We start from the raw sequence: 490,216 nt of genomic DNA on the forward strand, positions 1-490,216 counted from the left end.
AGAAGAGTAGGCATTGAATGAATCCCCCCGAGAGCCCGAAACGACTTTCAGCCGGGTGGCGCGGATGGTGGATGCGTCGCTTTGTGCCGCCCCCGGGCGCGCCGAGAGTAAATTACCCACCACACCATTATCTAAACGTTGATCACCGCAAACGCAATCATCGTACATGTGTGCGGTCGTTAATGACGATATTGTGTGTCTTGCCGGATAAAGAATGACTAATTCACGATCTTCATTCAAATCTTCACTCATTCATGCATTCACACCAACAAATCGCACAAATTGCTTCACAAATGCAATAGAAATTTCATTTAAAACTTAAAACATGATTAAAAATTGAAAAAATGCCATTTTGGTTGCCTACATTTAATTTTTTCCTGAATTTTAAAGATTATTGATCATAAATTACCGAAAATAAACGTTTTTTGTTTCTAAAAATTTTCTTTCTCTTTTTTTCTTCTATTTACTTCCTAAATTAAACTTTTTTCCCCCAAATTTTAATTATTTCAGATTTTCACATATATTTAACTTCACAAATGCATAAATTCAATTCCAAACTTAACACTATAAGCTTAAAGGTCATCCATAAACATAATAAATATCTATTTCGATAAATATCTTGCTTTGCCTACTGATAACGCGTGGCGAATTGTAAATTTCAATCGAATTGTGAATTGCGTAGCACGCGTGATACACAGATATTTTATCCGCGCATTCGTTGGTAATTAATATGTGCGATATCGTTGCGCGCTGCCACCACGACGCGTATAAATATGAAAATTCCGGGGGCGGCGCCCGCGCGCGCAACCGTCATAAATCAGATGCAATTTGCGGGCAGCGAAGCGTGCGCCCACAATTACCACGAAAGATTTATTAGTGATAACTTAAACATCCGACGTGCAAACCGAAATATCTCTCTATCTCTTAATACCCACTATAATATTATACTTACTACACAGTGAATAAAGTGTAGTATTATATATTTAACAAACAAAATTATTGTTTTAAAATCTATTGAATTTATTGATTTTAAAAAGAGTTTAACTTTGTTTTTTGATTTTTTCCAGTGGGATACAAATTGAAAACCCACTCGAAACGCTGCCACTGCCGCCTCCACACTGCCACACTGCTACTGCCTTTTGGCCTCTCGCACGCGTTCTCTCCTGCTACACGAGAGGGAAAGAGAGAGGAATGCACGCGACCCGCCGTCTAATTCTGCTGATGCAGGTGAAATCTCTGGAAGCGGCGCCCGCCGCCGCCGCATCGCATCCAACCGCAAACACAATTCGCGTCTCTCCATCCACACCAACACACCAACCATATAACCTCAATACAGCGCCGAGTATAACCTCAAATCAAGTCGGCACTAATTATTCGCGTTTATTATTAGGGCAAACGGGCAACGGACAACACACCGAGCAAGCGAGGCGGGAGAAGCGTTTATTCACGTGTCAATATCGTGCGGCGATGAGTACGGGCTGACGTGACCTATCACGCCGGATCTCGGCCGTGTACAAGTTGTTTTTGAATCGAAAAAAGCCGCAGCGTGAAGCAGGGAAGAAGTGCTTCAAGGACGGCGGCGGCGGCGGCGGCGTGCGAAGCGATGATCGGTGTCTTTCTTTCCGCACGGCAGCGGGGGTGTTTTACAAATAGACCCTCGTTAGATCTCGGCGTGCGATAAAACTTTTTACATTCGCTTTTTCTTCTAGGTCATGTGAAGCGAGAGATTTTTTTAGGCAACAAGAATGTTTGCAGTACAAAAAGCGAAACTTTTCAATAATAATTGATAAACACATAGAAATGTTTATATTTCTTTTGTTTTTTTTTACTGAAATACATATAGAATACCGGTTTTTGTTAAATTTATTTGAAAAACTTGAAAATTTTGAATTTTTCTTGTAAAAAATGTTTGATTTGCTGTAAAAATACAGAAAATCTTTCATTTATTATCGTTTGAAGGCTTTTATGAGACTTTTCTAGTTCCACCTTTAAAAAGCCACTTTTTCCACGGTTTCGATACACAAAAAGTAGCACTTTAGTCACGGCCGTGACTAAAGTACTTTTTTCTTTGTTTTTATGGATTTTTTCTATAAATCCGATTAAACCTCTTTAAAAAATACCAAAAACCTTAAAAAATCGACAAAATTACAAAAAATAACCATAAATATTTAATTTTAAACAAATTTTACTTCAAAAATCCGTTAAAAACCCTCTTAAAACCCTTAAAAAACTTCCCATTACACCTATTTTTCTTAAACCCCCCCAAATTTAAACTTCAAATCCCTTCCCAACCCGCATTTTCTCACAAATCGCAAATCAACACCCAACCTGCATAGTGACACACATTAAACCATGTTGCGGTGTGTAAACGATGCCTCCCAGACTCCCAGATCCGAAAAAAAAGGGACGCACTCATGCGGCTCCCTCCACACCACCCCGAAGATATAATGTGCGAGCATGAACACGTATTCCGATCTGTTTTTGCATGTGCGCGTTATCATCACCGAAAAAGGTCCCCGCCGCACACGTCCACTCCTCGCCCAAATTTGCATATCGGAATCTCCGGCTGACCAGAGAGAGCCTGTGTGTCCAGCTTGGTGGATAAACACGGCGTATATTAAAATATCGCGATTTAGATTCAGATTCCCGCCCGGCTGTCCACATATCATCGTAAAGTGACAACGTGATAACGCGCCAACTATGTAACGCCACTAATACACTAATCCCAGCGCAAACACATAACCTATACGTGTTGGATGTGAGGAAATTTAATTTGCAATTAATTTTAAGGTTATGTTTGAGTCATTCACAACTCGACGGAGCATCTTGTGCATGGAGAAGATAAGCGCGCTTGATGATGTGCTTTGCATCACACTTTATGAGCAAATCGAATTCCCGGTGTGCGGCGCGGGAATTCGTAAATTTCGTTGAAATCCATAATCGTTTTGATTAAATTTCCATTCCGGCGGCGAGTCGTGTAGAAAACGCTCGCCGATCGGGTTTCTTCATTTCCCAATTGGAATCCAATTGGAAGTTAGTGAAATGTGTCGAAATAGTTTTCGGTCGATTGTGTCGCGTCGCTCCCCTTCGACAAAGAAAAGCGAACAAAGTCGGAGAGTCGGGATCGGAAAGACTTTGGGGATATCAGGAGTAGATATCCCAATCTATAGCTATCAGATTTGTCGTGGGCGAGAGTACACGACATGCATGCATCCAGCTAAATTAGTACTTTCAAAATAAGAAGAAAATAAGAAAAATCCACATGAAAAAAAACCCTAGGCAACCAGTTGTACAATATTTTTGATATTTGGGTTGCCTAACATCAATAGAAATATCTAACCCTAAGGATTAAGATGATATTAGACCCCTGGTCAATTTACAAATTGAATGACTTGAAACTCCTCTAAACTTCAAATAGTTCCCGTTTGAGGTTATAATGAAGATGCTCCTATACTATACTATCCTAAATCTATTGTTTTAAGTTTTGATACAGTCCCCTGTGTCCCCAGCGAGGGGTTCTTCTTCTCTTCAGTATGAGAAGCGTTTAAAGCTTGAACTGGTTTTCAAAACGTGCGCGCTCTTTTTGCGCCCTTCGCTTTGGTGTTCTGGTGCTTGTGCACGAAAGATTTACGGCGACGAGAGAACGCGCGGGCCGCCACCCTTCCTCCCCCACTTTCAGATTTATTATGAATCGGATATTTATAATCCCTTCGGAGATGCCATCTTGCCGGCAGGCCGGAGGGACGCGGCGCGGCGCGACATCCGGAACGGACAAATTAAATTTAACGTGTTTGAGGTTTTTGCAATAATTCAATCATTTTAAAAACAGAAAAGAAAATTTTTTTCGACGAAAATCGATCTATAGGAATATATATGATGTAACTAATCGTGAATGTCGTTATCTAGTCCTCTGCTTTTCCATTTCTAGACTTGTTTGTTTGTTTGCGCGGTCGATTTTATAGGCTCATATCAGGCATAGAAATCTCCCTCAAATCTAGAATTATTTTCGGGGTGCTTCCGCATAGCACATGCATAAAATTAGGTTAGTTACATGACATAACAAAACATAACCTCAAATCAGAACTAGAAACTTATATTTTGACGTTTTTTGACATAAAAATTAGGTTAATTGCATAACATAACCTCAAATCACGACTAAAAACTTCGATTTTTTAGATTTTTGACATAAAAATAAAACAATTGCATAATATAACCTCAAATTACAACTAGAAACTTATATTTTGGCGTTTTTTGACATAAAAATTAGGTTAATTGCATAACATAACCTCAAATAACAACTAGAAATTTCGATTTTTTAGATTTTTGACATAAAAATAAAACAATTGCATAATATAACCTCAAATCAGAACTAGAAACTTATATTTTGGCGTTTTTTGACATAAAAATTAGGTTAATTGCATAACATAACCTCAAATAACAACTAGAAATTTCGATTTTTTAGATTTTTGACAGAAAAATAAAACAATTGCATAATATAACCTTAAATCAGAACTAGAAACTTATATTTTGCCGTTTTCTGACATAAAATTAGGTTAATTGCATAACATAACCTCAAATCACAGCTAAAAACTTAAATTTTTACTATTTTTGACATAAAATTAAGTCAATTGCATAACATAACCTCAAATCACAACTAGAAACTTCTATTTTTCCTATTTTCCTATTTGTTTAGAAAAAAATCTAGTCCAACCCCCAGTCCAATTCAAGAGTAAATAAAATACCGGACAATAAGAATAATAAGGTTGTAGTGGATGACGGCACTTGGGGACTACGGTAACGGCTATTACCCAGGACACACACCCCGCACTCCCCCGCGCGTCGCCACTTTCGTCTTTTTCGAAATCTCCCGGAATTGTTTCGGGGTGGATTCACTCGATGATTGAACAAGACATAGGCAGGTCTTGTCACATAAAATTAACTAGCCCCAATCTCGCACGTACCCACAATTTACCCCCACCTCCTCCACTTTCCTTGTCTTTGTAACAACTGTTACTATCATAAGAGTATGATACAAACCAAAAAAATCTACACCTAAAATTCTATAATTTTAGGTTATGTGTAAGTTGCACTACGCTGGTAGTGTGATTGGATTACGTTTAGAGGGTAATCCGGTTGACGAGCGTCAAGGGAGTGTGGCGCGAGGCGAGGGGTGTCGGCGCTGGCGACGACGACGGTCGTGCTTTAATGACCCCGCGCGACAAATCGAGCGCTTAACCTCGGGCCCCAGAGACGCTTCCGTGATTCACCGGAAGCCAGACATATTTTAGCGCCACTACCGCCACTGCCGCCGCCACCGTTCACATATTGTATAGACTCGGAAAAGCAGAAAGGAAAAGTTCCGAGCAGCTCGAAGCTGATTTATACCCATCTTATATTTTATGGGCCAGTTTGTTCCGGCCGTTATTATATTAGCCTTCGATACGATACTTTATCTAACACCCTTTACAACTCTTGACAGTTATGTGCAAAAGGGGTGGGGGCGCCACACTCTTATCCTGTTTATCAAATTTATCAAAATAATTTTTTTCTTAATAATTTAATAAATTTTACTGTATTTTAAAATATTAAACACCCTGTATCTCATAGGAAGATAGTCCGTGGTTAAGTGGCGAGTGTGTGGCTCGCTTGCCTCTCTGTCGCTTCGAGAGCACTCCGAGCAATGTGCAATAATCTCGACGATATCGAAAGCTTTTTCCGACGTTCCGGCGCGGCGCGCACATTTCGTATTCCGGGCTTGACCGACCGGCGAAAATAAGGAAATATCATTACCTGCGCGGCGCACGAGCCGAATAACAAGATGGCCGTGGGGGATAACGGTTAAGATAAGCTCATTACAATCGGCGGTTGCGTTCACCCCGAGCCAAATTACACATGTCTGCACTTAACCTCAACTATTAGCTACAGAACCACTAAAAAATAGCAAAAAATCATCAAAATACCGGTATTAATACCGATATACCGGTATTTTTTACTCCTAGTACCAATATTTTTCAACTACAATTAAACTCAATTTCATAAATACCGGTATACCGGTTATTGACTCAAAAAATACCGGTATTAATACTGATATACCGGTATTTCTTTGTTCCTAACATCGATATTTTTCAAACACGAAAAAATTTAATTTCATAAATACCGGTATTACCGAAATTTTCATTAAAAAATACCGGTATCAATACCGGTATACCGGTATTTTTATTCTCAAAACCAATATTTTTCAAATTCTTTAAAAGTTAATTTCCTAAATACCGGTATTTTGTTTCACCCTAAAAAACTACCGGTATTAAACACATTTTCACACATTACCACCTTTCAGTCGTTCCACCACTGGAGGTTAACTGATGATCATGACTTAACGGCCAACATAATAATCACCAGCCGCCGCCGCCGCAACAAAACCGTCCCCGGTGAGCGTGCGGGGTCGTTCGGGTGATAAATACGCGGGCGGCGGAGCGCGCCGGCATGTGATCATTATTTCGCGCACGCTTTATCTCGACTTCTAAACCGCACAAGGAAAACGCCGCGCCATTAGCGTGTCCTTTACCAAACGGTGGTGACCTTTACCTTTCACGCCGGGGCCTCGTTTGTTCGGCTTCATTATTTGACCAGCGCTCGGTCAATTAACTACGAGAAGAATGAAGAACCCAAGAAAACGGAAAAATCTAAAGAAAACGTGTGAAGACATCGTGTGTTGTTTGTTTGTTTTCTTCGGAAATTTTAACCTTAAAAACCATTCACGCTCCATTGGCGTGTGCATTGCAGATGATACCCGATGCCATCGGAGAGATAACAATGTCGGCGCGCATTGGCATACAGGATGCGCTCGAAATAATCGCCGGCTCCTTTCAAATTCTGATCAAATGTCTATGTGCGTCTATGTCTATGTCCTGATTCTCATTGCTGATTCCCTTACAACAAGCGAACGTAAATTCGTCCCGGCGTGCTCTGCCTGCAGGATGCAGAGACACATAACCCGAGTGAGGGTGCTGCTGGCCGGGCGACGTTAACTTTTTACGACAACAGACATTATGTGCCGGCCCCCGGATCCGATATATTTTATGGCCGATGTCCAGTCAATAAATAGCCATGAGGCCCCCCACCCTCCACCTTCCTGCCGGCACCTTCGGCGCGCCCGATAACCACCCCCTATTGCTTTCTTCTAGGAGGCGGAATACACAATATCTGAATATCCCGAGCAGCACCCCGAGAGAAGATGTGTCGTCTGTGCGCCTGGGGATCATGGCAATAATCAGTCGATGGGCCGTAATTAGATGCGGAGCGCATAAAACGGCCGCACTGACCGCCCGTCATCTGTTTTTTTACTGTTTCCGCATACTAATAAAAGCGACGGCGGCGGGCGACCCGCCGGCCGTTACGCGCAAATGTTACTTCGTATTTGCGTTTTCGTTGCCCCCGCGCGCCAGCACACGTTTATTATTCACAGTCGATGGCAATGTCTTCGCCTTTTACTTCACCGCACACTGCGCACAAAATAAAACTTTATAACCTCAAAATCGCGTGGAGTATTTACCAGCAAACTAGAATTTTGAGTTCAATACCGGTATACTGGTATTTATAAAATATTAAATATTAAAAAATATCGATATATGAAGAAAAAAATACAAAAAATGCAAAATACCGGTATAACAATATTAATACCGGTATTTCACACCCCTACTTGAAATATCAGTATACCGGTATTTATTGGAAGCAAATTCTTTTCAATAATACCGGTATTTGAAAATAAAAATACCGGTATACCGGTATTTATTAAATATTAAATATTGAAAAATATTGGAATTTGATGGAGAAAATATAAAAATGCAAAATACCGGTATACCGGTATTAATACCGATATTTCCCACCCCCTTTGCAAATACTTTCATTAAAAGTACATCAATGACCAAGCAACTTTATATTATGAAGATATTCCGAATATTAATGACGAACAAGATTAAAATATACCTTCGAGTAAGATACAACATGTGATGACTTTAAGAAAACTCAATATCTGTCGTCTAAAGACGCGGATGCGGATGAAGTAAAAGTCTGTGAGGTTATGAAAAGGGGGAGAGCAGCAGCGGCCGGAATCTCATCGTTTGAAAATTGATAAAACCCATTTATTAAGCGACGCTCCACTTAACTTAATGCCGCATTAGCATCAATAGCATCAATCGCTTTTGGGTATTAACGTAATAGAGGTTTATGGAAACATGAAACTGCTCGAAATAGTTTAAGACGGTTAGGGATAGCTGATTTAATGCAATATTGGTTGCATATATTCCATACAAGAACAAAAAATTGAATTTATTATGCTTACAATATAAATACCGGTATTAATATTTGTATACCGGTTTATTTTTTTAATACCGGTATTTTTAATAGGATATTACTTGAGATATATACCGAAATACTGATATTTTGATTGAAAAAAATACCGGTATACCGAAATACCGGTATTAATATCGGTATACCGGTTTATTTTTTAAATACCGGTATTTTTAATATGATATTAGTTGAGAGATATACCGCAATATCAATATTTTGATCCAAAAAATACCGGTAAACCGAAATACCGGTATTAAACAAAATATTTCCAAAAAATAAAATTTTTTCAAAGTGATATACTTGTCTTTTGATTTACCATCACAAAACTATATCTCGAAAGCGACGCCAAAAACCATCGAAGACGAAAAAAAGCACGGATAGATTTTCCTCAATGGATTTCGATTATATTTTATGTGCGCCCCTGAGCTTATGCACTTACGGTGTGTTTTATGCCGCCAATAAAACGTTCCGTCTGGATATGGCTGTTGTTTTTATGAAATATGATCGCGGATCAACTCTCAAAGCCTCAAAAAGTGAAAATTGCGATTTATTAAAATCTCCGCGTGAAACTTTGGTTGCCTACCGTCAAATCACAACTCTAACATCCTCCGCACTTATTTATTTTTCTTTTCTTGTAATTTATCGACACAAACAGCGCGTTATTGACTTTTCTACGCTCCGCATGTGTTCGTAATCCCAACATTATGTCACAAAACAAAAGTATAAGTGTATCAATTGATTGGCTTTCTCTTCGAGTACGATTTCTTATTGCTATCGAAAAACCATCTCCAGACACAACTTTTCTTTCTCTGTGTGTATGTGAGTTGTTTGTTGGAAGTGGATTTCTCTCCAGAGGAGATTTCCGCATTTCCGCATTCCGAAATTGTGTCCCGCTTTAACGAACCCAATTCGCACCCTCCGACGCCCACGAAGAAGAAGAGGTATCACAATGCGCATTCCATAATGCAAGACGCACGCCGTCAGATTGACACATATTCCACCCTCGCACGCGACCCTACAACCTCCCCTGGCGCGTCTGACGTCACTAATTGCACAAGCAAACGTCACACGTCGCCGGATGCCGTGTTTGTCGAGTTGCCACCCTCGAAATTTTATAATCTAATGAGTAACGACAATCCGATTGGCGCCGAGCAAGAAATTTATTCGCAAATATTTGTATTTGGCTTCACTTTCAACTCGCCGCCAAAGATTATTATGCATGCGTTGCATTATTAAAGTATCGATGAATTAATCAATTGTTTGTTTGGGTTTTGTTTCATGTACCGCAAAAGAAGTAAACAAATTAATTTTACGCGTTGTGAAAATAAAATAATATCGAGACACAAAGAATAAGAATAAGAAAAGAAGATGAAAATGAATCAAACCTGGTTTACGAAGTTCTGGATGCTATGGGGTGGATTGTCTTAATTTCCGGAAAATCCTGGAATACTCGTAGATTATACTATATCGACGGCCACTTCCTCCCGCTGTCCAAACTCCCGGGTCACAATAAATCTGTTATGTCGATTTAATTTATGAGGGGGGTCAAAGTTGGTATTTATTGCCTGTAAATAAGAAAAATCAATTAGTGTGAGCAATTAGATTAAAATATAAAATTTTATTTACATTTTTTTTAATATATTTTTGTATTAATAAATATTAAATACAATTTATTACCTTTTTACCGACAACTCGCTTGCAACACCGAACGAAAACTAAATAAATATTGCAAATTTACACGCAGCGGCGTCTTTCTTATCTTTGATAAACTGGTTTTATAATCAAAAACTCGCGTAAAAATGCAGGTAAATGTTTTGTGACGCCTAACACGAACATCGAACATAACAAACAATATTTTTAGTTTAGATAAATTTAAGTAGACACAAAATTTACATTGAGGAACGAAAAATAGCAAATTATTTCGATTTTACACGGTTTGCATCTGTTTAATTGTTTGTATGCTTGTTATAAACCTATTAGTGGAAATATATAAGAAGAGACATTTGATGTTTATGACTAAATATTCATAGTTATTTCTTGTAATTTCATCAATTTTGAAAGATTTTTGGCATTTTAGAAAGATTTTAATCCATTTCAACGGAAAAATCCATAAAATACAAAGAAAAACATTATTTTCTTTAGTAAATTTCAGTTTTTGTACTAAATTTACTGCATCTTTGGAGAAAACTATGAAAATTTATTATTTTTAATTAATTTCTCGTAGTTAACAAGACTTTTAACAAGAAAACAGAGAAAATTAATATAAATCAACCAAGTTTGTACACATTTCGACTAGGGCTTCACACGAGACGAGACTGGACGATACTATCAAAGGTATCGTCTCGGTCTCGGTATCGTCTCGCAAAAGCGATACGAGACCGAGACGATACGAGAAAAGTCTCGGTATCGTGTGAAGCTTTAAGTAGAACTCAGTTTTAGATCTTTGCAGTTCAAAAGTTTAGTCATTTAATTGCTAATTGCATGTATTGTAAAGTAAATCCAAAATACATACATAGTTTAAAATATTAATTTTTAATTGCATCACTTTTAATTGAAAATATATTTTTTAATGTTTCAAATTTTAAAACGATAATGTATACTAGGGTACAATAGTCGAGTTGATTTGTGTTGAAAGTAAGCGGCGCACGTCTACAATTCCTAACTTACCCAGATGTATACAATATCTTTGCTTCAAGAAGTACAGAAAAACACAAAAATATGTCTCCGGATGTGTAAACAAAGACAAAATTTTCATAAAACTTTCAAAAAGTCAAAAAGGTCATGATATTCGGTTACTGACTTGTTATTTTGAATATACAAAAGAAATATTTCACAGATGGTCATATATTGGATTTCATATATTGGACCTTTTCCCATTTTTCTAATAACAACTTCATAAAAAAAAGTAACGAGACCAAAAACGAGACTCGGACTGTGGTATCGGTATCGCCGAGAAATTGATAAAACACGTCTCGTCTCGGTCTCGTCTCGGAAATGCGAGACGATACCGAGACGATACGAGAAAAGTCTCGGTATCGCGTGAAGCCCTAATTTCGACGATATTTTGATTTTTTCTTTAAAACAAAGCTATACTGACTAATTTCTATCAACATTTTCGATGTTTAGTAAAGAAAATATCAGTTTCATGAAATATTAACCACAACAAACAAAACCATCAAAATAAACCCGAAAAAATACCTTCTATGAAATGATGCATGTTTTTTTTTCATGATTTTCAGTAAGTTATGGCGTTAATTGCGTCTTAAACACTGAATACGAAATGTTTGGATACGAAGCACGCGTCCGGCCGCTCCAATTCCCAATATAGTGTTAGTGTTTATAGTTAGGCATTAGTGTGTCATTTCATCGCGCAATAATTTATTTATCCTCATCGTCGAGCCATTACCTAAACAATCGCGCTCAAATCAACATGTTTTGTTTATTCCCCAGTTAAATATAATATTAATTTAGCCCACACTAATGAAAGACTTATTTTGTGTTGTGTTTTATTTTGTTACTAGCTTTAACCCGCGGCTTCGCTCGCGAATATCTAAAATAATGAAGTTGCTTCCGTACGCGTCTGTAGTCACAGAAGAAGTAACAATGAAGTAGAATGGCGGGATGTTTAAAATGGCTGAAAGTATAGTCTATGGAAGTATAGTGCACAGTCTCCATAGTGTAGTCAATTGGATTTGATGTTGACGTAGCTGTCGGTAATACAGTGTGATAATACTGTGTGTGTACTATAGTACTTAGGTTAGAGTTTCATTGCTGGAACGCTAGATGGCGTTAAAGTAGTCAAATAGCCAGATGCAGAGGTATTATTGGCTAAACTATTTCTTTATTTTATTTAAAAAATAATTTTTGTATTAAATAAAAAGTAGCCTATAACCATTCGGGGGCCACTAAGAATATGTGTACAAATTTTCATGATGATCGGTTAAGTAGTTTTTGCGTGAAAGTGTAACAAACATCAGGACTTTCGGATTTATAATATTAGTAGTGTTTTTTGTGTATTACTGGATGCCTATCATGGATTTTTCAGAACAGCTAACCTTGTCATCCAGATTACGAAATAAAGTGTCCTCGTTTTATGTCTTCCCGATTTATATGGATTCCTCTGTTTTTCACCGACGACAAAGGGCAACAAGGGACGACGACGCGGACGCGCGGAACGAACGACAAACACCTTCGAGTCTTATTCAGTGACCCTTGCGACGCGGTTGTTTTGTATTTTTTTGCGCGCGCGAGCGTTTGACCTCTATACTCACCCTTAGTCAAGCGTAGGGGTGAAAATAAATGGAGCGATGCGTTCACTGGACACCAGAGGAATCAAAATTTACACTGGACACAACAAATTACATTTGTACACTTTGTACACTTACTAGAGTTATGTTTGACATGAAGTAAATAAATTGTGGGTTGCCTACATTAAAAATTTAACATTTTAACTTTCGTGTCTTGAAATACTTGAATTTTCTTTCTGAATTCTCTAAAAATTCAACTTTATACGCGTACTTTACGAGGAATAAAACTTTTATCGATTTTAATTAATCTAAAGCTTCGATAAGTCGCATCGATTTTGTATTAGCGCATCATTTGCGTTTTATTGCGCAATTTTCCTTTCGTTTACGTCCTCTACATTTAATTCTTTTAAAACAAAAAAAAAACTCATAAAATTTAAAACAAAGCAACACAATAGTAATAATAATAATCATAATAATTGAAGAAGCAATCAATTATCAAATCGTTTGTTTTCATATGAGTTTATGACCATTTGCTGTAGAACTGGTTGCCTGCATGTAGGTCTTGTTTTATTTACTGATTTGGTACTAAATCCGGCATTATTAGCCCGTAAGTATCAATAAAAATTCGGAACGCGCATTCGTGCAACATTGTGTGGTCGTTTGGCTGCAGCCATTCATAAAAACAAAAACTCCTACGCGCACGTTTCGTTTAATCTGCGTTTCTTTCATTCGTTCATTCATAACTGTTTTAATATGTCTAAATATTTGGCGTTTTTTGATGACCGTTGAAATTTTGTTCACGCTACTCCTGCATCTTTTACTACGAATACTATTAATACTCGTTTTTGTGAATAATGATCGCATTTTTTCTGCGGAAATGTTATGAATACACCAAGATGATAAAACGTGACATCTCTGGACATATTTTATCTTAAATAAACATAAAATAGTAATTCTAAACCATTTTAGAGTAATTTTCAGCATTTTTCTGCATATTTTCATTAATTACGCCTAAATTATCAACTTTTTCAAATATATTATTAAGTTATCTTAAAGTACTCATCAAGTACTACCTTCCAAAACAAAAATCAGTTTTCTATTGTTAAAAGTTTAAAAGTTACAACGATTTTTGTATCAACATGATGCTAGTACCTTTCCTCTGAAGAACATAACCTATATACAATGTTGATGTAAGTTGAAACATACTAAAAGTAAGCGTATAATTTATACATTCGAGCGAATGCAAAAATCAGACTCACTCACCGTTTGTTGAGAAGTTGCGAAGAAGGCACGTACATCGTACAATCGTTGACATTCTCCCGTGGTGAGCGTCGCCGCAATGTGCTGACGTATTTCCCTTTTTCATAGGGTGCGCGCGTCTACTGCGAATGATAAAGGTATTAGGTTACACTCTGGAGGTTACAATTAAATAAATACATACATTGTAATAACACACAACAGTAATCTGAGTCTTCTAGTTGGAACACATCGTTGCACAACGCACGTCTTTCTAGAAAACAAAACAAATTCACAGGTTATACAAATTATGCAGAGTCAGTTAAAACTAGGCAACCCAACATACACATTTACACATATTATAGTTGTATATGAATAATACTAATAAAATTTAAGGTATGCAACCAGTAATACATATAAAATATAACTAAAAATTAGTGTTTTTTTGTTTTTTTAGTAATAATGTTGGCTAAATAATAAGTAATAATAAGTCCGATGCTGTGTTTGGCATTCTATTAGTTTGTGCCTGAAATACGGCTGTGCGAAACGCGCTGACCGCGCACTTTTCGAGGCGCAGCGCGGCGCGCTTTACGCTTTCGGATGTCACCTTGTCATATTCGCTTGGCGGGCGCGCAGACGGCGGCGGCGTCGAGCCGCCCACCTCCTGCCCGCCGCCCCCGCACCATAGGCACGTAACGCGTCTATCACGAGCAAAAAATACGATGGAAAATAAAATATTGGCAGCCAAACTAACACCGAATTGTTATTGCAGCCGCGCGTACAATGAATTGATACAATTTGCACGCGAATAATGCCCGGCATTATGAAACTCTATATTGTTACGGATTGAAACTTTGTTGCTTTGTGTCCCGGAGCACCGCACAGAATATTATTTCAAGCTTTATCAGAGGAAAAGATTAAGTTTCGCAATTAATTTCTTAACAACAAGAATACTCGGAGATTAATCATTTGTTTATTAAGAAAAAGAGTTTGATGAAGAATAATTCGCATTTAGACCAAACAGGAAGAAGTTTATGTGTTTATTTCATGAAAAAAATAAAAAATTATGAAATTAAAGTTAAAATTCACTGTAATTTTTTAAACTAATTAAGTTAGAGATGTGATTTTTGTTGTAATTAGTAGATAATTACATAAACTATAAGATTTACTGTTAAAATATTTAAAAAAATTAAATTTTGCCGAAAATTTTGGGTTTTTGTTGTTTTTGTGTAAAATTAGTTGCATAACTTTAAGTTTCCAACCAAACTTTAAGAAATTTAAAAATAGTTATTTTTCTACCACGTAGGCATTACTAATTAGTAATTTTTTTATCAGTAGGTCAGTTTCGGACAGTTCGTTCAACTCTGCTTAGCTCAACACTCAACAATCGAACGGAAAGTTTGAACTCTTGCAAAAATAGACACGAAAATAAAAAATCAGCATTTTTACATTCTCTTAATACACATGAACTTAAAAACTAATTAATTACTAATTTAATATTAATTTTTCATTGATAACAAACTCAAAAAACACAAAAACCTAAAAATTTTACCCAAAAAACACGAAAAACTCCACAAAATCAAAGAATAAACCATTGAGAAAACGTCCAAGACGTTTAAAAGTGCAAACAATTGCATATTGTATGTGTGTCTCAAAACACACGTCTGCATTTTTGCCCCACACGCGGCCATTTTGTCAGTCAGCAAAAATCACAATCGCATACAGTATAATTCAACACTTATTGAGTATTGTATCCAATAATTGTGAATAAATTAATTTTGGATGCATAAAACACACTGTATGTTTTAGGTTAGACCCAAACTGGAACAATGCACAAGCTGGTGAACGAACTTAATGTGTTATATCACACGGGAAGGTATTAACCCCGGCGGAGGCATGTGATGTTGTTTCGCCATCAGAAATGGTGATAGTAGATGCAAGAAGTGACAAAGCGCTGGCGAATAATATTGGGGCAATCCGATTGCTATATTTGTGTTGACAAAAGTTTCGGTGGCTTGCATTTGTTTTTGTTTTGTAGATTAATATAGACATATCATTGGGAAACTAAATTTTCCATTTTTTTGAATGTTTTCTTTAATTTTGGGGGAAATTAAACTGTTTTGATTGTTATTATGTGATGGAGCTTATAGTTTATGTTATTATCTATGATTTAACGCATGAATTAAGTTTTTATCTTGATTAGTTTTTGAGTTATTAAGATTTTTGTAAAAAATTACATTTTTAGTAAAAATTTTACTTTTTTGTTAATTACGAGAAAACTACTAATTGTATGTTATTGATACTTTGTATACTTATAGTCAATTAAATTATCTTTCAAATGACACCTTGATCAATATTGTATCATTTTAATTAGTTGAGTTATAACAAAAAATATTTTAGTGAAAAGTTTTTACACAATATTAACCTATATTCCTGTTCATAGAACTATAGACTACCCTCCTTACAATTCACAACATAGTTCTGCATAGTCACGCAACAATACGATCTCATTCTCTCGATCCCGTCCGATTTTTACTCGGTGAGTTTACATCCGCACATGAAAATCGTTCCGTCGAGCATTCCTCATCGCGTTTTGCGTTTTACGGTCGCGTTTCGCCGCGTCAGCGAATCCGCACGCGCTCCACTTCCACCGAATTTTCCCGGAAAATTAGCTCCGTTTCCTCGCCTACAACCCGCATGCATCTTACCGAAACAACGAATACGCCGGAAAAAAACTAATACGCGAGAATGAATGTTTATGCAAAACATGAATTTATGTTTTTGATGAAGTATGAGTACTTACATTTTCACGCTGTGTTGTATTGTGGTGTGCGCTTTGTGAGGTGGGAGATGAAAAGCGCGCAGGTGCGTCGCGGGCTGGGCGTCGTCGAGTTTTGCGCCGTCGCGACGCTGAGCGCCAATCGCGGGAGCGGCAACTCTTCATTGGGTACACAGCACTAGCAGAGAATACTGCAGGAACGGATTGTGAATGCGGTAGTATAGAATATTCTAATTTTTCAGCGCACAGGTGAAGAGATGAAGTGATGCGATTGTTGAAGGTTATGTGAGGGAAAATAAAGGTGTAGTAGTGGTTGCATAGGTTATAGAAAAGGAAGAATTTGAGTTTGAAAGTTTAAAAAATATAAAAAATTATGTTTTGTTATGTTTAAATGTATAGTAATTATTTAATGTTGTTAAAAAACATGTTTTATAGCGTTTATAAACAAATTTTGATCAGAAAACATTTATAATATAAATGTATCTGAAATGTGTAATACTGGTTGCCTATAGTTTGAAAATTTGAATGAGTATCAATAAATATGAATTAAAATCGTTTATTTTGCGGTTTTAAACAAAAATTTAGCAACAATTCATTGAAATATTTAATAATTTGACTGTTTTATATCAAATTTATCTGTAAAACTTATTAAAACATGAAAAATATTCTAAATTTTGCTGTAAAGTGGGTTGCCAAGCATTTCGTTCAATATTTCTTCAATTTTTACCCAAAATATTCAATTTAATTTAAACCCCCAAAAACAATAAAAACACAAGTTATTATACTCTAAACCATAATTTATTTAATTATAGGTCCTAATATAATAATATTTACATAGTATTTGAATAATAACATATTTCTCATAAACATTGTACATATTTTGAAAACACAACCAGTAGCCTTCCATCTCGTGTGTGACGCGTAAACATAACCATCCAACATAACCAAAAAAAAGTGACTTAAAAGTTAGGTTATAACACGATTACCACCTTAGCTTTCGAGATATGCAATGTTTTGTTATTCTCCACTATAAATATGCGCACTAATATAGTGACAATACAAAAATAAAACCAAAAAACCAAAAAAACAAAAAAATCAAAAAATTTAAAAAAGACTTATTCATAATAAGGCAAACCGGTAAGTCAAATCATAAAATAATAATAAAAAACGTAGAATGCAACAATTTAAAACTTAACTAACTTAACTTATGTTAAACTGTCATTTTTGTGCACTTCACTCAGTTTTTTATACAAATTCACAGGGTACGGGTACACCACTCACTGGAACCTCCGTCCCGGAAACGGATGTCATAGATAAACCTCATCCCCAGGTCCTGCGTATCCCTTTCATGCGTAACCCTTGCCAGATCCATCTTCAACCTGTGTACCTCCTGTTGGAGACTTCGATTAGTCACCTCAAGATCCTGCCTTTGTTGTAGTCTCTTCGATCGGCAATTCTGCGCGTATCCACGGTTCTTCAACGTGCGTCTCTTCTGCTTCAACCGGACAACCTCTTCCCTCGGACACCCATGCAGACGTTTATTCAATTCTCTTACTGTGAGGGTCATTAGAAGGTCATCGTTCAAATTAACATCTTCACTGCATGTTGAATATCCACTATTAAGGTGGTTCATGCGTGGTGAAAGGGCACTACCCCCACTACAGACTGACAGTGGTCTCTGGGCGAACGCATTGGGGTCCATGTAGATATCACCAGCAGGGACGTATTCCCGTCGCTCCCAGTTGGGTTCCCCGCCCATACTGTGGCGTAGATCCAAAGGTTGTTGGGATCTCCGCCAGATATCCTCCTGCATTTGTGGTTGACGACAGGATCCAGGTGAGTGACTGGGTGGGGTGTCCGGAGGGGTTCCCGGGTCGTTTACTAGTAAAAGACCATGCGGATGGGTGCTGTACATTGCTTCCGGGGGTGGGGACATTGGTGGTAGGCGACAGCGGAGTTCATCTGGCCATGGACGTGTGAGGATACGTTGTTCATCCTGGACCAACCAATCTGCGTTGGTGGTTAGTAAACTGCGTTTGTCTTCGCGTTTCACGCTGGCGTCGAAATGGTCCAGTTCGAAGCTCTGGACGTAGACGTCCACGTCGGCGAGGTGGTCGTCTTGGTGGTTGTCCATGGTGGGGTCGGTGGATGGGTTGTGTGGTGCTAATGTCTGCATTAGAACACTTTGTTTTTATTTTTTATTTTTAATTTTTAACACTTTGGTTTTGATTTATTTTTGTATTATGTTGTGTTATGTTATACGATGACACTGGGGGAATGCGCGCGTGTTGCTCGACGACCGCCGATAGAATGAGTCCTGGCGAGATTTAACGCTTGCGCCCGCTGCGCCGCCGCCTCCCCCGACCCTGGCGTCCGCCTCCCTGCGGCGCGCGCGCCAACGACGCGCGAGTGCGCAGGAAATTTGTTTATACGGACGGTTGCGATGAGCGTGAGCAGGGCAGGCCCGGGCGCCACGTCCAATGCGCATACGAAACACAATCATAATGTGAACTACTACCATACACTCCAGAGTGATGATAATTTTGTTTGATTTCATGTTAAATCTCTTAAAATAAATTATTTTTTGTTGTGGATATTTTAAATTCAAAATGGGAGTCTTTTTGTTATTGGTTGCTAAGCAACCAGGGAAGAAAACAGACGTGTAATGGTGGTTGCCTAATATTTTATGATTTATTTTATTAAAAAGTCGATAAATTTAATAATTTCAAGTGAAATATTTTAAAATAACCATTTTTAGATGTAAATATTTCAAACTAGCTTTAACCCTTGGCTTCGCTCGCGAATATCTAAAATAATGAAGTTGCTTCCGTACGCGTCTGTAGTCACAGAAGAAGTAACAATGAAGTAGAATGACGGGAAGTTTAAAATGGCTGAAAGTATAGTCTATGGAAGTATAGTGTACAGTCTCCATAGTGTAGTCAATTGGATTTGATGTTGACGTAGCTGTCGGTAATACAGTGTGATAATACAGTGTGATGGTACTATAGTACTTAGGTTTGAGCTTCATTGCTGGAATGCTAGATGGCGTTAAAGTAGTCAAATAGCCAGATGCAGAGGTATTATTGGCTAAACAATTTCTCTATTTTATTTAAAAAATAATTTTTTTTTATTAAATAAAAAGTAGCCTATAACCATTCGGGGACCACTAAGAATATGTGTACAAATTTTCATGATGATCGGTTAAGTAGTTTTTGCGTGAAAGTGTAACAAACATCAGGACTTTCGCATTTATAATATTAATAGGGATAATAATAGGGATTTAAGATGGTGGTACTTTGTTATTGGTTGTTAGGCAACCAAACAAGAAAACTGACGGTGTAATGTTGGTTATCTATGATTTAATGTTTTATTTTAGGAAATTTACATTTATTTATAGCAATTTAAAGTGTTATTGATTAATTATTGAATATTTATCGATTACAAGTTGTTTATAAAACAATTTAAACTGAATAACACTACAACACTAATCTAACACTATTAAAACTACTTTAAAAGCTTCTCGCTAGGTGGCGATACCAAATGATAACCCTAATACAATAAAAAACTAATTTATTTTTAAGAAATCTAAAGAAATAAAGATGCAACAACAGGAAATCTAGCTTCTTGCTTCTTAGTTTTGTTTGCATGCCAGTTTACGCTCACGTGGCCGGTTTACTTTCGACTTGAAAAAAATGCAAGCTCAGTGAATTCGCCAGCATGTACAAACGCGCTTTATATTTCTACTATTCCTATGCGGTGAACACGTATATCTAATCCATCAACAGAGTGTTTAATTAATAAGTAAATATCCTAATTACATCATAAATCAATCAGCGCCATCTGTAACTAAATAAAAACACTTAACCACATTGCAATAATTTTACAGAAAACTGTAATCCACATCAATTTTATATTAGGATATATAATAATAATAATAAATTAAATAATTAATACAATACCCTGTATATTATACACATATATATTTCCTGTTATAACTTTATTGCCAACTCAGGGAAACAGGAGTCTGCTCCACGTCTCTGTTATTCGTATTTCGTGAAACCGTAGCCGCGCATTGGCATCGAATGAATGAATCAAAGCTTTTGACTCTTCTCATTGATTAATCACAAGGTCATTTTAATTCTAAAATTAAGATGATGTGGTTTAATTTATATTTACCATTATTGACAATGCCTTTAATGCGTGTAATTTTTAAGGTTAGTTTAACATAACCTCAACTCGGTAATTACTCGTTTTATCACATCGATCAACATAAACAGAGAGTGAACAAAGGGTGCAACTGATACTTGTACTTGCGGGTAGCTGATGCGCACCGCCAGAGCAAACACCGAACGATAACCCGCTCGCCACGAAAGCCCGAAAGCTCATGGCGCTGTATTTGTTCACAATTAAAATTTTAAGCATGTTGAACAACCCTTTCACGGTCCCTCTAGGTCCGTATTACGTAAACGTTTAATAAAAATCAAAAATAAAAATTTTCATTAAAATAGTTAAATTTTTACACTAGCGCCATCTGTGTATGAAAACTATGTGTATTTTTATACATAACCTAAGAATATATATGAGTATTTTGTGTTTTTAGTTATTATTCATTAGTATTGTTCTAATTACGTAATAGTTGGGTATTGTTTAATTTGTAATGCGTTCACGAGCGCGGATTAATTCACCCCTTGCGAGGGTTGCGCTGGTTGCATAGGGTGGCGAGGGTTGCACGCACGCAGACAAAAGGGTCGCGCCCTCGTCGGAATGAACATTCGCGCGTACATCCTGCGGCCGGAAAGTGATTTAGTCACTTTAAGTCGACGTTAATCGACGCAAATTAATTCGAAACATGCGGATGAGTTTAAAAATACATTTTGTATGTTTTGAGGTTATGTATGTTGCGCTATTCATTAAAAAAATTACTTTTTTTAACTCAATATAAGTTATATAGTAGTTTTCTGTTCGTAGAATTGATATTCTCTTTGCTAATCTGTGACAAACTGAAATAATCCTAATAATCCTTGGAAATCCTTGACATTCATGACATGCAACAGGTTAATATAAGGATTGTCATCATTGTCATTGAGTAGAATACTGAATACTTTTGCGTCTACTTGAAATTGCATTGTTGAGTGCACTGCATGTGGAAAACTTGTCATTTTGTGAGATTATCTCAGAGCTAATAAGTCAACAGATGATATTTAAGGAAGAAATGCAAGGATAAGGCAAGGAGACAAAAAGAAAAGTGTAATTATGATGAAATATTGAAATATGAATGAAATCTATTCATAAATTCATGTATTTAGGATTAATTTTGGTAAATATTAAGTTTTTCTTTACTTAAACTTAGTTTTTGAGACAAAAAATGAGAAAATAGTTCATTTTTGAGGTTATTTAAGTTATGTACCTATGTTATTTTACTAAAAAAAATCGAAAGTAGGCAACTCTTTATGCTGCAAATCGTTGTATATCTCACAATTTACTTTGATTATACCTGAAACATGTTTATTAATATCAAAATATAGTTTTATATTGTTTAATACACTTTAATACGTCAATATCAATGATTTTATATCAAACATCACCATATTTGCTTATCAACAAGTAAAACAATACATAATATATATAATAACACATACATTATGTATTTTAATACTTTTCCTTTTATTTATTAGCAGATTCTACATAAATAGCACAATTTTGAGGTTATAGTAAGGCGTTGAAGCGGGCTGCACGATAACATATCTCCAAATCAACTTCTTGTAGAAACATTCCTAATCAGAAACGAATTGAAACTAAATTGTATTAAATTGTATTAAAACTTACCCGTTTGGCATACGAATCTGCCCATTTCGCATTTATTGTCAAATATGTAAAAATCTCCATTAAAATCAGCGCCGCAGGTGTCATCCATAATTGGTTCACACGGGAAATTACAATTGTTCCATGATCCCCATTCTTGGGCATCAATCGTCAGAAAAACTAAAATTAAATTCAATTTATTGGTTATTTTAGGTTATCTTAGGTTAGAATATGTCTTACCGAAGATGAAAATAAGAAGTAGGCAACTCTTCATGATGTAAATAGTGGTTTAACTCACGAATAACTTTATCTGAGCTAGATTCGTGTTTATTTATAGCAAAATGATAAATTAAATATGGAAATTAATTAATTGTATATTACCTATCACCATTATAGGTTATCAATAAATAAAACAATAGCAATTATATATGCAAACACATTTATTTAGTATTTTTATTTTGCAAAACTCTATTTATATATTTTTGTTTTTATTTATCAGCTAATTCTACATTAATATTACTTTTGAGGTTATTATCACTAAAAACACCATTTTATGTCGTTATTTTAGGTTATGTATAACATTTGACTAAGAAAAACAAAAAGTAGGCAACCTTTCTTGATGAAAACGCTTGTGTAACACACGATTAACTCCGACTAAATCAGAAACATCTTTATTTATAAGAAAATGTGAAACTGAATAAGGAAATTTAATAATTTTATAATAAACATCACCATAATTGCTTATCAAGAAATAAAACAATACATATTTATATAAAAACACATACATTTTGTATTTTTATAAAGAAAATTCTGTTTTTATACTTTCCATTATATTTATCAGCAGATTCTACATAAATAGCACACTTTTGAGGTTATAATCAGAAGACTTTACCCTCACATTTTCTCAAATCCAGTTGGTGTAGCATAATATCTAATCAGAAACAAATAAAATGTCAAAAAAAAAAAAAAAAGAAAAAAGCAATAATTCGATTAAAACTTACTTCTTTCACAAGAGTATTTCTCCTTTTCGCATAAATTGTTAAATATAAAATATTTTCCAACCCGATTCACAGCGCAGATATAATCAATAACCGGCTTACACTTGAAATCACAATTATGCCATGCTCTCCTTCCTATTCCTCTAGCATCAATCGAAACAATCACTACAAATTAATTAAATTCAATTTATTAACTATTTAAGGTTATTTTATGTTAGGTTATATCTTACCAAAGATAAACACAAACAGTAGCTGAAAACTTCATGCTGAAAACTATACTTCAATTCACGATTTACTTCGACTGTGGACAGAATTGTCTTTATTTATAGCAAAATATGAATTTAAATAAGGAAATTTAATAGTTTTATAATAACTATTACCATTATTGGTTATCAACAAATAAAACAATACATATTTATATAAAAGCACATAAATTTTGTATTTTTAGACCGCAAAATATTTTTAATACTTTTCTTTTTATTTATCAGCAGATTCTACATAAATAGCACGATTTTGAGGTTATAATCCATTTATTACTTTGTCAAACGTTATTTTTCTATGCCGAAGTGCTGATCACATAATTCCATGTTCACTATTTCCATATGATAATCTAATCAATAACAAACAATATTTCAAAAAATCAAAAACCAAAAAACGCAATAATCACTTTAAAACTTACTCGTCTTACAAGCGTATTTGTTCATTTCGCACAAATTGTTAAATATATAATATTTCATTCTCAGATCCATGGCGCAAAGAAAATCAAGATGTGTTGCACAATCATAATTACAATTATTCACATCAAGTTGTCTTCTATGAATATGACGCCAGGCATCAATCGAAGCAACAATCACTGCAAATAAATTCAATTTATAGGTTATTATAGGTTATGTGGAATATTTTACTGAGAAAAATCAATAGTAGGCAACTCTTCATGATGCACATGGTAATATAACTCACAAATAATTTAACTGCATCAAAAACGTTTTTATTTATAGTAAAATATGAAACCTAATAAGGAAATTCAATAATTTTGTATTAAACATCACCATAAATGGTTATCAACAAGTAAAACAATACATACTATAAATAATAACACGTACATTTTGTATTTTAATGTTGCAAAACTGTTTTTAATGTTTTTCTTTTTATTTATCAGCAAATTCTAGAAAAATAGCACATTTTTGAGGTTAGTATTAATTTGACCAGGTTCCGCCTTCGATATAATGATGATAACATTCTTCCATGTCTATTTCTCGCAGGCGAATGTCTAATGAAGAACAAATCATGTTTTAAGACCAAGAAACGCATTGATTTGATTGAAACTTACCCTTGTGACAAGCGTATTTGTACATTAAACATAAATTGTTGAATATATACAGTTTAAAGTCTTGATCTTCAGCGCAGATGACATCGATGATTGGTTTACAGTTCATCGGACAATAATCGTTATCCCTTCTTCGTATTCTGCCATCAATCAAAGCAAAAACTAAAAATAAATTGAATTTATAGGTTATTTTAGGTTATTTATGACATTTTACTGAGAAAAACAAAAAGTAGGCAACTTTTCATGCTGAAAATTGTACTGGAACTCACGATTAACTTTAATTGTATTAAAATCGGTTGTATTTATAGAAAATTGTGAAACTAAATAAGGAAATTTTATAATTTTATATTAAACATCACTATTATTGCTTATCAACTGATTAAACAATACAAAATTATATTTTTATATTATAAAAGTCTAGATATGCACATTTGTATATATTTTAAAGCAAATAATACATAAATAGCATAAATTTGAGGTTAAAATGCAGAAAAAAACATAAAAATGTCAAAAATATAATTTTTAGGTTAAAATACTTTATTTTCCATCCTCAAGATCAAAGTGCCGAATACATATCTTCATATTTACTTCATCCATATGCAAATCTACAAAAAAAACATCAAAAATCAAATAAAATCAATAATTTCCCCAAAACTAACCTTTTTGACAGCCGAATTTCTCCATTTCGCATATATTATTAAACAAATAAATCTGTAAATTGTGATCTATGGCACAGAGTGCATTATCAATTGACTTACACCTCCACAAACAATTATTCGCTCTTCTGGCATCAATCGAAACAAAAACTACAAACAAACTCAATTTATAGGTTATTTTAGGTTATATACGTCTTACCGAAGATAAAAACCAGAAATCCAAGCGATTTCATGATGCAAATCGCAGTGCAACGCTCAAAAACTTTATTTAGATGAGAAATCTGTCTATTTATAGAAAATCACGCGAATTTATATGGAAATTTACATTATTGCTATATATTAAACATTCCCATTGGCGGTTATCGCTTAATTTATATAAAATCACAATTATTTGGATTTATTTATATTATAAAAAGCTTTTTTGGGTTTTTGGTTACATTTTCAAGTTTTTATACAAAAAAAAGACAAAATACGATAATTAATTGCTTGAATCACAACATAAACTAATTATAATCAATCTAAAATTAAATTAATAGCAACCAGATAACTTTAAAGTTTAAACTATTTAATTTATTATGATATAATGTGTAAATAAACGAATTTTGCGCGTTTTGTTTGTTTTCTTTGCGAAATTTCACTTTCTAACTACAAATTACAACTTAACAATAAATCATGTAGTCTAGTAATGATTATGACGTCAATTCATGGCCCAACAGCTGTGAAACTATTAATTTGTGTTCAATGTGTTGCTAACTCATTCCCAACGCCATCTTGAAAGCGAAAAAATCCATTTGTATTCGAGGTTAAAGGTTTGCACATGCAAATTGTTAACTTTCAACCTTAATCATGATCGAATTCCGACTAGGAATTTTTTTCGGTGTTTGTTACTTGGTTGCCAATTACATTTTATCAAATTTTGGCAATTTTGTTTATAAATAAACTCTAATTATCGCCTAGAAGTGAATACATTTCGGTTGCCATCGCTTGGATGAAATTTATTTCATTGATCAATTAAATTAATGAAATTACTTCTCTGCGCTTCGGGATCTTTTCATTATAATTTCAAATTGTTCGTTGCTTCGATTTGGTTGATAATTTATACTTGGAATTATTACTTTGTGCGTCTAATCGCAACTAAGTACTCATATAACTGTCTGACCCCGCTCACCGTATGATTCCGTATGACGCGAGCGGCCACATGCAATTGAAAAATGCGCCGCCATGTCATGACACAGGAAATGGGAGCCACTCGGACTGGCCGGCTTATCAGGGCGATTAAATTGTGCCCAAAATTTCGCTACTTTGCAATAATTAATTGCCAAATGGAATTATTTATCAATTGATTGTGGGTTTCGTTCGGTCTGTTGTCCATTATTGCGTCAATTGATAATGCACAGACTGATTTCTAAACAGGAAGTAGATTAATGAATGAAGACTCCATTTTAGTTTATGCAGCAGTTTTTAAAGGTGTATGTTGGGTTGCATACGTCTGGAAACAAACTAAAACAAACTAGAAATGAAGACGGTTTATTTTTGATTGAAAACTTATAAAATAAAATTATTCTAATGTGCAATTAGTGAATATTAGTCCCTGGTTTCTCCTTCTTCATCTTCCTCATCAAATCCTCGAATGAATAGAATGTTGTTGCATCGTATTAAAACTTCTCCCAAGTTTCCTTAAAAAAACACAGAAAAATCAATGATTAATCATATTTTGTGCTAGATTTTTGCAGTTAATTTACCTGCTACATGTCCGTCAATAAATTCTTCAGTATTTGCAAGTTGTAGATTCATGTAGCCATCAACAGAAACCAAATAACCTTTATATTCGTGTCCCCACTTGAGTTTTACCATCACAGCTTTTCCTGTGAGTGAATTAAGGAATGGTTTGGGGTTGATTGGCATAGCAGCCATTGTGGAGAATATTTATAACTACTTTTATAGTAAAATTATAAGAAATACAAGCGTTTACGCTTGTTTTAATTGTATTTGCACGCCGGTTAAATTTGTTTACGATTTCGTGCGTTTTATTAAGAGGTTAGGAAGCGCGTTACTTGAGGTAATACCAACTAAACAAAAAATAACTAAAAACATCCAAATAATTTTATTATTAACTATCTAAACTCATAAAAACATTAAATAACATTAAAACTATTACTATATAACAAGTAATTATAAATAAAACAATAATTTGTAAATATTTTAAACAAAAATCATTTAATTTGCTTTGAAAATGTCAAAAACTTTGAAAAATTCCACTAGATGTCACTATGGGTACCATTGTAGTGTTAAAAATACTCCAGCAGGATGACACGCGCGATTACAGCCCAAGTTTTCAACTTCAATTTGTTGCTACGACACCATCCACAAGATGCCAACGTGCACTCACCCGCAGCCACAACAATAATAAACCCACCAACCACTGGTATGTCACCTTATAAATATTTATTCATAAATAAAACGCGCATAAATGTCACCCAACCAATGCAACTCGGCTCACTCTGATCAAATACAAATAAAAATCTCATTATAATTATATAATTAAAGCAATTAGCTTGTTGTAAATTACAAGAAGTACTCGCAATGCTTAGTAGTAATCCGGCACAGGAGCACACGCAATCTTGACAAACTCCTCATACTTGACCATCGAATTGTTCTGCACGTTCGCCTCGCGGAAGATCCGATCAACTTCCTTCGATGACAGACACTCACCCCAATTCTGCAGCATGTTCCGCAGTTGTTTGGCGGGCACAGTGCCTCTACCATGAGGATCCGCAGCCTTAAACGCATTCACCACCTCTCTGGGCAGATCCTCCGCACGGGAATGTATCAGCATCACTTCGACAAAGTCCGAAAAGATCATCTTTCCACCTTTTTGTTTGAGGTATGTGGCGAGCTCAGAGATGGTCGGCGAGAGGCCCAAGCTTCTCATGATCAAAGTCAACTCATCCAGGGATTTAATCTGCCCTGTGCGGGCGTACAGATAGAAACACTCTTTGAACTCTTCGATTTCTTGCTCTTTGAAGTAACGAGCCTGCAATCACGCATTGAAAGATGATAAAAATCAAACAAATTAGCGAATAATTTACCATTTTGTGTGCTTAGTTGGGTTCACAATACGAATACGCAGCGTTGAATCTTATCAGTTGTCAAATATACGCAGATAAAACAAGCTGCGATAGTAAAATGGTGGAATTTCGAGCGGAAATTTGTGTGATGCGTGTACAACAGGTTGAAATCGAGTCGAGTGGTGGAGGTAACTGAACGGAACTCCGGCTTGTGAGTTCACCGTTCATCTTTTTCACCTGTATAGTACATACACACCTATTTTATACGTTTATCTTGTATAGTTCGAAGTCTAATGAGTGTAAAGGCACTTGAACTGCTTCACAACACAGATAAATTAATACAGAGCATAAAAACATGTTGTATAGACATGGATTTATGATAATTCGCTTGAATTAGACGAGAAAATAGTAAGTTTGTTATTTTTTTCTTATGAAAACAATGTTTTTATGAGTAATTTATGATTGTTTACATATAGGCAACCCGTGTTGCTGTTATATAATATATTTTCATGTTTTTAGGTTTTTTTTTGTTGAAAAGTTGATTTTTTACTTAAAACTATGATTAAATAGTGATTCAAAGGTTAATATTGCAAAACAACAGTGTAATGTGCATTCATTCCGCTTTACAACTCTATAAATAGCAATGTTTTCAAGTAAAACCGATGTGAAAGCTAAAGTTAAAACAAGTTCAGTCATTTTCGGACGTTTTAAGACCTTCGATGCTTAAAATAGGTCAAACCTTGACAGTTGCATCCTTAAAACAACTTAAAATTACTTAAAAAATAGTTAAAACCTTTAAAAACACTAAAAACACTTCACTTTTAACTAAAAATTTAGGGTCAAGTGTTTTTATTGTTTATTTTGCGCCATTTTCACTTGATTTTCATAAAAAATGCTTTGTTTGAGTAAGTGAAAACGTGCCGGAGTAATATTCACAAACAGGCTTGACGAGAAATGTAAATTCGAGCACCGCGCATGCAAACAACAACTTTTTGTCATGTTTGTTTGTAGTTGAACGCGACATCATCACATTCACTGCTATCGCAACAGGTAGACATAATTGAAACTATAATTACTCGTGTACACATTGTGAATTTCTACGTCAGTGAAGTGTTAAGAAACTTGTAACTTAAGTTTATTAATTGTAACATTTGTGAAATACGGTTTTTGTGAGTTTTATTAGAAAATATTAGATTACGCATTACACACATTAGTGATAAGCGGAATGTTATCTCGTATCTGCTACCAAACACCAGCGTGTTGTGTTGATATTTTGCCCGGCAGCTCGTGCGAATCCATTGCTCGGTGTCCTTTGGACTTGTGCGCTCTAATCGGCGATCAGATTGGTTTCCAATACTTTCTGTGGAATATTAAATATTAAACATTAAACATTACGAGTTAAACGTGTGCTAATCAGTAATTGTATAGGAATTTAGAATTTGATAGTTTAATTGTTGATTTGTTGATTGTTTTGTGTTGCTTGCAGTGTTCAGTCGACAATAATGAGGTGATACTGGTGGAGGTGCAGTGTGATAATGGGCGCTGAGAACACTGCTTCCTTGAGGAAGGCGTCCAACTATGAGATGGTTCTGACGAGTTTGTGTTCGGGCGCCATTGCTGGCGCGCTGGCGAAGTCGTCGATTGCGCCGCTGGATCGCACCAAGATTAATTTTCAAATCAGGTAACGTAAGTATTATCAACATTCATTATTAACAATATATTTACATACTAATTATTTGGATATTAATGAATTACAGTGTAGACTCTGTATAATGATGAAATTTGTACTATTTAGTTGGTTTATATTAATTTTTCTGTGTAATGATGAGAAATATTTTAATTTCAAGCAATTATGAGCTAGAATATTTTTTTAAAGACATGACATCGATGGTAATACTTGAAATGTTGTTGTGGTTATGCAACCCAACATACACACAAATTGCAATGCAAATTTTATAACTTAAGCACGATTTTTCAGCTAATTTGTTGGGGTGCACGTTGCGTTACTACAAAATCATTTAAACATAACACAAGTGAATACAACTGAGCGACGGGGAATTCATATTTAGACTTCAGGAAATATTTACTGGCATTTTTACTATCATAATTGAGTATATAACCAGCTTAAAATGATTAAACAGTTGCCTGTCCACGTAAAATGCAAATATTTTGTTATATTTTGTTCTTTGATGAAAAATCGCTTTAAAAACATGAAAAAAACCTTTAATTTCTTGAGATTTTTATACAGAGGGTACATTGTGGTAAAAAAACACTCAAAAAGACTCTTTTTCTCCTTTTTTCATTCAAACTATTACAATAAACATCAAAATTTTCATATTCTAGTTCAGAAGTTTACACAACAAAGAAAGCATGGAGGTTCCTAGTGCAGACCTTTCAAAAAGAAGGCTTCATTGCCCTCTGGAGAGGCAACAGTGCCACAATGGCGAGAATTGTCCCATATGCAGCTATACAATTCACCGCACACGAACAATGGAAGAGAGTACTCAAAATAGACTACACAATGTAATTAATCACCTAATTTTTATGCATAAATTCATAAATTTTGTATAAATATTGTGCCAATTTTAGGAATTCACCTGCCAAACAACTTCTAGCTGGTTCCCTAGCCGGAATCACCTCACAATCGTTGACTTATCCCCTAGATTTAGCTCGTGCTCGCATGGCGGTCACACCCAAAGATGAATACGCCAGTCTGCAGCAGGTATTCGTGAAGATCTACCGTAATGAAGGCTTGATTACTTTCTATCGCGGATATGTTCCTACCATCATCGGCGTTATTCCGTACGCTGGTGTTTCGTTTTATACTTATGATACTCTTAAACGATTGTATAAAGGTAATTACTGATGTTTTCTTGTTTAAACATGGAAATTATTTGTGTTTTTGTTGTAATAGAAAACATTCACGATACAAATAAGCCAGGAGCGTTTGCATCGTTGATGTTTGGTGCAGCTGCAGGAATCTGCGGCCAAACAAGCAGTTATCCACTGGATATTGTAAGAAGGCGCATGCAAACTGACGTTTGCTTTAGATACAAGACTATTTTAGGTACTCTTGATTATATTCACAGGTAAACACTTAAATTTTTATTATTTAAATGTGTTTTTACATGTTTTTTGTGTTTTTTAATTTTTTATTCATAGAAATGAAGGATTAAGAGGTTTTTACAAAGGTCTATCGATGAATTGGATAAAAGGTCCCATCGCAGTAGGCATAAGTTTCGCGACCTATGATTCAATCAAAGAATTCCTGCGTGTTTACATAATTGGACACAGCTCCTGAGGTGCCACAAGTGCTTGAATTAGTATGTAGCGAGAGATATTTTATGATATTAATGCTGGAACAGCCAGAAACGTGTATAAAATACTATTTTCTATGATGATTAGGCATATTTTAAAGAGTCAATACAGATTATATTGTTGGATTGTTGTTATAAGTAAATTTTATACATATTTATTACATGTTTAAACAGTACATTCCTGCTGTGTATGTAAAATATTGTAAACCTAGCGGTGATAATCATAACTATATGACTTTTATCTGTCAGCTGTCATACAAAGGAAACATGACAATGACAATTATTTCCACAGTTCGCAGGACTCACGATTAATTCCTTTGCGAGAATATTCGCAGTTTCATGTTTGTAATTAATTGATAACAGTGGAGATTTTGAGCAAATTAAGCGGTTATAATTCCACAGCAGTAAAATGGGTAAGATTTATTCATGTTAATCGATAGATAAGTGATAATTTAATGTTTTTTCTTGTAGCCTTCAAAATGTCCTATAGTTTTGAAGGTAATCTGCGGCGTAGACCCGAGCAGAATCTTTCTGGGTCCAGTAAGAAACAAACAAGAGAAGCGCTTATTCAGCGTGCACATGAAGAACGTCTTAAGCGGCAGTCTGAGAGGTTGAGAGTTAAAAGTGCACAGACTATTCAGTCATATGCAAGGAGTTATCTTACACGAAAACATGCCAAGGAGGAGCAAAGGAAGTTGTTTGATCAGGATAATGAGGAGAAAACTATTGATTCACAGTTAGCCAGGCTGTTATTTTTCTATCATCCAAATGCAGATATTGTTAGAATGGTAAGTGGAAAGATTTTTGTTTTCTTTAGAGAATTTAGGAGAAAAAATGAAATTTGCTTAATTATTTCTCAAAAAATTAAGAAATTTAGTGCAAGAATTGAAATTTATGAAAGAAAATTATCTTTTTCTTTGTATTTTATCGATTTTTTGATTGAAACTAAACAAAAACTTTCTAAAAACAGCAAAATTCATAGAAAATAGATGAAATTATGTGAAATATTCATAAATATTCATTTCTAAACACATTTTACGCTTTTATATATTACTTTTAACTTAAATGAACGTAAATACTGAGTAAAAATTTCCAGGAAAACATTTGTATGTCATTGATTCCACTCAAAGAAATAATTCTATCGAGAATGTCCACTGATGTCAAATTCATGTGGTTAATTAAAAGATTACTTGGTAAATGCCTAGTTTTAATGTCCCATGAAGAGAAACTGCTGCTCGGGGCTGAAATGTTGAATAATTTCTCAAATTCACCAGAGATTCAACATTATTTAATATCAACAACAGGTATTTCTAAAATTACAACAAATTTTATATATAAATTTATATAAATTACATATTTTAGGTTATTACAAAACACTAAGTATTCTCTTTGAAAAAACAACAATTCCTGAATTATTACAATCACTACTGAAACTAATCGAGCAACCATTCATTTTTATCCCACCGAGCAATAATGAAGCAATGATTACTTCAATGACATCAGAGTTTGTCCAATACTTTATGTCACAGAACGTAACACTCAAAATCAAGAATATTCTCATTCCTTACTTGAGTACAAGCGGAACATTTCCTTATCAACATTTTGTTAAATATATTTCTGCACAGACATCAACATATGATGCATATATGAATAATATACTTTATTGTATGTTATCATTGGAGAAAACAGATCATAGTAAGTTTAATTTGTTTATAAATTTAAAATTATTAATAATTTATGATTAATTTTAGTATGTAAAGAAAATATTCAACTATTATCACAATTAACGCTGAATTTATACCAATTACAAGACGCAGATTATATGAATTCCAGAGATGATGACAGCGATGATGAGTGTATGGATGTAACAACAGGGTGTTTCGCGATTTCCGAGTATTTAGCACTTTTTAATAAGTCTGAACGTGTTTGCGGGTTGATTAACTTCTGTGTGTGGAATACTGATGATGGGGAACTGATGGGATACATGACTAGACTGTGTCATAATCTTTTGCTTATTTATAAGGATTCAATTAGGAAATTTATGTAAGTTTTTCAATGTGAAATGTCAAAAATTTTCATGTAAATATTAATTAATTATGTTTTTATTTTATTAGGTTGGTATATTTGTTAGCACAGGAAGCCATTTTCTTGCGTGAATTATGGCTATCAATAAAACGCAACGAGAAGAATATTTTTGACAGCGGGACAACAAATATGAGCACAGCTAACAAATGGAAAGAGTCACAGATTCCTGTTTCTGTATTCTGTGATTTATTCACGTTTTATACTGAAAAATTAACAGATTCAGGTAAAATTACGAATTTTTTGTGTATTTTTGACATTTTTATGATGAAAAACATTAATTTAGGTGCAAAAGATACAAGTGAAACCTTCAGCAATGAAGAATTAGCTGAAATCTCCGAAATGCTGAAACAAGTCGCCATTAGTTTGATTGATGTAGCGTATCCAATGTGTCGCACACCCAACAGTGTAGTAATCACACACGAAACGCTGCACTTTTATTACAGTGCGCTGCGTGCGGTGAAAAAACTCCACATGTTGGATATCCGCAAGAAGTTTTGCGAGAAAAACTTCTGGACGAAGCGTAAAGTTCACGTCTCGCCCGATTTAGCAAAAAAGAATTATTTAATGAAGACTTTGCGGCCGTTTTATGGCGTTGTACCAAATGATGACGACAGTAAGTCAATATTTAGTATTTTAATATATTTTCTATAAAAATTTATACTTAAAGGTGAAAATCTTCCGCCTTTATCCACAATCGAACAACGTTCACTTGCAATACTACAAGAACTTCCATTCCTGCTTGAATTTAACCAACGCGTGATGATTTTACGCCAATTGTGTTACTTTGGTTTCGGTAATGTGGAAGCGCGCTTGCGCAGTGAATTCACCAGCGATTTACCAATCACAGTGCGCAGAGCTTATTTATATGAAGACGCATTTGATAAACTTAGCCAACGTAATGGTAGGCAATCATTTAAACACAAAACACTTACATGATGATAATTTTTAATGTTTTATGTATAGATGATGATCTGAGACATAAATTACGTATACAATTCATTAATAATGTCGGTCTGGAGGAGGCTGGCATTGATGGTGGTGGAATTTTCAAAGAATTTATCAATGAAGTGCTCAAAACTGCGTTTGATCCAAACCGAGGCTTCTTTTTGCTTACTGGTGACAACACACTGTATCCAAACCCACAGGTGCATTTATTATTTGACAATTACATCGAACACTATTATTTTATTGGAAGATTAGTGGGAAAAGTAAGTTTTTATTGATTTTTCAATCATTTTTGTAATGTTTATAACTTATTCATACATTTTTAGGCGTTGTATGAAAATATTCTAGTCGATTTACCTCTTGCGGAGTTTTTCCTTGCGAAACTTCTCGTGGATCGCGCAAGCGCACACTACTTGGAGTCGTTAGATCCGGTCCTGTATCGCAATTTATTGTATTTACGTGATTTTAAGGGAGATGTACAAGAATTGGGCTTGGATTTCACTCTAGTTCATAATGATTTAGGCGAGACAAGAGTAAGTAACCTTAAAAATGCTAAATGGTTGTTATTTTCATTGATTTTCTAGGTTTATGAATTAAAACCGAACGGTAGCAACATTCCAGTGACGGATTTCAACCGTCTTGAATATATTCGTCTCCTAGCTGATCTTAAACTTAATTCTCAATTGAAAGAACAATGCGGCGCGTTTCGTGAAGGTCTCAATTCAGTCGTACCTTTATTATGGTTGAAATTATTCAATCATAATGAATTGCAAGTCATGATTTCCGGCGATACGCAAGAAATTGACATTGAAGACATGAAAACACACACGGTGTATGGTGGTGAGTATAACACCGAACATCCAACGATTGTTATGTTCTGGAATGTGGTGAAAACATTCACCGATGTACAAAAAAAGATGCTGCTGAAGTTTGTGACGAGTTGTTCGCGGCCGCCATTGTTGGGATTCAAAGAGTTGAATCCTTCGTTTGGTATTCAGTCGTCAGGCAGTGAAGATCGCATGCCTACGGCTAGTACATGTCTTAATCTATTGAAATTACCGGTGATAAATGATGAGGAGACGTTGACGCGGAAGTTACTCTCTGCCATTGAACAACAAGCAGGGTTTGAATTGTCTTAAATTGTATATTTATTGTTTTGTGGAATAAAATTTACTTCTGTAAAGTGGGTTGCCTACTTTATACAAGTGTGACATTAGATGCGCATGCGTTGTAAGTATGACACCGTTATACAGCTGGTTTTCAATGACAATTCTAACCTTAAAATGATTGACTATTTGAATTTGTAACGTTTTTCATTCGTCATGGCTGAATTCCATCAACGCAGCACTCGTCTCTTCAATGACACCAGCAGTGCACCTCAAGACTCCCTCCAAGGCTTAGTTCTACTCTATCCACATATAAACATCCTCGAGATTGGTAACACTGTCGTGCGCAAGGACTACGCCGCAATGGACACCTTCCGGATATTATCCGGTGGACCCAGCGGCCATGAGCCGATGTACTCCGGTTACGTAGGAAGGGGCATGCTTAGCGCAGCCGTACAAGGTGACATCTTCCGATCCCCCACTACATACGAGATACTCAACGTGATCAAAGAACTGGCTTACAAAAACGACTGGGGAGTGTTACTAATCATACAGAACTCATCATGCTGTGCGCTAAACTTCGGCCTAGCTGTAGAAAAAGCCCTAACGGAAGGTATAAAAGTGAAATGTTTGTTAACCACCGACGATTGCAGTGAACCACTGATGCCGCAGAAGAGTGACCAGAGTCAGGGTCTCACCGGGACAATAATCACGATAAAAGTCGCCGGAGCAATGGCGGACGGCTTCGCAGCGTGTTTAGAAGAAGTTCTAGAATACATCACCGAACTACAGAAACAGATGAGTACAGTTTTATTGGTATTGAAACCTTGTTCACTCGTTTTGGAGCAGAAATGTTTGTGTACGGAAGTAAACGCGACTTTAGGCGGTGATTTACGATCCAAACCGAAACAAAAGTTAAAATGTCTATCCGCCAATTACGTAGTTGAAGAAATGTTTAAAGAATTATCTAGAAACGTTCTGCTAGATCCCGGGAGTGAAATAGTCGTGATGATAAACAATATGTGTTGCTCCACATTAGAGGAAAACATTTTTATATCTGAATTTTTAAAGAAGTTTATTGCTATGAACATAAACGTGCAGAGAATCTACGTTGGGACATTTATGACAGCTGTGGATTTACAGGGATTTACAGTGACTGTTATAAAAAGCAGTGAGGAACTTCTAGAATACTTGGATTATCCGACCGAAGCGCCATCTTGGCAAATGCGTAACTTCGGAATAGAAACAAGTATCCAAACGAATATACAACCAAGAATAAAAGTGTTGAGTTTTCCGCGGATAATACCAAAAGGTCCTTCATTGAGTGAGCGTGAAAGTAACATTTTGTTACTTGTAGTGCAATTTGCATGTGACGCGTTGATATCTTGTCGAAAACAATTAGATATCATGGATTCTGAAGAGGGCGCTGGTGATGTGGGTATGAAGTTAGAGTTTGTCGCGAATACAATACTCAAAGGTTTGAAAGAGAGTGGTATTAATACAACGAATATGTTTGCGTTCTTTAAAATGTTGTCGAAGATCTGTGACACTGTCAATGGGTCTTTGGGCGCGATTTATTCGATTATGTTTGAGTCTTGTGCGAATACTTTCGGGAATTGTGATTGTGACGATGCAATTGATGAAAATTTATGGTTAGAATGCCTGCAGAATTCTCATATAGCTCTTAAAAGGTGAGTTATTAACAAAATATTAATAAATAATGTTTATTTATTTATTATTTTTGTTTTTTGTTTTTGTTGAATATAGTTATACACAGAATGAAGATCCTGCTTATAATATGTTGGCACCGTTGATTGCGTGTTCTGCTACTATACAGGAACAAATTTCGTTAGATAGGGTGCCTATCTTGCAGGCGTTTGAGAATGGTGTCGCCGAGGCGGAAATGGCTGCGATGAGAACAACGATTAAACATTATCCTGATCCCGGTGCGCATGCGGTTGGTATATGGCTGCGCGCTGTTTATGAAGGTGTCAAGTTTAGATGCCAGTATTAAGGAGTATAAAAGGTAAATAAATTGAGGGTTTTATAAATACAGGCATTTTATTTTTTTGTCTATACATTTATGGATGAATTTACAATTGTTACAAATACAATATACAAAGCCGCCATTATGAATTAATGGATATTGCTGAGTATGCGATGAGTGAGATTAGGTATATTGTATAGAATTGCCGCGGACTTTGTTTGAGTTTAATTTAGAGAGGACCCGAGCTATGATGAACAACCGTAGAATGAGTGAGGGGAGGGGAGAGGACCCTAGAGAGCTGTGACTGGACTGCTGGAAGACTCAGGCACTACTGAGCACGAGTGTCCTTGCGCGACGCCCTTTTATACCTGCGGTGCTTGAGGTTGAACGTGGTGGGGTGAAAGGAAGGAGTGGGGGAGGCCGGTGATGCGCAGTGGCGAGTCTGTGCGTGGAGTATCCGCAAAAAGTGGTGGGGGAAGTTACTGAGCGGTGCGTTGATGCTCGCGTCGGAACTCCTCTTCCCCCACCACTTTTTGTGGGTCAACCGCAGGTATAAAAGGCGCGCACTTAGTGCGATTTGAGTTCAGTCGTGTCTGAGTCGTCCAGCAGTCCAGTCCCAGTTTGCAAGGTCAGCTCTCTTTTTATCCCTCTCTGGTACCATTCCCCAATAAATCTTCTTTTTAATGTGTGACAACAAACATCCATACTATTAGTAATAATATAATATCTTCTAGTACTAGTACATCAAACACAATCTGGTATTGTGCTATTTATTGACAGTCAGTACTTTTGATTTACGCGTATTTCACATCAAGATGACTTAAGTTTAAGTCGGTTGTGTTGCTTTTGCTAAGTCTCCTAACAATCTATCAATTGCAACATCACCTACGGTTTGTTTGAAAAGTAATTCTTCAAGTCCACGTTTTGTTACACTCTGAACAGCAGGTAAAGCAAGTAATAGTTTACCAAAACGACCTTTGTGCGTACCCTGACGTTGTGTGCAGTATTCAGCGAGCATTACATGTGTCTGATCCTGGAGCATCTCCACGTGGTTTGTTTCACATAATCCACGACATTCTAAACATAAAATCAATGAGGTTTAAGTTCATTATTGAATTATGTAAGGCAAAGGCCGTGACTAAAGTACTTGTGCTTACCTGCTTTGAATAACACTAAAGCCTTTAAACAAGCGTGTTCCGTATGATCTACTCTTAATAGTGTTAATCGATTGATAACATCGCGAAGTTTCCTCGCGTCTTCTTCCAAACCTACTTGGCGATTACTCGGAGCTATTGCATTAGTGACCAACAGATCTAAAACAACAAAAAACAATATTTTTATTAACAATTTTACCTTAAAAATACTGATTTCTTACTTTCATCAATTGGTAATGCCCACTGTGCTGCCGTTAAAATAAACAACTCATTCCAACTCTCCTCTAGAAGCACAGACTGATCGCGGTAAGACAATTGCAAAAACGAAGGAATACTCCGTGCCCATTTAATACTCAAAAACAATAATTTCGCGGCGGATTCGTAGATATTTTCAGTAGGGAATAGAACATGTCCCACGTGTGGCATCTCCACCCTTCGGACACTTTGCGGTGGCTCATTATTCATAATCGGTAATTCTAACCGTTTATTATCTACGGGTGATACCACTTCAATGGGTTCCTCTGTTTTAGTACTTGCTTCTTCACTACTGGTAACTTCATCTTCTTTCAGTATTTGTTGATGACTCAGGGCTGAAGGGGATGTGAAAAGAGGCTTGGAATATATCGAATCTAGAAATTTATATTTTAAAATTATTAGTACAGGTTTTTTTAAAATTTTAATACCGGTTTTTCGCTATACCGGTATTTTTTATCTAGTAATACCGGTATTTATAAAAATAATTATTAGATATCGGTATACCGGTATTCCACACTCCCATTTGATTCTTCTGTAATTTTTTTGATGAAAATATTGAAAAATACCGGTATTTAAAAATATAAAATACCGATATACCGGTATTTCACACCCTTAGTAACTATTTACTTACTATTAAACATTGGCTTAGCAAAAGTGCCTTGCAACATATTAGGATACAATAATCCTTGTTGAATATAATTGCTATGCATGGCAGGATCCAGTATAGACGCAGCTGGCGCATGTAAATGCAATGGAAGTCCTTGCAGTCCCGTGAAGAACGTCGACGACTGCAATCCACGTAGCCGCGGTGCGAACGACAGCGGATAGTGATGCATCGACGCTTGTGCGGTGGTGCGCGGCGCCCTCTCGTGTTGAACAGCTGATAAAACAAAACGAATTCATGTCGGTACTAAAAGTCTACAAGAAAACCACTTTGGGATATTCTCCTATACTCCTATAAATTTCCTCAACGTGTGGGAAAACAACAGGTGCCTGTTTCAGCGTCTTCTGTTTTCCCCTCGACGCTTTTTCGTTGGCGCGCTTTGTTTGGGGCGATAATAACCGAAACGTGCATATATTTATATTCCTATTATTACGCCGATGTGTGTTGGTGGTCTGACATGCGGCGGCTGGGGTCGACGCGCGAGGGCGGCCGTCATTATGTCAGTCTCGCGGCTCGCAGTCGTGCATAAGTGATCGGCGGCGCGGGGGGCTGATCGTTATTACCAATCGTTATGCGCGGCGTATCGGCGAGGAAATGAGCGATTGTTGGAAAAACACACTCGTGCGTGCATGGTATTATACACGTCCGAAAGTGGAAAAGTCATTGTAAGACTGGTGTAATCGGTATAATTTATGAATTGTTAAGTGTGTACAATGGCTACATGCGCATGGATAATAATTATTAGAGAAATAAAAGAAATATTCTTCAATATTCGGAAATGGAGGAATATTTTTGTGTAATTTTTTATTTTTTTTTATTTTTGGTATTTAAAAAAATTATTTTATCATTTTTTGATAAGAAATTGTGTTTTATCATCGAAATTGGTAAAATTTTAAGGAATTATTTGTTTTGATAGCGAATTTAGGTTATTTATAGGCAGAATATTGAATTTTGCAGTAATTAAAGTTATTAAATATCTTTTTAGCTTCGAGAATTTAGTGAAAAAGTTAAATTTTCATCATTTGTTGCAAAGATGCATTACATTTTCGAGAAAAAACGTGAATATTCAGCATTTACTACAAAAACTGAAATTTTTGAAAGAAAACAATGTTTTTCTCTGTATTTTATGAGTTTTTTTAGTAAAAACTAAACAAAAACTTTCTAAAAATTCTTTAATTCTTAGAAAATTGATGAAATTACAAGAAATAACCATGAATATTTAGTTATAAAAACATTTTACGTCTTTATATATTACCTTAACTTAAGTTAATTTAAGTTAACTTAACTTAACGTAAATAATGACTTAACGTGTTCTTGAAAATGATCAAGGATCTCTCAATAACATACTTAGACGATTAATCGTTTTGCATCACCATGGGATGAGTTCATGAACAACCAAATTAATAATAATAACATTTTTCATGTTAAACACCGAAACGATGAGTAATTTTGCTAAACATTCATATTCTTCTCAAAAGCAACAAAAAAACATGCACAAATAGATAAATAAAATAAGATAAATAAAAAAAAAAAACTTCAAAATTTTACAAAACAAATAATTTAATTAACATAACTTAACTAAAAATAATAATAAAACACAAAAAATACAATAATATTATTGAAATAAACTGGCTGCTAATAAAACTCGTCAAATTGTGCAATTTTCCAGCTTGCATCGAAAACCTTTCGTGTTAAACGTAACAAAAAACAATAATTAAGATTTAATCTTCGCTTGGACTCGGACTGTTAATTACAAAATAGTAAACTATGCAAAACAACACGATTCGCGTGTTTTTCTGTACGATTCAGTCGGTGATGATTATTCGAATGGAACAAAAGGCATGCGCATCATTTACATTTCAATCTGCAAGAGAAAAAAGCACAAAAAAAACTAATTAAATCATAAAACAATAAATATCATTAATTACCATGCAAATTTATTAATCTAGCAGAGGCATCGAGGTAGAAAACCCAACTGGGCATAAAATAATTATTAAAACATAATAAAAATAAGAATTACTTACAATTACAATTTTTATGATTTTTTTTGTGTTTTTAAACAGTCTTTGCGTGTTTTTCGTACTCATCGATCGGTATAACTTTCAATTTTAAGATGTTTTTAATCGGCACGGTTTTCTCGAACTCCCCGGTGAATTTCCGACCCTCGTCGTGCTCCAGATTCAAGCGGCGCGGTTTTTTCAGCCGGCGTACACGCACAACCGGCGTGCCGTCAATCATTTCCGTCGGTTCTTTATTTGTTAAATCCGTCGAAGAAGTTGCAGCGCGTGAGGAAATTTCAGCAATATTCACGAGTAGTAATATTACAACAATTAACCACATTATTTTATTATTATTCATTTTATATGTTTTTTTGTTTTGTTTTATTGGTTTTGATTGTGAGAAGTTACTTTGACTACTGTTCGCGATCAAATGCCGCTGCGCATTGCGTGAGCATCATATAAATCGCGCAGAAAACGTGCAAAACGCCGTAAACGTGACGCGCCGGCAGAATCGCGGCTTCTTCACTGCCGCGAACAATAAATAAGTGAGAAATGAGTAAACAAACGCCGCCAGCTTACGTAATTGGCGACTTATTTGTCTTTCATGGCTTTTATTTCATGGGTGGCCTTGATTGCGATACGAGAAATAGAAATAGTACCGATTTATAGTGGAATTTATGAGGAGACAAGGAAAATTATGTTGAGATACAGTGAATTTATTAGATACGCATAATGTATGCAACCAGGAATAACTTAAAATGCATTATGGGTTGCGGAACATTCTAATAAACAAAAATTTAGTTCTAATTGGGATAAAATGTTGTAAAAAAGTGAAAAACATGTCAAAATTTTGTATATTCTTTGATTTTCTCTAGAGAAAAGTGAAAAACTTGTAAAATATTGGTATTTTCTTTGATTTCCATGAGAAAAACATAAATTTAGCCGTAATTTATGAAAACACCGTTAAAATACTGTTATTTTCTTAGTTTTACTTAATATATGCAACCACATAGTCACACGTGTATTCTGTGTTGCATAACAATGAGGAAACTTCTTTCTTTGAACTAAATTTTAATTCTAACCGTGATAAAATGTAGTAAAAAGGTGAAAAACCTGTCAAAAGTCGTTTTTTGCTTGATTTTCTCCAAAAAAAAAAGCTAAATTTTAGTTAAAATTCTCATAAAACATCGTGAATTTACTAATTTCCCATAATATATGCAACCATAACAACCCACATGTATCCTATGTTGCATAACAATCAAGTCCTGCTTTCTCTAAACCTCAAACCTCAATTCTAACCTCAATATATTCCACCAAAGCACTAAAAAGCATGTCAACTGCAGCGTGTGCACGACTTGAATAAACAATATGCGGATGACACCCACTTGCATCCACTCTATCGCCATCATCATAATATTGACACGACGCTTGCCTCTAGCCATATTTATTCAATTGTATACCCTTCATGCGAATATACAGAGTGTTTCGCCGCATTATTAGATGAGCATGCAGTTTTGTGATGTTTGATATTTGATACACTATTGCGCTGAAGTGTTTACTTCACCCTGCGTGGCTCTCACGTCATTAAACACCCCGAAACACACCCTTCGTCTTTTTGTGTGTTGTGTGTTGAGAGTTAAACTGTGAGTTCCGCTGCTAGGGGAAGGAAATTCTTGTGTCCAAATATAAACAGTCGCTAATTGATTGTGGAGAGCAAGTGTCGCGCGCAGATACGAGTAAATTATGAATGTGATTGTAAGTTTGATGTTTATTTTATTATTTCATTACATACCATCGCGTTTCATGTTGACCTGAAGACACTTGCGGAATCTGCACGCTTGACATTGATTTCGGCGTGTGACGTCGACAATACAGCGGCCATTTTCTTTACAGACGTATTCCAAATTTCTAAATTTAATAAACATGATGAGAGAAATTAGTTTTTTTATTAATTTGAGTGGTTTTGTGGTGATTTTTACCTTCGAATGCTTCGTTTGAAGAATCCTCGACATCCGTCGCAACTGGAAACGCCGTAGTGTTTTCCCGACGCTTTGTCGCCGCATACTTTGCACATAAGTTCAGTTTTTCCGTTTGATAGATTCTCCTCCATTCTATAAATCAGAAATTTAAAAATTGTGTTAAAATAGTGAATTATTGAGTTAAATTCGTTAAATGTCGTTCAACTTTTCGGTTAGAAGCATTCAAATCAATGATTATAGTATTTATTAATAATTTGTGCAAGTAGCACTCAAATAACAATAAATTACACGGCAATAGAAGCGTAAAACACAATATTGTTCCAATTTTACCACAAAATAATTATATATTTTTTATATTACTCAGTTAGCATTAAAAACTATGAGTTTTATTTTTAATTTTTAGTTTTTTCTTTAATTTATCTAAAAATTTAATGTTTTACAGCAGAAAATGACTCATAGGTATCTATATTTTATAGTAGTGCTTGTAGTGACATAGTAACATATTGTCCTTTGTATTTTTTTACCTGTTAATTATAGGGATCCGCTTGATTTTGATTTATGACGGCAATTATACCCTCTCACGACTTTTTCGGACAATATGTGTCAATTTTTAATGGTTTAGAGTAGAGGCAAGCAAACAAAGATAACCATCATAAATGATTCTTAAAATAAATATTTAACAAATAACACTTACACGTGTAATGTTTTTATATTTTTTTCTTCTCTACTCGCAAAAATAATCGTAAACAAAACTATAAAATTCATTTTACTAATTAATACTTGTTTATTTTTAAAGTTACGACGCAAAAATTTATTTCTTCGGTAATTATTTAAGTATTAATAAATATTACTTAATATAATCATTTAAAAATACTACAAGGATAAAAAATTGTTTGTTTGGTGGCCTAATCTACTCCACAACATAACCAACATTTAAAAATATCAAAAATATTATAAAATATTTCATATTTCACCTTAAAAACACAAATTTTACGACATATTGAACCCTGATGCATAATTATTATATCTACCCTACTCGTATCGGTATAAATGCGTCTTACCTATATCAAAATATGTTGTCTGCAGGTAATGCAAGAAAAATCGTAACATATTGCGTAATTTGTAGGTATAATCAGTGCGTGCGTATCGTAACATATCGTAATAAGACGTAATTGCAGTGCGTTTGCACCGCATGCACCTATCTATCGAGGCAAATATGTTACAGGTGTTAAAGTCGCATGGGGTTGCGCACCCAGCGCACCGCAATCGCGGCCGCATGAAGCCCCTAGGCACCACCAATATGAAGGGTGCATATTCGATTATCGTATCGTGTGTATCGCATCAGATCGTATTTAAAAGTCATTTTGACCCCTTGTGGCCCGGAAAGTCAGCTTTGAGTGTAACACGTGTGTAAAGTTTATAATAATTACATTTCTGGTAAAAGGGGGTGTGAAATACCGGTATAGTGGTATTTTTTTAAATTTTTGTATTTTTAAATACAATATTACTTGGAATATAGGTATACCGGTATACCGATATTTTGATTTTGGAGTGCGAAATACCGGTATTAATACCGGTATACCGGTATTTCCTGCTTCATATACCGGTATTATTGGTATTACAATCAAAATTTTGATTTTTTTTTAAATCCATACTGTACGATATCAGTATTAAAATACCGGTATACCGAAATACCGGTATTGAACTGATAAAAATGAAGTTTTTGTTTTCTTTTTACATTTTTTTACTTAAAAATGGAAAGTAATCAATCATCACACATTTTTTTCCTCTAAAAAGTTTAACCAAAGTCTAAAATCAAAAATCAATTTGGTTTGTTGCCTGACAACTTCTTCTTTTGTAAAATAAGTCAAAACCACATGTTACAAAAAATTGAAGACCTGAATATCTGAATAACTTATACTCCAAACGTTAAAACATTGAAAACTTTGACAAGGGGTAGTTTCGGGGTAGTTTTCTGGTTTGTTTCTACTCTGGCGTGACACGTGCACGTAAATTATGAGTGGTGGTCAATCAAGCACGACGATATCAACCAAAATATTAATTAACTGATAATAATACACTACACTACACTTAATTACAAATTATTACCGATCTACAGGGTATTTAATTTGTATTTTTTCATTTCAATAGAATATATAAAGAAGCAGATGTTTTCTGACTTGCAAATCAATTAATCAGATGACTATATAAAAAATAAAATTGATTTTATTGTGTGCAGGAGCATAATAGCACCTAGAGTGCAAATGTATGTTGGGTTGCATAATTTATTATGGAATTTACATAATTTATTTGCATTTGCATATTGGTTGATCATCAAAACCATCAATAGAGGTATCACAATGTCATTTTCTAATACTTTTAGCTTTGTACATCAATTTGTGTCTTTAGAAACTTCAAAAATGATCTCATGAATAATAAGTTGCCTATATACTAATGATTTGCACATGACTAAGTATTTTTTATACAAATTTTAATTCTTTAAGGAATAAAACCCTTTTAACCTTTTTACCTGATGTTTAAAAGGTGTATAATATTAAATTTTAAAATTTACTTACTTTTTTTATTGTTTATTGCACTTTAAATGTTTATCATTGATGAAACACTGCACAACACAAAACTTTTCACCGAAATATTTCTTAAAATGTTGATTAGCGCGCGCTGAAAAGTCACAAATCAAAGTGGCGAGTTTCTCGACTACCCCCTCGGGTTATAGCGTTGACTTGCGCCCCGAAAGGCCTTGAGCGCCGGCCCCGCCTTCCGCCCTCGCCGGATTAAAGAGCGCCGATCGCGCGTGCTGCCGATTGGCCCTGCGCCCTCGAAACCCACGCCACGGATTGGCCGCCGGCGCCAACCTTTGCTCACCCTTTCGACCTGTCGCTGAACACCGACCAGCCACCGCACGCGCCGCTTCCCACCGCCGCCTCCACGCCGCAACAAAGGCAAAACAATGCTGCATCAATTATTCACGCTCAATACTACCGCTAAATAGTTATAAATTACATTTGGGATGACGATACATGAAAAAATAGAAGGAAACATGTTTCGGGTATGAATTGTTCATGAATTGTTCATGTAAACTACTTGTAGATACGGCTGATTGTTTATTGTTCACCGGCGGCCATTTTGTATTGTTGTGATCATTGAAAGTAACATATTGAGGTCACAAAAGGACAAATTATGTGAGGATTTTTGTTCGTTTGGAGTTTTTAGGGCACAGATTGCGTGTATGCACGTTTTGTACATTTGCCGCCTTCGTGGGACTAGTAAGTGGTGTTTTGTGCACGACCACGAATTGCTTTTAATTGATTTCCGATAAAAGGTTTCAGGGGGCGGCTGGGTGAGTGAGCGAGCAGACATAATAGCGGTGAAGTGTTGACATCTTCGCGGCATTGAAGCAGACGCTTCAGACAGTTGCTGCGCGCCGGCGGTGTGAAAACGCGCAGATGTTCTCGTAGCAAGGGAGGCGGCGGCGGCAGTGCTTGTTCACGATGCCAGCGCACTTAAAATACGCTCAAGGCGTGTAAAGTGTGATGCACTTCATGAAAAAAGTCGCATTTCATCTTTTTTCTTGCTTTTTTTTATTAGAAACACAAAATATATATTTTTATATATAAAATAAAATTATTTGTGTGGTATTAATTGATTTTTATTAGTTTTTATCATTAAAATACTAAAAAAATCAATTTTCTATCGCAAAGGGTTTTCATGTTATGCCACCAACCAGAGTTACTGATGTATTCCTGGTTGCCTACGTTAAATATTGATTGAAGTCATATGATTTTGACGCTTTTATTACAACCAACACAAACATTTTGTGCTTTCGATTGAAGAACAAATGAAAGACAACAATAAAATGGGTGAACAAGCTGTTTTCCCCCAAAACAACGCCCCAAATGACCAAAATGAGGAAGACATGGAAGAAGATCACAATGAATCAGAAGAGGAAGATGATTTGGAAGACATGTCCCAAGAAGGTACAAATTTAATATTTAAAACACTATTTATAAACAAATTAATGGCTAATAATATCTATATTGTAGAATTTAATGCTTTAAACAATAAAATGGACGAGTTAAACTCAGCACTGGACAATATTGAACAAAAAAACGAAGTAATCTACTCTGAATTGCTGAAACTCTTGCAAGCGAATCGCGAAATTCGCGAACAAATGGAGAGTCAATCACAAACAGCAAAAGCCTCCAAGTCATCTGAGCAATAAGATTAATTAGTTGATAATAATGTAAATAAGTACAGTAGTTTTGTTGCATTTATGTGTGTTTTAAACATTATAAGTTCAAGGAGAAAAAATGATAAGTTAATTATATGTAAATATGATAAGAGCGTTGAGAATGTCGCAAAGATTATTACGGAATAACTGAAACGAGAGTGAAATTGATTTTTATAACCCCGAAACGTAAAAATAACGCGAGAGTCAATGCCAGTTTGACAATTGACGGACGCTGTGTGTGGTTGTGGAAGTGGAGATGCTGTGTGATGTGAAGATTTTCGTAACGCGCTGAAAGTCGAAATCCCATCGTAATGATATTCGACAACACGCAAACGCAAATATGGGCCATCCACAAGCGCACAACCTTTAATTATCAACTCCAGCAGCGCGACACACTCCACAACGATCCAAATTCACCAATGTAAATTGTATAACCTTGCAAGTGAAGCAAAATTGAGCGGAAAATTCGACTATATGGTATTCAGATAAATTCGAAATGGTTTGGTAATGTATTGGAATTAGTATGTTAAGCACCAGCTGACATCAACATGTATGCTGCGTTTATTGAAGACTTGGAGAGCCACTACAAGCAGATTGAATGGCGAGAGTTTGCTTGTGGATGGGGTGCTGCGTTCATCAACATCACACTTACATATCCCATCTATAAAATGATATTTAGACAAGTATAACATCAAAAAAACAAAATTTACTTGAAAAAATTAAGAATTTTTTTACTAATTTTAAATATTTTTAGATGTTGGATGGGATATCAATGAAATCAGCCCTGCTGCAGTTACACAATGAAGGAATCTACTTCCTCTACCGCGGGATGGCGCCCCCGCTCGCACAAAAAACCCTCTCGCTGTCAGTGATGTTCGGCATGTACGAGAACATCCGTCGCCCTCTTAACGCCTGCAACGTCAATGATTACACAGCGAAATTCATCGCAGCAATGCTTTCCGGCACTGCTGAAGTCACTTTCATGCCCTTTGAACGCGTGCAAACCCTATTATCTTGCTCAGCGTATCATCTACAGTTTCGCAATATGTATCATGCATTCCGCGTGGTTGGTACCTATGGTTTCACCGAATATTACCGTGGAATCGTCCCGATTCTATGGCGCAATGGTCCGTCAAATGCGTGTTTTTTTATCGCACGTGACGAAGTCAATAAGTTAATACCACCGGAGAATTCTGTGCTATTGCATACGGTGCATGGGTTTGTAAGCGGTGCGGTGATTGGCGCTGTCACTTCGAGTATATTCTACCCGTTGAACGTGGTGAAAATCTCAATGCAGTCGACGCTGGGCGGTAGAACACCGAATATGTTCGTGGCATTCAAGCAAATCTATGTTGAGCGCGGCGGGAAGATTCGATATATTTACACGGGGATTGAAGCAAATTTAATTCGCGCGTTCCTAGGCTGGGGGGTGATGAATGCGGCCTATGGCTACATGCGGCGGATATTTTTCGAGTAAAGAGTGATGAGGTGTACAAAAGATACAAACTCGTTTTTAAGTTTTAAATAAATCAAGCATTTTATTATTATTTTTTTGCATCAAATGCAACCAGGGTTCATCAACTCGGGGTGGAAAATGTATAGAAAGGAAACTCACCCTCGTCCTAAAGATATGCAACTTGTGTTGCAATTGTGTCATATGATTTGGTAATAAGTGTTAAATATTGTGAAGTAAATAAATTAAACTAGTCTAGGGAATCCAAATTGTAGTATTAAAGTTTATGTTTCGTTTATGAATTTTTTGTTCTGGAAATTACTTCAATTGAAAATATTATACTGGATATTACAACACCGATAATCCACATGAAAAAAATGCTAGAAAAATGAACTAAACTTAGTTTTTTCGGGTATTTAGTTTGCTTATTCATACTGCTTAAGTATCTGTACAGTGGTTTGCCTATATACGGATAAAATGCTTGCTTGTCCCAGATTTCTAACAATCCACAATCAAATGTGTACATTATAAACAGGGAAATTGATTCAGTCAGTACAGAATTACGTCTTAGAAACGCCGCGTTGTACCAGGTGAAGACATTTTCTTTAATTGGTTTGTATCCGATGATATTTTGTTTGTTTACATATTCTTCCATGCCAAAACTATGATCGGTCAAACGCACAGCAAAAATGGCGAAGTGATCACGTCTATTAACGCGTTGTTTCATTTCTTCTAGACTGTATTCTTTGAATATTGATAATATTATCATTAAACTGCCTTTTGTAGCGTTTGCCAGTGGTATTGCATTGCTGCTTTCAGTTCCACCCCATTCTAAGTCACTTTGTGCGAAATCTTCGACTGTTTTTATGTCTCCGAAGTAATGCGGGGCTGTAAAACTACTGGCGAGTTTGGATGAGTACATAGATAAGACTAAAAATGCTTGGAGTAACATGGCGATGGTAAACAAACGCAAAACGTTTGTTTTTGGTAAGTTTTTGTTGGTACTGATTGTTGTATTGCTATACGATATACCAATCGTGGTGACAAAATGTCTGCCGATGTGGAATTGTATTTTTTAATCAATATGATGATACAAATATGTGTTAAAGGGATAAGATGAATAATATCCAAGCACCGAAGGTGAATTCTAAAGTAAATACAGACCAACCATTGATTTCCCTGTAAAATATATACTAATATACTTTTTTCAGGTTAATAATTGAAAAGTTTGACCCCTGGCGGCCATTTTGTATACTTACGTAGCTTTTGGCACGATGACAGTCACTTCTGTTTGGAAAATAATGGAAGTCATGTCTTGTTCTGTCCATCTTTCAGCTGTTAAGAATATTGACCTTATTCCAAGGTCTGATCTTCCATCTATGAAAAGTTTAAATATTTCTTTTGTTTTAATGTGTGTTGGAATCATATTCGGGTTACTATAATCCATTCCATTGATTATTAATTGATTATTGTGGATTCTAGCGTATTCAATTGCTATGTTTAATAGGCAACCAGCTTTGCGATTAATAACAACCCTCGGCATTTTATTAGATGTACTTATCCTTAATGGTCGGCCATGTTGATTCGTAAACTTATCAGGGAACAAAATAGCTGAGTTTTTAAATGCTTTCTTACAAACACTGAAAGTATCTAAAAGTATAGGCCTACCGCCATCTTGTCCAACGTATTTATGTGTGTATAAGTTTATATCACTTGAATTACAATCACTTTTGAGGTTATCAAAGATATTATATTGATAGTATGCTTCCGGTTGCACTGCAAGGAGTAATAAGTGAATGAGAAAATGTAAACTTTTAGTTTGAAAGATATTATTCAGTGAATCATTGCTTCTGTCAGTTATTACGATGATTCTTCGATTGTGATAACGAAAACTGATATTGGCATACAACAATTGCTCATCGATGCTGTCAAGTATTGTTTCGGTATAGTTAGAGTTGTTTTCTACGTCCCAGATGATGATACAATCACAACGTTGTGGAATTTGACTAAATAATGATGAATTTGTTATTAAATAATTTGTTGTGTTATCAAACACGTTTATTGTTATCTGCTGATAATTTGGAGCAATGTGCAGTAAGCAATTGTTCAAAGAATTGTTGATAATATAGTTTTTAATTACTATCTCTAACAGAAATTGAATGGCGGCCATGTTTATGACACTTTCACTTGTTTTTTGTTTATTTTTACAATCACATCAACTCTTTATAATCAAATTAGGAAATTGGATTCGTTACGCCAGTTATGATTACATCCTGACAAGATATAAATAGATGAGGCGGTTGAGGCAATAAATAAAATAATTATCACGTCATCCAATAATGGAATGAATGTTTTTACGTGTTTTCAATCTAATACAGTTCGTGTGAATTAAATCGATTTATTGTTGTTATTGTTTATATAGAAATCGCTGGATATTATTAATAGTTGTTAATAATGGCCATAGATCGATTATATAAACAAAACAATACAAAATTGTTTACATATAGTGTAGATAAATGAATGAAAAAACATTATTTATTAGGAAATAGCTTATATTAATGATAAATGGGACCAAAAATGGAAACAAATGATGTTTACATTAACAAAAGCAGTTAAATCTAGTTTATCCAAATATGTAATGTGTTTCTTGTCTTTATCTGATGGTTTATTGTAGTAATAATCCGTGTAGTGACCATTTCACATAGAAATGTTATACAGGAAACTGTAATTCCTATACTCCATAATAGGAATATACTGTGGAGATGTACCAGAGTTAATTTTTTCGGTTCTGGGTCTTCATGAATAACACTGCTTAAATATCTGTGAATAGGTTTTCCTATCATTGGGTAAAAGGCCTGTAAAAATCAAACAAAATGATAAATATTGAGGAATAGCATAGTCGGCCATTTTGTAACCTCAAAAATGCTTAAAATGCTACTTTACCTGTTTATCCCAAATCTCCAAAAGGCCACAATCAAACGAATACATAATAAACATGGATATATCTTCAGTCAAAACAGAATTACGTCTTAAATACGCAGTATTACACGCTGTGAATATATTATCACTCAACCTCTTATACCGTAAGATATTATTTCCATCCACGAAGTCTTCAACACTTAGATAATTACCAAAAATTCGTATTGCCAATAATGCAAAGCGATCACCATCATCAACCCTGAGTTTCATTTGGTCCAAAGAATATTCTTTATACTTTTTGTATATTATCCTTGATAATTCCTATAAAAACATTAAAATTTACAAAAGAAAAAACGCAAAAACTAAAATATTCATATAGCATACTTTTGGATCAGTTGCCAAAGGTATAGCATGACTAGCTTCGGTACTCCCCCACTCCAAATCACTTTCAGCAAAATCCTCCATTGTATTAATATCACCCAAATACTGCGGCCCCGCAAAATTACTAGCCAGCTTAGAATTATACATAGAAACAACAAGAATCGCTTGCACCAACATGGCGATTGTATAAACACGCAGGACACTGGTTTTTGGTAAACCGGAAGTTGGCACTGGTTGTTGCACGGCAATTATGTACACTAACAGTGGAGGTACAACATCTGTCACCGAAATGTATTTTCTTATCAATATGATAACACACATATGAATTAAAAGGGATAAGATGAATAACAACCAAGATCCAGTGGTGAATTCTAAAGTAAACACTGACCAACCATCAATTTCACTAAAAATAATCATAAGGAATGTTTAGGTTATGTTAGAAAATGGTAGCCATTTTGTGGTCTTACGTTGCTTTGGGTACAAGAACAGTCAATTCAGTTTGAAATGTCATTCCTGTGACATCTTGGGCTGCATACCTCTCCTCAGTGATATAAAAAGATCCTAAAAATTAAAAATTTAGCATTTTATAACCTAAAAACATGGAAATATACTTATTCCAAGGTCAGATTGTCCATCAATGAATAATTTAAATATTTCAGTGGATGCCATGTAGGTTGGTATCTTATCAGGCTCACTATAATTCATTCCATTGATTATAAACTTCATATTATGTATTCTTGCGTATTCCATTGCTATTTTCAATAAAGAACCTAATTTTCTCTTTATAATAACCTTAGGCATGCGTTGTGATGTACTTATCTTCAATGGTCGGCCATGTTGGTTCTTTAACTTGTCAGGAAACAAAACGGCGGAATTTTTAAATGTCCCCTCACAAACACTGAAAGTATCTAAAAGTATAGGTCTACCGCCATCTTGTCCAACATATTTATGTGTGTATAAGTTTATATCACTCGAATTACAATCACTTTTGAGGTTATTGAAGATATTATATTGATAATTTGCTTCCGGTTGCACTGCAAGAAGTAAAAAGTGAATGAGAAAATGTAAACTTTTAGTTTGAAAGATATTATTCAGTGAATCATTTGTTCTGTCAGTTATTACGAGGATTCTTCGATTGTGATAACGAAAACTGATATTGGCGTACAACAATTGCTCATCGATGCTGTCAAGTATTGTTTCGGTATAGTTTGAGTTGTTTTCCATGTCCCAGATGATTATACAATCACAGCGTTGTGGAATTTGACTAAATAACAATGAATTTGTTAGGTAATAATTTGTTGTGTTATCAAATACGTTTATTATCTTTTGAAAGTTTGGAGCAATGTGCAGTAGGCAATTGGTCCAAGACACGTTGATAATATAGTTTTTAATAATTAATTCTAATAGAAAATGCACAGCAGCCATTTTTGTTTGTTATTAATAATTTTGCGTACGTATACTAACAATATTGTTGGTATTGACTTCTAGTTGTATAAACACATTGCGTGTACATGTTTATAATTACAATAGTTTTGGTTTTGTTATCTATATCAATCAACAAAAAAATGGAACAAAATATTAATTTAGAAAATTGCATATTTATTGAGTGTTGTAGACCGGACCTACTTTAATATTGTTATTATTGTGTTATTAGGTTTTGGTTTTAGCTGCCAGTTATTAATATCACCTACAATGATGTCCATTTATTATTTTATGTTGAAAACATGATGAACCTTGACAATATTCATGACAGTGACATCATATAAACATTAATTTGATTGTAGATTGTGGTGGATTATTCAAGGGAAGAAAAAAACTCGTTTTATTTCTTATTACATAATTTTATTAACAAGTTCGAAATACCACACAGCAAATCTTCTTGTATTCACCTTGGCAAAGCTAAAACAAAAACAAACGCACATCAACACATCACAAAACGCATAAGAAAAACAAAAAACAACACATTAGCAATACATAACATAAATCTAACCTAAAAAACATAAAAACCTAAAAAGCTATACTATACACTCAATACGTAAGCAATAAATTAGGTTAGCCGCCATTTTGTCTCTCAAAAAATATTTCTAGGTTAGTAAATCTTAGAAGAACCTAGCCATCATGAAAATTGAAACCATAACTACCATATTCAATTGCGCAGCAGTAGCAGAATTGTCTTTATCTTCTTTCTCTGCTTCAACATCAAACTGCTTCAACCAGTAGCTATCCAACAAATGATACAAGTGTTTTGAGACTCCCTTAAGACTATGGGCTTCATCCGGGTAACTCTAAACCATAAAAACAATTAAAATCAAAAATTTCAAATTTAGGTTATGTTTACATACCATTTGTTCAAATGGCACATCAGCTTGTTCAAGCGCTCTAGCCAACTGCATCGCCTGCTGATAATGCACATTATCATCAGCATTACCATGAACCAACAGGTAATTCTTCCCTCTGAATTGCTCCGCTTGTTTGGTAACATCAGTCTTCTCATAACGCGTCTTCACTTCATCATTCTTATCATCGTAAACACCCATATAACGCTCAGTATAAATCGAATCGTAATAAATAAAATCTGTAACTGGCGCAACAGAGACACCACACTTGAAGGTATCCTTATCACGGGCGATGACATGCGCAGTGGCATATCCTCCATAACTCCATCCCCAGATTCCGATTTTATTCGCATCGATAACCGGGAATTCATCACGCAACGTTCTAAAAATAAAAAAATAAATTTTAAGGTTAAATTTTGAGGTTAGATAACCTAATATATAAAATCACTTACTTTGTGATAGAAATCTGGTCATCAATCTCAAAACCTCCTAGATTCTTATAAACAGCATGCATTAACTTCCGGCCACGTTTACCACTTCCACGAGCATCAATATACGCATAGATATAATTCCTGCTGGTAACCAGATAATGCTGCAGGCCGATGGAGTAAGCATCCGAAATTTGATTGGAATTGGGCCCACCGTAGACATTTACCAATAGTGGGTATTTCTGGGACTCACTGAATCCAGGTGGGAGTAACAATCGGACTGAAGCTGTCTGACCATCAGATCCCACATTGTATGTTTGATCTTTGATGATTGGTTGGGCTTTCTGGGAGAGTAATGCACGAACATTTTTGTTATCCAACCAAACATAGCTTTTTGTAGGCTAAAAACATTAAAATATAGGTTATGTGAGGTTATGTTGTATATACTAAGTTATGATATTATATTTACATCTTTGAGGTTAATTATATCAACATAAGTGGGTCCAGGTCCGGAACATATGCGTGTCATGTAGGTTTTACCAACACTCAGTACAGCACTGGCATATTTACATGGTTCATTCATCACGAGGAACTGGTCATCACAGGTTAGACATTTGTAGGGGTCAGCACTGTCGATGTCAACGGAGTAGACATGTTGTTGGGAGTGGGTTGTTGCTTTGGTACCTTCAAAGTAGCTAAAATAAAAAAATTAAAAAATTTTGAGGTTATGGTTGAGATTTTAACAGACGCCATTTTTTTTCTTACATTTTACTCTTGTCTGTATCCCCGATGATTCTGGACACTGTCATCTGTTCAAATGTGACTTCGGTGCTGTCATCTTTTCCTGCGGTTACTCTTAAAGCATCATAGGAGTCCTTAACAACAATATCCACGAATCTTTTGCTTGCGTCATCGTTTAGGACATGTACGGGTTGGATATCCAACCATCCGGTACTGGAAGTAGTTGATGTTGCTAACTGTGTACATTTTTGTGTATCCACATTGCATTCGACGATGTATGCATCCGTTTGGGCACGGTTTGTATAAGTGACGATTACTTTCTGGTTGTCTCTCCATGCAACGTTGTATAAAACGTGGTTCTTGGAGTTGAAGTCAGCTGCTTCGCTTAGTGACAACTTCTTTGGTGGTTTGTTGCTTGGGTCATAGACGTACAGGGTAAACTCGGGGTTGGTTTGACCTACTTTGGGATAGCGGATGGTTTTCCATTCGGGGTACTGGTTGGCGTAGTCTCCGGGTTTACCATAGATGGGGTATTGGAATTTGGGGACATCGCGGTCGTTGAATTCGGCGTAGATGAACTTTGGGCTGGTTGAGGATGGCCATAGGGCGGAATCACCAGCAATTACTTCTTCTGTTGGTGGAAATAGGGTTAAATTGAGGTTATTGGAGTTTGAGGTTAGGTTATATTATGTGTTATGTTAGTTACCTTCGTAAATCCAGTCGGGTACGCCATTGTAAACCACGTCTTTTTCACCCAGAGTAGTGACTTGGTCCAATGTTGGTTTATCAGCTGGATTGGCAGGGAATTTATGGTAGAAAATGTTGTTATCCTTCACGGCGATAAGGACATCATCTTCATATGGAGAGAAGCGACACGTTTGCAACAATTTATCTTTGAGTCCTTCGTGTAACTCCATGACACTATTAAAATAGATAAATATAATAAATTTTATTCGAGTATGTATGAATAAGTATGTTTGTAACGCTATTACGCATAAACCACTCAAGCAATTTTGATAAATTTTGGTACAGAGATATTTTCGACCATGGAGAATAACATAGACTACTTTTTGTTGCTAAAATATAACTTACAAGGTGTGTAAAATAGTTTGTAAGTATGTGCAACGCTGTCGCATGCAAATAAAATGACTATGAAAATGCCAATGAAAATTTTTAAATACAAATAATCCCTGTCACATAATGAAAAAAATATCAACGAATAAAATCTAGTTGAATATAGGTTAACTTACGATTTGTCCGCCATTTTGATGACAGCATATTTGGCAAGTGTAGAATGGCGGTACACCTAAACAAACAACAAATTAAATTTATAAATCCCTACTAATATTATAAATGGGAAAGTCCTGATGTTTGTTACACTTTCACGGAAAAACTACTTAACCGATCATCATGAAAATTTGTACGCATATTCTTAGTGGTCCTCGAAAGGTTATAGGCTACTTTTTATTTAATAAAAAAAATATTTTTTAAATAAAATAAAGAAATAGTTTAGCCAATAATACCTCTGCATCTGGCTATTTGACTACTTTAACGCCATCTAGCATTGAAGCTCAAACCTAAGTACTATAGTACCATCACACTGTATTATCACACTGTATTACCGACAGCTACGTCAACATCAAATCCAATTGACTACACTATGGAGACTGTACACTATACTTCCATAGACTATACTTTCAGCCATTTTAAACTTCCCGCAATTCTACTTCATTGTTACTTCTTCTGTGACTACAGACGCGTACGGAAGCAACTTCATTATTTTAGATATTCGCGAGCGAAACCGCGGGTTAAAGCTAGTTATTATATAAAAAATGATTTCGATCAATATTTTCCAAGTTTAAACAAAATGAATCATAATGTACAATCCACAATGTCTAATAATAATCATTTTATAGTGCAATTAACGCAAAACATATCATAAGTAAAAATCTATCGATTAAAGCATTTGTTTATCTGATCAATCTACCCGTACATTTATTTACGCAATAAAACACTTGAATGTTGACGTCGCGTGTAATTTTTGGGGTTTTTCGATGATATTAGCAGGTACTTACCGCTGTCGCCTCGTATTTCACCAGCGCATAGGTTTTACCCTTGGAGAAGGTGATTGAAGGACGAGCATAATTAGCCTAGAATCAAACAAATTATATTTATTTAGAGATTAATACATTTTTTCATCTTAAAAGTGGTAATTTAACCATAAAACCGTGATTAAAATACTTTAGTCACGGGGAGGAGCTTGCGCATGCGTATTTGCTAGCAGTGCAGTTTAAATGCAAAAATTAAACATGGAAATAAAGTGAAAGTAAAAAAATAGTTTTAAGCATCACTTTGCTAAACGTGGCTAAAGTACCACTTAGCGCACTTGAGACTTAATATACTATAAAACACTTTTTAACTTACCAAATCGGTCGATGACAAAAGACTTGTTGATTTTTCAGTTGTCATATCAAATAATTGAAAACCACCTTTGTCATCCGGATAAAAAATGTCTTTATCTAAAACATTGAGTAAAAAACAATGTAGGTAACAACAGATTATAATCAATCAATAAAAAACGTTATCACTTTTGGTAGCTATTAGATAATTAATTATCAGTGATAATATGAAACACTTTGTGAAACACGATGTAACTGAAATTTTGCTCACCTGAATACCAAATACCATTCCATTTCGTATCCGCAAAATTGCCCAAAATGAACTCTTCCAAAGTGAATGCTGCTTCCAGTGCGATGACGCACGAGAAACAAGCGGCGAATAAAACGCCCACAAACTGCAAATAAAATCAAATACTTAAAAATTAAAATCTATTACTTTATGAAAATTATTTTCTTACAATTGCACTCCGCATGATGTTTTTTTTTTTTAGTTTATCTTGGCGTAAACCAAGCACTCATGCGCACACAAATTTTTAAACTGATGTATAAGTAGTAGCAGGATTAGTTTAGTTTGGAGGTTTAAGTATACTTTGTGCACACTTTGAATTGAAGAGGATTTCGCTAGATAGCGACGCGCAACTGATTTTGCCTTCGCCGCCCGCGCAGTTTATAAGCACGCGCGCTGCCGGCGATAACGCGTTTCGTTAAGCTGCTAATCGCGAAATTCGCACAGCGCGAGCGCGCGCATGTTTTGCCCGCTAAGTGAAGTTTCTTGTTTGTGCAAATCTGCCGGAGCCGAGGGCGGAAGAGCACAATAAAGATATCGCTGGGAATAATTACCAATTCCAAGTGATACTAAACGATATAAAAACAGTTTTTATGGTTTCTCACAAAATACTTAAGCCACTTAAGCATATTAATTAGTTAATTTTTTTTATTTTACTTTTGACCTTTATTTTGACCAAAATAATAAAATTTTGTTATTTTCTGCATTTTTAACTAAATATTTTAATTTTTTTAATGCAAAACATGAATAAGTATAGATAATGTTTGCTTTTCTTCTTTATCATCTCAAATTCTTCTATTTTTTGATAAAATTAATACAAATAAATTACTTCTCACCGCCAAACGAAGTTTAAAAATGAACTTTTGTTAGATATGAACGTTTTACAGCCGTTATTAACTCTTTTTGTGAGGCGCGTTGAATTTTTCATACATTGCACAAGTTTTAATTATTAGTTTGTTTGAGAATACTACACATTGATTGTTTTATGGTTTGCGTAAACATTCGATGACACAGTGTATTTTCGTTGCGATCTGTGCGTCACAATCTAAGAATGAAAATAATTCGTAATCGCAATTGAGTACATTCCCCAAACACCTCGGGTACTTACCTCAATATTATCAGTATCAGTATCAATATCATTATATTCATTAACAAATAGATGGAAAGTGTTTACAACAAAGTAAAACATGAAATACTAGCTTTAGTCTGTAGTCACAGAAGAAGTAACAATGAAGTAGAATGGCGGGAAGTTTAAAATTGCAGAAAGTATAGTCTATGGAAGTATAGTGTACAGTCTCCATAGTGTAGTCAATTGGATTTGATGTTGACGTAGCTGTCGGTAATACAGTGTGATAATACAGTGTGATGGTACTATAGTACTTAGGTTTGAGCTTCATTGCTGGAATGCTAGATGGCGTTAAAGTAGTCAAATAGCCAGATGCAGAGGTATTATTGGCTAAACTATTTCTTTATTTTATTTTAAAAATATTTTTTTTATTAAATAAAAAGTAGCCTATAACCTTTCGGGGACCACTAAGAATATGTGTACAAATTTTCATGATGATCGGTTAAGTAGTTTTTGCGTGAAAGCATGATAAACATCAGGACATTCGCATTTATAATATTAGTAGGGATATATTTATTTGTTACTATAGGCAACACACAGTGCACAATGCGCTGTCATAGCTAAATCACAATGTCTACTACACTCTCTTCACTCTCTAACCTCATTTTTGTATAAATCTGCTTGCATACAATCAAAAAAACATGAAAAACTTGATGTTTTTTTAAATATTCATGTTTTATTAAATTCCCCATCCATATTTCCACCTCCTACATTATGTATCTTCATATGCACCTTAAGCGACTGGGACTGCGCAAAAGACTTATCACAAACCCCACATGAATAAGGTTTTTCACCGGTATGCAACCTTCTATGCGCTTTCAAAGAACTAGCACCATTAAATCCACGCTGACACACATCACACACATGCGTTTTTTCACCTGTATGCGTTCGCATGTGTTTCGTGAGTTCATTCGACTGACAAAACGCTTTCTGACACACACAGCACACGTACGGACGTTCACCAGTGTGTGTTCTTATATGTGCGATTAAATTCGACCGTGTGGCGAATGCTTTCGTACAAAGATGGCATCCATGTGGTCTTTCACCTAAAACAATCAAAAATATTAAAATTTTATTAATTTTTATAAAATTTCATACCAAGCCAATACAAATATACAGTACCTGTGTGTGTTCTCATGTGTTTTTCTATATCAGCTTGTTGTCGACTACTGTGTCCACAAGTATTGCATTTAAAGGGTTTTTCATCGTTGTGCATCCGCATATGCACTTTATAATTCCCACAATGCGTGAATCCTTTCATACAAACATTACATTTATAAGGTGGATCTTTTGTGTGAATACACATATGTCGATTTAGTTTTGATAAACTACTTAAAACCTTCCCACACACTTTACATTGCATATCAGATTGTTTCTTAGTACAATTATTACTTGTTTCATTAACTACGTTGACATTTACATTCATATTGTTAATTTGTACTTCTGGTTGAATCTGACTTGGTGTTTGCATGGATTCTAGCTGTACAACAGGCATTTGATACACATTATTCACACTGTTGTATTGTACAATATTTTCATTGGTTTCTGTGTTGAAATTCACATGTGGTTCGTGTGATTGCTCACCAATCGAGATAAAATTCGGTGTAATGATTGGCACACATTCAATGTACATGCTATTGTTGATTGCAACTTGTGGTGGTTCTTGTATTGTGTCTAATTGTGTTTCATTAGGCGGATTTTTGCTTTTTATTATGATTTCACGCAGTTTTGAGTCGGATTTCTCACAGAGTTTCTTGAATTGGAAGGATATATGCAACCTGGCTGTGCATTTGTTGCAGATTTGGTTTGGTAAACCATCATCTGGCCATACCTATGAATAATATTCAATAAATTAGTTTTTTGTGGTGAATTATAATAAATTATGGAAATATTTACTTGGACTGAAGCACAAGACATGATTTTCTTTGAAATATTCACTTTGAACACTGACATCATGTTGCCTTTGTTGAGACAAACACGACACACCTTTTTAATGTCGATTTCCATTGATTACAACTTGTTTTTCATTCAATTTTTAAGGTTTTTGTGGATTTGTTTACATCTTTAGCTGGTAGCAAGGTTAAAATTCAGTAGTAAGTAGCTTCTGGACTTTAGGAGACAGATAATTGTGTAAAATTTTAGTTAAATCTTATTCTTTTTGTAGTGTAAAGCAACATCCGATATGGTCTAGTGGCTAGGATAGCTGGCTTTCACCCAGCAGGCTCGGGTTCGATTCCCGGTATCGGAAATTCCTTTTGTTTATTTAACTCCTTATTTTATTTTTTTATTTGCAAAGTTTAATAAAATTACACTTAATACTTTTTTCTTTGTGATTTTAACACAAAATGGCTTCCTAAACATTAAAACTAATAAAAACATGAATATTCTCATATTAAACCAATAGAAAATAATAAAACTATCAAAATTACTTGCTGTTTTTATTATAAAACTACCTACCATTGTATTTCAATAAATTATAATTTATTCTAAAGTATTTTCGTGTAACTAATAACTTATAACAAACTTTTCTTTTATTAATATGTCATAACAAATTCCATTATGACACATCTATTTTCCGTGTATATTGTGTTGCCTACCTCACCCACCTGAACCCTGCACAAATGTTCTAACCAATAAGCGCAATCCACATCGTTGTCGTCATGCGTGTCCAACGAACGCTGGCGAATGATGAACCGTTGAGCTGTCCGTTTTATCGCCGAACCGAAAAAGTGCTGTCAGGCCCACAAGCCGCCAAACTTCCAGCGATCTCCTGCAATACAATTGTGATGTGTCTGTAAACCTAGTGATCATCAACGGAACGCACATACAAGATGACTAAAGTGCACGTTTTCTACACGCTCATTCCGCTCCTGCTGCTTTTCACCTGCATAAGTCTTGTGCTCGCAGGCCGGGACTTCTATAACATTCTCGGGGTGTCGAAATCCGCGACTTTGCACGAAATTAAGAAAGCATATCGTCGACAAGCGAAAGAACTGCATCCGGATAAGAATAAAGATGATCCGGACGCGTCGAGAAAGTTTCAGGATCTCGGAGCTGCCTATGAGGTAAAAATTAAATAAAAACTCAATAAAAGAAACACTAAAATTTTTAATTTTACAGGTATTATCAGATGAAGACAAGCGAAAAAAGTATGATAGATGTGGTGAGGATTGTCTACAAAAGGACGGCATGATGGACAATAACTTCGATCCATTCGCGAGCTTTTTCGGTGATTTTGGTTTCCATTTCGGCAATGAAAACCAACAGCATGAGACACCAAAAGGTGCTAATGTTGTAATGGATGTAATGACAACATTGGAGGACTTGTATTCCGGCACATTCGTTGAAATCACACGGTTTAAACCTGTGATGAAAGCGGCGAAAGGCACGAGAAAGTGCAATTGCCGACAGGAGATGGTCACGCGGAATTTGGGCCCTGGAAGGTTCCAGATGATCCAGCAGACTGTCTGTGATGAGTGCCCCAATGTAAAACTAGTCAATGAGGAGAGAATATTGGAAATGGAGATTGAACCTGGCATGGTTGATGGGCAGGAAACAAAATTCACTGCGGAAGGTGAACCACACTTGGATGGAGATCCTGGGGATCTTATACTTAGGATTAAGACACAGCCACATCCTGTTTTCGAGAGGAAAGGAGACGATTTATATACCAATATTACTATTAGTTTACAGGTAAGTGAATTTTAAGGTTATAAAAACATTTTTGACGTTTATTCTTAAAATATTGCAAATATTTAAAAACTTTTAAGCGGATATGATGCAGAATTAAATTCTCTTTCAATCAATATGCATATCAATACTCTGCTTTTAATATTTCCGGAGATATTTCACTTTTTAAGCTCAAAAAAACTGTTTTTAAGTGGCGCCCTCTACAACTATAATATCCCTTATTAATTCTCAGGATGCCCTCACTGGTTTCACCTTGGAAATAAAACACCTTGATGGTCATCCCGTGTCAATCAGTAGAGATAAAGTGACGTGGCCAGGTGCACGTATAAGAAAGAAGGGCGAAGGTATGCCAAATTATGACAACAACAACCTCCACGGCATCCTGTACATTACATTCGACGTGGAGTTCCCCAAGGAGGAGTTCAGCGACGAGAACAAGAAGGCTATCAAAGACATCCTTAACCAAAGCTCCAACAATAAGGTGTACAACGGTCTGCGTGGATACTAGCTAATTTATTATTATTGCGTTATTGTGTTTAATTTATGAAAGGTTTCCACCACTGATTGTGTTTCATTTCGTATTGATTGTACATAGATGCACTGATTTCCATGAAATGCAGTGTGGAACATGATGCTGATGAACTGACAAGACTTTACATGCACAATACGAAATTATAAACGAATGAAGTGACGTTGTTTGCTTTGCGTACCTAAATATTGACGATGATGATAGGTAATTTTATGTTTAAAAAGTGATGAAGGGTTTTTTTAGCCAATGTTTGTTGGTTTGCATTTAAAAAATCAGGTTTTTGTACTGAAAATAACAAAAACTTGATTGAATTCTTCATATTATTTATTTATTTGGGTAAATCAATAATAAGTTAATTTGTAGTCTGCTCCATCTTTCAATATTTTAGATTCTTTGACTTTAGTTAGTTATAAATCGTCGTAATGTTCACCAATGAACATAAAATCATATATTTCTTCAATTTTATTCTTTATTTTTCAACATACGCCGCAAATTTAACGAAAATCATACAAAACGAACAATGCGTGATTATATTAAGCGATGAAAACACCTTGGCAACCAACATTTCAAAAACACTCTGGAATTCAACGTTAAACTCAGTAATACATATGAATTCAACGATATTTTATCAAGATTATGATTTATTTTGCCAACCAACTACTTATATCATGATATTTCAACAACAAAACGATGTTGATCGACTTACAAGAAATATTTTCATGTTAAAAACACATACAAAGTTATTTTTCATGGGAAAAACATCGTTAAATACTACTAAACTAGAGGAAATGTGTTTTATCAGGTTTATTAACATGTTTTATGTTAATTTTACAACTGATAATGTTAATATGGACATAAAAGATAACAATAATTATATTGAACATAACCTCAATAGGAAACTACTAAAAGTTTTATGGTTTTCATATGGACCATACGTTTATGAATCAAACGGACGTATAAATGGAATAGAACCCAAAATATTAACACATCTAGCTCAGGAAATGACTCTAAATTACGTTTATTTTGATAATAAGACTTGGACAGGTCAAATATTGCATCTGGTTGATAACACAGCGGATATATCAATATCTGGCCATTGGTTGTCACAAATTCTTGCTCTTGGTGGTGAAGCAACAGTGCAATACGCTTCACTATCAAGTACTTTTCTTATTCCTAGACCTGGATTACTTCCAGCTACAACCTATGTTTTTCAAACGTTGAATTCTAAAGTATGGATATTGCTGATATTTACAATCATAATTTATTCTGCAATATTACATTTGGTAGACTGGGTTTTGACTAATTTTATGCACAAAAACACAAACAGAATTTATGGTAGAAAAGATTATAACTATATTATCATCATAATCAGTTATTTAACAATGACACCAACACCACAACCATCAAAATATTCAATCATCAGACTACTAATACTCTTCTGGACTATCATAGCCATTATTTTAACAACATCTTTCTCTGCTGGTCTGTCATCAATTGCCATGATCCCCAGAAGGTACAAACCTATAGAAACAATGACAGATCTAGCAGAAGCAGATATTCCATGTTATACATTGGAATATTACATAAGAGACTTACTAAAAGAATCAGAATTGAAGTCTGCACAAAAGTTGCAAGTAATATGTTTGCCAGAGAGCATAGTCCATCACCAGGTGCCTGTATCTGTCAAGAAGTAGTTGTATTACATGATAATATCTTGATACCTTCATATCTTGATGAGTTAAATGAAGAAACACTTATGTTATTCAAGGAAAACCTACATGAGACTTACAATGTCATAGCATTGGCTAAAAACTCACCGTACAAGAAAATATTCAATAGAAAACTGAATCAATTGATGGAACATGGGTTTATTACAAAGTGGATCAGTGAAGAGAAGTCTCAGACAAGTATTGCTGACGTTTTTAAAGGATTTCAATTGAAAATCATCAGAAAACAAAGTTTACAGTTGTATAAGTTACAGGGAGCTTTTATTTTGTTGTTTATTGGTGATATTATTGCATTTGTTGCATTTTTACATGAAAATTATGTTTTACAATAACAAAATATGGGTTTAGTTCAAAGTAAACCAGTGAAAAGCAGTTTCAGAGAAGTTTTGTTGATTTATTCAATGAATTTCAACTGAAAATCATCAAGAAACACAGTTTACAGTTTTATTTTGTTGTTGATTGGTGATATCATTGCTTTTGCTGCATTTTTACATGAAAATTATGTCTTACAATGATAAAACATGGGTTAATTACAAAATGGATCAATTAAGGAAAGTCTCAGACAAGTATTTCAACTGAAAATCATCAGAAAACAAAATTTATAGTAAAATAAATTACAAGATGTTTTTATTTTGTTGTTTATTGGTGATATTATGGCATTTTCTGCGTTTTTACATGAAAATTATGTCTTACAATAACAAAATATGGGTTTAGTTCAAAGTGAACCAGTGAAAAACAGTTTGAGAGAAGTTTTGTTGATTTATTCAATGAATTTCAACTGAAAAGCATCATTAAACACAGTTTACAGTTTTATTTTGTTGTTGATTGGTGATATTATTGCATTTTCTGCGTTTTTACATGAAAATTATGTCTTACAATGATAAAACATGGGTTTATTACAAAATGGATCAATTAAGGGAAGCCTCAGACAAGTATTTCAACTAAAAATAATCAAAAAACAAAATTTATAGGTAAATAAGTTACAAGGTGCTTTTATTTTATTGTTTATTGGTGATATTATTGCTTTTGCTGCGTTTTTACATGAAAATTATTTCTTACAATAACAAAACAGTTTAGCATACACATCATGAACACATTTACTTTGATTTCCATACAAATTTAATCGACTTATTGTTCCTAATAAGTTGTATTCATTAGAATCGTTGTATTTTCTTACTGTGGCTTCAAAAATACCTCCACCTGGTATAGTTCTAAAGGTAACAGTATAATCTTCATAATTTACATTGGAATTGGACACAAAATGGCGTCCATCTAAGATTACATTCAATAACAAGTTGTAACACTCGTCATATTGCTTTAGTAATGCATTAATATGTTCATTAAGAGTAAAATTTACAACTTTTATGATTTCTGGATGATCTGGGGACAAAGCATTGCTTTCTTTGCATGTACACCAATGAGGATCAATTCCTGCATCATCACAAGTGCGTTTATTTGATATTTCTTCAAATAAACTGATTCCTAAGCTGTTTTTATTAGTTTTTTGATAGTTTTTAACGTCAGATAAATGTAATAATGTCTGATGCACATCATATAAAGTTATTAGTCTTTCCCTGTTAATTTTTAGGTTATTATAAGCTTCTGAATGTTTTTTACGGTACCATTCAGGTAAAACAACAAAAAGAAAAGGTAAACGATCTTCTAAAACCCCTTGATAAGTATTTCTGAACTCTCCAAAACGCATTCCATGATCACTCATTAAAATCAACGCAGTGTCATTCAATTCCAGTCCACTTAACCAATTTCGATAACTATCATCACCCAACTTTGCCATATTCAAATAATCATGCGTTAAACTTGTAGTCCAGAAGTATCCAAAGTGTTTCCGTTTATTTTCGTTCATAGTTATTGCATAATTACTCACATAATCCAATAATACTTCATATCTTGCTCTAGATCCAATACATTGATTTATACCAGAGAATTTTGTGTTGCCTACATTATTTTCAGCAATAAAATCAAAATGGTTGTAATAATAATCAGTGGGTTGCTCATGAAATCCACGTCTTTCATAGGTAAACAATCCAATATTAGCTGTATCTTCACCAAACGCAGTTATATATCCATTGGATTTGAATTTATCCCAAATAAATTCACAATCATCATAAAAAGAATCATCAGTTGGTCTGCATGCGTTATTTAATTCTGTTTCATTATGTCCGGATAGCATAACAATTAGGTTAGGAAATGAATTGTCTCCTATTTTGTTATAACCTAACATTTCAACCGCTTGGAGTTCTTGCAAGTATTCAACGGTTTTCGGCATTTGGCGATGTAAATTCATTCGGGAAACGGCGTCTATTCCAAGAATCAATACATTTAGTTGATCTTCATTAGTAGTATAATCATTATCTTGATTTTCTATTGGTTTTAATGAGATTGAAGCAAAATAATCTTCATAAATCATTTGGGTTGTATCATCACGACTTCTGCATTCAATTTTAACAAAATCCTTGTTTTTATCAATCAAGAAATCATTAGTAAACTGTACACATTCTTCAAAGTCGATTTGTGTGTCTTTTTCGTCATTATTCGGACATCTTCTTTTGAAATATTGATAACAACAGTCAAGGTTATCGCTAGTTACGTTGTACGTTGATAACGCATCGTGTAGGAGATGAATCGAGATAAAATCAGACTGAAATAATGGTCCCACGCCTTCATTGCATACAATCGGTGGCATATCATAAATTAATTTACGAATTTTTGCGTTGGTTATGCTTAAATTTGGTATGGAACATCCTGGAGTGTTGAAAATGTGCGCATTTTTTGATTTTGAGGTTATGATTGGTAGTTTTTGATTGATAGTGTAATAACTTAGTAGAATAATGCTAACTAGAGTTATTAGAAGTAAATACCTGTATAATTTTGCTAAATGTTTCAAATTTCGTGGTTTACTAAAAGAAAATAATTTATTTATTAATTTGTTTATAAATATTGTTAAATTTTTGCACCTGAACATATTTTCGTCTATTTTAAATACTATTACGTGACTTTAGGCGATTAAGAACTATCGAAAGTACTGATAGCGTAGTATCAATTTATTATCAAAAATAAATAAACAAATATTAATATTTAGTAAAAAAACTATTTTTAAACCTTTACAGTTAAACTTACTGCAACCATCCGGTATTGTCTAGTGGCTAGGATATCTGGCTCTCACCCAGAAGGCCCGGGTTCGATTCCCGGTACCGGAAATTCTTTTTACGTTTTTAGCATTAATTTATCATTTAATATTTATACAAATTATTTGCAACAATTTTCATTGTTTTCCTTGAACTACCAAAACTCTAAACAAGTACATGTACAAGTACAAGTATACTAAAATTTAATGTGTCTACAACGCTAACACTCAATCGCAAACATTTTATACGCGTAATTAGCATAGAATAGTCGTTAACCATCCACATATATCCAACGACGTCGCAATGCGCGAACAAAAGTCCTCCCATAACAATTCTACATTCGTATTACTAGTCGAAATGAATATTAAATGAGTTTTTGATGCTTTTCATGTCTTCACGCTTCTCACATCGAACGACAAACTTGGATAATATACAGAATGTTATCATAAAAGTGTTTCACATTGTTTTATTATTATTAATAATGTTATTACGTATGATAATCACAGTGTTATTATGTTTCTATTGTTTATTTTAAAATTACATACTAATAAAAATGTATTGTAGTTATAGCGCACACCGCAAGAGGTCGCCACCAATGCCAAGCCACGCGAATATTCTTTTCTGCAAACTGCTGCTGCTGCAGTCAGTCAAACTACGCAGAGTTGTTTATGCTCTTATCGTGCTCTTATCGCAAACCGGCTTTGTTGAGACTTGTTGAGACTTGTTGAGAGTGCCATGCAGCGAATCAGTTTGTAAAGAGTGTTTTGGTTGAACGTGTCTTATTGCGGCGTGGCGTGATTTCTTCTGATTTTAAGTATTATCTTTGATTTATTTCGTTTAAATTGTGAAAGTGTGCGTCACATGATGCCGGTGGTAACTGTAATGGCTGGTAACTATTAATATTTGTCTTTGGTATTGTTATTTTCTTTAAAATTATAATTTCGGGGTAAAGTTATGAAAGATTTACGGGTTGTATGTATTTGTACATGTTCTTTATCTGTACAATGCTTGCAACTTGCCAATACTTGAATATTGTATTTGTGTAAGTGTTTTGTGTGTTATTTTCAAGCCACTTGCATTGTTTACAAGTGGTTTTTATGATAAGTGTTTGAAGATTCATGCTAAGGTAAGTTATACAAATACATTTCACATGAAAAATCTCAACCATTTGCATGTACAATCTAACAGAATTTTATTTCAGACGCAAAAGATGAAAATTCATCCCAAAACTAAGAAAAATCACAAAATGAAAGCGGAAAACTTCAAAATCTTCAAGAAATGGATCAACAGCAACATGTGGACATTGATTCTACAAAGAAAAAAGATTATCATTGATACGCATCGATTATTTTTCATGATTAACAACATAATTTTGCTTAATTATAATTTTTTCAATGAAATTAGGTTCATGGTACAACAAACATTCAACTAGGCAACCTGCAAAGCACGGAAATCCTCCAAAACATATGCAACACCAATTAGGAAGTACAACTTAACACTGGCGTCACTTCCTGCACCAAGATCCAATCAGAAACAGACAGAAATGAGAGCCACAGGCAAGTTTATGGTATATTTCTTTCCATTTATTTTTATTTTCACTGATTTACTCCAATTTCACCCAATTTTCTATTTTTTAACGCCACAAAGTCATCACAAATTACTTAATTCCATCATCACACAGTTTTTACTGAGATAAACACAAAAGTTTTCTTATAATCTTCATAAAACTATAATTTTCATGATGTTTTATACCATATTCTACATTTTAACCCAAATAACTTAAACTATTTGTATATTACAATGTGTTTACCTGATACATTCTTATCTCATGCGTTTGATATTGTTTGAACGAGTGCAAATCTCAATCGCGCGCGTGTGCGTTCGCGATCCGCGCAGTTTGCGCGAAACTCCGCAAGGAGCGCGGCGCTCTCGCAGGCGTCCCGGCGGCGACCCTGCTGCAGTAAACGGCCGGAGCCTGAGCGGTCTATGTCAGGATAGGCGTCGCGCCGCGCTGCCCCCGGTCGAACACCCGCGACCCGTGTGCGCGCCGACAGTGCGAAACAAAACCATCAACTCCTCTCTTAATAATATCTTCATCAGCACAAGATATAAATCACACCTTTTAATCAACATACAAAACGCACCACTTGTAAATTGCTTTGCATTGAAAGTTTTTCACGTCGAAAATTCGAAATCCACCGCGGCGGCAACAGGAAGCGGCGGATGAAAGTGCGCGACGCTATGTCGCAGAGTGCGGGCAAGAAGTGCTGCTTCTTCGGGGGAGGCAAGGGTGGCGAGCGGCTGCAGGAGCGCCCGACTCGCAAACGGGTTGGATTTTAATACCGCAAGCAAAGGTAACACTTAGCTTCTATTTTTATTTTAAATTAAAATTAAAACCACTCTAGTAGAGTTGTTTTATGCTGCGGATGAGATTTCGAATGGAATTTTGTCTTGAGGAGGTGGTGGCGCGCGCGCCGCCGACAAACAGGTTGCGGTATTATCATGCGTCTCTCCTCCGCCCTGCCAACTTGCTACCGCTGCCTCCGCATGATGGAATTTTCGGTGCGGGCGAAATCACGGCGGACGTGTTGCTTTTGCGTGTGGCGATTTCATCTTTATGCGCGAAATTTCCGCAATTTTCTCTTAAATCGGCGTCATTTGAATAAAAATCAGCGCGATATTCAGCGAGTATTGACGCGGGGAGAATGGTGGAAAATGAAGACAAGATAAAAAATTCGAATGAATACGTCGCTAATGAGCTAAAGACGGAAAATTACGGCGTTTTATGAGTGCTCAACTGTTAACATTGATTTTGACGGTTGGGGAAGCTTGGAATTGCAGTTTTTGTGTAATTTTTGTGGGAGTATTTAAAATTATGAAGAATTGTTTAAAATATTGGTAAACATTAAAGTTTTGGAGGTTTTATGCATCAAAATCGATGAATTTTGAGGTTAGAAGTTAAAAACTAACAAAATTTAGTGTTATTGTGGTTTAATTTAATGAAAAAATCATGAAAATAGGTAAATATTGAGGTTATTTCATCATAAGTATGATTATAACCTATAAAACAGCAATAAAAATTGAAGTTTTACATATTTATTGGCTTAAAATAGATAAATATTGAGGTTATAAGTTAAAAACTAACCAAATTCAGTGTTTTTGTGGTTTTTTTTGGTTTAATTTAATGAAAAAATCTTATAAATAGGTAAATATTGAGGTTATTTCATCATGAGTATGATTATAACCTCTAAAACAGCTAGAAAAATGAAAATTTTACATATTTATTGGCTTAAAATAGATAAATATTGAGGTTAGAAGCTAAAAACAAGCAAAATTTGGTATTATTGTGGCATTTTTATCTAATTTTATGAAAAACTCATAAAAATAGGTGAATTTTGAGGTTATTTCATCAAAAGTTTGATTTTAACCTAAAAATTAGTAAAATTTTGTATTGTTATGACATTTTAATGCAACAAAATGAAAATTTCAGTGAAAATTTGAGTTTTAAGAGTAAAATATCTGAAAATAAATAGTTTTTGAGGTTATTATGCGGTTATAACCTCAAATAGAACAAAATGTAATAGTTTTTATATAATTTAAAGCAGAAAAATGTAGATTCTTGGTCGTTTTTTGTTTGCGGATGTTTGGAAATTAGTTTCTTGTCGTCGGTATGCCGAATTGCTCGATGGGGCAAGGCGCAAAACTTTGTTTTGCAAGTCGCTCGGAAAAATGTCGTTTGTGTAGTAACGTCGCGCTCGTTCCAAGTTCGCCGCCGCCGTTGCCGCCGTCGCTTAATGGAAGAATTCTGTTTGCTTTCGCCGCTGATCTATATTTATTCACCATACATTTTTACGCAAAATTACGGATTTATTATAAAATCTAATATAAAATAATCTCAAATTGCGAAATTTTATTTTTAATGATGTAGGAGTTTTAATTGCTCCTGCCTGTTGCGATGCGCATTTCGATATCTATTTATACGCTGGTATCTTATGTCGGGCGAGGGCTGCGTGTTATTATTCTTGCGTCCTAATTCGATTCGATTTTATTATTTGCTTCGCCGATTCGTCGATTTGCCGATTGGGAATTCGAGCGCGGGAAAATCGCGCCGTAATTGCGTTAGTACATTATCCGGGGCGCGTGGAATTTTTGCACGAAGGGCATTATCTTCGACGTATCACTAGCCGGAAAGGCTTAATGCGCTCGGATGGCTGTAATAAATATTCCTTTATTTTTCATCGTATAAAGGTAGTGAAACTAATGTTTGCGCTAAATTCCGGGCAAATAGTGTTGTTACCTGAGTTTTAAGTACTAACATTTATAGTTTTTCTCTTGAAATAAAAATTAGGACTTAATTTAGGTTAGGTGTTGAGTTATAGGGGTTTCTTGGGGATTTTGAGGTTAATTTTAGGAGTTTTTAAGATTAAATTTAATTTTTAGTCAGTAAAAACTGAAGTTTTATGTGTTTTTGTTGGTTTATTGTTAAAAATAAAATTTAGGACCTAATTTAGGTTAGTTTTGATGATTTTTGTTCATTTTAAGGTTAATTTTAGGAGTTTTAAAGTTTAACTTCAATTTTTACTCAGTAAAAACTTTAGTTTTCTATTTTTCTGTTTGTTTACCTTCAGAAATTAAAACTAGCTCTTAATTTAGGTTAGTTTTTGACTTACTTATGAGTTTTCCATTATTTGAGGTTAGTTTTCGTATTTTTTACGTTTAACTTCAATTTTTAGCTCATAAAAACAACAAAATACATAAAAAATGTTCTTAAATTGACTTTCTATTAATGTTTTATTCAATTTTTAATGATTTTTAAACGTTTCACATCGTTAAAAGCACTAAAACCTATTTTTTTCAACTCAGAAACCTGTGAATGCATGAAAATAAAAAACTCGCGCGCGATATTAATGGCAGGCGTGTTACACTTAATCGCAAGGTGTTAATGTAACAACCAGCAGCATGCGAACCGGCGATTTAATGCGATGTTTTGGCACGCTCGTTAAGAAAACTTAAATTTATTATGTTTTGACCGATCTATCAGATGCTAAACCATAGTTATTTTATTAGTTAAACAACACGTCGCACGTTCGCGGAAATTTAACTGCGAAACAAAAATCTCTTTCCGAAATACTTCCTTATTCGCCCTGGTACAAAGCCTAACTGTTTCCTGTCCGTTTCGTTTTCATCCTTTACACATCCTTTAGTTTTTTCTTCTTTTTTTTTGCTTTATTCTTATTACTTTATCCGCTTTCTCATATCATTCCTAATGCCATTCCTATTTATTATCCCCGTCTTTCGTCATAAACCTACAAAGATAGAAATAGAAAAGATAGAAGCGAGTCGAGGAGCTCTTTTTCGGTGCGAGTCCGATGACTTGGCGAGTTTGCTTCAATCTATAAAACCATAAAACACGAAAACAACCCGTCCCGAAACGAGAATTACGACGAAATTATTCGCCGCTGGATAAAAATTGAAAGACGGAAAATTGCACGAATGGGAAACGGAAGCGGGCGCGCTGGATGAACGAATCCATCGATGGAGATAAAGGGGAGATGTAAGAAACAGCCGAAATGGCTTTAGGATGAGTGCAAAAAGATTCATTATCTCGATTCGTTTTCGAAACACAATTATGTTAGCTTTATATGGGTATATGTTGTATTGGTGTATGTTGGGTTGCATACTCGTAAACGTCAACGTTGCATAACGCAACTGTTACACTTAAAAAGCTAACCTAACGCAGCTTGTGCACGGCACACGGCGTTTCGTTTTGTTTGTGCACCGTTGATTGATTTCAATTTGCTCGCGAATCAAACAAACAACACGACCGACAGCAGAACATCACAACGGCACGATACATGTAATACAAGGTATTGAATAGTAACGGAAATTGAGTTAATTTGTGAAATAATTTGTAAAATTCTTGTAGGTATGTCGTAAATTTTGTTAATTCGAATGTAATCGATCATTCGGCGAGCAAATCCCATCAATAAATAGCATCAATTAGTCGAAATTTATTAACGCGTTGGATTTGCGTCGTGTCGTCATAAATAAACCGATTAAACGTCGGATTAACTCGAAAAAACAAACGTAAAGTATGATAAAGTTAGGTTATGGTGCATTTTGGTAAAGATTGTGTAAATAGTGCGAATTATGTGGTGGAATTTCGGATTGTTAATACTTAGTTGGCAAAAATATGTTCATGCACTACTGGCGGCGGTATTAGCAAAGCGAGCGCCGGATTTTAAAGCCAAAAACGTGGTATGAGCGGTGGTCATAAAGCCAGAAGCTGAAAACCGGAAAACCCGAAAGCAGAAAGCGCTAAAGCGCACCTTATCGTTGCCGGTGCAGTCCACTGTCCACTTTTCCACCCACGGCTTATAATTTATTTAATTCCAGAGAAAGAAAATTAAATTAAAGTTATGCAACCAAACATACACCATGGCTTTGGTAGTATAGAACTTGTTGATTAAAAATGTGAAGGGAAAGTTTATTGCGGTAAACGGGAAAACAAAGATATTTGTACGGTTGTTGTTCTCTTTAAATTGTGAAATCCTTTTAAGCCAACGACTCACGACGCCGCTGCCGAGAGAAGGAAAAAACGCAACTTTTTGTTGGTGTGTTTATTCAAAGGTGGATAAATCGTCGGGCGGGCGTCTTGACGCCGGAACCGGAAAAGTCTAAAATTTGCGGCGAGAAATGTAAAACAGTGCAGGCTGAAATGCGAAAAAATAAAGCGAATGTTTTTAAGTGGATGCTGGTAAACAGGCGCACAAGACGCAAAACGAAAAAATAAGAAGCCGAGCTATAGAGTTATATACAACGCAGGGCGGCTGTGGCTGTGGCTGCGAACGAAAAAGAGTAAACAGTTTTTCGTGCATTTTTTATAAAGGCAAGCGTCGCGTGCCTTCCATCCATGCACCGCTAGAAAAAGCGTTGCAGGCGATTTCACTTTTCAATAACTCAGCGCCCATCATAACTCTAGCCGGCGTTAGGACTAGAGCTATTGAATAAGTAAAAACTCTTAGGAAATTGAAACCTGACGGTTTAAAACCTGCGCGACTAAAAAATTTCGTGTTTAAAAAGTGTTTTTTTTTTTTGTAAGAGCGGGAATGAATTCTTCATCATTGAATACTTTAAATATAATTTACGATTGTTTAATGTTTGATGGCAGAAATTACCATAGTAAATCAACGTCAAGGCTGCTGAAGCCGAAGTTAAAACGTTGAATGTAATAAAATTTATAACTCGACGGCGGGAACGCGGGAAAGATTCGCGATAACCAGTTTGCGGATAGTTCTACTCAACTATCATTACTTTATCATCATGACTTATGTGCACACGCTGTGCACACCTTAATGTCTCTTTATATCATCTTCAAATCTTTATATTTTAAAGTTTATATTTTTATTAACTGCGAGGTTGGTAATTATTATTTTTTACTTTTTATACGGTTTTGAGACAAGAAAAGTTGGATTTTAGTCACGGTCGTGACTAAAATACTTTAGTCACGGGCTGGATCTTACGTTTGCGAAGTTCAAACGTTGAAATAACGTGGAAGTAGAAAAAATTGCGTTAGGGAAACGTGGTTAAAGTGTCACTTAGCGCACTTGATATTTAATATACTTTTTTATATAAAAAAAATCGAAATTTTGAAATATTGACGTCAGTTTAAGCCATTTTATAGTTTTAACTCAATAGTGACGTCACAAGTAGTACAATAGGCGTAAGAATTGGAATATTACCCGTAAAATTTATATTTTAACAAAAACAAACAAATTTTACCAAAAATTTGTAGTATTTTGTTCCCAGTGCAATAATAATTACTTCTGGTAACTCTACCCAAACAAAAACAAAAGACTTCAAGGGTTAATTTTTTAATTCAACGTTGCGACAAGTTTTTACCCTTTATTTTGCTATTTTCTCCCTGGCCGAAAGTTTGAAATTGTTAATTTCAATTCCAATTCGTTAGGTAAAACTTTTTCTCTCCACTCTGTCCACTCTTCGAGCAACTAGGCGTCTTATGTTCATTTTCGTCTCTTTTTGCGCGAAGCCGTCGGGGTAATAACGATAAAGCGACTTTTCTGCGCGCTCAAATTCGAAACAACACACGCTACGCAAAAGAAACGCCCAAAAAATATCACGCTGAAACGAATTTAATTAAAAAATAAAAGAGCGCAGTGTTAGTACGCTACACTATCTTTTAACTGGTATCAAAAGAAGTTGAAGACAATGGGAACTTAACTTATTTTCGGCGCGGAATTTAAGAAATTCGGAAACATGAATGTGGTGTGGTCGGTGTGGGAAAGGGTCGTGTTGGTCCCGAGAAGTTTAATTATTTTCCCTTTTATAAGCGAGTTTTCTTCTTTTCTTGTAAAAAACAACTGAAAAAGTAAAAAAGAAAAAAACAACGTTTTTTTTTGTGAAAGGATATTTGTATTCTGACTAAGTGCAAGTGCTATTAATCTTTTTATTCGGACGAAATTAACGACATCGTAAAGCAAGTGTCAAGGAGTTAGACGAGTTTATATTTTTACTGCTTGGGAAATATTTGCTTTCACGTAATGATATAATTTTTAATAACTTCATAAAATGTTAAAATTTGTTACGTAAATTTAAAATTACGGAACATACTCGTACTGATAGCGTAAAATTAGTTTTGTATCTTATCACACGCAGAGTTTCCTAAAAATGTTTAAAAAAACGGATAAAAGTTATCAGTAGAGACACGATCTTTCGCCTGCGCCCCTTTTAAGAAGTAATCCAAAAATAACAAATATTTGCATTTTACGAGGATTAAAATCTGTTTAATCTTTTGTAAATTGGTTATAAATGCAATTACTCTTGTAAAAATGCCGGTAAATATTTCCTGAATTCTAAATATGAATTCCGCGTCGCGATGTTGCATTCACTTGTGTTATGTTTAAATGATTTTGTTGTAACGCAACGTGCACCCCAAAAATTAACTGAAAAATCGTGCTTAAGTTATAGAAATTTGCATTGCAATTTGTAGGGATGTTGGGATCATAATTACAACAATATTTCAAATGTTACCATCGATGTCATGTCTTTGAAAAAATATTCTTGCTCATAATTGCTAGAAATGAAAATATTTTTCGTCGTTACACCGCGAAAATTAATATAAATCAAACAAATTGTCTAAATTTCGTCGTTATATTGATAAATTAAATATATTTTGTAACATGCGGTATATCCGTGCTAAATGCCAGACATTGTCTTGACTCTTGATAGTTTTCATCGTTTTCATCTCCACATCTAACGTTTTCATGTTTTCAATGTTTTCATTCACTGTATGTGCGTCTGGTTGCCTGGCTGCGGTCGCTGTTCGTTTTCCATTCGAGCGGGCACGCTGCCAACCTGCCATCATTTCGATTGGAAGAAAATGTGAAAAAGTATACTCGCCGCAGTTACTAATGTATTAGGAAAGTTGATGAATTAAGGGCATTACTTTTGGAAACTTTGAAAGACAAAAAATTGCAACATTTTTTATTAAAGCGGTGTCAAAACCCGGTATTTTCATTTTCAAATACCGGTATTTTTTAGTACAGTATAGTTTTTAATAAAAAACCGGTATATTGATATTTTTATTAAAAAAAAAACCGGTATACCGGTATTAATACCGGTAAAAAACCGGTATACCGAAATTTTTATTACAAAAATACAGGTATTTCGAAATACCGGTATTAACTTCATACTCCACACCCCAAATACTATTTATTATCCACTAAAACACCCATTATACTTGTAATAGAAGATATTTTAGGTTATGCACATAAATTCCAACTTTTAATTACATCTAATCGCCGAATAACGTGCGCGATGCATCGTGTATGCGCGTAAATGTTCATCGCGCGCGAGATAATTACGTGTGCATAGTGAACTTAATTGCATTGTAATCGGATAGCTAAATCGCGAGTAATTTAAATTCGGATTATGTTATACATAACTTCATCATAAAATTCAATTCTTTCGCCGGTGACAAATTGGCCAAATTAAATTAATTACAGTTTAATGATGTGCATGTAAACTATACACTCGTGCAGCTGATGTAGATTGAGATAGTGTGTGCTTGTTCGCACACAATGCGCCTGTTTAACAACAATAACACTCACGCCAGCGGGCGTAATGCGCACGTAAGCAGAAAACGCGACGCATTGTTGCACATAACGAGCAGCATTAATAATTTACCCTGCTGCGCATGAAAGAAATTGCTAAAACTGTCAACGTTGTGCTTAGAAACGCCATCTATAATTTTAAATGTAAAAATTGCGGTTTAGATTGCGTATAAATCGAATTACACGTGAAATTGCATAAATTTCAACTTCAAAGCACTGAAAAAACGCTTTAAGGTTATGTTTCATGTCTTAATAATGTTTGTGCCATGGTGGAATATGTAAATGCGCACGCTGGTTATATTAAGCCATTCGATGTTATGTGAGGTTATGTTGTGTGGCTCGTATGTTTCGTGTCAGATCAAACGCGCGGATTAAATCGGGAAAAAAACGCCACGACACGTGTTTCCTTCCTCTTTCGGGGCGCGCAAGGCAGCAGAAAAAGAAAAGCTCATGTGTTGTATAACCTGGTGGTTGCAACATGCGATTTTCTAATTTAATTTATGAAATGTATGATGTCGGAATAATAGCTACATGCGTTTCATGTTTTCTTTCGGTTTAGTTTTTAAAACGAAACCAAACAAAAGCGATAAACCAATTTGTGCGGTTAATGGGTATATTTATAACTGTTATTGGATTTTTTTCGGTTTTTATGTGAGGATTAATGCCGGTATTTCGGTATACCGGTATTTTTTTTAACAAAATATTTATATATTTGTATATATCGGAAGTAATATCAAATTTAAAAAAATACCGATATTTGGAAAAACCGGTATTTGAAATAAATACCGGTATACCGAAAACCGGTATTTGAAAAAAATCTTTAGTTGACAAATTTTTGTGTCAAAATTTTAGTTTTTTTAGTTTTTTCATAAAAAATTTTCATCAACTTAAAAAAATACCGGTATACCGGTATTTCACACCCCAAAATTTCTACGTTCCAACATCTGCACTATAAATTTTCTCACCTACTGCCCTCTATCGGAGTTAATTAAATTGAAATTTGTAACGCTCGGATTTATGACGCGTTTATTTAAAAATATGCAAAACTTCTCCTAGAGAAACCCGAAGGATTGTTGAGACGTTTCAACCGTTGAAGGTCTGAGGATCGTTGACGTCATGCCGCGCAACACTTGAACTGCTTCAATTACTCTCCGCATCTCGTCGCTCCCGAATGCGCCCGTGGCGTGAGTGCGAATGAAACGGAAAAAAAGATTGATATTAGCTTCTTCTCGGCGTCGCGCGCGCGCTGCCACCAACACCGAGCGCGAATGATAATTCTGAAAGGCGATCGCCGCCAGATGAGAAGCAAAGGGCTGCCAAGGGCGTTGCGGTATTTTAATACACCTTAATTAGAAAGATCCGACCGCAGTGTCTTAGAATTTCGGAGTTTCAAAGCGCAAAAAATTACATGCGCATCCATGGAGATAGCTTCCCATCAACGTTAAGTGTTTTATGGGCGCGCACGGGGTGAATTTTAAGTTTTGGGGGAGAAAATTTGTATTTTGTTTTATGTAGGGTTTATTTTATAGTGTTTTTTTTCGAAACGTGTGGAAAATGTATTTATTTTTTGTAATTTCACTTTTTTTACGGTTTTGAGACGTGAAAAGAGTACTTTAGTCATGGATGGCTAAAGTCGTGACTAAAGTACTTTAATTTTTTTACTTTCACATTTAAAATGACATTTTTTTCACCATTTTGAAACACAAAAAAGTTAAAATTTAATTATAGACTGCCCGAGCTGTGACTAAAGTACTTTAGTCATGTTTAGTCAACATTTAGGAAATTTTCAAATTTAATTCAATTTAAAATTGAATTATACTGAACACAAGTAACCTAGAAATCATGAATGTGCATTAACGGTGCTTTTATAGGCAATAGTCGATTTTACGACAGATGGCGGTAGTAGCAACATTCATTAAATTAGATTCTTATTAACAAATGTCGGCGCGTTTTACGAGCCACGCAATAAAAGCGTCAAGTGCACGGGGTGGAGCCACCGCTGTCGTTATATTTATATCGCGCTTGCATAAACATAATAAAGGCATAAAGCACCATCTGAAATGAGTCGTAAACATAAAGCTAAGGAAGCAGTGGCAGTTACTTTTAAAAATGTCACCTGTGCAAACATTTATTTTACGCTGCTAAAATCATTTAATTATTTATTTCGTTAATGCAATGCTTTTATATTCTATTTGTGAGTGTGTGTGTTACTTGGGTTGCCTATAACTCTTTCGAGTTTTTTCAGATTGAGGTTAGGAATACGTCTGAAGTGAAAGTTATTGCCTACTTGGGAGAAACCGAGGCAAGAAAACGTTTCTCGTTACTTTTACTCTTATTTTTTTCGCTTTTACAGTAACAGTATACAACTGAACATAAAACTATCTAACATAACCTCGAAAATAAAAAATAAGAAATACGCGATTCAAGATCAATTTGAAACCGGTGAAAAAGTTTCACATCGCGTTGCTTTTTTAAGCAGCGTAATATGTATCCGGCGTGATGCGGTTTTATCGTTTCACTTTTCGATCAATTTGCAATTCGAGAAATGCGCTCATGCTCAAAATATCGTATAAATCTCGTATGCACGATGCCGGCAGAAATATATTTTATTGATGGAAATCAATATAATACGAATATCTACATTCGACAGTAAAGTATCACCGGTATAACCTTAAAATATTCTATGAACGAAAATAGTTTTGAGGTTATGAGCTATGGGAAAGTAAAAATAACGCGTTGCACAATGTAGGCGTGTGCGTGAATAAATTTGCGAGTGCATTCTGCAGAGTGCAGAATAACTTGACCTTGATTAAATAATCCCGCGACACGAACGTGGAATTTAATGATGTCATTATTTTTAGTGTTGCGGATTAGTGTAGGATACTGTTATGGAATAGTAAATCACTGCAGTGATTTGTTTTGCAAAGATTTTATCAATGGAAAAAGAGGAAACAGGGAATAATAATAATAATAATAATTTTGACGTGTTTCAACTAGTAATGTGAATTTTTGTGTTTAATACCGGTATTTCGGTATACCGGTATTTTTTATGTCAAAATATCAGTGTTTTAGTATATATTGGAAGCAATTTGTATTTAAAAAATTCGGTATTTGAAAAAAAATCCACTATACCGGTATTAATACCGGTATTTAAAAATAACCGGTTAACCGATATTAATACCGGTATTTAAAAAAAATTGTATTCCGATATTAATACCGGTATTTTTCATTCTTTGTCGAAAATACTAGTTTTTTTCACATTTATATCATTTTTTGTTCCAAAATTTCCAAATTTTCATATCAAAATTACATATAAATACATTTTACCAATATTTAATCACTGAAACTTTCCATTTAAACATTTGATTTACTCAGCATCCGCATAAATCAAATTTTTATCACACGTAAATTTCAATGAATGATTTAGTAGCATCTGTGCGCGCTGTTCGCTGGAATCAATAATGTCCATGTCGCGCTATGAACATGTTGCTCTGGTGCCTACACTGCGGTGCTAGTACACGTGTCCGATTGCTACCATTGCCATCAGCATCACCATCACGATCGCATCATCGCGAACGTCGATTGGGGCGGCGGGCAATCGGGCGCGCCCCGTGTGCGTCCGGTGTCCGTCCGCAAAGACACATTGTTATCGTTCGGCGCCGCGGCTGGTGGTCATTATGCTCGCACGATGATCGCCCGTTGCGTGCTAAGCGATTTGTCATTGTTAACTCATAAATTTTACTCCGCACATGAGGAACATGTGTGCTATATTCGTATTCAGGGGGTCTTTGATTGTCAAATATCAATTTACGGCGCCTCCACCAAAAAATTTAAAAATTGGGTTTTTAGGGGAAATTTTAAGTTTTTTTGAGTAAAATTTAATATTATTCTATAGTAATTATTATTATCTAATTATTACATGTATAAAAACTAATTTTTTCTTATTATTTTCCGAGTTATTGCGATTTTTATGATTTAAATGCTGAAAATCTTGTTCTTTTTTGTTATAAAAGTTTTTCTTGAGACTTGTGAGTTATGTGTGTAGGTTATGATTGTTTTTATGCTTAATCAGCGTCTTTAGCGCCATCTGTAAGCCGAAATAGATGCTTTTATGTGCGCCGTTTTTGCGCAAAGGTTTGTTTTTATCGTTATATTTCACGAGTGCACTAAACATTATGATATTGATATCTTTGGCGCGCCGCCGGGACTGGCCATCCGAAAGTGTCTATTTCTTCTGTTATTTTTTCCTTTCTGCCGAAGCTTCCAAAGATGACAATAACTATAATCCACAAATCGCTATATTTCATAGTATTAAGAATGGATATTTACTATATCTACGGGAATTCGTAATTGCCAGCCGTTTGTCATTACGACATTTCTTTTAAACAACATACAAAGTGTTGCAGATAAAAAAAGAAACAGAAAATAAATAAATATTGGGATTTTACGTAGATAGGCAACTGTATAATCTTTTGTAAACTGGTTATAACCTCAATTAGTTTAGTAAAAATGCCGGTAAATATTTCCTGAAGTTAAATATGAATTCGATGTCGCGCAGTTGTATTCACTTGTGTTATGTTTAAATGATTTTGTAGTAACGCAACGTGCACCCCAACAAATTAGCTGAAAAATCGTGCTTAAGTTATAAAAGTTTGCATTGCAATTTGTGTGTATGTTGGGTTGCATAACCACAACAATATTTCAAATGTTACCAGCGATGTAATGTCTTTGAAAAAATATTCTAGCTCATAATTGCTTGAAATGAAAATATTTTTCGTCATTACACAGAAAAATTAATATAAACCTACCAAATTATACAAATTTCGACGTTTTACAAATCCTACACTGTATTATTCTACGCCTTTTGTGTAGTTTTATGTGAATAAAGTATAAACTTGCGTCTCCGCTTCTGTCGCTGCGTATAAATCATCCCAGAGGCGCGTATTGACAACTATGGGCCCTGCTTTCACAATAATTTACGAGCGCATCGCCATAAATAAAGTTTTAGCCACATTTATACAATATATGTGCATTTCTGGCTGCATATAACATTTAAAATAAAATAGATCAAGATTGTGGTTAGTTTATTTACGTACGAGTAAGTTTTAAAGACAGTGGCGGAGAATCACGAAACGTGCGCGTTCGGGGTAGCTGGTGCTGGTGCTGGTGCTGGTGCTGGCGCTGTGCGTAGGTGGCAGTTATTTTTTGCCGGGCTCGTGGCGCGCGTATCGATCCGAGAGAAGCCGTAGCACACGCAGCGGCGCAGAGGGAAGGCGAGCGAACGAGGAGCGCGCTCGCTGGTTTCCCGGCAACTCGACGAACGCGCGTCGCTGGGCGCCCGCACCTTCCGCAAGCCCTGGACGCGGACCGGGACCCTTTTCGGCGGATGGAAGGATTCACCATCATAACATCTAAAATATCTACAGGATAATTCAAACATACATCTCAAATCTCCTCGGGAAAACTCATTTAAAAACATTTTTATAAAAATTTTAAAATTTCCTGTAGAAAATGTGATTCTACAGGTTAATTTCAAGGACAATTAACATTTCAAGGTTATTTTCAGTTTTTACTTGATTTTATTCTCGAATTTTGAATGTGATGAATAATGAGGGCGAAATTTCGAACTTTTTGCGCGTTTTTTGCATCCTTTTCGCGCGCGTCTTATTCAATATTCACCAGCGTTCGGCTTTGGCTTCATTTTCTCCTCATTTACAGGCGCGGCGCGCTGCAATCTAAAATAATAATAATAATATTGAAACAATCTCCAGGAGACGGAGGCATGGCGCTGGGCGGATTGAGCGAGTGTTTCTCCTGTCAGCGCCTCTAAGCCCGTCATTATGACGCAAAAATTTCGAATTTGAAGGATGATAAATGAAGCGATTATTATTAAAGAAAGGCTAAGGGGTTGCAAAGTTGCTTCATCTTGTTTCAGATATTTTTTTATTCACAACTTTAAATTACTTTTATATTAAATTTAATTTTTTCTTAAAAAATATTAAAAAATCTTGTTTTTTTTTCTGAAAATTTATTCGAAATTTTTGGTTAAATATTCAAAGAAGGGCCTGTTGCATTAAGGGTGTTGATTGTGCGGTCGTCGTCGATGAATTACTTAGGAAACTGGTCACTAACCAAACTTCCCAGCGGTTTAGACCGTGTTAGACAATCAAATATTTAGCTTTATAGTTTCAACATCAAAGCACTACTTCATTAAATAATAAATAACAGAAAATAATTAAATTTTCTACTTTTTCTTGTCTCAGTAGCATTTCCAACTCATAAACCACAAGTTAATTAATTTAAATAAATAATAACATACAAAGTGATGACGTAAACTCATAAAAAACTAAAAATAATAAAAAATATTTCATTTTTTCTTTTTTCTGGTGCGGTGTTGATTATATCTTGAATCTACCTTTATAAAAGTGAAGCTGAAGCTGAAACTGAGAAATCTAAGCGTCAAGGGAATACGAAGGCCACCGCCCCTCCTGCGGCGGCGACGCATACATTTATTTTTTGAGAGTCTGCAGCGCAGACACATTATTCACGCCTCCCAACGTAATCAACAATCATAAAAAAGGAGGCTAGTGAAATCTCTATTCACGAAAATATTACCTACGCGTGTGTTTTGAGTACAGTAGCAGATTTTTCACTATAGAAGTACTCCATCTTTGATCTTTGATCTTGATAAATGTGCGCTGGAGAAATGTAAATATTTGATGTGCACGCCGGAGATTTAAGTGGTTAATCCGCATCGAGTTTCGACAATCACGCGCGTTGCGCGGCTGCCTCTTTCCTGGTGTCCGAACAGCGGCTAAATGTTTAAAGAGCCAGCGCGTAACAAGTGGTTCACGCGTGCGGTGATAAACTAACCTCAATCACTATCGTGAAATATTCAATTTAATAAGAAATTGACAAATAAAACTTAATTTGGTTTTTTTAAAGAAATTTTTTGAAAAAATTTAAATATCTCCGAGGATATTTAATCTACAGCAATGAAAAAAGCATTATTTTAAAGATAATTTAATTCTCTATCGTTTCAAAAAATAATAAAAATCAATTTTTTGCATTGTAAGTTCTTAATTTTGACGTTTTTCTCTCGTGTGACGTGTGATTTTTAATGAAATTTTTGAAAAAAGTTAAATATCTCCGAGGATATTTAATCTACAGCAATGAAAAATACATTATTTTATAGATAATTTAATTCTCTATCGTTTCTAAATAATAAAAATCGATTTTTTGCATTGTAAGTTCTTAATTTTGACGTTTTTCTCTCGTGTGACGTGTGATTTTTAATGAAATTTTTGAAAAAAGTTAAATATCTCCGAGGATATTTAATCTACAGCAATGAAAAAAATATAATTTTAAAGATAATTTAATTCACTATTGTTTCTTTACAAAAAAAATTATTTTTTTACATTGTAAGTTCTTAATTTTGACATTTTTCGCTCGTGTGACGTGTGAAGTGTAAGTGAGGTTAAGGCGTCGACATTACCACTACTTTCACACACACACAAAGTGAAATGTAAAGCGTTTTTTGTCGTTGTTGTGAATGTAGACACCTACTCGTATATCTCTCGCAGTTGTAAAGCTCCACATTTCATGTTCTTTCTTCGCTTTGCCCCGTTTCACTTCGTTTTTATCTCGTGGCGATGTAAAGAAGTGCATTTGTATCGCGACTTGTTTCCGATCTCAACGCGACGCAGCGCATGTACGTCACAGCGGCTGCCAAAAATGCGCCAACAACAGGAAAGCACAAAAGAATAAAATAAGCAAACTAGCACAGAAATAAAAATAAATTGACATAAAAATGTCGACTCGTACTTGCAAAATGAAGTTTATATCATTTATTATATTAAAAAAAACATTTTTATCAAAAAAAAAATCTATTTTTGTCTTCATCGCATTCAATTACACTTAACTACCATGAACACACCCGCACCCGTATACTGCATTAAATGCTGACCTGTGATATTTCATCGAAACGCGTGTTTTCTCCGCATTCGTTTCCGATTTCCTGTTAGTAAATTTCCTCATTCCCTGCGCCCAAACATTTTTTCTTTATTAATGTACCCCCGGAGCCATAAATACGCCACGTAGCCCTATAGTAATTCCATCCCCTATTTTTCATCCACATAACAATATAAAGAAGCCGAATTGAATTTTGTATTCACTTCGACGGAAGTAAAAAAAAAACAATGTGCTGCTGTTGTAACAGGCACAATTACGACGTACTTTATTGCGTTAATTAGTAGCCGGATGTGTAAGAATGTTGCATATTCAATATTCGCAGTGGGGTGTAAAGTCGTTATGAATACAAAGTGAAATTTTTCGCGCGAAACACTTCCGGAAACAAAAGAAGTAAGGAAATTGTTATTTCGCTACTTTGGGTCACGACAACTACGAACTCTTGAACAATTAACACTTAATCAACGCGTAATTATTTCCTGAAGTTTAAAAATTGTTTTATTTTAATGATAAAATCGATATTACGACGAAATTTGTACAATTTGATTGTTTTTATCAAGTGGTTCACGCGTTCGGTGATAAACTAACCTCAATCACTATATCGTGAAATATTCAATACAATAACATTAATATAACTTTTATTTTATTTTTAATGAAATTTTTTGAAAAAAGTTAAATATCTCAGAGAATATTTAATGTACAGCAATGAAAAAAATTTATTTTAAAGATAATTTAATTCTCTAATGTTTCTAAATAATAAAAATCATTTTTTTGCATTGTAAGTTGTTAATTTTGACGTTTTTCCCTCGTGTGACGTGTGAAGTGTAAGTGAGGTTAAGGCGTCGACATTACCACTACTTTCACACACACACAAAGTGAAATGTAAAGGGTTTTTTGTTGTTGTTTTGAATGTAGGCACCTACTCGTACTCGTAAAACCGAAATTCTTTTTTTTTTTTTAATAAAATTTTTTGAAAAAAGTTAAATATCTCAGCGAATATTTATTCTACAGCAATGAAAAAAAAATTATTTTAAAGATAATTTAATTCTCTATCGTTTCTAAATAATAAAAATCAATTTTTTGCATTGTAAGTTCTTAATTTTGCCGTTTTTTGTACAATTTGATTGTTTTTATCAATTTCTTCTGTTTAACGACAAAAAAACACCGAAAAACCGGTATTTTACTCAAAATTCATATTCCTAGTGGTCACTTAGACCTCAATTTGCAACATGTGTAAATTTTGCGCGTTGCGTGCCGCATTGTCATAATTACTCCTCATAAATACGTTATTGAAGCCATCGTTAGCTCACCGACGCGTCGCTTTCCTCATTACTCCACACAAGGCTTGAATTACACGTCTGCCATACACATGACGCCATCATCAAACTGTAAATATCTCTTGGCACAGCGCCCAGACAATATTTTTCATTCCCTTTGATTAATTACATCTACATCTGCCTGACGCACTTTCTTAAACAAATACTCAAGTCATCAAATCAAACATCATTTATTTTATGGCCCTAAAGAAACGCCCCAGAATAGAAAAGTGTTGTTTGATTAATAAACTTGATGGAATTATTCATGGGCGGCGAGCATTAATGCAATTATGGAAAGCGATTCTTAATTGATTATTGACTAACCCTCCCAAAAAGCAGCAAAAGAAAAAAATATTCCTACGTGGTGAAAACCCGCCCTAAATCAACTTTTCCCTTCACTTTCATGCTCCTTTATGATTCATTCGTATTTAAACGCCGGTATTCGTGTGTTCCGCACGTCATGCGCCTATTTTCCGGTTTTCCGGTCGGATAATTTCGGGTTGTTGGATTAGCGCAGTCATTAATTCGCGCGCAGCGCACAACAAAACAAAGAAAATTCTGAAATTCCGTCGGAAAACAAAGATTTAACATTCAAGTTGAAAAAGCGGAAGGAAGATGCATGATAACGATAAAAGCAAGCGTATATATGGATGTGTAACAATGGCGTCTTGTTCATTTCCGGCCTGTTTATGAGTTTTACCCTTTAACGTTAAAAGTGGTTAAACTAGCGCCGACGCATAAATAATACACACGCGGATATTAATTTTCCACTTGTGCTGAGTAGAACTTGCTGAGATTTAGATATAAGTGGCGAGGAACGCGAGGTGGTTGTATTAGTTACAAGTGGGGAATAACTTTTCGAGAAGTTCTTCGGCGGAACTACGCGCGAGACAAGCGAAACACTAGGAAATGAGCTGAATAGGCACGACATGCAAAACTGACGCATCAAGATGAACTATTTTTGCGCGGAAGTTTGTTTTCAACACGCGGGAGGAAATACTTGTGCAGGGGAAGGTTTAATAATATCAACATTTTCTTCAAAAACTAAGTTTTAGTTAAATTTGAGATAACTGTAAGTCAAAAAGGGGAAAAGTTTTGAGAAGGAAAGAAAAAATTAGATTTTTAGTGTTTAATTGTATTAACAAAGTAATTGTTTAAATAATTACTGCAATATTTTGATAGATTTTCATTATTTATAGTTTTTAACTTGTTTGTTAGCAGCAGAAATATTTGTCCTTGAGTGCTGAGCTGCATTATACTGACTTAAGTATAGTTTTATAAATTTGGGCATAGATGGCGCTACTATGACGTTATTTGCATTTAATTCTAGTTTGGTTGTGGTAGTGAAAACCGCATGGAGATAATCTTGTCCGTGTGAGATCACACGATGCGCACACTTTACCTGAATACAATTTTATGTTTTGTTTACATCGGAGAGTTTTTTGTTGTTTTCTAAGCAAGTTGAAACATGTCGCTAGTGAAATAAAATATAAATGTAAATACGAATATAATTAGAGGTAGAATGGGGTAAAGTAATAGATTTAGTTTCAATTTTAGTTTAAATAATTCGTAATTTTACTTAAATGAAGAAGAATTTGGTATTTTTTGTTTTTAATGCAGGGTAAAATAAAAATACCGGTTTACCGATATTAATACCGGTTTTTTTAGTATGTAAATTTGAAACGAGTCATAAGTATCATGATTGAATCAAAATTCTAACACGATTTAACATTCTCAATGCCTGAAGTGCATTTGTAATTTTCGAGTAGCAATCACGAGTGGCTTCATTAAATTAGCGCCCCGGCTGCGGAAAGAAGCGATAATGATGATTATAAAGATGATGATGTTGCCAGCAGTTTCCGGCGCGGCATTCACGCGCAACTTCTCGCTTCGAGTACGAACTTGACGACGCAGATCTCTTCGTCATCAGCTGCAGTTTGCAGTTTCGAAACTAGTTGCTGCTGTGCACAGCGCGAGCCAATTGTGCTAATTATTCATTATACCAGTACGCAAAACGCTATAAGATTCCCGCGCGGAATTTCAATTTTTTAATAGCTTGCTAATTATTACTACAACATTAATTATTATTCTACAAAATGGCGCGTCGTGTTGTGTTAATTAATTCTGTGGTTGGTTGTCCTGATTTTTTTTCTTTTTTTTGGTTTTGGTTTGATGTAAATTGCACGGAACGGGATTTGTGTGAATTTTCAGTTTGGAGTGAATCGTGGCCCGTCTATTGTTCTGCGCAGACTGACTTATTGGCGTCGCGGCTCCGGCCCGGCCGTATTTCCGACTATTACTAATGTCAACCGCGCCGCGAAACTGCTTCCACCCTTTGCCCGCTCGGCTTCCGGCGCACCGCGAATAAAACACGCACGACTCGAAAACGCAGTAGGTCAAACCAATAATCTAACGAAACAACTGCGGAAACAATCAAAGAGACTTCACTACTCTCGCACAACACGAGGGGAATTCTTTCTAGTGTTGCATAAATTAACTAAAAACAACAAAAAATGTGGTTTAGAATCAAGTGTTGGGGACATGAATTTTAAATACCGGTTAATATCGGTATACCGGCAATACCGGTATTTAAAAAAATAAATTAATTAAATTTTACATTAATAACAAAGTAATAAAAAATAGTTTTGAAAAATACCGGTATTTGAAAGTAAAAATACCGGTATACTGGCATTACTACCGGTATTTTACACTCTTAATTGACAGATTTTTATTTTAAACAACTTTTTGCGTTTTTTACTTCAAAAGTTTTCGTTTACTTGTGAAAAAACCGGTATACCGATATTAATACCGGTATTTTACACCCATAGTAATATACTTTCCACATGTTTAAGGATTAAAATAATTTTGTCATGAGTCCAATTCCTTTAATAGTATTTATAAATATTTATAATTTTGTGCAACCGCTGAAAATCCGTGTATCGTTATTGCGCTGATATCATCAACATCTTCAAAGACAACAGTGAATATAAATGTTTGAATGTCGCGTACTTGGCACAGAAACCCACTACTATTGGCACCGAATGCTCAAACACTTGGCTTAATGGTGAATAATTTTTCCTGCTTTACGAAAATCTTCAACATACAGGTTGGCAAAAAAAAGAAAAACATTTACAAATCAACAAAACATAACAATTTAAATTTATTATTTATCAAGATGGATAAATTATATATAAAAATAGATTTAGAAAGAAATATAAGACATAAATTTGAAAAATATTTCCGCAGGATGTTTTATATGACAAAATATAAAAGTTTCCTCTTGGTATAACGTGAATATTCGCGACTTTTTCTGCGCGAATGCGTTAAAAATAAAAGGACAGTCGGCGCCCGCGACGAGGCGACGAAAACGGCGCATTCTTGCAGGCGAACGCGTGCTAAGCAGCGATATCGTATGTAAAACGTGCTGAAATTCTTGCTCCAACAGTTTCAATTAGTTTTTACATGTGCTACAGCTGATATCTGCAATATTAAAGTGTCAAATTCGTTTTTAATCAATCACGGCTAGAAAAATTGGTAAGCACATAAAAAAATAAGAAAAACATTTAAAAAAATGAAAAAAAAAATACAAAAGAATACAACTAATCAATTTAAATCTACTGATATTCATTAGAATGCATTTAATGCAGACACTGTCACGCATTTTGTCATTTCATCAGTTTTGTTTCGTCTAACACATTAAAACAGCACACGGATTTGTTCAAAACAAGTTTCATTGTGTTATAGTTTATGATATCATAAATCAACTCGAGATGGTGCTACAATGCACTTATTTGCATTCAATTCTTGTTTGTTTGTGGTAGTGAAACCGCGTGGAGATAGTCTTGTTCGTGTGAGATTACGCGATGCGCACATTTTACCTGAATACAATTCTATATTTTGTTTACATCGGTGATGTGTTTTGTAGTTTAATGATAAAAACAAGTCCAGCGACCGTGTGAATTCAAATTCAATTGCAGTTACAATTCAAATCAAACATAAATAACAACAAAATATTAACTTTTTGTTTAAATTAAATAATTTTCTTCTTTATTATTTTAATAATAAACCACAAACTTAATCAAATAATCAGTTAGTGAAAAATATTTTTAAAATGATTTATTTTGTCTTGAAACTTAAGAATTTGATAAATTTATAGACAAAATGTGTTTAAATCATGATAATAATCTTGTACTAATTTACGAGTATAACTAGTGAAAGTGAAGTACTTTGGGTAAGTTTCGGTTTGATTTTTCATCGCACGCTCAACTATAATCGCTCCGATGGGCCGGAATCGCCGCTTTACGACCGTGGCTCGCCGGCGGTGTGCGATTAATCCACATTTTTTCGCACCGTTCGATTTTGTCGCCGATTAAACGGAAAATGAGCGCACGGCTGAGAGAAATTGCGGAAATCGACAAAAGTCGTACAAACGACGCTCGCTCGCCCTTGCACCAAACGCGCGCGCCCGAAAAAAGTTAATTGCGTGCTTTGGGCTTTAATTTTAGGATCCTTTAATCTTTAATTACGCCCGGCACACGACCAAAGAGCACCGTCTGCACAAAGCACACAATAAGAAACTAGCAATCACGAATTACAAATTTCATCAGATCAAAAGTATTTCCAACACATTTTTTGCTAAAAAAAGAATTAAAAGTTTTCAGAAAGTTTCCACAGCGTCGCAAAGTTATTTACTGTTGTAAACCGCCATTGGACATCTAAATAAAGCGGTAAATCACGCCGGGGGCAGATATTTTATAGCTCTGCGCGCAAATATGGCTCGGAAAACAAACAAAGAAAAGAAAATCGCAGGTATTTATAGGTAGGCAACACAAATAACATCAATTTTCATATACGGCGTTTTCCACGCTCACTATAAACTTGATTTGAATAATATTTTCCAAGAGATAACAAGAAAACAATATTTATTCTTAGCGTATTCCCATGCGTCGTGTTTGTGTGTTTTGTAATATTTGCAAAGGGTTGCAGGGTGCGCATTATTTACTTTACATCCCAATTGGTTTCTGGAATATTATAAACAAGTAAAAATTTTTTAAATTAAAATAAAATAGAATTGAATATTTTGTGCGCACGCGCGAAAACAGCGGGAAACGAGTAGATAAAGTTGGCAGTTTACAACTTTCTTATGCGTCATTCGGCAAAAGTTCATCCCGGAGCCTTGCGAATCCCTTTATCCCTGCCGGCGTCCCTAATCTTCAGCGTTTTGTTGTTTGCGTCGACTTTTTGCTCCGTGTTTTTTTTGACTGACGCGACAAATACTCCACCCTCAGCCCTCGCAGCCCTCAATCGTTTGTGATTTTCGCGATTTCTGTTATTTTCGTATATTCCGGAAACCGGAAGACACTGTGAAAACAACTTGTAACAGTCTAGGCTATTTTTAGCTGATTTATCTCATCAAAAAACAAAACAAAATTTTTTTTGTGAAAAAATTGAAAATTTTAGGTTAAAAAATAAATAGAACATTTTTTTAGGTTAGAAACTCTTAAAATGATCTAATAAACAAACAAATTCATTTTATCTTTATCCCCAGCGTTTTTTATGTCTTTCTTTCTGCTTTCCTGTTTATTTCTATTTATACATTGTTAGGCGAGTCCAAGTAAAAAAATTAGCTAATAAACTTTTAGGTTAGAGCCAGTTAGATGCTTCCGGCGCGTTTTTCGCATAAAACCGCGCATCGAACGCCTCCGAAAAGAGTCCAAGTTATTACATTTTACGATTATTGCGCCTCCGCTACGCGCTTCCTGCCGAAATTATAAAATATCAAAACAGAATAACCTCAAAATGCAAATAAACATAAATATCGTACATTCAGGTGGTATTTTGATTCGTGCAGAGGTGCATTTAGTTTTATTTTTAGTGCGCTTTTCTTTTACTTTTTACGTTTCGAGTGTGTGCAGCTGGTGAAATGCGGCATTAACTGCTTTTTTATTTTACGTTCGCGTCATTGTTAGTTGTTTTGCCGGGTGGAGTTTTAGGACTTTGTGCATTTTCCGGGCACGTCGCCGCCGCCGCCGCTGCCGTGCAAAAGTAATTCGTCACTTTGTCAAATTAAACTCGAAATTCTCGCTCGCCGCGCGCACGAAAGACGAAACAAAACAAGAAATTGGAAATAAGAGTGTGCACGGAGGCGCGCAGGCAACTAAACATACAAATATACACAAAACTGAAGAGAAAAAACAAACAAAACGTAATTTTATTGTTGATTTTTTTCTTTTGCTTTTATTTCTGCTTTAAATTGTTACATTTTGTAATTTTAGTTGGTAAATGAAGAAAATTTAAATTTATTTTAGTTTTTTACTATTTTATTTCTCTGTTTCAAAGGGCGCGTCCAAAATTAATCACGTTAAGTGTTTGCGTGGCTTCTAAAATTAGCATTTGTGCCGAATAAAAATACAGGCTTGTCATTTCTACTTAGAGGCGAGGTGGTAATGTCAAAATGTTAAAATCAACGCGAAAACAAAATTGTTTTACGCCAATTTGACGGCAATTACGAAGAAAAATTGCAGTTTTTAAAGTTTTGTAGTTTTACAGTACAATACATCTGTCAAAAAATAAAGTTTCTAGTATAGCGCAGGGTTTTTAGTGTTTCTAGCGTGTGTCGTTTTTCAACTGACGCTCGACGGGCCCAATTAAAACTAAACTTAATTACGCACCAGAGGCACAATTACGCGCTGACCATTCTACGCGAAAAATTAGTTCAACTCGTAAAAAGTTTAAAATAATTAACTCCAATTAGGTTTTATGAAAATATAAAATATTTAGAAATTTTTCAGAGTTTTGTTTGCATATTTATTGCTATTCAGACTTTTCTAAATGTTTTGTTGTCTAAATGTTGAATTTGAACGCTGTAATGTGATGATGAGAAGTGAGGACGAAGGACGTGGTCCAGAGAGGCGTTGAAGCGCCGGACGTGCGGACATTTTACTCACGAGTGTTCAGGACTCGTTGTACTCGTTTTTTGATGTTGGAAATTTTCGGCCGACTCGGGCGTAATTTCGATTTTAATTAAACTGTTGCATAATATATTTTAAAAGCTAATTTATTCTTTAGATCTCGTCAAAAATGCGAGGCGTACAACCTGAAACAACATATTATTGAATATTTTTGCATGCGCGTTGTTTTTTCGTCCTTGTAATGACCCATTTTCATACTAATGAAAACGGAAGTCTTCTTCCGGTCGCGGACTTCCGTCCATTGATCACGCGCCACTGCGCGCTCAACAATCTGTGCCTAAGGACGAGATTTACGCCCGGTATGCAGGCAACTTTATGTGCTTTTTCTATTTCTGTACCCAATGTACTTCTATTCCCAGTCCTAACCTAGAAATAATTTAATTTAATTTTTCACACACAACTTCTAATCGAGTTTTGTATTAAACTTTTGAGTTTAAAGTTAAAACTCTCACATCCGGGCCGAATTTCGCAACGTTGCAAATTTATTTCGATAGTTTTGTGCGCCATTTCCACTTGAAAGTTGAAAGTTATCTATTGTGTTGACCCAACTGCAAACAAAGTTAAATAAATTCCCGCGCATAAAAACCATTTATCTTGTACAGATATGGCGATACATTGTTTCATTTCCATTCAGTATTCGGGATTCACTTTATGAACTTGCAGATAAAATACGTGTGTTGTGTGTAACTTTGTGGACAAAATGGCGTCGATAAAACCAGCATGTGGTCGCGAGAATGCGCTTTTATCGTCCAACGACGATGATTCAATTGTTTCACACATGAATAGCCATGAAAACTCTGAATATTTCACTCTTAGGTATTTTTTAGCTGTTTTAGGTTAGAATTTCGCAACATAACCTTAGAATTTGATTGTTTTGTGTTTTGTTTGCTCGCGTTTTAATGCGGGGTGCGCGAATTTATTATTTTCACTCATTGCTCTATAGGGAACAATAAAAACCGGAAGCGTTTGGCCCAAAACTCGAATTTAATACGCGCACGTTCATAAATTATCAAATTTATGCGCATATATAACCTGAAAATTAAAAATAATTTTTAGGTTATGTTTTAATGTTTTGTGTTTTTATTTTTCAGGTGTTTGCAACAAGTTACTTGGTTCTGCTAGCGCCGAATTGAGGTTGGAATCGTGCGCGACTTAGCGACGACAGTGGCGGCGGCGGCGGCGCTTACAACGGTGGCGCAGATCGGCGCGCGTTTGGGGGCGCCGGCGGGATGCACGCGAATGTGCAATGTGAAAAGGGCGCATGGCGTCTGCCTCCGGACGAAACCCTACAGGTCGGCGATAAGTCCAAAAAGGATGAGGTAGGTAGCGACGAGGTCAGTACTCGACGACGACGTGCCCAGCACGATCTCCAACCGAGATCGTGTTTTACGTAACGTAATCTTGAACGTACCACTATACTTTCACTGCACGCCACTGACTGCGAACCCCCCCCCACCACCAATGATCTAGATTGTTCATATTTCGTGATAAGCTTAATTACACCTCTGCGCCGTAGTACAAATAGCGGGAATTTGTAATTTGTTTCTGCAAGAAAGGAAAATACGTCTTGCGTGTAATGGCTATTTAAATTAGTTGCAGAAAAGTGGAGCTGTAATTGATGCAAATTCACATTTAAATGCATAGTGCATCCGGAATGGAATTTTAAACCAGAGAAACTTTGATACAAAAAAATATCCAATTCAAATAATTGACACAAAAACATCAGTTTTTATTTTTTTTATTGTTTTAAATGTGGACATGTTTTACATTTTGTATATTAAGGAATTGGATGAATATTCTATGGCTTTTGACGAGTAGTTGACTGTAGGGTTGTGAATTTTGAGTGCAATACCGGTATTTTAATGTTGATATTGGGTCGCCAGTGGGGTAACAGTTTTTATAAATATGTTGCAAAGACAATTTTAACTGGCTTAGCCCAATCTTAAGAACTAAAGAATTTAAACGCTTATAGAGAATGTTCCGTAGATTAAGAATCTGCGATTTGGCCTTCCTATCTCTTTTAGTTTACGAGATATTCACAATTGAAGAAAATGGTCAAAAATTGAAAAATGTCACTTTTTAGCACTTTTAGTCGCGATTTTCGACCTTTTACTGTAGGAAATCTAATTATTTTATATTTTTATCTGATAGAGAATTTTCCAATCTTTCATAATAAACAATTCGTTGGTAGCTATCTCTTTTAGTTTAAGAGATATGAATTTTTGAAAATCGTCGAAAAAAAGTATCAAGCACCCCCCCTTGCCCATTTTTTTCTTATGACTCAAAATGTCATCTCTCAGATTTCCCTTTTAACTATCCTATCTGATAGAGATTGGTCCGTAGATTAAGACGCTGCGATCTGATCTTATTTATCTCTTTTAGTTTACGAGATATTCGCGATTGAATAAAATGGGCAAAAATTGCAAAATGTCACTTTTTAGCCCTTTTCGTCGCGTTTTTCGACCTTTTACTCATTGAAATTAAATAATTTTAAGTCCCTAGCTAATAGAGAATGATCCAATCTTCTATATTCTACAATCCGCTGGTTGCTATCTCTTTTAGTTTAAGAGATATTAATTATTGAAAATCGTCGAAAAAAAGTATCAAGCACCCCCCCTTGCCCATTTTTTTTCTTAAGACCTAAAATTTCATCTCTTAGATTTCGATTTTAACTAGCCTATCTTGTAGAGAATTTTTCGTAGATCAAGAATCTGCGATTTGGGCTTCCTATCTCTTTTAGTTTACGAGATATTCACATTTGAAGAAAATGGTCAATAATTGAAAAATGTCACTTTTTTGCACTTTTAGTAGCATTTTTCGACATTTTACTCTTTGAAATTAAATAATTTTTAGTCCCTATCTAATAGAGAATTATCCAATCTTCCATATTCTACAATCCGCTGGTTGCTATCTCTTTTAGTTTAAGAGATATTAATTATTGAAAATCGTCGAAAAAAAGTATCAAGCACCCCCCCTTGCCCATTTTTTTCTTATGACACAAAATTTCATCTCTCAGATTTCGATTTTAACTAGTCTATCTTGTAGAGAATGTTTTGTAGATTAAGAATCTACGATTTCGCCTTCCTACCTCCTTTAGTTTACGAGATATTCACATTTGAAGAAAATGGTCAAAAATTGAAAAATGTCACTTTTTAGCACTTTTAGTCGCGTTTTTCGACCTTTTACTCTTTGAAATTAAATCATTTTAATTCACTAGCTAATAGTGAATGATCCAATCTTCCATATTCTACAATCCGCTGGTTGCTATCTCTTTTAGTTTAAGAGATATTAATTATTGAAAATCGTCGAAAAAAAGTATCAAGCACCCCCCCTTGCCCATTTTTTTCTTATGACACAAAATTTCATCTCTCAGATTTCGATTTTAACTAGTCTATCTTGTAGAGAATGTTTGTAGATTAAGAATCTACGATTTGGCCTTCCTACCTCCTTTAGTTTACGAGATATTCACATTTAAAGAAAATGGTCAAAAATTGAAAAATGTCACTTTTTAGTACTTTTAGTCGCATTTTTCGACCTTTTACTCTTTGAAATTAAATCATTTTAATTCCCTAGCTAATAGAGAATGATCCAATCTTCCATATTCTACAATCCTCTGGTTGCTATCTCTTTTAGTTTAAGAGATATTAATTTTTGAAAATCGTCGATAAAAAGTATCAAGCACCCCCCCTTGCCCATTTTTTTCTTAAGACCTAAAATTTCATCACATAGATTTCGATTTTAACTAGCCTATCTTGTAGAGAATTTTTCGTAGATCAAGAATCTGCGATTTGGGCTTCCTATCACTTTTAGTTTACGAGATATTCCCATTTGAAGAAAATGGTCAAAAATTGAAAAATGTCACTTTTTAGCACTTTTAGTCGCGTTTTTCGACTTTTTACTGTAGGATATATAATTATTTTATATTTTTATCTGATAGAGAATGATTCATTCTACCGTAATCTACAATCCGCTGGTTGCTATCTCTTTTAGTTTAAGAGATATTAATTTTTGAAAATCGTCGAAAAAAAGTATCAAGCACCCCCCCTTGCCCATTTTTTCTTAAGACCCAAAATTTCATCTCTTAGATTTCGATTTTAACTAGTCTATCTTGTAGAGAATGTTTCGTAGATTAAGAATCTACGCTTTGGCCTTCCTATCTCTTTTAGTTTTCGAGTAAATCGCAATCAAATCTTTCAAAAATATATTGGAATTGTCGTAAAATGTGACGAAAAATATGTTAGTATTTAGTATACCGATATTGATATTTCCGATATTTCACACCCTTCACTTCCAGACTATGTCCTAAGTCATGGAATATTCTTACTTAAAAAAAATATGTTTTTGTGTCATTATTCATTATTCTAACTCCCAAAAACTGTAAAAAACACAGCGTACTTACCTATTTTCAGCACCCCATTTTATAAACTTTATAAATTGGTATTGGTATTTGGTAATGATCCATATCTTGGTAAAATAGTGGTATTTGGTATGTGCCCTTGACCAATTTTCAAAGCCATGGAATGAGTATGAGTACTGACTTGATTTCTAGTATGTAGCCACACGTTTTGTGCCCTTATTGAGTCTAACAACTTGTAGCATACATTTATTTGTTGTGTTTAATGCTTGCGAACATTATTTATGACGTATCGATGAGTTTGCTGTCGAGGCCTACGAGTAATCGAATTGTAGCTCTCGTCGCTTAATAAACAATTTGGCGCATCGGCGACGGCCGCTTGTCGATATTGATAACCGTTAATCGAAATTGATGCGAATCGATGGCGATTATCGCGGCCGTTGGAAACGCGTTAGTAATTTCGAGTGATTGCCAAGCACTTTGTAATTAATTAAAACTAAATCAACAGAAAATCAAAATTTTAAATCAAAACAAACAAATTCATCGATACAAATTTTTTAAATTATTTTTTTTTAATATCCAGAGTGTATAAACAATTAAAAGAAAAAATTATTGCATCTTGAAAATTGAGACCTTTTAAAATTAGTAATTAGTTGATTGATGACAAATGAATTCACACAACACAATTGCACATGAAGAAAATTTTTGCAAATTGATTAAAGTAAATGAAGTAAATTTTCAACTTTAGTCTATTAGTTTCTTAGTTTTTGGCATGCGAATGATTTTTGCTTAACGCATTAATTCGCAGTGATGCGAAATGCGTTTTATGCGTTCACATTGTGATTCTTCCCGTAGGAGCTAGCGCTGCACGGCGAGGAGGGGCACAACTGGTGGTCGATCATCTTCTCGCTGCTGGTGATCAGCCTGGTCATTTCCGGCATCGTCACCGCCATCTACCTGCTCGGCTATGTCGACGAGCTTCTTTACTGGCATGGCAAGCGTATGAATCTTGATGAATATCTGCAGGTAATGAAAAAAACGTAAAAATATTTAAAAATGTATGTTTGTTCCTCGATAACTCGGAAACTACCGAAGTAATTTTGATAAAATTTAGTAAATTTATAGTTTATACAATGGAATAGGACATGGGGTACTTTTTATTGCGAAAAAATAATTTTAAGGGTGCAAAATTGAGGTTAAACGTGGAGTTTTGCTGTTCTTTTAAAACAAATTTACGTTTTCAATACCTTTATAGGTTTGGTTATGTAACATTTATTGTATGCAACCAAATATACAGATCTATGCCTATTTGTGTGGCATTTGCGGAATTTACGCTCATGTGAATATCGAAACTATTTCAACGGATTTGCGTGCATCGTCAGCGGTAATCGGTACCATCACGTGCGATAACACTACTATTATCTCTGTAATTTCAAATAGTTCACCGAGTTTAATACCTTCAAAGTATTTATTCGAGTATAAATTTATTTTAAAACAAAATCATTTACCATCATGATGATGATCAGAGTTTAGTAGTGCTCGGGTCAAATTCTTATTATCTTTTCGAAATGAGGCGCGTGCAAAGTGTCGAAGTGAAGTGAAACACCCTCCGGCAACCCTACGATAAACGGCAATTGTTATTCGCCGCACGGATGACAGGGCCGGCGCGCGCGCGCGCGCTTTCGACGCGTTCTGTTTAAATAATTAAAATAAAACAGAGCGTTAACAACGGCAATTTGCATCAATTTGCACTAGTTGGGATGGTGGGTGCGGGACGATTGGTACACGCACCAGAATCCGAGGGATGGTGTGGAGATGCTGGAAGCGTGAAAGCTTAAAGTTTGACTCGGATTCTCGGCGCGGAATTCAGCTCGAGTGTGCTTGCTCTGTCCTCTTGTCGCATTGTGTGTTTGTGTATTGTATCTCTGCGCGCCTTGGAAAGTGCATTAGAGTGTGGAGCGTCGGGGGGTTGTGAAATATTTATGAAGTGCGAACATTCCGACACGGGGAATACATATTAATAGGCCAATATAAGCGACATCAGGACATCATGTCGCATGTTGTTTCGAAACAAAATGGCTGACAGATAAATTTAAATCTCGGGGATGGAAAAAATGGGTTCAGTGATGTGAATTTTAAGTCAAATACCGGTTTCTTTAAATATAAATACCGGTGTATTGGTATTAATACCGGTATTTTAATGGGAAACCTTACAATTATAATTTATGAAACATAAAAATTTAAAAAATCGAAAATTTTTAAAATTTAACATTCAATACCGGTATTTTTTAAATTAAAATATCGGTATACCGGTATTAATACCGATATTTTATTAGGCAACCTTTAAAATTAATTTTTAAGAATTTTGTTTCATCTTTTAAAAGATTTTCCATCATTTATTAAACAAAAAAATGTAAAAAACTCAAAAAACTCTAAAAAATTCAAAAATTTTGTTCCAGGGACATTTAAATCCAAGCAGATTGCCACCATCGTGGGTATCGAGCACGCACTTCGTGTTCCAGAGCGACGACGGCGGCTTAACCCTATTAGACACGAGCAATTTTACAATTAGCCTGCTGGTTACTAATCACACGCTGGTGAGTACCGCATCTGCTGGTGCGCAGCTACAGCAACATAACCTCACGCACAGCGATATAACCATAAAATAATTAGTCACATGTCAGCCGGCAAATCGCACGGAAACGCGCGGCAATACGCAAATAAACGACTGTGCGTGTCGGTGTGCATAATAAACACGGCTAATTATGTGTACGTGGTTGCGCAGCGTGCGCTCGAAACAAATTTAGCAATTTGTGTGATGTGTGTGATTGGTTGCCTGTTTCAGCGACAATTAAATGTCAGAGGTTATCAGTGCACCAAGGACCTTAAATACGTATTATTCGAGCATAATGTTAAACAAGTAAGTGCAAAATCACAACCATTATTTATTTATTTCTATTTGTATGTAAATAATTTCTTTCTTCTCCTTGTGTTTATCTTTATAGATTTTTAAAAACAATCGTGTAGTAAGTAGATTTTTACAATTTCATTTTTCTTGTTAACCGAGAAAAACTAATATTATTAACACATTATTACGTGTGTTAATCTTGTGCGTTATTGAATGATAACAATGAATTTATTCAATTCACGCGGTACTAATGCTAGTATAATGACAGCGCGATAAACGCGTAACGACTTGGTAATTTTCGCGAAATAACCGTTTCATGTCCGCATCGTTTATCCTTTCATTTATATTTCTCTTTTTTTTTTCTTTATCGCAAGCACCCAATTTGGCATTCATGGCATTCATGGCATTCAATGCGACAAAAGCGCCATAAAGCAAATCGTTTAAACCAGATCGACTAATTAACACCGTAGATGGCGTTATCTACACTAACCTAATTTTACATCTACTCTCGTGTACGACTATCCTAATCTAATTGCGCGCTGAGTATAAGTAGTAGTCGAGTCTAACCTAATTCAAAATGGGGGCTCGTTAATCAGCGAATCAGTCATCGTTAACCCGCACACGTGCGCCAAATCTATTAAAACGTTCGTTATCTAACCTCAAAGCGCACATCTCTTCGCCAACCGGAAGTGGGTGACTGACTGCAGTCGTAATTACGTTCTTTTGTCTTGGAATTTAACCTAAATTTAATTATACAGAGTGATTTTTATTTTTTAAATTATTTTTGTGTGTGGAAACACTCTGTATATTTGAGTAGTGGTCTCATGCGTGGTGGAGGCGCGCTCGATTCGTATTAAGATATGGGTCAAAGGTTAATCTCGCGCTGCGTCGTCACAAGTTTTCCCATCAAACATCGAACCCTTGCTTGGGAGGCGGCTGCAGGCCACCCGCCGCCGGCCTCCTACCCTACCTTCGTGTGGCCGAGGCGGCATTCTATCTGGCGGCTACCTTATCGTGCGGCGCGCGTGCGGTGTGCGTTGTCTCTTTTATGTCCGCTCGTGTAGTTTACGCCTTCGCGGTTTAGCCACCCTTAGGGACGACAAATTCAGCGAAAGCGGTAAAGCTCTGGCGCATCCACCGACACATTTTGAGGTTATGAACAATGTGTTCAAGTTTCTATTTTATGGCTTAATATTAAATACTTACTATTAAATTTTGCTTAGTGGTCATACTTCAATGACAACGGTCAAGTTTTTTGTTAATAACTTTTAAACTAATTGAAATATTTTAAATTTTCTTTTTGTGGTCAATGAAGTATTAAATTATACATTTAATTATATAATGAATTTTATTGTAACTTTAATATTTAAAAAGTTACCGGGTGTTAAAGTTAAATATTACATTTTTTCTTTACTTTGTTTATATCTTTCTATATAAATTTTTTTAAAGAAATTCTAATTCATCATTATATAGAGAATTAAATTCTTAAACTATTACTAAAAAGAATTTTTAATTTTCCCGAATAGTTTAAAAGTTATCAACAAAAACAACTTGCAATGTTGCATTTGCAACTTTCTTCTACAACTTTAATTCCAGTTTAAATACTGATTTGTACACTGTGGGGGCGGCGGGTGATGATTGTGATAGTCACGTAGGGTTGGGCATTCATCCCCCATGGGGGGCAAGGGTGCGCGGTGTCACGGTGTGAGTAGCGCGATTATTTCTGGGTCAGGTTTTAATGGCTAAAAGTCACGCACACTCCTCGTTGCTTTGCTTTTCAGTGCGAATTCAAAACGAAATTCGAAATTTCTTGTAAACAAAGAGGCGGCTAATATCTACGTTCACGTCGTGCGTTTTTCACGCCTATCTAGATTATATTTGCATTAAAATTACAAAATTAACACTCACCAGAACCTATAAATATGATTTTATCGCTAAAAATAGTTTTCTACGCAAAATTCGCATTTATCAATAGGAAATTGCATTTGAAATGTTCAAATTTAATTTCCGGTATGCATTTTTTAATGTTACAAGTCTTTTTTAGGTTAGAAATATTAGTTATGATGAATTCTTGAGCATTTCAAGGGTTTAGTTTGGTAGTTTCGCCACGGTGTGCGGTTCGCGGTCGTTTCGGTTTCGGTTATTACGTTAGCGATACTCCCGGGGACGGCGACCGCGCTATCGGGGGTGGTGCCTTCGATCGGGAAACGTGCACGTCGTCGCCGCGCTGGCCGGACCAGCCGGCGCTTACATATTTGGCAAGATGCCCCGCGCACAACTGTTTCCTCCTTCTATACTCAAATATATTGCATTGTTTTCATTTTTTACGTGACGCTCCGGAAACAAAAATAAATTTTTGTCTAACACAATTGAAAACGTGAATTCGCGGCGGGTGCAATCATCGCGTGCGATGAAGCGCATCACGTCGGGAAGGTGTAAAATTTTCCAAGCGGATAAATTTTATCTACAGAGTGGTGAATTTCCATCGGAAAATAATAATTTTTTAGAACATTTACAGCAACACTCTGTATATTTATTACATGAAAGGATGAGATTTTGTCGAATATAAATCATCTTGTCTAGTCATTCGGAAATCTCCGAATTCTCCGAGAAAGAGAATAGGAAATTTCTATAGTGTATACAGTGTTGCCTACCATTCTTTCCGCGCATAACCTAACTTGTGGTCTAGATGTGAGTGTGGTGTGGAATGCCAGAATATGCGGAATGTAATATGCGAGGATGAAAACTGGCAAAAGCCCACCACGACTCACCAAATTCAACACTCGCGCATTTGCACACAATTATTTCACAAAGAAGAATGAAGCGTGGAAGATTGCACCGCACGAAACAACGCCCCAAACATAAAGTGCTAGCGCGAGTATAAACGATGCGACGACACAAGAGGTGCAAACCATATAGAAATAGAGAAATAAATAAAAGCATAATAAAGAAAAATGCGCGCTTCGCGGTGGCTGTTGTGTTGTGTGGGAAAATGAAGACACGAAAATAAATTACTCCATCTGTACTCCCAGAATGAAATGAATTTGATGTATGCAGCTAATTTAATTTTTCATGCTATTGCGTGTTTTTTGTTGTCTTCCATAATTTATGTGTTAATAATATATTTGATGCACGATTGTTGTTTGCAGGTATTCAGACAATCGTATACAGCGCATTACACCATCTATGACGTCAGCAATGAGTGAGTACAATGATTTGTTCGCTTTGCCTGCATTGCGGTGCAAAGTTTGCACTGAAAGCACGTCCTCGTTAATGCGCGAAGAGGGCTATAAGGGTTTGAGAGATATGGCAGACAAAAAGATTAATTAAACTCGATAAAAACGGACGCCATTTGCAAAGCTCGCGGGAACGGGAGAAAGAGGAGGCCTTTGCGGAAGTTGCATTTGCATTTACATGAAAATTGTGGCTTAGCTTTCTATTCCTTTATTCTTCACTCAGGGTGATACAAAAATTTTCATCAAAATTTAAAAAAATTACAAAAATCTGATAGATTACAATACATAACCTCAATAATAATATAGGTAATGTTATTTTTAGAAAAATTTTAAGAGGTTTTTATAATAATTTTTTTGGCAGTATAATTCATTGAATTTCATTTGAATGGAGTTTTCTTTCGTCGATTTCCGCCTTTCTGCGCCTGCCGAGTTGCGAGTTGCTTAGCTATGCAGATTTGGTGTAATCGATGAATCTCATGCATTTTTTGCCGCCATTTTTCATTAAGCGCGTTTGCCGCGCAACTTTTATGAAGTTTTTAATCAGTTTTTTCTCATGCGCCGCCAAAATGCAGTCGTCATTAATTCGCGTCGTAATTTATCGCAGTTAGTGCGAAACTATCAAAAGGGTTCGCCTCCGATTTCTATTAAATTTCAGGGCGATACTTGATCGTTACTGCGGCCAAGTCGAATGAGGTTATTATATCGCTATTGGGTGGCTCTCAATTAAAACTTTCTCAATTTACTCTTACACCGTAATAGTCACATTTTTAATTCGTATTTTGGTATATAATAAGTGTAAAAGGAACAAAAATATGAAATTTAAGTTTTTAAATGTTTTTTGCAATAATTTTATATAAATTTATCTTTAGATATAAACATTATTAATTAATTGAGGTTAGGTTTTAAATTAGAAACGTTTTTTGCTGAATTTTTGAATTTTTTTTTGTTTTTTTGTTTTGCATATTTGGTTGCCTAAATTGCAGGCGTAAACATAACCTTTTAATTCTATATGTGTTTAGTCATCATATACCGGTGCGATTGGCGGCGTCGGCGTCGAAAGCGCAACCACAGCGTCTGCAGCACGCGAGTTGGCTGGGCGACACGCACAAAATGCTGATCATCTTCCGAAACGACATCTACGTGCGGCAGTCGCCGTGGGACGACGTCGACTTTCAATTGACGTTCAACGGCGAGCCGGACGTCATTTTTAATGGAATTCCGGACTGGCTCTATCAAGGTGTGTGCGACTATCCACATTGCAATAGTATTACAATGCGCACTCACTTACACAACCTTTTATGACGACTTCTTATTCCGTCATTCTCGTCATTTCAACAAAATTTTCCTATTTTCTATTTCTCAACAATCCACGTCAGAGAAAACTTTTTTCTATTCTGTGACGACGGTTTTCTTAAGATTTGCTTTTCGCCGCGCAGTTTGTTGTTGTTATGATGACTGAGTGAAACTCAATGGGTGGAAATAGATGGGACTTGAAAACTTTTCTTCGGCGCGCTTCCTGGAGTGAAAAAAAGTTTGAGTTGTTTTTATTGTAGTTTTGACGGGGGGCGGTGTGTATTAATGTGGTTGTTTTTGTTGTGGTGCAGAGGAAGTGATGCGGAGACGCACGGCGATGTGGCCCTCACCGGACGGCACGCATCTTATGTACGTGTCCTTCAATGATAGCAACGTGGGATTGCTGCAGTATCCTTGGTTTGCCACCGGGAACGTTCTTACTGTCGGTGGCGTCGCCCAGAAACCCACGACTTTTCCTTCGAGTAGAACCATTCGATATCCTACAGTAAGTAAAATAAAGAAAAATATTGATTTTAAGGTTTTATTAATGAAATTGTGTGTTTAAAAAGTAAGGAAAACGATAATGTGGTATGTGGGTGTTATGATATTGATAATTTTTCTGTTTTTGGGGTTGAATAGTTTACAGGTACAAAGGGGAGAGATTTAGAGTTGAAATATTAGTGTGTTTTGAGGTGACACTAGAAAAAATCTTTTTTAAACAGTGTTTCATCGAGGAATAAAAACCTAACCAAATATTGTGACTTTTTGCCGATAGGCAACTTTTTAATCTTTTGTAAACTAGTTATAAACTCAATTTCTCTAGTAAAAATGCCGATAAATATTTCCTGAAGTCATTCCTCAAGTTTTTTTCTCTAGATTCTTAATTATTTTTGCAAAAATGCGAAAAAAAACGAAGATTTACTCATGAAATTCAAAATAAACGATTTTCTAGTGTCACTTCTATAATAATATAGTTCTCAAGTTAAATAATGATAGCTGTAGTCTGTTGACCAAACAATTCTAGCCTCAACATGCAAATGCAATTCGCGTCTTATATCATCGACATTCGCGCAGTCTTAGCACCGCCCGCCTCGGGCTATATAACTATCTATACGTGCAGTGTGCAGTGGTGATTCGTTATCAATATAACACGCCAACTAGTTTCGAGAATTTCGAGCGTAACTACTTGTAGTAACTAGCAAGTAGCTCCTAGCAAATATGTACTTAGAAAGTTTTAAGTAATAAGATGCTCACTCATGAATTTCATAATGAGTCAACACACGCGTGTGCTTCCAGCCAGGAACACCAAACCCGACCGTTACGCTATGGGTGCTCGACATCTCCAACTACACAGACCTGCAGACCTTCGAAGTGATACCACCGAAAGCATTTCTCGGACAGTAAGTTATTTTTAATTCCACAATGTCAACGCGTAGTGCATTAAAGTTCTCCTTTCACACCCACACACAACAGAAAGTTATCACTTACTCTAGTCTTTTATTATTTGTGGTTTGAGGTTATCTTGCTGTTGACGACGACCCTGGGTAGCTTAAAAAAATATAAGAAAACAACAAAGTTATGATGAGCAAAGTTACGTAATTTTCTAAAGAGAAACGTGCCACGCCAAAGAAACCCCGAACTAGTTGAGTCTCACAAGGTCTTTATTAAAACTTTTTGTTTCGTTAGTCTTCAAGTTAGGTTAAACAAGAAAAAAAAACACGAAATTTCCATTATATGCAACCAATATTACATACGAGTAGTTATTCTGCCTAAAATTGATATTGTGGTGGACTAATGCAACAAGTTAACGTAATTAAATGTGATTGTATGCAATTAGGGATTATTATCTCACGTCGGCGGATTGGATCGGTCAGAACAACAGCCAAGTGTCGGCGGTGTGGATGAATCGCGCGCAGAATCTGAGCATCATTTCAGCATGTCTCGCTCCAAATTGGACATGCATCGAGGTAGGTTATACTGCTACATGTACACGAAACACACGCATACAAGGTGTGAGAGTGTCGAGAGTAATTAATTAAGCCAGCCGACATGTAGGGCGTGAACTGCGACACGTCGCGGTTTGTGCGAAGGACAAGTATGTGACAAATGCACGCCCAGTGGTGCAAAACGGTACAAACCGGCCGACCGAGATTCCTATTCTCCGAAATTTATGTGAAATTTATACAGGGTGTTTTATTTTCTAATTTTTGTTAATTAAAATTAAAAATTTACGCGTTACACAAAGTTAAAGATAAAATTTTATTATTTTTTGTGAAAATAATATTCTAAAGTGTTTTTGATGAACACCCTGTGGGATTATGAGTGGGAATACGTGCCGTATGTGTTTCACCTTAATGGGCGTCCGTTTGTCTGGCTGCGGTTCATGCTAGCGCCATTTATCATTAGCGAAAAACACCGAAAACACTTCCTAAGTAGACATCTATTCTTAGAATTTTCCGCGCGCCGGGGGCAAAAACAATGTAATAAAGTCATCATTTTTTAATGTTTTGCGCATTTTTTGCACACTCGTTGTAAAAACATGGCGTAAAGCAACACTTAATCCAATACGAGTACGTGCTGCGGCGTTTCTATAGGAATAATATCCGGAAAAACTCGCATCGCGATTTTTCCGCAATAGCGAAAGTGAAAAAATTCCAGCGCGCACCACGACGAAAATGGGAAAATACTTGGGAGGCGCTTTTCTGCTACAAATAGCCACAAATAGGATTGATATATACTGAGTGTCACAAAAAATTATTTTCTAAAGACTGGAAATGTAATGATTTTTAGTTTTTTTTTGGGAACATTCGGCGTGTATCTAATGAAAAAATATGTGTTCCGGCCGAGGAACTCTATTATTAATTTTTCGCATTTTTCTTCGCTATTGTCATCGTAATATGTAGTCTCCCGTTGAAGGGTTAGTGTATTGTGGGTTGCCTAACATACTAATATACTCATAGTAAACTTTGTATTAGGTTTTTTTTTTGCTTCACATAGAATTATTTGATTACGAAATGACAGAATAAGCTGGAAAACTGCATTGTACGCACACAATTGATGGATGCTCATCTCATTTACATATAGAACAACTTCTATTCATGATTCTTTATACGTGTAAAATTGAAATATTTAAAGAATGCGCAGCGCATTTATCTCCGCCGGATATAAGCGCGTTTTATGTACATCTGCAATATGTGAAATCTTGTGCTTGGTTGCATACATTATTACAAAACAAGAAAAGTTATATTTTTTCGGCGTGCAACACGAAAGATGTTGTTGTGCACTTGATAAATGATCACGATTGCAAGAAGTATGCGATGTCTACGTGCCCCAATTCGGATTCTTCGCACACATCCGATGCAATACTCATTTCTCATTCGGTGTGCATGCATGAATGCGTCTGTAAAATACAAATCAACAATTATCATCCATTTTTGTCGAAAATTAGAATTTCCATTTTGGAGATTGTAAATTTAAATCCGAAATTGTTTAGCAATGCATCATTATAACGTAATAAATATTCGCGCGCCTGATCCCCTTCAGCTGGATGCATCCCAAACTGCTGAATATTCAAGCGTAATATTTAATACCCGAATGATTTAGAGCGCGGGATTAAGTCTCGACGAGTCGAGAGAGCTAATTATGTCTTGCGCCGCCAGCTGTAAAGCTCTCGGTTTCTGCTTCTTTCATTCTCTATTCGTGTTTTTTTACTTATTTCTCTTTTTGGGGATTTGCTTTGTAGGTGCATGTGGAGCGCGCCGCCGAGGACGCCTGGCTAGAGATCCAGGATCATCCGGTGTTCGCGCCGGATGGCGACAGTTTCCTCCTGCTCGCCTCTGTGCAGGAGGGCAGCGTCGACACGTTCACGCACATCAAACACATCACGTTGACGCAGCAGCGCATCGCCGTTCTTAGTCATGGTCGCTATGAAGTGAATAAGATTCTGCGGTGGGATACAAATAGTCGTCAAATGCAAGTTTTTTCATTAAATTTTGCTTGTTTTGTCAAAAAAAATGTGTTTTTTTTACTTGCATCACCAAAAAACAAGATGGCGGATGGTATTTTAGTTTTTTTCTGGAAATCCTGCCCAAAATTCTGGAGATGCAAGAAAAAATGAACAATTTTTGAGTTTTTTTGTTTTTATTTGAAAAACGATGTCAATTTGTCTTCCTGTGTGCTTCCCTAGATATTACTTAGCGACTGAGGAACATAAACCCGGCCAGCGTCACCTGTACGTAGTGAAGGACCCCACGAATGATATGTCCCGACGAGTGGAACCGCTCTGTATCACCTGCGACCTCGGCGAGGTGCTCTGGAGCAGTAGGTATTACTATGCAAATTGTACACACTTCAACGCGATGGTGAGCCCGTCGACGGAATCAACCGTCGCCCGATACTATGTCCTCGAGTGCGAAGGACCAGGTCTTCCATTAGGCGGCGTGCACTCGTCGCGCACACACAAGCTGTCGAAGCTGCTGTACGACAGCCGGCCGAAACAGGGTCCGATCCTGGGGGCGTTGGCGCTGCCCAGGCAGCGGTCATTCGAGGTGCCTTTACCGCAGGGTAGCAAAGCTCAAGTCCAGCTCCTCCTGCCGCCCAGCTGGCGCGAGGAATTGCGCGACGCTGCCTATCCGGTCCTGGTCGAAGTGTAAGCCGTTGAATATTTCCCGTTTTTTTATGAATAAAAATTTATTTCTATGTATTTGAATAGTAATGGTCGACCCGGAAGTAAATCAGTGACTGAAGAGTTCAAAATCGACTGGGGCACGTACATGTCCAGCCATTGCGACGTGGTCTACGTGCGTCTGGACGTGCGTGGTTCCAGCGGGCAGTCAAATCGGGCCCTATATCGGCATATTGGTGGAGTTGAGGTGGCCGATCAGATTGTGGTCATCAAGCATCTGCTGAATACACTCAGCTACCTCGATGAGACGCGTGTGGGTGTTTGGGGTTGGGGCTATGGAGGGTATGTGACCGCCATGGTGCTTGGTTCCCAGCAGAAGGTCTTCAAGTGCGGCGTTGCCGTCAGTCCTATTGCTGATTGGCTATATTACAGTATGTCACATTTATATAGACAACGCAAATGACTATATTGTGATGTGAATTGTTTTTTATTTAGATTCGGCATTTACGGAACGAATTTTGGGCCTTCCAACGGACAATTACAAGGGTTATGTGGAAGCGGATGCGACACAGCGCGCCAGCCACATTCCCTCCAACTCGTTGTACATTCTGCACGGCCTCGCGGATATTTCAACGCCGTACCAACATGGCGTCTCGCTGGCTAGGGCCCTTACCGAAGCCAACGTTCTCTTCAGATATCAGGTATGCATTGAAAAGTTTATGAGCTGCGAATAACAAGCGTTGAAGTAAACACAAACGTGGAAACAAAGTCGTAAAACCCTCTAGTGCCCTTTTATGAACTATACACATAAAGACAAAAATTGGCACCGAAAGTGGTGCAAAACAAGTTCATATATGCGCATTTTTTTTCGGCGTGACATAAAATGAAATAATTTCAAATATGTTTGCAGAGCTACGCCGACGAAGGTCACGATCTGCTCGGGGTTTTGGAACACGCTTATCGCTCGATGGAAGACCATTTCCAGGAGTGCCTTAGTTTAGATATCGACGATAGCGAACCGAAAGTGTCCGCGGACACTTGAAACCGCAACGCCGACGCCAACGCCGCGCCGCCATTGATATCAGCCACGCGCCGCCATCTTGAAACACTCATCATTCGACTCGCGTTGCAGATGTAATCCCTCCCCGAAAACCGCCGCAAAAACCGACGACTTTCGTCAGCTATAAAACGCTTTTACTAATTAACACTACGACTTAACATACGAATACATACTTAGCAACTAAAATCTAAAACTTGACACATGAGAAAAGACAGTCCAAGCGCCTATAAATAATTAATCATTAGACACGATGTTCATATCTACATTTGTAACAAAAAGCAAGTTTATAACATCGACGCCCCCCAGAGGAGAGGAGAGGACGAAGACGTGCGCGAATTTAATTACTAGATAACTACGATTGTTTATAAAATGCAGGGACTTTTCAAAACGTTGTTTTTTCAATCCGTTTTTATCTATATAGCGTGTGTTGGAGTTTGGAGTATAAACGTGTATTAAATATTGAATTTATATTTGTAATATAAATTTAAATATGTACTATATAAACAGGAGACGGAAGTAACTTAAAGATTATCAATTAACACGCAATTAAACAAAACTAAAAAAAAACACTTTCAACGTTTTAAATCATCTTTAAACTAACATTTTAAACAAACAAAAAATACGCTGATGGTAAACAAAGTTTTATGATAACCGTAATGTTAACAAAGAAAGCGAATCTAGCTTCTTCAGACAACTTTATACCTTCCACTCTCTTGTAAAGTATTAGCTGATAAGGCAACGGATAGATTTGATTTGTTATTTTTGTAGTGACTGATATGAAAAACGAATTGTCTCACGGTTATAACTAGATATTTAGATATAATGTAACCCCTAAGAAATGATAACAAACAACTTGTTTTATATTTGTAGAGATTTACGATTGTTTGTTTTTAAATTTTGCGTTTTACAGCAACACTGCTGATGTTTTGGGTTTTGTTGCCTATGATTATTGAAGTTGATGACAACAAACAGACGATCTCGATACAATTTGCGACACTAATATGCAATTATCTAACATTATAATTCTGATAAGAAAACGTCAATTATCTCTAATTAATTACATAAATAAATGTTCGGCTTTTTAAATCAAATATAAATCGTAACGATAATATGGGGTATGAGAATTCTTTTTGATAACGATAATTGTTAGACGAAACAGTTTTAATTCATTACGTAATTAATAACAATGTTAAATGTTCACTATAAGCGTAAGAGAAACACACAAAAACAAAAACACAAGTAAAGTAAACAAAACCCAGGACGAAAACTCGAATTATGTGCTTACAATGTGCTAAACACTGCAAATGTAAACGAAAACAAGAGCAACAGCAGAAAATAGAACGATTTTTGTGTGCGCAAAATTGCCTACGATAACACTAGTCACACAACCAGGTTATGTAAGATTGAAATCAAAATGTCCGCTTGAAACGATCAATTATAACTGTCTTAATTATTATATACATAAAATATGTATCGGTTCGATAGATGAATCTAGTAATATACTGGTTGTGACATTTAGACGAAAGCAAACGCAGATGAATGAATGTATAAACTAAAAAAAAAGCAGCAGCGTACTCTTGTCGACACGAGATGGATTTTCAAACTTACTACGACTTACTATTAAATATTACACGCAACTATATATGATGAAACATCGGTTACACTTATTGGTCGTGCTGTGCTTTATTATTATTACCAATGGAGGAAAATCTAATTTATTCGAAACAAAAAGAAACGAGCAAGCAAAGACAATCTAAAGTACTAAAAAAAAACATTAAAACGTTTTGCTATTTACTAAATACATAATTGTTAGCTTTTACAATTGAAATGTTAATCAGAGATAATCAACTAATACCGAACGACGATGAAAAGATGGGGAAATTATTAAACGTGCAGCTGAAATCGTTTTATTTGCAACAACGCAAAAAGTAACTAGCAATAAATTGCAATAAGTCATGATTTGTTTGAAAGAAATTACGAAATAGATGAAAATGTGTATATGGTACGAATTAGTTGTTGATTTTGTGATATCTATTTGTTTGTTAACAATTGCGATCAAATGTGAAATCAAATGAGCAGTCAAAAACACATGAAATGTAAAAAACTACAAAAAATGTTGCCTAATTGTTAAATCTGTAAGTTTGTACTTGTAAGTACGTACTTATTAAGGAAGGAATATTAATTATAATTACAATTACGTAAGTGACATTTAATACTCGTATACATGCATTAAAAAAGAAATCCAAGTAAACAGAAACCACACATTGCAAGAAGACACAAAACGATTTCAATCAATTCATTAATTACTACATACTACCGTAATTCATGTGTTACTTATGAGCGCTATATTGATTATTATTAATTATATTAATGTGTAAGGAATAATGTGCAGAACACCAAAAAATTATTACTTAAATTTACATTAAACATGTTCAAAATGTGTAAAGACCGTTCGACGATGAATTGAAGAGCGCCATGTTTCTGCACGCGGTTGCCGAACACGCAGGAAGCAAACAATAAGTAGATAAACGTTATAGATTTGGGTAAAAGGTTGGGCAGACGATGGTAGCAAGCAAGATTGGCTGCGAGAGATGCAAGGACGAATGTGAGGAAATGAGTTTTAGGCAATCTAAGGTGAAATTTTAAAATATAAGAAAATCTGAAAATGAAATGTTAAATGTTTCGTTTTTGTATTAATATAATAAAAATAAAATCAGTTACAGTTTTCTTATTAAAATTAACATGTCGCATGCAAAGATTTGAATCGCAGCGTATTGTAACACTGCCAAAACTTGTGTGTGTGTTTTAGGGAGTCGTGGGGGAGCTTTTTTTCTTTCCTTGATCGTTTTTTAACGTTCGGTTCATAACCGCTCATTCAGTTACAGTTGAATACTGGGCACGTGTTTGTGAAACAATGAATTCAACCGATATGGCAGAATTTAATCCCTTTTTTGATAAAGATGCTTCTACAGTGTGTGTATGTTGTTACATGGACTTATCACAAGCACATGGTGACAGTAAATCTGTGTTTGATACTCTACCGATGACAGCAGAAGCACCAATAACGATGTTAAACGCAATGAAAAGGCTTACTCATGTAAGTATCTTCAATTTTCATTTTGATTTTAATTTGTATATTAATTCGTTTTTTGTGTGCAGTTGAAGTTTGATGACAAGGGTACCGATTGCAAATGGAGATCTTGCATCAGTTGCTTTAATAATATAGCAATGGCAATTAGACATCAATCCACTTGCAAGAAGATGGCTAATAATCTGCATGCGTTTGTCAGCGCGCAAACTTTGAATATATCTGAGACCATTTTAGAAGAGGAGGAAGAAGAGGAAACAGTGACTTCTGTCACTTCTGCAACTCGGAGTGTTAGATCTCATTCTAAATCTTTGTAAGTTTAATGTGTGTTTTATATTCGTTGGTTGTACATACTGAAATTAATGTTTTAGTGATTTTACTAATATGCTGCGGGTCTTAATGAAGGAAAGTATGGTTGCTCCCAGTGTGCCAGTGGAACCTGGGAAAGTAGTACGCAGGAGCGAACGGCTAAGGTCCCTTTATGAAGCAGGATTTTGACTTTTCTAATTTTATAAAGAGTTATAATGCAAAGAGTTAGCTTTGCATTATATCTATAAGATGAGAATTGATTTTTCCTCTTTTACTCTTATTTTTTAAATCAGCTCTATTCTGCAATATCGAAGTTATGTTTTATGTTTTAAACAAGAGTTTATTTTTATTTATTAATTCTTCATTGCGTCCTGAATTAATCTTTTTGTATTTTGTACTGAAAATCTAACTTAATTTACGAAAGATTAACTATATTTCGATAATATACGTAAATTTATATTTATATTGCTTAAAGAATATATATGTATTGACATTTACATACTTCATATTTCTACATTTAATTCGTACCGGCGAAACCGTCATGTACACAATTCTCATATCAGTAGTGTATATGAACAACTTTTTTATTGCATTTGACGCAGTTTTGATGCGTATTCCCATAGCGTAGGATTGCACTGCCATGAAGATCTTATCATGGTGGGGTGCGGGCAGTGCGCAAACTTATCGCTCGTTGTTGTTTTCGCGATTCCAATTCCAGCGTATTGCAAACAGTTTTGTACCGCGTCACCGCGTGGCTGTTAAGACGGGCGCGCACTTCGGGTCTCCACATGTTTCTTGCGATTATAGTTCGGCAAATTGCGATGTATTTAATCGATTATTCCGTTTCTTTTATTTGGAACCGTGGTGCGGGAGTGGAATGTTTCGGAGTCGTGATTTATGTGGTGTGTACATACAGATGTGAGTGAGCTATAGTAGGATATCGGTGTAATCATCATTGACATTCTCAAGTCGTGCCACTTTCCTGAGCAAAGGAGACAATACCTACAGGTAATTTATTATTTACATTATATTTATTGTAAAACAACCTAAATATGCATCAGACCTTTGCCAATTTTTACTTATGAATTATTTTTTCATCTCTTCGATTTTCATTTGAACTAGCTTATTTTATATAGAACTTTACGTATATTAAGAATTTGAAATTCGTTCTTGTTGTCGCTGCGACAAGTTGCGTTGGGCACCGTACGAAGGTAGCGGTAAAAGTTACTCGGTTCAGGGTACCGAACGCGGGAAGAAATCATAATTTTGTAATTTTATGGTTTTATTACTTTTATTAATATAAATTCCAGGATCACTAACTGTTTAATTCAGAGATGACACTAGCATGAACTTTAAAATCATAAAATAAAATTGTATTATTTATTTCAATATTTATCAGCAAACGTGGGCATTCGACACCAGAATTGTGTTTGTTTTGAACACTTACACTTTTTTTATCGCATTCACCGCGCGGAATACAACGCATGAAATTCCCGAGTGTCGTCGTTGCATATTCTAGTTAAGTTTAGATCACAGGTACCGTGTCTATTGCAATTTGGGCACAACGTTGCATGCCATCGACGCGCCGCCGGCTTTGCGCATCTATTGCAAGTCGTGCACAAGGTCGCGTGGCATCGACGCGCTGGCTTTACGCATCTATTGCTTCTTATTGAACTGTCGCATCTTTGCTTGCGCAGTTTCGGTAAGCGCTATCGATAGATTGCAGCCAGTTTCGTGCCGGTCTCTGGCGTATCCAGACATGTTTCGCGCAACGCGTGTCGTTTTATCGGATTTCTATTTTATAAGTTTGCATTTTCGGTCATCAATGGACTTAGTTGTGATATGCATCTGCAATGTTTTGTTAATGATTAATCGTGCGTTTGATGTTTATATTTCAAATTACAATGCTGCGGTTTTATTGTCGGTTATTGTGTGACGTGGTCGGTCGCTAGTTCAACCGGAAACATACCGGAAGCATATAACGTGCATGAGTAAGTAACTTTTATCTGATCATTGCGGTAGTCAGCACAGAAAGTTTGTTTTCCATTGTATGAATTGTTTTTGTTTTAACTTATGTATTGAATTGTTGAAGCATTTACATGATGAATCTCTATAATTATCGAACATTAAAGGATTTATCGCTTATGTTTTCTTTTAATTACAGTATTTGCCGTACCCTTGCAATCCGATGAACGCTGCATTGGTAAGTTTTTAATTAAGTTGTTAATATTCGGTTAAATGTTTTAAGCCCTTTCACCTGCGTGTTGCAATATCGCGCGAATTAGGCGGGTGAGGGGGGGGCGTGTATATTTCACTTACTGGTAATATGGAAAACGAATCATATTCGTAGGTAGCGGTAGAAGTGACTCGTGTTCGGGGCACCGTACCTAAGGTAGCGGTAGAAGTGACTCGTGTTCAGGGCACCGTACGAAGGTAGCGGTAGAAGTGACTCTCATTCAGGGCACCGTACGAGGGCAGCGGTAGAAGAATAGAGAATAGTCCGTGGATTAAGACGCTGCGATCAGAACTTAATTATCTCTTTTAGTTTACGAGATATTCGCGATTGAATAAAATGGGCAAAAATTGATAAATGTCACATTTTAGCACTTTTAGTCGCGTTTTTCGACCTTTTACTGTAGGAAATATAATTATTTTATATTTTTATCTGATAGAGAAATATTCATTCTTCCGTAATCTACAATTCGTTGGTTGCTATCTCTTTTAGTTTAATAGATATGAATTTTTGAAAATCGTCGAAAAAAAGTATCAAGCACCCCCCCTTGGCAATTTTTTTCTTAAGACTTAAAATTTTATCTCTCAGATTTCCCTTTTAACTATCCTATCTGATAGAGCTTGGTCCGTAGATTAAGACGCTGCGATCAGATCTTATTTATCTCTTTTAGTTTACGGTCTTTTATAATCAACAATTCGTATACACACTTGTACTCGTTGCGCTAGGAATTGTAGTTTTTTTATTATAACTCGCGAACGCGGTCTTCACCTTAGTTCGGAATAATTTTCCTAGATGCGGAAATTAATTCCTTATTTCCCTGCATCGAAATTTTTTGCGAAAAAATTCCGTAACCTGAGTTATAATGATAATTGTGTGTTTACGCACTTGTACTCACTCGTACTCGTTGCGCTAGGAATTGTAGTTTTTTTATTACAACTCGCGAACGCGGTCTTCAACTTAGTTTGGAATAATTTTCCTAGATGCGGAATTTAATTCCTTATATCCCTGCATCGAAATTTATTGCGAGAAAATTCCGTAACGCGAGTTATATTCATAGTTGTGTGTATACGCAGTTGTACTCGTTGCGCTAGGAATTTTCTTAAGCCGATAAATATTGAAAGTAACAGTAGATTTCGTGTATATGTGCTATTTCAATATTGTAAATTTTCGTTTAGTATTCTCAACTACGTGTTTATCAGTACGTTTGTGTATATACAACTTTTTTGTTCGACTGACGCGTATTATCGCGCCCTACCTGCCTTGAACCTGGCTACGCGCGGCGTACACGGCAGTCGTTTTACCGCGTGGTCCGCGAACGTGTCTCTGTAGTCGCCATGCTTTTGAGGTTTTAATTGGATTAATCGTTGTGTATTCTTTCGGCCATCAGCTAAAAAGTTCGGGACGGTCATGTGTGTGTGTTTTGTTTAATGATTTATGGCGGTTAGAGTCTTCTTAAGTGAGAAATAAGTGTCCGTTAATCCCTGCGCGAGTTTTCAGTTGATAGAATATATTTAAGGATAGAAAATCTCCTCATCAATGCACAGGTAGGTGGCTAATTAAAATTTAACGCGGAATGTTAAGGGGGTTTAACTTAAATTAGTTATTCCATCTAGGGGATATTAATTTTGTAGATTACAAACACGTGGTGGCACTTTTCTCCGAATTCTTCTTAGTCGTGTTTCCGAAAAAAACATGCTTGATGTAATTATTACAATCACGGTTTTTAAAATTATCTGAGGATTATTAAAATGACAATATTCATGTTGTCGACCGCGCTCACTTTGCCGTCGGCCGTCGGTTCGGTCATGTTTTCGATGATCACGAAACATTTTAATCGAATTGCATCATTAAATGAATAATTTATTGTTGAAATAAAATCTGAACGGTGAATAGTTTAAGTTTTCTCAGCCTTAGTATATCTTAATATTTACAAAGAAATTGTTATTTTTATCGTTTTTAACCCCTGTGTTGTTACGCGCCGTCGCTTGCCGGGTGTTGATTTAGATGTTTTCCGCCGGATATTTTATCAATTTATGATGATGCTTCACCCGTCGGTTTAATTATTTAATAAATATATATTCACAGTATATTAAAATGTAATTGTTTTCTTTTCTAGCACCGTTTTGCTTAATTTCCCGATCATTTCCCGGTAAAATCTTTGAATTTATATTAAAATATTGTTGTTTCCATGTAAATTTTCCGTGTCATGATGTGAATATTGATTATCTTTGTAGTTTAGAAAATTTTCTTTTTTGTAACACCCTGTATATTGGTTTTCCTAACCGCACGTAGAAGATTGTCTTTATTTGTGAGTTTTGAATGTTCATTGTTTTGAACATGGTATTTTCTTTCTGGTACACCCTGTATATTAGTTTTCTTTTGTGTCCGTGAAAATTTTGCTTTAACTGTTGTTTTTAGGATTTTCCTTTTTGCACTTAGAATTTTCTTTCTGAAACACCCTGTATATTCGTTTTCCTGATCGTCTAGTGATAAGGAGCGACGTTTGTAGTGATTGTACTAGTTTTGGGTTTGCACTGTAAATTTTCCTTTTGTAACACCCGGTATATTTGTTTTCATTTTCAATCACATAGAAAATAGGCTATTTGCTAATTTCATTATCCCGGTAGAACTTCTTTACAAAGTAGTACTTGTTTGCATGTGCGCGACTATGCAGGTCGTAAGTCCTGCTTCAATATGGCGGCACGTATTCTGTTGACTTGTAAAATATAAACTTGTAGTAAGATATATTTACTTCTTTGATTTAGGCGTACCCCTTCTATCATTACAGGCACAGGTCTCTAAGAGAATTCCCTCTTTCAGAGGATGATCCCACTATAAAAATTGTTAAGGTACTAAACTTGTATTATATTACATTGTGTTTATTAATAAAGAAATGTTAAGAAATAGCATGTCTTATGCTTTGAATGTACCCCTTCTATCATTTCAGGTACAGGTCTGTAAGAGAGTTCCCTCTCTCAGGGGATGATCCCCTCTATAAAAATTGTTAAGGTAACCTGTATGATTGGTGTGCTCCATCTTTCATTTCAGCTATAGGTCAGAACTTGTAAGAATATTTTTAAGTGTCACCTCTCTTGAGGCGACTTAAAACTTAGAAATATTTGAACAAGACCTTATAAGGATTGTCCTTATAAGGAGTTCCCTCTCTCTGGGGGTGATCCCCCACCATAAAAATTGTTGATATGCCTGATAATTTCGGGGATGAAGCGCAGAGACATCGTAGCTGTAGGTTGGGCCGGGAGCAATGGACACATCGAAGCAGTGGGCGATCGACCAGAGCGCCGGAGGCGCTCTGGGAGATCGACCTGTGACTGTCTTATAACGACACGTGCCAAAAAATTTAAAAATCTCATCCACTCCTCTGCTCTTTCTTCTATCTCCTCCTCTTCTCTACTCTAACTCCTCTGTTCTCTTCCTTCTATCTTCTCCTATTCTCTACTACTCTCATGCTTCTATTTCTCTGTTCTCCCTTTCTCCATTTACTTTCATACTTTTCTTATTTTGCCTCCACTTGTATTTCAATTTCTCATATATTTCGTTGCAATTCATATATGCAACCCAAATTACACCTGATATTTTTATATTTGAGAAAAATGCCTCCTATACCTGAGATTCGATCCGTGTCTGCTAGCATGCCAGCAGGTGCACGTCTCCACTCGACCACCGAGTGTTTTTATTATTAATATTTGATTCTTCTATTTATGTTTCTACTTTTATCACGTTTTTAAAAACAACAACACAAGCTTTAGCTGTGTTGCACTCATTCCACACGCGTAAGATTTATATACAATATTATTTAAGACGTCAATGCTGAAAACGACAAAGAGGATATCACAAAGAAATATGCATGAGATTACAATTTAACATTGTGTTTTATTGACAACAATAATAATAGATACATTTTTTTGAATAAAATAGCTAGCAAATTCGGGAGCAGTAAAAACTTGCCTTAAAATACGCGCATCTCCAACACTTCAGCTATAGATATTGCAAACTCCATTCGTGCACTCACACACTTCTTGCCTGGACACCAAAGTTGACCATTTGCTGAAATTAGTTATAAATCCAAGTTATTCTTATGTGCGAAAAGATAAACGATTGCCGACGGACATGCGTGCACAGGTGAACCGAAAATTAATCCACGATTGATATACGCAGCAGCGTGCAACCACACTTGTAAAACCCTGGGCACACGCGACTCTAGTATATGCCGTCGATTGCTTAACGAATATAAATCATTTTACTTAATTATGATCTGAAGAAACAGGACTAGTCGTAATGAACACGCGCGCCTCACCCGATGGCCGGAATAGAACTGCGTGTGTAGCGAACTGCACGCAGCTAATAGCGGCAACACGAGGTCACTATCAGTATTGCGCGATACGTTCGCTGTACGCGACAAAAATATTGTGATAAGACAACAAATACAGACATCTGCGTAGCGTTAATACTGACACCGCTCTAACACGACGGCGAAACTACACACTGAAATAAAATCAAAGATGAAATGCTAGGAAGCGTTGTCAATAAAACACTTAATACTGCATCTAAATAAAAACGAAGTAAATCATAACATACAATCAACTACAACTACTTCAACTACAATAATTTACTAAAAACTAAAGTCAGAATTCACAAATGACGTATTCATCTACATACGAATGTCATGCAAGTTCTAAACACCAATTACCAATTACACATCTACAAACTAAACCAAATAAATAATTAATAAATATAAACTATTTACAATAAAATAAATAAAAATAAATACATAACATAAATATCAGTGGTTGCTTAACCGATTCGCACTTAAACCATATTATAAAATAAATACATATTAATTTGACGAACATTAATAAATAGTATTATGTTGTGATATGTGCCTGAAACTATTCCCATCAAATTAAATTAAGCGGTGACTTGGTGTAGTACTTATTCGCCGTGTAATAATTATTATAAGCGCCATAATCGTATCTGTCGTGATCGTCCTCATGTATGGGAATCGTGTGTGTGTGCACCTTGACGGGAGAATGATTGTCCGCTTGGAAGATCTTCTTCAACGCAATTGATCCCAACATAATCAGTGCCACTTTACTTGAAAGCAACGCTTTGCCAGCCATGATTCCCAAAGTTTTCAAAATCAACGGCGCTGTCAAGCCGAAAATTCCCAGCAACACAAAAAGCGCGTACTGCACACGTCTGCGCTCCTTTTTACCAATTTTCTTCCTCTTACCGCCGCCATCACGGAATTCGATATCCTCAATGGTTCGTCCTCCTTCAGATCCATTAATATCAACTTCTCCGAAATCCAAAGTCAAAGTGTGCGCATCAATAAATCGAATTACAGAGTTGTACAGTTGATCCATTCCGGAAAGACCACGCGATGTAGATTCGGAAGTTGATGTTTGATTCAAGTTCACATCGGCCATCTTGGTCTTATTGATGTGGACATTGTTTCGCTTGAGAGTAATCCCTTCAAAGATCGGAATGTCCCAGTCGACGGAGTTGTCCACGGCGCGTGTGAGTTTCTCCGCAAAACAGGCGTGCGTGTCGCGCTCCAGACACTCGACGAGAACTTTTTTCACGATTTGTGTCTCGGCCGTATCCAATGGCCACTCGAACGCCTGCACAAGATGGCCGCACAGCAGGACGCACGCACTTTTGATGAACGTGTAGGCAACCACTCGTATCTTCATATTGAATTCTGATATTCTACAATAGTTTATGTTAGTATGGTTTATGTTGTGCACTCGACGAGGGTATTACTCAAAATGGACATATGCGCACGTAATTAGCGGTATTTATATCCCCCAGCGCGCGCGGATGGTTTTCGGCCGATTGAAGATGACGGTGAACACTTTTCACGGTTTCTTTGCGTTTCGCACGCCGCGTGCGGCACGCGGATTTTCCTCGTATTAATGCCCGCGTATACTGTTCGTGATTATTTGCAAATTGCAGACTTAATCATTGACCGAGATATGTTAATGCCCGTGCGCGGTGGTCGTAATGAGCACGCGAGCGCCCTCGACACATACGCCGCCATTTTGGCACCGCCGTGCGCATTTGTGCACTCATATTTGTGCGTGCATTACTTTGTATGCAGCAACGTGTAAAAATTATGCACTTTTGCACGCGAGTCTTGTCCGTGTGCGTGTTGTATGGCGCTTGTTTTTCATTTTACACATCTGGGTTAGTAAAAATTCGTGTCACGTCGGAATTCGGTCGGAAAATATGTTCGGATTCCCTTTTCATTCCCCGATTCGTTGATTTATCATTATTAGACAAATTTCAATTAAATTTTAGTGAAATTTCATTAACTTAGACGTTATTAAATCATTTGAAACAAAAAATTAATCACAAAACGTAGTTTTTATGTAAGAAAACGAAGAAAATAGTAATTTTTATGAGAAAAAACACATATTTCATAAATATATGTGCATATTTTCTTAATTTAAAGTATTCTGAGGCAATAAAAATGAAAAATTGCTAATAAAACTGTGTCTTCTTGTAAAACTATAAAAAATAATCTTAAAAATTGCTTCCGCGCGCAAGAAAACAGCATAAAACTCAACATCAAATGAAATCGTTCGTAAAGAAACAATAATTAAAGTTAATGGCGTTTAAAACAGTTATCGAAGCGCATAAATGAGCACAGATGCGCACAATCAAGACGCCATAACACAACGCAACGTAGAAACAATGCGCATCAATGCATCGCCAATGTGTGTGCTCTAATACACGGATGCGACTCAAACAAATATGCGCAGTGAACGAAACGCAGCGCGCCGCAAAACTGATAATTATCACGTTTTCAAATGATGTGCGTGAAAAAAATGCCTGTGCTACAAATCAACGCTTCTCTCTTGCATGAAACTCTTGAAGATTTTATTTTATATTGCAAATATTGCTGACTGTGTGACTCGAATATTGTGATAAGGCAAATTTACAAACTGCCGAAATGAACAGCACAAAGTCACACTTTACAATTTGATAATTTCATAATGGAAGCTTCGATTTGAAAATTCTACACATATTCATCAAGTGTGGTCAATCCAGCATGATTTTTTGCGTAGTCTGTTTGTTTTCCAGTGATTGATTACATCACGCAATAAAAAAGTTCATTATAAAGTCATTATCAGAACCATCCAATTATTTATCGATTTTGTTTCGGAATAGAAACGCAAATTACGAAAACTTGACATCACAGCTTCTTTGTTTTGTTTTCTTTTTTTCTCTCCTTACCGTAAAAAACGTTAAAACTTAATCCCTGTGTGTAAAATTACCGCCACACTTTTTACAATCCATTATGTTTATAATTACATAATTACGTTAGGTTGGTAAACATTAGATTTTCAATTTTCTTAAAGCCAAGCGTTTAAATCTCAACACTTTAGCGCATATTATCTCAGCTCCTCAGCTCAATAACTTACTTAGCTTACTTTCCAAGCACTATATAAAATAAAATACTTCTTTCTTTAAAATTGGTCATAAAACTATAGTTGCAATCTACAAGGTGAATATGAATTCAATTTATCGTGGAAAGAACTACTTTCTCTACATCAGCCGTGGACGGCTTGCAACTCGTAAGTGAATTTAGCAACGAATGCGTTTGTTAATTGTTGAAAATTGCAGAAAACTACGCCAACGAGCGTACAACAATCCGTATCAAGTGTGTGTATTGTTATAAAGATGTCCAGTGTAAGTTGGTTGCATATCAAACGCATAAAAAACGTTGGTCACCATAACTTTTTAAATAATCATGGTAAAATGCAAAATAATATCAACCACATGCGTAGAAAAAATATCCACCAAACATAATTTATCTTCACACTAACTAAAGTAATATCAAAATCATACAAAAAACATGTTAGTTAATTTTCCTAATAAAGATCGGATGAGGTTGAATTGAGGTTAGGAAAATAAATTACGAATCACAATTGCGCTCTCAATGCGCGGCGCCATTGGAGCCATTCAAGCTCTCAATCGAACTCTCCAAACTTTTGAGTGTCGTCGCCGTCGACACATCCTCGAGGCAACCGCGCGCTCGGTCCACATCCAAGACACGCTCTCTGATAATTTCCCTCGCAGGCGGTGACGTCGGCGATTCAGCGTTCGCCGCCGCCAACCGTAGGAGGTCCTTTTGCGACTCGCGCGCCTCCACCAAAAATATACTCTCTTTCACCTCTTTGCCGTTGTACTGATCAATTTTGTCGTAGATAACGCCGTGCATTCCAAGCTCCTTGAGGTATTTCAATGTGGTTGGATCGGCATTCTCATCTCCCCAGCAGAAAATCACTAAATTTGCTTCGCGCGCCATGTTTACCTACAGAAAAATTCAAAAAATCAATAAAACATCAAAATTTACACATAAAAAATTAAATTTAAACTTACAAAAGATGGATCTCGAAGTATATCCTCTGTATGTACATTAACACCGAGTATTTCTGTCATGTTGGCGTGTTGAACAGCGTTGCGAATGTTCCAACAACGCGGATCTTTATACTTCGGCCATTTTGCGGTCTCACCTTGCGTGAGGAACATCACAGGATACTTATTCTGCTTCATACGGATCATCGCGCATATATCCGGATTAAAACAGGAGAAAATAACCCTACGTTCGCCAGCATGACGCAGCACAACTTCCAAAATGGTGTCCAGATACAAATTGAGGTCTGTCGGATGATACAACTCATAGGAGTCATCTAAACGTTGCATCGTCCATTTTATTTCAATATTAAAACCCACATGGGGGTTAAGCACTTCAAAAGCTTGCTGGAGCGACGGGAAAGGTTGGTGTTCTTCGAGTTCTTCATCAAAGAATCGTGGGTTTTTCGATTTGCCTTCAGTCAAATGATAAACCTATCAAAACATAATTTTATTCGTAAAAAAATTAAATTTAGAATTAAAACACTGACCTTCAAGAGTTTTAGCTGTTCAAACGTTAAATCCTTGATGGGAATTTCCAGCATATCCATATCATTGATTGTCTTCTTCTTCTTCATCGAAATACACACGTGAAAGTCGTGATAAATAATCGGAATCAAATCCTTACTCAGCTGCACATCAAACTCGACAAAATCAGCGCCGTGATCAATCGCAGTCTTCAAACTAGCGATGGTATTCTCCCTAACCTCCGCGCAATTCTTCATATCCTCCTTGAAACTATTCCCTGCGCCACGATGCCCAACATCCAACCCGCTGCGCGTTTGTTTCCAATGTCTTGCATAAGTCAAACTCATGTTGCACTTGACATTCGGCATCGGTTTAATAACAATGTAATCCATTATCAGCTCGCCGAGCGGGCGTTGTTTTGTGCTTGTAATCGGCACGACGACGTTACCTTCGGACCCGCGTAGAGCACTAGGTAGTAAATAACTAAAACCTGCGTGATACGGAGGTTCACCTTCGGAATTTCGCGAGCTATAGATGAAAAAATCCAATAAGAATGCTGTGGATGCAGGGAATAAAACCGTACATTGAAAGACAACCATTTCATCATCTTTAACCTCCTTTCCGAATTGAGTCTGAGGAGTAAATCCTGAATCATCAGAAGCTAGAGATGAGACTTCAGTGAATGCATGCTTGGGTAACTCAATAATATCTTGTGTATCTGTGGATAAAGACTCCTCCAAGGCTTCGGACATGGTCTTTGGAAAGTTTGAATTACCTTGCTGTAGACTAACAGGAGTAACCTTCATAAAAACACTCCGATTCGCATACTTTGGCCGCCAGATTTTGATCGAATCCTTGCTGAGTTTCAATTGTACTGTTGTCTCCTTGTTGAGCCATCCTCGATCCACCCTGACTTCATTAATGAAGTCACCATAAGTTACAGGCACATCCTTGAGGTTAGGCGAGACTTGATCCGCTTGAATCGTACGTGGCTCGATGTTCGTCTCCCAATTACGAACGATTACCTGAATGCCTGCCTCGACGACCACGCACACGCAATATCGATATTGAATTTGTACTTTATCAGGGATACTTATAACCGCAGACCATATGTCATCCTCTGCGTCTTCACGATTCAACAGCACCGCGTGTTCTGGCTGCCAGCAGCCAAGATCTTGTACCGATCCAGAGACGCATACTTGTAGGCCTGCGGCGAGGTCTGGCACTCTCACACGGAATAACCAACGGCGTGGTCGATATTCTGGTACCAATGACGCGATGGATTTCGTATGGGCATCGGCAGCTCCGCGTCGAATCGCATCGTTCTCCGGATCCTCAAGAAAGAACCACTTCTGCATTATGACTAGATGTATTTGTATTTGTCTACTGAAAGAAAATAAAGAAAAATATGTTAGAAATCATGCGGAGTCTTTGTTTTAATTTGAGATAGTATTACCTAAATGACAAGTAAAAAGTGTAAGCAATTTGTCAGCTGATTGAGCGCATTATTATATTATGTTCAATTAAATTGTGCGAGTTTAGGTACTAATTACGTGATTCGCTCGATCGTTGGTGTTTGGCGTCACGTCACAGCACTGATAACAACAACATTGCGCGACGCATGTGAACGGAGAAAGTCTTGCGTGAAGTCAAGCGACCGCGAGCCGCGACCCGCTGGCTGCTAGACCACGAAAATACTGAACTCGTGTGTGTGGCGTGAAACCTTCAGAGAACGTTCAAGTCGGTTCAAGTGGTTCAAGCACACCGCACGCGCGTCGAATTCGTGCACATGTGGTAGTGGACGGCGTTGCGTCGTGTGGGTATTTGCGTGCGCAGCGCAATACCTAACGTAGCCGCACTGAATTTAATAATGATTGTAAATTTGAAAAAAAAAAACGTGCACGTTATGTAATGATAACGTGTGTGCACTTGGCAACTGTATTAGTCGAATCGCACACTATTAACTGATTAAATTTTTCATGATGGCGCATGTATTGTGACGTCAGTGCTGCGCATGCGCAATACAATAAATTTTCTTTTGTTCCAGCGCGTCGTATGTTGTAAAAAACATAAATTTATATTTATTATGTGTTATTATGTTCAACTAGCTTAAAATTTCAAGGTTATCGCTTGATTGCATTATAATTATTTGAAAACTTTGGATTAGATAGATATAGATATGATATTTACATAACTTTTGAACTTGTGTGCTTGAGTTAGATTTATACAACTTAATTGCACTTGAAATTTGCTTGTTTGCTGTGGAATGTAGAACTTTGTACGCAGAGAATAATTGCAAACGTTGTCACGTGAGCTTAACACGCCATTTTGCAGTCGTGTGCTGTTTAAGTCTGTTAATTAACGCTTAAGTAAGCATTGGAATCGGTTACGACCAGTTTTAAATTAGTGCTGAATGAAACCCGACTTGTTTTTTTTTTAGTTGTATACATTGTAGTGTGTAGTAGTAGCCACATGGTGGGAGTTGTTTTATTAATTTTCTTCTACTGAGGCAGACACCTGAGTTGCGCACATATTAATAATATAGCAATCCGAGTTGGACCGTTAGGCGAAAACAAGATGAATCATGATTGATGATTGTCAACATGTCGTGTGTTGGGCTGTGTTTGTAATTTATGCATGGTAGAAATAAAAATTTGGCGCTCGGTGATCAAAAGGTCAATGCGCTATCACATACAGCAGACAGAGAGAATGTTAGCGATAAATATTTGAGTCACAATGTAACTTGAAAGTGTAAATTTACGCCAGTGGGCGTGTTTGTATTATTTAAAGAGTCGGTCAATTAATTCGGATCATGGTCATGGAATTTTCGCCAATTTAAAATACACTGAAGTTGCGATTTAACAACAAATTCTAAAATAACATCGAAATTTGTATAATTTGGTTGATTTATATTAATTTTTTCTGTGTAACGATGAAAAATATTTTCATTTCAAGCAATTATGAGCTAGAATATTTTTTTAAGGACATGACGTTGATGGTAATATTTGAAATAATGTTGTAATTATGATCCCAACATCCCTACAAATTGCAATGCAAATTTTATAACTTAAGCTCGATTTTTCAGCTAATTTGTTGGGGTGAACGTTGCGTTACTACAAAATTATTTAAACATAACACAAGTGATTACAACTGAGCGACGCGGAATTCATATCTAAACTTCAGGAAATATTTCCTGACATTTTTACTAACATAATTGAGATAATAACCAAGTTACAAATGATTAAACAGATACCAATCCGCGTAAAAACCCATTATTTTGCTATTTTTTGTTACTCAATGTAAAATCACCCTGATATAACGTGATAAAAAGTCAAAAATGTATTAAAACTTACAATAAAACCTAATATCTATTAATTAATTACTAAAAATACAAAAATTCACGTTTCTCTGTACATAAAACAAAAAAAAATCTTCTCCGCCATTTTTAAAAGTTCTAATTACAAATCAATACAAAACACATGTGCGCTTCATTAATAATCCACAAATAGATGCATTTTTAATATCGTAATGATACAGTTCCTTCGAATCAATACATAAAATCTACACAGGATCTCACTTCTCCTATTTTCCATGTGAGACTCTTCGCAGATACAATCATCTTAATAATAAACTCAATTACCAATACTCGTAAAAATTAAATTCAACATAATATGCATATTCAGCGAACGTAACACATTCACCGAACGAAAAGTAATCTGAACCGGGCCGTTTATACACAGTATATAAGCATTTCCAGCGCTTATGTACAAAAATCTACAGGCTCCACACCCCACCTCACTGATTCCGCATCTGTACAACCATACAATTACAATAAACAAATAAATTTGTACACATTCTCATCCTCCAAGTGTAAATATACTCGCAATTATTCAAATATGTATATGATTCGTATTAAATGATTTCCACTTAGCAATAGTAATATCAATTATTAGTATTGTGGTATAAAATTTGCAGCAAGCGCGCGTTCACAGTCAAACGTATTCCTACTAATTATAAACAACATGTGTGTGTGTGTGTTGTAAATTGCGGATGTAATGACGATATACCTGCCAAATTGTGCGCCTGAGTTCTCTACTTGTGTGTGGTAATTTCAACTTGGCGACTTGGCTGCACAACACGCGATAGTTTACAAACGACTAGATAACGCTATGCATTTGAACGCGAACCGTGGTGGCTCGAACGTGCGTCGAGCTCCATCCACACACAGAGTGTACAAAACCAGCAAAACTAAATATAAATAAATAGTTTCGCAGCGTTGCGCACACTCTGTGCGCATTTTTAAACAATAACATCCTTATCAGCGTGCACATTGTTATTTTCGCGTCGCGATCGGAAGCTATAATTGAATCACTTCACATCATCAAATCATCATCACAGGTTGCGGTCTGGTTTTTAAAACATGTGCAATCATACGTCAAATGTTCAAAATTGCACACATCACACACTCAAATTCAATGAATGTACGGACAATTATCGCGATTTCGACAATAGCCTTTCTGTTTGAAACTATTGCAAAACCCGCGTCCCCGCCCCTGATTATTCCACCCTCCGCCAGCGCCACCTTGATTAGGCGCACCCATTCGCAACCATGGACCATTATTAGGTCCACCACGGCGGAATCCACCGCGACCACGCATGTTGTTATTATTGAAATTATTCGGCGGGAACATTTGTGGCATTGGGTTAGGACCGTTTTGAAACGGTGGTACAAACCCATCCGGAGGTACCCCTGGACCCATCCCACCCCCGCCGGGGCCATTCGCGCCGAAATTATCAAACAACGGCGGCACCTGTTGCATTAGATCAGGAGGAGGAAACTTGGTCGGGATGCCATTGGATAAAATATTCCAATCGGTAGGCGGGCGATTGAGCATACCAGGAGGGACAAACGCGGGTGCAAATTGCGGTAGACCATTCGGCGGGAAGGCATTGGGCGCTTGTAGAAACGGCGGCGGTTGCACATTGTTAAACAACCCTGGGGTATTACTAATATGCGGCGGGGATCCCTTCGCTTCGGGCCACGGTTGTATCGGCGCGTCTTGTTCGGGCTGGTCGGGATCATGCAATGGAATGACAATCGCCGTGACCATCGTGTGAACCTCATGATCAGGTTCAGCAGGTGTATCCGGCACACGATTGAAATAAATCGCTTGTAGGACTGTTTTTTCCCTTGCGAATTGAATACTTTTCTCGAGACTTTTCGACCCAAACTCGGCTGGAGGTGGTAAACATTCAACTTCGATTAGATTCCGCCATTGCATCTGCGTGTCCATGATATCCTCACTGGGTAGTTTCCGTTGGCGGTGCGCTTCACGCTCGCCAGCCATCTCCATGCGCTGCATATCCATAAACGGCTTCATGACATTCACCCGTTCGGTTTCATCCAGTTCAAAGTATTGCACTTCGACTAGATCGGCATCAGGGCGCCAGCGGATTGACCGCTTGGGTCCTTTCCGTTTACCATACGAAAGCACACCCTTCAAACCATTGGCATCAGTCTTTGTAGTCTCCTCCATTGTGTTATCATCGGGCTCAGCTGGCTGCGCACCTAAACTATCCTTATCTTCATCTTTATCATCAGTTTTCTCTTTTGCATCACCGCCATCTTCGGATTTTTCTTTCGTTTCGCTATCATTGTCTGTTACCAGAGTGTCCTGGTAGAAATTAGCAGGTGTGATGTTTTTCAAGCCTGTGGGTGATGCGGGCGTGCATTGTTTCGAAGGTGATGGCGGTGGTGAGGAGTCTTTGGATGTACTGGTGCGTCGTTTGCGTTTTTTCGGTTCTTTCTTCGCTGTGGCGGACGCAGTGAGCGCGTCCATGAATATATCGCTTTCTTGGAGGACAGCAGCTGTAGACAAATAATAAAACCGTTAAAAATCATCTAAACTAAACAAACAATTGAGTAAAGTAAACGTTGTTCTCGTCTGGGTGTCACTAAAGTGCTAAAAATAAATGTGTATAGCGTTAATTATCAATATCTCTGTGGGTATAATCACAAACCGCTAAAAAAGAAAACAAAATGGCGACGGGCGCGCAAGAAATCAATTAATACATTAATTGTATCAATATTAAGGGTAGTTTTATCATTTTTGTAACTTTCAAAGCAAAAAATTAATTAATCAAGTGTTTTTATCAATAAAAACACATCAAACAAGATAAATTCTTTCAATTGTTGATGACTAACAATAAAATAATTAATTTTTATAGTTTAAAACTTTGTAAACAAACAAAAAACAAATTGAAAATCATAAGTTGCGAGTGCGTCGAGTATCAGGCGCGCAACAGTCCACAGGAGGTGTAGGCGAGTGCGCGCTCCCAAACCCATCCGCACACGGCTCTCGTTCACGCCGCGGCGCAAAGTGATAGTGGCGAGCAGCGGCGGATGACGTCACACACGCTGACACAGCGCACGTGGAGTAAAATAACGTTGCGCCGCGAGCGCGCGGTTGCTCGCCTCACGCGCGCACCGCACACAGCCAGCCTTGAATCATCATCGCAGAGGGTCGCGCACGCAACCGAAACCAAACGCGCTTTTTACATATAAACCTAATGTAATAATAAGAATAATGGCACACCGCAAACTAACCAAATGCATATTTCTGTAGCAAACTTCAATTCAAAATGGCGCACGCGTCTAAATTTAAACTAAGAATGTATATGAAACGTGTGTGTAATATATAATGTGCCATTTTTCGATATCTCTCACAGTTCGCAAATAATTATTAGTTTGTTGAAAAAAGGATGTGCAAGGGCCCAAATCATCAATCAATCTCGGTCGCTTCTTCGGGCGGATGATAGCACATACATAATTCATATTAGATTGTTCGGTATTGTTTTTTTTTTTTTGGTTTTTTTGGTTTTAAATCATTTTTATTTGCCGTACAAGTCTGACAGGTACATCTGCAACTTACCAAACTTGCGCTCAACGCACGCACTGCTTCGCAAATCATAAAATCTTATCACTTAGCGTTAATTATCTAAAGACACCTACATTATTAATCACATAGGATGAAATTGCACCACCTTCATCTCAATACCAGAGAGAAAAGAACAAAAAAAGAGAAACATTATTATCTGGATCAAAATATATATATGTATATAGTTAAAAATGTGGATTTTATACGTCACTGTGTTGCCCCAATCAACGCCGCATCTTCTTCAGCGTGTTGATGAAATCGACGAGTGAATAATACCGCATAGAGATTGATATCAAACGCACACACATACACACAATATAATAAATCCTCTCGCCCGGGTGTAGTGTCTGCGTGCTGCTTCTGCACTCCACAAACCTGCAAAACAAAAACCAATGAGCAGATTGATCGCGTGAGACTTACGTTTGGGTTTCGGCGGGATGAGTTTGATGCCCTTGTCGGCGTCAATGAGTCGCGATCGTTTCTCTGGCGGTGGTATCGTGTCGCGTATAGGTGACGATCGCTTCGTGGGGATTGTCGCTGGTAGCGTTGGAGGTGCAGCGGTTTTTTTCGTCGCTGATCTTGGCGGTGGTGGTTTTGCTTCTTCCAGCAACCCAGTGGATCGCATCTTCGAGTTGTAAACCTTCACAGTCTTCGGTTTTTCCTCGTTGGCATCGCGCACCTCCACCGAAAAGCTGGTTTTCCTCGGCTCCTTCTTGGAATCCTCAGTCTTCTTAGGTATCCTGCCTATTTTCGCCAGCGTCTGCGGCTGGATCTTCGCCAGCGTATCCTTGTCCTTCTCAGCTTGCTTCTCCTTATCCTTGGGGTCCTTCTTGTCTTTACTACTACTGCTACTACTTGATTTACTACTACTACTGCTGCGATGTTTGGATGATGATGAGGAGGATGATGAACCATTGTGTTTGTGGCGATCCTTATCGCGATCCCGGCGGTCCTTATCACGACTACTGCTCTTGCTGCTGCTGCTGCTGCTGGAACTCCTGCTTTTGCTCTTATCCCTAGACCTATCCCTATCCTTATCCTTATCTCTATCTCTACTACTGCTAGATGATGATGTTTTTGAACTACTTGAACTAGAACTAGATTTTTTAGGCACAGATTGTTTTTTATCACTATTCTCTTTATCAGTTCCTTCACTGTCTTCGGTTTTTACCACCGCAGCGACTGCGTCAACGTCATCAGCAGTTGCTGATGGCGGTATTGCAGCAGCCTCTGTGTTGGCATCATCCGTCGCATTGCTATCAGTCCGCACCGCTACAATCCGACTAATCACTTTTTTTCCGTCCCTCACAAATTTGATTCGCAGCGAGGTATCGACGCCATTCTCGCTGACAATCGTATTGGCGTCGTTGCTAATCGTCTCGTCAATCTCCATCGGCTCCGGGTCGTTACTAGACTCTAGCAACATCGTCACCGTCGAGTCGAGCGTCAATTGATCATCGCCCGCCATTATTAGTTGATCTGCAGGTATCACAACTTGTTGCTGCAGCTGTTGTTGATGCTGATGACTTGCCGCTTCTTGTTTAGTGACATCCTTGACTATAGTCAGCCATTGTTCGACTAAATTCGAAGCCAATTGTTGTATACCTAAATTGAATCAATGAGAAACATATTAAAACCTAGATGTGCGGCTGGAAATTAAGATTAGACTGTACCTTGAAGGTCTTCGCGTTTCGAGAGACCCTTGACCAGCTTCGGCAGGTTGTTCATCTTGAGCCGCTCCACGTCCACGGGCGTGAGCAGCAGCAGCTCGAGCACTTCGGCAACGAGCGCCCAATTCTTGTTAACGTGCGCATCTTGCAACCACGAGTGGATCAGATTCCACCCACCTTCACCCATAAACGAGCCCAATAATTGCCGTTCAGTGTTTTTTAGTATCAGCACATAGATGCATTTACTGACTAATTTTTTCGAAAATTTTGTCATCAAACTATAATGCAGGGGGAGGCAAACAAAGAAACAAAGATTTTAGTTCAAACTACTCTGTCATCAATTGTTTCATAGAGTAAAACGCTTGATTTTTTTTGGTTTTAATGCAATGTTAGTGGTGAAATATTGAGAAATGCGCACTTACTTGGCGAGCCTTTGTACTTCATTCCTGGAAAGGATGCCTCCAGTGGGACTGAGCAGCACTTGGAGACAATTGAGCAATTGTTGTGGATCTATTCTTGGCTAGAAAGGCAAACACGTTATTAGTCCACCACAATGACAAAATTATACGATAATTTGCGCAATCAATACACACCCAGACAATTTTTTAAGTGAAATGAAAGTGTACAGCAAAGCCAATGGCCTTATATAACTGGCTATCTATAAATATATACTCCCGATAAGCAAATAAACCTTACTTCAATTTCAATCTCAATTCGTTCTTGGTAAATAACCACTACAGTAAAAAAATTATGTGAGTCACGCAGTACGTCATCATTCAAAATGGCGTCTGCAGTTGCATGAATCGATAATTTCCATCTTACATACGAATGAATAGAAAAAAAAACGACGGCGTAAATTCGCATACCGCCCTTAATTCGCAGCGGACAAATTTTAATAAATGAACACAAGAGATCACTTTATTCGGAATACAAGTACTATATGTGCTGTGGATTCCTTACCATTTTAACGATCCAGATGGCCGGCGGGGTGATGTAACGCGCGTCGCTCGTCGCAATTATCGCATTTGTTGTCGAGCTGATACGTTCGCCAGCGAGCTCTTAGTGACAATGCAAAAATGATAGGATTCTATGTGTCTGAAGAGCGACTCTGCGGCGCCAACCATTGTGGTGCGCTGTGAACCAACGCCCTGACCTCCATTGACGTGGATCGAAATATGAGGCGAAACGCAATGCGGGCTAGAGAGCTTGTATCGGCTCAGAGAGGCTGAAGGCGCGTACTCTCCGATGCGAAATATACGCTCGACCTGTCTAGCGTGCGCAATGCGGACAATGGCGCAAAATAATCGCAACGATATTCGCTGGCTTGAAAAATTTCGAGAGACAGATGCGCACGAGAGAAGCGTTGTACGGCTTACTTCTACCATGCAAAGAACGGAAATGACGAGGTGACGTACATCAAGCGAGAAAGCGAACACACAGTGACTAGTGTCACAACACTACCAACCTAATCAGAAAATATCTAGGGATATTTTCAAAACTATTTTGTTTAGTATTTTAAACCTGCGTTAAAACAACAAACAAGGTAATCTGAACAATACAAAACCTTAAACAATAAACAATATTGATACATATATTGTTATCAACGCAATTTAAACTCTTTTTACAGATAAAAACACACCAAAAGTATTTCAACCAACGAGCACAATTTCTAACCTCCAAACACTTGAAAATCCACAGCGAAAATACTTAAAATGTTCGCGATAAAATGTCTATTACCCAACATTACAAAACCAATCGCTATTAAAACAATCACCACCACCGCGACACTCAACGGCAGTCTAAAACCACCGCAAAAGTTAACCACGCTGTTGGGAATCTCCACGGACCGCACACAGACAATCCCGTTGGAAACAAGCCTCAAATACCTCAAAAGCAAGGCGTACAAGCAAACCTACGGCGAAGACCCCGTCTGGGTGCCATACAGGCGCAACCACAAGGGCGCCATCCCACCGAGGAAGACGCGAAAGACGTGCATTCGAGGCGGGCACATCTCCACCGGCAATCCGTGCCCAATCTGTCGAGATGAGTATCTAGTCCTGCATGAGAACAATACCGCACTGTTGAATCAATTTATATCACCGCAAACCGGCGCGATTCTCAGCTATAAACAAACAGGCTTGTGTCAGAAGAAGCATCAGGAGTTACAAGTCGCCATTGCGAAAGCGCGCGATATCGGAACAATTACATTCGATGTTCCATTCAGGAAATATAATTATGCAGATTATTACAAAGAATAGAATAAATTTTGTAGTTTAAATTAGTATTTTTAGTTATTTTTCATTAGAAAATCATGTCAGAAACAAGCGCAACGTTTGTAATCGTCGGTGGAGGCATTGCAGGCGTCACCTGTGCGGAAACACTAGCATTCTACACGCCTACAGAGTCGATAATCCTGTTAAGCGAGTCGGCTTTAGTTAAAACTGTTGTAAATCTACGCGCAATCACACAAACCCTCTCAGATTTCAACATTGAAGAGAGTCACATGTCGAATCTAATGCAAAAATACCCAAATATCACCGTAATCATTGATAAACTAGACGAAATCAACTCTGATGAACAAAAAATCACAACTGTCAATAAAACAATCATAAATTACAAGTTTTTATGCCTTTGTATGGGTGCACAACCAAGATTAATCCCTGAAGCAGAGAATAATCCATTTGTAATCGGCATTCGTGACACTGATTCAGTTGAATCTTTCATACAAAAACTAAAAACAAGCAAAGAAGTTGCCATTGTCGGTAATGGCGGGATCGCTTCCGAGTTGGTGTACAAGATTGAAGATACCAAAGTGCATTGGATCATTAAAGATAAACATATAACAGCGACTTTTATCGATCCAGGCGCTGCAGAGTTCTTAAAAGATAGATTAAACAATAAACAAAAGGAGCAATCGGTTGAAAACGCACAGTTTTCACAGCGCATGCGTTATGAAACCGATCAAAACATCAAAAAAGCTGGCGCAGCGCTAGGACCTGACTGGTATAAACATTTAGACATTAAAGGAGCGCTAAATGTGCCGGAAACTGTACAGATTCATTACGAAACATGCATACAAAGCATAAAAACCACCCAAAATGGTCTAATTGTTAAATTGACAGATGACAGCGAAATATCATGTGACTTATTGGTATCTGCAACCGGAGTTACACCAAATTCACACTTTAAAATATCACAGCCATTGCACACGTCACAAGATGGCGGCATTCTTGTAAATGAATTCATGCAGAGTTCAAATGAAAATATCTACGTTGCTGGGGATTTATGCACTGCAAATTGGCAATACGCACCGCAATGGTTCCCCATGAAATTATGGACGCAAGCGCGACAAATGGGTTGTTATGCTGCGCGCGCAATGTCCTCAAAACACTTAAACGAAGAAATCTACCAAGACTTTTGTTTCGAGGTATTCACACACACCACACGACTATTCGGCTTTAAAGTAGTCCTATTAGGTCTACACAATGCGCAGAAACTCGGAAAAGACTACGAAATCTTATTCCGCATGACTAAAGATGTAGAATACATCAAACTAGTTCTGCAAAATGGCCGATTACAGGGCGCTGTACTGATTGGCGATACCGACTTGGAGGAAATGTGCGAGAATCTAATCCTCAATCAAATCGATTTGTCTGCGCACAAGGACAGCCTACTGGATCCCGACATCGATATCGAAGATTACTTTGATTGATTGATAATATTGTACAATGTTTAATAAATAACAAAAATCAACAAATTACTCTCTTACTATTGGTACATTAGTACCAATTTATCGACTATAATTTAAACGTGACGGTTTTCTTGCTGCCAGGATCATTCAAAGTGTTTTTCAGACTCGTCTCGAATGATTGCAACAGCTTATTGATCCTGGCAAACAAGAGCTTCACGTTATCGTCTAGTTCGTCCACAGTGGGACGCAGTAAATTCATATTATCAAAAATGTTACTTATCGCTGAAGTTACCTCAACGTGCGTCATCTTTTTCTCCTCTTGTTTGGTTGGTACGCCTGCATTGACAATACCTTCCAATTCCTTTAAGAAATTCGATTGGTACGGCGACAGCGAGACTTGTGTATCGATTTTCATCACACGCAAATGTGATTCGAGCTCTTCTTTGCGTTTTTCCGCCTCGGCTAATTCCCGCAGTTGCTTTTCACGTGTTTCATTGTATCTTTGCTGCCAGCTTTTCTCGGCCATGTCCAGCTTGCCTTCGGTTTCGTTGAGTTTATTGCGCAACTCGTCAAGTTCCGCCTCGTACTCGGAATTGTTACTTAAATTAATCATTGAATTCGTGAATGAATTCCTCTCGTAATCTTGTTTGAGTGCTCGTAGACGTTCGACCTCAGCACGCAGCTCGCGGATTAGTTTATCGTGGAGACTTTCGTTGATTCTCGCGCGATTCACGATTGAACGAGCCTGACAGGCGTAGCGGAGGGTTGCCAAGGTTTCTTCGATGTTGCTCGATGACGGTGTGATTGTTGCCAGCATAGATGTCAGCGAATTTCCTCCTAAACTTTCCTATTTTAACAAAAAAAATAAATTTTTAGTGTAAAAAACCTCCGCCATTTTGTTTTTACTCACCCTGAGCAACCATGTTAACACTGAGTCCCTATACGGTACATGTTGATGCTGTTTTTTACTCTCTGCCAACGCAGCGATCACTTTTCCAAGCGTAAGTAGACTTTTATTAATACTAACACCCTGGCGAATCCTCTCGTCGTTGTTCATCGCGTTTGAAATACGCTCACTGCCTGCTAGATCAACCAAACTAATCTTACTCCTTCTAGAAGAATCTAATTCGGATGTGCCGTCCGCCATTGTTATTTCAATGGAGAATATACTATGGGATCTTGATGATTTCTCATTCATGGCGGTTGCGGCTGTTGCTCTGTTGTTATTACCAACAACCAGCCAACTTCTCAATTCTTTATAACTTGTCACCGTGTGCACACTGAGATCAACAATATACGGCCCCCAATCAGGGTGCTCTCGAACTTTTAACGCCATTCTTTGCTTGTTTTTACAGGCGAGCAGATCGTGAATCTTTTCATTGTAAATTTCATAATAACTGACTTCGACTGAAGATGTGCTGCCTTCGGGTAGTTCCGTGATTCGCCGGAATAACTCTTTGCAGAATCGTGGGATGATTCCAGCGTTCATGTCAATGTCAAAAACTTCAGGTGAGTTTGGTCCCATCATGCTGAAACTCTTACCGGAGCCGGTTTGGCCATATGCGAAGAGACAAGCATTGTAACCACGGAATGCGCTGTCCAATAAAGGCTTACCCATGCATTCAAACACGTCGGTTTGACTCGCGAATTGTGGATTTTCTTCATTGCACGACCAAAAAACATGATCATATTGAAAGATATGATCCAGATTGTTCTGTCCGCCGCATTGGTTGGACCGAATGACGATTTCCTGTCGGTTTGCTTTGACGACATCGGTGGTACCAACGTAGGCGAGCTCGCGTGCGTTCATGGGCCTCACGCGTACGGCGACGGTAAGGTTGCGCTCTTGGTCGAATTTCTCGCGATCGCGAGATTGTCGTCGATGCATTGCGACAGGAGTTTCTAGCGTTACCTTGGAGAAACATTCTGGTGTCTGTGCTGGGGGTATGAGCGCACGTCGACGCGGCGTGGAGTAGATTTGGCGAGGTGTTGACGGTGCTGAGATCGACATCGTGTTGTTTTTTGCATCCGCACAAACAGTTCAAAACATGGAACAGTTCTGAATGCGTAACGGTCGTTTGTGCAATGAGTCAAACAGCACCTGCGCGAACAGACCCGAGAAAACCCGAAACTGAATAAATTTTGTATCAACGGACACACTGAGACATCTCGCGGATATTATTCGAACTAAGTTTAAACATGGCCGTTTCTCAATGGTATCAAAATATATTACACTTCGTCATTAACTATAAATCATCCATTGAAACTGTTGTCCCAATTAATATAAACATCCACAATAGATACTTATAAATTAAATCCCTCAAAGAATCTTTAAAACATTGAAATCACAAAATTAAAAGTTCTCCGTTTCGTCCGCAGGGCGCTGATATACTTCACCAAACTTTGCCATGTATTTGCGAACAAACTCTTTTGCTTTCGACTTTACGCTATCCGTACACTCCAGATCTTCAATCCTATCGCAGTGCTTCAGTTCTTTGAGCATCACAAAATGAGTTAACTACAAAAAAACAACAATAACATAAAAATATCAATAAAAATGCAAAATTTTCAAATACTTTTCGTGCTAAATGTTTAAAATCTTCCGTCGCTGTTATCCTTCCCTCTTTACAATCAGGCTTCCGGTAAGGATTCAGAATGCCCACCATGACAGTCGCCATTGCCGAGCGGAATGCCTCCTTGATCTTTTTACTATCCTCACTGTTCGCATTCGCTTCCATTTCTCGCAGCTTTGTTTTCGTAGAAACCTTCTTTTTGTGCGGTTTTATTGCTTTATTTACATTCGGGGACGTAATTAAAGCTGCGCCAGGCGCAGGAATGCTAGGTTTCAGCTTCTTCGAATGATGCAAAACAGTTTCCTTCTGTTTGCGCACCATCTCCTTGTTCAATTTGTACTTTTTCACATCTTCACGGAACTGCAGGCGGTCTTCTTCGGATCTAGGCTACACACAATACAAAACAATCAATTTTTCGCTTAAAATCCAATAAAAAAAACATGCAACTTACACTAATAATATGTTCTTGTACTAAACCAAGCCTTCGCTTCTTCGCTGGAGGCGGCTCAGCAAGTTGCCCCTCCATTGGACTCCCCGCTTCCTCCGCCATAGACTTATCCAACATTTCCGTCATCACACTAATATCAGACACACTCACATTCGCCTCATCAACAAGAGGAATCAAAGCATCCGTAACAGGCACGGCTTCAGGATTAGTAGGCGTGACATCTCCTGTCTGTGTTTGCATCAATGCCTTCTTCTGCTGCTCCATAACCTTCTTCCTGATATCCATCATAAATTTAACATCATCCTCGCTATCACTATCATCCGACGATGTACTAGTTAAACTACTAGTATCCGAACTCGAAGTACTCTCCGAATCTTCATCCTCTGGTTCCTCTTGAACCTCAGTGAACTCAGGTGGTATCCATTGTGCAATCCGCACTTTAACATGATAATAATAAGGCCTACCGTATTTATCCTTGGCTGTTTTCCACTTCGGAGGTAATTTCACCGGTGGGGGAATGGGTCCCATGAACTGAACCTTTGAAGGATCATCATCAATCACCTGTTGATAGGGAGCTGTAGGTCGTGAAGGGATATTGGGCATTGGAGGAAGTGTACCCATATTAGCAGGGGTCATATTAGGTTGTGTGACGTTAGGTGGCAACATCCCGGGTTGCAATGATTGTATACCGGAAGGAACCGCACCTGGGCCTGTAACCGTACCGGAACCCACTCTACCAAACCCAGGCGGATAGTTAAACCCTTCCCCCATCATATTCGGGTACTGATTCCACATGAATTGCATCGCAGTGTTTCGACTGGGATCAAAGGTCTGCATTCGTGGGTCCTGGTTCATAACCATCCAATTTTGTTTACTCCACAGTTCCTGCTTCCTTCTACGTTCTTCTTCTTGTGCCTGTCGTGCAAACAACTCCCGTCGTTCATGTTTACTCATCGTGGATGTAGTTGTCAACATATTTGAATATCTATCACTCTTAGATCGATCCCGATCCCTGTCTCTATCTCTATCTCGGTCCTTGTTGAGTCTATCACTAAGTTCTATCCTTGATGGCCTCTGGAATGCCCTGTATCTGTCTCGTTTGCGTTCAGTCTCCTGTTCAACACTTAATGCTTTATATCTACGATCTGCTTCACGTTCGTGTTCCTTCATCTGTTCAATTCTCTCCTTTTTAGGTATCCTGAACACCTCCTTTAAACTGGACCATTCTTCGAGGAGTTTCAAAGCAAGCGCCATTATCTCCACCAAAATATCATATTTCGGCTGTTCGGGTTTTGCTTTCTGTACGGGAATATCCAACGGGACAAAATCATCATCGAAAATGATCAGGAGTTCATCTTTGATGTTATCCACATTATAATCGGGGATCATTTTGAAATAATTCGCTTCCATACCTGCGGATTTTCGCACTTCATCGTCTTCCACCTCAATTACAGGTTTCTTTGTTGGTGTTTTGACAGGTTCGACTTTCGCGGGTGTCTCTTCAAGTTTCGGTGAATTACTATCTGAATCAGCGGGTGATTCTTGTGATTCTGACTCTTTGGACCATTTCTCCACAGTGGGTAATACTTTACTATCTTGGAGCATTGTTTTGTTGGGTATTGGCAGCATGGCTAAAGTCTGAAGAATCTCCAAGCGTAAATCCTGTTGAGATAAATGTTGCGCATCTGTCATCCATCCGTGAATCAAGCGTAGACCATGATAATCCAAGAATAAACGCCGGCAGGGAAACTCGCCTTTCTTCAAAAGTTTTAATAACTTCGTACGTTGTACAGGTTCTTTTGCACGTACCATCAAACGACTCAACTTTAGCGTCTGCACTTGATTCTTCAACCCTGTGGATTGTAAACTTTCGATTTCTTCATCAAGACCCAAATCTTCAAAGCGATCCATGCGTGGTTTTCTACGCGGTTTCGCAACACGAGGTTTTCGTTCCTTTTTAGGCAGTTTTTCCTTTTTAACTGCTTTTTTCGCAACAGGTTTGACAACTAATTCAGTTTCACCCTCACCCGGTGTTTTTTCTTCTTGAATTTGTTTATCATTTTCACCTACGACCGCCTTATCATCTTCCTCATCCTCTTCCTCTTCATCTTCATCATCATCCTCATCATCAGAATCATCACTGTCGGGTTCCTCACCCAGCCAGCCACGACACCCAGGCGCTTCACAGAAACACTTCTGCGCTTCTTTACCATATCGCTGAAATTGATAATCGAACGTGATTTCTTCCCCAGCGAGAATCGTGCGCAAACTGAAGAAACCAATACGCAGTTCACCATTGACAGTCCACTTCTGTGTCTCTGCATTTGGTTCACATGAATGATTAATGAATCTTGAGATGTTTCCTTTCATAGTTGCATCTATAATGGCGTCGGCTCTCAGCGCCATGAAATAATAATGTTGATTTTTGTCTTTGGAATATTCCGTTGCGCGTTGTTCGAATTTTTCGGCATCTAGGACTTCCCCAACGTATTCCAAGACAAAATCACCACTAAACACACAAAAAATGTTGATTTTTTAAAATGTTTTTGTTGTTTTTTGGATGAATTTCACTAACCTTGGTATATTTGTGACTGCCCTGATGCCCAATCCTTTCTTTTCAGTTGCAAAAGCCTCCACAGATGCACTTTGCATCTTCTGGAAGCGTTTGTTTGTGCAACGATCCCCGACAGTACATAGATTACCACTTAAAACATAAATATTCAATAAAAAACTCTTAAAACTCCAAATTTTAAACATTTCTTACCATTCTATCATCAAAAGACGATTCAAACAATCATCACCACACCCGTACTCCCCTTCCGCAATCTCCTCTTCAGTGAGAAAACAATCACACACCATTTTCTTGGCTTCTTTACAACTAATCCGCTCAGTCAAGTAAACATTCTCTTTAAGATGTAAAAATTGTTTCAACCGGCGTTCTACCTCACCCGCATCAGTTTTCTTTCTATCCCCGTCTTTTTCGTTGATTTTAGCAGGATGTTCCGCTGGGGGCGGTTTGATATCCCGCATTTCTAGCTCGCTGGACCGTCTCCATCGTGATTTGACTTTCACAGGTTTATGTTCCACGTCTGTGGTGTTCGTCGGTGCAATAAAAACGTTTTTATCATCAGGCGTACCTGGTGTTGAGTGTACCTCAGGAATATCATCCTTTTTAACTAATCCTTTACCACGTGAGCGGACTTTCTGCGTGCTGATTGTCTTAATTCGACTGGAACGACGTATATTTGTATCTTCATCGTCGTTTTTTTCTGATTTGCCTGCTGTAGGTGCTGATTTGTTGTCTTTTAACTTTTTACCCTTTGGTTGCACCTTGAATGTCACTTGTTTTTTGTTTTTCTTTTTTTCTTTAGTTGTGTCTTTAGGTTCTTTGGGCTTTTTCGGTTTGGGAGGTGCTCTCTTCTTCTCGGTGACTTTTTTAGGTTTTTTGGTGTCTTTAACTTCATTTTCAAGTGTTTCTTTTGTTTCACTAACAGGAATTTCACTAACAGGTGGAGCAATATCAAGTTTTTCTTCATTTTGAGAAACTTCCATTACACATTCTTCTGATTTTTCAACTGTTTCCTCTAATTTATTCTCTATTTGGGTTGGAATTGCATCAATCAAGTCTTCGACAGGTTCTGGTTCTTCTTTTACTTCATCCTTAGGTGAAATTTGAAGTTTTTCAGGTGAATTCTCTTCAGATTGTCTTCCACCTCGCAAAGAAATACGTTTACTTTTCCTGGAAGGCTTCTCCGCAGTCTTCTTTTTATCTTTATTAGCTTTCACAACTTCATCACTGACTAAATCAGTTTCGATCACCTCCATTTTGATTTCAGCATCAGGCAGTTTCTCAGAGGCATCAACATCAGCAGGAGCTTCATGTTCAACCTCTTGCTTAACTTCAATTAATTCCTTAGCTTCCTCAACAACATCTTGAGACTCTTCCTCTACTACATAATAAACCTCCTCGGCTTCTTCAGCTTCACCCTCAATTTCACATTCGGCTTCAGTGTCATGTGTCACATATTCTAAAACAACAGTATTTTCAAGCTCAACATCTTCCACTTCATGCATATCAACATGTTCTGAATGTTCTGCATCTTCTGCAACACCTAAATGATGAAACTGATCAGCAATCTCATTTTCCACCACATTTTCTTCCATTACAACAACTTCAGTCTCCATTTTGTCCTCATTTGAACTCTCCTCTGATTGATCAGTTGCTGGTGGCACTACAACAGCTAGATTTGCTGGTGTTGGCATTGTGGGGCTTGAAACATCCTCCAAAATAGGTGACATAGGAGGCTTGGCACTGACAACTTCATCTGGCACATGATATTTAATCCCAAACTTTTTGTGAATTTTTGTTTCCAGCTTGATTTTCACTTCTGGCTGTGCCAGCTCTTCCAAAACAGATGAATTACTGCTGGAGGTTTCATTTTGCTCAATCTGTTCCAATATAGGTGAATTAGGAGTGTCTGTAGACTGATCTGATGGTTCTATAGTAACAGACTTTTTCGTTCTGCCGCCTCTTGCGCCGCCTCTGCGACCTCTTGCTGCAGCACCACCGCGTTTCCTCTTCGGCGGCATGATTATCTACAACAATTTCTTCGGTTTAGTATGAATTAACAGCGTTTATGATAAAAATTGTTTTACCTGGAGTGTGAAATATATTTTTAGATGACTAATTATAAATGAAAACCAACCTCGCCGCTTGCCACCGTCAGTTATTCACGTCCATTGTGGTTTTATTCTTTTAAATTCATACGAACACATATTTTATTAATTATAGTTTATAATTGTTTACACTTTGCGGGTTTAGAAGACGCCGCGCGTCATAATTCCTTTTGGAATTGGACACTAACCTTACAACTTTTTCTGCTTGTTTCCAACCTAAAACCAGTGAAATATTCAGAAAACTATTAAAATCTAGCCGAATAAAGAGAGAATAAACGCAGAAATGGCATTTATGTTGAGTAACACATTGTCTAGAGTGTGTATTAAGTCATTGGAGGATAAATTATTCGCTTTAACGTAAGTTTTCCTTCGAAAGAAATTCACGTTATTACAATATATGTTCACAGCATTTCAGCCAATTCGCAACAAATACGTGAAAGGCATAAGTTAAACCCGAAGCCAAGGCTTAGAAACCCGGTTTGGTTTACTAGGAAAGATAAAACTGTGAGTTTACGTAATTATTCATTGTTTTAATGAAATTACTGATGATTTTTTATATTTATTAGAGTCCTGATGATACTGTAACACTAGAAAATAAAGAATTCCTCAAGGAAGTTGTGGCTGATAAGCTCGCAGCACAAACACCATTAGAAAAAGAGCTGCTGACTAATTTAGCACCTGCAGAATGGGCAGCTCCTTTAAGGAGAACTGGTGTAATTGCCAGAAAGATTGGTATCTATCCCATGTGGACTAAAGAGGGAAAGAAAATATCAGCAACTTTACTTCAAGTAAGAGATTTATCATGTTTTCAATATTATTATCTGGATTGGTTTTGCATGTATTATTAGAGTATTATAAAATTATGCAACCAAATATACATGTCACTAATGCAAAGGGACGGAGAGGAACGTGGAGACCTCTGCGACTGTATTACTTCACCATTCAGACAGAACTCAGCACGTTGTCAATTGGGTTGCATACACAACATACACAATTTCTATACGAATATCTTTATATTCAGGTATTAGATAACCATGTCATCAAATACTACCCACCCGGTGAATACCAACCAGGCAGAGAAAGACCTGTACCTGTCAGAAACCCAAAAGGCTGCCTCCTGATTGGTGCGGAAGCAACTGATCCCACACAACTCACAAAAGAATACTGCGGCTTATTCAAACACTCTGGAGTAGTGCCAAAGAAACATCTAGCGCGATTTTACATCAGTCCAGAGGCAATGCTACCAGTGGGCACACCACTAGGCGTTTTACACTTTCAAGTCGGCAATGTCGTTGACGTCAGAGGCAAAACGTAAAGAATTATTAAATTCCTAAACATCAAAAACATAAATAAATAAATTATTATAAATTTTATAGAATCGATCGTGGATTCCAAGGTGTAATGAAACGCCACGGCTTCAAAGGTATGCCTGCATCTCACGGCGTGACCAAAACACATCGTCGTGGTGGAAACATCGGCGGTGGTGGAGAGAAGGCACGTGTATGGCCCGGAACCAAAATGCCTGGTCACATGGGCAACCGATTCCGGATTCTACGTGGATTGGAGATTCTACGCATCAATACCAAGCACAATGTGTTGTTTGTGATTGGACAGGCTATCCCTGGTGAAACCAACTCTATTGTCACGATTTATGATACGTTATTGCCCAGGAGAAAACCCGCCGCGTTGAAATTCCCCACGCATTTGAGTAGTGATGAAGCTTTGCCTGAAAACATCTACACGGAAGGCATTCATGCTTTCAGTGATCCTACAATTGAGTTTAATGAAAGTTAAGCAATGATATTTTGTATCTTAGAATAAAAATAACCTAAAAACTTAAAATATGTTTGGTTATAATTGCATACACAATGTTTGAGGTTATGACTAACCTAAAAATACATTTTCGTTATCACGTCGCAATACAATTTAATGTTTGTTGCAATAAACATTGTGTGTTAAAACAATTTGACAATTACGTCAAGAGGAATTAATTTAATTCGCCGGTGGGCGGATTGTGTTTTGTTCAAGTCCAGAATGCGTAGAATAATTGCACTACCATTTTGAATCGAAGTCGTAAATATAATGATTGAAGCAATGCAATGCCCTCAGTCATGAAAGCACAACGAAGATGCTTTTATTTATTTTTTTTATTTTAACCGCCATGTCGTAAATTTTGTGAAAGAATCAGTTTGGCCATTTATTTTACGGCGCTTTGTATTGAATAATTACTATATTTTGTTATGCGCTTTATTTCCTTATCTGCGCAGATTGTTGTAATGGTGCCTGCTGCTGCTTGATAGTGTCGGATGTTGAGCGTGATGTATTAAAGCGTTTACTTTCCGTTGAGTGCTTAGTTTTTCAATTACAACGCGAAAAACATTAACGATTGTTGTAAATATTTGCGCTGTGAGATAAAGCGCAAGGCAACAAATAGCAACAAAGCCTTAGGATTTGAATTTTACGCGAAATAAGTAATGTGGCATTAGTAAACATGATAAAACCAGCAAGGTTTAGAGTTATCAGGATTATGCACGCATTTTTGGTGTTTAAAACGTTGTGAACTTCGAGAGGCAATTTTTTTGAAACAAAGGTAAGTTAATCATTTTGATTTTGGTATGAGTTTTGATGTTTGGAAGCTGTAAATTGAGGTTATGTTAAGATAAAATTGAATTTCACACATTTATCTTGATAAAAGTTCATTTTGTGATAAAATAAAAAAGTTATGTTGAGATAAAAAAAAGTTCTATGCATTAATAAGTGAGATTATCATCGATAACAAGTATTATTGTAAATATTTAGAGAGCAAATCCCCGATAATTGTAAGCTACGTTAAAAGGTTTAATTTTAGTGTGAATTGTGTGGTTTAGAAGCAAAAATTTGAGGTTATGTTAAGGAAATTCTTGAATTTCATTCATCTATCTCGATAAAAGTAATTTTAGTGATAAAATAAAAAATCTACGTTGAGATAAAGAAGTTACATGCAATATTAATTGAGATTATTATCGATTGTCAATATTTACAAAGAAAATTCGCGATTATTTTAAGCCACGTTCAAATTTTTGATTTTTACTGTGAATTGTAATGCTTAGAAGCAAAAAATTGAGGTTATGTTAATGAAACATTGAATTTCATACATTTATCTTGATAAAAGTTCATTTAGTGATAAAATAAAAAAGTTCTATGCATTAATAAGTGAGATTATCATCGATAACAAGTATTATTATAAATTTTTAGGAAGCAAATCCCCGATAATTGTAAGCTACGTTAAAATGTTTAATTTTAGTGTGAATTGTGTGGTTTAGAAGCAAAAATTTGAGGTTATGTTAAGGAAATTATTGAATTTCATTCATCTATCTCGATAAAAGTAATTTTGGTGATAAAATAAAAAAGCTACGTTGAGATAAAGAAGTTACATGCAATAATAATTGAGATTATTATCGATTGTCAATATTTACAAAGAAAATTCGCGATTATTTTAAGCCACGTTCAAATTTTTGATTTTTACTGTGAATTGTAATGCTTAGAAGCAAAAAATTGTGGTTATGTTATAAAAATACACTGAATATCATTAATATATCTCCATAAAACTAAATTTCCTGATAAAATAAAAAAGTTACATCAAGATAAAAAAAAGTTCCATGCAATAACAACTGAGATAATCATCGATAACAAGTACCATTGTAAATATTGGCTCACAAATGTTTGAAAAAAAATTCCCTGAAGCCCAATCCGTAGATACTAAATGAATGAGGCTGTCATCTGAGCAAACAAGATAATACAAAAAACCGATTTCGAAATTTCACAAAGTGCTTGACGTGAAAACGAAAACGAGAAAAATCTTGGCGCGCATGTCACCCGTAAGATCACGTCTCTCGCGCGCGCCTCTCCTCTCGGGCGGCACGCCGCGGGGCAGGAAAATATCGAGCGGAAGAGGCGCACGCGGCTGGCAGCAGAGTGGAGGCGCCGCCGCCGCCGCCACCAAAGCCGATAACGCAATTTTCACACTCACTACCTCGTTCGATTTGCAGTCTATTCTCCGGAGGCGGCGATGAGTGCTCCGCCCGCGTCTTCCTGCCGCATTTAATTATGCACGTGGCGACGACGCGCGATTAATCGCATTACTGGGATGAGGTGACGACGGCCGTGGGCATTCCCACAGCGCCAGGATACATCCAGGTACAAACAAATTGAATTTAAGCAAAAATCATCAAAAACCATCAAAAAAATTCGGTTAATTAATAAATTAACAGTGAAATATTGTGTTTTATAAATTTATATGCAGTAAATCTTAAAGTCCTTGTCAAGGACAACCCACAGGAAAAGAAATGAATCCTGTATGTCTTTTAGTTTAGGAGATTTTTGATTTTTTTATATAATTTCACTCAATACCTCGACATTTTTTATCTAATATGTGATAAACACTTTGGTTTTTGTTATAAGTAGAACGCAAACACTCAAATTCATCCATTTGTTTCAAGGTGCCACACGATAACAAGGTCCTCCGAATGGAAGAAACACGATGGCGCACCTCAGTAATCTTCTGGTGCCTTCTGCTCCTCTTCGCCGCATTGACCTTCCTCTACAACCTGGCGGAAGTGAAAAACCTCGCCAATTCAGGCGCATATGTTCTCACGCACTCATCAGACTCAAACGAAAAAAAGGCCGCCATCTATACCGAAGAAGCTGCAGTCAAAGGTTATCTCATAAAAACCCCCGGATGCACAATACCCGACCTCAAAGCGATGGATCCGCTCATCAAAAAGTACATTTTCCGCGAGAAACCCGTCGTGTGCAACAAAGGTCTACCACCGCTTTATGAAGCTAACCGCACAGCCATCTACCGCGTTGAAGATGCTTTCGAGCAGTATAAAATCACCGACGTGAAGAAGTTAACCTGTTGCTACCAGTATTTCCACCGCGCGACACCTGGTGTTGATCAATCGGATAAAAAAGTGCAATATGATGAACAGTGCCATCTGGTGGAAGGCAGCGCGTATGTCCATCCGGATGAAGAGTTCCTGCGTGTCAAGTGCCAATATGATTCAAATGAAATCTATAAAGATTTCTTCAGTTTTGTGCCAATTAAAAACGATTCCCGTGCGATTCCAATCGTAAAAAACAACACAACAAACACAACACAACCGACAAGTGAAAGATTAAATGTTTTAGTTATTGGAATCGACGCAGTGTCACGTCTTAACTTCCACCGGCAAATGCCGAAAACCGCCTTCTATCTGGAAAAGCTCAACGCTGTGGAGCTTTTAGGTTATAACAAGATCGGCGACAATACGTATCCTAACCTGATCGCGGCGTTGACAGGGCATGACGAGACCGAAGTGCAGAAACTTTGCTGGCCGACAGAGGACGCGCATTTCGATAATTGTTCGTTCATATGGAAGGATTACAAACGCGCTGGGTATACAACTGCTTTCGGGGAGGATTCAGCATGGATGGGGTTATTTTACTACACGAAACGTGGCTTCCGAAACAAACCTACTGATTATTTCTATGATCACTTTGATATTACCGCTACGAATGAAGTAGGCAACAACCATCGCCTGAATGTGGACCAATGCCTCGGCTCTCGACAAACCTACATGGTTTTCCTTGATTACATCAATAATTTCGTGATGACAATGGCGGAGGCAGCCAAACCATTCTTCGGTTTCTTCTGGACATCAAGTCTTTCACATGATTTTTTAAACAAGCCGAAGTTAGGCGACCAAGATTACATGAATATTCTCTTCAATCTGGACGAAGAAGGAATTTTGAATAAAACAGCATTGCTTGTCATCAGTGATCATGGTATTCGATGGGGTGACATTCGTAGCACGTATCAAGGCCGCATGGAAGAACGCCTTCCGTTTGTCTACATTGTTTTACCGCAGTGGTACCGCGAGAGCCACGTCGACTTCGATCGTAATCTTAAAACCAACGTCCGGAGATTAACCACGCCGTTTGATTTACACGAAACGTTCATTGATCTATTACATCCCGAGAGGCACTTGAACACAACAACGCCGCGAGGTGTGAGTCTATTCCGCGAAATCTCGAAAAATCGCACTTGTGCCGCGGCCGGCATTGCACAACACTGGTGCACATGCCAGAACAGCGTCAATATTGATACTACCACTGATGTGGTGGTGCAAGCAGTCAATCATACAGTCCAGCATATAAACAATCTTCTGATTGGCTATGCGGATTGCTTGACGCTGAAACTGGTTTCAATCGAGGATGCGCGCGAGTTGACCAATGACAACGAGTTGAAAGAGTATACGAGATCAACACGCGACTTTACCGTAACATTCAAGACTGAACCGGGCGGCGCCATCTTTGAGGCGACTGTGCGCCGCGAAGAAATGAATTCAAACACGCCTAATTATACAGTCACGGGGACAGTGAGTCGTATCAATCTCTACGGGGAGCAGAGTAGATGTATAACCGACTTCCATCTGAAATTGTACTGTTATTGCCGATCGTATGTAGGCAACTGAAGTTGCACGAGTTTTCTTTCAGCCGGAGAATGAATTCTACAAGTTTGACTTGACAATAACTCAAAGTAAAAAACATGACAGGTGAGGTGATGTCATCCAAGATGGCGGCGGATGGTTTTCCGGTTGGATACTTGTGTGCGACGAACTGTTAGTGCCAAAATTTCTATATTTTTGTACGAATTAGTCAAATTATTACTTTAAAGAGGTAAATATGTGTTTTTTGTAACATTATTTAACGATTAGAATATGTTTTCAAAGAAAATATCTGTGATTAATGTATTTAAACATAACAAAACAAATATTCTAACTTTCCATTAGTAAATAAACATGAAAACACTTCAAGCGGCCATTTTGTTTCGTTAAAAACATGAAAATTTACAGAGGAAGTATTTGTATGCATTTTATTAAGTCAGATATTGTTGGTATAACATTAAATTCAATTCTATCGTCAAGAAGTGAGAATATTTCAAGTGTCTGCAATAGTTCAGAATTCAGAAGTCATTGCTCAGTGTGATCGTTTTATAAAGTTACGAAAACAAGTACGCTCATCAAACAAAAACTTAAACACTAATCAGACAATCGAAAACGTGCCTTTCGTCGTCGTCTTCCCCCCCCACATTCAATACCATCCCATCCACTTCGTCCCCTGCCTGTCTCCGAAACAAAAACCGTACAAAAACACAGAAAACAAAGAAGAAAACAATTCGACGCCTCACGCAGAGAACTTAGAAACGAAAAATAAAAATATCAATATGGATCGTAATATAATTTAAATAATCTTAAAAAGGGAACTTAATATAGCCACGTAGTTTTTCCTTCTAAACTCTTTGCGATGAAAGTAATGCTGCTGGAGCCACCTAGAGAATAACAAACGATGATTACTGGCGAACGCGTCCTGCGCACGATCGCATTCGATGGCAGCGGATGTGACTAAGTCTAGTTATTTCTTCTTCTGCGCCTTCTCGGCGGCCTTCGTCACCTTGCCAGTGGTATCTTTAAAGGTGACCGACTTGATAACACCCACAGCGACAGTTTGACGCATGTCACGCACAGCAAAGCGTCCCAGCGGCGGGAACTCCTGGAACGACTCGACGCACATCGGCTTCGAGGGCACCAGGTTGACAATGGCGGCGTCGCCCGACTTGATCGACTTGGGATTCTCCTCGGTGGTCTTACCGGTACGACGGTCGCACTTCTCCTTGATCTCGGCGAATTTGCACGCAATGTGCGCCGTGTGACAATCCAGCACCGGCGTGTATCCGTTGGCGATCTGACCGGGATGGTTCAGGACAATAACCTGCGCCAGGAAATCAGCAGCGCCGCGTGGTGGCGATGCCTTGGAATCACCAGCGACATAACCACGACGCAATTCCTTAACGGACACGTTCTTGACGTTGAAACCGACATTGTCGCCGGGAACGGCTTCGGACAATGCCTCGTGGTGCATCTCCACGGACTTTACTTCAGTGGTCAGACCAGCAGGGGCGAAGGTTACCACCATGCCTGGCTTGAGGATGCCAGTCTCCACACGGCCCACTGGTACTGTACCAATACCACCAATTTTGTAAACATCCTGTATAAAAACATAAAATATTTAAAAAAAGCCGCCATTTTGTTAAAAAAAAAATTACCTGAAGTGGTAAACGCAGTGGCTTTTCAGTAGGACGAGAAGGCGGCAAGATGGCGTCCAATGCTTCAATCAAGCATTTACCATCAGCCTTACCCTCCTTACGCTCGACGGTCCATCCCTTGAACCATGGCATCTTGTCCGAAGCCTCGAGCATATTATCGCCATGCCAGCCGGAGATAGGAACAAATGGTACAGCGAGTGGATTGTAACCAATCTTCTTGATGTACGAGGACACCTCCTTTTTGATTTCCTCGAAACGCGTCTCGCTGTACGGCGGCTCGGTGGAGTCCATCTTGTTCACACCGACGATCAACTGCTTCACGCCGAGAGTGAACGCCAACAGAGCGTGTTCACGAGTTTGGCCGTTTTTGGAAATACCGGCTTCGAACTCACCGGTACCGGCAGCGACAATCAACACAGCGCAATCCGCTTGAGAAGTACCTAAAGTAATAAAATTCAACATTAAAATTTTTGATTTAAGAATTTTTAATGGGTTTACTTACCGGTAATCATGTTCTTGATGAAATCCCTGTGTCCAGGCGCGTCGATAATGGTAACGTAATACTTGGCAGTCTCGAACTTCCAGAGGGCGATGTCAATGGTAATACCACGCTCACGCTCCGCTTTCAGCTTGTCCAAGACCCACGCGTATTTGAACGAACCTTTACCCATCTCCTGCGCTTCCTTCTCGAACTTCTCAATGGTACGCTTGTCGATTCCACCGCATTTGTAAATCAAATGACCAGTAGATGTTGATTTACCGGAGTCGACGTGGCCGATGACGACGATATTGATGTGAATCTTTTCCTTACCCATGGCGGCGGCTGATTAGTCTCAACTTGTCTTTTTTGCTTCCTGCAGACACAAAGAATACAAAGTCACGAAGCTGTTCTCCACGATTATTATTTCAATGGCCGGGCAGTTGTTATTCGTCGCTAAGCAACCAAATAATAAGCTTGCTTGGATGTGGATTGAATACAGAATGAAACAAAAGAAGAGTGATGATCGTCGGCATTTTGTAAAGTCGCGACGGAGAGAAAATCAATAACTGGTCACGACCGCCCGTACCCACCGGGGATGTCAGACGAGAGACATTTGTTTGTAAAGGGTGTTTCTCGCCGCGAATCGATAAAACATGAAGCGGAACAGATGTGCAGCGTGCATTTAACGCTGCATCTCTCCCGCAGCGGCGTCGAGATGCAACTAAATTTGGACTTTTGAGATAGGTCATGACTCTGAATATTACATTTCATGAGCATGTTCACTATCAAATCATAAAACAAAAAGAAAACTTGCACAATATAATGAAATCTTACTCATACACAGCAATTAACAACAAAATTAAATTTTTGAACATAACTAAAACAATTGAATATTGATTGTGTGAAAATGTATTGAAAAATGTCGCGTACCGGCACCAGAAAACAAAAAATATCACCACTGAATCACGGAAAATATTCTTCTGATGATTTGCGATGGTTTTGTTTGATTTTCACTGAATTTACGCGCAGGATGCAAGCGGATAACACACGATTGGCAAACGTGGAGAGTTGAACAAGGGGACAAGTTTGAGGACGATCCGCTTACCTTGAAAAGCACTGCAAGAGGGCGAGAACGGCGGACGACGGCGGCGTCGCGCGGCCAACCGGAAGTCGGGGAGTGCCGGCGGCGATAAAGTGGGGGCAGAAAGCGCAGGACCTTACAATCAACACAAAAACACAAAAATTCACCACCGAAATAAAATTACACTCAAAATCACACAGAAATATTCTAAAAATTGATGTGAGTGGGTTTCAGCGACGTTTAACTGTCGCATTGAGCGCAAGCGACTGAGATCTAAATAAAGGGGAAGCCGGCAAAAAATAGCATCCAATCAGTGGCGGTTGTAACAGCGCCGGACGGAAGCGGCGCTCAATTATATACACATATCCAACGGAGGCGGCAAATTTAAACCCTTTTAAACATATAATAAGCATTAATACGTTGTTTTTTTCATTTATTTATATATTTACAGATAATAATTAATAATATTACTGCGGTTTACTGCCGCCTGCACCTGCCCACAGCGGAAGGTAATTCGACCAGGATTTATCGCCTTTCGCAACTAAATTCAACTTGTTTGTTTCTTCAGGACTCAACTTTAGAATCGTGTTTAAGACTGGTACAAGTCGTAGACGTTCGTCGCCATTGTTTAAAGTGATAAACTGTAAATAAAACATGTTTTATTTCATTTTTTACTATTTTTCTGATTTAAACTTACTTTAAATACGACGTTCTTCATATATTCTAAATTCTCCGCGTGGCGTTCACGTTCCACCGACCTCTGTTGCCTTCTAATCTCTTCTTTTAACACTTTATTCATCTGCATGTGTTTTGACAGATCCTGTTCGGTGTCAGCGAGTAATGCGGTTAAATGCACAACGCGCAACTCGTTTTCGTTCAGGTTTTTCTTCACCGCTGCCAGTTCCTGATCCTGATCTGATCCTAGTAGTTTTTCTAAAGGATGTATATTGTTACCGTTTGTACTGTCAACGCTTTCTGATCCTTCCCCTTCCTCTCGGATGGATGTAGGGATGATTAATGAAGGAATGTCGGTTTGTGGCGGCGGGTTTTTATCGTATTTCGATTGTAGTTCGATGATTTCCCGGTTGTGGCGCACTTCCTGCTCGGATATCTGCTGGCGATAACATTGCGAGAGCGTTTCAGTATGCAGCTATAAAATACAACCATAAGAATCAATTTTATAACAGTTAAATATGAAATTTAAATAAAAAAAACTAACCTTCAAACTTCGCACGGTTTCATTATGCTCTTGTATCGTCAATAGATGTTTAGCGTTTAATTTCTCAATCTCAACTTGTGCATTGCTTAAATCTTCTTGGATTTCTTTTTGTTGTACATCCAAATCGTTTTTCTCTTCTTGTAATTTTTGATTAGATGTCTCAAGAGTTTTAAGTTTTAACCTGGAAATGTCATATGTCACATGTCAAAAATAACCTCAAAATGACCGCTTGTGTCATACTCACTTCAATTCATCAATTTCACTCTGATAAATCTTCATTTGCGCCCTTAAACTCGCCGCTTCTTCAGTTAACTTCTCTTCTACACCAACATCTCGACTTTGATTCTGTCTCAGCACACTCTGTGCACGAACTTTATAACTTTGATACTCTGCATTAACATTATCCAACTCATCACTTCTAAGTTTAAGTTGATCAGATAATTGTCTCAGCCGTGATTCTAAATCAACATTCTCATTCCTAAAATGATCTTTTTCTTCTCTCAACAATTGATTAACCTTTTGATGTTCTGCGATTATTTTCGATAATTGTGTGGATAAATCTTCATTTTCACTGCGTGTAGCTTCCAAACTCTTCAAAGTCTCATCAATTTTACTCTCTTTATCACCGATGGTAATCTCCAAGTCAGCGATTTGCTTCTTAAACGTTCTTATCTCAATCCTGCAAGCATCCAGCTCAGTTTCCAGCTCACTACACTTCTCTTCCATCAATCTATTCTGTTCTTTCGTTGAACTCACAGAACTTTTCTGCGCATCAATTTGATTCTTCAACTTGGTAACCTGTTCATTCTTCTTTTCAAGTTTGGCAGACAAATCTTTAATAGAACGCTCATAATCCTGCATTTCTAGATTCAGCACCGACTGTTTCTTACATTCGTTATTAGATTCATTCAATTGTGATTTAGTTGTGGTATGTTTTTCCTTCTCAGCCGAAAGTTCTTTTTCTTTAGCGGCTAAATCAGCTTGTAACTTAGTAATACGACTTTCAAAGTCTTTACGCATCAAAGTATTAGCTTCCAGTTCTTTTTTCAGTGCTTGTACTTTAGTCCCGACTTGTTTCTTCCAAGAATCGAGATTTGTCTTCTCCTGAGTCAATCCTTCAACCTGTGATGTTAATTTCTGGATTGTTTCTTCATTACTGGCTAACTGTTGAAGTAATCGTTGATTATCCTTGTTGGTTTGGTCCATTTTACTCTTAGTTTCCTTCTGGAGGTCGATTTTATCATGCAGCGCATCAATTTGTGCTTGCATACTCTGCACGGTTTTCATGTGAGTCGCAACACGTCCTTGTAACTCACTTTTTTCAACTTCTAAACGTTTTGCATCATCCTGCATCTCTTTAGCTTTTGCTTTTAATTTTACAGCGTAAGTCCGAAGTTTACCATAACGCTCCTCCCAACTACCTTCTAATTCTTTCATTCTATTAATCTCATCACATTTGGAGATCGTTGAAGTTGACAAAGCATCGTAATCATCTTGATTTACTTGTGAACGTAGAGATTGCACTTCTTCTTGTAGTGATTGAACGTGTTCTTGACTTTTTGCAAGTTGCCCTTCGTAAACTTGTATTTTTTTCACTAATTCTTCACAGTGTGCTTGTTGTTGACTGATAGTCTCACCGCGTTCCTTGAGTGCTTGATTCATGACGTTCATCTCAGCCAAAAGTTCGGCGTTTTCAGACTTTAACGTTGGTTGCGCTGCGGTTTCTTGTTGTAAATGTAACTCTTCAATTTCATCTTCGAGTGTTTTCTTCTCTTGGCGCAGTTGACGAATCGTCTCGCTGGTTTGTTCCGCTAGTTTGGATTCCGTGATGCGCGACGATTCCAAGTCGGACTCTAATCTCTCAATGGCCTTCTTAAGTTCACTCACCAACCGGATATTACCTTCAATTGTTGCTTCAAATTCAGTTACTTTAGCAGTGTATTCTTCTTTTAATTTTGAATAATCTTCGGTTTGTGTATGGAGGGTTGCCTGCATTTCAGCAAGTAATTTTGCATTGTCATCATTTTCATTGGTCTTCAAAAGTAAATCTTGTGATAGTTTATTGTTGTCTAACAATAATCCATTGTATTCCAGTCTTAACTTTTCATAAATTTCTTTTTCATTGGATAATTCTTCTGTGAGTTGGTTACATGTGTCAGATTTAACCTCAAGTTCATGTTTAACCTCTTCTAAATACTTTTCTTTGCCATCTGCGACATCTTCATTTAATTTAGTCATTTGCGACCGCATTACATCGACAGTTTTATGCAAATTCTCTTTTTCAACTGTTAAATTCTCCATTTCTTTCAATTTCTCTTCCAATTCATCAATTCTCTTCTGTAGTTTCTGTTTTTCATCGAAATTAAGTTGTACTTCTTGTTGTAACCTCAAACTAAGGGCTTTTAATTGCTCCTGCCAGAGTTGTACTTGTTGATTGTAGACTTTAAACGTATCCAAGATATATTCCTTGCTTTCTTTAACTTTTCTGACATCTCCAGCCAATTTAACAATCTTCCCATGATAACTCTTCAATTTCTCTCGAAGTTTTTCATTACTATTTTGTAGTTCAGCATTAATTCCACTCGATTCAATCTGATTATCATTGAATCTTTTACTTGTATTAGAAATATCTTGTTTTAATTTTTCGGCCAATGCACGATTTTTATGCAGTTCAGTGTTTAAATCATCAATAACTCTAGTCTGCCTTTGAAGTTCTTCATCTTTTTGCAGTAACAAAGCCTTAGATTCATCATATTTCTGTGAATTAAAGTCATAGTTTGCTAGTGTGTCATTTAGACTGATAATTATTGCTTCTTTCTCTGAGACAACTTCCTGGATTTGTTTGTTTTCATCTTTTAACTTCTTTATTTCATCCAAACTGACAGTTAGCATTTTCTGCAACTCATTCAGTTCGTTTTTCTCTGCTATTGCTTCATTATTCTGTTCTAGAATAAGCAACTGCTGCTGTTGTTCCAAACCAATCCTCTTTAACTCATTGATTTGTGTTTCTAGACCATCTAGATGTGTTAATAACTGTTCATTTTCTTCTGTTAGCCTGGAAACTTGTCTTTTATACACTTGACTTTCAGTATCTAAACTTGCAAGTTTTTCTTCTGCTTGATTCAGTTGTTCCTGTAGTTGTTTATTCTCTTGTACCAATGTGTCATTCTTTGTAACCAAGTCTAGTTTCTGTTGTGTAAAGGATTCAATCAATTCTTCAGTGGCAGTTGTGTTTACAGGTGGTGATTGTTTAAGTTTATTGTTTTCTTCAACCAAAACATCTCGAGCTTGTTTTGCCTTCTGTGCGATGGTGAGTAAACTGCGGCACTTCTTAACAAGTTCCTCTTTGGTTAATTCTTCTAATTGGACCTTCTTTGAACCGCCCTCGATGGACGTAGTGCTCGTGTCCATGGTTGGACGATTGTGGTGCGGGTGGCGCGGCAAATTTATCGGGCAGCAGGTGAGCTGCGTCTTGCGAGCGGTGGGTTACGTGTCGACGCAATTAAAACGCAAACTGACGAAAACATGACTTCATAAAACACACATCCACCCACTAATTGCTGATGTATACAGTGGAGATGACAGGAGTACAATAAACAATAACCTAGAGCTGTGTTGTTGGTTGTTGACTTTTCAAAGGGTATGGGATGTTTCGCCGCGAGTCGTTTCACCTCGGCACATATACACCGGGAGAATAATTCAATTTGATGCGGAAATAAATACATTTAGGAGAATATTAAACTGATTTATGTGAGTTCAATGTGAAATCTTTTGTATTTAATGTGTTTAGACATATAATATTAATGAATAATTGAGTAAAAACGAATTTTAGTAACTAAGTGAGAAATTATTGACTATTCAATCGTTTTTGTTAACTAATCATTCAAATTACATCAACAAATATGATGAATTTCACATATTCGAAATTAGAATTATAAAAATCAATTTAATATTCTCATAAATTTATTTATTTCAACCAAGAAACTTGAATTATTTTTGTGGCGAATTGACTCGCGGCGAAACGACGCAAGTCAAGACTAACCTAACCTCAAACTTATTTAAGGTTGTACGCATGATATTCTAAACAACATAAAACTACCCAAAAATGAATAATTTCATAAATAAAACACTTCTAAACTCACTTAAACGACTATATAAAACACCAAACAATGCATTATCATCTGCATCATCACTACCAGATGTAATTGTACAAAATCAACATGAAAATGATATAAAAATCTATAAAAAACAAACTCCATCAGTGTTAGACCCTTGTGATGACGAAGAAGTCCAACACATTGCACCCTATTTAAAACCAACGTTTAATTTCGCTGCGTACGTGAACAAATCAGAAACTTTACAAGAATTAGTTAAACTTGGTGTAAACCTGCATAAACTTGAGAAAAAGACTGATGTCCCAGAGTTTATTTTAGGCCTCAAGTTTGAAACTGATATAAAAGAACATGTTATACTCTTGCATGACTTGGGTTTAACTGTTGAACAAATCGGTGTAATACTAACAAAGAATCCATTTATACTTAAAGAATGTTTGGATGACTTAAAAGTCAGAATAAACTATCTAGAATCAAAAAAATTCACAGCAGAAATGATTGTGAGGATAATAGCACTAAATCCATTCTGGTTGAGTTTCAGGTATGTTTATACTTACATAAAATATATTTTTATATGATTTCTGATGTAATTTCTTGCAGTACGAGAGATATAGACAAGAAATTAGGCTTTTTCCAGAAGACTTTCTCGTTGACTGGAGACGAAGTAAGATATTTGACTGCAAAACAACCAAAACTTATCACCTACAATCAAAGACACATTAAAAAAAGCATATTCACTCTAAAAGAGGAGATGGGATTCACCGACGAAGAGTACAAACGCATTTTATTGCAAAAACCCCGATTATTCATGAACGGTCAGTAAAAACATAACCAATTCTCCTCGATAGTAATTGTTTGTACTTCAGATCACAAGAAACTATTAAAAACATTCGAATATTTACACAACACAATGAAAATTTCGCTGGAAACCATCGCGCAGATGCCCGACGTGCTCGGCTGTCGCCTCTTCCGGCTGCAACAGCGCTTCGAATACCTGCAGCGCCTCAACAAAGTGCAATTTAATCCCAAGCAGCCCGGTTACATATCGCCCGCACTCATCGTCTCTGGCAGTGACTCCGAGTTCGCCTCCCAAGTGGCGCAAACGTCAATACAATCGTTTAACACGTTTTTACAAACATTATGAATAGAAGATTTCTTGTTGCAGGGAATGTACTAGTTTAAATATAAAATTACCAATTGAGATTCGCCGATTAGTTGAGTTTACCGATTTCGATCTTAGCTTGGATTAGGCGTACTGAGCGGTAGATGACTGCGTCGATTAGGCTGGCGACTGAGTAGATGCCGCCGATGATCGCGACGACATTCGTGATGAAATGGCCAAAGGAGCGCTCGCGTTCGGTGTACTTGACCATTAGAGGCGAGAGTTCGTATTGGAAGAATGCGCCTGGCATTCCCGACTCGCCGCTCATCACAGAGACGACTTTTTTGTGTTTCGTAACTGAGAATTGATTCGAGTGCATGATTGAGTTGTTTTTGTTTACGTAAGCCGTGGGGACGATTTTTATGTAGTATTGGAACATTGTTGCTCCTAGAAAAAAGAAAAATATTAAGTTTTACGCTAATTAAAGCGAAAAAATACAAAAAAATGCAAGATTTTTAATAATTTCCGCAATTGAGCTAAATTTTTACAAGATATGAAGATGAAATCATTAGAATTTCATGTTTTTGGTGTAAAATGCTGATTTTTATGTTTCAATTCGCGTTTTAAAGCAAAAAAACAACATAAAAATGATAACATTTCTAATAAATAACGCAATTAACTTAAATTTTTACAAAATTATTAAAAGAAAACGCTTTAAATATCGCATTTTTTAAACGAAACTGTGTTTACATGAGTTTATGAATGATTAAACTCAAATTAATGAATGATGACACAGTTAAAGTACATTTCAAGTACCAAAATAGCAGTTTCATCCGCATGTTCTTATTCTATCGGTACTTCAACTTATTTCGAGTGTTTTGAGATAAATTTGGTGTTGTTAATTACATCCAGTAATTTACAACACTCTTCACAGTGTTTTTCATATAAAAATTGAGTGTATATAAGCTGCGTTTGATTTTTTTTTTTGTATCAGTTCAAAATAATTGACACAAAAATGAATCTACTTCAATTAACTATTTTCGCGAGTGTTTTACTTGCATCGGTATTCGCTAAACCGACCGCAAACACAAAAGCTAAGAATTACATTGTAATTTCTTTAGAAGAAAAGACATGGTTTGAAGCAATGCAATTCTGCCATCTTGTCGGCATGGAATTGGCTTCGGTTGAAAACGCCGACGACGAATTAAATCTATACCGCACTATTTATGGCGCTGGTGAGTAAAATATAAACAAATATCTTAAAAGCAAGAATTAATAAACATGTGTGTCTAAAGGATTGGGACAAAAAAAGATTTGGACCTCTGGAAACGACCTTGTTTCCGAAGGATCTTATTCCTGGATGTCAAATGGTCTCCCAGTGACTTACACACATTGGGATCTCACTCAACCTGACAACGGAAAGAATCAAGGCGAAGAGGACTGCATTGTCATTCGTAAATCAATCTCAGATGAATGGTCCTGGGATGACTACGCATGTGATAAAAAAGTGAACTTTGCATGTGAAGAATAATTGTTTAAATAAAAACAATACGAGTTATTCTATGTATTTTAAATTGATATATATCCCTACCAGTATTAAATATCTGTCAAATGACAAACGCCGCCATTACTGACACGCTGTCATCTGCGACCTCAACAAAGGTCAATGGTCGCATGCGTTAAATTTAGTTTTTAATACCGTGCTTGTAAATACAGCCACATCAAAAATGCCGATGCCGGGTGGAGTATACCAACAGCAAGGCCCATCATGCTTCGACAAGATGAAGATGGGCTTCATACTCGGTTTCTGCGTAGGCATGGCGAGCGGCGCGCTATTCGGCGGCTTCTCAGCGCTCAGGTTAGCTAACACATTATACCCACACACCAACAACTCATAAAAAAACACGCAATTTAATTTCCAGGGGTGGAATTCGCGGGCGTGAATTAGTAAACACCGTTGGCAAAGTGATGATACAAGGCGGCGGATCTTTCGGCACATTCTTAGCGATCGGCTCCGGATTGCGGTGTTAAAATTCTCACACAGCCACAGAAAAACTTATACATACGTAATAATTTCTTAGCAGCAACGCTATTAGTTGCCGGGGACAGTTGTAATGTGATTTAACGCATATAATATTACGCTGTTATGTAAAAAACGCAAAAAAATTGCAAATAAAGTGATAAATTTACCTTCCTCAGCTGTGCATTCAGTCCCCTTGAGCGGATTATGCGTCTCACTGTCGATATTCGCTCCGAACGAAAGATGTCGTATCTTGTGGGTTGTGTTAAACACCGTGGAGGAGAATGGCTGCACGTCGTGTACATGCACGTGGTTAATCGTGAAGCTTTTACCAGGCGCAATGTGAAAACTGCCAGAAACGCGGTTTACAATCAGCGTGCCATAGATTTGACAGCCTTGCGTGAATGCTGTTTTGATTTTCTCGCTGTATTTTTCATCTTTGCACTGCGTTATGTTCTCTGGATTGTCTGGAAACGCCCAGCGGCGTTCACGATAGGCTTCCCGCACGTCTTCACATGTATTACAACATCTTTTACATAAAAATTATGATTAATTGGATTTAAAATGAAGAAAAATGGTTTAACTTACTTTTTAGGGTCTAATGAAGCACCATAACAGCTTCCACACGTCACATTCTTCTCCTCCTCGGGTTCTTTTACTTTTATAATAATATCTTCTTTCTTTGGCTCTTCGATTGGGTTTCCTTCCAAGTCTAGGCTTCGTTTAAATATATTATGATCAATTTGTAAGTGCTGTTCTCCTGAGGAGTCCATAGCATCAAGAGATAAAACTATAAAATATATATTTAGTTGTTAGATGAGAAAAAAATGTATATTTTGCTTACAATCACAAGAAATTCTAGGAAAAATCACATCCAATGAAATCTGAATGTTTGGACTTCTTGATGTGTCCACAAACAATTCTTCTTCTATGTTTGGCGTCATGTAGTCGTTCAATTCCACCCAGATTAATAACGACATGATTGTAATACTAACTATCGTCACTATAAAATAATAAAAAATAATTTAGTTTAAAGTATGGAAGTGTAGGCAGGATATGCAGGTTATTGCGGGATATTGCCGTGTTGTACACGGCCACGTACCCGTCGCGCCGCCGTAGGTTTGTATTCGGAAGTCGTCCAGCGTCTTCGAATAGGCGTCGAAACGGCGCAGCTTTTCTAAAATCGACATTTCTGCGGGCGGGTGTTTATTTAAGCGCACTTGAAAGTTTCTAGTTTTAAGTTAAAACAAGTGAGAGAAGTGTGGATACAACACAACACATGCGTAAACAAATGTCTGTCGCATTCTACAGCTGACTGCGCAGAGAGTGCGAGTAGAGGGCGGTAATGTTGCATTAGTAATTGAACAAATAGATTTTACTATGAAAAAGATAAGATAAATTGTTGTAAATCATGTTTTGCATTGAAATATTGAAGTTTTAACGAAAAAAAATCAGTATAACAATGATATTTGTACAATTTGGTTGGTTTATGTTAATTTTTCTGTGTAACAATGAAAAATATTTTCATTTCTAGCAATTATGAGCTAAAATATTGTTTCAAAGGCATGACATCGATGGTAACACTTGAAATATTGTTGTGGTTATGCAACCCAACATACACACAAATTGCAATGCAAATTTCTATAACTTAATCACGATTTTTCAGTTAATTTGTTGGGATGCACGTTGTGTTACACCAAAATCATTTAAACATAACACAAGTGAATACAACTGAGCGACGCGGAATTCATATTTAACTTCAGGAAATATTTACCGACATTTTTACTAGTTATTGAGTTTATATTCAGCTTACAAATGATTAAACAGTTGCCTATCCAACGCCATCTTGCGCCACTGCAAACAAAGTAAATCCCCTTTATTCGAAATAAATCCAATTCCCATACGTACTTGAAATTGTATTTCAGTAAAATCATCTGTTCTAAAGCAATAAATTGAACGCACGTACGAATAATCGAACAATTTGATATCATCAACATGTAAGTAAGCTCCTTCAGTAATAGACATTCACCATCCTGAATGAAACTCAAGTAATCAGTTAATTTCAATTATATACAAACATAAACATACAAATAAACACTAGATATTGACAATCTCTATATATATATATATATCGAGTAATAAACGTATCTGTTTAGAATTAGGAATAAATCAATAGTGATATAATAAGATTGTTAGCTCTTGAACAAGTTGGTGCTTATAGCATATTCGTTCATCAAGACGCCCTATACAAATATAAACAAGTATAATATATTTAGTAATAACATAGTAAACTTACGCTAGCATCGAATTTCCCTTGGTTTTCATTGTTGCTTCGTTAATATGTTCGCTGAGGTGTCGCCGGCGCGTCAACTAAGTTAGACGCGCGCTGTTATCAGTTGCGAATGAATGCGCATATGTATTAATGGATGTGTGTATGTGGTGGTGTGTGTGAGAGGCGATCGCGTTAATATTAAAGCAGCGCGGAGATGTCCCATATCTTGATGAGTTTGTCGTGCCCGACGGTGACGAGCTTCTTGCGCGTCTCGTCCAGTGCCATTGCCGCTATGCTGTGTTTAGCATCGTGGAAGGTCGCCATTGATGGTCGACTGCAAAACAAAATCATCAATTTATATTAAAAAATGCAAAAGTTGTTTGTTTGCTACGCTCTCATGCGGAAACAACTCAACCGATCATCATGACATGTTATACACACAGTTTTTATTAAAAAGATAATATGTTTTATCCAAAAATAGAAAAATTGATTGTCAGATTAAGTATTTCACTAATTTCACCGCCAGGTGGCGTAGAATATCATTCAAATTAACACTCAACGCCACCTGGTGTTCTAGCAAGTTAATTAAATAAATATATTAAATATTTTATGCAAATATTTAGCAATAAACTTACTCGTGATCTTTGAGTGTGTTGTGACATGGTTCACAACAACGCACAGCAAACTCAAAGCCCATCACCGGGATGGTCAAACGCGGCGTGGAGCATTTATCACATACGGCTTTACCGCAATGGCGGCAATGGTGCTGTCGAATGCCCAGTTGTCGCTGGTCGAGCATGACGCGCAGATTCCAGAAGAACGGACGTCCGCACATCTGGCACGTGTCGGATTCGATCCATTCGGGTGTTTCGCGACGGTGTTTGCTCATATCCCAGAACACCAGCACGCCGTCTTCACCAGCGCTGACTAATTGGCGAGTTGAGTTTAGATAACACAATGCAGAAACCTAAAATTTATCAAAATACAAACAATGTTATCAAAAGTGTATGCATAATGAAGCAATTTCGGTATGAATCATATAGATTACAGATGTGAAACACCGGTATATCGTAAATATGAAGAAAAAATACCGGTATTTCATTAAAAATCAACAAAAAATTGTAATAATTAATAATTTTACTATGACTCACTTTATTATGATGTCCCTGAAGTTCATAAGCAGTACCTTGCTGTCCGCCAATATCCCAAACAATGACGGATTGATCAAAAGACCCGCTGAAGAGCATCTGCCGTTCGGTGTCCCACGCCAGCGTCCGCACCGATCCGGAATGACCTTTCAAGGTCGTCACAACCTGCGCGCCATTATTCGCCAGCTTCAGCATCGCAATCTGCCCTGAGTAATCCCCAATAAACGCATGTTTGGTTTGCGAATCGAATCTAAAACCAAACAATTTATCTTCCACACATATTCAAACATTAAAATACAACTTATAACATACTGTAAAGAAGTACACCATGCTTCAGCAGTGAAAGTACCAATATTTCTACCAGTCTGTGTGCAGTTGTACGAAAACGTCTTATCACGGCTGACGCTTAGCACCCACTCGCAGTTGAGCGCAAAGATCACCTCGGTAATCCGCGCCTGATGCGCTAGATACTCGCGTACAGGCATAATCCGATTAAAATCCGCGGCTAAAGAAAACTCCGAAATCGTTCCGTTCTCCTGCCCGATGAACAACTGCCGTGTTTCCACCGTGTAGAATAGTGAAGTGACTCCGCTGGGCATGCACTGCACTATGCTCGGCCAGTATTGGCCCGAGTCGCGCTTCAACCATACTCGTATAGTTCTAGAAATAAAAATAAAAATTTAAGTATTTGTAATGCAAATATGTTAATTTTTTTTTGTAATTGTGCAACGCACTTGTCGTCCGATACGCTGATGATGCCGTCCTCGCCGGGGATGATGACGGCCGCATTGATCTCGTCGGTGCCCGCCTCGAGCTTCGCCACCAGCGCCGGTTTCTTCGTCGTGCAGAACTTCTCGTTGGACTGCGTGGCCGGCTTGATTTCGGCTGCCATCACGGGAGCGCCTCGCAGGTGTTTTTGCAGGTGTGTAGGTGATTTTCAGTGTCGCGCGAGTGCACTATCACGGCGACAACAACAAACTGCGTCCTTGCTTTGAACGGCGACGACTACGATGGGCTCTGACAGTCGCAGCAGGTTACTTGTTAGCTAGTTTTGCAATTCCACCCGATTTACTGCTGGCTGCCACCCACAATGGATCATATAGATCATGAGCAAATGTCAAAAGGAATTTAAAATAAAGAATTAAAATTTTAAGCATAAAATAATAATGAAATAATAATGAATTTTAATAGGTATTAAACAATTTATACTTATGCAATTAGTTTTAGAATTAATTTATTTTAGTTTAATACTAAATTTTTTACTAAATAATTTATTTCTTTTACAAAAACTTTATTTTGAGGTTATGTTGTATTTCCTGCTTGGTGCTGGTGTGTATGATCCAATAACGTCAACATCATCTGTGATTACTTTTCATGTTTTTCCTGTTACTGTTGATTAATTGAACTACATTCAGTAATTTATCAAAGAAAACATGGCAGATTCATTAGCAAGTTTGAGTGCTCCGGATTTTAATGCAGAAAAATGTAATTTTCTCATCTTTATACTTTTTTTTTTCAACCATTATTAATGTCTTAACTTTAGTTGTAAAGGAAGCTTCGCAGCATTGCATTGGAGGACAAGAACTAGTCCTGCTCAGAAAAAAGATCCATGGGCGTCTAGAGGAAACTAATGACAATTTAAAGAAAAATGTCTACCAGAATTACATGCAGTTTATTGACACAGCAAAAGAAATTTCCCGTATCCTTTAAAATAATTCTTAAAAACATTTTTTTGAAGTAATTTTATGTGTAAAACCTTAATTAATACTAAGATCTGGAAAGTGAGATGTATCAGTTGTCCCACTTGCTAACAGAACAAAGATTACTGCTTAATTCATTGTATAATACAAGTATTTTGGGTGATGAAGCAAGTGCTCCAGTTGAAGCTGAAGTTGCACCAGAAGATAAAAGTGAAGAGCAAGAAGAAGAGATTAGGAGGCAAAAAATTGCCACTGTTTTAGAAAAAGTTGAAGGGGCATCAGTAAGTAGTAATAATTCATTTAAAAATTAAAGTTTAATAACAAAAAATTATAGGCATTCATAGACATACCAAATATTACACTTTTGCATGAAGGTTTCCTCTCGGAATTGGATTTTGTTGAAAACACTCCAATTAAAAGTGTTGTGGGCTTTCTATTTTCTGAAGGATTGATGTTGGCATGTTCCAATCCAGGGTAATGACTGATTTTAATGATTTTTATGATAAAATTAATTGAATTTTGATTAAAATTTATAGAAAAACTGGAAAACGTTATAAATTAGATGCATATTATGAATTGGGAAGTCTCGCAGTTGTCAACGTACGAGATTTAGGAAACGTGAAATTCGCATTCAAAGTTTTAGCTTTTCCTGACTCTAGACTCTTTCAATGTAAGAGTAATGCAAGCAAAGTAAGTTTTTTTAGTGAAATTGTTATTATTATGATGTAATTCATTTAAATATGTAGAAAGATTGGATTGATAAGTCTGATCAAGCGAAAAAAACGCGTTTGGCGCATGATCAACTCAAACGTGAGTCTACAATCGAAAAATCTCCATCGCGCACAGCTTCCATAGATACACAAAGCCTCAGCGTGAATGTCGAAGAAGAAGATGAAGTATTCGATCACCCTGATTGGTTGCTCGAAGTCCCGGAAGAGTTGGACGTGTGTGTTGCCCAGCGCCATTTTGAAGACGCATTGTCTTTACTACAGAAAGCTAAAGATTACATCAACGCGTACAATCATCAAGCCGATCATATCCTAGCGGATATTCAACGTAAAGTTGACCAAAGAAGTGTGCATTTGATTGAAGTCCTGATGAAAGAACTTGAAGTCAATCCCAATAAATCATTGCAAGGTGGTTTGAGAGCTGCAAGACGCGCAGTTAGGCTACTCAATCAACTTGGATGCGCAACACAATCATGCGATTTGTTTTTGAAGTTATGCAGCAGTATGTTGAAGACACAATGCAAACGGGTTAAACGTGAAGGGTCTATTACTGTGTATATTCGGTATTTATCTAGTGCAGTATTTACTAATTTGTGTCACATGACAGAGGAGTTTCTGCGCGCGTTTCCTGATTCACCAAGTTGCGCATCAGGTAATTATTTTTGTATAATTGCATTTTATACAAGAAATAAGGAAATATTTTAAATTTTACTTGTTTTAGCTTATGCTGTGTGGGCAAGTAGTGAATTATCTTTATTCACGACACATTTTATTAAGCAAGTGTTTGTGCCACAGACACCTATGTCATCTATAACTGAATGTGTTGCTTTGGTGCGCTTCCAATGCGAAAGAGTAAGTATAGAATTACTCTATAACCAACTCAAAAAGTATAAATGGTTGCCTACCCGCGTAAAACCTCAATATTTGTTTAATATTATTGTTCGGCGTGGTAACAACACCTCTAAAATAAGATAAAATGCATGTTATAAACAGACTACACTATAATTTACTACTATTATTTATATTTAACTGAAAATAATTCCAGTTGTATTCATATGGAATCGATTTATGTTATCAACTTGACGGAGCACTGCGCACGCCGCTTTCCCGAGCTTTAAAAGACGCTAGAGACAAACAAGTCGACGCCATTAAACTGCGCGCAGTCGAAGACAAGTGGATCCCCTTGGACATGCGCACAAAATCAGCTCTGGCGAGATTTATCCAGGAGTACAACGACATGGGCATGAATCTCACTGCTTATGTGACTGGCGACTGTTGGTTACAATTAACATCCAACACTATAACATTCACAAAGCTATATCTTGCTTTCCTGGATGATTGTTTACGCTTGCAGACTTCTGATCTTTTGCATACGATTGATGAATCCCTATATATTGTCTTCGAAGCACAAATACGATATATTGAGCAATCATTACGCAAAGAAACACAAAATGAAGTAAGATTTACTCATATTTGCATTTAATATTCATTTTTAATGTGTTTAAATGCTTCAGATGCGAAAGTTTATAACAAAAAACACCGATTTTCTGTTAAACACTTTCCTGAATCACGTCCAGACGAAATACGAGGAGGCAAATCAATTCCCATGCGGCAAACTGCACAGTTTGAAGAAGGAGAACGCGGCTTTATTGCAGGGCATCTCGCCGACAAAGCGTAACATCACTAAATATTCCTCCAGCGAATATTTATAATCAGAGGTAATACGTTTTCAATTTCTAGCTTTATGTAACAACAGACACACAAAAACAAAGAAAACCATCTGCGTTATTCGCATGATTCGCGCAAGTGTAATCGTTTAAGGAGTTAAAATTATAAATAAATTATGCATTCTAAAGTTAAATCAACTAAACAGCATACCTACAGAGTCGTTTGACTCGTGTTTGACGACTTTGATGCGTCCGGATGCTCCTGATCGCTTTCCTGAGTCAGTTTTTGTCGCTTTTTTGCTCGGATATCGATGAGCGTTTGTTCTATGGAGCGTTGATCTTTTTTATTTTCACTAGGAACTAGAAATTTATTAAAAAATTAGTTAATTGATAAAATCCCTACTAATATTATAAATGCGAAAGTCCTGATGTTTGTTACACTTTCACGCAAAAACTACTTAACCGATCATCATAAAAATTTCTACACATATTCTTAGTGGTCCCCGAATGGTTATAGACTACTTTTTATTTAATAAAACAAATTATTTCTTAAATAAAATAATGAAATAGTTTAGCCAATAATACCTCTGCATCTGGCTATTTGACTACTTTAACGCCATCTAGCATTCCAGCAATGAAGCTCAAACCTAAGTACTATAGTACCATCACACTGTATTATCACACTGTATTACCGACAGCTACGTCAACATCAAATCCAATTGACTACACTATGGAGACTGTACACTATACTTCCATAGACTATACTTTCAGCCATTTTAAACTTCCCGCCATTCTACTTCATTGTTACTTCTTCTGTGACTACAGACGCTTATGGAAACAACTTCATTATTTTAGATATTCGCGGGCGAAGCCAAGGGTTAATGCTAGTTTTACATAAAAATTAAATATTTACCAAATCCGTAGCTCTTATTTGTTTCTGTCTTCTTCGCTGCTTCCAGTGCGGCGTCCTGACCGATGAGGTGCGCGTATTTATCTTTGTAGTTACTGTTTGGTATGAATTTCTCTGATTTTCGTTTGCGTTTTGTGTCGTCAACGACTTCTAGTTGTTCTTGTTTTCTCTAGAAGTTTTAAAATGCATAAATTGCGACTTAAAATTAAGTTTTACTTACACTTTCAATCAATTGTTGTCTAATTTCTTCATTCCAAGGATCTCCACGGCGTCTTACAGCGAGTTCATCCTCACACGGCGCGTTTTCTTTGCGATATATGCGTATGTATCGGTCTACACCGTCTGTACCAAAGGCGTAAGAGATTAAACCTTGTGATTCTGCTATTTCATGACTGAAACAAACATTTTTAAGTTGATTTTGTGTTTTTTATAAAGAAAACTGTAAAAGTCTGTTTGTGTTCCTGCTACGCACAAATAACTAAAACAATTCTGATAAATTTTAATATAGCGGTAGCATAGACCTAGGAGAATAACATAGGCAACTTTTCTCGCAAAAAATATAACTAAAAATGGCGTTATCAGCAGTTACAAGCAGAAAACCTATTATTTTACCAACAAAAACAACAATTTCACAATAAATAACATAGTTAAACATAAAAAAGCAATAAAATGATTATCAGAATAAGCAAAATCGGTAATAAATGCTTAGAACTTACATAATACTCCTGTAAATGTGGTCCATTGGTTGGAACTTCAAATAAGTATTCTTTGGATCAGCAAAATATGTGTGACACTTCTTCTCAATGTCCTCCTTGAACTGTTTGAAGCGTTGTTTCTCTGCTTCTTTGCGTTTTTCATACTCAGCTTTGCGTTCTATGCAAAAACAAATGAAATTAATTATTATTCACTTGCAAATTCTAGTTATACTAGTCTACACTGCAGTGAGTAGTAGTGAATGAGATGTAGTATTTGTATAGGTTAGATCACTTTGTGCTATGTACTAACTTTTCATTATGTCACGCTCCTTTTCGCTCAGCGACGGAGGCTTCTCCATCGAGTTCATGATCGACCCGAGGAGGTCCATGGCGACGGGCGGTGATTGTCAGGGTGTTTTATGAAAATTCAGAGGTTTTCACACTTCCGGAGGGAATGTGTTTGTTTGGGTCGGTCAGGAGGAGGTTGCGCGCGGCACACATCAAAACAAATTTGGAACGAAGTGCGCAGGGCGGTACTAGGCATATTCGGATAGGAATTTGATGAATGGATTGAATGTTTAGTGATAGGAAGTGCTGACGTGGTTGAATTTGTAGATATCGACACGAAATAATGAATAATATACGTAGTTGTACATTTAAAGTGCAGTTGGCTAGATTAATAAGTGCGCATTTTTATGTGTATGTTGGGTTGCAAACTATTTGTTTTAGATTAGAAACTTCAAGAATACAATTAAAGTATCTTCAAAAATCATTTTAAAAGTGAACGACTGCTACACCTTGATAATTCAATGCCAGTTGCCGTTTCTAGTTTATTATTTTATTGTAACATGTTTGCTATCTAATGGTATTAACATCGTTTATAAAAATTTAGATTTTAAAGTTGCACGTAAAAATATCACGAGTATGCAACCCACATAACATGAAGCGTCTTACATATGATTTATAAATAACACATCTTGTTTAACATTCATAAACCTAGTTTTATTAATTGCTCTACCATATATTTGTCTTAAAAATATTAACAATGTGTCTTATACACACAAAAGAACTAAGATGTTTTATATTTGTTTAAAATGTCATATGGTAATGTTATTAATATAATAATGAATCACTTTTTTGTTTCTTCTTTGTTTGCTTATCATTACTTGCTATAACCGGTCAGCAGTTCACAATCCAGATTATTTCCACCACATACGTGTCTCAATCAAAAAAGTCAACACCAGATAGCAACAGTCTATCGTCGGTGATTAAAACACCCAATTCCTGCTACTGCAGTAAAACTTTTCGAAAATTTATCGAAAAAAATCACCGTACTCCCACACTGCGCATGCGCACCCAATCCTGACATGTGCGTTGGACCAATCAAATTGAACCACGAATTTTGCCGTTGTATTATTGTGTCGCGTCGCGAGCGGTGTCGTGTCTTCATCGCTCCGCGAGTATCACACGCAATAGTCATCATAAATGTGCGAACGTAGCCATCGACACCAGCCTCTAGTCGCGGCATATTAAAAGGGCACGGTGCGCAAGTGATATACGTGGTGATAACGACGCTGTGAGTGCCTGCCGATTAACACGAACACCAACACGCCGATATGCCTGGGAAGTAGTTGTTTAGTGCTGTTTGTGATGTTGAATTGAATAAAACTAGCCAGAATGTTGGTGCGAACGAACAGTTTGAACAAATTACGCCCGTATATTGCGTTATTCCTCGTGGAATTCCTTCTGGAATGTGAGTACACATCAACTTTTGACAGCGCATAACTCACATAACCTTTAAATTCATTTATTAAAAGTTACACGTAAAAAAACAACAAAAATCTATTAAAAACCCGGAAAAATCATGTTTTTATTTGCATAATTAAGAATTAATAGATATTTCGGTTGTTATTTGCATTGGACCGTTATGTTTTGGCCCCTTCCACTCACCACTCACGTAGCATACAGTGTGTTATAAATATTTCATCATATGTTGCAGATTGCAATGGGGCGACGCAAGCCGAAATAAATAATCACTTAGAATTAGGTAAACAGTTTTTAGCTAGGGGACAACTCGCTGATGCATTGTCACATTATCATGCAGCAGTCGGTAAGTTTTCACAATCAATTGTTTGTTGTGTGTGTGTTAATTAAATAAATAATGTTTGTTGCGCATATATAGAGGGTGATCCAACAAATTACCTCACGTACTTCAAGCGGGGAACGGTGTATCTGGCGCTGGGCAAGTCAAAGAACGCTCTCGCCGATCTGGATAAAGTCCTCGAACTGAAACCGGACTTTGTCGCCGCCAGGAATAGTCGTGGCAGCGTTCACCTCAAGTTAGCTAATTTCGAGCAGGCGCAGTTAGATTTTTATAATGTTGTAAGTACATTTTTATAGTCACATGACTTGCAACACTGTATGCAACCAGTTTTGCACTTTTGACCTGTCAATTTCTTTGACATATAAATTTGGTTGTCATTTCTTTTGCAACGCTGTATGCAACCAGTGTTACAATTCTAAACTGTCAGTTTATTTGACATTTTGACATTTAAATTTGATTCTCATTTCTTTTTGTGGTGTTTAGCTGCAACAAGATCCTTACAATGAGGAAGCGAATGATTTGATCAATCGTATTGAACCAACCGTCGAGAATGAACGCCTAGCGAAATATTACTACGCCCAGGATGATTACCACAACGCCGTGCACGCGTTATCGCAGGTGTTGGAAGTTTCCCCGTGGGCTGCGCGTCTATACGAACTCCGCGCTGAGATCCACATGGAAATCCCCGACGTGTTGGCCGCCATTTCCGATTACAAAGCGGCGACGAAACTGCAAACTGACAACACCGCCGGTTATCACAAGCTGGCCAATCTCCTCTACCAACTGGGTCACGTGACAGAGGCGCTCAAATCAGTCCGTGAGTGCCTCAAACTTGATCCGGACCACAAGGATTGTTTCCCGTTGTATAAAAAGATTAAAAAGGTGGAGAAACAACTCACCGATGCCGAGACTTTTAAAGAAGAAGGTAATTTCGGTGAGTGTATTGCATCCGCTGAGAAGGCGTTGAAAAACGAAAAGCAAGTACAAATGGTTGTCTACGAAACACAAAAACTGCTCTGTCATTGTTATTCTAAGGACGAGCAGACACAAGAAGCAATCGAGGCGTGTACGCAGGCGCTGAACATGCATCAGGACTTAAATACGTACTGTGATCGAGCGGATGCCTACCTTCAGGCGGAGCAGTATGATGACGCTGTGCGCGACTTCAAAGCCGCACTGGAAATTGATCAGGGCTTCCAGCGCGCGAAGGAGGGCATTCAACGCGCGCAGAAAATGCAGCAACAGAGCGAACGCAGGGATTACTATAAGATATTAGATGTGAAACGCAGTGCCTCGAAGAAGGAGATTGTCAAGGCGTATCGCAAAGCAGCGCAGAAATGGCATCCGGATAATTATCAAACTGATGAGAAGATGAAGAAGATTGCCGAAAAGAAATTCATTGACATCGCTGCGGCTAAAGAGGTAAGATAACTTGACAGGTTGTAAAATACAACACTATTGGATGTATAAAAGGTTGCCTAGCTTATCAATCAACAGTGTTGCCATTCATTTTTGTTATATGCTTTAATACTGCAACACTATTGGTTGTAATGTGGGTTGCCTACCTTTTCAAAAGTGTTGTACTTTATTTTTGTAAAAATTCCTAAAACTAACGCTTTTCTAACCATTTTATTAACATCTTACATATTTGTAATATCCCCTTGTGTACGATGGAGTAATTGAGCTGAAATTCACACACCCTACATACACACAAAATTGTTTAAAACAAAAAAAACATGTCTGCGTCATGGGAACAGTGGGAATTGCTGATTTGTCATCAGTTGCAGGGAGAGATCGCTGACTGCTCGTGCAACATCGACTCCCTAGACACTTTTAATAACTTCAAAATCTATCCGCGCCTGCAAAGCCTCCTCACCAAAGACTATTTTAGATTCTACAAAGTCAACCTCAAGAAGGAGTGTCCCTTCTGGGACGACGACAGCAAATGCGCAATGAAATACTGCCACGTTGAACAATGTCTGGAAAAAGACATTCCTGCTGGTCTGAAAGGCGCAGGCGTGCCGAAACATAACAAATACACGAAAGAAAGCTGCGATAGTGATTACGAACTTGGATATCTAAATACAACTATCAGCAACAAGGTGAAGGAGGACATTGTCTTGTGGGAAGTCTACGATGACAGTCAGGACAACTTCTGCGTGGTGAACGAGAACGACAGCGAGGCGCAATACGTCGATCTGATGTTGAATCCGGAGCGTTATACAGGATATAAAGGAAAGTCAGCGCATCGCGTCTGGCATACGATTTACATGGAGAACTGTTTTCGCCCGACGCGGAATACATTCACGGCGTATATACAGAACGATAAGTTGAATGGCATGTGTTTGGAGAAGCGGACATTCTATCGATTGATTTCAGGCTTGCATGCGAGTATAAATATTCATTTAAGTGCGAAATATTTATTATCCGAAAAGAAATCGATGGGGATTATTACCACCCCAGAATGGGGCAGGAACTTTGACGAGTTTCATCTGCGTTTTGATCCGGATAACACCAACGGCGAAGGGTTAAACTGGATAAGAAATTTATACTTTTTGTATTTGATTGAACTACGTGCTTTGGTCAAAGCTTCATCGTATTTACAAAGAGAAGAGTTTTACACTGGTAATGAACCCGATGATTTTGACACACAGCTTGCAATCAAAGATTTATTGAATGTAGCGCGTCAGTTTTCCAATCATTTCAACGAAACTAATATGTTTATGGGTGGAGATGAGGCGCAGAAGTTAAAGTTTGAGTTTAAGCAGCACTTTCGCAACATCAGCACGATTATGGACTGCGTCGGATGCGATAAGTGTAAACTCTGGGGAAAACTGCAGGTGCAGGGACTCGGCACAGCGTTGAAAATTTTATTCTCCGGATATTTCGACGAGCAGAATAATCCCGAGCTATATATAGCTAATAAAGATAAGAAGGATTTTCAATTGCAGCGTAGCGAGATTGTGTCGCTATTAAACGCATTCGGTAGATTATCAGAGAGTATTTATGAGCTGAGTGAGTTTTTAAAAGTGGAAGATGATGATGATGATGATGCGGTGCCAAACAGATGATGATAACTGATGAGGCTCAGTTGTGTACATCACAGCAGACAGTAATGCGCAAACTGGACATGACAAGATAATTTATTTTCGATGCGATTTGTAAATATTTACGCGCAAGATGTTTATTGTTGTTACGATAGTGATTAAGGTGTGTGGCGGGTACTTAAAAGTTAAATATACGACTGTTTTTTTTGTTTGTTAACACGGCTCAATTCCTCCATCTGTCAAAATGGCGGCTTTCAAACTAACAAAGCTTTGCGGAGTGTTGTGTGTGCGCATGCGCCGCAGGAGTAATGTAACACTTTGGTTCGTTTTTTGTTTGCAGGTGTTGACCGATGAGGAGAAGCGCCGGCAGTTTGATAATGGTGAAGATCCGCTGGATCCGGAGTCGGGCAAGGGCGGCGGCGGATTCAACAATTTCCATCAGTTTCACAATTTCCACGGCAGTCCCTTCCAGTTTCGATTCCATTTTAACTGAATTGAGCGTTGTTCAAGTTTATGCAAGCATATTTCTGCATCTTATGTGTAGCGAACGCCGGCGTGCATGTTACAAAGAAACGTTTTTCACACACTTGTTCCCTGTACATATTATAATTAACTATTGATAAGTTAAACAATTCAATATTTAAATTATATTAATTTAATTTTGTTAAGGAGCAAAGTAAAACACTCAAGTACGAATACTGATGGTGTTGTGTGTGCCAGTGCATACATTTTTACTGATTTAGTTATTTGCGATAAGAGTTAATAATATTCGCCAGTCAAAACAAGGCGATTTTTAAATCGGACACGTGCCTTGGGTGGGATTGTCAACAGGTTAGCCAACATACAAACCAAAACTACAGATTTTAATCTATTATATAACCTTACAACTTTATTTTGTAAAAAAGAAGTAATTCATTGTTTTAAAACGACTAAAATCAAAGAAAATTCAGGGAAATGAGTTTAAATTGTGATTAAAAGCCATTACCAATGGCAAAGATATAAATTCTCCCCACTTTCAAATATTTTAAGTCCTGCGAGCCGGTTTTGCAGGTTGGCTGTCACTGTCAAACCGTTCGTCACCATATCACTGAATTTTGGACCGTAGTTTTATTTCGTGCGTGTTCAAAGTCCACCGTAGATTCCATTCGGCTTTCAAATTGCTTAGTGTCGGTCTGTCGGTCGCGTGCAGTCATTTTATTTAATTAGTTTGTAAATTCTCGTCGTACCAAATAAATTACTACCTTTTGCGATCATGTCGCTGAGATTCGCCGGAAGTTTTCACAAGATTTACTGCAGAATGCAGCGTCTCAATCCAGCAAGTAAGTGAAACGTCGATATTTATATCAATCTGCAGTTCAAAGTGCACCGTGCACTTGTAAATATTTGCCTATATAATTTCTTTGGTTTTGCTGTAGGTGTTAGTCACATTCGTGCTTTATCATCCGCACAAAAACACACGAACCTGAAAGTTGTTGATGGAGTCGGCGTTTTGGTCCTGAATTCACCAGATTCCAAGGTAAAACTTTAAAAAATTAGATTAATAATATAGTTTAATATGATATTTATATAATGATCATAGGTCAATTCATTGGGGGCCGAAGTCTCCGCCGAATTCGAAACGCAACTGAAAGAGATCCAGAACAATCCCCAAATCCAAGCAGCTGTGATCATCTCAGGCAAGCCAGGATGTTTCATCGCCGGCGCCGACATTGGCATGCTGGAGAGCTGCAAATCCGCCGAAGAAGTGCGGAATATCTCGCGAAATGGCCAAGAATTACTCAACCAGATCGAAAACTGCAAGAAACCCATCATCGCAGCCATCCAGGGTAGTTGCTTGGGTGGTGGCTTGGAAGTTGCACTTGCCTGCCACTACAGAATCGCTGTTAAAGACAAGAAAACAGGTTTGGGTCTACCGGAAGTCATGCTTGGACTTTTACCGGGCGCTGGTGGTACTCAAAGACTGCCAAAACTCACAGCATTACCAAATGCTTTAGACATGGCTTTAACTGGCAAGACTCTCAAAGCAGACAAAGCTAAAAAGTTTGGAATTGTTGATCTTGTTGTCAATCCACTAGGTCCAGGTCTTAAAACACCTGAAGACAACACAATGCAATATTTAGAACAAGTTGCTATTCAAGTCGCCAGGGAAATATCCACAGGCAAGCTGAAAATCGACCGATCAAAGAAATCCATGATGGATAAAGTATTCGCGTTTGTTTTGCAGTATGATTTTGTTAAAGATAAAATCTTCGGCAAGGCTAGGCAACAGGTGATGAAAATGTCCGGTGGATTATATCCAGCTCCGTTGAAAATCTTAGATGTTGTAAGAACTGGTATTGATAAAGGTACCGCAGCGGGTTTCGAAGCAGAATCGCAAGGTTTTGGAGAACTGGCGATGACACCACAATCAAAGGGTTTGATTGGTTTATTCCGTGGACAAACCGAGTGTAAGAAGAACCGATTCGGTGCACCACAGCGTCCGGTTAAGTCTGTCGCTGTTTTGGGTGCTGGATTGATGGGGGCTGGTATTGCGCAGGTCACTTTGGACAAGGGTTATGATGTTATCTTGAAGGATTCGAACGCGGCTGGTTTGGGACGTGGTATTGGACAGATTCAGAATGGTTTGAACAATGCTGTGAAGAGGAAACGTATGAACGCGTAAGATTTTTTGTTTTTTAATCAAAAAACATAAAATTTATTAATAAAATATTAATTTTAGTTTGGAACGTGATAGATATCTATCCGCCCTTGATGCTACGCTGAGTTATGACTCTTTTAAACGCGCCGATATGGTTATTGAAGCCGTTTTTGAAGATATCAACATTAAACATAAAGTTATCAAGGAGGTAGAGGCAGTTATCCCCGAACACTGCATTTTTGCAAGTAATACAAGCGCATTGCCGATTACAAAAATTGCAGCAGGGTCAAAACGTCCCGAGAAAGTAGTTGGTATGCATTATTTTTCACCTGTGGATAAAATGCAGCTGTTGGAAATCATCACGACGGAGAAAACTTCGAAGGACACTGCTGCAGCCGCTGTTGCAGTTGGTTTGAAACAAGGAAAAGTTGTCATTACAGTTGGTGATGGTCCAGGATTTTATACAACGCGTATTTTGTCTTTTATGTTGTCGGAAGCTATTAGACTATTGCAGGAGGGTGTTGATCCGAAGGAACTTGACAAATTGTCAAAACAATTTGGTTTCCCTGTAGGTGCCGCCACTTTGGCTGATGAAGTCGGTTTGGATGTTGGGTCACATATCTCTGCTGATTTAAGCAAGGTAAATTTACATTTATTAACAAATTTTATCATTTTTTGTTATTTTATGTTTATATTTAGGTCTTTGGTGAAAGAATCAGTGGTGGTGATGTAAACGTCATGAAAGACATCGTCCAAGCAGGTTTCCTCGGTCGTAAATCCGGCAAAGGTGTCTTTGTCTACCAATCGAAGAGCAAGAACCGCGAAGTGAACGCTGAGGCAATGGAAATCCTCAAGAAATACTCTCTAGAACCCAAGGGTTCGTTCACAGATGAAGATAAACAACTGCGTATGGTGTTGCGTTTTGTAAACGAGGCTGTTCTCTGCCTCGAAGAGAAAATCCTCGCCAATCCGCTAGAGGGCGATATTGGCGCTGTGTTCGGTTTAGGCTTCCCACCATTCACCGGCGGTCCTTTCCGCTGGGTGGACCAATACGGTGCCGGCCGTATTGTCGCTAAAATGAACGAGTACGCATCGCATTACGGCGTTGCATTCAAACCGTGCGATTTGTTGGTAGATATGGCGAAGAACAACAAGAAGTTTTATCCTTAAGCGGGTGCAGTTGATGTGAGTCAGATATGTAAGTGCCTTGAGAGCGATGAGTCGGATGACGACAATAATACATTTTTATAAGTTATAAGTTTAGACGCGCCATGGCTGCATGCACCTTGATGAAAACGTTAGTTTTTTTATATACATTTTATACTATTTTATTGTTTAGGCGTGTGCTACTTTAAGAAGAAACGCAAACACTTGTAAATAAACAGAATTCAATCATAAGTAATTTTATTGGATAAAATTAAAAGGAAGTAGCTTAATAACAATCACATATCAGTTGTAAAACAAAATTTCAATTACACGTTAAAAAGTTCGCATAGCGAGCGGATCGCATGCAGTGAATTTGTAAAACTATACGGCGCATGCGCATACTCCAAGCCCCAATCGGGCTTGATCATTGGTAGCGCTAGAGTTTTGTACGCCGCGAAAACGGAGACATTTTTGCTTTTGTAAGATTTGCTCACCATTTTCTGCTGACGCTCACACAGTGTTAACATCTTCGCCATTTGCTGTCCGAATGCAGGCAAGTCACAAATCTCTTTCTTTTGTTGCGCATTATGGCCAAACACCCATAATAACGTCGCCAGTTTCGGGAAAAAGTCATATTCTTTATCACAACACGCGACCATTAAATTCAACACCTTCGGCAGCCGCGTCGGTATCCACGCGTACGCATTTGTCTTTTCATACTTTGCAACATTGACTAAAATACCCGTAGCGACAGAACCAGCCTCCATATCAATTCTTGATCGACACGTTGATAAAATCATCTCGTAGAGATACTCACAGAGCATTTTTTTACTTAAATACACACATGACCGGGGTGAGAGTCTTGTTGAAGTGAGCAGTTCCTTCAACACGCCTAGAACTTGCAACATGGACGATTTTTCGTTCATAAAAACTTTGAGACTTTTATGCGTGCGGTTGCGAATTGTGTCTTCTGGTTTGGCATCGCGGTTTACCGCTTCTAAACTCATACGCATCTTGACCATTTCAACGGATTGTTGTGATCGTACTTTGTAACCACGCCATGCTGCTTGTATTTTGATTGCGGATGATTTTTGCAGTCGTTCCAGGCGTCTTTGTTCTTTAACTTCTGGTTTATTCATCTCTTCGAACTTTTTGCGTGCGATAAATCCACGCACGTAGATTTGCAGGAGTAAAATTGATCGTAATTTTTGTATTTTCGCTCGTTGTTCCTTCTTCATCTCTAAATATCCTTTGGTAAATTGTTGAATCTTTACAACTGCTTGTTTTTGAGTTAAAAATGCGCTTCTGGCTTGTTTCATTAATAAATTCGCACGGAATCTTCTTTGAATGGCAATAGTTGATGTTTTCAATGTGATAAAATCTTTGCGTTGTGTTTTCATGAGTTGATTAGCTCGGAATCTTTGTTGGATGATTATAACATGTCGTTTTAGTGTTAAATAATTATTTCTTTCTTGTTTCATGTTTATATTCGCCCTGAATCGTGTTTGGATCAGTATTGTTGTTTCTCGTAGCTTTTGATACGCATTTCTGATTGTTCTCATTAAAATTACAGCCCGATACCATCTCTGGATCGTTTTTATATCTTGTAGAGTTATTCTGTACCTCGCACGTTGTAATTGCATGTTTTGAGTTGCGCGCCATTTTCTTTGTATCATCAGAGAACTGTTTCTTAAGCGTAGGTAATGATTGCGTTCAATATTTCGTTGTAAATGTGCTCTGAATTTCGTCTGGATGCATATTGCTGCTTTCCGAAGAGTTAAAAAGTTGTTACGATGCTTTTTCATTGAAAGTTGTGCGCGGAACTTGCGCTGAATCAAAATGGCCGCTTGTTGTTTCCGTTTATAATCTGCTTGTTGAGTCCTCATTAAAATCAAAGCTTCGTATCTTATTTCTATGACTTTCACAGCATTTTTAAGTTGTAAATAATTCTTCCGGCAGTTTCTGCCCTCCAAAAGTGCTCGGAATCTTGTTTGGATGATAATCGTAGACTTTATGGTTTTAATAAACTCATTCCTCTTGTTTAACATTTGTTTTCTTGCATAATATCTTATTTCTATTACACTCACGGCTTTCTTTAGTTGTATAAACTCTTCTCGGGCTTGTTTCGCCATTTTATTTGCACGGAATTGTCTTTGGATGAACAAAACACTTTTCTGTAACTTTTTATAATGATTTCTGGTTGTTCTCATTGCAATAACACCGCGATACCATGCTTGAATCCTTTTTATGGACTGTAAAATACTTTTAAACTTGTTTTCTTGTTCTTTTGCGGTCATAGTCGCCCGCCATTTTCTTTGTATAACAAGAGAAGAATTTCTGAGGCTTAAGTAATGATTCCTATCAGTATTTCTTTGTAAATTAGCTCTAAACTGTGTCTGAATTCTTACAACAGCTTCCCTGAGACATAAAAAGTTACTTCGATCAAATAACATTTGTCTTTGAGCTCGGAATCTTCTCTGAATCAAAATGGCCGCTTGTAATTTCCGCTTATAATCCCTTTGTTGCATTCTCATCAACATCAAAGCTTCGTATCTTACTTCAATCACTTTCACAGCGTTTTTAAGCTGTAAATAATTATTTCTACAGCTTTTACCATTCAAAAACGCTCGGAATCTTGTTTGGATAACAATTGCAGACTTTACTATCTGAATAAACTCATTTCTACACTGCAACATTAATTTTCGTGCATAATATCTCCTCTCAATAACACTCACAGCATTCTTAAGTTGTATAAACTCTCCACGGTGCTTCCTTGCTAGCAAATTAGCTCTAAACCTTCTCTGAACAAAAATCACGTTTTGTTTAAGTGTTATATACTCTCTGCGTTCAATTTTTGCTCTGAATCTTCTTTGAATCATCAAAACATTCTGTTTTAATGTAATGTAAGCATCATTGTGTGATTTCATTACTTGCTGAGCTCTAAATCTTCTCTGAACTGTAATAACAGCATTTTGTAGTTGTTGATATCTTTGTTTTTCTTGCCTCATCGACAGTGTAGCCCGCCATCTTGTCTGAATTGTACAAACAGCCAATTGCACACGCAAATAGTGATTTCTTACGGTTTTCATCAACAAAGTAGCTCGGAATCTTCTCTGAACATTAATACAAGCTGTTCGAAGAGTAGTAAAAGCATTATGACATTCTCTCATCTGTTTCGTGGCAATATAATGTGTGCTTATCACAGCAACACTCTGTTTCAACAATAAAAAGCGTTTTCTTGCTGTGTAAGTCCTCCAAATATTTTGTATAACAACCGCGGCAGCCACACGCTTCTTCCTCAAATGCGAAAAAGTATACCAACGTTTAAATTGTCTCTGAATAATCAAAATACTGTGATAAACTCGTAAATAATCACGCCGACATCTATACATCCGATAGTTTGCTTGAATCTTCACCGCAGCTTTGGATAATTTAATCTCTTCCAAGATTAATCTAACAAATGGAATAATTTCTTCTAGTTTCAATCGTAATTTATGTCTCCTGTACCATTTCTGTATAACAATCGCAGCATTATGTTTCTGGAAGCGTAAATCTCTCAACCTTTTCCGCTTTTCTTGAATAACCGGACTTCTCCACCACATCTGCACACTAATCACCGCTTTGGTATACCGTGGCGATTGGAATTTATAAATAATCTGCCATAGAAATGATAAAGTCTTCTCTCTGTGTCCTTCAACGATATCTTTCGGTTCGATTTGACTTTCAATCACATAACCAGCGCGCTTCAACGCATCAAAAGCCAATTTAACATTATAAACCTTCTGTAATCGTGAAATCGCCGGCACTCGCAATAAATCCGTTAAATTTCTTTCAAGTAGAATAATTTCCATTACCCGAGTAAGCCTGACGCCATCTTTTAAGTCACTGCCGAGATTATCCACGCCATATTCAAACTCATGAATGTAAGTTTGTTTATATTGCAAGATATAGTTTAGTATTCTTAAAGGTTTCGTGACATCTCCACTTGCGTGAAACAATTCACTTGAAAACCGCAGTAGAATTTCTTTGCTTTCTTTAATTTGTGCGTTTTTACAAAACAAGCACGGATCATACGGGATTAGTTTCTGTTGTTTTGCTTGATCTAAGAAATAAACCAGTGACAGGAATTTTTTAAGTGCGTCTTTCTTCATTTCAGGCGCATATTTCGGTGAAGATTTATGTTTATATTTCTTGAGGAGGTATTGATTATTAAAAAAGTTCATCATGAGGAATTTGCTCAATCCTAACACATCTGAATTCGACCTGAGGTGAATATGCACTCCATAAACTTGTTCCAAACCTATCCGCAGCCATAATGGATTATAACAGAAGAATAATTGTAATATTTCTTTCTGTAAGCGTATATCTTGATGTAGATCCCTGTCTACGCGTATAACAAACTTGTTGTTCTCGACGAGTCCGTGCGTCTTTGATAACACGACGATAATCTCGGGCGAGCGATAAAGTTTGGCCGCCAGATGCCTCAGAGACTGCAAAAGGTGATTGGTGTTGTATTTATTCGAGACTTGTTCCTTGGTAGGTGCTTTCTGCACGTCTTTATTGCGACATTCTTGCCACATTTTCGCGACGTCTACCTTCACATTCGTGCAGTGCAGATCTTTCGGTGGTACAAGCAGTGTGTTCAGCCAGTTTTTAAACCGGACGATTTGTTCATCCACCCATTGTGGATCATAATACATTGTGAGTGCTATAAATGGATCCACACCATTTGTTTGTGATAAGACATACGGATTACACACAGAGTTATAAAACATATCAGGATTGTGAGTGTTTGTGACTTCGATGGCAATTGCATTGATTCCTGATGGACCCAGAGGTTTCTGCACAAATTGTTTCAAGTGTAATGGTTTCATACTGTAACCTTTCGAGAGTCTTTTCACTGGTGAGACAGTTTTCTTCACTGGTGTGACTTTGACTTCATAAGTTAAATTAACCTTTGGTGATGATTTTAACTTTCGAATTGGAGTTGTTGGTGTTTTCTTCTTTTTAATTGGTGTTAACTCCAAGCTGGATTCTTCTGAGATTCGTGCGAGTGCGTGGTGTAAATGTGGTGAATCAAAACACGGTGATAATGTGATATTTGAGTTGGTGAACTTGAGTTCCATTGGACTTAGTTGTACATCAGCCAAGTTTGCAATTGAAGAGTCTTTGACATAAGTTCCACCGCTGTTGTTCAAATGGGTGTCTTTCACGTAAGTACCACCGCTTGTGTTGCCCTTTAAGTATGTTTCTGCGCTGTTATCTGCTAGTGATGAGCATCCCTTTGATTTGTTGCCGGTTGAACAACAGAAACTTGTTTGTAGTCGATCGGGTGTGAATGGCTCCGGCCATGATAATGATGGTAATTGTAGGCTTACAGGAGCTTCTAGACTGTCATCAAAGTTTTCTTCAAGTAATTTTGCTTTTGTTGCTCCAATAGAAGTGTTTTTTGAATTATTTATCACTTCATATGTTGAATTAACGTTTATTTTGGGTTTAGGCATGGTATTTTCTTTGTTTTGCAAGTTGAATGTTGATCTTCTTGATAGTGATGGTTGAACATTAAGATTTGTGCTGTTTTTAGATGTGAGAACTGATCTTGGTGATGATGTAACTTTTGAAACTTTGTTTTTGGGTAGTTTTTTTGATGGAGAGACTTTCTTTGATACTGTCACTCCTATTTTTTTACCTTTTGTGGCAGTCTACATAAAAATAGAAAGTTTTTTAATCAAATTAACTTTTAAATTTGTAATAATTACCTTTATTGATTTAAAAACAATAGGTATGTCTCTTTTGATTCTGCCATGGTCTGTTAATTGAATGACATCCCTCCAAGCACCAGCAAAGAGTGGAATCCATGTAATTTCAAACATTTCTTCACTTGCTGCATGAATCATCTGCTCAGTCCATTTGAATCTCACATTTCTTTCTTCAGGCGGTATTTTTTGTAAATATAACTAAAATTTAACACAAAACCAGTTTAAAATATAGTTTAGGGTAATTATTTATTGAATTACTCACCATTATATCAACTGCAGTTGGATTTTTGATGCAGATTTTCTTGGTGATGCTAATTCCCACTTTAACATCATTAAAATCTAATTTTGGGATTGGTGTAAAGGGCGCAAGCGATAGCACTTCGATTACTTCGGGTTCCACAAGTTTCTCAGGTTTTTTAACCGGCACTTTTTTAGGGGTTACCACAATATGCTAAAGAATAAATTAATTACTACACTTATAAGAAGGAAATTTAAGATAATATATTAGAAATTAAATTACCTGAAACATTTTGCACGCACGTTGTAGTTTTAAAAGTCACAAATGTCACAGATAAAAGTTCTACTGATTGATAAAGTTGTATTGTGACGGATGCAACGGTTTTGATCGGTTCGGTATGTTCGTTTTGTCCGTTACGTTTTTGAATGGAATAGAGGAGTGGGAAATACCACAAAACAACAGTTCTTGGCGGAGTTACACGATTCAACGCAAGCAAACGCCATCTGCTTGATATTAACATCACTTAATAAGTAAACCTGGTTGCCTATACTGAAATACAAGCAAAAATATTAATTTTTTTCTTTGGAATTGTATAAATTTAAAGCAAAATCGAAATGATTTATGCAGTCGAAGTAAATGTGTGAGTGCAAAGAGGACAATTGTTTGTTTAAGAACTCGTCAAATGTTATTTATAGTGCTGGTGAATTGTAATCCTTGCAATAACGCGTGATAAAAATAGGATCTCTCACCGATGGCAATTGTTTTAGTTTGTAAACCTTGAAAACGATACGTGGACCGAACAAGAAATATAAAAACAATATACACTGAGTGAAAAACAAACAGTACTAGTAAGTAATCATTCTATTTATTTGTTTATTTATATAAAATCAATACAATTTTAAATTTAAAATAAACCACATAAAGTACACGCCGCGAAAATTGAAAAATTCGTTTTCCACGTGTGAAATTTACGCAAAAGAATTAAATATTTAATTACAATGGTGGTTGATTGAAGCGCGGCGGCGACAATTAGCCGAATTATGTAAAAGCTTTCTATTCTGACGGGCAGGCAGGTACGGGCCGCCGCTGCCGCCGCCGCACACACGCCGAAAAGTTTGTCAAATTTCCAAATACTAAAAATAACGGCCGGCCGCGGCGAAATAACAATGCGTTGTTGTTGAGATATGCGCGCACCTCTAAAATATCCCATCGAAACGCATATTTTTAGCAAAAAAAGCCCGTATTACATCCCAACCGATAATTTTAAGGTTATATCGCGGGTTGAAGGTTGAGGTTAGAATTTCCGATCGAGTGCAGATAGATTTCGATGCATATTGATAGACGTCGTGGTGGATTTTGTGTGGTCCAGCGAGTTTCATCGCCGCACGGTGTTGGTTCGCGGCGGCGCCGTCGGTGGAAAGCATGCGCGGCGTCGGTTGGCGTCGCGACGGTGCGCGCCCGGGCAATAGATATTAGTGCCGCGCCGACTTCCGCACGACCGATCGAAATGGCGAGCTGATATTTATTTATATCAGTGTGCAGTGAGTACCCCAAAGCGCAAAAGTTACGAATCGTGGTGCGGTAATAATTCCGCGATAAGCGACAATGGCACCGCTATTGCTAATTAGTGCCAAACACAGTGCCTGTGGATACTTTTGCGGCCGAAATAAAATTCACGATTGAAACTAAAAAAAAAAGGAAAAGAAACGAAACGAAACAAATTACACGCACACACACATACCACACACACACACACAAATACATAGACATAACGTAAAAATTTCGGAAAGCTGAGGCGGCGGTTTGCTTTTTTCCGTCGGTTTCTCGCAGCAGTATCGCCAGGATGCAACACACGACCGACGACGGCGGCAACCCGGCGGCGACCGGTGCCACGGGCACCGCCACCACCACCAAGAGCCACGTGAACGGCGGCCGCTTTGACTTCGACGACGGTGGCACTTACTGCGGCGGATGGGAGGAGGGTAAAGCGCATGGACACGGCGTCTGTACTGGACCCAAGGGTCAGGGGGCTTATTCGGGGTCCTGGCATTATGGTTTTGAAGTTTCCGGTGTTTATACATGGCCCAGGTGAGTGGTTTTTTCATAGGAAAACTGACCTAGTACATGCAAACTAAAACTAACCTACGAAAACAAACAAACACACATCATAAGGGTGATTTTTATTCAATTCTAACCTCAATGATATAGAATACGTAAATTTTTCACTATAGGCAACCTTATACACTCTGTTGTTCTATATTGTTCTACTTGTTGCCTGCGAAAAATGAGGTTAGAAAATTTTGACATTGTTATACATATCTGTATGTGCGATGTGTGCGCTCGCCCGCCTGTCGAGTCACATCTGTGACAAGAAAATCATGTCATGGTTGAAGATTTACGAAATCCGGCGAATTTATGTCTTTATCACACGCTGGTTATTTTCGGCGCGTCACATACCGAGTGTTATTTGATATTGACATTGAAGCAAATTGTTTACGGCCGTATTCTTTGGAAATTTAGTCAGTGGATGTGTGATTCACACCGGGAGATGTATTTTGTGTTGCTGAATCATCAATTGTGAACGTCAGTTCCAAGATGTATTGTAGGCAAAATCTGTGCACATTTAGAAATGAATATGTCGGTAAAGTAGGGAGTGATAGAGATTTTTAACTTGTCATTGGAAAAAGTTAAGTTTTTGACAGTTTAGTTGAAAATGCTGATATTATTTGTGTTTTAAAAGAGTTTCTGTTAATCTTTTGAAGTTTTCACGCATATAAAAGTAAGTTAATTAGTTTTATTACTAAAATATACAATTTTACATTAGTTTTTTTGAATTGCTGAGTTAAAAAATTTAGAATTAAGATTTTTAACCTCTAATTTGAAAGTTGGTTGTATATTTAACATGCACCCACGCGTTTATCTCCCAATAGATTGTTTTCGACTTTGTTCTCAGTTACGCGCGATAGTAACTATTAGATTCCCATTCCGATACGCGATATCACAAACAGGTGGCCGTTTCACCTGAATACAATACCCTATAATACATACATAATAAAACTAGATTAACTATCTCCAATATCTTTCGATATTAAAACAACCAAACGAGATTTTTTCTCTTTTAATGTTTACACAAACTCAACAAGAATTACCAACGCTTACTAATGAATATACGAGTAATTAATACAAGCTACGAAAAGTCTGGAGAATGTCGAATGTCGAATGAACTGTCAAACGTCGAATTTCAACTGTTTAACGCAGGAGATTAAACCGAAACCGAAACAAAAAGTTCGGCGATGTAATGTAAAGAACGCTCCGCGCGCTGTGTGAACGCATGCCAGGGGAGTGACATATCGCGGCTCTGGCAGAGCGAAATATGTATAAATTAATTTCAGTCCAGCTGAGCGGCCGAGCGGGCCGAAATCCGCGTATAAACGTGGAATTCACATGTATGCGCCGCACACGCGCACACCGACGCAAACAGATGTTCCTCTGTGTGCGCGTGTAATAGTTTGGCGTGTAAAAATAGAAACGGGGTACTAAAAGCTGAAAAGCGCGTTTCGTTTCGGGCCGGCCCCAGCGAGCTTTTAACAATAATTCATGCGAGCTGCGGGAAAACAAGCGAAACAAGCGCAACACCAGCGTTTCCTTTGTCTTTTCAATTTGGTTTTTTGTATCTAAAGACAATTCACCACTAAATGAGCACATAAGTAATGCTTTATTGTTTTTTGCGATAAAAAAATTAATTTTTGTGTTTTTAGCAGAAAAAAGTTGATTAAATTTTACATAACCTCATTTTTCATCTATACACAATGCTATAATGACAGCATAGTTTTCGCGGGGAATATTTCGTTGAAGTTTATGAATAAGATTTGTATTTTCGTGTACCCGCATCTCGGATCTCGTTCTATTTCTCGCCAGATCCAGATCGTCTGCTATTGCACGAACACGCCGGCTGCGATTTTATATAGCGCGGCTATATCATCGCGAAAAACGACCACGACGAGCACGACGACTCGCGACCATTATTCAAAGGCCATTTTCTATTTCTAATCGTAACCTAGGAATGGCTCCGCATGTGTCTGTGTGTGTATGTTGGAAAGATTTTTACTCGTCGCGCCCGAAACGTACTCATCATACTTCATTTAGTTATATACCGAGTGTTTCCAGCGAAATTCACGCAAGTTATGCAACTTGGTTTACATCAAAACCGAGGAATCATTGAACTTTTTGTTGCGTTCGAATTCAATTTCCGCGAATTTCTATCACTGCCAAGTGTATAATTAAATTCCGAACGAATTGTTTAGATACTTAACCTGTTATATTTATTCAAGCAACACGCTTGCGCCTAGATGTTTTATTAATAAATTCGGTGTAAGCGTGAATCAACGCGTAATCTGTAAACAATCGAATGCTTATAAAAGACGACAGTTTTTCATACGTCTGCAGTTCTTATAGAGAATATTTAGCCTATAGGCAACCCAAAATGCATAAAATACACAAAAATATTGTATTTTCTATGCTTTTGATTATTTTTGCTGGTTTTAATAGTGTTTCGAGTGCGTCTTGTTGCCAAAGAACTGCTTGCAATGAAAAAGCGTGTATTCTCGGTAATATTCTGCAATTGTTGGTGAAATATCTGGAGCGCGATGACCATCGCGAGGTGCACGCCGCGCACGCATGTCGTACTATAAATATCCCCGATTCGAGCAACCGAAACAGCCCGATGTGCAACAATACGGATGCGTTGCAAGTATTGAAACAATTGTGCGCTGCACAAGATGGTGGCGATTGCGATCAAAATGGCGTTGCCTGCTCGCATGCACACGGAAAACACGTAAACAGTTTAAGCGTGGATTGTGATTGTGATGGCGTCGTGTTGGCGCAATTAGATGCGTGTCATTCGTGCACCACTATCGATCAGGATAGAAACAACGATGGCGTGAATCATAACACCAGCGATGTTATTTTGCAATGTATTCCCAGTCAACAGAATGTAAAAGAAAATGAAAGTGGAGATGATTCTGTATCAGGAGAAGATTGTGATGAGGATGAGGATAAAAATATGGAGAAAGTTTATTTGCCTGGAAAAGCGGATTTTTTGCATGTTGAGAGTGAATTTAGTCTTGGTGGGGATAAAGCGAATGTTAATTACAAGATGGCGGGCGGATCTAAGCGAAAACGAGAGTATTCCGATGATGAGCTGGTTTATATTGCGAAAATGTTGCATAATAGGGATTTTAATCAGTTTTTACTATCGAAGAAAGTCTTGAATTAGTTGTTGATATATAAATAATGTGATAATGTAAGAATGTAATTTGTGGTGGCGAGATTTCTCATATTTTTGTTATTGTTGTATTGTGTGCTTTTCTTGTATAGAACTGAGAGAATATGTAATTCTACGTAATGCACATAAAGAGAGAAAAGTCATAAAAAATGTATGAAAACGCCCTGCGTACGAAACGTGCTCGTTCAGTCGTTCAGCGAGGATGATAGAAAGGGTCCGAGGAGAAATGATGGTTAAGGCCAAAAATCTTAACTGTTTTTTCTTTGTGTGTGTTTTTTTTTGTTGTTTGCTTTTTTGTTTCTTTAGAAAAGTAGTAAATCGTAACAGAATGCGGGGTATTGTGAAAGTTAAATGAAATTTCTAATTTTAAAGTCGCGAACAGATTGTAATAATGTTTAAACTTAGAAAATTTAGCAAAAATAGGAAATAATTTTTAAAACGTTTGAAATTTTGATAATTAGAAGGATAAATTAATACTTTTTATGTTTAAGCATTTAGATATTAACACAAATAGGTACTTAATGTACAATTAAATTCTTTTTGTTGTTATTGACGAATGCAATAGTTAGTGGCTAGTTAGTATGTTGGTCGGGTTGGTGGACGACTGGAGGTGACGAAAACTGAAAAATCGATGAATTACTTGTTGAGCATTGGGAATTACAAATTGAATTGGTCGTATTACTCTTATTAGTCCGTAATGAGGGGTAATTTGTGCTGTAACCTACAAATGTTTGTCAAACCAAGCGGATAAAGTAATAATTTCAACATAAAAATTTGGAAAACATGCATTTAATAATTGTTTTTTAATGATTAGAGAAATAATTACTTATACTATATTATTAAAGGTTAATTCAAGGACAATTTATACTTGACCTTGAATTTTAATTTTATTATTACAGTGTAAGTAACAAAATATTGGAATTTTATGTGGATAGGCAACTGTTTAATCTTTTGTTGAGCTGGTTATAAACATAATTACTCTAGTAAAATGCCGGTAAATATTTCTTGAAGTCTAAATATGAATTCCGCGTCGCTCAGTTGTATTCACTTGTGTTATGTTTAAATGATTTTGTAGTAACGCAACGTGCACCCCAACAAATTAGCTGAAAAATCGTGCTTAAGTTATAGAAATTTGCATTGCAATTTGTAGGGATGTTGGGATTATAATTACAACAATATTTCAAATGTTACCATCGATGTCATGTCTTTGAAAAAATATTCTAGCTCATAATTGCTTGAAATGAAAATATTTTACGTCGATACACAGAGGAAATTAATATACACCATCCAAATTGTACAAATTTCACCGTTTTACAAGATATTTAAACAAAAGTTAATATGACTATTATCTTAAAGAATAAATTCACTTTCGACTTGCATGTCAATAAACTATTATCATTATACCTGTTGATTATTTGATAACACAAACATGTGTTTGCATTTCGTATTGAATTTTTACGTTCACATGATGACAGGCCCGGCTTTAATTCAAACAATCAACATTTTAAATAGCATCACAAATGGCCACTCTAATAAATACAATAAAACCTGAGAGGATTTAAAGATTTAAAGATTATGACTGGAAGGGGCAGGCGGCCGAAGCCATAAAGCATAAAACTCACACGATTTTTTTCGCAATTTGTAAAATACTCGCGCGATCACACAAAAAAGCGAAGCAATATGTTTTTACGATTACTGCGCACAATAATAAAGTTGTAAAAAAGACGTCGGCGGTTTATTACACTCGGGGGTGCTTAATATTTTTTTGCTTTGATAAACTTATATTTTTTTGAAACATTAAAAAGCATACAGAGTAAACTAAAAATATCAAATATTTATAGACATATTATTTTATTTTATACATCAAATACTAAATTTTATTCTTTATAAAAAAATTTTTGAGGACTTTTTATTTACAAATCGCAAATTCAAGTCGCTAATCCGCAGAATACGATTATTCAGCTACATTAACTCGTCGAAAACTTGATACACGTGATCGCACCTTTTTTCTTTTTCTGAGAAAGCTAACAAAAGCTTTATAATCGCGAAAGCCGGAAAGAGGAAGAAAAATGTCGCACGTTCGGAAGAGTAAGCAGACGCTGGAAGAAAAGTGGATATCAGTTTCACGCCATAAATAAGTATCGCTCGGCGGTGCGTGGGTGGTAGGTGTTTCATTAAATCGCCGCCCACCAAGCGCACTTCTGCAACCCTCGGCGATTGTCACTGACACCGCGCGGCTCGCCAAGGACAAATCCCTAAAGGAGGATTTATTAAGCGTACGTAACTGGAATCCGCGTCGCGAGCGCAATGAGCGGTGAATTATGGACGTCGGGAAGAGGAAAATTAACTAGCAAATGACATATTGATAGTTTATTAGTTATTATACAACGTGATACAAGAAATTTTAATATTTTTCTTTAAAGCATTACTTTTTCAACGGTTTTAAGATACGAAAAGTGGCAATTTAATAGCGAATGGCAAAAACTGTGACTATAGTACTTTAGTCACGGGTATTAGTAACGAGGTCGAGTTTTAAAATATAATAAAAAAATTAAATACAAAAACTAAACGTGGAAATAAAGTAAAACTAGAAAAATACGTAAGCATATCGTCGCTAAACGTGACTAAAGTGCCGCTTAGCGCACTTGACACTAAATTTTATTCATGTTACGGCATTTTTTATGGATTTTTTTTCTTTGTTTTTTTATTTGGCGCGTAGTTGTGGTATACCACTGGGCCAACAGAACAAATAATAAAATAGTGCCACACGGGCCCAGAGGTCGGCAACTGTGTACGATACGCATTGCGGTATCGAAGCAAATGGAATGGAAATTAATGCCATTTAAATGCGCATTTCACTCTTTCCGGACGCCGCCGCCACTTGCCAGCGCGAATGCGTACGCGACTATCCCTATAAACACTTGAAACCGGACGCCGGCCACCGCCGCCGGCGGCGATGTCTTATCGAAACGCAATTATCATAAAATTCGCATTTTCCTAAGTGAATATAAGCGAAAAAATAACGCAACAAGAAAACTTATCACTTAAATGAATCAGCGAATCTAAATGTACAATTTAATTAAGTAAATATTATTTTTACATTAATTTTAAAAACATTTATTTATCAAAAAGGTTCCTTCGAACCGGATTTGAACCAGTGACCTATGGATGTCCACAATTTATCAATTCTACAGTCCACCGCTCTACCAACTGAGCTATCGAAGGTTGCGGCTTGCATTACACACAATCATATAAAGCATAAACAGTAGCAATATAATTTACTATACATCTACATATATAAAACGCATGCGCAAGTAAATCAAACAGATATATAGCTAAAAAAGCCAAGGTGTCGATCAACTACTTGTCGTTTCACACAACAGAAACGCATGACTCATGTTTATGCGTTTACGCATCTCACCGCGCGCACGATTCATCCCAATCGCAGCGAAACTGAAACTTTCGTTTATATTTAAGTATGAATGAACCATACCGAGTCATAAATCACGCAAAAACATCTAAAAAAATGTTTATCATAGGTTATGTGCGTAATGCATACGTGAGTCGTGTTGTGATGGTAGTCTAAACAAAAAAAATTCTCAACTGACTAATCACCGAATGCGAAAAATCTCATCTTCAATACAACAGGCACATGGCACATGCAAACTGGTTCAGCGTGTAACACAGGACCTAGAAAATGTATATTTAGAGCGCACTTATTACAGTAGACGCTTTTATTACATTACCGAATTTATATACTGCGGGTTTGCGAAATCCTGCGCATTTTCGAGGTTAATGGGACATAACCTGACATGTGTTTGCAGCGGGAGTACATTCGAGGGACAATGGCAGAATGGTAAACGACACGGGTTGGGTGTGGAGTCTCGTGGGCGATGGATTTATCGCGGCGAGTGGACGCAGGGTTTCAAGGGACGTTACGGTGTGCGACAATCCAACACCTCAACCGCCAAGTATGAGGGCACATGGGCGAATGGTCTACAAGATGGCTACGGCTCGGAAACGTACGCTGATGATGGTAAGTCATAGTTGAGTGCGTTTTATCTTTTGTGGAATTTCGGCGAAAATCGTTGCACGCACGCGGCGCACGTTTTTCCACGCGGCGCGCACGCTGAATGAGCGGATCAATGAGAAGGACAACTCCATATGCGCGGATCAAAGGGGAGTGAGTGTGTTTTACACTCGGTGTTTACTTTCCACGGTGCGGAACATTCCATACGCACGCCGGTTTTAATGACTGTTGATCAAGTTGACATGCAATGTGGATGATTGGTAATGATTTACATGCGTGTGATATTAATTAATCACGTTGTACGTGTCACAATGCACGCAATACGCGACGAAAATGAAAATCTGCGCGCGGCGGAAAAAATTCCAAGTAGCACTAATTGTATTTACCCACGGCGACGACGGCGGGGTATTTATAAATCTGACCCACTTCCCCACACTCTCTCGTGTTGTAGGTTATACAGGTTGTTGCGGAAAGTTTTTTTAATTTTTCGGTTTTTTTAAATATAAATTGTGTCCTTGAACTAATTTGGCCTTGAATTAGGTACATATCAAGGACAATGGCTGAGAGGAATGCGACATGGTTACGGCGTGCGGAATAGTGCGCCCTTCGGCAAGGCGTCCAAGTACCGCACCGCCAACAAGGCGCTGCGGGCGTCCATGACGTCGCTGCGCAGCAACGAGGCGAGCGGTGCCGCCCCCGACGTGACGACGAAGCGCGACCAGCGTGTGGATGACTCGCGGGGCGGCTTCGTGCTCAAGATGAACTCCAACGAGCAACCCAGGCGGCGCTCGATAGGTGCCGCAAATATAAAACGAACTATTTTTTCAGTAAGAAATTATTTCATTTCTTGACTTGAGGTTATGTTGATGTTGGTGATGTTTTTGTTAGGGTATGAGGAGAAAACAGAAAAGTATGGGTGAGTTGGAGAAGCGTGGTGTTTCCGGAAGTATGCGTTCCACGGCGTCTTCGCAATCATGGCAGAGTACTGAGTCGGCGCAGTCTGCCATGACTAATGCGTCACTGCCGTCTGATTCCAATGCCAGTTTTGTTGTTGAGGTTAGTTTTTAGATTATAACCTCAAATGTGTTTTATGCATTGTATTGTTTTTGTGTTTACCACAGGATGAACATATGGACGCTGGAGTGACGGAAACGTACATGGGCGAATGGAAAAACGATAAACGTACAGGTTTCGGTGTCAGCGAACGTTCCGACGGTTTAAAATACGAGGGAGAATGGTATAATAACAAAAAGTACGGTTATGGTGTGACGACATTTAGTAATGGCGAGAAAGAAGAGGGCAAGTACAAGAATAATGTCCTCATCACTAACCCCAAGAAAAGACATCTGTTTCTGATGCGTTCCGCGAAATTCCGCGAGCGTTTGGACGGTGCCGTTAGTTCAGCGCAACGATCATCGAAAATCGCCATGCAAAAGGCGGATATCGCCATTTCTAGAACGGCTACCGCACGTGGTAAAGCCGAACAAGCGGATATACTCTCTGCGCATGCGCATGAAGACTCCGATGTTGCGCTAGTAGTAGCCAAACAATACGCGCCTGATTTTAAACAACCCGGGCTGGATCGCCTGAAAGCCAAACGCGAAAAATACGCGGATTTCAACAATCAGAAAGATTCGATATCGCACAACCCCGGATCGGGAGGCGGCGGTGGTGCGCATATTACACAAAACAGCATCCCGGTTACAACCAATCCAACGCTACGGGTATCAGTACCCAAGTTGAATTCATCAACGATGAATCTAGCGGGTCATCAACAGCAAACGCAGGCGCAGGTGCAGAGACATATGCAATTACAACACGCACCTACACCACATTCGTCCCCACAGAAAACAACGCCGCAACACAATCAAATCGACACGAATCCATCCAAAACCATGCACAACAACCCTAATTACCTATCACCGACCAGTAATAAACAGCCTACCGACCACGCCGATCAAATCAACGCCGAACATATCCAGGAGCACCTACAGAAGCAGTTGGAACAGTTGAAGAATCAAAATAGAGGTGGTGAACCACAGGCTCCAGCAAGGAGAGGTTCAGCGCTGAGTCGAGGTAGACCCGATCGACCTTACTTAGGTTCTACTTCGCAGCAGTCCTCGATAGACCACTTTGATCACTACAAGAGACCACCTAGTAGAGACTCCAGTGTAGATCGGTATTCACGAGCGACGGGTCGCGCGGGTGGTAACATTGGACAACCTCCTTTGGGTTCCCGTCAACCTTCGCTGGATCGCGCCGCTAGACAATCCATGACTCCCGATAGGCAGGTTAGGGCACCATCGCAAGCAAGGGGGACTACTCCAGCTCCAATGCGTGGTACTACACCTGCGCCGGTTAGAGGAACAACTCCTGCTCCTCAGATGAGAGGAACTACGCCAGCGCCCACGCCACCGCCTGCGGCGCGTAATGGTTCAATCGTAAGCGGCAATGCTAAGACACTCACGGGCAACGGCAATGGTGTGGCGGTGGGCGCCAGCAATCAGCCGCCCTTCGAGGAGATCCTGCTGACGAAGCGCAGCCTCGGCCAAGACATCATTCCATCGCCCAATCAGCCCAAGCGCACCGAGAGTCTGTACAACGCCGGCGGCGGCGCACCTGGTGCGCCCGCACCAGCGCCTGCTCTCAAGGTTAGTGGCCCCGATCCAAAAATGAATTCTATCTCAGTATGCGCCACGTTGCGCTTTGCTTTTCTTGCTCGTCTGGTGGTGGTGGAGGGGGAAGGAGCGCGTATCTAAATATGCTTTAGCTGGGTAAAAATACGAGCCGGCCTGGCTGTGACTAGTTGTTGTAAATACATAGTGTGCGTCGCGTGCGCCGCAATGTGGTACCAGAATGGCGACGACGACGAGGAGGATCTCATGTGCTCGCCGGCGCTTATGGCCCGGAGGGCCTCCGAGAGCTGGATCGATACGCCGCCGATCGAGGTATATTAGACGCGCCGTCGCCATATTTGACCACAATCGGACCCCGGTCACACACCGGAATGTACCGAAATACTCAAATACTCAATGTGCCAATGGACCAGCTAGCGTTTATAAATACGCGCGACCTCGTCGCGACGCCGCACTGTTGAAAAACAAACAATTTAACCTCACTTATGTTATGCTTAGAATATAATCCCGCCAACGACGCTGTCGAGGAAGAAGTCGCTGCCGGAATTCCAGGAACTGCCCAAGGCCACCTCGGAGATGTCCAGGGAGGAGGTGTCTGCGCTGGGATCGGCGCGTCGCGAAGAAGTACGAAGGCAAGCCGATGAGAAGGACCGACTGCGTGCCAATCCCCTGCTGTATTTAATCAGTCCACAAATGAAGGTACTTGTTTTACGTTTTGACCGTCCAATATCATATTGGGACGGTCCCCGCAGATATATGTCGTATGTCTTGTACCCCAAATATTAACCTCAACTCTTAACCTCTTTTGACACACTGCACTGACCGACTATATGAACTATTTCTTACTTATTTGACTACATCATCACGCTATGATTTCGATGAGTTTTTTCTGTCTCTCACACCTCTGTTACGCCCTTGTTGCCTTGAGGACGTGAACGTAATCTGAGTTTGTTTTCTTCTTATATCGAAACCGCCTTACAGAGAACCAATAGGTACGTTAGAGTATGTTTTTGACTAGCCTTTACATTTGCGTATGATGTTTGTGACGATGCGGGTGATGACAAGATGACGCTCGTGCGCCGGCTCTGTGTATCGTTATGTCCGCCGTAGGTGTCGCCGCCATTTTGTTTGGTTGTAATCTTTTCTTGTTTTTCGTTTAATAGTTTGATACATGTAAAGACGCAATTGGTGGTAATTGGTAAACGAAAGCAAGGCGTATGCAGAACAAAACACAATAAGCTTTTTGGATGCTTTGTTTTATTATATTGTCGTAAATGTATATGTATAATTACTGCTAGAGCAATCAGTGTTAATGTGCTTGCTAATCATAAAACGTACTCGGGTTGGTTCGCTTTTTAATACACAAAAACACACAACACAAAAATTACACATGCGTTTGTTTAACTTTTATGCACAAACTGCACATCATATTATATTATATTAAATAATTCTTTAAAATTTGTAGTTTAGGTTGCATAAAAATGATTTTTTAATGTTAAAGCGAACCAACGAGTATTTCGCGATGTTTAGCATATATTCAAGCATCGAAAATTAGCTATCAAGACACATTCACACTCACACACTCACGATTTTGCATAACATAACATAACATAACCTTTAAACCTAACCTCACTTGAGTGTGAAGCAGATATTTACTTTGTGAACATTTTGCAGGACTGGTTCTCGCGCCAACAGCTTGTAATCGTCATCCTCTTCGTGAATATATCGCTGGCCATCATGTTCTTCAAACTGCTGACATAGCAGTTTGTGAGCGCGGTCTACTCGAGAGCCATCGTCGAGATGCCATGAAATTTATTAGAAACCAAAAGGAAACACGAGGAATGATTGAAATGAATACTGAAGAACTCTGATGAGATAGATTTTTACCACGGAAACAAAACGACGCAGCCATTGTTTGTGTGCGTGGGTCTTTTTGCAAACTCTTGTATGTACTTTGTAATTTTTGAAATTAACGCCAGGAAAAATACCTAAACCGATGACAATGAAAACCAAATGAAGATACAAACAAACAAAAACACAACCAACAAACGACTAGGACCCAAAACGCCTACGTTTAGAGAATATTAGGAGGAATGTAAATTAGACAATTACGAAATATGTATAGGATATATTTTTACACAGGCATCCGCAAGCGGAAGTCTTTTTACACGTCGAACAAATAACAAATTATTAAAAGTAACACGCGCCATGTTGTCAATATGGCGCGCAGCTAAATGAAAAGCCAAGCTTTTTACACGATCGGGGCGTTTCGTTGCATGAAACGCGTACGAATCGAAGTTGATGAGCGTTTAGCGTTTAGAAAACTTAAAAAAAAGAATTTAGACATTTACAAAACTCTTCTCTTTGAAAATTCTTGTTACAAACGCAATTGCAAACGGAGGGAAACAAACAAATGACTTTTGAGTACGAATATTAATCTATTCATATTCATTATTAATGAGATGAGAAGTGATGATGATGATGATAAAGATGATGGTGCAGTGTTTTAGGGAACACTTTATTTTGCTGTTGGAGTTTTCAGATTTTAATATGAACTATCCAAGTTCGGCGTGCGTTCTTTCGATGGTTTATCCATAATAGAATCATTGATCATTAAAATAACTAGTTAATTGCGCTCATTTCGCGTGATATCCGTCGAAAGAGCGCGCGCCGAATTGTTTATTATTCAAATATGTATTTATGAAACCTGTTGTATAACTCGTTATTTAAAATTTTCATGATTTATCTAAACTTTAAACGTTGTACAAGTCTAAGCAGAATTTAAAGTTTACACAGTGCGTCTAAAATTGTGGCAGAAATTAGCAGAAAAAAGTTAATTTTTTCACTTTTTGATTTAAAAATTTCAACTGTACATATTCATAACGTAATCTAATTCGCTTTATTTGTCTTTTCTTCTTGGTTTGCGTTCAGACTTATGAGAATCATGTTGTTTTTACGTTCAGATTAAAATTTGTTTTGTTTTTTAGTTTATGTTGCTGTTATAGTTGTAAAGCTAGGACTCGATGATAAAAAAAAAGGAGAATGTGCGAAGAAGTACTATTTTGCGTGCCTTGTCAAATTGTTAACAAAGTAAGTGATTCGTCGTCAGTCATGTAAACAAAAAAGATGATAAAAGAAAACGAACTTTTCAAAAAAAACGAAATTCTGAAGGGGAAATAATTTGAAAACATAAACGACATTGTATTAATGCGCATATGATAATATGATGAATATGATATATGATGAAACTGGTGCAGAAATAAATTGTAAACGAGCATGATTTAGATTTATCACTTGAATTGTGCGCGAAGAAACAGAGATGAAACAAAAATGCGCGCGCTGGCAAAGTGTAAAATGCAGATTCCTTTCTTGGTCATATTGACTGCTTATGTAATCTACGATCTGAGCCTCTTGTTCATTGTTAATTAGTTTAAAGTTTGATCGACGGATTTATCGAAGGCGGCAGCGGTCGCTTTTGCGTTTTTCGAATGCTTCCACATCACGTTTCACTGTTGTCTCTTGCCTTTCTGTTTCGATTTTATTACCGTAGTAATATCGTCATTCTTGCGTTCATCGAATACTGTTTATTTCGTTTATTGATTATCAATTGTGGATTATGAAAATATGGATTTAGGACGATGATGAAATTGTGGATTTCATATCAGAGATTGTTTAAAGTTTGTGACGTATAATTATAATTAAAGTTAATCCAAAAACAGAGTAGAACTTTATGATCGCAGGTTCTTTCAAACTAAATATATATTCAATTTAATAAAAATTTATTACAACATTGGTCTTTGATGCACTTCACCTTGTTTTAAATATGTGCAAATTAATTTTAAACTTTGAACACAACAGTTTATATAAATTTTTTAAATGTGTATATTCTAGCGCCTTCTCAGGTTGAGTTGTACATTTTTATATAAACATGCTATTCATTTAAATTGTGTGATGCATGCACATTTTTGTGTACGTGTGACATTGACTCAGTCTAGCAATCTCACTGACACACATGCACATCTTACTTTAAAATAACAAATTCTGTCGCAGTATTGTAAAGAATTCATAGATGGTGCAACGATATGTGTTTTCAACTAAAACTTGTTGAGCGATAAAAATTTATTGTTTGCCGTCTTAAAATCGGTTAATCGTGTTATATTTATTGGCAATACTCAATATTTAGTGTTAAAAATTGTGTTTATGAGTTTGCTAATTATTTATCGTGGATTGTTTCTTCGTGACCGCTAAATTAATGTGTGATGAATATTTTCGCGTGTGTTTTTGAGTGAGTTGCCGTCGGATGCCAATCGTCGATGTGCTGTGATTGCTTTTGACGTCTTCAACTAATGGTAATTATCATCGTTCGAATATTTATGACAAATAACTCTAATTTAAACATTATTCAAAGTTATCTAAGTAACCTTCTGTTTCTTCTTTATTTCAGTATCGAACTATCTTTGATTTTCGGTGTTGCGGTGATACACTGGTAAGTGTAATATTTAATTTATTTATAATTCCTGCTAATGATTAACACCTTTTCTGCAATTGAAAGATTTTTTTTTGCGGAAGACTTACGCATCTTTCATCTTACTTAGAATTTACTAGCAAAAATATAATTTATTTTATATAATTTATATACTTAGGTAACTTGAAGGCACAAGTCTTTTCTTCTTTTATATTTATATTGCTTAAAGAATATTGACATTTACATATTTAATATTTCTACATTTAACTAACGTTTAGTCTTATTCGTCGTGTACACGATTCTCATATCAGTGTTGTATGTAAACAACTTTTTTATTGCTTCGACGCAGTTTTAGTGCGTATTGCCATAGCGTTGGATTGCAATACGATGAAGATCTTATCGAGGCGGGGTGCGGGTAGCGGGCAAAGTTATCGGCGGTTGTTGTTCTCACGTATTCGGCTAGCCAGCAGATTGCAAACAGTTTCAGGCCGGATGCCTGCTAACACGGGCGCGTACTTCGGGTCTCCACATGTTTCTTGCGATTGTAGTTCGGCAGATTGCGATAAACGAGTATTTAATGGATCATTATGTTTCTTTTGTTTAAAATCGCGGTGCGGGAGTGGAATGATTCTGAGTCGTGATTTGTGTGGTGTGCATGCGGATGTGAGCGATCTATAGTAGGATATCTTTAACATCATCATTGTCCTTCTCAAGTCGTGACACTTTCGTGAGCAAAGGGGACAATATCTACAGGTAATTTATTATTTAAATTATATTTATTGTAAAACTACCTAAATATGCATCAGACTTTGCCAATTTTTGCTTATGAAGTATTTTTTCATCTCGTCGATTTTCATTTTAACTAGTTTATTTTATATGGAATTTTACGTAATATTAAGAATTTGGAATTCGTTCTTATTGTCGCTCCTACAAGTTGCGTTGGGCACCATACGAAGGTAGCGGTAAAAGTGACTCGGTTCAAGGCACCGTACTCGGGTAGCGGTAGGAAAATTCATAATTTTGTAATTTTATTGTTTTATTAATATCTGTTTCATTCAGAGATGACATGAATTTAAATTCATAAAATAAAATTGTATTATTTATTTCTATATTTATCAGCAAATGTGGGCATTCGGCATGAGAATTGTGTTTGTTTTGAACACAACATACACTTTTTTATCGCATTCACCGCGCGGAATACAACGTATTAAATTCCCGAGTGTCGTCGTTGTAATCTTTGCACGCCGCATGCCGCATATTCTAGTTTAGTTTAGATCACAGGAACCGTGTCTATTGCAATTCGTGCGCAAGGTTGCGTGCCATCGACGCGCCGTCGGCTTTGCGCATCTATTGCTTTTACCTGCTTTTACCTGCAGCAGATACAGATTCTTATTGTGAACTGTCGCATCTTTGCTTGTGCAGTGTCGGTAAGCGCTATCTATAGATTGCAGCCAGTTTCGTGCCGGTCTGTGGCGTATCCAGACGTGTTTCGCGCAACGCGTGTCGTTTTATCGGATTTCTATTTTATAAGTTTGCATTTTCGGTCATCAATGGACTTAGTTGTGATATGCATCTGCAATGTTTTGTTAATGATTAATTGTGCGTTTGATGTTTATATTTCAAATTACAATGCTGCGGTTTTATTGTCGGTTATTGTGTGACGTGGTCGGTCGCTAGTTCACCCGGAAACATACCGGAAGCATATAACGTGCTTGAGTAAGTAACTTTTATCTGACCATTGCGATAGTCAGCACAGAAAGTTTGTTTTCCATTGTATGAATTGTTTTTGTTTTAACTTATGTATTGAATTGTTGAAACACTTACATGATGAATCTCTATAATTATCAAAAATAAAAGGATTTATCGTTTATGTTTTCTTTTAATTACAGTACTCGCCGTACCCTTGCAATCCGATGAACGCTGCATTGGTGAGTTTATAATTAAATTATTATTATTCGGTTAAATGTTTTAAGGCCTTTCACCTGCGTGTTGCAATATTACGCGAATTAGGCGGGTTGGGAGGAGGGCGTGTATATTTCAATTCCTGGTAATATGGAAAACGGATCATATTGCGGGAAACCTTTGTGAAATGTTCAAATTTTTCATCGGATTCAGATAGTGCAAGAGGGGTTTTGTTAATTTTTTTGTTGATTAAGTCGAGTCTTATTCGGTGTAGGTACTGTAGCAGGGTGGCGATAGAAGTGACCCGTGTTTAGGGCACCGTACGAAGGTAGCGGTAGAAGTGACTCCCATTCAGGGCACCGTACGAGGGCAGCGGTAGAATGTGTTCGGGCACCTTATGACAATGAATAAAATTTCATCTTTCAGATTTCCGTATTAACTATCCTATCTGATAGAGATTGGTCCGTAGATTAAGACGCTGCGATCAGATCTTATTTATCTCTTTTAGTTTACGAGATATTCGCGATTGAATAAAATGGGCAAAAATTGCAAAATGTCACTTTTTAGCACTTTTAGTCGCGTTTTTCGACCTTTTACTGTAGGAAATGTAATTATTTTATATTTTTATCTGATAGAGAATTTTCCAATCTTTCATAATCAACAATTCGTTGGTAGCTATCTCTTTTTGTTTAAGAGATATGAATTTTTGAAAATCGTCGAAAAAAAGTATCAAGCACCCCCCCTTGGCAATTTTTTCTTAAGACTTAAAATTTCATCTCTCAGATTTCGGTTTTAACTATCCTATCTGATAGAGATTGGTCCGTAGATTAAGACGCTGCGATCAGAACTTATTTATCTCTTTTAGTTTACGAGATATTTGCGATTGTACTTGTACTCGTTGCGCTAGGAATTGTAGTTTTTTGTTATATTTTGCGAACGCGGTCTCAAACTTTGTTCGCAATAATTTTCCCAGATGCGGAATTTAATTCTTTATTTCCCTGTATTGAAATTTATTGCGAGAAAATTCCGTAACGCGAGTTATAATGATAGTTGTGTGTATATGCACTTGTACTTGTACTCGTTACGCTAGGAATTGTAGTTTTCTTGTTATAACTCGCGAACGCGATCTCAAACTTAGTTCGCAATAATTTTCTCAGATGCGGAATTTAATTCTTTATTTCCTTGTATCGAAATTTATTGCGAGAAAATTCCGTAACGCGAGTTATAATGATAGTTGTGTGTATACGCACTTGTACTGGTACTCGTTGCGCTAGGAATTGTAGTTTACCGTTACCCTGGTACGGTGCCCTGAACACGAGTCACTTCTACCGCGACCTTCGTAGGGTGCCCTGAACACGAGTCATTTATACCGCGACCTTCGTGCGCTAAGAATTGTAGTTTTTTTGATATAACACGCGAACGCGGTTTCACAGTAAGGTCGAAATAATTTTCCCTGATGCAGAATTTAATTTTGCATCTCCCTGTATTGAAATTTATTGCAAGAAAATTCCGTAACGCGAGTTATATTGAAAGTTGTGTGTATACGCACTTGTACTCGTTGCGCTAGGAATTGTAGTTTTCTTGTTATAACTCGCGAACGCGGTCTCAAACTTAGTTCGGAATAATTTTCCCAAATGCAGAATTTAATTTTTTATTTCCCTGTATCGAAATTTATTGCGAGAAAATTTCGTAACGCGAGTTATATTGATAGTTGTATGTATACGCACTTGTACTTGTACTCGTTGCGCTAGGAATTGTAGTTTTTTTGTTATATTTCGCGAACGCGGTCTCAAACTTAGTTCGGAATAATTTTCCCAGATGCGGAATTTAATTCTTTATTTCCCTGTATCGAAATTTATTGCGAGAAAATTTCGTAACGCGAGTTATAATGATAGTTGTGTGTATACGCACTTGTACTTGTACTCGTTACGCTAGGAATTGTAGTTTTCTTGTTATAACTCGCGAACGCGGTCTCAAACTTAGTTCGGAATAATTTTCCCAGATGCGGAATTTAATTCTTTATTTCCCTGTATCGAAATTTATTGCGAGAAATTTCCGTAACGCGAGTTATATTGATAGTTGTGTGTATACGCACTTGTACTCGTGTACTCGTACTCGAACACTTGTACTCGTGTATGTCGGTTATTTCAACATTGTGAAATTTAAGTTTGGTCTTCTCAACTACGGGTTTACCACTACGTTTATTATAAACAACTTTTTTGTTCGACTGACGCGTATTATCGCTGCGTATCTGGCAACGCGCAGCGCACACGGCAGTCGTTACACCGCGTGGTCCGCAGTCGTGTCCCTCTAATCGCCACGCGTTTTGAGGTTTTAATTGGTTTAATCGACGTGTATTCTTTCGGCCATCATCAAAATATTCGGGACGGGCATGTCCGGCTGTTTTGTTTAATGATTTGTCGCGGTTAGAGTCTTCTTAACTAAGAAATAAGTGTTTGTTAATCCCTACGCGAGTTTTTAGTTGGTAGAATATATTACAAGATATAGAATTTCCTCATCAATGCAAAGGTACGTGTGTAATAAATTTTTTTCACGGAAACTTGATTATTCCATTTGAGGGATATTAGTTTTGCTTGTATTATCTTGCAAATTACAAACACGTGGTTCCATTCCTATCAGAATTATTAGTCCCGTTTCCGAAAATAACATGCATGATTTAATTATTACAAAGAGGGTTTTAAAAATTATTTGTGGATTATTAAAATGACAATATTCATGTGGTCGACCGCGCTTAGTTTGCCGGCGGCCGTCGGCTCGGTCATCCTTTCGCTGAACAAGTGAACGTTTTTAATCGAATTGCACTTGTTAAGATCATTAAATTAAGAAGTCTCTTGTGGACGTAATAAAATCTTGTACGGTGAATAGTTCTTCGTTTTCGTAGTCTCCGTATATCTGAATATTTAGAAAGAATTACCTAGTTATTTTTATCTTATTTAAAGACAGTAATGCCGCGCACCGTCTCTTGCCGTCTGTTGATTTAGATGTTTTCCACCGGATATTCTATCCTATTCTATTAAAATAATGTTGTTTTCTTATGTATTTCCCGTGTCATTATATGAATATTGATTATTTTGTAGTTTTGAAAAATTTTCTTTTTGTAACACCCTGTATATTAGTTTTCCTAACCGCACATAGAAGATTGTCTTTATTTGTGAGTTTTGAATGTTCATTGTTTTGAACTTGGGATTTTCTATCTGGTACACCCTGTATATTAGTTTTTTTTGTGTCCGTGAAAATTTTGCTTCAACTGTTGTTTTTAGGATTTTCCTTTTTGCACTTTGAATTTTCTTTCGAAAACACCCTGTATATAAGTTTCTCTGATCGTCTTGTGAAAAGAAGCGACGTTAGTAGTGTTAGTGATAGTTTTTTGTTTGCGTTGTAAATTTTCTTTTTGTAACACCCTGTATATTTGTTTTCATTTTCAATCACATAGAAAATAGGCTATTTGTTAATTTCATTATCCCGGTAGCACTTTACTTACTTTACTAGTAGTACTTGTTTGCATGTGCGCGACTATGCAGATCGTAAGTCCTGCTTCAATATGGCGGCACGTATTCTGTTGACTTGTAAAATATAAACTTGTATTCTGTTGTTAATAAATAAATAGTAAGATATATTTACTTCTTTGATTTGTGCGTACCCCTTCTATCACTACAGACACAGGTCTCTAAGAGAGTTCTCTCTCTCAGAGGATGATCCCACTATAAAAATTGTTAAGGTACTAAACTTGTATTATATTACATTGTGTTTATTAATAAAGAAATGTTAAGAAATAGCATGTCTTATGCTTTGAATGTACCCCTTCTATCATTTCAGGTACAGGTCTCTAAGAGAGTTCCCTCTCTCAGGGGATGATCCCCTCTATAAAAATTGTTAAGGTAACCTGTATAATTTGTGTGCTCCATCTTTCATTCCAGCTACAGGTCAGAACTTGTAAGAATATTTCTTAGTGTCACCTCTCTTGAGACGACTTAAAACTTAGAAATATTTGAACAAGGCCTTATAAGGATTGTCCTTATAAGGAGTTCTCCCTCTCTGGGGGTGATCCCCCACCATAAAAATTGTTGATATGCCTGATAATTCCGGGGATGAAGCGCAGAGACATCGTAGCTGTAGGATGGGCCGGGAGCAATGGACGAACGGAAGCAGTGGGCGATCGACCAGAGCGCCGGAGGCGCTCTGGGAGATCGACCGTAGACTGTCTTATAACGACACGTGCCAAAAAATTTAAAAATTCCGTCACCCCTATTCTTTCTTTCTTCTATCTCCTCCTCTTCTCTACTCTGTTCTCTTCCTTCTGTCTCTACTCTTCTCTGCTACTCCTTGTTCTTCTTTTATTTCTCTGTTCCCGCTCCTCCACTTACTTTCTTATTTCTCATATTGCCTTCACTTGTGTTTCAATTTCTCTTATATTTCGTTGCAATTCATATATGCAACCCAAATTACACCAGATATTTTTATATTTGAGAAAAATGCCTCCTATACCTGAGATTCGATCCGTGTCTGCTAGCATGCCAGCAGGTGCACGTCTCCACTCGACCACCGAGTGCTTTTATCATTAATATTTGATTCTTCTATTTATGTTTCTACTTTTATCAACTTTTCAAAAACAACAACACTAGTATCAGATATGTTGCACTTGCACCACGCGTATAATACGCGTATAAGGATACCAAAAACAAATATGAATGAGTAATTTATATTAATTTTATTTTATTGACAACATTTCCAAATACAAACATATTTTGTATAGAAAAATAACGACAACTATTAAAAGGCGCAAAAGACTTGCCTTAAAATATGCGCACATTTGCAACTCTTCTGCGATGAATATTCGGAACTTCAGGGCCGTTGTAAGTGTAAACTTCTTCTCCGGACACATCCACTTATTCGAATTAAACATAAATCCAAGTTAACCTCGGCGATAACCGACAGCCGACGGACACTCACGCCGTGCACATGCAGGCCAACACGAATGCAGTATAATCCACACGCGAAAAATAATCACCGACGACCGACAGTAGTTCACTCGTGCTTATTATCTGGCGAAATTCCGTTCACGCGCAATTCTAATAAATGTCGTCGATTGCTTATTGAATATAAATCGATTTACGATCGATTTATAATAGGGAGAAATAAAACTAGTCGCGATGAACACGCGTGTCTCGCTCGGCAACCGGAATGGAACTGAATGCGCGCTCTGAAATCACCACGCATATACATACATACAAATATTCGTGCATCTAAACTATACCTGGATAACAGTTTAATATTGTCACAACTCACACACTAGGCAGTATTTCTACGACGCTCCCAACTGCAGCTAATTAATTGTAAGATGGAGACCATTTTCTGAAGCAAATAAAATTTATAAAAACAATGCAGTTTACTATTAGTGCGACTAACGGACAACAATTCATATTTATATAGATATTACATATTTATAAATGTACATATTTCAATTATTTTTCAAATTCTGATAGTAAGTAGATAATATTTGCCAGGCTTTCGGTGACATGAATCCTTGCGGTGGGTTGGTCCCTGATCTTGCCAAGCCACGCATGCGAGTGCCCGAAATAAAATCAAAATCATCCTTCCTGCTAGGATCAAAGAAATCCATTTTACAATGCTTGGCGTCATATGCAGCTACACGGAATGGTATTATTTCAACCGACGATAATCCCGGAGCCATCTTCAACACTCGCCCACCATGTGTAGCGTCATATAAATTACCATCAGGCGAGCCTTCTTTGCCAAGTGGATGTGGGACACCTGCAGGGTCCCGACCGACAATGTAAAAGTTTGCCCCAGCGACCATGCGCGCCTTTGCATGCCACTGGACTTCAGTTGGTCCTGCATACATCATGGGGCTGGGAAAAATAGCCAATACTGTGCTTGCAGCATCCAAGAGTCCATCATCTAATACTGCTTGATGTTGTTCCATGCGGACATTCAATGGGACATCATCATCTTTAGTCCAACCACCAAGTGGATGCAACAACAACACAGGTTTCTTAAACCCTCTCTTTTCCAATTGTTGCTTGGTGTCGGTCATAAGAAGTGCATGCCCATTGTGAATTGGATTGCGTAGTTGAAACGCGAAAATTGCATCTGTTTCCATTTCATGGAACTTCTTACGTAGTTCATTGGGTGTCAAACGGTATTGGTCCAAACCATCATTCCACTTAACTCGAGTTAAGACTTGTAAATCTCCTCCGACAATCCAATCACCTGATTCCATTACCAACTGCAAATTAAACAAAATTAAAATCTTTGTTTTATCATGTTTTTAAAATAAACTTACTTTAATATAAGGATGATCTTTGTTAGTGGTTCCAAATTGACGAGCGCAACGTTCCTCTTTACGATGGTAATAAATTTCAATGTCTTTTAGAATTGCATAAGTAGTTCCTCGGTGGCATAAAGCAATTGAAGAACAGTCTTGAAGTTTGTCTTTTTGTGCAGTATTAATTGTAAGAACAATTGGGATACTTTGATTGATGTTAGACAGGTTGTTAAAATGCAAAGTCTACAATAAAAAAATAAAACTAAATAAATATTCACTCAACAACTTTCAAATTTTTGTGGGCTTACCTGTAAAAATTCATTTTCACGCATGAATCCACTCAATGGCGTCGCCCAACCTTCGCCCAGGACCTGCACCCATTGCAAATCAACACTACTGATCTCCAATGATTCCAAACTTGCTGCTTCCTTAATTGCAGCTTTCAATTGATGCTCCGGTACGAACAACTCCTTCACTTCGAGACTGTTTTGAAGACGCAATTTCGGAATAATACTCTAAAATATTAACAGCATTAAAACAAAGTTTCCAATATTTAAAATATACTTCATACATTTTCTTCTAGCATTTCAACTACTTGCAACATGGATTCCTGAATGGACAACTCCACTGTTTTGACGACCATTTCCGGATGTTCAGGTTTCTGATACTCTTGATCAATTCCGGTAAAACCTTTAATAATACCTTTGCGCGCTTTCTCGTACAAACCTTTAATGTCACGCTTTTCACACACAGCCAATGGAGTATCAACAAACACTTCAAAGAATGGCAAGTTACTATTCTCATGAATTTTCCTTGCGATCATTCTATCTTCGGTGAATGGCGACACGAAACTGCACAAACAAATATGTCCGGCATCCGCAAACAGCTTAGCAACTTCGGCAACACGTCGAATATTCTCTTCACGGTCCTCTTTTGAAAAGCCAAGATTTTTATTCAAACCAGTGCGCATATTATCGCCGTCCAAACTGTACGCTGGGATCCCTTTGCTGACCAGATACTCTTCCAATTCAAAAGAAACGGAAGTTTTACCGGCTCCAGAAAGTCCCGTGAACCAAATGGTACATCCTCTAAATCCGCCATGATTACCCAGGATTTTTCCACGCTTAACACGACTGACATAGTTGTTTTGCTCCGTTACATTTGTCGCTTTTTGGATAAACTGCAACAATCTTATCAATTATTTACACTCCGCAATAGTACACAATAAATAAATAAGATAACACTTGCCTTTTCGTTGTAGTTTTGTTTAATAATCGACATCTTGATGAATTAAAACCGCGCTCTTTACGCTTACGCACCTTGCACCGAACTGAACTCTAGATGCGGAATTGCGATGTTTTGTAATAACTTTCTACACTCGATTGAACTGGAGAACAGTTTATCCACCGCGTTCAGGTCAAACCGAAAGAGAAAGCAACATGAACGCTAAAAGCAACAGATTAATTAATATATTTAATTCGCAACGACTCGGTCAATATTCGAAAATCTCAAAGAATCAATTCGCGAATGAAAGGAAAGTTTTGGTTTAAACCACTTGTGTGAGGTCTAATTAATCGAGACGCGACTGAACGTTTTACGAATCATATCCCATCTTATATTTATATGGTAGCCAAGGCTTTATCTTTCCGAGGACATTTTTGTTTTTACTTTTCCATTCCCGGCTGGCTTTTTGTTTGTCGCCAAACATTTCATTCTGATACCGCGTGGAGTAATCAGGCATGAATAAAATAAAAAACCGACACCATGCAAATCTTCATCAAGCGTGATAAACACGTAATAACCTTGTGTACAACTTAAATTAAACAAAAATATTACCTGGAAATTAGTTTATAGTTTGGCTGAATTATGCTTGTTTTGACAAAAGGATTTAGAACGTAAAATGAATCAGCATAAATGAACCAAACATACAAAACATTAATTTGCAGGACAAAATTACGATAAAAAATTTAATAATTTGCAATTAAATTGATATTAGCGACTAACCTGTCCCTGAAGTTGAAAAAACTGTAGCTTTTTACGTTCATTGCAGTAGTTTCCATAAGTTTTCCATAGATAAAACGTAACACATTGATATATTACACTACAATATTCCTTTGTTTACTGTACAAATAATTAATTTGTAGTAATTGTTCCAATTTGAAACACATTACACCAATCTACGACTATTTGTTCCGCATGCCAGGTAAAAATCGCCCTTACACGCATGAATCAAGTCGAATAAACCATTTACTTGTCATAAAAAACGCGTTTAACTTAAGTAAAGTCGATAAATACGTCAACAAGATAACATTGTTCACACGCTGACACAGTTTACATCAGAAAAAACATACCCAGCGCATAAGTAGTCCTCAGTTATATTTTTGGCATATTTTAAAGAATAGCATCCAGTGTAATACAATGCATAAATTGTCATATAATAAAAACAACTTGTATTAATTCAATACATGCACTAAACAATCGTTTCGCGAGCGTCGCTCATATAAAATTTCTAAAATGTTTTATATCCTTTATAAAATCAATATAATATATTCAAAAATCGATCATCCGCTGTGTGATCATAGTTCATTCGATACGCGTCGTGATTTATGCAAAACATGGCATCAAAAAGGAACGCACGAACGATTTGTAAACGAAACACATCTCATCGCACACGCAAGACAACGAATAGTAAATACATACAATCAACTGTATATCATAGAAATTACGCCTACGACAACCTAAAATAGAATACACGTACAAACTTAATATGGAGCACAAGTACATCAATTATACTAGATCTGTAGATTGGTTTATCATAGGGTTTTGTTTATCTTCGAATTGCCAAATGTGAATAAATGTGAGATGATGATGAAGCTTGATATGATGTGTGTGTGTGCATTAGAGAGCCTGCTTGCCCACCAGCGCATCGAGCAGCTTCAGTTTGGCCTTGGCTCTTTTGTAGGAAGTGTAAACCGTCTCCATGGAGGCGCGATCTTCCTTCTGGAGCTTTCTTCCCGTTTTCGTTTCGAAGTCCGCTTCGAACTCTTTGAGCGATCGACGCAGCTGCTTCTTTTCCTCGTTGGTAGACTTCTGTTGATCACGGAGTTCTTCGAGGGAAAGCGCGTGGAGATTCTCGCCGATGGATGTATCGGTGTCGCTGTCTGTCGTGCTGCCTGTCAGGGCAGCCATCTTGTCCGATTCGGTTTCTACGACTTGCGTCGGAAGCGAGATGAAGTCCATTGTCTCATGTTCGTGAATTGTTGCCAATTCAATAACATTACTAACCTGTATAATAAAAATAAAGAGATATTTTAATGAAATGTTTATTTTTGTTGTGATTGTAATAATTACCGCATTCATCCGAGCAAGAGATCGTTTGAGCAGTCTGTATCTATCATACAGAGGTCGTGCAGCATCCTTATCTTCCTTATTCGAAGGCCTACCATGAACCGACTCCAAATACAGTAAAGCTTTTTGCACAGCAGTCTTCTCCTCAAGCAATTGATCGTTGGACAATTCTTCAACGTTGTTGCTCCGGTTAACCGACCCTCGTTTCACATCCAGTCTCTACACAAACAGAAAAACTTTTATTTACGCCCAACTTTAAGAATAAAACGTTTTATTATACCTTCTCGATTTCCTGCAGGGTGTCCTTTAACGTCGACGTTGTTTTCTTCGCGTCTTGTTTCACAATGCCGGACGCCGTCGTTGGCGACGTGGCATCCTCCAGCAACGCCCTTTGTTCCTTCTTCAATTTATTCAATTCCGCGCACAACTTCTTAATGCTTTTGTCGTTCAATTTATCAGCGTGCGATGGTCTATAACCGTTTTTCGTCTCGAAGTCATCGTCGACTTTCTTCAGCTTCTTCTTTAAGCTGTTAATCTGTTTAGCAATATGCCGCTGACGTTGCTCGAGTGGATTAATCGGATCCTTTAACGACGGATGCAGCGGCACGTCTGGATTTAAATAAATCCGCTGCGTTATGATAACTGAATTACGCGGCGACGACAGTAGGCGGTTGGACGCGACAGAAAGACTCGGCTGGTTCTCCGCCGCCTCGTCATTAATATTAGATAATACGGGTTCGGCATTGTCAATCTGCTGATGGAGTGTTGTGAGGTCTAACGCAGGCGATGCCGGTGTATGCACCGGACTCGGCGAGCGCTCTTTTTCTTTATTATTTTGCTTCAATTGCAGAAAATTACAACCATCCACACTAGCAACATCAGATGGCGCATCGACGTCATCGCCAGCACGCTCATGTTTTACTTTCTTACCGCTGCTGCTTTTCTCTTTACCGTTGTAATTTTTCGAAAACTGCTTGGTTTTGGCTTGCGCGGTTGATTGTACCGTCCGCGTTGCACCAGCGGTCGGGAAAACCGTTCGTGCGATCTTCGCCGTTCAAATTCGCAATCATCGATTGTGATATCTCGCTGCGGGGATATTTTCATAGGACCATCCTGAATCGCTAGGGTCGCGACGTTGTCATTGTGTGTCTGCAGCGGCTGCGAATGCTGGAAGTCCTCATTGCTCGAAACGCGCCGAATATCCTTGTTATTCTCATTCTTCTGACAAATCGGCCGCTCCTCGGAGTTGGAGCGTATTACTTTTCTTTCCTGCGATATCGAACTGATGCTCTCCTGGCGCTCCTTGCGTTTGCGAGCCTTCGCCGATGCCTTCGCCTCATCGTACGTCAACGGTGTCCGTGTCTGACATGTGAGCATTCGTTTCACTCGCGCGAATTTACTTTCACGGTCGACTGATGTCCTCCTGGTATCTTCCAGCGAGTTCGGACCTTTCATAACGTCCTGATCTACCATGCGACTACACTGCAACAATCAAACAAAACAAAATTTAATTAATATACATTCGAAATAATTACTTAATGGAATATCTAGATTAGTAGTGGTGGCGTTAATGAATTATACTTACATTACACTGCGTTAGCAGCGAACACAATCTTCGAAATCGTCGCTCAATGACGAATGAAGTCAATGAAACGTTTCGCAAAATGTTACGTGAGTGGATTGCTATGATAATGCGATTATGACTCGAGTCTTCCGTTTAATGGTAATGAGCACACGAATATCGATAGCGACGATACTACGTTAAAACTTTGTTTTTGTTTGTTGTGTGTTGTGTTGTGGTTATCGTTTTCGTATAAAACAGCGACAAAATTCGAGTGACGATCAACAATATACGCGATATAAAAAAGAATACTCTTGCGCTTGTACAACCAAGTGCTTGTGGTTTCGTTAAATTCGAGGATTCATATCCCTATCGCGACACATTGCAATTAATTTATGGCTGCTTCAAGAAGTGTGTAGAGACCAATCGCAATTTTAGCATGTGGATGCCAAGGACCCACGAATGTGCGGAAGGTGGAGCCGACTCCGCTCTATAAATCTGCAACAAGCGAAGAGAAAAATATACATTAATGTCACATGTTATCAATTGAGATCGATTTAAGGCAATAATAGCGAATGCGATCTATAAATAGTGCGTATTGGCAACTGGTAACTGCGAACAAATCAACGAGCAGCGAAGCTTCCGAAGTGCGTCAGCAGCGAATGACCGAACTTCAAGTGGTGAATTCGATTGGCGAATTCGCTGTTTACATAACACGCTCATTAAATTATAAACATGCGCGTACGGAATTATCCGCATAAACGGCGCTGCCTATTTTGAGTCGATGGCGTGCGATTGTTATATTTAAACTGCAGAGCATCTTCAACGTTTGGCACGATATCAAATTTGGTAAAAAACCGCACATATTGCCTCAAAAAAAAAATAAACACTGGAGTTACACAACACGCGCATCATGTTCAGCATAAAAATAACTTTTGTTACGTTGTGTTTTTTCTAGATTATGACATGTCACATCATGCAGTCATCAAAAATAGTTACAATAAATATGCCGAAGCGCATGCTGCGCGTCTCGGATTCCGCAACCAACGGCTTTTCCAAAATCAATAACGCGCTCGTAAAATTAAACTTCCAGGTCACACGAACGCACACCAACACTGCTTCGGAGGGAAGCTAAGCAACAAATACGTCGAACAATTAACTACGCATTTCTAAATCCAAAATTCTATAAATTTGTGTGTAAAAACAATGAAAATTTAATCAATTTACATTCAAAACAAGATTATACAATTCATTAATATGTACGTCAACGATTCTATTGTCCTAGGAGTTGTTATTTTTTTGTTTTTACGGTGGCACAAGGTCAAAACGTAAAAATTATCGCAAATAGTGCTGTTATTGACAATGGAAATTGCACAGAATCTAATATTAGCGTTTAATGACGGCATAAAGATCGACCAAACAAACCTAGGCGTTGGTGCGTTATCATCGGCAAACAAATATCGAAAAATCTCTGCCTACTTCAAAGCACTTATTAGCTCGTCAATTTGGATAATCCACGCGACAACAATGCTCCGGTTATCTATATTTAACCACCAACTGTTCGCGTTCGAAGCGATAACAAAGGAAATTACCTCCGGCTGTGCGCTGATAAGCATACAAAAAAAAACTAAAGAATGTTTACTACTCAACATTCCGTAAGAATTTTTGCTTAAAAAAATTAATAGTTACACGACACGATAATGATTCACGTTCACATTCGCGTTTCACTATTTTTTATTTTGCATTTCATTCACACGACCGAATAGCGTGAATTAATAATTAACGACTTATGCATTTTGCATTTGCGCGCTGTGCGTGTCATATTATTCATATCGCGTTTGATAAATAAACGCAACGAAATAAACATAAAAAAAAAAGAAACCATGTTTATGTTATTATATTATTATGTATACAGTAGTGTAATGTTGCACTCACCGTCGGTTAGTCCCATAATATCCTGGTGCAAGTGCGCGAATTCGGTGGTGGCCTTCGTGAGCGCGCTGAATCGATAACGTCGGATGGGCAAATGCACCGAAAAGCCGGCAGCGGGAGAGAAGATTGCACACGAACAGTCCGCGGAGGAATCGCCGGAGAGTGAAATACCTCTGCTGCGGCCGGCGTATGAGTAATACTGAAGCGTACTGAATCCGAAATCCGCTGTCGAACGGCGCGCAGCGCCTGCCATCAGTCGATGGTAGCGGCTTCCACACCAGCAGGCAGTCAGAGAGAGGTGAAGAACCGGCGCAGACCAGCACCGCGCACATGGAGCGGAATAAACCCAAACTATGTGCCCACTATGCGCCTACTATGTACGTACATGTGCAATGAGAGAAGCGACTGAAACTAAATAGGTCCGAGATAAACGCCAAACGCGCTGCTAACGCTAACAACTAACTGCTGGCGAAGCGGAATCAGATTGTAAATCTGAATCGCAGTTTCTACCGCAACCTGCATACGAGCAGAATTGAGCCAAGTGCATTCGCGTCATTTATAGCTTTACGCGTATTCAAGATGGATGATTATTGCAGCCATTGCGGCGATGGTCAATTGCCTTACAATTATTGATTTTTTTAAAGGTCGCGACCTAGATGTACTTATAGACATTTGATATGGACATTTTCGTTTTCCGCATTTGTATTGAGGCAATCAACAAACGTTTCGACGAAGTTTCTCGTTTATTGCATGTTTAACTTTCCATTTGATCTTTTTTTCATTGTCAGGGGACTTCGGTAATACTAATTGACACGTAGGTTGTATTAATTACTTAAATTACTGTTAGTTTTCCTTGAATTGCGCTAATTAATTGGATTCTTTGAATAAAAAAAAAGCAAAAATTATTTTTTCATGGAAACACTTCATGTTTACCCAAAATTTTTGGTTTTTAAATATGTAATTTGAACAATTTAAAGATAACAATGTTAAATTGTTATAATTGCACTAATTGACCATGCGTCTTGCTAATTGTTAGTCAGAATGACACATGAAATGAATATTATCAATGTCAGGGACCAGACAAGCCGCCATTGTGTATTCTTGCATTTTTTTCGTGTGATTTTAGCGTAAAATGTGTGAAAATATTGAAAATTAAAATGTTTTACCAAGTTTAACTGCTGGTATCTTGTCGTTGGGATGTTTTCGAAGTGTGTTTACAAACAAGATGCGCGCCGGTTTTAAAGTTATTCGTGAATTCGTGAAGCTGTCAATTGAAATAAATGCAAGTTCCGCTGGACCAATCAGCGACATTTATGTAACACACAGCCACTGAAAGTCTGGTGGTCAGTGCTGGTGGTTTATAAATAGCACATTTTAATCACGAATATTTCAAGTTTACGAATAAATGCGTCACATATCACTTGTTTGCCAATGCATACTTCACTCAGCAGTTATTTTAAACACTTTAAAATGAGTAAATTTCACGAATATTAGTGGCGGTTAAAAATGTTTCAAAAACTGTAAATTATACTCACGTAAAATCGATGGAATTTCTCATATTTCATATCAGCATGAACGTGCGTTATAAAAAACAACATTTCGTAGACAAACACACAATTTTTTTTATATGTTTACACGTTTCTCAATAGTTTATTAGACGATGTGCATTTTACAACACAGCAAACACACGAATTGTCGCTGGGAATAATTCACACCGTGTTTATATACCCCGAATGTTGCAGACAAGGTGACTGAGTAACCGCTCATCATATTTAATATGATTATTATTTGCGTTGATCAGTTCAGTTATAACTAGACCGTTCTAGTAAAATATAAACAAATGATATGATAATGCGGGCAGGTACACACTGACACCGAACACGCGGCGCACGTACGCACACGAAACAATGCAAAACAAGTGGTTGCTTACCGCGCATGCGCAGTGTACTGATCCCCTTTCTTTCCTTTCTTTTAAATTCAACGTAAGTACGCGTTAAATAAAATTAAATAAACAAATCATTTGCGCGCATATTATTACTGATAATCTCTTAGGAGAATTCTTGCGTTCCACTTAACAAGATTTACATGCTAATCCAATTAGGGATTCATGTAAATTGCATTAAAAATTACCATGAGTTCGATTCGCATGATTTGGTTAGTGGTTTCTTCGCAGTAAAAAAATATCCATGACGTTTTGGGTTAATAATAAACTCACCAGAAGGATGGTTTCCACTATATCCAACAATTCCATGTTCATTTTGTTCAATATTAATAATTAATCAATTGCACTGTTCCTTGAAACATTTCAATCTGTAATGTTACGTCTAATCGCACATCGACGTAATTTATATGTACGCGCGTATGTTTATAATTAAATTGTTTAATAAACATTGAAATCTAGTAAGTTATTTAATGGGCGTGTGTTTGAGATAACGCGATAGTAAATATAAAAAACATAAATATTACAACTCAGCAAACAGACTCGGATTAATATTAATATAAAAAATTTAGATATTTATGAATAAAATTGTTTGGTTATGTAAAGTCCGACTCTAATTGATAATAAGAAAAATGATGATGACAGTAGTGCGAAATGGTCGACGCATGTGAAAGTAAACAAGATTTGGCAGATTTGAGATTAGCAGAAGCAAAAACCAGCTAGGTGCGGTTGCAACCGCTCAAATGAACGCAAACCACAACGGCAAATATGAAATAATGTCATCTGCACACATACGAGTATTGAGCGATTACAAAATGTCGTCCTAAGACGGTAATTTCCCGCTTTTGTTTGTTGATGTATTAATACTAAACTGAAAGTCTATACAACGCGTGAATAGAACAGTTAATTTATGATTCACAAAGGTTTAGCAATATTATCATAACAAACATGCGCTAAGGTGGTGTAATTAATTATCACAACAACTAAACATTGTAATTAATGGTAATCTAATACAAACACTGTAAGAATTCATTAAAGCGCTCAAAATAACACGAAAATTATTTGCTACTTGAATTGCATAAATTGCATTTATTAAAATAGATTTGATTGCAGCAGAACCGTGACTTAGGTCACGTATGCACCGAATAAATAATGCCTGTTTGCAAGTGCGTAGTACCGAAAAGTAGTCGCTTCCTGGGTTGGGGCCACCGAAATTTCCAGCGTAGTAAACCGCTTCGTTTTTATAAGGATCCCAACTAGGAGTAATGCGCAGGCTTTACCTTGCGTGCCGATCGTAAGGACGAGTTTTCCACGAACAATTCCCCTACGCTGGACCTTATCACTTGCGTGAAACCCAAGCGTGTGATCGATAGAGAAATGCAACTGCGTAGTAAAGCAATGCACAGCGGTTTTCCTTACCAACTACTTCCAAGTAGTTCAGTGTGTGCAGTCGTAAAGCTGCGTATAACTAGGAGTAATATAAATACTCTCACACCCTCGCACCACCAAAGTTATTCCCAGTTGTTATGAATTGGAGAATGGCAACATAACAACGGTTACAGCACACAGCGTCTCAGTTCCTATTTCCGTCGAGGCAGGACCTTGAACAGTCTGAATTTCATGAATGATTTAACACGATGTAAACAGATAAACACATCTCCACCTGCATTATTCTATCTCTTCGTGTAAATGTTGTTTATTAAAATACTTACAGTAAGATGTTCATTTTTACATGTTACCGCAAAACAAGCATTAATACATATTTTATACAAAGCTGATCAAATCATATACCGATTTGAATGATAAACGATTAAGTACGGATAAATACAAAGCAAGTGATCTATGTATATACTGTATATAAAAGGGGTATATTAGATTAAAATCGGGTAAAATCGCTAAAAGTTTAAGACACTGTATGAAGACATCTTTTCCTATGATACACGTGTGTATAGCTTGATATTGTCCGCGAAACGTTTGGTAAATCCGCTTGGTTTGCATATTACTTACTAGACTAAACAAGAAATAACCGCGCACGCGATCCTACCTTCTTCAATTCATTCGGGTTTCTCTATGGCTGCTGGACAACTCCTTACAACATCAACTTTTATGCTAAAAAGTCGGGTAAGGAGCTTAAAACATGAGTTTCATCTCGTCGCAAAGCATTTCATTCCTCTAATCTAAAACTAAGAAAAACCAACTCCAGTTGCATCGAGTGTTTCAAACCAATCCGAAATCGGTGTGAACAATATCACAATTATTCTGCTTCTCGCCGTTCGCCGCCATATTGAGCTCCACCAGTGTGTCGATGCTATTAATGCTCACACCCTTGAGGATTTTCTGCGCTGCCAAGCTAGTAAAATTAAAACTCAAGTCGCTGAGACTCGGAAAATGATGCTGGCTGTTTTGCCGACTCACCGACTTGCCCTCCTGATCCTTCAGGCTGATATTCGGCTCCGATCCCAGAATATTCTTATCCAATATGGATTGATATGATTTATCCAAGGAGGTTTTCGAATCGGTGAGCTGCTTATAAACGTCCCCGACGCTCCCGCCTAGATCATCGAACGACTTACTGTCAAACGTGTTCCGCGTGAATTCCTTGAAGCTGTTATTTATGGGCGAGTCCGGGTTGGAATTGGACGCGAATTGCTTATTGTTCGACGTCGATGGGAGGTTCTTCAATAAGTTTTTGTAGTTTAGATCGCGCGATGGCATTTGCAGCGACAACTTTCGGCTGTTGTTCATTTGCTCGTTCTTCTCATCGGTGGGCATCGAACTGTTGTTCAGACTTTCCTCCTTTGCATTGTTTGTGTTTTTTGCCCACAAATCAGGAGAATTTGCTGCTGGTTTGGCGGATATTTGATATCGCGCTGGTTCGATGATGGGATCGGAGCCGTTGATGATGACCAGATTCGGATTGGGATCGTTGTTTTGGCCGTTCTCGAACGTAATCACCGAGCGCACCGGCGAGTTCTGGACAAATATTTTCGTATTTGCGCCGGTGCCGCTATTAATAGTCGCCGTGGTCGTCGCGTTCGTATTCGAAGCAGCGAAATTGTTTCCGTTCTGGTTCGTCGTCACCTGCAGCGTAAATGAATTGCTGTGCGATATTGATGGCGCCGCATCCGTGATTTTATGCTTTTCCTTTTCGCGTCGCTTAGGCGACCGCTTCGATCGCGCATCCGCCGCCGTATTGCGTGAAATCACAGTCTTGTGTGATTCCAAACTCGACGGTCCACTAGTAATAGAACTACCAGTTTTGCTGCTTTTATGCGATTCGATACTAGACGGACCACTGTTGTCTAAACTCGCCAAAGTTTTCAGCGTAGAATCATCCGTGAAAGACTTATCATGCACAGTCTTCAATGATTCAAGACTGGAAGCCTTCGTTGATTTAAAATCACTACCGAAAATCTTATAGTTGTCGCGTTTCGTTGGGCGGATTGGTTTCGTCTCCAAGGATTTAATCTCCTCCTCGTCGATGTCGTCGTTGGGCGGGACTTTCGTAAGACTACTGCGGCTTGTCTTACGGGAACTTTCACGGCTCTTGATTGAATGTATCGGACTGCGATTGGGATTCCGCGGTAGAGAACTGGATGATGGTGTGCCCAATCGCAAACTGGGCGATTGCTCACGCGAAGCAATATGTGATGTCATGTAGGTGGAATCATTGGATAGTTGACGTCGATGGCGGCGTGGTAATGTCGCCGACTTGGAAGAAGATGCAGTTTCCGAATTTACAAAGTAATATGGCAATGACAATGTTGAATCCTGTAACACATCAAAATTAGTACATAAATCAATAGAATATGTCTGCAATATGACAAATTACCTCATCTGCAGTTGATGTTTGTGTACCGACATTGTGCAAATGTATGGCTTTCGAATTGAACCATTCAGTCGGCGGAAATTGTGCGCTGAAGCTACTAATTTGGCACTGGGAGCGTTTCGAGCGTCGGAATATCCTCGACAGTAGTGATTCTTTCTCTGCAAACAATTATTTCAAAGTTTGAGCAACAAAAAACATCAGATTAAGTTGAATCTTACTGGGAGTTGGAGTATTAGCCGAATCGCTATTGGGATATTCCGTACTGCTGCTGCTATCCGTGTAATTCTGTCTGGCAATGGTCCTGGTCGACGCCGAACGACGCAATCGTCGTGTAGATCCCCACAGGCGGAACGATCCACGCCTGTCCGGACTCTTCGGGGACGGGAACGACGCCGAGCGGCGTTTGTTGTTGCGCGCGTAGAGAATCTTGTCGCTGGCGTTACCGCCGCAAATAACATCGGCCAAATTCGTCTGAATGCATTGATGAGTGACGTCCCCGTCACGAATCGTCGTCATTTCACCGTGCACCAACACAAGCGCTTCCTCCGTCGTCATCAAGATACCTTTACCCATTGCTTCCTCGTCATTTCTTCGACGACTTCTTGAGTGACTCCGGGATCTTCTCCGTCTGTAAAATATTAAAGAATAAAAAAACATCCGGAATAAATTAATCCAACAAAAACTCACTCTGGAGTAACGATAAAATATCCCCTAGATGTATGGTACAGTTTTCGTTCAGTTGTGAGTTGAACAAGGGTGTCGTAAATGACTCGTTCACTCGGTGGCGAGACGTGTGGGAAAGCCATGATCAAAGCTTCCCGGATGGTTGGTATTCCAGCCGGACGTCCTTGGCTGGATAGTCTCAACACAACTGCACATATCGCTTCGGTCAATGGCGTCCATTGCGTTTGGGGGACGGAATTCACCACGCTATTTTCAACATCATCTACAGCAAAAACACAAAAAGCACATAATTAAAATGATGTTGAAGACAAAATTGTCGCGCGTAGCCTTCGGCGAAGCCAATTAAATCAATTACGCGTATAAACAATCATGCGTCAACACGTTTCCTCACAACGCGTGTATTTCTTAATTGAATTAATAACAAAACAGCTTTCCATGCGCGCAATTTCTTGTGTATGCCTGGTGTGCATACATAAATGATTTTCAATTTCATATTATTGGCAACACAAGTCGACAAGAAGTTCGGAAAGCGCAAAAGGTTGAAATGTTAGAGCCTCATGAATAAAATTTACATTATAATAACCGTTATAAACAACATTGACAGCTTCATTTATTACGGTATTATCGCATTAGAACTTATAGTATAACTTATCGGTGCGCACGAAAGGTGTATACCAATATTTATATCATTATTTCCATCGTGTTGGATCAACGCAATGACTTAATTCGATGAAAAATCATTGTATTAACTTTCCCTCATGTGGGGACCATTTTTCCGCTGGAGTATATTGGGCTGCCTAGCTTCGTACACTAGAAACCAACAAAAAATAAAACTTTCTATATAGAAATTGTCTTTGCAAAGACACACAAATATGGTCTGTTCCTCTTGAATTATAATAAATATCGCGAACTATGATGCTGCGATGGCTCGACATGGAATTGATAAAAATGAAAATGCTTGTGAAAGTTATCCATCGGGTTTCCGCATCACCAAAACGATGAAAATACATAGGTTTTAATTGAACTTTCAATTAATAACTGCGAATACCATAAATATAAGCATAAACAAAGATCATGGAACATGTCTCCAATTAATAGTGCAACCGCATAAAGAAAAATTTATTAACCACTCAACAACAAGTATCCGTGCGCAAAGATGTCACGACATCATGATTTAATTTTGTATCAAACCATAATGTCGCGGAAGAAAGGTTGGAGTCGATGATATTCGCACACGTGCAGTTGTAATTAAGCTGTAATTTAATTTATTGAATTGTTGCGCGCGGTTGAGGGTTTTTTATCGGTGAAAAACGTTGATTGCAACCATTCATACACCGCACGATCTTCTAATATGATTGAGTAAATGAAAATAAATGAAAAGCGAATTTCCTTGCATATTCCGCAAGAAAAAGTGTTAAAAACATAAAAATTAAAAATAAAGATTCTCGCAATCCGGCGTTAACTGCAGCGTGTACTCCAGTTATTTTTTCTTCGTTTTATGTGAACAAAGAATAAAAACTTTCACTGCAAAGCGTTAAAGAGTCGTGCAAAGTCCCTTTTTATGTTATGCAAGTGCGCACATCTTAACGAGACTAATTTTAAGTGTATTTTTATGTTATATCATTTTTTTTGTTGCCGTGGAAGAAGTAAAAGTGCAATTTTCGTGCAGGTGCGTGAAGAAAATCGATATGCACTTGTTTCTTTCCGCGGAGATGCTATCAATTCATTCATGACACAGCAAATTCGCGGCGATTCCTATAAAACTATGTCGACGACAGTAAGAGCACGAGTATGTGCATGGCCCGTTGCCAAAATGACATCAAAGCAATTTCGGGCGTACCATTCTTCAAAGTATATTGCAGCGGAACGGAATGCAGGATATACGCTGTAACCCAATTTTCGGAAAATGTCTATCGTCTGCATTTTAATTTAATTCAACGATAAATTTCATGTTAATGGTGAAATGCGTACATCTTAGTTGGTTTATATTCATTTTCTCTGTGTAACGACAAAAATATTTTCATTTCTAATTAACTAAAGAAAATAATGTTTATCTTTGTATTTTATGGATATTATACAGATGGAAATCCACGTAAAATCTCAATATTTGGTTATGTTTTGAATCTCGATGTAACATAACCTCACTACAACGCAATAATTATGTTCTCTTAACAGGATACACTGCAACCCGTTTTACGAGTAGATTCAGATAGAAATGTCTTTTTCGCAGTGCAAAATTAATTGAATCGGCTTAGATGGGATAGTTTATTGTGGTACATAAACAAATGTGCGTCGACGAAATGAATTCTATTAATTTTCTAGTCGACATTTATAAAGCCTCGGCTCGAAATGAATAAATGCTGGAGCGATGTGAGCGTTCTTCGCCGGCGGGTCGTGTGGCTGGAAAGCCATGAAACTCACGAGCGTGTATATGTATGTATGTGTGTTTATTTATCAATTATTCGGTCAGGTATGCTTGGATGTAGGAATGCCATCCGAAGACGCTTAACATTTGTAAGCTGATATATCGCTACAATAAAATTACAGATTTCAATTTGCCGCGGACTTATCCGCGTAATCCTTTTGCAACTAAGTTAAAAGTTAAATGATTATTTACTAGCACCATAGAAGTTATTTACAGTTATTTTTCATTAATGTCAATGACATGCCGCTGCAATCATTCGGGAAAATTTAGTTTAAACGATCGTAAATACTGATTATCTTATAATTTGTTGCAATTTCACAGGAATGATTTATTACGAATTCGTCACATGTTAAACTGAAATTAAATTTGATCGTACACAGATCTCTTCCTGGCCGTTACTTTTATTTTGTGGGTTCATCTCACCACTTGAAAATTTGTATTTTTTAACAAAAGATTTTTTAGTTTTTGCAAATTGAAATCAATTGCGAAAGTAAAACACGCGCGTACAATTATCGCACGAAATTCGCTTCTTGTGTTTTAAAATTACTATAATTATAAAATAATTTATTAATTTCTTTCGCCGCGAGAATCACTCCGATTTGAATCTTTTATTGCGAGCATTAGCCGTAATAAATCAGTATTTGTGTCATTCGCTTTGATTTCAATTTAATATATATTTTTATTACAAATAATTAGTTTAGAAATTCTCAAACAACGCAAAATAAAATCTACGCATTATCTACGCATTTTTTTTTCGTCTAAATTTAAATAATTCGTTAACTAAATTAGTTAAAATAATTGTTTTAGGCAAAATATATTCAAAATTAAATTGTGCATCTAATATTATATAATTTTATTAATATTTAATTGAATTAATATGAAAAAACAGCAAAATTTGTAAAAATTTAAAATTTTTTGCGTTTATTTCTCAATAAACTCAATTAAAACAATAAACTTATATTTTCAATGATCCTAAATTTAATTCTGAACCGTTTTGCTTTACTTTTTATTATTAAATCAAGTGCAACTAAAAAAATATGTACTTTGGGTTGCATTCTTCCCATTTCCGTTCGCGCGCGATTAAAACGCGCTCCAATATAACTTCTGCATGTTCTGGCATCGCTTCCAGCAGTAATAAATATTAAAACATTATGGTAATAGCTTGCTAGTGGTGTGGTTGTGGTACTCACCCAAACTGACGATCTGATATCCCGCCGGCGGTTGCAGCACACGTCTGGCCCAGGCGCCTCGTAAAACCTCGAGTGCGCAGGGCTCCGAGCCGACCAGGATTGCTCCAGGACTCACGTAGCCCTTATAGACGAGCGTTTTGGTCGCGCCGTTCAGCGCGCTGTTCCACCAACACACCGAATTCGCAGACAGCAATCCCTGCAAAATTTCATAGACGAAAAATAAAAAATAGAAATAAATTACGCGCAAAGAAAGCGTCAGGTATAATTTAGTCAGTCGCAAGTCGCAGGTGTATGATGGATTGAAAAATGTGCATTAAACGCATGTATACTACCTTTAATGATGATTGACGCGCGCTACCAGTCACAAAAGACGTATTTATATTAATTTTTTGCGATTGTATGTGCAAATAATTAGAAAACGTCCACAAAAATATTAAATTGTCTTGTGTGATGCCTATGTAAGCATAAATATTTGTGTGGGTGATACTAGAATAGAAAATCCAAGAGAGAACTAGTGCAAAATGCAACGAACTGCAAGAAATATGTGAACGCATTACGAAAACTCCGAAATGTAACAGTCTCCAAGGCTCCAGCTCGTCGCTTATAGATAGCCGTCGAGTCGTATCTTCGGCGACCGGAATGGGAACGCATAACTTTGTCTGCATCCAAGGATGCATACAGATTACCGAGTTATTTTAGCAATGTGCAACAAAAAGAGAAACGCAAGCTAATTCGTAAATTTAGGAAATATTTGGGTCGTGCGCGTATTAAAACTAACAAAATATTAAACAAATTTTTATCAAATTCAAGGATTTAAACGAAAAGAAAGTTTCATAAAAAATCTCTGATCAATAAAAGGATGTTTCCGACATTTTCCCCGCTTTACTACTTACTCACTTTGATCAGATTAATCTCCTGACGCCGCGTTATCTATCCACATCATCCAATAAACAGACACTTTCGCTTTATATAAATTACTCGCAACTAGGCTTAAACGAAAACTAATTCAGAGTAAATAAATAAATAAATAAATAATAACGATGACTCGACACCTTACGATGTGCTCAACATCGCGTTTCGCACGTTCCAATCAATATAAATCTGGTCAATACACACTCTCTCTCATATAATGGCTAATGCGATAATCATAGTTAATTTAGAATTTCATCGCGTATGCTAAATAGCTCGCAGATGCTTAAAAAACCGCCTTCCGTGAGTAGACTAATTAAGTTCGGTTAATACCTACATACAATGGAAAAACTAACTAACTTCCTTATAATGAAAAGTTTACGTGTTTTTTCTGGGTTTCGAGTGTTAAAAGTTGCATAAAATCGAAAATTAGATGAGATACAATTTCCTTTCGTATGATATGTGAAGAACAACGGTCTGAAGGAGTTTTTAATGGATATCTATTAAAATAAATTAGTTTAAATAATTATTTTAAGTAAAAGATATTCAGAATTAAATTCTACATCTAATATTATATAAGTTTATTAATATTTTGTTGTTTTAAAAAAGTAAATATTTGTGAAAAAAATTTAAATTTTGTGTTTATTTGTTTATAACTTTTATTAAAACAATAAATTAAATAAAATTTATATTTAGGTAGATGCAGAATTTAATTCTGAATAATTTCATCAAAAAATATTCATTCTAACGCGTTCCATTCAAAAGTTATTAACAAAAACTTAAACTGAAAACTTAAACTTTTATGTAATATTTTTGTGTATATTTGTTTATAACTTTTATTAAACCAATAAATAAAATAAAATTTATGTTTGGGTAGATGTAGAATTTAATTCTGAATCGTTATGTCCAAAAATATTTAACCTAACGCGTTTATTTAAAAAGTTATTAACAAAAACCTAAACAGAAAACAAAATTATGTTGATAAATGTTATTCTTTAGTGAAATATTAACAACAAGAAAATAATGTGATGCTAACTGCTAACAAGCCACTGATTAGATCGTGTCCGAGGGCTGTGACACAGGCTCACGATTTTTTCCTTTAACTGATCAATTTTCGAAGCCTTTGTTCAAAAAATCCTCCAACAAATTCGGTGCTTAACTGGCGGAGCATTAAACTTTCAGTTTCGATGCTTTCAAATTGCTCACGATTCCGACACAAAACAGCGCCGCAGATAAAAATAAAATCACAGCCTGATGTTTTGTGAAAACACTATAATGCTAAACGTGCGTTAAAAGATCCCGGCCCGATTGCCTAATTGTTCTCAAGAAATTAACCTCGACGTTTTATTCATTTGCGCATTGTGCACGGGTATTTGCATGCGAATTGTACGATCTTTCGCTTTGACACCGTAAATGATGACTTCGTGCAATTTTATTTTATGTAATTTGCTAATAAATACGAATCGCACGAAATTCAAAGGTAAATCGTGCCGCGGTGAAGCAATGCGTTTATGCCTAAAGTTTCAGTTTTGTGATTCAAGAAACAATAAATCATGCGCTAATCGTACGCGAGCATCAAAATTGGAGAGGCTGGAGTGAGGAGTGATCGATTGCATTTGAGCGACTAGGAGAAATTCGCAAATTGAAATTTATTTCGTTTACCTGGAAGAGTAGGTATCCGCTCTCGTACATCCAAAAGTCACCCGGATCTCCTTGGCAGCCCTCCTTGCGCACGACAATCGCCAAGCATTGTCGCAGCACCACACGACAATCCGGCCTTGCAGACATCTTCAAGTTATCATCCTGTAAACACGCAAAAAAACACAATCAATCAATCAATTTAAATATGAATTTTTAATAGCGTGATACGGCAAAAGCGTGTGTAATTCGATACGCCGATGATATTGAAGATATAAATAATATTTCGATGTGCAATTGCCAATATCGCAATTTGTTGTTGATTTTGCAAGTCACAACTTTCATTTATTTTCGGCGATAAATCTGCGTAAGCGAATACAAAGCGCGTTCATTTCCACACCTCATGGTTTCGGCCTGCTGGCCAATTCGGAGTAATTGACTTTTTAATACGACGCTAATGATTGTGCACGCATGTACGGAACCAATTTGGCTTTTTAATAATTCGCGAACGAAGAGAGACTAGCGGCTCATCAATGAAGCGAATGAAATCAATTTCTGACGTCTTACCACATACGCTGTGTTTTTTTGGTTTGCGAATGGTTTCATTAGGTTTTATTTGAGGACGGAGGATGGACGAAAGAGAAAATATTGTGGAACAAAGTTAAATATTTGTAGAATTAGTTATTGATGAGAATAAATCAAAAATTTTTGAAAAATTGTTTGTAACTTCAAAACTAAAAGTGATATGATAATATTTCGATCATTTTCTGGTAGATAATTAGAAATATTATAATATATCACAAGAAAATTTCAAAAAGCTTCTTTTACTTCGCCAAAATTTAAGAAAAAGTAAGTTAATATTCGCAAAATTAATGATTTATGAGAATAAATTGAAATTTTTACAAAAATCAATCGTAACTCCAAAACTAAAAGAGATATTAAAATATTTCGAGCAGTTTCTGGTAGATTTTAAGAAATATTATAATATATCAAAAGAAAATTGCAAAAAACTTCTTTTACTTCGCCGCAATTTAAGAAAAGAGTATGAAAAACACCCAAAAAATGCAGAAAACATAAATGATTCAAACAAAAACAAACAAAACTTCAATAAAAATCATGAATAACTCCAAAACTAATAAAGATCCAAACATATTTCTTTGATTTTTCAATAAATCACAACTAATATCACAAAATTCTACAATAAAACTGCTAAAAACTCCAAGAAAACAACAAAAAACACCTTTATAAAAGTGTGTTTCACAAATAATACACCTCACAGCGTAGATAACAATATAATCAACTAATTATATATATAAAGTTGTTGTTATTGTCTTAAATTATGTTGGTAAAACCGTTAGTGAGAATGGAGAATCTCTTACCATTGTGTAAACTCCATCTATTTCTGTTTTCGTGCATCTCATTTCGACTTTTTCCACTCGAACATTGTTTCCACCAGCGACTCTCCGCGACTCTTACGATTTTTACGATTCAATTATGTTTCTCTATCTCACCGTTTAAGGCCGTAAACTCTCCATTCCCTTACAGATTCACCAACATCCACACACACATACACACAAAAACAGAAAATAATTCGTGTAATTTCGTTCTTGTTTCGTTTCGAAAACAGCGTATCGAACATTTTTCTCCATCGCGCAGCTATTAGTTACTCGCGCAGATGTTTACAGACTTCAGGTAACACTTAAGCGCACACACACATTCACACACACACACGCTGATTCTGAATAGTAATAATGATAATAATTCGATAAGCGGGTAATTTTGCTTTCTCTGTTGAAATTGAGATATTTATATCAAATAAAACGGTGATTTATTCTATAAGTACCCAATTTTTTCCTGACTCTCGTTATTTATGCAATTTATACGCCGTGGTGTTGTAACCATCAAGCGCGGAGATTTTGCGCGCTTTTTACCGCTCACTGATCGATTAGTTATTCAGCTTCAGCTTTCGTGCACGAGATATTTGCGTCTAATTGAAATTTATCGTTCACTTACGCAAATATTCCATACGTGTATTTAATGCTTGTCTTGATTGTGCGCGGTGTATAAACTTGTTGATTAAAATAAATTTCGCCTACAAGCGGCGCGCGCACAATCAAGGAAAGCGTAATTTGAGTCGCCAAGGGGAAAGTGACCGTGTACGGTTTCGTAAGGTGACTGCAATCATAATAAAATAGCTGAAGCTGGAGAATATATGGTGTGTGAGGAGTGTGGGACCCGATTGTTATATTCTAAGCAAATTGGTAATTTTCACATATTATATTATTAAACTCTCGCAGCGATTGTAAACATGTAAAACGGAGCGACAACGAAGAGAAGAAAAAAAAATGCGAGCGCTGAATGCAGCGGCGCGATATCAATTTTCTCGATATTAAAATTTATGCGTGCATACCTGTGTTTCGCATCGGATTGTCATAAATTCTATACGGTCGCTAAGATACGATAGAATAATGGCGGACAAACACGTCGCGCGTTTAATGAGCGCTGCGGAATCTTGTATTTTATATTACATGTGTGCAATGGGCGCGTTGTTATTTTAATGAGTTTATTTGCTCGTTTTGAGCCACGTAGGCGTCGCGAACCAGCGATACGCATAACTATCGATTCTGGAATGACATAAACTGTTTGATACATGAGATGCATCTGTGGGGAATATTTTAAAAGTGAGATTTACATGTAAACTCAATTTTATTTCGTCTGAATTTCGAAAACCAATTAGTAAAAGTTTTTTTTTAGATTTTTTTGCGAAAACTAGCGAATAAATTAGCAGTTTTATGAAGTAAAATTAAAGTGATATTAAGTAACATTATGAATTAGTAGAAGAAACAGCTATTGTAGTTTATTTATTGCAAATAAATAATATTTTAAAAAAATTGACAAAAAAACTAAATTTGCCATCCCTTTGCGGTTTCCAAACAAAATTTCAATAAAAATTAGGTAAAACTCTAAAATTAAATGTGATATTAAAATATTTTGAACTTTTCCTGGTAGATCACCCAAAATATATTGTATAGTAACAAAAGAAAATTTAAAAAGAATTGCATTTACTTCGCCGCAATTTAAGAAAAAAGAATGTAAAACGCCTCAAAAAAGGATAAAAAAGAGAAAAAGTTTGAATATCTCCTAAAATATCAATATTTACAGTATTATCAAATATTCTCTACCAAAAAACGTTAATACCTGTTAATTTTTTGGAAATACAAGGCAAAAACCCAGCTTCTAATAATAATTAGGTACTATAAAATCTAAAATTATCTTAACATTTTTATTAATTATTAAAATGAAGAAAACAGGAAATAGGAAGAGACATAAAAATCCGCAGAAGGAAGTGTGTGCAAAAAGTGATTATGTTATTAAATTCGATTTTAATTATCTGCCAAAACCGTTTGAGGACAAAACGCCACACTCATTAAGCAAAAGTCATTAAAAACGCAAATAAATTAAGCGTTTTTTATTACAAAACAAAACCACGCGAATACCATCATCACCTAGGGTTAGAAATTAATTAAAATTAAAAGTAACGACCGGGAACAACACGTAAAAAATGGTAAAAGTGATTTTAATTGTAATTAAATTAGTCGTGTGTGGCAAATCGGCTGATACACATTTAAATTTAAATTTTAATCATTTAAATTGATTTCGACTTATTGTCGACCTACTCTACATCTGATACGTAAGAAATTAAATTGAAAATTCAAAATTGAAATTTATTTCCCACGTGGGCGGCGCAGTAACAAGTAACGACTCGGAAAAGTACCAATAATAAGAATAAATTACAACAGGGACAATTGTGTCTATTGATACAAACATACAATTTAATACTGCGAGTATAAAATTAAAATCATCAATTTAAGTTGCACGTTACCACACGCCGTCGTTTAATTTAAAGCTGGAGAAGAGCACTGCGGACCGCAAGATGTGGGAGACTTATTTTTACTTTTATATGCTAATGATCATGACTTTCAAATAGAGATAACTCGGCGTTTATCGCGCGCATGCCGCGGACGAAAAACGAAAGCGCATTATTAATGCGGTGTTTACTTCATTTGCTTCGTTAGCGCAACAATCGGCGGCGAATGACAAAAATCAGATAATTCACAATGCATCTGCAAACGATGAGAATATTTAGACATAAATAAAATGACATGCACAACAACCTTCAGGTGATATCGATAAATCCCTTTCCAAAAAGCGCATTGAAAGTGTGTCAAGTTTTCAATGGTAATAACAGAGATAAAATAATTATTACTTGCACGCGGTGATGTTTAAAATTAATTTTCCGTTCGCTAGTGAAACATGCATGGCTTTTTGTGTGGATATTGTGTGTATTTGCATTAGGAAAGACATAAAATTTGATACTGTTGAAATAGTTCGTTGTTAGTGGTTTAGTACTAATTGCAAATTGTGAACATGTTGTGAGTTAATTATAATAAATGATATGGCATTTTCCAAAGTAATTAGATTTTGCGCGCGTATGCAAAATGCGAACCTAATTGTTTTATTGCTACGTTCACGGAGATTTTAACGCGCGCAAACATTATTTTTCAATAGTTGCAGCGTTTAATTAGTAAATAATGGAAAAACTATTGGAGATAATCGAGTGAAATGTTCAGAATTCTATTTATTATCTTAATATGTGTGAAATTGTAAAAAATTGCATTTAAAATATGATTAACTTCAAAGTTATGGGCATATTTTGATAAATTTACACAGAAACAATAATAATTGAACTTTGATTGTTTATAACTTTTGTTCTAACCATCATATCAACAAAATCTTTTCAAATATGATTAAAGAATTTAATTCTTAATAATAATATGAAAGAATCATAATTTTATCACAAATAGTTGTTGAGTTATTCATTAAAGAAAAAAAAAAGAAAAAAATTAAAAGTAAGTTTTGATTGTTTATAACGTTTGATACAAGAATCACATCAACAAAATCTTTACAAATATGATTAAAGAATTTAATTCTTAATAAAAATATGAAAGAATCATAATTTTATCACAAATAGTTTATGAGTTATTCTTCAAAAAATATAATTTTTCCTTTTACCACTGATTATTTTGACTTACATGACAACAAAACGTAAATATCCACAAGAAAAATCACTGCCACTTATCACAAAACTAAATAAATGTAACTTCCGTCGCCGTCAAGTTCCTGACAAGTTCTAAGCGTAAAAAAAGAACGAAAAGTAGGAAAAGTAGAATACATTCCCTGTTGTGTTGTGGCGTTTAGCTGTTGTCGGCGTGAATGCACAGCGCTCGTCGGCCGAATGGCGATTGAAATTGAATTGATTCGTTGCGTACGCCGGGCGCACAATGCAAAGAAACGAAGCGAGAGAATCGTAAACACAATCGAATTAAATCAAAACATGTAGAATACCAACACATCCACACACACACACACACACACATTGCAAAACCGCATCAAAACGTAACCAACGAGCTATTGTTGTGACGCAATCAGAAATACGAACAAAAGCTTCCACAACTTGTTTTCATCGCTTGTATCACTTGCGTGTAACTTATTCGCAAGGTGCTTCCAATTTCGACTGCTCGTAATTATCAATTCGCATTCGGAATTAACAAGTCCCGAATGTTACATTCGAGTTTTTATTTAATGTGAATTTCACTTTCACGCTTTGTAAAAATACAAAATAAAATATAAATGATTGGATTACACAATAAGAAGAATAAATTAATATGTAAATTTTGAAATTAAATTTTTAATTTTAATTGTAATCGAGCAAAATCTTTGGAATTCTATTTTGGATAACAATATGTATTTTATTTGTAAATTATTTTATTGATAGCATTATTAAATTCAAAATTATGAAGATATTTAGATAAATTACTAAAAAATTTAAATGTTAAACTTTAATTGTTTATAACTTTTGATGTAATAATCATATCAACAAAATCTTTGCTCACTTAAATAAAGAATTTAATTCTTAATCAAAATATAAAAGAATCATAATTTTATCTCAAATAGTTCTCGACTTATTCATCAAAAAGTAATTAATTTCAATTTTTTCATTTTAATGCTATTATGGTAAACAAATCACGGATTGTTGTGATTGTTTGCATGAAGAAAATTACGATTCTAGTCCATTGCAATTGGACAAGATAACAGACGTGACAAGACAAGATAATGTCCTGAGTCATCTATATAATGGCCGTCTCAGGAAACGCCAACACGCCAAACGCAACAAATAAGAGAAATTTTTACTTAATGTCAGTCCGCTAGCGCTACACCTACTCGTAAAAACGAATGGAAATGCGCGGAAAATAATACCCATCGCTAGCGACAGGAAAAACGAATTTAGAACAAACGACCGAACTGAAATAAGTATCTAGAAAATCTGTGTTGAAGGCAGTTGAAATCGAGTATGAATCAAGAAAAAGTGAAAATACACTTTGTTTGTCACTCAAACAGAGTAACAGAATGGTTACTTGGGATACTCGTATTTTCTTGTAATGTATTTCACATAATTATATTTTCTATTGTATAAAATGGAAACAAATTAACAAATTTTGAAATAGCAAGTTTATTACATAGTAAAAGTGAAAAACTATGGATATTTTAACTAAACTTAAATAAAAATTAAATTTCTATTGTTTATAACTTTTGATGCAATAATCATATCAAGAAGATATTTGGAAATATAAATAAAGAATTTAATTCTTAATCAGAACGTGAAAGAATCATAATTTTATCTCAAATAGTTTTCGAGTTATAATCAAAATACTAAGAAAAAAACGTGGAAGTTTTCCTCTAGTAATATAATTTCCAACTTTCATCCCTAATTTTCAACCCTTCCAGTTTCATTTCATCAACAAAAAGTAGTTTATCACCCATTTATATAAATAAACTTTAATATTATAAAGTTTCATCAAAATTGATTGAGTAATTTATGCGTGAAGCAGTAACAAACAAACAAAAACACTAAAACATTAAAATTTCAACAAAAATTCAATTATTTCGAAAATTCAACTAAAACTAAACCTTTTTTCGTTTCAAAATACACGATTAAAACAACTTTTTGTATTCAATCTTTTTTAGTTTGCAACTTTAGTTCATCGTTCCACTGCAACCCAAATGACGCAATGCTAACTTATAATTGCCGCAAGTATCATACAATTTACAATACGACTAAGTGCGAGTACACGCAGCGCGTAGCAAGTAACTAACGCTGCGCTAAGAAGAAAAAAACAAGACCAACACGACAAGATCTCGTGTGTCTCGTGCGGCAGGTGTTTCACTGGTCTAGTTTTCTTCCATCGGCGATAAACTTCGACTGCGATGTGCGTACCGGCGCACTTTCCACTTTTTCTTATATTGTCAGTGTGGTTATAATTGAATTGCCAGAAGACACCAGCAATACAAAATATTAGTGAAACCGAATTACCTATCAATACGTGGGCGTTGGTGTTAATAAATCATCTTGTTTCACGTCCAAATCAACGCTCTTGATTAATCTCTATTGATGACAGGCATATTATATATTTACATTTGCGAATTAGATTTGTGGGGATCATTACCCAACGCTTATTCTAATTCTATTCTATCTATCTATTCTAATTTTCTTCATCTATATTGCATGCACTCTATAACTTTCTTCATCTATATTGCATGCCATAATTCTTCGTATAAAATTCCCAAAATTCCTAATTACTTTTATTACCCTTGAAAAACCTAATCCCCGAGTCGGACGGTTTGGCACGCTGTATCTAGCGTGCGGTCAGTAGCAGATGGTCCGGCTCGGATTCCCAAAATCCGATGGTCAACTTTCCCTCTCTTCAATGTCACAGACTTTCTTCTACCAATCAAATCTATCGCTTTCTTCCTACTTCCAAATTTCTTGTCACCACCCATCAACCTGAAGGGTTGCTGGTGAGTGACAAGGGTTTAGGAAGGTCAGTTATTCTACACATTTCACAAGCGACACTTCTACAGTTATTCCACACACTTCAAACTCCACAGTTCTACTAACTTCACTTCTCTTCATACTTCTTAATAAACATTGTTCGTGATAATTAAACATCGTGTCTTTTACTCACTCATCAATTATAACATTTGCACCACACTCACCGATCCCACAGATTATACTTCTTAGATTACACACCGATAATCAATTTTATATTTATTTTTTTCTTTTCAAAAAGAAAAATATTGAATTTAAGACGTTATTTGAGTGGTAACGAGGTGTGTGAAGGTTTTAATTGCTAGTTGCGTTACATTCGCCCATTACTTTTCATTTTCAAGCACATTTACCTCATCGATTTGCTTCCACCTCAAGGATGATGGCGACGTTCGAATGCTATCGGATGCTGGCGACTGCAATAACATACTTTAATTCGACTGACAGGAGAAAACTTTATTTCCATATCATTTTACACTCGAATAAATAGAGACGCGAGTCGTAAATGTTTCGCCTGTAAATTTTGTAAATCAACGTGATTTTTAACTCTTTAACTCTATAACTCTTGCGTTGCGTGAATTAAATAGGCAAAAATGTAAATAAATGATGTGATTAGGCGGTTTTGAAATGATCGTGTCTGGACGTGATAAGTATCTTGAAAGTTATTCCAATTTTGGAAACAAAAGCTTTGTGCGACATGCAAAGTCCTCATTACGTGTACGTTTTCGTTCTTGACTCACAAATCACGTGGAATGCTATGAACTTGGAATACGAAAACATTTTTTTAAGAAATTGTGGTAATAAACATAAATTTTATGTTTTTTTTTGGTAAATTTTGTATTAAAAATAATACATTTTAACTTTTTATGTAGCGCATCTTATAGTTTATACAAATATCTATAAATAGCAACAAAAATGATGATTGTATGTTATTTAGTTTTCGCCCTATTGCGATTTTTGTCCGATTTAACGAACGATTTAAAGCATTTACACTTTTCCGAAAAACAATCGATAATTTTTTACTCACCGGACACAATCGCATTTCAATTGAAATTTCTGATAAATCATCATTTAAATTATCAGCAGCTTACCACACAAACGGACATTTAATTGAATTCGCGCAAATTTTTACGATTCTGACCTTTACGCTCGTAATTTATTCGCAAAAAAACAAATTTGTATTGATTCGGCACATTAAAATGTTGAAAGCAAATCTATAAAAACAACAACACGTCATTATTTCAACAATTATGTCATTGTTTTGAATGTTAATAAAGAAAAACCTCGCGATGACATCAGCTCTTAAGCAAACCGACAAAATAACCATTAAATGCATGCTAAATATCAAGTAACAAGTACATAACAGTATATTACCGATAAGTGGCGCGGCTTATCAATTGTAAACAAATAAAAATTACAACAATACGAAATCAGCGGGCGCTTATCGTCCGCGAAGGAGCCGGCGTGTAATTTAGAAATTTTCGATTTGAAGAAAAATAAAAATAAAACGCTCGCCGTACATGGCGTACGTTAAACGGTCATTGTTTTAAAATACAATAAAATCGGTAAGTGGGTAATGTGCCAAAAGTCGTGTCACGCCGCAGCGACACAATAGTGAAAATTGCATCCAGGAACGAATGCCGATCGGCGCAACATAAATTAAACTTTTGGAGATTAATCGATACGCGCGTCGCGCGCAGATACAATCAAATTTGTCGGATATTTAGCCGCGGGAGCGAGCGTAAACGTTCGTTGTTGTAGACAAACAATTTATTCCAGCGATTTGCTCTGGAGGCTATTTTGCTAAATATTAACTACGGCTAACTGTATTAATAATTGCTGTGATATCAAAAAGTAGTTTTCTAGTTTAAGCGCAATTTTAACGGAGGAATAAAGCGAAATTTTGAGGAATATTAGAATGTTTAATAACTCGCAAAATATTCTTAGAAAAATGTTAAAAAACTCATTTTATCAAAGAAAAAATCAAAAATTTGTATTTTTCAAGTAGAAATCGCGAAAAATTCATTTAACAAATTAAAAATTATAATAAAACAGTAAAATTTCATAATTTGGAGAACATAAAACAGTATTTATCAGTTCTGACATAAAATAAAAAAACCATATCTACTTCATTATCCACGCCGCATTATTTACCGAACAATTTTATTCGTTTTTTCATCATTTTTCTCTCATTTTTTACGTTTGTGATAAAAAATTTACAAAAAAAACTTACTCCCAGCATTCTTACCTTTATGAGACAATATATACCTCTCATTGTATTAAAATAAAATTTCAGCAACTATTAATTATCTAAAATTTATCTAATGATAATTTGCAACTATTTGGACAGTTGCTTTCACTGCACATCTAAAAGAACACTTGACACTGCCTACAAATACCCGTAAAACTCTAAAGGACATTTAGGAAAGCGATACTTATTCAAGACGCAAATTTCATAATAAATTAATGCCTACTGACAGTACTGGGAGAGCGCTGCCGACGTTGATTGGACACTGACAATGGCGCCTCTCGTACCTTTGCGAAAACATGTAAATTAAGTGTCTATTCACATGGTAAATGAGATGTAACCAGCTCGAAAAGAAAGTTACAAATTTATCAACTGCTATAGATAGCACATTTTTACCACCTCATAAACGTCACGTTTGTTTTACATCTCCCAACATCACAAATTTCTTTTTCTCCTCTTATTTCTCTTATTTTTTATTTGTTTCAGTTTCTATTGTGTTCTATCACACACTTCAATCAAAACTAAATTTATTGCGCGTTGTTGTTTTTTATTGTGTTCTCCATATTGGGAATGCGTCAGAAGAAATAGTCATGCCGATTGACAGGATTAGAAACAATCACGAGTGAGAATAGTTTCGAAGGTCGAATTCGCAAGAAGAAAATATTTCATCTACGCTCGGTTAACTTTGGAGTTTCTGACAGTTGACAGTAGAAATGTGTAGCACACATATGTAAATCACCATGCGATACGGATACTAGTAAATCATGAATATATCTTCTTAATTTTAAGAAAATATGACGACTTTATTTCCGTCACTCAGATTTATGCATATTCTGCGGCAGTAAAAAATATGCACGCATTAAATAACAACTTAAATAGTGTTTTGTGTTTATTAAAATGATTAATGGTATATTAAGTATCAAGTGGTTCCATCCCGTGACTAAAGCCCGTGACTAAAGTATTTTATTCAAGACTTTGGCCGTCCGTGTCTAAAGTACCACTTTTTGTGTCTCAAAACCGTAGAAATTAATATATCATCTTAATTTTACGAAAATATTGGAATTCTGTTTCCGTCACTTAGATTTATGTGTATTCTGTGGCAGTAAAAAATATGCACGCATAAATATTAACTTAAATAGTATTTTATGGTTATTAAAATGATTAATATTGATTTATTGCTTTCCTAACAGCAAAATGACGTTTATTCAGTGTGCAATTCACTCTAAACTACATCGTTTACCTAAAACATGTTACATCAGCGCTTGGTAAGTGATAAATTAGCATAAAAACATTTTTTAAAGAAAAATTCCTAAAATTTTAACTTTTTTTTTTAATTTATGTAATATCCCAATCTCCGTCATTAAGCAGGTGTCGTAGATGCAGTATAAATTATTAATTATATAATTGGCAGTAAATTAATAACAGTACTTTGCCGGTGTGTGCACTGCTCACGTCTCGTCTAATCAATCGCAGGAAAGCGGTGCTCGTAAGTTTTCTTCGACACAACTTTCAAGTCCGACAGGAGTATAAATAAATTAACATATACAGGCCACGGGACATTGTGCAAAATGCATAATAGATCAATCAAAATGTGTTTATGCGTTGATTTATAAGCGATCTTATCAGAATCGTAGCAGTGTAGCAGGATCTGAACGAAACTAATTTGCATGCGAAAATACGCAAGAATTCAAAGAAATCAAGCGATTTCAGCGCGGAATGCTAAATGCAAACTGGATGATTGTATTGTATGAGTTGTTGTGGACTTCAATAAGCTTGTACCGGATTAGGCAATCGGCTTGTTACGATCTCGAAAGCTTTTCATACGCAAGTTATCGCTTCATTTCAAATGTGTGCATGCACATGTTCGCTCCGCGTGCAGATGGCATTAACGTCATTAGGTTTGCACAACTTTAATAGACATTATAATTCAACAATGAGAGGGTGTTGGTGTAAGATCCACTGTGCAAATTTGCATACAAGTATCAGTTGAGTAGAGGAGTAAGTACTTTGCACATGCTGATGATTACTTTAAATTAAATATAAATAGGTGTAGATGGGTATGGCAAGAGGTAGAAATGAATTTGTTGTTAAGAAAAGAAGAAAAAGAGAAATATTTTGAATTATGGTGGAATTTTGAGTTATTTTAGTAAAAAAATGGATTGTTGTAGTTTCTGAGGTTTTATTTTTAATGTTTTTTGAAAAAAAAAAATCGAAAATTTTGAAGTTTTTTTTTGTCAAAAAATTAAATTTTGTTTTGAAAATCATAATAAAATAAATTTTAATACTTAAAATTTTATTTTTCTGTTTTTCTGAATATTATGAGTGAAAAACTCAAACAAAAATTAAATATGACGAATGCCAAGCCCCTGCTTCATTATACTCGCACATGTAGGTACTTACTACTTGTACTCACTTGTATGTAGGCTCCTCTTGCATTGCAGCAACCGCACAGCAAGAAAGCAAAAAGGAAAAGAGTTCAGTAAGCCAATGCGATGATGTTTACACATCGATCGGCCTTACAGGTAGACGCATCAAGGCTGTCAACCTACTCGAATGCAAGCAATAACAACCACAACAATAACGTAATACCTCATTTTTGTGATCCACCACACACCCAACAACACACGCGTATTTAATAAGTGCTGTCGCTGCAATTCTAGCACTTTTTTTGTAATTCGCAAGTTATGAAACCACTACACTACAATATAACCTAACCCAAAAAAAACTATTATACAACTTTAAAAGAATTTAAAATATATCCGACCATGTTTGGATAAAATTTTATCTTAATTGGAATTCAATAAATTACCTTGATCCACTTGCCAAGTCCGAAAACTTCAAATTTATTATTATATTTGGTTCTAGAATAAAATTAGGCACCGAAAAAAATATACAATTAATTAATATGTAAATGGCTTTAAACTTCCGTTCACATTATGTCATTTAGCTTGCGTTAAAAATAAAAACCATGTCAGATAATGAAGCAAACAATAAATTAAAAAGTTAAAAATTGCAAAATGTGCAAAAATTAAACGTTAATCACACATGTGATGTCTCCTGGCAGATGGTAAATATATGTCGCCTATTCACGGCGTAAATTAACCATTAGAAGAAATTTTCGAGAAGAAAAGATTCGAAAAAATTGGTACCTAAACCATACAAAATTGATAATTTGCCATTTAATGTTCACCATTTCTCACAATCAGCCGCACACCGTCGATGACAAAGCAATAAAACGGTTCAAAACCGCTGCACGTAGAAAGTTTCTGACATTGAACTCATAGAAATTCATTCTTATAAACGCATATGTTAATTACACACTACACATTTGAAACGAATTTGGTTTTTCACATGGTCACGTCAAGGCTACACAAAAAAAAAACACAACACAAAACAATGGCCAACATTTTGGAAAATAAAACGTAAAACAATTCACGAATTCACACCACTTCATCATTAGCCAGCCTTTCTTCTCTTTTACTCGTATATTATTCATTGCTTCCTATTCCTGTTTAATTCTTTAGTTTATAGTTGTTGCCATTTGGAAATTAATGCAAAGGCGCGCTTGCTGTGCGGTCCAATTGAATAGAATGGCGAGTAATACAATAAAGCAAATAATAAACAATAAATAACAACGGGCGTAATTGTTGATATAAAACAATTATGTATCAAGACAAAGAGAGAGAAAGAATTGTAGAAAGGTTTTGATATTCCATACGACGTGTGAAGCAGCTCGTTGCAGATTTCGATCGCGCTCGAAAAGTGTTGAGATGAGGAACATCAAGTACAAGAAGTGAAAACATGCATTCACACTTGTACAAAACCGTGTTTTAAATAAAAATTAGAATAAGTACTTACATTTCATGTTATATGAATAAATATAACTCTGCCGGGACTTCCGTAGAGTCTGAAATCACAATAAAAGGAGATTATTACTTAAAGGTTTATTATAAACAGGAAAAGTATGTTTGTAACGCTTTTATGCAAAAACCACTTAACGAATCTTGATAAAATTTGGTATGGAGATATTTTGGACCTTGGAGAATAACATAGACTACTTTTTGACGCAAAAATTTAACTTAAAGCGTGAGAAAAATGACTTTGAAGTTTGTGCAATGAAAAAGATAAATGACACTGATTTAAATATTACAATTTTTAAATATAAATAATCCCAGTCAGGAAATAAAAAAATTATCACGGATAAAAGCAAGTAGTAAATATGTCCAAGCAACGATTTCGTATTTTCCATGTTTAAATTCTGATTAGGTACACGAGTTTTCAATTTGTGCATGCGCGCATTTCCTTTTCGATACATTTATGATGATATGCCATACTGGAAGGCATAAACGAGTTAATAAATATGTATGTACAATGCACATGTGCGCATGCGCCTCTTTCGGTGATGATTTTTCGATTCATGAAAGTTTCCCATGCGATTTTCACTTTAACTTCAACATCTTTGGAGCAAAGCAAAACCAAATACTGCCATGAGTTGAAATTTATAAGAGTCATCTATTAATTCGTCTGTTTTTAATTGCCTCTGGTTATTAATATAATAAATCGTAAATGTTACAACGTTAAAAGGTATAATAGATCCGATTAAATTCTAATTCAAAAACGCGGTCGTGATTAATAGTCTATTAATTCGATACACATGTTGTGCCTACACACAGATTATTATAAATTAACGATGAAAGTTCGCCTGGGATTTGGTTATGGATGAAACTCAACTTTATCAACATTTCAAGTGTTTCTGATAAAACGTTGATGAAAGATATTTTACATGCCATGGTAATGAATTTTTGAATTCGAATTAATCGACCATTGTTTTCAGTTCGTCAAATTCGTCGTGCGTACTTATCCGATTTTCCGGTTTTGGTAAATTGATTAAAACAACAATTTAAATCGTCGAAGCTTAAGTAACTTAAGCAAGCATAGTAACCCAGTTACAGTTGAGATCTTAAACAAAGCCGAACACCAGTCAAGGAGGCAGGAAGAAAGAAGATCCGAGACTAGTATTTCGTGCATTAGGTCATTTCAGACCATATACAACATCGTCGTGCTGCCATGGTCACAAAAAGCGCATCACATCACGATGGAATACTCTATTACACGTATACACGCAGGTTAAGCGCATGCGCATGCAGGTCAGCGAGTTCGACCGGGTTAAACAGCTTTTCGATTCGATCCGATGATGAACCGACATGATTTTGATATTATTTATCATGTTATGATCGTTTTACATTTACTTTAAGTACACAAGAGTATGTTTTATGAGGCGAAATGAATAATTAAAGAATATTTTCAAAAATCGAAAGAGAAATGTATTATTTATGTGTAAATAATGATAATAATTGTAACTGTAATAAGACTAAATAAGATAATTGAAGGCTTTGGGTGTTGCATGTAAGTGAACTAAAATTGACAAGGAAAGTTGCCAGCGAGTGGGCAGCGAACGGCAAGGCTCAAAAATTAGCGGCGCACAGATAAAATCTCTCGCGAAGATGTGTAATTTTCACCGATTTAATTGCGCCGTATAATAAATATTTGCTATATTATCGTAAATGTTTAAACGCTCACAAATTATAATTGGAGAACAAAAATTACGCGCACGTGAATTAAATAATTAAAAAAACATTAATAACTTAATCGCAAAAACGTTAAAATTTAATTGTTTAAGTTAAAATAGAAAAAAATTAAAGAAAAAATTGGCAAAATGTGAAATTTTCGATTTTTAAAGTGTAAAATTAGAAATAATAAAAAAAAAGTAACAAAATTAAACGAAACAAACGTAAATCTTAAATTTTTTTACTTTTTATCTAAAAAAAAGTCAAAATTTTTAGTTGATGAAAAAAAATGAAAAAAAAATGTAAGAAAAAAGTTGTGAAATTTAATAAAATAACAGCAAAACTTAAAATTTTAAGCAAAACTGAAGAAAAAGTTACAAAATTTAATATCTTCATCGCAAAATGTTAAATTTCCAAACATTTCAAGTCAAAAAGGGGAAAAGTTGACGGAAAAAACACTAAATTCATGCATCACGCGGGAGTATTAATCACGGTGCTTGATAAACGTGAATTCATGAACACCGCCACACGATACTTTCATGTTTATCCACCGTAATTACCGATGTTGCAGAAGTGCAAGCGAATTTGTTGATTCAAAACGCTCAATTTCACTTTTTTCCTATTACTTACACTAAAACTTAAAAAATAAAACCAGTGTACGAATTCAAAACCGCACAACGCATGTACTTTCGCAATTACCTCCACAAAACTTAAATAAATAAACGTTTCCATTTAGACGCACAATTACAATCCAATCTTGAAAGACAGCCATATATTATTATATGCCGCGAAGCGACGATGAAGACAAGCGCAAAAAATCCGCGCGCGCAATTGTAAATGGTGAATGCGAATCTACGCGAGAACATGGAACATCTTCCTCGTTGCGATGTGTCCCGAAGGCACTGGCCTGTGATAACAAACACAAGAGCGTTGTGTGCTTGTGCGAATGAAGCGTGTAATGCAACTTCAACTCAGCGCGTTGATCATGCATGAAAGAACAGTTACGACGAGCGCGCCACAACTTCGAACAGCAAATCATAAATGCAGAATGGTGAAAATGAGTGTGGTTGTGTTTTTGCGTTAGAGATCAAGGAAGTTTATGATGAATGTATTTCTCTGCGTTTAATTTACGTTGAATATTCGTTGAAAATCACGACATATTCGTTTTCACACCTTGCGCATTGAGTTTTCACGTTCGGCGCCGACTCGATTTTCGCAGATTTACACTTTCTTAAACTTTGTACGAATTAAGGAATCCAACACGCACTTAACCTTTTAACTGCACAGGTCAGATAGATATGTAAATGTCAAAATCTTTTCTTGTGAGATTGAAAGAACGCGATTCGTTTATTTTGAACTTTTCAGTCATTACACACGCTTTGTAATAAAAATAATAAAGTGTAGAGTGTGGCTAAGGAGTAAACTGCGTGCTCGAGAATTAATTGGCCGGCGAACCGATGTCAGTTATTAATTGGCGAACGTGTTAATTAAGCAAAACGGATGAATGTGCCTTCACATACGCTCGAATTGCAAATAAATTAACCAAACTATTAAGGATATTTAGTTTTTACGTTAAACATAGAAAAAAATCAAGAAAAAAGTTGAAATTTTTAATAAATTAATTATAAAATGTTATAATTAGTTAAGTCAAAATATTTAGTTTTTTAATAAATTTCTTTCGTTTTTTTATACTTTTACAAAACAATCATTAAAAAATAATAATAATTTATTACTTTTGAGGTTATAAATAATTTTTATCTTTTTTTAAGTTTTACCACGCATTTTCCTTTCAGACAAAATTTACCTCTAATAATCCAAGATGAATGACCATAAAATATTGCCGGTGGCCTGAAGCCTGTAACGAATGAGTAAATCTACCATTTTAAGGTCAAAGTCTCGCCGAATATTTACCATTTAATATTTATTAAAAAACGTAGGCAGTAGAAACGTGACAACGCCGACATTACATCTACACCGACGGAAATGTAGTTTACCAAAGTAGTACAATGGCAAATAGATTAAACATCTCCATTTAAGTCGCAAAATAATCAACATTCGCAAAAAATCCAAATCAAATTTAATAAATAAATAACTTAATTAGTCATTATATTTCTCTTTTAATTCAGCGATGAAGAAAGTTAATTTCATTAACGACACTTTTGTTGCGGCACACGTAGGTTGGCAGTGAAAACACATCGACAATTTCAGGTTCGAGTGTTGATTTTCCATAGAACTCGACTTAACTCAGATTCGGAACGTGAAACTCCACACTCCACACACGCAGGCGCAGCGTACTCACACAAAGCGTTTTCCATTTATGGCAGAAGCCAAAGCAGCGAGCATCTGGTGCCCAATCTAAACGGCTGCGTCGATCAGTGTTTATATTTGGCACTGACGAATAAAGTATAGTATTCCATGCGGGTATAATATGTGTTTTGCTATAATAATGTACCTGCAGCGCAAACATAAGCTACACACACGTAAAGGAGGAAATTTATAGTCGTACTGATTATCTCTTTACCGGTTTGTCTTTTGGTTCTATACATGGTGAGAAAGTTGAATTATTTTCTCCATATTTCATCCATTTTTTCTCAGCCTGGACCTAGATTATTACATCCGAGTAAAATGAACATGTAGCAACTAAAGTTGTCGATTTTGGTTGCGTGTCACCATAGATGTAACATACTCAAGGTTCTTTCGGATGTTTCTCGGTAATAATTCATGAACCGTGAAGAAATCGATCTGAAGACGGTATATGACATGATAACTATGAGAATAACGTCGCGAGTTATGACTTGGATACGATTTCATTGCGACTCAATCAAATATAGACATACTCGTACGCGCAAATAGAAATAAAAAAAAGACACAATCAACCGTTAAAAGAATACATAGAACATAAAATATCGCATTACGGAAGTAAGTACTTCGATTACTTGCTTTACGAGTGACAACAACAGCAACAAGACGTAAATCGCAAAAATTATCGAAGATAATATTTAATGATCTGCAATTATCAACAAATTTATAAATTATAATTTAAATTTTAATGACATGTGAAAGTCAAGCGGACGAAAAACTAAAATCTAAATTTAAATGATTTATTAAGTGCTAAGTAGCGAATTTATGGGCTTAATTGCCGGATATTTGATTTCATTGTGATGTTTTGATATTATAATTATCGCCGAAAAAAAATGGCAAAAGACTTGGCACACAGGATGTGAATTTCGATTTGATATTTACCAAATAAACGGTATCTGTGTATGAATATATAAATATACGTGATAATTAAGTGAGTCGTTTTTATTCAGCGATCTGATTAGAAATATACGGTTTTCGTACTTATTATTTTTGCATTATACGAGTATACAGGTCTGAGAAGAATCACGTATCACAAAATCACTGGCTTTGTGCCGGGATTCAATGCAGTACGGTACAATGCAACGTAATATGCATCGCAATGACAATTTAAATTTATACGTACGTAAATTGATGAACTGTTAGTATATTATAGGTGTATTATAGTGAATTTTACCGTTTTATGCTTTGTTTTTCTAGAATTTTGAAAGTTTTATAAATGTAGGGGAGACTGGGTACGGTTGTGCCAGGGTACGGTAGTGACAGTCGTCATAATAACGAAACTATACGTCATACGGGGGAGGGTGCAAGAGGATAAAGAAGCGGGGTGCAAATTTGAACCCTTTCCCTAGTATTGCATCAGTCATTGCGCGACGTTAACGTAACTAGGAGCCCACATTGCTTTTTGACAGCCAAAAGTAAATATTTTTGTACGGCTTCACTTAATAATTATTGTTGTTTGTATACAGATAGATTACTTCTGTTTTTTGTTTCTTTTAAATTGAACATTGGTAGTTATTTATAAGCATTTGCTTTTTACGTAGATTATTCGACAAAGTCATGGCGAATTTTTGTTTTCGAAAAAGAGGTTCGGGTACGGTTGTGACAAATTTTGTGGGTACGGTTGTGACATTACTATAGTTGTTCTTTTTTGCTTCAAAATGCTTTTTTGCAGTTTTTTTTGCTTTTTTGTATTCCCGTGAATACGTTATCATGATCATTTTGTTAGAGATGGACAGGTGGGATCAATTGGAACTGTAAATCCTTCAGGTTGGATGCAGGATGTCTCATTCTTAACATTTCTCGAACATTTTAAGAAATTCTCGAATGCTTCTCTAACACATCAAGTTTTTCTATTGCTGGATAATCATTCCTCTCACATTCATATTAATGCACAAGATTTTTGCCAAGAGAATAGCCATTTTAGTGTATGTTTTTGCATGTCACAACCGCACCCAACCACTGTCACAACCGTCCTTGGTGTGTGGCCGGTTGTGACAATTTGACTTTTTTTTTTAAATTTATCTTATTAGTTATATGTCGTATTTAGGGCCAACATTTTAGTATTCTTGTATAGATAAATGTACAAATTACCATAAAAGTTACTTTTCTACGATCTAACTGGTAAATTAACAAAACTATTGGTAATCAAACACAAATTGTCACAACCGTACCCAGTCTCCCCTACTAGGTTCCTGAGATGCAGAATCAAATTCTTAATTAGTCTTAATTAATCTTCAATCCGTTCATCGCTATCCCTGTCAGTTAACAAGATATTCGTAATTGAAGAAAATGGTCAAAAATTGAAAAATGTCACTTTTTTGCACTTTTAGTCGCATTTTTCGACCTTTTACTCTATGAAATTAAATAATTTTAAATTAATATCTGATAAAGAATTATTCATTCTTTCATAATCTACTTTCCGCCGGTTGCTATCTCTTTTAGTTTAGAAGATATTCACTATTGAAAATCGTCGAAAAAAAGAATCAAGCACCCCCCCTTGCCCATTTTTTTCTTAGGAGTGAAAATTTCATCTCTTAGATTTCGATTTTAACTAGCCTATCTTGTAGAGAATGTTTCGTAGATTAAGAATCTACGATTTGGCCTTCCTATCTCTTTTAGTTTACGAGATATTCACATTTGAAGAAAATGGTCAAAAATTGAAAAATGTCACTTTTTAGCACTTTTAGTAGCATTTTTTGACCTTTTACTCTTTGAAATTAAATAGTTTTAAATTAACATCTGATAGAGAATTATTCATTCTTTCATAATCTACATTCCGCCGGTTGCTATCTCTTTTAGTTTAGAAGATATTCGCTATTGAAAATCGTCGAAAAAAAGAATCAAGCACCCCCCCTTGCCCATTTTTTTCTTAAGAGTGAAAATTTCATCTCTTAGATTTCGATTTTAACTAGCCTATCTTGTAGAGAATGTTTCGTAGATTAAGAATCTACGATTTGGCCTTCCTATCTCTTTTAGTTTACGAGATATTCACAATTAAAGAAAATGGTCAAAAATTGAAAAATGTCACTTTTTAGCCCTTTTAGTCGCATTTTTCGATCCTTTACTCTTTGAAATTAAATAATTTTAAATCCCTAGCTAATAGAGAATGATCCAATCTTTCGTAATCTACTTTCCGCCGGTTGCTATCTCTTTTAGTTTAGAAGATATTCGCTATTGAAAATCGTCGAAAAAAAGAATCAAGCACCCCCCCTTGACAATTTTTTTCTTAGAAGTGAAAATTTCATCTCTTAGATTTCAATTTTAACTAGCCTATCTTATAGAAAATGGTCCATACATTAAGACTCTGCGATTTGACCTTTCTATCTCGTTTAGTTTACGAAATATTGGCTATTGAAATATCAAGAAAACTGACAAATTTTCAATTATCCAATTTCCTGTCAATCTTGTTAGGGTTGTGGTACTAGTCTTGGAAAAAATTACTTGTACGTCTACCGTTACACTCAATTTCCTAAAAACTGTTCTCTAGCTTTATTCCCCAACATTTTTTTTTGCTAAAATGTAACTTTTGTTTTATCTCAAATACTACGTGAATTACACGTGTAACCTTCATGCTCCGTAACGTTAGAAAATAACGCGAAATTCGGCGTAATTGCAAACACGGATGTAGTTTATTCCAAACGCAACGCTAAGAAGACGACCAACATGAACTCTGATGCGCAACGAGACGTAAACGAGCTCCGCATCGCTCCGCGTCCTTTTTTAAAAAGTAAAATCATCAAAAATTCGGTAATTACATTCCGAATTCCGATTGTATTCAATTGAGTGCGACACTCTGCGCGCCTTTCTCGAGTGTTATTAGACGCGCTGTAATCACGTAATGAGTTTATACTTCTTTATATTTTATACTTTAACCGGTGTCGTTTACGTTTTTCGGTAATTGGTAGGTTACGTCTGCTGCGCGATTCGATTTCATACCACTGCGAGTGTCGGTGTCCCTCTTATACAATCGTAATTGTTATTTTTCATGGAATTGTGCGCAGTGCTATTACTAGCAGAAGAGGAGAGGTCGTTTAACTCCAGGGGCTTTAAACTTTTAAATTTGATTTTTTCGCCGCTTTTTTGACAATAAAACCGAGTACAATTGGAATTTAATTACGAAATCATTGCTTTCAAACTCGTTTAAACGCCCACGCGTTAAATATTCATGAATATTTTGTTCACACATTATTTTAATGTTATTATTAAATTTAAATCAAGTTTAATAAACTTTAAATTATACAGAAATGAACGTTATAATATATTAAGTATCAAGAAGCAAAACGGGAGTTTCAGTCACGAGTCTTCCCGTGACTAAAGTACTTTAGTCACAACTTTGCCCTTTCTGTGTCTTAAAACCGTAGAAAAACTGGCGCTTTAAAAGTGGAAGTAGAAAATATATTAAATATTTCATGTTCTATCCAATTATTTACGAAACCTGCCCGTGTCCATCAATTGAAAGAGGAAATGATCCGAAGCAGACAGAAATATAAAGTTTAACTGCACTCAGATGTACCTAGGTTTTATTGATTTCCGACTCCTCATCGTTAATGGCCGACAACCCGAGAAGAAAGTAAAATTAAAGCACACGTCTCTCATTGTCTATCTTATCTTCACAAACCGAAAGCGTAATAATAAAACATTTGGACATGAATAAACTATTGCATAGTAAATTCAACGCCCATATTACCTTCTGGTCAGAAAGTTCCACTTAAATACTGTTTGTTTTAAAAACTCAGATCAGAAAAAGAAAAGAAAAGAGAACAATTAATCAAGGTAAAGCTGTGAATTTTGCTCTAGGTTGAGAACTTGAAAAGAAAGCAGCACAATCAAAACCATCGCTGCATGTTGGATGCTTGCTTTAATTGTTGATGAAGATTAACATTTATAAAGCGCGGAAATGGGCATAATATACTTTGTACTTTGTAATCTGCCTGCAGGTAGGTTGCAAAATTCGAAAAAGCGCTCGAGATGCAAACGTTTGATAAATTTTTCACATGCACTCCGCTCCAAATAACTTCGAGCAACAACACAACATATTTGTAGATTAAAAATTGATTTGAGCATAAAACACTCTAGATGCAAGCAACTAAAGTTGATGATTTTAAGATACACATAGAAAAATATCACTAACGTTAGTTGTGTGTAATTTTCAAGCATTAAATGTTGTACCGACGGCAAATCAAAAAGGAAAAGCTTTATCTCCATCTCAAAATGTACTCCAAACAAATTCTTGGTCGAGTGAAGGAGTCGAAAGAAAATATGATGCCAAGGCTCGCCTATTAATGCACGTCACACTTCGGACATCTCACAATTAACAAGTTAATTGGCCGAAAATGAAAAGTTTAGATAGAAAATACTCAAATTTATAATTAACCTTAATTAATTCTTTTATTCACCTTGTTCCAAGGCACAAAACAAGCAAATTTTTTCATCATTACACCACTTTCTACTCTCGTGTGTGCGGTAATTAATTAAAAACATTTACCAAAACAAATTAAAACATTAATCTTGCAGCATCATCAATCTCAATTTTTTGGCATAATTATTAATATAAACATTGCTCATTTCTCATTTCTCATTGCGGTGCGCGGAGATTTTTGAAAGCGAATTCACCGAAATTATTAGCATTGCTATCACGAACACGTTTGCGGAACATGATAAAAGATATGCTGTGCGTCATTAATACAACACGAATGTAATGCGTTTGACATTTCCGCTGGCTGTAAGGAGGGTTGCATTGAATTTATGAGAGCAGACAAATATTACGCGACTGCACCCTTGAATTATACAGGGTGAAAAAATTATTTAAAGAAAATATTATTTATAAAACTTATTTTTAGTAAAAAAAATAAATTTTTATAAAATAAATTTAATAAAATTATTTTTTAAAGAAAATTAATGCAACACCCTGTATATTATAATGCAGTAAAGAGTTCTAACGCTGTTTGCTTTCGGCACTCGCCTCTTGTCGTGTGGAAAGTGGAAAGTGGAAATATTGATAAGAACTGCAACTCTTGCCAACGGGATTTATGATCGCGATATTTTCGCTTTCTATCTCAAACGAAAATTTCGTCACACGCGAGAATTATTTTACTCGAAAAACATTCCGCAAATCTAATTTACAATTATAAAGTTTTATTAAGTTATTTGTGTGTTGATGAACCCTGAGGTCAAATTATAATTACCAAGCGTGTTATGGTATTGTATTGTATTGTTGCTAATTAAATAAAAGTGGTAAGATCGTGCGGCGCGCACGAGGTGTTCGCGTTTATTTATAATGTTGGTTATTTATAACGCGGCCATTCATTATTACCGGGAATCGGCGGCGTTCGCGGATATGGGCAAGTCGATATAGCAAAGGTAAGGCCCGAATTAATGATGGTTATGCGCGCCGCTGACGGGGAACAACCGGTTCAACCTTTTCGCTCATGTCAGCGAGCATGTATGCCACGCCAGATGAAGGAAGGTTAAAGCTCAGGTTTCATCTTAATCGATCTTTGCTTTAATTTTCAACGCGCGCGCACACACAAAACAAAAGCTAGTTAAAAGCACCGACAAAAAGTGTTTGGATGTGTTTGGAAGTGTAGCGAATCGTTTTGATTCATGCAAGGAATTTAAATGTGCATTGTTGTGAGGGTAATGTATGCGGTTGAACATTCTTACGTGCTATTTAATTAGCAAACCGTTTGAAATACCAAATAAATGCCAAATGTAAGAGGATTGAACTCTGGCTAATAGCTTCGGAGCAGAACTAGTAATATTTTTAGGAAAAATGCTAAAAATTTACATTTTTAAACTTTTATGACAAATATTTTTTATATTATTTCAACGAGGCACTTTTTGGCTATGTTTTGATGAAGAAAGAAGTTAATTTGAAAAAGTATTTTAGAAAATATTTGAGTTTTACGAAAAAATGCATAAAATTACAAAAATCTAAAAATTCCAAAATTTTTCAATTTTAACAGCAATTTTCAAAGACTTTCAACTGAAAATTGAAAAATTAAATAATTATAACTAATAGCAAGTTTAATCAGCTATAATTTAGTGAAAACAAAATTAAATTTTATGCATTTCTTAATAAGATATGAGGTTTTTTCCAAAATATTACAAAATTCACCCCAACATTTTTCTGACAAACAAAAGTTTGGTTATAATGTTTTGGGAATGCAACCCAAAATACACGTTTTTAGTTTTGCTACTTAACTAACCTCGCAACTAAAAAAATGAATACATTTTTTAATTTCAACAATACGAAACGAAAAAGAAGAAATTATACACTTTCCGAAGACAATAGAAGTGTGTATAACTATTACTACTGGTATGTTGCAAGCCCGGCACATTGCATCCGGAGTTCTGCGTGGTTTTCTTTGCAATTACAATAATTACCAATGAATGTACTCTCGTAACAAGCTAATAGTAGTACCCACTAACACCGCTAGCCGCGCTAGTACTCCAATTCTCAAGCATCGTGTGAGATATTCCTCCGATCGAAAACACGAACACGCATTGTTAGCGAAATTATTATTAGAAACAAAGTTCATTCATTTTGTAAGCACACAAGTGTGTTCCTACACGGATACGACTAATACTAAAAATATTTATGCATAATCCACCGAATACCACTCGAGTGTAATTGGATAATCAACGCATTCAGCGCATCAAAGTGGTCGTTAGAATGTTTTATTATTATTGAAATAACGGTGAATACTTTTCACATCACCAGCGATTAAAATTATCTCAGAATGTTTAAATCTACAATGGATTCATAGTTTTAAACATCGCTCGAAGCCAATTTGTATTTTGTGTTAATAATCGTCATTTGCATGTTATTTCATGACACATATTCAGAAAATTGATAATAATTACGTGTAAAATGCAGAAATTAAACAAATAATTATGAAAAGTGTTACAAAATTATTATTATGATAAAAATAATATTAAAAAATGCAAACTTACGTTTTTTGTAAATTTTACACCTCCAAATATTGATTTCTTGTCCTGCAACAAACAAAAAACATTTATTAACTCAACTTTTCAATTAATTACGTGGCAGATTACTTTACGACTTCCAAACACCAAATACGCATTCTTGTTTATCTACGCGACCGCATTAAGTAAGATTTAGAGATTTCGGCGCAGAGCAAGTTTACGACAATTAGCTTTTATTGTGTTTGCTGCTCCCTTGAATATTCACGCACATAAATTCTATTACACTGACAATATCATTGCCGACATCACCACACCACACGTTTCTGTCACCAGTAAGTGGATTGCAACACCCCCGATATCCCGGCGAAAACTTTACGCACTCCACATCAACCCACGAAATAAGTCGAGTTAAGAAATAAGAAGTAAACTAAACCCGTCTGCCGACACTACTCCTATCTTAACACCAGCAGGGGTGATGTACAAACCATCCACGCACTCATGTCACACACAAAACTGTCGAGTAACTTCTTGTATATATACTCGTGTATATATGTAGCTAGAGTATAGTTATCGAAATAGTATTGGATTAAATATCCGCCATGTGTTGATGTTGACTGTAAGATGACTAAGACGGAACTAAATTGGATTTATGTCGCAGGAATATTTCCAGATCCGCAGAGCACACACACACACACGTCAACTCGTCTCCAACTGTAAACTTTGACTTGAAGTTTACTGCAGTCACGCGGAGCAACAAAAAATGTTTTTATTTTTTATATAAGTTCCCATGTGCCCATAACGGAATTATATTTCTCTGTATATAGCGTGTTGTGATAAATGCGTAATAAAATTGCAGCGCAATTTCGTTTGTGTAGCGAAAAAAGTGGAAAGACAATTGTTCAATTGCACGTTTTTATTGAGTTGAAAAGTAATGAATGAATGAATGAATTTCACGTCCAAGTAACCTGATTTTTATTTTATAACTTCATCTCACTACAAACAGACGCTAATTTAACCGCAAATGTAATACACTACTTTGACGAATTGAAAGGTGTAAAATTACTCAGTTGTAAGAGCTAGGAGAGGCAAAAAGTTTTCGGGCAAGAACAATATTTGGCTTGGTTTTATTTTTATTGTGATTGGACGTGAACTAATATTTATATTTTAGAAGAATTGAAGTTTAGATGCAATTTTAAGCAATTGTTTATGATTTAATATGAAATAATTTTATATAATTTAAAAGAAGAACTCTTTATTTATGTTTTTATGAAAACAAAAATTAATTTGAAAAAATATTTTAGAAAATATTCGACTTTTACGAAAAAAGTGCATAAAAATCTCAAAATTTCAAAATTCGTCAATTTTAACAGCAATTTTTTTATATTTTCAGGGAGAAATTTAAAAATTAAATAATTATAACTAATAATGAGTTTAATTAGCTATAAATTAGAGAAAACAAAATTAAATTTTACGCATTTCTTGAAAAGATATAGCTTTTTTACCAAAACATTGCAATAATTCACTAAAACTAAATTTGCGCAAAAATTGAAAAACCAAAGCACCTAGCCGTAACTCCCATTGCAAATCAGCAATGTTACACATTCCGGCCACGGATAAGACACCTCGGCATGCTAATTACAATCGCGTCTAAATAACAATTAATTGTGGAAACAAAGTGGCAGCCAGCCAAGTATAAATAATGAACGATATGAACAATGCACAATGTCGAAATCTTCGCTCGCGCACTACTGACATGAATAATGCGCCAATCCGACAACTTTCTGTGCATCATGCGAATTGCATGTACGCGCATAATTACGCGGCGCGTATACCGAATGATTCCGTTATTGTTCGCGATATCTTTTCGAAAACGTTCACTCACAACACTCGCCAGCGCCTCTCTAATAGACGTGAACTAAATAGATGCAAACAGAATTTCGATTCAGTTATCAGCGCTGTTAGTGTTACCGTACGGGCGTTCCGAAAGCAACGTGTATATTACTTTGATTGATCATCGGCAGGAAGCCTAATTAGCTCACAAAACCAGCGAACAATGAATAAATCACACGATAATGAAGAAAATAAATAAAATTATAGGTAGGCGAGACGAATTTGATTTGATTTGGACACTATGTGTGTGTATTCATGTTTATTTTGCAAGTAATTAAAAGCAGAATACAATGCGCCGACGAAAACAATTGCTTTTTATTACTATGTCTTTATTATGACATTTAAATACTTAAAACATAAATTTTATGGATGTAAACTGTAAATTTATTATTATTTATTACACAAAGTTTATGTTTCATTGTATTTTCTACAAAAACTATGTAAAAATCAATAATTTAAAGCCTTTTTTGTTATTTATCTTAAAGTTCACGTGTAAAACAATAAAATAAAACAAAAATCATTTCTCTATCTCATTTACTTTCAAAGTTATAACCAAAAATTAAAAAATAAAGTTCTGATGTAACGTACAACCTTTGATAGTGATTCAACAGTACAAAAACCTAACCTTTTTTCATGCCTAATGCTAGCTACTTAGGAAAATTGTACAATGTCACAGCGTAGCACTGTTTGTCGCACGATTATCATCGCGTTTCGTACCGTATACTTTGCCCAGCGCGTTTACATTTACATTATTCACCGCGGTGTGCATTTATGAAACTATATTTATTCGTCTTCACGTTTTTAGCATTAACGCAGCGCAATGGATGCCAATGTACTACTGTAGTTCGCGATAAACTTCTACACAAATTTCTCGCATGTTTGCGACCTGTGTTCCTGTTCCTTATTGCTGAGATGCGCGATGTTTATCTTTTCGCGCTCACACTTAAACACTCCAAACGATCGTAATAAAAATAAAATAATAATAATAATAATAAATAATGTTCAAAGATGAGATTAGATGCGATTGTCATTACTCACCCCATCACTATTATTTGTTATACATTCAAGGTTAGAACATAACCTAACTTAAAAGTTAAAACCTATCAAAATGAAAGATTTCTATATTTCTATATTGATAGGACGGTAAATAGGAGTATATAAAAGTGTGCGTTTGTTGGCTTGTCGTTTCCGCACGTCGCTCGATGTTTGTTTCACTCTGGATGTGTATAAATGGCCGATTAAGATAACGGTGATGCTCGCCATACAGAAATAACAGGCCGCGGTGTTGACCCTTTCGTTTATACCGGGCGCGCGCGCGGCGAGCTCTTACTTCTTATTCAAGAATGCCGCATGTGTTTGGTTGTTGCTTCAACTTTTACTCGGACTCGGCGCGTACGTGTGCAACAAGCGACAAAAATAACAACACTTTTACGCTACAGATATCATAACGTAACAACTGCTCGTGTGTTATATATCTATAAATTTACAATGTACAATGGTAATAAATTAATATCATTGCTAGACACATGGACGAGAAGTGAATGCAAGTTTCGATTTCAATTTGTACTCCACACCTACTCAAAATTTCATATTTTACACTTGGAAGAGAAACCGAATGTATTCATGATATTTGTTTTGATATTTGTGAAATGGATGTTTGACTATTGATTGAGTTTTAAAAAATGTTGAAAATGTTTATTATTTCTTGTGAAAATGATATTTTTGCAAAAAATGCATTTCCGACGCTTTTTGGACGAAAATTTTGAAAATAAAAGACAATTTAAACAAAATACAACCGAGTTGCCACCCGTAGGCAACCCTCTTATCACCTAGTTGATTTCTAGTGGGGGAAGTGACGTCAGTGTTGAGTTATTCGCTCAAAATGCTAATTTTTCTTTCTTTTTGGCGGTTTTTCTGAATTTTTCACTTATTTTTATTAAAATATTATTAAATAAAATAAATTTGACTTCATCATCAAGTCCATTATCCAAATAATTCAAAATCAAATAAAATGACATAATAAACAGGATGTAAATGTCCTTGCCGTCGTTTAATTTGATTAGATTAGAGTGATATTCACATTATAGCCAACAATTAGAGGACATGTCCATGGATGATGGTGATATCAATGCCAAAACATATTCGGTTACGTTATTCAATAAATACTATAATACTATATTGACTTTTAACGTCAATATATCCGCATTGTGTGACGTTACAACAGACACTCACTATTCAATTATACTTGCTATAGAATTACGCGGAATCAACTGATGTGCATTGAGATAAAAAAAAAAAAACCGGCGAGTATGGAAAGTAAAAGTACATCTCACAAGTAAAAACATTGAACTCTCAAGAACTCCCGAAATGTGTAATTACGACGAATGTGTGTGTCCATCACTATAATTCACTGCAATATTTATCGTGCGAGTTTCTAAAAGAGTTTTCAGCGTTAATAATTTTAGAAATTTCCAAATATGGACGAAAAATTACCACAAAAGAAAGCGCGAGACAATATTTCATTAAAATTAATACGAATTTCGATGTCGCCCAACCTGTATCGATTAAAACTATAAAAGAAAAAAACGCTCAATTGACGACAGGAAACTAATAAAGGGAATTATTTATTGGAGCTAAATGATTGTACATGCTACCAATCCCACATCTTTGATATTTATTACCGCAGCAAATAAAAAGCGTATCATTGCTCAATGCAAGCGACCAAAAATTAATTGATACTCTCTAGGAGTATCAAAGTGTAGGTATTTAATTAACGTTTTCATCGTTTGTGAATCGAATGCGCGCGCGGTATATCAAACAAAACCATTTCGAGATATCTATCGCTATTCAAGGAATAAATGGAGTGTAAAAATTGCATTTCACACATCTGAGTCTGAGGTGAAATGAAATCTCCGATTTTGGGAGGTCTAAAAGCAGTAATAATTAAATTTGTGCCACAAAGTACAATTATAAACTCGCAGACACTAACAGACAACAACAGTAAAATGGAAACGTCACTTAATGCTGCTGCCTGCAACGGTATTTATCGGACATCCGCGAACACAAATGTTCAAGCTGAAGCTAATAATGCATTAAACATTAAAGCATTGAAATGTGTGACACACATCGGAGCAGAAGAATAACTCAAGTGCGCGAGATTAAGAACGCGATGAAAATAAATAAATAAATAAAACCGGTTATTCGAAATAAAATAAAATACCGGTTATTTTTATTTTTTTATTTCACATACTAGAACAAAGACGTTCAAGTGGCAGATAAATCTTAACTGTTTCAAGACTAATGAGGATCATTAACGAAACAAAATTGGAATCATTACGGAATAAATTAAATTTCAACGCACACATCTTGATATAATTTAATTACGCAATCGTCTGCTCGTGCTGCTCTGTTATTGCATCCTGTTAGCGCCAATTTTCCGCGAATATTACGGTCGTGGAATAATTATGAAGTTATAGTGGCGGCTGATTAAAATAAATTTACGCGTCTCACCTCCGTTTGGCGAAATGTCTCATTTATGAGTATAGGATCAAAGAGGTTTTTGTTTTGCGCTTGATCGTTAATGCTGCGCGTGTGTGATGGGCAATAAGTGATAGATAATTGGAATTGCATGATGGAATGGGCAAGCGCGTACGCGCCGCGCATGGATAATTAGTTGATGGGCAAACGCACGTAGGCAAACGCACGTTTGGTAATGCATCTCGCGTTCGACCAGACTTTGACTTTTATCGTCTGCATGGAAATTTATTTATGATCCGCTCGCATGCGTTTAGCGTATTAGAAGCTATATCATCAGCGGAATATTGATAGATGTATATTTATAACGTCAGAAAATGAAATAAAATAGAATACTGTGTTTTATTCACAGAAAAACAAAAATTTTCGTTGTTTTTTAAAAGAAATTTTAGTTATGAACTTGAAATATATTGAAAACAATAAGAAAAATTAAGAAAATTTGTTTGGATGTTTGTTTGTGTCGCATCTACGCAAAAACCACTCAAAATAATTTAACAAAATTTTGTATAGAGTTAGTTTAGACCTAAGAAAATAACATAGACTACTTTTTTTCGTTTTGTTTTGCTTTGTTATCTCACAAAACGCGATTATTCTATTTTTTCTAGATATGTATCTAAATGACACAAAATTTTGAGGTTAGTAGCAAAAAAGCACGTATGCAACCAATTATGCAAGTTACATTATAAAGTAATTTCGTTGTTTTGTGTTTTTTTCTCTTAAAACACAAGAAAAAACACGTACTATGCTCGTTAAGTAGTCGCACACGTTCCAATTAACAGTTTCGTAATAGTTACAATTTAATTTAATTGCTGAGCAAAAATGATGTTTTGACGCAGTTGTACAACTTTTTTTCATGTGTGTACCTGTAAAATTACTCATCTTGAGTAAATTTTTGTTGTATAGCTGTTTATGATTTGCATAATAATTCCTCATCCGGACGACCTTGCCCTGGCTGAGTGACCACCGCGACACACACACCACGCACACCGCACGCAAAGGAAGAATCTTCGGCTTGGGGGCCACTGTGATACCACTGGCACTGACCAGCCAGATCCAGCCTACCATGCAACTACCACTTACAACCGGCCACGCCGTTTTGTATAATGGTAGAATGTAACAAGAACAAAACCTAGACCGGATAGAAACAAAAGCGAGCGAGCGAGCGAGTGCATTGTCCCACAACTAGACTTAACTCAATGTTGCTTAATTTTTTCTGTTGTTTTTTGTGCGTCAATGTTACGAGTACGAGTATGTGACTACAATTATTTTATTATTTTATATTTCATGTCTTTTTTGAAGACCAGAGACTCACATAAAGTGAAATCTGTTATGTAATCTCTTAAAAAATTAAATAATACACAATTAAATCAAAGAATATTACTTAATACACTTACCCTTTGTGATTTAAGCCGTGGAGATTATTTCCTTCGTGTAAAAGAATTATTTTCACTGCCACAAATTCACATTTAAATCAAATAAATTGTCTATGTTGAAAATAAATCCTCACAAACGCGTGTTTTGTATTGTTTTTTGTTTGTTTGTGTAAATTTTTAAGATAAGATAGCAGCCGAAACGCGCACCGCACCGACTCTTCGAAAGTCGGCAACTCAACTGACTGCGAGTGCAGAGAGTGCAGACACGAGACGCGCTTGTGCAGCACTGCAGCCGGTTCCAGCGCGAACCTTGTACTCACTACGCGAACGGCAAACGAGTCTGCTTTTCCCAAACTCGCCTCACGCCTCCTCTACCTCACCAAACTCTACCGCACGAAACCCGACCAAACTCTGCAAACAGAGCAATGTGCGAGTTTTGCACGTCTTTGCTGCGCGCTCTCACGTATAATACCTTAGATTTCGACCGAAACAGGCGAAATTTTACGGTTGAATTAAAATGGCCGCCATTGATCTATGCATTTATGTGTTTTGTTGAAATTGTATTGATTTTCATTAATGCATTAAATATAAACGCAGGTAAAATTGGGCAGATGTGTTTGTAGGAGAGACGCATTCAGCAGGAAGAGATAAAATTAGCCGAACACAAACCGGTTTGGTTTAAAAACGTGGAATCGTAAATGATGAAACTGATGAATCTTACAACGGTCGATTTGAAATTTGGATTTTTGAAATTAAAAGTTGTGTTATAGCTATAACTGTACTCACCTAGTGTTTTTATGATAAAAGATCGAATGCTGGTTGAAGGACACTTAAGTTGATCTTGTAATAACTTCATTTTTGTTCTTTTTGTAATTTTTGATGCACAGGCGTGAAAACTTGCTGATATAATGGTGTCGGCGTTGTCGAAAATAAGTTAGTTGACAGGGCTGAGCAGTGTTGCCAACTGTAACCTAAAAATGATTGTTCAACTGTCAACTTTTATCAACTGCATAATTTTTAAATATAAAAGTGATTTTATAACACTAACTGAACTCACCAAGTGTTTTTATGATAAAATATCGAATTAGAAATAGAAAAACACTTAAGATTAACTCTTAATAACTTCTTTTTTGTCATTTTTGCGGTTTTGACGCACGTTTATGAAAGCTTGCGCAAAAAATGACAGAAACTGAATTATTGACAGTTTGCTGCCAGCAGTGCTGTCAAATGTAATCCAAGTTTCAAACCACAAAACATTCAAAAGTTCAACACTTTGCAAATCGGTGTATTCAATGCTTTTATTTCGCTCATCCTCAAATACACTGATTAATTATTATTCATAAATATAGGTATTTATACAATGTTGTATGATAAGTACGTATCGTTATCGTACGAAACTCGCTACTACTGTAATTATCTTCACAAAATCGCACGCAAAATCGAAATGTCTCCCATTCACACACCGCATTCACGTCAAGCGCTACAAATCGCAATCTCATCCATCAAAATAAAACAATCAAACGCATCGTTCATCATGAAACTACTACAGACTAAACGACTACAGTAAAATGCAAGTCGGTGATCGAATTTTATACAGAATTTTGATCCGGATGTCTGCAACTGTTTTCAAACATATTCACACAAATATTTTGAAAATATATTACTTTATACGCATACGGAATGATTAACAATTGGTATGCTGCAATCTTGGAATATTATGATAATTACGCATGAATACAATTCGATAATTAAAAATAGAATTCATCAAATAGTTCAACAGATATTCACGTCTTCGTTTTGTTTCTCATCTTCTTTTTCATTTTATAATTTTCTCAATGCAGAAACACAGAAGGCAAACTTATTTGTTAAAGGCATAAGTGATTCCTCCTTGAATTTTATTAACGCTTTTTGTTTTTTTGGTTATGTTTAATGAGAGAGTGTTGGAATGCTTAAAATGTTCAGTTTCTTTGTCATGAAAAGAACCCTGTGATTGAAATGTTGTACGCACGAAATTGGAACATATTCAAATGGTAACAATTTGATGTTCTTATCATTTATATTTGTTTTTCCCTTCTCTTCTTTATATTAAATACTTTTATACAAATATTATTAGTTTTATTGATACGATTGATTGCTTTTAAAATGTCATCTTCTTATTGTGTATTGTTTTCTTTTCTTTTTCTACAAAGAAAACAAATCTTGCGTATTTGTATAAAAAGAGTTTGTTTGTTTTGTTTTGTTTTGCTTGTTTTCTTTTTGGTTTCGTTTTGGTTCCTCACAACTACGTTACTTATCGCTTAGAATAAAATTATCTCATAATACTACACTAAAAGTCGAATAAATTAGAAATAAAATATGGTAATAAATATCATCATAATATATGATCTTGTTAGACGTCTATATTGTTTGGTTTGGTTGCTTTTCTCAACGCCCGAAAAGAATCATCGCTAAAAATCGATGTCTAACCTATAAAATGATACCGCTAATGAGATTTCAAGTCGAATTTCGGCTTATTAACCTAAAATAATCGTGATATAAACAATGTACATACACCCAAAAAGTAAGAATACGAATAAATTAATTTACAATCGACGCGCATGCGCCGATCTTCTTTGAGAACGTTGCATGCAATTAATTAACTATAAATATTGGTAAATATGATAAAATCATAAGTTAACTACTTGTACAAATCATAAACATGACATTCGTTTAAATAAATGAATTAAATTAAATAACAAACAACAGTTGATTGTGTATAAAGTATGGCAATGGCGGCGTTTCGAAGACATTATGACACACTGGTACCATTTTTAAAGTACAAACGTTGGGCCGATGGATAAATAAATGACTGTGGCCCACAAAAAAAGAAAGAAAAGAAAAGCTGCCAGAGAACCTCCCCAACGCAACACCCACATTCAATGTCGTATAAAAATTACTGTCTCATCTCTAATATGATAACTGGCTACTTATGTTAAGGTGTAATTTTTGTTTTTTTTTGTTTAAAGATTAAGAAAAATTGTTGTATAACTGATTAGTGGAATAATTCTAACTTTGTACTGTCTTTGCTTGTTTCATTTCTTTATAATACGTTATTATTCATTTTTATATCTTCATTAAATAAATTTACTGTGTTTTTTTCATCTTTTCATCTTCTTCTTCTTTAATATATTATCATGTTTATCATTTTTTTCTCTTTTGTCGTTTTGACTTTGTTTATATAATAAAATACCATTGAGATCCATACACATCATACAGGCACTATTGTTAAAGTTACATAAATATTCTTTTCATCTTTGTTTTCGGTTTACTCCAATTTGCTTTTCTTAATCTTTATAATTATCATAATATTTTTGTCCACTCGTGTACCGCTTGCATAATTCACGTTCACAATCATATTATTAATACCTCTAATCGTCTAATTAACATATGAATTACATTAGTTTTATCAATATTTCTCTCTTCTCGTTTATAAAATGGCAATTGTTTTCATTTCACTGTGGTATGTTTTGTTTTCGGTGGGGTTGAGCTTAAATACACTTAAATCCCGAATGTACTCTGATACAAATTCGGCATTTGCATCTGCATGGGGACGTAGGTGTGGAACGACGTCATCGTCGAGAGCGGATGCAGGAGTGATTCCGTCGATGGCGCGTCCAACGACGTCGACACATCCACCGAATTGCTCACGACAACCGGACTCACGCTGACGCCCATCTTGCGCAGGCGCATCTTCTCCTCATACGCATCCCAACCGTGTTTGGGTTTGTTTAGGTTACGATGCTGATAGAAAACGAGACTAATTCGCGTCGGGCTCAAGCGATTGGGACATTTGAGGGCTGTCGTTGCGTGAAACTCGTATTTGGCACATTCGAACAGCACGCTGCCATGACTCAACGCTATCGCCAAGCCACCAATGGTGGAATCTTTAAACGCTTCTAAATTTTCCGTTGTTTCTTTCACCGTACCGATTGCGGGTTTGGGTATTTTTACATCTACAATTTCTGCAGATGGCGCTTGTGGTGGCATAATTGCCGGTGGTAAACCCAAACCCGGCAGACTAGGCGAATGCATTTGAAAAGGCGACAACGATGACAACATGCCGTGATGCGCATGCGTATGATGATGATTGACACCCGAGAAAGATGGCGTATGCGCATGATGACTCCAATTCAAACTAGGCAAGGGGGGCAAAACCGTCCGCTGATAATCATACGGACTCGGCGGATTAAAACCGACGGGGTAACTACAATTGTAATCATTGAGATGGTGCCGTGGCGGCGCATGATAATATGGCGTGCGGAAGGGTTGCATAGGCATACGATGTTGATCATAATCGATAACGAGTTGATGATTACTTGTGCTAGTTGTTGAACCTGAGTTGCTATCTTGTACTTTCTGATTAACGGCGTAGTGGTGATACGGCATGCTTGCTGCGGGTAGATTATACTGCGTTGGTGTGTACGAGTACGGCGTCATGACCGGATATGTTACGTTAAAGGCAGTGCGCGGATTGCTCCAATTGTCTAATACTGGCGGTTCGTGTCGGTGATGATATCGGTCGAGAGCCGCATGCGATTGTTTGTTATTGTTGACGGTGCTGGTGATTTGATTATTTTGCAGCTCGACGTTGGTTGAGCTTGGCTTACTGCTACCACCTGCTTCTTTGCTGGAAGATCGTTTCTTGGGGGAGGAGGAAATCGTCTCGGACGACTCAGAAGACTCTGCGGCGGCACTCTTTTTCTTTTTACTGCGGCGGCAGGATTGTAATGGTACTGTGCGCACACGCACCTCACATTTATAACTGAAAACAACAATAAATACAAATATTTAGGTATTAAACGTTGAAATTGCACTCGCAGCGCCATCTTACGATAAAATAATTAACTATTTATCCTCACAACAATGTAAAACCAAAGCTAAACACACGTGTTTCACGGAATAAATATTAAAATGGTACTACTAGCGCCACCTGGTGACAAAATAATGTACTATAAAACGTACCTTTTAAGAACTTCAATACTCCTATTGTGCTTTTGACTAGCGCCAAACTCATCAGTCGTATCCACCGTATACAACGGTAAAACATGCAATTGCTCATCATGTTTCGGTTTCCCCAGCACTCTCTCCTTCATAAGAGAAACAACCACCGTACAACCATCGTTCATATTGTGAGTATCCTTGTGCGAATGCGAACAAAAGTCCAGGCATGCAGTGACGCCGGAAAATGGCCGCCCAATTGACTTATCACCCAGCCGACATTCCATGTCACTCATTTCGTTCTCGCATTGGTTCTTATACGCGATCGGCGCGAGACTTTTATACAGCGGAACCAGACACGTCGCCATCGCCTGCAGTTTCTCCTCCATGCATTTCTCTTCATTCTGCGAGGATAGCCGAAACTTCCTCACGCATTTCGAACGGGCGAATTTACATCCATTGTAATACATGCTCCACGAGCATCCGAACGAGTAACTTGCGCCACTCGTCTCCGGATGCAGTCCCTGACATGCGCAGTTCCTCTGTTCATTCGTCCCGCATCGGCGCGTGGTCGGAATACCGAATTTATTGAGCTTTTCGGTGAGGAGCGAGTATAAATCATCGGCTTGCTTCTGTCGGATGCCTTCCCAAGCCACAATGCAAACGACAATGAATGCAGAGAAGCAAAAGTGACCTTGACGGTGTTTCACAATGATAAGATACTTTTCTTGATAATCAGAACGTCGAATAATCTATTTAAAACAAAAAAATGATTAAAAACCAATAAAAAGATAGAATTTTAAATAAAAACTTACCCATTTGGCGATAGGACATCCCTGCGCAGACTTTCCTTCCTTCCCAGTGTATTTAATCTTTTCAATGCGGATAGCTTTACCGGTAACACCCGTGCGCGTCTCTAAATCCTTCCGCAGATTAACCAAATTACTCGAACACCCTAGATGAGTATAATACGTCCCTGGCTCCGGCGGTTGATTACCAGTTGGGAAACAATTGCATTGTGGGATTTCATTACCAAGCGCAGTTTTAACCTTATTCTCTTCAGGTAGGCAACCCACCGAACTCTGTTCCGCTTCAGTTTCAGTTTTCGCCACGTCCAACACCGCTTCACTTGTCGCTGTTTCATTCTGAGCCGGCATTATCGATGGAAAGTAATTAAAATGATTCGGATTGTAGTTATAAAATTTGTCATGATTGAGTTGTCGAATAATCGACGGAAAGCCACCACCGTCGCTTTCTATATCATCTGAGCGACGATGGTGGCTATACCATAAAAAATGACCGGTCTGCTTGCTGTGCTCGTCCTTCTGCACATCCTCCATCTTCTTATTGTTATCCGCCTGTTTATTCAAGATCATCGTCTTGATACGCGAGTTTAAATTCACCCGGTGCGCTTGATTGAACTGATCGCCGGGATCGTGATGATTGTTCTCGTTCTCATACTGATTGGGCGTGTTATTATCGGATTGTTTGGCACTTTCGTTCATTTGGTCCTGCTGCGCCTGTTGCTGATTCACAGCATGCGCTGGTTGAGCGGGGGATTGCTGCCACATCATGTGCGCATTGTCATTATTCACCCACTGGACCTGCTGATGGTCGGAGGTGGTTTGATTGTTGCTACCGCCGAATTGACCTGGATACCCACTAGAGTTGTGTGAAATTAGCGGCGGGTTGCTGTTCACTTGCGGATAACCAGGTTGCTCGTTTCCCGAATTCGCGTTGACATAATGCGGAGCAGTATTCGAACTGGGTGAGAAACTAGTACTCGAAACGGATGTGAAAGTGTTACCCGTTTGATAAGTTTGATTTGGCGTTGGGGCATTATTATTACCATTAACCGAACTGGGTCTGGATATCTGTTGTTGTTGTTGATTGTCAACAGGTGGCGTTGCAGGCGGTGCGTAATTCTGCATGTATTCATAAGTCATATTAGTCCGTTGGCCATTATTCTGTGTTGTGGGTTGCTGAGCTGCCTGAGGTTGTTGTGCTTGCTGCGCTTGTGGTTGCTGATTCTGAGTGACAGGACTAGGACTCGGCGTGTAGCTGCCATTCGTACGTGGTGTCAACTGTGTGCTGGGAACACTCGGCGGTCTTGTGCTTAAAACCTGCACGGCGCCAGTGTAGAATGTATTCGACTCAAATGTCGGCTGCTGATAAGTCGCCTGATATAAACCGTTGGGATACTGTTGCGGTGGGTAGGCGTCGAGGGTGGTTTGCGGTTGAGCGGGTGCAATTTGCTGAATGAATTGACCCTGCGGCCAGTTGGGGACGACTTCTGCACGTTTTAAAAAAAATAGATTAGAATTTGATTCGATTTATAAGCACTGATGAGTGAAATGTAAAATTTTCATCTTTAAAATTACCTTGAGGTGCTAGAGTTGGGTCTGTTTGCCATACAGGCGTGCTGAACCTGTTGGGGTCGGTATAGAAGGGCACCGGGGTCTGAAACAGAGAAATATTCATAAAATGCGTGCAAATGCAGCGGAATTATGTTCAAGGGGAGAGATTTGGGGAAAAACGTCCCCAAGCTGAGAAAGGTCAGTTTCTTTCCCACATAGATATCTATATATATCAAGAAGGGTAAAATCCCTCGTCTCGAATCGCATTAACCTTGCGCCTCACGATCACGCACACAAAACCTACAAGGACAATCGACACACTGCAGGATACAATCGGATTCAACACGTGGGCGGTTTAACATGTCATTCACACCCCAAAAAAAATATTTTTTTCATAAAAATTCATAAAAACATTAAAAAACTTAATTTTTTTATAATTTACTTACCATTGTTTGTTGTTGTTGTTGTTGTTGGACGGGTTCCTGCTTAATCATGTGTACAGGCTCCTGTTTAATCATGTGCACCGGCTCCTGCTTGATCATGTGCACGGCGGGTTGCGGACTGGGTCGCGAAACAGGCGCGGGCGGCGCTTGATCACCGCCGGGTTGATTCGAAATGGCCGCTGCAGCGGCAGCCGCCTTCCGGCCGCGATAACTCTGCAAAAACGCATCCGCAAAATGAAACATCTTCGCTCTACGCACGCACGCGAACAACTAAAATTATTTTTTCCTCAAAAAAACCGAACACAACCCAAACGGTTGCGTTTCTATTAACAAATCCTTCGAATTCGAATATTTGTTTGTTTCTTTCTTCTACCGCAAGCTGCTTCTCATCAAACTTTGTTTAATGAAGCGTTCTGACGTGCGCATAGTGGAAGCAGATTGTGTAAACTGTTTAAAAAAATATTCGGAGGCCTAAAGGAAATAGATTTTTATTGAAAACATAAAGCAGGTAAGAAAATAATATTTCTGAACTCAAAAAATATTATTTTTAAGTTTTTTTATGCGTTATGTTGTTTATCATATTGTTATCAACGTAAAACTTATATTTATATAGTATATGCAGTGATAAAACGCATTGCGTGACACAGATATGCAGAAAACCGCTTCAAACAATTGAATAATTATATTTTTATTCAAACGCGCGTTTCAACGCATATGAAAAAGGTCATAAACCCCAGATGAATGCAGGTTTCTACCAGGTAGACTTGTGAAACCGGCTAGACTCAACAATTCACATCAATTGAATGCAGTTTAAAAAAAAAGCAGTCCAAGTATCGAATTTCAGTAAAAAACAATCCCCGTGTATGTTGGGTTGTCTAAAAAACGGTAAAAATCATGCACATAACTAAATTCAATACCTGAGTGACGAATGGCAGAGAAAACATTGTCTTTAAGAGATTTGTACTTAAATTGACGATATTACGTCACGTATTATTCACGTCTATATTACGGGCGCGCTCGTGCGGAGATGATTTAATTGACAAGCGAATGCGAGTTGAAAAATTAATTACTACTTGTGTGGTGTGGCAGTGCAAATGCAAAACTCGCGCGCGTCGCCACGCTGAATGCGTTATCGAACGTGCGGGGGGCTTATCTGGAAAAAACACTAACGAAAGCGAGGATCGCGGCGTGCCCCACCAGAGGGTCGCGGCCGCCGCGGCGCGGTCGTCGAGAAAAAGCGCGCAGCGCTACGCCGCCGTCACTCCCACGCATCCGCGCCCGCTGGTTATATCCGCGCGACGTACGTCGTGGATGCGCTGCCGGCGTGTCAGCGAACCGAAAGTTCGCGCGGATTCACCCGACCTCAACCGAGCCGGCGATTTGAAATTGTGCGCTGATATTGTTTGCCATAAAAATGCAAATGTAAAGAAAATTTGATTGCTCTGTGAAGCGATATCGATCCACCCTTGTCACGGCCCGGCACAGCACCAACGGAAGCGGAAGCAATGTCGATAATACTCCAGCGTCATGTTTCACGTTCACGTTTACCTGCGAAACCTTTTTATTACATATTTTTATTTTTGTTTCGCGTTCTGAGTGACGCGTTCAAATCACCGTGAATGATGATTCACTATAGGCAACCCAACATACACCAAACACTCAATGACTCAACACAAACGCAAAAAAATGTGTTTTTAAGTTATAAAAACTTTAATTTAAAGTTTTAGAGGTTAGAATATATGTAGAGTGAAGGTTTTAGTGCTTTGTGAGGTATAAAATGCAAATTCATCGCCGCGGTGATAAAAATTTGATCAACTCGTATAATTTTGGCACGCGCTGTACTTTCGCCGGTCGGATAATTGCAAATTTCGTTCCATTCGGCGTGCGTGCCAGGCGACGAGCGTAACGCCGCATGCGCTCGAAAATAAATCAATATTGTGAAGGGAAAGCGAAACGCACCACCGATGCGTTTTGTTCCGTTTCGCCGCGACGCGATAAAGGACGACAATAGTGGCGTAGGGCTGTCGGCAGCTCTCACTCTCTCGCCGGAGATCCAGACGTGCGCTTTTTAACGTCGCACGTGTGTGCGTCGTGTTTACACTCAGCGACAAAACTCGCAATTCCATGCTGATTGATGCGAATATTTCGCAAATACGAGATTATTTTGATAATACTCACCCCGCCACCTCGACCCTTTCCACGTCCGCGTCGACCTTCACCACGCATCATCGCTGGATCTCCATATAAATTCTAAAAAAAATAAATTTTTATTAATTTTATGCATTTTTAGTCGAAATTTATAGTAAAATGTAATATAATATTATTTAAGTAATGTTTTTGTGTGTTTCAGAGCTCTGGGTGCGTTTCGGGTGCAAGAAACCGTCGCGGCGTCACATATCCGGTAGCACGAGGCCAGGTGTGCACCCTGCGGGCCCTTTCCACGCCGCTCTTCACCCCGGCGCACACATTCTCAAAGCGACAAACTCATAAACTCAAAAAATGCGGCGTTTAAATTTAAAATCTCGCCTCGCTCGCATCTCTCGCGCGTCAATTATTCGCAGCCGTGTGCGCCGCCATTTTGGAATCGGTACGGTACATACACGCACACAACATGGCAGTGGCATAAAAAGGGAGGGTTGATTTATATTTTATTTCGCTACGGAATCGAAAGCCATGCGAGCGGAGAGTTCACGGTTGTAACGTGTGTGCTGCGTTGTGAGGTTTTTATTCTACGGCAGAGGCAGATAAATCGACGACGATTTATCACTCGCAATTAATTTCCTTTGTTCATTCAGACGACTTGCAGATCCCTAACAAATCATAAAAGTTTACTTGTATCGGGGTGTTATCGATATGATGTACGAGTATGAGTATGAATTCCACGTATTCAGTAGAAATTTTTATTGGTATGAAATGGAATTTGAGATGAAAGTTTTTTCTTTTTATTTAAGCGCGTAAATTTTTTTTCTAAAAAGTTTTTATGTTTTTTTTTTGTGTATGTGAATTTAGACGATGTGTGAGTGTGTTTTTTAGAATGGTTTAACGATCGTTTTTATTTTGCTCTTCGAGAACAAGATTTTGTTCGGTGGAAGTTTTATTTTAATTCCGCTTGTTTTACGGTTTTTATTCTCTCTCGAGTTGTAGATGCATTAAAATCGGCATTGGGACATTAAAAACTAAAACGGTTTATAAATAGTTTTTTGATTAAACTTAGTGTTTGATATTTGTATGGATGCATAACACTAGTTTAATGGCAATTATTTTATGTTTTCTTTAAATTTTGCGGTCTTTTTAATATTTTGACCATTTCTTTTAAGTGCGTTTTATAGTCTATATTATTATCTACCCTTTTACAACAAAATCATCTCGTTATCACTTATAGTTTTCAAATTATCACGATTTCTATTTATTAATGAAGAAAAACGCATAATTTTAGTCTTTTTGTTATAACTAAAAAACTATCATCACTAAATTTTTCAAATTACGCATATTGGTTCTCTAATATATTATCTTTCATATTTTATTTTTATCAATATTTTGCGATAAGAAATAATTGAGTTATCATCTCTCAAACTTGCGTTATTAAAAAAATTAAGTTTTTAATTGCACTTTTTGCATTTTCTTGAAATTTGCATTAATTATAATATTTTTACCATATTTTTTTAATTCCACCATATACTCCTTAGGATTATCTACCCTCTACAAAAAAAAGTCATCCCTTTATCACTTATACTTTCCGAGTTATCACGATTTTTATTTCTCTTTTCACAAAATGACAAAATTTTACTCTTTTTACCCCCACCACAAAACTATACCATCCATAAACTTAAAATTCCGTATTTTTATTCCCTAATAACTACCCTTTAATATTTTACCCTTATCAATACCTTACTATCATTACCAATCAACTTATCACGTGTTAAAACATTCTCTATTGAAAAAAATTGTTTTTAATTTAAACTGCTCCAGATTTCTCGATTGAAAACAGCGCCGTAATGCACACGTGGTGCGTATATCCTGCTGACAGCTGCACGAAGAGCTGCCTGCCTCCACGCCGGCATTCGGTATTTACACGTGGGTTTACGGCTGAGCCGTTTGGAGAACCCGGTGATCCTCCTCCTACTTCGCACTCTTCAATCGCTCTTATTGCTCTTCTTTCCGGCGTGTCATACCGTTATTGCGCGCAACTCTCACGTATCTTCTATTAAAATATTCACAATGCATCAAATCTCAAGTGGCCGTATTAAATAGCTTTGAATATCCTGAAATTTGACACTTATTCCAAAGCTATTCAAATTTTATCATGAAAATAATTAGTTTTTGATTAATTACTTAAAAGTTATTAAAGTTAGAGTTGTGATTCTTTCAGTAGTTGATTAAGAATTATTTTCTACGTAATTTAGAGAAAAAATGGGGATGATATGATTATTAATTAAAAAGTTATTAACAATTAAAGTTTGTTTCTTAAAAAATTATAAAATTTTTATAAAATGTCTTGTAACTTTTGATAAAAATATGTTATCACTAAAATTTCTTCACAGATACATCCACAATTTAATACTAAAAAGACTAGTGAAAGAATTTTTAAAATATCATTATTAGTTTTCGAGTAATCATCAAAAAACAAAAATAAAAACATAAAAACTTGGTAAAAATAAAAAAAACGTCTATATTTAGCTCCAATAAAAAACTGAAGCAAAAAAGTGCACCCAACAAATGTTGAGGAAAAGAAGCAAAAAACAGTTCCTTTCCATATGTGGTAAAAACTACTCAGTGACGGCTGTAATTAATCAGGCAACGGTATTATGCGCACGTTCGTTATTTAAATCTTTCTTTCTTTTTTCCCTCATATTACACACAAAAAAAAAACACCGCGCGTTATCTAGTATCATCACTCGCGTGTTATGATTTACTAGCACGTTTTTCGAGTGGAAATGTAGGTTGTGCGTGGGCCTTGGCATTGAAAAGCATCGGACGGGCGACGATAGGAATCCCCCATACGCCCATCCCCAGTTGAGGGATTTTCCTCGTTTGTTCGCCTTCACGCAACCCAAATATCCACACGCCGCCGCCGCTCGAAAACTTCGTCGTCCGCTTTATCCTTTGCGCTTCGCAGGCGGCACCCGAAATCCCAACACGCCGCTCCCGGAAGGAAGCAAGGGTCTGGCTTGGCCGTGAAAAGCGCACAACGTCTGGCGGAGCGTCTAGTCATCCTAACGACCGGAGAGTGGTCGGGCCGGCTGACCGACCGAGAGAGGCCCACACCGCCGGTGGCTATCGTGCGCTATGTATGACTCTATACCCAAAACCGGCGACCCCGACCCCGGCCGTCGTCCTTTCCTTCTTTTCGACACCCTTACCTCGGATAACACGCCGCGTACGGCTACGACGCGTCTAGCGTAAGTTGTTTATACGTGCACACCCACGACCACAGCCCACGTGTCACGCTTTTACTTTCACTTGGGTTTAGAAAAATGTTTTGTGAATAACTCGAAAAGTATAAGAGATAGAAGGGTGATTCTTTTACTAATCGATGAAGAATTAAATTTTGCATCTATTTTGGAAAATTTGATAAGAATAAATAGTTATTTATTGTTTAAATTTTGTTTTTAGTGAAAAAATTGTATTTTTTCATGTTTTTCTTGTTTACTATATACTGAGTTAAAAGTTTTATCTCTGATATTTTGACATAATATGATGTGGAATTAATCTATTGATAGATTGTCGTTTAAATTATAGCTCTACCTCTTTTCGTTTAGCTGTAATTGTAAATTTTCTTTAAAATATTTTGATTTTGATTAATTTCCGTGTGCAAACCAAATACTTCACGTTTTTAAACAAATTATTATGAATAATTCAAAAACTACAAGAGATAGAAGAATAATTCTTTCACTAATAGCTCCAGAATTAAATTATGCATGAACTCTATCAAAATTATTTAAAAAAAAATAATTATTTATTGCTTAAAACGCGTTTTTAGTGCAAAAATTGAAGTTTCTACATTTTTCTTGATTACTCTGTATATAAAAGCTCAATCCCTAATATTTTACCAAAATATGATGTAAAATTAGTCTCTTGATAGATTATCGTTTAAATTATTGTTCTACCTCTTTCCGTTTAGCTGTAATTGCAAATTTTCTTTAAAATATTTTGATTGTGATTAATTTCCGTATGCAAACCAACCACTTCATGTTTTTAAACAAATTATTATGAATAATTCAAAAACTATAAGAGATACAAGGATAATTCTTTCACTAATATATCCAGGATTAAATTCTGCATCTACTTTATCAATGATTTTAAGCAAATAATTATTTATTGCTAAAAACTCGTTTTTAATGCAAAAATGTCATTTTTTACATTTTTCTTGATTACTCTGTATATAAAAGCTCAATCTCAAATATTTTACCAAAATATGATGTAAAATTAATCCCTCAACAAATCCCTGATAAAATTTTATGTCTATCTCCTTCCGTTTTGACGTAATCGTCAATTTTCCTCACCCAAAACTCAACTCTAACCCAAATTCCGTAACAAATCCGATTTGCAAAAAGACCTGCAACCCCCCGCTGTGCACTTGGCTCTCCCCCTATCATAACGCGTCAATATTTCCATTGAATTTCAATAAAAAAGGGGTCCCACAACCGCAATCAAAACAGAAGAACAACGCAAACGCAAATCCGATACATGTTGAGGTTGAATACACCGCCTCGAAAAAGGGGATCTACGAGTATACGCAAAGGGGGGCACCTGAGCTCGCGCGCGTCTTTCGGCATTCGCATTCAATCGAGACCTACCCTAATTCTCCGAGTGTGTGTGCGGTTGCACCTCCACCCCCGCGACCGGCACGCGACCATTCAGCCAGGTGAAGAAGGCGCCGATAGGTCAAAAATGTATTAAATCTTAAACCCGGCGAGAGAGAATGTAATGACATTGACAGAGGGCGGAAATGTGACGTCAGCACACGCACAACCATTGGGGGTGAGGAGACACAGCGAGACGTGCAGCGTGCAATGCGCGTAATGGCGTCGGGCGGATACTCCACTGCACACACTGCACACATGTCGTGTCGGGGAGCCCGGGCTTCCGGTCACCTATGACCGTGAAATTCTAGAACGCACCGTTTTATTGCACACGCAAAACATTTTCTTTATGAAATTTACGAATGCGTGTGCCTGTTACGCTGAATGATTCAGATAATCACTTGTGCGAACACACTGTGTGTTGATGTGGAGTATATTCGCAGCGACAATTTTAAAATCGCCTTCACCTATTATATAATTTAACGATGAGAATACTTTGACAGAGGAAGTACCCAGTCGGATGCAAGTTCAACGCTGTTAGGATTTAACAATCTATTTCCTAAATTAAAGCTCGCGCGGCTACTTTATACTCTAGATTTGTTTGTTGTTTTGTTTGTCGCTGAATATGCGATATGGTTTTAAATGCAAAGGTTTGCGCATTTAACAGGAGAGATAAAGATATAAATTTTACTGAGATCTATTGAGGGGTTAATTTTACGTCATATTTTGTTAAAATATTAGAGATTGAGCTTTTATATACAGAGTAATCACGAAAATTGTAAAAAAATGCATTTTTGCACTAAAAACGTGTTTTAAACAATAAATAATTATTTGTTTGATTCAATTTTGATAGTGTGGATGAATAATTTAATTCTGAATCTATTAGTGAAAGAATTATCCTTCTATCTGTTATAGTTTTTGAATTATTCATAATAATTTGTTTAAAAACGTGAAGCTGTTAGTTTGCATTCGGAAATTAGTCAAATTAGAAATATTTTAGAGAAAATCAACGATTATACCAAAACGGAAAGAGATAGGGAGATAATTTAAACGAAAATCTATCAAGAAAGTAATTTTACACCATATTTCGTTAAAATATTAGTTGTTAGACTTTTATATACAGAGTAATCCAGGAAATTGTAAAAAATGCATTTTTGCACTAAAAACACGTTTTAAGCAATAAATAATTATTTGTTTGATGCAATTTTTATAGTATAGATGAATAATTTAATTCTGAATCTACTAGTGAAAGAATTATGTTTCTATCTGTTATAGTTTCTGAATTATTCATAATAATTTGTTTAAAAACGTGAAGCTGTTAGTTTGCATTTGGAAATTAGTCAAATTAGAAATATTTTACAGAAAATCAACGATTATACCAAAGCGGAAAGAGGTACAGGGATAATTTTAACGACAGGTTATCAAGAAATTAATTTTACATGATATTTTGTAAAAATATTAGAAATTGAGCTTTTATATACAGAGTAATCAAGAAAATTGTAACAAAATGCATTTTTGCACTAAAAACGCGTTTTAAGCAATAAATAATTGTTTTTTAATGCAATTTTGATAGTGTGGATGAATAATTTAATTCTTAATCTATTAGTGAAAGAATTATTCTTTTATCTCTTATAGTTTATGAATTATTCATAATTATTTGTTTAAAAACGTGAAGTGGTTGGTTTGCATACGGAAATTAATTACTATCAAAATATTTTAAAGAAAATTAACGATTATAGCTAAACGGAAAGAGGTAGAGCAATAATTTAAACGACAATTTATCAAGAGATTAATTCTACATCATATTTGATGAAAATATCAAAGATAAAACCATTATATACAGAGTAAACAAGAAAAATGTAAAAAATTGCAATTTTTCACTAAAAACTAATTTAAAACAATTAATAATAATATATTTGAATTGAATTTTTCCCAAAGAGATGTATAATTTAATTCTAAATCGATTAGTAAAAGAATTATCCTTATATCTCTTATAGTTTATGAATTATTCATAATAATTTACTTAAAAACAAAAGATAAAAATATTTTATAAGCAAATTAACGATAACATCATCCCAGAAAGTGTTAAAAAGATGCTTCAAACGCTAGTCTATCAAAGATTTGATTTTCGAGCGGCCATTATGATTCCTTCCTTAGTGGCGGCTGCGAAGAGGAAAAGCGAGCTTCACTAACCTACGCACACACCACGCGGATCGATAAGAATCCGAGTGCAATGATGACTCATGCGACACCCCGGCGTGCACCACCACCACCAATGCCTGCCAGCGCCGTGCCAGCCCTGTGTCTGCACACGCACGAAAAAATCAATCCTGCGATAGCGATGGCCGAACCGAACGCAAATGTCAAATGTTGCCAAACTTAAGGCAAGCAAGCGCCAATGCAGGCAGCGTGTGCTCGAATTTAAAGCAAATCATTTCTTATTTATTATTTGATCATGGCTATTGTACCAATATCTACAGCTGTAATAGCACGCGATGTTGAATGTTTACCTACACATGTGGATATTGTGATATTGTGATATTAAACACCTTGATGGGACACTGAAATTTATCCGACAATCATGTTCATTCAGAGTGTCACATCTGCGGTAAACGACTCATAATTAATTTAGATTTCAGCGTTTTATGGATACATCTGAATGGTTGGAGATGATTTTTATAACTTTTGTTATAGTTTATTTTATTGTCTATCGTTCAAAGCAAAAATGACGTTTCCATCTCTTTTAGTTAAAAAGTTATCGCCGATTAAAATCAAAAATTAATCAAAAAATGTGATTTTTTTTTAAATATTTTTCTTGATTACTCTGTATATACAAGTTGAATCTTTAATATTTAGGCAAAATATGATGTAAAATTAAATTCTTGATAGATTGTGGTTTAAATTATCCTTGTATCTCTTTCCGTTTAGCTATAATCGTTGATTTTCTTTAAAATATTTTGATATTGTCTAATTTCTGTATGCAAACCAATTACTTCACGTTTTTAAACAAATTATTATAAATAATTCAAAAACTATAAGAGATAAAAGAATAATTCTTTCACTAATAGCTCCAGAATTAAATTATGCATCTATTCTATTAAAATTATTTTAAACAAATAATTATTTATTGCTTGAGACGTGCTCTTATTGAAAAAATGTTATTTTTTTACAATTTTATTGATTACTCTGTATATAAAAGTCTAATCTCAAATATTTTGATAAAATTTAATGCAATATTAAATATTTAATGACTTTTTGATCAAATATTTTATATTTTTTACTTAAAACGTGCTTTTTTGATATCAATTTCCTAATTTTTTGAAAAAATCATTAAAAATGTCCAAAATTTACCGAAAAAAATTAATATTTTAAAAATTCTTTAAAAAACCCTTTGCCAATTAGAATATCCATATCCTCTGCTATTTTCCAAATAATAATCCCTTATACTTAAATAATTACAAGCAATTTACCAAAAACTTCACATTTCACACCGCATTTCCAATAAAACAAGTTAAGTTTGACCGTTACAATAAATTACCCGAATACGTAATATTTTATTCCTCGGATCCGTCATCCGATGCATTCGCTGTTTGTTCTTTAAAATGCGTTTCGCTATTATGTCCGCATAGAGCGCAATCGTCCAAACGATTTCTGCGTCTTTCCCCGACTTCATTTTTCCAACTCGCATTCGTAGCTGCGAATCACACACACACACAACAAACACATAAATGTGACGCAGCACCCGGTGGTGAGGTAGAACTACTATACAGGCACGAGCATACTACTAAAAACTAATGTGCGCGACAAATGTCCATGTGTGTATTATCCCTGCCTGTGTGAGTGAATACAATGGCTACAACCGAAACCGAATGACGACCGCATCAATGGGCGACTATAAACAGCTGGCAAAAGTTTATTCTCCAAATGCAGCTGTTTGACTCGGTCATATACCTGGCACATCCAACATCGCCATCGCCATATTTATGGCATATGTTTTATACTCGTTTTCGGTTACACACACACACACACATCAAATAACTTTTACTTATTTTTTCATTCGCATTGAATTCATTTTCATATTTTCGCCAAAATAAAAAAATATGCATAACTTGTTTGTGATTTTATTTTATATTAATAAAAATATTTTATATGTGCAAAGGGTGAGGAAATCTACATACGTAAATAAAGTGCAACAAATGAAATGCATTTAACATGCAACGTGACTCGACAGATGCTCAATGGAAGCATAAAACTTATTCAATGAAGAAGAATATTATGCACTGCGTGTTTTTCATCTCGCGAACCAGTTTTTCAATTAATTCAAAATTTTTAAATTAATTCGGTGGGAATTTTCATTTCGACAACGAAAATGAACAGATTTTAACCTTTAACCGGTAAACAAGTTTGGCAAAATGGCCGCGGTGATAAATATGAAAAATTTTCGGTTTTTCGGTGGTTCGGGTGCCATCTGCGTCGACGTTTTAATTAAAACATTGGTAAAAACAAAATTTTGGTTTATGTTGCGTGTGTTTTTATGCTCGATTTTGTGAACGCGTCGCGTATCGGAGTAAAATTGGGTCGGTCCATATCGTACGCGTTTAGGGTAGGTTCGCATTCACATTTCACATTCACAAGGGGAGAGCTTGTGTGGAGCTACGGGCTAGACTTCATGGGTGCATCTTGAATGCATCGCTATATCCGCCATTTTCTCATAAACATCAACAGTGTGCGAGTAGTATGTATGAGTACTCGTATAACGGCGAAATGAGTACTCGTACAACTTGGTTGGTTTGTATTAATTTTCTGTGTGTAACGATGGAAAATATTTTCATTTCTTGCAATTATGAGGTAGAATATTTTTAAAGACATGACATCGATGGTAAAATTTGTAATATTGTTGTGGTTATGCAACCCAACATCCCTACAAATTGCAATGCAAATTTCTATAACTTAAGCACGATTTTTCAGCTAATTTGTTGGGGTGCACGTTGCGTTACTACAAAATTATTTAAATATAACACAAGTGAATACAACTGAACGACGCGGAATTCATATTTACACTTCAGGAAATATTTACTGGCATTTTTTCAAGAGTAATTGAGTTTATAACCAGCGCAACAAATGATTAAACAGTTGCCTATCCGCGTAAAATCTCAATATTTGGTTATATTTTGTTCCTCGATGTAACGACATCTTTATAAACTCGTTTTAAAGAGGTTAGAGTACATTTTGCAATAATTCTTGCAGTAAAACTTGTTAAAAGTCTTTTTAACTGCGAGAAATTGATGTAAAAAGATAAATTTTCATGGTTTTCTCCAAAGATGCAATAAATTTAGTACAAAAACTGAAATTTACTAAAGAAAATAATGTTTTTGCTTGTATTTCATGGATTTTTCCATTAAAACAGATTAAAATCCTTCCAAAAATACCAAAAATCTTTGAAAACATTGGATAAATGTTTCTAGCTACCAGAATTTAAAATACCAAATTTGCATCGGTTTCTTCAAAAATGCTGTAAATTTAGCCCAAAAACTGAAAATTACCAAAGAAAACAACGTTTTTCTAAATATTTTATAGATTTTTTCGTGAAAACTGATTAAAATCCTTCCAAAAATGCCAAAAATCTTTAAAAACATTAGATAGATATTTCTAGCTACCAGAATTATAGAAAAAATACCAAATTTGCACCGATTTCGTCAAAAATGCAGTAAATTTAGCCCAAAAACCGAAATATACCAAAGAAAACAACGTTTTTCTTAGCATTTTATAGATTTTTCCGTCAAAACTCATAAAAATCCCCTCAAAAACACCAAAAACATTCAAAAATATCTAAAATCCCAAGAAATAACCTTAAAAATTTAGTTACAAACACCTCCGACAGATGTCTCTCCTAATAAAACCTCAATATTTGCAAAATATTTTTTCAAAATAAATTAAAATAAAACATTCGCTTACCTTCTTCTCGGTGAGCTTCTCACACCTTCGCTGCTTGCAGATCTGATGACTCTTATCATTCCGGCATGGCGCACAATCACCACAGTTATCCTTGCGCTGACATCCAATACATTCCCCGCATCGTTTCCGCTTCTTCTTCACCTGTTTATCGGCCATCCCACCGTTCATATCATCCATATCCATAGAATTCATACTCATCGAATGATGCTTAAACCCAGCCGTACTGGAAACCGCCGCCACCTGCCCGGAATTCTCATTCCCAATCTCCATATTACTCGAGGCGCCATCACTCTCCGCCGAGCTCTCCAAACTGGACGCGCGGATTTTCCTACGCTCCTTCTTCCTAAAATCACTTCTTGTCGGCGAACTGATTAAACCCGCATTGATCCCATTGATCTTCTTATCCAACCCATTATAAATCCCACCGGAATTATCAATAATCGTCGACATGGGATTCTGAAACTGCGTCGGATGCAGCGTGATATTCTGCAGCTTCAAATTCTGCTCGGGGTGTAGAGTTAAACGTAGATCCGGCTCTGTTTTCACCACGTGCACCACTGTAGGAGCACTGATATTCTGAATAATCGTGCCGTTTTGTGGTTGGAACTGCGCTGGATGAGTATAGAGTTGAATATGTCGTTCATCCAGGAACTGTTGTTGAATCGAAGGTATCTCACGTGCTTGTATCGGCGCTGGTACCAACGGGTAATTCCTAGCGTTGAGGGTATGAAAGTTGGCACCAACTGTACCGAGCGTTGTTAAATTTGGACTAGATACGCTCGGCGAGACGGGCGTGAGCGTCGTCAGCGTCGGTTGATCACTACCACTCGTAGTGACCGGATCATTAAAAGCATGAAACTGTGATTGAAATGATGGCAATTTCGAGATGCTGTTCTGCGCCGCCGCGAACGCATCAGCATCCTTGGACTCCCAGGGTCTGTACTGGGCTTGGGACACGATGATCCCATTCTCTATGCGGTCTAGGAGACGTGTTTCATGGTAGTAATCCCAATGTGGGATCTCCATGACGCGTTCGGTGAAGTTGAAGCCGGTGCTGGCGTCCATTTCAACGGCGAATGTGGAAAATGGAGGCAGGTGGGAGGCGGCAGACGCGTCCGATGTGGATGTCGCTGGATAACTAGGAGCCAGGGCGTACCCAGAGCTCTGCGTCTCCGGGTCCCGGCTGAGGGTATCGCTCATTCTGTCATCGCACGTTCATTGCAATTGTTTTCTTCGTCGCAATTACAAAAAAATCGCTTAAAACTGCTTATAACTTATTGTCATTATGCTCGTGACTTGCATAAAAATACGATGTCCTGATTTAAATCGCTGAGATCTGTTGTGTGACTGCTTCTTTTTTCTTTTGACTAAATATTACGTTGAGGAAGATTATTTCAGCCTTGTTTGTACTCTGACAGATATTTGTACTTTGTACGTAGTATAAAAATATTGTAATTGGCGTCGTTTTTATTTTTATCTTTTTTTTTTTGGTTGTAGGTAGTTTTGTTTATTGTAAGCTAAGTTTGAATAGAAAAATATCTGCAACAGAATGAGAGATGTGTTAATATTTGTGAGCGTGGTGATTTTCTGTGTTGGGGGATGAATATTCGCGAACGTGCGTGGTGTGTAGTATAACGGGTCACGGTCGTTATGACGCGTGCGCTCCTCCTGCTCCCTCGGTCGATCAGAGCAGGACTGAGTCACCGGTGGTGGCGGTGGCGGTGGCAAACAACGCGAAACTTGCAGCCACGGGGAAACGCACATGAATCAACCACCAAACAATAACAAATTTCTATCTACGCGCACAAAAATGCGATAAATTCGCCACGAAATACAAAAAACAAAACAATAGCAATCAAAAATTTCGGAAATTTATGCAACCAAACGTACAGATTATTAAAAACTTTTCTAATAAATCACACAAAACATTAAATTTTAGCTAAATTTAAACAAAACACGTGTAAATAATGATAAAATTTGTTGTTTTATGTAAAATTACGATAAATAAACACAGTTTCCTTTGTTTGTTTGTGACGCAAATAATCCTGGCACGTTTTGAGCGCGTTAAAAATCAAATTTTTTATATGCAGGTTTACTAACCATGTGAGTTTGTTGTGTGGAGTTTTGAAAAATGCTTTCTAGTTGCACGAATTATAATATAGTTCCTGTTCTCCGAGGGAAAAACACAACACCGAAAAGCCACGCACACGCACAGCACTCTCCAAAACACGCACGCTTCGGCTCAAAGGACGACTGACGCGCTCGTACGCACGATGCCCGACCATTCGTACTCGCACCAATTCTTTGCAGCTTTCGGTGTTAGCGCTTCGCATCTGCCGCGCTTTGCACCAATCAGAGAATGCATTGAAATCGGTTGCAATCGTGTCCCTCCGGTGCTTCCGTAAAAGCTCTCTCGCGCGCTCGCCGCCGGCGGCACGCTCACCACGTGTGTGTGCACGGCGCGCGGATCCTTCGCCATGCGAACCACACCGACCAATGCGTTTTCAGCGTTTTCGCCGTGCGCTTACAACTTCACTTTCGTTTGCACACGCTGAAATATACATCATTTCTCTTTCTACCGGCGATAAAAACCTACTTTATGCACTCACTACCGCATTTATTTTCGTTTTCCACGTTAAAATTCATTACTTATTGCTAATATTTTGTTTTTGGAGATTTTAATGCTAAATCCAATTGGATTTCGTAAATTTTTACACAAAATGGTCGCCATGTGCGAAAAATACCACTTTACACACTCAAATAACACAAAATATGCGTAAAAACACATAAAAACCTTAAAAATCTATATTTTTCAACGTTTTTTAAAGGTTTTTAGTGTAAATTTACCAAAAATAAATATTTTTACAATAAAATAAACAGCTGACGATACAATATCCGTTGGTTTATGCCCCATTGTCATGAAAGACACAAATGTCTTCACTTTTCAGTCATAATGCAGCGCATTCAAGCGCTAAGAACGCCAAGAAGGTAGAAAATAAAATAAGCCGCGCTTGTTTTTCCTCTCTGACAGTGATTTGTGAAGAGTATCGAAGTGTCTAACGTAAAGACGTTAGACGTTAGGATCGCCGCACGCCGATAAGAATGATTTTAATAAAACGGAACACAACAGGCCAACGGTACGGCACACCGGTGGTTGGGCACACGCGCCATACCAGCACACACATATTTCGAGAGCTGTTTAAGGGCTCACCAGCTGGCGACGGCGAACATAAAGCACATAAAGATGTTTTTGGCGCGTGTCACGCGCCTACTAGATCAGTTCGCCCAGGTGCGAAAGGTGGAAAAGGTGCGAAAGCTAATCTCAACCTCGCCGGACGACTCATCCAACGGATATTTTACGCTAATGTTTCATAATCGCGCGGGAAAAAAGTTCTTTTTGTGTTTTGCAATAGAATATAGTGAAATCAATCACTAGAGTGATTTAGGAGTGTAAAATACAACTTACCACTGTTGTTTCTTGTTGTTCGTAGTTGTCTGCATGAATATTTCACCTCAAGGTTGCATGAAACACTAATTTGCATCAATAACAAACAACTAACGGTCAATGAATGAGGTGTAAAAACAAAAAGATACTTTGATGCATTTTGGAGGTCGCTGCGCCATCTACCGGAATTTACTAGAACTAATAAACACATTTATTTATTTTATTTGAATTAAAACAATATTGAATTATTAGAACACAAAATATATTAATAAATACACATTATAACAAATATATTAATGTTTTATTACTGTTAGATAGTAAATTTTACTATAATTTTGTTAATGTAAGTATGGTTGTCTATAACAATGGTTCAATCATCTTAAACATCTTCAAGCAGCTTGAGCGCTTGAAATCCTGCTATTAGACTGTTTTCATCCTGTTGTTAAAACAGCTTATAGCTTAATAATTACGTAGCTATTAGTAAATTAACAATAATGACGCCCGAACAAATAGATAAATTGGTGGATGAGCTAGAGAAACAAGAACTGGAGGTAAATAAATCACTGCTTAACCTCCAAGATTTATATATTAATTAATTAAAACAATGTTATTTTAGGCTTCTAATGGTGCTACTCCTCAAACATATGAGAAACTGTTAGCTATTTACCTCTATCAAAATGATCTGTATGTATATCTAGCCTACAATCAATTTTATTGACTAAAAACACCAATTTTTCTTGATAATTTCAGTTGTAATGCTAAATATTTATGGAAGAGGATTCCTCCAAGTGTAAAAACATCCACACCTGAACTAGGACAAATCTGGGCTGTTGGGCAATACATGTGGAAGAGAGAATTCTCATTAGTGTACAATGCTTTGAATTCAGTCAATTGGTCTGAGACTGTAGTGGATATTATGAAAATGGTGCAGGAAAAGGTGAGACTGAGGGCTGTTGATCTCATTTCACATGCATACTCATCTATTACTTTGGATACTGTGGCACTGATGACAGGATTAACTCCTGAAGTGGCAGCAGGTGCTTGTGTGGAGAAGGGTTGGCAGTATGATGCAAATACAAAAATTGTGAATCCTATTAGGGGCTCTATGGTGCCCAGTGGGCATATTTCCAGTGAGGATCAGTTGTATAAACTCACTGATTTTGTTTCTTTTCTTGAGAATTAACAGTGGAGATGATTTGATGTGTATTTATTTAGATTTAAGGCAAATACTTTGTTTTTTTTTCACAAAGGTAACAAAAATAAACGAAAATAAGTTCACTTTTATAGATATTTCATCATTTTCAGTTATATAATGTGTGTTTCTATGTTTTTCACCTAAATTATTGTGTTTAACATGCTTTTAAACATTAATTTGTTGTAAAAAGTTATGTAAATAAATAAAATATTACAAGTTGTGTTATAAAAGTTGCCTACGTTTACAAAAGTAACCTTAAGATTTCCTCACAACGTGCGTACCAAAATAATTAATAAAATTACTTCTAAAACTGTTAATAATACACAGCAACAATGAAAATCAAAAGATATAAGAAGGTAAATCGTCGTCTCAACTTCTACAACAATAATTTTGGCTTCAGACAACCGTATCAACTATTAATTGATGGAACTTTCTGCCTTGCTGCCTTAAATGTAAGTAAATTGAAATCTATTACAAAATGAACATTTATAATATTATTCTAAACACTAGAATCAAGTAAACATCGCTGACAACATCCCAGCTTACCTGCAAGGTGAATTAAAACTGTTGACAACTCAATGTGCACTTATTGAAGCAGAACAACTGGGACCCAAAGTATCTGGAGCGCTAGTAATCTTAAAACAATATTCTCTTCATAAATGTGGTCATGAAGGCAAACCAGTACCTGCATCAAAATGTTTCCAATCAATGATTGGTGCAACCAATGAAAAGCACTACATTGTAGCCACTCAAGACAGAGATTTGCAACAAAAACTAAGAACTATTCCAGGTGTACCTTTATTATTTTTAGTTTCCAAGGCACCAATGCTTGACCAGCCTTCGCAAGCATCTAAAAACTATGTACAGTCAAAGCAATGTGGAATCACTGATGAAGAGAAGCAGAAAATTGACAAGATGAAAATGGATGTAGGTATTCCAGTGGAGAGTAACATACCTAAGAAGAAAAGAAAGAAAAAAGGACCCAATCCACTTTCTTGTCTCAAAAAGAAGAAGGAAGTTGTTAAGCCAAACAGTAGTGTTGGTAATAGTAGTAAGGTTGTAAGTAATAAGCCACATAAAAATAGAAAAAGAGTGAGAATTCCGAAACATGTTCATGAGGCTATTTTTAATAGTGTCAGTAAGATTGCAAATGAAAATAAAATAAGTTAATGTCTTGTTAAGTAAACAGCATTTCAATAAATGTGTTAAAGAATACAACGTAGCGTCGTTTTAACGATAAACTCCGTATAATGTTGAAATGTGAACAACTTGGTGTTGGTGTTTATTAATTTTCTCATTATTAAGAAAAACTGCGAAACTTTGATGTGATTTTAACTAGCCTATCTTGTAGAGAATGTTTCGTAGATTAAGAATCTACGATTTGGCCTTCCTATCTCTTTTAGTTTACGAGATATTCGCATTTGAAGAAAATGGTCAAAAATTGAAAAATGTCACTTTTTAGCACTTTTAGTCGCATTTTTCGACCCTTTACTCTTTGAAATTAAATAATTTTAAATCCCTAGCTAATAGAGAATGATCCAATCTATCATAATCTACTTTCCGCTGGTTGCTATCTCTTTTAGTTTAGAAGATATTCGCTATTGAAAATCATCGAAAAAAAAGAATCAACCCCCCCTTGCCCATTTTTTTCTTAAGAGTGAAAATTTCATCTCTTAGATTTCGATTTTAACTAGCCTATCTTGTAGAGCATTTTTCGTAGATTAAGAATCTACGATTTGGCCTTCCTATCTCTTTTAGTTTACGAGATATTCGCATTTGAAAAAAATGGTCAAAAATTGAAAAATGTCACTTTTTCGCACTTTTAGTCGCATTTTTCGACCCTTTACTCTTTGAAATTAAATAATTTTAAATCCCTAGCTAATAGAGAATGACCTAATCTATCATAATCTACTTTCCGCTGGTTGCTATCTCTTTTAGTTTAGAAGATATTCGCGATCGAAAATCGTCAAAAAAAGTATCAAGCACCCCCCCTTGCCCATTTTTTTCTTAACAGTGAAAATTTCATCTCATAGATTTTGATTTTAACTAGCCTATCTTGTAGAGAATGTTCCGTAGATTGAGAATCTACGATTTGGCCTTCCTATCTCTTTTAGTTTACGAGATATTCACATTTGAAGAAAATGGTCAAAAATTGAAAAATGTCACTTTTTAGCACTTTTAGTCGCATTTTTCGACCTTTTACTCTTTGAAATTAAATAATTTTAAATCTACAGCTAATAGAGAATGATCCAATCTTTCATAATCTACTTTCCGCAGGTTGCTATGTCTTTTAGTTTAGAAGATATTCGCTATTGAAAATCGTCGAAAAAAACAATCAAGCACCCCCCCTTGCCCATTTTTTTCTTAAAAGTGAAAATTTCATCTCTTAGATTTTGATTTTAACTAGCCTATCTTGTAGAGCATTTTTCGTAGATCAAGAATCTGCGATTTGGTCTTCCTATCTCTTTTAGTTTACGAGATATTCACATTTGAAGAAAATGGTCAAAAATTGAAAAATGTCACTTTTTAGCACTTTTAGTGGCAATTTTCGACCCTTTACTCTTTGAAATTACATAATTTTAAATCCCTAGCTAATAGAAAATGATCCAATCTTTCCTAATCTACTTTCCGCCGGTTGCTATCTGTTTTAGTTTAAAATATATTCGCTATTGAAAATGGCGTCCTCCAGCAGAGAAGTGTAGAGTTATTAATCAAAATCTGTCATTTCTTACATACGGGTGTGGCATTTGCATTTTGTGGTTTATTCCGTGTATATGTGAATTGTGTGCGCTTCACACGAACACGGTTTAAGTGCAGGTAAATCGCACTGCTACAGGTGCAACCTTTTCTACCACACCCAAACAAATTACCTGTTGTGAGTAAATAGCTTTATGTGGCGTTGCATATTATGCTTCGTAAATAAATACTGGATGGCACTATGGGGCTGTTATTTGCATTAAATTTTTATTTGTTTGTGTGAGTGATGAGCACCTGTGTTCGTGTAAATTGTATTGCGGATATGTTTTCTTCCTATTTTATTTAATTCAGTACATGTGGATACAACTCAAATGTTTAGTTTTGTTCTTTGCAAAGAATTGCTCAGTACACCACAAAGTTTTGAATGTCAATATTTTATTTTTCAAAACTTTTAAAATAGTTTTAGGATAGTAGCGACAACAATTCCTAAGAATATTAATAAATGAAATAATTATTTAATACTGCAATTAATAAATCTATTATTTACGTTGAATATTTCAAGTAAATCAAATTAAACATTCAAATTCTTTATTTCTGTGTATATCGGTTTATCAACGTTCTCTCATGCTGATACCTACTACCCGATTGTCGTATGCGCACTTCGGGTTGCGGGGTGAGACGGCGGAGAGTCGCGCAGAATAAAATAACAACTCACACTATCTCTTAACATTCCAAGTGATCTTCGAATGCAATCATGTCATGCAATATGCGATCTTAAAGTAATATAAAATACGTGTATTGTTTGCTTGTTTTTGTTTTCGGGTTTATCAACATCACCTCATCGCCAAACTTTTTGTGCGCAAGTCCGGCGCAGGAAGCGGCGCAGCGCAACAGTTGTAACGTATTCTTTCGCAACGCTCAGCAGCATCATTCAGTGCGCGACATTGTCTGCAGTTACAGCTCCGTTAATAAAATTGCTGAAAATTTATCAAATCAGTAGAAAACTCTTACAAACAAGTGAAAATCATTCCTCGAGGCAGTCATGAGTAAGTTTCTTGCAGTCTTTTCATTTGCGCCTTTGTATTAAACCTGTAATTCGTAAAATTTGAACGCTTCATTGTTTTTGACGGCGTTAAACGCGTTTTTGCAGTATGGCCGCGATTCAAACGCCGTTTTCAAGTTCGCAACCACCAAGTTGCAACATCATGAAGAAGAAATCTTATACTTGCATTGCGTCTAATTGGAATATTCGGATGTAATTTTATTGTGCAATCGACATGAGGTATGGGGTGACCGCAGTTTCACCTTCGCGAGGTGTGCGCAGCGAAGTTATCAGTTGTTTGTCTGCTTTTCAGATGTTTCAAACGTTCACTTTGCGGCAGTAGAGTGCCAATTTTACAGCACTGCTAACGCAAAGAGACGCCATATTGTTGTTTTGATGTTAAGATTTCAACATTCCAACATTCCAACACTATTCGGCACTGCTGATAACACGATTTTATTTTGATTTCGTTTAATTTCTTATCTGTTATTTATTCTTTAGTTTATATTACATTGCAATTTCTGTTTTATTTTAGTTTCTGCTAGTACATCATGCTACATAGTTGACGCTGATGATGTTCTTTGCGTTCGAGTTTCCATGCGGCTTCTAGAAAACGTTTCGGTTTTCCATCGCAGGAGTGTATACTGAGTATTTACTGTTCTTGCTATTATTTCTCTTTGTTCTTAAATTTTGTGGCTGTTCCCAGATGACTTTCCAAAGTCACTTACAAGATGTCCACTCACAAGATTAGCCATACTTTCCCAAGAATGGGAACAGGTTTGAACATTGCTGCAAAGTTTTTACAATGTTTCTAATTATTTTTAAATTTTCTGTTACTAATTGTTCTTTCTGCTTGTCTTTCAGGTACATATTCGATATATTTGGGCATTTTTGTAATTCGGGCGCGTTCGTTATCGGTTTATGTACTTTTTATGTTTACTAATACCTCACACCTTCCAGTTTTAACTAATTACCTCTTCATATTTTTTAAATTATTCAATTCAAGGTCATTTTATAAATTAATTAAAAGACTTATCCTGTTTAAGTTTAACAATCCTACAAAATTTAAAACATTTCTTGCTTTTCTTTATTTGTTTTCAAATATTTTTCTAATTAAGCTGTTCTAGTTTATTCTTTTAAAAGTTTTTGTAGTTCAGAATAATCACCCAATCCTCCTTACACATTCTTGTTAATAATTGTTTTTATTCACAGGTATAAGTGATAAACGTTATTCGTGAGATACCTGGAGAGGTGTACCGAAATACTCATCGAGTGCGGGTCGCGACGCGGTTGACTATTTTAACCATTTTATAGAATCTCGATCAATTAGTTACCGAAGGAGGGTCGTGCCTTGTCTCCTTTCACCTGTTAGGGAAAGTACGCGGTGTTTATAAAAATGTATCCGAATATTCGACAAATCGAGTGCGGGACACGATAAAAAATCCGAAAGTATCGCGTAATCCGTATTGCACTTTTAAAGTGCGCGTTAAAAATAATTCCAATTCCATGAGGGTTTGTACGGGACCTCAACGGACTTCAAGCATCCTACCAGCGGTTTGGACTCAAGATTGTATTATAATATCAACGCCTTAAGTAGTGAGTACACCTGACACCAAACTGGCTGTCTTGTATCTCTTATGCGCCAACATATGCACGGGCATACAATCGTCGGTATAGCGTCGTATTTTACTCCAAGAAATTAAATTATTTTAAATTTCCGTCTGATAGAGAATTTTCCAATCTTTTAGTTTAGAAGATATTCGCTATCGAAACTCGTCGAAAAATAGTGTCAAGCACATTTGCACATTTTTTCTTAAGACTCAAAATTTCATCTCTTAGATTTCGATTTTATCTAGCCTATCTTGTAGAGAACGTTCCGTAGGTTAAGAGTCTGCGATTTGAGCTTTCTATCTCTTTTAGTTTACGAGATATTCACAATTGAAGAAAATTGGCAAAAATTGAAAAATGTCACTTTTTTGCACTTTTAGTCGCATTTTTCGACCTTTTACGCTTTGAAATTAAATCATTTAAAATTAATATCTGACAGAGAATTATTCATTCTTTCATAATCTACTTTCTGCTCGTTGGTATCTCTTTTAGTTTAGGAGATATTCGCAATCGAAACCCGTCGAAAAAAAGTATCAAGCACCCCCTGCCCATTTTTTTCTTAAGTGTGAAAATTTTATCTCTTAGATTTCGATTTTAACTAACCTATCTTGTAGAGAATGTTTCGTAGATTAAGAATTTACGATTTGGCCTTCCTATCTCTTTTAGTTTACGAGATATTCACAATTGAAGAAAATTGGCAAAAATTGAAAAATGTCACTTTTTAGCACTTTTAGTCGCATTTTTTGACCTTTTACTCTATGAAATTAAATAATTTTAAATTAATATCTGATAGAGAATTATTCATTCTTTCATAATCTACTTTCCGCCGGTTGCTATCTCTTCTAGTTTAGAAGATATTCGCTATTGAAAATCGTCGAAAAAAAGAATCAAGCACCCCCCCTTGCCCATTTTTTTCTTAAGAGTGAAAATTTCATCTCTTAGATTTCGATTTTAACTAGCCTATCTTGTAGAGAATGTTTCGTAGATTAAGAATCTACGATTTGGCCTTCCTATCTCTTTTAGTTTACGAGATATTCGCAATTGAAGAAAATGGTCAAAAATTGAAAAATGTGACTTTTTAGCACTTTTAGTCGCATTTTTCGACCTTTTACTCTTTGAAATTAAATAATTTTAAATCTCTAGCTAATAGAGAATGATCTAATCTATCATAATCTACTTTCCGCTGGTTGCTACCTCTTTTAGTTTAGAAGATATTCACGATCGAAAATCGTCGCCAATTTTTTCTTAGAAATTAAAATTTCATCTCTTAGATTTCAATTTTCTATCGTATAAAGAATTTTCCGTAGATTGAGAATCTTCAATTCGTTCCTTTCTATCTTATTTAATCTCCGAGATAATCGAAATTCATATATCGAGAAAACTGAATTATGAATGCATCAATGGATATTTATTATATTCATATTAATATTGGTAAATATAATATTATAGGAATCACACTGTGTAACACAGACTTGAAACTATGATAAATATTTGAATCATCATTGCTACAGTATCGTATATTCGTATATTGTGTATGTATAGAGGTATATATATATATATTACAAGTTTTTTTAGTCATTATTAGTGTGATTGATACATAGTATACTAGCAACGTTCCTAGTTTATAATAATTTACCATCAAGTATGCGATACATTGCCGTTTAACCAACATAACCAACACTGCTCGCCATTCCTCTACGTTTGATTTCATTATTATTACACTAAATTCATTTAACTTTTCATTTTTCTTCCTCAGTACACACGGCGTTCGAATATTTCTCGTACATGATACTAGCAAGAAAAATCTTTACAAAATCTATATAACTATTATTCGTATATGTACAAATTATTACAGTTTATTATTATTTGCGGGTTATATTCACACCAAAAACATTTGTATATAAATATCACGAAAATGTTATACATAAATAGCATGCGTATTGCACCGATTAGAAAATGAATACTTATAATAACAGAATATCAACTAAATAACAAAGAAAGCGCAGGCAAATCATAAATAGAAACAATATCGAATCATACTTTATATAAGTAAATATTTGGCAGTCTTTTAAGTTTGTATTGTCAATGGAAATCAATTCGCGGCAAGCAAAACGTGAAGAACGCGAATGTAAACTGATTAGTAGCGATTACACTCTTCAATAATTCAACTAGTGTTGCAGACAGTTACAATGTACATTAGTGTTTAAGTTAAATGCGCTGCATAATAATAGGAATTTGGTTTCGAGTGTGGTTGTGCAACCGTTCACACCAAACGTACAAAGTTAGGTTATAATCGAATTCATCTCAGCAGTAAGTTTTCTTGGTGTTGAATTCTTGAGGTCTTTTCTTGCATTTTTTTGCTTTATAAAAAGTGCGCTGTGTATTATACTAGTTTGGCCCCGTGTGTTTTTTTGCAATTGTAGAAACTTACTGCTCAAAATATTCTCATTAGTCATTTAAACCTCAGATTCTTCCTTAATATTGTTGCAATACTTTTCGGCCATGACATTGAGCACCTGTTCGAATTTCGCGTGGCGATCATAAGAAACCGCGTATGCACCCCGACTGCCCCATAAGAATTTCAGCTGAAACTCCGTACGAAACATATCAGTTGTGAGTTCCTCCATGCGAGCCTCACTTAAAACAATATCAGCATTTCGCTGAAAAGTTGCGCTGCTGCTTGTAAATTTCCGGGCGGCGTCCATGTGCGCAAAAAGTGTGGACAAACCGAAGTCCTGGGTGTTTGACTCCCAAAGCCCGAGGCAGTTCATAGCAAGGCTTTTTTGTTCGTTGATTGGATTGATGAAATCGTCGAGGTTTCGTTCCATTAGTAGTATAAACGGTAACAAATGTGGAATTGTCGTGTTCGGTGCCTGGGGATTTGAGCAACTGTTCATACTTTTGAGCATCGGGCGTAGTTTCGCTTCGAAATTGAATGCAGAGTCTGTGTATTTCTGGCGGAGGGTATACCAGGTTGAATTAAGTCGTTCAATCTAAAAGAAAACGTTTAAAAATCATCAAAATACGCGTTTTAGAAAGAAAATATTACCTGTGGTAAACATAACCCTAACATAATACCACAAAATCCATACAAATTCCCAAGAGCTGTTTTGGTATCAATCGCAACCTCGATCCATTTATTCAAAGTCTCTGCTCGTTCGTCTTCATCGTTACAAGTCAATATAGTAATGGCGACCAAAAGTTTCAAACATTCCGTCCTGAAACAAGAAATTTTCTCAAAACAAATCTATTTAAAGTTTTGTAAAACTTACCTCTCGATCAAATCTAACCTCAACTGTTGTCCATGCGGTAATGTACACAATTCTAACCCACTTCCAAGTTTACTACTGGTAGTAAACCCGTAAATCAAATCAAAATCCACTCGTGAAAGATGATTCGCCAGTATTTTCGAGCCTGACTCTCGCAATATGAGCTTGATACCTTTAAGCGCTTGCCCGTCCAATGGTTTATTCTCTGTCATTGGTAACAGAATCGTCTGGAAGTTGTCCAAGTCAAATCTGCTCGAACAATCCACTTCCGGCATCTCCATCTGCATCAATTTCTCCTCGGCGCTGACATAATCAAAGTCAAAGTTTTTCAACGTTGTGGAAGACTCGGAGGTGTTCATATTATACCGGGGGTTCTTGATAACAACACCGGAATTCCTATGACTAGCTTCGATTGGATCACCTGCCGCTGAGCTGACAGCCGAGTCACCGGAACCGTTTCCGGAGTCGGATCCGGACGCGTGATAAGAGGTGACGCGTTGTAGACTTCCGATTTTTGCATCAGTTCCATCCGAATATGGGATCCTCGCTGGTTTCGGCGGGGGTGAATCCGGAAGGGTTTCATCCTCCGATAGAGAATTATCACTGATGACCCTGTTGATTTTTGTATTACGTCCGAGGGTTACACTACTAGGAGATATAGAAAGTCGTGATGTAGAGTTTCTCGGTAGAGATTGTGATGAAAAGCGTGAATTGAGCAAAATTGCATCACTACCAGCCGAGCGGGTCATCATCGGTGGTTGGATGACCCCATCAGCACTGTTACACTTCTCCGCGGCCATGCGTTGCACCTCCGAGGGTGTCAACGACTGCGAACGTTGTTTCTTCGAAGGTAGACGTGGTGCACCATCTCGGGAATACCTCGTAGGGCTGGATTGTTTGAATACCTGCATAGGGTATCGAATGGAACCCATTGGGGTAGTCGCCGGTGATGATAATCGACTCTGATACATCACCGATGGATATTTCGAGGCGTAGAAAGATAACGGATACATTCGATTGACAGGCGTGGATATCCTCGCGCCGGATAAGCTGGTTATGGGTCTTCCGGAACCCACATAGGAGGTGATCAAATCAGCAACGGTGTCGAACGGGTCGTCTTCGAATTGATACTGCACGCGTTCGTAGACGGTGTCAGGTTGCAGGATTTGACGGGTGATGACAAAGTGTAGGGCCTGTTGATTCTTCCGGCAGGTGAGGACGTAGTTACCGGGTTGGGAGGTGCAGTCACGTACGAGGAAGCAGCCCTCGTCGCGGACGATTTCTTCAGCGCGCGCGCGGGGGATTGCGCCGTGGTACCAAGCGTGGGAGCGGAGGTCCCGGTTGTCCAGGGACAACTCCCATTCCAGGGCCTTTTTTAGGGCCAGTTGGTCCATTGTGGGGTCTGCGCAAGGCTCCTAAAATAATAAACATAATTTGGGTTAATATTATTTTAGTAATATCATCCAGGTGTGATATTTATATTTTTTCCGGAAAACCGGAAGTAAATCGTCACTTGTATACGTCACTTGCATTATTCATTCCGGGAAATTTGTAGGAAAGCTTCATGAATGTATAAGACATATTCATGTAAGTCTTCCACCGCAAAAGAACTAAAGACGAAAAAGGAAAACCGGAAAAACGGAAAAGTAAATGGTTTTATTTCGCAAAGGTTCTATGCGCATTTCCCCAATGGCTTGTCTGTGTTTTCTTTTTGTCGAACAAGCAAAACATTCGCTATGCAAACAAAAACCGGAAAAAAACGTTTTTTGCAGATATTCCGCGACAGATTCATAAAATAAACATGCAAAAACATTTAGGAGGATTACTCATACTTATAAAACACACTAATCTCATTTAATTTAGTTTTTATCAAACCGGAAATGTAAAATTAAAATTTTACTCATTCAAACAAAATATTTGTTCTCTGCTTACCATGAGGAAGTTGTTACAACTTTTACTGCGCGTTGAATCCGTCACTGTGTGCAAATCAGACCTGAAACAAAGCAAACGGTAATTAGATTTTCATCGAATCGGATCCGCGTTAACCATAACTGTGAACAGCGACCAGTAGTAACAAGTAGTGACCTTCCGGTTGTGTGCAATTGCTTTGCAATTTGCTCCGGCGTCCATTCATTCCCCAGCGATATATCGTAATAATCGCGCAGCGTGCGCGACTTTCCCACATGCCGGCACACCGGCCTTTTGATATTGATTATGCAATTAAAGTTCGCGCCATCACACCTTCGGTGTTCTACGGTGCAAGAACGAGTGGGTAGTAAAAGCTGCGTGAAGTGGTCGTGTGTCTTGGAGGACTCTTCATTTATGATCCGGTGTTCTTAGGGCTTTGGGATACTTTGGCTCGTTTTATCACTTCACACTCTTTCTTAGTTTTCTAATCTTCTAACATCGCACACATTGTTTCCAGTTGGGGATTAGGAGGTTATTTCATGCTGGGATGTCTATTGGGTTAATTAAGGGTGGATAACGAAGGGAATCAACATTTTGGAATGTTTTTTTGCTAAAAATTGCAATTTTTCTTCTTTTTTTGGTAAATTTTTTTACAAAAACGTAATTTTTCTTTTTTCCTTTGTAAAAATGTGAAAAAATTAGTTTTTTATTTATTTTTTACAAAAAAAATTGAAAAATTACAAATTTTCCCTTTTTTCTTTGCAAAAAATGAGAAAAATTGCAGTTTTTCCTTTTTTTCTTTGCAAAAACTAAGAAAAAATGATTTTTTTGCAAAAACATATCCTAGATGGAGCTAATAAGACATTTTTTCGTTCCCTTGGTAGTGATTTTTGTCCGGGTGATGACATTTACGATGATGAACGAAGACAACGCAAAATCAATTACCCTCCGAATCTTTTTTGCGCCCTTGCCTGGTTGTTAATCCCCGAATTGAGCGATGACTCATCAAGTTCAACGTAAAATTTACACCATCACTGGCCAGTAATTGATTGAGCGCGTTTTTTGGTCGATTTTTGCGCCGCTAAATTGCTTAAAAGGGTGAAATTGCGCAAATTTATCTTCTACGTCAACGCACCAAATTCAATATGAAACTTTTAGGGTGTTTTCGTGTATTTTGGTAATTGCTCCACACGCCAGCAACCAGAAATAATCGAGTTAATAATTAATAATGCGAATAAATCAAAAATTAATCGAGTTTCAACATAAATTCATATATAAAATATTCGGTGTAACGGTTTGAATATAAAAGTGGAAAGAGTCAGACAGGCAGGCAGGAGGTGGAAAGCATTTTCATTTGTTATCTGAAAGTTTTATTAAAATTCTTCGCCGTGTTCACTTATCGCGCGCCGCTTTTGTTACCTTTAATATCGTTTATATTACAATGGAATAAGGTTATAGGTATTTTTCTGTGCTAGACTTATATTTATCTAAATTGATTGTTACTCCGAATATGGCCTTCGCTTCGTTTTATAATATAATGTATGAAAATCATATACAAAAGGCCGGCGAATTTCGTGAATTGTGAAATTGCTAAAACGCAACCGAGCGAAATATGCGCCGTGCTCGAGCACTCAGCTCCTCGACGGAGATAAATCCAGGGTTCTCGGGTTCCAGCAGGACGTATATTGAATGTGCCCTGTCGCCATGTGCAAATGAAAATGCTGAAGAAGCGCCGGATCGTTTCGCGGTTCGAGTGGTTCATTTATATGCGCGCTTTTCGTGTTTTTATTGGCGATAAAATCGTTTTTCAACCGGCGGAATATTTAATCAACTATATTTTTATATTCTAGTGGTTGTAAAATATTAAATTGCGTGTCAATTCATCATAATATTACTTAACTTAAGTAAAAACAACAAAAAAAATAATTTTTCTCAAAAAAACTCAAAAAATGCGAAAAAATTGAAACCAGTTATGTATTTATATAAGTTAACTATCTGTAATCCACATTTACGATCAGAGTAGTTAATAATTTCCGGTTTAGCGCATGCAAATTTTACTCGACTTGAAGATTTCATCAGTTATCGATCATTGTTAATTCATTTAACGTACAACTTACCATGCGAGTGTTCTCCGTCATTTTCTAACATGAATGTCTTTATGATTTCGAAATCTATTGGCAGTAATTGGACGGATGGCGTTGATTATTCCTATTCGCTTCGCAATCACATTTGTGCACTAATATACGAGTCCATTACGCGAGAAACTCGCGTCTAACACTGAAGACTTTCCGAGCTCCGCCGAGGCGTCATTCCATCGGCACAATTTTCTAAATTAATTGTAACGACACTCGACGCGGTCGACGATCTTAATTAATATAAATTTACTCATTAAATGTATGTAACATACAAGAATTTTTTTAAATTTTAATTTTATGCTTTGTTTTGTTTATTTTTTGAGTTTTTTGTGTGTTTACGACGTTATATAACGTTTTATTTCAAATTTTAAAGATTTAATGAATTGTTCGTTGTTTGTTTCACTGTGGAACCGGAACAATGCGGGCCGTAGCACGATGATGATGAGTCTAGTTGTACGCAATGTCAGTAATGTTGGAGTACACTATGTGCCCGTACGGCTGGGCCGCGCGCAGAAGTATCGTGAATCGCATCGGCAAAAGGGCGCGGGAATCGAACGTAGGGGCGCACACCGCCCCCACTACGCTCGGTGCTCAGCGCTGTGTGTGTTGTTCGGCGGACCTTGCCCACACGGTGTGCACGCGCAATATTGATCCACGGGGTGCGCGCAGCCGCCCTCGGGCAGACCTGTGCATCGCGCGCCCTTTTTGGTGGTTGTGTATCCGTTCCGGCGTTCGATACCAACGATATACGACCGGGATGAGCACGCGAGCACATGAGGCGCACATGATGCAGCGTACGTTCACGGTTTGAAGTAAATGTAGTAGAGGAACGAAGTGAGGGAGCAAATAGTAAAGAGTAGAAAAAAGTGTGGGGTGTGAGTGTAAAAAAGAATGAAATCAGACGTTTGGGTTACCGCTGGTTTCACAGGGTGGGATTAGATGAGAGAAAAGTTTATAAACTAGGTTAGGTGGTATAGTTTTAAGGTTATAGATGGTTTTATCATGTGCAAAACGAAAATTTCTAATTTTATGCAATTTTTTTTTAGTTTTTCGTTAATTATTAATTAATTATTAGATTAATTAGGTTTTTAAAAAGGCTATATTATAGTATTCGATGAGATCTACCCATTAAAACAAAAATAAAATCTTTATCTCTTTTAGTTTTCAAGTTATCGGTGATTTTCTTATTGGTTTTAAGTAATTTTCATGATTTTACGTTGATTTTTGCGTTTTTCTTTAATTACTAATTAATGATTACATTTCTTGGGTTCTTAGTAACTTCATTTTACATTTTCCGTTGAGATCTATCCATTAAAGGAAAAATAAAATCTTTATCTCTATTAGTTTCCAAGATATTCTCGATTTTCTTATCAATTTTTGGTAATTTTCGCGTTTTTCGTTGATTTTTTGCGTTTTTTCTTTAATTACACATTAATATTTATATTAATCAGGTTTTTACGAAATCTACTTTATAGTTTTCGATGAGATCTATCCATTAAGCTAAAGATAAAATCTTTATCTCTCTGAATTTTCAAGTTATCGATGATTTTCTAAACAAATTTCCTCATTTTCAACTTTTTACTTTTTTCGCTTTTTTTTACCACAACTTCAACACAGAATATCTTAGAAATTCCACCTCTGACACATCTACTCTTTAATAAATTTCCTTTCTACTAATACCCTAATTAGTTTTCTACAATTTTAATTACCCTGGTAATGAATCCACGCAAATGAGCAACAAAAATAATTAAAATTTCAAGCTTTAGCTATATTTTTGTAACTTTTCACTCTAATCCAATCTATCTACCTTATATTTCGCAATCTAAAATTAGTTTCGTTAGTTCGGTAATCCCATCAGCGTGAGAGTGTACGTATAATTAGAATTTAATTGCAAACCACTCGTTTGCAGCCACTCATAACTGCGAGTTCCGCGATTGCACGTAATTGCGAACCGAGTTCAATTATGAACTTGATTTTGCGGAATGCAGAGATCCTCAAACATGGAAATTCTGCATACATGAATCCCGAATCCAGAAAATGCATTTTTTGTTTGCATTATTCATCGGTGTCAATATTAACACTCTCACAGTGTCAACACTCTATACTCTAAAACTGTTTTACATAATTATGCACTTAACGATCTTCAAGATAGATTCTCTTGTCTACAATTGACTGATAATGATAACACAATGAAGTAGTGCGTGAAGAAAACTCGTTAATTATCCTCATAATTATTCCGTGCGAATTTCTGACGCAGAAAAAGCGATTTTTTTCGCTGGTGATGCGTTGTATGCAAATCCATCATGCACACGCAATAATTCATCATTGTGTTTGTGCGCACCTCACAGGACATAAGTACAAAGCACACAATCATTGTTTGCACGTCATTCACGCCCACGAATTATCAGCATAAACGCATACGATTATTGCAGCGTGTATCCACGAATTGAATATAATATTGATCAATAAAATACTCACCTAGTATCATCGTGGATAATACTACGACTATCGACAGCTACACTGTGTCGTAGGGAAGCCATACGTTTATTTACAATAAAAGAATCATCTGAAAAGAAAAAAAAATTAATTCAAAATAAGCAAAAATATTTTTCTGTGTAACTGGTTGCCTACCATAATATTTTGATCTCAGTGCGGTTAGGCTAGTCATAATGGCAGCGCGATGTGATGATATCTTCACACCAAATTGCCGGATATCCGATTCACTGCAGTCGATAAGATTCTCCACGCCGTAGACATCTTTAAACACGTCGCAATATTGCGGCAGGTCTAACGCTTTCAGCCAGAAGTCAATTTCTAAATGTTTACGTTGTATTCGTCCTGGATTCTCTTTTTTAACTTCGTTTTCGTTAGTCTTAGGCAACTCTTTAGACACATCAGTGGTTAATACTTCTTCTGTGCAAGTATCAACTGTCAAAATCGAAGGGGCGGGGCTTAAATCACTGAATTTAGTCGTATCTTCGATTGCAGAGTGTCTTTTTGTCGATATCGCGATGCTATGGCGATTTTTCGAGCGTAGAGAGATCAAAGAACCGAAACGGTTCCAGGATATACCTGAAAATATAAATTATGAATTAAATTGAGTGTGTAAAGTATAGTATTACCGTTAAATATAAAATCATCCATTATGAGTTATGAATTGTGATATTATAGGAACACTAGTGGTTTAGTTCTGATATTTTGTTGATTTCTTGCGTGTTGATATAATTTGATAAGGCATATCATGTTATCGGAAATCATTGATTTTTTTGTGATTTTTCAATCAAATAACAGGTTAAAACATAGATGGCGCTGTTTTATACATCATAACATCAGTAGAATACTTACTACTTTTACTTCGCTTGGTTTTTTTGAGTCTACTTGAAGAAATTCCCATTTTTTTAAAATAAAAACAATAAAAACTTCTTAATTTCACAAATTTACAGCACAATACGGTATTTTCCATTCACATTCACAAACACCCACGTTGATGTCATGATCACGATCCAAGTCACGTTTGTATTTTTTATTTCTTAATTTGTTATATATTTAAACATTAAGTCAGCATCTTTCCTGCGTCGGCGTCGCACTAAATTCGAACGTGTTGCAACTCCTTGTATTCCTTTCTTAATGTGTATATCTCTAATCAGATAAGCACTGTTGAGTGAGTCGGTTGTGTGTTATCGGAGGCCCAGATTCCTCTTATAGGCTTTTGTGATAATGCTGCTTTCGTTTATTGCGGTGCGTGGGTGGGTGTCGGTAAGCAGAGACGCTGAATTATAAATTTGCTTACATTGCGTACGATTTAAACGCAATAACAGCGTGAATGTTGCAAATTGTTGCTGCGAAATGGTTTTAAAACAGTTTAATTTGTTTGAATTCTTGATATCACGTTACTATGTTGCTCGGAATGATGATTAAGAAGAATTTAATTGTGAAATTAAAATGATGTTAGAATATTCTGGGAAGTGAGATGCAGAGTCAATGTATAGTAAATATATTTATGGTGTGTGTGTTAGACGTTGGATATCTTGGATAAATATTGAAGATAAGATTTTCCGGTGTTATTCATTAGAATACTATTGAACTAGAATAGAATCATTGAATTAAACTCATAATAATATTAATAAATTGAGTTCAGTAGTAATTCAGTAGTAAACACTTATGATTACAATTACATGTTCAATTATACTGATATTTTAATGATAACATTGTTAAGAATGACTTTATAAGTGTTTTTGTTTGATTTTATTTTAATTTGCTTTAATATCTTAGATAAAACACGCGTAAACGTGGGAAAAGTTAAGTTGTCTTAAGATGTTTAACGAGTTTGTGTCAATAATCAATAGGCAACCTTGTGAACTTGACAGGTTTAAGTTTTTATTGCTTCTATTCCACAAATATGTAGTTTTATTGCGAAATCAGTTAAAAATAACTATAAATTAAATTACGTAAGTTTTTTGTTACAGTTAAGTGAGTTAACGTCTAGGAGATAATAATTATTTGTTATAAGGTTAGAATTTCGAAAGAAAGGTGAACGACCTTGTGAGATAGATAAAACAGGATAAAATCAATATTCAATTTTGTTTGTTTATACTGCTTATGTCATATGCCACGCGTAAGATATAAACTTAAATATGAGTAATGATTATTAAATATTCAATAACATGTTTTCATGTATTGCAAATTGCAAAATTATTACGAAATTTTACTTTAAATTATAAAATATTATTAGCTATCATAAAACTATACAAAAATAATGTGTGTGTTTGGTTGCCTATATTTATATCTAACCTCAAACCTCAAACAATGCTATTAAAATATTAAATTTTAAAAATTAAATTAAACTAACCGGAAGTTAAAGACTTTATACTACTCTAAATGTTTTAAAATACTTCTTGGAAATCCGATACTTTTATGCAATAAGACGTGCGAAATGGGCACATCGCACGCCTGATATTTTTAACCTCAACCCATAGTATCGGATTTATGAACTGTGCAAAACAGATGTTTGTCAAGCCAACTGCCACAGTCACAGTCTACACAAATATCCTCCAAACACTTTGAAGTCAAATAAATGCACTCGTACCTTACTTAACACACCGCACAATACGAGTTAATTTCAAACGCGAGTATAAATATTTATTGTTGTCATTTCTTTGCAATATCTTTCTGGTTACATCAGCGAAATGATTAAACTGTTTTAAAACAATGAGTGGAAATATTTGCGTGACACTACTTCAAGAATTTGAATTCATAAATTTATTAATACTAATTATTTATTAAACTGTTTGTTCTACGAGTATCAATACGTCACAAGTTTCAATTTAAGCAGTAATTGAACACCAATGCTCTCCAATTAATTATAGCCATGCTAATAGTGATAAATAATTTGTAAAATTTGCAACATTCAGCAAAATGTTATGTTTAAATGGTAATGCAATGCATTCGATGATAATTAATGGTGTAACCTGGTATAACTGGTATTTCTAACCAATTATTACTCACTATTCTGAAAATACCACTGAGTATGCGCATATTAATTAATTCACACTAATTTTTTAAGAAAACAATTTTAAGTTAAAAATTTTCACTTTCACGTTGGTTTTGATAGATTAGTTAAATGTAACATTTTAAGTCGTTTGCGTTGAAGTTACTTAAACATAAACCGCACTCACGAGGTGACCGCCGTCGTGTCAAACCGTAAACTGCCACCATTGCCACCATCGTCAGCGTGCTGGAGCTGACGACCGCATGCGAAACATGCGAAACGTGAAACATCTCAGCCACAGGCCAGGCAAGGCCAGCATTACCACATTGCCACGATGTGTAGCGTTAAAGTATAAAAGCAATATGCATATAATATTCCAAGTCACGCACATTTACATTTTACACCAGTTACAAACACATTTTAGAAAAAAATGCGTTGCTATAACAACGGTATTCAAATAAAAGCTATTCATGTACATTTGGTTGCATAAAAACAACTCTAACAATACAAAATATAAAGAAAAAAAGAAAAGAAAAAAACAGTAAATTTTTAGCATTCATTCATTAGTACCATTTATTTCTACCGTTAAATTACTGGATTATCTTAATCTTAATCTTAATGTTGCAATTATAAAACCAGAAATATATTTTAATTGAATTTGATTAAAATCCAGAATTTAAATTATGTGAATAATTAAGTTGATAATCTTTCAACATTGTTTATAAATAAATTAATACTCAACAAGTTTGAAGTTTGAAAATATGCACTCGAAGAGAGAACTGTTGCTGACCAGACACAATCACACACTTTCAATGATAATAAAATCACTTGCATTGTTGAATAAGTAACTGTACTTAATTCACAATTGTCCATTCATTACGAACTGTGCACTCTTGTCTGGTGCGTTGTTCAAATATCAATAGATTGTGTGTGACTAATTGAATTAAGTGCTTAAGGCATCAAAACATCAAATGTTGTCAAAATCAATGCTTTGACTTAAGATATAAGTACCGAACATAGTGAAAACCTATGTTACTAGGAAATTATAATTTTTACTTGTATAATTTTAAGCATTTTAAGATTAATTTTCTTTTTTACATCTACTGTATTAGTAACAACTCTCGTTTTGCTCAACGTTTACACGAAATAAGTAAAAATAAATAGTAAACACCGAATTAAGTGCTTAAAATATGAAATGTTGTGAAAACAATGCTTTGACTTGCCATTTAAGTACCGAACATATAAATAATTAGTAAAATAATAGTTTTATTTAATAGAACAATTCTTTGACTTGCAATATAAGTACCGAACATATAAATAACCTATGTTAATTTAAAAATAATGTTTTTACTTACATTTTTTGTTGAAAATCATCCATTTTAAGCATTTTACGATTCATTTCCATTCTCACATCTTCTGCACTAGTAAAAACTTTCATTTCACTCAACATTCACACCGAAATAAGCACAGGTAATAGTTTTATTGAACTTTGACATTATTTACATCTTTACACTTTGTTTTTCCATGGAATACTTCTCCTACACACACCCACATGCGTTATTTTAAGAAACAGTTTCTATTTTTAACTTTTATCACACACGAAACTATTTAATCGTTACGTTACATTGACGACTCGATGTCATGGAAGCCAATGAGGCGCCGCGCCACTTTCGAGTATTTCTTCTTGTCCTCTTCTTCGTTGCGCCGCACGCGAGCAACCGAAAAGGTCTGGTCTTTTAAAAGGTGGTTGTGGTTGGGCCGGAGGTAGGTCGGTCTACCTTATAATGCTATATGTGCGTACACATGCCACACATACCACATGCTCAAGAACTCCGGCGGATAGTGGTACTTATTACAGACACATTTGTAGGTACGTTTGCCGCTGCGCGGTGAAAATGAAACAAGGTGAAGTGGAGGATGGGCAGGCCAGTGGGCAACAAATAGTCTTCTTCCTCTGCGGACTTGCGGACTTGTTTTTGTTTGTACGTAAGTAAGTACTTACGTGTGTGTGGTTTGGTAACTTCTTCTTTTGGGTAGTACTTGTTTTAGTTGTTTTCAAATTGGATAAAAGTAGTAATACCAGTAAATTAGTAATTTAAAAAGGAGAAATAAGTATTTATGCTGTATTTTAGTGGTAAATGGTTTTTAATTTGATTTTATTAATAATTAAATGGTTAAAAGCAAGAAATTTGATAAAATTAAATGTTTAGGTCGAAGTAAATAATAATTTTTAGTAGGTAGCGTCACCTAACGTTATGTAACGCAGGTTTATTATCTTTCAAATTAAAGAACTCTATAATCTTGAATTTACAGAGCTCTGTAATATGTTTCTACTCCTTTCTCTTTGGTATGTAGCGCAGTAGTAGGTGTGCGGGAGTTTACCGTTGAATTCAGTTGAATCTCCATTCTGTAGATGTCGCTACACTGCTATTATCATCAATTTATTCTTATTTATTTACTTATTTAAACAAACACTTAATAATTTCTTTAACCAACGTAGATTTAATTAAGTGACGAATGAAATATCAGTAATATTCCAATTTTTTCGTAATTTACTTAATTTTTTTGGGCCACAAAGTAATGCCACGGCCACCCTCATCAACTATAGGTAATTAAGCAGCGAATTTCACATTTGAGTGACATGCACGGCTTCTTCGCCAGCTCATCATTTATGCCTCAATTACCATTTCAGGGCCTGGCCGCAAAAAAGGCCTGCACTCTTCATTTGATTAAAATCACCGGCGCTGAACTTAACCTGCCTGCTTGAATTTGTAAATCTAATTTCACTGATTACCGATAGTTATCACCATCACCAGCTTGAGTCACTCACATTTTCCAGTTTCATTTTATTTCAAAAATTTCAGGTGAAATTTGAATATTGGAAAATTGAATTACCGAAACAACAAAAAAGTAAACATGTATATGGAGTTTGGGTGCAGATCGCGGCGCGCTGATGCTGATATTTTATTCATAATGCGATAATAAAAAATTCAATTAAACCAGAGGACCCGTGGGTGTTCGGCTTGCGAACAAGAAAAGCAAAAGTGCGGCGTGGCCGGAAACCGAAACGGGCGCTCGCTTTCCCGACAATCGCCTACTATTTGCTCCCGCATCGCGATCCTCCGAGATCCTTTTCGGTGGTGCTTTAAAAACGGGTTTGTTCAAACTGCACCCACGAGTATTACAATGCTATAACTATCCTAGATTTCGACTTTTCCTATTTTATACCGTTAGCCGACGCTGGCAACCAACATTGCACACAACATGACGCTCGTAAATAATTCAATTGCACCCTTTTGCCTTTCGGTGCGCTACCCGCCGTCGTATGTTTTACTTTTATTTGCCAATCAGTCACCGGGCAGCATTTTATTAAAATAATTCAATTATGGTTTATATTTGCGCACAACTATAATCTCCCACGTGAATAATATTCAGTATTCTAATTAACTCCACGGTGGAAAATTTTAAAAACAGCGTAAACTAAATAGACTGATGCCGCGTGGCCGAAAAGTGAACGGAAGAGAACTCTCAACGGGGGCGGCAGGCAAGCATCATGCCGAAGCAATGCATGTTGAGGATTTCTTTTATGATACTAGACTTTTCTCTCTTCGCTACACGCGAGGATTGCTTGTCTCGTTCACTCGGCGCTGCTCTTCTTTTGGACTAATTGCGTTTCGTAATTCTGCATACAAATTCGTCCATTTTCTCGTCCGAAACGATTCTCGAGGGCGCCGCGCGGCAGTGTTAACGAGAAACGAAGAGAAAATAAGCACAAAGCCGTGCTGCGCGCCGGGGTTCGAAAAGATTATGCTCATTTCGCCCCGGCGCGAACGTTTTAAAGCGTAAAGAGTAACAAAAACACTATGGCCGCCGCCGCGCGGGCGTCCAATTAGAAATTTTAGGACCGACTTTATAACGAAGCCGCCGCCAACCGGGGGCTAACTAATGCCGAGGCGTCGTATAAACACAGGACGCAACGCATCGAAATTGTACCTGGATAATAAGTAGTATAGTCCATATGATTGCGCAATGGTTATGCCCTTTTCGTTGATTAATTCTTTACGAGCGTTTTCGTTAATTAACCCTTTTTGCTACACTACTGCACGTGTAGCCGTATTCAAGAACGGCGCTCATTAACTCTTCATCTATATATATTTATATATATGTGTGTGTGTGGTTGCATACAGTAAGCTGTGAACGCAAAAAGCTCAATTAGTTCACAATTTCGCCGCAAAACGGAAAAAAACATACAAGCACGAAATAAGTGTCTGGTTTGACTTTAAAAAATCGTCAGCGATCGCTCAGAATGCGCAAGGAGCAGTGTCTTCAAGACAAGCAATCGACAAGTCAACGAATCCTTTGTAACAAATGTGATGTCAGCCGTGGACTGCCTTTATTGTGTGCGTTGTCACTCCAAACCAAATTCTTGACAAATTGTTTTCGAAATTTACTCCTGCAGTGTTTTTGATTATTCATAAAACAAATAAACCTTTGAAAATACTCTTGAAATTATGTTGCCACTATCTAAACTTTACCATGAAGGGTGGGTCACATATGTAAACACATCACGCCTAAAGGGGTGATAATTTTGCTTCTAACATAATTTTTTACGCACCCTTAGCGTACAGTTTAAGATAAAAGTACCTGGAGCCTCGACCCGGACGTCGGATGTGCGAGGAAGTCAAATATTATATAATCCCGGAAAAGGTTGCACCGTAATTGTTATAATTGCTAAAGCCGTGGGGAAACATCGGGCGAATGAAAAGACTAAACTGTATTTTCAATTATACAGATACAAATTGAGAGGGTGCGCTAAGTTGACTAAATTTTAAGTGTTTTGTTTCATTTTCTACACGTTATAACTAAAACTATTAGAATATTTGCTTTTCAGTCGTCACCTACCTAAAACAATACTCAGTTGTAAAATGTCAATATTGAAATTTGACTTGTAGATGTATTTTGAAGCGTTTTCTGCTGTTTTTCTGCAGCTGGTTGAAAAGTTAAGACGTTATACATATTGATAGATCAATTGGATTCGAAACGATTACGCGATAAAGACGCTCCCGTGAGAGTCGCGCTCCTTATATCTATTTATCGACTCTCTCTCTGCATTGGAACCGGCGTTGGAGTTGGGGAAAACTCCAAGTGCACGTTTGAGCATTGCCAAAGTCGAGGGTTAAGCCCGAATGCCCAAAACACACCACTAGGGGAAGACTACTCCTATTGCTGATGTTGTAGCGTTTGCTGAGGTGATCTATTACAACGGGCAGTCATCATTAAGCACCCTCCAAACTATTTCTTCCTCTTCTTTCAATTTCAATTGTCGAATACGACTTGTGTTGTGCATACGAGTATAATGGGTTGCATACATTCACTCGTACACGGTAATATAACCTGGTTTATTTAGTTGAAAGTCGGCCGTGTGTTCAATTAACAAATTGACGTTTTAATTTTAATTAGTTGAAAGTACACATTGCTAAACACTCACCGACACTCACCTGACTTGAGATCGCGCGCGCAGCGTGTGTGGACGTGTAATAGGATTACGTATATGTTTATCTACGCCATGGCCATCATTAAAACCACCTCTGGGGGCGCTGTTGGCCTGTGTTGGGTATTGTGTCAATGTCTATCTTCGCCTATCTGTATTGTGTGCGTGTAGCAATAGCAACAACGGTTTGTTTGCGCACATCCACGACGGGTGTGCTCACACACCGGATTATTAACTGATTGGTTTCAAGTTACGATTGATTCCATCGTTCATTACGTGATTAGTTTGCTAAATGTTTTCCTTTCCTGCGTGTACAACTAATATGTAAACATTGGCGGAAAATTAAAACGCGAAGAATTAAAATTTGTTCATTTTTCAAACGCTAGATGGAGCGCAATGGAGGATAAGAGGGTGTTTAGCAATTATTTGCACCCCTGTGACGGATATTTGTAAATATAACCTGTCGGCATGGACCACGGGGTGTGGGCATGGGGTGGCAGGCGATATTTATGAACAGTCACTGAGGTATGTAATAATCTGAGGCCGGATTTAATTTGGCGGACTGATTTCACACTCGGCAGCGGAGCGGAGTCCGGGAGTCGAAAGAGCGAAGCGTAGTTAATCACTCTTCGTGCTCGTAGGGGCATTCATTCGGCGTTTGCGAGCAGTAACATTGCTAACATTGCTCAAGAGTAGCCAGAATTTATAGGCGCAGTATTGCCACACCAAGATATAACCTATTCTAACATAGGCAACCAAACACACACATAAATTTTTATTATTTACGAACATAATTTAAAAATTCTATGCCATTTAAACATAATATACCTAGTGAAGATTAGAATGTCAGCTAAACCAGTCATAATGTGTTCCATCACGCGATGCTTTAGTTGCTTTTTTTTAATGTCCTTCATAACTGTATGAATACCACACTTCGCACTCACCTTTGAACCGCGCGCAACGCCGAGTAAACATCGAAATGAAAAAGGACTTCCCCTATTCAAAGCAATGTAAACACCAGAATGTTAAGTGTAAACGCGGAGACGTAACGAACATGATTCGTCACGAGGTCATTAAAAATTCCCGCAATTAGGTAAGGCGCTCGCCGACACTTTCGAAAGAGTGAAAAATATCCCATTGTTGTGACTCTCATAATTATTTACGTTTTGTTTGCGTTAGCCAATCCATTATGAGAGGGTTCGCGCCAGGAATATGACTAATGAGTTACAATTTCGAGCGCACGCCGTGTTTATCTAATTGATTGATTTCAATTTCAAGCAAACGAATGAGAAATAAAGATTAATCAATTGCTCACACACGCCTTCAAACACACCGAATAACTAGCTGCAATTGCTCATAATGACTTTATTACTTTTTATGGAAATTATTTCAGATATCTGGGAAATTTGTTTTCGGAGTGGAAACTATGTTGGAACATTCTTGCTTGAATTATTACACTGCATATTTATCATGTCTGAAGTTTAGATTAGATTTTATAATGGCAAGGAAATTATTTAAATTTTTAAATAGCGCTCAAATAGAAGAAAAATTGGAAAAAAAAGTTAGTGGTGAGAAATACCGGTTGTAATACCGGTATACCGGTATTTTTATTTTTATTTGCTCATATTTTTATCTCATACTTATTTTTATGACGTAAATAATATTTTAATTAATTTTTAAAAACCGGTTTTACCGGTATACCGATATTAAAACCGGTATTTCTGTATTTTTCTAAGAAAAACAATAGTATACCAGTATTTTTATTAAAAATATTCCAAAATAATCACTTAATCAATGATAAAAATACCGGTATTACCGATATATCCGACATTTTCCTCCTAAAAATACCGAAATACCGGTTTTGAACACAAAATTCACGTCTCCAGCTCTTTTTAAGGTAGTTTCTTGTAATGAGACGCTGGGGTGAAATTTTAGCCGCTCGACTTTTTCACTTTACTCACCAAAAACGTTTTGGGCACACTCCAGCGTCCAATTATTCGCCATCGTGTAAAACTGTCGTTATGCGGTCGAGTTTAGCTTTCATTCATTTTTGATTTACTCGGAATCGAAATTTGCGGCCGCGAGCTTTCGCAATATGGCGCGAGTGGTGGCGGCGGTTGTGCATATTCGCATAAAAGCTCTGGCATATCTGGGAGACAAACGGTCGAGCTTCAGATTTGCATGAGGGAAAATCATGTATTATTAAAATAATTTAAAGCGTCGGGCTATGCAAGTTCACTCCTCGTGACTGTACACCGAACACATACAGTGTGTTCAAAAAACAATCATAAAAATAATTTTATTACAAAAATAAAAAAAAAATTAATAAGTTAATAAATAGTCAGATAAAATATTTTTTTATTACAAGAAATAAAATATTTACTGTAATAAATATATTTTGTAATATTTCCGGTTTGCGGTTTCCGGTTAAATGTTCCTGTAGGAAACTGTGTGCGGTGCGAGGTGAGCAAGATGCGCAAAAGCATAACTAATGCATGGAAGTTGCGCGACATAAAATATGTCCCTTTACATAGAGATACACATAGAGGTTGCTTGGCACCCGCCGCCGCCACCGCCGCCGCCACCGCCGCCACAGCATTATGCCGCCCACTCATGAGTTTTGCTTGCCTCCTTGCCTCCTGCTGTGGCGCAAGGTGAATTTATCCTGACTAGACTGGATTTGTCATAAAACATTTTTTTACCATCTTGATCTGCATACGCCACACATTCTACAAACATCAGCGCCATCTATCACCAAAAAGCGCCTAAAATTAAATTAATTCCATTTTGTTATTTCAATAATTCATATTATTCACTAACTGAGGATAATTTAATTTCGTGCTGGACTATTACGTGTCATCGCACAGTGAAGTGGTCGCAAGTTGTGAATTTACCATGAAGCCAGAGAGTCCTAGATGACAGACCAGGGAGTCTGGAACGTTAAGGACAGCACAGCCAGGATACGTGTATAAACATCGCGCACGTAAATACACGATAAATGTTATCGAAAGATCATTTCGAAAGTCACGTCTGAATATTTCACCACCGCGAGTAATATAACCTATAAATATTAATCACTAGTACACATGCGCACAACGCGCGCCATTTTATTTTTGTTTTTTTTTGCTCGGTTTCGATTTGAAATCGAAAAATATGCGCGTCTGACGAAAGAAATGAAGGAATATCAAGTTGACGGCGTCGCATGCACAAATCGCTAGTAAAATATGGCGATATTACCATACGCAGGACGAAGGACTCCATGCTCCACGCTTCGTGTGTGTGTAATTCATCTCGTGGGAGATTCGCATAAAATATGGAACAAAATTCATAAAATGACGAATCTTGTGCATCTCATCAAGCTTTTGCCTTTCGCTCCTTGATGTCTTTCAATCATCGATATTATCCGAGCGTGTATCGTTCATCTTTTATGTATCAAATGTACTATCCGTCAATATTCAGGCACGTATCTAACCTCAACTGTATGCTAGGATGTTTGTTTGTAGTTTTATTAGCGGGGAAATAATATTGGTGAGACGGTGCTGGTGGATACAGCATATCATTCACTTAAGATGAATGCAGACAACGTTGCGGAGACGGGTTGACACACGTACGACGAAAATGGCGCACGGCACAAAGTTCGACCCCAGCGAGTGCGCGCCTTTTAGAGTTATTGAAAAGCGCGATCGCATACGTCGCGAGCGATAGCAGTAAAATAGGCGTCCGTCCGGGCTTCGCCAGTTAAACTCCATCGGGACCATCATGTCATATTTTACTTGGACACTTAGAGCGCCCTATTTTACGCCCGCCGACTTATCAGTATGTAGCTATCTTATGTTACAACTATTGCGGGATCATACACACTGTGTGGACGAATAAATATTTGGTTTGCAGTTGTGGAATAATAGTGAATTTTGTGTCGGATATCAATAATATTGTCAATATTAAAAAAAAACTTATTTTTTGCTTTTTTTTGCTTTAAAATCAATTTTTTTAAATAAATAAACGACTAATAGATGAAGAATTAATTTCTTTTTGGCATAATATTTTTTTCAATTTTGTAAATTTAATATTTTTGGAGATTTTCAAGTTTTTTAACTTTTTCGTGCTTTTACATAACTTTTAAGGAATATTTTAGCAATAAAAAGTAGTCTATATTATTATCCACTATCTCTATACTAAATTTTATCAAAATTTATTGAATGGTTTTTGCGTTATAGCGTTACAAACATACATAATCAACATAATTTAACAAAAATTCGTTGTTTTTTACTGATATTTAATATTTTTAAAGTTTAAAACATAGTAAAATTCAGTTTATTTGTAAATATTTAAGTTCCAATGAAGAAAATTGACAATATCATTATATAATGCACATTTTACCACATTTTGCATTCACCAATCTATCAATATCACCCGAAATTAAATTCCACCACAATACAGTTAGTTGTGTTAAAAATAAAAGCCTGTTTAGCTACTTTAACAATTTGTAAGCGCCCCTTTGCTCTATTTGTATGTGGTCGTGGCGTTTATGAAAGCACAATAACCTGAAGCGATACTTAAAATCTATTAAGGGCTTTTTGTAAGCGTTCCGGGGTGGGGCCGCGCCATTCTTCGTCTCCCCTCGCTGTTTTCCCGCCACGGTGAATTCACTGTTGTCGTTGCAAGTCGTGCAATTGCCTCCGGTGTCACACTCACACAACACACCGAATGATTTGGCGAATATGTAATGTGTACTCGGAATCCTGTCAATCGTGGTTGTAATCCAAGGGATTATCCTTGCGGCAATCACAGGCCCATTGTTCGTGGTGTGAAATGTAAGCTGGCGGCATCATTACAATTTGCAACAAATGCGTGAATACGCATACAGCTGCGCATTTCTTGCCGAAATTGAATTTGTATGCACGATTGAACAATCAATGCAATATAGGCAACCCAAAGCGCAGGAAATTTAAGTGTGTGTTTCTTGAATGTGTGTGGTTGGAAGTCGGCGAAGATTTATTGCGGTTACTTAAAATCCGAACTGGGAAAAATCACAACCTTTAAACCTTCGCTCTCAACTCAACTTCAACATCTTGGGCGCTTTCCAATCATCTGATTGAAGCATTAGAAAAACATGATCTTTACTTTACCTTCTCCACCAGTGCACATACATAACCTCGAAAGTAAAGTAATATATTTCTTTCTAAAACACGCACAATATTCAGTTTTTTTCATTAATAAAATAAAAATGTGTTGAATAAACATAACATGCGTACGTATAAAAATGAAAAATTATTTATTTTGACACCCGCCGCGACACGTACGCATCTATTAACGTGTCTTCTTATCAGATTGTTATTAAATTAAGGATTAATTAGCTTATAAACGCCGCGGGAGGCTATAGTTTATGTGCGCGTATAAATAACGGCGGCGGTCAAAGAACACACGCGACCGGAGGATGCGTGCGCGTGTTGACACATCACCAAACGCGATAAACGCAACTATTTCCCGCATTTGCATAAGTTTTTCCCCGGTTTCGGCCTAATGAAGATGTGTAATTAGCATTAAACGTGTGAATTATGTATTTTAGGCATTTGCATAAACACAAACACCGATAAATCTTATAGTTTCACAACAAATATAACCTAGAAATTACATTTTTGTGTTCTTTTGTTTTAAAAAAGAAAAAAAAATTTAAAAAAACTTGATTTTAAAATATTTTAGGGGAATATCTAAGTATTCACTGTAAAATTTTTTGCTAAAACGTTAGTATTTCTTGGTATCATGATTCAGAATTCAAAAAATATGACTATAAATGCTAATATGAGTGTTTTTGTTTGTTTGTTCTTCTTCAACACAAAAACTACTGAAGCAATTTTGATAAAACTTAGTAATATTATAGTTTATTTATTAGAATAAGACATAGAGTACTTATTGTTGCAAAAATCAAACTTTAAAAGCGCAAAATTAAGGCTAAACGTTAATATTGCTATTAAATCACTGTTTATTTATACTCCAACATTACAACACAAAATTTTCCCAATATTCAACTTTGCATGTGATGTGAAACACAAAAAAAACATTTTTTGTGTTTTTTGTCTTGAAAAAGGTAAAAAAAAGCGGAAAATATAAAAAAAACGACGAATTTCGTATTATTTGGCATTGTATCCCGTAGGTGCCATCGTTCTTTTAAAATGACAGCATGTTATCATACGAAATACACACATGTGCTCGATTGTACTGATTAAATTCGAACCATTATGCTAAATACGTCTCGGGGGCGGCGGGGCGACGCTGTTCTCGCACTATTCTCCAGCGGTGCGCACTTTCATTTCGCGCTTGAATAAAAATGGAATCATGCCTGCCCATTTCCAAGGGGGTGTCTATAGGTGTCGGTATCACCGCTGGCGGCAACCGCCTCCACACACATATTCATAATCGCAGATTCGATTCGCGCGGAATTTTTTAATCAAATCTGCTTGGAAATGCAAAAAAAATGCAAGTTTTGTACATAAATTCAGCGCAAAATGTCACCGTGTGTTTGACGGTAGGCCTAACCCTTTAGTAACCTCCCCGAGGTGTCGTAAGCGTCGCGGGGGTGTATACCTGACATGAAATATCGAGGATAATATGTCGACGCAAGCGATTTGCTAATTAGTTTAGCTTTACTTTAATCAGGTGTTTGGTTTCGAAGTACTGCGCATAAAAGCCGGATTTGCATAAATAAATTATTAATTTACAACAACGGCGGCAGGAAAAACTTTTCGCAATTTATTTGCATATTTGTTTAACACGCAACGATTAGCATGTATTTTGCAAATTTATCTACGCATGATAAGAGAATACGCCTACATTTCCATCACTCCTCACCCTCCCGCCGCATGCACCCCTTTGGTAGTGCTCGCTGTGCGCACGAAGACAGATCGCTATTTCGGTATTCGCCAAATTACATTACCCGCTTTACGTGAGCCTATTGTCAAATAAATAAATAAGTCCGGAGTGACTCGAGACGACGGCGGGTTTTCGGTGTGTGTAACTCAATGCCGAGGCGTTTAAACTTCGCCGAGTGTATTTTACAATACACTTTGCATAATGCACTTTATGCGTGTTCTTATTTCATCCCTTCCGTTTTTTTTTTCTATCAGTTTGCCAGATCCGTGTCATCAAGCGTCGCGCACCGTTTTGCAATATGTACAGTGTTGTCATTCGAGTCGTATTGGCCGCTCGGGCGGAATACAAATTAGAAGGTAGGACAACACTGAGAGAAAAACCCCGTCGACTTGAATTTTCCATATAACTTTCAGAATTGCTGTAATCTTATCTGTGTGCAAGTGTAAGACTTTAAAGTATGCGCGGGATAATATTCTGAAAACATTTCTCCTCCAGGGGTGAGCTGAAAATAAATCATAAGTGATAAGTCCATCTCGTTCGATTCGAAGGGGATGTTTGAATGTCTCAGAATGTGTGTGTGGATATTTGCACGTGTCTAAAAACGTCCAAACACGTTCGTTGGCGTCATCATTTTCCATTTTCGGACGTTTCGCTGCACACACAAGGCTCGTCGTGTCCGATCCATGAAATATGCAGATATCGCCTTCAGGGAAGCGGGGGCGGCTGCCTCAGGTATTCCAGCCGACTGTGTTTCCTCCGAGGCGATATTATGTCGCCTCGTCTTCCCGGCGAAACGCTTCTTTTGATACACGTCATTCACGTTTGCTTTTCATGTTTGCTTTTCCGGCATCGTTTCCTCGGACTTTAAACTCCCCACGGAGATTTTGTCACGGTTAAAACCCTCGGACAAACATATAATATCCTTGTATAAATAATTAATCTCTTTTTCGTTGTTGTTGTTGTTGTTGTTGTGTTGATTAAATATAACAGTTTACTGTTGCAAAATCTATGAATCTGCGTTCGCGTGCCCAACTATCATTACTTTGCCGGTGCAGCATCCGCTGCTGGAGGTAATAACGCTGAAAAGCCACCCGGTGGCTTTGTGTTACGCTTACATAACTCACAATCACTGTAGACATTAATTTTGCACAAGTGCGCGTTGAATTCACGTGCAATTTCTTTGTATGAAAGAAAAAAAATATGTTGGATAGGCACGTAAAGTGGAAAAATCATCGGGAGAGGATGAAAGAGGAGATAATTCGACAGGATTTCGGTGGTCGGACCGGAAATCATATTTAGCAAAGCAAAAAGCGCTTCGGCTACGATTGTTTCAAGCGGCGTTGCGCTTTGTACGCTGCGAAATGCTATTCTCTAGAGAAATACAATCAGCCAGTGGTCAATCTGCAACTTTGGATGTGCTTCGGCCATCAGACACATTCACCCTCTTTATGGCTAAAGCAAAACTCATTTTGGACCCATGTTAAAATACGCACATACACAGGGATGAGTTTTGTTAATTTTTGTGTGTTTCACTTCACATGGGAAGGTGAACATAGGGAAAATTTTGTTTAGTAATGCAGGGGTATAAATAAACAGTGATTGAATCGCAATATTAACTTTAAGCTCTAATTTTATGCCCTAAATGTTTAATTATTGCTATAAAAAGTAGTCTATGTCTTTTTTTATTAAATAAACTATAATATTACTAAGTTTTATCAAAATCGGTTCAGTAGTTTTTGTGTTAATGAGCAACAAACAAACAAAAACATCAAAAATCACTTTTTTTACATTATTTTCTCATCCTGTGGCATTTCTACATAATATAAACTAAAATATCAAAATATAACTAATTATAAACAATTTAGCAACATTCTAGTTTCATCTACTTACATATTCACCTTTATGGCTAAAGCAAAACTCATTTTGGACCCATGTTAAAAGTCGCACACATACAGGGATGAGTTTTGTTAATTTTTGTGTGTTTCACTTCACATGGGAAGGTGAACATAGCGAAAATTTTGTTTAGTAATGCAGGGGCATAAATAAACAGTGATTGAATAGCAATATTAACTTTTAGGCTTAATTTTATGTCTTTAAAAGTTGTTTTTTGCAGTAAAGAGTAGTCTATGACTTATTTTATTAAATAAACTATAATATTACAAAATTTCATCAAAATCGTTTGAGTAGTTTTTGTGTTAAAAAGCAACAAACTAACAAAAACATCGAAAATCACATTTTTTACATTAATTTTTTATCCTGCTGCATTTCTGCATACACTTAAACAAAATATAACTAAATACAAACAATTTAGCAACATTATAGCTCTACCTACTTAGATATTCACCTAAAATATTCCAACATAGAGTTTTCAATACGATCCCATCCGGTTTTACAGTCGCGCGTTACGATCGACATGTCAATACGAATCGATTATTTATCACGCACAAATATTACGAGCTGTAAATGTAACCGGCAATTCTGCGGTTAATGATGGTCGTTAATGTACCTACCTTCTTCGTCCCGAATGCGCGCACTTTATACGGATGCGCTAAATGAGATTTGTAAATAAATTATTTTTATCTCCAATTCTACGCCATCAAAAAAGAAAACATTTCGCCGGGTAACGATTACGATAACCGTCGCGGGAATAGCTTTCGATATCGGCACCGCCATTGGTTTACTATCGGCCACATTTGCCATTAAGCATCGTTATTTTGGCATCGTAACCGCACTATGTAAATAATTCCGAAACATGTTAAACAACTACCTGCGCCACAAGAAGTAATTGCGTCGAATCGAACAATTTCCTCCAAAACGAAATTCTTATCAATTCGTGATAGACATATAATTTTACTGCTTGTTATAAATATTTAAAAAACAAATTTGTTGAAAAATAAAATTTTGTAAAAAAAAATTAATTTTTAGTTTTTTATTGAATATAGATGGCGTTAGTTGATTTTTCTTTCGTGTATTTTATGTTGACAATCAGTATGCGTAGGATATTTGCCTCTTTGGCCTGTTAGGAAGTTTCCCGCGCGCAGAATGAGGAATATAATGCAGAACTCAAGATGGAGTTTCTTAATCAAATCAGACTCTATTACAAATTGTTGCGAACAGCCGGAAACAGGGTGCGAATAGTAAATTCATTTAGGATTCCGGCGGAGTGTGAGGCGCGCGGCGCTGGTGCTCTTCTCACACCGCCATCACTGCCACACCGCCGCCGCCGCCGCCTCTCTGGAAAGTGCCGAGTGCCGAAAGCTCGGTGCGCGCGCGGAGACGGTTCACATAGTTTAGCGAAGACGACGGCCGGTGCGGCGTCCTTTCTTAGCACAAAAGCCCCGCCGGCGCGGAAACCTGAACCGGCATTCACTTAATGCCGAAAGCCCTTACCGAGCAATCACTTATATCCGTCGCCGAGTGCATATCGACCTGGATTCTAATTTATTCATTCGACTCCATTCATTATCCGCTTCCAAGCTGGTATTTAATCATTAATCAATTAAGAGAAGTTTTTTGCGTCTTTTATTGAGTATATATTGAGCAAACCTGTATTTTGGAAGGTTACTTGACTAAAAATAGTAGTATATTAACTTTGGGTCCTATTTTTAGACCGTTAAAGTTTTTTTCTTGCAATAAAAAGTAGTCTATGTCTTATATTATTAAATAAACTATAATATTACCAAGTTTTATCAAAATTGGTGGAATAGTTTTTGAGTTAAAGAGAAACAAACAAACAAAAACACTCAAATTACTATTTAAAATCGTTTTTTTCAAAATTTTGTATCCAAATATAACGAATTATCAAGTTTTTATCAAATATTTTACTCTACCCACTTAGATATTCAGTTAAAATATTCAAACATTGAATTTCCAATACTTTTTAACCACTATTATCGACTATGTATCGCAAAAACCCGTATTTTGTGCTTCCGATCACAAAATAAGCATCTTTTATGAATGACTTTCATCCGGCGATAAAGTGCGAAGGGCAAAAAGGTAGTGAGGTACCGCACGACAGCTCGCGTGCAATGCCTTCGTCCAGCGGGCCCTTTGGGGGTGTGCTGTTCAGCGCGCGGGCGGCGGCAACATAGTCGGCCCATCCAGCGCTCCTCCCCGGAGAGCTATAACACCACGACCGTTGAGTGATAATTATGGGTCACGTGACGCCGTAATTGTTATCATTACTCTGTGTATGCATGATAGCCGCCCGCCTGCCGCCGCCGCCACACAGCATATTTCGCACTCACAAAATATCCTCATTTATTGATAGAGCATTTCAATAAATTCGGCGCGCGCGAAAAGTGCGCCGAAATTAATTGCATCCCTTCAACACCCTTCAATATAATATTTACGTTCGAATTCAATTATGGGGATGTTTTTGTGTGTTTATTTGCACGCTGCGCGCATTGTTTGCGTTACATTTTATAACATTACATATATTATTCAGCAATGCACTGGAATATCCAAGCGTAATTGCTGAAAATAAACAAATTTCTACAAATTACATTTTGATATATTCTACGAGTATATATTGTTTTAGAATTTATCAACAATAAGCGTGTTTGGGTGTACATACATTGTAGACAAAGATTTTCGCATTTCCAAGGGGGGCGGCGACAGGAAATGTGACAGGACTCAGCTTTCTTGGGACGAGAGTGCTGAAACCTGAAACGTGAAACCCGCCGAGCGAATTCTGTCGTGATATTTGTTATCGCAGACAAAGACATAGGCAACGGAGAAAATTATACTTAAAGTAACATTTTATTAACAATTTTATTAAGATTATATTACATTTTATGAATAGATAATTAGGAATATTAAGTTACACCTTTAAAAAAACAAAAAAATCAATAATTTTAGTAAAAAAAAGCAATTTTTTGCGTTTTTTCGAATGTTTAGCTTTAAAAATCAAGATGTTTAATCATCGCGCTATATATTTCACCTTTTGGGCGGTTCGGGAGGCGGCTATTTTCATATTCAAGCTTTAAAAAACAAAAAAATCAATAATTTCACTAAAAAACGCGTTTTTTCTATTTTTTTGAAAATCTAATTTAAAAATCAAGATTTTCAATTATCATACTATATATTTTACCATGCGGACGGCTTTGGAGGCGGCTATTTCCATATTCAACTTCTAAAAACAAAAAAAATCAATAATTTCATAAAAAAACGCGTTTTTTGCATTTATTTCAAGAGTCCAGGTTTAAAAATCAAGACGTTCAATCAGCGCGCTATATGTTTTACCTTGCGGGCGGCTTGGGAGGCGGTTGCTTTCGTATGCAGGCGGCGTGTGGCGTTTGCGTCGTAAATAAAGATATGGCGGCGGCGCCGGGCTGCCTTTAAGTACACATTCTCTTTTCGTTTAGCCTGGATTCATTCGCGAGGATTAAAGCGCAACAAAAATAAATCCACATACAAACACACACATAAATACACAAAGAGAATTTGTTGATATGTATATTGCGTATATATCATCTCCTAAATGAAATTACAATTACGAATGAATCGTGTTTCTTTGGTCAATATATTACACTCATAATATTTGTACATTGTACATTTACAACTTTGATAATAGATATTCATATACAATATTCAATTGCGTGATTCGTAATCGATAAATCAAAATCATACATAGGCTTGGTATATTTACAAAATTGCACTATCAAGAGTTTGTTTTTTTTGTCTAAGATGTAATAAAACTGGAGTTGTTTTTATTTTTTGCTTTGGGTTTATAAATAGAGATAATAAAAACATTGCACATTGCACATTTAACACGTTTTAAGTTATTAAGAAATTACTTTACACTTTAACTACATGCTTAAGTTGACTTAGTGATTTAGATACACATGGCGACGAAAAGAAGAGAAAAACACATCTTGTGCTTGTATTTAATACAAACACAACGCGCACATAATCATCATTTTTGGAATCACAGAGAATTTTTTGTTTTTTTCTTGGTTTTACGAAATCGTCTTAACTCCAGGATTGAAAGTTGGGCCGAATTTGTAACTGCTGACTTGATTGGTTCATCAAACACGCCAAGCTCGCCGGCGGCGGCAGCTGTGGCGGCGGCGGGAAATGCAACAGCGATTGGGGCGTCCGCGAGTCCAAATTGCACACGTTCGGTATTTGCAATTGGGCGAGATTGCGCCTTATTTGTTCACCATTGTGTTGTTCCTGTTGATTGCCCTCGGATGCGCCGTCCGAAGTGACCGGAAGTGTGTTTGTGCTTCCGGTTAGCGTCTGGCACTATGTGACAATCGGCCGGAGTTCCGTATGTTGCGTTTCCTTATGCCGACGGAGATCCACCTTGCGTTGGAAGGCTCTTCCACACAAATCACACGCAAACGGTTTGAACCCGGTGTGTTTCCGGGAATGCGTGATCAAATTCGACGACTGACTGAACGCCTTTCCACACACGGAGCATTTATGTGGTTTTTCACCTGTGAAATAAACAAAAAAAAAAAAAGCGTTTTATTACACGGAAAAAATATTCAGCTCTCTGGAAGGGATGTAGCCGTGAGAGCGCGAGCGACGAAGGGGAAAAGGTTCCTATAGCAACGTAAGGTGCGGGGGCGGACCTCGGTTCAACTTACGGGACGAATCACGGTTTGCGGCAAAACTGATAGCAATCGATAATACTCTACGTCCTTATGCGATAAAGACGTGAGCACCGCGGCTCACACAACTCGCCGTGGCTGAGGAAAATCCAAAAAATATACAATATTTTTATTGTCTCCACATTTTCTTCGCTGGCTGCCGCTGAGGAAAAGTAAATCAATCGCGTTCGCTCCCCACAAGCGCGCACCAGCCTGTTGAGAGCTTGGAGAGTAAACCGACTATGTAAACTTTAATCCCACCGCCCGGTTAGCAAAGAAAATATTTAGCCAGAGGCCAATCTAAATTTGGCGGCGCAAGTGGATTGCCTGATTGGTTCGTATCGTCGTTAGGGCACTATACAGCTATACTGTGTAACCCTGCGCGCGAGAGCGGCGTCAAGTGTGTTTTGCTTGCGGGATTGTTCGGAAAAACAATTATGTGTGGATTTTTCATTCCAGCGATCGCAAACCAAAGCATTTTTATTTTTATTTTATTTTTTTGCGGTTAAAATAAACGCGATAAATCACGAAAACAATGTGTATGGCTATGTGAGGGTGTTGGAAACGGGAGAGAAATCAAAAATACATTAGGCACCACGCAGCGGCAATCATTTCTTTAAAAACGACTTATATGAGCAATATACTTTAATAATTGAATATTATGGCTGCCGGGGATAGGCTCTCAGTGAGATTGAGCGTCGGCATTATGGCCAGACTTGTGCCGTTTGCGCTCGGATCGTTTATAATTTCGGGGGCGCCAGAGTGCTGCCGCTGCTGTGCAGCCGTTCAAAAGATAATATAAAGCAGATGACTGCGGAACCATCTACGTAATGGCGGCAGATTTCGCGCCGTGGTTATGTTTTAATAGAATTTACGATTATTGCGCTGCTAACCCTCGCAAGGACAAGAAAGTGGCAATGCGTAAAGCTCCCTGGCAGATTTTCAAATGGTAACTACAATATACAAACAAATATTGCACTCAACTTGATGAATTTCAAAAAGTTTTGAAATTTTTTTTTGCAAAAAAGAAGAAATTTTTTAGTTTTTCGCAAAATCTTGGACAAATAATGTTTAAAAATCGTAAAAGAATAGTATTTTAATAAATGTCTTAAGTTTCTTTAAAGAAAACTTGTATATCTCTAAAAATATTAAATGTACAAAAGTATTTTGGGTTGCATAGCTAAAATCTTCAATATTTTTTGGAAAAACGAAGAATTTCATCAATTTTTGGCAAAATATTGCACCAAAAACGTTTAAATATAGTAAACAAACATTATTTCCATAAAATACTTAAGTTTGTGTCTAAAAAACTCAAATATCTCCAGAAATATTAACAAAAATCGCAATTATTTGAAAAATTGTTGAAATTTAAGGTTATGTACAGGTTGCTAGTCATTGTCCTTCCCGCAGGACAAATAAAATTTACGGCTGATTTGACATTTCGAACATCTAAGCGTCTCGCAGGCTTTTGTATCACGTGTGTGATTTGCTCGGACGGAGGACTCCGACCTTACATAAACCAAGATTGCAGTCGCGTACGTGCCGCCCGAGGAAAATACATAAACGTGAAAATCACGAGATACACCGACGTGCAGATAAAAATCCCCAACTCTTTTTATGCGCGCGCCGTACAACTAAGATTGTAACGGGCAGCAGGGAGCGATATTTATGCGATTGCTGTGTGTTGGTTTTCGGACGCGCGCGCGCCGCCGCCGAGTCTTTTAGACCCTTCCGTCCGACATTTGCAATCAGGACACGCGTTTCTTCTCTCTTCCACTTCTCTACTTCAAAAACTGACAAATAAACAACGTTTCGAACCACTTTTTCGTTTTTTACTCTTCTAGTTAATATAAAGACGCAAATAAAAATCTTTTCGTGATGGGTGTATGAAAAGTAAAAAACGCCAATTAAGTGAAATCAATTAATATCGTTTTATATGAGTCTGCTACGTGCGGCAGAGTCGAGAGAAAGATCGAGCAGGGATTCATGGGGCTGGAATTTCCGCTTTTCGTTTTATGACCGCCCCGGAAGCTGTGCACAGAGATTCTCGTCGAAATTCATAAAAGCGCTCGAGTGGACGCGTGGTCGTCCTAAATATCGCATCACAGACATTCCTCGCCTTATTCGACCGCCGCTGCGCATACTTCCAAGGATAGTTTCACTCTGGAATTTACTACTGCAACGAAAACGTTCGAAAAAACCTCGGCTAAGTGACGAATTAAAATTATTTTTATGATTTCTACAAAATTTCCGCAAGATTTTAAGCTGAAATATACTCTAATGGAGAGTGGGGATGGGTTGCGATATATTGGAACGCTGGAGGAATTTCAATTTGCGCCCGGACGCCCCCGACGAAGGAAAATCCGAGCCAAGAGCGCACACAGACTCGCGTCTAATGATGGTATTTGATTTATGGTCTTCCGGGCGCGTCGCAATCTTTATCACTCCGCTCTTGGCTCTATTTATGAAATTTAATATTATCACCCTTCACCCTGTTAATTAAAAATCGCTTTATCGAATCGCACGCGAAGGTTATTAATTCTGTGGTGGTGGTTTTTCTTTGCATTATTACTGGTAGTGGTTCTGGTACTGGTACTTAATGCACTAACCAATAAAAATAACAGGGATGTTCGAGTGTTTGGACAAAATGCGCGTGCTTTCGCGCACTTGTGCACTGTTGTCGGCGCACATGTGTGATTAAGTTATAATAATTTCCCGACGCTGCCTGACTCACTTTTCGCTCTTGATTGTTATGGTCTATTGGGAGTGATGGGAGTCATATACCCTTGCGCGCACGTACTGCGAGAGGGTGCTCTTTTTTTCGGCCTTTAGGTGTCAGATTTTGTTTTATACGGCGTCGGTGTATTCTCTAGCGGTTCGCCGCATAACATTTCGGGGCTTTTCTCACACTCGACTAAAAAAATAAATGTATAATAAATTCCTAAAAGTAATTTTAAGAGTTTGGGTTGAAATTACAACTGCAATACTCGAAAAACTTGATTTTTGTTTGAAATTTTTGAAATTTTATTAATTTTTTGTAGTTTTTTGCGTTTTTTCTTGATATTTATGAAGATATTTTGGTTTTTTGATGATAAATTTAAGTATTTTATACAAATACTATTGTTTTACTATATTTAAACATTTTTGGTGAAATATTTTGCAAAAAATTGATGAAACTCTTCGTTTTTTCAAAGAAAATCTATGATTTTTAGTTATGCAACCCAAAATACGTTTGTATATTTAATATTTTTAGACATATTCATGTATTTGTTAAGGAAGCTTAAGTATTTTATTAACATATTATCTCTTTACAATTTTCAAACATTATTTCTGTAATATTTTACGAAAAAACGAACGAATTTCTTTGATTATTCAATTTTTTTTCAAATTTTACTTATGCAACCCAAAATACTGAACCTAAAAGATGTTTCCCTTAACCATATGTTGTTCAACAGGGCCCCTAAATTTTTAATTGCTTAATGTCCGAATTATTCGTAGCGTTTTGCGTGATCTGATCTCGTTATCATCTCGAGATCTAGTGTGACGTCACATATTAGTTGTATTATGTGTGCCTCCCTGTTACTTTTTTATTAGCCTCCGGTAGCATGTGGCGTGATGTTGGCGTGCGGGGCCATTTGCTGCTTTAATTTTATTAGCACCCCTATGTGCCTTGCACTTTCGAATTATGCCCATACTCGTCCCGTCGTGCACGTAACTTTCATTTGTAATAATACCCAATGATCTCAACCTCCTCCTCAACCAACTGTTTCGTATGCGTATAAATTATTCCCCCGGCAAAAAAAAAAACCTGCGCTTTTTTATGATTACACGAATTAAAATCTTGTTTCTGAAAGTTGGGAAAAACTTTTGACATTCGAAAGTTTTAATGCTCAATTTCACGCCGCCGCAAAATCAAGGGCTCATAATTTCCGCCATTTCCGGGCCTTCCGGGTTCTTATCTTGGTGTGTTTTGCTTGTTTCCTTGTGCGTAATGTATAAACGAGGGGCGGCGCTATACAAAATTGTGCGAACCGCAAGGTTTAGTTGCCGAGGCTCCAAGTTATTACCGCGCGCTTACGCCTTGTCTAATTAGTAAATAATTCACTGGTAAGCCACGCCGGCAATTAATAACACGCCTCAGCCGCTAAGACGCTTTCACACCCGGAAAGGGTTAGGCAACCCAACACTCAACACACTAAGATACCTCTCTAAACATCAACGCTAATGCCCTTCTCCGGGCACAACACCACGGATCTATTAGTATCACCGCGTGATTTATTGCATCAGAATGATATAAAAATTAATCTTGTTGATACGCAACGATTTGTTACAGTTGTGTATTAAGTGGCGCACGTAGCAGTCATCTGAATATTTTTCTTTTGTAAACAGTTAATCAGTGACAGGCGTAAGGAAAAAGCTTGGCGCGCGTATTCGGAACGTCACCGAATCAATTAACGTCTCTCTAGTACCCACTCCCGCGTCCCAAGTGTTTCTTATAATTAGACTTTTAGCAATTAAGCGCGAGTGGCAAGAAAAAAGCGAGTCCATTTTTAAAATTAGCACTGATGCCCTCCGCTTCTGGCATTTCTCGAAGGGTAATTTTGATTGTGTCTCCGTGGAAGCAGCGAGAGAAAAAAAAACGGAATGTGTACGTGTATCCACTGAAGTCGCGTCGTTTTTTTTTGGCTTCCGCCATTTTCTTGCGCGCACCGGTCCCAATTTGCACGGTCTAATCTTCTCCCCCAAGTCACCCTTAACATTTGACCATTTTATTTTATTCTGCGTCTAACTTTCTGGGTCGGAAATGAAATAGAAATGGATTTTTTTTTTTCGTTTTGGTTGGAAAAAAATATTTTGAGGTTAAATATTGCACGTGTGTTAATGACACGTGGTTGTAGAGAAGAGGGTTGAGGGGTTGGTAGTGTCGAGTTACAAATGGGATCAAAAATATCTTTCTAACTGCAATATTTTGCATAAAATTGATGAGTTTTTTGTTTTTTTTTTCAAAAAATTGACGAATTTTCGCGTTTTTGCCAAGAAATTTTGTGATTTTAGTTATGCAACCCAAAATACTTTTGTAAATTTAATATTTTAAGAAATATTCAAGTTTTCCTCTGAAGAAACCTAAGTATTTTATTAAAATACTATTTTTAAACATTATGTAATATTTTCAATTTTACTCTAAAAAAAATATTTTGAGGTTAAATATTGCACGTGTGTTAATGACACGTGGTTGTAGGGAAGATGGTTGAAGGGTTGGTAGTGTAGGGTTACAAATGGGATCAAAAATATCTTTTGACGCAATATTTTGCAAAAAAATTATGAATTTTTGCGTTTTTCCAAAGAAATTCTATGATTTTGGTTATGCAACCCAAAATACTTTTGTACATTTAATATTTTAAGCAATATTCAAGTTTTTCTTTAAAAAATTCTAAGTATTTTATTAAAATACTATTTTTAAACATTATTTCGGTAATATTTTCAATTTTATTCTAAAAAAAATTATTTTGAGGTTAAATATTACATGTACATTAATGACACGTGGCCTCAACTCCGAGGGTTGTACGACTGGTGGTGTCGGGTTACAGATGGGATCAAAAATATCCTCCCCCTCTTATCTAACGCGAAATGAATGGGATTACCAAAGCCAATAATGATAATTATATTAGTATTGAATTGTAATCTCTGCCCTTCTCCGAAAGTATTCTCACGCGCATGGTCCAACCACCCACACAACCCAATGTGATGCACTCAGTGTCACACGAGTATTGCGTTCGGTCCATTAAGGCGTGCGCACGTTCGACTTCAATTCATATCGTTTCGAAATTATCAATTACTTCATCCCTGATTTACGACCTTCCCCGCGCGCGCGCGAGGAATGCAAGGACCATAAATTAACGGGTTTAATTAAAGTTTCAGTTAACGATGACACTGCGCCGGCAATTGAATGAATTATTAGTGATATTTTGATCGGCACGAACCTGTGTGGATGTACGTGTGCTTCTTCATGTCGGATTTCTGGTGAAAGCGTTTGCCGCAAAACTGACAAGGGTAGGGTCTTGTGTCCGAGTGTATCAGCAGATGCGTTGATAGCGTCGAGGACCTCTTGAACGACTTCCCACATTGTTTACACTCGAAAACTTTCTCTACGTTGTGTACAGCTCTGTGGACAACAAAAAATTTATTTAAAAAAAAATTTAAGGTTATGTTGAAAAAAAGTGAGGTTATACCTGTGTTGACTTAGGCTAATCTCATGCCCAAAGGTTTTATTGCACAGCTCGCAGGCAAAGGGGCGTTTGCCATTGTGGGACCTACGCGCATGCACCTCTAACCCATGCGGAGTTGAGAACATCTTCTCGCACTTGATGCACGAATAAACGTCCCCCAACGGCATCATACCGGGCCGCATTAACAGGTGATGGTGGTGCGGATGCACACCGCTCGCGTTATTCATTATGTGATGCCGCAGCCGGAATAATTCATCGGATTGTGGCGATGTGGGATAGGGCGTCGATTGTGTTGGTTGTTGTCCGGAACCTGCACCACTACCACCACTGGCCATCGCTGCCGCCACCGCGCTGAAGTACAACGATGTGGGTGTGGGCAGGAATCGGTCGTCGCCGTCCTTGGGCGGGTAGAATGTCGGCGGGAGTAAACCCGGATGTACAAAGTTCCGTGGCAGGAAGTTGTTGTACTCCTGCGGCGATTTGATTTGTGCGTCGCGGATCAACTCGGCGAAAGGTGGATAAAGGTACGAACGGGTCACCGATATAGTTTCCTGGTAGAGTTGATCAGCTGCTTTGCTCTTTGGATTGTCAGGTCGCAGTAATGCACTCACAGAAAAGGCTTCGGATTTTTTCAGTGGGGAAGTGGGTTTCGAAGGTGGGCTGATGTCTGTGATGGAAGGTGGACGTGGGGAGGGTGATGGAGGTGGTGAATCCACTTCCAGTTCCGGTGAGGTACTAGGTGATGGTCTTGGGGAGACATTTAAATGCTCCCATCGTTTTGGGGACTGTCCTAATTCATCTCCTGAATTGGTCATGTCTTCACTGGCCTTGGAGACGTAGATCTTACTGATATCGTTGTTGTTGTTAGTTTGTACATCGTCTTCATCATCGGACTTGACCAGTCGACTTATACCGAATTTAATTCCATCTGGAACAAATAGTGTCTTGTTTTTTAACATTTCAGGGGTTGTAAAAAGGGGGTTGGAGGTTATTCAAAGCGCGTAACCAAATGTGCAATGAGCTGTATCGTGTCTCGTTGTTGCGACGTGTAAATTGAGTGAAATCTCTCGGGTACGCGCAATCCGGCCCCCTCAATTAACGCGACAATATATATATACCCCGTTCGGGGGCGCGCAACCCCGACCGCGAAGCGTTAGCGACAATTATTAAAACGTCCCTCGGCGACACGGGCTGTTAATGCGTATCAATTTATATCGCGCGTCAAATTGCAAACATTCATTTATTATCACATTGTGATTTCAATATTTAATATATTCTCTAACCTTAACTTTAAAAAAACATAACCTCAAAATTTTTAAGCTACCCAGTTGAATAGTATACATATAAAATAAAATTTTATTTAGACAAACGCTAAATGTGCATCCGGAGTCACAGTGAGTGAAACCAATGAGTTTCGGAAGAAGACTAGGGGTGAATTTGTACACACTTGAATAATTCATGACCTCGAGCACGACATCTGTTCCCCATGACTATATGAGCTACCAGCCCTATTGATGCGTCTATATTAGCACTTGTTGGCTTGCACTTTTGCCCATTTCCAGCCTCTGCATCAATTGATTCCTATGACTATGACTATATCAACATAACCTCAAAAATTTCACTTTTAAGGTTTAGGTCCCTAACCTTAAATTGTGTTGATTAAAGACAAAAAGGTCTTAAACTAGTGCATTTAGTGAAATGAAAGGATTGCCGCCCGGAGTAAGAACTAGTCCTAGGAAAATCCTTTGATCCCTGCTGTACACGTGTCGCATTATCATTTCCATTATGTAATTACCTGCCCCTTGCCTGTCGCCACCCCCACAATTGGGCAACCGTCACAACAAAATCTTATAATGACGGGTCTTTAAACTGCGCGATCCGAAAATTGCACCTTTTCTCCCCCTTTCCCTTTCTCTTGCCTAAATTCCTCTTTACCCTTATACTCTTATAGACGACATTAGCATATCATACAAAATGGCGGATGTAGAATTCTGTATTTTGACATTTACTATCCGCGGATATTTATAAACAAGTTTTCGTTTCGTGTGCTGTTTGTATTACTTCGTCGGTTTCTTTGTTGGCTGACCGCACAACCAACCCCTATTTAACCAATACTGTCATACACAAACAAAATAATAAAACAAGCGTCGAGGGAGCGTTCCAAGGCTGCAAACATGCAAATCCAAGCGGATTTCGAGCAAACACATTCCACATTCGACTTGTATTCCACGAATTGTTTATTCACCTCGACTGACCAGTTGGAAAATATTTTTATAAAATGTAAATCATGCGAGCGCATGCGAGTTAAATCAAAATTTACTCAAGATTGGACTCTGATTAAACTCGCCGGTCACGAACCGCCGCGTGGTTGTGGTTATGTTGTTCGCTCCATACGAATTGTGTGTGCAAACATTTCGTGCTTCGAGTCTAGCTATCAATGTTTGTTTGTTGCCTGCGTTATTATTTAACAAGTCTTCGCGTTGAGGGGTTGAACGTTTTTTCCTCGAACCCGAGCGCAATTGCCATGATCATATCTATCAACATCTATCAACATAACCTCAAAATTACTATTCAATTTGATGTAATGAGCACATTTTCAGGTTGGAATATAGTTGCGGCTAAATTTTATCAATGTCAATTGATAAACGATCAATATTTATTGTGGGATTAGTTGCGTATCGATGAAAATCGACGCCGGTGGAGTGAAAAAATCAAAGATTATATACCAGCACCGGTATACTCGTATATTTAAACATATGCCCACATTTGCACAACGCTTAAATCTGTTTTTCTGCGCGCTCGCGATGGGAGGAAAGTGTTGAAGACACACACATGGTAAACAATCAGACGTTGTTTAGATTAAATGTGATTTACAATCCGTGGAACGATTCATCATGTTGACATCGATATCAGAAATCCCTGCCTAAGCCCGTGAACCTTTTCATCGCGCGCCGCTATCAATACTTCTCTCGAACGTCTGGCGTGCGTAATCCATCTGTATACAGAGTGCGCGTTCATTTTTACCCATCACAACCATTTAATAACGGTGATAATATTCCTGCAATTATATATCGCCATAGAAAAAGTTGTATTTTATACACTAGTGCAAAAAATGCGCTTATTTTGATAATCCACGTGTGGAAAAATGTTGTTTCAGGAGAATTTCGTTAGAAAATCAATAAAATCTTAATTATCACTTGGGATTATTGTCTGAAATGCGTGCAATCACTGTCGGTGTCGTTTGAAGTGCGTCGGCGAAACGAAGTGCTTTTTGAAACTTAATCCTTCGACGTACTGATAAACTTTATTGCCGTGATTAATCGATCGGGCAATAAACCAAATACCATACATTTTTCTAAAGATATGACGTGTTTTAAGGTGTTTTTGGGATTAAGCGTCATTGATTTCTATTTTATCGGAATATTTCTGATAGTTTTAGGACGATTACGATTACCTAGGATTGCGTGTGTATGTTTGGTTATATGAACTTCCTGCGAAAGGAAGTTGAAAAGTGCCGGCACGTGCCGCACCCGCCCTTTTATAATTATGTTGTTTCCGATAGGGTCAACTAAAGTGGGTGATATTCATTTTAATAGTAATCAATAATGGGTAATTTCACTTACTGTTTTGTTCCGGGGTGGTTTCCCGGTTTGGGTGGTGGGTTAAAGGTGAGAGATATCTGGGTCCGGCTTGTAGGATTGGTGAACCCCATAAACTTCTGCAGTATGAGGCGAAACCTACTGCGGGGAACTGCAGAGGTGAAATTTGATCCAAACCTATTCCTGAAAATGGAAAAAAAAATGTTAGTTGAGGTTAGACTTGGAAATTTTTACAGTGCTGCCAATTCTAGGGATTTTTTTTATTTTTTGGAACCAGAATTTGAAAAAACGTGTTTTTGGAGGTTAATTTCATTCTTAGGGACTTTGTAAACAAAATTTTGGTGAAATTTGAACCAATAATATTCTTGGAATATGAAAATTTCTGATAATTGAGGTTATCTTCCGGCTAGTAATTTTTACAGTACTGCCAAGTTAGGGATTTTTCTTCAATTTTTAAAGACTAGAAGTTGAAAAAGTGTTTTTTGGAGGAATATTTCATATTTACGGACCTTAAGAACCTAATTATGGTAAAATTTGATCCAAATTTATTCGTAAAACATGAAAATTTCTGTTAATTGTGGTTATGTTGGCTTCCGGCCAGTAATTTTTGCAGTACTACCAACTTAGGGACTTTTCTTCAATTTATAGAAACCAGAATTTACAAATTTGATTTTAGAACGAATTTCTGGTGTTTTTTAGGGACAAAACAGTTGGCATCACTGCAATAATATCCCTATCATAGTCCGGATAGATGATCACCACTGGCCACTATGATCGGAAGCAACGAATTAATGCGAGCAATTGACGCGATTTCGTCTTGTTAGACCCGGCGTCGTTTGGGACAACGTAATGTCCGTTGAGGCGCCACTGATTGCCCGCGCCAGTCGTCGCCGGATTGCAATAAACAATCAACCGTTTCCTTTCGCCTGTGCGCCACTCCAACAACTTCCTCACCGAGACGCCACTGGTGTTTAACTGATTAAAAAACACTTACAACTATAGCAATAAAATAAAAAGGCGTTTCGAAAGGTTTAAAAAAGATTAACACCAAGAAGTCACACACACGCACACAAAACATGTGAGAAAATGTAGGAGTCGCGCGGAACGCATTGAATAATTAAATCGACATTAAGGTCAATTATCGAATGTGCCGTCTCTTTGTCCTAATAAAAAACCCTCCAGGAATCATTACGCACCGCCAAAGGACGATCCATTACGCGCACAATTTTTGGTATAATTATGAGTAATGACATTTCGTGCTTCATTTCAATTAGCGCGGTTTCTTACAGAATAACCCACAGCTTTCAACACAGTCATTCTGTTAACTTGCGCTAAAGCGTGAAACAGGTGGGCGACAAAACATTACGTGTACAATTCACAAAAAATATTCAAAACCACATACCGCAAGAAATACGATCTTAAACATTTGTGATTTCATAGTAAATGTAAATCTCATAATTCAACAATTTTTTCAATGAAATGTGAGCGATGTGAACAATGACGTTCGAACATGTGCGCAGCGACGGGACGAATCTTTCAACATTTTACATTTGCTCGACATCTATAGATGTAATTGTACTTGTTGTACGCACACACGGTATCATCTTACACATGCTGTGCGTAATCTATCTTAATGTGAGAAGGAAGCAACACAAAAACTATCACTACACATGCTCGGGGTGCGTTTTTTTCACTGTATCGCATCATAAATGTTTCTCCGAGTTGTTTTTTATTTAAATATTAATGACACTTAATAGGCCACAAGTGTAGAACATTTGTATCATCGCTTTGAATAATTAATAAAGCCGAAATCAATTTTTCCTAACCATTTAAACGTCTAAGACAAGATAATCTCTACTTTGATGCTGTGACAGTAAGCGGATTGCTGCCGAAATTATTTCCATGTTTAGATATTCACGAATTACACATACGCGTCGAGTGGATTACACGAAATAAAATTAATCCGTAAATTGCAAATTGTGCGCGAATGAAAAAGGGCAGCGCAACACAATAATTTGATTTGTATTCTATATTGAATTCTGTTTGATCTGTGCGGGCGTCGAGTGTTTGATTGCATTTTCCACGCTGGTAATTAACAAATTGAAATTGAAATTGACAAAAAAATGATTACCTTGTCTGTTCGGTGTGACGATGGTGAATGCGCTGCTTCCCGCCGGACTCGATGGTTCCGTATCATTGCTGGGACTTCGCGACTCACGCACCGCACCACTGCTAAAGTCTAACGGCATTAAATTGTGTCCCAACTCCATCGCCATTGTTATTAAACTAGATAATTATTTAACACAATGTTTATCAGTTAAAACACTTTTTTGTGAGTCATTTATTCGGACGCACTTTGATTGTGAAGTTGTGTTGAATTTTGGAGTTGTTGTTGGACAACCCTCTTGGATGAGCGGTGTTTGTGCTTCTGCAGACGCGTCCAGATGGAAACTATACGCGGCCTGCAGGACGAGAGGACTGCCGACGGTCGTATCCGAGTGCGCGCGTGATATCCACAGGAATGATATCGACTTACGCCGGCCCACCAGCCCAGGCGATTCTCGACCCTATGCAACGCGCGCGTTTGGTTGTGGGTGGGATATATTCCTGCTGGCGGCAAGCGGCCGGGGGACGCCTACTAGCGTGTACTTTCGTGTGATACTGAATTTAATGCGCACATATCTCGCCCGCAACTAGACGCACTAGTGATGATAATCGCAATCATTGCATGATTATCACTATAAATCATGTTAATAAATTTTTTTTACATCAAAATATTTAATTTTTTGTTTTTTGAGGTAAATTTTTGATTTTATTGAATAATTTAATTGAAATTTGTTTTAATTTTGTTGGTGGGGTTGAGAGTTTTGACTGTATTGTACTGGATTGGCTGTAACGATTTCCATCCCTCGCTGAGTGAGCTGGGGAATGTGTTCTCCGGCGGCAGGACGAGCAGACGCACGCCGGGGCATGAATCGACCGGGAGTCGACACTTGCCGCACACACCATTTGCGGGACGCACTCAATGAGGCGCGCACTTGTCGCGCAACGCCGAGGGTTTGCGAGCCGACGTCGTTTGTTTTCCCAAAACGCTTACAAAACGTTTAAAACTGCGAGCGAAGGCTCTACATGGCGCATTCCCTCAATTGTAGCAGTACACATGTAGGCACGTCATGGAATGACATGGATAAGGAAATGTTTTATGAAAATATTTTATTTTGGGATGAATATTGACTCAGATATTAAGATTTTAGTATTTTTATATTGGAATAATTATTAATTTCATATTTTTTATTTTTTCAAGCTTATATTGAAGTAATTTGCTGTTAATTCTTCAAAAATAGAAAAAAATTGAAGAAAAAATAATTTACGGGTAAAATAAGAGGAAATTTATTTGAAAATATTTTATTTAGGAAGTTTATAGTCTCAGATATTAAAATTTTACCTTTTTTCTTCAATATAATGATTAATTTCAATTTTTTCCAGTTTTTTCAATTTTTTTAGAAGTAATTTGCTATCAATACTTCAAAAATTCAGCAAAAAAAGTGTAAAAATTATAATTTTCATATAATTTATTGAAAAATATTTTATTTGGGAGGATACTAAGATAATAAGGTACTAAGATTTTAGTCTTTTTCTCTTAAAATAATAATTAATTTTAATTTTTCCAGTTTTTTTTTCTTTTTTTTTTCGAACTAATTTGCTATCTATTCCTGAAAAACAGCAAAAATGGGCAAAAATATTCATTTTCACATCATATAAGATTATATTTATTGAAAAATATTTTATTTAGGAGATTTATACCAACAGGTACTAAGATTTTAGTCTTTTTCTCCTAAAATAATTATTAATTTTGGTTTTTCAAATTTTTTTCAAATAATTTTCCTAAAAATCGAAGAAAAAAGCAAAAAAATACTAATTTACATAAAAGATGTAGATAAATCTTACGAGTTTTATTGCGAAATCCTTAGTCGAGACTTACAAAAGAAGAAAAAGATTTTTCTTTGCCGCTGGAGTGAAAATTCTTTGATCTGGCGTGCGCTGCAATTTGATGATTTTTGCTTGGCTCAACGCAGACACAGACAGACACCTTTTTGATTTTTGTATGCATAATCGCTGACGCTAGCAATTTGAATTATTTTTCTTTCCTTTTTATCCCCGCTTCAAGATTGAAATATCACAACGATTTCTTTCTGTTTCTTTTCTTCAACTCTCTGAATAATGAATGCGTAAATCATTTGTGGATATCAATAGGATTAAAGTAGAGTTTCGACGATTTCCGATCCAGTGATAATTAGCATTGTTTTCGTCTTTGCGCGTCTTGTGGAAGCGCGGATAATCCACAATTCCGCGCGTTCGCTCCCCTTTCGGCGTTGCGCGCTCGTGAATGTCGTGAATCAGCATTGTAATCCTGTGGGAAGCGACACCAGTTCAACGAGTTCCGCCCGCGCCGCCGCCGACTTCGCACTCGGTTTTTGCGCGAGGGGGTGTCGTTGCTCATAACTTCATCCGTGCGCTGGTGTTCTTTGTGCTGTCGGCATCCGTTGTCGGTCTAATTGTTGTCTTTAATCCCTATTATTGTCTTGCGGCGGTGGCAAAATAGCATCGCAAACGTCATCGCGCACACAATACGACCGCGGCGCGCATGTCGCCGGCAATGTATTTTTCTTCATAAACTGTCATAAACGTCATCATTAATAGTTGAATTTTCGTGCGTATTATACGCGCGAATTGTCTTTGATGTAGAGCAATAGGGATTAGGGTTATTGTACATATTTTACATACTTTAAAAATATACAATCCCAAAATATGGGATATTAAGTATCAAGTGCGCTAAGTGACACTTTAACCACGTTTAGCGGCTTGAGGCTTACGTATTTTTTTTACTTTCATTTAATTTCCACGTTTTGTTTTAGTATTTGGACTTTTTTTATTTTAAAACTACAATCCGTGACTAAAGCCCATGACTAAAGTACTTTACTCACGATTTTGACCACCCATGATTAAATTACCACTTTTCCTGCCCAGGAACCATGAAAAAAATGAAAAACTTTTAAAAATTTATTCAAATTACCTCATAAAATACAAAAAAATAATTTTCATACATTAATTGGGTTTCAAATGATTAGGAAAAGTAAACCCGAATTCCCTACCATGTTTAACAGTACACTCAATAATCAACTTAGCATTCTCGCAACCATCCGACCCATCGCCAATCTCCTTCTCGCACAAGTTGATCATCTGCTTCATTTTATCAACCTTGTCAGCATCGCCTTTCAATCCAGGCGTGAAGAATTCAATAGCGCCCTCTTTGTTCAGTTTGCCATTCTCCATAATCTTACCGGTGTTGAACAAGCACTGCAGCATGCATAATCCTTCCTTGGAAGCGGGCAGTTTGTGTGCTTTCAATGCCTCGATGTCTGCGTCCGTAGCGCCGACCTGCGTCTTACAATCGTTGACTATCAACATGGCGGCTTCCTTGAGTTTATCCCTGGATACGAATTGATCCGATGGTTTACAATATGCATTTTGCACGTAGAATAAATAAACCATAAGTGAAAATATAACTAAAATACGTATTTTGTTATTATAATTTGTTCAAACTTTAAAAAAATTAATAAAAAATACCGAATTTCATTTTTTTTTATTTTTGAAAATTTAGTGTTCTGGGTGAAGTATAATGATGAACTGGTGTAGAATTATTGCTGGTAGGTGTTTATATAGTCCAACTTCCGTTATGAAATAGTAATTTTTTGATTGCAATTTGTTGATAGGATTAATTGCAATTCCGGTGATTTTTTTAATCATATCTATTAGTATTGCGTGTTTTCCTGTTTTACAACACATAGAATTACGCAATTACTGGGTCATGACGTCCATAGCCCTTTCAAAAATTATTCTAAAAACAAGTAATTCTTAATTCCTTAAGGGTCGGTGTTGATCAATGATCAAAGCGTAATAAATCAATTAAATAGCGATTAATAATCACGAACAAATATGACGATGAATTGAGCGAGTCATCAATTTAACGACTCAATTTCCCCACATATTGCTTCTCAACGACACCGCCTGAATTTCTTTCCATACGTCGTTTTTTCGTTGTTGTTTGTTTTCGTATGGTGCACGCGAACCGCCGGACAAAAACCAATAATGCCGCTGGTTGCCATGTAAACTTTGCCAACTTGTATTTTATTAATGCTGGATAAAATATGATCATGCGGATTTAATTCGATTAAATGGCGGCTACGTTCAGCCATTTTCCGCGCGGTTAAGCAGATAAAGTACTAGGCAACCCAACTGACAGACAATAAATTAGCTTCTGCGAATATATGTTCTTCAAGAAGGCTATACTTTCTTCCGGGCAACACAAAACATTCATTTTTATCAATTAATTAATTTATTATTATAAACAAAACAATTAAAATAAAAAAATTAGGTTATAATGTGTAAAAAGTTACTTTTTACATTTTAAGGTTAAAAAAGTGAAGAAAACGTGTTTATTAATGACATCATTCGACTAGGTTTGCATGTTGCGAGTATTTTACGTGTTGCGATTGATAGATAACGCCAGCGACTGATGATGGTGATGGTCAGGCACCGGTCAGTCGAACGCAATATCTGTCGCTCAATTACGGAATCATTTAATTAACTTCGAACTGATTAAATCGTATTACACTCGGCGTATTCGCCGTCCGTCCGGCCGGGTCGGGTGGATATACTCGTACAATGTACGCGCTGGTAACATAATGCACTTTTCCGGCTCTCGCGGGAATCGAGTGCGCGCAAATACTGATAGCCTCACCTGTTCCCACCCATAACAACGCATTCTCCATTCAACCACTCCTACAATCAATGTGGAATAAATTTTAAAGCCGCCATTACACATCCGATATTTTTTTTATAACAATAGGTGCGGTTTTTATCATTATAAAAATATTTTTTTAAGAATAAAGTGAAAATCTGATTAATTATAAGATATTACACCTTAGGATAAAGTACTTTAGTCACGACTTTGGTCATCCGTGGTTAAATTGCAATTTTTCGTGTTTAGAAACTGTGAAAAAAGTGAAAAACAAATGCGCATGCGCAAACTCCATCTTGTGACTAAAGTACTTTAGTCACGGTTTTTGTTGTTTGTGGTTAAATTGCCATTTTTCGTGACTAAAAACCGTGAAAAAGTGAAAAAAAAAATATTTTCACACTTTTGTTGAATTACAAATGATTAGGAATAATAAAAAATATTTTTTTATATCAATAGGTACGGTGTTTATCATCATAAAAATATTTTTCAAGTGTAAAGTAAAAATCTTATTTTTTATCGGATACTGTAACTTAGAATAAAGTACTTTAGTCACGGCACTTGTTATTTGTGGTTAAATTGTCATTTTTCGTGTTTAGAAACCGTGAAAAAGCGAAAAACAAATGCGCATGCGCAAGTTTCTTCCTGGGACTAAAGTACTTTAGTCACGGCTTTTGTTGTTTGTGGTTAAATTGCCATTTTTCGTGTCTAAAAACCGTGAAAAAAGTGAAAAAAAAAATATTTTTACACTTTTGTTGGATTACAAATGATTAGGAATAGTAAAAAATATTTTTTTATATCAATTGGTGCGGTGTTTATCATCATAAAAATATTTTTCAAGTTTAAAACGTAAATCTGATTATTTACGAAAATATTTTCGCTGGTTTTGTTCTGTTTCAATGTCCAATTCGCTTGTAACTGTTGATTTAAGTAGTTTTCGTTTCCTGCTCGTTGAGCTTGTGAAAGCTCTACATTACACTGGCGAATAACTATAACACAGGGTTTGTATTTTATTTACTGAAGAAAATGTCTCTTAATTCGGACTGTGCACATCACCCACCACTATATCACCCCATAGCACCCCACAGCACGGAATGAAACATTGCTGAAGCTTTTAATTAACTATAAGAAGAGTGCTTCCACTCGTGTGTTTCTTGTGTGTCGGACATTCGGACTGCTTCTCTCCGTATTCAACTCAAATGTTTCCCGTGCGGGCAAAAAATTCAAACAAGATGTTCGCACGAAAAAAATATGATTGAACAACGTAATAAAGAAAATAAATTAGAGTCGCGATAATTTTGTTTGATATAAAACAGTCCTGCGTGGAAATATGGATGTGATGTGATGATAAATGAAGGAAACAAATCTTTTGGCACATTTCTGATTTTTGCAATAAACCTAGAGTTGGTTTTCTGTGGAGAGTGGAGAGTGAGCAGTGGAAGGAAGTCGATGGGAGACTAATCGAACGAAAACGCAATTTCGTCCGGGAGCTGGATTATGGTTGAACTTATACGTCGGTCGTATAAACGAGAGTAGTTCGTTAATGCGATGAGGCTTAAATTGCTTTAATCATAATGACTGTCAGTATAATCTTCAGATTGCTCGATTGCGCGTGTTTCGGACGACTCGGACCGCACAAAATGTTTACGCAAAGTTTCTACAGTGTATGACATAAATTAAAATTGAAAAGAAAAAGATTTGGACAAGAAATTGTTGCAAATGACTTCAAAAATGTAAAAATTTGTTTGAAATATTTTGTTTTGGACTTATCTAGCTCAAGATATTTAGATTTTAGTTCTTTTTTTCTTAAAATAATTTTTAATTTCAATTTTTTACATTTTTTACATTTTTTACAATTTTTTGGAAAATTTTTCATTTTTTAATTGATTAAAAATTGAAAAAAAAAGCACAAAATAATAATTCAATGTCAAATAAGTTCAAATTTATTACAAAATATTTTATTTTAGACTTATATAGTCGCAGGTATTAATATTTTAGTCTTTTTCCCTTAAAAAAAATCTTTAATTTTACTTAATTTCACTTTTTTTAATTTTTTTTTGAAATTTTGAGGTTAAAATTGCTTTAATCTGGCTGAGTTTTTACACCGCCGCATTTAAAACTCTGACATAAATTAAAATTGATTTTATATTTTTAGATTTGCCATTTGCACTTAAATTGAATCGGTTTCCTCTCTCTCCAAGCTTGGAAAAAAGTGAAAATTGTAGATATGCTCCGGGAGTCATTTGCAAATATAGAAATTGGATGCGCTGACGAAAAGAGGGGCGAGCGCGGAGTCATCGTATTGTCGATTTGGCGATCTTTTGCTTTTCATTTGCATTGCAAAGCGGGCGCCGCCGCCACCGCCGCCGCCGCAATTCGAACGCTCGACATTGCAATCGCGCCGCCCGCCACCGTATAAAACTTCGGGCCTGCCGGAAACGGCGCCCATGGGAGACCGGAATCGGTTTCCGGGTTTAGATTGAGTGAATTTTCCCTACCGTACATATATAGCTATACCTATATACATATATGCCGCCTCCGGTCATAGGTGCGCACACCGTATCCATACTCTCGATGCGTGTTTCTGCTTTGTTTAATTCCATTCGAAATTTTCACTGGAATTCGACACGGAAATCTTTCTATCTTGTGTTTCTCACCAAATATTTTATTCAATTAATTTTAATTTCATTTGCGGAAACATCTGTTACGTAAATTGTAAGTGTTATAAAGGATTTAAGTCATATTATTCACTTTTTTAGTAATTTGTATGTTTGTTACACTTTCACGCAAAGATGGCTGAACCAATATTTATGAAATTTTCTAGAATTAAAGCTTAATTATTACAATAAGTGATAGGCTACTTTTTATCTCAAAAATTCACTTTAAGGGTGTAAAATTGGGGATGAAAGTTAATATGGTGATTTAATCGTATTTTTAGTTATGCAATTCACTCACAGATGGCGCTACCAAACAGTATAAACATTTCTAATATATTTTTTCTATTTTTATTAAAATATACCCTCCAAAGCAAAAAATAAAAATAAAATAAAAATTTCTAGCGTCCGAATGAACTTGCATCAGTGCGGGCTGTGTGCGCATCATTAATATTTCAATTAAAAGTCATAATCGTAAATGAATTTATTAATCCTTGTCACATGGACGTTTGTTGTGATACACCAACACCATGTAGGTATCAGCATGTCCATCACAATTGCCTTCAGCTGCCGTTAAATTTTATGCGGGAGCCATTTCTCTCATCAATTTTTTTTATATCATTTTTTGTACGTTTTTAATGCGCCGCATGATTAAATCTGATAGATCCTTCGACGAAGAAACAATAGGACGCACACGCAGTGTTTCATTCTGATTAAAAGCGGCATCAAAAAGTAGTTAACTAATTCAAGCCCGCCGAGTGTAAATGTCAATTAGGCGTAATGGTTTTATGCAATCTTTCAACCGCGAGCGAGATTCGCACGATCTGTGCTGTGGAAAAGTTCAACTCTTTAACGGAGTTTAACGCAACGAAATGACATCATCCAGATGTTTCTTTTCAGCGCTCGCTGGGCGTGCAATTAGCTTCAGCCGCGCTTCATGATTCATTCAATTGTTTTTGTTTACGTTGGAGGATCAATTCAGCTACAGGGTAATTAAAAATGATTGTTTATACTTGCGGACAAGATGTTGCTGTTGATTTGTAGGTTTGTGGACAGGCAGTGTGCGATAAATGATAACAAATTGATCGTGTGCATTGATTTGTCTGCTTGATCTGTTTTGATCGTTACTCATTTGCGTGCGGCGTTCAGTGCTTCGCAATTTGTTTTATGATGTACTTGGGATGCATGCTAATGTGCCAATAATTTGTTTTAAATGAATGACGCCGACGATTTGTATTCTCACGCTAATGCATTGTAAAATCACATTTTAATAAGCCGCAGTGAAGTTTAATTGTCCTCATTTAATGTCTGTTAAAGGCATAAAGTATTTCTTTGTTGTCAATTGGGTGAAACATTGTTTAAAGTAGCAAAAACTGCTCTAAAATGACAGAAATTTAAAAATTTTGACGAATTTTCTACTAAAAACATTGGTTTAACCTCAAATTTCTTCATTCTACAAGGAGATAACCTCAAAAACTTTTATATAAGTTGAGTAGCAACATAACCAAAGTATTTATACAGTTTCTAACCTCAAAATTTACCAGAACTGTTGAAAAATATGCAAAAAGTTATCAGAAACCATAAAATTAGCGAAATTTTCCCAAAAATTACAAACTTTTCAAAATTTTGACTCATTTTCTACTAAAAACATTGATTTAACCTCAAATTTCTTCATTTTACAAAGAAATAACCTCAAAAACTTTTATAATACTGAAGTAGCAACATAACCAAAGTATTTTTACAGCTCCTAACCTCAAAACTGTTGAAATATATGCAAAAAATTATCAGAAATAAAAAAAATTGTGAAAACTGCTTCAAAATTACAAAATTTTACAAATTTCAACTAAAAACTTTGATATAACCTCAATTTCCTTCATTTTACAAAGAAATAACCTCAAAAATGTCTAAATAGCGCAAGTGGTAACATAACCACAATACTTTCACTGTTTCTAACCTCAAAACTCGCCAGAATTGTAGAAACTGCGTGAAAAAAGTTATCAGCAATCATTACTCATAACTCTTCTGCTTTCCTGAAGGATAATTTATTGTCGAGTCGCCTAGGGAAAAAAGTTTGCTCGCGTTATAACCTGAAAATCTGTTGGGTTACAATTTTTCTGATATAGTGTCACGATAATCTCTTGTCGAGCGAAACCAGGATAAATGATGCGCATCTGCGATCGGCGCATAAAAATCTCACGCTGTCCCTCTTCCCACAACCTTAGGTCGCATCCTAGTTGTTTCAATCTACGAGTAAAATCATATAAAAATAAAAGTTTGATCAACCAACTGATTTTAATACTTGAACATTTCTTTTCGTATTTTATTTATTTCTGGAGATGGAAATAAACGTTGTAGTTACTGAAGCGTATATCAAGTTGCTTCTTATTCCTCTTGTGAGTACAAGCACACACAGTTAATGTATTTATCTTTCCGTTTTCTGTTTAGGTTTCTTTACATTTTGAATTCAAATTAAGAGGCAGTGTTTTAAAGTTTCTTTATTTTTTATTTTCTTAACTCGCGAAATCTACATAAAACCTTTTGATGTGGCTTATGTCGAGTTCCAGATAGCACGAGATGCCCTCGATGATGCGATACATATCCGAAGCAGAAAGGATACAATGAGGCGCGCGGCGGCTGCAAAAGCGCGCCCCGTGGCTATGCACATTTACATCGCAGTTAAAGGGGTTTGCGCAAATGGCGGAGGCGGGGTCGAGATATATTCCCATCTAAGTTTTGTCTTTGTACTTGAAAAATATTTATATTCCACAATAGCGTATTAACCGTGCGCATTAAGCGCACATTTGCGGTCCACGAGAAAAATAAAGCCATAGGGTGCTACTGGGGAATAGTTTTTCTTAAAGTTTAATCATTTGCTCATCTGGCAAGCGCTCAAACATGTTATTACTGCAAATAAACCTCTTTGACATTAATTTTAGGGTGGAAAAATGAATTTTTACTTTAATACCGGTATTTTTAAGTCATAATTTTGTCAATATCGGTATACCGGTATTCATATCTCGGTTTATATAAAAAAATATTGTATTGAATAATACCGGTATTTAAAAAAACCGGTTAACCGGTATTTATATCAATAAAATATACCGGTATACCGGTATTTACTAATTTATTTATTAAAAAATTGTATTCTGGTTTATATCTGAAGCAATATCAATTTAAAAAATACCAATTTATGAAAAAAAAACCGGTATACCGGTTTTAATACCGGTTTTTCACTAAAAAACACCCAATTTTCCCAAACACGACATAAAAATCATAAAAATTCAATTTTCTCATACGCCTGTTATGAATTCCAACTGGTATTACAATGAAAACAATTAATTTCTATCAAATTGTAGAAATTGTGAACGTGAACAGCTTTCCGGGCCCCGTTTCAACTTTCCGACAATGAGTCAACAACACACGCTCAATGACATAACGGCGTGAAGTCGCTTACTCTTCGCCGGCTGCATAAGACAATAGGACAGGCGCCACGTCAATTGAAGACATAAATGCTTTTTATATAACGCCCGCCGTGTGCTCGCGCGCGCGCTTGCACAGCCACTATTTATCACTTGATTTATTGCAGGGGCGTTAATTCTAATTGATACTTCCCGAGTCACACCGCAAATGTTTACGCTACTCGTACACACACACACCACGCACAGACTGTGTCGCGCAGGCTGACCAAATCTAAGTTCACTTTTTCTATTATCTCTAAATACGAGAAGATTCCCAGTCGCAAATGGGACAACATGAAGCTCGTCGCGTAATTTGATAAGCGCGCGCCGGACAAGATTAGAGCTGCTGCCGATTTGTTGGCGAAGAGTGGACTGCAACGTGGCAAACTATTGCACTCGGGATAAAAGCCTCTTTGGTTGTACAACACCTGATGCAAGGTCCTAGGTACATGGATTCTGTAGGTACTCGAAGTAGAGCAGATGCTCGGAATCTGGCCGCGCTTTATACAATTACTTATTTTTCACAACAGTTTCCACAGGAACTTCAGCACCGGTTTTAAAATAAAATTTCAACTGTCAGAGATCAAAATTCAAATTTTTGTTATATTAAAAGTCTAGTGCGCTAAGTGACACTTTAACCACGTTTAGCGATGTGATTCTTACAATACTTTTTCTACTTTTATTTAATTTTTATGCTGCAACATAGGTAAATGCGCATGCGTAAGTTCCACCCCGTGACTAAAGTACTTTAATCACGATTTTGGATATCTGTGACTAAAATGTCACTTTTCTTGTCTCAAAACGGTGAAAAAAGTGAAAAAAGTGAAAAAAATGTGATGTAAAATAAAAATATTCTAAATCCTGCCCTGATGCAGTGAAACCCAGTTGCCTGTTGTTATCAAGTCCAAGTTAACGTTGAACTTTCCGAACGTAATAAAAATGTCACCAGCCGGAAGATACAATAGGCCATTACAAAGATTAAAAATACGAACGCTGTGATACTAACAGATTTGCGCCCGATATATAGGTGGAGATAGAATTTGGCACTCACACTGATTGTAATTGTTGCGGTTTTCGGCGGCGATCAATCAAACCTTTCGACAGCGCGCCGGAAAAATTATGAAAGGCGTTTCCGCAGCACATTGTGTGCCGCGGCGGCGTGCACACACATTTCATGCGTGAATTGAGTTTCGAGTCTCATGTGTAACGTCATCGCACATATGCGCGACACAATATAATTCATGAAATCGAAATGAAACGAAATCTATAAAAACGCGCGCGCCGACACTTGTGCTCATATGTGCGTCGCGATGTGTTTTTATTCAGTGCGCTGATGCGCTCATTCATAATTTGTTCACTTCCGTTCATTAATGCGCATTGCAACACTCAATGAAAAGCAAAAATGTGTACAATGTGCGCAGACAAGTTTATCAAACTCTGTGAAATGACGAGATAAATTTGCATTAAATGAAGGAATCAAGCAATTAAAGCATATTATGGAATTGCTGCATTGTTAATTAGTGTGATCTATTTTCAGCGACATTCTGCGGCGACAAACAGGATGTATTTTTAATTATAAAAATTAAAATTTTAATTTTTAACGTTTTTCGTGTTTTGTTTAGTTTTATAAGATTTTTATAGAGTTAGATGATGTACATTGGTGAGACCTTGATGATTCGTCTGAAAAGTAAATCAAAAACATAAAAGATAATTTGTTGGAATCGTTATAGTTAATTGGGATTAATTACGAACGCCCGGCATCAAACAGAAATTAGTAAATGCTGGAGAAAACCAATTAAAAGCGACGAATGCGTGCGTCGTGCATGCGATGCATGTGGGCACCGATTTTCCTAGTGTCACGATGCGTTGGATTGCTGGAATCACTCCTTTGTTAATCAGTTCAATTTAAAATTACTTTGTTTTACAATTAATTCGACGAATTCTGGACGCGGTTACGCTTTAAAAGGGTTGATATCAAATAGAATACCGTCATAAATTAAATTTAAGTAGGAAAAGTAATCTAAGTCTTTATAACGGCGATATTTGTATAATTTAGTTGGTTTATATTAATTTTCTCTGTGTAACGACGAAAAATATTTTCATTTCTTGCAATTATGAGCTAGAATATTTTTTAAAGACATGTCATCGATGGTAACATATGAAATATTGTTGTAGTTATGCAACCCAACATCCCTACAAATTGCAATGCAAATTTCTATAACTTAAACACGATTTTTCAGTTAATTTGTTGAGGTGCAAGTTGCGTTACAACAAAATCATTTAAACATAACACAAGTGAATACAACTGAGCGACGCGGAATTCATATTTAGACTTCAGGAAATATTTACCGGCATTTTCACTAAAATAATTGAGTTTATAATCAACGCAACAAAAGATTAACAAGTTGCCTATCCAAATAAAATCCCTATATTTGGTTATATTTTATTCTTGTTGTGCACAACTTGAATGAACTGCAATTCAATGTTTATTATTATGTATCTCAGTGCTTGTGAACAAACAGATGCAAGTGTAATGACAGCAAAAGCTCAACGCCCGAGGGTTCCACGCATTTCGAAAACCCCCTTCGCCTTCGAACGGCTGCTGCGCTTCCATTGCAACCTATAATTGTTACGTGATTATCAACGCTCAACAATGACGGCTATTTGTCAACATGGTTGTCCATTAGCATTATTCCCAAAGCCATTTATAGCCATATAATATATCTAGGTAATAATGATAGCTATTAGAAGCCAAAACAAAAATCTGTTCATTTTTACACTGCTCAACTTGGCGCAAACAAACAAAAACAACAAAAAAGGAGAGCGCGCACCGTGGTTTTGACCAGCGACTATATTTACAAACGAGCTATAAACAAGAAAGCAAAGAGAAGGAATCTTAAGCCGAGGTTTCTTGGATTTGATGGCGTTTGCAACAGCTTAGATGGTGCGAACTAGAGCAGGTGCGTTTAAGTGCTCACAGGGTCGATCGCTAACCTGTTTTATTATTATTTTAGTCTAGGCGCTCGTAAGATTCGCACCGCAGCGCCGCCGCCACTGCCGCCTCCGTCTGCAACACACACTGTGCTACGGGGCATGCAGGCGTTTAAACGCGTTTAAATGTTTTTGCACAGAAGTGAAGTGCTCAAGAAATTGGATCTTAAGAGCGTAATATTGTAGATGAGATTTATGACAACGTAAAAATATTAGTTACCAGAGATTCTCATGCCAACTCCTGATAAAATCATTTATTTTATTTTTTTACGGTTTCATTTTATCATATTACAGTTATTAATTAATTTTAATAGCTTTTATTTGGAATTAAGAAAATAAATTGAAATATTGTACATACAGCGCCACCTAGCGAGTAAAAGCCAAACTAGGTTGCATTTTTAGCAGTGTTACACTTGTAGTCCTTAATTTTGGTCACAAATTGATTAAATAAATCTTTATTTGTAAAAACATTTCTTAAAATTCTAATTACATTGTTTTTAATTTACAGACTAACATCATTGACAACCCATTGGGTTGGCGGAGGCGGCAACCCAATCATCGAACCGTTGTCCACCATATCCTGCCTTCCATCATTTGAAGATGGTGGAGGAGGCAGAGGAGAAGAATTGTCGTTAATGATAGCATAATCTGGTTGGGCTCTCATTGCACGCATATCACCTACTCTCATGGTTTCCATTCCACTATACACGGATCCAACCTCTTTAATCCACAAAAAACAAAGGTATATTATTCTGTATTCAATTTTTAAAATACAAATTACCTGATTGTTGATATGGGGGTGATAATGGTGGTGTCCTGACTCCATAAACACTACTTTGCACACTATGCACACTGTGTACACTGTGCACACTGGGTTCAACAGATGGGGCGTAATAATCATATAACTTTTCGGGAAAATAAAGAAAATAAATTAAAAAATTTAAAAATTAAATAAAAATTAATAAAAGTTTAACTTACACCTTGATCTGCATGCATATTTGCATCAGCATTCATAATATACTCTTGTCCAAGCCGGAAGTTCATCAAATCAACCATAATTCTGTTCTGGTATTCCTGTGGTGCGTCTTTACACATCCGGAAGAGACAAACAGCACTATAAGTACCCACACCTAAAAATTTTAAGTTTTACATTAATTCAAAGTATATTAAACTAAAATAACTATTACCTTCATTTGTTGATCGTAAAAGTTCTACTAAAATATCCGTGGCAGATTGTTGTACGATCATCTCAGCTCCTTCTTTATCAATGGCAAGTTCACAAAGTACACCAGCAGCAGCCCGTTGAATACCCTCAATATCTTTGTATAATAACTGTACAAATATCTGCAAATCCATCTTTTGTCTAATAATAAGCCTGTTGTGTCTATCTCGTGCCAGGACATTCAACGCAGCAGTGGTACCTTCAACTATATCCTCCATTCTGACTCCATCTGCATAACTTCCGGGAGCTGTGGATCCCATACTACTAACACTCACATTATTTTGACCAAAAGTATCTCGGTATGATTGTTGTAATAAATCAATTAAAACATGCACAGCGCCATGTTCCCTGAAAGGAATATGATTTTCAGGATTCAACGCCATGTTGCGAATAACAGCAATGACAGCTTTGATTGTCGGCCATCTTGAAGGTGGGTTTAATAGGTTAGAAAGTATCTGTATCCCATTGTTTGCACAGATCGCCTCTTGGACAAAATCTACTTCTGAATGTTTCCATGTTAAATGTCTTAGAGTACACATGACAGGTTCAACAACTTCTTCAATATCTCTTGCGTTGTGAACAGCAGTCATCAGGGCATCAACACCTCCAAGTTGACACACCATGACTTTATTATTGTAATTATCGCAGGTTAAATTTGAAAGAATGCAAGCTGCACAAATCACTTGATTGGCATCTGATGTTTGTAAGAATGGAATCAAAGATTGTAGTAGATTCCTCACATTATCTACTTTTGTTGCTGCATCAGATAGATTCCTTAAAATCCATAAACAATTCTGTACCAATCTTTGACTGGGATGAATCAGATGCTCAGCTAAGATTTGCATACCATCTGCATCGACAATCGCTGGTTTATGACTTGGTACCACCGATAAAATTTGTAGCAACGCTGATGTTTTCCATAATAATTTTTCATAGTTACAGGTTTTCATTAGATGCAACAGATCAATATGACTTTTTGATCCAAGAAGAATCAGTTTACTATCTTCATGTTGAAATGTCAAGATTCTTAGACAGTCTATGTCAATTGCTAATAGTTTAACATTCCTGTTGTTTAAGAGCTGGACCATTGCTTGTATACCACCAGCATCACGCACTTCCTTCTTGGCTCCTTCCAGGAATGTCAAAAGATTGTGTAAGGTTGTTATTGCATAGAATACAATCTTCTCTTCTGGGTGTCCTAAGAGTTTCACGAGGAATGGAATACCGAAGCTTTTGAAGATGAATGCACAACCTTGTTGATGGTGTGACAAGTTATGCATTGTTCCAAGTACTGCTTTCATTGTTTGATGGTCATTTACACTGCTTAGAAGATTAAACATTGCTGTGACAAGATTAGCAACTTCTGGGCTGTTCATCATAGCATGACGTGATGCTTCCTTTTTGGTCAGTTGGTGCACCATCATGGCGGCACGTGCGATTACTTCAGGTTCTGGGTCGTTTAAAAGTTGGATTAATTCTGGAACGGCTTGAACACTAAAATCTGCGTCACTTTGATAGTTGATTAGATTAATTATGGCGTATTTTAGAAGTTGGCTGGGTTCAGCAAGGCGTTGTAGAGTGGTTGGACGTTTGGGATCCAGTTGGGTTGAAGGTATTTCGATGCCTTCATCAAGGGTTTCAGGGAACATTGCAGCGCGGACACGTTGTGAACGGGTAAGATTAAGTTGTTCATTAAAATCTGCATTTACAAGAGATTATAAGTAAACATTTTTGTTTTATTTTAGATATATGATAGACATACCATCAACTTGGTTTTGACTGAAGAAAAGCGGGTAACCGTCGTTTGGTTCCATAAAGTCATCGCCGTCGTCATAATCAAATAGCAATGGTTCCTTACTGGCACTGTCAGAATATTCCTTTAGAGGCATGGTAGGTAATTAGTAAGCTAAAACACTAATTTTTACCACTTGGCTAATTTGCTTAGCCTGGTTAAAACGAAATGCTTGAATAGCGAGTAATATTTATTGAATGTCTACACTGCTGGTTTCAAACCGAAATGATAGCTGTTTTAGTGGTATTGCTGTTATCAACAGACTTCGTTAATATGTGATAAGTGAATCATTGAATCTTATCGCGCGGGTTTTTAGAGATTGCAATATAAAACTAAATATTTGTGAAGTTACACCTTAATTTCACCTCGGTATGAATCGAACGGGTGTGGATTCATACAAACGTTAAATATAACAATGCAAAAAGGTACAATATATTGAAAATTTGTTACAATAAATTCAAATTTTTTTCGGAAGTGCCTGACATTTTCAAGTGTAGGTTTTGTAATAATAGTAATTTTTAAATTTTGAAAGATAATTTAATTCTATATAAGTTATTTTAGTAACATTTTTTCATAACATTAACCGTTTAGGCCCTATTTGCAATTTTAATGCAAACATTGGTTTTTACATGCCAATAGGGCCTTAATCTATAATTGTGTTAATAGATTCTGATTCTGAATTAAATCTACTTTCAGGATCCGAAAGCAGAATGTAAAAATTCCAACTTTTAATTTTTAACATTTTAAACACTTGCTACGCCACTGGACTACCAACGCACTTGCTACGCCACTGGATTACCAACGCACTTGCTACGCCACTGGATTACCAACGCATTTGCTACGCCACTGGATTAACAACGCACTTGCTACGCCCTGGACTACCAACTTACCGCAAACAAGAAGTCTTTCGCACTGTAGACAGCTTCATAGAACTGAAATATTGTATAAATTATAAACAAATCAATCAATATCAGAATGTAGATGGTTTTGTAGTGCCAAATATTTGAGCGACACGAATGTAATTAATGAGCAGGTTATTCAAATTATTTTTATGTTTTACATTGCGTTGAACACGATTGTAATTAGTTTCAATTTCAAATATGACGGGATTATAAATGAGATGTTACGCGCTATATGTATTGATTTGTAGTGTTACAAGTTGCGTAGTTGCTTTTAAAGGCACAGACTGATTGTAAAAACTGTTTACGGCCCACCAGCACATAATATACATGGGTAAATGTGATTGATTCTTTGATGTAGGGTTGTTAAGTTTGGTACACACAACAAAACAAACATATAAACAAATTATGCCTTTTTGTGTGCTGATGCATGCATGAATATTCAATTATTTATGATAACAATACTAGAAATATTAGTTTATGTATTTTTAAGAATGTTTTAATGCTTCTGGGATTATCTTGTATATAAATTTGAATGTATTAACTTGTAATGTAGGTGCTAATGATATAATACAGAAATATTATAAGACATTTTGATCTTTTTGACATTTATGTACCATTTTCTTCTTTTATTCATTTCAGATACAGGTACTTAAGCATGGCATGCTTCATTTCTTTCTCCACGTCATAAAATTGCTGAAGAGTCCTTCTACAAGATGCAAATACCTTCAATTCGATTGTCCTGTTTTCTTTGTGCTTAAAATGTGCAATAAAAATGGATTTTAGTTATTTTACATGCCAAAAGGGCCTTAATCTATAATTATGTTACTGGTTCCTGATTCAGAATTTAATCTACTATCAGAATCCGAAATCAGAATTCAAAAATTCCCATTATTACAGAACCTGTATTTGCTGAAATAAAAGATTTCATCATAAAAAAGTCAAAAGATTTCTCTTTTTTATGTCGATTGTTGTTTTCATTAAAATTGCAAATAGGGCCTTAACGGTTGACGTAAGCAAAAAAAGTTATTAAAATAATCGATGTAGAATAAAATTATCAATCAGAATCCGAAAACAGATTTTAAAAATTCCAACTTTTAATTTTCAACATAAAAAAGAGAAATCTTTTGCCTTTTTTATAACAAAATCTTTTCCTTAAAAATTTTTTGTGCCATTTTTGCCGTTTTTCAATAATGATGCCATCTTGTTCAGATTTTTTCAAGGATCGAGAATATGTAGTCCTTTGTTTTCTAGCCCTTTTAGTTGTCGAGATAATGACCAATTAATCTTCAAATATTAGACTCTCCCGGCGGAATACACGTGTTTCATAAAAATTGAAAATAAGGCCTTAACGGTTAGTGTCAGCCAAAAAAGTTACTAGAATAATCGATGTAGAATTAATTTACCTATCAGAATCCGAAAACAGAATTTTAAAATTCCAACTTTTATTATTCAACATAAAAAAGAGAAATGTTTACTAAAGATTAAATGGTAATTATCTCGACAACTAAAAGAGCTACAAAAAAAAAGAACTTCATATTCTTGATCCTTGAAGAATTCTGGACAAGTTAGCATGCTTATTAAAAAACGACAAAAGTGGCACAAAAAATTTTTAAGAAAAAGATTTTGTCATAAAAAAGGCAAAAGATTTCTCTTTTTTATGTCGAATGTTGTATTCGTTAAAATTGTAAATAGGGCCTAAACGGTTGACGTATGCACAAAAAGTTACTAAAATAATCGATGTAGAATTAATTTATCTATCAGAATCTGAAAATAAAATTTAAAAATTCCAACTTTTAGTTTTCAACATAAAAAAGAGAAATCTTTTGCCTTTTTTATGACAAAATATTTTTCTTAAAAATTTTTTGTGCCATTTTTGTCATTTTTCAATTAGCATGCTATCTTGTCCAGAATTCTTCAAGGATCAAGAATATGTAGTTCTTTGTTTTCTAGCTCTTTTGGTTGTCGAGATAATAACCATTTAGTCTTTGATTACATTTATCTTTTTTATGTCAAAAATTAAAAGTTGGAATTTTTAAAATCTGTTTTCGGATTCTGATAGATTAATTAATTCTACATCGATTATTCTAGTAACTTTTTTTGCTGACACTAACCGTTAAGGCCCTATTTACAATTTTAATGAAACACTTGTATTCCGTCGGGAGAGTCTAATTTTTGAAGATTAATTGGTCATTATCTCGATAACTAAAAGAGAGCTAGCAAAAAAAGGACTACATATTCTTGATCCTTGAAAAATTCAGAACAAGATGGCATCCTTATTGAAAAATGATAAAAATGGCACAAAAAATTTTTAAGAAAAAGATTTTGTTATAAAAAAGGCAAAAGATTTCTCTTTTTTATGTTGAAAATTAAAAGTTGGAATTTTTAAATTCTGTTTTCAGATTCTGATTGATAATTTAATTCTACATCGATTATTTTAGTAACTTTTTTTCCTTACATCAACCGTTAAGGCCCTATTTGCAATTTTAATAAAAACAACATTCGACATAAAAAAGAGAAATCTTGCCTTTTTTATGATGAAATCTTTTATTTCAGCAAATGCAGGTTCTGTAATAATGGGAATTTTTAAATTCTGATTTCAGATTCTGAAAGTACACTTAATTCTCATTCATAAACCGCAGACAACAACCGGATATTAAAGCCCTTTTGCCCTTAAAAAACACAAAACACTTTTTTCATATTTCACCATGAAAATTATTCCTGAAAACGTCAGAAGGTAAATAAATCCATCATAAATTATAGTTTAAATAAAAATTTATTAATTTTTTAATATCATACAACAAATTATAAAAGAAAATCAAAGATTGATGATCACACCTACAAGAAAAGGGTAAAATAACTTTCACATGTCTTCTATAATAACAATTGTGTTTATTAATACAAATTTTGTCGCGAATCAATTATCATCAGCCGATAATGACATAGTTCAAGGTATCATCAAATCGTTTTGTTCCACACGTACATATAACTTTGACTTCTCTCTGCCGTGCGCCTCATTGCCACACGAATCTTCGTTCGTTTCTCAACACACCAATTATCCGCTGCTCATTTCATACTCGCTTGCAAAATACATAGTCTTCTCGCCTTGATCGATATCAATCAATCAACGCAAACACTTGTAACAACATCGTACCAATTACAAATCAAATTTAAAACAAAAAACTTGCTCGAAATCATACATAAAGCGCAATGGCTGACATATCACAAATAAAAAATCTCGCATAGATGAACAATTCAATAGAATAATTGATTAAATAGCATAAAACTGTTTATTACTAGGTATTTACAGGTATTTTCGTCATCTTTGCCATTCAATTAGACGTTGTTTGTGTGTTGCATGTCAACTTTAGTTCCATCGCAGCAAATTTTCAATAATGGCGGCGATTAACACTCTCTTGCAACATCCAGCATAAATAATATGGATAAGGGATATAATATGTATAATTATATACAAATAATTAAACTAGAATTTGTAGTGAGGGAGAAATGAAGACGGGAAAAGTAAAAAGTTGCGGCACGTTACAAAAATCAATGCGTAACCAGCGAACAGATTAGATGACCTTTATGTTTGCTTAAAGATTAATTTGTGAAACATTCATTCCTCGTATTTTCTCCATTTTTATGCATTTTTTTTTGTGGTTTTTCATTTCGTTAATGGCGGGAGCGGCGATTGAATATATTTTCTTTAGTATAATACGATTAGCAGTTTGTTTAAGATTATTCTGATGACCTCCAAGCGCGCAGATCCCACACACTCCATGATGCACGTGTGAAGCACGAACGGTGAGGAATATCTTTGCGATGTCGACGGCGGCGAAGAAGTGTGGTGCTCGAGTGTTTACAATTTGGTTGATTAGATTGCGTAGAAGCTGTACAGCCATAATGCTTAATGCAACATCAAGTTTTTGGTTTTGTCGTTATTCTGTTTCGTTTTGTAGGAAATGCAACGCGATTAAATAAATTATAATGAATCAATTCAAAGAGAACATATCGTCAGAGAAAAATGCTTCGTTATATACATACATACATATCACAAGTCCCCTTGAAAATTAAATAATTAATTATAAATTTCAGCACACACACACACACACCAATGCAAAGTGGGCGCGTCAGCTCCTCCTCATCTTCGCGTCGCAGTGATTAATAAACACTTACCATGTTGCTCCACGAGTGTGCACACGAACGTAGTGAATTGCATGCGCTCCTTGCCGTCGACTAAGTGTTGGGCGCATTATTCGGCGGCGCGTCGCATGTTTGCGTCACGTCGGGCAGATCGACACGCTGGTTGGGCGTGGTGACGACTGTGCTCGCCGTTGTTGTTGTCGCGGTGGACGTGGATGTCGACGACGTTTCATCTTGGTTCGTCTCGGTGATCTCCTCCTGTGACTCTTGCTCCTCACTGGCGGCATCGTCCTCTTCACGTTCGCTCTCCGGCATTAATTCTAATGCACGTTCTAGGGTCTTACGCGCGCTGTTTGATCTCTCCAGGAAGTATCCATTAGAGTTCTCGTTGCTCTGTGGCGGTGGCGACCACGTGCTGTACGTGTACTGTGGATTAGTCTGATAGCGGCGCTCTAATTCATCCTGTAGCCATGCGACCGCCGCCGCCCACTGCTTTCGCACATCAGCGTTCTTGTGTAGCATGAGAAGCGCCGGCCGGCATTTACTGAACAACGCCACCATGCATTTGACGCATTGATAGGCACGTTTTTGGTAGTGGTTCTTGGAGCGCGCGATTGTTTCCAGCAGACCTTCACGCTCCTCCTGGATACCTTTGATGGCGTTATGCACGCGGTGTGTCTGCCATGAATCCTCCAAGAGAAGCACGGCGAGTAATAACTCAATATGATGGCGTAGTTCTTGACAATAAGCGAATGCGATCTGCCACAGTAACTCAGAGAGTACAGTGCGTGAAAACGTCGGATTCTCCCATGAACAATATTCGAGCAGTTTTATTGATTCGTCCGTCAAGTTGGAATCTTCTATCACTTTCTTGATATAACTACGAAAAATAATCACAAAATAAAATTTTGTAAAATTTTTACTAATAAATTAATAAAAGTAAAAGAAAATCATACCTTGTTCTAGAGAATAATATTTCGCTAGCCTGAGGCGACAAAGGCATGATGTACTCGGTGCAAGTGTGGTCCCCGAAAGGATTCGGCAGGACTGGATCAACGGAACTGGATTTACAGTGAGCGCTGATGTCGCAGCATCGCACCAGGCACGAAACCACCTGATGCAGTTTGCCCAGCTCGGTGTACTGATACTTAATTGCCGGACCTGGTCCTTCGTCCAACGCCACTAACATAAACGTTGCAGGCACATTCATCTTCAGCAGTTGTTCCTTTTCACGTGTTCCTATCGCAAAATATTTTAAGTTTTACATAAAATCTTCATAAAATAAACATTTTTCGCTTACCTTGACTAGCATACATATGAAATACGTTACAATAATGAGGTAAGTGTCGTCCGTGTTCGCTAACTTCGCGCTGCAGCAAACTGAGCAGCGCCCAGAGAATATGGTCACTGAGCGTAGCTGCTGCGTCAGCATTATTGAGTCCAGGCGGGCACGGACACGGCCCGTCGTTCATCGCAAAGTGCGCTAGGAGTACGACGATCTTCATAAACGCGGAGCGCACCTCGTTGCTGGGGCAGCTCAGCAGGTACTCGCAGAAGCGATGCGGATAGTTGAAGAGCATATGCTGCGCAAACCATGATCGTATCGAAGGTGCAGCACGCAAATGTAAACAAAGCACATCGCACCAATCCATCGCAGAGCCACGCAGGTTCTTTTTCGTGTGCCAGCCGGTGTGGAATAGGAACTTGCTGGCGAGCTGCGTGCTAAGCATCGACTGCTGTTCCAACTCCGGCGGGAGTGGATGGGTAACACGTGCGCCCGCCGGCGCATTACCATGCACAAACTTGCGTATGAAGGTGAAGTACTCCGCCGAGAACTGGCTGCGATGATGGAGGAACTTGATGTTTTGCCGGCGAATGCTGCTCTCGATGGAGACGGGCATTTTCAGGTGCGGAACTTCTTTATTATCTTCTAAAAACACATAAAATGAATTATTTATTTAAATTAATTTGATAAATTACTTACGAAGAGTAAGTTCACCCATTTTATTGACTAGACCGCCCTCGTCGACGTCCTGCCGCGTGTAGAACAGCATGTAGGCGTTCCACCAGCGCTTCTGGCGGCGGTACGTGGTGCGTTTCAGCATCGGATCAAACACTTCACCCATATAATCACCGCCAAAGCACTGCACCTTCATCTCTTCATCCTCGCCCATGCGGCATTCGGAAACCTCACCGTCGTCGAACTTGTACCAACGCACCTCGCCGCCAGCGTGCTCTTTACTTTTGATGTACGAATAATAGTGTCCACCGGACGCTTGGCCTGAATGCACAACAATACCCGATAATCTGTAGGCAGTGCACACGTCGGCGGCACTCGGATCAATGTCGCAGTCTATGATCTCTCCCTCAAGCCGCGCCAGCCCCGAGACCGTGTACGGTTCCATGTCCAGATCGCGCGGAAATTCAAAGTAGTCGTTGAACTTAATTGCGCACAAGCGCTCAAAGTCGTACTCGAACCGCTTCAATTGGATAGCCAGCACCGGCGGCAGTTTCTTCACGCACAGCCGCTTTACAGTCACCACCTTCTTGGCACACTTTTCGCAGTGGTACGCGTCAGCTCCTTCTAGTAATTCACCTATAAAATAATTTTTTGTAAATTAAAAAATTTAAAATTGTTTGAATTCAAAATACCTTTGACGTATTGTTCTAAAGAATCCGGCAGATTACTGTGATTCCTAATATCTACGCTGATAACACTAAACGGCTCTTCCTTGGAGTATCGATGCGGGCATCCTTTACAGATTTTCTGATCAGAGTACGAGCCACCTAGAATTTTACTCATAATCTGCTCGTGTCCTAACGTCTTTAACGCCTCGTCCAGACTCTCCACCAGCGCCATAAAAAACTCGACGGCATCTTGCTGTTCGCGAAGATTCACCGGTTCGCCTTGCAGTTTGAAATGCCTCCAGAGACCCTTTGGCACGTAAAACTGCAACCGCGAGCACGCCAAATGCCCGAAAATCGCCTGCACCTGCTTCAGTATACCGACATTGTAATCCTTCCTATTGTCATCCCTGTCATCACAGTCAGTGCTCTCGGAATCATTGCCCTCGCTGCTGAAATCCTCATTGGGATCAGTCGCAGCCCCCTCGCAGGCCAAAATTCCCGCGCGGATGCTATGCACCATGTACAATTGCTGCAGCACGGAATTCATGTAACAAGTGGCGCCGGCGTTCTTCAAACCGACGAAACCCTGCAGAGGTCGTGGTCCCACCGATGGCAGGTAATCCCAATCGCCAATGGCCGTCTCCTGCTCCGCGTAGAACATGTCCGTGAGCATAAACACCAACTGCTTGCAGTTGGGCACGCAATTCACGCATAAACTTATCAGTAAATCGAAAGCCGCCGCTTGGGTTTGCGGTGTGTCACAAACCGGCGTCGCGGGGTCCTCGCCCATTTGCCCAGTGCGTTGGTATTGTAGCATTAACTTACTAGCTGGAAACAGGAAGTCTTCAACCAGTTCACGTATCAGACTACTTTTATCCGCACAGCCCAACTCGCGTTTTTGGTCGGCGCTCATAAAACTCAACAATTCACGCGCTAAACTCAAATGTCCCTCAAGGAGAACTTCGTGTTGTCCACGTGCTTTCCGTAACCATGTTACCTCAGCAGCTAGGAGACCTTCTGCATTCGGTAGTGGACATTCCGACACGTAAACTTCATTAACCAATCGACATAATAACTGAAAGTATTCGTGTGAAGTGTTTGCGTTTTCAAGAACCAAATTATCCAAGAGTGAAAAGAGTAGCGGCGTGACAAACTTAAGGGCGGTACGACTCGCTGAGCCAAACGTAAAGATTGCGAGGAATTGTTCGGCAGCTGCAATGCGCACCGCCCGGCTGGGATTCAACAGCAGTAAATCGGTAAGAAACAAACGAAACGGAAAATGTTCATCTTTGCATAACTCTTCGAGTGACTTCGAATTCATCACTAAACTAATACTCAACAGTTCAAATGCTTCCTTGCAGAGTAGAATATCGTCAGTATGAAGTTCCAAGGGGGCGTTGCGTTTGGTAGGATCGCAGAGCGAATGCAGCATGTCCGGTGAAGCGTTCAACGATTGAAGATTCGCACTGCTCGCCGCCCAGACAAGACGGAGCATCGCATTCACAGTCGCCGCATTCGGCAACTCCCAATTTAACGCAGGACTAAAGAGAGCCTGAGGCGCACGGCCTACACTATTCCCCGATTCCGCAAGAATCAAATCCGCCAAGCGCTGGGACAATTTTATACAGACTTGTTTCACCATCTGATCGGCATGTCCAGGTACAGATGATCTTAGCGCTCGTTTCAGGTACATCCCTTGGGTGGGCGCATTTTCATTCGCTTCGCTTTCCTCCTCGGATAATTTAACGAGCACATTCGCCACGCTGGTAAGAATAAGTTTGCCTATCTTCAACACCACAAGATACGCCGAGCGTTTCGTGACTGTGTCCGCCGAGGACATGAAATTGTTTTTCGTCAGCATCTCGAGAAAGATGTGCGCGTGTCCAGAGACCATAAAATTGTGCTGCACCTCCAGCGATTTCTCGGTGAGCGTATCCAGCGCGGGCATTAACAACGCATACAATACTTCCAAGTTGTAGAGAACTTCAGCGGGTGTATCGATAAAAAACAAAGTCTCAACTTGATTCTCGCTGTTTTCCGCTTCGTCCGATATAGAAAAGAACTGCAAAAGTCGTTGGATTACTTGCGTGTCACAGGGCATCAACTGCAGAAGTGCTCTGCCACCGTCTCGCAGCGGTGGATATTCTAAGGAACTGCCCAGCGCAGAGAGTTGACAAAAGAAAGCGGCGTAAAAAGGTTGAAGTGACATGAGAACGCCCGGTAAAAAGTTCTCGGCTTCCATGTTCGGCCCGTCGTAAGGATGTTGTGGTGAAGATGTGGAACTGTCGGAACTGCTGTCTTGTGACGATGCAATGTTTGAATTTACTTGTGTTACTTTTGCAGATATTAACTAAAAACACAATAATTTATTATGAATTTTTGAAAAATTATGCATAACTTACCATTTTATCTCTAAGCGCAATCTGTGACAACAACTTCTTATCGTCTGAAGTCTCCAACGGCTCGCCATTAATGTACAACTCAAGTTTACAATGCACTCCTGGCTTTATCCTTCTTAAAATATGTTTCCGCAGCGACGCTAGCGTATCATTACTATGTGTGAACACTTCAAAGTCATCCACCTGCCGATTGGGGCTTGAGAATCGCACCACCAGCGACAAATGCTTCCCGCGGCAAGCCCGATGCAGCGGCAGGATTTTCCTCTCGCCAACAAACCCGTTATCGCACTCGCTGATATACTCATGCAGCACATGCATAACTCTGCATATCTTAACAGCTTCAGCGCGGATTCGCGTGTGTTTCAACTCAGCGCTGAAATCTTTATCAGACTGCGACTGGAGTATCTTCACCGTATCATAATACGCCCGCAGGCGGTCATAACATTCCGCAATATAACTATGATGAAACTCTAATTGGGAACCCATCAATTTGGGTCCCAGATTCGTGCTAACCTCACGCAGTAATTCAATGGCTCGCGCGGCGATGTCGTCCGGACACAGCGTCACCACCTTCCACAGATACTCCAATCCAATCAGATCGGGGTCTTCAGTGAGCAGACAACGACGTTTCGCCTTTAATTTGCCTTCCTTGGTGTTGACCGCTTTGAAAAAGCGCTCGAAACACTTGATGCCACTTTCGGTGAGTAGGGTTGGTTCTAACTGTAGAATGTTATTCTCGAAAAAGTCCTTGTTAATGCCGGGATCGAGGTCTGGCTCCTCGCCCATCAGTTTCGAGAACCATTTGAAGCAGGATTCACGATCGGAGGCAAACACGGCGTTCTCAGCAAGGCACTGCCAGATTTGCTTCGCTTGTTCAGCGCACAGCCACAATTGACCATCTTTTAATAAAAATCTACATGCAAAAGGTAAAAAAAATTACATAATTACAATTTAAAATACATTTTTTTAAACTTGTTTTCATTACCTTAGAAAGTTTAACCTCTCCTGCACCTGCAACACATGACAATACCTCCCATCAGGCAGATAATTCTCGCTCGTCAGATCCGCGTGCGTCTTAACGAGTACCCTGAGTTTGGCCATGTACGCCGTGAGGCTCTTCGTGACGAGTATCACCAACGAATGCTGCGTCTGCAGTTTTTCAATCACCTCCTGCCGGTAATACATGTGATGCCCGCGCTGTGGCATGATGCCATTCGCCGAAGGTTCATACAAACAACAAATCTCTTTGATTTGTTTCAGCGCTGGCAGCACCCACATATCGCCCGTCTTCAATTCCTCCACGCATTTATCCAACCAGACGGTTTTCTGCGCATCGCGCTCCTGCGAACAGGAATAATCCAAGATTTTCACGTGCGCTGTGAGTGCCTGGTCCATTATCTCAGTGGGCACTTCTTCGGAATGCGCGAGATTCCAGAAAAGCGTTAGGACTTTATGCGCCATCACACCGTCTTTATCATCTTCGGCCAGGCGACGGATTAATTCAAGTAGGCGTTCGCGTTGACGACGCGACGCCGACGTCCAGGATGACTGAAAACACTCGAAGAGATGATCCAGCTGCTCGGGGCTGAAATCCCACGCGAGTTTCGCGAGTAAATCATGCACGTTCTTAACGATCGCTTCGTGTTTGCCAACTTGCGCCGCCCAAACAGCATCAAGATCGGAGAGACTCAGCGCGTGTTCTTTTATCACAAAGCGGAGGATTTTCTCGAGCTTCTCGACGTACTGAGGTTGATGGAGTGAATCCCGCAGGACTATTTCAAGTACTCGATTTTCATTTATCCATTTCTATAAGGAGATTTATTTAAAATTGATTTATTTTGTTTTAAGAAATGGTTTACATACCGCCATTCGTTCAGGTGTTAAATATTCTTCTTCTTCGATGCCTTGATGTCGATTTGGATAATAGGAAACACTCGAAATGACTTTATTAATTTCGTTGAGAGCGTTCATCTTGCCATTGAAGCTCGATATCTGCAATTGGCGCAGTATCATCTTCAACCGGAAACCTTCCAACGTCCGAATCAATTCTTCTTGGTTAGCTACGCGCGATGCCAGATTTTTGGATGATTTTATTATCGCGGAAACAATGTCACTCTTCGATTCTGTTTTCGCCTCGCGTTTTAGTTCATCATCAGTTAGCTTATCTAATATTCCAGGCACCATTTCCTTTTTTAGAAAAAAAAAAAAAAACACAAAATTAATTACAAATAAATATAAAAATGTGTTTCTACTTACTAATATAGGTAATAGAAATTTATTAATAGTGTGTGGTGTTAGATATTCGTAGGCAAGTCCGAAAGGCCTCAACAATGCGTGCACAATCGCCACGCTGAGACTTTTACCGCTCTGAAAGCGCTCCAGCAACGTCTGAAACCCGCCCAGTTCTCCAAAACGATTGATTAGATCCACCAGCCAGCCACGCGCATTGCGTATATCCGCCGCAGGACGCGCAAACAGCTCTTCCTCGGAGAGATTACACGCCGCGTGCGCGGTTTCGCTCTGCCTGGACGCATTGAACGTGTGAAACTTGTTGTTCGGGTTCAGGACCATCGCAAGCAGATCCAGCAGCGGGAACCAATCGTGCGGCAGTTTAATCACGCACAATTCGATCAGTTTAATGCAATTCTGATTGATACACATCTGGATGTTGGGTTTCCAACTGGAAACGGCGTCGTCCGTGAGGATCTTCGTGAAGGACACGGTGAGACCCTCGCGGAAGAATCGCTGGCATGGCTCGGAGCGTGTGTCGATCCCAGCGCGCGATAGTTCGATAGCTGCACGCAGCAGACACTCGAGCTCTTGGTCGGGCAGCACCGGCACCACCCATCGCAGATTCGAGATTTTCTCCTCAAGCGAGGCGAGTTTCTCCAGCGGAAATTCTGGTTCGGTGCCACCGCCGCTACCGCCACTCCCGCCACCGCCAGTTTCTTCTAATTGACTATCACATGGCACTTCTGCTGGGCCTGCTATTGGATTAATCTGGTTTGCTTCGGATGTGTCACCAGGAATGCCCTGTCCTCTTGTGGCAATGGTCATTTTTGATTTCTATGCTTAGATTATTCAGTTACACACATTCTATTCTGGAATCAGAGCAAACATAGCATTAGCAAACAAGATATGCTTATCAAATGCAATGTTGTTTCATGACAGTGTCAATGTTGCACAAAATGATGGCTAATGGGAGTGACAATCAGCTGAGCCGCCGAGCGGCTGTAAAACCAGCGAGAAAAAAATATAACCGATGATATCATAATCAATGTGTTAGCTCATCGACGTCGTCATCAGCTGGAAGCCGGACTCACCTATGTAGTTTTGTTCTCGTGAAGTCGGCGAGCCCCGCCGTAGAAAAATAAAAAAACACACACGCCGGCAGAAGTGAGCAGCTCGTCGATCGGCGCCTTCGCATGTAATCGCTGATCAGCGCGTGCTTGCTGTTGCGTGCCGCCTCCGCCTCCGAGGTAGAACCTCGCGAGGACAACCCGGCACATACAAAATGGCGCCGCGCCGAAATCGAATCGTATTTTGCGGGCGGCGATTCGAAGCGATGACTGGTCCCTACGTGTGAGCAGCGCAGCACTCGTCGGCCATCGCAACCACTCACCACTCACTATGCACACGCTGCGCGCTTTTTAACGTGGTGCCACTCGTTCGCGACGATGCGGCTTCGAACACGGCGGTCGTGCGGAATTTCCTCGCTTTGTGTTGACGTGCGGGGTGATCGGTTTTTGCAGGCACGTCGTCCGATTTTCCCAATTAGGGCACTAATTTGCCGACATCTTGACATGCGAGTGACGTTTTTAACATTTTTGACAATTCTTCGGGCTGTTCGGCCGATTTGCGCGATTTCCGGTGATTACCGAACACGGACGTCAGATTCGCAAGTTTTAAAATCATTAAACAATAAAATTCTTGTAATATTGGCCAAGATTATAACAATTTACAAGTTTTTGCGAAGATATTTGATGAGTCACTTATGCATTAATTCTAAACCAGACAGAAAAATATATAAAAATGATTTGTAGAACTTTTAAAAACTACTAAACATAAAACTATTATGATTTATTTATAATTTATAGAAATTGTGTTTTATGTAGTAATTATTTATTTATGTACATAATTCTCCCGCAACATATAATTCTTTTAAATTTGAATGTGTAAAGTAGCGCTACTGGTGGTGGCATTTTGAACTAAAACAAATGCCGCATTACAAAAGTGCAACGCTGTAAATCAATGGAGTTTTATCTGTGCGTCTCGTGCAATGTATGAATTTTTGGTTTCTAAATCAATGAATTCATTTACTACGACACAACTGTAATCATCCAGATTATCTGCTGTTATCCTACACACTGTATCATCAAACAGTGACTTTCCAACCACCGGAAACTATCAAGTAAGTAACTTTAAAATCAAGAGTGATGGCAATAATCACTTAAGAAATGGCGCCGTTTATACATGCATAATTTTGCACCAGGAAGTAAACATGCGCCGGAAAAGTACAAGGGCCGCGGCAAAAGCCTCACCGGAAAAGCCGAAGGAAGAGAAATCACCGAAGAAGACGCGCCGTCATTCAAAGCGCCACAAACCAACCAGCTCCGAGTCTGAATCTGAAGATGAAGTGCTGGCCGCGGGCATCGACACCACCGCTGCGACCGGCGGAGAATTATGGACCGTCACGCAGACCGAACAATCTAATAATGACATCGGCAAGATTAAGATTTGCCTGGCGCGGCCAAGTCCAGCGACACCAGAACGCACCGAACGCGCCAGCAAACGGCTGCGTAATAAACCGGTGGTAAACATGGAGGATTCACCGCCACCAGAGGAGAAGCCAACGCGGCGCACCCGCCGAAGTCGCGGTGGTTCCTCGCCAGTCAAGAAAGAAGAACTAGAACAACCACAACAACAACAACCGCCTGACGCGTGCGATGAGAAGAAGGGTAAAGGTAAGTCTAAAGGTAAACATAAGTCAAAGATTGTTGAACAGGCGGCGCACGCTGTTGATCCTGAACGAACTGAAATGCAAAGTGAACTTTCTGAAAATGTACAGGTGACGGCTCAGTCACCCCAAAACGTTGATATATCTGATGCGGAAATTGTTGATCGCGATTTGAACCGGTGTGAGGACGAGCGCTCGGTTGATACTAACGATGATATTGTTGATGCCTCTAACAATGATTTGTCAAATAACAATGTTGCAAATGATCATCAAAATGATGGCGAGCCTGATGAGCAGAGCAATGATGCTGAACCAGGCAATGGGTACAATGGGGAGGAATGCAACAAACCACTTGGTAAGTTTTTTTTTTTTAATTTTGGTAAGAAAAAAAATCTATTTTATTTAAATTTTTATAGAAATTGAATTAACTTCTACAAAAACAGAAGAAGTGGCAGAGGTTGAAGCAAAAGAAGAAATCAAAGATGAACCACAACCATCAGTCGAAGCTAAAGTGGAGATTAAAGACGAAACAACTTCAACAACTGAAATAAAAGATGAAAATATTGCTAAAGACGAAGCTGTTGATTCGAAAGATTTAGTTGAATCAAAGGATGTTGTCAAAACTGAAGCAGTCAAAGAAGAAATTACACCTTTGCAACTTCAAGCACAAGAAGAAATGAAAACTGAGGATGCAGATATAATAATTGATTTGAAATGTAAACCGGAAGTTTCCAAAATGGATACTTCTGAAATCATAGAAACAGAACATGATACAAAGATTGAAGAAGCTGAAGTTGAAAAAATAGAACCTGCTGAACCAGAATCACCGGAAAAGGAAGATGTTTCAATTAAAAAGTCACCAGAACATGAAACAAGTTATCAAGAAGAAGAAACTTCAATTAAAAAATCCGAAGAACCTGTGGAAGAGGTTAAGCCAGCTGTAATTGAAAAAGAAAAAACACCTGAGCCTGAACCACAACCAGAACCCACACCTACTCCCGAAAAACCATCCCGAAGAAAGCGACGATTCGAAAAAAGTCCGGAAGAAGAACCAGCCATCAAAACAAAGCCCCAACAAGTGGGAAAAGAGAAAGAACCTCAATATGAACAAGAAGAAACTGTTGAGATACAACTGGAAGCCTCATCATTAACACTAACACCCACACCATCACCATCCAAAGTAGAAGTTGAAGTTGAAGAAAAACTTACAACAACACAGCCAGAAACAGAGCCAGAACAACCACAAGAAGAAGATAAAACAAAAGAAAAAGAAGATACACAAAAAGAAGAAATTAAAAAACCTAAATCTAAAGTAATCTGGGAGGAAACAACGCTTCCGAATATTTTACTAGTCACCGCAAGTAAATTATTGGAAATCTATCCAACTTTAACACTCGTTGATGAAAGCAGCGTAAAATTAGAATCTACGCCGCGTGAACGTAGACAACATGAACCAAAACCCAAACCATCGTTGTTAGAACGACGTGTTTCTAAGGAAGAAAAATCTGCAGCTGTTAAATTGGAGCGAGAGGATTCGACGACGTCGATAAGCACTGAAGCGAGTTCGATTGCGTTGAATCGCAAGATTTCCATCGTTGAAGATGAAGCTAGTTCGTTGAAACCACCGCCGAGTCCACCAAAACACGAACGGTCGAGTGTATTGTTTATTACTAATCTTGTAAGGCCGTTTACCGTGAAACAACTGCGTGGTTTACTGGAACGGACGGGGAAAATAGTCGAGGGAGGGTTCTGGACGGATAGGATTAAATCCAAGTGTTATGTTCAGTATGAAACAGAAGAGTAAGTTGATTTTAATGGAAATTAAGTTAATGTGTTGTAAATATTTATGTTTTGTTTTGTTTATAGGGAGGCTGAGGGAACAAGAAACGCAATTCATGGTGTGCTGTGGCCAATTGGCAATGGTAAGAAGTTGATAATTGATTTTGCTACCATCGAAGACTTGGAAACAGCGAAAAATCCACCTGTGATTGCGCCTGCGCCAGTTGCTGTCACAAAATCAGAACCAGAGAAAGAAAATGTAAGCTTTTTTGAATTAAAATTGATTGTTTTGGTGAATTAATAAATATTTTGTGTTTTTAGGGTCCACCTCCAAATAAACCCTCCAATATGGATACCAGTGAAGAAAAAGTAGAAGTACCACCGCAATGGGACGAAAAAGAAACCATACCTCGTGGGCGATCGGCTAGTGTCGATAATAAACGCCGACATTCGCCATCGCGACGATCGCGGACACCTACCGAAGGTATAATATTAATAATTCATAATTTTATCATATTTATTACAATTATTATGTTTTATTTAGTATCTAAGAAGAAACGACGTGAGGAACCAACGCAACAACGCGCCATGGATGACTTGTTCCGCAAAACTGAAGCGATGCCAAGTATTTACTGGCTGGCCCTTCAGCCTGAAGAAGTAATAAGTTAATTTCAAGTTAGGCAACCAACATAACTTAATATTAATATTATTTACAGATTGCACTAAAACAACAACAGCGACTAGAACGAATGGAGGCGCATAAGCGTAAAATGGACGCCCAATCGCGCCCACGTCGTAATAACGATCGTCAGCGTGGCGGTGGTGGCGGCGGCGGCGGAGGTGGAGGACCATACAGACGCAGATATTAACTAGAGTGGTCAGATTTTAGCAGGTTTTACGCTCCCAAATAATTGCAATCGTCTACTAGGCGTGTCCTAAACGAATGAATGATCATGCGAACGTAAATAATTTTTATCCAATCCTAACAAATCCACCCCCACACTCACTCACAAACCCCACATGGAATGCGTGGTGACGTGGATGAATGCGTGCGAGTAAATGACTGTTAATCTTTTTTCTTATAGGGATTATTTCAGCGCGAGCAGTGGCAACTCGTCGAATGACAAACTAGATAACAAAAAAACAAACAAGTTTAACATATTTCACACACGTAATGTTTGAAAATTCTTCTGAGACTTATCTAGGTTTTCATTTTGTAAAAATAACTAATAATACGAAAGCAAGTTTATCTTTGAATACTAAGACCTAGTCATCATCCGGATCGTAATCGTCGTCGTTTTCCTTGTAGTCGTCGTCATCGTCTTCATCTTTATCGATTTTCGGCGGCGGTTTGACGACTTCATTAGCGGATTTCTGATGGAAGACAAAACTGACGCATTTCGCCATGTCCCAGATCTGTTTGAGGACTGTATCCGCAAGATGGCGTTTATCCCACGCATGATACCAATTTGCGAGGTCAGATGTACAATCAGCGCTGTCTTCTGGATTCTTCATCTGGATCTTATTCATGCAGCGCTTACATTTGAGCTTTTCATGTGTATCCGATGCGGTTTCTTCTAATTTGAAGAGATCTTTCAGGTCTGATGCTGTGAAATGACGTAAAGTTTCTTCGTTATTGTCTACAACTGTAGAACTCAACGCTTTTTTATGTGCTTGACGCTGGAAGATCTTTTCTTCAATAGTTCCAGTCTAGAATTATTAAAAATAAGTTTAAATCTATGATTTTTAACATGTATAATGTAATAACTTACTGCTAGGAATCTATAAACGAAGCATGGTTTCTTTTGGCCATCTCTCCAGACCCTGGCCATTGCCTGATCATCATTCGCAGGATTCCAGTCGGGATCAAACATGACCAGGCGATTGGCACCGATTAAATTCAACCCGCAGCCGCCAGCTTTCGAGCTTAACATGAATACCCACTCAGGTGATTCGGGTTTATTGAAACTCTCAACAACTTTAGCCCGCTTTTTGATTGTCATTGATCCGTCGAGTCTTACGTATTGATAACCGCGTTTTCTGCATAATTTCTCGAACATATCGAGTGTCTGTGTGTAGTTTGACACTAATACGATTTTATCCTGATAGTTTGCTTTCATGTTAGCCAGTAAACAGTCTAGCAACATTACTTTACCAGAATATTCCGGGCGGATTTCATTATCGCTTGTTTTAGCCGGTATTAAATCCAGCGCGGTTTCGAATCCTTCAGCTCGTTCTTTGATTTTATCCCAGACGAGATCAGGATGGTTGCATAGTTTTTTTAGACTGGTGATTGCAGCCAGGGTGCTTAAACTGCTGCCTTCCGCGTCTTGTTTTACTGTGCGTTTTACAGCTTCTGAGTTAATGAAGTCTTGATAAATGCGTTTTTGAAGAGGTGTTAATTGACAACAGACGATCATTTCGAATTTGATTGGGAGGTATTTGGTGAGGAGGGCACTTGTACGACGAATGAGGCATTTATTTACCAGAGTTGAGAGTTCTAGGAGGCATTCTTGTGCTTGGTTGCGTTCTAAGTCAGTTGCGCATGCGTCTTGGCCTAAACACAAAAATAATTAGAAAAATTTATCAAAAATATTGATTTTTTAAGAAGTTTCACCTTTTATGATGTAATTTTCGTATTTTTTACGGAATTCCACAGCACTGCCGAGTAATCCTTCATTGACAAAGTGAATCAAGCTGAAATACTCAGTCAAATCGTTTTGAATCGGCGTACCGCTCAATAAAACTCTTCTTTTGCAGTTTAAACCCATCAAAGCTCTAAAAACCACTTAATTTAATTGAATTCTACGTATTTAAATGAAAATACTGCACCTATAAGTTAAATTCTCGCAGTTTTTCAATCTGTGGCCCTCATCGCACATGACAATACCAATTTCACGACTGTGCAAAATCGGTGCGTGCATACGAAAAGTCTCATAAGAAATAATAAGCAACGGAATGCGTCCGACACTTTGCATAAACTGATTCAGATTATTTTTAGCATCTGCTCCACCATCCATGGTATAATGCAGTAATCTACCGCCCAACCACTTGTGAATTTCGTTACTCCAGTTCTTTACAAGTGAACTTGGACAAACTATGATTCCCTTATCACATACTGGTTTACATTCGGGTCCTTGTCTTACTAAAGTCCATAAAAGTGTTATGCATTGCAATGTTTTACCCAGACCCATCTCGTCGGCCATTATACAGCCATGGCAGCCTTCTATTTGTACACCAGTGACGCAGTCGTACATGAATTTGACTCCTTCGCGTTGATGCGGACGTAGAATATTGCCGAGGGTTGGATCTACCACGACGTGGACCAAACGTTTACTAAAATATTGTTATTTTAATGTTTTTATGGCGAAAAATTTAATTTTTTTGGTCTTACGGATCATCTTTCATTTTATCTTGTAGGGAACTCTCTGGAGGTGTGTATAAAACTAAAGCATTTGGAATATTTGGATCAAATAATGGTCGACGGGGTCGGGGTCTTTGCATGCCCAGAGTTTTGCGTGAATTTGTTGGTGTGTAGTTTAACAATGGGCATTTGTAAGGTTCAGATAGTTTCTTCAACACTTCTTCCTAAAAATCAAGCAGAAATAAGTGAATAAAAGAAAATAAATTGAAATAATTAAAATATTTACATAGTTAATAGAGAAAGGCTTCTCCAGATCCAGGATAATTGTTGTTTTAACAGTGTCATCTCCAGAAGTATTTGTTCTTTTGCGTTTTGTGTTTATAATTAATGGAGATTTAAATTGAGCCTGTGGAGAATTGGCAAGTTGTTTTCTTTTGGAGATTTGACTCGGTGCACGACTTCGCAACTGTAATAGTGATAAATTATATCATGGCTTATAAATATTTCATGTTTTATGAGCTTACCATTTCTTAAAATTATAGAAAATAAGTTATTAACAAAATTAATCACTTGTTCTTTGCTGTTTACAATCTAACCTACAAATTGTTGCGCTAAGAAACGCGGCAAGTTTAATACTTTTGAATCAGAAAAATGGTTGGAATACAGTCTAATAACAAGAAAAAATTACTTTTTTATTGTTTAGAATAGGATATTTTGTGTGTTAATTGTGTTTTTGTGCTTTAAAGTGGTTTTTATATCAAAATAATTTGAAATCTATTTGAAATGACTTGTGGATTTGCCTAGCGGCTACCTAGGCAACCAAAAAATCCGCACCAATCAGAAGCGATCATAATATTAGTCGTAAATAATGGCCGCCGGTTCTCACATGTCTTCAATCTCCCCAATTTTTCTCAATTTTCCGCGTGTGCTAACAATTTACTAGTGTTACCGAGAGTGTTTGTACCTTCCACCGGCAATTCCGTAAATATGTGCGCCCCAAGCCGGTGCCCCCGACGCCCACAAACGTTGCTGCTCCATTCATCCGCCCAGAACGCGCCCGCACAATGTCTAAGCAAGTGAAGCGCAAAATAACAGTGAATCTCTCGCCCAAGCAGCAGAAGACGCGCCCCAGTGTCTTCGAACGTCTCGGCACCAAAGCCGGCTCCACACCGAAAGACCTCTGCCCCAATTGGTCCGCAACCGGCACGTGCCCCTATGGCAAGACGTGCAAGCATTCCTCTCAACACACATTAACCAGCCCCTCGAAACGCCTCGCCGCCGACGCGAAACGCAAACACGCAAATGCACCACGCCATCCAGCCGATCCGCACTTCGACGCCGCCAATCTGGACGATGCCGATCCGGACGACCTAGAGCAGCGCCGCTTGGAACTGAAACGCGAACTGGACAAGCAGATGAAGATGGAAAAAGCGCACAAGAAGCTGAAGAAAACCAAAAAGGAAAGCAGTCCCTCATCGGAGAGCTCCAGCAGCTCATCGGAGAGTAGCACCAGCAGCGATGAATCTTCCTCCAGCAGTTCATCTTCAATCGACGCGCGGCGGAAAAAAGTAAAAAAGGTTAAGAAACGCGATAGTTCAAGCAGTTCTGAACGTGAGAACAAAAAACACAAACTCAAAACTCCAAAAAAGCCTAAAATCCAAGGTAAGGTGGAAAAGACTAATAAAAAACTTACAAATAAAGTGAAACCACCCAAACCCCCATCACCCACACCCTCAAAATCCCGGAAATTATCCCAGACACCTCCACCGAAGATAAAAACATTAACACCGGTTAAAAAGATAAAATCCGAGTCGAAATCACCACGTCCCCCGAGTAGAAGTAGTGATAAAAAAGATAAAACAGAAAGAAGAACTCCATCTCCAAAGAAAACCGAAAAAGACAAAGAAAGGGATCGAAAAGACCGTGAACGTGAAAAAGAAAAAGAAAAAGAACGTCTCCGGGATAAAGACAAGAAAAAAGACAAATCACCGAAGCGTGAAGCACGCCCAGCAGTAAAAGACACCAAGAAAAAGGGTTCTCCTGATTCCTCACACTCCAGAGACCGCAAACCATCGCCATCCAGATCAACATCTCGTGCAAACCTGGCGGGGAATCAACGTACACACAAGTCACCGCCGCGGCGGTACGATAAACGCGCGGATTCACGCAGTAAAGACCGCAGGAAGGCTTCCTCCAGAGATAGAGAGCGAGAACGCGACAGGGAACGTGAAAGAAGAGTAGCTAGGGAAGAACGTGAAGCAGCCAGGGAAAAAGAACGAGAAGAAGCATTGGCACGATGTCAGGAAAGACAACGTGAACGTGAACGGTTGAAAAAATTACAGGAGAAAGAAGAAGAAGCACGCAGAGCAAAAGAACGCGCACGGAGAGAAGACCGTGGACTTGATAAACCCACAGGAGATAGAGTAGAACGTCTATTACCTCTTCCACAGGACCGTATCCCGCCTGCGAGGAAGGAATGTCTTGAAAAGGAACGCGCCAGGGATAGAATACGAAGAACACCGGAGAGTACCAGGTCTAGATCGAGGAAATCTCCAGAAAAACCTCTGCATTATGATAGAGGACACGCGTATGATGCTGGTAGAGATCATGAAAGAGGTGATTACCACCTGAGACTTAGAGAAGAACACCGGAGAGATGAAAAAAGGTATGAGCCGGGTTTTGAGCGTGGTAGAGATGATTTAAGATATAGAGAATTGGAGCATGCGCATCATCCACATCCACATCATGGGTATACCGATGAGAGGATAGCTGAATATCCGGATGAAAGACGAAGGAGACCCGAGGTATGGGATGAAAGAGAAGAGTTGGAGCATAGGAGATATAGAGAGGAGTCTAGACCGCCAGTACAAGGTGGGTTGAAGGGTAGAGAATGGCCTGAGAATGAGTATGAACATGAATGGGAGCGAAGGAGGCATTTGGATTGGGAAGGGAGTATGGGGAATAGTAGAGATGGTTGGGGAGAGGTTGCGGTGAGAGAAAGGGATCCTGCTGCTGAGGAGGAATGGAGGCATTATAATAGGAGTATGGATAGTTGGACCACGGATGAACGGAGGAGATGGGAGAGTGAGAATTGGAGGGATAGGGAGAGGGAACCAAGGGAAGGAAGAGTTGAAAGGCCTGAGAGACCTGAAAGGTTGGAGAGGATTGATCGGGATAGAGATAGGGATGGGAATAGGGCGGTTTCTACTGCGAGGAGTACCACATCACAGAGGGAGAGGACAGCGCCACCTGCCGGTAATATTTTATTTAAATTTTTAGTGTTTTAGAGTTTTTTTTTAAATTGTTTTTGATGTGATTTTTAGAACCTAGAAAGGATTTGAAAGCTGATTTACCTGCGAGGATTAGTCTGGATAGAAATGATCGTCCAGAAAGGCAGGAGAGACTTGAACAACGCCCGGAACCAGTTCAAAGTATTATTGAACAACCGCCTGAACCTAAAGCAAGTCCAGAACCTGAAGTTGTTACAACTGTTGTTGCTGTTTCTTCTTCTGATGGAAATAAGAAAGAAGTTGTAAAGAGACCAGCGGAAAGCCCACCGGAGAATGTTACTGATGCTAAGAAGGCTTGTGTTGTTGAGGAACCACTGGCGGATGATCTGAGTGAAATTAGTGATGATGCTGATGAGATTCTGAATCGTGATGAGGTAATTTTGCCGTTATTTTAAATTAATTATCAATTTTTATTATTTTTAATTAATTTTTAGGAGATTATGGAAGCTGTTGAAGAACCTGCACTCCCCGAAACTGATGTTTCTTCAAAAATAAACAAACCAGAAGATACTCATACTCATTCCCAAGAATCTACACATTCATCCACTGCGCATCCAGTTTTACCTTCGCATTCTCACTTACACAACCCGAAATCTCCAGCTACGCCTTCAATCTCCAAGGATTCCATCGATGAAAACATGGGAATGGACTTTGAAGAGATCTCCGAAGACGAATTGGAAGAAACCGCCAGGATGAAAGGATTAGTTGATGCTTTGGGTGTAGATTGGGCTAGTCTTGTCGCCGAATCAAAACCGCCACATAAACAAATCACTTCGGCGAAACGCCGCTGGGAGAGTCATAATGTTCTCATCAATGCAGGAATATCTGTTGAATTATTAGGTAAACAATATGCTATGAAAATATTCCAGGAACATGCTGAAGCACTGCTTAAACCTGCGAATGATGACGAATCAACTGTAAACCCAACAACTGAAGAGGTTAAAGAATCTTCTGAAAATACAACGATTAAAAAAGAAAAAGAAAATGAATCAATTGAGGTTGAAACAAGTGATGAAACACAAACTGCTCAAACAAACGGTGTTGCTGGTCATGTTGATGTGAAAATCGAACCTGAAGAGCAAGTTAATAGTTCAATAGATACAACTGCAACTGCCAGTGATGAAAAATCTGCAGAATCTAAGCCTGTGGAGGTAATCATTCCGCATCCTGTGGCCGCGCTGCAGGTGGTAATGCGTGAGCGCGCCGCGCTTCGAAAATCGCTTTTCACCAGCGCTGGTCCCTACAGTCGGGCGTTATCAGCCCGTCGGGACTTGGCAATTAGGCGTAATTTATGTAAATTGCCCATTAAGGATACGTACGTTGAACCGGCGAAGAGTTATGACGCGGAACTTTTCAAATCCGCCTGTCAACTATTCCTCCAGCGGTGTGCATAGGGACAAAAGAGACAAATTTCACTTTATAAAGTGTGCGTTTAAAATATTAGGTTTACAGTGATAAATCTAATTTTTATATTCAAGAAAAGTGTTTTTATTGTACAAAAATTCGAATTCATGTTTTATTTTAGAGTGACGTTGCAAAATACAGAATAGGCAACTTAATATACACCATTTTTGCTACAACTCTAATTTTGCTTCAAGTATGAAAGTTTAATTTATTATATAATTAATATTATAAACCTTTAGTATAGTTTATAATCTGTTTTATGCGTTTTTTCCGTAGTGGTTTAATGTTATAATTTGTGTTGTAGATGTAGAATGTTTGTAAACAGTGCCAAGGACGAAATTTGACAAGTAATAAGCGCGAGCGCCTCTCGCGGCGTTTCTTGGAAGTATTGACTTCGACGCGCTCCTTGCTCCTGCTGACAGTGCCTCCTGTTCACGACCGCGAGCGTTTGCGTTTTCCCTCAAACTGGCTGGCGCGGTCGCGGTCTGTCATTGCTTGTCATTTCGCGAGTAAAATGGCCAGTGTCGGTTTTCGGTGGCTTGATATATTGGAAAAGGAATTCGACAAGGCCTTTGTAGACTTGGATTTAACCGTCGGTGAGTACACCTCCCCACAAAACCTTTCCAATTCTGCATGTATCGCGACGCCGCTCGCGCGTTTTCCACCTGCGTCAGCGCGAAAATACCCTTGCAGCCCTGCGTGGCGCTGGGAGAACTCAACTAAATAATAAATTAATCAGCCAAAATGACACGAACGCACGCATACGGCATTATTTATTAATTTATTTATACGCGTTGTATTTATGTATGGCTTTGATGATAATGTGGTGGTGCTGGCAGTGTTTGTATTGATGACTTTTTTGCTGCAGGTGAATTGGACTCGGAGGAGCCTGTCATTGTCTACAATGTGCGGCAGAAGCTGTGCACTCTTAGTTCATGCTTCGCTCAGCTGACGCACAAGGCGCAGACGATATTTCAGAATAGTGCAAAAATTGAGGTGAGTTTTTTTTTTATTTCAATGATTATCTTAACCTTAATTACCAGTTGGAGGAGTAACAAAAAAAGTACATAAATATCATTAAATGATGATTGAATTCATAACCTTGATGGGTGTGCGGTTGGAGTGAAGGTTATTGTTTAATTGAAGAGGCTATGATCATTACAACAAAGTATTACTTGATTTCTTTGGAATTTATTAATTATTTTTTATTAGTTTTAAACAGGAACATCCTATTTGAGTCGTGTATAAAAAATTGCCTATTTATAATTGTGCTTCGGCCATTTATAACCTTAAATTTGTCTTTGAAAAAAATATTCTTGCTTATAATTACTAGAAATGAAAATATTTTTCAAAGTTACACAGCTCCGTGATTTAATTTTGAAACATTCAGCCTAGTTACAAGTTAGACTACTTGCCACTTACTTGTAAAGTGGTCTTGTGTAATTTTTCGTAATTTATTCACACATGTTTATTCAAATGTCACGAAAATGTGGTTAAGTGAACACAAACCGACTTGCTTCAACTGATAACACCGGTATGTTTGTGCGTTTACATAAAATGCCGTCTATATAAAACCATTCAGTCAATGCGCTCAAACTAACAGCGTAGTTTGGAAGTTAAATTTAAAGTAATTTACCTACGTATGTCACTGATAGTGCATTCTTGCAATTTATCGACGTGACATACTTAATTACTAGAAGTTGTCAGGTATACAAGTAAAACATACTTTAAAATGAAGTTTTTGTATTTATTTAATTTATATTTTAGTTTATATTTGAATTATATTTTTTGTTTGGATGATAAATGGCGAAAATTAAGAGTACTGAGCATGCGCAGTGTGGTAGATATTAGAGGTAGGACTCCTGGACGACTCAGGCATTTTATACCCGCGGATTACCCGCAAAAAGTGGTAGGGGAAGCTGTGCGGCACATGATTGGCTGCGCGCTTATAGCTGCGCAGGCGCGATGCGAGCGCGACCGCTCAGCAACTTCCCCCACCACTTTTTGCGGATAGTCCAGGAGCCTAACAGGCAACGTCTAGTATTCTTTTGTCTTTTTTTCGGTTGGTTTGATGCAGACTTAAGTAATTTCTTCTTTCTTTCTTAAGTTTCTTCTTTTTAAAGTTCTCAAACACTGTTTCTGTTGTTTTAAGTCATTAGTCAAATACCTTCTCCACCTTTACCATTACCTCTTCTTGTATTTGTGTTTGTTTTACAAACGACGTTTCCACAGTTGATTGAAATATCGAAAATTCCCCGGCATTCGTTAGCCTAAATCGTAGCTGAGATAGCTGAGATTGTTTTGGCAAATAAATTAGGCAAATTCCGCGCGAAATCAGCATTGCAAATTGCATCAAGTTATGTAGGTCGGGATAGGCGCGGAAGACGAACGCGACCACACATACAACAGGCGCGCGCGCCCGCGCGATCAATGCGTGCTTCGGCTAATCGAATAAGCAAAACGCGTCGAATAACACGCGCTCGGACATGGGGATGAACAACAAAACGGCCAGAGGGCATGCACGTAAACGTGCAGCGTTCGCATCATCATTTTCATGCGCATTGTCCGCGGTTTATTATGCGATTCAATTCGCAATACACAATACAAATTGTGTAATGCGAATTATATGAACCTTTAGGTAAATTTCTGTTATTTTTTTATAAATTTTTTAAATTTATGACCATCAACACACGCTATCATTTCTAAAACATCATTTTGATAATTAGCGGTAATTTTATCTCGAATTTATTATTGCGCAAAGCACTCACGTTTTCACTCTCGTGTGCGTGTGTGGTGCTATTCTTGTTCACTCTCTCGGTTTGCCGCACGTAATAAAGTTTATTACTTTTGTGGCACACTCGTGCTGCATAATAAAAGCGAAAAGAATAAACATACAAATATGTTTGTGATATCCAGTAGTACTAGAAGTACGAGTAGGAATATCGAACGAAGGTAAAAAGCAAAGAAAGAAAAAACGAAACTTTTGCACCGCAAAGAGAGTCGTAGGTCATAATCGCGAGGAAAGCGTGATGCCTGCCATTTCCATTATTTGTTACTTCTTTCCCGTGTTGCCAGAGGTGACAAATCACGTGGACTTCGAATGCTTTCATAAGCATAAGTGTAGAAAGGTTATGTGTGCAGGTTATTTGTGCATGTAGAGTTGGTTGCCGGTATATAAAAATAAAATAAAATAAAATATAAATCTGGAAATGGCGTGCGGAAAACTGTGAGGAAGCGTGAAAATACTTGCAAATATATAATTTTAAGATAATAAAACATTGACAGCTTTGAATGTTTTTTTTTTGTTTTTTTTTTTGGAAAAATAAGTGTTTTGATGGTTTAATCGTCAAATTGATAAGATTTATTGGCGTGCAGGTAGCTTTGACGAGATTACATAAATTAATCTATAGGTATTCATTCGTATGATGATAACTGTCATGAAAAATCCCCGAAATCATAAACGGCTGTATCTCTGGGTTTAATGTAGGTATTTATCTGGCTGATATGTTACGGCGCGCAGGATTCGTTTCCCTTTTGATCGATTTCCTATTGTCGAACAAACAATTGCAACCTGAGCGCGATCTAAAAATAGATTACATGTTTTCGAATTTGCGAGCAACTAACGAGCGAAATTAGTATCAACACGTTGCCGAAATATTTTTCACATTTGCATCATTACTTAATTTAGTAATAATTATTTTAGAAAAAATAAGCAAAAATGGTTGTTTGTAAAGTAGGTTTACGATCGAGATGTTTACGTGATAACGTCTTATTGGTAATATAAGTTTTTTTTGTTGCAATTGTTGTAACACTTCACTTGCACTTCACATTTTGTTTTACTGTTAAACATTCAACGAAAACTTAACCGCACGAGAAAATCTCCATTCGTTTGTATGCCGCTAGAGTGAGAGAGACGGAAGATCGGTCAACTCACTCGAACGCTATGCCTGCCTCCGCTCGTGTGGATTTCACGGAATGACTGGCAGCGCTCGAGATGAGAAGGGAGATCGGTCCGTCTTTCTCTCGTTATAACGAGAGGGGGGTATACCTGCGATCGGCCTCGAGAGGCCTCGTGACACAGTTTCTGAACATGTCACCCGAAAACGATTTTAAAGACGTTATCACGTCAATAATAAATATTGAGATTTTACGTGGATTAGCATCTGTTTAATCTTTATAAGTTGGTTATAAACTCAATTACTCTTATAAAAATGCCGGTAAATATTTCCTGAAGTCTAAATATGATTTTGTAGTAACACAACGTGCACCACAACAAATTACCTGAAAAATCGTGCTTAAGTTATAGAAATTTGCATTGCAATTTGTAGGGATGTTGGGTTGCATAATTACAACAATATTTCAAATGTTAGCATCGATGTCATGTCTTTGAAAAAATATTCTAGCTCAGAATTGCACGAAATGAAAATATTTTTCGTCGTTACACAGAAAAAATTAATATAAAGCAAACAAATTGCACAAATTTGTTGTTAAAATGAACCTATAGTACACATAAATATTATTTATGCCTTTATCAATAATAATATATTAATAATTAATAATCTTACAATGCGAACCGACATCTTAATCAATTCGTAGCCTGCTAATAATAATACTTTTCCATTCATTACTAATTATTCATTCAACTCTGTTATTTACAATCGTCATGCAACGGGACCTCAATATAATAATTACTCTGCATGATGCCTACAACTAGCTGCCTACAATCGTATACAATTAAAAATTAAACGCGATCAATCAAAGCGCGCGTCGTGATCGTGCATAATTAGAATTAGGTTGTGCTTGAATGGTTTTGACCCTAAAACCAGACACAAACACAACCATTTCGCGTGTTTTTCACTTTAAATATACCCAAACACGCAGGAAAATTATCCTTCACGTGCTAATTTTCATCTTTTTACATTTTACGTAAGTGTAGTTTGATTACCCGTCGAGTTATGCGCGTTATCCACGCGCAAATCAATGACAAATTGTTCATTCACGTCATCAGACACAGGCACTGCTGGAGTTATCACGTCATTCGTACAATTTTCCAGTTGTTTTTGCAGGGTTTGAATAGAATCCGAACCAGGTGAAATCTCTGGACAAATTGTGCAGTTGACATTCGTGCGCACGTCCAACAACCCGGACGTGCAATTAACGCTTTTAATTTCCTCAAATATTATCGGATTACCACCATCATCAGCACTATCTACACTTGAATTGGTTTGAGTGTTGGTATTGGTGCTGATGTTAGTATTGCTACTGTTATTATTACCGAAAACTTGTAATATAGCTGCATCCAGATCCTTATCAAGCCGCGCGTTGAGTTGTACAGCCATCGCGTCATCAATCTTCCCACTTATGTTACGTAGCTGCTCGCCGATTATCTTAATATTATTTTTATCGATCGGCTGACTGCGCGAAAATTCGCTGACGAGCGCGCGTAGATCGTCCAGCAGCTGAACTTGCACTTGACTTTCGTTTGCCATCAGGAGGTCACTGCGCAGATCCTGAAATAATATTCAATATTATTTTTGGGAATTATTGGTTATACAACAGAAAAAATTAGTTTTTTTTAGTTTTTAGAGTTTACGGAATCACTCAGTATATAATTATTTACTTGCATTATCTGACTTAAGTCAAATTGTAACACCGCAGAGGGAAAAATTTTAAAAAATGTGAAAAATTGATAAATTATTAAATATTTGCATGAAATTTGAAGAAAAAAATTAAAAATTGATAAAAACAAATAGATTTTAAATAAGTGAAGAGATAAAAATAGTTAAAAATTGCAAATAAGTCACGTGATGAGGGAAAAATGACTTTTTCTTATTAAATAATGAAAAATTTGAATATTTATGGACAAAAACATTTTTTTTTCTCCAAAAATTAAAAAAAAAATCTCAAAGATATCAAAATTTTCAATAATAGAAGAAAAATTCTTCACCTTTATCATTTTGATGATGTTCCCCTCGGCGTTTGTAATCTGCATGGTAAGATTATCCTTGTGCTCCTTGGATTTCTGCAGCAGAACGGCCATGTTGTGTGACGTCGTGAAGAGGCTGCGTCGGACGCTCGTGTCGTGACTCTTGATTAGCTGCTCTATATTCTGAATGTCTTTTATTTCGACTGCTGACCTTGATGCAGCAAAAAAAAAAGAGAATATCCAATCAAGGTCAAGGATACATTACACATCACGAAAGCGGAAGTTGTCTTTTTAACAATTAATTAATTAACTGCATCACCACTTGCATAATATGCATAATATTCATATTAATGCATGTAATATATGTATCATCATCATTTTAAATAATAATGGGAAAATATTTATTATTATTGAGATGATTACGCATGATTATAACTACTCACTCCTTTTGGAACACGTCGATTATCTTCTCGAGGATCTCGCTGATCTTGGCCTCCAGCTGCGGCTCGTCGCTCTGGATGCGATGGCAGCTGTCGGCGAAGACGGTCTGTTGCTCCATCAGCGCGTCAAAGTGCGCGTCTATTTTGCGGCTGACGTTTGTCAATTGTTGGCTGAGTTGCAGCTCGCCATCAGCGCCCGTGCTTGCTAAAATAGATTTTTATTGAAATCATTTCATCATCTCATCATATTACTAGTTTTACCTAGCTGTGTCTTGCCGCCTAAACGTCCGACCATCACAACTAAATTTCGCATCGTATTCTGCTGTTCGTAACGCGTCGCATTCACAATCGATTCCAGGTTATTCAAGCTTCCTAATAGATCTTTGGGGGGAAGTTTCGACTGGAAAATAAGTTTAAGTATTGACTGCCTTTCAAACTGATGAAAAACAAAACGTTTTTCGGTGGTTTTTCGCTGGTTTTTACCTCTTGTGTAAACTTTACGTGCATAACTTGCGTGACGTTGGCGAGCGTGCTTTTCATCTCGTCGAGCACGTCAAACACTTCGGCGACCTCCTCTTCGACCTCCCCGCGCCGATTGGAGTTTTCCTCCAAGTGCTCGAACTTTTTCCCAATGGCGTCGAGTTTTTCCTGTTGGCATATTTAAACCCCGCATGATTGTGCATTCCGACGATATTTTAGCAAACTTTCGACACTTCTTTTTTTTTGCTTCGAGAAACTTTGTTTTACCGTGATTTTCCGTTCTGCCGCGTCGATTTTCATCTCGATGTGGAACATTTTGTTGTGCACGCGTTCATAGACAGCGTCAATCTTCCGCAATAAAATATCCTGCGCCAGATCGTCCTTAAAGTACTGCACGGACATGTTGGCTTCGATTTTTTCAAATCTAGCGGATAATATCGCCTCAAACCGCTCGATTCTTCCCTCGATGGCTTCCAATTTGCGCATGTGTTGATCCACGGCGCTTGCATGCCGATACGTTGAAGATTTATCCAAGTTTCGCAAACGCTCATCGATGGAATTCAATAACGTTTGCGTATTCTGCTCGTGGGGAAACATTTTAATTAGTAAACTTTAGTAGGTTTGGTGGAAGTAATGTCGGTGTAAATATCTTACTTGTTGGTTGGTGAAACTTCGCGATGTGTAGGCGTGAATGAGCCCCACACAGAGCAAGAGTTGCCAAAGACTAGTCGTGCGCATCTTTGTCGAAGAGATAATTTCTTGTTTTCCGAGCCAGAGATGTGCGCTGCTCTACAGCGCGCCGCTGTAAACATTAAACTAATAGTAAACTTGTGAATGCGCGTCCCGTGCAAGCGCTTTTGTGGATAACTTGTGTGTGTGTGTCGGCGCGCGTGTCGCCGACGGCAAAACTTTGCTCTTCCTCGCAGCGATGCGCCGCGTTTCGTGTTTATAAATGCATCCGACTACTACTTACTGCCCAATGGTCAGCGCGGCGACAACGGCGAGCGTTATTCGCGATTGCGAGCGCGTAATTTCTCGCAGGAATGGGAATTCCACGCATTGCGAGAGCCAAAATATCTTTCATGTGTTGGTATATGATATGAATGAAGAGAAAATGTTGGAATATCTTTTAAGTGCGCTTGCCTGCTTGCTTGCGTTTCGGGAAGTTGGCGTCTAGGCGCGCAGAGTCAATATTAAACTGGTGATATCAAGCGCCCGCAGCTACCGATAATAATACGCTCTACTCATCGCGCCGTGTGTAAACATCCCCTGTGGAATAACTTTGGCTGCACAGAACAAACAAGTAGTACTTATGTGCTACGTATCTCTTGATCTTATTCTTCTCGTATTACACCTAACTGCGTTGGTGTATAATAAGTTGCCTACTCATGCTTTTAATTCAAACACTTTTAACCTACTTTTTTAATGTAAAAATTCGTAATTTTGATTAATTTATGATTTAATGTAGATATTTGGCGAAATTTTTATCATTTGCTTGCTCTGTGTGGTCGGTAAGTCAACAATCAACAAGTTATCGCGTTATTATTGATTCGCATTATGCGTTTCTCGGAATTACGCTCGCGAGTTTTGATTTATCGCACGAATGTTGTCCGCAATCGCAAGGTTACTAAATTTAGCCACAAATTCTGTCTGCGCTTCAAAGATAACAATTATTTTTATATTAATTTACTACTCTACAATATTTTAAATAAATATGGAAATCCCAATTTTGTGTTTGCAGGCTGAATTGATACACATGCGCGCTGAATTGGTGGATTCAAAGGCGAAGCGTGAGATTCTGGAACAGGAGCTGCACAATCTTCTGCTGCAATTGCACTCGACGCAACTGTCGAAAATTCCCAAAGCAAATGGCACATTCAAACCGGACCCGGCCAATTTCAAGCCCGATGTTAATAACATTAAGCAAAACTGGATGATGAGATAAAGAAGAGTCCTAGTCACATTGTGAGCATAAAGAATTGCGGCGATGATGTTGAATTCAAGGCGGATTTAATGGAACTCAAGCAGTTGCGCTGTGAGAATCGCCAACTGCAAGAGGAGAATATTGCGCTGCGGAATCAATCGCTAGCGCTTAATAGTGAAGTCTACGGTGCGAAATTAGCGGCGAAATATTTGGATAAAGAGCTTGCTGGGCGAATACAACAGTTACAACTTTTAGGTTGGTGTTTAACGGCGCTTTATTGTTGTATTTTTATTGTTTTACGGTTTTAGGAAGAGAAATGCGTGGAGACGTGCGTGATAAACTATGGCGTCAGCTGGAGTCGGAGATTCTGCTACAGAGACACAAGACTGTGGTGCGTGAATGCCGCCGGAATAGTATCCTTAATGGCAGCGACAAGTCTTCGACGGCGAAGCGTGACCTGCCTGTGCCTACGCTCACTGAGCACTTTGGCGACGTGCGGACAGTTGTAGTCAAGCGGAAACCCAGCCAAGGATTAGGTATTAGTATAACTGTAAGTATACACACACATTTTGATATATAGGCAACCAGTTATACGTGTAACATCTAAAGGGTGGACGTGAGCATGGTGTACCTATACTAATATCCGAATTGGAATCGAATGGACCGGCTGCATTATCCGGCGAGTTGTACATTGGCGACGCCATTTTATCTGTCAACGAGAAAGACCTACGACAAGCATGCCACAAGGAAGCTGTTGATATTCTCAAGCAAAATTGTGAGGAGTGTCGCTTACAGGTTCAGTATATTGCCGCTGATGACAGCGACAATTCCCTGGAAGAAGATGGATTCCATTTTCGGTATTTACTGCGCACGCGCATGAAAGCGTGTTGGATATAGGTTATTTTTGCGTTTGTTTTGTAGTTTCTTTGACAACAATGTGTGTGATCCGAACGACGACAACAGTATAAACAGCCGGAATAATTTCAACACGCCGACGGCGCCGCGCACGCCCGAATCCGTCTCTTATCAGAGCGGGTGAGTGTGATGTCTCTTGCCATTCCGTTCTCTCACCAGCCCGCCCATCGGGGACGCACGCCGCATGTGATTTTTGAAAACCGTAGCTGTGTGTAATTTAATTTGATTTGTTCGTCAGGCGATTCGACGCGTTTTTTGCGATTGATGAATGATGAATGTATATGATTTATGCGTTGACGCAGCAGACACCTCTAGTGGCTGGCCACTTTGAAAACATTACACTTGTTTTACAATGTATGTATTATATTTAGAGCTTTATCTTACGTTATATATTTGAATAATGTACGGACGTCTTTTAAAGAAATACTTTTGAAAGTTATGCGCACTGCTTTTTATCAGAATGTTCTTTGATTCGCACTTGTTGGTAGATGGTTTTTATCATTTTGAAAAACACCATACAATGACGCAAGTGGAAAGAGCAGGCAACCAAGTATACACGTGCGTCATTGGTGTGTGATTGGCAGTGTTTTTTGCAAGATTTTTATCGTAGAAGTTTTAGATGGAGATTGTTTTTGATGCATTGAGGGTGATTTGTAGCACTACCTCGAGACTAAACGACTTCCTCACCAGCGGGGACCCTGTGAAACCATACCACGTGTCGCCGGAGATTCAGAAAGTCATCGATTCATTGCAAACCAAGGATGTGTACAACTTCTCTGCGCATCTTACGACGATTTCCAATATGGCGAATAATCAACCCAGCACGCCTAATAATAACGCTAAGGATTTTCTCACCGGTGACGATGTGCACTTTCTCAACATGACTATTAACAACGATATTAACCGAAACGATGCGGTGACTAACGATCTTATTCTGCTGGACAATCAGCGCACTGCTACCAGTAATCCAGACAACTTTAACTGTTCAACAAACTCGCTCAATTCGGAAAATCTATCTTCACCGATGCAGACCAGCACAGATATGTTCATGGACTCTGAGGTATTATCCACAGACATGGCAAGTAATGATTCGCACTCTCCGAAGACAAACGATGTGAATATTAAGAAATTCGAGGCGATTTACGGCTCTAATGAGACATTTTCCAACACAAAAAGTGATCAAAGCTTGTTGAATTCAAGCTGCGAGAGTTCCCCAGTTCATAAATCTAGTCGCGACTATAAAAAGACAAAGAAATTCAAATCGAAGAAATATTTCGGAGTTAAAACTCTGCAGAGTATTTTTAACAAACACGATGGTTATTCGGATATTTCAAGCAATGCTTCGGACTGCCCCGATGATGAACGATCAGAACCTGCGAAAATCACCGAAGTAAAAGTTGCAGACACACCGAAACCGGAAGTTTCTGTTCAGAATACAAATGACACGCCTAATTTGACAGAAAACACTTCTCCGACTTCTGCAAATCAAGCAGAAACACCTTCCGATACGACTACTTATAAATATCGTACGATATTAACCGAAACAAGTCCGCAATTCGAGGAGAATATTCATTCTTTCCTATCGGAGATCTTCATGAAGAACTTTCAAACACCCGACACGCCTGAAACGACCGCCACGACGAGTAAAATGGGAACTAAGAGGTATTTACGCGTTGGTAAAGCATTGCGATTGTGTTCTAATGAAGATAATGTTGCTGCGCTCAATGATTACGAGCAGCGCCGCGAGAAACTACTCGCTAGGTATGTGTACAACTCTAATTCGCTGAGTGCTGATGGCGAGGGTAATCCGGATTTCGGTACGCCTGTTTAGTTGATTAAAGGCGAGGGAAACGTCATTAGATTATAGATTTCGCACTAATTACATAAATGGTTCATGCATTTGTAAACCAGGCCATTTTTTGGTTTACATTATAGGTTAGGAACGTATTTCTGTTGTGTCGTTTAAAAATGAAGTAATTTTTGAAGTTATATTGATGTTTTTTGTGTTAAAAACATAAAATTTTGTTTTCTAAAGATTAAAAAATGCATGAATCAACATAAAACGATAAAAATTGCACAAAACTAACACAAATCTATATCAAAGTCGTGAAATATTAGAGAAAAATCAAGCAAACAAGCATGAGAAATTAATTTTCTTCTTCGGAGCAGAATAGAAAGATATTTATTTTTATAATTTCCGCAATGCAGGGTGCAGAATACCTCTGTAGACTTGAAGAGACGTAGCGTTTATTTTTGGAATACGAATGTGAACATAAAAGTAGACCCGACCCTGTATAGTAAAAACCCAACACAACAAGAAATTTGTACATACATTTATATTTTGACAAGTGAAACCTAAAAAAAAACGTAGTGTTTTGTGTTCGAGATGTCGACTTTTTCAAAGATGATTGCGAACTGTTTGCTCCAATAACTAAGCAATTTAATACCTAGTCACGCATTACATTACATTATTCTCTCTTCCATTTAAATTTTAATAATATAAAGTATAAAATGTATAAGATTTAGAAATGCAACAGTTGATGCAGGCGGTGATGAAACAAATGAAACTCATCCGTAGACGATACTCGCATACAATATACACACACAAACAATGAAAATGCCTTGATTGTAAAAAGCAGCAGCATAAAAAAGAAAAACCGGTAGCAAAAGTCGCAAGTCGAGTGTCGTACCAGACGACAACTAGTAGCTTTTTTATTCTATCAACCAGAGGAAGAAGAATCAGCTTTTAACCTTAGATGTGAGTGCATTTGTTGATGATTGATGCGCAAGTGTTACGAAAGTTGCCGGCGACTAGCGCCTTCCCCCCTCTCTCGTAAATAACATAACCTCTAGTGTCTCATAGATCTCGTTTACGTGTTGAATGTGTGTAATAATAAATTCTAGGAGAGTATTCGGGCCTCGCTCAAGTGATTCACACAAAAAAGGCCTACGTTTTACTTACTAGGTGGTGGTGGGTGGTGGGAGGAGTTGTGGACGCTTTTTTGATCAGAAACTTTGTAAATTGTTTATTACGATATACGAATACAGTACATAACAATGACATTACTAAAGAAGACAGATATCTGCGTGTTTTTTCAGACACACACGCTTTTTTAAATGCGCGTGAGCAATTCAATTCAATCGACGATAGTGCAAGACAGAAGTCGTACATATTTGATGTTTTAATATGATCTTTGGGATTTACACGTAGCCGCCACGTACTAATATTAATTGAAATGCTATCGTTATTGAAATTTATACAATATTGAATAGACCTATACTGTTATCGTTATTAAACATATCTGTGAGCAGTAATAAACTATCATATTGCTATGATTATTGTGTTTTTACTGCGTATGTTTAGTTTTTATCAGGTTTTATATTTTAAACACTCGGTTTATCAGTTTTTGTATGGTCCTGTAGAGTAAGTGGTGTATACGTGGTTGCCTACGTTGCACCTCTATAACCTGAACTTAATTTCACATGAATAAAATTCTTCTTGGTAAAAATGTTAAAAAATAAATCAAAAATACTTTTAAATAATTTAAGAACATACAGCAACAATGCCTCAACCACTAAGGTATATATTTTATACTTAATTTAATAAAACAACAACTTATTTAGTGCTTTTGTAGAAGATATATCCTCAAAGAATATTTTCTGGTATCCAACCAACTGGTTCAGTTCACATTGGAAATTATTTAGGAGCTATTACCAACTGGTTAAAATATCAAAACCAAGGAGATGATATTATGCTATCTGTTGTTGACTTGCATTCAATTACACTACCTCAGGTGACTTATTTTAATCAAAAAATCAATTAAATATTTATTTTTTAATTGTAGAACCCCAAAGATCTTTCTAAAAACATTTTAACAATGACAGCAACATTGCTTGCTTGTGGAATTGATCCAGAGAAATCCATTCTGTTTCAACAGTCACATGTTCCTCAACATACTGAATTATGTTGGCAATTGGGTTGCATTTGTACGATGGCTAGACTGGCACATTTACCTCAGTATAAAGAAAAGTCCGAAAATTTAAAAGATATACCTTTGGGTTTGTTTGTTTATCCTGTATTACAAGCAGCTGATATTTTACTTTATAAGTAAGTATTTTTACTTATTTTTAATTGAATTTTAATTTTATTTAATTTAGGAGTACACATGTTCCTGTTGGTGAAGATCAAATCCAACAAATTCAATTAGCGCAAGAATTAGCGCGTATGTTCAACAATCACTTTGGTGAGACGTTTCCCATACCGCATTCAATCGTCTCTTCATCTCTCAATAGCAGATTGAAGAGTTTACGCAACCCAGACAAGAAAATGTCGAAATCCGAACCGGATGCAAAGAGTCGCATCACTTTACTGGACACCGATGATGAAATTCGCAACAAATTCAAGAAAGCCGTCACTGATTTTACTTCTACTATTTCGTATGATCCGGAAAAACGTCCGGGTGTTTCGAATTTAGTTGCTATACATTCAGAATTAACAGGAAAGTCTATTGAGGAAATTGTTGCAGATGCTAAGCATTTAGATACTTTAGGGTATAAATTATTAGTTGGGGAAGAAGTAGCAGCGCGTATTAGGCCTATACGTGAGAAAATTATAGATTATTCATCAGATCCACTTTATATTATGGATGTTTTGAAGACTGGAGCTGAAAAAGCTTCGGAAATCGCCGAGAGAACTGCGAAAGAAGTCAGGAGAAAGATGGGATTTAATATTGACGTGAAGAAGAAGAAGAGCAAAAAAGTCGCCGCGCAGTAATTAATAGTTATTATTCTAATAAATGTTGAAGAAAGCAAGAAAGATTTCGTTTGATATCGAATAAATTAAGCTTCGCTTTACTACGCATGTGCAGTATTGTAACAAGTGGCGCCCTCACTCGCTTTCACGCTGTTGTGGTAACTGACAGAACGGAAACTCGTTCATTGCGTCCGTAGATTTCGTCTTGGTGAGTTCTCCACGTCAAATATTCCGACAATTGCAAATAAATCTTCAAATATCTTTGCAATCCTACATTTTAATCAAGTTTTTTGTTGATATTTGTGTTAAATATGTTTACAATTATCAGTTTTTACTGGTATCTTGTTGTGTATTTGAACGTTATCTAAACTAGAAAGCTTGCGGTTATTTGAAGGTTATGCATATCTTGTGTTTTGATTGTGATATTCATTGGAGTTTGTTTTTCAGTTCCTTAAATTCAATAACGAGTCCCTACGCTCACCAAGATGGGTAGGGAGGACAAGGCAACCTGGAAGTCTAACTACTTCAGCAAACTCATTGTAAGTTTTAATTTTAATTTATCATAAGTTTGAAATTAGTTCACTCTTTCATGATGATTATTTTTCGTCTCTTAATGGGCTCCATACCACGCTAGAGCTAGAAATAGCTGAACCCACTAGTGTGAGGAGTTTGTCTGTGGACAAATTTTTCTGAAATTTCACATTTATTACTTCATTTGAGTGAATTTTTTACTCTATCTACTTGAATACTTATTTTTATTGTTGTTTTTAGCAACTTCTTGAAGATTACCCCAAGTGTTTCGTTGTGGGCGCTGACAATGTCGGTTCGAAGCAAATGCAGCAGATCCGCATGTCCCTTCGAGGTAGCGCCGTCGTACTCATGGGTAAAAACACCATGATGCGCAAGGCCATCAAGGGACATCTGGAGCGCAACAACTCCCTGGAGAAGTTGCTCCCGCACATCAAGGGAAACGTCGGTTTCGTCTTCACCCGCGGCGATCTCGTCGAGGTGCGCGACAAGCTGATCGAGAACAAAGTCCGTGCTCCGGCTCGTCCGGGTGCGATCGCCCCTCTGTCCGTCATCATCCCGGCACAGAACACCGGTCTAGGTCCGGAGAAAACCTCTTTCTTCCAGGCTCTGTCCATCCCGACCAAGATTTCCAAGGGTACAATTGAAATCATCAACGATGTGCACATCTTGAAGCCTGGCGACAAGGTGGGCGCTTCCGAAGCTACCCTCTTGAACATGTTGAACATCTCTCCGTTCTCGTACGGTCTGCTCGTCGAGCAGGTCTACGACTCTGGCACCATCTTCGCGCCAGAAATCCTGGACATCAAGCCTGAAGATCTGAGGGCTAAGTTCATGGCTGGTGTTGCCAACTTGGCTTCGGTTTGTTTGAGTATTAACTACCCAACTGCCGCTTCAGCACCGCACAGCATTGCCAACGGTTTCAAGAACTTGTTGGCTATTGCTGCTGTTACTGATGTTGAGTTCAAGGAAGCAGAGACCATCAAGGAGTACATTAAGGATCCTAGCAAGTTCGCGGCTGCCGCTCCGGCTGCGTCCGCACCTGCTGCTTCTGCTGCTCCTGCTAAGAAGGAGGAGAAGAAGGAAGAATCCGAGGAAGAGGATGACGACATGGGCTTCGGCTTGTTCGACTAAACTCTGAGCGCTGCTTTGCAGACGACCAGACTGTCACAATGTCAACAGTAACATGAAAGTAAACTTCAAAGTTGAAGAAAGTAATTTATTTAACAACACAAACAAACAATTCATCCTTATCCTGTAAGTTATTAACTTAATTTTTAATTCCGCATTAAATATTTACAATTCTTATGCTTTGATGCAAAAGTCGCGAGTTTATAAGTTATTTTTCGAAAATTTTGTTTATGCTGTCATAATTTAACTTTCAAATTGTGTTAGGGGACTTCGGTCATCAATCGTGTATTTCCGTATTCACGATTTGTGTATTTGACATAAACGGAAATGCGCATGTCTTCCTCTTTGGCATCGACTACCGAAGGTCGTGCACGTTTCTCTTATTTCATTGCAACAAATCGTAAAAATATTCTAATTAAATTCAGTAATTACTGTTATCGCGACGTATTAATTAGCAGTAAGTGTTTTAACGCGTTTTACATCATGCATAGCGCGAATATTTCCTAATGGTTGAAATATTTGTCGGCTTCATAACAATAACCTATTTGTTGCAATGCGCGTGTCGCGAGTGTCCACTGCCAACAATTCCCACGAGGTACCCAAGATGGCGTTAGAGGTGAGTTTCGTTGTAATAAATCTCCGCAAACAACACGCATACTCAGTATTTTTCAATATTTTAATTTATTAACATTAATTAATATTTGAAAATGATTCAAAGTCGCCCATCACGTCTGTTGCATGCGTGATAAGCAACATAATGTTGAACAACCTAAACCAAAGACTAAATTACATGAAATAATTATAACATTGAACAAATAGCTTACATACGAATATCATCTTTCTTGTCGTACAATAAATAAGGAACTAATCTATATAACAGAGCGGAAAACGAGATTACGTCCACTAAACATAATATTAAACGGAATATTTACAATGCGTAAGATATAATATGACAATATAATATTACTAAAGCAAAATTTGCGCGTCCTACGAAAGTTATAGCTCTTATATCAGTCGAAATTATCAGTTTATCAATGTCGATATAGAAATAGAAGTAAACATACATTTGAACACAACAATAGAATTAAGTTTAAAATGTTGTAGCTGAAAGTCAGTTTGCGTTAAAATTCATAAAATCACATTTTCGTTTACATTCAAACAAAATAATTACTAACAACTAAGCAATAAAATTAAATGTTACTAAAACAAATAATGATTTGACTAGCTAGCATATAAATATTATAAAAAAGCTTTCAAAATTTTCAATATTTTTCAACGTCGTGGTTTTCGTCCAAATTTTCTTATAAAAATATGAAAAATATTTTTCTGTCGTATCAAATATATACAATGATGTGTTTGTTCAATTGCTTGGTGGCTAACAGCTTGTCTCCAGCGGTATCGAAACTGTTTTCGTCGTACCGTTGGTAATGCTGTTGTTTGTTATCGTATCGCCCATGGACGGCAGGCCCTGCGAGCTGGACGAATGATGATTTGTGGTGCCTGCTGTCTCGGCGGCGCGGTTTTTACGCAAACACCAGAGACGTTTGACTGCTGTCAGAACCTGAAGAAGATAAAAAAGGTTTTTGATATTCATAGAGTATATCTATAGATAATTAAAAATAAAAATCGTGGCATACCTGTGGTTGTAGTCCAACAACGATGAAAATAAACACGCCCTGTAGACAGTTGATCAGATCGGTGACGTACCAGATTTCTTGCGGCCCACCAACGGCCCAAGACACGACATCAGCGATCCACGTCACTCCCATCACAACCACGAGCTTCATGCATACCCGACCCAACGCGGCTCTGTAAAGTAATCAAATTTATCGCATTTATTGCTTATTATGTTTCGCACATACGCGCGAATGCTTTTAACGCCGGCATGCGTACCTTTCAGTCGTCGATTTAACCAATTCGCGTTTCCATAATCCGCACGTCAACTCGCGGGCAGTCGCGCCGAAGAGCAACAGGTTGATAATGAGCAGCCCGCCGACAGGGCCGAAGAAATACGTGAGGATTTCGGTGTTTCCTGCAAATGAAAATCGTAAAAATTTTATATTGCACACTAAAAGTTTAATTATCGCCGAGCGGCTAAACTAATTGAAAACGGTTGGTGTGTTAAGTGGAAATAAATACCACAATTGTACGCACAACGTAGGCTGTAGGTACTGTTTAGAATCTACACTTTAGGTAGTTAGTCATGGCATGTTTAATTCTAATTCGTTTCAATTTCCTCTCGCTCGAGTGTGAAATAAACAAATGGAAAAACATCGTTTTCATTTCAAGTTTTTTACGCGAAACTAAAGTGCAAAGAAAATGATTTACACATTCCGAGCGATGGAATTCGGTACTTAAACACAATATAAGCATGCGTAAACAAAATTTTGCGCGTCGATGATGGTGAAGTGGGTGAGTCAAAACGCGAATCAAGTTGTGTCAAGTCGCCCACTTGTTGAATTCGCCCGTGAAGTCGTTAAACTTTTGAGAAGCTGGATTTTATTGCAGCGGAGTTTATTTTTATTTAATTAACATCTCCAAAATGTTGAGATTTACCGTGTAGATTTTATAGTTTCAACTATTGCCTGCCTACATTCTCTGACCTTCAACTTTTAGTTTATACAATTTATCATTGTTGCAAGTTCAAGTTTGTGCGCATTGTGTTGTGCATCTTGCGAAATCGAGTCGAAAAAAACACGCCGCAAGAATGCGGAAACGATCGATTCCTAACTGTGCGCTGCTTACCGCAGCTCCGAAACTATCTGTCAGAATGACTTTTCGCCGTTTACTTGCGTTGCAACTTGCAGGCGAATACCATTTTACAATTTACCATCGAAGCGCGCCGCGACGTGCTGTGTTGCATTGTGTACCACAATGTAATGGCCTTTTGTCCACCGAAAACGCATTATTTTACACACAACACAACGAATACACAGTTATTCGATAATTAATCAGAGAAATAACGAGCCACAAATTATTTTAGTAATGTTATGAGATAAAATGTAGAAAAATTGATTGAAATTTAATTTAATTTTATGAATGTTATTTACAGCTTCCTCTAATCGATATATTTTTAATGTTTATGTTTACGACCGTCAGATTTACGTTAATGTCTTCGATTTGTAACAAATCGTTGCGCAATAATTGCTCAGCGAAGCACCGCAAGTACAAGGTGTTTCTCATTCCGGTATTAATAGTTAGTGGTAATTAAGTCTTGGTGTCTTTGAAGCAAAAAAATGTGTAGTTGTTTGAGCACATTTAATGATGGCGACGACGCTGGCTGGGAAAGAATTCCGATCGAGTAATCGTCGCGCGCGTCCTTGCCGTGTGTTCTGCTGCCGGAGAGTTGAATGTTGAATTATCGCTTTTATGCTTTTCGAGAAGCTGACCGAACACATAAATTCTCCAATGAGATATGTGCTAGTCTCTCGTGAATAGACGAGAAAGAAGCAAGAGGAAATGATTGCGTTAGATTTTTGTAGCAGCAGCAGCAGATCGAATCGCAGCACCTTGAACGATATTCTTTCCTTTTCCTTGTAAGAAGTAGGTAATTATAACAACAATCGTGGGGAAAAAATAAAAATTTAGCAAAAAATATTTGAGCCGCTTATTTTGAAAGTGGCCTAACTCCATTTATCTTCAAATCGAGATATTGAAAGTTTTGCGTTTCAATGAATTTAAAAATATACGTATAAGATACTAAGGAGTCATACTGCTTAAGCGTTTCTAAGGATGTTAAATTTAAAGCTCCTGTTAAAATAGTGGCAATTATTAAGTAAATAACGTGCGTTTCCTTATCAAGAATGGAGTTGGGCCACTTTCAAAATTAACAGCCAGATTCATTATAAAATTAGAAGATGCCCAAGTCCATTCAACATAATTTAAGATGTTTCAAATTGAAAAAAAAAATCGTCTTGGTTTCACAGACAGCTTCGTGAAGTAATACATTTTGTTTGCTAAAATCTGCCAATCCCCAAAACTTCTCAAAAATATTCTTTCTTTCTTCTTCATTATAATTTTTTGTGCACGCATTCCGACTACCACAATCTTTGTTTTCGATTTTTTTTTCATGATCAATACTTCCGGTTTGACTGCAATATCTTTTTCCTGAATTCCGTTTAATCTTTCGCACTTTTTGGATATATGGTGCATCTATCTTTTCTCCATTGTTATTTGAATCTTCATCCTCTGACGAGGAATATTGTTCTATAACTCTTTTTCTTATTCGCTTTTTTTTAATTATTAATTACTATTTCTTCTTCACTATCTGAACTAAGTGGTCTTCTCCAGTTTTTCCTCATGGGTGCAATAATTTCTATAATTTAATATTAAATTTTAAGTTTTATATTAATTAAACGTACAGGTTAATTAACTAACGCAATTGTCCCAAAAATGAGGTGAACTTGTAAATACTAATTAATTGAAATTACCTTCATCGCTGCTTTCCGACATTATCAATAGTAAATATCCTGATGTAACTATAAATGGAGTTAGGCCACTTTCAAACTACACGTCTTAGTTATTCAATTAATTCGGAAAACTTATGTGTAAAAAATGTACCGTATTTTCTCTGAATATAAGCAATCTCAAATGCGTCACTGATAAATAACATGAAGTTGTACTTGTAACCATGGTAACCGGTAAAAAATTGAAAAACGGAGTTAGGTCACTTTCAAAATAAACGGCTCATTTACGCATCGATGTTTACTGTATTTCCCACATAGGAATATAGTATTATTCTTTTTGAATTCAAGGCGAGAGGCAACGGTAAGACCGAAATCTATTGAAATTGGTGTTTTTATTGTTGAGATGATGAATGAAGCACGTGCAACGGTGCAACATGCGTAAAATCGCTTTGAGACTCGCTCCGAAAAGTAACAAACGCGAATACAATACATCTAGAGGTATACTCATATATTGAGAGTTAATGGAAATAAAAGATAATAGCCGGGTATACGCATAGATGTACGCACCTCGAAACCAGCAATTATTCTCGGCGAAACCAGGCGTGATGAACACGTTGGGCGTCTCGACGGAGTCGAGAATACCGGCGGTACCAGCGATCAGCAGCGGGACGCCCCATGCGTATACTTCGTAGATGTGCAGACGCCAACGTTCTTGCGACTTTTCCAAACTTTGCGGGCGTAAATCTCTGCGAAACACAATAGAAAAAAACATTAGGTTTAAGGTTATACACGTAAAATACATAAAAGTATTGTTTTAATCGTTGAGTACGCTCATTAACTGCATAAGAGTACAAGATGGTGAAGAGTGAGTGACGAAAAAAACAGTTTTTGTCATGGTTATGGCTGCGACAAGCATGTAACAATCCTTTGCGGTACATTTCCTTGTTTGGTTGAGTCTCTTTAAGTTCCGTTTGGTGTTTTTAAGTATTTAGTTTCGGTACCTTTGTTCAAGACGACTACCTGCGCGGTGAAATATTCCGAAATCTTTAGATTTTTGTATTTTGATAAGAAAATACTTAAAATATTGAAAATACTGACCGAACCCTTTTAAGATTAGCATATCTATCGTATACCTGTAAATTAAAAATAATTCATTTTCTTGTTTCAGGTTTCTACTAAGTGCATTCAAGGTAGGATATCTAAAAATATTCTTGTCTTGTCTGCTGTGTGCCCCACATGTTAGTTGACATGTGATATCTTCTTCACTTATGTCGACTGCGTGCAATTAATGTAAATTGCCAGCATGGGTATGTCGGTGTGTGTGTGTGGGTGATTTATGAAACGCCTATTGCATAATTAGCAATTACTCGCGTTCGCGGTAATAACAGTTGTCTGGCGCACGCGGGCGTATAATGACAACAATCGTAGCGCGCGGTGTCCTAACAGTTGTTTAAGCATAAATCGCGTGCGCGCCGCGCGAAATCGCATTTTTCAATGTCCGCGCAATCACATCGCACATGTGTGTTGTTAACAAATTGCTAAACGGGCTAATTGTCTAATTAGCGCGCCGATTGATCTCTGCCGCCAATCGAAAGCCGCAAAGCGAAATTGTTTATGATATATTTAGTTGTAATTATGGAGAATATAATTTAGATTATTATAGATTTTTAGCAGAGTTCTAGGAGGTGAGACCTTGTGAACTTGGTTGCATAGGTTATAAGAATACCTAACCTAAGTTAAATTTTAGTTAATTCTAAGTCCGGTTAGTTACGAGGTTTATATTTTGATAAATTTTGATTTTTTGAATTGTTTTTGTCTGAAATTGATCAAAAATTACTAAAAACTGCTAAAAGATGATAATTTTAATTGATTGACAGTGTTTTCCTTCTTATTCTGTCTCTACATGAAATTATTTTGAGTTGTTTGCTATTTCTCTTTGAGAATCTCCAGATATCTCGTCAATTTACACAGTTGACGTTATAAAAAGTCTGTTTGGCAAATGATAAATCCACATTTTTATTGCTCTCCCCGCAATAGTTTAGCCACACGGCACGTCGATAACAGAAGCTTTCAGCTCTTCTGACGGTAACATCCGACGCCCCATGGCGCCATCATGAATTGCGATCGCCAATTTGCGTCCGCGCGCGCATTTTTCATCGCCCGCGTTCGCGCATATTTTATAATTTCATTGACGCGCCGCTTGGTTCTATAATCCAGACATGTGTTGGGGCATTAAAAATTAAAACCACGACTCGTAAAAATAACCCGAAAACGCGAGGAAATAAAGTTTTTCATTTCCCATCTGCGTGCGGCGCGCGGATTTTTGATGGGTGCGTGACGATTAATCAGACGGCGCCTCGATTTATACGCACGCCACAGATTCGATGTGTGAGGGCGTCGGGCGGCGCAAAGGTCGAATTACTGCGCGTATTTTTTTTTCTCTTCTTGCAAACGCATGGTTAGATGCAATAAAACGGGCCATTTGGAGTGGCGACGGCGCGCAGCACAGGGAATATCCTCGCTCACATGGAATGCGTTTGGGAATTTTACTAAATACCATCACAGATCATGTGTCAGCCGCGTGGAAAATACTAGTTGAAACTTTAAAGTAATATTTTGAAAACGCAACAAATGTGTTTCTTCGTATTTGGCGTTTGATGTTTATATTATGGAAAGAAGTGCGACGTGACTTGCGCCAAACAATTTCCGTTGTTTTATTAAACACACCGCATTCGTAATTTGAAAGATTGAAAATAGCGGTCGGACGACGGCGGCGGCAAAACAGGTCGTGTTTACGGTTTGCGGAATGGTAGCATAAAAATTAACGCCGTGTTACAGTTTTACGCGCGCGCAGATTGGACAACGTCCAGAAGCGATCAACGAGTACGTGATAGATTGCGGATTTGTCACTTTTATGTGTTGTGAATTGGTTGTTGAATGTTTTCCACTCCAGAAATAGCGCGCGCGTTCTTGCAACAAGAAAGATGCGTGCAATGTTTAAAAACAACAAAACGGCATCACTTTCCGCAAGTGAAATATTTCAAGATGTTGTTTTCGACTTTTAAATTAACCCACAAACGTAAAACTAAAAACTTTCTCTTTGATTCGTTTTCGATTCGCTGCTCTTGAACTCTACTCGACAAAACCTCGAATATTTTCTGTTCTCGGTGTCGTGTTGTAAACACGTTTCTCTTGCTTGCTTGCTTGAGTAAAGAAATGCATCAAATTTCATTACGGCGTTTGCTTCAATGGTAATAAAAGAGCAGACGATTCATGCCATGCTGCGGCTTCGGGTAATGTTGCACACGTTGAAAGCGAAGCCAGTCAAGTCCAAGAAAAGACATTCAATGGACATCCGGGAACGACGCTACGCTTTCTTCCAGCGGTGCCTATATTTATTTGCGCTTTAGTGACGACTTGAAAAGGTAATCATTCAGAATTAAATTAAAGCCTTATAATTCCCGGAATATCAACCAGAGTGCAAACGGATGGGTTGAATTCATAAAGACTAAGTAGATTAGTATAATCAGTGTTACTCGTTGTCGGAACTGGCAGAGCTTTATGAAGTAATAATAATAAATAGCCGAGGATTCACTTTTAATTTTCTGAAGAAAAAATTTTAAAGGGGGATTTTATCCTTTGAAATAAAATTATCCATAAAATAAATTCAACGGAACTAAGCCTTTTTTGCCATGAAAATTAATTTTGTAATGCTATTCGTTGACTGCACTCTTTTATATTTATGTTTCCCCTTTCGCCTTGTGAGATGTTATTCTGGTTAAGTGCGTGCGTTGCACAAAGGTAGGGTTTTAATTTAGAGCGAAGGCGCGCTTTGATGGTACGCAAATAGAATGACAATGAACGTCGTGCGCGGATAATTGAAATGGCGCTAAAAAATCTATTACTCATCGCGTGCGCCAAGATGCAACCGGCGGGCAAAACAGATACAATCGGTTTGTGTTTAATTATGCAACCAACATAAATTTAAGATTTACAATAATAGAACAGTCGAGGGTCGAGACATGTGATGCATTTCCTTGCGGAAATCTAGCGCATAATTTATTAACTTGCAAAATATCAAAGACCGCATAAATATACGCAACCAAAATTACATTTTAGGTGCGAATTTTTTTAAATTCTTGTTTTTGTGTCCCAAAAAGACTAAACAACTATAAAAACAGTAGTAAGATATATTTTTTGTGATTATGAAACAAATCTAACCGAAAAACAAGTCAAACACTCGGAAAATGTCCGGAATTCCTACTTAAGTCAGTTTAGAATGGCGCGTGACGCTAAATCGTGTAGTAATAACTCACCTAAAGGTCCACCAGATATTGAAGCACATGGTGTTGAGCCAGAAGAACGCAGACAAGAAGAGGAAGTGCATCGCGACGGCTGAAACAGACGAAACAAAACGCTCATGAATTATACTCTCGCTGCGCGCAACAAAAACAAATACACACACGCATGGCAGTAGTAGGTACGTCTCGAATATTGCTTCCTCGAAAGCCGGCGCATCAGTTAATTAGCTTGTATTTTCGGAGGAAAGGTATAAATATAATGCGTGTCGTGCGCGTCGGTTATTTACGAGTGCTTGCGAGACACGAGAGATGCAACGGGCGGCATATTACGATGACAACCAGAAACACACGTAAGAAGAAAATTCTTCGCTCGTTTTTATTTTATATTCTCGCGCAGTGTGTTGAAACGTATTAACCAGAGATTCGATTTATCCGGATGGATGTGAAATAGGATGTTTTTGGTTATTCTAACCTTTAATACCGTGTTTGTAGGATGTTTGTACATGGGAAGTTTATACGTTTTCTCCACGCGACTAAAATCAACAAATAAACAAAGCAGTCGTTGAGGTACATTAACCACTGCACAAGAGAATAAAAATATGAAACGCAGAAAAAAGCTGCAGGCAGTCGCACGAAAGTTGAAATTGTTGAAGGTTGGAATAATTCAGCGCAATTATCTTTCCATACTCATTAAGTTTAGATTTACAGAAGCACGAACTTTGTATTTTTGTATGTGTGTGTGTGTGTGTGGCATTCTCTAAGAAAGAAGAGCAAAGAATAAGTTGCTGCCAACAAAAGCACGAAAAGACACAACAAGACAATCAGGCGAGTTCACTTCACTTCACAGCTCACAACTAAATAAAACTAGGTATTATTTATTTTTTTAAATTTTTTTATGGAGAAGTAATTTTCTTCGAGCCTTGTTTGTCTTGTGTTGTTGGAGATTGGCGAACGTTAATTTGTATAAGCACAGATAATGTGTTTTCGGATTAGTCGTGGTGTTGCTCAGGTCACGACTTGGAAAACAATTTGCGCTGCTATTGCTAATTATTTGCGGGGCAATACTCTTGACTTTTACATTTTTTAAAACGAGAAAAACTATTTCTACGTTAAATACGTGTTTGTTTTTAATTTAAAAATAATTTTAATAGTTACTTTATTTCGTGGGTGTAATAAATCTTAATCTATCTAAGAGTATGGAAATTATGCCTGCATAGTTTAGTCTTAAATGTGTGTACACATTTTTTAAATGTCGATCGAAGTGTAGTGTGCTCCTTTTTGTGTTATTTATTATTTTCACGGTTCGATAGCGAATGGTGCGGGCACTGCCGCGGCCGGTCGGATCAAATCGTTCGTCCCATAAATCATCATTATCTCGATCGATATCTTCCACTTATCCGCTTGCTGCCACATAGCGCGCTGCTAATGTGCATGCAGGGCATTCTACTGCGCGCCGTGCACGTGAACTCTTCTAGGCGTTCATTCAAGAGTTAACATGGTTTTTTCACTTCTACATCAGCGGTTAATCTTCATCGTAACGTGTAAGAATTAAAATTGAAAGTATTTTCAATATCGTATCTTATAAAGAATTTTCCGTAGATTAAGAATCTGCGATTTGATCTTTCTATCTCTTTTAGTTTACGAGATATTCACAATTGAAGAAAATGGTCAAAAATTGAAAAATGTCACTTTTTAGCACTTTTAGTCGGATTTTTCGACCTTTTACTCTATGAAATTAAATAATTTTAAATTAATATCTGATAGAGAATTATTCATTCTTTCATAATCTACTTTCCGCCGGTTGCTATCTCTTTTAGTTTAGAAGATATTCGCTATTGAAAATCGTCGAAAAAAAGAATCAAGCACCCCCCCTTGCCCATTTTTTTCTTAAGAGTGAAAATTTCATCTCTTAGATTTCGATTTTAACTAGCCTATCTTGTAGAGAATTTTCCGTAGATCAAGAATCTACGATTTGGCCTTCCTATCTCTTTTAGTTTACGAGATATTCACAATTAAAGAAAATGGTCAAAAATGGAAAAATGTCACTTTTTAGCACTTTTAGCGGCATTTTTCGACCTTTTACTCTTTGAAATTAAATAATTTTAAATCTCTAGCTAATAGAGAATGAGCTAATCTATCATAATCTACTTTCCGCTGGCTGCTATCTCTTTTAGTTTAGAAAATATTCGCGATCGAAAATCATCGAAAAAAAGAATCAAGCACCCCCCCTTGCCCATTTTTTTCTTAAGAGTGAAAATTTCATCTCTTAGATTTCGATTTTAACTAGCCTATCTTGTAGAGAATTTTCCGTAGATCAAGAATCTACGATTTGGCCTTCCTATCTCTTTTAGTTTACGAGATATTCACAATTAAGGAAAATGGTCAAAAATTGAAAAATGTCACTTTTTAGCACTTTTAGTAGCATTTTTCGACCTTTTACTCTTTGAAATTAAATAATTTTAAATCTCCAGCTAATAGAGAATGATCTAATCTATCATAATCTACTTTCCGCTGGCTGCTATCTCTTTTAGTTTAGAAGATATTCGCGATCGAAAATCGTCGAAAAAAAGAATCAAGCACCCCCCCTTGCCCGTTTTTTTCTTAAGAGTGAAAATTTCATCTCTTAGATTTCGATTTTAACTAGCCTATCTTGTAGAGAATGTTTCGTAGATCAAGAATCTACGATTTGGCCTTCCTATCTCTTTTAGTTTACGAGATATTCACAATTAAAGAAAATGTTCAAAAATTGAAAAATGTCACTTTTTAGCCCTTTTAGTCGCATTTTTCGACCCTTTACTCTTTGAAATTAAATAATTTTAAATCCCTAGCTAATAGAGAATGATCCAATCTTTCATAATCTACTTTCCGCCGGTTGATATCTCTTTTAGTTTAGATGATATTCGCGATCGAAAATCGTCGAAAAAAAGTATCAACTACCCCCCCTTGCCAATTTTTTCTTAGGACCTAAAATTTCATCTCTTAGATTTCGATTTTAACTAGCCTATCTTGTAGAGAATTTTCCGTAGATTAAGACTCTACGATTCGTTCCTTTCTTTTTTTGTTAGTTTACATGATAGTCGTAAAAATGCAAAGTAAAATCTTGCTTGTAGTTTATGAGAAATGTAAAATTGTGCAGCTATATGAAAACTAGTTAGGCGTCGATTTGCATCGAAGTGCGTTGCAATAAATCACTGACGCGATTGTAATGAGCCACCTCCATCCAGGCGGTAAGGTGGAGCATGATTAAGGCGCGCGAAGATGATTGCATCTTAGGTTCTTAAGTAATGTCGACCGGATGCTGGGCAGCGCATGGATTTCCAATTTTCGAGATTTGCATCGCGCACGATAATTCATCACGCTCGCATTCGAAACAGCAAGAATATAATTATTATTATACCAGCATGCGAAATAATTACTCATACTCAAAAAAAGATTTTTAAACACTTTGTTTATTTTCTTCATTAAGTTATCTACAAAGAAATTACAATAGTTTAGAGATTCCAAAATAAATTCCTTTTATATGTAAGTATTTACAATTTGAAATATTTTCTTAAACAAATTGTAAATTGCCTCAGATAACAATTCAGTTGCATTAGTTCTTCCGCGCACGCGCGTCAGAGAATCCACAGATAAATACCGTGCACGTAAGTAAAATAGATATTGCGGGTATTTAACTCTCAAGCAGCTACTGGTTTTCCGCGCTGAACGCTAAAATTTTATGCTAACCACGCGACTATTTTCTACATTCTAGTTACGCGCCGCCGATGTTATTCAACGTTCGCGGAATGCACGTGGTTGCACCTCCGGCAATTTGTTTGCGTTTCCTTTGGCCTGTTGCAATTTATTACGCGCACATAACCAGAAACCACCAGGCACAGATACGAAGAGCGCAACAGTAAGAAATGTGCTTAGAAATGCAAGAAACGTGCCGCGAGTCGCTAATAATCCACAGCGATAAGCAGAAATATGAACATCAAACGCATTAGATGCGGGGTGATAAGCATAAATTATTCCTCTAATTGCAAAATTTGCAAGCGGCGGGCTTAGTTGAGTGTAATATTAGTTGATTATATTGATATAAGTAAGTAATTTTATTTCGCAGACGATGACTATAAGAAAAAAATGTAGTGTATTACGTTTTATATGAATAATTTTCTTATGAGATTAGCAATTGAAATGCAATGAATGCAGTAATTCCATAAACAAGCGAATGGTGGGTAATAAAAAAGGACGCTGAGCAAATAAATGTCTCATCGTTCATCGCGCTCTTCCTCTCAGCGCGGTGTTTTGTGTTCTGCTATTATAAAAATGCAAAAGAATGCGCGCATCGTAAAACGAATCCGGTTTCCCATCATTACACAACAACAATGCGCTATCCGTCATAATCATTCGTATGTAATGTTTTCCTTACTTACTTTTTTGTTACAAACTAGCAAAGAATACAAAAACGAAGAAAAGAAAACAGCTGAGAGGGCAGAAATAAAATCTTTAGTTTAGGTTATGTTGTAATGTATAATTGGTTGCCTATATTAAGTTATGCATAGGTTATAAGTTTAATCGTTGAATAATGAGTTAAATTACAGTCTAACAAGTGGGTAATTCACGCTCAGCGCGATATATGCCTAAGTAATATCTGATTTTCCGCACAGTGCGCGATACCGTTGCTCGAATTACGACTGGGAGAGATTAACGTCCGTAAGTACATCAACAGCAACATCTCAACCGGCAGATCTTACTGTATGCTTTTATTTTCTATTCTTCGTCATCATCCGGTTCTTGGTGTTTTGTATAGCGCTTGTTTTTTCTCTTCGCTTCAATCGCCAATAAAATAGTCTATTGATACAGCTCAATACTCGTACGCCTGTATAATTCACATTGAATGCGTTTCTAACGTGAGTTCATATTAACATTCGCTGAGTTCGATCGTAGAACACGGAATATAATTTTATGGTAATGCGTTTTATCGTTGTTGTTATTATCATGAGCGTGCAATATTATTGGTGTTGGAAAATTATAGCGGAGAGCATAACATGCCATTAGGGCCGAGTGCAAACTGCATTCTCTTCGTGAGTGGGAATATAGAATAGAATAGAAAGGCGCGGAGTGAATTCTCTATTCTATTCTCTATTCTGCACGCATCTTGGACTTTCTGAAAGTCGACGTGGATTAAAATCTAGATTTAGACAGTGCTAATCTTACAGATGATCTATTTCTGTGGGTAGTTAATCTAATGTCGTGTTGTTTTATACTTTTTTGTCTTCTTGGTATTATTAGAATATTAGGCTTGATTATTTACCGTTTTCTTTTGATGTTTGATGTGTTCAGCGGACGATAACGTTTGTATGAGTATTAGTACTCGCAGAAATGACACCGTAAAGTTTAATCGCACTTTCATGCCGCTTGAAATTATAACCCTGCGGTTGAAGAGTCTTTGTACGTAGTAAATTATTATAGTTTGCGGATGTAATGAGGTCGCAGTGAAAATAATTTTTAAATTAAACGTTTTGTCGGTCGAGCGCGAAGAAATTGGTTTTGTTGAAGTTTTGTTAAACGCTCGCAGAAATTTCGCTACGCTCTAATTGTCACGGTAAACATTTGTGTATATTCGGTCACGAATTTAGGATTTTTAAACGTTAAATTGTATTTTTAAGTGTCACTAAAATTATATTTAGAAAAAGAAAATGAGTCTTGGAATATAGAACACGCGTTTATTTTTTTATGTGCAAAGTTGATGGGTTTTAAAAAAAATAGAAATTTAAAAATTAAACCGTCAAGAGATGGCGTTAAATTCAACACTGACGTCACTTCCCCCACCAGGCTCCAATCAGCCCTGTGTAAATCAATTGTTTTTTTCTTCAATTAAATTTTTAACTTTAACATTAACGTCACAAGTTTAAAAATTAGAAATTAATTTTTTTTGTCCACTAAACCAGCTAATATAGCTCAAATTTTATTTCTTTATTATTTTCATGATGCTTATATGATAAGATGATAAATGAACAGTTGGGATTCATTAACGGTCGGCAAGTAATATCTTGATGGATCCAACATTAACATGCTTGATGTTGGCAGCTGATTAATACAAATCGTGGCTAATGCAGCCGCGCGATGATTTATCAACTTTCCTCTCGACCCTCATCAGTACTTATTCTCAACTTATTACAACTCGAAGAATATTTTATTCCCTCCAAATCAATTACCATCAATTCTGAAAAGATGTGCCGCAGCAATCAAAAACCAGTTCGAGAATAATAACAATTATTGCAGCTGATAGCGATACGCCGATACGTCGTCGCCCCGCAGTCGGCGGAGTATTGATGAGTCGTTTCAATTAACAATTAGCACGACATGTTAATCCGCGGCGAGCACGCGTTATCGTCAGTTAAATGCAATGCGCACTGTGGGGAGGCCGGCGCGCTATTAACCGCCAGTTACCAGTTTATCATCATCTTGCACAAAATATTTACGATTCGCAAGCGCACAAACTGCAAACTGCACGTCGGCGTCGTGGGCTTTGATGTGCGGCACAACCTTCCGCTCATCAATTGATACATGTTTATTTAAATGCGAGCGGCGCGCAATCATTAAAAACGTATTCATTCTGATTGAATATTTCGCAATGAAGCAATCATTTTTCGCGTGTAAATGTTTAACTAGTTCGCTGTTTGCCTATTATTCTAGTTGTTTGAACTTGTTTTGAACTCTTTCGCTCGTCAATGAGTAATTTAAAGAAAACGCAATATATCGACACGTGTTTCCGATTTAGTGCGCGCATTCACTTCACCACACACATACACACTTGGATTCACTTGAAATGCGTTGAAATAATATAATTATTTACGTCCATAGACGGTAATAATAATCCGCCGTTAGATTGCGGTGTTTTACGTTTTTATTTTCGATGCGTTTATCGATCGATTAATCATACGCCGGGAATGTTTATTTAAATAAACGGGACACAAAAAGCTGCCACACGCCGCCATCTCGGCATGACGATGACACGTACCACACGCCATTTATTTCTTGTGTGCGCTTGTAAAATAAAAAAAGTTAAGGTTTTTGTGATGGTCGCTTAAATCATTCACGAGAGTGTGAAATTAACAAGCGACCCGCAAGAAAAGCGACATTTAAATGCAAATACTGTTAGTATTTTTCTACAGTAGTTTAGTTTCTTTACTTCCGCTTGTTCTTGTGTAAAATATTTGCGGTTCAATTATTAATTACGCTCTGTGCAAACGTGTAGCGACCGAGTTAAACTGCATTCATTAATATGAGTGTCTTGAATTTTTTTTCTTTGTGTTTAGTGTCTCATAGGCAGGTAATTGCCTGCAATTGCGAATTGTAAGGAAACACGATGGTAGTAGCGTCGTGTAACATGTGCATGTACAACACACGCAGTCGTGCGTTTCGTTGGCGTTTTTCGCCGTAGTAAATCAATGATACCCGCGTAATATGCTGCGCTAGAAAAAGCGTTGCAGCAGGTTGCAGGCCGCCATGAAGACGACGTCGACGGCGCTGGCCTCCTTATTCTATAAATTATTTATAACACGCCTAATTACCATCGCTGTACATATGCTTATGAGCGTGGATATTTTTTTCGATAAATTGTTTCGTAAAAGATTCTTTGAAATAATAGCTTAATGATGCAAAAAGAAAAGGAAGCGATAAACTAATAAAGAAATAACCGATCATTAACGCAGATTAACATTACTAACATTGCGTGGATGCAAAAAAATGTTTACGCAATCGATCGTAAATCGATAATCAAGCGAGCTGAAGACGTAGTTGTGGTAGTTGCTGAGTTGGTGCTATCGATATATTAATAAATGCGAACACAGAACTTGGATGTCAGTGACCTGTTCGCGATCGCACACACATTGCTTAGGTATTACGTTTTACCTGCTCGCGGAATAGATCTTGGAGCCACAAAAACAAAACACACGAAATCAAAGTAAAGTAATCGTGTCCGAGCACGCCTTGGCCTCTCATCATATGATTTCTTCTTGTATAGTCTCCACGCCAAAACAAGCTCACAAGACGTGAATTGGTTTGCAAATATTAGCTTCGTATCTCGTTTTGATGCTATATTTAACTAGGTAGGTTTTCTTGTAATAGATAAGTCTTGAGCAAACATTGCGCGCCGGTAATCGAAAGACATGAATATCCAGCGAGTGTAAAATCGTATCGAGTGTCGGAACGAATTGATAGAAGGGCACTGAGCGTATAAGCAACACAAAACCAATAAAATTATTTTATTTGAATGCTGTATGTGTGTGTGATATGTAAAAATCCACTGGATAAGTGTGCGTTCAAGCGTGAGCAGATCAACAAGACCAGCAAGACAGGACACGAACACGAACACCCGATAACATTAATATTTAATATCTATGATATAAGATCGGAGATGCAGAAAGATCGGTTAATATATAACCCCACTCATAGATATACTCGTAGGCTTCAGTAATGAAGCAAATAAACAATGACGTGCAATTTGTAGGAAGTGCACATTCAACACGAACATGAAGAACATGATTCATTGAAGGATAGATTTTTTTTTATAAAATCTATATTATTTGTTGCGTGGGTAGACTTGTCTGGTTGCTATTCGCAGCACAGGGAGTTTTTGCCATCTGTGATGATGATGATGAGATGTTTTCGATTTGATTGGGTTGAGGACGACACGTTCCTCTTAAAGACTCTCGAGGAATATATTGCTCTCGTTATGGTGTTAGTTCGAAGCGAAGCTGAAAGTCGTCCACTTTTATGCGTTAAGTGCATGGCAGCATCGCAAGCAAGAGACTGATGATAGAAAGTTATACCTCGGGTGCTAACCTCGATTAATTGTGGTTCTGACCAAATCGGGAGTGTTTTCAAATCGAAGCCGTGTGTGCCGAGCAGCGCGATTATGCTATATTAAGTAACGCGTTATGCCATTAGCGTGTTTCGACGCGTTGCCTTTGCATCTCGCGGGCGAGAGGAACCAAGATGCAGCCGATTCAAGGTAATTGTCATTTTTCATCCAGATATGGAGATAATCGATATGGAAATTATATATTTTTTAATTTAAACCACCCGGCATAAATATAATCATAAAGTTAATATTTTTGTACATTATGTAAACTGTAATTGAATTTATGTGTTTTTCAATGTTTTGCCATGAAAGCTCATCAGTCAACTTAGCAGCAATACATGTTTATGTTTATTCAACTATTTTTAAGTAAGTTCAAGTTGTGCGTAAACAATTTCAAGAATTTGCACAGTAAACCTAACCTATCCTACGGCACTTATAGTTTATAACTGTTTTGTTTCGTTATTATTAAATTTACGGTGCTTTTCCTGCTTGCGCAGCACGCACACCTTGCTCGATAAATCAGCAACGCATTTATGAATTTATTTACACTGTATATGATGCGTTTATTGATCATTTCTTGATGTTTAACATTAAAATATGTGCTGGAACGCCTGAGAAAGAACTCAACTGACTCATCGCACAATAAATAATCGCCGTAATTGTCGTTTACATTACTACATGCTTGGCGTATGCGCCGTGACAAACGCAACGAATGCAACGAATTAATCTTATCGCTGCGCGAGTGATTGATTAATTAATTGATTGATTGTGGAAGACGCGCCATGCCGCCGCTCGGTTCCGTTGCTTGTTTGATGAACCTAAAGCAACAAGCCAGCAGTAACGGCACATCCGAACACAAATCGCAGTTTATTTCTTCACCGCCGCGTAGATTACGATGTTTATCAATTAACGCGCTCTCGAAACTCGGCTGAGATATGTGAGTAATGAGTTTTATTAACGTCCAATTAGCTATAATTAATTGCCGCTTGTTTTATGCGCGATTAATATTCATATTTGAGGAGTTAATAAAATAAAAATCGCCGCAGTGCAATTATCGCATCGATTTATCAATATTATTTTGCGTAAATTGTTTGAATATTAAATTATTGTGATTTGCGTGTTTGTAAATTTGACACATTGGCCTTGTTCACAAAGAATTTCGTTTGATGCCAAGGCTGTTGGTGTAATAGTACATTGTTTCGATTGTTTTTGTTTCATTTGTGTGTTCTGTGAACTGGGCTGGTAAAAATTTGTAAGTCGGTACTCACCGATGATGAAGCACGGCGAGCCGGTCATGGAGTTCCCGGAAAGCTGAACGATGCAGAGGAGCACGTCGCCGACGAGCAGACACGCCACGTGGTTGGTCTGACAACGCCAGTGCAAAACGTGATGGCTTGCCGGTAAAAGCGAGCCGGCGATCAACGTTGCCGCAAGAAATACCGCACTCAGGGCCAACCCAATAGGGTAAAGGGTGAAGCGTAAATCGGCGGGCGTTTGCACCACATAGGGTTGTTCCACGTGGCAGGCGAAGATACTCGGAGAAATACCTGAAAATAAAAAAGATAAAAATTCAATATTTGAAAAAAGATTGTAAAATTTTAAAAGATAATTTCTAGCAATGTTTTATGACCGCGTGGAGTTTTTAAGTACTGCCGAAGATTTTTACTACTCGCTGGGATCGTAAAATAGATTTCGACGCGGCCGGTTTCAATGCAATAAAAAATTGGAAAGAAAGCGCGCTGCGCTCTGTGTCGGAATGCACTCGATGTGCATGTGCATGTTCAGCGAATGTTCACTCGTAACGATGGACGCGAACGATAAACGTTTTATGTCTGTGCAAGAGAGCGCCGCTAAGTTCAAGTTCAATAAAACAAACAGGTGTTTGTTGTTGTTGCTGCTCGACGAAAGCCGGCGAAAGAAAGAACGCCAGTCAAGGAAGACGCTTTCAACGCGGCGCGCAGTGCTGTCAAGCGTTAAAATTTTACTAAAATATGCTAAAATCGGTTGAAATTAAAATTAATTAATTTTTTATTTAAACATATTTAAACTATATTTGCATTTGGTGATGATAGAAAACAAAGCAAAAATTAAAATCGAAAGTTTACATATTATTGCAGACATCTGTTTGATAGTTTGTTCTTTGATAGTAGCACATTGTGCACGCTGTGAGTCACTTTTGATATTGACAAAATTTTTGCGTGTACAGGCCATGAACACGAAACAATGTTATCACGTTTTTGTGAGCGTCCCGTATCGAATCGTAAGCGGCATGTGGCTTTTTTCGGTTTTATTGCATTGTATATCTATGTAATTCTATTCAAGCTGGCAGCCGTAAGTACTTTTGCGATTTGGACCTTCGAGTGCGCTCATAAACCGAACAATGGTGTTGCAAATTTATTCCGGCAGTCAAAAGTACCCCTTGGCATTTGGCTTCGTATCTAGTTAACTTTAAATTGTGGAAAGTAATTTTCAAGATGGTGGGAATTTCAATGGGAAATTTCATCAACAAGATGTTCGAATATGCCTAGGGTAGAGAGTTCAATTATAGTATCGCGAGGCCATAAAATAGCAGGGATGCACGCTAACCCTCGGAAAGCTCCGCAATACGCAAATTGGAAGTGTTGGAAGAAACCCTATTATCGTAGATAATTTTATGACTTGACACTTCACCATCCATAGCGAATAAATTTTTAATTTTAAGCAGTTATACGATTACATCCGTGATGTATGATTTATGATTGCATCATGTGATGAAAAGTGTATTGACACATCATGACGCCGCACGTAAAAGAAAGTTTTTCTTGAATTAACATTAATATGCGTGTCCCAATTTCGGTTTCGCACGTCCATCGAATTCGTCAATTCCCGTAGTAGCTATCGCGGAGTCACAATTCTAAATTCACGACTTCAGCTAAATATAAAATGCAAATAACGCAAATAACGATTTCGTAATAGCGCGTTCTACATTACAGCTCCGTATTTTCGTTTAGTGTGATATTGGTTGTCTAATTCGACGACATCATAACCTTGTCCATACATACAATCGCCATTTTTAGACGTGTTTGAAATATTTGTGGTTAGAAATAATTATCCGGACATGTGAGTACTTTTACACCACGTAGCGCACGGCACGTAGAATTACGAACATGTCTACGTCTTCTAATGCCATGACATGCCATCGGGCAACGAGCAGGCAATTAGAAAGTGCTCCTTATAACGGATTCCAACGCGCGAGATTAGCGGCGACCGGCGAGAGACGCGATCGGAATGAAGAAACCGGCTCGCTCGTACAGACACACAACGAGTAGTTTACTAGCGTGGCATTTAGACGAGCGCGCGCGGAGGCATTTAAAAATTGAATGCGATCGTGTGCGCTGCGTTGTGAGTGCAAGAAAATAAATACCTGGGAGCGATTTCTCCGCTCGCTCCGTTCGTGAACAGTACTCACATTCATTGCAATATAATAATACTAAACACCGAACACAATGTATGTAGGTATGCGTGTAAGACATCACACGAATGATTTGACCGTTGAGCAAATGGAAGACGACAATATGTGGGTTTCATAATCGGATATGATGTGAAAAGAGAAAAGAATTTCTACTGCTGGTAAATCCAAAACCTATGGCGTAATATTTGGTAATCGAAGATCTCGATGAGAAACGGTCAACATCCGTGTTATAAAAATATCTTTTTGAGAAATTGGGAAATTTTACGACTTGGGAAATATCAAAATTTGTTATTTTAAATTTTATGTTTTCTTTTCCTAACAAATACTCTTCACACTATTCCCAAACCAGTTTGTGATTCTTCGTTTTGTTTCAGCAGCGCGCCAGTCCGAGACGCCTCACATCTAATTATCAATAATGACGGCAATTACCTGCATTCTCGAGGACGTGCTCGAGACAGAATCCCTCGGCGGGTAGCGTCGTCCCAGTGCCGTTGAGCACCAGCCCGCCGTCTTTCAACAGCGTCGCCTCGTACAGCTTCCCCGCGATCACCATGTGCTTATCATTGCACTGCGGGAAGCCGAACGTCAATGAGTATTCCTGCGGCAGGTTGACGCGATACGCATCATTCTTAATCGTTACACAGGTCTTTCTTGTGTCGGAGTAAATACCACCATCACCGCAGCACTTTTTCACGTGTACACCCGATTGTAACGATGCCGGTTGGATTTCTTCGGGACACACCATCGCCATGTCAAAATCCATGCAGTATTTGCCCGGGTGTACCAACCGGGAGTATTCTACAACGAAGAGAGATCCGTTGACGAATGCCAGATAGGATCCAGGTACGTAATGAAAGATTTTCGGTTTCTGCCCGCCGTCACACAATGGCTGCTGGCGTTCTTTGATGTCCCAATTGCGCGGGACTTCACCAACGGGTAAATAATTTTTCGTACGCATCGAAAATATACGTGTACTACTCCAGGGCATTTTGCGTTCTTGTACGCAGGTGTAGTTTAACTCTTTGGAGGCGTATTCGTCCATTGAACAGCATTTGTTGACGCTGACACTTTTCAAACTTGTTGCGCACCCGCTGAATGTCACCAGCACAACAATTACGCAGAACACCACCGAGGAAGACATTGTTTTTATTTATTTTGTTTTATTGTTTCACATTACAACGCGCGTAAAAGTTTAAACAAGTTTGCGCGCGTGTTTCTCTACACGCGACACGCGCGACACAGTGGCGACCGTCCGGGCACTGACTGTCTATATCAACAGCTAGTCAACGACTGAGCGTCGTTTGAGACGGCAGTCGAAGTCGGTAGTCGCAGAGAGAGATTCCGGGGCCCCCGTTTTTCGAACTTCGTTCACGTCGACAATGTGGTGAAGCCTGCCGCGCGACGAGAACGCGCACCATTGCGAAACTTTGACTGTGAACATACTTAAGCGCTACTTCTCCGTGTCTTCCTCCCCTCCACCAACACCGCCAGCGCCGCGCCATTAAAATACGCGTTTGCAAGCAGACACACCGGCGGAACTCATCAACTGCAGAAGAACCTTAACTCAACCTTACCTTTACTTTTACCTTTAATTTACCTCTTACCTTTTCAACGCGTTTGGTCATCATCATGGAGGGACGACGCGCTCGGCGCGGCCAGAAAAGACTTGGTAAGAAGTTGAGTATCATTAGAATAACCCGATGCCGGATGAGCGGGACGAGTCGGCTGGTATGGGTTTTTTTTACCTACATTCTTCCGTAATTATGGTTTTCTATAAATGTAAGTACTTTATGTTTACGGTCCATAGGCAGCGCATTTTTTACATGCCGCGTCTTTGCTTTGACCTTCAACTTCTTTTCTTCTTTAGATGCAAAGGTTTAAAAGAATATTTTCTCTTGTATTTTAAAAATTCATTTTGTTACAAATCGAGATGTTGATTCCTTTGTGCGTGTATTTAAGGGCAAAGCGTTTAGGGATTTGATGCCCCCGGGGTGTATTAATCCCGTCTTGAAGGGGTGCACACGGGTGCACGCTTCCGCTGTTTGACTACCTATCAGTGTGTAAACTTGCGTCGCTTAATATTTCAGTGATGAGCAAACACGCCGAGGGGACCAAAGGGTGACAATTCGTGATGACACTCTGACGGACTAGGTTTTCACCATGCGAGTGTAATTTCCTTCCCCTGCTTTGAAGAACGAAGGGAAGCGAGCGTAAATAGGTTTGTACATTTTCTAGTTAACTAAACTTTAAACTTGTTATAGCCCAATGAATTTGAAATTGCTGCTTGCTAAAAATTGCTTACAATTTCCTTTCGAAATTAAACTACGGGCGGGTCTAAGTAATTTTATCTTGAAAATGATTTTGTGATTTTGCGATGAGTCAATGATTGAATTCTTCTCTCGGGTGGCGTTGGCGTTCGGCATATGCAAATGAACATTTTATCATTGGAATAAGCCGAACAATAGTCGCGCAAATATTTATCTATGTAAATCACTGTCGTGCATGCGTCCCCAACGACGCCGACGTAAGTTAATATGGTTTATTTGCCAAGTGCACACACACGGCGCACTTGCAACTTGCATAAAATGGAAATTAAATTTGACGAATGGCCGCGTCGATGAATGAAAGCTTTGTTGTTCCCACAATTGCGCTGAGTACAACGACGAGTACAACTTCATATACAAACATCTTGCAAATATTTTTCTTGCCAGCCTCTCAGCGTCAGACCATTTGAAGATGTGACGTCTAACGCGTCGAAATTGATGCCTGCTGCTAATTGCGTTAACAGTCTTTAAAGGGTCTCTGACTCAACTTGCGATGAGCGAAATAAAATTAAACTAAAGTAAAGTGCTTAAAGTGATTAAAGTTACGCATTGTAAATGTTTGTATGTAATTTGTCAAGTGCCCTCGCGCAACTTGAGAATAATTCACCGACATAATTCAGCATTGGCTGCACTATTGTGACTTGTGACTCGAGTGCGTGTGGGCTGAGTAGACGAGCAATTGGGCATTGTGGGTACATCGGGTCAATGAAGTGCGTCCGGCACTCCAAATATTTATTCCTATCTCTTGCATTTTATATTCAAATTAATTTTCATGAAAATTTGCTTTTCTGTCGTTTTATGTTCACAAAACTCTAAATACAGGCAGTTGGTGTTAAATGTAACAAAAAAAAATGTAAATTAGAATTTATGATCGCGTTAACATTGAACGTTAATTTATTAATCGTCGCGACAAGCAGCATCGAAGGTTTTTTTAGATGCGATGAATTTATCGTAAATGACGATAAATGATCGTTTTATAGCTTGGTTTACTCCCGCCTGCATTTTTATGCGAAACACAAAATAAAATAAAATGCAGTCGTCTGCATACTTAATTTCTGTGTTTGCCTTAACTAGTAGCGACTTAAGTATTTTTCATTTTCTTTGCGCACTGACTGTTGATAAATCGATATGTGATGCATGTGATGTTGGCGAGCTGTTTTGATTGAGAATGAAAACATCTTGCAAAGACGTCAACTCGTTTCGTATTTTATTTTAATGAACATAAATGTGTCTTCATTAAAACGCGCACACGGCGATAAATCTAAAATCGCCAGTTAAAGTCGAAGGCAATCTAAAAAAAAGAAGATGATGAAAATAGAAGGACATACGACAAACTGTCGCATAGGTGTCGGGCTGTACATTGAACCGCGTCCAAAATGTTTCACACATATTTGGTGTGTTTAAATGATTTGGAGACATATATTTATGGGATTTCTTGATTCAATTTCAGATGTGTCGTTTTCAGATCGCAGAGGATGAGTAAAGAATATTTATTTTTGATAAGTTGTAATGGGCAATGATTTTTATCTCGCATTCACTAGGCTGGATTTTTAATTTTGTTTTCTTTAGGTTATCGAGGAAGTGTTTATTAATCGAATAGACCTAATTTGGATCTTATGGAGAGTTGGCAAATGTTCTGAAATCGATTTCCGACTTTAACAATTGTTATTTGTGTTATTTTTGTTATTTTTGAAGAGTTGTGGTGGAAAAAGGTCTGTATCTCGCTTTTCCTTGATACAATTTTAATTCTGTTTGCTTCAGGTGATAGAGGAAGAGTTCTTTAATCATGTGAACTGCATTCAGTCACCCTCAAGGGTCAGGAAGTGCCCTTAAATCAATCTCAAACTTCAGCAATTTTTGTCATTTTTGAAAAGTTGCGGTGGAAAATGGTCTGTATCTCGCGTTTCCTTGATTCGATTTTAATTCTGTTTGCTTCAGGTGGTAGAGGAAGAGTTCTTTAATCATGTGAACTGCATTCAGTCGCCCTCAAGGGTCGGGAAGTGCCCTTAAATCACTCTCAAACTTCAGCAATTTTTGTCATTTTTGAAGAGTTGTGGTGGAAAATGGTCTGTATCTCGCGTTTCCTTGATTCGATTTTATTTCTGTTCGCTTCAGATGAGAGAGAAAGAGTTCTTTAATCGTATAAACTGCATTCAGTCACCCTCAAGGATCGTGAAGTGCCCTTAAATTACTCTCAAACTTCAGCAATTTTTGTCATTTTTGAAAAGTTGTAGTGGAAATTGGTCTGTATCTCGGGTTTCCTTGACCAGATTTTAATTCTGTTTGCTTCAGGTGATAGAGAAAGAGTTCTTTAATCGTATGAACTGCATTCAGTCACCCTCAATAGTCGGGAAGTGCCCTTAAATCACTCTTGAACTTCAGCAATTTTTGTCATTTTTGAAAAGTGGCGGTGGAAAATGGTCTGTATCTCGCGTTTGCTTGATACAATTTTAATTCTGTTTGCTTCAGGTGATAGAGGAAGAGTTTTTTAATCGTATGAACTGCATTTAGACACCCTCAAGGGTCAGGAAGTGCCCTTAAATCAATATCAAACTTCAGCAATTTTTGTCATTATTTGAAAAGTTGTGGTGAAAAAAGGTCTGTATCTCGCGTTTTCTTGACTCGATTTTAATACATTTGAGTAGTGTATTTACGGTAGTGCTTTTAAATTAATCTCCATTTTCTGTTATTTCCAAAATATTTGGTCTTTGTGATTAAAGATTTCCAGTCCGGCGCCGTTGAAATTTTGCTGAGTGCGCTAGTAATATCAACGCTGGCGCTGCTGTGCATTCATAGTTTAGATCAGTTTAGATATATACGCGCGATGCTTGTATGTAAACAATTTCTTTTGTCGTTTCGCGCAATACTGATAGTGACCTCGTGTTGTCGCTGTTGACTGTATGCAGTTCGCTGCACACGCAGTTTCATTTCGGCCATCGGGTGAGACGCGCGTGTTCATCGCGACTAGTTATGTTACTTCAGATCATAATTAAGGAAATTGATTTATATTCGTTAAGTAATCGACGGCATATACCAGAATCGGGGTGACCGGAGTTTTACAAGCATGATTGCATGCTGCCGTGTTTATCAATCGTGGTTTAATTCTCGGTTCACCTGTATACGCGTGTCCGTCGGCAATCAGTTATCGTTTCGCACATAATAACTTGGATATATAATTAATTCCAGCAAATGGACAACTTTGATGCCCAGACAAGAAGTGTGTGAGTGCACGAATGGAGTTTGCAATATCTATATCTGAAGTGTTGGAGATGCATGTATTTTAAGGCAAGTTTTTACTACTCCCGAATTTGCTAGCTGTCGATATTGTTCTATTAAATAAAATGTATTTATTGTTTAATGTTGTCAATAAAATTCAATATATAAAGTAATATTATAAACTAATTCACATTTCTATGAGGTACCCTCTTTGTCGTTTTCAGTTTTAAACAATATGGTATAAAAATCTTATGTGTGTGCAGCGGGTATATCATAACTATGTTGCTTGAATTGTGTTGTTGTTTTTAAAAACATGATAAAAGTAGAAACATAAATAGAAGAATCAAACAACAATGATAAAAGCACTCGGTGGTCGAGTGGAGACGTGCACCTGCTGGCATGCTAGCAGACACGGATCGAATCCCAGGTATAGAAGGCATTTTTCTCAAATATAAAAATATCAGCAATTTGGGTTGCATGTATGAATTTCAACGAAATATAAGAGAGAATGAAATACAAGTGGAGGCAAAAATCAGAGAAATAAGAAAAGTAAATGGAGAAACGGGAGAACAGAGAAATAGAAGAATGAGTAGTAGAGAATAGGATAAAATAGAAGGAAGAGAACAGAGAGTAGAGTAGAGAAGAGGAGGAGATAGAAGAAAGAGCAGAGGAGTGGATGAGATTTTTAAATTTTTTGGCACGTGTCGTTATAAGACAGTCACAGGCCCACTGCTTCGATGCCTCCATTGCTCCCGGCCCAACCTACAGCTACGATGTCTCTGCGCTTCATCCCCGAAATTATCAGGCATATCAACAATTTTTATGGTGGGGGATCACCCACAGAGAGAGGGAACTCCTTATAAGGACAATCCTTATAAGGTCTTGTAAAAATATTTCTAAGTTTTAAGTCGTCTCAAGAGAGGTGACACTAAGAAATATTCTTACAAGTTCTGACCTGTAGCTGGAATGAAAGAAGGAGAACACAAATCATACAGGTTACCTTAACAATTTTTATAGAGGGTATCATCCCCTGAGAGAGGGAACTCTCTTAGAGACCTGTACCTGAAATGATAGAAGGGGTACATTCAAAGCATAAGACATGCTATTTCTTAACATTTCTTTATTAATAAACACAATGTAATATAATACAAGTTTAGTACCTTAACAATTTTTATAGTGGGATCATCCTCTGAGAGAGAGAACTCTCTTAGAGACCTGTGTCTGTAGTGATAGAAGGGGTACGCACAAATCAAAGAAGTTAATATATCTTACTATTTATTTATTAACAATAGAATACAAGTTTATATTTTACAAGTCAACAGAATACGTGCCGCCATATTGAAGCAGGACTAACGACCTGCATAGTCGCGCACATGCAAACAAGTACTACTAAGTAGTACAAGTTCTACCGGGATAATGAAATTAGCAAATAGCCTATTTTCTATGTGATTGAAAATGAAAACAAATATATAGGGTGTTACAAAAGGAAAATTTACAGTGCAAACCCAAAACTATTACAATCACTACAAACGTCGCTCCTTATCACTAGACGATCAGGAAAACGAATATACAGGGTATTTCAGAAAGAAAATTCGAAGTGCAAAAAGGAAAATCCTTAAAACAACAGTTGCAGCAAAATTTTCACGGACACAAAAGAAAACGAATATACAGGGTGTACCAGAAAGAAAATACCAAGTTTAAAACATTGAACATTCAAAACTCACAAATAAAGATAATCTTCTGCGTGAGGTTTGGAAAACTAATATACAGGGTGTTGCAAAAGAAAATTTTCGAAACTACAAAGATAATCAATATTCATATCATGACACGGGAAATTTATATGAAAATAACATTATTTTAATAGAATTGGATAGAATATCCGGTGGAAAACATCTAAATCAACAGACGGCAAGCGACGGCGCGTGGCATTACTGTCTTTAAATACGATAAAAATAACTAGGTAATTTTTTGTAAATATTAAGATATACGGAGACTTCGAAAACGAAGAACTATTCACCGTACAAGATTTTCTTACGTCAAGAGACTTCTTAATTTAATGATGCTAACAAGTGCAATTCGATTAAAAACGTTCACGTGTTCAGCGAAAGGATGACCGAGCCGACGGCCGACAGCAAACTGAGCGCGGTCGACCAAATAAATATTGTCATTTTAATAATCCACAGATAATTTTTAAAACAGTCTTTGTAATAATTAAATCATGCATGTCATATTCGGAAATGGGACTAATAATTCTGATAGGAATGGAACCACGTGTTTGTAATTTGCAAGATAATACAAGCAAAATTAATATCCCTCAAATGGAATTTTAGTTACACCGCCTTAAGTTTCCGTACCTTTGCATTGATGAGGAAATTCTATATCCTGTAACATATTCTACCAACTAAAAACTGGCGTAGGGATAAACAAACACTTATTTGTTAGTTAAGAAGACTCTAACCGCGACAAATCATAAAACAAAACAGCCGCACATGCCCGTCCCGAATATTTTGATGATGGCCGAAAGAATACACGTCGATTGATCCAATTAAAACCTCAAAACGCGTGGCGATTAGAGGGACACGACTGCGGACCACGCGGTGTAACGACTGCCGTGTGCGCTGCGCGTTGCCAGGTACAAGGCAGGTAGGGCGCGATAATACGCGTCAGTCGAACAAAAAAGTTGTTTATAACAAACGTAGTGGTAAACCCGTAGTTGAGAAGACCAAACTAAAATTTCACAATGTTGAAATAACCGACATACACGAGTACAAGTGTACGAGTACAAGTACAAGAGTACAAGTGCGTATACACACAACTATCATAATAACTCGCGTTACGGAATTTTCTCGCAATAAACTTCAATACAGGGAAATAAAGAATTAAATTCTGCATCTAGGAAAATTATGCCGAACTAAGTTTGAGACCGCGTTCGCGAGTTATAACAAGAAAACTACAATTCCTAGCGCAATGAGTACCAGTACAAGTGCGTATACACACAACTATCATTATAACTCGCGTTATGGAATTTTCTCGCAATAAATTTCAATATAGGGAAATAAAGAATTGAATTCCGCATCTAGGAAAATTATTGTGAGCTATGTTTAAGACCGTGTTCGCGTGTTATAATATAAAAACTACAATTTTCAATATACCTCTACCTTCCTACGGTGCCCTGAACACGAGTCACTTCTACCGCTACCTTCGTAGAATGCCGGGAACACGAGTCACTTCTACTTTCAATATAACTCGCGTTACGGAATTTGCTTGCAATAAATTTCAATACAGGGGATACAGAATTAAATTCTGCATCGGGGAAAATTATTCCGTACTTATTCTCACACCGCGTTCACGTGTTATCCTAAAAAAACGATTACTAGTGCGTATACCCATTAAATTAAAGGAAATTAAAGTTAATTTTACTTACATGGTAGCTTTTACATTTGCTAATTGAGGTCCGACAGATTCTATTCCTAAATTAAGTTCAATGTAACAGGCGAAAAATAATCACCGACGGCCGTCGAAACCTCTCACTAGCATATGACACATGACGACTACTTCATGATTGATAAAAGTATAACGTGTGCAATCACACTAGCAAAACTCCGTTCACGCTCGATTCTGGTATAAACCGTCGATTGTTTAATGAGTATAAACCGATTTACTTAATTATGATCTGAAGAAACAGAACTAGTTGCGATGAACACGCGCGATTCACTCGAGGAACGGAATGGAACTGCATGTACGACGAACTGTACACAGCCAACGACGACAGCACGCGGTCACTGCGATAAGCATTGGGATACGCTCGCTAAAGGTGACAAAAAATTGTTTACCTACGTACACGACGTACACATTTATGCGTCTAGGTAACTATGAACGGGCAATACAACTAGTTTTGGCACTGCACGAACACTGATCGGGATTTCTATGTCGCCGCCTAATTTTCTAGATTTGATAGAGAATAAAGAATAGAGCTAAAGAATTTTCAATCAGTTCCTCTCTATCATTTTTAGTTTACATGATAATCTCAATTAAAACATCGATAAAATAAGAGTACTACTTACATGGGAGCTAAATTAATTGAATATATTATAAGAAAAGGACAAGGAATATTTTTGAATTGTATATTTTAAATGTATTCATTTTCGTAGGTCCATACATACGCCACATAAACGTAGATTTCACATACATACAGACATACAAGAAATTTGCTTAACTACAATACCGTTTTTTCCATATTACCATTAGTTTTGTGGTTTCTTGTTATACCTTAATGCTTATGTTTTTTGTTTGTTTAAGTTTACTGTTCATGTTTCTGCATTTTTGCTGCTGTTTTCGTTCGCATTTGCAACGTAATTTAAAACAGTATGTGTCTCTATATCGAATGCGTTAAAAATCCAGAGCACAAATTGAACAAACCTAATCTCAAACATTGTCAGATAAAACTTTCAAATAGTGAAGTAGTAGATACACATATTCATCATTCTCCAAAGGTTCGTCGCATCAATCAGCTCGATCATGTGATATTTTTTTTTTGGTGAGCGCGTAATCATTTTCAACGCAACTAAGAGGAACCAATTTGATTGTTACTCATAGAACATCAATATGCAAACAACGTCGAAAAAGATTTCAATACTGTTGATGTGAATATAAAAAAGATTGGTTCAATTTTTAAATCGAAAAATTTGGCACTTTAACGTGTGTGGCGTGTGGGTGTATGTATGTAGTATGTGTTAATACAGTATAAAATTGGTTTATCGTTTCACTTGAGTAATAAAATCGCCATCAAAACTTAATATCGCCTAGTTTCGTAACAAAGTTAGGCTTTTATGTGTTTATCATTTGTCCTATTGTGTTTACAAACATTTGATTTTTCTTGTTCTTGTATCTCTTTTGTTTTAAGTAAGTAAACCGATTTAAATTACATACAATTGACAATAATTTTCAATAATCTCCCAACTCAATCAAACAACTACAATCAACAATTGCGTCATAAAATTCCCTCGTACATAGTGGTATTACAATTATTTTGAAAAATCGTCATTCTAATAATGTATCATGTATTTGAGCTTTCAAGTTTACTTATCAAGTACTGTACTTAATAATAGAATCATCGACAAGTTGCAACTGTCAACTGCAAATCAAACTCTTGATGAAAATTTGTGTTCAACGTGTTTTTACCTTTTAACCTTACGAAATTTATTCATATTTCGATAATATTTTTGTAATGTTACACCTGTTGTGCGATCTTAGAGTTAGATAATTAGTACTTTTCGTCTTTCATGTTATTATTCAATAACAAATCTACAAACATATTCAGTGTACCAGATTCTAGAACTTATACTCAAACAATACATAACTTAGAAATGCAAACTTGGGTGGTAATACATCGGTATATCGAATTTGTTTGTCGGTTTGATTTCTCGTGCCAAATTCACCTCGTTAAACATTTCGTGTGCAAAAATGTATTCGAAATACGTAATAAACGCTTATCGTATTATATAATAGGTGAAAAAGAAACGTTTTTAAAATCTTCATCATCATTTTTATGTTTAATTTTATATTTTCCGATCTTCACTTTGTTAATAATGGTTTTGCGTTCATATTTCAAATTTCCTAATTGCATATTTCGTATTTAATACCATTGTTTTGCATCCTCTTCGTTTTCATCTTCATATTTCTTAATGTATTCCTTTAAAAATACATGTATAATATAACTATTTATTAAACCTACGTACGGTTCAACTATTTGCTAAAACTTTTTTATATTTTTATGTGTTTTTCATCTTTCTTTCTGGTTTATTAAGTAATGTGACAAGTGACAATGTCCGCTAGACCCTTGTTGCTACTGATTTCTTAGTTGCTCAATGTAATTCATTCGTGAATTTCCAGCCTCTGCTTGCCTGCAAATCTGTTTATTGTATTTACGCGAATGAATACGTGACTGATTGTATATATTTACGTCATCGAAACAACACAATATGCACCCGAAACAAATATTTTTCAATTGGTTTAGAGTTATTGAAATAAAAACAAATTGCGTGTGCAGGAGTAGTAAAGATTGGAAATAGCAGATTGCACTAATTGAGAACAATTAATATACGCTTCAATAAACTATATAAATGCTATAAATCGAGTTTATCATTACATACATTGTTTAATTTTCATATATTCATAGAAACCCCTGTATAAATCTCATGTAAAAATCATTTAAAATCAATTTAAATGAATATTGTTTATGGAATGTTTGAATAGAAGATTTAAATCATATTTCACAGAAATATGATAATAGAATCAATATAATTTAATGATTTTATAGTTTTTCGTACTTTAATATGACCTAAGGTATATGTATATGTTTGGATAATAGTGTGTTATGTGTATGAAATCAAATTCTGCGCTAATCACTCAAACTCAATGTCCGTAATGCAATGCAACGTGTAAATCGAATCGAATGGAATATACATTAATGTGATTGTTTATCGTGGTAATGGGATTACAATCTAAAGTAGAGTAGCAAGCTTTTGATTTGATTTCAAATTCGAGTAAATCTATTAGTTCTTGTATATAATCATCATTTTTGCTATTAGTTTATGTGTAGTGTGTGTTTTTTAAACTCTATGTGACTTGTAATGCAATTGTTATTCCACCACCACCACCACTACCATCATCGTTCATAATTCGTAACAATAACTTATCTCATAATAGTGCATTCGTTTCGTTCGTTACGTTATTTTGTTCGGTTTAAAGATTCCCTTCAATCGAATAATATGAATAATTCCTACGTCGTGTGTCCACACACCTCACACATCACTCGAAAATGTTCGTTAAATGTTTTCGTTCGTAACTAGGTATAATTTATTCTTGTTATGCATATGAGAGAATATTCGTGTGTATGCGTGTGTGTGTGTGACTGTGATTCTGGGTGGAACACATCATATATACTTTATTAATGTTTGTCCGCACATTTTGCCATCATTCTCGCATTCGAATCCAATTTTCATACAATAATATCTAATTATATAATATTGGTTTAAAATTGTTTTCATTTTCATGGTTTTTCTCGCATTGTTCATTTAATTCTAAACACATTAATTCATATTCATCATCATATGACTAAATGCTCGTGTTGCTTGAAGTTTGTGTAATAATTACATGCGTCTTACATAATTATTACTTATTTGGGTTTCTGGATCGAGTCAGTTTGAGTGTGAGTTGGCGAGAGAAGAGCTTTTGGGGGTTGATTTTTTCTTTTCAGGTGGGAGGAACGTGTGAGTGTGATTTCTCGGGCATTTTTGGATTGTGTTTACTGCGGATTAAATGAATTATGGATTTCCAATCCGGTTGTGGTGTCTACAAGAGACTTACGCGACGCGCTCAGCCCAGCTGAGTCCCGGCCCTTGCGCGGGAGGGTGGTTGAGGATGCCTCTAAACTACTGTCTCTTGGTTTCCACACAGGTGACCCTACAACAATCATTAATTTTAATCAGATTTTGCTGCTTTTACTTTCCGTCAAATATCAATTTATATTCATATTTAGTTTATAGAATTTTGCTCGGCTGCAATGCTATTCACATTTCAGCCGATTTCGTGCACGAATGTTGTTTGTGCATGTTTTCATTTATGGAAATAGAAAAGATTGGTACAAATCATTCTAATTTTCCATAGAATTAATACGCAAAACTATAGAAAAACACATCTAAAACCTTCTATGGGAAATTAGTCTGAGTTGTTTCGAAACTTTTGAGCTAGTAAGTAAACAATCAGAAGATGCACTAACACGGCACTAATTATTATGCACAAGCAGAATTTAATCATGGTATTTATATATAATATTCTATGTTCTTAAAAGGTTCGAAGAATTTTGGAGCAAAAAATTTCTTGTCTTGTGAGCCAATTATCATGAGCAATCAAAATCATGAGCAGAGTTCAAAAGTGGATTTTGGATTTCAAGCAGTTGAATATTTTAGTGCAATAATTTCACATTATCGATATATTGAATTTTGATATTGAAATTAGGGTCGTGACATTCTCGTATGGAATTGTGTAGAATTCCAATAGACACATTGAAAGCAAGCGCAAAACAAACATTAATAGAAAAATTAATTAAAGCACAGCAAAGCGCAGTTTTACTCTCTTTTGCATTGCAAATCACAAAAGTACGTATAACTGCGCTTTACTTCAATAGCTGGAAAAGTAAACAAGTTTAAAGCATCGCAGGCACAAAGCGGGGAAGTGCTACTGGTAAACATAATAATAAAACTGTAGTAAAACATTCACGACAAACAAAATTCACAAAATATTCGTCATTTTAAAAATCTCAACGAATTATAAACCATTTCTTAGAAATTTTTAACATTCAATTCAATATTTTTTTAATATTTTGTATTCTAAACAGATTAACGCAATTTCAGTTGATTAAATTGTGTTAATCAGTTTCAATTAGATTTAGAAAATTTCGTTCACTTATAACGTTCAAACAAAATAAGTGCTTGCTCAAGAAGTAAGCAAGTGTAGTGATGTAAATTCGAAATTACCGTGCTCTGACACAAGTGTACATATTACGTGTGTGTATATAACAACAATAGAATACATTTAATTTATGCATCACATAAAAATGCATTGATTTTATTCTTTTATTTATTATTTTTGATTCTGAAGATTCGTTTGCGCACTTTTCGCTTTTCGTTATCGTTTTAATTCTTTCCACGTTAACAATTAAAGTTTTTGTCAACCACCACTTGATTTGTAAAATGTTCTTTCAACAAACAATTTCGTCACATTTGCATTTCACAATGCGTCCGCTTCCACTGCGTACGCGACCCTCGGTGCCCTCGGAGAAACTGCCGCTACGCTTCATAGGCGTGTGCTATCCTTTGTCTGTCTTTGCATGCAGATAACACTCGACGCACGTGGGGTTCTCGATGCTTAGGGACCTCGAGGGCTTCTTCAGCGACGACTTGATCGTCGAGGCGGCACTGCGGCCCTCTGTCTTTTTGGGACTGCGCACAATTTTCGGACTGTCGGAACGCTTGCCAGCCTTGGGGCTATGATCAGCGCGGCGCACTTTGTTCGGGCTGGTTTTGCGCGATTGACTGGGACTAGTTTTACGCGATTGTGCCGGACTAGTCTTGCGCGATTGCGCTGGACTTGTCTTGCGTGATTGATTCGGAGAGGAGTCTTTGCGCGTGAGTTTGTTCGGGGAACGATTTGGGGATTTGCGGCGTGTCGGCGCGGAGGAGGTTTCGTGCACTTCCGCCTTGACGGTTTTTACGTTTTGCTTACCTAGTTCCTCCACTTGTATCGGATGATAGTTTTCCGGTTGGTGTGACGACTGTATAAGTCTTGCTTGACTTCCGGTGCTGCCAGCTGAGAGTGTTGATGTTGTACTAGAAAAATTAGTTTAGAAAAACATTCAATAATAGAAATAATTTAATAATATGTTAATTGTTAGAAAAGCAGGTTTTGAAACAGGGTTAGTTACCTTAGTGTTAAATGATTAGGGGTTTTTCCAAGGCCTGATTTTTTGCCGGTGCCTGTATGCGACTCGTCCTCCCCTTCAGATTTCATCGCTTTGTCTGAAACGTGCAGGAGATTGCGGGTTGTTGTTTTTTTTTTCGCCAGATAACAAACATTAATTTGATAAACTCGTACCTGCTGCATCGCCGACTGTTTTGCTTCGCGACCGAAACGTGCTCGGCTGCTGCTCGTCCGCATCCTGACTGTTGTCGTAATCGATATTGCCGGCCGAATGGCGTTGTGATGACTTGGAACGTTTCGTTTTGCCAAGCGTATGAGAGCCTTGCACGATGACCGTCTTCGTCGTGGGTCTCTCCAGCGTTTGGCTGTTCATCATCATCAGCGATTCTTTATGGCCAGTCACCAGGAGGATTCCCGGCCCAGTTCCGGGTTTCGTCGCAGGTATCGACATGTTTCGCACGGATTCCCGAATAATTTGCCGGATGGTTTTTAAGAAAGCGTTTCGAAAGTCGGCGGTACTGGAAATGAGATTGGCGCTATCAACTTGTACCAAAATTCCAATTAACTTCCGCCGCCGGATTGAGCCAAACTTACCTGTTCGAAAGTACGTAGACCTTTTCGGACCTTCTTTGCAATTGACTTCTTAAGTGAATCAACTCCCACAGGAAGTGGGAGTCCATGTCTTTCGCGGATGACGCTCGCACTTGAACTTCCGTCACGGGAATCAATACTTGATACCTAATTATTTCAACTTCTGAGGCACTTCCTTTACTCGCAACACCCTGCCGATAAGGAAGCAAACACACTTTCGGTAAGGAAAAACATCAAATCTAACCGTCTTACCATCAGCTTCTTTTTCTGACGCAGTCGTTCTTTGCATAAGAACACCACCGCCGATTTGAATACGAAGCACATCGCGTGCAGCTCCAGACCCTTTTTGATTTTTCCTAGGAAATCGGAAATGTTAAGCCACTCGACGCCGCCGTAATACAAAAGATCACCGGGACTTAAATCGATCGGCTGCTTGCAGGATTTCTGATGTTGCCTAAATAGATGATCAAAAATAGCACCATATTCTTCGTGAATTCTTTGCATCTCGTTAATATGTTCGGCAACTTTTTCCATGCCCTTGAGGGCTTCTGCAAGTGCAATTCAAATAAATTACAAAACACAAAATTCACAAAAACACATTAAAACACAACACGTACCAACTAAATGTTGATGTTCATCACAATTTGAATCAGTCAAATTACGTAATTGTTGTAATAGGAGAGGATACTTGAGTATTCTTTGTATTGGCTTAATTAAGTAAGATTCTAAAGTTGACGAGTGTTGCTGCTTGGGATTCCTAGCTGAAAGAAACTCCTGCAGTGCCTGATTGCCTTCGTCTAAAACACATAATGCACGTTTAATTCCGGTGGCCCCGAAAAGATGCGTTCGACAAGTCTGCATTGGACTTACTTGGATGAAGGACTTTTTGTGCTTTGCTATGACTCGCGCAGAACGAACTATACAACTTGAAATGGTTGACGTAATACAAAAATGCGCTTCCGATTGAGAAGAGCATGTTCTGCAAATAGAACCAGAAAAAAAAACACACAACATCAGCGTCGAGTAATGAGAAACGGCGGAGAGGAAGATAACTAATTTCTTCGCTCGCCGACGGTGTGTATGTATTCCGGGTTGGCGCGCTCACCTTAAATTGGCTGGGGTAATCGAATTTGTGGAAGTCTGGTTCGAGGTCGAGCGCCTCTTCGAGATTCTGTAGGAATTGTCGCTGGAATGTGACGATCTCCTGTATGTTGCCGAACAATGCGTTGATTTCGGCGCTCGATAGGAAGGTCTCTTTTTTAAGCGGTTCCAAATAGTTTTCTAGCAGGTTGTTCAAGTGCTGCGGAGGAAAGTCCACAAAATAAAATTTGAATTTTTTTTTTTTTGTAAAATTCACCTTAACATAGGCGCGTTCTGTATCGACCAATTCACCAATGACTTTACGAAGTTTCTCAGCGTCGCTTAATTGCCGCATGCCGCCAACCTGGGTGTGCGACGCGTTACTGACAAGACTGCCGGTGGGACTCGATTTGCGCGTCTCAACAGGTGACCTGCAGAAGCCGGTGACTTGTTCGGCGGTTTTGAGCAAATTTTCAATCTCGAACGAGTTGGTGCGCGAAGTCACCTTCATGCTGGCGTCCCCGGCGGAGGACATGGCGTTGTCCGCCTCGAATCGATCCTTACCTGCACACAAAAACCGCCGCCCCAAGCCATATTTATTCACAAAAATATTCGCATACAGTTACACACATCATATATATTGGAAATACAATTTCAGCATCACATACGATGCTGAATCCCACTCCCACAAGGCTCGCATTTTTTATGCATGCGTCGGGCGGCTCTCCAGAGGGGTTATTCCGAAATATAATTTCCATTCCGGGCTCAAAAACCGCCAGAAAGCAATAAAAATATATGAAACGTGTACGAACCCGGTGCGGGCACGATCAATCCAGATATCATCTCTTCGCTGATGACCGGCGGCTCCGACGGCGGCGGCGGACAAACAAGGCTCTCGATGATATCGTCTGTCGAGCGGAGGATCGACGCGACTTCCGGTGGCTCCGTGCGCGACGACCGCATCATCATGCAGAGGGCGAGCTCCTCCTGCAGCACGCTCTCCAAATACATCATATCCAAATCGGACACGATGGCGCCATTAATCACCATTATTTCATCGCCTTTTATTATACCTGCGGACAGTCGAAAGCAGGCATCTGCATTAGAAGCTGTGCACCAATCAAATATTTCGGAATTTCATCGTGAATAGTGGACAAAAGATTTAATTCCCAAAGGTAAAAATCACGTATTGTACAAATTTTTTTCTAAAATTTAATAAAACTGCGTGAAAACCTAACCTAACCTGAAATCTAATATAAGTACTATGTAAGTATAAGTAGGCAATAATTTAAATCCGTCTTTTATGACACCTGGCGGCAATATGAGATATTAAAAAACGGCTCCAAGCAGATTATATGAAATTCAGGTGAGTCTACAATGTGCCATCATCGCATCAGCGTTTGGCGACATATTGCATACACAATTTTGTTGTAATCTTTAATGTAAACATCATAAATATTCTATAATGTGCACAATAACAATAAATTTAAATAAAAACCTCTTCCATTAAATTTAATCGTTTTCTAACGTCTAAAAAGTGTAACCACAGGAAAACTTTGGTTGTAATCACAGTACGTGTGAATTACTTCCGGAAACTTTGCAATTTCATAAAGATAATTACCAATACGTGGCTAATTTGATTAGAAAATTGTTTATTCTCGATGATATCGATGTTTTTAATTAATAAAACTTGCAAGTGTCTTAAAATGTAATTATAAAAGTTTCCTTTTTACTAACCGCAGCTATGCTGATAAAATCAAGGAAAAAAAATTTGATGAAAAACCTATTTTCGCTTTATAAAGTTATATGAAAAGCCTCGAATATTAATTAATGTTTCGCCATTGTGCATTTTTAATGGGAAAAGGGCACGATTTGATAATGCAATACGGCTTTGATTTTCAATTTGCAACAAATCGAAAAAGTACAATTTGATTATTGGATGATTTTGATTTGAAAGTCAAATTCCACGCTTTTATTAAATTTTAATCAACGTAAAAAGGAAACACGATATTCCTCATCTGGTTTAATTACTTCTCATGATAAAAATAACTCGAATATTTTTGTGTCTTTTATAGTTATGTATTATTATTATTATTATTAGGTTTTTTTGTCGTCTGCGTGGCGGGAAGTACACAAAACAAGATTATATTTATGCAAATGTGCGTTTTGAGTATTTGCAGCAAATTATGTGGCGGCGGCGGCAGAAAATAGTAAAGAGACGAATTTTTTAAAAGGAAAGTTTCCCCGAGCTTCCCGCCCGTCATTCGAGCTGCATTCTAAGCAGGGTCGTTCGTATTTCAAAATATGCAAATCGACAAAGCGCACTCACACACGCGTATGCAATCGTAATAAGAGCGCGCGGCGGCTGCGAAACTCAATTCAACAGCGTGCAAAAGTGGAAAAATCTCCGTGGGTAATTATTTTTTCTGCATTCTTCACGTCCTTTATTTAACCGAGGCGTGTCGTTATTCCTTTTGTTTCGCCCTTTGCAGCATCGTGCTGCGCGCGCATATAATGAATGATTGTCGAATACAAAAGACACGAACGTAATTTGTTATTAAAAAATAAAATAAAAAAAGTGATTTAGTAAAAGTTTCTAGTTTAAAATTGACTCACCATTTTGCATGGCGACGCTTTTGTCCTCGACGCGACTCACATAGCAGCAGAGCTCATCCTGTCGATCAGCGTTCTCGACCAATTCAGCCTCGACGCTGAAGCCCCACATTTGCTCCAGCGTGCTCCTCGATAATTCTACTTGGTACAATATTTTGGCACATACTTCTACGACTTCGTGTGTGTGTAACTGCAAATGACAATAAACCAGCCGTCAGCATACGGCGCTCAAAGCGCAGATGATTGCATTTAAAGCGACGTGTTTCACGTCTGCGCGATTTCCGCCACCTTCTCAAATCCTCATGACAGTTTATGTCATCATGTAAAATCATACAATACTTTTGTTGATGTTGATAATAATACTCACATAAGTTGCTATCAAATCACTACGGTGTGGCACAAAGTAATTATGGTCTTCCATGTCTCTCCGCTTTTTGACACGTATGAAGTGCTCGGTGGAGTTGAGATTCTTTCGCGAGCATGCGCTCGCTAAGAACTCCTCCACCGACATTGCTTCGCGCACGTACACCGTGGCGGTGGCGTTGTCCGGCAGGGAAACCTTGACGGTGTTTTCGGACTCCTCGCGGGAGTTCATCTGTAATCAAGCAAAAAACGACAGCGGCCATTATGTGTAATATTCTCGGATGTGGCGTTTGACGTCCCAATTTGATACGCATCCACATCAAGTCGGGTATCAGGGGCATGTCCTAATTACCTGCATCGATCTTCTGCTGGAGCCGCTATTCGATCGGGAGAGCATCGGTGGTCGGCGTTTGGTCGCCCCGCGACCAGCCAGCAGATTGTTGAGGAGCGACGGGCTGCGGGCGCAAATGAACGCGTGGAAGGACGACACGGTGAATACCCCCAGCTTGTTCAGGGTGTTCTTCGTTGCTCTCGACACGTGTGTGAGAAGGGACTGGAAGCCAAACAAAAAACACACATACAGATTTTTTATTATATAAGATTTTCTAAAAGCGTCTTAATGGAACGCAATTAAATCGCACTAGGGGGGGGGGAAAACTTTTAAAGTCCATTAAATAATCTAGGTTCGCGGAAATTATCGCTCTAAGTAACAAAAGTAACAAATGTCTTAAACCCGAAAAACATTGAAAAGCTTTTTTAAATTCCGCGCACACGATGAGTCGCCTTCTTTCGAAGGCAGCTTTCGTTCGCAGGCATCCTCTTGTTATTTATACACTTCGGATCTAGTGACGTAAGACCTTCGATTGACCTACTTGACAACATTCGGCTGCTGTGCCTTGGCCAATTCAACAACAAATGCCTGCTTCGCTTTTGTACTTTTCTTGTACGCAAGAGGACATTTGTCCGTTCGTCCTTTGTGCGGGGGCTCGTTTCTTTGCTGATTCAATCATTCAACCCACAAACATTTCAAAGGCAGACAAAAAACGATCATCAGCTTCTACTACAACTAAATGTTTAATACTACAAGATAAGAAATTAATATTAGGCAACAAGTCTAAGTGAAAAATGAAAAAACTTGGCGTAATCTCAAAATTATTTTCAAATTAATTTAAAACCTCTTCAACGTTTTTTTTTTTCGGTGTTTTTCATGTGAAGTGGATGAGTGAAGAGTCGAAAAATCAAGTACCCGCATAAAAAATCGCTCTGCGGGCAAGAAAATGATTTTTTAATCAAAAAACATAAAACCCGCGTATAAAAATATTGTTCGAATGTAGAATACATTGAAATCACCAACTTTTACCCTCCTGATGACATAAATCCCGTTTCATCTGCGCACAGTGAAGAGTTCCGATGCTAGAAAATTTAATCAAAGCACTTTTTACCAAACACGCACAGCGATGTGATGTAAAATTGAACTAATCAAAACTTTATTGTCGCCGAAGAGCATGCGCTCCGCCAACGAAACCAATATCAAGAAGAGAATCAATAATTTCGAATATTATTACCTTACAACCTCCAATTACACCCCTCATTATCATGATCCCTCTACGTTTGAGGTTGAATTCTGTGTCGGAAAACTTTCGCGACTAAAAGGTTCACAGGAACGGATTAGATTTCAGTGCAAACATTAGAAAATGCTTTTTAAATGGATTTTCATCCATGTGGGCGGATGAAACGCTAACTATTATGTTACACATAATTTGTGGTTGGCTAGATGTTTCGCAATCAAACCACCCATCCAGGCAGCAGCAGGATTTTCTATAAATAGCTCCATTCTGGCGTTGGGTAGGTATTGTGAATGGTTCAATTTGACCGAGCGGCTGCGTCTGATTTCTGATGTCGGACATCTACCCTATAACGCCACAGCTGCTTCACCTTCATCAACAGCACACGCACCCTGTTCGGTTGACATTTTTCTCCGAATCATTTCCATTCGACCAAGCAGCACATTTTCCACCCGTGTAAACATGATAATCTAACAGAAATAATAAATCCAAAGATACGAAAATTAATTTCCGCCACACATTGCACAAATTAATACAAACGAGGAAACGACGCGCATCTCGCAACATGTTTGATATATTAAATACTAACGACGCATGATGTTCACAGATCAAATCCCGTAATAATCTGCTTCCGACGCGCGGTGGTAATTTTCAGCTGGATTTTCACTGGAAACACGACAGCAGCCGAGCGCTGTACGAGTAATTCTTATCGTCGACATGGCGTGTAACAAAAGTTATGCACAATGTTTGTGAATTAAGAAAGTTGTAGCGGAGCAGACAAACCTTGGGGTTGGGTAATTCGCCGCTCTGTAAGCTGGCCATGTAACATCTGAGACGGAATTGTTCGCAGTGGAGGCGCTCGAGGTTCTCCTCCCATTGTATCACCTGCCCACCGAGCTGTTGTCGTGTGTCAGCGTCGGCCACAACCGACTGCTGCATTTCAGCCATGTGTTTCAGCTTGTAATCCTGTGAAAAATGCATCAAAATTTAATAAAAACAAAGTTTTTGTAAGTGTCGCCATCTCTCGGCGATTATCACAACTAATTTATAGACAATTAACATATAAATGTATTATTGCAAGTCGAAATCCCTGGCAGTTTGTTTTACCGTAATAATTTGCGCCCTAAGACTTCCGTTTCGCCCACCACATTGTTGTCCTTCGGACTTTGCCCAGCATTTGCATGTTAATGCACAAACGAAAGCGAAACGAAGCGCTTAATGGCCGAGTGTTTGCGGAGCACTCTTCTGGGCGACCGGAAACGCGCCTTAATCCTGTTTCTAATTAATTATAACTGGATTTGGTCTGCATTTGCGGCTGGCTCGAATTCACTGCAGCAACTTTTGTCCTTTTCATTTTTTAGTTGCCGCCCCGCTTTTGAATACCAGCGCAGAGAACAAAGCCACAAAGTTAACCTCAAAACCTTTGACGCTGAGCATACTTCACGGTATTTAGAAATTAATAAAGCGAAAAATGTATTTTTTCAGCATAATTTTATTTATTATAACTGAATTTGTGCTTATAGAGTGGGTCTAGTGGTTTATTGTCGTGGGAAACTTAATAAACTATTCATAATTTGCAAAAGTTTGGAGAAAAGCGGGCCCGGAAGTTAAACATTTCTTTCCACAATGGTCTATACATCACGCACATAAAAGAATACGATATATTCATATTCGGCGCGTACCCGCAGAAGTTAACGTTTTGTTCATAGCCATCATAGCCCATCGTTCCAGTGAAACCCGTCGGATTTACTTGGAATCCGTCCAAATGTGCGTAAAAGTAAAAAATCGCAACTGACGCTAGATTTATTGCGTCGACACTAAACATAAACGCAGGAATTCGTCGTAAAATATGCTGAGCTAATTTTTTATTAAATTGTTTTGTTGCTCACCGTTTCGATCGCCTTCTCAAGCCGGAAGATCTCCTCTTGTAGTAGATGAAGTGTGCCGGTTTTACCCCGGTGACGTGCGAATGCCGCCGCGCATGCGCTGTGAATACTATTCACCCAATTCTCGAGCTCCACCTGCGGACAGAAAGCGTTAAAAATGATTAAAACCAATTAGCTGCTGAGCACACACTCGCGCTATTCTAATTAAATCATTTCAGCTTCATTTCCAGTTGATGTTTGTTATTATTTGCGTAAATCTCGAATTTTACGCCGGAATTACTTATCGGGCGCTAGATTTTACGACGCCATTTCGTGTGCCACACCTGACTCAATGTGCAAATTGCGTTAACTGCGTGGTTATTTTTAACCGTCGGGCATAAATGAATGAATGAATACATTAAATAAATTTTCATTCACAAAGTGCGCAACTTTTTTCGTATGCAAAGAATTTTTTCGTTCGTGGAATTTAAATTTAAGTCTAAAATCTTTTCAATTAATTTTCACAAAGACGAAATGTAAATTGAAAAAGAAAATGCGAACGTTTTTTTAAACGTTCGTGTTTATTAAGTAATTAATCTTTGATTAATCCAAAGACAAGCAGGCAAAGTCAACCAATAACGCGATGCTAATGAGGTTGGTTTAACGTCCGGTGGCCGCCGGCATGGTATTACAAGTTGTTGCAAACCGCCCGCAATATGGCGTCGCTGTGGCTGGCAGTCTGGGACGATTTTGTCATTCGAGATTTTCACGCAAATTATTAGCAGCTGATGAATGTAATTTATTTCGGGTCAAGCGCATAATGAATATGGAAATTAATACCCGACCGATAGTATCGTATTTGCTGCTAGTTGACCACACGGCCGCCATGATACCACAAAATATATGCGTATAATAAACACGGTTTCTATCTACATCTAAAACTATTTTCAATGAAAAAAAAATTTAAAAATTTAAAAAATTATTTTATCACCCTGTAGAAGATGATTTAAAACTTTTGAAATTTATAAGCAAGGTAAGCATTGTCGTCTCTCGGCCGTAATGTGATGCAGAAAGTGAGTAAATGCATTAAACTTATTTTCGGATAACGGCTAAGCAAAAAAAAAGTTGTCGCATTTTCGTCACAATGCAAAAATTGAACGCAGAATGTAAATAAATAATACTCTTATGTACGGACGAAAGTACGACGCTCCTCACTCTCGACGTACATTGAGCTGAAAAGATTTTTCCACTCTCGGAAAAGCCTTCATAAGTAGGTATGATACTTCATAAAAATATGCAAAAATTTTTACATTTTAAAGCGACACGCGACGTACATTATCGATTTTTCCTAACAAATTTTAAATTTTCATATTCCACCACAAAGAAATTTTTATTGCTGTAAGTTTTATTTCATCGCGGGCGCAAATTACCGGAAATCTTTTTGTTCGCCGCCCGCAAAAGAATGTCGACATACTAATTGAGGAACTTTCTCACAATCTCCTTCTTTTCGGCAAATTGCTACTTGCTTAATCAAGCTCAATAATACGAAGAAAAAAAAACGCACAAAGAGAATTTATGAATTTCGAAAAAGTTTCAAGTTATATTTTATCCTTTGTTAAACGGATGAAAATTAAAAAATAAGTTTGATATTAAATACTAAAAGTTGCAGCTATGAAGTTGAGAGTCCTTAAACTTGTGCATCTTCAACTAATATGGCTTTACATCAAATAGGAATTTAATGAAAAAAAAAATGTTTTGCAACATGGCGCGCGGGTGTACATGATAGTTATCTCTCCATTTCGCATCGGGCGTGCACTCGAGTCGGTCGGGTAGATTTACGTATCATTAAGCACGCGCTTTTTTCCGCTAAGCTCTGCGCCAACATGCTCACAGACGGAAAAAATCGCGCCGCGCACGTGTACGAATAATTACTAATGGCTCGTCCATATTTTCCAGCCAAGCAAAAATGAGATAACAGCGTGATTTATGCGTTTTTTGTGTAACACAAATACAAACATAAACACAGAATATCTACTCGTATCAAAGTGTAAATAGACAAATACATTAACTTTATTAAGTGAATTTAATTTTTTTGTATACCTGACATGGTGCCTGGAAGAGGTAAGCATCACCAAAGGCGGTGCTAAGACAGAAGATGTAATCACGTTTCGGATGCTCCGGAATCGGCTGCATGATGGCGCCGTCGACGATAATCAGATGCTTGGGCGCCGCCTCAACCGAACGTCCTTCACGTGAATCACAAGGATAGAAAAGCAGCGTGGTGCCCTTCAGGCACACCCAATAGCCTTTCCAGCCTCGTTTGCGTGCCAACTCAATCTGATGCTTTTTACGCAGCAGCCATTTTTTCACACTCAAAAAACTGCAACAAAAAACATTAAATTTATTAATATTAAATTTTAAAAAAATCAATTTAATCTCTAAAGGTTGATTTAAAATTAAATCCGTGGGTCTGAATTAAAAGATACACAAAAATCACAGAAATAAAATGTTTGTTGGAAAATGGAAACATGGAGAGAACATGGTCTGAATCGTAATTTAATTTCGCGTTTTCAAATTTACATTTCACGTAGACGCCGGCGATTGCAATACGTGTACACGAGTTTGATACACTAGAAATACTCGCAACTTGTTTTTTTGAGCGAGCGCGCGGGGGTGGTGGGTTTTAGCACGTGCGGGCGTTTCGAAACGTTTTCAGCGGATGAGAAGAAAGGTAAAAGTGGGGTACGGATGCCAAACATAGGCCTTATGCTCTTCACCTTTTCCCTGCTGCTGTTTTGCGTTTTCTTTGCGCACCATATTTTCACCGGCACGTAAATACGTTTATTTTTGACGTCATAAAAACGGGCCGTTAAATAAAACTTTACTACATCGTAACTATGGCGATTAAAACTAGTCACAGTGTAACAGTTTCCTATTAAACTATTAAACACCACTAAAACACAAATAATATTAAAAAAATAAAAATAAAATTTGCAACACTCTGTATATAAAAACCTTCTGCGCAACCTGGACGTGGAAAATTACTTCCGGCCAAAACGAGAAGAGTGGAAAGAGTGGAAATGTCCTTCGAACGTGTCGGCGTCTATGAACTTCTATATTTCGCTTGCATTATTTTTTTTCTCCTGCCGTTTGACCGGTAGGGTTAGAGCTGTAGTAAATAGCGAAAGAAGTAGGTTATGTTTGTGTGAGTGGCACTGATATATAATAATAGTCAAAGAGTTGTTGGCAGCTAGCCAAAATAACAATAAGAAATATATTATCTCGGCACTAAAGTGGACAAACTGGCGAAATATAGCCTTCGATTTTTGCGCCCCGGCAGACAAGAGAAATGTGCGGAAAACGCAGGGATAAGCAACACAAATTGAATCTGAAGCGCCACAAACAAGCTGCGCGCTATTTTTATGTTTATCACACGAGATCTGCACTAAATAAATACGCGCACCGCAAACATTAATTTTATTGTTTAGTTTAAACCGGAAAAAAACTAAAATACGAGTAATCCTATTGTATACAAATGCTAATGAGATCCATTTAGCTTGATTAAGTTGTTGTTAATTAAATGGCGTCGAGGATAAAAATAGAATTAGTAGAATGCTAGACAAAAAGTCTAACGACGCTGGTCTTCGTTTTAATTATACGAGATAGGCAAATGTGCAAGTAAAAAGAAGTAAAAAATGTGAAAACAAACAAAATTTCCTATCCCTATGAATATTTACGCTCGGATGAATATGTATTTGCACTCGGCCAATTTGGGTAACACTCTTTCAGGGACGGTAGGACGCGAACAATCGTCGAGCAGCGTTTGGTGTGTTAAATGAAGTGGAAAAGTTGCTTCGCTAAACGCTTTCCCAAATTGTTCCGCACGATGTTTCTAGGTTGCAAATGTGAAAATGTTCATTGCTTAATTAGTTTCAAGGGCGCCTAGTATTTAAACTTCTCAAAATAACCAAATATTTGAGGTTAAAAGTTATTTAACGTTATAACTCAAAAACTAATAATAATAGAGACTTAAAATTTGGTTCCGTTGATAGGTTTCAATTAAAACTACTGATTTGCTTTTAAAAAATAAGAATTGTTATGATATTTGTCGAAAAAAATGGTGAAAAGCAATTTTTTTTCTTTTTAATTTTAGGTTAAAACTAGATAACCTAGAACAAGTCCTATTCTGCTATTCTCCTATTCTGTGGGTTAATACATTGCTTCGGCACTTGTCCCAACACACCTATTCCTCATCCCCCATTTGGGCACTTCTCCGGCAACTTCGAGCTCCCCATTCGCTTGCCATTTGCCATTCGCGCTGGTAATAAACGTTCGCTGATAATTCCGTTCCGCGTATCATGCTGCACGTTGCCTCCGCTCGCGCGCGCGTTTCAATTAGGCAAAGTGGAGGCCCGAAAACATTCGCTCGCAGCCATTTCTAGTTCCGCGCGTCGAGCGTCAACGCCTTGTATTCCACCCGGACGACAAGGATCCGCGCTGGTGTCATATATCACGTGCGTGCGTTATGCAAACATTGCTCGGGTGGTTTGTTATTAGATGCATTACACCCGCCTCTCGCTCGACATTTCAACATTCTAATTCCAGTGTACGAGTATATCCAGAGTGATTCTTTAAAGTTGTACTAGTTGCCTAGGATTCACATCTCGCTAAAACACGTTTTCTCGCTAAAACACGATTTTCTATTTATTATTAGAAAATAAATTTTTGATTTTAATACTTATCTATCCGCAAATACAAAAATATTGTAGATTATTTACGAGAAATAAATTGAATAATAGTCAAAAATTGAAAAATGTTACTTTTTAGCACATAATTTAGTCGCATCTATCGACCTCTTTACTCTTTGAAATTAAATAATTTTAAATTCACATTTGAAGAAAACGGTCAAAAATTGAAAAATGTCACTTTTTAGCACTTTTAGTCGCATTTTTCGACCCTTTACTCTTTGAAATTAAATAATTTTAAATCCCTAGCTAATAGAGAATGAGCTAATCTATCATAATCTACTTTCCGCTGGCTGCTATCTCTTTTAGTTTAAAAGATATTCGCGATCGAAAATCGTCGAAAAAAAGAATCAAGCACCCCCCCTTGCCCATTTTTTTCTTAGGAGTGAAAATTTCATCTCTTAGATTTCGATTTTAACTAGCCTATCTTGTAGAGAATTTTTCGTAGATCAAGAATCTACGATTTGGCCTTCCTATCTCTTTTAGTTTACGAGATATTCACATTTGAAGAAAATGGTCAAAAATTGAAAAATGTCACTTTTTAGCACTTTTAGTCGCATTTTTCGACCCTTTACTCTTTGAAATTAAATAATTTTAAATCCCTAGCTAATAGAGAATGATCCAATCTTTCATAATCTACTTTCCGCCGGTTGCTATCTCTTTTAGTTTAGAAGATATTAATTATTGAAAATCGTCGAAAAAAAGAATCAAGCACCCCCCCTTGCCCATTTTTTTCTTAGGAGTGAAAATTTCATCTCTTAGATTTCGGTTTTAACTAGCCTATCTTGTAGAGAATTTTTCGTAGATCAAGAATCTACGATTTGGCCTTCCTATCTCTTTTAGTTTACGAGATATTCACATTTGAAGAAAATGGTCAAAAATTGAAAAATGTCACTTTTTAGCACTTTTAGTCGCATTTTTCGACCCTTTACTCTTTGAAATTAAATAATTTTAAATCCCTAGCTAATAGAGAATGATCCAATCTTTCATAATCTACTTTCCGCCGGTTGCTATCTCTTTTAGTTTAGAAGATATTAATTATTGAAAATCGTCGAAAAAAAGAATCAAGCACCCCCCCTTGCCCATTTTTTTCTTAAGAGTGAAAATTTCATCTCTTAGATTTCGGTTTTAACTAGCCTATCTTGTAGAGAATTTTTCGTAGATCAAGAATCTACGATTTGGCCTTCCTATCTCTTTTAGTTTACGAGATATTCACATTTGAAGAAAATGGTCAAAAATTGAAAAATGTCACTTTTTAGCACTTTTAGTCGCATTTTTCGACCCTTTACTCTTTGAAATTAAATAATTTTAAATCCCTAGCTAATAGAGAATGATCCAATCTTTCATAATCTACTTTCCGCCGGTTGCTATCTCTTTTAGTTTAGAAGATATTAATTATTGAAAATCGTCGAAAAAAAGAATCAAGCACCCCCCCTTGCCCATTTTTTTCTTAGGAGTGAAAATTTCATCTCTTAGATTTCGATTTTAACTAGCCTATCTTGTAGAGAATTTTCCGTAGGTTAAGAGTCTGCGATTTGACCTTTCTATCTCTTTTAGTTTACGAGATATTCGCAATTGTAAACAATCGTCAAAATTATAAAAATATCAGTTTTTTGCACTTTTAATCACATTTTTCGCTTATCAATAGGAACAAAAATCATGTCTCTATCTTTATTACTTTCCGAGTTATTGCGGAAAACAACCTTTAACCTAAAATATTTGATTATTTTATTCATTAAATAAGAAAATGCTGAATAAGCATGTTAAGAAGATGTCAAGATAATTCCGGCTTGTAATGGAGACATATATCTTAGAGTCATTAAGTTAATGTCATGTTTCCTAGCGAAACAGTAAAGAAATGAACGAAAAATGACAAAAATTAAAAACCAAAAACAAAAATGTTTGAAGAACAAAAGTAAAACTAGTGCTATCAGAGTTTACGCCCTGAACAATCCGGATGGGACATTCAATGGCAGGGTGCGGATGTGCACACACCTGAACGAATTTGCGTTTTCCTTCGTTAGGCGCATATCTTCCATCTCTGGTCTCGGGTTCACGTGGAAACATAGATTCCCCGGACCGCATACACGCCGAAAGCGCTGAGAGCGCATTTGAATAATATCTGCGCGCACTTTCCCAAACTGTATGCATAATATTAAAATAATCGAACCAAGAAGTGCGCAAATCTCCCACGGTGCGAAAATGCCATTTGAATTCGGGGCGAATTAGGCAAAGCCGTTCCGGCGCATGGCGGAAATTAGAAAATTCGAAAACGTTTCCTAGATATCCCTCATCTGCGAACTAATTGAAATAACCATCGAGTGGTCCTCCGCACAAATTCTCCGCCTCGTTAAATTAACTTAGAAGTAGCTTTACGACGAGTGCGCCGGCCACTTTGATATGCAGCAGTGTACAGTTGGTTGCAGCAATTTAAGCTATCCAAATATATTACGTTTGCTTAGAAATTAATTTAATTAATCAAAATAAATTAAATGTTTATATCCAGTCATAAAGTTGGTTTAAGTCAAAATTCACGAAATAATGCGAATTGAAACCAAGCCGCCGCCAGCGCATACCTGCCGTCTGGAGAGTCTAGAAATCTCGAGTATTGCATTGTCGTCATTGTAACTGCCAAGATGAAAGCGGTGGGCGGGGAGGAAAATCAACGGAAATTTAATTACGCGCGTCACGGTTATCGTTCCAGTCAGAATGCGAGCTATTTAACCGAGTAACCATTGAATATGCAAACGCAAACGCTTCTTGTTTGAATTGTGGGTTGCATACATCTCACATGCATACATATTAGATGCACATGAGAATTCTCCAACTAAATGAATCATAAACTTGACCGAAAGATATTAAACATGTTTTTTGTGTTTTTGTTTAATTTACAAGAAACATCTCAACCCGCCCCTATTGTTGGCGAATAATACAAGGCGACAAAGACTAAATAAGTGAATAATTCACAAACACACCCCACGGAATACGATTATTCTCCATTTTAACAGCGCTGCCAACAACCGCCGCCATGTTGCTACAAATGGCTGGCCTAGATAGGCCCAGAGGACCCTTTTTGCGCCATACCCTTCTCTTAATTTGTATTGTACGTCTCTACGCGTTGAAAATTTCAGCGAAATAAAATTTTTCAATGTGTGCATAAAACAAGGCGTAATTTTGTACACTTCTGCATTCGTGTCCGGATGAACTCCAGCCGCATTCGAGGTGATTACGTGCGTCAACAATTATGGTGGTGGCGCACGTCGAGTGCGATTCGTGCCGCGCCGTAATTTTCGCATTTTTGTGCGCCCGCTCACCCGGGGAATGTTTGTTTCTGGCTGGTACGCTGCTACGGATTCGTTATTACTAGTTAGCACCACATCGCGCAGCCACACGGCCACTAATCCACGTCTATTGGGGCAATGTTCTTGTTTTCCATGCGCGAAAAATTCACGGATTTATTGCGCATTGATTTTTGTTTTTGTTTGTATTGTGTGTGGGGACATTGGAAATTTATCAACCGAATTTTAAAAGCGTGACAATGACATAACTGATGAATTTTTATTGTTTTTTGAAGTCGATGCTAAACGTGCTGTATGCAAAATGTGCTAATGCGTCGAGCGAATGTTTAAGCGTGTTCAATTCGTGTTCTAATTAACGCCGATCGATGTAATGACTGTGCATATTGCAGGTCAGCCTAGTTTAACCCACAATTGGGTAATGTTCGAATGTGATTTATTGATTATCTAGAATTTATATTATGGAATATTAAATATCAAGTGCGCTAAGTGGCATTTTAATCACTTTTAGCTTATTTTTTGTATTTTTGCTTTATTTCCACATTTCAAATGCGCAGACGCAAGTTCCACCCCGTGACTAAAGTACTTTAGTCACGGCTGTGATTAAAGTCCCACTTTTCGTGTGGAATTAGAAAAAAATATTGAATTTACGATGAAAGAAATTTAAGTATGTGCGTTTAATTCTCAATCGTGATGACGCTGACAGCCCGGGTGTACGAGTGTAACTCGATGGTGATTTTTTGCGCCGCCGCCGTGCGCTAATCCGATTTTCATCCGCGACCTATTTCGCAAATCTCCACTCATCCGAGCGCGCTCTTCCGCCGCCGGCTGCAAAACCCTTACGAGTAAATGTACGTGCCGTGCAACCGCCGCCAACGTATATAAAGCCGACAACCGCAGACGAGGCCACGACCGCCCGCCATCGCAAATTCACAAACATGATGCATGCGTTTACTACAAATTCAAAAATAATCAAAAATATTCGAAACATTATTCCCTATTGAATCATAAATCATCACAAAAGAAAAAACATTCGATATTTTCTTATACGCGCACCTTGAGCAATAAAATTGATATAAAGTTATGAATGTAAGATTAAATTCGGTTTGCGGCGTGGAAGACCGGAATAGTGATGATGAACCAAGAACCACAACCGCCATTAACCCTCTAGATAGCGCGGCACCTCTTGAAATATTTCCGCCAGCCGCAATGCAGGGGAGAAAATGAAGTTCTGATGATCTATGTGTACGAAAACAAGAAACGCGCGGTTATTGTTTAATACAACAAAATGATAAGCGATCTGAGGGTGGGCGGTGTTGCCATTTTCACGCGCAGAATTTTGAGTTACGATTCTTGCAAATATATAAGATGTATCATTAATCATAAACTCCTGTTTATTTATCATTTGAAATTATACTAGGGGAGTCAAATACCGGTTAACCGGTATTTTTATTTTATAAAACCGCTATACCGGTATTTTTTTAAAAGTAAAAATTTGAAATTACGGCATTTTTATTTAAAAAATACTGGTATCAAATACCGGTTAAAAACGGTATACCGGTATTGAAATTATTCTTAATTTCATCCCACACCCCTGTTTTGATTAACGTGAGACGAAATGATGCAAGTTATCAAATTATCCAATTAATATGCAGGCAACAATTACTCACATTAACCCAATTTTGGGCAAAGGCAGGCCAAATATCCTCCGTAGCACACATAAATAATGAATGCATAATGAATTAATCATTTTTCTTTATCCCCTAGGCACCTCGCTGGGGTTATTAATCAATCCGGTCGATTTATTTTACTTAATTGGAATTCGGACTAAAGCATTATTTGCTTTATGATATACATCACATAACATGCGGAGTACATCAGGCGCTCTCTGTATCAGAGCGAGTATCGATTATGTAATTGGTAATTAATTCGGTGTTGGGGCGTGATTAAAATTTAATTAAAGCGAATAACTTGATGGCAATTGAAAATCTTTCATACCACTTATCATTATTCGAGTATCATACGTGTATTATCCAGATAAAATGAAAAAAACGTGAGAATTTCAATTGCTTTCAATTAAACTCTTTTTCTGATTCAAAAATTAAAAGTTTGCCTCGGTAAATATAAAAGGATGGAAAATAATCCGAATGTTTGAACGCTGTGCGCGTCCTGAGTTGCTGCTGCCCAAGTGAACAGTGTGCCGGTGTGCATGATTGAGTAAATATCGAAACGCATCGCGGATGTGCGGACGTGTTTACGTGCGGCGCGCGCTCTCGTTTATCAATCTCTATCAATGCGCATCCATCTCAAGCGAGGCGCGCTTCCTATTTTTGCATTCAGCACGATCGAGTGAGTGGAATATGTCAATGGCGACGGCGAATGCAAGGGCTTATGAATTGTATGTGCCAGTTCTGCTACGTACGGCTACAATGTATTTACGGTTTACATATTGCATGCTACTTTAATGCTGCTGTATCTAAGTGAATCACAAGTTTAAATTTTGATTCAATAAATATTTTATATTTATATTTATAAATTATAAAAAGTAAAATGTAGAATTATGAAAGAATAAATATGACATGATTTGAATTTTACGCGTAGCGCTTGTGATTTTATGTTGTAAATAAACAAACAACAAGTCTGTGATAGAAAAAAGTGTTGATAAAATTATCTTTATTCGTGTTTCGTTCGCGGAAGAATATTAAATTCAAGAAAGTGTTTCCTAGCGACATCTATGAAATTAATTTCAAGTTATATTTAAAACTGCTACACAATTATTTTCCAATTCACGCAAAACAGACTTCTATAACATCCCTACTAATATTATAAATGCGAAAGTCCTGATGTTTGTTACACTTTCACACACAAACTACTTAACCAATCATCATGAAAATTTGTACACATATTCTTAGTGGTCCCCGAATGGTTATAGGCTACTTTTTATTTAATAAAAAAAAATATTTTTTAAATAAAATAAAGAAATTGTTTAGCCAATAATACCTCTGCATCTGGCTATTTGACTACTTTAACGCCATCTAGCATTCCAGCAATGAAGCTCAAACCTAAGTACTATAGTACCATCACACTGTATTATCACACTGTATTACCGACAGCTACGTCAACATCAAATTCAATTGACTACACTATGGAGACTGTACACTATACTTCCATAGACTATACTTTCAGCCATTTTAAACTTCCCGCCATTCTACTTCATTGTTACTTCTTCTGTGACTACAGACGCGTACGGAAGCAACTTCATTATTTTAGATATTCGCGAGCGAAGCCACGAGTTAAAGCTAGTATTGCTTATAAATAATTGTAAATAAGCTTAAAATACCGTTATCTACATAAAAAATGTCAAAAATCAAATTAATACAACAAAAATAATTAAATGTAAATAAATGCATTCCAGTGCCTCTTACAAAACTACGTTTGAAAATTCAACTAATTTAACTTTAAACGCTGCGCCAAACTAAAAGTAATTATTGCATGTATATTAATATTTTTCACGTAGTTTCATTATGTAGCACAAAGCCTGTCAAAGACAAAGCCTTTGAGGTCGATAGCATCAACTTCATTTGAATTGTATTGTTGTTGGAGAGGCAAGTGCATGTTGCACATGGCAGATTCGAGAGACACACACCACTCTTGGGATGTGCGTATGCACGCTTTGTGGATTGCATTGACTGTATTAGAGGCTGATAGTATTATCTGCGCATCTCTAATGCTAATTCGATATCAGCGAGAAAAGACCGTCGCGGTGCGTTTGAATTGCAAATTGCGTTCGACAATTGCAAAACATATGTATCATGCATCAATTCATTGCAAATCATAAACATGATTAGCAATTTAATTGTGTGTATTAATAAATTAAATTACATTTTGTAATAAAATTAGATTTTTATGCAACCCGACAGAGAATAACTTTTCACTGCGTTATAAGTAAATAAATCGCGTAAAAAGAAAACGAAAAAAACTTTCGGTTGAGATTTGAAATATTATGCCGAAAGCATAAATCTCTTTCGCACAGTCGCGCACTGTGAGCAGCTAAGGCATTGTTTTAACTCTGCTAGCGCGATTTCCCCCCTGGTGGCCTCGTAAAGTATATGCGCGAGGATCTGCGAGGCTTGTTTACATGTTAGCGATACGGCAAAGTTTGATTTATCGCGTTTACTCTTGAATTATGGTCAAACGCGTGAAGATGTGCGAAAAGAAACCCTACAGCCCTTCGTTCCGATACATAATTTATGTCACGAAGGCATCTACAAATCACCCCTTGGTAAGTCTACTTAAGTATATACACGAGATGAAAAACAGGGGAATAAAATTTAATCAAAACTAAATTTAAAAACAGTCAACAACGACGTCATCGTCACTTTCAGGAAAACGTAATATGTGTGCATCAAAAGAAGAATTCCACGAAGAGATACGCAATGCAAATGGAATATAAATTGGTACTATCTATTCGTAGAAAGAAAAAAATGAGAGACAAGTTGTAGGAGTGATGCAATCATTTAATGAAATGCACAAAAATAATAAATAAATTGCAAAGTGTTTCCATGAAAAATTAAAAAGCATGAAAAATCTCTGAAAATGTAATTTAAAACCACTCGAAAAAATGTGAAATTTTATAACTCTGCACTAAATAATTCTAGTTTTCTATTTTTTGCTTTTTTGCTTTGTTTTATACGGATGTTAAAAAAAAATTTGATGAAAACTGCAATTGGCTGTACACATTATTCGCAATTCCGGCATCTATCGAAAGCCCTTGTGTCTAAATTCAATTCCCCCACATTTGCAAATTGAATGCACGAGTATGATCCAAATTGCCACATACATTCTGCCGGTCATTGATGATGTGCAGAGTGCACATGCCCCGAAATGCAAATTTGAAACATGTGCATCAGCAAATATTTATTCCGTCAACAGCGAATTAATCATAGTGCGGCATTAATATAGCCGGAAGGTTGTAAATTGATTGGGACATAGAGACAAATAGCGGTTTAGATACATTTGTTAAGAGGTGAGAATTGTGGTTAGGAGGGAGGGAGTTCTAATGCGCATGCGCGTTATACTTGTGCCAGTAATACCAACTTTCCCTCTTTTTAGAGACTAAAATTGACACTTTTTCATTTTTTCTTGGATAAAATTATCCAAAAATAGTATATTAAGTATCAAATGTGCTAAACGGTTCTTTATCCACCCCGTGACTAAAGTGCTTTAATCACAGTTTTAAGCCTCTGTGGTTTTTTGTGTCTAAAAGCAGAAAAAAATTCCATTTCAAAAGAAAAAACAAATCTATAGCAAAAATAAAGTATTAACTTTAATATTAACCAATGAATGTGTTCATCACCGGATCTAAATGGAATACAAATAGGCAAAACACACAAAAACAAAATTCAAACGAACAAAAAGTGCACTCTACCGTGTCGCAATATTTTCCTTTCAAAAAAAATAATCGCAAAATAGCTTTTGTTCCTTTCCACTCTTAAAAACCGTGTTTTACTCAAAAAAAAAAAAAATCAATACTCAATTGATAAAATCCTTAATTAAATTGAAGTGACACTAACACGTTTGTATTATCACAAGAAATGTTAGTAGTTTTAATTACCGAAGGACGGAGAACGGAAGGAAACTAAGACGATTGCGGTGATCGCAAGACGCTGGTTGGCAGAGTGCCATTAGTGTTTTATTAATTAATACATACCAAACCCAGCGCTCAAGTTTATCGATCATTTGTATAATTAATTCGCAGCGAGAATTCGCTGCGTATAATCCTGATTAGAATTTAATTATTTAAATATGTTAGATGTTTGTATAAATTTTTCCGCACTAAGCCAGGAAATCCTAGAATATCTCTATAATATATCACGCGTTATCCTTTGCCCGATTCCAAGGGTTTGATTTAGTTAAAGCTCACTTTATGAGCAATAAACCAATGTTCAATCCGATAAGTATAGCAACTTCAGTTTTTTAGTTTTCGTGTTATTTTATAAAAGACTAGAAAGTATGAAGTATGTTTAACTGGAAACAACGAAGCAATATAAAATTTCATTGCGTTTTTTTGCTGGCAAATATCGATTTTTCGCCGAAACTTAATTTAAAAACATTTCATGCAGATTGCACCATTAAACCGAATATAAATTCGAATCCACTTCGAGTGCACAAATGCATGCGCCATGCCATGTTTACACCCCTCGTGGAGTAATTGTAACAAAGGCGTAATATATGGCGCGCAAAGTGCAACCGGAAGTCGGCCATAAAGCGTTGTCACGTCCGAACGAACACGAACGCGCGCGCACCACTGAAACCGCCACGTCTTTTCGACCTATTTAAATTAATAAAGTTTCTCGTATTCCGGGTGTGTGGAAAATGCGCCATGCCACGTCCACCAAAGTTGTATGTATGTAGGCAATTCGAATGTTTGTCTAGTGAACCTGGTAACACAACATCTTGCTTTGCGCAAATGGAGACGCTTTGGAATAGTTTTGCGAATTTCCATCCCGGCTTGCGGTTCGTTTGCAGGCGCAGTGATCAAGACACAAGTGTAATGTAATAGATGCCAACGTGTCGAACTTTGTGTTTGTCATTAATCGCTGATTTGCACTTTAAGACGTCGAGAGATTAACTTCAGCTAATCCTCTTGTTACGTAATATCTCTGACACAATTTACGTGTGTGGAGGTGATAAAAATCAATTTGCGTAAATCCGGCCTTCGTAAGAGCAAATAAACATTAAGCATACGAGACGTAAACGAAATAGCGTCGCAAGTGCCGTGCGCGCGTCGAGGGAAATGAAAACAGACGTCCGAACGAGGTAGCAAGTAGTAGCGAGGCGCAATGACGCACTACTCGCCGCCGCCCCCAACGCGACGTTGAGTTAGTGATGTCGCTCTGGCGGATTAAAGTGTTTCCGAATTGGCGAATCGTTGACAAACAAGACGAATGAGGAATTGCAATGGAAAGCAACGCAAATACACGTCGTGACATTCGTGTTCATGAACAAAACAAACATTCTCACATAGAGAAAATAAGAACAATCATCAAATCACAATAAACTACAAAACTAAGAAAAAATAGTATATTAAGTATAAAGTGAGCTAAGTGACACTTTAGTCACGTTTTATTTTTTTTACTTTCACTTTATTTCCAGGTTTAATTATTGTATGTGAATATTTTATTTTAAAACTCCACCCGTGACTAAAATCAGTGACTAAAGTGCTTTAGTCACGGTCGTGATTAAAATCCCTCTTTTCGTGTCGCAAAAATAAATAAATAAATAAATGGTAAATAAATTTAATCTAATTCTTGTAATCTTGTAATTATATTAAGCTGGAAATGCGCACAAACGGATGACGAGGGTGAATCTATATTTATCGAAGCGAAATGCGGATGTCACACAATCGGAAATGACCGCTTGTGGCTTGTTGATTGAATTGCAAACGCGCGCCCCAAGCAAAAATCAAAGTGATGCTCTTTTTACTCCATCTTACAAGTCAATTGCCTTCTCTGAAAATATGCTTGGTTTTATCTCAGCTGTAGCTATTTGAAAGCGACGAGGAAATTTGATAATCAAAAAGAATTTCCACTACAATACGTTTTATTGACTCGGGAGTGCAACGCGCAACTTTAAACAAGAGTAAAAATACGAATAAATATAAAAAGAAAGAAATAAGTACAATAGCAGTGGAGTAAAAACGTCGAGTCGACACGATGTCGGCAGTTAGAGTTTGTTAAGTTTATAAAACGAACGAAAAGAAATCACGATACAAGTTTTTTTTGTTGCGTTTTTTTCGCGTTGCTTTCACGCTCATTATAGCAAAATAAGCTCATTACGATGTTCACAATGGCAACATCTTTAGGGATTGTGTGCACCTAGTGGACAATTAACAATTGCATCAATATAAATAAGTTTTGGAAGAGTTATAAAGCTAAAAATAGGATTTTCACTTTAAAAATTCAATTTTTTGCCCTAAAAATCATATTTTAGTAACATATTTTGTAAAATCTTCTAAATTTTAAAACTACAATGCTGTAAATTTAATATTTTTGGAGATATTGAGACTTTAACGTAAAAAAATTAGTTTTTTTCGTGAATTTCATCGAAAAATGTTCAATTTTTAAGTATGCAACCCAAAATACACGTTTTCCGAGTCTCCCAAGCGTGCACAAGCTTTATAATACTTGAATCTATGAATATAGAACCAAAAAATATCAAATTTCCTAATTAAAATAATATTCTACTATTTTTAAAGTTCCACTTGAAACTAATTCTTTTAAAACTTAATAATTAATTTTCTTCTCCAACTTTGCGTCTACAGTATTCACGCCGTCTGTAAACGAGCTGAGTAGTCACAATTTCGTTTCTCGTTTAGTTTTACCCCGGCGAAAACCAACCAACTTGTTTTTGCTGCTTTCTGGTTATCTATTTTAATAGATTTTAAATCGTGCGCGCTGTAAATATCACCGCGTAACGAACCGTGCCAGTGCCGCAAAACTTCTTCCCTCGCAAACGACAACATGGTTGTTAGCAAGACGAGATAAATGTATTAATCAATAATTCACGGACGAGCAATGGCCGCGTGTTACGAGCGCTTAAATGCGCTTCATGCCAGAATGCACTTTCAATCCGGCAATGGCCACCGTGTAAATAGTTATTGTACAACTAAATTCCGGTCTCAACGATAAACCCGATAAGATAATATTTTCCAGGAAATAAATTTAAATTTTTAAACACTCCGTATACTATAAGAAGCGAGGAAGATATGCGTGGGTTGTGATGTCGTTGCTTTTCAGACGTTTTTAAAATACGAGCCATAATTTTCAACGATGCGGGGGTGGAGGCGGGCGTATGGGGAAGGTATTTCCAAGCCGTTGCACGGCGGCAACCTTGCCGCCGGCGAGTCGTTTAGAACTTTGTTGTATGTCTAGAATTTCGATGTGACAGATTTTTATTTCTGCATAAATTCAAACTACTTGAATAAAATTTTATAAAAATTTTATAAATTTCCAAGAAAATAATTAATTGTTCTCTAGTTTTAACTACACAAAGAAAATAAGGGTTTATTACAGAGTACGAAGAGTGGATTTGCATAGATGGTGGAAAATGAATGAGTGACTAACCGAACAAGAGTTTCCTTCAAGTACGAGTGAATGTGAGATAAATTCAAATGAGAAAGTAATTAAAAGAATCCCCAATTAATTCAAGTGGAACTTTTAGGCCTAAATTCTAATTGTCTCAAAGTCACTGCGGAATTAAGGGTCAAAAGATGAAGTGTTACGCCGGGCAATTTATAAAATTCATTTCTTACAACTTATTTTTAAAGAAAAATTGTGTTATTTTATGTAATTTATAAAGAAAACGTCAGGAAAGTTTGTAATTTAAGTTAAAAATGAATTAATGGATGAAATTTTTAAGTGATCGATCATTAAATTAAATAATTAATCATAATATCAATTTTTAACCAAAAAAAATTAATTTTTAAAAAGTTAAATAAATTTTCCTAGTTTTTTTACTTTAAAAACAAAGTAAAACATTTTTATTACTTGAAATTCCTTGAAAACATAATATTTCAGCATCGAAAAGTTAATTATCGTAAACTTTAATCAATATATTTATTTAGTAGCAGGTTGTAAGCGGTTGTAAGTTACTTTGTCGCCAACATACGCAAGCGTCCTTATTTTTATTGCTCGTCCCGGGAGTAATTCCACCAAGTTAAAGTATTTATCCCTCAAGATTTATGGCGTGCAAACTTACAACTCGCGCGCAAAAAATAAACGATCAACGTGAACTGTTGTGAATGCTCGCCGTCATGATATAAAACCAACGTCGTATCGGTGTGATCAATCAAACTAACCACCATATACCGGAAACGCATAAGAACCGCGCTCACAGAACGAAAAAAATGAATAAAAATCAACACAAAACACTCCATTATTTTAATATGAGTTTGTACAAAGAAAAATCGTTAAGGTTGATAAATTGCGTCGACTTAATCCCAATTAACTCGCTTAGCGTTTATATCGGACGCCGGGGAGGCGAAAAAATGAGTTGTTAAGAAATTAACAACCAACGTAATGCTTTGTTTGCGGATGTGAAAATGGCCGAACAAAGCACGACGAGAATGTGATGCGATGCGTAAGGGATTTGTGGACCACGGGCGCATTATCAACAAAGGACAAGCGACAACTACTACTCGAACAGGCGGCGGCAACAGCAGCTTGAACGCATCGTCATTCATGTCAAACGCATTGCGTTCACTAAAGAAAGAATTACTACTAAAGTAATTAATTTGCGATTATAAATCGCTTAGATTTTAATTTTCCCTAAAAAATCACAAAGAAAAAATATCGGTTAACCGGTTTATTTTATTATTCATATTTTTAGCTAAATTTAATTACTTACGAAGTAAAAATCACTAGATTTCAAATTTTCCTCAAAAATTCCCAAAGGAATAATACCGGTTAACCGGTTTATTTTAATTATCCAGTTTTTATACACGTTTTAAGTATTTTCCAAGTAAAAATCACTCAGATTTATATTTTACCTAAAAACCTAAAGGAAAAACTACCGGTATACCGGTTTATTTTAATTTCTAAGTTTTTGTGCTCCCTTTTAATTATTTACCAAGTAAAAACCTTCATTCTGTTGATGATATCGCAAAGGGTGAAAAATTATGCAACACTTACCCAGCCTTCCGCACGGCCCCGGTGCAATTAAAGGAAGCGGCGGCGGTGCCAGTCTGTTTCGCTTTGTACGGTGAATTCATAACGCTTTCCCCATCATCTTCGTCGGAGACAGCAGTGGTTAGGGACATGCGATCATCGTCGGAGATCTGCAACAAAGAACTCGCACTTGTAAACAAACAACACAAAAGGGTTGAAAATGTTCTACAACAAGCAGGTGATACTTATAACTAAAACTTAAAAACACTTTTTCGTATTACATTTGAGGAAAATTTGAAAATTTTAAAGCTACAACACTAAAAATTTAATATTTTTGTAGATATTATGAGTTTAAATCATAAAATTTCGTTTTTTTCGAGAATTTCTAGAAAATAAGTTAATTTTTCATGTATGCAACCCAAAATACACGTTTAGCAGGTAAAAAACCACTTTTACGCGTTACATTTTGTAAAATTTCTCTAATTTTAACGCTAGAATACTTTATATTTAATATTTTCATAAATATTAAGTCTTTAAATCATAAAATTTAGTTTTTTTCATTAGTTTTTGTAATAAATTGCTAATATTTTGAATATGCAACCCAAAATACACGCTTCCCAAGTGTCGCTAGTCTGGCAACGCAACACAAGTTTAATCATACTTGATTCTATGAATATTGGTCCGCTCGTGAGTGCACTTTGATGCGAATAAACAAACAATCAACTATTGTTTACAAAATGTATACGCGCCGTGCACGAGTCCTGCAACTGCAACTCCCGAGTAAATTAATTCGCAATTCAGTCGGTCCTTTCACTCGCCACAGGCGAAACATATTTCCTCATACAGCGCCATCTTTCGCTTTCGCATACGCTACTCGTACACTCACTGCAGCTTGCTACGTGTAGTCAAAGAACACTTTTCGCTTTCCACTCGCGAGAAATAAATCCGGTGTGCGTTTAAACGTTGACTGGAAAGACTCGAAAGGTGCTTTCAAAGCTCGAAAGCTCCGCTCTGGCTTGCGTTGACTTCAATTTATCGCCCGCCGCGATTTATGCAGGCGTCGAGCACCTCGAGTGCAATCTGTTCCCGAAAAATTACTAACGTTCGCTCTCCCAACACTATGGTGAAACATGCAGAAATCAATAGAGCGTGCCGTCGGCAATGCGATTCAAAATGTTGCTTTTGATTATTTTCGAGGCGGTCTTTGATCATTTCGGGGGTGCAATCGGGTCAAATCATCATAAATAAATCGAATAATCTTTCTACTTTTACAAAAAATATAAATTTACACACGTAAAACAGAAAAAAATAAAAATAATAAATTTTTATCTGACAGCTATTAAATTCTAATTTATTATACTGATTATTAATGTCGGCTGCAAAGCAACTATCTTACTGGAAGAAGCAGTTAGCATTTTCCTTCGGTTTGAAGCACGGAAAACGAACATGCAGAGCTTTTAAATGAGAAAAATAAGAAAAAAATTGAGTTTTTTGTAAATTGTGCAAAAATGGTACTAAAAATTAAATTTTACAATTGTTCATCTTATAGAACTTGATAATATCTATCAATTAAAGCCAAAATTATTATTGTATCATTTTTAGTTTTGAAGATATAACGATTTTTATCATTCTATTTTACGTAATTTTAATGTTACTCTTTTGCAAATTACAGCTAAACAACTAAACGGGCAAATTTGATATTTTTGTCATAAAATCTATGATAAATTCTCTTTCTATTGATATCTTACTCAATTTTCTACGATTTCTCATTTATGAGATATCACATTGTAAAATTTAAAAATTTTATCCGAGAGCTATTAAATTCTAATTTATTACACTGATTATTAATGTCGGTTGCAAAGCCACTATCTTACTGGAAGAAGTAGTTAGCATTTTCCTTCAGTTTGAAGCACGGAAAACGGAAAGCAGAGCTTTTAAATGAGAAAAATAAGAAAAAAATTGAATTTTTTTGTAAATTGTGCAAAAATGGTACTAAAAATTAAATTTTACAATTGTTCATCTTTTAGAACTTGACAATATCTATCAATTAAAGCCAAAATTATTATTTTATCATTTTTAGTTTTGAAGATACAACGATTTTTATCAGTCTATTTTACGTAATTTTAACTCTTTTGCGAATTACAGCTAAATGACTAAACGGACAAATTTGATATTTATCCCAAAAAATCTATGATAAATTCCCTTTATATTAATATTTTACTCAATTTTCTACGATTTCTCATTTTAATGATATCACATTGTAAAATTTTAAATTTTTATCCGACAGCTATTAAATTCTAATTTATTACACTGATTATTAATGTCTTTCGCATTCTGTCACGCCTAAAACTTTTCAAGAAATTAATGCTGCTTATTTATTAAATATTCCTCATCCCCTGTCTTGTCCCTCACATTTCCGCTTTATAAAATTACGTCACAAATGTATATTAATTATTAAAGATTCCCGAGCGTAAAAATTCAATGCATGTATATTTTATAAACGTGAAAGAAAGCGACTGAAAAGTGTTCCGCACTTAAACGGATATGAGTTTCACTTGAAATTCCCTGAAAACCCTTGCAGCCCTCGCATCCCTCTTAGGCCGCGCTCTTCATTCTCTGCGGCAACTAGCTGTTCACTTACGTCGAGTGGCTTCACTCACAGATGAGAGCAAACAAGCTTCTTCTTTCATTTTTAAGTGCAAGCGTTTGAGGTTATCTCCAATCACGCCAATAAAACAACATTGAATTATATTATTATCACCGCGTGAGTTGATGGTGAAATTTCATTAAGCGAGGTGTCACTAATTGAGTTAAATTTCCACACAGCAGGCGAGCGGTGCGTTTATTTTCGAATGCGACGCACGTAGTTTTGTTCCTAAACACCACGTCGGACACCGCCGGTATACTAATACCGAAAATACCGAATAACCGAATGGAAATACAAATTGTTGGCCACTCCAACTCCCATGCAGGGGTTAAAACAAATTCCAAATGGTCCAATGATTTCCCAACCACCACCTCTACCAGCATTGCGTGATCGTGTGCTTATCGATTCCGAACGTGTCGTTTTGCGGTAATGTCCGCTTACGGCATCGAATTTTACTAAACTTTCTGATTTGCAATTCCAGCGCGCCGCGTGCCGCAGCCAGCAATGCATTCATAATCGCAAATTTCCGGCAGGTACAAATTGGAACGAATGCGAAACGAAACGAAACGAAGAATGCGAGGATGGCCGTCAAAGGGGATGATAAATTTTGCTTTACCTTGGGGGGTATTCATGTGTAACGCTATGACACGCCATAAAACACGAGGCGCGCTGCTTTTTTATTTTTTTATTTTTGAAGGGGAAAAGGAAAAGTTTTATAAATGGAAATCATCAACGTCAAGGTCATTTTACTATGTTTAGGTGTCAACGCCTCCGGGGGTTGAAACTTTAGAATTCATATTCAAAAGATTGCATATTCTGCGCGCTGTCAGCAAAACTATCCGAAAATAACCTTGGAATAAAATTGGGTTTTTTTACAAGGTTATAACTCAAGAATGAGAAATGGTAGAAAATTAAGTAAAGTATCAATAAAAAGGGAATTTATCATAGATTTAATGGTGAAAATAACAAATTTTTGGGTTTTATTGTTTGGTTGTAGTTTGAAAAATTGTGAAACCTTGAAATTATGTCTATAAAATGATAAGAATCGTTATATCTTGGAAACTAAAAGTGATAAAGTGATCATTTAAATTTTTAAGGATAGATATTAACATTGTTTATAAGATGTACTAATGTGATTTTATAAAACTTTTACCGTTTATCCACAAATTACAAAAAACTCAAGTTTTATCTCATTTTTCATATTTAAAAGTTTTTAAATTTCGTGTTTTTTACAACGTTATAACTCAAGAATGAGAAATCATAGAAAATTGAATAAACTATCAGTAGGAAGAAAATTTATCATAGATTTTATGGTAAAAATATCAAATTTTTCAGTTTAATGGTTTAACTTTAATGTGCAAAAAAGTGTAGCCTCGAAATTACGTAAAATAAAAAGAGGAAAAATTATTATATCTTCAAAACTAAAAATGATAAACTAATAATTTTGACTTTAGTAGATAGATATTCTTAAGTTCTATAAGATGAACAAAATTTAATTTCTTTTACCATTTTCCACAATTTACAAAAAAAAAGTCAATTTTCCTCTTATTTTTCACATTTAAAAGCTCTGCTTTCCGTTTTCCGTACCTCAAATTGAAGGAAAACGCTAACTGCTCGTTCCACTAAGATCGTGGCTTTGCAGCCGACACGTCCTGATTACAAGCTCGCCGAAAAGACAGGGAGCAGATGCAATACGCCGACCCTGCCAATACCATTCGCGCTTCACTGATCGCTTCACGTTTGCACGTTTTTCACGAAAGTTAGCCGCAGCCGCGACGCGCGCGGCTCGTGTCGTGCGCGTAATCGTTCAAGAGGTGAAAGTTTTTGCTCCTTCGTGGTTTTTCGCCGCGTCTTGCTTTTACTCTCAGCAAACTCAAGGCGGCACAGCGCCAATTGCAAGAAAATAAAACCAGGAAGACGAACAAAAAAGAAAGAAAAAAAGAGTCCTACTAAAGAATGGCAGTCGGAAAAAAGCCACAAAGCAGTGGATAGAAAAGAAGAGTGCATGAAGAGTGAAGACGCGGGTCGACGCGCAAAAAATACACGAAAACCTTGAAAAAACAAAGCGGAAATAAATGAAATGACTGGGCATTTTTTTAAAGTTACTTGTTTTCACTTTTCTACTTTTAAAATCCACAAACAGCGTAATTTTTGAATAAACTAGGTGAAATTTTCATTTGCGAACTAAATGCACATCGGAGTGGACTTCGGTCGAAAACAGAATGAGGTCAATCGCCGAAGCGATGGTAATCTCACAAGCGCATCCCGATTAAACTCATTTTCCTCTCTTGTTTGTATCCTATTAGTCGTTTTGCAATTCTCGGTCGTGTACTCGTTAGGGATGTGAATTTTGTGTTTAATACCGGTAATATTAGCGGCAGCGGTAGAAGTGACTCGATTCAGAGCACCGTACGAAGGTAGCGGTAGAAGTGACTCGATTCAGAGCACCGTACGAAGGTAGCGGTATAAGTGACTCGATTCAGGGCACCGTACGAAGGTAGCGGTAGAAGTGACTCGTGTTCAGGGTACCGTACGAAGGATGCGGTAGAAGTGACTCGTATTCAGGGCACCGTACAAAGGTAGCAGTAGAAGTGCGCATTTTCAGTCGCGTTTTTAGACCTTTTACTCCATTTAATTATATTATTTTAAATTTCCATCTAATAGAGAATTTTCCAATCTTCCATAATCTACAATTTTCTAGTTGTTATCTCTTTTAGTTTAGAAGATATTCACTATCAAAAATCGTCGTTAAAAAGCCTTGCCCATTTTATTTTATGAATTAAAATTTCATTTCTTAAATTTATTTTTATTTTTAATTTAAATTTATATTTTTTCAGTAATAAAATCATATCTGCGGTAATAAATTTGTCGATTTTGCATGAAATTGCCGCAAAACGTCGCCTATTAAGCCATATGACGACAAAATTGGTGGAAGCGCGGTGGAAGACACGACGCCGATAGTGCTGACGTTCGAACATAGGCTACACAGGTCGCTTCCGGAACTCACGAAGGCATTACCACAGGAAATTGAATATCATTACGCGCCCACTTTGCGCACGCACGCATTCTCCAATTCCATGACAATCAGGACCAACTTTTGGGCACATTCTTAAAATATCATATCGTCGCCGGAATGAGGGTTGATAAATGGTGAAAAGCTTTCGGTTTTCACTTTTTACTTTTCACGTTTTTGATTTTGATTTGTAAAGGCTCGATTTCAATGAGTGAAAAGTTTGTCGAATGAAAAAACAAACTTTTTGCGGAACAATATTGTAAAATTAAATGCTTTTAATTAAAAGTTTGATTTATTAAAAAATATACGATAAAAATGGCTGACGTCTTAGGTGACCTAGATTATTGCGATATAAAATGAATAATTTTATTATTATGCAGTTTTTATTATATTTGAGTGAATAAAAAACCCAAATGCATAATTTTTATTCATTCTTTATATTTTTACGGTTATCTTATCTTTTGTACCTTGCTGTATCAACCGTGGCATATGATTTAGTATCAAGTGTAGTAAAATTATATTTATTTAATAAAAATCCGTCAGAATTATGAATATTTCCGGTAATAATCTAAATAAATGACTAAATATATGTTATATTGAGTTGATACTTTACGACATTCACAAAATATAGCAATCGATTGCAGAAAATCTCCCGAAAGTTCCTATCAAATGAGAAAATGGCGCGTTTGTATCAAAAAGTGGCCAAATTCGGCCCTTCAGAGACGTTCTGTGTATGTATGTGTCTTCTTTGTTCGAAAACTACAAAAGCCTACATTATGATGCTTCATTATTTGTCTTTATTGGAAAACTCGCATGCCCTATTGAGCACTATTGGCAAACTACAAACTTTCATCTCAACTTTATCATACAAAACGTAGAAACAAACAAAACAAACAAAAAACTATCAAATTACTTCAATTATACGAATTCATTAAATAATAATTTATTGTTATCTTTATTATGTATTTGTTTTTAAAATAAAAATATTTATTTTATTTATTTATTTATTTATTTTGAAAATAAAAATATCATCATTCACGTTCACGTGTGACTTTTGAAGCGAAGAGAAAAAAATAGAAATATGTATGTATGAAATTTGCATGTGGGGAAAACAACTCGAGAAATCAATGATTAAAATATTGACATACATTGCGATGATGTTTGCGCACAGGGAACACATCTCCAGCCGCCGCAAACGCCGGCGAAGATGCGAAGCGAATCATAACGCGGCGGCGATAATGCGACAACGCAAAGGGAACTCTTGAATTATTAATATTCTCTTAGTCAGCGGAAAATTGCCGCAAACGTCATTGTTACTCCGCTGTTTTTTCTATATCCGCACATGTCAAACAAAGCATACTTATGCATATCGCGTATTAATTCAGTCAACACACGACCTAAACCCTTTTATTATTTATATTTATATTCCTAAATTAATTCATTTATATTTTATTATCATTATAGTGCATTTTAAAACGATTTCGGTTGAATTTATTTGAATATAAACTTTCAACCCTTATTTTTCACCCTTAAAATTAATTTATTTCAAATAAAAAGTAGTCTATATCTTATTCTGTAGTATAATCTATAATATTTGAAAGTTTGATTAAAATATCTTCATTGGTTCTTGTGTTATTGAGCCACAAACACACAAATTTCAAATATTATTGATTTATTTCTATTTTAAGTAAGATTTATTACGTCTACTAGTTAAGTATAGACAGTTTTGAGCAAAGTTCGTATAAATCGTATTTTCTTGTGTGAAACTTTCCAATTTCCACAAATTCCGCATTCGCAACAAGCCTTCACGCCATCGGAAAGATTGAAACAACCCGCCGGGACACTAATACTATCCTCAACTGCTTTCCATCACACAAACACACACCGCATGATTGCAAAACCAAGAAAAACCATCCGCACAACCGCATCGCATCTCCACACAGTAAAGATAAATACCTTGCGGAGAAATAATTCATTGCATCCGTCCCCGTCGGGGTTGCCCTTAAAATGAAAGTGTCTATACCGCACATTGCCCAAGAACCGCGTACCCTCCAACTTGGACACCTCCAGCACCAACCGCCGAATGTCCAACCGCCTTGCGCGTTCACAATGCTTGCGCTGTCGCTTCTTCTGCAGCGCCTTCTCATCACACTCGCTGACCTCCCCCTGCGAGGTGAGCCCTTCTTCGGCGACCCACGCGCTCAGCACCTGCTCGATGAAGCTGAACAGCTGCTGTACATTGGGTTCCATCTTCGCGTAGGACACTTTCGACGTTAGACTAGCGTTGGTGCACACTTGCAGGAGGAGATTATCGCCAAAGTGGACCGTTTTATGGCGGCGTCTACGTGCGCTCAACGTCTTCTCCGGTGTACCACCCACACCGTTACACACGCTATGCCGGTTGCACTTTTGCGCGCAGCTTGCGTTCGACTCCACCATTACGAAGTGTATTTATAGTTTAGTAATAATAATCATAATAATATTCAAACAACGACATCGCGTTTTGTTTAAATTTACAAAAAGGCACTAGATTCGCGAATTTTTTCATCAATATTTTAAGTTTTAAGCCGTATTTTATTAAAATTTCACTTAAGGCAATAAATAATTTGAACAGTTTGCAAAGTATCACAGCACGTTGACGAAGTTTAAATTTGATTTCATTTTTTTTATGTTGTGTGTTTTTAATTCCTACGTAGATAAATAGTATTATTTTTAGCGTGAAGTAAACAAATATAATCAACAGCAACCGCACACCGAGTTGTGTAACAACGCATTTACACAACTGCCGCCGATGTCGACGACGAGCATCTTGTGTGTCCGCGAAAGGTGCACCCCGTCCGTCCGTCCGTCTTTCTGCATGCGAACCGAACGCGGCGTGACGTCAGACTGTCGTCGGTGGCGGAGCGTCGCAGCGGCGACGGTGGCAAAACGCCGCCGCCGGCGAAAATATCAACTAAACGCGCGCCAGCCGAAACACCGATCGATGCAATTCCCCGCACAGCGCCAGCACATTCCAAACATTCTCATTTTGCATTTCTCACGCACACACACACTCGCAAAAGACTAAAACCTGCATGGAAACCCTTTTTGACAGCGCATCATAAAACCCTCAATAGTTTATTCTGTTTATTTTAACCTGTAAAACGTTAAAAATTGTTTTTTTGTTACTAATGTGCAATTTGAGTTGCATAACTAACTAGGTCATCTAATTAGGTCATTTTGGGAGTTTGAGGTTATAACCCACCACCGCACATTCAATAAATAAACACTATATGCAAGCAAAAATAGGTTTTTGAAGGTTTGGAAGAGTTGAAAGATTATTATGAAAAAGAAATGAGCTAAAAAAGACAATCTCTATGAGCTGTGTAAACGTACATACCAATTTCATAAAAATATTCTTAATACGCTTGCGCACCATTTCGCAATAAAGAAAACATGTAGCATTTACAGCTTTTACAGCTATTACACACTCGACACTGTTTTATAATCCATGATGACTCTTACAATTCGGATGATGTGCGGATGAATATTGTGTTGCCTATATCAAATCGCTCAACAAGTCCACGGGTGCATGCAATACGTCGTCGTGCGCAACCGATTTGTTGAAACATATTCTCTTCGGCAAATTGCTATCACATGCGTGTTATTTGTGGACTGTGCACTTTGTGAGCGTGTGTGAGTTAACCCGGAAGTGATCGACGAACCAACAGCAGATTAAGGTAGGTAGTAATGCACACAATGAGACGTTTTTGCTGGTTAGTTATGATAATTTCTTGGGCGATTGCGGTGCGTGGTCGAGGTTCTTTCATGGAGGCGAGCACATATTGCTGCAAAAGGTTGATCGCGCACTATTGCAGCGGATGACATTCCGGCGTTGTGCGTTTGGGCGCACGCGCGCGCGCGCGCCGTCCCGGAAAACGGAGCAAGGCCAGGCCGGGGTAGACACACATACAGTTAACCCGTGTGGCGGCGCTGCGGCCCGTGCGTCTCACACCGCCCCCACCCTGCTGGGTGGGAAAACCCGGCGCCTAAGATTTTTAGATTTTTCTGTCGTCCACGTCCAGACGCGCATTGTGTGTGCAAGTCTGGTACAAAGCTGCAAATCGAATCAATTTCGAGGTTGCGCCCGTAGATCTCTTGCGCGCCGATGCAAAAACATAAGAGAGATAAGCGCAATGGGTGGTGGTAGAGGTGGTGGAAGATAAATGTCGATTGCGGAAATTCGATTTGCTGCAGGAGTGTAATTTCGATAAGCTCCGATTTGCCCAGCGCTTCAAAACCCTTTTTAACGCAATTTTATTTATTTCACACTTTTCTATGGGTTGCACGCAATGTTTAAAAGCCCAGCATAAAATAATTTAGTGTACTACGTCTTGGTTTCAAAATTGTAAGTTTTCCAAAAAAAATTTGAATTTTTTGCAAAAAATTTGAAAAAATTGTAATTTTTACGAAAAATTTTGGAAAATGTGAATTTTTGTAAAAAAAAATTATCCAAAAATGTTGATTTTCACCAAAAGATTGTAAAAAATGTCAATTTTAGCTAAATGAATTGTAAAACTGTAAAATTTTGTCGAAAAACTGTAGAAAACATAAAATTTTCCCAAAAAATGTTGAAAAAACCTAAAATTTTCCCAAATAATGTTGAAAAAACATAAAATTTTCCCAAAAAATGATGAAAAAACATAAAATTTTCCCAAAAAATGTTGAAAAAACTAAATTTTCCCAAAAATGTTGAAAAAACATAAAAATTTGCATTTTTTCATAACAAATTAATAAAAAAAACATAAAATTATTTTGTATCTTTGAATTTCTTAACTTTCTCCAAGTATTTTGACAAATAAGCAAACAAAATTACATCAACCCCATGTCACCTCCTGCCCTCCTCTCCCTTCGGTAATAAGCATCAGCAATGCGGTGGCGAAGCAGTATAAATAAATTCACGCCGCCGCGCGCAAAGTTTTTGATAGCCCACGGATACGGTACAAGTTTGTTTGCATCGTGCTCCAACGACGATTTTATGGTCACGCCATCGCAATTTCGTTTACTTGTGTTTTATACTTTTATATGCGCTTGCATACTTTTTGTTTGCGTTCGCGCCCAAGTCGAAATTACTCGTTACAGACATAAACCGTAACTTGCGAAACTTTTTATCTGCGCCACAAACGACAAAATCAAGCGGAAACTATTTTTTCCAGGTGCACAAAGTAATTTTTCACATTCACCATCAACAAAAACAAAAAATTGATTAATTTTGAATCAAAAAAATTCTTTTCTTTAAAAAAGCGATATTTTTTAGTTTATTTCATATTTTTTTATATTGCGTTGTGATAATTCGTGCCTTTTATGCACTGAAAGCGAACCTCAATAAATCGCCGGCGTTATTATGAGCCTCACGTGTCTATCAATCATTTAACGCACCGCACAAAACACGCGTCAATATGCTATACGATCGCTAACGACATGAAATATAGATTTTTTTTCTGGGTTTTGTGAGTTTGATAAAAAATTACTAAAATGTTTTTTAACGCATTAATCGCCGAGATTTAGCTTTATAGCTTGGAATGGTTTTTTTGTGAAGGCTATTTGCGCGGATTATAACTTAAATTGTATTGTAATCTGTGTGTATTGGAATTGAAAATGCGCGCGGGCGAATAAATAATAAATTATTACATTTTGCCTGCGAGTTATAAATAATATGCAAATGGTTGATTAATGAGTTTGTTTTGTTCGGAATTATTTGAATCCATTAATTCTTTATTTGGAAAAATAATATTTTCATAAATTATATTTGTATTAAAAAAATATCGGTAAATTATGAAAATACCGGTTTTTCAATAATTTAGTATTGCATTAATTAAAATTTTATCTTTTTCTCATAAATTTTGATATATTTTTTTAAGTTTTAAGTATTGGAATACCGGTTATTTATATAAATACCGGTTTTTATAATAAAAAACCGGTTTTCATCAAAATCTCAAATTTTAAAATTAAATAATTTTTTGAAAATAATATTTTCAAACATATTTTTACTTTTAAATTTTAAAATACCGGTTATTCATTAAAATACCGGTTTTATTACTAAAAAAACCGGTTTTTATCAAAATTTTAAATTAAACTAAAATATAATTTTTAAACATTGGAATTTTCTTATAAATGTATTCCTTTCAAATTTTAAAATACCGGTTATTCATAAAAATACCGGTTTTCTAAACAAATAAAAACCGGTTTTTAAAATTTCAAATTTTCCACTATAAAAACTAAAATTCTCATATTTTTACAAATTCTAAATATATATTAAAATACCGGTATTAAAACCAACTTCTATTTTCCTCAGCATTTGTGCTTGAAAATCGATCCAAACATAAAACCTACCAGGATAAAAGGATAGATCACGGCGTGCAGATAATGAAAAACTTAGCTTGATGGGCTCCCCGCTCCGGATTAATTGGAGTCACACAACTCACCGATAACGAGCCACTATCGCCCGCTCGCAACACGTCAATATACGCGGCGCTTGTAGGTAGTGTATACGAGAGTACACGACGCGGCGCGTTTCACATTGCGCGAAATTTCGGCTCAAATATCGCTCAGAAACGACGTAATCGTCAGCAATTAACTTTAATTGATCCGCTAATGCATTTTAAGTAGCGTGCGCGTCACGAGATACATCCGTTCACAAATCGTTAGTGTTTCAGCTATTGATGACTCGCATCAATACGCAAACTAATACCGAAACGTCTGACAGTGCAAATTGAGTGATAATTTACACTACCAACAATAAATAATAAAATTTTGTTAAAATACACACTGTATATGCTTTAAACTGAATAGAAAATAATTTATATTTAAAAAAATAGAAATGTGAATGTAAACTTGATAAATGAATCCCACAAAAAGTAATTTTTCACCTTTTTGACGTTCCGTATTCATATTTAAAGAGTGAAAAGAATTTTTCCTGCGCGTAGAAATTGAATTATTCGCGTTGTCTGCATCACAACCTGACGTTTAAAACTGGTTTAACATGTTTCCAGTACTTTCGCACGTCAAGCGGCTTAAATACGCCCTCTAATTAAATTGTTAAGTGTTGCACGTCGCCTGATAAAACTTTTTAATTTGTTTGTACTATTCATGTTTTTCCTCTGTGGGCTGGCAATTAACTAAAGCACCACTTAACTCTTAAACATTCATAATATAAATAAAATTACTTTTTATATTTTTTCCTCAAAAAAACTGAAAAAATAAAAATAAAAACAAATCGAGTGTCAATTAAGACACATTGAAGTTTGCTATGATGAAACACAGCGTGCGACAAATGAATTGGATAATTTAATTTCCAATTCCGATTGTTGTGTGGTAGCGTGTGTGTTGGGTTGCGTGCGTGTCCAGGGCGGCCATCATTGAACGCGTGCGTGCCGAGCATCCCCAAACAATTGAGCAACTTTCACGCTTTATAAATTTTCCCTCGTGCGCACGCAAACGCATCCAGGCTATTCGTTTTGTTGCTTATTATCGCCTTTGTCTACTGCTTCGTTTTCCTTTTTTTTTTCTCTCTCTCTGGCCGCAAACTTTTATTACGAGTACGAAAATGGCTTATATGACACATGACCTGACATATCACACACGCTTTAATCAATTATAGCTTTAATTAATTGTTGAGAAATGTTTCTGCTTCCGGCATCAAGAATCAATTAATATTATTTTTTGTTTCTCTTAAGAAATATTAAATAAATTGAAGAAAAATTGAGTTTAATATGTGAAATATTTAAATATTGTGTTGGCGTTGAGAGAAATTTGTTGGAAATGTTGAGAAATATAAAATGTCATAAAAGACTTACCTCCGATGACGTTAGATAGCAGAGACGCGAGTCCGCGCTGTCGATGGAAGCCTGTTGAACGATACCATAACGGGAGGATTCTCTGTCGCTCATGTAATCCGACCGCAAGCTGTCCTGTCTATCGAACATTCCTCTGGAAGAAGGAGAGAGGAAAACCAATAAGCAAACAGAAAAATTCCGCCAGTTTTTTTTGCAAAAAATAGAAAAATTGGATGAAATATCGAAAAATATATGAAATTAAATAGGAAAATAACGGTTTTTATATAAATTATAGTTGGATTTATTAAATTTTCTATTTTTAGTTATTGAAAATTGAATTTTAATTTTTTTTTTTCAAAAATTAAACAAAAAAATACCGGTTATTTTGAAAAAATACCGGTTTTTATCAAAATTTTGAATTTTGCAAGAATATAATTTTTGGAAAATATAATTTTTATCTGTTGTTTAAATTTCAAATATTGAAATACCGGTTTTGAATTAAGAAAATACCGGTTTTTCATCAAAATACCGGTTTTAAAAATTAAATTTATAAAAATTTCGGCTCTAAAATATTAAAAATGGAATTGTCTTATCAACATTTCAAATTTTGAATAAAAAAATACCGGTTATTCATAAAAATACCGCTTTTTCTAATTTTCCTTGATATTTTCATGAAAATCAATTCAATTTTGGTCAAAAAACATGAAAATATCCAACAAACACAAAAAATAATATGAAATGATAGCAAACCAAGACCGGATATGAAAGTTCCCAAAGCAATAATACGTTTTTTTTCTATTCCGATTTCCGGTTAGCTATATGAGTTGCATACCTCTGTTCGAACGAGTCAGCCCGATTGCTCTTGTATCCACTGTCATGCAGACTACTATCCTGGCGTAAAGACGGCAGCGAGTCCCATGGCGACCGCTTGTGTCCGGGTGGCAGCCCGCCCTGACCGGAACTGAACGTCGAACTGCCCGACCGCCACCCGTCCGAATGCCGGAACCATTGGGCGCGACTCGATTCGCCAATGCACGATGCACATCGAGAGCTAAAACTTTACAACATCAAAACGTCACCACACAAATAAAACAAACCAAAAAACACAGGAAAACAAAAAATAAAACTTACCTAGTATTATGATCACTTAGATAGCCGCGCTCGCGTTCCTTTTCCCGCTCGCGTTCCCTAATCAGTTCGTTTCTATCACTATAGTATCCGTCGCGTTCTCTGTCTCTGGATTGATTCAGTCTATGAGGTAATGTGGAGGACTTGTTCATGGAAGCGCTTGATGCAGGTCCTAAAATCACAACGCAATTAAACCCCACTTGGAGAATTTCGAAACAAAATAATCACTTTTTCTTGAAGGATAAGGACTGCGTTGAATTGAGCCTGGCAGACTTTCTGCAAATTCTATTTTAAAGAAGAAAAATTTATTCTATTTTTTTTTTATTTTGAAAGAGAAAAATTTTACCTAGATTTTCCATGCTTTGTGACAAAAGTGCTTCAAACGTATGCAAACTGTAACTTTCCGCGTCCATTCCCTTCGCCAAAGTGTTCCTCAAATGCATCTCGTACTCCAGTAATAATCTACTGGTGGGTGAACCAGGTGTCGGTGTCGGATTTGGATTCTAAATATTTTTTTAAAAGAAAAAGAAGAAAAATTAGTTTTAATTTTTTTTTTAAGTTTAGGTTATGTTTACCGATGGGTGCATATGACGATGACGGCCATAATGATGCGAAGACTCTGGATCCGAGTTGCCATTACTGGAGCTAGGCGTGGTTGCATAACACTGATTATCAAACAGGACATTATCTGATGGCGGGGATAAATCACCGCATGAACCGCGTTCCAATTCCAGGTATAAACCACGACCAGGATAACCACGGCCGATTTCATGCGAAGATCTTAAAGAAATAATAGAAAACACAAGAAATGTTAGTTATTATTTCTTAGGGTTTTTATATTAAGAGCGTTTTTCAATGCGAAACTAATTTTTTTTCAAAAAATTGATTTTTTGGGTAAAATTTTTAGTTTTTGTAAAAAAATTAATGAAATAAATCAATATTTAATTCCAAATTAAAATATAATTATAGTTTTAAGCTAGAAATGTTGATATATTTCATCCAAATTAGTTTTTCCTCTCTTTTTGTAGCTTAATTCAAAAGTTTATGAAAAAAAATATTTTTTTCTTTCACAAAAATTGAAATATCTCCGAAAATATTAAACCCACAACATTGGAAAATACACCATCTTAAAGATAATTTTATTCCCAATCTAATGTTCTTCGAATTTTTCCAAAATTTCAAATATTTTAGAAATTCCAACCAAAAAACAATTTTTTCGTAAGTTTTGCATCGTAACCCGCTCTTAATTCATATTACATGCACACATACACATAGAAATATTCATAAAATCCAAGTACTACCCATATCATACACAAATTACTACAATTATTCAGAGAAATCAGTTGTGTGTCTGTCCAGTGCCAAACTGAATTACTGACCTATTGTTATGGTCACTGAGATAACCAAGCTCGCGCTCCTTTTCCCTAATCAGTTCGTTTCTATCACTGTAATATCCGTTCCGCTCTCTGTCTCTGGATTGATTCAGTCTATATGGGTGATGGACAAAGCAGTGTATCAGGAGATAATCATAGTATAGGTGTGCAAGTGCAGAAAACAAAAAACCAAACAAAAACAAAAAAAAAGTGTCGCCATCTCGCCGAGAAAAAAAAAACTAAAACTAAAACTAATCATACTACGAGTACGTTATTATGGGCACGTTCAACACGCCTAAATTTTTATTATTAATTAAATAATTAATTATTTTCTTACCTAGATCCGGAGAATCGTGAATTGTGCGCCATCGCCGACCGTGGATGATGCCCAACATCACCGCCATCCATATGTCCCCGCCCGTTGTAACGATTGTGATTGTGATTGTTGTAGTAATTATAACGCCTGCGTCCCATTTCCGGCGACGTCACCGGACTCTCCACACTCGGCATGGGTTTCAACATCCGCTTCAGCGTATTACTATCCAGACTCATACTATTCTCGCGGTTCATATCCTCGGTACTCTTTGACTTACTACGCCTACCAATGTTGTTGTTCAATACATTATGATGCGCCGCGCGCATCTCTGCCTCACGCACCATGTCAATTTCAGAATAGTCCACTGACTTGGTATTCGTCAGCGTGTGATGCAGGTTATCGCGCAGTGGTGGCCGTGTTGACGTCGACGACGACTTCGTACTATTCTGAAGAGTGCCACCGGCTTGCGTTCCTTCCGATTTTGACGTTTCGGATGTTTGCTGCGTTTGGGATGGTTGCCCCTCATTTTGACTCTGTAAGAGATGGAAATTTATCAAACTTTTCTAATTACATTTTACAGCAGCGTGATTCGATTTTAATTGAGTGTATATACACAGGGAGATAAAATAATAGTGTAAAATGTATTTATTACAATAATTTTGTGATTTTCTTGGATTTTACAATTTTGTATGCGAGTTTTACTCGTTTCGCCCTGTGGGCATCGTCCGAAACAAGTAAAACTCGCATACAAAATTGTAAAATCCAAGAAAATCACAAAATTATTTTAATAAATACATTTTATAAACCATGGATTACGTATTCAACTTAGAAAATAAGAAAATAATAGTGTTTACCTCCGCGCTGGCTGTATTCTGCGTGCCGACGGAAGTTGTGCCGCTCTTCTGCCCCGCCGTCATGCCAGAAGTCATCGTCTCCTGCGACTGTTGCTGTGTGCCGCGATCTCGAGTCTGTCGCGCCTGCGCACCACCTTGTAACGCTAAATATAAACACATTATGCTAGATATAACCCAGTGAAACTAGAGATTATATTTACATTGTGCTCCTCCAGCACCGGCCGCTGCCGCCGCCGCCGTCGCATTCACGTTATCATATAAGCTAGTCGATGATGTGGCGGCGGTGACCTTATCAGTTCTGCCTTCGGTGTCTGTGGAGCGTGTCTGTGCGCGTGGCAACGTTGAAGATCCTAAAAATTTTTTTTTTAATTTTTAATTTTTAATTTTTTGAAAAAATTAAATTTCTACCTCGATGTCTGGGATCTTGCGCACGTAACCTCGCATATTGTTCGGGTGTCATGCACGTGCATTGCGGTTCGCGTGCGCGGTTCGGTGACGCCGGTGTGCTGAGTGGTTTCCGCTTCGTTTTGAACTTCTGCTTGCTCGGCGGGTCCAGCTTCAGCGAGTACGACGACGACGCTTTCCTCGAGAACTTGAACGAGGGTGACTGCAACATATCACACTACTATTAATAAGTAAACTTTTGAGCAGTGGTTCGTTAGTTTCGAGCACATTCAGAGTGTTTCAATCGTATAATAAATACTTAAGATAAATATTAAAGAGAGAAGAAGAGATAAATTATGTTTCGTGCCGATGTTCTGTAAAAACTGTAATAACAATTATTACCATACCAGTACAAGTGCAATGAGAGATGAAAAATACGCAGGCAGAGTATCAAAGATTTTAAAAGAGAAAAAAATGTGTGTGAATGCTCGAGACTTACGCAGCATTCTCGAAATTGTTTCGCGTCGATCGGCGATGTGAAATTCAAGCCCCACGTGTCGTTGGTCATCGGATCCTTCCAATACACAAAACATTCGGATGCTTGACCAATCCTCGTGCCTACAAGTCATAAATTAATAGGTATATTAAATATCAAGTGCGATAAAAACCTCACTTTAACCACGTTTAAAACATTTTTCTACTTTCACTTTATTTCCACGTTTTTGTACTTAAACTCCACCTCGTGACTAAAACCCGTGACTAAAGTACTTTAGCCACGGCCGTGACTAAAGTCCAAAAACCGTGAAAAAAGTGAAATTTTGATTTTGATGATTTTTACCTGGTTGAACAAGTCGAACGTCCAAAATTTTATCCACTTGCGAATTGTAGGCCGTAATATGAAAGACGCACTCGGGCGAGTCCTGAATGCACGTAATGTTCACCGGAACAAGGTCCTCGCTGACCTGCTGCCACTTGACGGTGCCAGCGCCGCTCGCCGACACGTGGAAGACCTCCGCCCACAGTCTGCAATGTTTGGCACTTTGATGGTTTGGATTAAAAAACGACGCCCACTAAAGCGTACCGCGCTGGTGCTAGGATATATAGTATATAAGGGGTGTAATTGGATTTGCCCAGAATCGATTTGCATAGCTTTTACTTTCTTTTCGCTAACCCCGCTTGACTGATATTTAACAGGAGCATTTATAAGCATTAGTTGGATGGTATTGATTTCGTCATGCTCCATATATGTGGGTGCAGTAGAGTAGAGAGAAAGATTATGGTTAAAGATGTAGAATATTCACCTTAGAAGATGTCCATCGCGACGGCGTGAGGTCTGCCATGGCGAGTCCTCATACCGGTAAGCCTTACGAATGAGAGGGGTACAGGAGCAGCTGAGCTTGTTGCCCATGGCTGCAGGGCACTGGCACTGCCCCCTTTGTCACCACATATCGCCGCCGTCGGCACCTCTGGTGCCCCATTGGCCACGCACGCCACGGTTCAACGATTGTGACCGCTGATGGAGCCCGCGCTGTTTGTGCTGCTGCAATCAGATGAATTATGTCAGCGGATACGCGCCAAATTTACTTGCATGCGAAATGGCCGGGAAGATTTTCAGTAAGTCCGTAAGCACCGCAGTCTACTTCTCGAGTAGTAAAAATCTAATGCCGTCATAAATATTTATGCTATGTGCGACCGAGCGCCACTCGCAAATGGATGTTACTTTAACTACGTCGAGGGAAGAAGATGTTCGCGCAAAAAGTTCACTTCACGACGTGGGATTTCATATTGCACACCAGTTTGTACCAAGATTGCATCAAATAAATATTTTAAAATATCGGTTAACATAGAAATTCTTTCAAATCTTTAAATTTTTGCTCTATAAACAGAGTTTTAAAATATTTCTAAAACCGGTTAACCGGTTAAATACGCAAATTTTTTAATTTCCTGATTTTTTTTCTTAATAGTTTTAAAAAATGTTGTTTTATAGTAAATAACCTAAATTTAAAAAACCGGTTAACCGGTTAAAATACCTAAAAATACCGGTTTTTTTATAAATACCAATTTTAATACCAAAATTCTAAATTTTTAAATATCAACAAAACGATTTTTAAAATAACCGGTTTTCCAAAATACCGGTTAACCGGTTTTTTTTTCTTCTAAAAAAATATAAAAAAACATGCACTTCCTTATTTTTTCCCTAAAGAAATAAAATTTGATGGCAAATCGCGTGCTTAATGCCATTTGTAATGATAAGGTGTTTATGGTGCTGTAACGTAACGATGGTGAGTCGATTAGGCGCACGGCAGGTCTTAAAACCTGCGTCATATCCACGTCTTTATATATTTTTCCAACCCTTGCGTGTTTGCCGCTGCCCCTGCCCACGCAGCGTGCGGCATTTAACCAAATGGAAAGACCACTCGACTCGATCAATGCCGGCGCAAAGAAACAGAACTTCCACTTGGACTTGGACTTTGTCTGCAACTTAAACCGTGTATATGCGCAGGAAAGTTGCGGAAAGTTAATGGAAGTACACGGAAAGAAGAATCGAAGTTTATCAGTTTCATCAGAGGGCGTAATCGAGTTTGGCGAAGCCAGCCGCCGTCGAAAACTATTCGCGCGCTAGTCTAGTTAATAGTTGCTGGTGTTGTTGGTTTGGTTGTAGCTGGGGCTCTAATTAATTGAAACAAAACGAAATGCTTCGAAATCCTAGATTCGCGCGTTCACACCCCGAAAGTGTAAACTCACACACAACAAATAATTAATTATTTTGGGTGTGTTGTGACCTATATGCCTAGTTTTTGGAGGTTATTTTAAATTTTCGAAATTGCATAAACTTTAAAATGTTCCTGAGGGCGTATTAATCATGTTAGAAACAAAATTAAAACTTTGGTAGATTCTTTGGTTTATTGTCTATCAGATAAAATTTAATTGGAATTTGTTTATTGAATATTTATCGAGTTATTTGAGTTTTTGGAAAAAAATGAAAATAATTGGAAAATTATGAATTATTTTATAAAATTATTGATAACTCAAAAACTAAAAATGATAAAAACTTGAAATAAAATTAGGTAAAATCTTGGATAAATTATCTTTCTAATAAGTTTTAAAACAATTTTCTATCTTTATAAACAAAAGAGTTATCATGACTTAAACATGACCAATTTTTAATCCAAAACACACAAAATTTCATTTTGTATTTCTGACTTCAATTGCAAATAAAAAATTATTCCAAACATAATCTAACAAAATAAACATCCCAATTCATCCCCCTAAACCTAATCTACCCAAAACCACAAAAATGGCGTCCCTATCACTAATAGTTTCCAGATTATCACCAAATTTCTAACCCAATCACTTATTTCCTCAATTTCTCTCAAAATTCCCTCAAAAAACTCTAATTGCGATTATACCAAACAATAAATTCTTCTTAATTATGTTTGCGATGCATAATTAGCTAGAATTCGCAATAAAAGGCATACGGTAAGTGTGCGCAAAATGTGAGAGAGCCCCCCGAAACCATAATATTGGGGATGGTGCGCCTCCAGTGCGGGTGTGTGAGCGGCGGCGCAACGGTATATCAAAGTCATCGGCGGCGGCGGGCACTGCTCTGCCCTTACACTTGTACGCGAGTATATCCTGTGCGTGTGTATGCGCGATGCCGGGTGCACAGCATCCACCGTCGGCGGTACCAGTGTAGATGTTTAGGGAGGGGCAGCTCATCGATCGCGTGCATCCCGGCAAGTGACGTAACCGTCTAAACATCACCATCCTACGATTCTCGACGGAGAAAATGCCGAAAAACCAAAATTTATGCCGAGGAAAATTTTTTCCAAAAAATTAAAATTTAATTCTTAAAAATATTTGTTTTGATGGTTTTTAAGGGTTGTAGAGATTTGCTCACCTCCAAATTATTCCAATTTTGTGCGTTCATTTTGGACGCTTCGACACTACCCTTGGCACCCATGGTGTTGATTCCAATTCGCTTTGGTTTAGCTCAAAACTCTTCAAATCAAAACAACACTGTGCCGCAATTTGCACACGTTTCGTGTTTTGTTGTGTTTTTCGCGATTCGCTCACCGGCACCACGAAAAACCAACTAATCTCTGGTTTGCTCTGTGGGTGGTTGAGTAGGTTATCCGTTCGCGACTTGGGTAACTAGCGAATCTCTTGCGCAGCACACCGAAATCAACAAACACGAACGCAATCGAACGGCGAAATCAAATGCGGACGAACGTCGAGTCGACGGCGCGGCTCGGGGCGCTGCACACGCGCCACCCTTCCTTCTTCTAGTACTTCTCGCAGGCGGCGGCACAAAAATTAACCCCGTGCGCGTGAGACACCAACCAGCTTTGGCACGAGATGTTTTTAAATGCAAAGATATGCGCTGTGTGCACCGGATCTAAGTTTAGCACATAATAACAACTTTAAAGGTTTTATAGAAGGTAAAATCGACCGTAACTGAGAACGCGATATTTCAGGTCATCGTCGGCTTGTGCGGCTCGACGCTAGGCGGCGCATGGGTTGTGATGCAAGGCGCATGATCACAACTTCACCCTTCACGCGGACCAACCCCTGTGTGTGTATATATTTGCGGGAGCGGCGCCCCCGCCGCATTGCTATTGTCGCGCCGCACACGCAAACCTACAACCTACCCCTAGACACAACTACGTAATACTAAATTAATAACATTACCAAAGTTTTTAGTTAAAAAAATTTAATTTTTTGATTTTTACCCCTAAAAACATTAAAAATCTATTTTTTTACTTCCCCTGCTACATAATTATTAATTATTTATAAATTTTGAAATATATTATGTTTAAATATTTCATTTCAAAACTTTTTAGTTTAAAAAAATAATTTTCTTTGATTTCAACCCTAAAAACCTCTAAAAAATTATTTTTTTGCTTCCCCTGAGACATAATTAATAAAACTTTAATTATTTTCAAATATTTGACTATATATTAACTCAATACACCGACTATTTCATTTAAATATTTAATAAATGAATAATTTATCTCCGTATCAACGTAATTCGTTATCATGTGATCCTTTTAACTTAGTTTGCTACATCACAATGATTAATGACGCAGCTTACTCTTGATCTCGTCCGTTTGTCTTCTAAATATATCCAGAAAATAACCTAAATGTTTTAGGTTATTTTATTATGTCTATATCTATTTCTATGTCTGGATAATTGCGCTTAATGATGATCAATGTATTTTTTTATGTTTTTGATGTTATTATGGAAATAAATGTTTAATATTTGGTATTGGGGACGTTGTAGTATTACCTAGATAGAGAAATGGGCGTATTTCCTTGGAGGTGGCGTGTGTGCTTGATGCGCGGGCACGCCGCCAGGATGATAGCGGTGCCGCCACCGCCTTTACGTGCTCGCCGCTTGTCCCACTCCGGCGGGAGTATTGGAAATACGCGGACGTGGAAGTGCACGGCAAAAAGAAAAGATGAGGTTGATGTCGTTGGTCGTTGATGCTTGGCGTTGTGCCGAGTAGAGCTAAACAGAAATTTTAAACTTTTTAGGTTAGGTTATGTTAGGTTATGCGTCATTTTTGAGGTTATATATACCATGAGGAAAATATATTACTCATTTTGATGTCACGAGTTATCTAAAACAGACTATAAAAAATAATTTAATTAAGAATAGGTTGAAGAAAAGATATTTTTCTAAAATATATTGTTTTTATTTTAGATATATACAGATTTTAACCTAGAAAAAATTATTAGTGCATAAGATTATTGAAATAATAAATTTGGAATTGGTTTAGTAGAGTCTCATTCACACAGAAAAATAAATCAAGACAACAACAGTTGTTTTATGTTTATATATTTGATTAATACGTGAGGAAAATTAGGAAATGTGATTTTTAAGGACCTAATACGACCCTGCCTGCACAAGGACTAAAATCGCGGTACTAATATTCGCGGTGACTTCTGAAAGCGGAAAATTGATTAAGTTTACACAAATATATCAAATAATGTAAATATATAACATAATTATCATTCACACACTAAAGGGTGGGTGGATAGGATTCTTAATTCTATCGCGAAATTTTTGTTGACCTGCCTTTTTCCCTGCCTAACAACATACTTAACTAAAATCACAGACCGTTGTAAAAATGTTTGTTATCGTTCTTAATAATATAATGCTCGCGACCGCGTTTGACGATCTGTGATTGGGGTGGCGAAACGGTTTTCGCCGCGGTATAACCAAGTTGTATTAGCCTTGTGACCCGTGCACCGCCAGTGGGCAACGGGCTTTTGGTACCATGTGCAAGCACATCGTCCAAAATTTAACACACATACACAAATATAATAAATACAACAAATCAATGAATTCATTCATACAATAATAAAAAATAGGTTTCCATTCATCAGTCTTCACATTTACACAGTTCAAACGGACGCGAAGTTTAACGGTCGCGAATTATGATGACTCAACTTCTACCGTGCTTAGCAGTGATGCGCGCCTGAAATAACCGACTTGCAAACGCGAAAACCGCGAGTAAATCGAAACGATTTAACTGAGTATGCCGAATCTCAAAAAATTAAACGTTGATGGACATTACGTTATCCATGTTTTTTAGTATTCCTCCTTCGGTGTGTATCGCGCCTGAAAAACCCGAATTGCAAACGCGAAAACCGCGAATGAATTGAACAGAATTAGTAGAGTATCCCGACTTTTAAAAAAATTTAAACGCAGATCAAAATTATGTTTTCTTTCTTTCTTTTTTTTATCGCGCCTGGAAAACTCTAATTGCAAATCGCCAAAACAAAACGTATCATTCAGGATAGACGGCGAGTTTAGTTATGATGATTGTATGCACGTGCATTTGTTTGCGCATAAAGATACAAGACAGCCAGTTTGGTGTCAGGTGTACTCACCCCGCAAAGACATCCGGCGATTCTAGCAATGCTGGGTGGACTATTCCTGTACCAAGGACATAGCCCCGAGTGTGTCTCCCCTTCGGCTGTCACATACGCAGCAAAATGCTTTGCGCATCCGCCAGTCAGGGGCACTCGTGACTACCCTCCGGTCCAAGTCATCACCACGACTTACCTTCATCCGGCTCCTAGAAACTGGGATCCTACGTCAGAGTTTCTCAGGAGGATGCGTCGATATTTTCCAATCTTGTGTCCAAAACGCTGGTAGGTTGCTTGAAGTGGTCTGGATCCCCTCCCTCTCGTCCCTCATGGGTTTGGAAAGTCTCTCGCGATGGATTTCGATAGTTTCGGATTTATACTCGCGTCGCGCACTCGGCACTCAATATCGTTATTCGAAAAGACTTTAAATTATGTTGTAAACATGGTACTATGACCATGTACTAATTAAGATGAATAAAAACGCGTCGCGATCCGCACTCGATGAGTATTTCGTTACACCTCTCCAGGTCAATCGCGAATTACGTTTATCACTTGTAGCTGTAAATTAAATAATAATTAAAAGGTGTAATTAAGAAGGATTTGATAATTTGTTTATCTGAACTGTAAAACCAAAAGATGACCAAAAAAGAATGTCTTTAAAGTACAATAAATTATAGGTATAAAAGGAAACTTAAAAATGTTGACTGCAGATTGCCATTATTTGTATGAAATATATAAATTTAGAATTTAGAATTAAGAAAATGGTTTTAAATTACAAGAATCTAATAATTTTTTTAAGAATTAAAATTGAAAAAAAGGATTCTGAAAATAAATTGATTTAGAATGTTTGGAAATATTTTCAATATCTGATGTAATAAAAATAATAAGGGGTAGTTGGTTAAAAAAGGAATGTGACATATTTGTACAAACAAGAAATACATAAACCGATGCGAACGCGCCCGAGTTACAATAAATGCCCAAATAAATTGAATATGTCCTGAAAGATAAGCAGAAAGAACAATAAGTATAAGTAAATTGCAAGAAGTTTTGAAGTTATTTTTTTGTACAGTACCTGTGCTTAGTTAACGCGCACTACACTTCTCACTTCATTTCGATTTAAACGAGTAACGAGCTATGTCAAAACATAACAAAAATTACGCGCCGCGAACCCGTTTGAAAAATTCGTTAAAAAGAATAGCGCCCCAAAAGTAAAGCTACTTTTGGTACAATTTTTGTACCTGTTTCATACATGAATTAATGTGAAAAATACTTAGTCCTTTCTGTCCCAACGTCTTGTAGGTGATCTTTATAGGTTTGCTCCCCTTTAAACTTCACTCTCTTTAACCTTAGCTTCTCCCACGTACCACCCCAACCTAGTGCGTGAGGCTAACCCCCACCACTTTTACCTGGTCGCTCGCAGGTATAAAAGGGCCACGTGCAACGGGTTCAGTACTCAGTCGTGCCTGAGTCTTCCAGCAGTTCAGTCGCAGCTTTCTCCTCACCTCCTCTCTTGGTCCTCGAGTTGACTAAGATCGCACATAATGATAATTAGTTTATTATGTAATTATGCTTATTAAGTTTATTTAGTATTTATTGCTTGTTTTAGTTGCGCACAGAATAAAATAAAATAAAAATTTGTCTGTTTTACTATAAAGCGAATTGACGACTAATATTGGATTGAAATGTTGAAAATATTAAAATCAAAACAAAAACACCGCGCGATTTTATTTTACTTGTACTGCACTATTGGCAGTATTCTGCCACAAAGTGAACGCTAGAAGAATGTGTAAAGTAAACAAACAACTGATAAGACGGCCGCGCAGGCCGCGCACGCTCTGCGGAGGTGAATCTGCGGTCACCCCGATCTCACTGCGTCCGCTTGCAAGAGAATTTCATGTTACGCGTTAGCCAAATAAATATACTACTACTACTCGAATTTACCTAACAAATACTTAATTCATACAAAATCTAATTATATATAATCATGTATATAATGAAAGAAGCTTACTTGTAATAACGTTGTGTAGTAATTTTTACTTGAATGCACTAATTTTGTTGAGAAATATTGAATTTTTCGTTGAATTTTTAATTGAACTGCAACAACACTGCTGGTAACGCACGAAGTGACGCGCTTGAGTGTGCGATGCGCAAGTCAAAAGAGTGCGAAAACGCAGCGTCGACTTCCCCGACACCCCGCAACCCGAAGTGTGCGCGCGTGCGATCGCGTTGTGTGAGATTGAGGTGATACATTTAGATACCAGCAGATATGAAGTAACAAACATTTTGTTATTATTATAAGTATTCAGATTGACTGTATTGAGAATTTTGAATCTACGCGAATAGTTTTTTTCTTTCATTGTTAAAACTAACGCACAATGCACATGAATAACTAACTCGAATATCCCTAACGAAAAAGTTATGTTTTACGTGTGTTGAAAAACAAGATGGCACGCAATCATATGCAAAAAGTGAAATAAATTCAAATTATGCGAATTAAAGCAAAGATAGTTATATCAGAAGAAGGATTCTTACTTGTATTAGTCTTGGTTAATGATTTGCACTTGGTAACACTACTTTTCTTTAGATCTGATGAATTTTCTGTGATTTTGAAATTAAGCTGCGTGCTGCACTGACCGTTGCGAACCGAATGACGCTCTTTAGAACGCTTTGCGCAAGTGTGCAATCGTGCGATGTTGCTTTCGTCTTACCCCGCAACCCGACTTGCGCCCGAGTGTCGAACGGGTGGTGTGAGGCAGCGCTGATAAAAACCCGAAATCGAAAAGTTGTAAACAAGACAAATTCTATTGGAATAGAATGGATTCGTTCTTACATTCCAATGTTTTATATTCACGATAAAAATCTCTGTTTTCTACTTTAATTCGGCGCAAATATAACATAGTCGTTTGAATTAAAAAGTACAGCACTGAACAACAAAATTAAATCTTTCGCAATTACCGAAAATGTACTCGATTCATACAAGATGCAATCAGACGTAATATGAAATGAAAGACACGTACTTGTAATTGCCTGGGACAATGGTTTTCACTTGGTAACAACACTTTTCTGACGAATTCTTTAATTTTTAACTATTTTTCAAGAGAGAGTTGCAACTAAAATGCTTGTAACCGATAAAAGAGACGCGCTTGAGTGCGCGATGCGCAAGTGCAGTGGTCTTCGTCTCTCCCCGCAACCCGATCGGCGACGATCAAGTGGTGTGTATCAACGCCGGTTGATAAACATGAAAAGAACTAGATTTTAAGATTGCACAATTTACGCATTCCACACGATATTATGCGAATTATCAAAACATGGTCTAAGTCACCCAAAATCTAATTGGATATTCTTACAGAATACAGTTTACCCTACAAAATGAAGTAACTTGATAGTCTCTAGCGTAAAATGTATGTTTTTCATGCGATGAAAAACAAAATCCGACCCGACCACGAAAAAAACGAAAATCACGTAAATTTCATAAAAAAAAGAGCGATACTTAAGAATAATGAAGGGAACTTACTTGTAATAGTATTGTGTAATGATTTTCACTTGGTAGCACTAGATTTGATACAATTTCGGCGGTTTTTTAAATTAGCTGCGTCCTGCACTGACCGTTGCAAACTGAATGACGCTCTTTAGCACGCTTTGCGCAAGTGTACAATGTCGCGGCGTTCCTCTTCGTCTTACCCCGCAACCCGTAGTGAGCGATAAAACGTTACAGTCGATACAATATCAGATAAGATATACATGAAAGTATGCACCAAATGAATTATTTATTTGTATGCTGCGTATTAAAAACATCTCTGTTATTTAAAATATAACTTCTTTATAACTTATTCGCATAAAAATAAAAACAAATTAATTACTTGTTGCTTGCCTTATCCCAATTATTAAATATTGTACATAATAACATCAGTAGAAGCCTAAATTTATATGCACTATATTGTTGTAAATTTATTTACATACATTTGCATTTTATTGTGCGCACGGCGTATGAATTCACACGGACACGGATGTGCACACACTGCCACTAACAAACAATCTCAGAGATGTAAACAAACATATGCTGGGACATTACATGATTTAATTTATTACAAATAGTGCATCCTAGCGTCATCTAGAATCTTTTTAGAA

The 490,216-nt window shown here is 37.2% G+C and overlaps 55 protein-coding genes, 11 long non-coding RNA genes and 3 other non-coding genes across 120 annotated transcripts; 29 read left to right on the top strand and 40 right to left on the bottom strand.

The window, feature by feature from the left end:
• Window positions 1-9,458: 9,458 nt before the first annotated feature.
• Window positions 9,459-16,889, bottom strand: LOC135796457 (uncharacterized). Its single transcript, XR_010549349.1, has 4 exons — window positions 16,636-16,889; window positions 14,038-14,106; window positions 13,860-13,978; window positions 9,459-9,914 (listed from the first exon to the last, which is right to left on the bottom strand). It is a non-coding gene; the product is annotated as an uncharacterized lncRNA (long non-coding RNA).
• A 515-nt stretch (window positions 16,890-17,404) lies between these two features.
• LOC135796443 (neural retina-specific leucine zipper protein-like) lies at window positions 17,405-18,960 on the bottom strand. The gene has a single exon (XM_065308470.1). It carries the CDS (start codon window positions 18,785-18,787, stop codon window positions 17,867-17,869), a length of 921 nt encoding a protein of 306 aa, XP_065164542.1. The 5' UTR covers window positions 18,788-18,960; the 3' UTR covers window positions 17,405-17,866.
• A 3,240-nt stretch (window positions 18,961-22,200) lies between these two features.
• LOC135796455 (uncharacterized) lies at window positions 22,201-22,712 on the bottom strand. The gene is made up of 3 exons (XR_010549347.1): window positions 22,654-22,712; window positions 22,438-22,593; window positions 22,201-22,385 (listed from the first exon to the last, which is right to left on the bottom strand). It is a non-coding gene; the product is annotated as an uncharacterized lncRNA (long non-coding RNA).
• Window positions 22,713-23,281: 569 nt separating this feature from the next.
• Window positions 23,282-23,752, bottom strand: LOC135796458 (uncharacterized). The gene is made up of 3 exons (XR_010549350.1): window positions 23,642-23,752; window positions 23,415-23,576; window positions 23,282-23,344 (listed from the first exon to the last, which is right to left on the bottom strand). It is a non-coding gene; the product is annotated as an uncharacterized lncRNA (long non-coding RNA).
• Window positions 23,753-23,825: 73 nt separating this feature from the next.
• On the bottom strand, window positions 23,826-24,367 carry LOC135796454 (uncharacterized). The gene is made up of 3 exons (XR_010549346.1): window positions 24,317-24,367; window positions 24,091-24,264; window positions 23,826-24,021 (listed from the first exon to the last, which is right to left on the bottom strand). It is a non-coding gene; the product is annotated as an uncharacterized lncRNA (long non-coding RNA).
• A 148-nt stretch (window positions 24,368-24,515) lies between these two features.
• LOC135796456 (uncharacterized) lies at window positions 24,516-25,003 on the bottom strand. The gene is made up of 3 exons (XR_010549348.1): window positions 24,953-25,003; window positions 24,742-24,900; window positions 24,516-24,681 (listed from the first exon to the last, which is right to left on the bottom strand). It is a non-coding gene; the product is annotated as an uncharacterized lncRNA (long non-coding RNA).
• Window positions 25,004-25,067: 64 nt separating this feature from the next.
• On the bottom strand, window positions 25,068-25,649 carry LOC135796453 (uncharacterized). The gene is made up of 3 exons (XR_010549345.1): window positions 25,594-25,649; window positions 25,398-25,544; window positions 25,068-25,343 (listed from the first exon to the last, which is right to left on the bottom strand). It is a non-coding gene; the product is annotated as an uncharacterized lncRNA (long non-coding RNA).
• Window positions 25,650-26,905: 1,256 nt separating this feature from the next.
• On the bottom strand, window positions 26,906-27,447 carry SmF (small ribonucleoprotein particle protein SmF). Its single transcript, XM_065308481.1, has 2 exons — window positions 27,137-27,447; window positions 26,906-27,070 (listed from the first exon to the last, which is right to left on the bottom strand). Exons 1-2 carry the CDS (start codon window positions 27,306-27,308, stop codon window positions 26,979-26,981), a joined length of 264 nt encoding a protein of 87 aa, XP_065164553.1. The 5' UTR covers window positions 27,309-27,447; the 3' UTR covers window positions 26,906-26,978.
• Window positions 27,448-27,824: 377 nt separating this feature from the next.
• LOC135796447 (calmodulin-like protein 4) lies at window positions 27,825-28,871 on the bottom strand. Its single transcript, XM_065308475.1, has 2 exons — window positions 28,484-28,871; window positions 27,825-28,428 (listed from the first exon to the last, which is right to left on the bottom strand). Exons 1-2 carry the CDS (start codon window positions 28,484-28,486, stop codon window positions 27,982-27,984), a joined length of 450 nt encoding a protein of 149 aa, XP_065164547.1. The 5' UTR covers window positions 28,487-28,871; the 3' UTR covers window positions 27,825-27,981.
• Window positions 28,872-29,673: 802 nt separating this feature from the next.
• On the top strand, window positions 29,674-31,955 carry DPCoAC (dephosphocoenzyme A carrier). Its single transcript, XM_065308471.1, has 6 exons — window positions 29,674-29,884; window positions 29,949-30,143; window positions 30,806-30,985; window positions 31,052-31,317; window positions 31,377-31,551; window positions 31,625-31,955. The coding sequence occupies exons 2-6, from the start codon at window positions 29,998-30,000 to the stop codon at window positions 31,761-31,763; spliced, it is 906 nt and encodes a 301-aa protein (XP_065164543.1). The 5' UTR covers window positions 29,674-29,884; window positions 29,949-29,997; the 3' UTR covers window positions 31,764-31,955.
• An 85-nt stretch (window positions 31,956-32,040) lies between these two features.
• LOC135796424 (ubiquitin-protein ligase E3C) lies at window positions 32,041-35,992 on the top strand. The gene is made up of 11 exons (XM_065308439.1): window positions 32,041-32,192; window positions 32,251-32,567; window positions 32,876-33,083; window positions 33,142-33,474; window positions 33,531-33,822; window positions 33,894-34,087; window positions 34,148-34,477; window positions 34,532-34,765; window positions 34,828-35,072; window positions 35,136-35,342; window positions 35,394-35,992. Exons 1-11 carry the CDS (start codon window positions 32,189-32,191, stop codon window positions 35,946-35,948), a joined length of 2,919 nt encoding a protein of 972 aa, XP_065164511.1. The 5' UTR covers window positions 32,041-32,188; the 3' UTR covers window positions 35,949-35,992.
• A 111-nt stretch (window positions 35,993-36,103) lies between these two features.
• On the top strand, window positions 36,104-47,230 carry LOC135796433 (PTS-dependent dihydroxyacetone kinase 1, dihydroxyacetone-binding subunit DhaK-like). Of its 2 annotated transcripts, XM_065308457.1 has the most exons (3): window positions 36,104-37,606; window positions 37,683-37,941; window positions 46,628-47,230. In XM_065308457.1, the coding sequence occupies exons 1-2, from the start codon at window positions 36,132-36,134 to the stop codon at window positions 37,927-37,929; spliced, it is 1,722 nt and encodes a 573-aa protein (XP_065164529.1). In that variant the 5' UTR covers window positions 36,104-36,131; the 3' UTR covers window positions 37,930-37,941; window positions 46,628-47,230. The 2 variants fall into 2 exon arrangements, with proteins under 2 accessions (XP_065164529.1, XP_065164528.1); XM_065308456.1 differs by lacking the exon at window positions 46,628-47,230 and having other exon boundaries at window positions 37,683-38,044.
• LOC135796435 (nuclear receptor subfamily 2 group E member 1-like) lies at window positions 38,074-46,645 on the bottom strand. Of its 2 annotated transcripts, none has more exons than XM_065308460.1 (7): window positions 46,531-46,645; window positions 43,955-44,086; window positions 43,768-43,883; window positions 39,943-40,191; window positions 39,278-39,685; window positions 39,060-39,215; window positions 38,074-38,979 (listed from the first exon to the last, which is right to left on the bottom strand). In XM_065308460.1, exons 2-7 carry the CDS (start codon window positions 44,083-44,085, stop codon window positions 38,729-38,731), a joined length of 1,311 nt encoding a protein of 436 aa, XP_065164532.1. In that variant the 5' UTR covers window position 44,086; window positions 46,531-46,645; the 3' UTR covers window positions 38,074-38,728. The 2 variants fall into 2 exon arrangements, with proteins under 2 accessions (XP_065164532.1, XP_065164533.1); XM_065308461.1 differs by lacking the exon at window positions 46,531-46,645 and adding an exon at window positions 44,479-44,506.
• Window positions 41,518-42,570, bottom strand: LOC135796452 (uncharacterized). The gene is made up of 2 exons (XR_010549344.1): window positions 42,000-42,570; window positions 41,518-41,839 (listed from the first exon to the last, which is right to left on the bottom strand). It is a non-coding gene; the product is annotated as an uncharacterized lncRNA (long non-coding RNA).
• A 499-nt stretch (window positions 47,231-47,729) lies between the features above and the next one.
• Window positions 47,730-48,356, top strand: LOC135796449 (UPF0184 protein AAEL002161). The gene is made up of 2 exons (XM_065308480.1): window positions 47,730-47,949; window positions 48,016-48,356. The coding sequence occupies exons 1-2, from the start codon at window positions 47,811-47,813 to the stop codon at window positions 48,192-48,194; spliced, it is 318 nt and encodes a 105-aa protein (XP_065164552.1). The 5' UTR covers window positions 47,730-47,810; the 3' UTR covers window positions 48,195-48,356.
• Window positions 48,357-48,409: 53 nt separating this feature from the next.
• LOC135796445 (mitochondrial nicotinamide adenine dinucleotide transporter SLC25A51) lies at window positions 48,410-49,958 on the top strand. Of its 2 annotated transcripts, XM_065308473.1 has the most exons (3): window positions 48,410-48,707; window positions 48,774-48,886; window positions 48,958-49,958. In XM_065308473.1, exons 2-3 carry the CDS (start codon window positions 48,872-48,874, stop codon window positions 49,678-49,680), a joined length of 738 nt encoding a protein of 245 aa, XP_065164545.1. In that variant the 5' UTR covers window positions 48,410-48,707; window positions 48,774-48,871; the 3' UTR covers window positions 49,681-49,958. The 2 variants fall into 2 exon arrangements, with proteins under 2 accessions (XP_065164545.1, XP_065164544.1); XM_065308472.1 differs by having other exon boundaries at window positions 48,410-48,886.
• A 4,818-nt stretch (window positions 49,959-54,776) lies between these two features.
• On the bottom strand, window positions 54,777-59,508 carry LOC135796429 (venom dipeptidyl peptidase 4-like). The gene is made up of 12 exons (XM_065308453.1): window positions 59,319-59,508; window positions 59,132-59,255; window positions 58,886-58,980; window positions 58,537-58,611; window positions 57,712-57,767; window positions 57,168-57,382; window positions 56,486-57,092; window positions 56,190-56,415; window positions 55,745-56,121; window positions 55,299-55,674; window positions 55,098-55,241; window positions 54,777-54,855 (listed from the first exon to the last, which is right to left on the bottom strand). Exons 1-12 carry the CDS (start codon window positions 59,331-59,333, stop codon window positions 54,802-54,804), a joined length of 2,364 nt encoding a protein of 787 aa, XP_065164525.1. The 5' UTR covers window positions 59,334-59,508; the 3' UTR covers window positions 54,777-54,801.
• A 1,247-nt stretch (window positions 59,509-60,755) lies between these two features.
• LOC135796438 (zinc finger protein 782-like) lies at window positions 60,756-62,392 on the bottom strand. The gene is made up of 3 exons (XM_065308465.1): window positions 62,169-62,392; window positions 61,395-62,103; window positions 60,756-61,318 (listed from the first exon to the last, which is right to left on the bottom strand). Exons 1-3 carry the CDS (start codon window positions 62,277-62,279, stop codon window positions 60,942-60,944), a joined length of 1,197 nt encoding a protein of 398 aa, XP_065164537.1. The 5' UTR covers window positions 62,280-62,392; the 3' UTR covers window positions 60,756-60,941.
• Window positions 62,393-62,448: 56 nt separating this feature from the next.
• On the top strand, window positions 62,449-62,520 carry TRNAE-UUC (transfer RNA glutamic acid (anticodon UUC)). Its single transcript has one exon. It is a non-coding gene; the product is annotated as a tRNA-Glu (tRNA).
• A 395-nt stretch (window positions 62,521-62,915) lies between these two features.
• On the top strand, window positions 62,916-64,649 carry shv (DnaJ homolog shv). The gene is made up of 3 exons (XM_065308467.1): window positions 62,916-63,337; window positions 63,393-63,965; window positions 64,195-64,649. Exons 1-3 carry the CDS (start codon window positions 63,104-63,106, stop codon window positions 64,468-64,470), a joined length of 1,083 nt encoding a protein of 360 aa, XP_065164539.1. The 5' UTR covers window positions 62,916-63,103; the 3' UTR covers window positions 64,471-64,649.
• A 2,560-nt stretch (window positions 64,650-67,209) lies between these two features.
• LOC135796431 (uncharacterized) lies at window positions 67,210-69,234 on the bottom strand. The gene is made up of 2 exons (XM_065308454.1): window positions 69,194-69,234; window positions 67,210-69,136 (listed from the first exon to the last, which is right to left on the bottom strand). The coding sequence occupies exons 1-2, from the start codon at window positions 69,199-69,201 to the stop codon at window positions 67,267-67,269; spliced, it is 1,878 nt and encodes a 625-aa protein (XP_065164526.1). The 5' UTR covers window positions 69,202-69,234; the 3' UTR covers window positions 67,210-67,266.
• A 130-nt stretch (window positions 69,235-69,364) lies between these two features.
• Window positions 69,365-69,436, top strand: TRNAE-CUC (transfer RNA glutamic acid (anticodon CUC)). Its single transcript has one exon. It is a non-coding gene; the product is annotated as a tRNA-Glu (tRNA).
• Window positions 69,437-70,585: 1,149 nt separating this feature from the next.
• LOC135796425 (inactive dipeptidyl peptidase 10) lies at window positions 70,586-115,949 on the top strand. 8 transcript variants are annotated; one of them, XM_065308441.1, is made up of 17 exons: window positions 92,153-92,191; window positions 92,255-92,315; window positions 96,844-97,086; window positions 100,962-101,132; window positions 102,566-102,703; window positions 102,952-103,026; window positions 103,112-103,132; window positions 106,164-106,216; window positions 107,270-107,487; window positions 107,855-108,048; window positions 108,840-108,943; window positions 109,381-109,510; window positions 111,286-111,515; window positions 111,730-112,191; window positions 112,255-112,598; window positions 112,663-112,868; window positions 113,078-115,949. In XM_065308441.1, the coding sequence occupies exons 3-17, from the start codon at window positions 96,982-96,984 to the stop codon at window positions 113,207-113,209; spliced, it is 2,583 nt and encodes an 860-aa protein (XP_065164513.1). In that variant the 5' UTR covers window positions 92,153-92,191; window positions 92,255-92,315; window positions 96,844-96,981; the 3' UTR covers window positions 113,210-115,949. The 8 variants fall into 8 exon arrangements, with proteins under 8 accessions (XP_065164516.1, XP_065164515.1, XP_065164514.1 ...); XM_065308444.1 differs by lacking the exons at window positions 92,153-92,191; window positions 92,255-92,315 and adding an exon at window positions 70,586-70,931; XM_065308443.1 differs by lacking the exons at window positions 92,153-92,191; window positions 92,255-92,315 and adding an exon at window positions 70,586-70,920.
• A 149-nt stretch (window positions 115,950-116,098) lies between these two features.
• LOC135796098 (uncharacterized) lies at window positions 116,099-116,989 on the top strand. Its single transcript, XM_065307997.1, has 3 exons — window positions 116,099-116,324; window positions 116,387-116,628; window positions 116,687-116,989. The coding sequence occupies exons 1-3, from the start codon at window positions 116,142-116,144 to the stop codon at window positions 116,811-116,813; spliced, it is 552 nt and encodes a 183-aa protein (XP_065164069.1). The 5' UTR covers window positions 116,099-116,141; the 3' UTR covers window positions 116,814-116,989.
• A 6,428-nt stretch (window positions 116,990-123,417) lies between these two features.
• Window positions 123,418-125,587, bottom strand: LOC135796180 (uncharacterized). Its single transcript, XM_065308110.1, has one exon. The coding sequence runs from the start codon at window positions 124,569-124,571 to the stop codon at window positions 123,774-123,776; it is 798 nt and encodes a 265-aa protein (XP_065164182.1). The 5' UTR covers window positions 124,572-125,587; the 3' UTR covers window positions 123,418-123,773.
• A 1,092-nt stretch (window positions 125,588-126,679) lies between these two features.
• On the bottom strand, window positions 126,680-131,918 carry LOC135796170 (glycerophosphocholine phosphodiesterase GPCPD1-like). Of its 5 annotated transcripts, none has more exons than XM_065308097.1 (4): window positions 131,835-131,918; window positions 127,791-129,153; window positions 127,267-127,734; window positions 126,680-127,198 (listed from the first exon to the last, which is right to left on the bottom strand). In XM_065308097.1, exons 2-4 carry the CDS (start codon window positions 129,123-129,125, stop codon window positions 126,821-126,823), a joined length of 2,181 nt encoding a protein of 726 aa, XP_065164169.1. In that variant the 5' UTR covers window positions 129,126-129,153; window positions 131,835-131,918; the 3' UTR covers window positions 126,680-126,820. The 5 variants fall into 5 exon arrangements, with proteins under 5 accessions (XP_065164169.1, XP_065164170.1, XP_065164168.1 ...); XM_065308098.1 differs by having other exon boundaries at window positions 127,791-129,150; window positions 131,835-131,916; XM_065308096.1 differs by lacking the exon at window positions 131,835-131,918 and adding an exon at window positions 129,321-129,697.
• On the bottom strand, window positions 131,255-137,765 carry PNUTS (Phosphatase 1 nuclear targeting subunit). 3 transcript variants are annotated; one of them, XM_065308092.1, is made up of 5 exons: window positions 137,336-137,765; window positions 136,798-136,895; window positions 136,379-136,653; window positions 135,126-136,310; window positions 131,255-133,636 (listed from the first exon to the last, which is right to left on the bottom strand). In XM_065308092.1, exons 1-5 carry the CDS (start codon window positions 137,336-137,338, stop codon window positions 132,240-132,242), a joined length of 2,958 nt encoding a protein of 985 aa, XP_065164164.1. In that variant the 5' UTR covers window positions 137,339-137,765; the 3' UTR covers window positions 131,255-132,239. The 3 variants fall into 3 exon arrangements, with proteins under 3 accessions (XP_065164164.1, XP_065164163.1, XP_065164165.1); XM_065308091.1 differs by lacking the exon at window positions 137,336-137,765 and adding an exon at window positions 137,072-137,320; XM_065308093.1 differs by lacking the exon at window positions 137,336-137,765 and adding an exon at window positions 136,969-137,093.
• Window positions 137,766-137,773: 8 nt separating this feature from the next.
• mRpS18B (mitochondrial ribosomal protein S18B) lies at window positions 137,774-138,659 on the top strand. The gene is made up of 2 exons (XM_065308111.1): window positions 137,774-137,918; window positions 138,003-138,659. The coding sequence occupies exon 2, from the start codon at window positions 138,088-138,090 to the stop codon at window positions 138,631-138,633; it is 546 nt and encodes a 181-aa protein (XP_065164183.1). The 5' UTR covers window positions 137,774-137,918; window positions 138,003-138,087; the 3' UTR covers window positions 138,634-138,659.
• Window positions 138,660-138,686: 27 nt separating this feature from the next.
• Window positions 138,687-140,132, top strand: Pyroxd1 (pyridine nucleotide-disulfide oxidoreductase domain 1). The gene has a single exon (XM_065308103.1). It carries the CDS (start codon window positions 138,687-138,689, stop codon window positions 140,085-140,087), a length of 1,401 nt encoding a protein of 466 aa, XP_065164175.1. The 3' UTR covers window positions 140,088-140,132.
• neb (kinesin family member nebbish) lies at window positions 140,088-142,216 on the bottom strand. The gene is made up of 2 exons (XM_065308102.1): window positions 140,977-142,216; window positions 140,088-140,913 (listed from the first exon to the last, which is right to left on the bottom strand). Exons 1-2 carry the CDS (start codon window positions 142,075-142,077, stop codon window positions 140,173-140,175), a joined length of 1,842 nt encoding a protein of 613 aa, XP_065164174.1. The 5' UTR covers window positions 142,078-142,216; the 3' UTR covers window positions 140,088-140,172.
• A 56-nt stretch (window positions 142,217-142,272) lies between these two features.
• On the bottom strand, window positions 142,273-147,924 carry Set2 (SET domain containing 2). 2 transcript variants are annotated; one of them, XM_065308089.1, is made up of 6 exons: window positions 147,794-147,924; window positions 145,852-147,683; window positions 145,663-145,791; window positions 143,091-145,596; window positions 142,643-143,026; window positions 142,273-142,584 (listed from the first exon to the last, which is right to left on the bottom strand). In XM_065308089.1, the coding sequence occupies exons 2-6, from the start codon at window positions 147,675-147,677 to the stop codon at window positions 142,420-142,422; spliced, it is 5,010 nt and encodes a 1,669-aa protein (XP_065164161.1). In that variant the 5' UTR covers window positions 147,678-147,683; window positions 147,794-147,924; the 3' UTR covers window positions 142,273-142,419. The 2 variants fall into 2 exon arrangements, with proteins under 2 accessions (XP_065164161.1, XP_065164160.1); XM_065308088.1 differs by having other exon boundaries at window positions 147,744-147,840.
• Window positions 147,925-147,978: 54 nt separating this feature from the next.
• Window positions 147,979-149,606, top strand: mRpL3 (mitochondrial ribosomal protein L3). Its single transcript, XM_065308107.1, has 5 exons — window positions 147,979-148,121; window positions 148,172-148,268; window positions 148,331-148,552; window positions 148,786-149,075; window positions 149,141-149,606. Exons 1-5 carry the CDS (start codon window positions 148,048-148,050, stop codon window positions 149,556-149,558), a joined length of 1,101 nt encoding a protein of 366 aa, XP_065164179.1. The 5' UTR covers window positions 147,979-148,047; the 3' UTR covers window positions 149,559-149,606.
• A 471-nt stretch (window positions 149,607-150,077) lies between these two features.
• On the top strand, window positions 150,078-154,600 carry LOC135796172 (uncharacterized). 3 transcript variants are annotated; one of them, XM_065308100.1, is made up of 3 exons: window positions 150,078-150,354; window positions 151,793-151,940; window positions 152,243-154,600. In XM_065308100.1, exon 3 carries the CDS (start codon window positions 152,270-152,272, stop codon window positions 154,256-154,258), a length of 1,989 nt encoding a protein of 662 aa, XP_065164172.1. In that variant the 5' UTR covers window positions 150,078-150,354; window positions 151,793-151,940; window positions 152,243-152,269; the 3' UTR covers window positions 154,259-154,600. The 3 variants fall into 3 exon arrangements, with proteins under 3 accessions (XP_065164172.1, XP_065164173.1, XP_065164171.1); XM_065308101.1 differs by lacking the exon at window positions 151,793-151,940; XM_065308099.1 differs by lacking the exon at window positions 150,078-150,354 and having other exon boundaries at window positions 151,523-151,940.
• A 45-nt stretch (window positions 154,601-154,645) lies between these two features.
• Window positions 154,646-157,607, bottom strand: LOC135796176 (elongation factor 1-alpha-like). Of its 2 annotated transcripts, none has more exons than XM_065308104.1 (4): window positions 157,476-157,607; window positions 156,392-156,743; window positions 155,890-156,329; window positions 154,646-155,831 (listed from the first exon to the last, which is right to left on the bottom strand). In XM_065308104.1, exons 2-4 carry the CDS (start codon window positions 156,702-156,704, stop codon window positions 155,199-155,201), a joined length of 1,386 nt encoding a protein of 461 aa, XP_065164176.1. In that variant the 5' UTR covers window positions 156,705-156,743; window positions 157,476-157,607; the 3' UTR covers window positions 154,646-155,198. The 2 variants fall into 2 exon arrangements, with proteins under 2 accessions (XP_065164176.1, XP_065164177.1); XM_065308105.1 differs by lacking the exon at window positions 157,476-157,607 and adding an exon at window positions 157,301-157,325.
• Window positions 157,608-157,867: 260 nt separating this feature from the next.
• LOC135796168 (GRIP and coiled-coil domain-containing protein 2) lies at window positions 157,868-162,260 on the bottom strand. Its single transcript, XM_065308090.1, has 4 exons — window positions 158,915-162,260; window positions 158,671-158,851; window positions 158,149-158,601; window positions 157,868-158,092 (listed from the first exon to the last, which is right to left on the bottom strand). Exons 1-4 carry the CDS (start codon window positions 162,079-162,081, stop codon window positions 157,919-157,921), a joined length of 3,975 nt encoding a protein of 1,324 aa, XP_065164162.1. The 5' UTR covers window positions 162,082-162,260; the 3' UTR covers window positions 157,868-157,918.
• A 256-nt stretch (window positions 162,261-162,516) lies between these two features.
• On the top strand, window positions 162,517-163,983 carry mTerf3 (mitochondrial transcription termination factor 3). Its single transcript, XM_065308109.1, has 3 exons — window positions 162,517-163,323; window positions 163,383-163,597; window positions 163,649-163,983. Exons 1-3 carry the CDS (start codon window positions 162,776-162,778, stop codon window positions 163,924-163,926), a joined length of 1,041 nt encoding a protein of 346 aa, XP_065164181.1. The 5' UTR covers window positions 162,517-162,775; the 3' UTR covers window positions 163,927-163,983.
• Window positions 163,618-167,233, bottom strand: LOC135796177 (endoplasmic reticulum-Golgi intermediate compartment protein 3). Its single transcript, XM_065308106.1, has 5 exons — window positions 167,007-167,233; window positions 166,749-166,907; window positions 166,493-166,694; window positions 166,075-166,433; window positions 163,618-164,331 (listed from the first exon to the last, which is right to left on the bottom strand). The coding sequence occupies exons 1-5, from the start codon at window positions 167,092-167,094 to the stop codon at window positions 163,994-163,996; spliced, it is 1,146 nt and encodes a 381-aa protein (XP_065164178.1). The 5' UTR covers window positions 167,095-167,233; the 3' UTR covers window positions 163,618-163,993.
• On the top strand, window positions 165,504-166,078 carry LOC135796182 (reactive oxygen species modulator 1). The gene is made up of 2 exons (XM_065308112.1): window positions 165,504-165,742; window positions 165,807-166,078. The coding sequence occupies exons 1-2, from the start codon at window positions 165,612-165,614 to the stop codon at window positions 165,913-165,915; spliced, it is 240 nt and encodes a 79-aa protein (XP_065164184.1). The 5' UTR covers window positions 165,504-165,611; the 3' UTR covers window positions 165,916-166,078.
• A 572-nt stretch (window positions 167,234-167,805) lies between the features above and the next one.
• Window positions 167,806-170,391, bottom strand: Wdfy2 (WD repeat and FYVE domain containing 2). 3 transcript variants are annotated; one of them, XR_010549176.1, is made up of 6 exons: window positions 170,059-170,391; window positions 169,637-169,984; window positions 169,328-169,574; window positions 168,812-169,143; window positions 168,201-168,510; window positions 167,806-167,937 (listed from the first exon to the last, which is right to left on the bottom strand). XR_010549176.1 is itself a non-coding variant. In XM_065307694.1 (5 exons), the coding sequence occupies exons 1-5, from the start codon at window positions 170,214-170,216 to the stop codon at window positions 168,375-168,377; spliced, it is 1,221 nt and encodes a 406-aa protein (XP_065163766.1). In that variant the 5' UTR covers window positions 170,217-170,391; the 3' UTR covers window positions 167,806-168,374. The 3 variants fall into 3 exon arrangements, 1 of the variants encoding a protein (XP_065163766.1); XR_010549175.1 differs by having other exon boundaries at window positions 167,806-168,147; XM_065307694.1 differs by having other exon boundaries at window positions 167,806-168,510.
• A 251-nt stretch (window positions 170,392-170,642) lies between these two features.
• Window positions 170,643-173,607, top strand: Exo84 (exocyst 84). The gene is made up of 9 exons (XM_065307633.1): window positions 170,643-170,809; window positions 170,868-171,023; window positions 171,097-171,305; window positions 171,359-171,498; window positions 171,561-171,714; window positions 171,771-172,404; window positions 172,474-172,604; window positions 172,798-173,208; window positions 173,267-173,607. Exons 1-9 carry the CDS (start codon window positions 170,758-170,760, stop codon window positions 173,462-173,464), a joined length of 2,085 nt encoding a protein of 694 aa, XP_065163705.1. The 5' UTR covers window positions 170,643-170,757; the 3' UTR covers window positions 173,465-173,607.
• Window positions 173,377-175,612, bottom strand: LOC135795839 (sperm-associated antigen 7). The gene is made up of 5 exons (XM_065307634.1): window positions 175,335-175,612; window positions 175,046-175,202; window positions 174,550-174,721; window positions 174,333-174,498; window positions 173,377-173,779 (listed from the first exon to the last, which is right to left on the bottom strand). The coding sequence occupies exons 1-5, from the start codon at window positions 175,411-175,413 to the stop codon at window positions 173,631-173,633; spliced, it is 723 nt and encodes a 240-aa protein (XP_065163706.1). The 5' UTR covers window positions 175,414-175,612; the 3' UTR covers window positions 173,377-173,630.
• A 799-nt stretch (window positions 175,613-176,411) lies between these two features.
• P58IPK (dnaJ homolog subfamily C member P58IPK) lies at window positions 176,412-180,871 on the top strand. Of its 2 annotated transcripts, XM_065307630.1 has the most exons (6): window positions 176,412-176,777; window positions 177,024-177,134; window positions 177,207-177,406; window positions 177,612-178,550; window positions 178,910-180,338; window positions 180,516-180,655. In XM_065307630.1, the coding sequence occupies exons 1-5, from the start codon at window positions 176,702-176,704 to the stop codon at window positions 180,197-180,199; spliced, it is 2,616 nt and encodes an 871-aa protein (XP_065163702.1). In that variant the 5' UTR covers window positions 176,412-176,701; the 3' UTR covers window positions 180,200-180,338; window positions 180,516-180,655. The 2 variants fall into 2 exon arrangements, with proteins under 2 accessions (XP_065163702.1, XP_065163703.1); XM_065307631.1 differs by lacking the exon at window positions 178,910-180,338 and having other exon boundaries at window positions 176,422-176,777; window positions 180,516-180,871.
• Window positions 180,872-181,223: 352 nt separating this feature from the next.
• Window positions 181,224-184,211, top strand: Mtpalpha (monolysocardiolipin acyltransferase Mtpalpha). The gene is made up of 5 exons (XM_065307632.1): window positions 181,224-181,494; window positions 181,591-181,691; window positions 181,755-182,833; window positions 182,895-183,453; window positions 183,513-184,211. The coding sequence occupies exons 1-5, from the start codon at window positions 181,428-181,430 to the stop codon at window positions 183,981-183,983; spliced, it is 2,277 nt and encodes a 758-aa protein (XP_065163704.1). The 5' UTR covers window positions 181,224-181,427; the 3' UTR covers window positions 183,984-184,211.
• On the bottom strand, window positions 184,201-190,386 carry asp (abnormal spindle). The gene is made up of 4 exons (XM_065307625.1): window positions 190,239-190,386; window positions 189,981-190,169; window positions 189,719-189,916; window positions 184,201-189,661 (listed from the first exon to the last, which is right to left on the bottom strand). Exons 1-4 carry the CDS (start codon window positions 190,245-190,247, stop codon window positions 184,286-184,288), a joined length of 5,772 nt encoding a protein of 1,923 aa, XP_065163697.1. The 5' UTR covers window positions 190,248-190,386; the 3' UTR covers window positions 184,201-184,285.
• A 1,019-nt stretch (window positions 190,387-191,405) lies between these two features.
• Window positions 191,406-205,183, top strand: jp (junctophilin). 3 transcript variants are annotated; one of them, XM_065307628.1, is made up of 8 exons: window positions 191,406-191,497; window positions 191,787-192,044; window positions 199,065-199,276; window positions 199,811-200,097; window positions 200,159-200,326; window positions 200,392-201,921; window positions 202,405-202,605; window positions 203,581-205,183. In XM_065307628.1, exons 2-8 carry the CDS (start codon window positions 191,800-191,802, stop codon window positions 203,665-203,667), a joined length of 2,730 nt encoding a protein of 909 aa, XP_065163700.1. In that variant the 5' UTR covers window positions 191,406-191,497; window positions 191,787-191,799; the 3' UTR covers window positions 203,668-205,183. The 3 variants fall into 3 exon arrangements, with proteins under 3 accessions (XP_065163700.1, XP_065163699.1, XP_065163701.1); XM_065307627.1 differs by having other exon boundaries at window positions 191,412-192,044; XM_065307629.1 differs by lacking the exons at window positions 191,406-191,497; window positions 191,787-192,044; window positions 199,065-199,276; ... (1 more) ...; window positions 200,159-200,326; window positions 200,392-201,921 and adding an exon at window positions 202,059-202,218.
• TRNAY-GUA (transfer RNA tyrosine (anticodon GUA)) lies at window positions 198,375-198,465 on the bottom strand. Its single transcript is given in 2 exon segments — window positions 198,375-198,410; window positions 198,429-198,465. It is a non-coding gene; the product is annotated as a tRNA-Tyr (tRNA).
• An 8,478-nt stretch (window positions 205,184-213,661) lies between the features above and the next one.
• Window positions 213,662-216,190, bottom strand: LOC135796499 (bifunctional 3'-phosphoadenosine 5'-phosphosulfate synthase-like). The gene is made up of 5 exons (XM_065308535.1): window positions 215,829-216,190; window positions 215,152-215,760; window positions 214,889-215,095; window positions 214,599-214,823; window positions 213,662-214,541 (listed from the first exon to the last, which is right to left on the bottom strand). Exons 1-5 carry the CDS (start codon window positions 215,859-215,861, stop codon window positions 213,753-213,755), a joined length of 1,863 nt encoding a protein of 620 aa, XP_065164607.1. The 5' UTR covers window positions 215,862-216,190; the 3' UTR covers window positions 213,662-213,752.
• A 749-nt stretch (window positions 216,191-216,939) lies between these two features.
• On the bottom strand, window positions 216,940-223,715 carry LOC135796501 (protein FAM13A). The gene is given in 5 exon segments (XM_065308536.1): window positions 216,940-217,865; window positions 217,932-218,147; window positions 218,209-218,856; window positions 218,859-219,410; window positions 223,637-223,715. Coding segments are annotated over 5 exon segments (1,845 nt in total). The 5' UTR covers window positions 223,679-223,715; the 3' UTR covers window positions 216,940-217,478.
• A 1,325-nt stretch (window positions 223,716-225,040) lies between these two features.
• On the bottom strand, window positions 225,041-267,216 carry ko (Stork-head domain-containing protein knockout). The gene is made up of 9 exons (XM_065308534.1): window positions 266,904-267,216; window positions 260,113-260,154; window positions 248,087-248,135; window positions 234,060-234,200; window positions 231,489-231,684; window positions 227,877-228,135; window positions 227,408-227,817; window positions 227,193-227,347; window positions 225,041-227,131 (listed from the first exon to the last, which is right to left on the bottom strand). The coding sequence occupies exons 4-9, from the start codon at window positions 234,183-234,185 to the stop codon at window positions 225,578-225,580; spliced, it is 2,700 nt and encodes an 899-aa protein (XP_065164606.1). The 5' UTR covers window positions 234,186-234,200; window positions 248,087-248,135; window positions 260,113-260,154; window positions 266,904-267,216; the 3' UTR covers window positions 225,041-225,577.
• A 946-nt stretch (window positions 267,217-268,162) lies between these two features.
• Window positions 268,163-289,729, bottom strand: LOC135795854 (methylcytosine dioxygenase TET). The gene is made up of 8 exons (XM_065307650.1): window positions 289,518-289,729; window positions 287,418-288,956; window positions 276,838-276,909; window positions 274,663-274,872; window positions 274,241-274,319; window positions 272,675-274,152; window positions 271,884-272,611; window positions 268,163-271,683 (listed from the first exon to the last, which is right to left on the bottom strand). The coding sequence occupies exons 2-8, from the start codon at window positions 288,615-288,617 to the stop codon at window positions 270,420-270,422; spliced, it is 5,031 nt and encodes a 1,676-aa protein (XP_065163722.1). The 5' UTR covers window positions 288,618-288,956; window positions 289,518-289,729; the 3' UTR covers window positions 268,163-270,419.
• Window positions 289,730-291,211: 1,482 nt separating this feature from the next.
• Window positions 291,212-292,140, top strand: CSN8 (COP9 signalosome subunit 8). Its single transcript, XM_065307954.1, has 3 exons — window positions 291,212-291,413; window positions 291,479-291,546; window positions 291,613-292,140. The coding sequence occupies exons 1-3, from the start codon at window positions 291,357-291,359 to the stop codon at window positions 292,043-292,045; spliced, it is 558 nt and encodes a 185-aa protein (XP_065164026.1). The 5' UTR covers window positions 291,212-291,356; the 3' UTR covers window positions 292,046-292,140.
• Window positions 292,141-292,276: 136 nt separating this feature from the next.
• On the top strand, window positions 292,277-293,275 carry LOC135796063 (rRNA-processing protein UTP23 homolog). The gene is made up of 2 exons (XM_065307953.1): window positions 292,277-292,509; window positions 292,568-293,275. The coding sequence occupies exons 1-2, from the start codon at window positions 292,390-292,392 to the stop codon at window positions 293,225-293,227; spliced, it is 780 nt and encodes a 259-aa protein (XP_065164025.1). The 5' UTR covers window positions 292,277-292,389; the 3' UTR covers window positions 293,228-293,275.
• A 2,424-nt stretch (window positions 293,276-295,699) lies between these two features.
• Window positions 295,700-357,276, top strand: LOC135796127 (uncharacterized). The gene is made up of 4 exons (XR_010549248.1): window positions 295,700-295,800; window positions 296,332-297,392; window positions 355,401-355,634; window positions 357,192-357,276. It is a non-coding gene; the product is annotated as an uncharacterized lncRNA (long non-coding RNA).
• Window positions 298,791-311,855, bottom strand: LOC135795637 (breast cancer anti-estrogen resistance protein 3 homolog). Of its 4 annotated transcripts, none has more exons than XM_065307390.1 (8): window positions 310,222-310,506; window positions 308,062-308,485; window positions 307,348-307,788; window positions 307,195-307,282; window positions 302,606-302,666; window positions 300,677-302,088; window positions 300,454-300,622; window positions 298,791-300,397 (listed from the first exon to the last, which is right to left on the bottom strand). In XM_065307390.1, exons 2-8 carry the CDS (start codon window positions 308,177-308,179, stop codon window positions 299,861-299,863), a joined length of 2,826 nt encoding a protein of 941 aa, XP_065163462.1. In that variant the 5' UTR covers window positions 308,180-308,485; window positions 310,222-310,506; the 3' UTR covers window positions 298,791-299,860. The 4 variants fall into 4 exon arrangements, with proteins under 4 accessions (XP_065163462.1, XP_065163463.1, XP_065163464.1 ...); XM_065307391.1 differs by having other exon boundaries at window positions 308,062-308,555; XM_065307392.1 differs by having other exon boundaries at window positions 310,208-310,506.
• LOC135796184 (zinc finger transcription factor senseless-2) lies at window positions 328,071-341,489 on the bottom strand. The gene is made up of 5 exons (XM_065308114.1): window positions 341,122-341,489; window positions 339,015-339,173; window positions 335,395-336,319; window positions 335,146-335,327; window positions 328,071-329,008 (listed from the first exon to the last, which is right to left on the bottom strand). Exons 1-5 carry the CDS (start codon window positions 341,264-341,266, stop codon window positions 328,815-328,817), a joined length of 1,605 nt encoding a protein of 534 aa, XP_065164186.1. The 5' UTR covers window positions 341,267-341,489; the 3' UTR covers window positions 328,071-328,814.
• Window positions 344,039-344,693, bottom strand: LOC135795331 (general odorant-binding protein 19d-like). Its single transcript, XM_065306981.1, has 2 exons — window positions 344,619-344,693; window positions 344,039-344,557 (listed from the first exon to the last, which is right to left on the bottom strand). Exons 1-2 carry the CDS (start codon window positions 344,626-344,628, stop codon window positions 344,097-344,099), a joined length of 471 nt encoding a protein of 156 aa, XP_065163053.1. The 5' UTR covers window positions 344,629-344,693; the 3' UTR covers window positions 344,039-344,096.
• LOC135796126 (armadillo segment polarity protein-like) lies at window positions 355,332-358,165 on the bottom strand. The gene is made up of 5 exons (XM_065308034.1): window positions 357,877-358,165; window positions 356,080-357,813; window positions 355,871-356,022; window positions 355,674-355,797; window positions 355,332-355,612 (listed from the first exon to the last, which is right to left on the bottom strand). The coding sequence occupies exons 1-5, from the start codon at window positions 358,001-358,003 to the stop codon at window positions 355,395-355,397; spliced, it is 2,355 nt and encodes a 784-aa protein (XP_065164106.1). The 5' UTR covers window positions 358,004-358,165; the 3' UTR covers window positions 355,332-355,394.
• A 45-nt stretch (window positions 358,166-358,210) lies between these two features.
• On the top strand, window positions 358,211-359,396 carry LOC135795935 (uncharacterized). Its single transcript, XR_010549186.1, has 2 exons — window positions 358,211-358,331; window positions 358,603-359,396. It is a non-coding gene; the product is annotated as an uncharacterized lncRNA (long non-coding RNA).
• Window positions 359,397-361,677: 2,281 nt separating this feature from the next.
• On the bottom strand, window positions 361,678-371,826 carry faf (ubiquitin carboxyl-terminal hydrolase-like faf). 2 transcript variants are annotated; one of them, XM_065308899.1, is made up of 10 exons: window positions 371,299-371,826; window positions 370,232-371,076; window positions 369,839-370,162; window positions 368,961-369,781; window positions 367,979-368,888; window positions 365,601-367,926; window positions 364,933-365,544; window positions 364,249-364,875; window positions 363,905-364,187; window positions 361,678-363,828 (listed from the first exon to the last, which is right to left on the bottom strand). In XM_065308899.1, the coding sequence occupies exons 2-10, from the start codon at window positions 371,030-371,032 to the stop codon at window positions 363,042-363,044; spliced, it is 7,491 nt and encodes a 2,496-aa protein (XP_065164971.1). In that variant the 5' UTR covers window positions 371,033-371,076; window positions 371,299-371,826; the 3' UTR covers window positions 361,678-363,041. The 2 variants fall into 2 exon arrangements, with proteins under 2 accessions (XP_065164971.1, XP_065164970.1); XM_065308898.1 differs by having other exon boundaries at window positions 364,249-364,878.
• Window positions 371,827-372,190: 364 nt separating this feature from the next.
• On the top strand, window positions 372,191-382,951 carry LOC135795396 (microtubule-associated protein futsch-like). Its single transcript, XM_065307074.1, has 10 exons — window positions 372,191-372,386; window positions 372,468-373,287; window positions 373,349-374,732; window positions 374,799-374,970; window positions 375,033-375,195; window positions 375,256-375,368; window positions 375,428-375,574; window positions 379,011-381,330; window positions 381,399-381,739; window positions 381,800-382,951. Exons 2-10 carry the CDS (start codon window positions 372,477-372,479, stop codon window positions 382,757-382,759), a joined length of 6,411 nt encoding a protein of 2,136 aa, XP_065163146.1. The 5' UTR covers window positions 372,191-372,386; window positions 372,468-372,476; the 3' UTR covers window positions 382,760-382,951.
• okr (DNA repair and recombination protein RAD54-like okr) lies at window positions 375,864-378,782 on the bottom strand. The gene is made up of 8 exons (XM_065308902.1): window positions 378,764-378,782; window positions 378,600-378,686; window positions 378,362-378,541; window positions 378,106-378,299; window positions 377,544-378,047; window positions 377,329-377,489; window positions 376,484-377,268; window positions 375,864-376,421 (listed from the first exon to the last, which is right to left on the bottom strand). The coding sequence occupies exons 2-8, from the start codon at window positions 378,600-378,602 to the stop codon at window positions 375,978-375,980; spliced, it is 2,271 nt and encodes a 756-aa protein (XP_065164974.1). The 5' UTR covers window positions 378,603-378,686; window positions 378,764-378,782; the 3' UTR covers window positions 375,864-375,977.
• Window positions 382,952-383,159: 208 nt separating the features above from the next.
• Window positions 383,160-395,790, top strand: LOC135796759 (uncharacterized). The gene is given in 8 exon segments (XM_065308900.1): window positions 383,160-383,365; window positions 383,638-383,765; window positions 391,357-391,537; window positions 391,540-391,794; window positions 391,848-392,089; window positions 392,149-392,396; window positions 392,461-392,574; window positions 393,112-395,790. Coding segments are annotated over 8 exon segments (2,424 nt in total). The 5' UTR covers window positions 383,160-383,283; the 3' UTR covers window positions 394,286-395,790.
• LOC135795937 (uncharacterized) lies at window positions 387,274-390,637 on the bottom strand. Its single transcript, XM_065307762.1, has 7 exons — window positions 390,270-390,637; window positions 389,883-390,194; window positions 389,619-389,783; window positions 389,397-389,535; window positions 389,139-389,340; window positions 388,717-388,906; window positions 387,274-388,279 (listed from the first exon to the last, which is right to left on the bottom strand). The coding sequence occupies exons 1-7, from the start codon at window positions 390,351-390,353 to the stop codon at window positions 387,692-387,694; spliced, it is 1,680 nt and encodes a 559-aa protein (XP_065163834.1). The 5' UTR covers window positions 390,354-390,637; the 3' UTR covers window positions 387,274-387,691.
• An 84-nt stretch (window positions 395,791-395,874) lies between the features above and the next one.
• On the top strand, window positions 395,875-397,315 carry TrpRS-m (Tryptophanyl-tRNA synthetase, mitochondrial). The gene is made up of 4 exons (XM_065308904.1): window positions 395,875-396,034; window positions 396,090-396,248; window positions 396,300-396,562; window positions 396,613-397,315. The coding sequence occupies exons 1-4, from the start codon at window positions 395,963-395,965 to the stop codon at window positions 397,226-397,228; spliced, it is 1,110 nt and encodes a 369-aa protein (XP_065164976.1). The 5' UTR covers window positions 395,875-395,962; the 3' UTR covers window positions 397,229-397,315.
• Window positions 397,295-398,949, top strand: RpLP0 (ribosomal protein LP0). Its single transcript, XM_065308905.1, has 3 exons — window positions 397,295-397,415; window positions 397,655-397,746; window positions 397,979-398,949. The coding sequence occupies exons 2-3, from the start codon at window positions 397,693-397,695 to the stop codon at window positions 398,867-398,869; spliced, it is 945 nt and encodes a 314-aa protein (XP_065164977.1). The 5' UTR covers window positions 397,295-397,415; window positions 397,655-397,692; the 3' UTR covers window positions 398,870-398,949.
• Window positions 398,950-399,528: 579 nt separating this feature from the next.
• Window positions 399,529-421,016, bottom strand: mthl1 (methuselah-like 1). Its single transcript, XM_065308903.1, has 7 exons — window positions 420,305-421,016; window positions 417,693-417,971; window positions 407,589-407,667; window positions 403,840-404,018; window positions 400,760-400,898; window positions 400,504-400,675; window positions 399,529-400,427 (listed from the first exon to the last, which is right to left on the bottom strand). Exons 1-7 carry the CDS (start codon window positions 421,014-421,016, stop codon window positions 400,242-400,244), a joined length of 1,746 nt encoding a protein of 581 aa, XP_065164975.1. The 3' UTR covers window positions 399,529-400,241.
• On the bottom strand, window positions 402,968-403,824 carry LOC135796765 (uncharacterized). The gene is made up of 2 exons (XR_010549397.1): window positions 403,297-403,824; window positions 402,968-403,181 (listed from the first exon to the last, which is right to left on the bottom strand). It is a non-coding gene; the product is annotated as an uncharacterized lncRNA (long non-coding RNA).
• On the top strand, window positions 407,867-425,597 carry LOC135796764 (uncharacterized). The gene is made up of 7 exons (XR_010549396.1): window positions 407,867-407,923; window positions 420,253-421,654; window positions 421,963-422,093; window positions 423,769-423,911; window positions 423,961-424,088; window positions 424,138-424,619; window positions 424,669-425,597. It is a non-coding gene; the product is annotated as an uncharacterized lncRNA (long non-coding RNA).
• Window positions 425,598-429,525: 3,928 nt separating this feature from the next.
• Window positions 429,526-483,718, bottom strand: sif (still life). 23 transcript variants are annotated; one of them, XM_065307350.1, is made up of 33 exons: window positions 483,111-483,717; window positions 480,511-480,749; window positions 480,048-480,247; window positions 479,709-479,827; window positions 479,234-479,447; window positions 479,026-479,175; window positions 478,826-478,968; window positions 477,993-478,504; window positions 477,662-477,769; window positions 476,858-477,062; window positions 476,629-476,785; window positions 476,511-476,567; window positions 476,286-476,454; window positions 475,987-476,211; window positions 475,176-475,308; window positions 461,705-461,850; window positions 445,073-445,352; window positions 442,997-443,128; window positions 441,891-442,073; window positions 439,895-440,095; window positions 439,547-439,774; window positions 439,183-439,369; window positions 437,379-437,639; window positions 436,844-437,130; window positions 436,592-436,786; window positions 436,357-436,465; window positions 436,104-436,283; window positions 435,739-436,034; window positions 435,490-435,677; window positions 435,070-435,413; window positions 434,900-434,993; window positions 434,701-434,804; window positions 429,526-432,879 (listed from the first exon to the last, which is right to left on the bottom strand). In XM_065307350.1, exons 2-33 carry the CDS (start codon window positions 480,615-480,617, stop codon window positions 432,722-432,724), a joined length of 6,072 nt encoding a protein of 2,023 aa, XP_065163422.1. In that variant the 5' UTR covers window positions 480,618-480,749; window positions 483,111-483,717; the 3' UTR covers window positions 429,526-432,721. The 23 variants fall into 23 exon arrangements, with proteins under 23 accessions (XP_065163422.1, XP_065163427.1, XP_065163426.1 ...); XM_065307355.1 differs by lacking the exon at window positions 477,662-477,769 and having other exon boundaries at window positions 475,987-476,205; window positions 479,234-479,432; window positions 480,048-480,232; XM_065307354.1 differs by lacking the exon at window positions 477,662-477,769 and having other exon boundaries at window positions 480,048-480,232.
• Between the last annotated feature and the right edge of the window lie 6,498 nt (window positions 483,719-490,216).

This window comes from Atheta coriaria, unplaced genomic scaffold (genome assembly GCF_025399875.1).
Source record: "Atheta coriaria isolate IRGN ID8LTWV9N9 unplaced genomic scaffold, Caltech_Dcor_3.1 hic_scaffold_7_pilon, whole genome shotgun sequence".
NCBI classification, from domain to species: Eukaryota; Metazoa; Arthropoda; class Insecta; order Coleoptera; family Staphylinidae; genus Dalotia; species Dalotia coriaria.

Excerpts from the sequence above, each read along its gene's own strand:
- LOC135796499 (XM_065308535.1), bottom strand. The coding sequence starts at position 215,861 with ATGTCGATTATTAAACAAAACTACAACGAAAAG. Across the intron at positions 214,824-214,888 it reads GTGAAAATGAATTTTTACAG|ACTTTGCATTTTAACAACCT; the intron begins GTAAGCCCACAA and ends TTTTTATTGTAG. Across the intron at positions 214,542-214,598 it reads AAGATCATCCTTATATTAAA|TTGGTAATGGAATCAGGTGA; the intron begins GTAAGTTTATTT and ends TTTAATTTGCAG.
- LOC135795637 (XM_065307390.1), bottom strand. The coding sequence starts at position 308,179 with ATGGAAAATACCGTATTGTGCTGTAAATTTGTGAAATTAAGAAGTTTT. Across the intron at positions 300,623-300,676 it reads AGGTTAGATTTGATCGAGAG|GACGGAATGTTTGAAACTTT; the intron begins GTAAGTTTTACA and ends TTCTTGTTTCAG. Across the intron at positions 300,398-300,453 it reads TAGGGTTATGTTTACCACAG|ATTGAACGACTTAATTCAAC; the intron begins GTAATATTTTCT and ends GTTTTCTTTTAG.
- asp (XM_065307625.1), bottom strand. Across the intron at positions 189,917-189,980 it reads CAACTGCAGTTGATATAATG|TTATATTTACAAAAAATACC; the intron begins GTGAGTAATTCA and ends GTTAAATTTTAG. Across the intron at positions 189,662-189,718 it reads TTGTTTTTAAATCAATAAAG|ACTGCCACAAAAGGTAAAAA; the intron begins GTAATTATTACA and ends ATTTTTATGTAG.
- LOC135796435 (XM_065308460.1), bottom strand. The coding sequence starts at position 44,085 with ATGGAGGAGAATCTATCAAACGGAAAAACTGAACTTATGTGCAAAGTA. Across the intron at positions 39,686-39,942 it reads TGCTAAGCCAATGTTTAATA|ATTCGATATATTCCAAGCCT; the intron begins GTAAGTAAATAG and ends ATAAATTTCTAG. Across the intron at positions 39,216-39,277 it reads GGCATTACCAATTGATGAAA|ATCTGTTGGTCACTAATGCA; the intron begins GTAAGAAATCAG and ends TTGTTGTTTTAG.
- TrpRS-m (XM_065308904.1), top strand. The coding sequence starts at position 395,963 with ATGTTAAAAAATAAATCAAAAATACTTTTAAATAATTTAAGAACATAC. Across the intron at positions 396,035-396,089 it reads ACAATGCCTCAACCACTAAG|AAGATATATCCTCAAAGAAT; the intron begins GTATATATTTTA and ends GTGCTTTTGTAG. Across the intron at positions 396,563-396,612 it reads GCTGATATTTTACTTTATAA|GAGTACACATGTTCCTGTTG; the intron begins GTAAGTATTTTT and ends TATTTAATTTAG.
- LOC135796438 (XM_065308465.1), bottom strand. The coding sequence starts at position 62,279 with ATGGAAATCGACATTAAAAAGGTGTGTCGTGTTTGTCTCAACAAAGGC. Across the intron at positions 62,104-62,168 it reads TGTCTTGTGCTTCAGTCCAA|GTATGGCCAGATGATGGTTT; the intron begins GTAAATATTTCC and ends TATTATTCATAG. Across the intron at positions 61,319-61,394 it reads ACACATGAGAACACACACAG|GTGAAAGACCACATGGATGC; the intron begins GTACTGTATATT and ends TGATTGTTTTAG.
- LOC135796168 (XM_065308090.1), bottom strand. The coding sequence starts at position 162,081 with ATGGACACGAGCACTACGTCCATCGAGGGCGGTTCAAAGAAGGTCCAA. Across the intron at positions 158,852-158,914 it reads AGTGAAATTGATGAATTGAA|GTTAAAACTTAAAACTCTTG; the intron begins GTGAGTATGACA and ends TGACATTTCCAG. Across the intron at positions 158,602-158,670 it reads AAACCGTGCGAAGTTTGAAG|CTGCATACTGAAACGCTCTC; the intron begins GTTAGTTTTTTT and ends TGTATTTTATAG.
- mTerf3 (XM_065308109.1), top strand. The coding sequence starts at position 162,776 with ATGAATAATTTCATAAATAAAACACTTCTAAACTCACTTAAACGACTA. Across the intron at positions 163,324-163,382 it reads CCATTCTGGTTGAGTTTCAG|TACGAGAGATATAGACAAGA; the intron begins GTATGTTTATAC and ends AATTTCTTGCAG. Across the intron at positions 163,598-163,648 it reads ACCCCGATTATTCATGAACG|ATCACAAGAAACTATTAAAA; the intron begins GTCAGTAAAAAC and ends TTTGTACTTCAG.
- CSN8 (XM_065307954.1), top strand. The coding sequence starts at position 291,357 with ATGACGCCCGAACAAATAGATAAATTGGTGGATGAGCTAGAGAAACAA. Across the intron at positions 291,414-291,478 it reads TAGAGAAACAAGAACTGGAG|GCTTCTAATGGTGCTACTCC; the intron begins GTAAATAAATCA and ends ATGTTATTTTAG. Across the intron at positions 291,547-291,612 it reads TACCTCTATCAAAATGATCT|TTGTAATGCTAAATATTTAT; the intron begins GTATGTATATCT and ends TGATAATTTCAG.
- LOC135796063 (XM_065307953.1), top strand. The coding sequence starts at position 292,390 with ATGAAAATCAAAAGATATAAGAAGGTAAATCGTCGTCTCAACTTCTAC. Across the intron at positions 292,510-292,567 it reads TCTGCCTTGCTGCCTTAAAT|AATCAAGTAAACATCGCTGA; the intron begins GTAAGTAAATTG and ends TCTAAACACTAG.
- Wdfy2 (XM_065307694.1), bottom strand. The coding sequence starts at position 170,216 with ATGGCAGCCGAAATCAAGCCGGCCACGCAGTCCAACGAGAAGTTCTGC. Across the intron at positions 169,985-170,058 it reads ATCAGCGTATCGGACGACAA|AACTATACGAGTATGGTTGA; the intron begins GTGCGTTGCACA and ends TTTTATTTCTAG. Across the intron at positions 169,575-169,636 it reads GCATGGTGTACTTCTTTACA|ATTCGATTCGCAAACCAAAC; the intron begins GTATGTTATAAG and ends GTTTGGTTTTAG.
- okr (XM_065308902.1), bottom strand. Across the intron at positions 378,300-378,361 it reads AGCCTTTCTCTATTAACTAT|GAAGAAGTGTTGAAGAAACT; the intron begins GTAAATATTTTA and ends CTTGATTTTTAG. Across the intron at positions 378,048-378,105 it reads GATAAAATGAAAGATGATCC|TAAACGTTTGGTCCACGTCG; the intron begins GTAAGACCAAAA and ends ACAATATTTTAG.
- mthl1 (XM_065308903.1), bottom strand. The coding sequence starts at position 421,016 with ATGTCTTCCTCGGTGGTGTTCTGCGTAATTGTTGTGCTGGTGACATTC. Across the intron at positions 417,972-420,304 it reads GCACGTCCTCGAGAATGCAG|GTATTTCTCCGAGTATCTTC; the intron begins GTAATTGCCGTC and ends TTTTATTTTCAG. Across the intron at positions 404,019-407,588 it reads AATATCTGGTGGACCTTTAG|AGATTTACGCCCGCAAAGTT; the intron begins GTGAGTTATTAC and ends TGTGTTTCGCAG.
- LOC135796184 (XM_065308114.1), bottom strand. The coding sequence starts at position 341,266 with ATGGCGATGGAGTTGGGACACAATTTAATGCCGTTAGACTTTAGCAGT. Across the intron at positions 339,174-341,121 it reads CGTCACACCGAACAGACAAG|GAATAGGTTTGGATCAAATT; the intron begins GTAATCATTTTT and ends TTCCATTTTCAG. Across the intron at positions 329,009-335,145 it reads GCACACGTACATCCACACAG|GTGAAAAACCACATAAATGC; the intron begins GTTCGTGCCGAT and ends TTTATTTCACAG.
- P58IPK (XM_065307630.1), top strand. The coding sequence starts at position 176,702 with ATGTTGGTGCGAACGAACAGTTTGAACAAATTACGCCCGTATATTGCG. Across the intron at positions 177,135-177,206 it reads ACATTATCATGCAGCAGTCG|AGGGTGATCCAACAAATTAC; the intron begins GTAAGTTTTCAC and ends GCGCATATATAG. Across the intron at positions 177,407-177,611 it reads AGTTAGATTTTTATAATGTT|CTGCAACAAGATCCTTACAA; the intron begins GTAAGTACATTT and ends TGTGGTGTTTAG.
- LOC135796177 (XM_065308106.1), bottom strand. The coding sequence starts at position 167,094 with ATGTCGATTTTAGAAAAGCTGCGCCGTTTCGACGCCTATTCGAAGACG. Across the intron at positions 166,908-167,006 it reads AACCTACGGCGGCGCGACGG|TGACGATAGTTAGTATTACA; the intron begins GTACGTGGCCGT and ends ATTATTTTATAG. Across the intron at positions 166,695-166,748 it reads TCCTAGAATTTCTTGTGATT|TTTTATCTCTTGATGCTATG; the intron begins GTAAGCAAAATA and ends TATATTTTATAG.
- SmF (XM_065308481.1), bottom strand. The coding sequence starts at position 27,308 with ATGGCTGCTATGCCAATCAACCCCAAACCATTCCTTAATTCACTCACA. Across the intron at positions 27,071-27,136 it reads TATTGACGGACATGTAGCAG|GAAACTTGGGAGAAGTTTTA; the intron begins GTAAATTAACTG and ends TGTTTTTTTAAG.
- LOC135796443 (XM_065308470.1), bottom strand. The coding sequence starts at position 18,787 with ATGCAGACATTAGCACCACACAACCCATCCACCGACCCCACCATGGAC.
- Mtpalpha (XM_065307632.1), top strand. The coding sequence starts at position 181,428 with ATGTCGCTGAGATTCGCCGGAAGTTTTCACAAGATTTACTGCAGAATG. Across the intron at positions 181,692-181,754 it reads TGAATTCACCAGATTCCAAG|GTCAATTCATTGGGGGCCGA; the intron begins GTAAAACTTTAA and ends TAATGATCATAG. Across the intron at positions 182,834-182,894 it reads AAGAGGAAACGTATGAACGC|TTTGGAACGTGATAGATATC; the intron begins GTAAGATTTTTT and ends TATTAATTTTAG.
- LOC135796425 (XM_065308444.1), top strand. The coding sequence starts at position 96,982 with ATGCACGCGAATGTGCAATGTGAAAAGGGCGCATGGCGTCTGCCTCCG. Across the intron at positions 109,511-111,285 it reads CAAATTGGACATGCATCGAG|GTGCATGTGGAGCGCGCCGC; the intron begins GTAGGTTATACT and ends TTTGCTTTGTAG. Across the intron at positions 112,869-113,077 it reads ACGTTCTCTTCAGATATCAG|AGCTACGCCGACGAAGGTCA; the intron begins GTATGCATTGAA and ends ATATGTTTGCAG.
- LOC135796176 (XM_065308104.1), bottom strand. The coding sequence starts at position 156,704 with ATGGGTAAGGAAAAGATTCACATCAATATCGTCGTCATCGGCCACGTC. Across the intron at positions 156,330-156,391 it reads CATCAAGAACATGATTACCG|GTACTTCTCAAGCGGATTGC; the intron begins GTAAGTAAACCC and ends TTATTACTTTAG. Across the intron at positions 155,832-155,889 it reads CACTGCGTTTACCACTTCAG|GATGTTTACAAAATTGGTGG; the intron begins GTAATTTTTTTT and ends GTTTTTATACAG.
- LOC135795396 (XM_065307074.1), top strand. The coding sequence starts at position 372,477 with ATGCGCCGGAAAAGTACAAGGGCCGCGGCAAAAGCCTCACCGGAAAAG. Across the intron at positions 375,575-379,010 it reads GAGGACCATACAGACGCAGA|TTTACTAGTGTTACCGAGAG; the intron begins TATTAACTAGAG and ends GTGTGCTAACAA. Across the intron at positions 381,331-381,398 it reads GAGGACAGCGCCACCTGCCG|AACCTAGAAAGGATTTGAAA; the intron begins GTAATATTTTAT and ends TGTGATTTTTAG.
- LOC135796445 (XM_065308472.1), top strand. The coding sequence starts at position 48,752 with ATGTATGCTGCGTTTATTGAAGACTTGGAGAGCCACTACAAGCAGATT. Across the intron at positions 48,887-48,957 it reads ATAAAATGATATTTAGACAA|ATGTTGGATGGGATATCAAT; the intron begins GTATAACATCAA and ends AAATATTTTTAG.
- LOC135795937 (XM_065307762.1), bottom strand. The coding sequence starts at position 390,353 with ATGCGCACGACTAGTCTTTGGCAACTCTTGCTCTGTGTGGGGCTCATT. Across the intron at positions 389,536-389,618 it reads ACGTAAAGTTTACACAAGAG|TCGAAACTTCCCCCCAAAGA; the intron begins GTAAAAACCAGC and ends CTTATTTTCCAG. Across the intron at positions 388,280-388,716 it reads ACATCATCAAAATGATAAAG|GATCTGCGCAGTGACCTCCT; the intron begins GTGAAGAATTTT and ends ATATTATTTCAG.
- ko (XM_065308534.1), bottom strand. The coding sequence starts at position 234,185 with ATGTCTGCAAGGCCGGATTGTCGTGTGGTGCTGCGACAATGCTTGGCG. Across the intron at positions 231,685-234,059 it reads GCGGATACCTACTCTTCCAG|GGATTGCTGTCTGCGAATTC; the intron begins GTAAACGAAATA and ends GAAATTTTGCAG. Across the intron at positions 227,348-227,407 it reads GGCTAATACTCCAACTCCCA|AGAAAGAATCACTACTGTCG; the intron begins GTAAGATTCAAC and ends AATTGTTTGCAG.
- LOC135796424 (XM_065308439.1), top strand. Across the intron at positions 33,084-33,141 it reads TTATTTAATATCAACAACAG|GTTATTACAAAACACTAAGT; the intron begins GTATTTCTAAAA and ends TACATATTTTAG. Across the intron at positions 33,823-33,893 it reads GATTCAATTAGGAAATTTAT|GTTGGTATATTTGTTAGCAC; the intron begins GTAAGTTTTTCA and ends TTATTTTATTAG.
- mRpS18B (XM_065308111.1), top strand. The coding sequence starts at position 138,088 with ATGTTCGCGATAAAATGTCTATTACCCAACATTACAAAACCAATCGCT.
- LOC135796172 (XM_065308100.1), top strand. The coding sequence starts at position 152,270 with ATGGAAGAAACACGATGGCGCACCTCAGTAATCTTCTGGTGCCTTCTG.
- PNUTS (XM_065308091.1), bottom strand. The coding sequence starts at position 137,239 with ATGCGAATTTACGCCGTCGTTTTTTTTTCTATTCATTCGTATGTAAGA. Across the intron at positions 136,896-137,071 it reads GAATTGAGATTGAAATTGAA|CCAAGAATAGATCCACAACA; the intron begins GTAAGGTTTATT and ends TTGCCTTTCTAG. Across the intron at positions 133,637-135,125 it reads CATCCCGCCGAAACCCAAAC|CTGCTGTCCTCCAAGAAAGC; the intron begins GTAAGTCTCACG and ends ATTTGTCTACAG.
- mRpL3 (XM_065308107.1), top strand. The coding sequence starts at position 148,048 with ATGGCATTTATGTTGAGTAACACATTGTCTAGAGTGTGTATTAAGTCA. Across the intron at positions 148,553-148,785 it reads TATCAGCAACTTTACTTCAA|GTATTAGATAACCATGTCAT; the intron begins GTAAGAGATTTA and ends CTTTATATTCAG. Across the intron at positions 149,076-149,140 it reads GTTGACGTCAGAGGCAAAAC|AATCGATCGTGGATTCCAAG; the intron begins GTAAAGAATTAT and ends TAAATTTTATAG.
- LOC135796433 (XM_065308457.1), top strand. The coding sequence starts at position 36,132 with ATGGCTGAATTCCATCAACGCAGCACTCGTCTCTTCAATGACACCAGC. Across the intron at positions 37,607-37,682 it reads TCTCATATAGCTCTTAAAAG|TTATACACAGAATGAAGATC; the intron begins GTGAGTTATTAA and ends TGTTGAATATAG.
- sif (XM_065307337.1), bottom strand. The coding sequence starts at position 480,617 with ATGGGCAACAAGCTCAGCTGCTCCTGTACCCCTCTCATTCGTAAGGCT. Across the intron at positions 443,129-445,072 it reads TCTTCCAGGCACCATGTCAG|GTGGAGCTCGAGAATTGGGT; the intron begins GTATACAAAAAA and ends TTCTGTCCGCAG. Across the intron at positions 434,994-435,069 it reads AACAGTCGGCGATGCAGCAG|ACAAAGCGATGAAATCTGAA; the intron begins GTACGAGTTTAT and ends TGCACGTTTCAG.
- Pyroxd1 (XM_065308103.1), top strand. The coding sequence starts at position 138,687 with ATGTCAGAAACAAGCGCAACGTTTGTAATCGTCGGTGGAGGCATTGCA.
- LOC135796126 (XM_065308034.1), bottom strand. The coding sequence starts at position 358,003 with ATGCCTCTAAAGGAATATTCTGACAGTGCCAGTAAGGAACCATTGCTA. Across the intron at positions 357,814-357,876 it reads CAGTCAAAACCAAGTTGATG|ATTTTAATGAACAACTTAAT; the intron begins GTATGTCTATCA and ends TTGTAAATGCAG. Across the intron at positions 356,023-356,079 it reads TTTACGATCAACAAATGAAG|GTGTGGGTACTTATAGTGCT; the intron begins GTAATAGTTATT and ends TAAAATTTTTAG.
- LOC135795854 (XM_065307650.1), bottom strand. The coding sequence starts at position 288,617 with ATGAGCGATACCCTCAGCCGGGACCCGGAGACGCAGAGCTCTGGGTAC. Across the intron at positions 274,873-276,837 it reads GAAAGGGTCGAGGTGGCGGG|AGTTATCGCGGCCGGAAGGC; the intron begins GTGAGTATTATC and ends GCGTTTTTGCAG. Across the intron at positions 274,153-274,240 it reads CCCAACTCTAGCACCTCAAG|AAGTCGTCCCCAACTGGCCG; the intron begins GTAATTTTAAAG and ends TAAAACGTGCAG.
- jp (XM_065307628.1), top strand. The coding sequence starts at position 191,800 with ATGCAACACACGACCGACGACGGCGGCAACCCGGCGGCGACCGGTGCC. Across the intron at positions 199,277-199,810 it reads GGAAACGTACGCTGATGATG|GTACATATCAAGGACAATGG; the intron begins GTAAGTCATAGT and ends GCCTTGAATTAG. Across the intron at positions 201,922-202,404 it reads CACCAGCGCCTGCTCTCAAG|AATATAATCCCGCCAACGAC; the intron begins GTTAGTGGCCCC and ends TGTTATGCTTAG.
- shv (XM_065308467.1), top strand. The coding sequence starts at position 63,104 with ATGACTAAAGTGCACGTTTTCTACACGCTCATTCCGCTCCTGCTGCTT. Across the intron at positions 63,338-63,392 it reads ATCTCGGAGCTGCCTATGAG|GTATTATCAGATGAAGACAA; the intron begins GTAAAAATTAAA and ends TTAATTTTACAG. Across the intron at positions 63,966-64,194 it reads ATATTACTATTAGTTTACAG|GATGCCCTCACTGGTTTCAC; the intron begins GTAAGTGAATTT and ends ATTAATTCTCAG.
- RpLP0 (XM_065308905.1), top strand. The coding sequence starts at position 397,693 with ATGGGTAGGGAGGACAAGGCAACCTGGAAGTCTAACTACTTCAGCAAA. Across the intron at positions 397,747-397,978 it reads ACTACTTCAGCAAACTCATT|CAACTTCTTGAAGATTACCC; the intron begins GTAAGTTTTAAT and ends TGTTGTTTTTAG.
- LOC135796170 (XM_065308097.1), bottom strand. The coding sequence starts at position 129,125 with ATGCAGAAGTGGTTCTTTCTTGAGGATCCGGAGAACGATGCGATTCGA. Across the intron at positions 127,735-127,790 it reads AACAGCTAAAACTCTTGAAG|GTTTATCATTTGACTGAAGG; the intron begins GTCAGTGTTTTA and ends ATGTTTTGATAG. Across the intron at positions 127,199-127,266 it reads TACTTCGAGATCCATCTTTT|GTAAACATGGCGCGCGAAGC; the intron begins GTAAGTTTAAAT and ends ATTTTTCTGTAG.
- neb (XM_065308102.1), bottom strand. The coding sequence starts at position 142,077 with ATGTCGATCTCAGCACCGTCAACACCTCGCCAAATCTACTCCACGCCG. Across the intron at positions 140,914-140,976 it reads TGTTAACATGGTTGCTCAGG|GAAAGTTTAGGAGGAAATTC; the intron begins GTGAGTAAAAAC and ends TTGTTAAAATAG.
- faf (XM_065308898.1), bottom strand. The coding sequence starts at position 371,032 with ATGACCATTGCCACAAGAGGACAGGGCATTCCTGGTGACACATCCGAA. Across the intron at positions 370,163-370,231 it reads AATTTCTATTACCTATATTA|GAAATGGTGCCTGGAATATT; the intron begins GTAAGTAGAAAC and ends TTTCTAAAAAAG. Across the intron at positions 365,545-365,600 it reads TTTAGAACAATACGTCAAAG|GTGAATTACTAGAAGGAGCT; the intron begins GTATTTTGAATT and ends ATTATTTTATAG.
- LOC135796449 (XM_065308480.1), top strand. The coding sequence starts at position 47,811 with ATGAAAGACAACAATAAAATGGGTGAACAAGCTGTTTTCCCCCAAAAC. Across the intron at positions 47,950-48,015 it reads GGAAGACATGTCCCAAGAAG|AATTTAATGCTTTAAACAAT; the intron begins GTACAAATTTAA and ends TCTATATTGTAG.
- Set2 (XM_065308089.1), bottom strand. The coding sequence starts at position 147,677 with ATGCCGCCGAAGAGGAAACGCGGTGGTGCTGCAGCAAGAGGTCGCAGA. Across the intron at positions 145,597-145,662 it reads GCAGTCACAAATATACCAAG|TGGTGATTTTGTCTTGGAAT; the intron begins GTTAGTGAAATT and ends TTGTGTGTTTAG. Across the intron at positions 142,585-142,642 it reads TTAAACATTTAGCACGAAAA|TTAACTCATTTTGTGATGCT; the intron begins GTATTTGAAAAT and ends GTTTTTTTGTAG.
- LOC135795839 (XM_065307634.1), bottom strand. The coding sequence starts at position 175,413 with ATGGACCTCCTCGGGTCGATCATGAACTCGATGGAGAAGCCTCCGTCG. Across the intron at positions 175,203-175,334 it reads GGAGCGTGACATAATGAAAA|AACGCAAAGCTGAGTATGAA; the intron begins GTTAGTACATAG and ends GTTTTTGCATAG. Across the intron at positions 174,499-174,549 it reads GACAACAATTGATTGAAAGT|AGAAAACAAGAACAACTAGA; the intron begins GTAAGTAAAACT and ends TAAAACTTCTAG.
- LOC135796429 (XM_065308453.1), bottom strand. Across the intron at positions 57,383-57,711 it reads ATCAAAATGGCGGACAAATC|TGTCATGGAGTTACACGAAG; the intron begins GTAAGTTAACCT and ends CTATTTTAATAG. Across the intron at positions 55,675-55,744 it reads GACCAGATTTCTATCACAAA|AACGTTGCGTGATGAATTCC; the intron begins GTAAGTGATTTT and ends TTTTATTTTTAG.
- DPCoAC (XM_065308471.1), top strand. The coding sequence starts at position 29,998 with ATGGGCGCTGAGAACACTGCTTCCTTGAGGAAGGCGTCCAACTATGAG. Across the intron at positions 30,986-31,051 it reads CTCAAAATAGACTACACAAT|GAATTCACCTGCCAAACAAC; the intron begins GTAATTAATCAC and ends TGCCAATTTTAG. Across the intron at positions 31,318-31,376 it reads TCTTAAACGATTGTATAAAG|AAAACATTCACGATACAAAT; the intron begins GTAATTACTGAT and ends TTGTTGTAATAG.
- Exo84 (XM_065307633.1), top strand. The coding sequence starts at position 170,758 with ATGGCAGATTCATTAGCAAGTTTGAGTGCTCCGGATTTTAATGCAGAA. Across the intron at positions 170,810-170,867 it reads GGATTTTAATGCAGAAAAAT|TTGTAAAGGAAGCTTCGCAG; the intron begins GTAATTTTCTCA and ends TCTTAACTTTAG. Across the intron at positions 171,499-171,560 it reads TTGGCATGTTCCAATCCAGG|AAAAACTGGAAAACGTTATA; the intron begins GTAATGACTGAT and ends TAAAATTTATAG.
- LOC135796098 (XM_065307997.1), top strand. The coding sequence starts at position 116,142 with ATGAATTCAACCGATATGGCAGAATTTAATCCCTTTTTTGATAAAGAT. Across the intron at positions 116,325-116,386 it reads CAATGAAAAGGCTTACTCAT|TTGAAGTTTGATGACAAGGG; the intron begins GTAAGTATCTTC and ends TTTTGTGTGCAG. Across the intron at positions 116,629-116,686 it reads AGATCTCATTCTAAATCTTT|TGATTTTACTAATATGCTGC; the intron begins GTAAGTTTAATG and ends TTAATGTTTTAG.
- LOC135796182 (XM_065308112.1), top strand. The coding sequence starts at position 165,612 with ATGCCGATGCCGGGTGGAGTATACCAACAGCAAGGCCCATCATGCTTC. Across the intron at positions 165,743-165,806 it reads GGCGGCTTCTCAGCGCTCAG|GGGTGGAATTCGCGGGCGTG; the intron begins GTTAGCTAACAC and ends TTTAATTTCCAG.
- LOC135796180 (XM_065308110.1), bottom strand. The coding sequence starts at position 124,571 with ATGAAGATACGAGTGGTTGCCTACACGTTCATCAAAAGTGCGTGCGTC.